This window comes from Malaya genurostris, chromosome 2 (assembly GCF_030247185.1).
Source record: "Malaya genurostris strain Urasoe2022 chromosome 2, Malgen_1.1, whole genome shotgun sequence".
In the NCBI taxonomy this organism is placed as follows: domain Eukaryota; kingdom Metazoa; phylum Arthropoda; class Insecta; order Diptera; family Culicidae; genus Malaya; species Malaya genurostris.
Genome location: NC_080571.1, coordinates 308,874,106 through 309,380,969, shown reverse-complemented (window position 1 = coordinate 309,380,969; position 506,864 = coordinate 308,874,106). Strand labels below are relative to the sequence as shown.

The 506,864-nt window shown below is 37.1% G+C and overlaps 9 protein-coding genes, 4 non-coding genes and 1 pseudogene across 15 annotated transcripts; 5 read left to right on the top strand and 9 right to left on the bottom strand.

Moving 5' to 3' along the window:
- Nucleotides 1–56,676: 56,676 nt before the first annotated feature.
- On the bottom strand, nt 56,677–91,712 carry LOC131431056 (troponin C). 2 transcript variants are annotated; one of them, XM_058596511.1, is made up of 4 exons: nt 91,483–91,712; nt 73,834–74,147; nt 57,620–57,729; nt 56,677–57,560 (listed from the first exon to the last, which is right to left on the bottom strand). In XM_058596511.1, exons 1-4 carry the CDS (start codon nt 91,483–91,485, stop codon nt 57,532–57,534), a joined length of 456 nt encoding a protein of 151 aa, XP_058452494.1. In that variant the 5' UTR covers nt 91,486–91,712; the 3' UTR covers nt 56,677–57,531. The 2 variants fall into 2 exon arrangements, with proteins under 2 accessions (XP_058452494.1, XP_058452495.1); XM_058596512.1 differs by lacking the exon at nt 91,483–91,712 and adding an exon at nt 78,314–78,530.
- A 33,198-nt stretch (nt 91,713–124,910) lies between these two features.
- On the bottom strand, nt 124,911–460,481 carry LOC131431054 (bone morphogenetic protein receptor type-1B). 2 transcript variants are annotated; one of them, XM_058596508.1, is made up of 3 exons: nt 460,350–460,481; nt 127,584–127,771; nt 124,911–127,467 (listed from the first exon to the last, which is right to left on the bottom strand). In XM_058596508.1, exons 1-3 carry the CDS (start codon nt 460,432–460,434, stop codon nt 126,172–126,174), a joined length of 1,569 nt encoding a protein of 522 aa, XP_058452491.1. In that variant the 5' UTR covers nt 460,435–460,481; the 3' UTR covers nt 124,911–126,171. The 2 variants fall into 2 exon arrangements, with proteins under 2 accessions (XP_058452491.1, XP_058452492.1); XM_058596509.1 differs by lacking the exon at nt 460,350–460,481 and adding an exon at nt 179,425–180,590.
- On the bottom strand, nt 245,774–245,845 carry Trnap-ugg (transfer RNA proline (anticodon UGG)). The gene has a single exon. It is a non-coding gene; the product is annotated as a tRNA-Pro (tRNA).
- Trnap-ugg (transfer RNA proline (anticodon UGG)) lies at nt 264,067–264,138 on the top strand. The gene has a single exon. It is a non-coding gene; the product is annotated as a tRNA-Pro (tRNA).
- On the top strand, nt 349,659–349,814 carry LOC131433378 (U4 spliceosomal RNA; annotated as a pseudogene).
- Trnak-cuu (transfer RNA lysine (anticodon CUU)) lies at nt 455,358–455,431 on the bottom strand. Its single transcript has one exon. It is a non-coding gene; the product is annotated as a tRNA-Lys (tRNA).
- On the bottom strand, nt 459,815–459,887 carry Trnak-cuu (transfer RNA lysine (anticodon CUU)). Its single transcript has one exon. It is a non-coding gene; the product is annotated as a tRNA-Lys (tRNA).
- A 932-nt stretch (nt 460,482–461,413) lies between the features above and the next one.
- LOC131431053 (ras-related protein Rab-30) lies at nt 461,414–463,265 on the bottom strand. The gene is made up of 2 exons (XM_058596507.1): nt 462,869–463,265; nt 461,414–462,802 (listed from the first exon to the last, which is right to left on the bottom strand). Exons 1-2 carry the CDS (start codon nt 463,049–463,051, stop codon nt 462,356–462,358), a joined length of 630 nt encoding a protein of 209 aa, XP_058452490.1. The 5' UTR covers nt 463,052–463,265; the 3' UTR covers nt 461,414–462,355.
- A 2,909-nt stretch (nt 463,266–466,174) lies between these two features.
- On the top strand, nt 466,175–467,770 carry LOC131431052 (protein l(2)37Cc). The gene is made up of 3 exons (XM_058596506.1): nt 466,175–466,337; nt 466,519–466,621; nt 466,696–467,770. The coding sequence occupies exons 2-3, from the start codon at nt 466,534–466,536 to the stop codon at nt 467,424–467,426; spliced, it is 819 nt and encodes a 272-aa protein (XP_058452489.1). The 5' UTR covers nt 466,175–466,337; nt 466,519–466,533; the 3' UTR covers nt 467,427–467,770.
- Nucleotides 467,771–473,130: 5,360 nt separating this feature from the next.
- Nucleotides 473,131–474,432, bottom strand: LOC131431051 (large ribosomal subunit protein eL34). Its single transcript, XM_058596505.1, has 3 exons — nt 474,345–474,432; nt 473,987–474,064; nt 473,131–473,570 (listed from the first exon to the last, which is right to left on the bottom strand). The coding sequence occupies exons 2-3, from the start codon at nt 474,049–474,051 to the stop codon at nt 473,240–473,242; spliced, it is 396 nt and encodes a 131-aa protein (XP_058452488.1). The 5' UTR covers nt 474,052–474,064; nt 474,345–474,432; the 3' UTR covers nt 473,131–473,239.
- Nucleotides 474,433–476,831: 2,399 nt separating this feature from the next.
- Nucleotides 476,832–480,993, bottom strand: LOC131427482 (uncharacterized). The gene is made up of 2 exons (XM_058590708.1): nt 480,141–480,993; nt 476,832–477,183 (listed from the first exon to the last, which is right to left on the bottom strand). The coding sequence occupies exons 1-2, from the start codon at nt 480,904–480,906 to the stop codon at nt 477,128–477,130; spliced, it is 822 nt and encodes a 273-aa protein (XP_058446691.1). The 5' UTR covers nt 480,907–480,993; the 3' UTR covers nt 476,832–477,127.
- A 2,762-nt stretch (nt 480,994–483,755) lies between these two features.
- On the top strand, nt 483,756–484,921 carry LOC131427481 (vesicle transport through interaction with t-SNAREs homolog 1A). Its single transcript, XM_058590707.1, has 3 exons — nt 483,756–483,935; nt 483,994–484,409; nt 484,471–484,921. The coding sequence occupies exons 1-3, from the start codon at nt 483,845–483,847 to the stop codon at nt 484,624–484,626; spliced, it is 663 nt and encodes a 220-aa protein (XP_058446690.1). The 5' UTR covers nt 483,756–483,844; the 3' UTR covers nt 484,627–484,921.
- A 1,639-nt stretch (nt 484,922–486,560) lies between these two features.
- LOC131431049 (biotin--protein ligase) lies at nt 486,561–488,567 on the top strand. The gene is made up of 2 exons (XM_058596502.1): nt 486,561–486,742; nt 486,795–488,567. The coding sequence occupies exons 1-2, from the start codon at nt 486,721–486,723 to the stop codon at nt 488,450–488,452; spliced, it is 1,680 nt and encodes a 559-aa protein (XP_058452485.1). The 5' UTR covers nt 486,561–486,720; the 3' UTR covers nt 488,453–488,567.
- Nucleotides 488,514–490,144, bottom strand: LOC131431050 (general transcription factor 3C polypeptide 5). The gene is made up of 2 exons (XM_058596504.1): nt 489,926–490,144; nt 488,514–489,870 (listed from the first exon to the last, which is right to left on the bottom strand). Exons 1-2 carry the CDS (start codon nt 490,055–490,057, stop codon nt 488,596–488,598), a joined length of 1,407 nt encoding a protein of 468 aa, XP_058452487.1. The 5' UTR covers nt 490,058–490,144; the 3' UTR covers nt 488,514–488,595.
- Nucleotides 490,145–506,864: the final 16,720 nt, after the last annotated feature.

The window sequence follows — 506,864 nt, the reverse complement described above, 5'->3', positions numbered from 1 at the left end:
GACAGTGTTGGTGACTGCCTAAAATTTGACAGAAGCTGCTATATTGCTATCTATATTGTATACAACATTTTCAATCCGGTAGAAGATGCTACAAGAAATCGTGTCTCTTCATCATTTTCATAGACACAACTTATAAACATGTTTTATGCACATAGTTAGAATAAGCGTCAATAATAAAATGATTCTATCGCAATTATCCACTGCCCAGAAATGTCATCGAAAGAAATTCGCTCTCGCACTGGTGTCTATTCTGTGTTAAATGAACCATGCCGGGTTTTTGTTGTTGCGATGATACCCGTCTCTCTTTTAAGGCACTGATTCAATCTTGTGAAGAGTTGCTAGTGAGCGTTCTTTGATACGATAAAAGCCATGCTTGAGTACAGATATAAATCAGAAAGTGCTGTAACTGAGTTGTTTGCTGGGTGAGATTGAACTTCCCATATCAGTGTGTAAATGTAAATTCGCACAACGCTTTCAATTATCGTTAAGCAAGATAACTTTATCGTGCCTCTCGCTAGCTTCCGATTCATGCTTTGCTCAAACGCATCAATTACCGACGGTAGAATTTCCCCGTGATGTTTAGTAGCTCATAATAGATAACACCCTTCGGGTCCCACCAAATATATAGCATCACCTTGAAGCCGTGGATATTAGGTTTTTATATTAGCGGTGTGTCGTGTTCAGATTGTTAGAGACCCATTCTTCATCCCCAGTCACAATACGATGTACTTTGTTTTTCGAAAAAAAATTCACCAATAAAACAACGCCTCTCTAACATCTCTCTACCTCGCATGTGAAGTCTTTTGACAAGCTTTCTATCATTCTCTGTTGACTCAGAGCATAGGACAAATATCGAACAGTGTACTAAACTTCACATGACAATTTTACTGCTATACTGTTTTTTTAGAGTTTTCGTAAGAGGGATTACGGTATAATTGATAAAACCAATGTTAAAACTTGGAAGATTTCAAAACTATGCAATTATAATTTATATTATGTCTTTCGTACTCGCTATAATATTCTATTTTGAATTCCATTTTCTTGTCGACTCTATCGGATCAAATAGAGAAGAAGCTAAAAAGAACTGAATGACGTTCAATAACCAATTTCAGACACGAGAACAACGTTTCTATTTTTGTCCAAGAATCGAACAGGGGGGAAATATAGTGTAATTATTAAAGACCTTGAACGCAATACATCTTGTTCGTTTCCCACCCCGCACCTAACATTGGGGTTTTCTGATTCAAGAGAAAAACTCACACACAGAACAAGACTAAGCCAATATAGTCTAGCAATTAGTTATGACAAAAAATTGAAATTGTGGTATCGTGAGGTTGTATATTCTGTCATAATCCTGAATTTATTGTTATTGATCTTTAATCCAAACCGAATACGATGCAAAAACTTTTTTTTTGCCAGCCATGATCGAATTATATTTCCTTTTTCACGTCGGCTCTATAAAAACACAGCCATATTCAAAATCATCGCACGGTTCCATCTGGGTTCCAGCTTTAGCGAACCACGATACAAATACTGGAAATAGGTAAGTAAGAGATATTTTACAACTAAGAAGGGGATTTTTCCTGCATCCAGCAACTATTTGGAGCTGCCATACGAACGAAAATATTAACAGTTTCTTACCGAGTATATTTTCGACCACAATTTCTACGAACTTTATCTTTGTTGCAGGAACTGACCTGCAGTGATGTTATGTTATGTCAGTCATTATTCTAATCGTAGCTCAAAATGATAGTAAAACATTAATTCAAACTATAAAACTGTGCATAATCAGTATGTATTATTGAAACAGCCAAACAATATTTCTACCGACTCGACAGTATAGATTACATCAGCTAGCATTTTGTCGGCGCTAGGATTCATTATAAATGGGTTCCTGTTTAAAGCCAATCTTGACTAAAACACTTCAAGATTTTTATCGAAGAAACTACTTTGCTTGAATATGGTCTGCAACTTTGGCTTTGGCAACTTGCCCGTGCACATACTTGCCGTGAGAGTGAAATTGCATTTCACGATTTTGACATCATCCCTTTACCTTCAGTACAAGCCGCCATGAGCCCAACGGTAGTGTAGATACCAAAGTTGTTTGAAGGTCAATCTCTAGTTTAATGCTAAACCTTTCTCAATGCAAACCATATTCAATTGAAAACGGATCAACTTGAAACCAACTATTTAAGGGTTGGCCTGTTGAAACTGGTGTAACTTCCATACGTATAGCTACCAATACGATATCATTGAACGTGCATGTAGCCAATATTTGAGACGAGAACGGAAATGAGGAAACGTTAGGCAAAACGGAGGTCAGTTAATCATAGACTTTAGCAGACGTGCTTCACGATCAGCTTATAGCTTTCGATCAATACATTGAAGGTGGTAGACGCAGATGTTTGAAATTGCCCTTCACGTCGTTTTACAGGCATATCAATTCGTTTACCTGCTGTTTACTGATTACCATAGAATCAAGAAATGGTAATTGTACTTTTATTTTCCTTGCATAGGTTTTTTTTTAATTTTGAATAAAAATTTGCCAAGAATCTTTTTATTTCAATCGGAATTCTAGCATTTCGTCGACAGACTTGGCCAAAAAGCATAATGTTCCCAAAGTTTTATCTAAAGGGTTAAGAAAAGATTCCCATTCAAATTGAGACGAAAACCGTTAGAGTGTTACCAAAACGCATGTCCGGAAACTCTACACGAAACAGCTAACGAATTACCGATGTGGCGACATTGATGATATACGCGTCACATTAGTATTCATTCACTGTAAACAAATTATTATATTATTTCTAGAAACCTTAACATCATGTTCCAAATTGCAATAGTATTGGAAACTTTGAAAACTGCTCGCTGCCTTTTATACGGCCAACCGAACCAAAGGCAGAAGGATAGAGAACAGTTGATAGTTAAAGACGTAACACAACTCTGCTTATCTGAGTGTGTGCCATCTATTTTATTTATTCACAAATGCAACAGAGAGGAAAGATACCGTTGTAATCAACAGACGAAATAAAAAAAACGTCCGAAAACCATCATTATCGTTCGATATGTTTATTCCTTTTTCGGATATCCTTTACTCCTTCGTGCCTGATTGGACCATCTTCTGCTGAAATCAAATTTACGCTCCACCAGTCGGAAAGTACCCGGCGATTTCGTCATAATCTTTATGGCTTTTATGACGTTGTTGTGACTGCACAAATATAACTTCTGGCCCGGATTCCAAACCACAAAGGAATCGATTCATCGTGAGTATCCTAGCCGTTCCTGCAAGGGAAGGTTGCTATCAGTGACATAAAATAGAACGGACATTCATTATTGAATACGTTTTATTGAATTCCTTGGACTGGAAAAGTTATTCTTTGATTGGACCAATTACTTGGCGATTCGAAACTGGTCCTTGTTGTTACAAATTTGGTACAAGAAATCACACACTATTATTTAGGTATACTAAGCTAAATTGACTTGTATGGGCTTTATTTTGAAACATCGTATGGTTTGAGTAATTTTAACTCCGAAAGAAGCATTTTGTTCTTAATTTACTTAAAGCTAGTTTGTTGTTGTCAGGTGCATAGCAGAATAAAGCCAATATGATAAATTTGATATAAAAACTTTTTTATGATCGTATATGTTTCAATCTTGTAGTAATTCGCTTCACGTAATGGAAAATCTTTCTGCCATCATGTACGTTGCAATTGTATTAATCATTCGCGTAAATTGTGAAATTGTTGCTCTTCACTAAAACAAATGTATCAATGCATTATTTGTGTATGACTTAAACATCGAAATTTCAAATAGTTTGACTTTTCCTAGAATTTTGACCGGGATTATATCAGGCTTTCGGCAAAAAAAGTCAAAACATTATCTATTTTTATTGATTAGCATCACTGAACTTGAAAGTCTTGACCTTAGTTGCGTCATCGATTTTCTCAGGGTTTTGTTGCATGTCAATAAATAGAATGAAATTGTAAGTTTACGTTGCCCAAAATTGAACGTTGCCAGTGGAAGTTGAAATGTCGATTAGCAAATTAACTCGCATCGTTTCATATATCTGCAGGCGTTTTCTTCTGAGCTCGCTTCACCTAGTCATGGCCCATTAATGGTCCATCCTGGTACTAAAATTGATGCATAAACAGTTTTACTGTGCTAGGGAAATAAAATAGATTTCATCATAATGCATATATACTATTTTAAGGATTTAACAACTGGGCGCCTCCACGATTAAAAATAAAATGGGGACGCACAGTCGTTGATTAATAAAAAAGTAGATAAACTAGAAAACGGTATTTTTCGTTTCGGTTATAGGGACTCTAAGTAAGCTATTGTTCGCTTCTAGGCTTGTCTAATTCAGTATGTTTTGCAAAAAGAACAATTAGTTTAATAGTTCTAGTTCAATTATTAGAACGTAGACAAAATAATTTTCATCAATTATAGGACACTACAAAGAAACTGGGTTAGTTGTTGACTGTTTAAAAGGGCTTATTCATCTGCAATATGTCAGTGTACGTATAAGATTATGCCATGGAAATGTGAATATATGAATAGCGTTGTTCGAAGATGCTTGTGAAAAATTAATCTTGTAGAATTATGTCCCATAATTGGAACGATTCGTTGAACAGAAAAATACATCCGAAATTAAAATCACATAATGTAGAAAAGCACTGACAACAATTTTCGAACTTAACATATAGTTAGTTGTAAATGATTATGGAGTTTTTTTTCAAAAAAAGGTTTCTATGTTTTGTACAACAATCGAAAGCTTGATGTGTCCAACGCCTTTTTGAATTAGGATAGTTTGGCCTAATAAATATATGCGTATAATATGTGTGTAAGGGCATTTTGTGATGCGGTATATATTTCTCGTATTAGATCGTCTCGAATGCACCTGCCTCGGCTCCCCAAGAAACATTCGAAAAACTTTAAACGCGTTTTTTTTCGAAACCATATTTTTCATTCGAATTTCAAGCGCAGGTCTTTATCTATTGATCCGATCCACTTCATTTGAAAATTACACGGATAAATTCCTAAAATGAGCCAATTATATTTAGGGATTACCCTTATTTTGTGCTAGGATAATGAACAAATATCTTTTTCCAAAAAATTCATCTTTTCTGTTAGTTTTTCTTTCACTTGGCTTCTCCAATATATATTTCCGCTCAGTCATTGCAAAAAACTGAACTTAGTCATGGCGGCTTTACGTCAAACTAAAATTAATAAATCGTTAAAAACAATTGCGTCCAGCCAGCGACTGGCACCATTAAAGAAGGTGACAAGCGATTATAAATACACTCTCCTACTCAATGCTTGATCGGAGAAATAGGTATAAAGCGAGAGGACTAGTGTTTGATGGACAGAGAAGATGTTTGGATATAAGGTATCGGTCGGGTGGCGGCCAGGATGTAGACCATGTTCGATGTACGTTGCTACTATGTCTGTGAGTTTTAGTGTGGCTAAAGCAAGATCAGAGTGGCGAAATGGTAGCGCGTATGCACGGAATGCATAAGAACGCAGGTTCGAGTCCTGTCTCTGAGCGTATCTTTTTCCAAAAAAATCATCTTTTCTGTTAGTTTTTCTTTCACTTGGCTTCTCCAATATATATTTCCGCTCAGTCATTGCAAAAACTGAACAAATAATAGTTTTTAAACGAGGTCAAGGTAAAAAAAAATACTATGACTACTATTCAGTTAATTTTTTGTCAAAATCTTTTTTGAGTAGGTATAAATCATGAAATATTTTATAAATTTTAAGAAATAGCATTCATCGCAGCAAAGTGTGCTGTTACTTTTAGTTATGTTGTTTTAGTTATAATATTCAGCCCGTGGAAGAATTAACGAACTACAAAATGACTTCTGATCAGTCAATGATTTTTCGTGAATACGACTTACTTTACTATGGGGCGCTTTTTCAAAATGTACTCTGTACAAGAATGAGTAGAACTTAATCGTGAATATCGTTTTTTTTTCTAGAGGTTTTAACCATAAGGTCATTCGCCTCTTCGGCTCAGAAAAATTTTCTGACCCTATGTGCGAAGATGGGAATCGAACCCAAGTGGGTTGCGTGAAAGGGCATTGAATTACCCATCACGCTATATTTTTTTTTACAAGTTATCGGAAATATGATCAGGAATTTATGATTAAATTTTCAACAGTGTGAGATAAACATAAATAACTCAGAAAAAGAAAAATAAAGTTTTCTGAAACTTTTTGAAACTATGAGGAAAACTCATCATGCTTGCTTGCTTTTTTCGCACTCGGACAATAGTTTTGAGGTAACCAGGCCTATATCAGTCCTCATGATCTACTGGACGTGTATAAAAAGTAAACTTTGATCAGAAGTCGTTCATTTCTTCTAATGCGTTAGACGGAACTGGATGTCGTGGTAAGGTTCTTCTACAAACATCTGTAACAACAAACCTGGTATAAAGCGTCAAACGCTCAGATCATGTTCTCGTTTGAACGCAAATCGCATTCAGCTGCTGAATACTGGATGTGGATTCAGGAGCCGAATTTTGGATTGATTTCTGTAAATGAGCTCTTAAACTGAATTCCGAATCTAATCTGGTCCATCTAAATTCTGTACTTAATGTCAGGTTTAGAACTAAATTTCAAAATTCTGTTTCACAATTTAGTTCCAGAATTCAGAGCCTGCATACTGGATCTTAGCTCTGGAACTGGAACTAAATTCAGTTTTAGAATTCAAATTGAGAATTTAGTTCTAGAACTAAATTACAACTGAATTTTGAACCTGTTTAGTTCTTGAACTCAGATCCAGTTTCTTATTTCTATAAATCGATTTCTTTTAGAACTATTAATACATATATTCCCAAAGAACTACACGAAGTTTTCCTTATATGTAAATCTATCATGCCGGTTGGTTCAGGTCCAGAGTTCAGTTCCAGTATCGAGAATTCAGTTCAGTATTGAATCAATTGTAGGATGTTCGCAGAACCAGTTTCTCTTCAAAGAAGATCGATTGCGTCATCCTGCGGCTGGTCGTTTGCATTGGAACAAAATACATCGAAAAGTAGACAACGATATCTAAATGAATATACAGATTGCTTCTTTGCAAATCGAAGATAAAAATGATCAATTTGGTGCGAATCTAGTATAATTTGGTTAGTTTTGTGCACATTTCGTAGTGCAAAGCTTGCACCAAGCGAGTGTGCAAAAGCCAACATTTGACTGCTTCGCGTTCGAGAAAAATGCTCCGAACGGTGTATAATATCGTAGAGAATTGCACAGCTTGGCCCTTCTGAATGCCAGAAATGAGTCATCATTTTGATAGTTTTTTTTCACTGAAATATGCAAATCCAAAATGAAATATTCAACATCAATATTCGGTATGTTGCTATTTTCTTTTACTCTCATTTGTTTCGCGTTATTTAATGGAGTGATAGAAAATATTTGTCGCCAATAAGTCAATCTTAAGCATAAATGCACCGTTACAATTCTAGAAGCGAAGTAGTAAAAGTTGCGAAGTTCACACAATCAACTAATACGAACGATTATCATTTTTATTCGTATTTGCGTCCTCCAGTTTTGTCTGTGATATTACTCTACCGCCTTTTTACCTTAACTTTCTTATATTGAAGACTCGTACGATTTGTATTGAAAGCTAGCTTGCAAAATTCTATGCATTGACATTGGATAAAATGAAGATCAATGAAGAAGTACGATTTTCAGAAGTAGCTTTGCTCAACCTGTCGTCCGTGAAGCCCCAGGGGTCAATGAAAATTGTTTTGGGAGCCGCGAATCATTTTTAAAGACATTTAATTCTATTAGTATACCGTCAAATATATGAAAAATTTCCAGACAAACCTCAAAAGTGGCATTCTTGGTATCGGCCAAAAAACTTCAGTAAGTGCACACCGACATAACAAATTCTACAGTATGTCATTATCACTATATCAATTATAAATCCTTCTAATGTTTATTGGTAGACATATAGGAATTAAAACAATGAAGAGTGGAATATACAAAAGATTGATATAACTAATACTGCTGGAATTGCTTATTTATTGGATAACACTGCTTAGTAAGCAAAGTCTTGACATTACATTCTTTTTGTGGAATTTGGCCTTTCTGTTTTAACAAACTTCGCAGCCGATTCTTAGCGTACAGAATCGTTGTATGGCTAGTACTACGATCCTACTGACAATATGAATCCTACCAGGTCGGGACTCGAACATATGATAACTGGCTTGTAAGATCAGCGCCGTATGCATTGAACCGCCAACCCGGTGAACTTAGAACTTAGGAAATACTGCGCTAAGATGATGATATTTTCTAGACCCTTTGCATACGAGTCAGTTTTAATTCCTAGAAGACGAAAAAGTTTAACTCTAGAGTTTCATGAAATATGAAAAATAAAATGTCTGTTTTAAATCATCGAATAATCATCTTTCGTTGAACGCTGCAGACTGAAGAGTGAAATTACAAAATTGTTACTGGTTATGATAACCGCCAAGCAACTAAGGGTTATCATATTCTGACAGTTTTCTCGTATTTCGTGTAGGTGTTTTCTGGAGAAACTGCCTCTCATTCAGTGTGAATAATGCTTATACAAACACCAATTTGTTTAAATTCATTCAGTAATAGCCGTTCAACCGAGAAGGTTGTGTATAGAAGCGTACAGTTTAATAACGCTGGTTGGTTTACACGCGTTAAATACGGCAACGGTTGAACTACAGGTAGAAACCTGTTGGCAGCAGCCGTTAAAACGTATAGTCGTGCTGCATAAGAGAGCCCTAGTGCTGGGCCAAGCTGGTGAAGGAAACAACAAAGGGCGTTTCCCAAACTCTACCCAGGCCGCAATATACAGCCACAAGTGCTGAGCAGGAGAGTGCAAAGGCACATCGAAGAGGAAGAGTGCAAAGGCACATAGAAGCAGGAGAGTGCAAAGGCACACCGGTGCGAAGGCACTTCGGTGCAGAAGCATATCGGTGCGGAGCACTAGGAAGAAGGAGACAAGACAACTCGGTCTTTCCACTGCCATACAACACGCAGGTATACACCGGTGACCTGCGCTGGTTACAGCTGGCGAAGACGAAAGCAAATCGGAATTCGAGTGGTGCTGGATGTCAGGTAGCAGTAGCATCACATCATATTCTATCGCTACAGTGAGCTTCAGCATTGTATCAACGTCCAGATACATCCAACAAGAACATCTAGAGCAACGAGGATCTACACGGCAGTGCAACGGAGATAGACAACAATTTCAAGGTAGAAGTTTTTTCTTTTCCTTTTGATTGAGTACTGTGTAGTGTTGGTTTCAAATTTTATTTTAAAGTTTAGTTAAAAATTTTAATGTAATGGATGAATCCATGGACGTAAATCCTAGCATGAATCCGATACCCCCACGAACGAAAAAATATCAGGAGAGCTCTTCTGGGCCTTGGATAGTCTTTTTTAGACGTATATCAAAGCCATTAAACATTTTTCAAATTAATAAAGGTTTGACATCACGATACTCTTCAATCAAAGAGATCATAAAAGTAAATAACGATAAAATTCGTGTTGTGGTAAATAATTTGAAACACGCGAATGATATTGTCTCTTCGGAACATTTCAATAAAGAGTATAAAGTTTACATACCCTCCAAAGATGTCGAAATTGACGGTGTTGTTACCGAAGCGAGTCTTTCGGTAGATGATTTACTCAAGCATGGTGTTGGTCGTTTCAAGAACTCTATGCTTGAGGGTGTGAAAATACTGGAGTGCAAACAACTGTACTCAGTAGTTCATGAAGAGGAAAAAAAAGTTTATCGCCCATCAGACTCGTTTCGAGTGACATTTGCCGGGTCTGCGTTGCCGTCCCATGTCTATGTCGATAAAATTCGCCTCCCTGTTCGGCTTTTTGTTCCAAATGTAATGAATTGTACGAACTGCAAAAAATTCGGCCACACAGCTACTTACTGTAGTAATAAACCAAAATGTATTAAGTGTGAAGGGCCTCATAAAGATAATGATTGCAACAAGGAAATTGAAAAATGTATTTATTGTGGGAATAGTCCTCATGATGATATTTCAGTATGCACTGCATTTAAAGTGCACAAAGACAAAATTAAGCTTTCTTTAAAAGCACGGTCTAAGCGCACATATGCAGAAATGCTTAAAACGGTCATTGATGTCCCCCCTTTGGAAACCGAAAACGGGTTTTCAAATCTAGAGGAACCAGAGGACTCTGACTCTGACGAAAATAGTGAAGGTAATTCGTTTATCACTACCCAAGGGTCAGTTAAGAGAAAGAAGTCTTCCTCCAAATTACCAAAAAAGACACCTAAAATTTCATCTTCAAAAAAAGATCCCCGTGTTAAACAAAAAAAGTCAAAACCAAAGACTGTGCCTCCTGGTTTGTCAAATTCACAAACCAATCCAGGATCTAGTACAGATAAAGATAATAATCCAGTGGGCTCCATTTCACAGCCACCAACAGGATTACTGAAGTTTTCGGAAATTGTTGAATGGATTTTCTCAGCATTCAATATATATGAACCCTTAAAGACCCTCATAATGGCATTCCTTCCAATAGCTAGAACCTTTTTGAAGCAGTTATCAGCTCAATGGCCAATTGTCTCAGGTTTTGTATCTTTTGATGGATAATTTATCACCCGTCGCAAATGATACAATCACTGTCCTGCAGTGGAATTGTCGAAGCATCATGCCAAAACTTGATTCATTTAAAATATTATTGCATAGTCAAAAATGTGATGTATTTGCTTTATGCGAAACATGGCTTACTTCAAACATAGCTTTAAATTTTAATGATTTTAACATTATACGTCTCGATAGAGACTCTCCGTATGGTGGAGTGCTTTTGGGAATTAAGAAATGCTATTCCTTTTATAGATTAAACATCCCTTCAACTTCTATTATAGAAGTTGTTGCTTGCCAAATAAACATTAAAGGCAAAGATATTTGCATAGCTTCGGTTTATATTCCTCCAAAAGCACAAGTTGGACAGCAACAGCTTAATGAAATGGTTGAAGCCCTTCCTGCACCACGATTGATTCTGGGGGATTTCAATTCGCACGGAATGATGTGGGGTTCCGTTTACAATGATAGCAGATCATCTCTAATATATAATATTTGCGACAATTTTAGCATGACGGTACTAAATATGGGTAGCATGACACGGATCCCAAGACCTCCGGCACGCCCAAGTGCATTAGATCTATCTCTTTGCTCAACATCAATTCGACTAGATTGCACCTGGAAAATACTGCCTGATTTACACGGTAGCGATCATTTACCAATCATCATCTCAATTAGCAGTAGCAATTGCATTGCTACTTCCGCTAGTATTCCATATGATTTGACAAAAAATATCGACTGGATTAAATACCAAAGTAGTATCTCTAGTATTTTGAATTCAATGGAAGCGCTCCCTCCACTTGAAGAATATGACTTCCTCATTTGTTCGATTCTGGAGGCAGCAGAACAATCCCAAACTAAACGCTTTCCTGGGCCAACGACTAACAGAAGGCCTCCCAACCCCTGGTGGGACAAAGAGTGCTCAGAGGCTAAACTCGCAAAACAAAATGCTTGCAAGACGTTTCTAAAACGGGGAGGAGGAACTCCTCAGAATTTTGAAAAACTTATGGTTTTAGAAACCAAGTACAAGAGCATACTTCGAGCCAAAAAATGTAGCTATTGGAGACATTTTGTCGAAGGTTTGTCAAGAGATACCTCAATGAGCACTCTTTGGAACACGGCCAGACGAATGAGGAATCGTACCGTGGGCAATGAGAGTGATGAATACTCGAACCGATGAATATTTGACTTTGCTAGGAAAGTTTGCCCAGATTCTGTTCCTACGCAGAGCATTATACAGGAATCTCCTCCTAATAATGGTTTTATTAATAACCCATTTTCAATGATGGAATTTTCTATAGCACTCTTGTCTTGTAACAATAACGCTCCAGGGTTGGACAGAATTAAATTCAACTTGGTGAAGAATCTGCCCAACCTCGCAAAAAGACGTTTGTTGGAATTGTTCAACAAGTTTCTTGAGCAAAATATTGTTCCACCTGACTGGAGACAAGTGAAAGTTATCGCCATTCAAAAACCGGGGAAACCAGCTTCCAATCACAACTCATATAGACCCATTGCGATGTTGTCCTGCATCAGAAAATTGTTCGAAAAAATTATTCTACGACGTCTCGACACTTGGGTCGAGACGAACGGTTTGTTGTCAGATACTCAGTTTGGCTTCCGTAGAAATAAAGGGACGAATGATTGCCTTGCATTACTTTCGTCTGACATCCAAATTGCCTTCGCTCAAAAGCAACAAATGGCATCTGTATTTTTAGACATTAAAGGAGCATTTGATTCAGTTTCCATTGATGTTCTTTCAGACAAGCTTCACCAAAATGGACTCCCAGCGGTTATAAATAATTATTTGCACAACCTTTTGTCAGAGAAACACATGCATTTTTCACATGGCGATTTGGCAACACTCAGAAATAGTTACATGGGTCTCCCGCAAGGATCATGCCTCAGTCCGCTCCTCTATAATTTTTACGTAAATGACATTGACAGCTGTCTAGTAACCCCATGTACACTAAGACAATTGGCAGATGATGGCGTGGTTTCAGTTACTGGACCCAAAGCTATTGATCTGCATAAACCATTGCAAGATACCTTAGATAACTTGTCCGATTGGGCTGTTCATCTTGGTATCGAATTCTCTGCGGAGAAAACAGAGTTAGTCGTCTTTTCAAGAAAGCATGATCCCGCGCAGCTTCAGCTCCATATGATGGGAAGAATGATCCAACAGGTTTTAACTTTTAAATACCTCGGGGTGTGGTTCGATTCCAAATGCACGTGGGGAGGACACATTAGGTTTCTGATAACAAAATGCCAACAAAGAGTAAATTTTCTTCGAACAATAACAGGATCTTGGTGGGGTGCTCATCCGGAAGATCTAATAAAATTGTATCAGACAACGATACTTTCAGTGATGGAATATGGATGCGTTTGCTTTCGTTCCGCTGCAAACTCTCATATTATCAAACTGGAGCGAATTCAGTATCGTTGTTTGCGAATTGCTTTAGGGTGCATGCATTCGACACATACAATGAGTCTTGAAGTTCTGGCGGGAGTTCTTCCATTAAAAGATCGATTTTGGGAGCTTTCATCACGCCTGCTAATAAGATGTGAGGTGCTGAATCCCATGGTAATTAATAATTTCGAACGACTAGTCGAGCTTCGATCTCAAACAAAATTCATGACAGTATATTTTAACCATATGTCACAGGAAATCAACCCTTCAAGATATATTCCTATCCGTGTCAGCCTCCTAAATGTCCCTGACTCAACTTTATTTTTCGATACATCCATGCAGCGCGAAGTGCGTGGAATCCCGGATCATCTACGTTCGACGGAAATCCCAAAAATATTTTCAAGTAAGTTCAGGCATATTGACTCTGAGAAAATGTTTTACACGGACGGATCGCGAATTGAAGAAGCGACAGGGTTTGGTATGTTCAACAATAATGTTTCGGCCTCATTTAGGCTTCAAGAACCTGCATCTGTTTATATAGCAGAGCTAGCAGCAGTTCAATATAGTTTGAGTGTAATCGTCACATTAATTCCAAACCATTATTTCCTCTTCACAGATAGTCTGAGTGCAATTGAAGCCATTCGCTCAAACATGACTGGCAAGACTGAACCGTTTTTCCTGGGCAAAATAAAACAGTGCCTGAACGACATATTGAACAATAATTATCTAATCACTATAGTCTGGGTCCCGGCTCATTGCTCCATTCCTGGCAATGAAAGAGCCGATATTTTAGCCAAACGTGGTGCTATTGAGGGCTGAAATTTATGAGAGACCAATTGCTTTCAACGAATTCTATAGCTCGTCTCGCCAAAGAACACTTGCCAGCTGGCAAGCTTCTTGGGATAAAGATGATCTGGGTCGGTGGATGCACTCAATTATTCCGAAAATATCGACAAAGGCATGGTTCAGGGGACTGGATGTGAGTAGAGATTTCATTCGTGTGATGTCTAGACTCATGTCCAATCACTACACGTTAGATGCACATCTCCTTCGAATTGGGCTCTCCGAGACTAATCATTGTGCTTGTGGCGAAGGTTATCGAGATATTGATCATGTCGTTTGGACATGCGTGGAGTATCGTGATGTCAGATCTCAACTAATAAATTCTTTGCGTACCCAAGGTAGACTATCCAATATCCCAGTTCGAGACATTCTTGCTTGTCGTGACCTTTCATACATGAAACTTATTTATCATTTCATAAAGAAAACTGGAGTTTCAATTTAATAAAGGCCCCTTTCAAGACTTAGTTCTGATCCCAGCTGCGTCCATGAGTTCAACCAAAAGCTAAATTAGAATAAAAATAATGTAATGATACAAACAAACTCGAAACAGTTTATGAAATTATTAACAAAATGTCTGAAAATAACAGCTTATTTTATAATTTATAGAAGTTAATCGTTTGGTTCAAATAATATTTCCGAGTAGATTTCATAATTAATGACGAGTTACCTAAGATGATATTTAAGTAATAAGAGAATATGTTTTAATAAATGCAAAACGTTGTGACTATGTTAGAATTAAATTAGGATAAGAATATTATGTAAAAGTGATGCTACGGCGAAGAAAAACTTATGTAAACTGCCTTAAGAAATAAACGTATTTATGAAAAAAAAAACCAATTTGTTTAATTTAGTATCGTCGAAGCTTTAATTCAAAGATTACTTCACCCATTGGAATAACATCCAGTAGCATATTGACTTCTTGTAATCATCTATAATACTTGTAAGCAAGTAATCCATTTAAACTAAGCCATGGTTTTTACAGTGGTGTAGAATATACAAGACAAGGTACGTGTAAAAATTCATCCACAGTACAAACAAATTTTCTGAAATATCGCCTGAGCTTAACGAATTTTCCTCATCGTACCCACACAATCAACTTGATTAATATTTCGCACAATTATACAATTTATCAACCTAGCCTGTGATTAACAGGTAAAGCAGCGCTTATGTCACTGTTGAAATATATACAACAATATGTTACTAGTGGTGGGAATTAATGGACATTATCAGGTAGCAATTTATAATTATTAAACTTCTACAGGGTATATGTACTCATATATTAAAAGCCTTAGTTAAAATAAGATCTGCTCTTTCTGCTTTTAAAGTATTAAGCTAAATGCTTAATACTTTAAAAGGTAGTGAATTCCGGTAATCGCGCTTGCATCAACAGAATATTCCAATTATTTCCTTCAAAAGTTCATTAAAATAACATTTCCATAAATATGTTATTTCAGTTAAAATATTCACCATTCATGTCAGACAGTCCAGTTAATTTCAAACGAAGGATACAACGTTTTTATTAAACTATATCAATAAATGTCTTACCACTACCTCAATTGAGCATCCAACTGGCCAGGTTATCTTACCAAACAATCGGAAAACATACACAAAACGACAAAAACAACAACCATCGGGATAGATACAGTATGCCGTTACACGGACAGCTACATGTATATATTGTTCCGCCCACAACACACTAACGTGCTCATAATAAATTTTACTTCCAGGATGTTATCTTGCTGCCGACGGTAGACATAGCAACGAAGCAGGCTTCAGTAGCCAATTTTGTGCGAGCCTATGGCAGTAAAAAAGCCTACCGGTTTATGTCAACATCACAAACGGTTCTTGTTTCCAGGATTAAAGCACACTCAATAAACTCAAATCAAAGGTTTTTTTGCAGCTAGAGCAATTAAACTGGAAAATGTGTTCAATAGTACAGTTTTTGTTGTAGGTAGGTACCGTATGCGCAATCTGTCTTTATACATTGATGTTAGCTGTAAGGTACGGACGAGGAACGAAACTGATCATTGAGTAGTCTGCGAAAAAATTCTACGCTCAATACTGGCGAATGAAATAGAAAATTGAGAAAATTATCCGATTGTTGTAATTGATTTAATTGTTTAGCATGCGGAATGAACTTAGGAATTTGTAACTATCGTTTGCAAGTTTCTAGTGGCGTACACAAAATAATTTAGATTAGATTCTAGCATCTTTTTAGAGGTATAGAATCAGATTTTTCAAAAAAATAAAACACAAATTTGAGAAAATTGATGAAATCTTTATTGGAATCGATAGAACGACCAATATAATGTTATGTTTGAAGATGATTTCATGCAAATGTAGGCCAATGTTCTGCTTTGGGTGGCCCATGCGCAAGGTCGAATTTTGGTACACTTTACGAATAATGCCACTGGCCCATAACTCACACCAAACAGTGACCTTTTAGATGCTTCTGGCTGAATTTTCTGTGAAATTCGAAATGTGAAATGGCTTTTCAATAACATCTATAAAGTTTCACATAAAACCAAGCGTATACGCGACTACAAAATGGCGCCAAATAATTGAATTTAATGTATTTCCTAATTTCAAGAATTTCAAAAAGTGGATCAATTCTTTCTTCTAATCAAAAGATGCATTTTTTTGGTTAGTTATCCACAAATGGTAGACTGATAGGAAAACTATGTGCCAATACTTTTATTAACAAAACGGAGAAAAGTAATAGGTACAATTAGTTTTCTTGTAGCTCTTCGGTGAAGTGCTTGGCTGATCTGAATACAAAAACCATTAAGAAAATCATGCAACAACAAGCTTTTGCTTATTTGGAACAGGGAGCAGGGAAAAGCCCACTGGAGCTGAGCATCACCAAATTTTAGCTCTCTCTCCAACAGGCATAAAACCTCTCATCTTTTGTACCAACAGATTATAATTATTCAAATGATACATTTCCTTAAATTACATTGGTTACTACTACACACAGCACCATTCTTATCTCTAATACTAATACTAATACTAATACTAATACTAATACTAATACTAAAACTAAAACTAAAACTAAAACTAAAACTAAAACTAAAACTAAAACTAAAACTAAAACTAAAACTAAAACTAAAACTAAAACTAAAACTAAAACTAAAACTAAAACTAAAACTAAAACTAAAACTAATACTAATACTAATACTAATACTAATACTAATACTAATACTAATACTAATACTAATACTAATACTAATACTAATACTAATACTAATACTAATACTAATACTAATACTAATACTAATACTAATACTAATACTAATACTAATACTAATATTAATACTAATACTAACACTAATACTAATACTAATACTAATACTAATACTAATACTAATACTAATACTAATACTAATACTAATACTAATACTAATACTAATACTAATACTAATACTAATACTAATACTAATACTAATACTAATACTAATACTAATACTAATACTAATACTAATACTAATACTAATACTAATACTAATACTAATACTAATACTAATACTAATACTAATACTAATACTAATACTAATACTAATACTAATACTAATACTAATACTAATACTAATACTAATACTAATACTAATACTAATACTAATACTAATACTAATACTAATACTAATACTAATACTAATACTAATACTAATACTAATACTAATACTAATACTAATACTAATACTAATACTAATACTAATACTAATACTAATACTAATACTAATACTAATACTAATACTAATACTAATACTAATACTAATACTAATACTAATACTAATACTAATACTAATACTAATACTAATACTAATACTAATACTAATACTAATATTAATACTAATACTAATACTAATACTAATACTAATACTAATACTAATATTAATACTAATACTAATACTAATACTAATACTAATACTAATACTAATACTAATACTAATACTAATACTAATACTAATATTAATACTAATACTAATACTAATACTAATACTAATACTAATACTAATACTAATACTAATACTAATACTAATACTAATACTAATACCAATACTAATACTAATACTAATACTAATACTAATACTAATACTAATACTAATACTAATGCTAATACTAATACTAATACTAATACTAATACTAATACTAATACTAATACTAATACTAATACTAATACTAATACTAATACTAATACTAAAACTAATACTAATACTAATACAATACTAATGGCTAGCGAGACAAAAATCTTAGAAACAAATTCTTTATTCTGTTATGAGTGAAAATCGAAAACATTTGAGCAACGATTAAATAGACGGCACATACTAACGCAAGGTTCGTTGTGACCGTAATTGGTTCTAGCGGAAGGAAGACGGAGAAAAGTATGAGTTCGAAAAACACGACGGCGAATATTGAAGTCTAGTGAGCGTAAGAGTTCAGAACAATCGATTCGAGATTGAAGTAGATCTGCGACGAAAGTGGCGCATGACAGACAGACATGTGATATTGGAATCACTGTACGCCATGAAATCACATGTCTGTCACCCTGAATCACGGTGGTATCACGCGAGCATCATGATACAACGGTGATTTCCGTACTACGGTCATTTATCGCTGTAATGTTTCAAAACCACATCACTGTTTACTGCTACTAGCGCCATTGGCGTACGATGGTGAACTCACGAAACTCACTTCTTCTGAGTGTCGAATAATAAACAACATTCGTTTTATTTTGAAAAAAATCCCCTTAAAATGCTAACAAGCAGCATAAAACTTATACACTTTATCAACGTTATATTTTCAAAAAGCAGTCAAACCAAGAAATGTTCATGAATTTGGTGAAGTTTTGAAATACAAATAAGGAAAACAATATATTCATATTTGTACATAAAATCAGCACTATTAAGTAAATGTTTTCTACTCAATAACAAGTAAAATTATTGTTGAAATGGATTTAAAAACATAATGATTCATATTTTGAAAGTGCATATGGTAATTCCATTTATCATATTGGTCCTATATATTCACTTCTGGAAACTAAATCTTCTAATTACTTTGTCTTATAACATCAGGTTGAATACCGTTTTTTAGAAAGAAAACTTGATTTTAAATTGTTTAGAACGAGTCTTATTTTGGGTATGAATAGAAGCGAATCATGTCTTTCAGTGTGGGTGAATTGAAGCAGAACACGTACCAACTAACATATTCAATTTAATGAATACTTGTAGTAGTTTTCAGTGTTACTTCATAAATATAGCATAACAACTTTAAACTCAAACTCCTAATAAAACCATTATGAGATTATATTCCAACCTACTAAACTATTTTTTTTAAGTATGAAGCAAAATGAAGCATCAAACCTATGTCAAATCTATTTCGGAATGATTCAAAATTCAAGAAGGTATTAAAATCAGCTTTATGATAAACATAATCCTTTTTATGAAAATTTCGTAATGAATAAACTGTTACGTTGATAGCATTTTTCTGGAAAATGTGTGTGCCATGCCATTTCTGATTATTACTAAAACTATCTTAGATTTATTTACTATTATTGTTAAAAGTTTACGCGCTCTTATATTTATGCAGGTAAAAAAGGCACCTTGAAATTTATATGGATTTTGCAAAAGTCGTCAAACAAAATTTGATGATTAATCACCTTTTTGGAAGAAATCAGCTTCGTTGCATAAAACATAGTACTAGTGTTCCGAAAATTAGTTCTAAAAACCTTTTATATTTCCTCCATTTTCTACTTTTATTTGATGTCAGTGAATGTTACGGTAAAACATCAATATTATGGACATCAAATTTTCCCTAATGCTAATTATATTTAAACCCAGAAAAAACGTGTCATAAATGTACCTTAAAACAATAAAATGTAATATTAGTAAAACTGTCATCCGATTAACACTTACACATAAAACTAGTTTAATAATTCAGAGAGGCTTTGATTATATATGTCATAAATCAAATATTAAGAATACACATCAAACTGCAAAAATTATTGGTTTCTATATTATCGATCATCGGAGCATTAAGTTAAGTTTTGAGTTGTTTCGTTTCACTGTATATTCATTCTGTGCGCGAAACATGTCTGTCACCTCATCGTTGTACGCGTACAGCGTTGTACAGAAATCATTGTACGGGAATCATATGTCTGTCAGCGGTATTTCGCAAGCTAATATTCAATGTCATTTGATTGATCTCAAACCAAATAACAAAAAAACAAATTTGGCGCTATAGGAAAGGGGATCTATTTTTATGTCCTGGAATAACGTTGTTGATATACTAGAGAAAAATCTATGGTTAAAGATTACTGCTATGTGACATGCAATATAAAGCACCCGCCAGTAGTCTGTTGCAGAGGTATGATTGAATTTACTAAAGAATTCTGGGGCCGGTCTCCGCATCCTTCTGTCCGAGTGGGTCCGTGGAAAACACTCCAGGTTACGAAAACCCGGCAAGTGACCCACGTCATCATCAGGGGCGGCCCTCGGTGAGCCATGGTTATTATTTTTATAGACGAGAAAGAAAGATACAGAGAGAATGAAGAAAATGGATTTAATTGGGAGGAGGGGAGCGAAGGAAGTTAGACTTAATAATTGACAGCAGCGATGGTGAGGAGACGGGGAGGATGGGAGCGAAACAATTAGTGACGTCATATAGATCAAATTAATTCTGATGAAGATGGTGGACAGTCAGGGGAAGGGGAGAATCATCCGGATGTTAGAATCGATATGAAGGTGAAGATTTTCTGAGGAAGACACAACAACAATTTAGACTTGTAGATTGATGTTTCTCAAGTACCTGTAGATAAATGCTTTTCACCATATTTTTTTCTATGTTATTGTGATGAATCGAAATACGCTCCTCGTATAAAAATACCTTATGATAAAAAAAGAACCGGAATTTTATTAAAAACCTGTTTTAATCCACCTAGTGGTGTAATGATGCCTTTCTCATGTATAATATTGTGGTATTCTATTCAAAAATTTTCTCTTCGATTTTTGAAAGAAACCAAGAGATTGTTTGTGCATTAACTACTATAACATACAGAATAAAACAGTGCTTTGATAGCGTAGGTTATCCTTAGGAAAACGAAGTGGGTTCACTATTATATGCACTTCCGGCACCGGAACCCGAGAACCGGCATAGTCAAAGTCGATTCGTAATGCCACCAACTAACATGACATACAAACTTTACTAGTACGCACTCTAAATCACGATTTAAATGTTTGTTGCATCCGAAAATATGCAGTAATTTTTGGTAAGACCTTTCAATTGACTCTAAGATTGGGAATAACGGTTTAGAGTCCAGTTTATAACATTTTTTACAGTTTTTGTTCCGCCAGTTTAAGTGACGGTGCACAATATTCAACACACTTTACCCTATAATTCCGGAATCGGAAGTCGGATCCGGATGAAATTCCACGAGACCTTTCATTTGAATCTAAGTTTGTGGAAATTGGTCAAACGATCGCTGAGAAAAGTGAGTGAGATCCACTTTGGTATATATGATCACTACTTCCGGTACTTCCGGAACCGGATACCGAGAACCAGAATAGCCGGAATCGATTTGTTTAAATGCCTACTGATAATAACTATTGATTTGTGTTGTTTTGAGACCAGTTTAGAAATTTTTTTACGTGTTTTGTTTCGCCGGTTTAAGTGACGGTGTACAATATTGAACACACTTTACCCTATAATTCCGGAACCGGAAGTCGGATCCGGATGAAATTCACGAATTCCGTATGGGACCGGAAGACCTTTCATTTGAATCTAAGTTTGTGGAAATCGGTCAAACCATCGCTGAGAAAAGTGAGTGAGATCCATTTTGGTATATATGATCACTACTTCCGGTACTTCCGGAACCGGATACCGAGAACCAGAATAGCCGGAATCGATTTGTTTAAATGCCTACTGATAATAACTATTGATTTGTGTTGTTTTGAGACCAATTTAGAAAATTTTTTACGTGTTTTGTTTCGCCGGTTTAAGTGACGGTGTACAATATTGAACACACTTTACCCTATAATTCCGGAACCGGAAGTCGGATCCGGATGAAATTCACGAATTCCGTATGGGACCGGAAGACCTTTCATTTGAATCTAAGTTTGTGGAAATCGGTCAAACCATCGCTGAGAAAATTGAGTGAGATCCATTTTGGTATATATGACCACTATTTCCGGTACTTCCGGAACCGGATACCGGGAACCAGGATAGCCGAAATCGGTTTGTTTAGTTGCCTACTGATAATGGCTATCGATTTGTGTTGTTTTGAGACCAGTTTAGAATTTTTTTTACGTTTTTTGTTTCGCCGGTTTAAGTGACACTAATTTTATATGAGGAAGGGAACATATTTTCCCGAAATAATCGATTGTGGGCAAACCAATTTAGTCGATAGTTTTATATAGAAAGGCAGTTTTTTTTATAGCTCACGAGCTGTTTTTGGAAAACTAACTTAATTTGAATCCTTCCAGCATTAACTCAACGTTTTCATGGCGATGAACTGATTATAATGGTGCATGACACATCGTCCTCCAGTTCTCACTTAGATCAAAGTTTTGGGAAATGAATAATTTATGTCAAAAAAGACCATGGTTCACAGGTTCATTAGTAGTTGCCGAAAAATGGAGCTAGACAGATTTGAGTAAAGGTGAACTTCTGTTTCTTCTTTGATATGAAAAAAAAACTAAAATTTAATGGCAAATGTTACGATAATATAGTGACTAAAAACACTTTTAACCATTGTCCAATTTCTAAAAACGCGAGAGCTTATTGAGGATAAGCTTGATTTCACGTTTGTCTGGTCTGGTGACATGGTCTGCGAAAGTCTTCGTGAACGGCTTCTAATCAATTTATACTGATATATTTCACAAAAAATATCAATGTATCTGGTTTTCACAACTACAATAGTTGTTTGATATCGAAATGTTCTCTCCTCAATAGTGTGCATTGTTCAAGACAACATATGAACTTAGCAACATAGTTTAAGCTAGTGCTACAATATCGGAGCAATGTCTGAAAAGACCAAAACGCGTAAAATACACTATGGTTAATTTGTGTACATATCATCCCCATAATCCGTTTGTTATCATTTCGCGCATTTCGTCTTTTAGATACACTACTTCATACTTCATACGTATAGTAGTGCACTTTTAACTTTTTTGTACCACTGCGAATCAACTGTTATGAACGTCGTGACAAGGAGTAGTAAGTATACAACATTTGTTAGTATGTACACAACACAATTATTATTCTCTGCTAGATTTGGAGACTTGTGCTGCAGTGGTATATACATATCACCATATGTTTGATTTGGAAAAAATGCACATTCTGTGCATGTAACAGAAGCAAAAATTTCCACTTTTCCTTATGCCTCAGACACTTCTTCATTCAAATGTCAGCAGCAATGAAGAGGCAACTTATCACCGTCACAAGAATGAGGTCATGTGCCTCATGTAAGGGTAGCCCATATCACATTGTATGAAAATTTGTTGAAGCTCAACTAAAGCGCTCTCTCTACAAATCAAACTGTCAAATGGCAGGATGGGGACCGGGATTTCGCAAAAGAACGTGCCAGCAAAGCAGTTTTCTCCTACGCATCGTGTGCTGCTGCTATTCTTCGAGGATCAATGAACGCTCCGAATCGTGGACACAGTAACTCGTGAATTTATTCATGCTTCATTAGTAAAGAAGGGTCGTGCGCGGGTGGTGACATGACCGAAAGGTCTCATTTGTGCTGATCTGGTCGGGTGAACTTTCTTGTTTCCATTTCATTTCACTTGTTTTCCTCCTGTGTTGTTCAGATGTCCCTTTTTTCATTTTTATTCAGAATGATTTATTGCCACGTCAGTAATATGAGGACCCAAGTTCGTCGCAATAAGTATAATTCAATGTTTTTTTTATAGAAAGAATAAATAATTTCAGCGGGAGTGAGATGATTAAGTTAAAATACTGTATCCTTAATTACACACTTGAATATCTGTGCGTTTTGACTTATTTTTACAACTACTGAGTTTTACTTTTTCATTAGCTTTGTAAACAAACGTCAAAGTTTTATCTTGTGGAACAATGCGAGGGCTAACAGTAGAAAAGCGAGAAACGAACGTGACCAAGTACTGTATTGGAAAAAGGAAGGAAAGTGAAACAAGAAGTTAGTGTTTGTGCGGTTCAAAATGCCATACAACGGTTTGTTATGCATAACACATTCATTGAAGGATTTACCCAGCCGTGGTCGAAAAAAAGGTGCATCTATGCCAAATATGGATAAACAGAAATCGGAACTTGCATTGGAATTGAAACACAGCCAAATTCTAGCGAACTACGTGGAAACTCGGGCTCGGGAACTGGACATTTTGAGTGAAAATGGCATCACCATGAGTTTCGAAACGTTCGTCAAATTGGATTACAAGATACACTGTTAAGCGTGAAACATTTTTCTGAATTCGGAGAAGTCGATTTTCATGAAAAAATAGGAAAAAAGTGATGATTTCCCAAACGATTTTCCGATTTGATGTGAAATCAACAGCTGTTTCCACGATGGCGAATATAAACAGCGAATTGTACTATCAGAAACGAACTTTGTCTCTTATCCGAAAGCATAAGGGGCCGACATTGTTTTGGCCTACACACCAAAAAATTGAATTTTACAGGTGACTTAATCTCTCATACGATGTAATGCCTTAATGTTAGATTGGTATACATTTTAATGGTTTATTGAACGTAAATTTACGTGAATTTCGAGGCACCATTTATGTGCATCTCATAAGATGTAAAATTCTGCTTAGCATGAACTATATCGAGAATTGCCTGGACTGTCGATTTTCTTTGATTTATACACAGTCGAAAATCGTTTACAGTCGAAACAACAGAAACACAGACAATACACCAGTGAACAATAGAGTGTACGGAATGGTCAAATACGATTTAACAAAGCCTGAAACTTGGCCTGCAAGACCGAATTCAATTTGTATAGATTTCTAGCGTTGCAAAGTTAGACCAGCAGCAAATGAAATTGAAATCTTACTTAAAGAACGAATGCATCTAGACGCTAATAATGTAAGTGAGATTCAATTCAACAAGGCGTCTAACTGTGTTTACATTATGTTTAAACGTGAAAGCGATGCACTTGCATTCGCTTCGGTTAACAATGAGGTGCACAGCGTTGAGTGTGACAACATTAAATACAAAATCCCCCGCAGGCCACCGATAAGTTCGTTCGGGAGAATATGTCGCAGTACGGTGAAATCCTTTCCATCGAATGGGAAGTATGGCGGAATTTTTCCCCCGACATCCGAAATGGCGTGCGAGTGGTGCGTATGCAACTATGTAAGGCAATTCCATCTTATATCATTTGTGGTCAAGGTGGGACACGTCCGTGTAAAACGTTGATTACATATGAAAATCAGCTGGTTACATGTCAGTTTTGTGAACAACCTGCACACTACGGTAAACCTTGCACTGAAACTGCGAAAAAGACATCTTCAACCAAAGACAAGGTCAACCGTTCAACAACGAAAACTAGTGAGCGCAGTAGTCATGTTTCACCATCAAACCAAACCATCATATTTAAACAATATTCCAAAACTATAGTTTTTTTACAGAAAAAAGTACAAAGCCAGTTTCATACTCTGTATCGAATTCGCTATGGTCGGAACTAGAATGAAAAATTTCCACCGAGAAAAAACTAAATAACGGCCATGTTTCGATTTTCGACCCAGTTTTTGCACTTTTTATTGTTAACAATTTTTTTAAATAACAATGAATATTTTTGGTAGTACCGACTACTACCCAACGACCTCTAACGATTAAAACGCTTTTATGAAATTTTTTCGGAGAAACCTGGCTTTGAGGGGTATTTTATATCTTAGAAAAATAACCATCGTTTCAAAACACAAAAGCAGCTTCGTCACAATTGTTGTTCGGAAATTAAAATAAGAAACATTAGTTTATTTGGAACATTTTTCTAAATAAACTGATGTTTTTTTTCCTTTAGACTCATCTAGCAGTAGCGCAGAAAACTGCTCTTGCGTTTTCATCAATGACTGTATCCTAAGGTTGTAGGTCAGTGGCGTGGTTTGTCGCTCCCCTAAAAACGTTGCGCCTGAATGAAACCCAACGCCTATGTTATCAGAACTAATTGGCTCAAGTGGCACGTTCCCTTAGTTATTTGGAGATTTGTGCCTTGTCGTAGCTTCTCATCAACTTTCTGATGGGAAGGGAAGGATAAAAGGAACATGGAAGGGAATTGGAAAGTGGGTGAGGTGGGAAAACAGTACAAAACATAAAGAAATAAATCGTTCTGCATCGGTTAAAAAAACCTAGAAGACAAAAATACCTTATTTTCATATATAGCTAATAAATGCCTAACATGATAGACTATTTTTCAATGAAAGAAACCCAATGTTTGAACACAATTTAAAAAAAAAATAAAAAATATTTCCTCCGCCTTTTTTTTTAATAAACATGCTCGAAAATATTTTCTGTTAATACTAGTAGCGGATTTTTTTCCTTTGCCTCAGTGTTAGATATAGCAGTTTAAAAATAACCTGTTTTTGAACTAGTTTTGCTCATAACTTCGGTTCAGAAAACGCGACCTGAATGTGCCAGTCATTGAAAAATTGGTTTTAACAAACTCTAAAAAATGTTCAAAGATACCTAATACGAAAAGTGAAAAATAAAAATGCTAGAGCAAAAAATCTGATTTTTTGAGGAACACCCAAAGTTGCTCTTTAAAAATAGCTGTAACATTAAAACCGTTGCAGATACTACAATGGTGTCCTCAGAAAAGCTGCTCGATATATGTTAAGTTTATCTACAATTTTGCCTAAGGATGCAGTCCTCTTTCACAACACATCCTGAAAATAAGTTTTGGATCACCTTAATAATAAGAGCCACCCTAATACCACGTACATTGAAATATGGCTTATCTTCACTGATCATTTGTTTTGAAGACATCATAGCTCTAAAGTATAAGGTTAAACCACAAATGTTTTTGTCCCCCTAAATTGTGGATCCGGATCACTGTGCAATGCAATATAACTCGGAAATTTCAAAATTTCCGATCTTCCACCTATTTTTTGAGATTCTACGGCAAACCTAAAACAAAATCAAAATTTAAGTAGTTATCAGTTGCGTTTGGGTTGTGCATAAAAATTTTCTAGATCTTTTGTTCAATACAAAAATATAATTATTTTTAGAGTTTAGGTATATTTACCAAAATTTTTAAGAATTTCATTGAAATCAAAGTTTCATTTTTTTTTGTAAAGTTTGTTCATTATAAATTTCCAACTGAAATAATAAAAAAATATATTTCAGAAAATTTAAAAGTTTTGATTTGATTTTGTTTGGCAAAATTTTCCCAATAATAGAAATTTTCTGTATTTGTTCCCAATTGCTTGAGATTCTTTGAACGGATATATAATTTTGGTCATCAATACATTGTTTCTGGTAATGATTTTAATAATTTGAAGCAGAAAAATGTACATGTCATCGCTTCAATTTTTGAGTTATATACAAACATGTGAAAAAAATGAAAAATTCATATATATATATATTTATAAATTCATCGATTTTTTGAGGTTTTCTTTTGACTGTGCAGGAATGGTAGTTGAGCGAAAATTGTAGCTTGTATCACTAGCAATAGAATAATATGTAAAAATATATAGGTCATCGCTTTGTATTTCGAGATATTTACGATCATTGTAAAAAATCTCACCTTTTTTTAGGTCATCTATCTACAGTTTTCATTATAACTTTGGGTAGACAACCCTATTTTTCGATTCTTTTAGAGCATTTTATTTCGGGAAGTAGTACCTTTCCATTGATGAACAAATTTTGAAGATCGGTTAACTAACAACAAAGTTATGACTCGGTGAAGTTGAAGTTCTCAATATCCGATTCGCCATGCAGGTGCCGCCTGAATGCAGATAGGGCATATTTTGATCCCTGAAAAAAACTTGGAACGGGAAAAATCCGATTTTCGTTACTTTTTTTTAAAATATCGTCAATAATGATATGCTGAAAATAATCCACAAACTTTACAAAATTCGAGGATGTAAAATTTATCGAAATTGGTCAAGTAACACAAGTTGGAACGGTAACTTTGAGCTATTATAGCTCAGTAGCTCAAAGTTACCGTTCCAACTTTTTTTAGGCTTGGTGCTCCGCGTTACTTTTTTAGGCTTGGTATTAGGAGTGTTAAGAAACTTTTTTTGGCATGGGTTCGAGTGCGGCATGTCTGGTTGAGAAACTGTACCGATTTCGTTCAGCGCACTGTCAAACATCCGGTAAAAGTGATCTTATCAGAGGTGGAATTTGGTTACTTGGAAATTGAATATCGTGAAAGTGCTCGAAATTTACAAATGAAGCCTTACAAAGTCGGCCGAGAAGATGGTTGGACTTGATCACATAATTTAGGATCTTCAAGACGTCAATGACCCGAAGCATCGAAACCGCCTCTGTCTCGTCAGGAAGGAGAAAAATGGCAGAGATTGGCCTTCACGACCTTCCGAAGCCAACCTTATCGAAATTGTATGGGCGATCAATTTCTGTTAGTAATTTGAAGAAACTATCTCGCAAAATCAGAAGATTTGACGTTCTTTCCCAACAAGCTAGGCTCAACATCTCGTCAAAAGCATTGCACTAATGAGCCTGGTAATTACTACATTGCTCACTAATTGATTGTGCAAAAAAAAAACAATTCTGTTTTTGCTTTGGAAAAATATTTCAGATTGATAGTTTCATTACTTGCGTAATATTCCTCTTTTTTGTATAATAAACTAAAAACCAATATTATACTTGGGGATTGGGATTGAATATTGCGCATCTCAGGGGTTTGTCATCTTTTCTAGATTTGTACAAGGTAAACATTTATGTCCCCTGAGTTTTGGAAATATTTAAATGGCGTGATTTTTTTAGCTAAAAATTCAACTAATATTTCGATGTTTGGAATTTGTAATGAGATGCGCTCTAAGAATACTTCCATTCAACGTTCACCACTCGAATACTACTTCGTATGTGTACAATTCTGTTCTTTGAATTAAATTTTGCATATAGGTTTCCGAACGTCGGGAGACCATTAATATTGTCAAATTCACATAACAGAAAACTTCCATGACGTATTTGCATAGGGCATGGAACCTATAAAAATCATGAAAAGGAGGCGAAAAACACGTTTAAATACATGTTTCAACGAGTCTTAATCAAGATGACGCAGCAGGTTGAATTTGCATCTAAACGATCGCCCTAAATTGCTGACTACGGAAGTGTGTGCCACCATTATTTTACTACATACTTATTCCAACTGGTGGGATAAAACTGTTGATTCCTGTGCAACGGAAAATGGGCAAACAACATACGAACAGCGCAGTGCGAGCACTTGAGAAGGTTTCAGCACATGTAACGGCTAAAATTATAATAGATGTGAGGCAAACATGTAAATCGCAGACATACCGGAAGCAAGCAATATTTTAAACTACAAGAGAAAATTTCCGCTGGTTTTTGAATTTTTTGTTTGCACACTTTGTGAAATTAACATGCAGTTAAAATAATAATGAACAACAGCCTGTAGATTTATTCATGTTTTATGATAGATCAATTGAGGTTAATGAAAACAGAAAGAGTTCATATTCAGATCTTATTGACTGAGAAAAATAATCAATGTTGAAATTCAAAACTCTACAACGCGATCATTACAGAAATGAGTAACGAAATTGAGAAAATCTATTATAAGAATCACTTATTGTTTGTGTTTATATACTTCTGTCACCCTCTAAACAAAAATGGTTTTATTTTAGGGGAAAATGTTACCTGGCTAAAGGGATTTCAAGAAAAATTGAATAGAGATGATCAATCGAATGAATACGGCTAAAGATTCACCGGGTAATTGTGACTTTGGTCAATGACAACTACAAATAACCGGAACATGGTACACAGATTTCAACACATATTCATTACACGACAAATATTAAAGAAATATACTGGTATTTCTGGATCTGCTGTGAATAATTGTATAACGTATTTTGTATGCGTATTTTGTCTAAAAACTTTGAAGCTTCTAACATTGATGAAGGCTACAAATAGTAGACGAAATACGTATCTGTCCCGGAAACGAGGAAACAAATTAAAGGAAAGGATTGTTCGGATTTTTTTTCACGTAATTGCAGGAGGGCTACATGGATGCACGAAAGGGGAAAGAAGATTTCGTTCTTAAGCATATAGTCTTATCTTATTCAACTCAACTTGAATATTTTATTTGCTATGACGTAATTTTGTTAAGATAAACAATTCAATGCAATGTTTAACAATATGTGAATAATTCAACAAAACTCAATGAACGGAATAAAGCAAAGCAAAATCAGGGTACTACATTTAAAAACGGAACTTGACCTTTTGTTTCTAGGGCTTCGCAGCCGATTCATCAGTGTACAGGAAAATTGTATGGTTAGTGTTATGATTCTACCGATACTAGGAATCTTTCCAGCTCAGGATTCGAATATACGAAAGGAACAAAGTTGTTTTTTTTTTTTTATTTTTTTTTATTTTTTTTTTTTTTTTTTTTTTTTTTTTTATTTTTTTTATTTTTTTTTTTTTAAATAACTATTTATTGGAATATGAGTTAAAATTAAATTATTAAGATTTAAATTGGGTGTTCAGCCACAAGTGGTGACTTTTCAGCCCTGTTATATATATATATATATATATATATATATATATATATATATATATATATATATATATATATATATATGATTTGGTTATTACCATGAAGACATCATTTGCTTCCGCAATTCTGAGATTTTTGTGTAGGGAAAATTCTAAACCTACTTGTATTGTGTAATGGGGAAAAGGAACTTATATACTAACTTACTAACTAATACAGAGAGCGAATCGATTCAATTGAAGATTGCATCGATTTTTGTCGGAATTTGCTTATAATATTATGTGACATTACATCTAATGGTTCTATATTTGTGAGTCTGTGTAACTCATTTGTACTAAACCAGGGAGGACGCTTCAGAATCATTTTCAGAATTTTATTCTGAATCCTTTGAAGCGTTTTCTTCCTGGTGGAACAACAGCTTGACCAAATTGGTACCGCATAAAGCATGGCTGGTCTGAAAATTTGTTTATAAATTAACAATTTGTTTTTTAGACAGAGCTTAGAATTTCTGTTTATAAGAGGATATAAACATTTAATATATTTATTACACTTTGCCTGGATTCCTTCAATGTGATCCTTGAAAGTGAGTTTTTTGTCATACGTTAAACCTAAGTATTTAGCTTGATCAGACCATGTCAATTCCAAGCCATTCAATTTGAGAATGTGATTATTGTTTGGTTTAAGAAAAGAAGCTCTTGGCTTGTGAGGAAAGATAATTAATTGCGTTTTTGCTGCATTTGGTTTAATTTTCCATTTTGACAGATAATCACTGAAAATATTTAAACTTCTTTGTAGGCGACTGCAGATCACTCTTAGATTTCTACCTGTGGCTAACAGACTTGTGTCGTCACAGAATAGCGATTTCTGACAACCAACGGGTAGATTTGGAAGATCAGAAGTGAAAATATTATACAAGATTGGAGCTACACTCGAACCCTGCGGAACACCGGCACGTACGGGTAGCAATTCAGATTTACAATTCTGATAGCTAACCTGAAGAGTACGATCAGTTAAATAATTTTGAATCATTTTGATCAAATAAATAGGAAACTGGAAATCAGACATTTTTGCTATTAAACCTTTGTGCCAAACACTGTCGAATGCTTTTTCTATGTCTAGAAGAGCAACTCCAGTGGATAACCCAGAAGATTTATTTGATTTTATCATGTTCGTTACTCTGACAAGTTGATGAGTAGTTGAATGTTCATGACGAAATCCAAACTGCTCTGGTAAAAAAATTGAATTCTCATTTATATGAGTCATCATTCTTAACAAGATAATTTTTTCAAAAAGTTTACTGATAGAAGAAAGTAAGCTAATTGGGCGATAACTTGATGTTTCTGCTGGGTTTTTATCAGGTTTTAGGATAGGAATTACTTTAGCGTTTTTCCATCTTTTTGGGAAGTAAGCTAATGAAAAACACTTGTTGAAAATTTTAACCAGGAGTCTCAAGGCAACATCGGGAAGATTTTTAATAAGAATATTAAAAATTCCATCATTACCAGGAGCCTTCATGTTTTTAAGTTTTCTAATAATTGATTTAATTTCATCAAAATTCGTCTCAATAATGTCATCGTGTGATAACACTTGGGTTGAAATATGATCATATTTCAGTGAGACTTCATTTTCAATAGGACTCACAACGTTCAAATTAAAATTGTGGACACTCTCGAACTGCTGAGCAAGTTTTTGAGCTTTTTCGCCATTTGTAAGAAGTATTTGATTTCCTTCCTTGAGAGCAGGAATAGGTTTCTGAGGTTTCTTAAGAACCTTAGAAAGTTTCCAGAAAGGTTTAGAATATGGTTTAATTTGTTCAACTTCTTTAGCGAAATTTTCATTTCGCAAAAGAGTAAATCTATGTTTAATTTCTTTTTGTAAATCCTTAACTATGTTTTTCATAGCAGGATCACGAGAACGTTGATATTGTCGTCGACGAACATTCTTCAACCGAATGAGCAGTTGAAGATTGTCATCGATGATAGGAGAATTTAATTTAGTTTGAGCTTTGGGAACTGAAAGATTTCTAGCTTCGATAATATAATGATTCAAATTATCAATTGCTGTGTCGATATCCGCAGAATTTTCTAAAATAGTTTCATGATCCACATGATTTTCAATGTGAGATCTGTAATCCAACCAATTTGCTCTATGATAGTTGAAAATAGAACTAATTGGATTAATTATAGCTTCGTTGGAAAGTCTGAATGTTACAGGAAGATGATCTGAGTCAAAATCAGCATGAGTAATCGGTTCACTACAAATGTGACTTTGATCTGTTAGAACCAGATCAATTGTAGACGGGTTTTTCACGGAAGAGAAACAAGTAGGATTACTGGGATGAAGAACTGTAAAGTAACCAGCTGAGAGTTGATTATGAAGTATTTTACCATTACTGTTATTTTGCCTACAATTCCACTGGACATGCTTAGCATTTAAGTCCCCTATTACGAAAAATTTCGATCGATATCTTGTAAGTTTTTGCAAATCGCCTTTAAAGAAATTTAATTGTTCGCCGGTGCATTGGAATGGCAAATATGCTCCAGCGATGAAATAAATTCCATGAATGGTTTCAACTTCGATTCCCAAGCTTTCAATAACTTTAGTATTGAAAGAAGGTAAAATTCGATGTTTAATTTGCCGTTGGACAAAAATGGCAACTCCACCACCAATTCCAGTAAACCTGTCAAATCGATGAACCACATAATGTGGATTACTTTTCAATTTTACATTTGGTTTAAGAAAAGTTTCTGTCACAATGGCAATATGAATTTTGTGAACTTTGAGAAAATTATAAAATTCATCTTCACTCGATTTCAAAGATCGAGCATTCCAATTTAAAATATTCAAATAATTATTTAACATCACTGTTAAATTTTAAATTCATTATAATATTATTTGCAAATTTCCATCCGATTTGAAATGCTTCAAAAAGTGATGAAGTCGAATTCATTTGGATGATCATTTGAAAAAGTTGATCTTGTAGGTAGATCATTTTATTTTCAGTTATATCGCCTAAATCGACTTCATTTAAAGAAGCGAATGGCATTGAAGGAATATTTGTAGGTAGACTGCCATTAGAAGAAGATGATTTGGCCGGTCTACCTATTAATAAATTGTTTTCGTTAGAAGAAGAACTGCAAGGCGGTCCTGTGTTTTGATTATTTACATTAGAAGAAATAGGAGATAGATTTCTACCTAATATACCAGCATAACTGACATTAGAAGAAGATGATGACGAGGTCGATCTACCTGTCAATAAATTGTTTTCGTTAGAAGACGAATTGGCAGGTGCCTTAGAAGAATTTTCAGGTATGTTCTGTAAATTTAAGGTCGTTGATTTGACTTGTTGTCTAAGCGAACGAGCGTTTAAAATTTTTTCCCTGACAGGACATTTCAAATAATTGGATTTATGATTTCCATTGCAATTTGAACATGAAAATTTATCAGTGGTTTCATTCATTGGACAAGCGTCTTTCGAATGCGATTTACCACAATTCAAACACCGTATATCCATATGACAATTTTTGGTTCCATGACCGAAGCCTTGGCAACGACGACATTGCGTTAAGTTTGCAATACGATTATGCCGTTTATAATGTTCCCAATGAATTTTAATGTGGGAAATGAAACGTACTTTTTCTAAAGTTTTCAAATTGTTTACATCACTTCGATTGAAGTGTATTAGGTAAAGTTCATGGGAAATTCCAGAGCGTGGTTTAGAAGTACCATTCGCTCTTTTTTTCATAAGTATTACTTGGGAAGGGGCAAAACCAAGCAATTCTTTTAGTTCATTTTTAATTTCATCAATACTTTGATCATTTGATAATCCTTTCAAGACAGCCTTGAAGGGTCTGTCTGATTTTATATCATATGAATAAAATTTATGAAGTTTCTCGGACAAATATCGAATAAGACGTTCATAATCTTCCAATCCATCCACCAAGACTCGACATTCTCCTCTTCGTCCGATTTGAAATGAGACTTTTACTTCCGGGAGAAAAGTAGAAAGCTCAGTACGGAATGCTTTGAAGTCGGAAATCATCACCGTCACTGGTGGCATAGATTGATGTTTCTTCCCAGAACGACAAGCGTCCATTTTGGGAATTTTTGAAGAATTTTCTTCTATGTCGCTACAATCGGATTCAGGAAGAATCTCGTAAATATTGTTAGACGGCATAGGATCAACGGAAGGGAAATCCGTCCGTTGTCTTTTATTTTTACATTCAGATTCTATAAGATCGTGAATGCTATTAGAAAAATGTTGAATAACGGATTGTGATTTATTCCGTATTGAATTATTTTTAGCCTTAGGCTTGTTGCCTTTCCGGTTGGACGCAGGCATTTTTGAAATTAATGAAATTTTAAATTAAATTAACTAGGCTAAATTAGTCTTCGATTAGACTCCTAGCTAGCCTTAAAAAAGGCTGATTAATTTCTTAGTCACTCTAATATCACTCTTTGTATCACTTAGTCACTCTAATATCACTCTTTGTATCACTTAGTCACTTAGTTAGTGATTCAGGTAGCCTTGAAAAAGACTGAAGCCTTGAATCAATGAAACTCTAGGTAGCCAGAAAAAAAATTCCAGGAGCCAAGAGCTATACGCGTGCGGTGCGAACGACTGTTCAACACCGACTGAACAAAGTTGTTATATAACACCAACCTTCGATATACAACCTTAGATAGAAAATTAAATGGACGTGATAATATATTGAACGAATCTTCCTGAATGTGATAACCAAACGTCGGAAAATCAACATTGAAACGTCTGCTCACCAAGCACAGATTGTACGCGCTGTTCAATCGTATGACAAACCAAGGTGACACATCATCGATTCCTGAATAATGAAAATAGCTATGCCTAAAGTATGCGGCCGCTAGATATTGCCGACATGGAGCAGTAGAATGGTAACTCAATAAAATGTATACGTTCCATTAATATATGGCGTGAAATCTTCATTTGCGGAGTGTTCATTTGGAACCAGAAATACTTGCCGATTTAGATAAGTAGGTAGCTTGAAGTATGGCTCATAGATGAATATTTTCGATCTGCTCGAATTATTTCGTTCCTTTCTTTAGTCACAGATTTTAACTCTGGTCCAAACATACACCTACACATATTTACACTATTCATAATAATTTAATAGTTGATGAGAGTCCTTTCCTTGATTGAAAAGCTAGTCAATTGAATTTTCCAATTCCATAGATCGGTTCATGAGTGAGCGTCAAATTTTTTTTCATACTGTTCGTTTTTGAAGTGCTGATATTTGAATTTGTGCATTGACTGGTCACTTCACAACAGGAAGTCTAATTAAAATTAACCTCGATTTAGATTATTGAGAATTTTATTCAAACTTGGGAAAATCTATAAATTATTTTTTTCTGTGATTTGATTTTTCTTCAGGAAATACCAATGAGGCCAAAATATGTCCTGTTGCTGAAGATGTATACTGAAGTCTTTTTTCAACGCGAGGGGTCGGAAATCCAAGTTAAAAGAAAATGCATAAAAAAACACGTAAAAAAGACCTATAGATAAATATAGCTTTCGTACAGCCAGGACGAACGTTGATCGATATTGTCAAGTTTCCGAAGTTAGAGTAATAACGACTACACATCAGAACCATTAGCGTTCAGACTGCGGGTACGTCCGTCGGTCGAAAATTTAGCAGTGCCGATATCTAGCGACGGATTAAAAACTAGGTCAACATGGTGCTGAATATCTATACTCTCTATACTCATAAAAGTGATATGGTACCGTGAAAAACTTGACTGGTATATTTGAGATGTACTGAAATGTTGCAGTTTTCCCCAGTATTCACATATTCGCGAGGCGATATGCTGTACAATTTGACATCTTGGAATATGGTTTCATGAATTCCATAACAGTTGAATGAAGAGCCGTTCGATGGAATGGAATTTTTTGTATCCTTCAGTCAGTGTCTAAGAGCATGTTTTTGTGAATTTAACATACATAGAATTATTGAATTTGTTTTGTGCAATAATTTACCATTAGATACAGAAAACAAATTAAGTAATCTTGGGGATAGTTTTGCTTCATAGTAATAACACCAATTAGTTATCACTTTATACAGAGAAACAGTTCAAAAATGCACCTTTATTAGAATTGAAACCGGTCTAGAAATTTGTTGTTCAAGTTTATTGATATTCAGAATGAAACCATATTGCTGATAACAGCAGTAGAGAATAAAACTAAATATCAGAATGATTTTTTTTAATTTTTTCGGATGCTTTTCTATGTATGTAAAATTGCCAACTGTCTCAGTAGTCCAGAAGGTTTCGGCCCCAACTGCCTTCAAACGTACTTTTGGCTTTTGGCCCAATTATAACCCAGTAATGAATTAAAAAATGTATCTAATTGTTGCGTGGGGTTGCGCTGTAACAACTGTCTTGACGGATAGTACACTGATTTCATAATATTCTCTAAGGGAACATTTCAACAACACCACTCTTTATCTTCAGCACACACCCAAGTATTGATTTTTGTGACGCTAACTTATTTGTGACTAGTTTAAAATAAAAATTTCGGTGCTTGACTAAAAGTGCAGTTTTGACTAGAAAAAAGCAAAGTCTTGGCATTACATTCCTTTTGTGGAATTTAGCCTTTCTGTTTCAACAGACTTCGCAGCCGATTCTTAGTGTACAGAATCATTGCATGGCTAGTACTATGGATCCTACTGACACTAAGAACCCTTCCAGGTCGGAGCTCGAACATACGACAACTGGCTTGTAAGACCAGCGTCCTATGCACTGAACCGCCAACCCAGGACACTAGAAACTAGTGACATATACAAGATCAGTCAAAAATTAATTGTCGCTACGTTGCAATGTCATGATAAAATAATGTATCTTTCCCTAACATAAAAACAACTTGTTTTCAAGTGAATTGGTTGAAACGTAGTTACCAACTACATTGTAAACAAACATTGATCCAGAATGCTTTTCTATCAAAAATAAAAGAGCCGCATAGTATTTGAAATTACATTTTTTTATCAATTCACAGTAACGATTTGCACATACGCTTACGTGTTCAGAAGGATTTCGCAACGTCAAATAAACTTATTTTCATTTAGTTGCATGAGCATAGTTGTGGTTAAATAAATGTTTGAAATAATTAACGAAATCGTATAAATTATAATTAGTCCAATATAACAAACAGATATTGTTCTTGGAAACCTAAAAAAAACATTTTACTGTTATATTATGTTAAGAAGAAACCTTGCTGTCACCTTGTTTTAACTAGCGTAACATACAAAACCAGATCGTGCTATTGTTGCAACATAGTTTGGGCTTAGTAGTACCTGAAATAGTTGCGGATTGCTCTTTGGGCATTGTCCCTTTCCTTATACATAAACAAATTTAACTTCCCTATCCTTGATTTAACGACTACACAGATAAAAATACTTTGTGAATTTACATTTATTTTCATGCACATATTTGGAGCAGGTAATTGAATGGAAAGTTACATTACAAAACTAAGCGATTTGTAAATATACAGCCTTGTTCAATGAAAAAGTAAATGAATTTCAATGTAATTTTACATCAATCATGGTTTTAAATCAGATTTTCGTTTCACCTGACGTCTGTTCAATAGTACTATTGGTTTACATGTCGTGTAAGTTTCATCTTTTCTTTCTGTGTAGGTTCTTGAGTATTTACATGTACTACTCCCGGGGATAGCTCATCAGGGTTAAAACAGTCGTGAAATAGAACAACATTGAATAATAATAATTATTATTATTATTATAACATAATTTTTGGCTGTACCACGATGTCAGGTCTCAACTGATAAATTCTTTGCCTATCCAAGTAAGACTATCCAATGTATCAGTTCGAGATATTCTTGCCTGTCGTTACCTTCCGCACATGAAACTTCTTTAACAGTGTATAAAGACAAATGGAGTTTCAATTTAATAATGGATGCTTTTCAGACTTTTGTTTGACTCCCACTGCTTCCATGAGTTCAACCAATAGCCTTAATTTGAATAATAATGATGTACTGATACTAACAAACTTAAAATAGTTCATGAGATCATCAACAGAATATACTAAAATTAAAGTTTATTTTTATAGTTTTTAGCAGCTAACCGTTTTGTTGGAGTAATATTTTTGGGTAGGTTGAATATTAAATGCCGAAATACCGTAAGAAACAGACGTATTTATGAAAAAATTAATCGTTGTCGACTACTCTCATCTGTCTTGTGCCCAGGAAATAATAGAGTATATGGAAAAAAGAAATGTTCATATTTCGCATTTTTCACGGAAGTACAGTGACTCATCCAACTTCTACATAGGTATTGCGAACGGGAACACTTGAATTTATTATCTTTATTAGGTAGACGATTATTATACGGTTCATATACGATTCGCTCTGAGCAAACGATGTGACTATTGAATCGAATTATAATGCTGTCCTGCATTTAAAGTATCGTTTTTCAATATAGAAAAACTCTTCTATTGATCTACCAGTGGTGTGATAATGCCTTTCTCTTGTCATTGATACAGTCTTTGATTTATTAGGATAGTTTCTGACACGAATTCGAGCTCATTTTGCGATAAAAACTCATTCAGATTGATTTGAGTAAATCACAAGAGCATGCCTCATCGCTTACGTCACATTACTCAAACCATTTGAGCTCACCTTCTAAAGTAATTGGTATAGAAGCATATTCGAGAAAATTGAGAATATATCGGAAATCTTTTCAGCCATCTCCAAGAAAATCGAGCGGTAAAAAATTCATTGAAAAGTGTACACAGAAATTTTCCGATGTCGTCGAGCTGAGTCGAATTATATGTAATACTGTGGGTCTCCGAGGAACCGTTCGACCGTTGGTTTTTCCTGCAACTATAAACAGGATCTGGTTGTCAGTTTTCTTCCTTGGAGAAGAGGAACTCCAACTGCTAATCAGCGAATGAAGGGGACCAATGGTTCACTATTCACGTCCTCTACCAATCGTTCCGCGTCGCTGTTGTTGACGGAAGCATCATTATTGTAGTTATTTTCCAGGTGTTAGTTTTGTTGTTAGTTGAAGTATTAAGTCGTATGTTCGAGTCCCGACCTGGAAGGATTCGTAGTGTCAGTAGAATCGTAGCACTAGCCATGCAATGGTTCTGTACACTCTGAATCGGCTGCGAAGTCTGTTGAAACAGAAGGTCAAATTCCACTACAGGAAAGTAATACCAAGGCTTTCCTTTTTTTGAAGTATGAAAACATTGGTTGGAGGTGATGGTTTCGTTGATGAGTATGTTTTATTGTTGATGAGCTCGGTAACTGAAGTACTGAAAATGTTTGGGGCGGATGTAGAAGAAGTATCGTTGTCGTTGGATGTAGATGACTTCTAGCTCAGTCTCTGATAAAGCTTACCGTTACGCAGTCACGTACCCAGAGGAAAGGGGGGGTGGGGGGTGTTCTTTCCGAAATTAGAAACAGAAATGAAAAAAAAGTTTGAGAAATATTATGGAGCTGTTGATCCTGTAGATTACACCGTGGGATAGAGGGGTTGAGAGTTACGTGATGGTCAAAACTCCACTGCCGAAAAAGCACGCAGCAGCAGGCCCTACGAAGCCAGAGTCAAAACCACATAAAAAGAAGATTGAAACCAGAGTACAATAAATGACAACAATAATAATACATAAAGTTGTGTTGGACGACCGGAAACAGAAAGTACGCGAGCATGCCTTAGTTGGGCAAGATTCTGCAGATGAATATATCTATCCTGCCGCTGGATCCCGCAGATACTTATTTAGGGTTAGAAAGACGAACGCAAGCGGACTTCGAGTACATGTTTGGCTGAACCCATCATTATAAGCTAGAGAACAGAATGATTGTTATTTGGTTTTAATTGCCGCATAATGTCTACTATATCGATTTTGATTGGTTCTTTTCGGCAAGCATTAACTGAGAGAGACGAAAGATATGAAATGAAAAGACGGATAGGTATTCTAGATTGAATCAGTTATAAATTTAGAACAGAAAAGCTAACCTAGGCAGGCTAATATCAGGTGTACAACTTTGCTTACGCCGTTTTTTTCCAAAATTAAAAGCTTTATTGCGAAAAAGGGCTTACAGATATATTATTCAAAGTATTGTCCGTCGCTAGCGACAACTTTCTCCCATCTTTCCGGCAACTTTCGGATCCCGGCTCGAAAAAAGGAGTCCTATTTTGACGCTATCCATGAAGCATTCCATTTTTCCAACTCTTCGAAGGATTGAAAATGTCGATCTGCCAGGCCGTGTGCCATCGAACGGAATAGATGGAAGTCAGAAGGGGCGACATCTGGGGAATACGGCGGGTGGTGCAAGACTTCCCATTTCAGCGTTTCCAGGTACTTTTTGACCACTTTCGCGACGTGAGGCCGAGCATTGTCGTATTAAAGGATGACTTTGTCATGTCGCTCTTGATATTGTGGCCGCTTTTCTTTTAGTGCCCAGGGCTTTGAGATGTTTTGAAACGGCTTGTTGACTCACTCCAATGATTCGGCAAGCTCTTCGTGGGTTTGGCACGAATCTTCATCAAGCAATGCTTCTAGTTGTTCATCTTTGAAGGTTTTTTCTCTTCCATCACCATGTTTGTCTTCGTCATCGAAATCACCATTTTTGAAACGTTGAAACCACTCCCGACACGTTCTTTTACTCAGAGCAGCATCACCGTAAGTTTCTGAGAGCATTCGATGCGCTTCAGCTGCATTTTTTTCGAATTGTAACAGAAAAGTAAAACTTCCCGCAAATGGTGAGAATTGGGCACATAAACAGACATTTTCGAGCGTGTATAATACGAAAACAAGAACAACTGTCACTGAAACGGCGATGACAATTCGTTAGCCGCTGTACAAACTCACTTCAAAGGCATTATCATCTGTGTATTTTGACCAGCCTCAGCTGGTACAGCCACGTATCGGAAAACGGCGGATTCAAAGTTGTACACCTGATATAAGCATGATCAGTAGAAAGAAATGAATTATATTTTACCTTCTAGTACTTGAGGGGGTCGAACACTAAATTCGAGTCCCCAAGTATGGTCGTGTAACAAGTGTAGTTCTAGTTAAGAACTACACTTGTTACACGACCATACTTGGGGACTCGAATTTAGTGTTCGACCCCCTCAAGTAGAAGGTAAAATAGAATTCATTTCTTTCTTCTGATCATGCATATATGAGCCTGCCTAGGCTATCTTTTCCGTTCTAAATTTATAACTGATTCAATCTAGAATACCTATCCGCCTTTTCATTTCATATCGTTCGTCTCTCTCAGTTAATGCTTGCCGAAAAGAACCAATCAAAATCGATATAGTGAACAGAATGATTACCCGACAACAGACTGAAGTCAGCACGAGTGTTTCGAAGCGGCACGAGTGCCTCGAAGAGCGTCTCAATGGGACAGAAAGATCATAATATTGATTTTTTGGGATCGGAATTTTCCGTGGAGAGATCCCTCGAATCTTCCACCATATCCGGATAGATGTCAACTAATCGGAATCGAATCGCTGTTACGTCGCCGTAAAATACAACAGGCAGTAGTTATTGCAAAACTGATCAACGGAGAAATCGATGCACCGGAATTGCGATCCGAAATTAATTTTCGAGCACCGAACAGAACCCTGCGGAATGGCACTCTACTTCAGCAAAGATTTCATAGAACTAGTTTTGGATGTAATGAACCGATAACCGCTGCCATTCGATCATTCACTGCTGTAGAAGATCTTTTTGAGTTTGGCGAATCATCCAGTCGCTTCGCTAGTAAAGTCAAACGATCTTCTGTGTTTTGATATTTTTTCTAGTCTTTAATTTTTGTTTTTAATTAAATTTATGTGTATTTTGTTTTTAATAATGTTATGTGACTATTAGTTTTAGATGTATTGTGATAATTATTATGTGTTGTTTTTTAAAAGATGGTGGTTTTTGCGCCCGTTTGAGAATGACATATTTTATGTTCAACTCAAATGGGTTTTTCTCCACCCATATCCATGTAGATTTCGTATCCGATGGATATTACAATAATTAATAAATAAATAAATAAATCGGCATATGAAGTAAATGATCTCAGAAATATGGCAACTCAAATGATCTCAGAATATATGGCAACATCACAAGTCTTGTGGATTGTTTTGCTATATAAATATTTAGAAGGTCTTAGACATGTAATACAGAAATAACATGATAGTAAACGTAAAGAAATGTAATACAATAAGATTCTCTCGGGAACAGTCACAAATTTCATTTGAATACTCCATAATGACAATTCCAGTAGAACAGTTTAAAGTGTCTGTTAAAACGCCGGAAAAAGGCACACCGAGAATTAGGAACATAAGTAATCTTCAGTAACATTTTTTTTATCCCGAAATGAAATCCTGGGTACGGGCCTGTCGTCATGGACAGGTTTGTGGGCAATATTATCATTCCGAATACCAAGGGGGTAAAAAGTTACGTGGACTACCAAGGGTACTATGAAAAGTGGAAACGCTAATTTTGACTGACTATATCTTAGCCATTCTTGGACCGATTTCAAAACTTTTTTCACCATTAGAAAAATAAATTCATTCGGAATAGAATCAATTCGAAACGATGGAAAGCCGAATATTCTATTCTAAGTTATTATAAAAAAGCTCCAACTAAAGTCTGTTGAAAAAAAAGTGTTAACGCTTACTTTGACTGGCCATATCTCAGCTGTTAGAAGTCCGATTTTAAAAATTTGTTTATCATTAGACAAACACGTCTATCACAACATAAATGGAGCAGAAAATTTTTCAATTACACTTTGTTAAATAAAGTTATGATCAAAAACGTAACCAAAAGTATATCTTTAAATTCAAAACGACGATATATGCATTTTTATATATCAATAAATTGCATTTGGCATCAGCCTTGTGTTTTAGAAGAATTCAATTTGAACTATACTGAAAATGTCTCAAAAAATTGGATATTTTCACAGAAACTTTAGAATATTAGAAGTATTCGAAGAATGCTAAATACACTAAGGTCTTTTTTATGCGTTTTTTATGCGACTTTTTATGCGAAGTTTCAGAGTTATGCGTTTTTTTATGCGGCACGTGAACTCGCGTAAAAAAGACTTGTACAGCTAAGCATTTTTGTACACCAATCGATTGAATTTGATACCAGCTATAATGTACGGAAAAAAATAGTTTCAAATTTACTAAAGAAAATCCAAAAATTAGATATTGCGCAGAAATTTTAAAATTATAATAAAATTAAAACTGTTTGACACTTTTCAGTAAAGTTGAAATTGGTTTCTTCTAAAACATATAGCTGATATAAAATGCAATCTATTAGCATAACATATAAAAATACATATATCGTCGCTTTGAATTTAAAAACATGTCGAAAATACGAAATTTTCGATAATTTATGCTTGGACTTTAAGTTACGTTTTTGATCATAACATTCATAAACATAGTGTAATTGAAAATTTTTCTGTTCCATTTATGTTGTGCTAGACGTATCTGTTTAATGATAAACAAATTTTCAAATCGGACTTCTAACAGCTGAGATATGGCCAGCCAAAGTAAGCGTTCCCACTTTTTTTCAACAGACTTTAGTTGGAACTTTTTATAATAACTTTGAATATAATATTCGGTTTCCCATCGTTTCAATTGGATTCCATTCCGAATGAATTTATCTTTCTAATGGCAAAAAAGTTTTGAAATCGGTCCAAAAATGGCTAAGATATAGTCAGTCAAAATTAGCGTTCCCACTTTTTCTACCCCCTTGGTGTTCGGAGTGTTAATATGTGGTTAGCTAATTTGGGTAGGTAGGAAGATCATGCATCCGCACTTACATAACAATGCCTTGCATATAAACTGGAATATTGTACCTGATGTTCTCGTGCTTTACAAAGTACACATTGTTGTTATGAGCGAAGTATATTACACTGTTCGTCCTGTCCAGTTGAAGAAAATAAGTCCTATAGATGGAGGTGCATTCTTAAGTTTATTTTCAAGTTGTTCGTCATATTTTTTTTGTTCCGATTATATAGGTTTTAACATTGTGGTCATTCACCTCTTCGGGCCAGAAAAGTTTTCTGACCCTAACACATGGATCAATAAGTCCCGAGACTAAAGCAGAGATGGCGCTCGTAGTAAACCAGTAACCACGTTTTTCTAGAGTACTAACCTTTGCTTGAAACGGGTCAAAATTTTAAGTCGATCCGACCAGAAACAGCTGAGTTATCGAGGTTGGAGTAAAGTCGTTTTGTAGTTTGTTTAAAAAATGGAAAAAACCGAGTTTCGTGTTTTGATAAAACATTGTTTTTTAATGGGTAAAAACACCGTGCAAGCGAAACAATGGATTGAAAAATGTTATCCGGACTCTTGTCCATCAAAAGCAACGATTTGTCGGTGGTTCGCCGAGTTTAAACGTGGTCGTACCGACACAAATGACGCGGAACGCTCGGGTAGACCTGTGGAAGCCGTTACACCGGAAAATGTGAGTGAAGTGACAAAAATTATAATGAAAGATCGTAAAGTGAAGCTCCGTGAGATTGCTGAGATGACACAGATATCATATGGAAGTGTATTTACTATCCTTCATGAAAAAATGAGCATGAAAAAGGTTTTTTCCAAGTGGGTGCCTCGCTTACTGCAATGCACCCTGCCACAAGTCGATGAAAACAATGGCGAAATTGAACGAATTGGGTTTTGATCTGATTAGTCTCGGGACTTATTGATCCATGTTTTATGTGCGGGGTTGGGAATCGAACCCAGGTGGGCAGCGTGAAAGGCATCGACTTATCCATCACGCTATACCCGTCCTCGTTCGTCATATTTAGTCATTTCGATCGTCTCATTGCTCACAACGCTTTGTTCACTGTTTTAGTCGTCGTCGACCGACCGTAAGCGTTTTATTTTGTTGACTGTTTTTGACGAGTTATGAAAGCAAAGTGACGGTTTGTTATCTCGTCTTAAGTATACCTTTTTTATGATTTGAGCTTTTCACTTGATATTGATCAATATCATTATCCCAAATTTCCAAGTAGGAGCTCTATGGAGAAGGTTTGAAGATTAAATTCTACCAGTACCATTCCATAATTGAATCCCCAATTGACTTGGACACCACCATCGATAAGGCAACTTAGTACATAGTTGCAGCATATGGAGATGCTTGATCAGTTCGAATTGTACGAACTATTAAAAAAAACTCCTACATGGAATGCTGAACATGCCCACAATCCAGGCATTCGTTTCAGTCCTTACAAGAGCGTCCTAAAGCGGTTTGACTTGCCTATCAGATTGAAGATTGAGAAATAGTGACGATCAAGTGACGAGCTATTTCACGAAGAGTATGAACATTTAACGATTAGATGTCAAACATATGTCACAATGACTTCCCTTTCGATTATTGGTAATAGAAAATACCTGAACAACGCCATTTTTGCCATGATAAATCTTATGCAAATCTAAAATCACGGAAGTGAAAACATAGTTTTACATATTGAGCTGATTTTTCTTATACAATATCCCAAATATACCAAATCGTAACCAACACATCAACTCGGAAAGAAATACAATTTTTGGCATACCCTATCGTGTGCCGTAGCCATACAAGTAATAACTTATAGCGGAAATGCTGTAAGTTATTACTTGTACAAGAAATAAAACTTCCGAAATGGCTTCATAAACTGTACACTCGGTCGAAAAACTAAAGCCATACCATTGCCGATTTTACTGACGAATCGGAATAGCAACATGACAACATTTGACGAGCGTTTCGACTGAAGTTTTTAGCATGACTCTAATCAATTGTCAGACTGCAAGCTTACCTTGGCACCATTTTCCCTTTTGCGAAAATTGTTCACCCACGAACAGATGCGTCGTTCAACTGCTCGCTCGTTTCCCGGTTGATCAACACTCTTTGTTCCGTACGTTTTTCTCCTTCGTAGTGTATTATTCTAAACACGCACACTCATTCGCTCATTCGTTGATAATGTGCCGACGGGAAATCGTGAAAATTCACTAAACGTTCCAACTCAGCGCAGTTCTAGCTGTGACGTTATGCATAAGAACTACATTACATCGACACGAAACGTCACTACTTGGCGTGCTGTTGCTCTCCTCCGAATTTTGGCTCTCACTAGCAGCTCTGACGTATTAACGTTAAAATCTCAGGGAGCAACCTACAGCTGTGTTCGTGCGTCTCTGATGCGAACAGGAAAAACTGGTAGAATATCCAAATGTGACCCGGAGTTACTGCTAAGCCATACCGACCCTTCTTTCTATTTCACTACACACTTTGCTACCTGTTATTTTAGATAACCAAATCCACACTCACACCGATAATAAGGGTTTGCGTTTTGCTTTCCAGAGATTATGTTGCATCCCTCAAACACAATTTTCGTACACAATCTTTTTTTCTTTCAGAACATGGAAAGCATTTCGAATGGTAAACGCAAGGCATCAATCTGGTTCAACATTCAAACCACATTGTTTCACGTCTGCTTCAATGTCACCAGCGAACACAGAAATGTTATTCTGTTATGCAAATCCCTTACTTCACTGTCCCAGAAGTAGCAGTGGCAGCAGCAGCAGCAGCAGCAGTAGGTCTTCCCAGGGGGACCTAGTTTTCCTTGTCGGTGGACTCTCCTCCACTGACAAATACGAAACAGATACCATGTGTCTCCTTCTGACGATTCACAGAAACACAACCTTTTTCGTCTTCTGTTACTCGCCTAGCTTTGGAAATATTTTACCCCGAAGATAATCCACTAGAGCACACAAAAAGCTTCCGCACGACAAGAGGACACCCGTTCCGCTCAACGTGCCAAGTGTTACAGAGCGAGGAAAATTTTCCAAAAAACCGCCTTAGGATGCCATCGTCGCAGCCGAGAGCAGTTTTGCTCACAAATCCGCTCGTGAAAGCTGAGAGCAAAATTATTATTCCGGGATTGAATCAGGGGAAAATGTATTCTCTGCTAACTCCCGCGCCAGAGAGTGGTACTCGAAAAAGGGGGTGTTTTGGAGTTTGATCCTCATGACACACATATAAATCGCTCGAATTTGTAATAAACAAGCTCATTAAAGTTGGTTCGGGAGATGCAAAACTTTCTTTGACTACTCTCTGAGATGTTTGACTGATTGCTGTTCGACTGATATCTGCTTTCTGATACGGTTCACACGGAGAGTATTCAAGCATGTTTTCAATTTGAGACCTGATCGTAAAAAGAGTATGGGATTATGTGTTTGAACTTTAGCTTCATGAATGGAATTAAAATGGATTTGTGTGGAGTCTGATACTTTCAAATTTTGATCTAATGGTTGATACATACAGTTTGTCGTAACCTTACCCTGCCGTCTGATGCACAGTTTGACAGGTGATTGATGTTTGCGTTACATAAACTATAAATGAAAACGTTTGTTTTGTGGATGGGTTTTGAATTGCTCGACAATTTCCAATGCACAAAAGAAACTAATTTATTACAAACTTTATAATAAACGCTACGGTTTTTTAACCAATTATAAAACAATTGAATAGAGAATTTTCACATAAATATCCATAGTAGTAAATTGCGTATTGGACGTACTGATTCTCAAATATCAACAAGCTGTTTCTATAGACGAAGCGTTTCTTTGGCGTAGAAACTTTTTTTAATACTGAGAAGTAATTTTTATTTGATGCAAACAATTGTGGCTGCTTGCCAGAAATTATTTCATTTCAGTTTTTCACTTGTCTATTCAATGCAATTTTTTATTAGGAATATGCTGATGTTTAAGGATAAGTTTTATATTCAGACGAACAGTTCCGGTTCTACTGGTTCGACAAGCGCTGAGACCAATTTAAATGAAGTTGTGAACGACATGTTAAATTATTTTTATTTAGTAGATTTTCGTGTTAAATTAATGAAACAAGAAGATATAATCTTTTTACAGTATATATTACTAATCATTCCTTCGAATTATTTGGTACAGACATGCCACTGAAAAATTTCAACTATCTATTTTGTATTCAGGAAAATTGGCAAAAAAATTATCATTTTGTGTAAAATATTAGAGGCAAATTTGAAAAGGGCCGTTCATTTGGATTTAAAATCGATAAGTCGTACACGCATATCTACTCATGCAGCTATGCCAGATGTATCTCTTCGGTAGTCATTCGCCTATCTGGCGTACGATAAATAATGTCCGTAATAATCGATACGTCGCCGGATGAGAAAATTGTGATGTAACAAGATTTTTGAGTACAAAATTTCAGCCAACCGATTGAGAGTTGCGTCCAATTTAAGGACTTAAGGATCACGCCGCAGTTAAGACTCTAAGATTAAAACCTATTTTAATCAACCTAGTGGTGTGATGATGTCTCTCTCATATTACTCATATTCTCGTAAATATTAAGGTAGGATTTTATAAAAACCTGTTTATTGAAAAGAAACAATTTTTCGGGCGTAAACTAATATAACCCACAATTAAAAAATGTTTTGAGACAAAATAAGAAGAATTTTTTCCCGATTTTTACTAAGTCGCTTCAAATGACAGTTTGAAATTTTAAACACACTTCGACCTACCTCTGAGAAAATAAAATCAGTCCCATTTTGAGGTGTGACCACTATTCCTGGTACTACCGGAGCTAGATTCCAGGGATCGGTATTACCGCAGTCAGTTTTAATGGCATATTGGATTAATTAATTAATTGGATCAGTGTTGAGCCATTTAGAAGAATTCTTGCCTTTCTCATATACTGCCCATACTTGCATATCAGTCCCATATGGAAAATCGACATGTCGAGAAAAAGACGATTAAAATTTTATTTTCGAATTTTTTGATTTATTGTGCTACCTAATGCTAAATCGTGGTATTATTACATGAAATATCGGTACTACACCTTTGCTATTCCAATATTGCAACAAATGAAATTATTGATATTTGCACTGAATGGGACTGATATGCGGGTACTTTGCATATGGGACAGACATAAGTTGATATTTTTTTCACATTTTTCTGAACAAACCATAAACTTTTATTGCAATTTTTAAGAGTATATTAAGGGCAGATTTCATTCCTGAAGCTAACTCAATATTGGCGAAAATCGATATGGGACTGATATGCGAGTATGGGCAGTATAGGAAGGTTATGCAAGTCATATACAATTCGACTCAGTTTGTCGAGTACGCAAAATGTGTGTGTGTGTGTATGTGTGTATGTAACGTTTGCACTAACTTTTCTCGGAGATGGCTGAACCGATTTTCACAAACTTAGATTCAAATGAAAGGTCTAATGGCCCCATAAAAAATTCCTGATATATTATTTAGATCCGACTTCCAGTTTCGGAATTATGAGGTAAAATGTGCAAAAAAAGGCTGGCTGAACCGATTTTCACATACTTTAGGTCCCTTACTAAATTCCTGAATTTCATTTTGATCTGACTTCCGGTTCCGAAGGTTTGAGGTAACATGTGCAAAAATATGAAAATATATTTTCTAGCCTTTCTCATAGATGGCGCGATCGAAACTATTTTAAAGAATACCGCGGTATTATATAACATATGATGGTATGATTGATATGAGAAAGGCATCATTACACCACTAGGTGGATCAAAACAGGTTTTTCCTTTATGCCTTTCTCATATAGAAAGGCTATGTAATCGCTGTGAAAACCGACTTTACAACCGAGGCCCGGAGCGCCGTGTGTAATATTCAACTCTCAGCTCATCGGGATCACAAAATATATATGTGTGTATGTGTGTGTGTGTGTGTGTGTGTGTGTGTGTGTGTGTGTGTGTGTGTGTGTGTGTGTGTGTGTGTGTGTGTGTGTGTGTGTGTGTGTGTGTGTGTGTGTGTGTGTGTGTGTGTGTGTGTGTGTGTGTGTGTGTGTGTGTGTGTGTGTGTGTGTGTGTGTGTGTGTGTGTGTGTGTGTGTGTGTGTGTGTGTGTGTGTGTGTGTGTGTGTGTGTGTGTGTGTGTGTGTGTGTGTGTTAATGTGTGTGTTAGTGTGTGTGTGTGTGTGTGTGTGTGTGTGTGTGTGTTAATGTGTGTGTTAGTGTGTTAGTGTGTGTGTGTGTGAGAGAGAGAGTAAGTAGGTGTATGTGACAAATAATGCCACTCAATTTTATTAGAGATTAGTGAGCCGATTTTCACAAAATCAGATTCAAATGAAAAGTCTCATGGTCCAATAGACTGCTATCCCGATTCGACTTCCGTTTCCGAAATTACAAGATGATATGCACCGAAAAAAGGGAAAAAAATAGTCACACACGTTTCTCGAAGACGGCTGAACTGATTTTCAAAACTTTGATTCTTAACTTATGGCCTCATACAATTTTTTGAACTTCATTCGGATCTGACTGCCGGTTCCGGAGTTGCAATGAAATATGTGCAAATTTATGAAAAAATGCGCCATCAATTTTCTAGAAAATTTCTTAACCGATTTTCTCAAACTAAGAAGCAAATTAAAGGTCTTGAAATTCTTTGAAAAGTTGATCCAGACCGACTTTCGGTTTAGGTATTACAGTGCGATTTATGAAAATTTTCAATTTCATGAGTATTTTTTCACAAGCGATGGCAAAACGAGGTGCACATTTTTACAGCACTTACTGCTAAATTCAGCTAGTTCGCAGATCTTGTTAGTTAGTGAATATATAATACTACTTTGGGATTACTAGTCCCCTGTCTCCGCTTTCGAAAGCACCGATAACAGTGGAGAACAGCTTCATAAACGGATCTCACTACGATTTCTCAGCCACGGTTGAACCGATTTTCACAAATCATAAATCAAATTATAGCTCTCATTGTCTTTAAATATACTGTGCAATTTCATCCAGATCCGACTTCCTGTTACGAAATTTTAGGGCGATGAGTGTCAAAATATTTAAATCGTCATTCACACTGACAATGCAAAACTGGTACGCGTCGGTACGCGCGGCTTTGCTCCGTTCGCAGCGTGCTTTGTTTAATTTTCTTATAGCGTGCAGGGTTGCCACATTTAAATCTATATATTTCAGGTGAAAAAATGTAAATTTGTAAATCTTGTATTCAATTTGTACCTACTTGTTAGTGTTATTACGAAATCATGATAACGATGCTTTTATATAAAAGTACATTTATTGTCTTTCTCATATAGAAAGTTTATGCAATCATTTGAAAAATTGACTAGTGAAAATTGGCCCAGAAGGCTAAGTGTTCTATATCATTCGGCACAGTTCATCGAGAAATGTATGTGTCTGAGCGTGTGTTTGTGTGCATGTGTGTGAATATGTGTCATATAATGTCACTCATAAAATAAAAATTTTAATAGTCCCAAGGAGATGGAACTCGAACCCGTAACTATTTCTATTCGGGATGATTTTTCCGGCAATTAAACAATCAAAGATGTTATGATATTCTGTTCAATTATTCATATTTCGGAGTTTTTGATCCGCTATTTACTTCATCCGTCTTCTTCTAATCTTTTTCGCGTTAGGTACTCATGAAAATCAATGCTAAGTTCAAGGTGTCTTACATTTACATAATTTAGAATATTTTTTTTTATTTTTATCGACATTTTCAGGCACAATAAATCGAATACCAGGAAAAGGTGTAGAATATTTCTATTGATAATTATTTATGAGACCTGTCAAAAGCATTCTAATGCCAAAGCGAAGTCTTGGTTTCTTATCAAACGGAACCAATGCTTGGATGGTGCTTCGATCCGAATGGCGCAAAAATATTCGACGATTGGCTTTTAACACCACAGCTCAATGCATTGAACCGAAAAAGGTAGCACGTTACTGAAATAATATTAAAATAATTTGTTTTTGAAAGAAAAGATTTATGTGGAAAGACGAAAACCGTGATGACATATCACTTATTAATCGGCCGTCTCAAAAGCCTCCAGACGGCAGAGAAACCATTATTTTTGCTTGTCGTTTGCATCAAGCTTCCCAGTTGCTTAGAATTCAATCAACATTCAATTATACGCGACAGTCAGGCTTCACTTGCGTTTTACTGCTTATTACGATTTATTACCCTGCACGAAATAGGAACGAATTTTGTAGAGCATGGTATATTATGATATTTCGGATACGAACTTGTGTTCTAGCAGTCGGTGAAGAGAACGCTGTTTGGGAATGGATATTGTTAGATGCATCTCCGAAAAAGAAAAGCGCAGAAACTGTAGGTATTCAATGATATTATGTTTTTGTTATCAATTAATTAAAAAATTACACATAGATTTGCATTGTGTTTCGGTATGTTTTGTTTCTTAAAAATAAGGTCTCTCTTTTATGTGTTTAACTGATAAATGATGAAGTTATCTCAAATATTAAATGTTAGTTTAAATGAGAAATTTATTCTCTTTGTATTAAAGCTGCATTGACTTATGCAGAAAAATATAAACATAAAACAAGACTTGTTTAAACGCCGACTGGTAGTAAAGTTTTAAATATTGGAAAAGTTGTTGTATTGGATAGTTTACTTTTATCTGGTGGTTATTTACTTGTTTTGGCTGGAAAATCTCTACACTCCATATGTGAAGGGATTGGAATGAAACGAAGGTAGGTAATATGAAATCGTATATCTCAATCATTATGAGCTTGAGCTTGAGCGACCACCCCTGGTTGCTACTCCGTTACTGATCGGGATTAGCTGAAATTGTACAGGGAGTTCCTAGATGAACCGACCTGGGACTGGTAAATCATCCTTCAATGTACATCTTCTGGTAACCCCAGAATTCATTGATCAGTACCGGCGCCGGCCAGGCCCGAACGTAGATCGTCTAAGGAATGGGAAGGGATGTTAGTCCAACACTTGTTGTTACTAGAGGCCGTATATACTACTGCGCACTCCACATGTGTCACGGGAAAAGGATATTTGTTAGTAAAAATTTCAGTATTGGTATTATTCGCGCGCGACTCAGTATGTTCCGGTTTAAGATGCTCGGATGCACCACTAAACTCACTGACTTCCCGAGTGAACGTTTTAAAAGTCCCGGAAAGTCTTGATTCACAGCTCTTATTCGAGGAAACTGAAGAAAAATTTGCAATACTATCGCGTAAAGAATAAAAACTTCCCTATTTTTTATAAATGAAATTACGTGATACAAAATAAACAAGGGAATAGGATTTAGACAAAATAGTTGATTTATTGCATTGTTTATTTGTTTATTTGGAGCAAGGAAAAGCCCGGTGGAGTTAGTTTCTGTCAAACTTGCTCTCCAACAGGCAAAAATCCTCCTCATCTTTAGCATCAACAGATTACAATCATCCAAATGATACATTCTAAACAGTTCTTATAAAATCATTTTAAATCACCAAATAAAGGTCAACAGATTTCACGCGCGTCTTGATTCTGTATTATTTCCGCTTTATTATTTTAATTATTTACTAAAATTATTAATTGGTTACATTGGTTGATCTGGGCAGCCGGCTGCCGAGAAAAATATTAATTTATTGTTTGAAATGTTAATATCAAGTGTTTTTTTACTATGTATTCAATATACCGATATATGTTATCTCTGTTATTAACTTTGTAATATCAACGGATTTGTGCAATAGTTGATTTTTATCATTCAATTTATAATCCTGAAAGACAATCAATGACATGGAAGAAGAAAACATTCCAAAAAAAACTTTTCTCCGAAGCTAGACGGAAATTGATAGGTTGAATGAAGGGATAATTTAGTCAAATAGAGTAATATCTGATAACTGAAAAGAAAAAGAAACTCCTGCAATTGTCGCCTTTTACGACATGGAAGCAGGAATCCAGTGGATCTATTCTTGGTTAAATTTTTTCCGCCGAATTCCACACGGCATCTAGGCTGGTACTGTCCGGAGAGAGCTAATAGGTACTATCAATCTCCTAGTGGACCCCAGCCCCTATGAAATCGTATATCTCAATCATTATGATATAAAAATCGGTATTCGATATATTCTTATCGTTTATACATTATTGATTTTTTATTTATCAAAATATGCAAAATTACTTTGTACGTTCATATAGAGTGAGTTCCCCAGACGTTATCATTCGCCAGACGTTATCTTATGAGTTCTTCCAGGTTGAGGCTCGAATATACGACAACAGGCTTGTGATACCCTGTGATACTAACCCAGACAGCAGGCACATAAAAAAGCTTGTAGTCAATAGAGATGCAATTTCTGAAACCCAAAACCGATACGTACCCGATCGAATATAAAAAATCTCTATTCCTACCCGACCCGAATTGTCGTACCCTAATCTTCGAGAATGGAATCCGCTCATGTCCCCGCTGTAGACCGCGAACTTAACACAGTTTTGTCAAAAATGAAATGAAGTTTTAATCAACACTAGAATGTGTTGCTTACCATTACCATGACAAATATTGAGCCAAGCGTTACATTTTCATTTTTGTTATCCTCATTACTACCAGTAAACGGTACTGCTCTAGATGAAAACTTGAATTTTTCATTGTGTATTAACATGCTCTGCAGACAGGTTGTAATAATTGAGAATTCAGTAAACATACTTAACATGGCATATTTTGCATACCGTACATAATTGTCGGACGGCGGTACCAGATACTGCCAGTGACCTGCTATTTTAAAATAAGCGGGAGCTTATGCTGAAAACATATGTATGTAGATGTATGGAGAAGCATTGCATGATATACAATACGTTTCAGCAGAAGCTCGACAAAGATGCTCACATATTGTGATGCGAATCTACCTGCAGGCGATATAAATTAATGTGAAATCTAAACTTATCTGTTTGCATTCCTTTTTATAATGGATAGTATGTGGATCCTGCGTAAAATTATTCATAGGTACGTATAGTGCAATCGGCACAAGTGAAATAATGACACGTAAATTGTTCTTAAATTTTGCTTATTCATCTTAAATACAAGAAGAAGATTATCAGATCTTTATGTTATTTGGCGCATTAGGTCTTAGGAACGGGTGATGTAAACATCAAATAAAAAAATCTAACAAATGAAGATATAGTTAGCGCTTCTACAGAAATCTCAACAACCTTCCACGGTGTTAACTCTTTTCTTATTAGGCATGTTAAATTGAACGCCAATCAATCAATATAACTTAATAACCTTTGTATCGATCAATTTACTTCTTGTTTGTTTATTTAATACGTAATTGCTTAGTGAAATTTATTCTTTTAAAGCATTTGTTTTCCCGACAGAAAAAATAACGAAGTTTCGTCAAAAATCTCTTTGATTTACTCTAGTGCTAAATGATGCTTTTCTCATAAACGCGGTAATCATCAGAATCTACAAGTTGGTCAGACTACTATTTGCGTATTTTGCATCATCACTTTACATTATGGTTTTAATATTTTTACACCTAATGGCCCATAATCACAGAACCATAAATAGACGTAGCCATTCTCGAAATATTTAGAAATGAAATTCAAAGAGCTCAGATTTTTTAAAATGAATTTTGAGGTTTAGCAATCAATCCTCGTAACACGAAAACTATTAATTGCATAAAAATGATGTAAAAGAAGTTGTAGAAAATCAGTTAGGCACTCTAAAAAATTCGAATTCTTACACAGGAAATAGGAAATTAATCGAAAAATTATAATAAAAAATAGCATCATAAATTTTTTTTGATATTTTTATTTCAAATTTGCTATTAGAACCCACTTCAATTGGTGTTTTTTTAGTTAAGAAGCTCCAATTAGTGCAGTTAAACTTCATTGAATTTTTTAATGAAAAACACTCATTCAAACACTAGAATATGATTTTACAATATAAGATGATCGTAGTAAACTTTCTCCTAGAGGTTATCGTACCCGAGATATTTAGACATGAAACTCAAATTACTCAGATTTTAGATAAACTGCGCAGTTTAAGTTTTAGTTTTGGTCCGGTAACAGGTAATTGAATTTTTATTCAATATAAATGCAAATATTATTTAAGAAAAAAAACATTCAGATAATTGGCATGAACTAACCTTTTCTCAAGCTTCTAGCAGTATATTGCCTTTAAAACTCATGATCTTTTTCCCTTTTACAACTGGGGAAAAGGTAATCAAAAAATATATGCTTGATTCCCAATTTTAAATTTCTTCATTTATTGCTAAATGTATAATTAAATTAAAATGATACTGCGGGAAATGAATATCATGTCCGTGGTCTGGTAAAATAAATGTTTGTCAAAATCAAAATACTTTTATCTTATTATCAATATAAAACACATTCAAAGCAGTAATTTTAAGAAAACCGAAAGACACAATATATTAATAAATAATGGCATTTATTTTCGTTTTAATATTACATCATTTAATCATATTTGAAAATATCTACATTGAACAACTAGCTTTGTGTTCCATTAATTAATACCAAGTGCATTGTAGGAGGCGTACTTTTCAGATAGTGAAGTATTAAACACTTTGTGGTTTGACGATCAGGGAATAATTTCGTAAGAAATTCAGCTTCAATGAGAAAGAGAGAGCGGAAAGTAACAATAAAACCTAAACAAACGATTCAATTCAGTTGATTTTAAATTGTATGATCAAATGAAAGTTGATTGTACTAAGGGAAAGGAAGGAAGGAAACTTTTTCGTATTTGCATCGTTGCTAGCCGTAGAGAAGGAGTATGGTAAAAGGTCACAGACGAATTCCACAGACTGATTGCGTTAAAGTAGAAAATTCGTTTGAAACGGAAAGTTGTACGTGATTGACTAGCGAGGTGAAATCTCATTTGCTCTTGAAACATGAAACGTTGTCGTCTAACTGCCTCGCATTGAGCATGTACGTCGCCCTTTTTTTTCCTCTCTCGTTTTCCGTTTACGGGTGCTGGCAGTGGGTGTTGATTCCACCATGAAGAAATATACTAATCCTTAGATAGGCGTTGGATGGGTCGATTGAATCATATAAAACCCACGCGGATGTACTTTGACAGTGGATGAAAAGGACACGTGTTCAGTATCAGCGGTAGCAAATTGAAAAAGAATAGCAACAAAGTGGAATAAAACCAGGAAAGTCTTCACAAAAACAAAAACACAGGGACTCGCTACGATCGCTACACTTCTGTTGTGCGTGGGTTGTTGGTTGCTCAATTCGGCAATATCCGCTCCGTGCACAGTCCGATTATTCCCCAGTCATCATTTCCATGAACTCTGCAAATATACATTACAATAAGCTCACTCTTTTTAATGCGCGTAAGGATATTGGTTACCATCAAAGTCAACAGTACCGGAACCGTCGGCATCGATTTCATTTATCATACCGTCCAGGTCTTCGTTCGATAGTTTATCGTCTAGAGCAGCCAAGATTTCCTTTAGTGTGCTGTATGGAGGAGAAAGATAATGAAAAAAAAAACGAATTAGAAGTGATTTTTCCATCAATGCTGTGCACTCGACGATTATCGAAACGATTAGTGAAAGGGTCATTAGAAGAAAGAGATTGTTTTTATGTATCAATTGTTGAACGATATGTTGCTGTATAGTGCTTGAACAACTTTTTTCGGTCATTTATGGGTGCCTTTCCTTAAAAAATATATAATAAATACGACGAATTTTATATTCAAAACGATCTATACCATGAGTAATAACTTTTCTGTCATAAAAATTTTTCGTGGTCGGTAAGAAAGGTAAACAAGGATGAAAAAGTAAAAAGCAAAGACCAATAATCAAGCAGACTGCTATAAACCGCTAAGTTGTTACGTTTACGTTTCGTCTAGGACTTGTCGGTGCATAACAGTTTATGTTGAGTTGTTATGCCACCTAGAAGTCCACCATAAAGCGCTCAGCAGGTTTATGTAGGAACGCAAAGAAAAGTAAATACGATTATTTGGCCAAAGCACAAACATAGGAGTAATTTCTTGGATGCTAACAGATCTATTAACATGTAAAAATAAATTTGGCAAATAAGCATCTATAGAGACGTAAATTTACACATTTTTCTAAAGTATGAACTAATAATTAATCTAGTTTATTAATTCATCGACTGATAGCGAATTGATGTGTAACATGCACGGAACGACCGAAATCAGCTCTACGCCTAATTCGTATTACTGTTTTTGAATTAGTTGATTTTATCAACAAAATTTCCAAAATAACTATAAAATTAGTTAAAATTGAGAATTTACTTTGCTGAAAAAAACTCTTATTTTTAGAGAATGTGTTTAGTTGGCGAATATTCTGGACACAAACCAGCAATATTTCAATCCAACACGAAATTCTCATTGACAACTAATTTCGTTATTAAAATCAGAGAATTTGTTTCTATTTATCTATCACCGTCATTACTGAAGGACAGCACATAGAAAACAAAAATGAAATTGATTTTAATATCAAGTTTATTAACCAAAAACTCATGAGAAGTGTCAAAGCAAAACAATACATTAAAACACTGAAAAGGACAGTCTTGTTGAGATTGCTTGCAAATTGTTGTGATGCTTTTCGCATGTGCTACGATATATCCATATATTAATTTCTAAACCGATATGTAAAAATGACGTAAGCTGTTAGTGGAAAGTGTATTTATTCAGAATTTGTTCGCATCTGAAGCGATTGTGGATAATAATGTTTTCCGCGGAACAGTGAAGTGAGTTTCGAATGTTGCACTCTAATTGTACACGTCAAATGATGTTTTTTCTATCTTCTAACATTTCGGGCTACGGTCCGGTGTACTACTTGTATTCGGTTTTTGTTTTCCGAGTGCTCAAAGTTTTCAGTGAGAGAGTCGATTTCGCGAAGTGGAATGAAGAAAACAGCGATTTAGAAGTAAAATTTTCAAAAAGAAGTTTTTTTTTTATTTCAATTATAGAGGCTTTAACATCTTAGGTCATTCGCCTCTTCGGACCAGAAAATCTTTCTGACCCTATGTGCGGGGTTGGGAATCGAACCCAGGCGGGCTGCGTGAAAGGCATCGACTATCCCATCACGCTACACCCGTTCCCTAAAGAAGTTTATGTTTCGCTTATGTCTTTTTCTCCAATACAACATCGTATTTATACCTGCCAATATAGAAAATATAACCGAGACTGAATTTTTTTTCGGTAGTAGTGTGCCATCTAGTGGCTAGTAGTCATTACCGTATTACGTTTTTTCGGTGACAGAGCGCCATATAGCTGCAAATTGCAGAAACCTATTCAACCATTTATGTTGGTTGAAAACAACGTTTTATTTCTCTAATTCAACTAAAAAAATAGTTGAATGGAGATGAAGTGTGCCTTAGCTAAGAATTGACAGCACGTTCAATTGGTGAATTCAACTAAAAAAATAGCCATTTCAACAAATATTTCATTGTTATTAAAGGAACTAGAATTAAAAAACCTAAATTAGCAAAAGTAAGATTTTCGTAGTTGTCTCAAAAAATAACTAACTAAAATCAGAAAATCAACTAATTTTTTCGCCAAAATGCTGATTTCGGTCTTTCCGTGTGTAAAAATAATTTTTGTGTCTGTACCGAAGTAAACTTCAGCTAAATTGATTGTGAAGTTAATCTGGCTTTAAGAACAATAAAGCTTTAAGAAGTATTTTACAAAAAAAATCTTTCCATTCACTTGTTCATAAAGTTTCATTCTTTTCAAATGATAACTTGTAATGACTGAGTATATGATTTGGTTTATTTTTCTCTCAATGTAATATTGATATGGTTCCTTAATTTTCAGTATATATTATTATACATTCGCATATTCCACCCCAGGGTCAACCTAATTTGTATTGAAGGAATACCGGCATGTTTTCCTTTTCGCTCCATTTACGTATCTGCCCTCGTACAGCTCCAGCTGCTAATGATGATGCATACAAATCAATTTGGGACGGAAGAAGCATGAATAAATCATCCGTACATCCAACCGAACCAGAGTGCAAAAGAACGAAACATATGTTGGTGAGGATACATAGTAGTTAATCAATAAGCTTTCCTCTTTTCTCTTGCGTTCAACGATTTCCTTTTTATATTGGTGGTTGCTATTTTGGTTTCGAAAGGTCTAATGTCAAAACCAACATCCTATAAATGATTCTCGAGAGTGTGACCAAACATATCTCCAATGAATTAATGTATTGACACTGTAGGGCAATTGCACTCTTATTCGACCTGTTAATCACACCGAAGTTACACCGTTTTGGTGTTGAATGTTTTCAATTCAGTTAAGTAAGACTTCGAAATCGAGGATCCAATTTTTTCCCTAGATTCACACTAATGTCTTCAAGAATGAAAATAATGATGTAGTTTAGATGGAAATGGGCACTATTACTCTACCACTTAAATATGCGACGGTAATGATTGAGTTATGTTGATATTTTTTCTCGTTTGTTTGATGTTGGGTGGCAGCGATTGGTGTTTGTTTACGTTCAGTAGTGATGTGAGTGGTGTTTGTGCATAAACACATCTCCGGTGAAAAAACAACTAGCTGACCTGTTTAAATAACCAAAGATCCGGTTCGGATGTGGTGTACAAATCCGTAAACTGTAATAATGGTGGTATGCATAATCAGCAAAGGGAATCCATTGGCGATTGATTTATTGGAATTGGACGATTAATCTCATAATTAATTAATTGACATACCGTTAATTCTGACATACGTTATATTTGAGTTTATTGAAAACGGGTGAGACCACTTTTGTTGATTGTATAAAAAGATGCCTCTGTGGTGATTTGTTGCTCTAAAAGTATTTATCTCACGTTAATGGCAAACGTGTCGAAGGTTTATTCTTTCATCTTCAAGGCAACTAGAAATTCTAATTAGTCACAGAATTTTTCACCCCATGTTTCGATTAATCTAGGAAATGTGAAAGTGATTTTATTTCAATGAATTGAAATATATCGCATAGAACTTGTTATACTATTTGGAGAAATTTTTGTTTTGATAGAACAATTGAAACAATAGAATTTGAGTAAATTTTGCACATATTTTCAAAGATATTGGAAAGGTAAGAATACTAATTTACTTGAATAGGAATGCGATGTTTTAATCAGACTGAGGGCTTCATACTTCTTTTCCTTACTGATCGTATTCATTTAAAAAAATATCTTGATTTACCAGGGTGGTCACTGGTGTAATTATGTCTTTCTCATATTACTGTGGGTCTAAACCAAATGTAAAAAACAATCTTTATCGTTCCTTCAAATAAAGGGTTAGATCTTTTAACTTTTTGAGCATCGATGCAAGTAAACCGGTCCAAATATCTCTGAGAAAATCAAGTGAGCTTTGTAGTATTTTTACCACTATTTCCTGTACTTCGAGAACAGGGAACTATAGAACGGTTAAGTCCAAAAGCCGTTCTTTTGGTTGATAACAGACATAACCTACCAAATAAAAGCACAAATTTATAAAATATGCGGAAGTCAGATCCGGATAAAATTCAATACTTTTAATTTCAGCTTTAGTTAGTGAAAAATGAATCATATTTAAATGATATATCACGTTTTCGCATCGTCGCACTAAATGACGGAATAAAATTTTAGACATACTTCACTCTGTAATTCCAGGACCGGAAGTGGGATCCGGAAGAAAAATCCTATAGCAACTTATGGGCACTACCAGGCCCGTACCTAGTATTTCGTTTCGAGAGAAGCCAGTTGACATTATCAGTTCCGAAAGCACTGGAAAAAGCGGCCAGGAGCGTCGGAATGGAACTCACACCGATTTCTCAAATATTGCTTGGCCTATCTCACGAAATTATTTTCAAATGAAAAGTGTTATTAGCTCGTATGACATTTAATTTCATAGAGATCCTACTTTTAGGCCCAAAGTATTGAGAATTTCAAATCGTCATTACAGGCAAAGATGCAAGAAAAAAGAATTTTTTTTTCTCTACCTAAATCAATCCATTTTCGATTCCAGGTTTTGTTAGTTGGTGTTTATAACAATTAGGCTTTACCGGTTTTCGATTTGCAGTTCCGGAAGTAGCGGCCAAAATTCCTAAAAACCAAACGCACATATAGATTGACCGGAGATGACTAGGCCGATTTACACAAATGATAGAATGGATTGAATGGATTCAAAGTTCCAAAAATACAGAGTTTTGAGTGCTCAAAATCTCAAACAATTATACACGTTTATATTTCTTCATTGACTTCCATTGAAGTTGAAGAAGTACTCGATTTTTTTGCAGAGTTGGTGGGTCGATGAAGGCACAGCGATTCTCGTAATGTGGCAATTTAAGACAATTCAGCCATGGCCGTAATTCCGTATTCAAGAATACTGCGTATTAGTGCAATGTAATGTTTCTTGAAACAATAAACATGGTGAGAATCATTATTAAATATTTCAATAAAATCGGTGACTGTGTCCAAGATCAAGTTATTACATAACAGTACTTAACGTTTATTGTCATGCCATTTCTGTCACACATGTCTAAGGTCCTTTAAATTCCCATTGATAGAGTACAACAATCCACAAGACTTGTGATAATGCGATAGATTTTCAAAGGTAGTCCGAAATTGCTCCCTCCTTACTCCGATTCTTGGAGAATGGAGAACATCTTCTAAATTTGTATGTCATATTAGTTGATTACTATATAAAATTACTCCAGCCAAACATATATGTGAAGTGCGCTTGCGTTCTTCTTTTAAGTCCTAAATAAGAATGTGCCAGATCCAGCGGCATAGTACATATGGCATGCTCGCGCATTTTCTCTTTTCGGTCATCCAGTACAATATTTTTTTGACGAATCCGAAATCACGAAACTCTCAAAACCGTTATCTCACGGTGCAGGATAAACAGACCCATAATATTCATCAAACAGTTTTTTTTGTTCCTGTTTTTGATTTCGGGAAGGGCCAGGGCCCCTCTCTGGGTACGTGATCTATTATTAGAATCGAAAGAAATTCAATCCAGCCGTTTCCGTGAAATTTGAGTGATTTCCGTCTTACTACGACCGTTACTTCCGGAAGCGGAAACTGATATCAAGTATACTAAGCGCGTAAAACTTAAAAAAATAATCATGTCATGAAAACTTTTCTTTATATATATGACGAATTTCGCATCAAATCGAATAAATGTTGGTAGCTACCTCTCTGATTCGAATGAAATTTTGGGCATGTAGACTTTGTGTTAAAAAGTCACTTTGCATAATCTATTATTCTAACACGGATCCAGACTGTCTTTTGAGAAGGGCTAAACATTTATGTCCATTTATTTTCAAAGAGCTATAGACAAAAAATAATAAATCCTACAAAGAATTGTTATACTGGTGATTTCCACAAAATCAGTCAAATTTTTCAATAAAAATCCTTATTAAGTTTTACACTGAAAAAAATTGTTTTTAAAAACTTATAATCTATTTACAAAACAAAACCATTATTGATTTTGATAAAATTTTGTCCCAAGATAGGTGATTAGGTTCCTTACCAACCGATCTAACATTGCAAGATTGGCACATTCAAGGAAAAAAAAAAGGTTTTCAATCAAAAACTATTTCTTGTCTAAACTAAGTCTTTTATTCAGCGTCCTTTTATTAAAAATTAAACTAAACTGAAAATTAAAATCATCCAAGATTTCAATAAATCTCTATTTATGACAAAATTTTACCGAATACCCTGTTGCTAATTGCCCCGATATTTGCAGAAAGTATCTGTGTTGGATAAGAAAAAGTTTTAGTTAAAAAAAAATTTCCCTTCAAAACGCCCCTCTTACAATATATTAAAGCTTGTCAAGGAACCTGGCGCTTTTTTTTGTAATTTGACTTCAAATTTTTAAAATCAATTTCCTCAGTGCAAAATTCGATTAGTAATTTTTCAGTATTTTCATTCGAAAATTTAACTTATTATGAAAACATCACAAGCACAACAAGTTTTTGTAGGATTTTTTATTTTACTACCTTAGTTAATTGCAAAAAATGGTAAACATGTCTAGTCTAGATTAATTTTGGAAGAATAAAGTGAGCTGAGTGTTTTTTACCTTTTTTATATATATTAAAATAGGTATAGAATTCGCTCAAACTTTAGAAAATTTTTCCGAAGCCCGGAGGGCCGAGTGTCATATACCAATCGATTCAGCTCGACGAACTGAGCAAATGTCCGTGTGTGTGTGTGTGTGTGTGTGTGTGTGTGTGTGTGTGTGTGTGTGTGTGTGTGTGTGTGTGTGTGTGTGTGTGTGTGTGTGTGTGTGTGTGTGTGTGTTGTGTTTGTGTGTGTGTGTGTTGTCAACTAGGAGTTCGAGATCTTAGAGATGGCTGGACCGATTTTGATCAAACTAGTCGCAAATGAAAGGTCTCCCCGTCACCCAGAACGCTTTTGAATGGTTTTGAGATCGAAAGTTTACTTTTTGAGTTATACGAAGTTTTACGTCAAAATTATCTGACAGTATCTGTCACATTTGACCATGAAAACAGAATATGTTTCCAGGCTTAGATTTCGCACGGTAATAGCTATCCAACAAGCCATAGATTGGTAAAATCCGTCCATTTTTAACGGAGATATCGATATTTTTGTATAAGCGACTTTTCCCCCTATTCCATCAGAAGGAATTTTGGATGCTGTCTGGCAAAGAAATGCTTGGGAGCAACGTAAAACACGATTTTTATACTGTTACATACAATTGTTTCTAAGTACCAAAAAGACTGTGTACAGTATCCTTTTTCATGACATTTTACGAGCCTCGGACCGGTTTTAGCACGGTTCGTTTTTGGCAACATAATTGTTCGAATATCACATATGTAAACCAAATGAGCATTTTCCAGTTGAAAGCAATTCCATAATTATATTGATTTAAACTACTTGTATTTAAACTACTTGGCTTAAAAATAAATGCTGCAAGATTATAACAACCATATACCATTCGAATCAGTTCGTCGAAATCGGCAATTGCGTGTTTGACAAATAATTTCACAATTTTTTTCCGAGATGACTCAACCGTTTTCTACAAACTCAGATTCATACGAAAAGTCGTATGCTCCTAAACAAGGTTCCTGAATTATGTTTGGATCCGATTTCTGCTTCCGGAACTACATGTGAAATGTGAAACATCTGATATGTGAAACGAAATGAAAATTGTGGACCCATTTTTCTCGTAGATGGCTGAACCGATCTAAAATTCAAATGAAAAGTTTTAAGATCCTTCCGGTTTAGGGGATACAGGATGATTAGTATAAAAATGTCTATTTCACATAAATTAATCAGGTTTATTGGGTTTACAGATTTGAATAGTCGATAACCAAATAAAGTTATTTCAGTTTTAGTTGTATTCAGTTTTCAATTCGGATTTAATTCGCATTACGATTTCTCAAAGATATTTATACTGATTTTCAAACATTTTGAAACAAATGTAAACTATACAGCTACTCAGGTGAATTTATCTGACTTCGACTAAACCGATTTTCTAATTCCGGTTCCAGTATCGAATCGTTTCTCAAAGCTCAATCGTATTCTAAAAAAAACAGATCTGCGAAGACAAAATTAATTAATATTATCCTATTCTGACTTCCGATTCTGGAGTTACAGAATGATGAATTTTTAAATATCAAACCGGCCCTGGAAGTACCTTAAATTACCGTAAACTCTAAAGTGGAACTTACTCCGACATATCATGGAATTTTCAATCGATTGTCACACTTTTAGATTGAAATTCGATCCGATTTGCAGTTTCGATATTACAGAGTAATGAATGATTAAAATCTCAAATTACCGCTTAAATCGACGGTCATTAAAATAATGTCATGAGAACTGAAACACCGAAGAATATTCATGCAAAAAACACAATGCGGATTGATAAAAAAAAGGTATCATCTCACTGCTAGGTGGATTGAGCACGTTTTTGTAAAGTCTATATGCTGCCAACTCCGAATTCGATTTTGCGAGAAATTCGTTTATTCGAATCCTACACAGAGAACAAAAATCGGGTTTTCAAATGTAAAGTCAATTTTCAAAACAAAAACATCACTTTCGAATTCAATGAAACTTTGTCCCAAGGTAGGTTATTATATTCCCTTCCAACCGTTCATGTATTGTAAGGAAAAAAGTGTTTCTAACTAAAAAATTGTCTTGTCTATTACTGTTATTTTTTCCAAATATCTGGCAACCAGTGTTTTGTGAATACTTCTCTCAAATTTAGATTCAATAAGTTTAGTTTAGTTTTCGATAAAAAAGATAATTCATCATATTTAAGTAAATTTTAAAATAAAAAATTTTCAACAAACGGCCTAATTAAAAAAAATTCCTGATTTCGGAGATTTCGATAAGCTTTCTTTGTTCATGTGTTGAGGATACGCATTAATAAGTCCACGCAGTTATTACAGTCTTTGTAATACTTGTACTGAAAATCAAAAACCAACCATGTCCGTTCAACCAATAGCAATACTACCACCAACGATTATTTTAAACTATTCCGAAGTTTTTAACGGTAGCACGCAAAAGACAGTTAAAATTAGTTTCTGGGAATTCATAAAAGACTTGCTATACGAAGTTGAACGCGATCAAGATCAGCACAGAAAATAATATCTTCGTGCTACAGACGAATTACTGTGCATAAAATATTGATATAATGGCTAAAATTACTATGTACCATACAATTCTTCCTTGGAACTCAACTCTCAACACGTGACTTACTACTTTAACAAATGTTTCGAGGATTGGATAAAACGTTGGAACAAGTGTATTGTGGCCGGGGGAATCACTTTGAAGGGGACGAAATAGATTTGGAAGTACAAAATAAATGAAAAAAATTTGAAATTATGAGCCTTACTATTTTTTTCCCACAGTAGTATATTGAATTAGGGGAAACTAATACCATTCTAATTTTGTATGGTAATAAACGTATAATCTTGTTTAATTATTGTGACTCAAACTATCATTGCCATGGTATACGAATGTATGAAATACGCGGGATTTATCGATAACATCCCGATCAACATATCGTATCTGAACTATTTCTCTTTTTGGTATTTGTTAGAAAATTTTGAGATTTTAACTACTAAAGAGACCAAACTTATATCAGCACTTGCTATGAAAACAAGTTTTTGTTATAAACTTGTTAGGGCTTGATGGTCGGGATGATATGCGATTTTTGTGGAGGCTTATTTTACTATAATTAGATAGACTTAAATAATTTTGCCAACGTCAACGCGAATGGCCGGCCAATAAACTGTATTTGTATTTTCATGTAGTAGCGATGAAATATATCGAGAAAAAGTATTATTCTCCGCTATAGCTTTCCTTCTGCACCACGAGCGCTTTCTTCATATCGCAATATGGTTTTGTCATTTCCTAGACGAGGACATGTAACACTATGACGATTCCAAATCTGTATTGCTACAAAGAAAACATTGCAGTCCATCCGGCTCCGTTCTATTGGCACTATCTCAACTGACAAACGCCGCGCGATGAATATGAATGCAGCGAAAGCTGACCCTCAAAAAAGTGCTCACTCCTCCATAGATCATCTCTTGTCCGCGCGTCGCACAGCAAGAATTCGCATGCAAAAGAAAGCACAGCAGGATTTTGTTTATTTTTACATGGTTACTAGCATATGTTAAAGTCAATGGAGGGATTTATTTATTCGAATGTCTAAATTTCTCAACCATTCAGTAACGTTAGGTGAATCTCTTGTGTTGCTTCTGGCGAACATCTTCTAGTGACATATAGCAGATGTTCAATCGTGTATAGCGAGAAATTACTGGAAGTAGTTACACGGTGCCATTGGCAGAGAGATGTCCCATGAGTACACATGTTGGCTGAGGTCGATTGGAATGTATTACAGCTGTTTCCGGAATCGTGTTTTAGGACATATATACTATTGAAAGGTGCTTGAGGACATGGCTCCAGTGTGTCTATTCCTGTGTTGGTATGAAATAAACCGTTCTCGCTAAACAGTCGGATGATAGTGAGAACTTATGAAAATGCGATCAATATGTTGATGACTCATTGTATCAGTTGGATTATAATACTAAAGCGTATTTTTCGCACATCATTCAATACAGACACGTGGGCCGAAGAATGAGTGAATTTCTTCAAAATCTAGATAAATTCATTATTCAACATATTCTAGTTGTGTTGTTTTTGGTTCGAGTTCTAGTTGTGTACATTTGGTTTAACTGTAGTCGTTTTTCGGTTGCAACTTGCCATAAAGTTGTAATAATTTTACATTATGATGTGAAATAATATAAAGATCGGAAGAATAAAGTTTATCTTGACCTGCTAGCGGAAACTATGTGAAATGATAACTTATACGGATAAACCCAAGTTTCAGCTAACCAGAGATTATTTTTGTAGAAACAGAATATGCCATTCACAGAATGATAGGGAGGGTATGAAGATATAGAACGGAAAAATGAGACGTGACAAGGATCATTTAAGCTAGCTGAAATCTTCTACTAACCTAATTTTTACCTTCTACCAGAGGAGTCGAGCTTAAGCATCTTTTCAATGCAAATCACTCGAGCCTTTTGCATACCGGAAATAAAGGTAAAGGTCTTTTACCATTTGCTGTCCAAATCGCCAACAGAGTTAAGTTAATAAAATATTTCTGCTTACTTGAATGGCTCTTGTCATTCTATAACTGTCATCATTTTCTGATTCTACATAAAATAATCTATGATCAGCTCAATGTCGAATGATTTCTTATCGTAAAAACATTATTCCAGAACAATGTTAGTCAATAACAGAAATTTCATATCAAAATTATGAAAATGTGAAAAGTGTGTTTGACAAGTAACGTCCTTTATATGGACATCAAAATCGAAGTTTTAGTTTTCTGTTTTAATTGGAAAGAAGGGCAACTGAAGCGCATTGCATGCTTGTGGATGTTTATGGTAATAATGTTCCAACTGATAAATCATGTAGGGAATGGTTTCCTCGTTTCAAGAATGGAGATTTCAGCGTCGAAGACAGGCCACGCTCTGGACAACAACAACAACAAAATTCGAAGACATACAGTTCAAGGCATTACTCGATGAAGATTCGGGTCAAACGCAAGAGGAGCTTGGCGAATATTAAGATTATGTAAGCGATAAAATAACGGGCGATCGATGTAGACCGCAATTGATGCGTTCGAGCCGTGCATTACGAGAAGAACGGACGGAATACAAGCAAAAACATAACGACGTTATTCTCCTGCATGACAACGTTCGTCCTCATGTTCCAAAAGTTGTGAAGAACTATTTGGAAACGCTCAAGTGGGACATTTTACCGCACCCGCCGTATTCTTCTGACATTACTCATTCTGATTACTGGTAGTTCCAACGGATGCAGCTCGATCTGGCAGGGCATTGGTTTACTTTTTTGACAGAAATCGAAAATTGGCTTCAAACTTGGATCACCTCAAAAGACAAGACATTTATTCGAAATGGAATATTCAAAAATTGCCTGGGAAATGGGAAAAAGTAGTAACTAGCGATGGATGATACTTTGATTAATCTTTAGATTCTTTTTATTGTGAAATAAATGCATTTTGGATCCCAAAAAATGATTCTAAATAATTTGTATTTCCAATAATATCACCTTTTTGACGCAGTGAATTCGTTGTTAAGATCGTGTGATTTCGCCCCGAAAGATTTTTTTAGGTTGTTTGTGTTTTCATTGCTGGACTGTAAGAGTGAACCTCTTGAAATGTAGCCAAGTACACCATTTAAAAGAATTTTTTTTGAAAGGTATATGACAGAAATTGATTTATCAATTTAAAAAATAATTTTTTTTTTAATATTTATTTATTTCATCTTTTGATATAAGTGTTATTAAGATGACTTATTTCATCTACTACAATTACTTTTCAGAAGTATGGAAATACTCGATGGCCAAACTAGATTCCGAGGTGCGCTTACGTTCGTGTTTTCGGTACGGAGCCAGCATGTGCAGCACCCAGCGGAATGATGAATAAGCTGCACAATCTCGTCCAAGATACAGAGTGTGCGCTAATTACTATACCTTGTGGTATTAACGCCATTTCATATATGTTTTTGAAATTGCCATGTGTCTTCTCGCCTTTGGGAAACTATATTTCACGATAAGATTTGAAAAAGCACTAGACTTATTACATTTTCATCATCGTCCCTCAAAAAATAATGCTTTATGAGACACCAAAAATTGTATTCAATGTGATGTCAAATCTGTGAATAAAAATCAGCTGTCAAGGCAAAAGAAATGGCTGAATCTCTTTTCGCCATTGCTGCGCATTTTGACGGTCGAAGAAGTTATTTTTCAACCCACCTAATAACAGATTAGCACGCGGCTCAGCAGGGCAAAAATTTCAATTTTGATGTCGAAGTTGTATCTGCTCAACTTGCTTTATTTTAGCTCATAAACACAGACCGATGCACGTATGTAAAAAAATGCGTAGAATAGGAATTGATCCAAAGTTTGAGTACTGGGAGTAAAACCTAATAATATGTATCAGATTCATATAAAATCGAAAGTATAGAGCAGTTTGCTGACGAAATTTTTCATTGGAGTGATTGTACAGAAACATATATAACTGGCTAACTGATTGTAAAATTTAGAGTTAAGTTTCTAGTCATCACAAATAATCCATCCAAGGAAACTATCATTGACTTAAGGAAAACTTATCCTGTAAATAGGTCGAACAATTTTTGTCGTGAATACGACTTACTATACTATGGGGTGCCTTTTCAAAATTAGCCATATGGAAGAATGGGCAGAACTTAATCGTGAATATCTCGACTTGTAATAACGGCAGCAACATAATTCTTTCACCATTTCATCAAAAATATGATCAGGAATTAAGGATAGTATTTTGAACATTGTGAGGTGGTTATCTCAAACAACTCAAAAATTAAGTTTTCTAAAACTTTGAAAACAACGCGGAAAACTCTTTACATTTGCTTGGCTTTTTCGCGCAAGGACGACGATTTTGAGGTAGTCAGACACATATCTTCATCTGAATGCGTATAAAAGGGGAACCGTGGTCGAAAATCAATCACTTCTTCTTTTGCGTTGGATAGAATTAGACGTCGTGGGAATGATTTAATCAACCAGCAGCGACGGAGAGTGCACCTTCTGCGTGGTTAAAACCTCAAACGCTCAGGTCGCCACTCTCATCCGCTTTCCGGTCGTCGAGGGAGCGATCTCATCAACCAGCAGCGACGGAGATTGCACCTTCCAACTGAATTCTGAGTCTGTTCAGAGTTCTAAATTTAGTTCTTGAGCTCAGGTCCAGTTCCTAATTCCAGAATTTTCCAAAAAGGTTCTTTTTAGAACCATAATAATATTCCCAAAGAGTTATGCGAAATTTTACTTCACTGTACTCTATACGGCCCATTTTCAAACCAGTTGCAATTTGTAGAACTTCCTGCTGATTTGCCATTTAAAATGCATAGCACCGACTCAGAAGCCATTCATTTCGAATTTGGCTGTCGTTGTCATCGTGTTGATTATAGTGCAATCGAGGAATCTCCAAGCGAAATACAAAGCTTGTTACAGTTCGCTTTCACATCTCATCCAAGTCAGTCGACATAACAAAACCGTTTACGCTCGGGACGGAAGAATCCAAGTACAGTATTGTGTAGTGAACAATAGAACGACCTCGAAATGAGTGAACCAAACGAACAAAAGCTACCGCCAACACGAAAGAATACAATTTTTGTTGACTTCAGGCAGTGCAAAATTCGACCTTCGATACGAGAACTTGAAGGTTTGCTTAAAGAGCAATGCATCTTGACATTAAACTGGGCATTTACTTCAATGCAATAAGACGAATAATGTTGTTTACATCCAGTTTTATAAAGAGTTGGATGCAATTCAATTCGCAAAAGACAATAACAATGTGCAATATGTGGAGCACGAGAACATTAAGTACAACATTCCAGTATATATGGAAGATAGTGCTATAGAAGTGCGTGTGCATGATCTTCCCTCAAGCGTCACCGATTCTTATATTCGCAAAACTATGTCCCAATACGGATAGATTCTCTCTATCGAAAAAGAAAAGTGGAAGAACTTTTTCCCCGGTATTCTAAATGGGGTACGTTTATTACGTATATTCTTGAAGAAGGTTATACCTTCTTATGTGATTTTCGGTCAAGATACAAGAATTCCGTGCAAATCACTTGTTACCTATGACAATTAGATGGCCACATGTCAATATTGCCAAAAAGCTGTTCACTACGGTAAGCCATGTGATAACCTGGACAAGGAGACAACTACACCAAAGGACAACGGCGCTTTCTTTACACCAACCCCAAGCAACCATAGTACACCTGTGACAGCCACCAACAACAATGAAGCATCCCCTTCATCGAAACCATCAGTATCCCCTATAGAACAAAGTACACCAGCTGCAGTTAACAACTTACCCTCCAACCAGCCAGCAACTGCAACCAATGTAAAACAAGGCGCATCTATAGCAACTCTCAACGAGCCCAAGACTACGATCAACGAGGACAAGGAAAAGAAAACGGAAATCACACACAACACCGAAGATGAAGCAATGGATGATGAGATAAGCCGCGAACGAAGTGACCCCCGATCCTCGTTGGATGGAAATGGAAACTAATCTCGCCCTAAAAAAAGGGTGACAACGAGATCTAATAGCAAAAAAAAATTTTAAGTAACAAAAAAGTAAGCCAATCGGCCACGTACAGCTTTTACGCAAAAAGGCCAGAATAAAAATTTTATTACAAAAAATAGCTTGTTACCGCAAGCGCAAGAACCAGGAGACTCCAAAAGAACACATATCAGTATCGGCTGTCAATGGTATCCATCAGAATTTGAACTCAACTCGTCACTCTCCATCACAAACGCCTTCATAAATGGTTCTTTTCAGAACCACCAATATTTTATCATAAAGAACTATACTGGTTATTTCGTAATATTTGTTTGCCGGAATGTTTAATGTAACTAATCTGTACTGTAGTTTAGGAGTATCGTTTCAAATTCTAGTAGTGTAAAAGGGCAAAACTTGCACAATTCACACAATCGATCAACTAATTGATATTCGGAAGTATAAAGAAAGAGTGTCCGTTTTATTCGTATTCGCGACATCCAGTTATGTCTCTGACATTACACACCTGTACTTTTTTTGTTAGAATTCGTTCGTATATGCATTCAGAAGTATAAACATATTTCCATTTTATGAAAACAAATTTAATGAAAAAAAATTTAAATTTTGTTGTAGTTTTTGTAAAAATCCTTTAAAAAACAAAAACTGTGTTCCATGGAGAACTTAAAAACAAACATATAATATTGTTTTTTTCTAGAATCAACTCCTGATATTTTTACATTTAATTTATACTGTAGCAGTCTCTAATAAGGAATAATAACTACATGAACGTCAAAGAATTGGCAACTCATAGATATTTTTAACCACGCTAGAAATGAAGGAACGAAAACTTCGTTTACAGGAGAAACTTCCCTTGAACTTATTTGGACATCGATTCAATCCGCGAGCAAAGTTGTCCCTGTTCGTATACAACGTACATAAAGGGTGAACCATTTCTACATATTCCGCTTTATTTTGACATACATACATACATGAAGCATAACATCACTTACCTAGTGGTAATGTAGCCATTGCCTTCTCGATCGTACAATCTAAAAGCTTCTTTCAGTTCTTTCTCCATGGCTTCGGCATCCTCATCCTCTATCAGAAAGTTAGATGCAATGTTCGCGAATCCATCGAAGCTCACCTTTCCCGTTTCTTCGGGATCCTCCTGTTCGATTAGATCCTGTAGTTCACCCTCGTCAAACTTTTGGCCCAGTGTGTCGAGGATGGTGGAAATTTTGACGGTATCTATGAAACCCGATTTGGTTGTGTCGAACATTTGGAATGCTTTGCGCATGATGAGCAGCCTTTGTTCTTCATCCTCCTGCAATGATAGAAGGAAAACTAGATTTTAATTCAACGTCCTTTTAGATGTTCAATAAACTAGGTGGTAACTTGAACATAAAGTTAACACATCAATTGGAACTATATAATAAATTTATCCATTCGGTTTTTCGTTGTCATATAAAAATGTAAAATAATTCAAATGAAATAATATACCGGAAATGTACACTGTGAACAGTCAGTCAAGTTTTATTTAAAATCTACTCTTACTTGCCTTGTATCACAATGAATTTTTTATGCATTTCATTCAGTTTTTTCTCTATTCTTTTTTCTACCATTCGTCTGATAACGATTATTAAGATTTATTTCTGTCGCTTGTTTTTTGTCAACCACAAACGTATTAAAAGTAAACATTTAAAATACTTTGGAACTATTGGTACGTAACGGTTGGCCGAGTGCAAGTGAAAATTTGCATCATACTAACTCATTAGCTATTGTTAGCTCAATTTTAACACATCATACATTGGATCATTGAGTTTTGAGTATAATACAAACAAAGCAAATCAAGTAAATTTTTCCAATCTTATCACTCAATGTTTCGCAGACAAACGAGACGAAGCCAAGGAAGGCTTGGGTCTTGTTTCCCGGTGTACTCGAAATCAGATGCTATACATGTGTAGCAGACAGTCTAACTTAGTATGCCTTATGCCAAATTATGGTTCCACTCCGAAGCTGAGTTTCATTACTAGAACAGAAGATGCTTGGAATTTATATGTGTACAATAACAGACTGTTGAAAATAAAACTCCCGCTGATAACAGATGCTATACGTTGTACTTATATCTTATATAATATGTTCCATAGCACAGGTGAATCGAAAATGTTGTTTACTGTAACGACTCGTGCATCCACGAAAACCGGCAGTTTTGCATTCTTTCGATAAATAAAATTCTGCATAGAAAAAGCTCGTCTTCCCACGTGCTCGGTGATTTTTCACAGCCAAAAGACTTGAACGTTGAATAAACAGGCCCTGAATGACTAGACAAATGGCAACAAAGTGTTGTCCATACACTGAATCACTCGAGCGCAAAGGATCTACCTTGGTGACATTTCCATCTCATCGCAACAGATGTTGAACATTTATCAAATCCTCCTGTAAAATGAACGAAAAACCTACATAAAGTGGATCAATTTATTTGATTGCCTTGTTTCTTTCGAACGTAGCCTCCATTCGCTGAATCAATCGCTAATAATTATATCACCATCATTTGGCTAGCACTCAAAAATTTTTCACTACCAGAATAAAATAAAACATCGCTCTTGAACAAAATAATTCTACTGCTGGCAGCACTTCTGAGTCTGGCAAATATTTTGGATTCTAGATATATTTGAGACGGCCCTTGTTTTTAACTGTAGTATACCTTCCACTAACATTAATGGCCCATCGAATGTTGTTATTAACCGGAACGAGAATAAAATTTCTTATTTCATTGGTTTGTTATTTTTGACATCGGACATAAAACAATATGAATTAAATATTCGGAAATTGAAACCGTACAAAACGTGGTCAGGATTGTAACGTCTACAGATTTTCGATAACATTCTACCTACTGCTTGGAAATAGCTCTACGTATCGATTCAATTAGATAAAACAATATATTAGTGATTAAAATTTATAATTACGACGTAAGTTTTTAAATATATAACCATTTCAAATTAAATTTTCTTTGAAACGGAGATGAATATCTAAAATTTCCACCTGACAATGTCTTAGAAATTTAGTTGAGAATATTCAGTGAAATTTTCAGAATGAATCATTGAGTTTATCGCTCGTGTTGTATTTTTTCGGACTGGAAAAATGTTGTCTATCGAGACAAAGTCTAGATAATTCAGTTTATATATAATTTGTTCAAAAAATGTTGTCGCGATAGATACTAAACATGTTTTTGCGATAAAAACTAAGGGTGACACCAGAGAGAAAGCGAGACGCGATGCGAAGCGATGCGAAACTTGACAGATCCCACGGAGTCGGATCTGTCAAGTTTTGTTGTCATTTTTCTGCTGAACTTGAGTGGACGGAGCTCTGCCGCACAACTCCGTGCGATCTGTCAAATTTCGCTTCGCGTCGCGTTCGCTTTCTCTCTGGCTTTACCCTAAGTCTTCTATTTTTTCAGTGGAACACAGTCAGTTTTGATGCGTCCGTCATTTTATCCACTTTAGTTTCGTGGTAGCGTTCGGAAGGAGAGAGGAGAGAAGAGAAATTAAATGGACTAATCGAAGTTCCACAAATGCAAAGGGAATTGATGGAGCCACGTGGTCGATTCAAAATCTATACGGGATCCACTGTCCTCAGGCCTTAAATGATTGTTCTATAAACTTCTTTTTAATTGATTGGCAAACAAATGGACGGGTGTAGTGGTCGAACCTTTAAAAAAAGGCATAAATTAATTATACAAACGATATTAGTGGGGTAAGGTGGGGTAAAAAATCCACGGGCTCGATCTTCATTTGAACAAATAGAAATAACATCCAACCAATTTTAATGTAGATTGTTGTCAGTAAGATGCATTTTTCTTATTAGTTTTGGTTCCGCATATATGTTCTAACCAATTTTAGAGTGTCATGAACACCTTGAGCAACGCGTTAGCAAAAGTATTAGAAACTTGACAGTTGTGTAAAACTGTGTAATCAATCGCGGGAAAGACAGAGATGTATATTTTGAAGTAGAAAATCTTGAAATTACGAATCTGTAATTGGTTTTTCATTATTCACATACTGTAATTACTTACAAATTAACAAAGAATCAAATTATAAAACAAAATTCACAACACAAGTTCACAATGATCCAATGTCATTTTCAATAACATTTCAAGCTGAGTTAAATGGTGTATAACACCAGAGGTCTTTGGAGTTGGGTTTTCCAGCAATTCCTTTTTATAGATAATGACAAAAATTCATATTTACTGTCATAGTTACACTACACACACAGAAAAAAAATCATGTAAATTTACGTCTTCATAGATGCACATAAAAGAAGCGTTGTAATTCACATAAATATTCATAAAGCATGTAAATATAAGTCATATCATTACCTTCACAGCTAATTTTGCTGAAATACAGGCTTTTTTTTATTTTGAAATATGCTTCACAGATTGCATCTCGGCCATAAGATGATTCCATTTCTTATTGTTTATCAACTAGAAAATATATGTTAAGGAATATATAGAAAACTGATTAAAGACACTTTAAACAAAATACCAGTTCTGGTTTAAATACTCGAAATTTGCGCTTATTAAATTTACTCTTAAACAGAGATCAACATAATCGAAACTTCAAATTGATCCAGCAATATTATGAAATGTTGTTAGAATGCATTCTCATGTGTTAAATCTCCTAATTCTGTTGTTGAAATTATAGTGAATTGAATTTTAAAGAATGACAAAAAATTTAAAGTCATGGTATTACATTCGTTTTGTGGATTTGGACCATTCTGTATCAACAGACTTCACAGTGGATTCTTAGTGAGCAAAATTGTTCCTTTCTAGTGCTACGAGTAATCCTATCCTTTCAAGCCAGTGCTCGAAGTAAAAATTAGTAAAGGAAGTGAGGAATTTTACTTTAACATAAGATTTGCATAAGATTCACTAATCGAATTATTTTCTAAATATTTGAAAGTGTTGTGATGAATCAAAAAATTGCCTAGTAATACATCAGTAATTTTATAGGCAATGCGAATTCGTGTGACGCAATTCATCCCAACTTAATTAGTCAACTGACTTTATTTTTCAAGAGTTAGTCAATCCTGTGCCAAATATAACCAACTTATGATCAAGAGACGTGAATTCACATATGATACTGTGGCATATGTAAATGTAAAACTATGTCATTCTTTATGCTTGAAAATGTTGAATTAAACGATTTGTTAATTTTTAATTAACTACGGTCGATATGCGTTATTAAAATTAATTACGTCGTTACCGATTTACACACATAATTAAACTATCTGAAGATAATTTCAAAGCATTTTCATTTATCTCACGGTGAAACGATTTGTCATCCTGTGCCGCTTTGTGAATGCCACCATTTAACTTCTTATCGATTTCAATTTATTAGTAACACTCTGGTACCCGAAACCAGAACGAAGATTGCAGTGTATAAAGTTAGAAACATGATGTTAACATGGAAACGGAATTATTCAAAATCTCACATCGTAAACCGCGATGCTGCTGGCGCGGCGAAGCTTTGATGAAGCCAGCGTGAATAATTGAACTTCACAACGGGCGGCAACCGAACAGGAAACGGAATTCTCTGCAAGGCTCTACACAAGTGGCTGGCCGGCAAGCTCACGCACGCGATTCCCGAGATCGAGACAGTGTAACTTTCGTGATCCAACTTCGCTGCTAGACTGACTGATCGCTACTAAATGCCGCACATTTTGGATTCCTGAAGCACCACCACAAACTCAGCAAATCGAAGCATAAACCAGTTGCAGACATCTATATCAAATCAAGCTGCACGCGAAACGGATTCACATGCAGGAAAATTTCTGCTTACTTTCAACGAATTCGGGAAGTGGCCACTAGTGGATGCGGGATATTTGTGATGAATAGGAAGGGAATACTGTTTACAATCCGCAAAGCAAGCTGCAGTGTTGAGAGACAAGCAAAGCAAGTTAATATGGGAACAACTAGTTTCAGAGGTACACGGAGGTCCGAATGTATTGGAACAGTGCGTTCTGAGCTTAAAAATAGGGGAGATTTTTATATAGAAGCTTTGTATGAACAAACGGAGCGATGCAACCCAAGTTATAAGTCGCTTAATCTTTCAAAACCATCGTTACCGTTAGGAGAAACATCTTACATATGACATTACTCACAATCAATCAAAATGTCAATCATATATAAGAGATAATACATTTCAAATTAAACAAAATTGACTGAGTTATGAGTGTTCAAAAACAAAAACAAAAAAAAAACAAAGATGTGATCCACATAAAAAATCTCTGAAGTTTCGAGTCAAACCATGCATCGATGCAATTCTTCAATATTTAGTATGAAGTGAGCCATCGTAAAACAAGGTAATTCGCCACAGGTGTTCCGCAGGTTTCGAGCGTAGTTCCAATCTTGTATAATATTTTCACTTCTGATCTTCCAAATCTACCCGTTGGTTGGCAGAAATCGCTATTCTGTGATGACACAAGTCTGTTAGCCACAGGTAGAAATCTAAGAGTGAAGTGCAGTCGCCTACAAAGAAGCTTAAATATTTTCAGTGATTATCTGTCAAAATGGAAAATTGAAACAAATGCAGTAAAAACGCAATTCTTAAACTTCTTTTCTTAAACCAAACAATAATCACATTCTCAAATTGAATGGTTTGGAATTAACATGGTCTGATCAAGCAAAATATTTAGGTTTAACGTATGACAAAAAACTCACTTTCAAGGATCACATTGAAGGAATCCAGGCAAAATGTAATGGATATATTAAATGTTTATATTCTCTTATAAACAGAAATTCTATGCTCTGTTTAAAAAACAAATTATTAATTTATAAACATATTTTCAGACCAGCCATGCTTTATGCAATACCAATTTGCTCAAGTTGTTATTTCACCAGGAAGAAAACGCTTCAAAGGATTCAGAATAACATTCTGAAAATGAGTTTGATGCGTCCTCCCTGGTTTAGTACAAATGAGTTACACAGACTCAGAAATATAGAACCATTAGATTAATATCACATAATATTATAAGCAAACTCCGATAAAAAGTCGATGCAATCTTCAACTGAATCAATTCGCTATCTGGATTAGTTAGTAAGTTAGTATATAAATTTCTTTTCCTCATTACACAATACAAGTAGGTTTATAATTTTCCCTAATGGTAATAACCAAATCATGTATATAATAGGGCTGAAAAGTCACCACTTGTATCTGAACAATTTAAGTTTAACTCATATTAGAATAAATATTTATAAAAAAAAAGGAATTCGCCAGTTGTCAGAACAAACAGGATTGTACTCGAAAAGTGCAACATTTTCTTTTGGGTATAACTTTTTATTGGATAAGTAAAAATTTATTAAATTTGTGGAAATACTGGTTTAGAGTGTAACGTTTACATGTGCCAAATTTTGTTACGATCAGTCAAGGGGTTATCGCGATGGCTTCCAAGTAAGAAGTGTGAAAAAAATTGTGCGCGGTTGAGGAACAGTTGGGAACCGACCATTCGACCGTTTCCCGTGTGGTAAAATCATTCAAGGGAACCCAGAAAACTCGCGGAGAGCTGACAGCGGAACAAAAGCGAAGAAAAGTAAGTCTGTAAACGACAGAAAAATTAGGCATCACTTGAAGCACAATCCGAACCATTTGACTCAGGACGAGGCCAAAAAGATCAGCTCGTCCGTTTGGTTAGTCCAAAAAGCCATGAAGTGGGTCGAACTTCATGCTTTCACGGTAACGAACCAATAAGCGGACACCAATGTGCGGGGTTGGGAATCGAAACCGGGCTGCGTGAAAGGCATCGACCCATCACGCTATATGGAGCGTTGAATTCTGCAAGGTGTACATAACGATCGGCACCATCAACGACCAAGAATGCCTCCAGAAGTGCTTGTTGTGCTTCCTTCGGACCTTAGAAGCACTTAAGGGGGGTGGGGGGAATGGGATAGGGTCTTAATCAGGGGTTCCCAAAGTGGTCGATATCGGCTCCCTGTCACGACGCCATCTTGATGATATCGAAATCGGAACTTCAAAATCAGCTGATTGCAACGTAAACAAACAAACAGTAATACATTTGTTTTACGCGTTTACCTTGTTTAGTGCACGAAAATTAGTGAATTTTGGGTCGACTCTCTCACAATAACTTGTCGGTTTACCTGAAATACAGTAGACAGTGTTTTGGGACATCAAGTGGAGATAATTTTCACAATTTGAGAGTCGCGATGAGTATCAAAACATCGCAGTGTTTGGGGCTCGAAACGCGAGGGGCTCAACGTAATCGGTATACTTTCAAATGGCTGGTGCTCACATACCGGTGTCAGATGGGTGGTCGATATAGACCCCTTGGGGTCGATATCCTTTTTGCGGGGGTCGACGTAAACAAAAACAGACTATGGGGGTCGACGAGGTCTAGAAATCGACCCCCTATTGTTTGATATAAGTTGTTATTTGAAATATTTACGCTAAAAAAGTTGTGTTTATTTGATCATCCGCAGAAATTGGTAAGTATTTTACATTAATATTAAAAAAGCAATAAATTGAATTTTCAAAGGAATTTGTTGATGGGGGTCTGAGGTCTAAGTTAATTTTAGTAAAGGGGTCCCTGACCCAAAATAGTTTGGGAACCCCTGGTCTATATGATGAAAAATATCATCATTTTTGCAAATTTTTTCAGAATTATCGTTCAACAAAATACATTAAATATTTTATATAATGAAAAGCATCATTCGAACAACATTTTGTAATTTTTTCGTGGAAAAATATTGAGAAATAAGTCGGTGAAGAAGCATTTTTGAGGACGCTACTTAAAAATCATGATTTGCGGTGTCCACTGTTTCTCAGCGCAGACTAATCAGAAGTGAACAAATCAAAGCAGCAAAGTTAGAGTAGAAGTTTTTCTAGACCCCAACGTTCCTATTTGATTTTTTTTTTAATATTTTTTCTTTAATTTTTGGTGGTTGTTTAAATTCAAAAGTACGATTTTACTCGAAAAAAACGGTCATTTTGTAGCTGTAAAACCTTCCCATAGTAACAAACAACGAAACGGAAAACGTTGGGGTCTGGTTTTTTATATTTAGAAAGTGTGAGCAAAATTTGAAAAAATTGGTGCAGTAGTTTTTGAATGACGGCGCAGATTGATTAGAAAACAGTAGAAGGGCATATTCGCTTGTACTAGCTATTTTTTCCGCATACGAATTTTCTTCGCTTTTCTCGGCGAGCGAGATAAGACCAACGGATTTATACATACCGAAGTATTTGATCTGCAGTGGAGGGTAAAATAGAGTTAAGGTCCATGAATAAATCCGTCGGTCTTATCTCGGTATGAATAAATCCGTTGGTCTTATCTCGCTCGCTGAGAAAAGCAAAGAAAATTCGTATGCGGAAAAAATAGCGATCGTACACGTTCTACCGTGAATAACCGTCGTACCGGGACCTTCCCGAAATTGAATTACTGAAATTGGAGCATGCAGCCGAGCGTAATAATCCTGTTTGTATCTATCAAGAACCATTATCTCACATCTTTATGCGAAGGGGATCATCTACGAATGGTGCGCCATTCTATCGAACGAGAATGGGGGCACCTATGTTTGAATCAGGGCGCGGACTGGGCTGTTTACATTCTAGAATTCTATCCAGACTGTCGGGAACAAATTTTACGACGGAGATCTTTGATTCTAGAGCGACGAAATGTGTTGTTGGTCCCTATCTTGCATAAGACTGTGAGCTACTACCTACTTTTACAATCTTTTGTTTGATTTTTGTATCCGTATTCTACATCATTATAGCTAGAACAAAAAACGCTCGATCGATAAATTGTTTTTATTTCTCGATCATGAATTCGATTTTTTACGAAACGTTTTGCAACTCCTGTCTTTGAGAGTCCACCACCGCATGCAGCTAGAACATGTTGACTGATTAGTAATTCAATTGCGTAAAATGGAGAGATTTGATACCTTCTTTGGATTTCATAGAAGAAGTAACTGGTTTCATGCTTGAAGCACTAACAGATCCATATTTTTTACTATATTGAACAACATATGTACAAAATGTGTACCTTTCGCATATCTTGCGTTTTTAAATTGTTTGTTTATTTACTCTGGACCTCCTTGGTAACAAGTTCGTAGCAACATAAACAGTGTTGCTCAAGAAGATTATTTTTATCATTATCAAAGGGTCGCTATATTTGCGGTAACTGGCGGTGAATCGTTAACGGACAATTTCATTGCCAATTTTTCTTCGAAGTGCCTGGTCGTGTCGTCGGTAATACTTTCCATCATTCATCATCCATCCATCCGCAGTACGAACAGAAATTCTCGCATCTTTTGTTCTCAACTGTCATAGCCTACTTTCATCTGTGTGATACTCGCGACATTTATATAAAACTGCCCGAGTAGTAGGCAACTAAACGAATTTATGAGAATTCGAACGGCTTGCTAGTAAAAAAATAAACCATCGATTTTACAGCATAACTAATTGATTCACAACTAGATATATGGGTTACAATACATTTCATCGTATCTTGACAAGATTTTTTTTCATTTCCAACGATCCAATATATTGTTTGTACCTTTCTAATTAATTGTACACGTGGTGTTTTAAACAATATGCAAACTGTACATCTGATTGTTTTCCAAGAAAACATGTTTGAGAAAATTTTATGATTTGAATTGTTACAATACTTAACAACCTATACATTCTATTGCAAAAAGCATGTTCACAATTAATTGAATAGTGTATAACAATACATTAAAATATTTTTCAATGGTCAAAGTAAAATTGTGGCCGGTTTTGTAACAGCAAATCGTAATGTTTTTCTACATTATTTTTTATTCGGGTGGGTGCTCTCTAGATGCAAACTTCCTTTTCGTTGCTTCAATCTTCAAGTCCGGCAATAGAATTACACAAACCACTAGAACTATGCACCATGCGTTTCCTTCTAATAAAACTTCGATGCAAACGCATGGATTTTGTTGTTAAAAACTTTATAGATGAAATAAAATAATGTGATCTTTCACATTTTTGGAAAATATGGAAATGATGTAGGTTAATGCATTAATATATTATATATTCATTAATAAAAATCCAAAGAGGTGTCTAATACGGAACTATACAAAATTGTTAGACAATTTGTGAATATTTTCTTTGCAAGAAATACATTTGAAAAAAAAATTGGAAAGCTTCCGCAGTGTCAAGAACATTTTTGATTTTTTTTCAATTTCTTCGGTGGAACGGTTGCTTTTAAGATCAAATAAAATGAAAATCTATCGAACCGTCCAGGTGCCGTTCATGTGGCAGTTAAAGGGTTTAAAATTTTGAGGAAATTTCCAATTCACATTATTTTAAGAATGGTATAACAATATTAACAATGTTATTGCGCGGTCGAAAATTTTATTTTCTTTGTTTTAGTTCCGTGTAGAGTCTCAATTCGGTTTTTTCATTGCATCCGAATCATAGCAGCAGTTGAATTTTTCTTCTTTACATCTATTACTGTCGATCGGTGTACCTCCGAAAATATTCTGAGCACTGATTTTAAATTTTTTTCAAGTATTGTTTAAATGTATTATTAAAAAAATAAATTTTAAATTATTTTGTGTCAACTAGAGAATCGCCTCGTCCATGAAAAATGCATATGCACGAAGTTTTGTCCAATCGAATCCCATTTCCGGCATCTTTCTCCCCGCAAATCGTTTACTTAGTTTATTATTGGCCCCTTTTGGCGACGATACATCATACTAAACATCATTAAATCAAACTTTTGATCTGCCCTTTCCCGTACTATTATTATTTATTTGTCATGCTACATTGGCTTGTAGTGAGTAATACTCCCGAAATACTGAACGAAGCGTGAAATTGAAATCCACAAATTATTGGCCAACTGACAGATTACGCCACTGTGGATAAAATCACATTCCACTTCACTCGTCCACTTGTCCTAGGTATTGGCTGGTCGATCGGTGTTTAGTTGAACCTTGCTAAAGATTTTCACTTGCCAAATGAATGTTTGTGTTTTTTGCTGGTGTCGGTGCCCTTCTGGAATAGAAAGGCATTGAGGGGTAATTCAAGGTAGAACCTGAATGAAAAATGGGATAGTGGAATTAATTCAATCTAACCAAGATGTGAACTGATGATGGCAATAATTGGCAGTATTCACCGGTGGCCAGATTCGTGTTGAAACAATCAGAGCGCATCACGGTCCGCTCTAGAATCGATGCCATTAATTATTATGTGTGGGTAGCAGGACCATACACAGTTTCTGATGATTGTGTTCAGCGTGATTTAAGCCACGATAATCACGGTTTCAGTGGAACTTAATTAAAATGGAACAAAAAAAATTTATATTTTTGAAATTTTCGCAACTAATTGCGATTGGCAGCACTCGTTTTTTCAAAATTGTTAAGAATTTTTGATTTTCTAAGATAATTACTAGAACCAAAAATGTACATAAATCTAATCAATATCATAGCAATTTTTCTTGAGTCAGATTCCGGACACTACGCTGAAACCTTCATTGTAAAGCGTAATATTAGACTATTGAGTATGTGAACAAGGTAAACTTCGAAATTCATCGAATGACTGCATTTTACAAGTAAACTTTTTGCTTTTTTTTTCTAATAACGGCCAATAGTCAACATTCACTTTGATTGAAATATGATTTCTAACGAACGATGATCGTTCGAGTATTGATTTTAATATCAAACGAAAGAGAAAACATTTCGTTCCCGATTACTGCGAGCGCTGAGTCATCCCGGATCTTGCGGTGGAATGTGGTGTCAGCAACAAGTGTTAACGTGCGAAACTTTTTTTTTCTCCATTATCAAGTTCATCAAATGGAACGTGTTTGTCAACGTTTTTTGTAAGGCATCATTTTTTCAAAAAGAGTCGTTCGAAACAGTTCGTCTAGTTCGGCAAATATCTGCCTGTGACTTTATTTCACAATAAAATCGAAAACGCTTCAAAAGCCTGACCTGTAGTAAATTTGGCGCTGTGTGTGCCTAAGTGTCTATCCACTAAAAAAATACATACTTTTTATGTGTTTCGCCCGGGTTGGAGGTTCAATGCATATGGCGCTGGTCTTACAAGCCAGTTGGCGTATGCTCGAGTCCCAACCTGGAAGCGTTTTTAGTGTATAGAGCGTATAGAGCGTATAGAGCGAGAAGATTTGTGTTTGATGAACAGAGAAGATGTTTGGATGTTTGATACCGGTCGTGAGACGGCTAGGATGTAGACCATGTTCAATGTATTAGGTGTACAACTTTGCTTGCGCCGTTTTTAATGTGGAACACATTTTTGTTTTCTATATACGGGTGCAAACTAGAAACTCAAGAAAAATACACGTAGAAATGTGGTCAGGTTTTGAACAATTACAGCTCAGTCAATTTTGTATCAATTATTCATATTATGTCACCATTTGATTGGAAATATTTCTACGTATTGATTTAAATGTACATAGCCATGTATTTTTTAATTGTATATCATTGAAATGTTGATGAATAGCTAGCAGTGTCCTATTTTGTCTGCAAAAAATCGCCGGCATACCGGATTTCCCTGCCATAGTCGACGGTTTTGAAGGAGTAAGCGATATATCAAAGGGAAAGCATCGCTCTGATTGATCAATCGAATCAAAAGCGAAGCTGTTGGAAGCACGCGAATCTATAAATAGAAGCAAAATTATAGCTAACGTTTCAGTCTTACACGTAGTATGCTAAAGGTAGGTTGTTGCTAGACAGCAAGACAAAAAGTGCCATAAAACGATTTGAAGCTGGTATGCTCTGCAAGATAGTATGAAATTTCATGTTATGTCGTTTCGCCTGAGAAAATGACAACTACCCCAGGGTGAATTTTGAGTGCATAAGATTAATTTCTAATTTATATAAGATGAACTCGATTGATGATGAGATAAAGTTTATCGCTTCAACCAAAATCCCAGAAGGATAGTAATGGTAGAGAAACGCTATAAAAATAACTGCTTGCGTACAAACCTTGAACACAAGCTTGACGAAGAGAAGCTTAAAAATCGATATCCGTATCGCAAGCATGTACAAACATATAATTGTATACATTTGGACTATTGATGTAATTTCGTCGGATACTAAACAAATACAAATCATGACTAATAGGTTGTTCGCAACGCTGTTTTATTTCATATGGACTGATCTACTTTAGATCTACAACTGAAACATGTCAATCACGACGCTGAGATTTAGTTCTATTTTTCGAGTACAAATTTAAAACATATTTAAAACTGCTCGACGAAATTGTTCTAAATTAATGAATATTTGAAATACGAATAGAACACTGTTTTAATTTTTTTGCGTGAGCGTCTGTTACGAAATCTGAGAGACGATATGTCAAAGCGTCGAATGACATTTCAGAAATTATCAATTAATTTCGTTTGTTTGTTTCTGATTTGAATAGACACAACACCAATACATTTACAAAAATATATAGAACAGATTTTAAATCTTTCTGTTGAGATCGTCAAGCTCGAGTTTTATTTTTGACAGTTTTAAATTATACAACAGTATGTCATTTTAGAACAGATATCCATCACCGCGTTTCGAATAGTCTTAGAGTCTAAATTCTGGGTTCGCGTGTTCAGTGTTGGTTTCTAATAAAGATCAATCTAAGCAGACTCTCGTGCATTTGAGGATTGAAAAATGTGACGATTAGTTGAAAATATCGATCATTAGAAATTTTGGTTGCCTTGTTTCACATCAATGGCTCGAACAACCCCAGTGGCTGATCCTTGTAGTTTTTTCCAAAATTTAAAGCTTTTTTGCGAAAAAGTGCTTACAGATGTATTATTTAAAGTATTGTCCGTCGCTATCGACAACTTTCTCCCATCTTTCCGGAAATTTTCGGATTATGGTTCGGAAAAAGGAGTCCTTTTTTGACGGTATCCATGAAGCAATCCATTTTTCCAACTCTTAGAAGGATTGAAAATGTTGATCTGCCTGGCCGTGTGCCATTGAACGGAATAGGTGGAAGTCAGAAGGGGCGACATCTGGGGAATACGGCGGGTGGGGCAAGACTTCCCATTTCAGCGTTTCCAGGTACTTTTTGACCACTTTTGTGACGTGAGGCCGAGCATTGTCGCGTTGGAGGATGACTTCGCCATGTCGCTCTTGATACTGTGGCCGCTTTTCTTTTAGCGCGCGACTAAGGCGCATCAGTTGCGTTCGGTAGCGATCTCCTGTGATGGTTTCACCCGGTTTTAAGAGCTCGTAGTAAATTGTTATTCATCTTTGAAGATTTTTTCTCTTCCACCATCATGTTTGTCTTCGACATCGAAATCACCATTTTTAAAGCGTGGAAACCACTCCCGACACGTTATTTTACTCAGAGCAGCATCACCGTAAGTTTCTGAAAGCATTCGATGCGCTTCAGCTGCATTTTTTTTCGAATTAGAACTGAAAAAGTAAATCTTTTCCGCAAATTGCGAGAATTGGGCACATAAACAGGTATTTTCGAGCGTGAATAGTACGAAAACAAGAACAACTGTCACTGAAACGGCGATGACAATTCGTTAGGCACTGTACACACTCACTTTAAAGGCATTATCATCTATGTATTTTAACCAGCCTCAGCCGGTACAGCCACCTATCGGAAAACGGAAGAAGCAAAGTTGTACACCTGATATGATTTATCATGCTTAGTCGTGTTTTAGAGCTGTGTCTATCACAACGCTTAGGGTGGCGAAATGGTAGCACGTATGCACGGAATGCATAAGAACGCAGGTTCGAATCCTGTCTATGGGCGTATCTTTATGGAAAATCATCATTTCTGTAAGTTTTCCATTCATTTGGCTTTTCCAATATATGTTTCCACTCAGTCATTGCAAAAACTGAACTTAGTTATGGCGACTTTACGTCCAACCAACTAAAAATTAATAAATCGCTTTTTTAATTATTTTCATTTCATTTATTTAGGTTTAATTATGAATCTTTGATATTTTGAAATTTTAAGGCATATTGCTTGCACTCGAATGTCTCTACCAAAAAGCTCTGTCATCCGTATGTCCCTACCAAAAAGCCGCGACAGCAAGTGACAAAAAAACCTGTTTTAATCCACCTAGTGGTGTAATAATGCCTTTCTCATATTAATCATACTGCCATTTATAATACTGTGGTATTTTTCAAAATAATTTTCTTCGATTCTAAAAAGAATAACCGAAATCGGTTTGTTTGACCGTCTACTGATAAAAACTATCAATCGCAGAAGATTAGAGATCGATTTAGATTTTTTTACGGGTTTTAGCACTTTTCCGTGATGGAATACAATTTTTAACACACTTTACCCTATATTTCCGAATCCGGAAGTCGGATCAGAATGAAATTCAGGAATTACGTATGGGACAACAGGGCCTTTTATTTGAACCTAAGTTTGTGAAAATCAGTCGCGCCATCTATGAGAAAAGTTAGAACACATATTTTCATTTTTTGCACATTTTACCCCATAACTCTGGAACCAGAAGTCGGATCAAAATAATATTCAGGAATTTTATATGGGACCACAAGACCTTTCATTTGAATCTAAGTTTGTGAAAATCGGTTCAGCCATCTCCGGGAAAAGTTAGTGCAAAAAAACGTTACATACACACATACGCACATACACACACATACACACACACAAACATTTTGCGTACTCGACGAACTGAGTCGAATTGTATATGACCTCCGGGCCTCGGTTCAAAAGTCGGTTTTCACAGTGATTGCATGATTCTATATGAGAAAATCAAAAACACTTTAGGTATTTTGTGTTTTATTTAAATTGTGTTTTATTTAAATTGGCCAAGAATTTTCACCGACTTCATTCAAAGCAATAAAATCGACAAATAACAAATCACACGTAAAAATGTTGTATTAGTGACTTTCACACAATTTGTCAAACTTTCGAATAAAAACACTGCAAAAAATCCAAGCATTTTCCTACACTGAAAAAACTGTTTTAAAAATCTTAAAGCCTATTTACAAAAATGGGCCATTTCTATTATGGATGAAATTTTGTTCTTTGCCAAACGTCCATACACTGCAAAGAGTGCACTTTGAAAAATAGAAAGTTTATCTAGCAAAAGCTTTTTATTGTCCACCACTGGTACTTTTTACAGATAGCGGGCTATTTACAATTGGATATTCTGTGAAATCTCCTTGCAAATCATGTTTAATTGGAGTCTAACATGATTATGACCTTAAGTTTGGTTTAGTTTTCGTTAAAAAGATACTTAAAATAAACAATTTGAAGGAGAAAACGATTTTTTCCAACTGGATGGTTGGAAGGGAAAGGGTGCTTTCTTTTGTTTATCAACTATTAATATTCAAAATCGATTTTTTTCAGTGTAGAACTCAATACTTATTCTAATCAATTTGATCAAGTAACACCTTTTTGTAGGAAATGTCATTATTCCAATATATTATTTGAATAAACTCAGTTAAAAATGTTTGGCCTTTCGAAAGACAGTCTAGATTAACTATCGAAACAGGTGCTGCCAGCATTTGTTCGAGTTGGTGCGAAATTCCTAATTTTTTTTTTGTTTTGTTTTGTTTCTCTTCTTGATTTAGCTTGATTTTAGATTTTTTTAATACGGTGTTTTGATAAGTTCACCAAGAGTTGTACCTTCAAACATTTTATCAAATAATTTTCTACAATTCAATCACACGATCTATCAAGTATAAATTGGTTTGTTAATTCGATAACTCTAGCAAACCGTCTTTTTGGAGAAGTTCCATTCCACCTCTGGTTTCATTGACAAAATTGATTTACATTCTAAGCAGGTGCAAGGAATTGTTCTCTGTAACAACGAAAATCGGGTTTCTGTTTCGATGCCAACACACCTAAATTGAATTCACCAAACCAACATTCTATCAGTCATTCCTACTTTTCATATTCCAATGCTTCTGCAAACACAAATTCCAACTGTCCAATGGCATACGAACTGGTATGCTAAATAGTCGACCATGATCGTGAATCTGTCTCGCTGAACACGTTACCTGGCTTGATTACAATTTAGAATCTCGAAATAGTTATTCCCCTCAAATATAAGTTATTCGCGTTAGCACCAACGCACAGGTGAGATGAAATCTTTGTTTATTCATAGAATTCTAAAATTGTAGATCCTACAAATGGATGAGCAGCTCTAATTGATGATGAATACTTCTTCCAATCCGCAGCTTGGCACTCGACGAGAAATAAAATTGTTTTTTTCATATTGTAATTTTTTCTTCTCAACGGGTTTCAGTGACTAACTTATCTGACTAATTAATTAAAGCAGATTGTGTGTCACCATGATTGATGGCTTCTTTACACGGAGTCTTGTCGCCAGCATTCATATCGATGCGATTTTGTGTTTACAGCTCAACTCCAAAGTTAGAATCCTATAATTTTATAATTCATTGCGCAACTTTTCTAAATATCAAACAATTTTCCTTGTACTCTAGAGTGTCTTGAGTATCATCTAATGCTTTTTTTTTATTGATACATGATTCTTACAGCAATGTCGATAATTGCTTTAATGGAGACGCACGGTTAGCATATTGAGAAGCAAACGAAAAATTAATGGGGGTTCATTTTGCGTTTTTAACGCTTCTTCTAACTTTCACACTAAACCGATAATACAGATAGCAGTGCGAACAGACTAATGAGCAACACTTGAAAAAGAAAAATTACCATTATTAATCAATTTATTTGAACTCCGACGATCGAAAAAAGCAAGTGAGATTCACTATTTCACACCACTAGAAACTGAACGATGCTATTGTTTCCGCCGTTTCTGTTGGTCCTGCACAAAAGGCGTAAATGGAGTCAACTCCGGAATTCCTATCCTTGGGCACTCCGAACGCGACGTGAGCGTGATGAGTTAATTAACCGAGAGCCGTTCAATAACTAACTAAAGCGAAAATATCATTCAACATCATTTATATTTAAAAACTCCTCCACACAATGTGGAAATGGGAAAACTGCAGCAAACGGGATGGACCGCGGCCCATAGAACGACAAGCATCATAAGGCAAATACGGTGGTTGGTGGGGAAGACCCCAAAATGAGCAGCAAATCGGTTTTAAGTAGCTAGAAAACGTGTATATTTTGGCTTTGGAAAATGAGAGTCTCCACAATCTCTTCTTTTCGGTGATACGTATTTCGAAGACCATGTTGTGACTGGTGGTTTGTACTTCCCATTCTGCCACCCGTATGGTGCGCCATGCTGTGGGGTAAAACTTGACTCGCAAAGACGCTGTCACGTAGACGAAGAAAGAAATGGAGAAAAGATAACATGCACAGCTAGGATGTCGATGTGTAGGGTGGATTCGTTAATGTTTGGCGAACAGTTGATAATATGTGATTTGATACCTCCAAATACAGGATTATTGGGGTAGGATTCAATCATAGGTTGCTGGACTAAAAATATTATAGCGTTCAAAAGTTTATTCTATCTCTGGAAATATCTCGAGTTACTTAAATTCTTAAAGATGAAATCAAATTGTTTGCCACAGTTCGCTGTTTTCAACGACTCAGCCGAATGCAAAAATCGGATAGGTGCAGCTTAGTTGGGAAAACCCGTTATTTTTCAATGCAAATACCTAATCGTTGCTAATTGGTGTGCAAATATCAATGCAAAAATTGCTTGAAAACATCGTTTTTGCAATATTCGGACAAAAAACTTCTTTATGCAATATCAGACAGAAATTTAACCGGTTCTTCCTGAACAAATGTTTCTATCCGGTTCTCGCATTCAAAGTTTTTCTGCCGACTGTCGCTGTGGACCGAGCCACCCGTACCAAACAAACAAATTATTCAAAAAAAGTTTCATTCATTCAGCCAGTCAATTGACTTTAGCAATTCTGTTTAAATATTATTCAGTGGTTAAATCGAAAAACAAACATAGGACTTTTCTATTCATAAATTTATTAAATACGACTCGAATCCTAAAAGCAAAACAGATCCGGTTTATTATATTATATTGTGTGTTAATGAAAATCAATGAGCTATTTTTCTGACTGCATCTCGCTTATATCCATTTTATCGATGGAGAGACGATGTCACTATTATACCGCGAGGATTGTGGGGGGCGTTAAAACACGTTGTTTTTATTTTTGGTACTGCCGGAGGCGTCGTTTTTGGACAGTTCATACCTCAGTAGATGAAACCGAACAGTCTGTTATATTTTCGTTTGTTAGATCTGAAGTATTGGATTCTAGCGCATCTAGCGGTGCTGATCGATTCTGCTTGTTTTTAGTTAAATATTGCTTTTTTGGAGTTTGATTTCAAGACTTAGTGAGAAAGGTGATTAATAGATATGACATGAAGTTAGCTGGTTCTCGTAGTCTACCAGCGATCTACAAGGACACCATCTACCCAGACGAAATGTCACGTAAAACTCTATAAAGCCGCATACGTAACACACGCAGGCCTTTTCGGATACCAGAAAAAAAGACTCCGGCACACTTCCCTTTTATCGGAGTGAATCTCTTTGGGGGAAGCTCATGTAGACGAGCTATAGGAGCTATAGAATTCCTTCTACGACGTACACTAGAATTTTGCATTTAAACTTCTCACATTCGGCAATGTCCACTTCATTGTTAACAGAATCAAATGCTATTTCGTCTCATTTACGTCTAAATTAGACATGGGTGGAGGTACAAGTTGTTTCTACAAGTGTTATTCTAGCACTTGAGATCGAAGCCAAATGAATTACCTATTACATTTCATTACCTTAGTTTGCGTTATTTCGACCGTACACACCAAAAAGTTTTGAATTTTGCAGGTGACTTAATCCCTCATACGATGTAATTCAATTTTACTGGTTTCGAATGTAACTTGCATTCTGCTAACAGGTGCGACTGTATGAATTTGATTTTTTGACCAGCCAAGGTTCTCGGTTCAAGTCGCAACGGTCGCATGGAATTTTAGACACAATAATAAATGTTCTTCCACGTAAATTTGCGTGAATGCGACGCTCCATTTATGTGCATCCAATAAGATGTAAAATCAGAGGGTTTTTTCGAAGTGTGTAGGTAATTTTTGACTATTTCCAGTGAGACACGAACACAAACTGACAAAAAAAAATCAAACATGTTGAACATGTTCAGTAGAAGTCCCGAACATAAAACTTCGAAAGCAAGAACGTTGCAGGTGTAACATAAAGTTTACTTAAAGATTGTCCAACGATTCCAATAATGATTAAACTATAGTAAATTAAGTTTTGAAATTCAGGCAATATGATCACTCCCACAAAATTAGCATCGACCCTAACCGTACCTTGTCGACAGGTACATATTCATAAGCGCCTGGGACTACTTCACGGGCTGCTTACTGCTGTGCGGATTAGATTGACAGCATCTCAGCCGGAAAGCATCAGTGGTTTGAGCACGCTATAGAGCTAAAATCAATCCTCCCTCGAGTCACGGACAGTGAAGAGAATCTGACCGGAGCGAAACGAGAGTACGCAACACCCGCACCTATGATAATCCACTATAAAAGCAAGGAAGCAACGGGTTTCGACGGTTCGCGTAGAATGTGCTTGTGCTGAAGGCAACATTCGGTTAGCCGTGATCAATGCGGGAACTACAAATACCACAGATGCTGTGACTTGTCGACGTGAAATTTTCAGCTTGACGTCAAGGGTAGAGATGACGAATCAGCTGATTTGTTTTATCATATCATTCAGCAACAGTGGAATTTTTCTTGTCTTGAACCTCGTTTAACGCAAAACGTTGTATTTCTATGTTTCACCCTGGCAAGGTCGAGCACAAATATAAGCAGTTGAAGTAGAAAGCGTAGATTCTCGACGCAGCAAGAGTTTTTAACTGGTTTTAAGCCAAATTTTATAATTGTCGAAAAATAACACAATATCGGGGTTCACATGAACACAATGTATGAAGTTCTATCTGAATGTTTCTATCAAAACCTTCTTAAAATTCACTAGAATAATATTTTTCCACTATATATCACGTCACTATATACATCTATTAAGTATATCAGTATCAACACTTTAAACATGTACAATAAACGTTACATTACAGATACTTATTTCGAATGTTTTTTACATTTTTCATCAGTGTATCAAGTTTAAGTTTCTTACAATTACAAAATGAAAAATTTTTTAATGTTGTTATACTTTTATAACTATTATCCGATAAAACTACAAGTAAACAATTTTTTTTGACATACTAGCTTTCACTTCACATCACACTTCACTAATGTGTTGGTATCTAAAAAAAAACTTCGAAATAAAAACCGATATGACACAACTGTCACTCATTTAATTCTTGAAATTCGAATTCCGCATGTCAGAAAGGAATTTTGTAAACAATAGATAGAACGTAAACCCAGTGATTGTGATTATTTCCATCTGAACCATCAGCTCATCTTCGTTTGATGAATGGATCTTGTAATGTTTCTTTCGAGTAACGGCTCCCGATTATTTCCCTCACACTGAATCCGACTGGACGACACACCAGGTGTTCACAGACCAACACTGTGGACGATGTGTGGTTTTCTGAACATATTTTCGTTCTTGTTAATAAATTACAAAAAATTATTACTATTGCTGTCATTGAGTTGTTACAATGGTTGCTCGTGGAACAGGTTATTATTTTAATCGAGGACATTTGTCGATTCCTCTATCATGTGAGAAATGAATTCATGTTCTGGTTTTGCTAATGCTTTCCAAAAAATTATAATATACGAAAATAGAAGAAACAAATTTTCCATTCTACTGAAATTCGTTATTCATCAAAGTTTCATCCAATTCTGTTATCCATGTCTAAGCACTGTGCTCGAAAATAGATTACATACAAAAGTGATCAGCAAAAATTCTGTCCAAACTATTTTTGTTTATCGTTCAGAGAATGTGATACAACATTCTGAGGGGCTGGGGTCCACTAGGAGATTGATAGTACCTATTAGCTCTCTCCGGACAGTACCAGCCTAGATGCCGTGTGGAATCCGGCGGAAAAAAATTAACCAAGAATAGATCTACTGGGTTCCTGCTTCCATGTCGTAGAAGGCGACAATTGCAGGAGTTTCTTTTTCTTTTCAGTTATCAGATATTTTCAACATTTCACTTCTGATTACTCTGTTTTACTAAATTATCTCTTCATTCAACCTATCAATTTCCATCTAGCTTCGAAGAAAAGTTTTATCTGGAATGTTTTCTTCTTCCATGTTATTGATTGTCTTTCAGGATTATAAATTGAAAGTTAAAAATCAACTATTGCGCAAATTCGTTGATATTACAAAGTTAATAACAGAGATAACATATATCGGTATATTGAATACATAGTAAAAAACGTGTTTAATCCACCTAGCAGTGAGATGATACCTTATTTTACCAATCTGCATGTGTGTTTTGCATGAATATTCTTCGGTGTTTAAGTTTTCATGACATTATTTTAATGACCGTCGTTTTAAGCGACAATTTGAGATTTTAATCACTCATTACTCTGTAATGTCGAAACTGCAAATCGGATCGAATTTAAATCTAGAAGTGTGATAATCGATTAAAGATGCCATGATATGTAAGTTCCACTTTAGAGTTTACGGTAATTTAAGGTACTTCCAGAGCCGGTATTCAGGAACCAGCATAACCCAAACCGGTTCGTATGGCCATATGACGAATAAATTACAACAGTTTTGAGTCCAACTTTGAAGCTCAATCCCATCTTCTATATCGGTTTGAATTTTAAAAATTCATCATCATGTAATTCGAGAACCGGAAGTCATAATTGGATAAAATTAATTAATTTTTGTATGTATGTATAAAATTATAATTTTGTATATAAGTTTATTTTAATTTGAATTTTTGTTTCTGATATTTGATTAGGCTTTTTTTGAGAAAACGATTGAGCTTTGAGAAACGATTTTATACTGGAACCGGAATAATATCGGTATGGCCGAAGTCAGATAAATTCACCTGAATAGCTGTATAGTTTACATTTGTTTCAAAATATTTGAAAATCAGTGAAGACATCTTTGAGAAATCATAGCACGAATAAATTTTTTAGGTGCCTTCTGAATCGACAAAAAGTTAATTTTTTTTATCGGCTATCCAAATCTGCTAACCCGATAAACCTGATTAATTTATGTGGAATAGACATTTTTATACCAATCACCCTGTATCCCCGAAACCGGATGTTGGATCTGGCTGAAGAGCAAAATGTTTTATAAAATCTTGAAACTTTTCATTTGAATCTTAGATGATTCTTAGAATTCATTTGAATCTTAGATCGGTTCAGCCATCTACGAGTAGAATGAGTTACACAATTTTGATTTCGTTTCATATATCATCCTGTAGTTCCGGAAGCAGAGGTCGGAACCAAACATAATTCAGGAACTTTGTTTGGGAGCATACGACTTTTCGTATGAATCTGAATTTGTAGAAAAGAAATTTTCCGAGAAAATTGAGTGAAATTATTTGTCACACACGCATTTGCTGATCTCGACGAACTGATTCGAATGGTATATGGATGTTATGTTCTTCCAGCATTTATTGCTGTAAGTAGTTTAAAACAATATAATTAAAAAAAATCTGCCATCATCTGGTTTATATATGTCATATTCGAACGATTATGTTGCCAAAAACGAGCCGTGCTAAAATCGGTCCGAGGCTAAATGTCATGGAAAAGGATGCTGTACACAGTCTTTTTGGTACTTAGAAACAATTATATGTAACAGTATAAAAAATCGTGTTTTCCGTTGCTCCCAAGCATTTCTTTGTCATACAGCGCTCAAAACTCCTACTGCTGGAATAGGGGGAAAAGTCGTTTACACAAAAATTTCGATATCTCCGTTAAAAATGGACGGATTTTAACAATCTATGGCTTGTTGGATAGGTATTATCGTGCGGAATCTAAGTCTGAAAACATTTTCTGTTTTCAAGGTCAATTGTGACAGATACTGTCAAAAAACTGAAAATTTTGACATAAAACTTCGTATAACTCGAAAAGTAATCATCCGATCCCAAAATCATTCAATAGCGTTTTGGGTGACGGGGAGACCTTTCATTTGCAACTAGTTTGATCAAAATCGGCCCAGCCATCTCTGAGATCTCGACCTCTTAGTTGACAATACACATACGGACACACACACATACACACACACACACACACACACACACACACACACACACAGACATTTGCTCAGTTCGTCGAGCTGAATCGATTGGTATATGTCATTCGGCCCTCCGGGCCTCGGAAAATTTTTCGAAAGTTTGAGCGAATTCTATACCTATTTTTTATATATATAAAAAAAGGTAAAAAAGGTAAAACACTTCATATTAATATTTCAAGCAATAAATTAATATTTTTCTCGGTAGCCGGCTGCCCAGATCAACCAATATAATCAATTAATAATTTTAAAAAATAATTTAAATAATTTTGTCTAAATCCTATTCACTTTTTTAATTTGTATCACGTAATTTCATTTATAAAAATAGGGAAGTTTTTATTCTTTACGCGATAATATTGCAAATTTTTCTTCAGTTTCCTCAAAAAAGAGCTGTGAATCAAGACTTCCCGGGACTTCAATATAGGATATTGTTGAAACGTTCACTCGGGAAGTCAGTGAGTTTAGTGGTGCATCCGAGCATCTTGAAACCGGAACATAATGTGTCGCGTGCCAATAGTACCAATACTGAAATTTTTACCAACAAATATCCTTCTCCCGTGACACTTGTGGAGTGCGCAGTAGTATATACGGACTCTAGTAACAACAAGTGTTGGACTAACAACCTTTCCCATTCCTTAGAAAATCTATTTTCGGGCCTGGCCGGCGCCGGTACTGATCAATGAATTCTGGGATTACCAGAAGATGTACATTGAAGGATGATTTACCAGTCCCAGGTCGGATCATCTAGAAACTCCCTGTACAATTTCAGCTAATCCCGATCAGTAACGGAGTAGCAACCAGGGGTGGTCGCTCAAGCTCAAGCTCAAGCTCAAGAATGTGATACAACATTCTGGTAGTGTTTCATTATCACTTATTCATATTTTCACCGCTTCGCTTCCAGAATTGTAACGGTGCATTTATACTAAAGATTGACTGATTGACGACACATATTTTCTACCACACAATTAAATAACGCGGCACTAATGAGAATACAAATAAATAGTAGCAACATACAGAATTTTTATGTCGACTATTTCATTCCGGATTTGCATATTTCAGAGAAAACAGCTATCAAAATGCCCTACTAGATTCATTTCTAGCATTCAGAAGGGCCAAATTGTGGAATTCTCTACGATATCAAATACTGTTCGGAGCATTTGTCTCAAACGCAGAGCAGTCAAATGCTGATTTTATTCGCACTCGTTTGGTGCGAATATCGCACAGTGAAAAGTGCACAAAGCTAATCAAATTATTTTAGATTTGCATTGAACTGATGTTTTTTATCGACGATTAGCAAAGGATCCATCTTTATAGTTCTTTAGATAACATTTGAAGCCATTAGAAGGGCTGATGTTGCATAATGTTTCCCATCGTTGTCTACTTTTCATTGTATTTTGCTTCAATGCAAACAACCAGAAGCAGGATGAAAATGGAATGATGCAGCACAAACCTACCTTATACCTACCCAGGTAAGAGAAAGGTATCATGAGTTTTCTTTTTTGATACTCGTTAATACGAAAAAAAGGCGGGTGGGCAATGTCAGAGACATAACTGGATGTCGTGAATACGAAACCAACTGACATGTTCCTTAACATTACCGAATATCAATTAGTTGATCAACTGTATGAATTATGCAAGCATTCCAATTTTCACATTTTTCGCAAAAAAAAAGGCTTCACTTGATCTCGATTACTGTGAATTTCACACAGCGAAAAGTGCACAAATCCAATCAATCTGTTCTAGATTTGCATTAAACTGCGGTTTTTAAGCTTCGATTTGCGAAGAAGAAATCCTAATAGTTCTTTAGAAAATTTTTAGAGCCATTAGAACGGCTGATTTTGTGTTATGCTCCTCATCGTTGTCCTTGTTGTTTTTTCACCAATGCAAACAACTGGCAGCTGGGACGTAATCGCTCTTGTCGGAAGCGAAACTAGCTTTGCAAACGATACACAATACATCTGCTCGCAGTGGCGATAGAATCCAAACTGATCCAATTTTTGTTAGGAGGTTTCTTTTTACGTGATTTCGTTTGTAGCTTTTTCACTTATGGGCGGTACTAACGGCTATAAAAATAGCCGCCTACAGAATTTTAATGTCGATTATTTCATTTCGGATTTGCATTTTACTGAAAGAAACTATCAGGATACTGTACGGGACATTCCTGCCATTCAGAAGGACCAAATTGTGGAACTCACTACGATATTCAACACTTTTCGGAACATTTTTCTCGAACGATTTGTTGTACAGCAGCAGATATTTTGTTCTCATCCTCAGAACGCGTTATGATTGGCTGGTGTTGACATGGGTCAAATGAGACAGGTTTTTCAATAGTGTAGTATTGAAATACTTCAATGCTGTTGCTTTACACGTTTAAGTTGAAAATTTTTGATTCTATTGGTAATTAGATTATATAAATCCTTTCACAGATCACTGAGCTATGAGCTTTCAAAATACGAGAAAGGCAAACGCGTCTTATGAATTATCCTCTTTGAAACTCGTTTATACCAAACATTTCAGAAAAGTTTAATTTTGAGTTAGTTGAGATTATGTCACACAACTGAAAATTTTATCATAAAATTGTGATCATATTTCCGATGGCATGTAGCGAAAATTATGTTGATTCGTTAGATACAACAAGAGATATTCACGATCAAAAACTTATCACTCTCTCAGAGGGTAAATTTTGAAAAGGCGCCCCATACTAAAGTAAGTCGTATTCACGACAAAATACGTGTGTGTGTGTTTGTGTGCGGCGATTTTCTCAGAGATGGCTGTACCGATTTTCACAAACTCAGATTCAAATGAAAGGTCTTATGGTCCCATAGATCGCTATTGAATTTTATTCCGATCCAAACTCCGGTTCAAGAATCTATGAAAAACGCGCTAATTTCAATTTTCAATTTTCTCGGAAATCACAAACCAAAATGCAAATGTAAGGTCTTAAAATTCTTTAAAAGGTCCCCGAAAAGTTAATGCAGATCCGACTTTTGGTTCCGGTATTACAGAGCGATAAGTGAAAAAAAAGTGATGAGGATTCTTTCACAAGTGATGACGTAGCGAGGTGCAAATTTTCATTAAATTTATTGGTAAATTCATTTAGTTTGCTGACCTTGTTAGTGTATATAAAAATTTACCTTGGAACTACTGGTCCCCAGTTTCCGCTTCCGAACGCACCGGTAATAGTGTATAAAAGCTTCAAAAGTCATACAACGATCAATAACTTATCACTCTTTTAGAGGGCAAACTTTGGAAAGGCACCCCGTAGTAAAGTAAGTCGTGTTCACGACGAAATAAATAAAAAAATTGCTTTGTTTTTACTTTTTCTTGCTGCCAACGAGACCGAGAAAAAAAGTTTTATAAAAGAGCGCAAACATGAAGATACGCGAAAAAAATACCGTGGATACGCTCTACCAGGAATCAGAACTAATTGGCTCAAGTGGCACGTTCCCCGAAGTCTTCAGTTTTCGCGTTGATAACCGGAAGCTAGGGATTTAATGTTATCTATTTGTATTAAAGAAGTACGGCACTCACTTTCTACTTTGCTTAAAATATATTGTCCTTGATTGAACGCCGTAGTAAATTCTATTCAAAGAGTGATATTTTAAGAGGTATAGAATTTAATTTGATTTAAGTCGTTTATTTTGTAACATGCTACCATGTCCCAAATTAATATTAAAATTTTAATTATAAAAAAACATATATGTATTTGAGTTCATGCGATAGGAGTAAGGCCTAGTATTGTTAAATTTAGTTAACTGTCATTTCAAACAACGTTGCTACCGAACACACCCCATGCGATATTCGGCTACCAAAACCGGAACATCGCAAACGCTGATAACGATCACAGGTAGAAAAGGAGATGGAGTCGAAGAGAAGCCGGAGGGGGAGACGATCTCGGGGTTAGAGTTCGTTCTGTTCTTGATGAGACGCGAGCGAGATAAGACGTGAAGATCAGTTGTCCCAAGTCGAGCGAGTCGTACAAAGAAGAAGACGAAGATTATCGGGCGTGAGCTAATATCGTGATCCGCTGGAATTAAAGATAGACGATAATTGTCGATTGTTCACCCTCTCGGTAGTGATTACGGAATTAGAAAGTGCCCCCGCGCGGTCAGTGTCCGTTCCCGCAATAATCGCCCGTCCCAAACTTGTGCATAATCTGGGGAGAAGAAGCGAAACCGGTGTAACCACGAGGCCGGAATGACAAAGCATTCTGAGGCCCGGAATGGAGTTCTGTCCGTGTGCTAAGGCTCTTACCACTACTAGTCGTCGGCCAAGGGAAGCCGCGGAGCCGCAGGCGTCCGCAAAATCGACCATACTGCATATTCACAATAACTCCCCCCCCCCTTTCGGCAACCACGTGCTCGGAAAAGTAACAGCATCCCACGGCAGTTAACCTCTGATAGACGCTAGTTAGACAGCCCCCGAGAGAGTCAAAGGTAAGTCTGCATGCTCAACAGAAAGTACCAAAAAATTACTTACAATTTATACCCGGCTTTAACCTAGTTACGATCGTTCGCCGGAAGCATAGGATTTGATTTAAGAAAAAAAATGAGAAAATGGATGAAAGTTTATTGGAATCGATAGAACGATCAATATAATGATTCAAGATGATGTTATGCATATGTTGCCCGCGAGATAATGTACCAAAATTGGACCAAAGGCCAATTTTGGTTCATTATCTCTAACATATCGGCCGGCATTTCACGAATAAATGCTTCAATATTGGCTTCTTGTGCGTCAATCGTTACTGGTTTATCATTATAGACATGAGCCTCAACATAGCCCTACAAGAAATAGCTAAATCACACGATTTAAGCGGTCAAAACGTAAGATAAACTGTTCACCGAAGGCGGCTCTCAATTTGGTCATTGTTTCGCGTGCCTTGTGGCATGTAGCACCGTCTTGTTGAAACCACATGTCAGACATGCTCAATTCTTACATGTTGGGCAAAAAATCGTAAATCACACGGCAGCGCTCGCCATTCACTGTAACATCGCCTTTGAAGAAGTAGGGTGTTTTGCCTTCATATTATTTTGGCCCACCTAACTTTATGGATTTAATCGATGTTAAGTAACCCACGTTGCATCAATTTGAAGCTAATCACATTAAATTACCTATTGCGGAAGGGTTTTTCAAAGATATTACAACATTTGGAGGATGTTTTGTGGGCAAAAATACCTGACTTTTTAAGCATGCATTTGTAGCTCTTGCAATGTATCTGTTTGATCTTCAATCCAGATGCGCAAATTTTGCCTGTTGACGTACCCATTCAACCAGGAATGAGCTTCGTCGCTGAACACAATTTTTCGATAATCACTCACTCTTAACCGAGCATTAAAATTCAATAATTTGCATGCGTTGTTCGTTCGTAAGTCAATTCCTGATTAAATTTTAGACAAAACTGAACGAGTTTGACAATGAAATAAGACACTATTTACGCGTGATCTGTCAAAAACAGTGGTGCCAAAAAGCTACCAGCAAAAAAATCACCCTTTACTTCCTTCACCCTATTTATTCTTCTCTACCTTTGGAATTTCTCTACTTTTCACATTGGGCTTGTTCAAGTCTAACTTGGGAAATTTTACCACTCTCCGCACTTAGTTTGTTGAAACCTTTCTAATACCGGTGGGATCTGGGTTTATCATAAATTGAATAATACTTTTTAACACAATAATTCTTACTGACGAGGTACAAATGCTTGTGTCGAATGTTGATTTACGAAATTGTAATAAATATTTAAACCATCTTGAGATGAAATTTAGTGCGTTGCACGTTTTGGTAACTCCTCGATTGCTTCTTGACCACCTGAACCGTATTTGCGGGCAGCATTTTAATTGACAATATCTTTCAAAAGTTTATGGTAGAAGTTTATTTATTGGTTTAAATGTAGCATTCTATTACTTATGTATAATTTCGGTGTTTTAATTTTATTCTCAAAAATAATCCTGATATTATCTAATCGGCTATGTTTTCGGCTGAATCGGCCAGTATATGACGAAAACAACGTTTTCGTTCGGCACGTCAGAAAAGACGTGGTACTTCGGTACTGTTTAAGTTTGCAATAAGCAGTTCAATTTGAACTACTCTGCACTGACGAGTCTAAGACGAAACGTAAAGAACAGTAATAATATTCTGTTGATTTTTTTTGTAGTCGTTTGGACCACCCCTTTTTGATTAGAGGTAAAAGGAAGGCTCATTTTAAGAGAAACTTTCACGAAAATCGCTTCAGTATTATATCAATCCGCGCTATGGTCAGTTTTGTTGTGGGGCGATTTTTACACTGACATTCAGTTTCTGATTCTTTGCATTTGAGGAGAATGCACAGAATGGTTCTCAATATTTTAAAAATAATACTAATAAATTCAGTTCATAAAATCATCAAATCATAATCACTATCGAAGATGATCATCTTGTGATCTTTCTCAATTGACAGAATGATTTCTCCGAATGGGCGAATTTTGCAAATTTCAGTCTGTCAATCTTTGGTGTATATTTTCAGTGCGTATTAATATAAAATTACACTAGACTTTTAAATGGAGCTTAAAACCATTATCCGCTAGCCATCGCTGGATAGGCGGAAGGCGACTGATAGTCTGAGGGTGAGGTGAGGGCTTTTAAGATAACCCTACGGTGAACGTAAATGAGGTCGCCCTCTTTCGGGACGAAATTGTAGTAGTATTCGGGGGTAAGAACCCTTTGGCTTGTAAGCAAAATGGCCTCTTCCCCGAGGGAGTTGACGGATATGTAATAGCCGGCTCGGATGATGTGACTGGTGGGCACGAAATCGAGGTCGAACAGAATTCTATCGCGATCAGAACTCTGCCGGACCACTTTCGCTATAGCCACCTGACGGGTGATCGAATCCACCAAAAAGGCTCCGTCCATCGAGCGAGCGGCGAGGCCGCGAAGAGCGAAGCGAATTGGTGCGAGCATTGCGAGAGGTTTGCTTGATTGGCTTTGGCTGTGGAAGAACGGTGACTGGGATGCGCGGGGCAGGCGTAGTTGAAGGCGCGGGTGATTGCTCAACGGAACGCTTCTCAACCTCAGTGGTCGTTGCTGACAATTGAGAATGAGAAAGCGATTCTAAAAGTCAACTATTTCCTTTGGCGGTGCAGTTGATGACGGGAGGGAAGTGGACGCGAAGGGTGCCTCGTGCCAGAAGGGTGATGAGAATCTTGCTGTAGGCCTTGCCTCCGGTCGTATCGTTGGCGTCAGTGTTGAGCCAGAAATTCGCCGTGAGGCGAGGGAAGTCGGAGAACGAGGTGGAGGCCTTCAAGACAGGATTCACACGAGTGAAATCACAAGGGACGACCGCAGCGCCAAGGCCGACCGTGCCGGCGAAAGTGATCCGGGTGCTCGAGAATGTCATTGGCGGTGGGTGTGAGTTCGTTTGGGGTCCAAACCACCTCAACCGTGGCTGGAACTTTCGCGATGTTTTGGCCGGGGTAGAGGACAGCTTCCAGGTTGAGCAGCTCGCAATACCTGCCCAGGCTCAGCATGCCTACAACGACGTTTAGTGTGTTCACGCCGGCTGAATAGAGCTTGTGTTCGCCCTTGTGATGGTGGAGGATCTCTTGGAATGGAAAATCTAGATAATGTCCATCATGGGAGCAGGAACAGGCTCAACAACGCGTGCAGTGTGATGAACTGAGTCCATAATTTTGATATGATGCGGCGGATCCTTGGATACATTGATGTTTCGCATATCGCATTGCAATATCCAGTTAAGTTTAGATATTTTCGTAAGGTAATAAAATTACTTCTGATCATTTTTTGTCTCCATTTATTATTTTTATTTGAGATTTTCGTCTTCATACATTATTATCAGGTAATATTCCTATTGCAGGATTTGACCTTCCGTTTCCAATGACTTAAACGCTGATTACTAGTGTTCATAATCATTGCATATCTAGTGGTAAGATCATATTGTTAAGAATTCTTCTAAGTTGGCGCTCGATCATACGACAATTGGCTTGTGAGTCCAATGTCAAACCAACCCAGGTGTTGTGTATCATTGGCTAGATGTACCTCTTTTTACATGTGATTATGTGGAATATTCATCCGAAAATTATGTGACATAGAGTAAAGTAAGCATAAACAACGAATGAGATACGGATGTTAGTGCAATGGACTATAATTCTATATACTACAATAAGACAAAAAAAACTGTTTTAATCCACCTAGTGGTGTAATGATGCCTTTCTCATGTATATAATATTGTGGTATTCTATTCAAAATTTTTCTCTTCGATTTTTGAAAGAAACCAAGAGATTGTTTATGCATAACATACAGAATAAAACAGTGCTTTGATTGAGTAATTCATCCCTAAGAAAACGAAGTGGGATCACTATTATATGCACTTCCGGCACCGGAACCCGAGAACCGGTATAATCAAAGTCGGTTCGTACGGCCAACTAACATGACGTACATATTCTTCTAGTACGCACTCTAAATTACGATTTAAATGTTTGTTGCATCCGAAAATATTTTAAGTGACGGTGTACAATATGTAACACACTTTACCCTATAACTCCGGAACCGAAAGTCGGATCCGGATGAAATTCAGGAATTCCGTTTGGGACCACAAGACCTTTCATTTGAATATAGTTTTGTGGCAATCGGTTAAACCATCGCTGAGAAAAGTGAGTGAGATCCATTTTGGTATGTATGACCACTATTTCCGGTACTTCCGGAACCGGATACCGTGAACCAGGATAGTCAAAATCGGTTTGTTTAGTTGCCTACTGATTATGACTATCGATTTGTGTAGTTTTGAGACGTGTTTTGTTTCGCCGGTTTAAGTGACGGTGTACAATATGTAATACACTTTACCCTATAACTCCGGAACCGGAAGTCGGATCCGGATGAAATTCATGAATTCCATATGGGACCACGAGACCTTTCATTTGAATCTAAGTTTGTCAAAATCGGTTCAGTCATCTCCGAGAAAGCCTGGTGAGATTATTTGACACACACACACACTATTTTTTCACTTACATTCCAATTGTTCTGAAAACAAAATGTCCTTATAGTGAATTCCATCTGTTATTTTTTAGTTTTAACATACATAACTCTAACAATTCACTTAAACTGCAGTGAAATCTGTCATTTGTATTTACTCAACAGCAATTTTGATGAATATGTGATCTTCAAGAACTTTTACATTAATTCAACCGTGTAAAATTCCAACCTTACCTCAAACGCTCACATAAATTGCCAACACGTAATTCCGGTATCCAGGCATGAAATTCGGAGCAGACACAGGAATGGGATATTAATTTACTTGTAGGGGAAAGGTCGTTACCTAAACATCAAACGGTGTGCCGTTCCACAAATAGGGGAAGCGGGGACAAAATGTACACACGAATATAAAGCAATTAATTTTACATTAGATTCTAATCACATCATAACATGTTTCATTTATTATAAGCTATTTCAGCAACGTATTCATTGTGTATCAATATTTAATCAAATTTATTTAATTTGTTTGATTTGATTATAAGAATGTAACTTGTTAGAGGCTGCGGAATAAAAAAGTAGCGCACGACTGAGCCGCTTAGCCTTTGCTAAGAATTTAGAGGCAGTAATGGCGACTACTGTCAAAAAAATATCGACACTGTATTCTATACAGTGTTGGGAATTTTGGAATTTTTCACAATTGATTTTCAAACAAAATCATCATCGATCAGAAAACTGACTGAAGAAAAATTCACTACTGATGTTTTGCAAACACGATTCTCACTGAAACTGATTTCATATGGAAAAAATCATTTGTGAAAAGTTCACTAGCGAACATTCTCCTCGATAATATTTAAAAAAAAATCGCGCTTTCAATATAATTGATATGATTTTCAAACGGAAGATTTTTGGGAAATGAATGTTTATTAGCCGGATCAAAAGTGGTGATGTGTTCGAAATTTATTCGGCAATACCGTGATGGTGGAGTAATATCATCAATGGAAGCAGCAAGTGCTGTGATTAACAATAGTTAATAGATGCGCAGGCAATCGCTTCGCTATTCAAACGCAGTGCCTGCTGTGTGTTTGAGACATGCTGACAATGGTGCGCTCCTTCAAATTCATGCTAAATAACGTTTTTTATGAATTTATTCTAATGTCGTTTTCGCTTGATGCCAAACCTAACCCAGTTTCCACTCTAACTGCTGTCAAACCGTTTGTTTGAAGCTAGTTTCGAACCTAGTATTAACGTTGTTGAACTGAAAATCGAGTCAGTTTCGAACCTGGTTGTTATATCAGGTATGCTCAAATCCCCGTTGCTAAGTGCTAAATCAACACAGTTTCGTGAAAAGTGTTTGTTTGATTAAACTACCCTGGGTCAGTGTCGGTGTTCTCAAGCGAAAACGACATAAATAGAGCTGTGTAATTACCCAGCTGCAATTAAAACAGCCTTTTTTTGCTACGGGGTCCGGCACTCGAAGTGTAACCAAATTCAGACCGCTCGCGCAGCTTACGCACGGGCATCAGCTCTCTAGAAATTTGCTAAATGACAGTTCGGAGTTGTATTGTTTACAAGCGCAAGAAAGCATTTTGCCAAAAGTGAACGCGAAAAAAAAATCTTGACTTGAGAGAGCGAAGGAGTTGCTTCGTTTGGCCGAAAGCGGTCAATTCCCGAACATTGTATTTTCTGACGAGAAAATTTTTCCAATTGAGCAATTCGTAAACTCTCAAAACGATAGGGTTTACTTGACCGACCGTTCATACGAGAATTTGAGTCATCGATTGGCCACCTGGAGGCAGCACCCGCAACAGATAATGGTTTGGGCCGCTGTAACCGCATATGGGCGCTCTCCAATCGTTTTCATCGAGCCTGGCGTCAAGGTAAATGCGACATATTATCGGGAAAGTATTCTGGAGGTTGCTTTGAAGCCGTGGACAGACAAACATTTCGGTGGCAGACCATGGACGTTTCAGCAGGACTCGGCACCGTCTCACAAAGCTCGAGTGAACCAAGAATGACTGAAAAACAACGTTCCGAACTTCATCACGTCCACACAATGGCTCTCGAATTCACCAGATGCGAATCCAATGGATTATTCTCTTTGGGCCATTTTGGAGAGCAAAGTCCGAACTAAAAGATACACCAGTCTCGAGGCGCTGAAAAAAGTTATTGTCCGCAAGTGGGCCTAAATACCTGCAAGTCACATTCGGCAACTTGCGATTCGTTTTTTGACCGTCTCAAGGCCATAGTCAAGGCAAAAGGTGGTCATATCGAGCAAAAGTGAATTGATTCTGAATTTTGTATTATTTTTACACATTTTGTACTTTGAATTAAGTAAAAGTAATTTTCCAAACCGAATTTATGGCCTTTTTAATTGGTTACACTTCGAGTGCCGGACCCTGTAACAGATCGGCTGAAAAGTTCGTATCGTTTCTATGAGAGGGCGCCACTTGAATTAAATCCATACCATTTTCAGTTAGTACCAACCTTCAAAAGATACGTATATAAATTTGACAGCTGTCTGATTATTAGTTTGTGAGATATTGCATTTTGAGTGAAGCTACTTTTGTTATTGTGAAAAAAAATGGATAAAAAGGAATTTCGTGTGTAGATGAAACACTACTTTTTGATGAAAAAAAGTGCCGCCGATACCAAAAAATGGCTTGATGAGTGTTATCCAGACTCTGCACCGGGCGAAGCAACAATTCGTAAGTGGTTTGCAAAATTTCGTACTGGTCATATGAGCACCGAAGAAGATGAACGCAGTGGACGTCCAAAAGAGGTTGTTACCGACGAAAACGTGAAAAAAATCCACAAAATGATTTTCAATGACCGTAAAGTGAAGTTGATCGAGATAGCTGACACCCTAAAGATATCAAAGGAACGTGTTGGACATATTATTCACGAATTTTTGGATATGAGAAAGCTTTGTGCAAAATGGGTGCCGCGTGAGCTCACAATCGATCAAAAACAACAACGAATTGATGATTCTGAGCAGTGTGAAATTGAACGAATTGGGCTTCGAATTGCTCCCTCATCCACCGTATTCTCCAGATTTGGCCCCCAGTTACTTTTTCCTGTTCTCAGACCTCAAGAGAATGCTCGCTGGTAAAAAATTTAGAAGCAATGAAGAGGTAATCGCTGAAACTGAGGCCTATTTTGAGGCAAAGGACAAATCGTACTACAAAAATGGTATCGAAAAGTTGGAAGATCGCTATAATCGCTGTATCGCCTCTGATGGCAATTATGTTGAATAATAAAAACGAATTTTGGCAAAAAAATGTGTGTTTCTATCAAACGATACGAACTTTTCAGCCGAACTGTTATAATCATTATTTGGATTGTAAAACAAATATTGCTATTCATATTGCTCACCCGTTCATCGAAAATATCGCAGTCACCGTTCATCGAAAATATCGCAGTCAATATTAATCAGAAGAGATTTTTTTATTGATGAAAATATTATAAATAATCTTGCATGAATCACTTCGGTGTCGAACTGAAGCGTAAAAGAAATTCAGGGTCGAAATATCATCGGATACTTCTCCATTTCAATTATCTCTTTAGCGATATTTCTGTGATGGAAAAAAGTTTCACTGACACAAAAAATTACTTGTGAACTTGGATGGACTGAATGAATGGAGTTTTATGGATGCTTTTTTCGTGAATTAAAATTTCGGAAGTGATTTTTTCAGTCACTGACTTTTTTAGGAAAATCTCTTGAACTAATTTTTTCACGAGTGATAATGAAATGAATTTTTTCTGATCATAATTCTTTCAACACTGTCTATATATAAATTATTTTTATTATAAGATCAAATGTGCAAATACTTGTCAATATCTAACGAGAAACGTCAAATAGGATCAAATACCTGTAGTTCAAAATTCCAATGGAAAGACGGTTTCCAAATTTATGTCTTTATGATGTAAAAATTTCTTGCAGAAAATTATTGACCCGAGAAACATGCTACTTGAACCCATTTGTCCTGATCTCTGATTACCCTACCACGAAATAAATAAGAACAAAACTTTTTAAATCGTTCGATCTGTTGTTCATTTTGTTCAGTTCGATTAATTTGGATTGTGAAATTGGAAAATATTTTCAGGTTCAAATTGTGTCTCAGTCGATATGTTTTCTATTTATTGTTTTCAATCTTTCCTTCATTGAGTATTGGCAAAAAATCAGACAAAAACGGCTTGAACGGTTGGTCTTCTTTGATTTGAAAACAAAAACATCAACTTTGTAACTCGAAGGTCATATTCAAAGCTTCTAATTGTCTTCCTTCCTAGAACCATACAAGAATGAAATCAAAGAAAGTAATGTTTTTCCATTGCTAAACACATAAACATACATGACATACTCGTCTTATAGGTCTCGGTACTCATTATTTTTGGACCCCTAGAAAAAAATTAATCTACAATTCTTAACCGTGACGAAATATTTTATACCTGTTGTATAGATTGGAATAATGAAAACTTTTGGTAAATTTATGAATTTGTCGAAACAAAAATCCAAACAAGTTCTTAAAATGTACTTTTGTCCCCGCTTCCCCTACACATCCAGTACGTCCGGAAAAGATTGATGCGCAAAAGTCCCGAATGGTAAGTGAGCTACTGAAAATGTACGCAATTCTAGCTGTTTAAAAAATTACTCATCTCGGTTGGAGTAGTACTCGATTTCTGCTCAAACACTCAACGTATTTTTTTTTTCAACCACCCTTCGCTGCTGTCTATCGTCTTTCAACTTCTCCCGATATAAATAGAGCGAAATATGTATGTACATACCAGCATAGACTCAGTTAGTGGAAAAAAAAAACTGCCAGTTTTTTGTGCATCATAGACGATTCAAAACGCGAAATTCTTTCAGCAGTTTTATTTTCAGCTGGACTCAAAGTGATTCACTTCTATTAGTTGAGCCACTCGCTTTTCCCATTCAAAGTAAAAATTCGCGTTTTTGCTTTCTCACTTTGACTCAATTGCTATAGCCATCACGCAGTTTTATTTATGGCATTCATGCGGGTGCTGCTTTCGTATTTCATTTTGGAGCAAAAATTTACGTTAATGTTTTCTATTTCGGAATCCAGTAATAATGTTCTTTTCGCTTTTAACATTTTAGTGTGTGTCAGCAATGCTAGCAGCATTTATAGCTCACTTTTTCTCGATCACCCAACAGCTACCTATACCGAAAGCGTCCTATTAAAGTGTTCCGTGGCAGAAATTCGTCCATTTTTTGACACCATCACGCGAGACCCATATTTTTTGCACGAGTTCCCTGTTCCATCTAAATATATTTTGATTTCTGGTATCTGTGTTCGATGCACGATTTCCTCGTTTGCTACAGGAAGTTAAGTTCGTACACTGGTAAAATTGGAATTCATTGATTGGTTTAAATGATTTTAGCCCGAAAAATACTGTAACTCTGTTGATTAGAGTATTTCGAGGATTAAATTCAAAACTGTTTGACGATATCGACAATTAAAGAAATAATCTAATGGACGAAATCAGATAGCTCATGGAGACGCATGGTATTGCGTAAAGCGGTACCAGTATTTCAAAACAATTTTTCAAAAAAAAACTATGCTTGTACGATTTTGTTCCACAACAATTCGATCAAATAAAATTTTCCTAGTGTAATATTTAATAGTGATTATCTTCATCAGTAAGGTGGTTCGCGTGTCTGGTCTCGAAATTCGGCCACCCACTTCGAGCTGTCAGCCCGCTGAAAATTCCGTTCACTAGTCTGGTCAATACCATGTATTCATGACATGATGAGAAAAAATAATGATACATAATAACGAAAAATAACAATAAATTCACAGTTTCATTGCCTCATTGGCATAAGGGTAGCGGAAAATGGTGGAGGTTCGTAAACGATTGCTCATTCGAAATGAATTATGCAGTGATGAACGATTTTTTGTTTATTTATTCAAGTCCATGGCTATATAGCGTTATGAAATCTGGTTCCATCCGTGTCCATCTGTCCGGTTCATGGATGAAGCGTTGAGAGATAACTATGGATGGATGACTTGATACAAATTGGTATTTACGAGTGTTCTAGCGCGAAGGAATTTTAATTTTTCACTCACATATTTGCTGTCAAATGTCAGCACGGGGACTGTTTGATCGGAAGCAAATTTCGGACAAGTTTGCTTTTGTGCATAATTTTGAGGTTTTAAATTCAAATTCAGTGTGTTTGTAATGTTAATATAAGACTTGTTTGCAACAAAATCTAGACAGATTATATTTGGAATAAAACAATCCAAGATGCATTTTTTATTCATTTAATTGTGCATCATTAGTCATCTTAAAAGTAATTAAGGTTACTTAATTAGACTGAATGAAGGAAATACGTACTTCCGAGCTTACTCCAGCCTTTATTGTCTCTGTAGACTTTTCTGCAACCGATATTGCTGCTTTTGTCCAAGATTTCAAAATTTTTCTATAGTTGTAGCTTGTTGCTTATATTGAGAGAGTTCTGTCTTCATGAGAGCCCAATACCGCTAACTCTTCGCTATACGGGGCCGAGTGTCAATTAAAAGTTTCAAAAATAGCCGCGTAACCTTTTTCTGTCATAATTTTGAACGTTAATAACTCAGTCATTTGTTGATGGATTGATATAATTTAACAACCAATCGATTTGGAAACTTTTAACTTAAACATGTAACAGTTCGGCTGAAAAGTTCGTATCGTTTAATAGAAACACACATTTTTTTGCCAAAATTCGTTTTTATTATTCAACATAATTGCCATCAGAGGCGATACAGCGATTATAGCGATCTTCCAACTTTTCGATACCATTTTTGTAGTACGATTTGTCCTTTGCCTCAAAATAGGCCTCAGTTTCAGTGATTACCGGCGATTGAGGTCTGAGAACAGGAAAAAGTCACTGGGGGCCAAATCTGGAGAATACGGTGGATGAGGGAGCAATTCGAAGCCCAATTCGTTCAATTTCAGCATGGTTTTCATCGACTTGTGACATTGTGATTGTGAGCTCACGTGGCACCCATTTTGCACAAAGCTTTCTCATGTCCAAATATTCGTGAATAATATGTCCAACACGTTCCTTTGATATCTTTAGGGTGTCAGCTATCTTGATCAACTTCACTTTACGGTCATTGAAAATCATTTTGTGGATTTTTTTCACGTTTTCATCGGTAACAGCCTCTTTTGGACGTCCACTGCGTTCATCGTCTTCGGTGCTCATATGACCAGTACGAAATTTTGCAAACCACTTACGAATTGTTGCTTCGCCCGGTGCAGAGTCCGGATAACACTCATCAAGCCATTTTTTTTGGTATCGGCGGCACTTTTTTTCATCAAAAAGTAGTGTTTCATCAACACACGAAATTCCTTTTTTTCCATTTTTTCACAATAACAAAAGTAGCTTCACTCAAAATGCAATATCTCACAAACTAATAATGAGACAGCTGTCAAATTTATACACGTATCTTTTGAAGGTTGGTACTAACTGAAAATGGTATGGATTTAATTCTAGTGGTGCCCTCTCATAGAAACGATACGAACTTTTCAGCCGATCTGTTATGACAACGTCGTTTCAGTATTTCAATAGCATACTATTGAAAAAATGGTTAGAATCGACCTATGTTTTTATCCACCAATCCCAGTTGTACAAATTGACGTCATTTTTTTGTTCGGCATAGGAGACTTTGCGTCATGAATAGAAAACACCGCATCGTTCTGCGTAGTATGAAGGGGAATCTATAAATATATGCTGCACAATATTTTTTTGCCTTGTTGATGCTTACCTGTGACTGAAACAAGTAGCTCGTCCAGTGAGCTGATGACTGGATTGTATATGCCTTTACTTACTGGATTTTCGCATTTGCATTATGTGTTGGTGAAATTTCCTGCTGTCTGTGCAACACCGTGTTCGTTTGAGTATCTTATATATCATCTAGCTATTGAAGAACCGAATCATCGTGGTTACCGATTCTTTTGAAATATCCCATGTATTTAGCAAATTTTTGGTCGATTTTGACATTAAAAATGCCTTACTCTTTTAAAAAATGCAAAACTTATCGCGTAACATTTTTCTGTTATAATTTTGAACTCTTATAACTCAGTCATTTGTTGATGGATTTATATAATTTAACAACCAATCAATTCGGAAACATTTAACTAAAACTTATGAGGTAACGTCATTTAAATATTTCAATTGCATACCATTGAAAAATTGAAATTAAATTGACTTATGTTTTCATGAGCCAATAACAGTAGAAGCGCGGGAATGATGTCATTCTCTCGTCCGATTTGCGAAGCATGAACTATCGCACAAAAAGGAATCTATAAATATATGCCCAAATACATTTCTGCTTTAGTTAACCCCATGCTGTGAGCAAACATGCCTCGTAGGCTGGTGAAGGTGTTTGAATAGTGAGTGGATGAAAGTCACATCCATTCGCTCGTTGGATAGTCGCTTTTGTATGTGTGCGGTGTGTTCAGTATAGTATAGTAGTATTTTATTTTGATTCTCTGGTAACTATCAGGCCAATTTAGAATTATCGGCGATAGATTTTTCGGATCGAATTTGCAGCGCTTGTTCCTCGATGATTTGTGAATGGATTTTCCTCATCTAAATGATTCGAAAGCTTCAATATTGTGCACTTAAAAATGTTTTAATTTGTCAACCGATCGGTTGCATACTTAAATCTCCATTCCCATACGAACAAAACGGTGGCGCGCAAATGGATTCAGTAAAAAGTTGTGTTATGATGATAATCATAGATACTTCTTTTTCATTAGATGTGACTAAACACAATAAACTATCTTTCAGCATAAGCCCTCAGACAAAAGCAAAGTTTTGGCATTACCACCCTTTTGTGGAATTAGGCGTTTCTGTTTCAAAAGACTTCGCAGCCGATTCATAGCGTACAGAATCATTGCATGGCTGGTACTACGATCCTATTGACACTAAGAATCCAAGACTCGAACATACGACAACTGGCTTGTAAGACCAGCGCCCTATGCATTGAACCGCCAACCCGGGCTGGGGTCCTCAGACACTATTATTGGATCAAACAATGATCGTGTTATCTAATTGAATAGTTAGAAATTGATTTAATCTTAGCTTAGCTTAGCTTAGTTAGCTTCCAAGAATCTCATAGAAGGAATTCAGACTAAGTGTAACAAAAACAATGCAATGCAATGCAAATCATTATGCAGTATCAATCTGAACGAGTTGTTGTCCCACAGGAATTAAATGCTTCAAAAGATTCAAAATAAAATTCTGATACTTGTCTAAAAGCGGCCTCCTCGGTTTAGTAGTATAATAGAGTTCCAGAGGCTCACGTATATATAGAACTATTAGATGCAATATCATATAGTATCAACGATAAACTAAAGGTAAGCTTACCTGCGATTTTACATGTATCGTTTGAATAGCAACCTTCGCAGAATTTGATTAACCGCCAGTTTCAGTTCAATTATTATTTGCTTCAAAACAATATGCGTCTGATGGCTACACGCGTTGTAACTATGACAATGATCATTCATGTGTTAATAACATCAAGTTACAATATGAACAAAATTTCGGAATTTTCTTGCGTATCCGTATATTCCTAATATGCCAAAGCGAAACTCAATGTAAGTAACTAAATATTTTATGCGGACTGTTTCACATGTTTTCTTCCTCGCATTATTGCCATATTATTTACCGACACGTTCCGAAGATTATCAACGATTTTGAAAAAGGATTATTAAAATTACACTATTACTGAGTTTACTGGTAAAACATTTTTCGTTAAAATATATAAAATCTTCTTTTGGATCGATTAACTGTTTATAAAATTAATAAGTTTGTAGGTTTTTCGAAAATAATCATCATAAAATAAAATCGTTTTAGGGGACGGGTATAGTGTGATGGGTAAGTCCATGCCTTTCACGCAACTCGCCTGGGTTCGGTTCTCAACCCCGCACATAGGGTCAGAAAGTTTTTCTGATCCGAAGAGGCGAATGACCTCAAGGTTAAAACCTCTATAATAAAAAAAATCGTTTCATTTGTCCAGGTTTGAATCTTTAGGCTGTCTGTATCTAAAATTGAGCTTTCAAGTAGCTTTGAATTCATCATAATTGACTTCTAGTTAAAGGACGTTATTAAACAACTTAACAATGTAAATATTTGTGGAAAAGGATCAAAATTGAATAGAATTAATTATGAAGAAAGAATCCTATTGTCAATTTTATCATTCGCTAACAATCTAAGCGCTTAAACTAGAGCAAGTTTGTAATTAGTCAATTGAAAAAGTTTTTGGTTTAGTATCATCATCATCTTTATTTTTGTATTTATTATGGGGACCCTAGAAACGTTTCATTTTTATTGTTATTGTGCTCGGTCGTGTCTTGCATACAACCCCCTAATTTTTTTCTTGCTGAAATGCTCCGTTGCATGGCAGTATAAAAAGACATTTTACCTAAAGTATTCCAGCACTCATCGGAAGAAGTGCGGCTGAAATGAAAGAAGGTACACGATTTGTTTATGAAATCAACGATACTGACAATAAAGATTAGACCAATTCCCTTTGAAAAAGGCCACCAAAAATGGCCGAAACGTTGGGCGATTTCATAAACAATCTATTTCCATTTGACTTCTAAGCCGTCCTTCTTCCGATAAAACTCCAAATCAGTCGATATACACAACCTCGAGGTCTTCCAGCACATAAGTATCATAGCAGAAAAGCTTCGTCATATATTCGCCATTTGCGAGCCCGAGTTTTAGCCGTCACATAATCGTTACGGTTCGGTACAATTTTCACCTTCAAAGAGTTCATAATATGCCGGCGCTTAGAAGTATACACTGAAGTTAAAATCATCTTTTTTTACAATATTTGTTTTATCTTCACGTCCTTCTGGTGGTTCCTAAGTAATTTGCAAACCAATATCAAATTTAATTATTCAAAACAAACATTAACATTATTTAATTTGAAATAAGACTTAAAATATCAAAAATCATAACAAATTCTGCATGAGAAAATAGCAACAAAATATAAAATTCTGTCATTGTAATATCAAAATAAGAACAAAATATTTATAGAAGACGAATGTTTCAGTTAATTGGTATTTTAGCATTCAGAATAGACTACTATCATAAGCATTTATTATTTGAAGAAAGAGGTCATGGGTCAATTGAACTTAATGAAATTGGGATAACTCATCAATAACGAAATAAGATATAATAACTAATTTTGATGCTAAGCAGAATTTGTACGATTCCTCGATTCCTTCGATAAAATATCATAATGTTTATATCATTAAGATATGATGGTAACATTTGTTATTATTTTGGTCGTTGTTTGTTATTTACTTCTACCCGGGTATGGACAGTGCTTGCAGGAAAACCAACCTTTTTTGCTAGTTTTCTTTATAACAGATCCGGATTATCATTGCTATCTCACACAATTGCTTTTCGCACTTCTTCTTCTTTCGACGTCATCTTCCATAAGAAAGATTGTAGTATCACCAAAAATTTAATTTAAACAATAAACAGACCTACGTTCATCAATCTGTGATATATTTCACGCGTTGATGATGTAACACATGGATCAATAAGTCCCGAGACTAAAGCAGAGATGGCGCTCGTAGTAAACCAGTAACCACGTCTTTCTAAAGTACTAACCTTTGCTTGAAACGGGTCAAAATTTTAAGTCGATCCGACCAGAAACAGCTGAATTATCGAGGTTGGAGTAAAGTCGTTTTGTAGTTTGTTTAAAAAATGGAAAAAAACCGAGTTTCGTGTTTTGATAAAACATTGTTTTTTAATGGGTAAAAACACCGTTCAAGCGAAACAATGGATTGAAAAATGTTATCCGGACTCTTGTCCATCAAAAGCAACGATTTGTCGGTGTTTCGCCGAGTTTAAACGTGGTCATACCGACACAAATGACGCGGAACGCTCGGGTAGACCTGTGGAAGCCGTTACACCGGAAAATGTGAGTGAAGTGACAAAAATTATAATGAAAGATCGTAAAGTGAAGCTCCGTGAGATTGCTGAGATGACACAGATATCATATGGAAGTGTATTTACTATACTTCATGAAAAATTGAGCATGAAAAAGGTTTTTTCCAAGTGGGTGCCGCGATTGCTTTCGATGGAACAAAAACAGCAACGAGTCGAAAGCAGTTTATCACTATTTACTAGCAACAAAAAAAATTTCTTGCGTCGTTACGTGACCATGGACGAAACAAGGATACATCACTACACTCCAGAGTCGAAGCGACAGTCATTTGAGTGACACACAGCTGGCGAAAGCCGTCCGAAGCGTCCGAAAACGCAGCAGTCAGCTGGCAAAGTCATGGCGTCAGTTTTTTGGGATACCTCTAAAAAGGTAAATCGATCAACAGTGATTATTATATTGACTTACTGATGCGTTTGAAGGAGGAAATCGCAAAAAAACGACCGCACATGCAGAGAAAAAAATCCTTTTTCATCAAGACAATGCACCCTGCCACAAGTCGATGAAAACAATGGCGAAATTGAACGAATTGGGCTTTGATCTGCTTCCCCACCCCCCATATTCGCCAGATTTAGCACCCAGTGACTACTGGCTCTTTGCTGATCTTAAAAAAATGCTCCAGGGAAAAAGATTTGGCTCAAATGAGGAGGTCATCGCTGAAACTGAAGCTTATTTTGAAGCGAAAGATAAATTTTTTTATAAACATGGTATTGAAAAATTGGAAAAACGTTGGAACAATTGTATCACCCTAAAAGGCGATTATGTTGATGAATAAAAAAAAATTTGCAAAAAAAAATGTTGTTTCCATTGTTAGTCTCGGGTACAATTGAAGCCATTGAGTGCAATTGAAGCTCAAACGCTGCTGGCAAAAATGAGCCGTTTTTCTTGAGCAAAATAAAACTGTGCCTGAACGGCATATTGAATAATAATTATCAAATCACAATAGTTGGAGTTCCGGCTCATTGCTCCATTCCAGGCAATGAAAGAGCCGATATTTTAGCCAAACGTTGTGCTATTGAGGGTGAAATTTATGAAAGACCGATTGCTTTCAACGAACTCTATAGCGCGTTTCGCCAAAGAACACTTGCCAGCTGACAAGCTTCTTGGGATAAAGATGATCTGGGGCGGTGGATGCACTCTTGATTTCTAAGCCCTTGATTTCTAAGCCCTTGATTTCTAAGCCCTGCGCTTGAGTTGCAAAAACTACTAGAACAAAGCACCATGCGTTTCATTATCTCAGAATTTGATGGGGACGCATGGTCGACTGTAATTTATTTTTTAGAAAAAAATCAAATATTTTCTCAGAATTTGATGGGGATGCATGGTCGACTGTTATTTATTTTTTAGAAAAAATCAAATATTTTGGTCGTCCACATTTTTTAAAAATATGAAAACATACCACTTTAACATATCCAAAAATTCTTTATTTATCACTAAAAAATCCAGGGTGGTGCAAAAATTGGAAGAGGGAAAAAGAATGTTTCAAAATTTTCTAGTATTTTTTAATAGAATAAATACATATTCAAAACTTTTGAAAAAAATTGTGAACCTTCCCCATAATGCCTTAAACATGCCTGATTTTTTTCATATTTTTCGGAGGAGCAGTTTCTTCAGAAATCAAATAAAATAAAAATCAATTAAACCACCCTAGCTCCGTCAATATGGCAGTTAAAGGGTTGAAACTTTGAGAAAATGGTTTCCAGTTTATGACCTTTGGAATGTGGTATAACAATATGAATTCCCTTTGGGGGCAGATTTCACATACTTATCCTTCTATAGCCTTTTGCGGTTCTTTTGTCTTCTTCTTCTTCTTTTCCTATTCCTATATATTCAATTCAATTTTCATCGAAAATGTAGTATGAAAAACAGACTCAAGACTTTGTTTCTAGAACTGTTCTCAAAACTTTGATAGCTCAATAATGGGATTGATATACAAAGAAAATATTTTTCTGAGAATCAAAAATCAACAGCACATGGATTGGCGCTTTCTTCGAGTCTGAAGAATTTCTCAATGCCCGATACCGACGAAAGTTATATGTTCGTCAGTTAATTTACATTCAATTCTTGTGTGGTTCAGTATCAGGATTAATACTTTTGTTTTATTTGTAACTAATTGTGACATGGGGTGGATAGGATTGAGTTTTTAATAATTTAACGTTGCGTAATCTGACACCAAAAAGTTCTTGTAAACTTACGACTTGAACTCTGCTAAAACAGAAGGTTGAGTTCAGCATCAGAATCCAGTACCCTGATTTTACTTTGCATTTACTAAATGAACTTATTATTATTTTAAGAATTTCCACTAAACGCCAGGGATAAATCCTGCTCCAATGTTTTTCAATATTGGCTGTTTTCTTAAGATAGCAAATTGCACTAAAACGCTTTTAAATATACCATAGCTTGTCGTTTTAGAGCAAATTTTCATTACAGCGTTGCGTATTTTTAAAGAAGACAGAGAATATTAATTCATGAGTGCCAATGTGTGTCACGTTGGTTTGCAAAATGCACTCGTGAACTAGCCTTCATCATCCAATGTACGTTTTTATGAATGAACGATCAGATGCAACAAAAAGATGGTTTACTATAAATATAACAGCTTACGGTCGTTTTATTAGCCGTCTATGGGTACGACTTTACGATTACGAGTGTATTAAAATATTTGATGAGTTCATAAGTGTTCACATGATCTCCGACAGCGAATAATCGGAACGAAGAGTTTTATTATTCTAGAAGCTGGGTGCTCGAGGTGAATGTCAAGAAGGTGAAATACACGATTTTTCGGTGTTAAACAATAATTTAAGATTTTCTTACTTATAATGCTTTCCATCTAAAGCGAAGCATTATTCGTCAAAAAGTCAATGAAAATGTTTATAAGAAAAAGATAATCTAAAACAAAACAATTGTTCTTCATCAATGATTGTTGGTACAGTGTTACAAATATTGTTCGTTGAAAAGAAACAATGTTGATTCAATCTGTTAATAATAAATTGAAACATACACATATTATAGCCCGGTATAATTTTAGCTCGGCAGAATGTTTGGAACGACAATGCATGCATGATATATTTTCTGTTTTCCTGTACGTTGTAGTGTAAGATATCAAATAAATTTAATTTATCTAGAGAATCAATTTGTTTATTAATCATACATCAGTGTACCCATATAGTCATTATACATACGTATTTTGTCAAACGAATATAGAAACAATCATAAACTCCTAATCACCTCTTTCGTGTGGTGTTATATGATGCCGAAATGACGCATGAACACGCACAAATTCCTGACAAAAGTAGATCTTCCCAAGCGGCTCGTCCGTCTTGTGACAGTATAGTCAGTTGCATTTTTCCAAAGGTGGGATATACACTTTTAAAATAACTCTTCGCTGATATTAATTACTATTTTTGTTTCGAATTGTTTTGAAGCTTTCCCCCAAAATGTTCGTCATTGTGGTTGTGATTGTTTTGAAGAAAGCAGAAGATTCAGCTCTCGTAATCTACGCTAAAAATATATGTTGAAGCGATTTCAGAATTCGGTTTCCGTTACGGTGAATGGAACCAATATATCTACGTGCTATCGGCGGGAGAGTTGTTGATCTTTCATTTATGAATGTTTTGGTAGACATCATAATCATCACTTGGTAGCGCCAAAGCGCGGACACCACTTCAAAGCTAGACAAACAACTGACCTAGCAAGTATTACTATATTCTCTCCTATTCGCTAGTCATATAATATTGTTGATAATACGCACTTCTTATTAGTATCCATGTTTAGTATTTCAATTATTTAGAATGATACATTAGAACAAGTTCAGTCAAAGATGATAGCCGTGGAATTAAAGAATTCAGTGAACAACAGGGCTTGCGCAGGGCTCATTTGGATATAAGAATTTTAAATATATAGCAAAAGTTTTACCATTTATCATAACTACATAAGTTTATTCAAAAATCAATTCTCAGCTTCGCGAGAGGTTTTTTCCCAGCAACAAAAATGTTTATTTATGAAATTATACGAAAAATAGAACACGGAAATAGAGTCGATAAGCAGCCGTGAAATTCTACTCTTCTGTGACACTTTTTCATATTGAACCGAATTACGACGAATAGACATCTTTATTAGAGGAACAATGTTAGACGTAACAGAATAATTGTTATTAAAATTATTTATTAATAAATTTATACTTATTTTGAAACGTCTAACATATAAATACAGTTCCCCTGAAGAAAATGCCAACTAATAGTGTCGAAATGTTAAATGTTAAAACAAAAATATTCGTTTTATTCCACTTGTGACAAATAAGCAGGGCTCATTCATTATTTCTCTGTTGAATTTTTGCTATTGATTTGAGCTCGTACGAACCCCGCATTTTCGTTTTTAGGTGTAAGGCAAGTATGGTATGTTTTCTCGGATTGTTTAAATCTTCACATCATATGCGCATTACCCTACAGGCAATCATTTCATAATCAATTTTGTTCCAGATACTGTATATTGTCCGAATAAGAAAATTAATAAACGTGTGTCTTGATGAAAACGAATGAATTTTGAAGGGAATTCAAGATGCCATGTTGAATAGAATTTTTCATATGTAAGTTTTTAAAAGTGCTATTATTTGCTCTTACCAAAGCACACGTACGTGTTAAAATTAATTTCGAATCTTATCTAGACAATATTTCGCATTGAAAATGCAAACGATAACCTCTAGATGGCAGAATCAGTATTTAACCTGAGACACAAACCCTATATAAAACTACATTTGTACTTAATTAGTCAGAGCGTAGATTAGGGTAGAAAATGTAATTTTTGGGAAGAGGAATGGCCTCATTCACTTCAATTCTGTCATCTACTCAATTTTGAACCTAGCAGAATAATAAGTAAAATATTTGAGAAAAACAATATTTTTTGGGAGAACTACAAACTTACATCGAAGAAGAAGCTAGTTTAATGAATTCTTTCTTTCCTAATCGTTCAGTTTTGGTGCCATCAGGTTTATTGGATCGCTCAACGAAGTACAATTTCCAGTTCTTTTTTCCTACAGGGTCCGGCACTCGAAGTGTAACCAATTAAACAGGCCATAAATTCAGTTTGGAAAATTACTTTTACTTAATTCAAAGTACAAAATGTGTAAAAATAATACAAAATTCAGAATCAATTCACTTTTGCTCGATATGACCACCTTTTGCCTTGACTTGATGACTTGAGAGAGCGAAGGAGTTGCTTCGTTTGGCCGAAAGCGGTCAATTTCCGAACATTGTATTTTCTGACGAGAAAATTTTTCCAATTGAGCAATTCGTAAACTCTCAAAACGATAGGGTTTACTTGACCGACCGTTCATACGAGAATTTGAGTCATCGATTGGCCACCAGGAGGCAGCACCCGCAACAGATAACGGTTTGGGCTGCTGTAACCGCAGATGAGCGCTCTCCAATCGTTTTCATCGAGCCTGGCGTCAAGGTAAATGCGACATATTATCGGGAAAGTATTCTGGAGGTTGCTTTGAAGCCGTGGGCAGACAAACATTTCGGTGGCAGACCATGGACGTTTCAGCAGGACTCGGCACCGTCTCACAAAGCTCGAGTGAACCAAGAATGGCAACGTTCCGAACTTCATCACGTCCACACAATGGCTCTCGAATTCACCAGATGCGAATCCAATGGATTATTCTCTTTGGGCCATTTTGGAGAGCAAAGTCCGAACTAAAAGATACACCAGTCTCGAGGCGCTGAAAAAAGTTATTGTCCGCGAGTGGGCCAAAATACCTGCAAGTCACATTCGGCCAAACGAAGCAACTCCTTCGCTCTCTCAAGTCATCAAGTCAAGGCAAAAGGTGGTCATATCGAGCAAAAGTGAATTGATTCTGAATTTTGTATTATTTTTACACATTTTGTACTTTGAATTAAGTAAAAGTAATTTTTCAAACTGAATTTATGGCCTTTTTAATTGGTTACACTTCGAGTGCCGGACCCTGTAGAACTTTTTCGTGTTCTGTGTAGTGATAACCATCCAGAATAGTCAACGGGAACGACAAATGAACTCAACCGAGCAACGAAATAAGATAAACATTAAACATTTCACTTTTAAAATAATTTTTATTGTTAACATACAATCTTCAATATAATAGCTCACGACTCATTTCTTTTTTTCGGTTCTGAAGACCTTAAGGATTTACATTTATCTAAAACTAGCGTCGAAAAATATTTATTTTAACGTTTGTATTCACGACGATGAAAAAACATCGTACGATTCAGCTTTACAAAAGTATATAAAACTTGATTTCTTTTCAATAGTCGTAGTTTTAACCGTTACAAACACGTTTGTCTATTTACAAAAGCGTAAAGATAGCTTCCACTAAAAGTTAGGTTTAGGTCTAAATAAACTACAGCAACAAATGGAAATCTTATCAAAGTAGAGTGAACCTACGCAATCCAGTAACTGCTAAGAACTGTACAATGCATTGAGTTGTTTATGGTTATTAGCTTTCATGAATGTTTCCGTTAGAAACATAACCAGAAGCTTATATTTCAATCTGTTGTGATTTCATATACGGTAAAAGTCATAGACTCCCTTAAAAATAAGGGTAAATTTGCTATTTCTTGTTTGTGAAATTAGTTATATTATTAGGGAGACATCTTTCGCAATGTTCAAGTTTGCAATCTTTTCAATTCAATCACAAGGCATGTCTTGATGAACTGAATTTTTCATGGCGAAATGCCATATTCATCAAATTATGAATATCTATCAGTCGATCGAGTTAAAATGAAGGCATCTGTTATTTTTTTCTAGTCAAAGAGCTTAGAGTTCTGTCTATCTGTTCAATGCATCAAATATAAACTCGCATTAATTATTTTGGTGAAATCCTTGCTTTACAACTATATGGCATTCTATCTGCTTCACAATAATTAAAGCTACTAAGAACTAAGGGAAGTTCGTTTTTTTTTGCTAGCCGAGAACAGTAAAGTATTTTGGCTATGGAACGTGAAACATAAAGAAAAGAGATTGCTATTTACAGTTAGGGCCCTCGAATCTAGAGCCTTCTGTGCCATTGGAAATGTTCTATCTAAAATAACTCTTTATTTTATGTAAGACAACATTTAAGTCCGTATTATGGCATCTCGATTTGTTTCTAGTATTTCAACAGTGCTTCATTTCGTGGGAGTTTGCAACTAGTGCTTTGCTGTAGAATCTTAGCTTACAATTTTATAAAAAAAACTTATTGGCGAAGTAAAACAATTTAGAATAAATAAAAACTCCTAAATGTCTAAGCGGGGTTACTCTATCGCACTCATATACTAACACACATTCACACGTACATATACGCTCAGACCCCTGTCTATACTATCTTAATCGAGCAATCCGTCTCCAGTTTGACGAGCGTCTTCTTTACCCGCAAAGCCGTTAATCGAACAGCCGGATTCGGATGCCAGCATTCCTGCATCATCTTGGATAATACTACGAGAATTTCTTCATCCTGCCATCGCTGAGGAATCGGGGGTCGAACTCCCTTGACGCAAACAACTGCGTACATGTCCTCGAAACTGGGATCAGATGGAACTACATCCTGATAGGGCAGAGCGTAATCTTCACACGTGGTATTCTTTGTTCCCCGAATTGTGCTGATACAGCGGCGTGCCATTTCCCAAAATACCAAGCCGAGCGAGTACATGTCTGCCTGCTTGAAACCTTCGAAAATTTTCGTGTCCAGTGTTTCGTTCAAAGCTTCCGGTGCCATGTAACGACGCGTACCGACACGAGTGTTGGGAGCAATCTGTATTTCATCTGATTCGCTGGAGTACTTTACGGCAAGACCGAAATCAGCGATTGCACATTGGCCATTGCGTTTGACCAAGATGTTCTTACTTTTGATGTCTCTATGAGCGATCGCCGGTTTTCCAGGTGTACCGAAAATCTCCGTATGCAGGTGTGCTAACCCAGAGGACAGTGATAGAGCTAACGTCTTTAGCATATGTGGATTAAGTACTCGTTTTTGAAGATAATCGTACAAACTTCCTAATTCGTGATAGTCTGTAATGAGCAACATTTGCGTCCACGTTCCGGTTCCCTTAATATCCGCAGCGATAAAACCGAGTATGTTTTCGTGCCTCATGAGCACAGTCTGATAGATTTCTGTTTCCCGGAACCAGGATGCTTCTTCGGTGGTTAGGAAAATTTTGACAGCAACTTTTTCATCACGCCATTTAGCTAGCCAAACCTCGCCGTATCGTCCCTTACCGACGGAGTGTACCATTTGAATTTGTTTGGCAATTGTTCGTTGCACCAGCAATGGCAAACCCGAGCCCGACCCACTGCTTTGTTCCACCAAATCGGCCAACGGGGAAATGTTCGGATTACACACCGAATCCATCAGGCAGTGAGGTTTCCTTTTTTCACGTTTCTTGTACGTTACGAAGACAGCAATGGATACCACCACAAAGGCAACCGAACAGATTATCACCGATGCCAGTAGAGCCAAGGTGTGTATGCTGGTGTCGTTCACGTTTGCCATCGGAGGCGGGGTGGTCGTCTTCGGTACGTACTCTGGAAGCAGGTCTTTGTTACAGAAATCTTCGTTGTCGCAGCATACGATCGATTTGCCATGGATTTGCGGAGATTGGACACCGACCTTGCACTGCAATTGAATTGAAAGAAAAAGAATGTTATTTCGGAACTGAATGTCAAGCAGGAATAGTGACTAATAGAGAAGAGATGGTTTTATCTACTCTAGAATGTCTGTCCCTAACTCACCTGTAGCAAACCACCGTTCTGTTCCGGTGGCATACATCCGTGGCTCCATTCCGGTACCTTCAGTCCAGTATCTTCATCTGTGACCTCTTCCACGGCAGCAAAGCAAGATCCACCAGGTCTAGTTTCACAAGTTCCATTCTGTAGATTTCCCGGGCAATGTCCTTCGCAGTAACACTGAAGTGCACGTGCTAAAATCGGTCAGAAAAAAACGAGAAAAAAAGGTAATTAGCTAAAAGATGTGATGGGGCTGGACGAGACAATACAAATTGTTGGATGATCTTGTGATTGAAAACACGGATGGCAATTTTTACTCGCATCGCGAAGAGGCATTTTTGTGTAGTCGTCGCTGCCACGAAGTTAATAAATTGTGACACTTATTTATTAGCAATTCTGTCTCAGACAAAGGTCATTAATTTTTGTGTGAGCATACAGAATAAATTGAAACGTGTCACGTTGTACAAGCAGGAATTTGCTTAAGCCGAAGCACAAATCAAATGCAACCGTTCTTGATATCCCAGGTTATAAAAAAATACATTTTAGAAATATTTGTGGATTATCTCACATGCACTGCATGTGAAGCAATTGACATAAAATTTAAACGATTTTTACTATAGTTAATTGTCGTCTGGGGGAAATTTTTAGTAGAAGAACAGGGTTTATTCGTTTTCTTAAAATGTCTTATCACGACAGATAAAAACAAAAAGAAAGCGGAAAGACTAGCATAGAAAAAGGTATTGAAAACGATGGACAAGATTTGAACCGACCTTCATACTAGACAAAAACTATCTTAAAGCTAAAGAACCGTAAGATCGTTGGAAAGATTGCTTCTATTACCGTCTCTCCGAAAGTCACAAATGATGGACTAAACGAAACTATCCGAGTCATTGTTGTTGTCCTATGCCAAGTTTCTAATTTTTTATGTAGGTAGCAAAGAGACACTATCGGACTTGAAGCTGAGTCGAGCCCAGCCGATATTTTACTTTCAGAAGATATTCAGGAATATTTCAGTTTGGAGCAACGCCAGAAATGATTACCAAGCCATCAGAATTCACATCCTCCAATTCGGATGAAACTTTGCACACATTTTCAGTATGACAACACATTTACAGCAGACTCAATTCGATTCAAGACTGACTTTTAAAAAGGGTGTATGTATTTTTTCATGCACTTTTGTGGTAATTCGGAAACTGTAAATTCTACAAAATTGGTGTCCAAGAAGAAGTAGTAGGAAATTGATTTGATACTCTTAAACAACAAAAACCCGTTCATGTCTAAATATCTCGAGAACGGCTGCTTCTGGAAGAAAGGTCATTATGAGCAAGCTTATTTCTTTTAAAATGTAATATTATATTCTAGTGTCTAAATAACAAGTTTTTATTGAAAACTCGAAATTTTGCGAATGTTGGTGAATTGTTTTAGCTGTAACTTCGTCATTTTTCGATTCATACTAACCAAGTTTGAACCAAAATGGTAGCTTTAAGCAAGGATGGCTTTTATCGTATCAAAGAACGCTCTCTAGTAACTCTTCACACGATTCAATCAGTGCCATCAAAGAGAGACGGATATCATCGCAGCAACAAAATACAGAATGGACACCAGTGCGAGAGCGAATTTCTCTCGATGACCTGTCTGAGAATCAAAGATTTGCACACTGCTGTGGGGATTCTCTCTGAAGCAACAAACGATCGCTTATTATCGTTTCGCGATCCGATTCTATTTGGGCAGTTGAAAATTACGATAAAATCATTTTACTATTACCGCTTATTCTAACTATGTGCATATAACCTTTGTATAAGTTGTGTCTATGAAAATGTATGTGAATGCTCCCCACAAGGGTTTTGGAATATTGCAACCTAGTATGAGAATCATCAAGTCGAATCATCGATTCGATTTTCTGCGATAATTGTCAACTTGCGATTCTCTCTTGGTAAATTCCGCACAGCACCAATCATTATCAGATTGTAATTTTTTAAGGGCCGTGAAATACTCAGAGTATAAGTGGAGCGAAGAAATGTAGAAAAAAATTCTCTCACAGTTCATGCATTGAGAGACACGAGTTCTTGTAGCATCTTCTACAGGATTGAAAATGTTGTATACAATATAGAGAAATACCGAGCAGCTTCTGTCAAATTATAGGCAATCACCAACACTGGCATTAAGTTAAGGTTTAAAGTAAAATTATTTAAACAATATTATTCTGCTGTCAAGCTCTTTTAGATGTACAGTGAATGCCAGTTATATAATTCGTACCTGTAGATTATAGAACAATGTAGCAACCGATTCCGAATAAATTTCGCCTGAAACCGATTGGTTTGGAAATCTTTCGGAATTGCGTGAGAAAAAGTGAACTGAATTGAAAACTGGGTTTCGTCTTCTTTGCCTTCTCCGATTTTGCTCGTTTGCGTACCGATTTAAATTTAAATCTTCGAGTTTCTCGGATATATAGAACTAGCTGAATTACCCGGCGTTGCTCGGAAATGTTTCGTCAAGGCAAGGACGAAGTTGTCCTGCTTAGTGAAATACTCTGATTGCAGTGAAACATAACTTAGACGGAAACCCGATTGAACAATATTCCGTTCATGTTCAGATTGCGAATGATCAGTGTTCCATCTCAAATCTCACAATAATCATAATTTTCATGGCATTCTCGACAAATTGGGTTAGTTTTATATTTGAACCCTTTTGTTAGAAACATTTAAAACATCTTTCTCTCTATAACGAAAGGTTGTTTAACATCATAACTACATTCGTACTATAGAATGACGTTTTTGTATAATTTATTTTACCAAGGCTTTAACTTATGGAATAACGATTCAGTTAATAAAATTTTGTTGTAAACTTTTTTACATCACCTTCAGTCGACAGTTTTCTCAATTTACATGAAAAATGCACATTGATTGTATGATTTCGTCAATTCAGATCAATGTTGAGAATGCTTATTCTCCCTCCCTCTTGTGAATATTTGTGTGAACCTCACTTAGTTGCTAGAAATATACTGTACTCGTAAAGAAGTACCAATTTTTCGTAAAACCCGGTCAATTTTCCCTACACTTTCCATGTTCGGGGCACTTACTCCACTCTCTCACCCTCAAAATAACCTTTTAATCTATTTTTATTTAACTTCCTTTTTGTCAGTGAACTTACTACAGATCTCCTTCATGATTACCCTGAGTAGTGTAGAAAGTATCTGTGCTTTTCAAAAAATATCGATTCCCGCCTTTGGTACATGTGCCAAACTTGGTGGCGATTCGTTTAGCTATTTCGTAGTTATGCTGAGACCTTAATACACTTGCGTTAATAGGCAGATAAAGTTTATTTTCCCTTAGTTCTTTGAATTTCCCGGCAAAATGGAACCAGATCCTTTGAAATTATCCAAAGAAAAATACGACCTTGAAATTCTTGCCACTCTCTTGTTTTATAAAAAATGGAAGATTAAAATTTATTTTCAAAAACCCCTCCTTCTAGTCTAAATATCGATTCTCTTCAAATTTCGTCATTGACCCTCTCCCCCCATGTTAAGGACACTTGCTACACACTCTTCCCCCTGAAAATAAATGAGTATCTGTGACAAATTTGATAGCAATCCGCTCAATAGTGTCGGAATTATGCCGTTACACCCCTCTTTTTAAATGCACTTGCCACATCCACTCCCCATATATATCATATTCAAAAATCATCGATTCTTGTCAAATTTTATGAATATTTATTCATGACGCCTCCTGTTAATGATACTTACTACTCTTCCTCCCCTAAAAAATACCTTCATGACTATTTCTGAAGAGCAAGAAATAACTGTACCAAATTTTATAGCAATTCGTGCAATAGTTCCGGAGTTATGCCGTTACAAACATTACACTCCTTTTTTAGAGGCACTTACTACACCCTCTCTCCACAGAATATCCTTATAATCATATCTAAGCTGTGCAAAAAGTGTTTTCAAAAAGTACCGATTCTCGTCAAATTAGATAGTTTTAATGACCACCTTTGTTGAGGACACTTGCTACGCTCCCTCTCCTCATGGAAATATCTCTGAAGAGCAAAAAGTACATGTACTAGGTTTGATAGCAATCCGTTAAGTAGTTTCGAAGTTATGCCATTACAAATATCACACCCCCTTTTTAAAAGCACTTGCTGCATCCATCCTCCATTAAATTATATCTACGGTATGCAAAATATTTCCAAAAAATCCAAAAAATCGGTTATCATCAAGTTACATGAATTTTTTCATGATCCCTCCTTGTTAATGACACTTGCTACTTTCCTTCCCCCCATAAAAATACGCTTATGACCATCTCTGAAGAGCAAGAAGTACATGTGCCAAGTTTGATAGCAATCCGCTCAGTACTTCCGGAGTTATGCCATTACAAACATTACACCCCCCTTTTAAAAGGCACTTGCTACATCCACTCCCCATATAATCATATCTTATATACGCAAAATGTTTCTATGGTCTTAAAAAAGTATCGATTCTCGTCAAATTAAACAAATTTATTCATGACCTCCCTCTGTTAAGGACACTTACTACGCTCCCTCCCCCATTAAAATATCCTTATGACCATCTCAGAAGAGCAAGAAGTATCTGTGCCAAGTTTGGTGGAATTATGCCAAGTAGTTTCGGAATTATGCCGTTTTAAACATTACGCCCCCCTATTTAAAGGCACTTGCTACATCCACCCCCCATATAGTCATATCTAACGTATGCAAAATGGTTCTACGGTCTTCAAAACGTATCGATTCTTGTCAAGTTATATGAATTTTTCCATGACCCCCCCTTGTTTATGACACTTGCTACGCTCCCTCCCATATAAATATATTCCCTAAACCATCTCTGAAATACAATAAGTACCTGTGCCAAGTTTGGTGGCAATCTGTTTAGTAGTTCCGAAGTTATCGCGTTACAAACATACAAACTTACATCAATTTTTATATATATATATATATATATATATAGATATAGATTAGTAAATGAGCGGTTCTTCATAGAATTCCAGCATAAACTGTAGAAATTCGCTGGAAACCAACAAAACGTCGTCCATTCCTCTAGCTGGAGTGTAATGAAATAGCGTCGTTCACACTAACAAATTCATAAAGTGAGCGAAAATTCATGTCACTTTCAATCGGGTTGATGGAGTACTCAGAAACGAGTAGTCGAGTAAGAATTCATTACTCAGTCCTTCTTTGGGATAATGTAGGAAAGAATCAAGCAAATCACAAGTACTAATGCTAAATTTAGTAGAAAAAATATTCGACATGTAGATTATTGCCAGATCCAGAATTGACAATCCGAATTGTAAGAATTCAAAGAATATTGGATTGAAAACTTTAGATTCAAAGGAAGGAAGGAAGAACTTTTGCAAACTTTTAGCAAGTTTTACAGATAGTTTACATGGATTTTATTATCAGATGACTGAATAAATTAAAATTTCTATGTAAGACACTAAACAAATATAAAATGTTTTTGAAGACTTGAAACTCGAAGACATAAAGTGCATATTTAAACATGCATTGCCTTTTTTTACACTGTGTATGAATATGTTATGTCCGAACGCACGAATTAACTTGTATCCTTGAGACAAAAATTTCGATCAAATTGATAGGTATTCTACCATTAAAATCAGCCAAATAAGTATACCGAAATGAGTCCCAATTTAGAAATTTTATTTGGTCACCATGTCCAAGGCTTATTGAATGGCGATTTTTGCAAAAATCATACTGATATTTTCACAATGAAGCACGACAACGATGACAAATACAGCGGATGACAGGATGAAAAGTGAAGCAAGAAGGGTTTCTTTCGTTTCTAATGTTCAAAAATCGGGTGATTTGATATACACACACATACATTTTTCGATCAAACAGTACATGAACACACGGCTGAAAAGACAGTCCACAGAGTGATTGCATAACCTATCTGAACGAGGAAGGAAAAACGATGACCGAACAACTATGAAATTAAGCCTGATCAGCATACATAGGTATCAAATGTAACATCAAAGTTCTATATGCTATCGATCAAGTATTTGATAATCAATCATTCTGAGTTAGCGATAAAGAATTCGATTCCCTTAACCGGTGACGAATTTTGCCGGGTGCAAACGATGGGATTAAATTCGCATATGTTATCACGACACACTGCATTCACATAAGTGATTTTTTAATAAATTATTATTTAATAAATGCGACGAAAATTTTGCGCTGTGCAGGAATTCATCATCAAAGTGACTGCGAGAACCAGATGATGAATGACTGATTTCACTCGCTATCTCAACGATCATAAATCACCAGTCAGGCAGCGGTACTCCGCAACTAGTAGTTGCACCAGGCCAAGTACCGCCCGAGGAATAGACACCAAAGCTTTCGATGGTCGTAGTAGTGTAAATTCGTTATTGGTGTGTGACGGTTGGGGATTAAACGTTTGTTGCCTTTTCTGGTTCTCCGTTCGGCAATTTTGAGAACTGTCCGAATAAAGTGCGATATTTATTACCGAAACTCATTAGGGTTGACGTTTTGTGAGTGCGCGGCTTGTCCATTTCGGGACCAGTCCACAATGGAGTGCTAAAACTGGTTAATGATAAATACGGTAATAAGTACAGCTTGTATCCAATTGAGCTAATCAACAGTGGTATAGTATCAAATTTTGGCTGTCAAAAGCAAATACCAAATAAATTCTATCATATGAAATGAGCATGTCATGAATAATTCATGCGAAGCAAACGATATCCCATGTTCGTTCGTACAAGCGGGTGTGAACAAATCAAAGTTTTTGAAGGAGTGAGTATGAATCGGCATCGTGCCATAGCAAAACATAGATAGATAACCGTATGCGAAAATAATAATACGACCATGGACCGTGTTCGCATTTGGGATCGCATATTCAAATAGCCGCGACAGGCCAACGTAATGCTGAAAATATTAAACAACGGTATATCTCGAATAAGAACACCGGCCAAACCAATTCCTAACTGATTGATATCCATGCACTGAAATGTGTCAAATGAAAAAATTTACGACTAAATGCAATAAGGTTAGAATTTAAAATATAAAAATAGTGGGCGTATACACACGCAAACGACACGTATGTGCCAACCGAACAAAGATACAGATTACTTAGAATCAACTGTGGTAGAAATAGGAATCTCGATCAATCATTCCATATCTCTCGACTAGAGCCTGAAAATTGGCGCTACTGGTGCCAGAGGCTGTCAAAATTGGCGTCTATCGAATATCTTTGTCGACCAGTCGCTGATACCGTTTCGTTCCGCATCGGGTATCGATAGCAATCGATCATAAAATGTGTTTACTTTTTTCAGTTGGCGAAATCATTGCTGAAACATACACGGATGCTTGACCAAAGCAGTTTTAAGAATTTGACAAAATTTTGAAGCGTTTAAAACTGATAAGACTCGGCAATCGCAGTAGATAAGTTAGGGCAAAGCAGGGTGTTTTGCCTATATCAACCATATTGGAAAATTGCATAACTACACTTTCGTGAAAATGGCAAATATTTAAATTATTTCAAACAAATTATCCGAATCAAGTATCCTGATATCCTCTCTAGTAAGAGCAGCTCTTCTCTAACTTAACTGTAAAATTAGAGTATAAATACGGTGAACATATGCAATGTGACAACTTTGTTTTTTTATCAGTAAACCTTAACAAGCTTTTGATTTTCAGTAATGTAGGAAGTTGTGTTGACTAGTTGATTTTACTGTGCAATCGCGGATCACCTTGAGAGGGAGTGTTTTGATATCTGACCGGTGTTATCGGTGTTAGCAGTAAACAAACAGGCGTAAACACTCAACAGGCGTGTGGGTTCGTGGAAACGATTGTGGCTCCAAGGTGATATGAAACAAAGTAGGTGACTCGGATTTAACCCAAAACGTTGATCCACTTCACAATTGTTTGGCTGCAGATTAGATTCAAATAAGATTAACTGCGAAATTGTTATGGTTAGTGCTTTCTATGTTTATTAATCTAGTTGAAGCTCTGCTCAACGAAATCAGCTTGTGTTACCTGTTTGGTACATGAAGCTCGGATCACTTCATTTATTAAATTTTTGTATGACCACTGCTCGAGAAGAAATCTCTTGAAGATATAAATTTCAATGACTAAAAAATTTCTGATTTGATAAGCGATTTGTACTTGAGAGCAAAAACTCAAAGCAAATCAAAGTATTGGCATTACATTCTTAGACGGAGAACAAGCAAAATCTCTCCCCTCGCACTGACACCTTCAACGAGAGCTCTTCTGTTTTACGTACATACACCACTGTTGTATAAAATGTGCAGGCATCATGAGTGTACGTGTTTATTTCATTTTACCTTCAGCACTGAATCGCACCAAAGTGTTAGAGCAGAGCTATTAAATTCTCTGAGGTGGATGCAGATACTTTCACAGAGGTGTACATGCCGGTGAGCACTCTGGTGTATGGTTTGCGTAGAAGAAGCGTGGGGCACGCAAAACTAGAAAAAAAAACCAATTTATCGTTGAATTTTCGTTTTTCATAGCAAGGCCAGATCTATGTACTCTCTATTAATTAAAGTTCGCAGAAGTGTTCGCTCACCATCACGCGCCAGTGATCACTTAGGTGTATTTAGGCGAGAGCACGTAAGAGCGATTCATGCGAAGAGAATGTGGTTCCCTCGCACCAGCTTCTTTCAACACAATCACACACTCGAAATCTGTCTAATGGAGTGAAGAAGTGCGCTTTCCTTTTTGTATGGAGCACAGCACACCAAATGTATCCGCAGTGTAGAAATGAAACTTACGAACTGGTGTATTACTCTAGTGGAATACCATTACTGACTCCTAGCGTTCAGAATCAGTAATACGATCCTACTGGCACTATGAATCCGTCCAGGTTAAGGCTCGAATATACCTCAACTGGCTTGTAAGACCAGCGCCCGATGCATTGAACTGCGAACCCGAGTCGAAAATTCAAGCATTCGTTACCAATGAGTAAACGAGTACGAAACTATAGAAGGTAAAAAACCTTAGAAACGCTTTCTATCTTTTATCAAGATACATAACGGTTCTGTCAGTTCTTGCTCGCATCTCACACGACACAGCCGAAAATCGTTTACGGTCGAAACAACAGAAACAAAGACAATACGCCAGTGAACAATAGAGTGTACGGAATGGTCAAATACGATTTAACAAAGCCTGGAACTTGGCCTACAAGACCGAATTCAATTTGTATAGATTTCAAACGTTGCAAAGTTAGACCGGTAGCAAATGAAATTGAAATCTTACTTAAAAAACTAATGCATCTAGACGCTAATAATGTAAGTGAGATTCAATTCAACAAGGCGTCTAACTGTGTGTACATTATGTTTAAACGTGAAAGCGATGCACTTGCATTCGCTTAGGTTAACAACGAGGTGCACAGCGTTGAGTGTGACAACATTAAATACAAAATCCCTGTGCACATGGTGGACAATGCCATAGAAGCACGCGTGCATGACCTTCCCCCGCAGGCCACCGATAAGTTCGTTCGGGAGAATATGTCGCAGTACGGTGAAATCCTTTCCATCGAAAGGGAAGTATGGTGGAATTTTTTCCCCGGCATCGGGAATGGCGTGCGAGTTGTGCGTATGCAACTACGTAAGGCAATTCCATCTTACATCATTTGTGGTCAAGGTGGGACATGTCCGTGTAAAACGTTGATTATCTATGAAAACCTGCTGGTTACATGTTAGTTTTGTGAACAACCTGCACACTACGATAAACCTTGCACTGAAACTGCGAAAAAGACATCTTCAACCAAAGACAAGGTCAACCGTTCAACAACGAAAACTAGTGAGCGCAGTACTCATGTTTCACCATCAAATCAACCAGCAACGAGCTTAAGACTACGAACAACAAGGAAAACGAAATGAAGACGGACACCAACAACAATAAAACGATGAGGCAATGGATGACGAGACGAGCCACGAACAAAGTGCCCCTCAACCCTCGCAGGAGGGAAATGGAAGCTCTTCTCCTCCTAGAAAAAGAGTGACAACGAGATCCACTTCAGAAAATTCTTTATTTAAAAATTCGGCTAATTCGGCCACGTAAAGCTTGTACGCAAATAGGCCTGAATAAAAATATCTTTAAAAAAAAAATAACGGTTCTGTAATTTTTTAACCACGGCAGACGAAAATCATGTTAGTGGTCACGAGAAGTGTGACGTTAGTGAGATGAAAATCATCCGCATTGATTTGCACTGCAATACTGAAATCGGCTACGTCTCACGAAAGTCACTTGCTCTTACTAATATTCATCAAAGGTCCAAGTACTCGCAAAAATTTCAGCTTCATTGATCCATATTTTACTTTGGATTTTTTGCTATGCGGGTTTTCATGCGGATTTCCAAAGTTATGCGGATTTTTCACATTTGATAACATAACACATGTGGTTCGTAAGCAGCGAGTATTATTGCGCATTATGAAGCTGTGTAATATAAAGTGGCTAATATTACCGATTCAGGGCTCCAAGTGCTTCCCCATCCACCTTAATCACCCGATTTGGCTCCCTCGGACTATTATATGTTCTCAAATCATTTTTGATAGCTTATCAAAAAACAAAACGAAACGGGCAAGGAAATCATCGTCGTCGCGAAGGAGTATTCTGATGATCTTACAAAAAATTACTTTTCGGATTTCGGATTATTGTATCGACCTGCATGATGTTACTTTTTGTCCCAACTACAAGTTAATAACCTGGATTTTTTGTTCAACAAACTGTTGGTGACGTGATGTTCCTAAACTAAGTTCATCCAAGTAGAAAGGCGACTCTTGCAGTAGAAATATGATCACCTCACTTGAATTTCACCATATAATAATACCGATAGTAAAGGCCATTGTGATTTTCCGCGGTGGATCCATATGTTTCTTCTTAATGGAGCGCAAGAAATTATATGTATATTAAATCGTCATATTTGTATAATTTTATCTAGCATTAATTTTGCATTAGAACAATGACGAGAGAAGCTTTCTTATTATGTAAACAACCGTTAGTGGGCTTATGATTTTTTGACGAGGAACGATAAGATAATGAGTTAAAAACACCGTTTTTTAATGTTTTTGTAATATATTTCATAACCAATAAACTTACAGTTTCCCTTAAAAAAAGACCATAACCAGTGGTTGAAACGTCGGGCAGTTTATAACAGCCGTTCTTATTTATCAGAACGTTAAAGCTGAAACCATAATTAATGCAACATATTTGTACGGTCGATTAATCATTTATCAAAAATATAATTTTATCTCTTACACCTTCTTTACATCGAATTCACATCCGGTGTCCTTGGTCACAGACACTTACAGGCCTTAGCTAGAGTATTTCAAATACTTTATCAAAAAGAAACGAGATGTTTGCAAGTTAAACGATCCCACGTGAAAACCAAAGGGTCGAATGTCCACATCTTACGGTTTTCGTTAGAATTAAGTCAGGATAGCTGACAGGATGTCGTTTTGTGTCTTTACATTGAATGGATTAAAAAACGAAACAGTAATTCCGGGAACTGGTATCCGCAGAAAACATGATGATATCAGTGTGCAATCCACAAAGACGATCGTTGCAACGCAACGCAACGTAAACCAGTACATTCAATGTCGTTCAGTAACTTTTGAAAGAAAGCGAAGGATGATTAAAGCTACACAAATGCTCTTATTGGAATGTAGGATTCCAGTCACTGTAGGACTCGGCAGTATAAGTGCAGGTGCCGCCAAGCTCCGAAAGTTTGCTTAAACTTCTCGTATTCCTTCAACGTGTTTTGAAATCTAGGTAAATTCAAATTCAAATCGTGTTGTTCAGCACTTTTGCAAAAGGATAATTTTAACGAAATAATTTTCTATTCTATGAAGCGAGAAAATTGAAAAACTGAGAAAATTTTTTTCTATTCATCCATTGACTCACGATAAAGTCCGCAAGGTGAAGTCAACTAAAAGTTACAAGGATTCAAAATGAAGAGTTTAAAATTACGAAACTTGCGTTGAGAAAGGAAACTTTTCGCCGCATTCTTAAACCATAACTATCTTTAGATCATTTCCATACCGTTCCGTCTGCTTTCGGGTAATGGTTTACTCGATATCTTGAAATGTTGCCATAAATTCTCAGTTATTCAAGAAACCTTGAACTGCAAAGGGATACAATAAATCTTAAACATATTTACCGGATAAACGATAGGAAATAGAATACTTGAGTGGTTCAAATAAATGATTTTACGGAGTGTAGATAGCTTGCTGGTTCGAGTTCAGTCTGTGGAGGATATTTTTTCGTTGGTTAAATCAAACTGATGAAGCCTTCATGTCATAACAAAACATAATGAAAAGCTTTCGTGGTTGGGTACACTAGGTTTTGAAGCTAATTTTTTTCTAAAATTTTAAATCTGTGTCTAAAAATAATCAAACGTATACTTTGGATAAAATCACCCTTCTCCCTCGTAGACAAATAAAAATTTTCAAGAGGAAAAATTAAATGCGTTTTGGCATATTAAATTTTTGTTACATCCTGGTTGTGACGCATTACTGAAATCAAACTTATCAATAAATTCGACATCGTAATTTTCATAAGACATAATCCAATTTATTTCTGATGAATTTGAAAATTCAGACGTAGTAATCGTTGATTCTTTGTGATACACATAGAAAAGGTTCATATCGAAATAAAACAAATCACAGTTCTCGAGCAGAAACCATTCATAATAAAAACAATGGACTGTCGAAAAATAGGCGATTACAACTCACATACCACGACTACCCACAGCTCTCATCTCTATCGCTCTCGTTGACACTCTACTAAAGGTGTAGGTAAATAACATTCTACCCCTACGCACGCTGAGCAGTTGTTTACTTTTGGTTATCTTCGACTGATCTTTTCCTGCACTTAAGACGTTACACTTTGTGTAGTTGACTGTTGGGATGCGAACGAAAACAACTGCACAAGAAGACAAACCGACAGTGGATGAGTTCAACAAACACGGCTTTAGGCGGTTCGGTCCAACCATGCCATCAGTAATACAGTGCAAGAGGTTCTTCATTAAGCGAATGCTCCCACTCTCGGGCGAAGAAGGATCTCCGCTACTTCTCCACGTGAGCTCTAGGCGATGCTGCCTGGCACCGTCCAATTCTTATGCTTCATTACAACAGACCGCGATCTATTAATATTCCTGCTTTGACATTGACGTTGCGCAACCTCATCTCTGATGGATCTCGAGAGGCTGACTGAAATTCTAGTTGATGCATTGCATTGGGAAACGAAGATGATACAAACCGAGCCGATGAGCGGTGCGTGGAAATAATTCTAAGTAAAAGGATCCTGTTTCTACATTTCCTCTAATTTTTTTAAGAGTATGAAGACAGGAATAACTGTCACAGAAAAAAGAATACATTCGAAAAGTGATTGTCATCCCAAACGATGCTTTCAATTGTACTTTTTACTCGAAGTAAGCATTGATTTATACAAAAAATAAAAGGTTGAAATGACATCTTGTTTTAAATCAAAAATCGACAATGGAACGTCGCTTTAGATTATGTCTACTCATATGATCCCCGGTGATAGCTGCAAAAAATAAAAACGACATGTTAGTAGATCCACGTTGACAAATTGTTTCCCCAGCTACAAACACCGCAGTAGGTGCGAAGGTTTGCTTCGAAGTGGTTAAGTCGAATGAACCGGCTTTTACACAAAAGAAGTTTGTCAAGTTTTTTTTTCTCCCGAAAAATGGGAATTGACAGCCGCCAATTAAAAATCAGCTTGGCTCTCCGACGCTAGGCCGTGGGTAATCTTGAGCAGAGTGCGAGACTGAGGAAACAAGTATTGAACCTCAATTAGGTGTGGTTAAGAAATCCAAGAAAGTCAGTCATTAAATTGTGAAAAGCTAACTCCAGATCACATGTTTATGAATGCAAATGATGGCACGCAGCAAGCCGCCTAGTAGGAAGGCACCATTAACCAGGACGCTCAAACCCGAACCAATGATCGATCAATCTTCCAGCGCACGATGCGGTCCCGCCAACCGTCATAAAAACCGTACTAAATCGCAACAGAAACGACTGCCGTCGTCCGTCGTGTCATGACAGAACCGGTAAAAATAGAAAATCCTGTTTCCGCCATCATTGGTTGGTTGGTTTGCAGCTGTTCGCGCCAAAAATTAACCAACATTCTGCCCAACACTTGTGCTCCCTTCGTCGCCGTAACCGGGGTGAGTTTCATTCAGTAAATTCATTCGCGACCGCGACCTCCTGCAGGGTTTCGCGAGCTGAAAACATATAAACAATCATGAGGTTTTGCTTGTTTTTTTTTGTGTGTGTGTGCTGAATCGCCTCTTGGCGGTGAAGAAGTTGGTGGCCACGACGATGGTGTCGCTGGATATATCGATTACAGTTCGTGAGACCTGTCGATCGATTGATTTGCATTTATTCGCTCAAGATTGAACTTGAGTCAGAGCTGAGATACTGTGTAAAAAAACTGTTTCAATCCACCTAGTGGTGTAATGATGCCTTTCTCATTATCGTTAAAACGAGAAATTGAAGCAAGTTCCATTTTGGAATTTTCGAGCCCTATTTCCGCACTTGAACCCCGGAACAGGAATAACCGAAGTGAGTTTCTCTGGTCATAAACAATAATTATGGAACAGTTTTAAAGGTTTATCACATTTTTCGCATCGTCATTTTGAAGCAAAGATTGACATTTCTAACACTTACACAGAAAAAAAATAATAAAATTTACACGACATGTAAATCGATAGTACTATGAAATAGACATCAATTGAAACGAAAATGTGATTTAAAATAATGATCGATGTAAAATTAAATGGGAATGCATTGATTTTTCAATAAATAAGACTATGCATTTCCAAAAACGCTTAGTTCTGCTTTCAAAGCATATGATGATGATGATGATGATGATGATGATGATGATGATGATGATGATGATGATGATGATGATGATGATGATGACGCCTCATACCCCTACAAAGGTGTGAGCTGGACGATTTATCTAAATGATAATAAATGTTGCATCACATATTTAACCAGTTAACTAAATATAAAACGACCTGGTTAATCCAGCAGGTATAGATTCTCCTTCTAAAGTACAACTGAGAACAAGAAAACATTCAAATCTTTCCGATTTACTATCCAGGGTTATTCAAGAAAATTTCCTACCCGGGAAGATCCTTGAACAAATCAGGAATCGAACCCGATATCTTTGTCAGTATCAGACAGTAATTCACCTGGCCCTTTCCGCCGGACCAGTTCATCACTACAAACATCAGCTACGATGGAGTAACGAGCAGGGCTTGCATATTGAAGCAACGAATATGAACGAAAGGGTTTCACCATCTGTGCTATTCACACACATTCGTATGTTAGGTAGAATTCACAGCGCAACCCAAACCAGGAGAGCTGCTTCGTTCGTTCATTAGTTCATGAATATGCCCGCTTGCTGAGACCTATGCTTCATGAGGTTAGCATTTTTTTTTTTTAATAACTATTTATTGGAATATGAGTTAAAATTAAATTATTAAGATTTAAATTGGGTGTTCAGCCACAAGTGGTGACTTTTCAGCCCTGTTATATATATATATGATTTGGTTATTACCATGAAGACATCATTTGCTTCCGCAATTCTGAGATTTTTGTGTAGGGAAAATTCTAAACCTACTTGTATTGTGTAATGGGGAAAAGGAACTTATATACTAACTTACTAACTAATACAGAGAGCGAATCGATTCAATTGAAGATTGCATCGATTTTTGTCGGCATTTGCTTATAATATTATGTGACATTACATCTAATGGTTCTATATTTGTGAGTCTGTGTAACTCATTTGTACTAAACCAGGGAGGACGCTTCAGAATCATTTTCAGAATTTTATTCTGAATCCTTTAAAGCGTTTTCTTCCTGGTGGAACAACAGCTTGACCAAATTGGTACCGCATAAAGCATGGCTGGTCTGAAAATTTGTTTATAAATTAACAATTTGTTTTTTAGACAGAGCTTAGAATTTCTGTTTATAAGAGGATATGAACATTTAATATATTTATTACACTTTGCCTGGATTCCTTCAATGTGATCCTTGAAAGTGAGTTTTTTGTCATACGTTAAACCTAAGTATTTAGCTTGATCAGACAATGTCAATTCCAAGCCATTCAATTTGAGAATGTGATTATTGTTTGGTTTAAGAAAAGAAGCTCTTGGCTTGTGAGGAAAGATAATTAATTGCGTTTTTGCTGCATTTGGTTTAATTTTCCATTTTGACAGATAATCACTGAAAATATTTAAACTTCTTTGTAGGCGACTGCAGATCACTCTTAGATTTCTACCTGTGGCTAACAGACTTGTGTCGTCACAGAATAACGATTTCTGACAACCAACGGGTTGATTTGGAAGATCAGAAGTGAAAATATTATACAAGATTGGAGCTATGCTCGAACCCTGCGGAACACCGGCTTGTACGGGTAGCAATTCAGATTTACAATTCTGATAGCTAACCTGAAGAGTACGATCAGTTAAATAATTTTGAATCATTTTGATCAAATAAATAGGAAACTGGAAATCAGACATTTTTGCTATTAAACCTTTGTGCCAAACACTGTCGAATGCTTTTTCTATGTCTAGAAGAGCAACTCCAGTGGATAACCCAGAAGATTTATTTGCTTTTATCATGTTCGTTACTCTGACAAGTTGATGAGTAGTTGAATGTTCATGACGAAATCCAAACTGCTCTGGTAAAAAAATTGAATTCTCATTTATATGAGTCATCATTCTCAACAAGATAATTTTTTCAAAAAGTTTACTGATAGAAGAAAGTAAGCTAATTGGGCGATAACTTGATGTTTTTGCTGGGTTTTTATCAGGTTTTAGGATAGGAATTACTTTAGCGTTTTTCCATCTTTTTGGGAAGTAAGCTAATGAAAAGCACTTGTTGAAAATTTTAACCAGGAGTCTCAAGGCAACATCGGGAAGATTTTTAATAAGAATATTAAAAATTCCATCATTACCAGGAGCCTTCATGTTTTTGAGTTTCCTAATAATTGATTTAATTTCATCAAAATTCGTCTCAATAATGTCATCGTGTGATAACACTTGGGTTGAAATATGATCATATTTCAGTGAGACTTCATTTTCAATAGGACTCACAACGTTTAAATTAAAATTGTGGACACTCTCGAACTGCTGAGCTAGTTTTTGAGCTTTTTCACCATTTGTAAGAAGTATTTGATTTCCTTCCTTGAGAGCAGGAATTGGTTTCTGAGGTTTCTTAAGAACCTTGGAAAGTTTCCAGAAAGGTTTAGAATTTTCATTTCGCAAAAGAGTAAATCTATGTTTAATTTCTTTTTGTAAATCCTTAACTATGTTTTTCATAGCAGGATCACGAGAACGTTGATATTGTCGTCGACGAACATTCTTCAACCGAATGAGCAGTTGAAGATTGTCATCGATGATAGGAGAATTTAATTTAGTTTGAGCTTTGGGAACTGAAAGATTTCTAGCTTCGATAATATAATGATTCAAATTATCAATTGCTGTGTCGATGTCGGCAGAATTTTCTAAAATAGTTTCATGATCCACATGATTTTCAATGTGAGATCTGTAATCCAACCAATTAGCTCTATGATAGTTGAAAATAGAACTAATTGGATTAATTATAGCTTCGTTGGAAAGTCTGAATGTTACTGGAAGATGATCTGAGTCAAAGTCAGCATGAGTAATCGGTTCACTACAAATGTGACTTTGATCTGTTAGAACCAGATCAATTGTAGACGGGTTTTTCACTGAAGAGAAACAAGTCGGATTACTGGGATGAAGAACTGTGAAGTAACCAGCTGAGAGTTGATTATGAAGTATTTTACCATTACTGTTATTTTGCCTACAATTCCACTGGACATGCTTAGCATTTAAGTCCCCTATTACGAAAAATTTCGATCGATATCTTGTAAGTTTTTGCAAATCGCCTTTAAAGAAATTTAATTGTTCGCCGGTGCATTGGAATGGCAAATATGCTCCAGCGATGAAATAAATTCCATGAATGGTTTCAACTTCGATTCCCAAGCTTTCAATAACTTTAGTATTGAAAGAAGGTAAAATTCGATGTTTAATTTGCCGTTGGACAAAAATGGCAACTCCACCACCCATTCCAGTAAACCTGTCAAATCGATGAACCACATAATGTGGATTACTTTTCAATTTTACATTTGGTTTAAGAAAAGTTTCTGTCACAATGGCAATATGAATTTTGTGAACTTTGAGAAAATTATAAAATTCATCTTCACTCGATTTCAAAGATCGAGCGTTCCAATTTAAAATATTCAAATAATTATTTAACATCACTGTTAAATTTTAAATTCATTATAATATTATTTGCAAATTTCCATCCGATTTGAAATGCTTCAAAAAGTGATGAAGTCGAATTCATTTGGATGATCATTTGTAAAAGTTGATCTTGTAGGTAGATCATTTTATTTTCAGTTATATCGCCTAAATCGACTTCATTTAAAGAAGCGAATGGCATTGAAGGAATATTTGTAGGTAGACTGCCATTAGAAGAAGATGATTTGGCCGGTCTTCCTATTAATAAATTGTTTTCGTTAAAAGAAGAACTGCAAGGCGGTCCTGTGTTTTGATTATTTACATTAGAAGAAATAGGTGATAGATTTCTACCTAATATACCAGCATAACTGACATTAGAAGAAGATGATGACGAGGTCGATCTACCTGTCAATAAATTGTTTTCGTTAGAAGACGAATTGACAGGCGTACCTGTTTTTTGTTTCGAAGAAATCAGTGCCTTAAAAGAATTAGGCGTGGCATTTGTAACGGTTTTTTGATTTTCAGGTATGTTCTGTAAATTTAAGGTCGTTGATTTGACTTGTTGTCGAAGCGAACGAGCGTTTAAATTTTTTTCCCTGACAGGACATTTCAAATAATTGGATTTATGATTTCCATTGCAATTTGAACATGAAAATTTATCAGTAGTTTCATTCATTGGACAAACGTCTTTCGAATGCGATTTACCACAATTCAAACACCGTATATCCATATGACAATTTTTGGTTCCATGACCGAAGCCTTGGCAACGACGACATTGCGTTAAGTTTGCAATACGATTATGCCGTTTATAATGTTCCCAATGAATTTTAATGTGGGAAATGAAACGTACTTTTTCTAAAGTTTTCAAATTGTTTACATCACTTCGATTGAAGTGTATTAGGTAAAGTTCATGGGAAATTCCAGAGCGTGGTTTAGAAGTACCATTCGCTCTTTTTTTCATAAGTATTACTTGGGAAGGGGCAAAACCAAGCAATTCTTTTAATTCATTTTTAATTTCATCAATACTTTGATCATTTGATAATCCTTTCAAGACAGCCTTGAAGGGTCTGTCTGATTTTATATCATATGAATAAAATTTATGAAGTTTCTCGGACAAATATCGAATAAGACGTTCGTAATCTTCCAATCCATCCACCAAGACTCGACATTCTCCTCTTCGTCCGATTTGAAATGAGACTTTTACTTCCGGGAGAAAAGTAGAAAGCTCAGTACGGAATGCTTTGAAGTCGGAAATCATCACCGTCACTGGTGGCATAGATTGTTGTTTCTTCCCAGAACGACAAGCGTCCATTTTGGGAATTTTTGAAGAATTTTCTTCTATGTCGCTACAATCGGATTCAGGAAGAATCTCGTAAATATTGTTAGACGGCATAGGATCAACGGAAGGGAAATCCGTACGTTGTCTTTTATTTTTACATTCAGATTCTATAAGATCGTGAATGTTATTAGAAAAATGTTGAATAACGGATTGTGATTTATTCCGTATTGAATTATTTTTAGCCTTAGGCTTGTTGCCTTTCCGGTTGGACGCAGGCATTTTTGAAACTAATGAAATTTTAAATTAAATTAACTAGGCTAAATTAGTCTTCGATTAGACTCCTAGCTAGCCTTAAAAAAGGCTGATTAATTTCTTAGTCACTCTAATATCACTCTTTGTATCACTTAGTCACTCTAATATCACTCTTTGTATCACTTAGTCACTTAGTTAGTGATTCAGGTAGCCTTGAAAAAGACTGAAGCCTTGAATCAATGAAACTCTAGGTAGCCAGAAAAAAAATTCCAGGAGCCAAGAGCTATACGCGTGCGGTGCGAACGACTGTTCAACACCGACTGATGAGGTTAGCATTTGATGAATGGTTCTCATATTGTAGATGCCTATGAGGAAACTAGTTTCATAACTTTTAGTTCCGATGAATATTAATTTAAAGAACATTGCTTTTAGTGTTTCTAGGATATATACACAGTGTAAACTGCCAAGAAACAAATTGATCGTTTTGAAAATGGGCTCAAATGCTAAATTTCTGCTATAAAATGTTTAAAGTCTGTTTGAAATGTGATCAAATTTGGTCTTGGAATGCGAACATTATGTTAAAAATGATTTCTGTAAACCCACTTTTTAAAAATAAACCGTAAACATTGCCTATATGACGTTGCTTCGCGTCTTGTAGCACACCGTGAGTCAAGGTCTTCTTTCTCGTACAATACTAACGAGAGTGAACCCTTCATTTCATTACATTGTCATGGATTGCTTAGTTCATGTGTTAACTGAGAATGAGAGCACAGACAATTTACTTGGCAAGGGGAATTGGTCTGCTCAGTAGCATATACTCTCACGCATCCAGTTTCTTTCTAATATAGGTCTCTCATTCAGCTATGTCAAGCAAAGTGTTCACAGCAGATATTTTTTGTTGCTTCGTTCGTTTGAGGATTCACAATACAAGCCCTGGTAACGAGGCTGCGGATGAGCAGAGCCAAGCCCAATTCCATCAACAACTTCCGATCCCGATTATTTCCGAAATATAATCAATAAACCATTAATCAAATCTTACAAAGTCAAAATTCGAATTCGATACGTAGAATGCTAAAGCTCTCAAAAATAAAAGAGAACATATCCAGTTCCAGTCATATTCAATTTCCAGATTGCCTCTACCTGCTTTGCGCGCGCGAGGCTCATACTTTTATAGACAACTCATTTTTTAAACTAAACAAATTATTAAAAATCCAACATCATCATACATCATACGTCATTTTACACAGTTTTCGAAAAAATCAAATTGAACTAATTCATTAAAGATCTAATTACAAAATAGATTTTATGTGTGAAATACACAATTTTTTTAACTCCCTCAATGTTCAGTGTTCATTTTCAGACAATTAACGCATTCAAAATCAGTTGAAGTACAATAATCGAACCATTTTTAAAGTTACTAATCCTGTGTGCCCTTGGATCCAACTTGTCTTTCAAAAATTTTCTTGTATCATCGCTCGTTTGTGACGACTCGATCGGTTTTATCACAATAACCGGGCGAGTCTTACGATTTGTAATGCTATCTTTTCTAATTTTAGATTTCCCTGATAAAATATCTGCGTATGAAATACCCTTTTTAGCAAAAACTTCATTATTGTTTTCGTCATTATCATTGTCAACGAGCATCGTTTCTTCATCATTATTTGATAATAAGTTTCGTTTTCGGCAGGGATTTCTGTCAGACTCCGAATGAGTCTTCCTCTCAACAACAATTTGTTTTCTGTCCTTTACAGCAAATTCATTGTAATTCTGCATATTATTTGAAATCGGTAAACTTTTCCAATCTTCCAACTTTTTGGCAACACTGTTTTCCAAGCATGCCATCTTACTCTCGAAAGCTTCATTGAAAGACCTGATCAGTCTTTCGATTCCACTCTCTATTGCGACATTAATCTGTTTTTCGATGCTCTCCCGCAAACCAGTGAACGATTCAGAAACGGGAACTGAAAAACGAATAACTACAGAGTAACTTTCCGTTCAATTGCGTGGCGAGACGTACGTGAAAACAGACTTTCGACAGATTCCGGGACTTCTGTTTGTCATTGCCCATCAAAATATGGATGTCCCAGGAGACGTTAGACATCCGAAGATGTCAAAATTTGCCAAAACATACATCATTTGACAATCAATTTGTTCATGTGATAAGCGGAGTACTCCATATGCAACAACCGGTAAGATCAATAGGCACGTATTGATAAAGGAATGCTTCCAAAAGCATCTACTTTCACTTCTAAGGTCACACAATGGTCCTGCGCTTTTCTGATCGGATTTAGCCTCGAGCCATTACTCCAAAGATGTTTTAGAGTGGTACAAGGCTAATTTCGTGCCGAAGGGTTTCAATTCCACGAACGCATCGGAGCTGTGGCCAATTGAAATATAGTTGGCTATCATGAAGCAGGTGTTTCGGAAACATCCTGAAGAAGTAAAATTGGAAGAAGATACAAAGAAAAATTCGATTTGCACAAAAAAGTTTTGGTACAAAAGTCGTACAAGAATACAAATTGTACAAATTGAATAAAGCAAACATGAAAAAGATTAAATAATATCGTTGATTTAATTCCCCGAAAGTTTGGAGATGATCGGTGGAAAGAATGAACTTGACTGAATATGCCATCTGAGTCCATACACCTCTAGTATGACATTTATTTTTCGAAATATATTCAATATATGGTCCATGGATTGCGTGCCAATGTGTTTATTCCATTTCAATATTGTGTCTTAAATTACATGACATGAAATTCATTGAACCAAAAAAAAATTAAAACTGATTCGCGACCGCCGCGCGACTTGAACCGAGCATCTTTGGATCACAAAGTACGTCTGTTAATCGACTGAGCATCATTAGCACACCTCTGCTTGGCTAACATTGAGTCATTACAAATGAAATTTTCCGTCATTTGACAAATTAGGTTTTTATGAATTGCATCGTATGATTGGGATTAAGTCAACTGTAAAATTCACATTTTTTTTGTGTGAATATTTCAGTTCATTCGATTCATAATTTGTAATATAGTCAGCATAAGTAGCATTTGCTGTCTATATTACAAATTATGAATCGAATAAACTGAAATATACAGATATAAATATTTTGTGAATTTACATCTATTTTCATGCACATATTTGCAGCAGGCAATTGAACATAAAATTACTTTACTATACCGTACGTTTCAATATAATTTAATGGCAAAACTAAGCGTTAGTTGAAAGATACAGTTTTCTTCATTGAAAATTCAATGCAATCCAATTTAGTTTTGCATCGGTGATGGTTTCCAATCAAACTTTCGATTCAACGCATGGCTATTCCATGTTACTACTGATATACACGTCGTGTAAATTTCATTATTTCTTTCTGTGTATACACACCAAAAACTGGTGTGATCGCACCATGGCCCGAAATAATTAATTTAATTTCAAACTAAATTTCAGATTCAAATGAATGGTCTTACAGTACATTACACGATTACCATATTTTATCCGAATCTGTCTTCCAGTTCCGATATTATAGTGTGATCTCGTCGTTCAAAGTGACGATGTTCTGAAGTACTGGCTATTAAATTTAATTCGGATCCGGTTTCCTCTTTGCCTCGTTGGGCAACGTTCTTTTTGTGAAGCGCTTTGATTTTAACAAGAACTTACGAATCCACAAATGTGTTATCCACAAATTACAAAGCGTTGGAAAATATTTCGATTGAGGCAGCTATGACCATTCCCTCGCAGTTAATATGTCTTATTTAGACAAAAAAAAAACAGAAATTAATTAGTACACGAGGTAAATCAAAGTTTATGAAAATCGCTTCAGCCGTCTGCAAGATATCGGAGTTCAATTTTGGACTTCTTGGCCTATTTTTCCGGTCTTCCGGAACCGGAAAGCGGGGACCAGCATAGGCATTTTTTTAATATCAACTTACAAGATCTACAAACTAAACGAATTTACTTACCAGATTCAAATGAAATTCAAGAATTGTCTATAAAAAAAAAATTCTAAAATCTTTCGTTTGAATCTAAGTTTACGCAATAAGCACTTTTTTTATTCTTTGCACCTTATGATTCTGGAACTGGAAGTCCGGGTCAAATTTTGCACAGGACTTGAATCTACGTTTGTCAAAGTCGTTTCAACCATGTCCGAAAAAGGCAAGTTCAAAACAATGTTACATACACGTATATTTTACTATCCCGACGAGTTGAATCGAATGGTACATGACAGTCGGCCCTCCGGTACTGTATACTGTCATTGTATAGCGTTTCCCTTTATGAGAAAAGTGAAAACTAATATCGTCTGATAGCAGGTCTGGCAAAAAAAAATATGTACGATCGTGGTCATGAAGCTCATGTAAAATTCTCCAGTGTGATTCGTAAACAGGACGAAAATCGAGAAACGTCGCCGACCGCAGCCTACGCATTATTTTTTATGTGATCCAACTGTTCGAGATGTAGGCTACTATGGTCAACCAGTTGATGATGCTGACATCTTCGTTCGAAAAGGAACACTTATTCTGGTTGGACGTTGCACCAACAAGCAACTAAGAAGTTTTGCATTTTGAAATGTTTGAATCATACAAAGGTACAAAGGTAGCACGGCGTTAAGCAAAGGTATACTAATTCCATTAATAATATTACAATAAATTACGAGAAGATTATGAGCTATAAAATGATAATGTGTTTGGGTTTTCACCATGTTTCGATGATCTTGCAGCCTTGTCACTGTGGCTGTAACCAGTTTCGGTTTTGGCAAGCAACATGGTCCATGAAAAGCGTACGCACATGCGGTCGACATGAAGTTATAGACGGGCATCTCAATCTACGGAGTGAACCATAAATTAAATGCTATATATGGGGGAATGTAAATTGATTAAGGCTATGGGTAGCTTCTGAGGGGGTACCGGTAGCGGCTGCAATCATACAATCCGGGATCGATCGATTGGATCGTCCGGTCAGGGGGCCTGCGAATAGTAAACTGGATGCCACCAAACTCAATTTCCTCTCGTGGACGACAGATACAAAGAAGGACACACCTCTGACAACAATTCAATAGCAGCTACCTTGATTCGCACACTGGAGATCGCCTGGGAATGTGCGTAGATCGAAGATTAATTGCATCGTAAACTAGATTAAATCACGCAGAGCTAACTCGGCTGGATATTTACGAAACCTCAAACTACTAGCTGCACAATCCGGTTGCAACTCTGCGAGTTGATATCAAATCACAAATTAAAAATTATCTTCCTCCTCCCGCTCCGTTTCCCTTAGATAAATGATGCTTCTGATCGTAGCATGCCACCACCACCACCTACCAGCGTTTATTTGCTGCACGTTGCCAGTCCACGCAGCAAACCGCCCCGTTATCTAGATTCTCGAGAAATGCGTACTGCTATGTCAACGGTTTTTGCTTCTCTCTCTCTCTCTTATGCTCTTCGTGGAAGTAGGAACGATCGTCAGCGTGATCATTTTGCTTTTACGTAGAAGTCAAAGATTAACAACATTGCGCGCTGGAACTAACAATTATAAACATATGTGAAATCGCGTTCGTTTTCTTCGCTTAGCTTTCAATTCGACTGTAGTGGTTTGATCGAATCTGGCACGTACACACCGACACGGTTAGCGCGATCATCACGCGGAGATGAGAACAAACGAGAGAAACCAGAAATCTGGTTTACCTTTGCGATACTGGGACGCTGATTGAACGAAAGCAGTGGAAGGGCAGATCCTTCTCGCCATAGAAGTTTGAAGATCGCGCTGAACCGCGGTGCTCTCGCTACGTATGACGTCGACTACTGGAGTGAGTATAATACACAAGTAGTCGGACCGAGCGCTCAGCTGCTCATTCATGAATCCGTGCACACGTATACAAGCACACGATCCGAGATTATAGATTATAATTAATAGCTGCTAGGCTATAACCCCTTTGCTTGCTTCCAGATTCCTCTCCCCACCTCAACCGTGCTGTGGATGCTAGTAGATCGTCTTTATATTAGATCTGAGGAGCTACCACAAGCAAAAGGCAATAATAAGATATTAATAGCTGTTTAATTTAATACGCGCATGTAGCCCATGCCAGATCCGTAAGCTGTAAGAAAAATCTAGCACTTCTCTCAGTATGAGTTTGTTGATGTGGAGCTTGGTTTAAAATATGGAGGAAGAAACAGCGGGAACATACAGGAAAACAACGACTCACGCCGAAAGATAAGAAACATCAATTAAAAAATGACGCGGTGCCTCCATGGTTGCACGCCTTTCATGAAATCGTAATCGACACTCACTTCCTTGCGGGTCTAGGAGCCAATCACCTGAATATAACCGTTAAGTGTTCCATACGCACACTAACGCGCGCGACGAGAAAAATTATCTCTGAAAATTGCTGCGGAGTACAATGATTGACAGGTAATCCGCAAAGGAGTTGTTGATGAGAGCAGGTTTGGTCCCACTTTGTTCTAAGAGGAATGGGTGAAGGTCGAACAAGGTTGAATGGTCGGTGCGGTTTTTTTTTGTTGAGTCTTGGTTGAAACTTTTCAGCAACACTTCAAAGCAAGAATGTGCATCAGATAATTAGCAGCTCTGTGTTTTAAGAGAAGCATTTCTATTTTTCCCGTATGTGCTAATCAGTGGTAAATAAATTTCCATAGCTCGTGTGTGCATGATCGTGGTGATAAATATTAACTCCAAACGTATAATGTCAATACCAAATGTTTGATCAACGTTTTATCACCACCGTTCTAAATGGAAACGCTTTTGTTTTGAAAATGCTTCATTCGAAGATTTGTTCGTTCGGGTGCTCGAAACAGAAGAGCAAACAGAACCAGTGATACTTGGTAATTGATACGTAAAATCGTTGCATAGTGTTTTGAGATTTTGCTTGATGGATGTTCATATCTAAGGTTTTATTTTTTATTCTTGAGAAGTCTTTTATTTTCATTTCCTTAAATATTTCATGATTTGTTCTGATTTATACTGACTAATATTAACGATGTTGCGGATAACTAGAACAATTTCACAAACACATTTCTATAATGCACATATTTGTAGCACAAGAATGAATATGAATTTACTGCATAGTTCTTAAATTTAAAAGATAATATTTTAAATAGACAGAATTTACAATTTTGGTAAAAATTGCATTTGATGAGCAAAATCATGCTCTAGTATTTAAATGACACTAAATTACAAACTATTACAGTATCCAATCGATTTCCTGCCACTCCAGCTGGGACTTTATTTATAAAGGGTGATTTTTTAAGAGCTTGAGAACTTTTTTAAACAATAAAACGCATAAAATTTGCAAAATCTCATCGGTTCTTTATTTTAAACGTTAGATTGGTACATGACATTTACTTTTTGAAGATAATTTCATTTAAATGTTGACCGCGGCTGCGTCTTAGGTGGTCCATTCGGAAAGTCCAATTTTGGGCAACTTTTTCGAGCATTTCGGCCGGAATAGCACGAATTTCTTCGGAAATGTTGTCTTCCAAAGCTGGAATAGTTACTGGCTTATTTCTGTAGACTTTAGACTTGACGTAGCCCCACAAAAAATAGTCTAAAGGCGTCAAATCGCATGATCTTGGTGGCCAACTTGCCGGTCCATTTCTTGAGATGAATTGTTCTCCGAAGTTTTCCCTCAAAATGGCCATATAATCGCGAGCTGTGTGGCATGTAGCGCCATCTTGTTGAAACCACATGTCAACCAAGTTCAGTTCTTCCATTTTTGGCAACAAAAAGTTTGTTAGCATCGAACGATAGCGATCGCCATTCACTGTAACGTTGCGTCCAACAGCATCTTTGAAAAAATACGGTCCAATGATTCCACCAGCGTACAAACCACACCAAACAGTGCATTTTTCGGGATGCATGGGCAGTTCTTGAACGGCTTCTGGTTGCTCTTCACTCCAAATGCGGCAATTTTGCTTATTTACGTAGCCATTCAACCAGAAATGAGCCTCATCGCTGAACAAAATTTGTCGATAAAAAAGCGGATTTTCCGAATGGACCACCTAAGACGCAGCCGCGGTCAACATTTAAATGAAATTATCTTCAAAAAGTAAATGTCATGTACCAATCTAACGTTTAAAATAAAGAACCGATGAGATTTTGCAAATTTTATGCGTTTTATTGTTTAAAAAAGTTCTCAAGCTCTTAAAAAATCACCCTTTACTACATGGAATAGTTTCGAACCGTGTACATTTTTGTTGAGAACAAGCTTCTAGATGGCCCAATACCAAATCTCATGACAATCAATCCACTAGTGCTCGAATAACAGCTTTTCATCAAGCTTGACGACGAAAAAGACGAGTTTCGTGTCCATGCTTAAAAGCAACGTTGAAATTGAATGATTTGCGGTACGGATTTGTCCACCATCCCCCGTATTCTCCAAACCTGGCCCCCAGAGACTATTACCTGTTTCCAAACCTGAAAAGGTTTCTCCAGGGAAAAAAATTTTCGTCAAATGCTGAGGTCATTGAACAAACAGAAGCCTATTTTGAAGGCCTTGACAGATCTTATTTTTTTTGTTGGGTATCAAAATGTTGGAGGACCGATGGGTCAAATTTTTCGCTCTAGATGGAGATTATACTGGAGAATAAAACAGTTTTCACGGTAAAAAATCGACTTTTTCTTTGTTAGACCCGGGACTTCTCATTCCATGTAGTATATTATTGATAGTTACATCAACTTAACCTTATGGCGATATAATTACCGAGTTACAACAGCAATGAAAGGTTTTTAGACAGTCGAGCACCATAAAAATCGTGTGCATCGTCTCCTTTAGCGTATCTCTAAGTAGAGTGACGACATTTCATCCGTAATGATGGAGACAACACGAAACATTTAACACGAAATATTGGCTTTTTTTAGGCTTTATACGTATAAGTATGCGATACGTTTGAAAGTATACCAATTTCTTATTACCGTCTTACCGTTCAAATGAATTCGAACATTCGAGTGAAAACAAGAATGGTTTATTCGTATCTGGTCGAAAGTATCCGTTCGTCGTATGGTCGCTACGGACGTAAACAAGAATGAGGGTGTATATTTGATTTCGCAGATTGTTTGATCGTTTTGACCGTTTAATGTAAAAAAATGTTTCTTCCGACCGAACAACAGTCGTCACTCTACTAACAGGTACTCTAGTCTAGTCACCTCTACACTGAGCAAAAATCAAGTAGGAGTTTCATAAGACTAGGGCTTATAAACCAAGTAGAAATCAATTCCTTAAGGAGGTAGATATTTTTATAAACAGTCTAATGATTTTCATAATTGTTATCTATGCTTGGTAAAATTATTAACTTTATATATACGTCATCAATAGTCCGTAAAGCGAAAATGTTAATTTTATTGTTTTGATCTGTAAAATTGTACTTTGGAGAGAATTTTTCGAAAAATCGAAAGAATCTTCACAGTGAAAATAAAATAAAATTTCTTTTGATTAGGGCAACAATGTAATGAGTTTTCAGTATGGATTGGTTCATATTGAACATATCTTTACTATGTTTTTCATCAGTTTGTTAATGTACTGTGGAAAAAAAGTTCTGAATTAAATAACAGAACAAAATTTACGATATCAAAAAAATTATTGTTTTAAAACGTGACCTACGCAATTATCACGAAATTTTACATTTTTGTGTGTAGCAAAAGTATTGTTTAATTTTCCTTCTACATCATAATATAAACTAATGGAATACATTTATAATCCCTGTATCTGAATATCATAATTTGTTCGTATGACTTTCGAGCATCATTTTTGCTGTGTTTAGGTACGTGAACTCAACACATCGCCTTGTTAGATGGGTACTATTTGGTAGTCACTGGTCAGCACATTTCATGTGACTACAAAAGAACTGAAAAATCACAATAGCGCTATAATTCATAAACTAATCAGTGTCGTTGAACTTATTGTTTTATTTAACAATGGTTTTATAACTACAGAAGTGTTGATGGTTTGATGGGAATGCTAAATTCTCATACAAATAGGATACATTTTCTTCAACTCTAAGAGTTCGAGAGATTAACTTTTTAGTTTTAGAAAAACTAAGTACGACAAGTATATAAAAAAATCTTTAGACTTTGGTTGAGTTTCCAGAAAACTCGTATGTGATTTCAAATATATAAAATAATTTAGGGTTTGGTTGAGTTCTCAGGAAACTCGTATTTTAAACATTGGCGATTTTATTCTTTCGATTGTAGAATTTCAATCTTCGCCTTCCGATTCAGAAGAAGTGGTTACGTGTCCTTAACCACAATTAGAAATTCCCGAAGTCAATCTTGATCATTATGAAATTCCTACAATTGAAGCAGGATTGAAACAAGTCTTGGAGAAAAGTACACGACAATTGTGTTTAAAAAGGTGAAATTAACAAGCCCATTTAAACCAAGATATGTTCCAGAAATTCCACGACAATGTGCATCAACATCCATTCGATTGATTTTTCTTCCTATCGCGTTTGGAAAACGAATTCCATTGCCAGCAAACCGCAGCTTCTTTCAATTAAGCCTGCCAAAGCCATAAGTTAAGTTCAATTCTGGTTTAATTGATGTAAGCCGTTCATCGACCACCTCCAAGAGAAAAGTCGTTATAATTTCCTATCTTGTGTCGATTGATTGAGCTACGAAGCTCGAAGGGTTTACTTCGAGTGGTCGGATTGTTCCACTATACCGAGTGATTCGGTTCCAGCATTGATCGACCCCGTCGTGTCACGATCCAGCATCCAACAGTAGCTACTGTTCGCGGTGGAATGGTTTGCTCGAGTGGGAGGGCTGCATGCTGGAAGATTAATTCAATTCCAATCGCAAGTCTTCTGTGCGCTCATATGCTCCGGACGGGAAACACCGTTATGAAGGGGAGAACAAAATCTGTGATCGATCACTCGGCAAGACCTGCAGTGCTTGCCTGCAGTTTTGAGTGATTGCAATTGCTTTCTGTTCTGTTTTTCTCGAGCCAGTTGCTTGCACGTCGACCGTATGGCCCTGCATTACTATTATGGCAGTTTGCTTACATTCATACGTTGGCTATGGAGATATCAATCATTAGAATTCCCGCAAACCAGCCCGTCAATACAATAATCCAAAAGCCGAGATTCCATACTAGGTAAACACGTTGAGTTAACCGTATTTGGAGGCGGCCAACACATAATCAACATAACGATGACGGTGATTGTTGAAAAGGTATGGAACCTTAGAGCTCAGCTCAGTATACATTTCAATCATCGGAAGGATTTTTGAAATTTCATTGTGAACCTATTCAACGCGGTTGCTCAGCACATCACGAGAAAAATTAATAATATGAAATGGCGTAAATTTGCCATCTGTTAGTCGAAATGCGTCAGGGTTAATTACACAATCCCGCGCAGTCTGCTGGCACAGTTTTATTTTTCGCAGAAAAAAAATAAGCCCGAATGTCGCATGACTCTTACTCCACCACGTTAATACTTTCTACGAGTCGCAAATTGGATTTTGCAAATGACGCGAGAATGCCGTGCTATTTTCAAATGCCATTTCCTACTTTTGCCGTACTGCACCATTCTTCACCTTCCATAGGCAGCAGAACCAATTGTTTATTTTTGTTTCAGGAATCAGAACGCAACCCGCTCGACGGACCACAAATGCTCCGCAAATAAGTTATGAGTTGCGTCTTGCAATACAAAGTTGCACAATTCGGAGACGTAGACGTTTTCGTGCCACCGGCTGTCGGAAAGTTTCACAAATTTAGATCTACTTTACTTGCTTGGTTTACGGTTGATACGATCGCGGATTTTCTGTTACCATCAATCTTTAGTTAACGTACCTGTAAAGAAAATGGAGAAATAAAAAGAAAATGTTACGATCGTTTAAATTTACTGAAACCATACAGAAGTACTGAAACGCAATAAATTTAGTCTAAACTCATTAAAAATATTTTTGATTTATATTTTGGTGGTGCTGTTGTGATTGATGGCTCAATGTCATCATTGAAGTAATAAATCTTTAAACGCAAATCATGAGAGTAATTGCATTTCGGGTAATAACAAGAGAGCTCATACTCACGCGAAAATACCACTGGTAGTGGATTTGTGTTCTTTAAGAATGGCAGTTAGTGTGAAAAAACATGGCATATAGAATAACAGAGTTAGAATATTACTATGCGGTGGGTGACAATGGACAACAATAACCGTTAGAAAAAATACTCACAAGATATCGTCATTTTCTCCCGTATACCAACTAACCAGATGGCAGGATTGACAGAAGAAAACAACAACAAAAATAACGATGATTGCTAAAAACTACTCTTTTATTGAGCGATAAATATTATTCACTCCCGAGTGGAGTGACAAAATTAATGAACCCCTCCCACTAGCAACTCTCTGGTTCGGTGCGAGATTGTTATTGTTCATGTTAACGGCCGAAAGGTGAAATATGTATGCACTAAAATGAATTACGCCTCTGCGCCCGATGCATTGTGGCATACGCATTATGTGCAGGCTGATCTACGTTAGGCATGTGTCGTAATTTAACGAATCATTTGGAAGATGTTAAGCGGATTGAAAATGGGGTCAAAATCTGACGAGGCAAGACCAGAAAACAAGGAATTCCGTTAGATAGTACTGCTGGTGCCACCAGTCGGTGCAAGGTCTTCGTCAAGGTGAGCGCCAAATAAGGGTGAAGGTTGTTAATCGCAGACAGCAGACACGAAGACGGTAGAAAGGTACAAAGAAAACCAATATAAGCGGTATCAGAAACATAATTGTCAGTCAAATAAGTGGTCGATGAAGTGAGTAACGCAGAATTCGCATACGACTTAGTACACCCGAAGATATGAGGTGTGGTGGGCCAGAGTTCAACGACAACAGCAGCAGCACCAACCAAAACGCGATTAATATTAATAACATAAATAAATAACTACAGCCATAATAACGATAATATAATAATTGCCGAATTAAGAAACAGTTTAACATGTTTTCGGACGAACCAAAGAGAAGGACCATCTTGTTGGCCCGAGGAACGCGAAGAAAAATCAATAACACATTAAATTTTAAGACGAACGTGTACGTTTAGTTCAGATTGCGAATGAGGAACGAACATAATGAAGTGACGCCATCTGGTGCGACTGAAGTGGAAGAGGTCAGTCAGGGCTAGTCCATCCCTAAGCACTGTGGGAAGCGATCAAATGTCAGGCAACACTGCAATTATTACGGTGAAAGCATGTCAGCAGTTTCTACCCTTAAGTGGTTTTCGAGCTCTTCGGTAAGTCACCACGAGTTGGCCGAATGAAATATGAATAGTCAGCCGCGATCAGTGATTAGCAAAACTCATTCAAGAGAAGATAATTGGTAGCTGGTGACGTGACACGGCATTGTTGTTTGTCTGATGAGTCTGTCGTGTCGATCGAACCACTAGAAATGACTGAACCAAAGTGGGAGGATTACACCAAATCAGGTATTAATTTATGCTGAAATCGAAATCAGTTTGCTGTTGCCACCAGAAGCTACCAGAATCACGTTTTCAAGTATGGTCCCGTGAAGTTTTCGAAGCACGAATATTTTTGGTGGTACTGTTGCGTGGGTTTGATAAAACATCATGTGGCTAGCGGCTCTGTAGTTGGGTTTATTCGATAACCATTCAGCGTACCGCTGAATGTGGGTGCCTCATGCCTTACGATCCGCGAACGAACGCTGCACGGTCACACAAAGTGCCGAAGTTTGACAACACATGCTGTGTTATCAAATTTCACGACAACTATCAAGCGATGCTTCATCGGTCGGTCGCCCTTTCACGTACTTCCGCAATCTGACGGCGTGTCCAAATTCACAGCGGGATAATTTGCAATGAACTTCCTAAGTTTATGGACTGTGATTTCTCCAACCAAATCCAGACGAATTTAGACATGTTTGGTTTCGTAATATGGAAGCAGGATAATTTACCCAACGTGATATTTTGCATTTCCACCATTTTCGATTTAGAAACATGTCATTACGTTACGAACGTGTATCGAAAAAGTCGACATAAGTAAATTATCTGCAAAATCTTTTTAGGAGTGCAGAATCTTTCTGTTTTCTTTTGCCACAAACACTCATTTCCAATTGCATAAAATAGCATGTACTCGTTGGAAAGAACGCTTGTACTCGTTGGAAAGAAAACTTTGTTTGTTAAAAAAAACTATTATAGTTCATTTGTCACATGGCCTATGATTGCGGAACAGAATCGAACTGCGAAAAGTCATCTTGCAGAACATCTGTTGTCAAACAGTACGAAATATTATAAGAAAATGTTTACTGGGAAGACAGTACAAAATGAATAGAAAACAGAAGGCCCTCCGATCCTCAACAAGATTTATAAGTTTAGTGAAAAAAAAAAACTTTATCCAACTAGTTAACAGTGGTAGAGCTAATTTTCTTTTGAAATTGTTTGCGAACATTCACTCTGGCCAACTAATCAGCCACTTCATTTCCAGAGAAAAAGTACTTATTAGAAGTGAATAGCATTCGGAATGCTGAGTTCTTCGATTTAGGTTAACCACTATATTTCACCGTGAACCATTCAAACTAAGTGTCTTTTCAGCAGCATGACTGTCAAAACAAAAAATACAATATGATTACAACAATTTGAATCTACCTACTGGATAAGAAAGCTCTTATCTTTTTTCGCAGCAGTAGATACCAGCATGTTCCGGGTTGGCGGTTCACCGCATAGGACACTGGTCTCACGAGCCAGTTGTATGTTCGAGCCCTGACCTGGAAGGATTATTAGTGTCAGTAGTATCGTAGCATCAGCCGTGCAACGTTACGTTATGAATCGGCTGCGAAGTAAGTTGAAAAGGAATGATTTCCAGAACCTGCTTTCCAACTGAGAACGGTCAGTATAATAAAGTTGTCGATCCGAACAACCCGATAACCATTTCTCAAAGTGATGATATTTCTTACTTATTTTTTTTAAAGGAATAATGCATGTAAGAGTTACTTCTCTAAGATGATGTAAAGACTCATCTTAAGAAACCATTTGGAACCATAAACTAGCCATAAACTTATTTTATCTGCCGGATAAGATAATTGAATGGCTACTGCTTACATCAAATGAACCATATGTACTGTGCAAAACAAATTTAGAAAATAATTTTATCCCGAGTTGTGAGATCTGATGATGAGTGATGCGTAATTAACAGTGTTTGCCAATACGCGTGATCGAGGCATTTCACGTGGTTTGGGGATGCTAAAAAGTTTGTGTTTTGATATCACACAATTTATCTGTTTGATGAACATAGTTGATCGTAGTATAATTTTTGGCCAGTACGTGACTACCCAAGAAACCAATATTGATTACTATTGACTATAAAAAGACCATTTTTGAGCTTCGAACCCTATTCAGCAATCTGGAATCTTTTTTCTTGAAAATTGAACACTATTCGCAATTTTGACTTGAAACTTGCCACAAATAAGCATTATCAATTACGTATAATCGTAAATTTATTCAACAATGGATTCTAAGCAACCTAAAGAGCGACTAAAATGCCATTTAGCAATCACATGTTTTTTTCATGCCGCATTGGTCCATGCTTACTGGATATCTTCATATTTAGGAAAACAGTTATTGTTGGAAAATGCACAGTTTGCTCCGAAACCGCCAGACAATTCTGCGCGAAAAAACTATCATTGCATCTGTAACATTGTATTAAAAAACTGAAATTCCTTCATTAGGAGGTTTTGGCACCTTGTAAGTTACTAGTGTGTGCAAAGTGAACTGAATGACTACAATCAGTTATCGACCAGTATGTCATCATTGTGTTTCGTTTCGTTGGCACGTCTGGATATAAGAGATAGTCAGGTAAGTATTTTTTAATACACGAACCCGACCCGTACCCGATCGGAAATAAAAAATGTTTACCCGTACCCCATCAAAACCCGAGATTAATTTTTCTTCAGAGCTCGAACCCGATCCGTACTCGATAAAAAAAACTGTATCCGTACCCGATCCGAACCCGAAAATATTCCGAAACACGACCAAATTTTTTAAACTTTGCCCGTTGAAACTGGAAAAACGACATACATACCTGACCGGAACCCGAAAAACATATCTTCTTCTGTACCCGAACCCGACAAATACCAGAAACTCGACCATCTCTACTGGATATACACTGCACTTCGCTGAAGTGTTCTGCAAAAAGCATTTACTTTACGTTTGGCGGGTTATGTTGATCCACGAGTCGACATTAGCAGTTCAATATAATCTGCTATTGCACTGATGAACCGAAGACGAAACGTAAAACAATAAAAAATAAGAAGATATGATGTTTTATATTCAATTTCTCTTCTTTTGTGATCATTAATAATGCTTGTATTCATTTGGGGAACAAACAATTGTCAAAAAATAGGTTGACCCCAAAAAGATCACTATTTGAATCGGCCAGTATAAGCCGAAACTTATGTTCGTTTGACACGTCAGAAAGGACTTTGCACCTCGGTGCAAACAATATACAGTTACTCACAAAATTGATCGTACACTCGTATGATGCTACATTTTATTGCAGTTTCTTACTGTTGTTAGCTAGTTTTTAATTTATATTGAAGTGATTATGCAATGAAAATTGTTTTGAAACATAATTGAACGAAAACATGGATTAAAATTATTTTGTTGTTAGAAATAATCGATTTATAAGGAAATGTATGCCTTTTTTAATCTCAAAAAATTGATCGTACACCAATATCGACACAATTTACTATGAACTCGTTATGTGTGTAAGCTGTCAGTGTTAGAGTGAACAACAATAATAGTTCGTTTTAGCTTTGGTTTGAGAGTTATAAATTGAAATGCAGAGAAAACCGTTATTTTTTTGTAATGGAAGGCAAAAGAAAGCAAAAAGAGATTTCTACAAGAAAATTGATCATTTCCTTGCACTGTAAAGGAAAATCCTTACGCGAAATAGGAGAAATCGTTGCACGATCACATTCCACCGTACAGAATATCATTGACAACTGGTAATACGAGAGAACTCTGAAGAACAAGGCAGAAAGGGGAAGAAAACGGATCCTATCGGACCGACCTGTTTCAACTGAAGCTGTTCGCCGCGTTCTCAGGAAATCCGTAAAAAGCCATTCATATCAGCAGTAAATCAGAAGAAGCGGCTTGAGTTCGCCAAAACCCACGTAAACAAACCGCTGGAGTATTGAAATCAGATAATATTCACTGATGACACAAAAATAGTTTGCTTTGGATTTGATGGTAGACAAATTGTTTGGAGAGAGCCGAATACAGAGCTCATATATAAACATTTGAGAGGCTGTGTTATGTTGTGAGGCTGTGTTATGTTGTGGGGTTGTATGGCAGCTTTCAGGCACAGGAACACTGGAGTTTATCGACCGGAATATGGACAAAATGCTATATATGGATATCCTGAAACGTAAACTAAAACCAAGTGCACAAAAATTAGGACTATCATCAGAATATTGTTTCCAACAGGACAATGATCCAAAACATACCTCACATGTTGTTAGGGAATGGCTGTTACATAACGTTCCTAAGCAATTAAAAACACCACCACAGTCACCAGACATGAATCCCATCGAAAACCCAAGGGATAAAATTATTCGGCGGTTCAAGGATACTAACTCATCATAAAAACACGCTGAAACAGAAAATAAAATAAGTATGAGAAAACATCCGAGCATCTTGCGCAAAGAACTAGTGGACCCAATGCATCGTCGTTTGTAAGCCGTCATCAATGCTAAGGGAGGCCACACTAAGTACTAAATTTGATATTCCAATGCGCATTCCCCAGCTACACTTAATAATGCAGATTTTCATAATGAGTGTACGATCAATTTTGTGAGATAGAACTAAGGCGTTTTTTGTTGAAATCGAACCACCAAATGGAAAGAATCTTAATATTTAAATAAAATGTATATTAATCCAATTCATGAAATATATAACATTGAAATTACATATATTTTGTTACTTTAAACTTACTAATTGAACAGCAAAATGTGAAAATGTGATATTTTTTCGTGTGTACGATCAATTTTGTGAGTAACTGTAAGTGTGTTGCAAACAGCAATAACTTGACATCTGTTGAACGGTTGGTTTATATTGAGCTTCTTGGCATAACAGTTTAACATAAACTGTTATGCACTGACGAGTCTAAGTCGAAACGTAAAGTCAACAAAAAATATAGTATTTTCAAGAAAAGAAAAGTTTACTTTGATAATTTCCGAGAAGCGAATGATCTAGAATCGTCATATTATAATAACACAAAAATAGAAAATTCATGTTTTTCGTGTGAATGACCCGCAAGTTCCGAGAAATTTCAGCAATATTTTTAAATTTAGTAACAATAGCAATTCGAGCTTATTTCAACCAATACTTATTTCAAACAAGTTTACTCTTGTTTAAAACGACCTCGTTCTGGTTTGAATGTACGACATCGTGCTTTAAAACAATTATATTGTGAGCACATTGAGCTCGTTGCTTTAAACATTCGAGATTATTCTGCCTGTATTTGCTAGGTATTTTACTCTTTTTCTCGATATTCAACTAGAATTAAAATATATGTTACCATGCAGGGCGGACGTCCCCCAGGGAGAGCTTCTCGTCTGATCTCATTTGTCAAATCTGATACACGAACTAAAACCAACCAAAACAATCGTTGAAAAATTAAATTTGTTACGGAATTCCCCCACCAGTTACGCCCGTTTCGCGCTCTCGTCGGATGAAAGGAAGAAAAACAATAACAACCGTTAAAAATTTTAACACCGTGTTTTTCTAACCGCGAGGTTAGATTTTAGCGAAACGACACACAAGCACCAGAAAAGTGATCCCGCTCAGAAACAAAACAAACCGCGCGATGAATTATGGCGGCCACGTTCCTGTCCGGCACCACCCCCTGGCGGAATCCACTGGCCAGAGGCTAAGCTAAAACAAAATATACAATCTAGTCTGCCACTTCCTAAACTCATTACTCTCATTTTTGCCTGATGGATAGTGAGCCAGTTTTCTTTCGCTTACTATAAACAAATCAAAACACGCACATACAGATTCTCCCCACATTGCGACTCGTGCTCTAATTCCGCACACACCGCGCGCACTCGATCACCATCCCGATGATCGCTCTAACAGCGGCAGACACCAAAAATAGCTACCTACTGATGTACCAGCATACCAATGCACCATCTTGCAATGCGTACGACGACGTCGTACGACTACTCATCGCATCATACAGCAACAGGAGGAAGTCATGATTAGTGCGATCCCTACGCTCTAGCAACGTCAATGGCCGGTAGGCTCGGCTTTGTTTACGTCCTTGCGAGTGGAAAATAGATAGTCTTTCGAAGTGTTATAACACCGTTCGCCGGTTTTGCTGGTGGTATTTCAATACCCAAACAGCAGTGAGTTTAATGTTACGATATGGGGCAGAAATTAGATTGTTTTGAGTACTGACCATATTGAAAATATGGTGACAGAATGTCACTAACTACGTTTTAAGGAATGAAGGTAGAAACAAAACATGAGTGAAAGTACTAAGATCGGTAATTCATTGGAGAAAGATTTTTTCGGTTTGCTTTGTTTGGTTACTGTGAGGGGTACAACGTTTCCTCGCTAAGGTAATTAGTAACCGGAGTTGGGATTTTAATGCATCGGATGCAATAATAAAAATTTTGCCTCTCAAGCAAATGATGCAAAAATAATCTGGTATTACGGGCCGTTAATTTGCCTACACTCCGAAGCGTGATTCAAGTCAAAACAGATCCGAATGGTTTGAAAAGAACCGCCCTGAACCCATGCCCGTAGGTCTGCTCCAAGTTGGTTCGGCTGGCGGGCATAGAGAGTATGACGATGTAAACAAGAGCATTAATTGGCGATTATTACGCCGCTTTCGCGTCGGAAGCAAAAGTGAATAAAATAAAGAAAAACAAAAATAAAGGGGCTCGCGTGAGTATCGGTCCCGAGCAAATCCAAACAACATTGGCATCATCCTGTTGTTCTACAAAAAGCTAAATGGCTTATGTCGAACTAGGGTCTCTCTCGCTCTCTCTGTACGCACTAGGCGCTGCATTAAATGGATGGATTTAAATATACGAGATGATGTGGGACTGGTAGGAATTAAAAGTTTATTTCCCGCAATTAGTTTCAATATAATTTGTGATTTGATTGCTCCATCCATGGGTAGCTACGTGATGTGAGACCTGGAAATTGACAGTGACATCTGCGCTCAGTGTGGCATGGTTTCTTCTTTTAGAAAATCTGTGAAAATATTTGCTTTTAATAGTGTTGGAACGTTTGTGATTGTCATGAATATGGGTTTAGGTACGTTTTATGAGAAATCTAACTATCTCGTCTCCGTGTGTTCGAGTATACTTTAAGCCACACAATTCTATCCAGACAAATTTTAAGGGAACCTCAAACTTTTTCTAAATACTTCAAAACTGGTCTGACGGTCTTGCAGAAAGACTTTGTGACATACTGCAATGGATTGTAAACTTACGTAATTCACGAAAATTATTCAGTTCAAATTTTATTTACTGACAATCAAACCTACATCTTAAACAGATGGTGACTGGGAATGAGAAGTGGGTTGCACACGGTAACATTGTGTGAAATCGGAATAAAATGGAAAAACGATAATGAACAAAGTGCGATGATGCAATTCGAATGGTGGTCAGAAAAAATACTAATGGGCTGGAAAGTTCTGCTCTGCATTTGGAATTATGAATTTCTTCCATATGATCAAATTTGTATTGCAAACAACTGGACCGCCGTTCGAAGCTAACGATTCACCAGAAGGTTTCAGAATTTGCCAACAAAACAAATTTGTCGTTTTCCTTCAGGACAACGCTAGGCCACACTTGTCTTTAGAGACTCGTCAGAAACATCCACCGTACAGTCCGGTAATCACCACTGTGAAAATCAATTACTAATTTTTCGCCTATAGGGATGAAGCCTTATATGAGAGAGGCATTATCAAAGTAGTAAAAAGCACTGCGTTGTGACGACAGTTTTAGAATGCAGATGGACTACTAAGAGTACCATTAGGAACATCTCTACAGCATGATAGCGACCATTACCGATTGCTTCCATCTCAATAGTTCATATGGAAGGATGGAGAAATATGAATACTTCACCTACTTCACCAAACGATCATCGTCATCATCAAACTCATCGATAGCTGTCACGAAAATTGAAAGAATTTGAAATAGAATGATTTTGGTTGAATCAAGTTATCTGTTTATCCCAAGTGCCACTTAAGGGGCGGGTAGGGACTAACACTTTTGGAAAATCATTTATTTTTGTATTTGTGTTTTCTTATAGTAAAACATTTCAAGAATAGTCTGTGAAATTCTCAAGCCTATCGGAACAAAAATCAGCATGTTATGGGCTTTTATATTTGCTCATCTCATACTGCGAAGAAGTAAGAGCTCGGCGCACAGGCCCAAGATTTCTGCTTCGATTGACTAAACTTGACGAAATATTCTTGAAATTTTTCATTATAACAAATTATAAAAGAAAAAATATGATTTTTTGAAAATGTTAAACTCTGCGGGCTCCCTTGGGTAATAAATTGTTTCCATTGATTTTATAGACAAAAAACTTTAAACGCGTTTCCTTCGAAAGCAGGTTTTGAAAGTCCGTGTCCATCGTCATTCAAAAACTATTGCACCATTTTTTTTCAAATTTTGCACGCATTTTCTACATATAAAAAACCAGACCACAACGTTTTCCTTTTCGTTGTTTGTTACTTTGGGGGGTTTTATAGCTACAAAACGGCGGATTTTTTCGTGAAAAATCGTAGTTTTCACTTTGAACAACCACCAAAAATTCAAAAAAAAAAATTAAACAGAAACGTTGGGGTCTAGAAAAACTTCTACTCTAACTACACTGTTTTGATTTGTTCACCTCTGATTAGTCTGCGCTGAGATACAGTGGACACCGCAAATCATGATTTTTTTCCACTAAAAAAGTACAAAATGTTGTTTGAATGATGCTTTTCATCATACAAAACATTTGAAATTATTTTGTTGACAAATAATTCTGAAAAAAAATCGCAAAAATTATGATATTTCCCACCATGATGTTCCGTAAGAAGAAGGTCGACTAATTTACCAAGAAGTACCTGGTGTGGCAAGCGATCTGTGGCTTCAGAAGTGCCTGCTGCTCTGCCACCGATCTCATAATGGTACCCCTAATGTTTATTTTGTTTATTTTTGGGAGCAGGGAAAAGCCCGATGGAGATGAAATTTGGCAATCTCCAGCAGGCATAAAATCTCCTCATCTTTCGTATCAACAGATTACAATGATCCAACAGATACAATAAGGCTTAACACTACCAATAAAAAAAATGACTGGATGTGAGTAGAGATTTCATTCGTGTGATGTCCAGACTCATGTCCAATCACTACACGTTAGATGCACATCTCCTTCGAATTGGACTTTCCGAGACTAATCATTGTGCTTGCGGCGAAGGTTACCGCGATATTGACCATGTTGTTTGGACATGCGTGGAGTTTCGTGATGTCAGATCTCAACTAATAAATTCCTTGCGTACCCAAGGTAGACTATCCAATGTCCCAGTTCGCGACATTCTTGCTTGTCGTGACCTTCCATACATGAAACTTCTTTATCATTTCATTAAATCCATTGGAGTTCCAATTTAAATTTTATTTTATGTTAAACTGTTTTCTCTTCCATGAGTTCAACCAATAGCCAACTATAGGATATTGAATATAAGTGGTGAACTGATACAAACAATCCTGAAATAGTTATAAGATCATGTACAAAATAAATGTATTTTATTTAATGTAATTTAAAATAGCAACTCGCTTGATAAAAACAGTGTTTAGATTAACTAATGAGTACCAACATACTAATATGATATTCGAAATGTATTAGGTTTAAACTACTATGTATTGTGGATGCCACGGCGAAGAAAAACTTATGTATATTGCCTATGAAATAAACGTATTTATGAAAAAAAAAAAAAAAACTACCAATAAAAACTAATAATTAAAAATAAACCTATAACCCTATATCTAGGTGATGACACCAAGCACTACAGGGCAGCAATAGTGTTCTTGCTTCAACTGGCGGAGAAAAAGGTAAATGGATGATGAAGGTAGGTGGAGGGGGTGGAAAATAAGCGTGGTCGAACAACGGTGTTAGAATCGGCATGTAGATCTAATTAGTGATCGAAAAGATGGCGGAAGACGTAGGAAAGAAGGAAGTGCGAGCGGGTTAGCATTTGCAAGTGAATCTGATTAGTTTCCAATAGAATTAAAGAAGACGAAGAAAATGAGAGGGGAAGCGAAATGGTTAGTATCATCGAGCGAATCTGATTAGTTTCCAACGGTGATGGGAGAATTTTTTGTATTTTTGTTCAACCATCACTAGGTTGAACAAAAATACAAACAGTTACAGACAAATCCTAATCCAAAGTTAATCTGAAAAGTGGCAAAGAAACAATCGATTGATCATGTTTCGAGATAGATGAAAGTCGAAAACATTGGAGCAGCTATTGAATGTCCTGCACATACTGGAAAATGGTTCATTGTAACCATAATTTGTTCGTGCAATGGGTAAACTCAAGAAACGATGAGAGCGTAGATTACGTCGATGAATGTCCAGATTAATCAATTGCAGAAGTTCGGGACAATCGATACGTGATTGTAATAAATCAGCAACAAAAACGGCTTTGGAGACATTCCTACGAACAGATAGCAGATCCAGGTCAATAAGCTTACAACGATCTTTGTAGCTAGGAAGATTAGTGGGATTCCTCCAAGGTAAATTGCGCAGAGCGAATCTAACAAATTTACGCTGGATAGCTTCGATGCGTGCAATGTCGATTTGATAGTGAGGTGCCCTGACAACAGCTGTATATTCTAGCGTCGAACGGATAAGAGCACAATATAATGCCTCAAGACAGTATACATTAGTAAAGCTCTTGGTAACACGAAAGCCGAAACCCAAGAGCTTGGAGGCCTTCGAAATCATAAAATCGATGTGACTTTTGAAGTCCAGCTTGGAATCAAGAATGATACCCAAATCTTCACGGAAGATTCACGTTTCAGTATATTGTGCGAGATGCTATAGTCGTAGGTAATCAGTGAGCGTTTACGAGTAAACGACAAAACGGAACACTTCGAGGCATTCAAAAATATTCTATTATCCTGACACCAGTTTGTGAATAAGTCTAACTGTGACTGCAAATATATAGTGTTTTCTTGACATTTAACTAAATAAAATAGCTTGAAGTCGTCTGCGAAGGATAGTTTGTGGCATTTCAATATGAAGTTGAGATCATTGAGGTAGAGTAAAAATAAAAATGGACCTAAGTGACTGCCTTGAGGGACTCCAGAGTTGACAGCGAAAGGCACTGTAATGAAGTCTCTGATCTTCACTGACATTTCGCGACCAATTACCCCTCTATTATAGTTGGATGTGGCATCGCTTAATATGAAAATTTTGGTCGATTTTGAAGGCAAGCTCCGAAAACAGGGAAGAACTTCAATAACGACCAAGAATTTAAAAAAGTAGATGAAAATGACTAAGAAAAATGGCGCAAGGATTGCACAGGATTTGCTGAGTAGCGTTAAGTCCAATGTGTGGTTATTCAGCCTAGGAGAGGATGACGAAAAAAAACAACTTTGTCAGAACAATTCGGTGATCATTTTTGTCTGTTGAAGCTATTTCGGGTACATTTTTCAGATGATGGATGTAAAAATAATGAGTCACCAACATGACGAACATTACCGGTGGAACAAACAGATTAATTTAGTTGATTCACTCACTACGGAACGATCGCTGAAACCTGGCTGAGAGCCACTCTAAAGCTTGTACCTTCCAAACAAACCCACGCATCTAGATTCGATCTAGAAATAAGATTTCCAAAGGAGTTACGGTGGTTGTATTGGTCCCCCCAAAACACGCTCAGAATGTGAATTGAAACTGGGAGGATATAAGCTATCGAATTCAATATTCAAAGTTCCAGTTTTGATACGAACAAGCACTATATTTTATAATTAATTCGTCTTCACTTTTCAAGATAAAATTATCGTGATTTTCTTTTCGATCCGACAGCAACAATCTTGTCATAAGCATACTCATACTCAACGGACACGAAAGGAACTGAGATAGAAAAAACGAGACACATTTTCCAATTCTGTCGCATCTTTGAGTCCCGCGAGTACAGGCTACGACAAAGTAAGAATAATAATCACTTTCCTTAGCTTTAACTTTTATGTTGTTCTAGTGAAACCTTGTCTTGACAGGTTTTTTTTTGTAAGAATATTTCTCTCCGAAACATCTCATCACGGAGCACGTTCATTCGTTCTTTCTTCTGTCGCCGAAAACTTGTATCAGGTAAGCATATTAAATCAGCTGACAGGTTTCACTTGCTTGAGCGGCAAGTCTTTTTTTTAATCGTATGCTAGTTGTTCCCGTAACCTTAGTGGTCAGTATTTTAATTCTCACTTTCACACTTTATTATCCGACATTTCTTTCATCGGTACAAGCAACTTTAGATGAAACCGAACCCGAGCTCAAATCTCTTTCCACTGTAATAAGATTAAATGTTACGTCCAAATCTTCGAGTTTGAGCAACTCAGATTCCATAAAGCCGTTAGCACACATTTGTTTCGAACGATGCTCTCACATTGAGACGGTGAGACCTTGACTCCCTTGAGAGTACGCTGGTGTGACTGTCAACTATGTTTAATTTAACAGGAAATCATTCCCTTCATTCGCTTTCCTCTTTCTTGTCACAACCGGTTGGAGGTTTTCGACTGCCGTTCTGTGCATTGGAAAGCTGGGAAAAGTGGTGTCGACTGTAGGATTTTATAATTTTAATTAATTAACGTTTTTGTTTTTCGGCGGTTCTCCACGGCACGTATGAGTTCTCCATAAACAATGTTTTTTCCGAGAAGCCTGTGCCTGTGCGATACAAGATATGTGTGTATCCGTTTGCTGCATTCTTCCTACTACTTGGGAATGTGCTTTGAACTCATTGCCAGTAGCCTTAGTGGGAATTCTAAGCGTTTCCATTTGCACCATTTGTGCACGTTTTTGCTCTTTGCTGAATCAAATGCTGGTTCAATTGTTCCTAAAATGGTATTCTGGGGTTAGTTCTTGTTTAATGAAAATACATGCGATTGGTTCCGTTGCAAATGAAACCATAAGAGTCCAACTGAAGAAGATGAATTTCAAATATGCTGGAGCGTGTTGAGTGTATGATGTGACCCATACGATAAGAGAACGATTTTGTCTATTCTTTTCTAATTGAAGATCTGAACAAAACTTAACATTGGTCCAAAGTAAATCAACACTTCACATCATGACCAAATTTTGCTACACAACGAACCAATATCCTTCGGCAGTCCGCAGCAATTCAATAGCTGCATTTCTCGGTTGCACACAGAAATGCACATGTTTGCCAGAAAATTCTCGCTCCTTTTCAAGTGCATCGTTTCGAACTGTGCAACAAATGAATGCATTCACAGTTCCGAATGATCGTTTTCGTTTTTCTCAACCGTCTACATTACATGCCCGGACCTGTGTCCCATTTCAATCGAAAATTCCGAAGAAAACCATTCTCGCTTTCGTACGCTTTGGCTTGGCGTTTCTTCGCTGGCGGAGTGCTTCGTTGTGCGAAAACAAAAGTTAACTCAAAAGCGAACAATTCCAACGACTGTTGCTGCTGATGCAGCTTGGTGTTCGAAGGTATTTGTTTCAAACAGGCTTTCTGTGCCCTTTTCTATATCGGGCATGGCTTATTTAAAAATTACCTTCTTCGCCGAACGTACCGTCCGAGCTGTCAGTTTCCATAAGTTTTTTTTTGCTGTAGAAAAGAAGGATTTTTCCCAATGCCCTTCACACGTTAGTTCCCTACGAATGCACCACATGAGTTCCAGAGTCCTTTATGTTCGCTCTTGGTTTCGATCGTTTCGAAGGCGGATTACAATGTATCATAAATTACCAACGAGTAGAATAGAATTCGGTCCGCCCGGTGATGGTCTCTTCTGTGTGCCAGTGTCCGGGTGTTAAATTTCATGAGCGTTTTCGATTACGACCAGCTCAACCGAAAGCACAAAGATTGTCTTTTTTTGTTCGCTGTTAAAAAGCCAGAACCAGAAGTAAAGTTTTTTTTTATTTCTTCAGCCTGCATCTAGGATCTCCGTTGGGTTCGAAGGCGAGTCGGACAGATTTACGTTTGATGGCTAACAATACGGGAAGAATCGTAAAATTTTATGCCTCTCTTTCGTTGCTTCACGATTCGTTTTCGTTGTGATTCGTTTCTTGAATTCGTTATGCTTTTGTATAGTTTTCCGGGCATTGGATATCCGATTTCTATAGGTTGATAGTGGTTTTGAATCTACAATCTGTTTTTGATGTCGTGGACGTTGTTCTTCTCGTGACTGCGAGCATTATACAATGTAATGCTATCTTGAATAGCTTTGAATTTCTAAACAGTTACATGAAGAATTATGATCAGTATTTTCCCCGCAACTTGTGAGAACGGGTTCTTGCTGGATGAACTATGAATCGATTAATTTTTAGACATGACTATCTCCAGCAGGATACTTCCATTGTGTTGGCAATAGTTTTAATTTGATAGTCATACTGAAGCAAACTATTATCGTGAATGCAAATAAAAATCGAACTAAAAACTGTTCCGCGAAATAACAACGAAAACCAGCGGTGGTAGAAATAGTAAGGGAGAGAAACCGAAACAAACGGTGAAATCTTATCGCTCGCTATTGTCAGCCGCGTCGGTGCTGTGTTCTGATAAGCAAACGGCTAACGACGAATCGACGGTACGGGTTTAACGAACCTTTGCCTTGCTGCGGCGTCGGGTGTACCCCATCACAATTCCATTGCCAGAGATCGAGTTTTTTTTTGTTGGTTATAGATACAGCCGGAAAACTAAATTGGTTGGGTGTTTTGTGGACTCATAGCCCGAAACTAGAAATAGAGTGTTCGAATTGACTGACTGACTGACTGACTGATAAGTTACCTTTTTGATTACACAGCATAACTAGGCAATCTAAAGTACACAAAATATGCATCCACATTTCGATTAGTTATATATCCTGGAAGTACTACTAAACATTCTGCTTTCATCAATTTACGATGCTTTTACTGTTTGGGTTTCATAGCTCGACAATAACTATGCACAGTATTAATTTAATATTGAAAGCTATAACATAACTATTAACCGAGATATGCAAACATAACTTTTGAAGCGTACAATAATCATAATTTGCTAATTTGCGTCCGGGTTAGGGAGAATGAATTTAAACGTCAAAAACTACAAGCCTGTACAGGGGCTGTTTGAAATGTAGGACTACACAACCTTTATTACAATCACTTACTGCTTAATGGTTGAACGTTTCATTGCTAAATTATCCTTATTTGCTACTAAGGAAATTCTTATTAGTTATTAGGGAATTACTGAAAGTTCTTAGAAGAACCGATTCACCAACGTTGACCATTTTTGTCTAATGCGAAAAGATCTGCAGAATTCCAATAAAAATTGCCGGTTGCGTTTGGCGAACGGTACACAAAATAAATCTGCAAACAGTTTACTTCCTGGTGTGTACGCAAGTTTGGCGCAAACCGATTCTATGCCGCTTAAAAAACGCACAAGATTCGGTTCTGTTCAATACCAATCTGTCCATACTTTCAAATTCGTCCCATATGAAAAATCGTCATGTCAAAAATAAGATCAAATCAAATATTGATAATACATCACCAACATTTCAATTTCTTGAATAAATGAAATTTGCACTAAATTGGTCTGATAGACAGAGTTTATATTTTTTTGCTCATTTTGCTGGACAAACTCACAATCGTTATTGTATTTTCTGAAAGTTTATTAAGCCCCCATCCATCAAGCTAACTAAAAATGACGAATTCCGATATGGGACGGATATGCGAGTACGGGTAGTAATGCTGGTTATGATAAAGGCGTTTACGCTATGCGAAATTCAAAATGAGTTCGTGTATACGAAACTGTCTTCTCTGTAAGGAAAAGCTATGATAGTGGCTTGTACAGCAGAGAGAATTAAACTTGACTTGTTGATAATTGAAATTTTGACCACCAACGCGTCTAGTAATAATTCCCTGCTCTGACAGACAGATGGCACCACTAATTAAAAATTCTTCTAGCTTTCAGTTCAATAGAAACATTTATCTCACGAAATCTCATGGCGTTCGATTCATCAGTGTATCAGTTATCGTTACTTCTGCAAAATCAGTGTATCAGTCATCGTTACTTTTGCCAAATTAGAAACAATGGTGAAAAAAAAATTTCGTATTTTGATTAAATACGATTCTCACAATTGATCAAATGTACCGTGTAACAAGTCGAACGTTAAAATGGCCAAATTTCATGAATTGAAATTTTATTTGCTACCGCATCCACAATATTCGCCAGATTTTACCCCCAACGACTATTTTCTGATTGTCGCTCTCCAAGGCGAATGCATTAATGAATGAAACCTAATTTGAACAAAAATTGTTGTTTTCTATGTGATACCTAGGACTTTTTGATCGACTTGTTAGCTAAAAAAATATATAGTTTAGTCAACTTGAATCGATGCATAGAAATATTGATAAGTACTGTAAGTAATGATAACGAAAACCTGTTCAAAGTTTTTAAGTTGATAATATACTCAAAATCTGACTACTATTTGTACGGTTTTATTTTCTATATTTTGAACTTGTACATCTTCATAGAACACAATAACGTAGTTCTAAATCAATATTGTTTGAAATGTCAGCAACAGTTTTACAGATTGATCGAAAAACAGGTGGGGCAAAAAAGACACAAATTTCAAACCTTTTCAATGTTGAACAAATTTTCTAATCTTTTTTTTTTATTTTTGGAGTTTTTTCTGTAAATACTTCATTAAAATACGTGATCATTAATTATAAAGAAATGAGGTAAATTTATTACAATCTTGACACTTTTCGGTTTTAACCACCTATTTATGAACAAAATTAGTTAGGAGTTTATTATTTACTTGAAAGCTAGGGTAACCATATCCTTATTCAGCTAAGCTCTAACATTGATCTCGGTTTGAAAACCAATAGAGTGTGATCTCCTATATCCGTTTAATACTCCTATATCCGTTTAGAACTTGAAAACGAATATTAGTATACTTGCATCAGATTTTTGCGTTGTTATAGCAACACATAAAAATTGCAGATGGATAATGTCAGAGACATAACCAGATGCCGTGAATACAAACAGACAAACAAATGGTTCGAGTTCTTCTCTATAAAACACTGTTGAATGCATTTGCCTCGAAAGCGAAAGAGCAGTTGGACCTTAACTTATAATATTACTGGTTCAAGTTTAGATCGAGAGTTCAGAAGTCGTCCCGGGTTGACGGTTCAATGCATAGAGCACTGGTCTTACAAACCAGTTGTCGTATGTTCGAGCCCCGACCTGGAAGGATTCGTAGTGTCAGTAGAATCGTAGCACCAACCATGCAATGGTTCTGTACACTCTGAATTGGCTGCGAAGTCTGTTGAAAAAGAAGGTCAAATTCCTCCACTACAGGAATGTAATACCAAGGCTTTGCTTTTAGATCGAGATTAAAATTCTTTAACTGGATTTGGTCTTACCATATTATAGGATCTGAAATTTGACCCGCAATACGGTAAGTCCAGATCCCAGACTTGAATTCTGGACCTGTGTTCTGGTTCTGAATTCTGGACCTAGACTCGGAGAAAATTTGGATCTGAGTTCCAAACATAATCCAGCTGAATTTTGGAACTAATTTCTAGACTACATGGATTCAAATTCGAACAATGAAATATTGGTAGCGAATGGAACTGAACTGAGATTTTCTTAATCACAAAGTATGTCCATTTATCGACTGAGGCATTAAGATAATTATCTACCTGACAAATAAATGGAAAATATACATCTGTTTTTTCACTATCAGTCGAACCGATCACACGTAATTTGTGCGCAATAATCATGGGACTTTTCAGATTCCGTGTGCTTTTATTTTTTTTAACTATATAGGATACCCAAAATGTTTGCTTGAAACCATGCATGTAAATATCTCTCAAATCATTGTGTGTACAAATAATTTACACTCTAAATTTTTTGCACGAAGATTGGTTCTGTGACTTATGAATGGCAATTTGTAGAAAATTGCTTGAGTTGAACATCGAACCGCTATGTGTTTTACGTCCTTCAATGTAATTTTTTCCTTCTAAATGATGTTTCGTGAAAAATAACAAAACAAAATTGGGTGGTTTTGAAAACTAAAATGAATAAAATGTCTCAACTTGTGATAAGATTTAAGATTTTCTGCGACTTTTCAGAATAATAATATCGAATGTTTTTAATATTTCTAGTAACTTTTTAAATAAATTCGAATTTCTAACTTCTCCAATCCTAAAACACGGCACTTTGCTCCAATTTTGAAAAATTACGAAAGTTGATGTAAAATTTATCGACATAATAATAAAAATTACATCATAGTTGATATTCAATTTTCTGTGTAGCATAACATTTCGAATTAGCTTCCAATAAATATTGAAAGCTAATTTCAGGAAACGACTGAACAAAATGCAACATCATAAACACTGAAAAATACTATCATTTCTTTAAATACAATACACCATGAAACACAACATCACGAAGGAAACTTCAGCGATTCTGTGAGCGATTCATTGAGCCGAGTCTGGCAACAAAGATTAACACCTTTTAGCTGAAGGCGTTGCTCCGGAACTAAGGATTTCAATCAATTCACCCTTGTCCCATATCATTAAATTTCAGCCCGGCAAAAACGATCCGCGACTGGAAATCTACAGTTTCACAACATACGTAAAAAACAGGAACCGCATCCCACTATTCTTACGAATATCGTAAAAAATAGTATCACATAAAAATATGAAGTCTCCGGCAGCCTTTTCTTTGACGACCGAAAACCACGGAGCCTTACGAAATACGGACCAGTAAACCAACCGGGCTCCATGGAAGCAGGAGGGACAGAAAATCAGGAGAAAAATATATATTTTTCTAATTTATTATTTACCATTTGCCTTCTTTCTTCTCGATTTCGGCGCCATGTCTGGAGCTACCTCGAGCGTCTCGGGATCTGCGTATGCCTCCTTCGTCTTTGTTTCTCTCGTAGTCTTGCACGTTTGGCTGGGCTCCTCAAGCACCGAAACGACCGGCCTGGGTCCCGACTACCAGTCAAGGTAAGAATCGGTTCTTCTTTGCTACACCTCCCGGGGCCTTCGCGTTGAAGACCTACTCGGTCTGATCGTTTCGATCGTCTCGGTCGTTTCACCCCGTGCCCGTGGAGGCTGGGCTTTTGTTTTTGGCAGATTTCGCTTTTGTCTCTCCAGTGTTGGCGAGAGTTCAGAAGTCCGATAAATAATAGTCCCCGCGAGGCAAACCTCCGGACGTCCGAAACTTTGTGTTGCTCGTTGCCTTGAAGCTGCGAACTGTCAAATCATCAATTATGGCACGCTCGATCGATCGGATGCTTGTTCTTATTCTCTCCGATCACGAAAGAAATAATCGATAATGCCGGTATCACTGGAGGAAAAGTGATGGTTTTCTAGTGATGTAATTTACGACATGTTTCGTGTGTTTTGTTTTTGCTGACAAACTTTGGGCAAGTTACTAAAGAGAATTGGGATGCTTATTCTTCCATATTACATTCCCACATATGTAGAATCGTGCACACATCTAAACAACACTGGGAGAATTTTTTCTCTACAGTAATAGCTAATCCACATATGTTAAACACTCACTGATTCATTCAATTACTGTGTGTATGTTAATCAATTTCCACATAAATTTCCGCGTATGCTACTTTCCGTTTTCCGGAATGAACTTTATTACTTTCCAAGTGGAGCACACTTTTTCACTACTTTTTCATATAAATCCCTCGCTGGAAATCGTTTCCCAACCGTGACGTAATCCTTGCGTCGGAAAAATAAAATAATTTTCCTCTGTTATGCTAACGTTTCTTGAGTTAAGGAAATCTTTCAATAATGCAATGCACATACACAACATGAGCTAATCAGTTCTGTTCTTTTTTACACAGCACGATATCAATCATAAACCGAAGATTTATACAGGTTGATAAAAAACCAAAAGCAAATGCACTAAAGTTCGAAAATCATACAATTGCGGACCAACGTAAAAACACACCGCAACGCATCAACAGTTCAGCCGAAACTGTTCGGGCCGATTCGTTTACTGAGAGCACTAAGCTCGGAAAGCTTCGCTCACCGCTCTACCCACATGTTAAGAGCACATCGAGAGTGAAGCTGCTTAGCAACGACCAATCATCGAGCGTTCTATCTCAAACCAGTAACTTTCTCGCTCGTTCAACTCTCTGTTTTTCTTTTGTTTTCTCTCGGCATAATAATTTTCCGTATCGCTCCAAACTGCCTACATCGGTCAGGAGGACCCGTTCGGGGTTTTACGAACACCGAGAAGTAAGAAGCCTAGATGAAGATCATGCTCATTTCCCGGTATAAACACAACACTTTTTCAATATTATTCTCCTACGAGGAAGTCGTATAAATAATAAACGGCCATCGAGTTGTGCTGTTCTTTTCGCTCACCATGTCGCTACCCGAGCACGGGTAGTAAAACATAAACATTGAACTTGCTGTCTCCGTTGCGCTCCCCATGGAAGCACGAAGCATAGCGAACTGCAAACTGCGGCTGTTAGCAGATGAAGGAAGTGGAGAAAATGGTTTGCTGTTGGATGCTGAATAGTGAAATTATGGATAGCAGCAACGGATCTATGCGTTGCGGGAGAGAAATGAACTGAATTCGAAATTAAATTCATAGTTTGTACTGATACTTCTGCTGCGTTCGTTCTAGCGAACAAAAGTTGAAGCAAATGCGTTACTTCGTTCGATCTCGATAAGAGATTATTTCGGTATAAAATGTTCAAAACGACGTATGTAACAATGAGAGATTCTCTTTGTTTACTTTCTCTTTCGCTTATTGCGAAATATTCCTGCTTTTTTCGGTAATTTCTCCAGAGCAGATTAAAAGATGATAGCTTTAGTTATTATTTTCGGTAAATGATTGGAGAGAAGGATTGCTAAGAGTGCCGTAATAATCAAAAGAGAAAGTAAACAAAGAGAATCTCTCAATGTTACATTCGTCGTTTTGAACATTTTATACAGATTTGTTTTATTACTTTTTTTCCATAAATACGTTTATTTCTTAAGGCAATTTACATAAGTTTTCCTTCGTCGTAGCATCACTTTTACATAGAATTCTAATCCTAATATAATTCTAATAAAGTCACAACGATTTGAATTTAACAAAACATATTCCTCTTATTTTTTAACTTTAATAAATAAATTATTAATTTAACTATAATAAATAAATTATAAAGTAAGCTGAAATTTGTATACATATTGTTAATAACATCACAAACTATTTCGAGTTTGTGTGTATCAGCACATCATTTCTATTCAAATTTAGCTATAGGATGAACTAATCGAAGCAGTAGGAGTCAGATCTAAGTCTCGAAAGGGCCAATTATTGTTTTAATTCTTGATATGTGCAAAATTACACTTCCTTTCCATTTCTGATTACTATATCTTTTTCGAAAAATGTATTAGTTTTTACTTGAATCCAGATGCAAAAATTTACTCGAATCTATTTGGATTCTATTTATGTCTACAAATTTAGATACATTATTGTCGTATTCTGAGAACTACCCACACCGATTGTTTACGAACATCCAAGAATTAATCCGAGCTGGAATCAAATCTTTTTGATACTCAAATCATGTTCTTATAAATGGATAGAACGGTTTAATTTTTATGTACTATTTAATCCAGTTCTGTTTTTAACTAATATTTAGATTTGATGCATCGAAAAATATTTACATTGATACATTTGCTATTCCCATTGTAAGCTATCACTTTCTTTGTTGTGGAGTAATGCAGAAGTCAATGTCTTTAATTTCATCACAAGGCAAAGTTTTTTAGTGATTTAATACATCTATGAAAATGTATCATTCCACTATTGGCTTCTGGTTTATGAATCGATTATGTATTCTGTCAATCAAAGCAAATGCCGAATCAATAGTTAAAATTTTTCACGTTTGAATCTTCCAGCTCATTAATGAACAAATGTTAAATATTGTTTATATCAATGTAATAGTCTGTTCCTATCAGTGTATTTTTTTATTTAAATACATATTTATTACTTAAGGCATTTTCCAAAAGTTTTTCTTTGTTGTAACATATATTTTACATATTAATTTTAACTCAATATGAGTGAAAATGCACATTACACCAAGTTTGGGAGTAGCTAATGTTATTGGGAGTATAGATTAGTTCGGTTCGTTTTCAAAAGATTGCTCTGGCTGTTATGAGTATTGAACAGTAACAGCTGATCTCGACAGTTTTAAGAGGTTAGACATCCGTCATTAATATTCAGTTCATATTGTTTCGTCCCGGGTTGGCGGTTCAATACATAGGGCTCTGGTCTTACAAACCAGTTGTCGTATGTTCGAGCCCCGACCTGGAAGGATTCGTAGTGTCAGTAGAATCGTTGCTCCAGCCATGCAATGGTTCTGTACACTCTCAGCCGGCTGCGAAGTCTGTTGAAACAGAAGGTAAAATTCCACTACAGGAATGTATTACCAAGGCTTTGCTTTGCTCATATTGCTTCGAGTTTAAATAAAATTGATCTTTGACAATGTTAATTATGAGCCATTTTGTGTTAACTAAGCAGCATTTGTGGAAAGTTTTAGTTTTTTTTTGTAATTAGAAGAAAAGTTGATCTGAAACCGCATCAAATGCTTGTGGATGTTTATGGTGATAATATTTCAACTGATAAATTATGTGGGGAATGGTTTCGACGTTTCAAGAATGGAGATTTGAGCGTTAAATACAGGCCTCGCTCTTTACAACCAAAAAATTCCTAAGACAAACAGTTGGAACCAAGCGGAACTTGAAGAATCATTGGAAGTGACAGATTCTGTATGATTAAAATCTATGGGAATCAAAAATGGAAGAAAAGATACTACGCTATACCCGGTCAATTGTTGCCATCGACCTCAACTTCAACACCTCAGCCGAATATTCATGGTTCCAAGGTCATGTTGTTTATCAGGTGGGACCAAAAGGGTGTTGTGTACTATGAGCTGCTACATCCAGGCGATACTAGAACGGGCGATCGTTATAGGCTGCAATTAATGCGTTCGGACTGTGCATTACGAGAAGAACGGCCGGAATACAAGCAAATACATGAGCAAAGTTATTCTGCTGCGGCCAGAGACGAACCAGCCACCGGCTGAAGTTCTCGTTAAGAAAGAAAACTAAACTAAACTATTCTCCTGCATGACAACGCTCGGCCTCATGCCGCAAAAGTCGTGAAAAAAATATTAGGAAACGCTTAAGTCGGACATTTTGCTGCACCCGCCGTATTCTCCTGACATTGCTCCTTCTGATTACTGGTTGTTCCGACGGACGCACCACGATCAACAACAACAACGACAATAATGTGCACTACAACAGCAACTTGAACACTAATAGTAACAATACCTGCCACAACAATAACAATAATGTGTCATTACAATATACCTTACCCTTGGACAAAGACTTACTAGCAGCTGCACGGGTTCAATTCTCCGGGAATCCAGGTGCAGATATTGCCTCAAAATTCATAAATTTTCAAAAAGGTGAAACAATCAACCCTTACAAAGGAACAAGAAGTATTCAAAACAACACTACTCCGGTCTTAGGAAGTAATGACATCGAAGCTGCACCATCCACTAACTATATGAACACATCTTCAATATCACAGAACATAAATACGTCTGCAATATCACAGGACATGAATACAGACAGCCAATTCGAAATTGATCCAATGCGTCCTCCAATTGTACGTCTTACTTCACAATCTGCAAATGGCGACGAACGCTTCTTAAAAGCAAGGCTTCGTGACCCGAAAATAATGCACGTCGTCCGTCTGTATTTGTCATACATGAAAAATCAACAACCTACAGTATGCATCGAGGGTATGACACCAACTAGTATAAAAATGCTATTAGCATCAGAAGGCCTTCCAACAACACCTGACCACCTCCTACGAATCTTCATCGAAGTGCATCAGGAATATGGAATGAAACCTAAGGAAGCGCTGGCCGACCTGGACTCTTATGGGAAATTTTTGACAAGTGAACGTACCCGCCGACTCCAACTAATCCGGGAAGCCGAACACAATTTAACAAGGCCGAATTTTCGGAAATAACGACGCCCTTTGACGAAGGAATAGAAACAGGAATTAGTAATGTAAGTATTCCAGAATTCTCAAAAACTTCTTCGCTTCACAGACAAAATGTGACTGAAATTTTGGTCTATTGCCAAAATTTCAACCGCATGAAAAGCCCGGCCAAAATGAAAGAAATTCACCAAAATTTAATAACCTCCTCTTTCGACGTAATCCTTGGAACTGAAAGCAGCTGTGATGAAAGTGTAAGAAGCGAAGAAGTATTTGGAAATAATTTTAACGTATTTCGGCACGACCGAAATTTATCTCTCTGTCAGAAAAAATCTGGAGGTGGAGTCCTTATAGCCATTAACTCTTGCTTTACTTCTGAAGAAATTATTACTCCTAAATATAAAGAATTTGAGCATGTATGGGCCAAAGTCTCAATATTGGGAGAAGAACATATTTACTGCTCTGTCTACTTCCCACCCGAAAATGCGAACAAATTCTCTTTTGAATTATTCTTTCAATCTTTAGACACAATTATTTCGAATATGGAACCTGAAGTAAAGCTTCATATTTTTGGCGACTTCAATCAACGTAATGCGGACTTCATTTCTGACATTGAAAATGAATCAATCTTACTTCCAGTCGTAGGAGAAAACGAAACATTGCACTACTTTTTCGACAAAATTTCTAATTTTGGCCTACATCAAGTAAACTCCGTAAAAAATCAACAAAACGCATATTTAGACCTTCTTTTCACAAATGGCACAGAAGACTTTTGTGTGAATGCATCAAACCTGCCATTTTGGAAAAATGAAGCATTTCACACCGCAATTAAATATTCATTATTTACACACAATGCATCCCTTCCCTACGACTTGGAATATGAGGAAGTGCCGGAATACAATAAAATTGACTTTGAAGTAGTCAAGTGTAGACTAAGTATAATAAATTGGCGGAACATACTGAGTACAGAAGGAAATGTCGACGTCGAAGTAAACAAATTTTATCACATTATAAACAAAATATTAGCCGAAACTTTGCCTATGAAAAGAAGAAGAAAAAATCATAACAGCAAATTACCTGTATGGTTCAATTCACAACTAAAACATTTGAAAAATAGGAAACAAAAAGCACACAAAACTTACAAACAAGAAAAAAGTGACGCTCATCTTCAAAATTACTTAAATCTATGCAATCAACTTAAAATAGCCATTAACACAGCACATGAAGAATATAACCGCAAAATTGAAAACGAAATAAAGACTTGCCCTAAGAACTTTTTTAACTACACAAAAACTAAACTAAAAAGCAACAATTTTCCATCTCAAATGCACCTCGATGAACATGTAGGGAAAAATACTACAGAAATCTGCAATCACTTTGCAAATTTTTTCCAAGAAGTATATACATCTTATTCAGAAACTGACCGTGACCGTGAATACTTCTCTTTCATACCTGCATTTTCCAACTCCATCTCTGTAAACTATCTATCAGAACATGACATTTCGACAGCACTGAAAAACTTAGACGCCTCAAAAGGGCCTGGACCTGACAGTATACCACCAATATTTTTAAAAAATCTTGCTGAAGAACTTACACTACCACTACAACTACTTTTTAACCTATCACTTAATAAATGTACTTTTCCTAAAGCATGGAAATCTTCCTTTCTTGTACCAATATTTAAATCTGGTGCAAAATCTAACATTCGGAACTACCGTGGAATAGCCATTATCTCATGCATTCCAAAATTATTTGAAAAAATTGTAAATGAAAAACTTTTTCATCAACTTAAAAATGTAATAACAAACAAACAACATGGCTTTTTTAAAGGCCGCTCAACTACAACAAATCTCTTAGAATTTATGACATTCACTCTGAATGCAATGGACGCCGGAAACTACGTAGAAACTCTTTACACTGACTTTAGCAAAGCCTTCGACCGTATTGACATACCATTACTTCTACACAAACTACAAAAATATGGCATAAAACATACTCTTCTGGAATGGCTCAAATCATACTTAACGAATCGTGTACAGGTAGTCCGCTTCCAAAACATTCTGTCTGAACCAATTAATGTAACTTCTGGCGTACCTCAGGGTTCTCACTTAGGGCCTCTCCTTTTCATTTTACATATAAACGACATTTCCTTCATACTCAAAAATCTGAAAGTGCTTATATATGCAGACGACATGAAACTCTTCATGGAAATTAAAAATATTAACGACGCTGTAATATTCCAGAACGAAATCAATCTATTCCACATTTGGTGCTGCAAAAGTCTACTCCAACTCAATGTAAAAAAATGTAACTCAATAACTTTCAGTAGGAAAAATGAAACTATACCTATAAACATACATCTAGGAAATCAACTTGTAGAAAAATGTAAAATTGTAAGAGATTTAGGCGTAATCTTAGACTCCAAGCTCACTTTTGTGGAACACTACAATACCATAATCAATACAGCTAATAGCATGCTGGGCTTTATTAAACGCTTCAGTCATAACATTGTAAACAATTTATATGTAGTCTACATTTGCTTGACGAAATAAATAAAATAAATAAATAGATCAGAAAGGTCATCGATTTACTTCTTTCGCAGAAATCGAAACAGATTTAAAAATCAAAAGACGAGACATTTTTTAAGGATTCTAAAATTGTCTGAGAGGTGGGAAAAAGTAGTAACAAGCGATGGACGATACTTTGATTAACCTTTAAAAAAATTCTATTTTGAAATAAATACATTTTTGACCCCGAAAAAACGGATCAAATTAATTTGAACTCCGAAGGTTCATTTTTCCACTTTTGTCGCTACAATAAATACACTTTATTATATTATTTATCGTAAAGACAGCATTGAAAAGTGGAAACAATTATTCATAATTTATTGACTGATTGATTATAGAACAAAAAATAAACGCATGGCGCGATAAAAGACTATTTTGAGCCACACTTTCGAATCAATATCTTCAAATAAAAAAAATCTTCGTAAAGCAATTGTAAATCTAACTATGGATCTACTATCGGTCATCAGGAGAGCAATTCCAGAAATGCTTAGCAGATCATCAGACTCGACCTTCTCCGATTTGGATGAAACTTTGCACATGGCTTCAGTATGACAAACCATAAGTTTTGAACCGATGGAGAGGTCAATCCGACTCACGACTGATTTTTAAAAAGGGCGTAATTATCCGAAAAAGTTAAATAAAAAAGCATGGTTTTAATTTTTTTTGATAATTTTTATTTTAAAGCTGTTATTAAAACCTACAGACTGATGGGTATCCCATCCGTGACTTTTGAAAAATGAAAAAGTTACAGCTAAAACAGTTTACGGGTCTCGTTGTAATTCGGAAACCGTTTATCGTACAAAAATGGCGTCCAGGAAGAAGTTGTAAAGGCACGGATGGGATAGCCATCAATCTGTAGGTATTAATAAGAGCTTTAAAATAAAAATTATAAAAAAAATCGAAACCCTGATTTTTTGCCTTTCTCATATAGAAAGGTTATGCAATCACTGTGAAAACCGACTTTTGAACCGAGGCCCGGAGGGCCGAGTGTCATATACCATTCGACTCAGTTCGTCGAGTACGCAAAATGTCTGTGTGTGTGTGTATGTGCGTATGTGTGTATGTAACGTTTTTTTGCACTAACTTTTCTCGGAGATGGCTGAACCGATTTTCACAAACTTAGATTCAAATGAAAGGTCTTGTGGTTCCATACAAAATTCCTGAATATTATTTGGATCCGACTTCCGGTTCGAGAGTTATGGAGTAATATGTGCAAAAAATTGTGAAAATAAGTGCACTAACTTTTCTCAGAGATGGCTGAATCGATTTTCACAAACTTAGATTCAAATGAAAGGTCTTGAGGTCCCATACAAAATTCCTGAATATTATTTGGATCCGACTTCCGGTTCGAGAGTTATGGGGTAAAATGTGCAAAAAAAAAGAAAAAATGTGTTTTAACTTTTCTCATAGATGGCGCGACCGATTTTCACAAACTTAGGTTCAAATGAAAGGTCCTGTGGTCCCATACGTTATTCCTGAATTTCATGCGGATCCGACTTCCGGATCCGGAAATATAGGGTAAAGTGTGTTAAAAATTGTACACCATCACTGAAAATGGGGAAAAACCTTAAAAAATTTTCTAAATCGACCTCAAATCTTTTCCAATTTGATGGTTTTTATCAGTAGACGGTTAAACAAACCGATTTCGGTTATTCTTTCAAGAAAATTTTTTTTTGCCTTTCTCATATAGAATTGTTATGCAATCACTGTGAAAACCCACGTTTGTCATATACCATTCGACTCAGTTCGTCGAGTACGCAAAATGTCTGTGTGTGTGTGTTTGTGTTTGTGTGTGTGTGTGTGTGTGTGTGTGTATGTGCGTATGTGTGTATGTAACGTTTATTGCACTAACTTTATGGGGTAAAATGTGCAAAAAAATGAACATATGTGTTCTAACTTTTCTCATAGATGGCGCGATCGATTTTCACAAACTTAGGTTCAAATGAAAGGTCCTGTGGTCCCATACGTCATTCCTGAATTTCATCAGGATCCGACTCCCGGATCCGCAAATATAGGGTAAAGTGTGTTAAAAATTTTATACCATCACTGAAAAGAGCGACAAACCATAAAAAGTTTTCTAAATCGACCTCAAATCTTTTCCAATTGACATTTTTTATCAGTTGACGGTCAAACAAATCAATTTCGATTATTCTTTTAAGAATCGAAGAAAAATATTTTGAAGAATACCACAGTATTATATATGATAGTTTGATTGATATGAGAAAGGCATCATTACACCACTAGGTGGATTAAAACAGGTTTTTTAATTTAATTTTTTTGGTTCATTTTGAAATTATTGAGAAGAAAAATTAATTTTTTTTTCAGTGTGTATTTTTTTAGAGTGCCCTATTGATTCCCTACAACTTCTTCCTGAACGCCATTTTTGTACAATTAACGGTTACACGGTTTTTGTACAATTAACGGAGTTACAACGATTTGAAGAAGGCAATATTTGTGAAATGCAAAAATACATACGCCCTTTTTAATAATCAGTCGTGAGTCGGATTGACCTCTCAATCGGTTCAAAACTGATGGTTTACCATACTGAAGCCATGTGCAAAGTTTCATCCAAATCGGAGAAGGTCGATTCTGATTTTGTCACTTTTTCATCTACTCATTCCTGGAATTGCTCAAGAAGAAGGATGATTAACCAATGCAAATATTTTTCTTTTATGTTGATCACGAAAGCAATGAGAAAGTGACCAATGATTAAGTTCAAATGTATTGTTGATGATACATTTGGTTCGAAGGATGTTGCCAAATAAGTTACTGAAACGCTTTTGTAAACTACCCGAATCAATTTGTATCAACAAATGAGTCTAAATTCGTGTCAAAAATTATTTTAATGAAATTATTATACAAAAACGTTTTAATCAGATTATGTCAATGACACAAGAAAAGTATTTCCAAACCACAAGGTTGATTTGGAGTATTTTTTTCCCTGAATAATCCGTATTCGAATATTTAACGATGTATTGTCTTAAGTTATGATTTAAAAAGTTTCACATACATAGTAAAAAATTTCACAATCGAAAGATAATGTTTCGTTAAAGATGTATTTCGTAGAAATGAGTTTTCCGAAAAATCAGACGTTAATATAGTTAGGGTAATGTTTCCTCAATGGTCTACTTTCGCATATACAACTGCACGTCCCGCGCTGTCTCAGACATCTATAAACAAAGCAAGGGTAGCAACGATTGCAGCGTGCACTCTCTCTCTCTCACACACACACACACACACAGACACTTTGCCACTTGGCTCGATTCGACTCACTAATCTAATAATAAGGTAATTTAATAATAGAAAATATCAAGATTGATTCCCTAGCGAAAGTCCGCGGCTGTTGCGCTTCTCACGAGGCACAACAATTTGAGTTTGCTTGCGAATGTTGTCCTTCGTCGTAGTTGAGATTTGCGTTCGAATTTGTCTGTCGTTCCGTGCCGCTACGGTTTACCCTTACCCTTACCCACCCTCGGCACTGTCACTTGGCGGACCAATACTTTAAATATGTCTCCGTGCCAGACGTAATGGCATTATTTTGCGCTTGCTTAGCCATTTATTATTCGTCATCTTGTTACCGTACGACGACTGTTTGTGCTCTGTGGAGCATAGCGAAACAGAGATGTTGACCGGCTGCTGACTGGCTAATGGCTGTCGGTTGCGATGGTTGCACAAAAATAGATTACAGATAGACGACACAAATTTTATTTGTAAATCTCTCGGGCTGCCGATCGCCGCTGTCCCAGCGTGTTCTTCCGTTGCGGATTCGAGATCCTGTGTGTTAAAAATAGTTGTAACTACTCTCGAACGAAACCGTACCGGAGACAAGCCATATTCTACTTTGCGTGATGGGTAGAAACCCTAATGATTCGAATTGTTTGCTTAGTAGTTTATTTTGTCGTACAATTTGGCTGAGTTATAATGAGTTCACAACTATATGGTGTTCTACTTAAAATTAGAATGTTTTTTCCTGTGTGCTCGGGACTTCCACCGACTGACGACCAGACAGAAAGAAAGTGTGTCTGTCGTCTGAGTTGAATCACATTCGCAATTTATCACTGTTAGGATTTGTTTCGGAAATGTAAGAGATTCAATTTGTTTTGGCTGAAATTGTTTGGGTTTATAAGATTTGATGCGATTGAATTCATCGCTCAATTACGGTTTCCACCCCTTCATAAAAAGCTATTCAATCGTGTCGTGTTCTAGAACTTACTACTCTACTACTCTAAAATACGTTGAGATTTCTGCGCATCCTCAGGAGTAGTCAAAAAGATGAAATCACGATTCCGACTACCAAATTATTTGCAAGTGTGCTATTAGGAAGTTTGGTTCAAATTTGTTTGTTATCATCTCGAATTATCTCATCACACAAAGTAAGAAAGAGGCCCCGCAGCCGTGCGCATGACAATCTTCTTATACAATAAAAATCCAGACATAAAATTTCATTTTATAGCCTATCCTAGCGAACTGGACCACCTGAAAAGTTTTCATCGTCATTGTTCCTCTAAGCAACTTTGAAGGCCAAGGCCATGCTGATAGAAATCTTCAAATTTTTTATACTGGTATAACATGACTGTGGGAAGTTAATTTTAGGTTGTATCTCAAAGAGTTTAATCTTTTGAGAATTATCTTTGATAATGAAAAAATTAAATAACTAACAAAGAACGAAACTTGTAGAATTAAGTCGTTCCATCAATCACGTTCTTATGAATTGAGTCATATGTGGATTGAATTACCTATAATTTTCAACATTTTTTGTTGTGTAGCCTTACGTTTGATTCAACTCATTAGGTTACACACAGTGTTCTCAGTCACCTGCATGGAAGCCCCTTTCTACTTTTAGCCTTTCCTTTCTTATTATTTGACTGTCGATTCCAAAATGTTTCGCATTACGATGACTTAATGTATTTCTATTGGACGAAACTCTGAGAAGGATTGCAGTACTTTGGTACAATGTTGATGTTGTTTCCTACATAGCACTTCTGGGCCACTTCGCAATAATGGCAAGACGCCAACGTCGCTCGAAACGACACTGAACAAGTGTGCTTTTGGATATATGGTAGTATCCGTGTTTGCAGATACTCATTGACGAAAGCTTGTTGGTTCGTCATAGGTGTAATTATAAAAAATTGCTCCTCCATCCACCACTACAAATAGCCTGCCAAATCATGTACTTTTATAAGAATTTCGTCAATTGGTTGACCTTGAACTAATCGAAAGTTTGCCAGCAATTTGTCGCATAGCCAATGTGATCTTGTTTTCGAACTGGTTTCCTGCTTCCAGTTCCTGTTCAGGGCTCCAATTGCCTTGAACGACGTGTCAGTAAACTAATTAGTTTACTAATTTAAGACGATTATTGTAATTATCCTTACGGTCTACTTTTGATTGACGACAAATAATTAAATAAATAAATAAAAATAAATAAACCGTATGTCACAATGCCATTTCATTAGGGGTGTTGGTTACATTTTTACAGTTTTGGTTATTAAACCATAGCTATAATTTGCTGCGCACATATTTTACGTACATAACAAATGACTCAAAAAGAAATATCACATAGTTTGAAATCATTAATGATGAATTAAAAGTCTGTCATTTCTATTTTTCTATGAAAAAAAGCCAAACCATATTTATGCTCTTAGTTTACTGAATAATTTGAAAATTTGTAAATGTATTTAATGAAATAATACATATTTTCATAACCTTAACTTATTCGAAAATATATCCGATTCCAAGGCACTGGATCCTAGTTCGAATCTAACGTGCACAAACTTTATGAGATTATATACCCTATCAAAATTATACTAAAACACAATACACATAAGACTAATCTCTAAATTCATCATTCAATTACTGGCACATGTTACCATAGCTTCAAAATTGCGATGCAAAAAAAAGAAGTGAGATTCACAATTTCGATTAGGTTATGTATGACAGAAACTTTTCTTAACCACTATCTAGAATACGCTCTTCGACCAACCCAATGCGCGCATGTGTGTATTATATTACTCAACCACAAACTACCCTGACAACCCGAAGTCATAATTTAGTCTGGGTGATTTTTCATCCGGATAATTTTTTTCTCCTACAACAACTGCTATGACCAAACAGCTGCACCGTTTCAAGGAAGATGCTTGGTAACTCAATTTTCACTTCATTGCAAAACCGTCGTCTGCATAGGACATGGCGTAAATCGTGTCGTTAAGATTAGACGTTTTGTCTTCTGCGCCGCAATCGCGCTAGCAATCCGAGAAGTGAGTGAGTACGATGTGACAGTTCGGCTATACGTTGGCGAGACCGACTTGTTTCGTGAGATGACAAATGGTGACGATGGTGGTCATCCAAATAGCACTAGCGCGTGCAACATCAGCCGTTTCGCGGACGATTATGTAAATTTTAGACTGTAAACAATATCGTAGATCTTGCAGAAAGTTATCCGCGCTAATTATTCGGACAGATTAGAAGCTGAATTTCCCTGATGTATCAGTGAATCATGTAGCCGGGACATGAAAATGGGCGTTCTTAAATTGAGAACAAGGTCTAGGAACATTGAAAAACAAATTGCGTTGATAAGTATACAACATAAATTGGTTTCAAAATCTTCGCGTGCTATAAATACATTGCAGGTGATAAGTGTGTATTTTTTCGGTTTGATTCTAGTGGTGTCCAAATAATTACTACTAAGCAGCAAATGGCAATATTTGCATCCACAAACAACATTTGTTAAATAAATATCAATTCATAAGACTGTTCTGTAATCAATTATAGAGGATCTCGTTTCGTGGTTAATCACCTCAAATTACTACACTTTCTAATCTCGATAAGCAGTGTGAATTTCACTCAAATGACGATCGTAAATCGAGGGAAAATGTTCGAAACTTTTGATTATATTAGCAGATTAACTCCTGCTTATAAATGTGCGAAACCTAAGCAATTCCAGAAATTACCCGAAGTAAGGGTGGTGAAATCAGGATCGACTTGCTTCGATTTGGATGAAACTTCGCACACGATTTAAGTATGACAAACCATTTGTTTTGCATGAATGATGAAACCAATTTAAAAGTAAGCAAAAACATTGTTTGTATGCTCCTTCTTCAAATCGTTGTAACTCGGAAACTGTTATAGAAAATCACTTACTGACTGTGTAAACTGAAAAGAATGAATGCTTTACAAACAAACGGTACAGTTTCATTCCAGAACCTTTTGCAAAGAAGCTTTTATAATAATATTGGAATTTGGTCAACGTTTCAGAGTGCAAATTATTTGCTATGCAGAGTGTAATAAAAATCAGAATGTGTGAAGTCCGATGTTTTATTACAAACGCCTCTTCGAATATGAAGTTTATTCATGTATTGACATCTGAGACAAGCCAATTAGTTATATGCGAAGTTCTGTTTTTTTTAAATTACTTCATAATTACTCAAAATAACTGCTGAAAAAACTTAGGAGAATTTCGCATTGTATCCGCTTCGGTTTTGGCGCTGAATTTTTATATAGTCTTTTATGTCTGAAGCAGTCAATACGATTATTACTTTAATTATTTAGAAATGATATAGAAATGATTGGTCTACTAACACTATCTTTTCTAATCTGCTTTGAATGTTTTCATCTTTGTCGATTACTTTTGCCTTTCTCATATAGAAAGGTTATGCAATCACTGTGAAAACCGATTTTTGAATCGAGGCCCGGAGGGCCGATGATCCCTCAGATGACTCAGTTCGTCAAGTACGCAAAATCTCTCTCTCTCTCTCTCTCTCTCTCTCTCTCTCTCTCTCTCTCTCTCTCTCTCTCTCTCTCTCTCTCTCTCTCTCTCTCTCTCTCTCTCTCTCTCTCTCTCTCTCTCTCTCTGTGTGTGTGTGTGTGTATGTATGTGTGTGTGTGTGTGTGTGTGTGTGTGTGTGTGTGTGTGTGTGTGTGTGTGTGTGTGTGTGTGTGTGTGTGTGTGTGTGTGTGTGTGTGTGTGTGTGTGTGTGTGTGTGTAAGTGTGTGTGTGTGTGTGTTTGTGTGTGTGTGTGAGTATGTGCGTATGTGCGTATGTGTGTGTGTGTGCGTATGTGTGTGCGTATGTGTGTGCGTATGTGTGTGTGCGTATATGTGTGTGTGTGTGCGTATGTGTGTATGTAACGTTTTTTTGCACTAACTTTTCTCGGAGATGGCTGAACCGATTTTCACAAAATTAGATTCAAATGAAAGGTCTTGTGGTCCCATACAAAATTCCTGAATATTATTTGGATTCGTCTTCCGGTTCCGGAATTATGGGGTAAAATGTGCAAAAAAATGAAAATATGTGTTCTAACTTTTCTCATAGATGGCGCGACCGATTTTCACAAACTTAGGTTCAAATTAAAGGTCCTGTGGTCCCATACGTAATTTCTGAATTTCATCCGGATCCGACTTCCGGATACGGAAATATAGGGTAAAGTGTGTTAAAAGTTTTATATCATCAGTGAAAATGGCGAAAAACCGTTAAAAGTTTTCTAAATCGACCTCAAATGTTCTCCAATTGATAGTTTTTATCAGTAGATGGTCAAACAAACCGATTTCGGTTATTCTTTCAAGAATCGAAGAAAACTATTTTGAAAAATACCACAGTATTATATATGATAGTATGATTGATATGAGAAAGGCATCATTAACATACACCACTAGGTGGATTAAAACAGATTTTTTAAATTTTTTTTTTGCATCAGGAACTGAGTGAAAGTAACGAATGTCAGAGAAAGTACCAAGCATTCTACAACACAATTCAAAAGAAAGCTACATTTAACATGCAATCAAACTATTAGGTGTGCAGACTTTGGACGATGTCCACGCTGTTTGCGGCTCCCAGAGATAACAAAGAGGACATGATTCCATTCCCCTTTCTTAGCCAAAATATTGAGTTATTACACATTGCAATCTATGCACACATACATACAACCATATCAGTGGGTAGTATCCGTTCTGTCATAATCATTGCAATGTGCTGAGGACTATGAGCAGTTTGCTGGTCCTTTGAGAAATATATTGAGTATTTTAATAATCGTAAAAATACTAGGTGTTATTGTATGAAATGGTTCACATAAACCGTGCTAAACTGGACCCTCAATTTACCCTCTGAGTATATTTTGAGACTACGGAAATCCGTAAGAGATCCGTAAGACCCTAGAACCACTTGGAATATTGTCCTTAGAGACTACACTGTGCCACGGCAAGAACTACAATGGCTGATATCTATTTTTTGTTATTTTTTGTTTACTGTTCATATCTCTAGAGCTAAACATTGCTTAATTGTCTATTTATAGCTGTTCTAGGTATATTCTCAGTAGTCCAAGAACTTCATTGGAAACAGGTCTTAAGATTTTCAAGAGCAATCAGCAGTTTGTAAATAACTTTTTAATGCTGTCCATAGTCATTGAGCTACATACTGCTTATTTGTCTATTTTGATCTGATCCAGGAACGATCACAGTCATCCAAGAATAGAGCATCTACAATAAACCTCTTAATTGTAAGTGGAATCACGAGTATAGACCATGATCAATAAGTTCGTTATTGCAGTTTGCTATGCTGGTAGATCTTAAGGCCTGAACTCCAGGTAGTTTTTGGATGACCTAGAATATTCACAATAAGCAAATAATTTACATGTGGTATCACGAACATGAACCGTGTATGAGGGTCTTGATAGTTCACTTGGTTACGCTGGTAGATCTTAAGGCCTATACTCCAAGTAGTTTTTGGAAGAACAAGCACTACGACATAACTCATCACAATGATCCAATTAATTGAATGTGATACCACGACCATGGACCATAAAAACGAAACTCACTAAGGTCATAGGTTACGTTGGTAGACCTTGAGGCCTATATTCCAAGAAGGTTTTGGATGGACAAGAACTTCCAAAGACATTATCACAGTATGTCGTATGTGTCGCGTTCGTATACTGATTTTGTTTTTCCAGAGAATTCCTGCATACCCCCGATCTTAACTTGATTCTATAAAACCAAACAATTTGATAATGTACATTTAGTAACATTCAATTCACTAAAGCATTTTTTTTTGCATAAATATCTGTTTATTAATCTTATTTTTGTGTATTACATCAACATTTTACAGTACAAGTGTTTTGACCCTTTAACCTTTCATCTTTGTTGTTCATACGATTCGTTATTAATAATAGGTGTTTTAGTTACTCTTGTTTAACATACTAATGTTTAATCATAATATTTATTAATTCACTGAAGCATGTTGGATTGTTTTATATACGTATAAATAAAAAATTAATTCATCATGCAAAAACTTTTTTATGCGATCATTACGTAAATTAAATAAAAAATCACGTTATTTCAAATAAAACGCGTAAAACCAGTCGCGTAAATTGAGGTTTCAGTGCATTCCTGAAGTGAATCTGAGTCGAAGTTGGAGAAATTCGAACCTTCCTCGATTTAAGAGTCCAAATCAGTTTCGTCATCATTGCAATGTGTCATAACATCAGTGCCAGCTCCGAACTGAATCGGAAAGGTTTAAACATTCCTTAACGGTATCAATATCAATTAATTTTTATTATTTATAAAAAATTTATTCTTATTATTTATAAAAAACGTGCTTAATCCACCTAGCAGTGAGATGATACATTTTTCTTATCAATCTGCATGTGTTTTTTGTATGAATATTCTTCGGTGTTTCAGTTCTCATGACATTATTTTAATGACCGTCGAATTAGGCGGCAATTTGAGATTTTATTCACTCATTACTCTGTAATATCGAAACTGCAAATCGGATCGAATTTGAATCTAGAAGTGTGATAATCGATTGAACATTCCATGACATGTCGGAGTAAGTTCCACTTAGGGTTTACGATAATTTAAGGTACTTCCAGGGCCGGTATTCAGGAACCAGCATGACCCAAACCGATTCGTATGGCCATAAGACGAATAAATTGCAATAGTTTTGAGTCCAACTTTTAAGCTTTTCGGGATTGTCATTTTCTATACCAGTTTGAATTTAAAAAATTCATCATCCTGTAATTCCAGAACCGGAAGTCAGAATTAAATAATATCAATTAATTTTGTCTTTGTAGATCTGGCTTTTCTTTTAGAAAACGATTGAGCTTTGATAAACGATTCGATACTGGAACCGGAATTCGCAAAATCGGTGTAGCCGAAGTCAGATAAATTCACCTGAGTAGCTGTTTAGTTTACATTTGTTTCAAAATGTTTGAAAATCAGTATAAAAATCTTTGAGAAATCGTAGTGCAAATTAAATCCGAATCGAAAACTGAATACCACTAAAACTGAAATAAGTTTATTTGGTTATCGACTATCCAAATCTGCAAACCCGATAAAACTGATTAATTTATGTGAAATAGACATTTTTATGCTAATCATCCTGTATCCCTTAAACCGGAAGTTGGATCTGACTGAAAAGCAAGATGTTTTACAGGATCTTAAAACTTTTCATTTGAAGTTTAGATCGGTTCAGCCATCTACGAGAAAAATGAGTTACACTATTTCAATTTCGTTTCACATATTCTGTAATTCCGGAACCAGAAATCGGATCCAAACATAATTCAGGAACCATGTTTGGGTGCATACGACTTTCCATATGAATCTGAGTTTGTAGAAAACGGTTGAGTCATCTCCGAAAACAATTGAGTGAAATTATTTGTCACACACGCATTTGCTGATCTCGACGAACTGATTCGAATGGTATATGGTTGTTATATTCTTCCAGCATTTATTGCTGTAAGTAGTTTAAATAAATATAATTATGGAAATGCTTTCAACTGGAAAATGCTGCCATTATTTGGTTTACATATGTCATATTCGAACGATTATGTTGCCAAAAATGAACCGTGCTAAAATCGGTCCGAGGCAAAATGTCATGAAAAAGGATACTGTACACAGTCTTTTCGGTACTTAGAAAAATATTTGAAAAAAAAAATTGAAGGGTTTTTGACAATCTATGGCTTGTTGGATAGGTATTACCGTGCGGAATCTAAGTCTGAAAACATATTCTGTTTTCAAGGTCAATTGTGACAGATACTGTAAAAAACTGAAAATTTTGACATAAAACTTCGTATAACTTAAAAAGTAAACATCCGATCTCAAAACCATTCAATAGCGTTCTGGATGACGGGGAGACCTTTTATTTGCGACTAGTTTGATCAAAATCAGTCCAGCCATCTCTGAGATCTCGACCTCTTAGTTGACAACACACATACACACACGCACGGACATTTGTTCAGTTCGTCGAGCTGAATCGATTGGTATATGACACTCGGCTATCCGGGCCTTGGAAAAAATTTCTAAAGTTTGAGCAAATTCTATCCCTTTTTTTTATATTCATAAAAAAAGGTAAAACGGTCCTTCTTTTCGAATTAAATTCACCAGCTCAGGACAGTGCGATATATTACTATTCACCCCAACTACATCAAATTAATCCAAATTGGTGACCAATTCCAGGCATAATAATGTTTGAAACCACCTAATGACCTATTGTCGATTTTAAGCAATATTATTCATATTCACTCCAATTCTCCAAAACAATTCTCATTTTTACATTTATAAGCGAACGATCGATATCGGTATGGTATGATTGTATCAAATTTCTTTACCTTGTATGAAGTGTAAATTGACTTTTACCACCATCTGCCAAGTGGGGGTACGCCCCCTTTAGTGCATCATCCAAATCCTAGAGAGAGGGTGTGAATTGTTTTTTTTTTCATCCTTTTATTACATTCCTTATTATATGCATATGAAGTGTGAGTGAGTTCAAACATGTTTTTTACCTTTTCATAAAAGTATTTCATATCTGGATATTCTACACAATATGTCCTACAAATTAAAATATCAGCTTGGGTTTGAGTATTTTTATTACTTATGATAAGCTGATTACGAAGATTACAAGTTTGAGTAGGATTGGTAAGAAATAAGACATTGGACGCCAGCTGGAGTATCATTGGTAAGATCCAAAAATGTTATTGATATGTATGAAACTAAAAAATATAAACTAAATTCGCGTCGATCGCTTACTTTCTGTAAGAGATCGAAAGTTTCGTTGTAACGCTTGTAAACATTGCATTGAGGCGGAGGTGGCCGAACACGATTTGCTCTATATATGAAACGGGTCATCGGTATTCGAGTAAGCTAACACTAGGGTTAGGTCCAGGATTAAAGTTATTTTTTTCTTCAAACTGCTGCTATACTGTATTGCTATCTTTATCATAATATCAGTTCAAGCTTTTGAACATTTACCATTTTATTCTACATTCTCTTGTAATTGGCCAAAAGGACATTTAAGTAACATCTTGGGAGCGACTTGAGCACATGTGAGCATGTATAAACTGTCATAATGTGCCGATGCGGTAATTAGTGCATGCATTTTGGTTTATTTGAACAGAGTTGAACTTTACGATAAATACTCTAAGTACACACGATCAACCAAAAATGGCTATGCTCTGGTTTGCAGAATACTGCTAGATTTGCTTTTGATTTGTAGAAAAATTGTTGCAAAGAAACAAAAAGACGTGAACAAAAACATACCGGTATCGAGAAGAGAGTGGAAAAAATGGTCTGTAGTATTTATCTCATTTCAATACACCATCATCTTGGAAACTCCATCCTCATCATTGTAGTCATCATCGTATTTTTTACGCTTTTTCTTCTCCATGCTTACACGCACGCTTTCCGGGCATCTGATGTATATTCGACGTTGCTGTTTCGCTGGACGTTCTGGAACGTTTTTCGGGTGTTAAGGAATAGGATTTCATTATACACCCGTACCAAAGCGATGAACCGAGACCCAGGTCCATCAAAGGAGAAGAGAGAAAAAATAACAAAACAAAACGGTTTCTTCCCGGCCAGGCCGTGATCTTCTTGGCTTCAACTTGCTGTTTTTTTTTGTTCCAGAAGCGGTATGGCAAGAAGGTCGGTACCAAAGGTAAAACCACACTTCGATTCGACACTTTGGATTATTTATGCAGATGTTTTTTTCATGAAACCACACTCACACCATCACCAGACCTGGTCGTAACTGGAGAACTTTGGATCATTAGTTTCCTTGTACGCAGACGCTTAAGGCCGGTTTCAATTTCTAAAGATCTCTGAAAGGTACTTGAAAAAGAACGATTTCCATTGTTGGCTATGGCTGTTTCAACTTCTTTACCCATCATCCGCTTATTCATGGGCAAAAGCATCCATCAATATTAGGGGGAACACCACTATCAAGATTCATATTGATACCCCAGCTCCAGCCCGAGAGCATGAGGAACAAACGAACGGACAGACGGGGAAAAATGAGATGAATAAATTTTCAAACACTAAACGCAAAAGGAAGAGTGCATGGGCCCTATTGAATAATCAAGCATACTGTGTTCGAGGAGATTGTAGAGGGATGTCTTTTGTTGTGCTGCGAGTACTCGAGATGTGAACTGTCGGAGAAGAACATTAGCGTGATGAACGGAGTGGGGTAAGAAGCTATCCGAATCGATTTTTATGATAATGAAAGTAGAAATGAGCATAAAAGCGAGGGAAATAGAATCGAAATTATATTTCTTTTGTGGGCATCGCAAGCGTGACTGTTTTCATCATATCATGGTGAGTACGTTTGAAGACAACTAGCACGTTTGGCTCGTGATGTTCTGTAATGGAGATGACATGCAATAATGGAAGAGGTCGTTGTGGATTGTGGGTCAAGATAGTGTATTGTGTCGTCCAAGATTTATTTATCTGCTGTTGGAGTCAGGATACTTGGATAGTCGCAGTCCAATTATGTTTAAGTCAGAAGCCTAGTCCAAGTCTTGAACTATTCACCAAAGTGAGAATATCTCTGAAAATACTACAATATCAAGACGAATGACTGATTTGGTAAAAACATTATCGGTAGTGTCCAGAAATCGCCTCTATCGCTATCACCTTCTGCGAAAATAGAATAATGAGAGAGTGCGGAATGGTTTTGTAATAACTCATTTGAAAGGCGAAATAAATTAAAAATTTCTAAAATAGGTCAAGCTTCGAATATCCTTTACACTGGTCATCTAGGGATTTTGGTTAAAAGTAGCCTTACTTGTTTTGTTTGCTCCACATGGAGAACTGATTCACATTTCTTGGAAATTAAACTAATATTCCAAAAACAGCTAGAATCACTCGTATTATATTCACTACTCTGTTCCTAATTCCATCTCAATTGCGATAGCAACCAAATGAAAATATTGCACTATTACACTCTCAGGTTTAAAATATCAGAATTCTTCCTAAAAGGGCCTAAAACCAAATGTGAGACAACACACGGTAGTTTTAGAACTACTTTGGAAAAAATTCGACTTTTGAAATTTATCGGGTCGTTTTTGTTTCCTTTCGTTTTAGATTTAAAATTTAACTGTGATGATGATCTGGATTGGCTCTTTTATAAATATAAAGATATCAGATGCACAGCCAATTGAAATACACGCACACACACTTAACAGCGTTATGTTGACATATATCGGAATGAAACCAATGCTATTAGATTTGCCATTATGGTTTTTCCTTAGTATTCAACACACACTTCATATTTGAAGCCGAAACAGTTTTATTGAAATACTAGCTGACCCGTCGAACTTCGTTTCGCCCAAAAATTATTTGTTCGAATTTATGTTTCCGAGCAGCAGAATTGTGTGGTTAACTAATAAGTGGTTAACATTTCTCTCCATTATTTTTCTGATTACTTAACCTACAATCAACAGAATTCGAAACACATTCGCTGTAACCAAAATAGAAATATCTTCAAAAATTATTGCGAAGATGTGAAATACTTCTGTTAAGCCTAAATTAAGCAAATGCACAGATTGTCATTACGTCCCAGTCAATGCAATGAACAGAAATCCCTCTCTAACGGTTTTGGCATAATAGACGTTTTTCTTCCAGATGTGATTCTTGCTTCCGGTAATCGATAAATGTATTGATAAACTTATCAATATGTTGAAGAGTTTTTCTAGAGTTGTTCATTCGCTGGAGTAGGATATATTTACAATTTGTATTTAGCCCAAGTAGTCAAAATTTCGTAAAAAATTATTTCTCTTATGGAGCAGACAAAGTATTCTGAACAGTCCGTTTTTATGGAATTACTCACATTTGAATGTTCACCCGAAGCAACAGAACATACTTTGAAGCAGTTTCTTGTACAGCTGTTAAGCAGCGAGAAAGTTTTCTCAGTACTTATTCTGTACGTTCAAGTTGCTAAAATTTGCCATGCTTACTTCAGAGCTCTAATAAAGTGGATATTTTTCATGTTTGCTTGGAGAAACGACGCTTGAATTTTAACTTGATATTGATATTACCAATTTGAACATTCTTCACATAATATGAAATATGAAATATAAATATAAATCTCAATCCATTATAGTAATCTTCTTGAACTATAATCGATTATCAACTAATCATTGATATTTAGGGGCCCTCCGCCTAAGAAAGCTATTCATTGATATCTAATTGCCACTTATTGTGTGCGTTTAGTCTAATCTATATCATTAGAAAGCAAAATGCAGAAAAATCTCTTAGTTTTACATTAGTGCTTCTACAGCCTAATCTTTTCATTGATTCATTCAAAAATTTTCTAAATTTTTTAACTCGAGCCCGCAATGACTAATACTATTCATCTGACTCCGTTGAACACAATTCATCAACTGGTAAATGATATTAGAAGTTTTTCTCCTGACTACAGTAGTTTACTAGAACAGTCATATGCATCCGTCATTGAGTCATTTGATAAGCAATAATTTTGATACCCAATTGAGCACGTGGCTCGACATGACGAATAACTCGTAGCGCGCCAAACGATTTTTTCTGCGATCTAGTATTCTTTTCTTCGACGGCCCAACACTTATGCAACTCGTTATGCGCCAAACACTTATCAATGATCTAGCAATCATTGACGACTTTTTCAACGGAAAATTCCATTGTTCATACAAATCTATATATATAAAAATGGATGTAAGTTTGTATGTTTGTAACGCGATAACTTCGGGACTACTAAACGGATTGTCACCAGACTTGGCACGGATACTTCTTGCTTTTCAGAGATGGTTTAGGGAGTATATTTATATGGGAGGGAGCGTAGCAAGTGTCATTAACAAGGGGGGGTCATGGAAAAATTCATATAACTTGACCATAGAAAGATTTTGCATACATTATTTATGACTTTACGGGGGGTGGATGTAGCAAGTGGCTTTAAAAAGGGGGGTATAATGTTTAAAACGGCATAATTCCGAAACTACTGAACGGATTGCCACCAAACCAAGGGGAGGGAGAGTAGTAAGTGTCCTTAACCGGGGGGGGGGGGGGGGGGGGGGGTTCATGAAAAATTTGTCTAATTTGACAAGAATCGATACTTTTTTAAGACCATAGAAACATTTTGCATATATTAGATATGATTATATGGGGGGGTTTATGTAGCAAGTGCCTTTAAGAAGGGGGGTGTAATGTTTGTAATGGCATAACTCCGGAACTACTAAGCGGATTGTTATTAAACTTGGCACATGTACTTACTGCTCATCAGAAAAGGTCATAAGCGTATTTTTATAGGGAAGGGGACGTAGCAAGTATCATTAACATGGGGGGATTATGAAAAAAATAAATATAATTTGCTGAGAATCGATACTTTTTGAAGACCATAGAAACATTATGCATACCTTAGATATTTCTATATGGGGGTGGATGTAGCAAGTGCCTGTAAAAAGGGGGGGGAAGGGGTAGTGTTTGTAATGGCAAAACTCCGAAGATACTGAAAGGATTGCTATTCAAAAAGGCACAGATACTTGCTCTTCATGCTCTTCAGAGATGATCATAAGGGTATTTTTATGGGAGAAGGAGCGTAGCAAGTGACCTAGGTTCAGAAAAAATAATTCCAATTTGACGAGAATCGATACTTTATGAAGACCATAGATTTTGTATACCTAAGATATGATTATAAGTGGGTTGATGTAGCAAGGGTCTCTAAAATGGGGAGTATAATGTATATAAGGACAAAACTCCGAAACTACCGAACCGATTGCTACCAAACTTCGCACAGATACTTCTTGCTCTTCAAAGACGGACATAAGAGTAATTTTCAGAGAGGAAATCATAACAAGTGTCCTTAATAGGAGAGCACCAAAACTATTTTATCTAATATGGCGAGAATCGATACTTTTTTATGACCATAGATACTTTTTGCACAACTTAGATATGTTTATAAAGGTAAGATGCCTCTAAAAAAGGGAGTGTAGTGTTTGTACCGGCATAATTCCGGAGAGGGGGAAGAGTGTATAACAAGTGTCCTTCACATGTGGGGTGTGGACAAATGACGAAATTTATCTGATTTAAATAGAAGCGATACACATACTTTTTTGAAAACTCGAATAGGGTCTTTAGGGTGGATATAATAAGTGCCTCTTAAAAAAAAGTTTAATGTAGAGTTGTTAGAATTTTTCAAAATACGATACTTCTTGCTACGTACAGATATTATTAGAACTTCCTTAGAGCATTTTCAAGGGGAGAGGGAGGGGATGTGGATAAAGTAAGTCCCATCCAAGGGGGGGGGGAGGTGTAAAACTCAAAAGACCGTACTAAGCTCAAGTTTTCAATACTATTCATAGGTTGCTATAAGGATATTTAAAGGGGGATGTAGTAAGTATTTGCTAACGGGAGAATTCGAGACGAAATGTTTCGAATTTGTGAAAATGGACATGTTCCGACAGGCACAAATATTTGTTACAACTAATAGATGGTCGTAAGGATATTCATAAGCGTGAAGTAAGTAAGTAAGGGTAACAAGTATCTCTAATAAAGAAGCTGGACGACAAATTGTTTGTATGTATCTGCATTGTTCCATAAAAACTCAGAAAACTATCACGAACTTGGTTTTGCGATTTAAAGGTGATCATAAGGATATTCTTCGAATTTTCTTCAGGAGATATTCATTGCCAAGTGAACAAAAGGTTGGAATTTATAGCAATGTTTATTGTACAATTTATTCTCTATGTCGACAAACAAGAAGGAGAGGGGCTTAGACTAGAAGAAGGGGGTTTGAAAATCAATTTTTATCTCCTATTTTTTGTAAAGCAATAGAGGGGAGAGAATTTGAAGGTCATACTAGATAGTATTGCTATTGTTAATTTGAAACCAACACGAAATTCTTAAAATAATTTCAAATGAATTGCCGGGGAATTCGAAGAACATAGGGTAAATAATCTTTATTTGTGTATGAACGCGATTGTTTGTAAGTCTTAGCATAAGCACGAAACAACTAAACAAATCGCCACCAAGTTTGAAACATGTAGCAAAGGGGGGAATCGATAATTGTTGAAGAGCATAGATACTTTCTACACTACTCAGAAGTGGTTAACTGATCTGCCGTCACACAACATCAATAGTGATTTTGAGCTAAAATAATTCTTGATTCATGTAATATCAATCATTGGATAATTCGATCAGCTTTGAGCGTTGTGGAAAAAAATCACATATGAGCATATAAGAGGTCTAAAATCGTTGATCCCCCGATGAGGGTTATCATGGAGGAGAGCTGTAGTAAGCTCACTAAAAATTATGATTATTGTGACATCTGAGATGGAATATTGTGCAATCGGGTTGCCGTCTATGTTGTGTCACTACAATCAGAGTTTCACTGGACAGGATAATTTCGAGAATTTGTTTGCGCCCTTACCTTCCCGAAACATTTCCGAGCAACGCCGGGTAACTCAGCTAGTCAACAATATAAATTTTTCCCATTTTTCCGGTAAGTTTTCCTAATTTTTTTGATGTACGAACCCGGTGGGAGTAAAAACTGATCAAACAAAAAAAATCATCTCAATCCGTCCATCCGTTCTTACGTGATGCGATTACAAAGAATGATCTCTGCATTATATATATATATATATATATATATATATATATATATATATATATATATATATATATATATATATATATATATATATATATATATATATATATATATATATATATATAGATATAGATATAGATATATAGATATATATATATATATATATATATATATATAGATAAATGTCAATACCCGGTGGATGTTGTCGACCCGCATCGGCCCGATCATCGGACCGATTGAGCACGATATAGGGCCGATTGTAGCGCTTCGATCGGCCCGTCATTGGACAATTCTGCACCATTTGCATCAATCGCGTCGACCTAAAAAAACTTTATGTTTACATTATGTATCGCTAGAGAAACAGAGCGAAGGAATATCAAACAAGGCATTTTCGAGCCGACGTCTCCCCGATAGGGTGTGCAAGAGTGTTAAACATTGTCTGTGTCATGTCTCGATCATGGAGGCTTTAACCTTTAAGTCATTCGCCTCTTAGGGCCAGAAAAACTCTGGCCCTATGTTTGAGGTTGGAAATCCAACCCCGATATATCTCATCACCTGAGTATTGAATATCCGCTCTCTGCTTTGGTATATCTTCACTCTTTTGTTCTACCGATACACTATGTAAGCTCGAAACGCAATCAAAAGCTTTCGTGCACGATGCGTCCGATGTTCGAATTTACTGGGTAATAGGGGAAGATGCTCAGTTGCCGGCAGAGTTTCATTCCAATAGGCTTGAAAATTTCACAGAAAATTCTTGAAATGTTTTACTATAAGAAAATATAAAGAAAATAATAAATGATTTTTCAAAAGTGTTAGACCCTACCCGTCCCTTAAACAAATAAAAAGTCAACATTACTAATTATGAAGTCATCCAACATTCAATAGTGGTGTAATTATATGAAATAATGATCATGTTTTGAGACGAATCGATTAGTAAATATTCAGAAACATGACGAAGTGTAAAACTTGAGACGAAAATGTTTCCTTAATTGGAAAGCGAATTTATTTCCTAATGTAAAAAACTATCGCTTAAGGATTTAAAATCATTTTAATAGGGAAGTGTAACAAAAACTTAAAAAAAACTTTTTAAAGCATTTCCCAGTTTGGTTCAGGCACGTTGAAAGATATGGTTCATGTTAAAAGTTATAAGATGAAAGGATGAGATGGAAATAGGAGCTCAGATGAAATAGGGAGCCGTTACCCTATACAGAGAGCTGAAGAAAAAAAACATTCTTGAAATTCTATATATACATAGGAATATCACATGTGCAATGAACTTCATGAAAATCGCTGTGATTGATTTTAATCGAAAAAATGTAATTTAGAGTTCATGACTATTCAACTTTTCGAGGATACTAATTGTTTCATGTTTGCTTTCTACAAACATGAAACAATTAGTATTTTTCTCCAAATGTGACAAATTTTATGAAATCATTTTTTGAAAATCAATTTCTAACTAGATTCGAATGTATTTTAGACTTGAATAAATATTTTTTTCTCATGTACAAATACTATTCAATTAGAGTAAAAGCCTAGTGCTACTGAGGCTCAGTCGATAAACGGACGTACTTTGTGATCAAATGATTCTCGGTTCAAGTCGTTCAGGTCGCTAGCACTTTTTGTTATTTCGATGTATCTCATTTCATGGTATTTTCCAAACGCATACAATATAACATGTTCTTGCACGTAAATATGCGTGAACTGCGAAGTTCCATTTATGTTTTTCTCCTAAGTTGTAAAATCGCAGTGTTTTATCTAAGTGTGTTTCCTTAAAACTGTCCAATTGTACAAGTATTCAAGGTTTGGTTTTTGAGCGGTTAGTGGAACAAGTATTGTTAGTTGATGTACAAACAATCTCATTTGGGATATGCCTGACTCCGGTTTCCGGCTCCTGAAGTATCGGAAATAGTGGTCAATAGCTTTTATCGGGCTCCCACTGCTGAATAACTATTCAACTTAATTTTAATCTGTTCAACAATGAAGACGCATGGTTCTCAATTATAAAAATTTTTAAAGGTTCAAGAGATATCACATTCAATGAGCTATGCAGCAATGATTATCATGAAATAATAAACAATGATTCTTGCAACAAAGGCTTCTCTAAAGATAAATATTTTCCGGACTATACTATATACTATCACCCTCAGCATTAGTAGAAAATGGAGGGGTGTGAATGATTTTGCGAGCTATATTCTAACCGTAATCGCAGAATCGTAAGGATGCTGAAGTTACGGCTATAATTTTTTTTATGTTTTTTATTATCACATTTTCCTTAAAACCACACAGACTTACTCAATCTATTCTTGGAGTATTAATGGTATCCGACCAACCAACCAACCTAACAGCTATAGGCCTGGGGTGTCCTTTGCTGTATCAAGCATACATCTCCACATAACTCGGTCCATGGCTGCTCGTCGCCAGCCACTCAAGGCACGGATGCTTTTGAGATCACCCTCCACTTGATCGATCCACCTTGCTCGCTGCCCTCCTCTTCTTCTTGTACCAGTCGGATTAGATTCAAGAACCATTTTCACTGGGCTGTCGTCCGACATCCTTATGACATACCCAGCCCATCGTAGACGTCCGATTTTAGCTGTCCGTACGATGGGTGGTTCTCCTAGCAGTTGTTGCAATTCGTGATTCATACGCCGTCTCCACGTTCCGTCTTCCATCTGCACTCCGCCATAGATGGTCCTCAGTACCTTTCTTTCGAAAACACTGAGGGCGCGTTGGTCCTCTGCCAGCATAGTCCAGGTCTCGTGACCATAGAGAACAACCGGTCTAATGAGCGTTTTGTAGATGGTCAATTTCGTGCGGTGGCGTACTTTTCTCGATCGAAGGGTTTTTCTGAGTCCAAAGTACGTACGATTCCCTGCCAAAATACGTCTATGAATTTCTCTGCTGGTGTCATTATCGGCGTTCACCAGTGAGCCCAAATACACGAACTCGTCAACCACCTCGATATCGTCACCGTCTATCAATATTCGTGGTGGGAGGCGTAGTGTTTCTTCTCTAGAGCCTCTTCCTCTCATGTATTTTGTTTTCGACGCATTTATGGCCAGTCCGATACGCCTAGCTTCAGCTTTCAGTCCAATGTAGGTTTCCATCATCTTCTCAAGGTTACGTGTCACAATATCAATATCGTCAGCGAAGCCCAAAAATTGTACGGACTTTCGGAAGATCGTGCCACTCGTGTCGATCCTCGCTCTTCGAATCACACCTTCCAGGGCAATATTGAACATGATACAGGAAAGTCCATCACCTTGACGTAGCCCTCTCCGAGATTCGAAGGGACTCGAGAGCGTCCCAGATACTCGGACGTAGCACATCACTCTATCCATCGGTGCTTTGACCAATCGCGTCAGTTTATCCGGGAAACCGTATTCGTGCATAATGGTATCCGGAGGAACCTGATATTAGTCAGTTCAAGAACACTGGAAGAGATGAAGCTTCGATGTTATTTTAAATATGGTAGATTAAAGGATTATTACCAACTCAAATAACATAAAACAGAATGGCTATCATTGCGTGAAACTACCGAAGAATCGTGTATAATAAAGGCCACAATCAAATTCCCATGATTGGAATCAAGAAAATTGAGTACCAAGTCGAAAAGTACTCTTATAGCTTAAGATAGTGTGCCTTAAAGTATGTTATTAAATTAAACAAAAAAGCCACGTTTTCTACGAATAACTTCCAGGCGGAACAAGAGAAGATAAGGATAAGAAAAATTACCCACAAAAACAATAACGCCTCCATTAACACACAACAATGTAAAAACACTAGTGATGGATGTATGGATGAAGATGCGATTGGTGAATCAGTTATGAGCGGTTTGATAGAACTCGATACGACAGACCTTCTTCTATCCATGGAACTGCTCTACCATGGAGATGTAGGGGAACCACATCCTAGAAGAACCATAATAATGAGTATTGATGACGCCTTTATATCAGAAATTAGAGAAAAACATTTTGTGTTTTGAAGTCAATTGACGAAACCATAAATATACCATTTGTAGATTTATCTTTAATCGTATTTCTTGTACAGTTCTGTCATGTTAAAGGATGACAAATGTCTAGATTTATTTTACCATCGACGTTGAAAAATGAATTTCTCATAATTTCACCCACTATTCACTTTGACAGAGAAGCGGAGGACGGAGCTGGGGACAGGGCAAGCAAACTCACATCACAAGGAATGGGTTCAATAATCCAATATAACACCTCTGCATCCCGAGGCAGACTATGCTAGCCCGTAAGCGGACAAACAGAAAGCAGTAAGATAAATGACTTCTATACATTCCGATGCCTCTTCGCCAGCAACGGACTGAAACCAAGCCCTGCATAACCATCGTTTCATGTGGAAAGTCTCCATGGAGCGAAAACATTAATTCTACGTTGATTTTGCCCCGTTTTGAATTTCGCTCAGGAACGGATGGTTCCAATTCCCTACGCTACTGTCTTCTTCCTCTTGTTCTTCGTGGCCAGCAGCCAGGTCATCGTCACCACTGGCACCGGTTGGGATGCAATCTGCAGCGATGCATAGAATGCAACCGGAGCATCATTTTCAGCATCTTCCGAACCGAGTGGTCCAGGGCATCAAATTATAGCCATTTTCAAGCGTACGCGAACAGTGTAAAACGCTCATTAAATCAATTTGATAAATGGTGATTGCACATGAAGGGGCGAGAATTAACAACAACGGAACGACCGACTTGCTTCCTTTACGGCTGTTTTTTCCAACCACAAAAAAAAACGAAAGAAAAAGGTAGGTGAGAACAGATCTAGAATAAGGGCAGAGCAATTTAAGCTGTTCATTCTATGGTATGTGGTTTTGGTTTTCGAGATCACGGCCCACCATTTGGTGGAATCCATGGTCTCGTACTACCGGTGAAAGGTGGTTGCGAAAAAGGTAGGTGAGAACAGATCTAGAATAAGGGCAGAGCAATTTAAGCTGTTCATTCTATGGTATGTGGTTTTGGTTTTCGAGATCACGGCCCACCATTTGGTGGAATCCATGGTCTCGTACTACCGGTGAAAGGTGGTTGCGATCATATAGCTGTGCTAGCGCAGCTAATTTACTGACAAGCGGTAAACGAAACCTCAGGGCTTTTAAAAAGTGTATTTTATCATTGGATCGAACTCATCGACAACCGTAAAATGAGTTGGTTTATTAGGTGTTAAAACTCCCGTGGTTTCATTAGTCCTAAGGGTGACTGCAGAGTGGGCGCGATTTGCGATGCGCAGCGATTTCGATAAACCCGCGCTTGCGAACTCCGTCCATTTGGTTGCATCTGATATTTTAATTGTAGTAAACATGATTGAAACAAACGCAGCTTATTGTCGTATAAGTTATCATGATCACATCTCACCGCATCGCAAGTCACGATCATTCTGGCTTCAACCTTGCAGTGCTCATTTTTGGTAATTTGAGAATTCACCGGGGACACTTACTGGGTGAGGGTCTGAATTAATTGTCCGTACGTGATTGCGTGCAGAGCTGGATTTTTTTTTTAAATAAGTTGGTAGAGTTCAAAGATCAAATCGTCAGGCCGTGATAATGCTTTGTCTTATGCCATAAAAACCAGAGCTGATGACTTTAATTTTCAGGTTGGTATCACAACAGTGTGGATACTTGAGGAATGCAGTTCCAGAGAAGAAAATATAAAATGTATGTCATGGAATAAATATGATTGCTGCATTTACAATTTTGAATATTCAATAGCAGTTTTGTAAACCGAATTCAGTGTAACCAAACATTGTAACACATTGCATCATTATATTTCAAAATGATCTTCTGTTTCAACTTTGAATTCTATTTAAAAAAAAACAGTACACTGAGAGTTCGCTATGATCTTAATGAAACATACACTGAACAAATAATAGAATTATTAGGGTTTATATAAGAAAACCGATCGACCACTTTTGTTGTAATTTATTGAAAAATAGATTTTTGTGTTGATTTTTGCTTTACAAAATTTTTATTTTGCATCGGAGTCAGACTCTTACGTTTTTAGAAAAATTTGCTACATCTTCAAAGCAAAAACAAGTACAAAAAATTTTCGACAAGTAATTTGTAATATTGATGCCCTAAAACAGGAACAACTATTCTACGACAGACCGCTTTTACGTATTAATGGACCTGGGGACAAGATTTTTTGATGTGCCCCCAGCTAACTGAATGTTTTTTGATTTTTCTGCTCGGTTGATCCTGTCCGGGCCCCCTAAGACCGTGGGCCCCGAGAATTTGCCCCCATGTAAAAGCGGCTCTGGTGGAAAGTGTTTTCAATGTTACAACCTGCTTGACGATGAATATTTGTAGTCGTGTTTGCTCCGAAGATGAAACGAAACTTCGTAGAAACGTCGGCTTTTAACGCAAAATAAATATTTTGTGAAGCAACCATTGACCAAAACGCTATTTTGAATAAATCTGTATAGAAAGAAAACAAAGAGAATCTCTCATTGTTACATACGTCGTTTTGAACATTTTATACAGAAATTATCTATTATCTATTATCTATCTATATATATATATAAAAATGCAGAGATCATTCTTTGTAATCGCATCACGTAAGAACGGATGGATGGATTTACATGATTCTTTTTTTGTATGATTAGTTTCTATCCCCGCCGGGTTCGTACGTCAAAAAAATTAAGAAAACTTGCCGGAAAAGTGGGAAACATCCATAAAATTGTTTTGTATGGACAATGGAATTTTCTGTTGAAAAAGCGGTCAATGATTGCTAGATCTACAATTGATGTTTGGCGCGCAAGGAGATGCTCAGTATTTCGCCGTTGAAGAAAAGAATACTAGGTCGTTGGAAAATCGTTTAACGCGTAACGAGTAGTTTTGGGTGGAGATTTTACATGCATGATTGATTCGTCATTTGGAAACACGTGCCTAATAGGGTATCAAAATCATTACTTGCTAATGACCTTATGGTGGAATGCACATGACTGTTTTAGCTATACCGTAAACAGAAGCACAAGTTCTAATATCATTTACCAGTACAAGTAGTTAGATGAATAATGTTGGCCATCGTGGGCGTGAGTTGAACAAATCAAATTATGTAACGATTTTTTTACGTATCAATGATAGGATTCTGCTGTTGAAATAATGAGTTCAGATGAAAATATTTTCCTTGCATTTAGCATGCCGAAGTTTGTTCAGCCGATTCGGGTGAGTTTTCAAGAGTGGTTTACTTCAAAACGGTCTGCTTAGGATAGTCTTCATGACATTTGTAAGCTGCTTAAGCCAAATAATTTCATTTTCCGAATTTTGGATTACTTGACGAATTACCATATGCGAATCGTCAATATCATATCTGAAGGAGAAATCATGGCATGTAAGAACCATTAGTTGTGAGATCTGCTGTTTTATACATTGGCTAAGAAGAATACTGGTATAATCGCTCCTTATGTTCACTCCGCTAGAACAGAATATTGATTCTCAGGACTGAATACTAAGCAAAACGATGTGGTGGCTCGACGAATGAGAGGCCTTTTGATACAATTCTTGAACGAATATAGCGTTTATGTCAAAGTTAATGAACACAATATTCAATAAAAGGGTAATTTGAACTTTCGAATTTCCAAGTATTTTTCATTTTATCGCTAATAGCGGGGAAGATGGTTATGGACAACCATTCAAAATTAGTTCATTACTTTGCTATTAAATTTTTAAACGTTTTCAGTACAAGTAAGTCTTAACATTCAATGACAAACAACAATCCCCAAGGGCTGCATTTGGAAATTTGTGGGGTCAATTTAATGTATTTATCTTGGTCATCTCTTTTCCATCCATCTGTTAATTTGTTTATTTGTTTATTAAGGAGTAAGGGAAAAGCCCGCTGGAGCTGAGATTTTGGTTCTCCTTCTCCAGCAGACCTTCTCATTTTTTGTATCACCAGATAACATTTGACCAAATGATACATAACGAAATCTTTAATTACCCTTATTTAAACTACAAAGCTAACTAACAACTATTCATATTGTCTAATTATCCTAATAAAACTAGCGGGAAAAGCTTTGGAGAATACGGGTTTTAATGGCGTTACGAGATAAATTGAAATTAAATCCATCAGAACAAGTATTGAATACGCGACACATACTCGAAAACGGTTCAATGAAGCCATAGTTAGTTCTAGCAAGAGGAATTATTAGAAAAGGATTGAACCTCAAATTACTCAGAAGAATGTCAAAACTTAGCTGTTGGAGATCTGCACTATCAATTCGAGATTGGATTAAGTCCACGACGAAAACAGCTTTTTGTGTATCACGGCGGACAGATAGCAAATCGAAGTGTATGAGCCTACAACGATTTTCGTAGCTTGGAAGATTCAATGGATCTCTCCAGGGCAGGCGACGCAAAGCTAAACGAATGAACTTGCACTGAACAGTTTCAATGCGTAGCTTATCTGTTTGATAATATAGTGCTCAAACAACAACAGCATACTCGCGAACTAGAGCGCAATATAACGATTTTAGGCAGTATATGTTATTGAAATTTTTTGAGATGCGAAAGATGGAACCTAGCATCTTTAATACTTTAGAGAGGGTATATTCTATGTGATCTTTGAAACTAAGTTTTGAATCCAATAACACTCCTAGATCCTTAAATAATGTCTCCCGTTTTAGTACAGCTTGCGAAATAGTGTAATCATACATGATCGTGGTTCGTTTACGAGAGAAAAAGATAACTGAGCATTTAGAAGCGTTCAGGACCATTATGTTGACGTTGCACTAGTTAGAAAATACAGTTAACTGTGACTGCAAGAGATTTGAGTCTTTCAGATCTTCGAAGCGATGGAACAGCTTGGAATCGTCGGCGAATGATAGCTTCATGCATTGCAATGCGAAATTCAGATCATTTAGATATAGCAGAAATATGAATGGTCCTAGAAGGCTTCCCTGAGGAACGCCAGAGCTCACGATGAATGATGGAGTAACGCAGTTGCCAATTTTCACGGTCATACTACGACCAGTCAGATATGATTCAATCCAATCCATCATCCCACATGTCAAACCTTTAGTTTGAGAAAGATCTACAATCTCTGTTCAATACACTGACTCGAAGAATGAGATGGCAATCGGTGCATTTGTTTAGTTTTTGCGTAACAAAAGCATTGAACATATCCACAATAATTCTTGATGGTATTTCTTTTTCGGGACGAAGTTAATGTGTTGGATATGAATTTGTCGTAATTCGTAAGCCAAGTAATCAGTAAAATAAAGGAAAGAAACATTAACGTTTGACAACTCTGCTGTCCGAAAACACAAATTAAAAAAAATAATTTCAAGCGAGACGAAGTCAGCTAGTTAATTTAATAAATCTTGATGTTCTAAGACACAATTAGGGACAAATTATGGAAAAATGAAATATTATTTTTAATCAGTTTTGTTAATGAATACATTTATTATACTGAACTGATTATTTTTCCTGTATAATTATTCCAAGAATGAATAGCTCATAAAATTATGCACCAATAAACTTTTATCGTAGCATCGCACAAATCGACGTTCATATGATTTTTAATACCTAACCTATAATTACATATTGGATATCTTTTGGCCTGTTTCTATAGGAATCCGCATGCCGAGAGGGCAATTAATAACTATTTTAATATAAATTATTTAACAAATAATAGCATAACTTCGAAGCGCTGGTAAAAAACCTTTATACCTCGATTCATCCTTAGCATCAAACAACGTCCCAGTCTCAGCGATAACCTCATCATTTCTATCCAGTAAGTTTCTTTTTCTAAATTTGGGAACAGAAAATAGTCGCTTGGGGATGAAGCTGGCGAATATGATTGATGAGGTAGCAATTAGAATTTCAATTCGTGGACAGCCGAAAGCGACGGCGACACCTGCCTATGCAAATAATTTTTCATGTTTAACGCTGGAGGGATTGGTAATAAGTGACGCCATCTGTCTGTCAGACCGGGGACTTATTAACCGAAATGTTACAATTCAAGTTATTCTCTTAGAGAGTAATAACAAAAATATTGCTCCTACATATTAGACCCGAAGTTTAACTTGCCTAATATAACACATATTCATCGACCTTTTCTTCTTAAGAGTTAAAGGGAATATGACGTTGCCACAAACGATTTTACATAACTTAGAAATCTTAGTTACGTCTTTAAAGATGCACATAAAAGGAGCGTCGCGATTCACTTACATTCACAATACAATGCATGTAAAGATAAGTCATTTTAACTTCACAGTTAATTTAGCTGAAGCTTACATCGATACAGACACAACATCGATACAGACACAAAATTTATGTTTACATGTTAGTAGATGTAATAATATAATCACCGAAAAAACTACGGCATATTTGAAGTTACGTCAAGCGTATTTTAATTTTTTCTAAGAGTGTACACATCTAGAAAAAATCGTGTAAATTTACGTCCTCTGAGACCGACGTTTTCGATCGCCAAAATAGACTCTTTTTTACAGTTGATCTAATGTATATTTATTGCATTCTGTCATATTTTGAAGTGCTGAAATACATCACAGTTCACGCAAACTTACGTGAAAGAACATGTAGTAATGCTGTGTGATTTGAAAATTCCATGACATGAAATTCAATGAAATGGAAAAAAATAAAAACTGATAGCGGCGACGACGTCTTGAACCGAGAGTCATTGGATCACCAAATACACAAATTAAAATCGGAACCCGTAAAATTCATTTTAATTCAACATAAAGTCATTTCAAATTAAATTTTCAAGGTTTTTATTAATTGCATCGTATGTGAGATTAGGTCGCCTGTAAAATTCAAAACTTTGTGTGGGTAGTTACTAGCAGGAGCTGCTATTTTTTTGAACACACAGATTTGCAAAATTTTTCAGTTTCTTCTCAACTTTTTAGTTTCCCTTGTTATTGTTCTCAACTGATTCGCCTACATCTACGAAAAGTTTCGCATTGAAACAGGACCTTTCTGTTACAGATTTTACTACGTGTATACTTAGCACTATATCGATTGACTTTCATTGGTATTTTTCGGCAAGTAACGGCTAGAGAAGATAAAGATTATAAAAAAGAGCATATAATTAACATGTACATGTTTCAGTTTGAGGTTTAGTGTCTCGAAAAATATGAAGAAACTTACTTTTAGATGAAAATCATCATCTTCACAAAACAAACTTCCAAATATTAGAAAAATTGTATTCAGGAAAATGATCCGGCTGCATTAAATTCCCCCGCTGCAAACGATAAACTAATTCATCGTAAATAACCGTTATCACATCTCTCTAATGATTCATAACAACATCCGAGATCGAAAAAGAACCCTCAGGGTTGGTTGTAATCAATTTTGCAATCACTAATGCATTTCTACTAAACGTTTCCCCTTATGCATCCCACATTGTCAGGCCGGGCCGGGTTGATTGATACCGCAACGGTTCAAAGCAGGCAGGCCCGTACACGCACACGAGACCGGAAGAACCATAACGACTCTTGCATCCTACTTCCCCAGCCCCACTGGGCCCTTTTGTCGGCCCGAAGGCACTTCATTCATAACTTCGCTCATTCACTTTGCCGGCGCGGGCGGTTCGAATCGAGTACGATTCCACCGATGCCGAATGATGACAAACCACGCGAACACCCTTTTAGCTGGCCGACTGTTGCACCCTGCGCTCTCAGCCATCATAGTACAGTCACTTTTGGGACGCAAGGCAAAATATAAAATTTCATTATTTATATTTATACTCATTCATAAAGCACTAGTTGAGCGTGAGAGGACGCGGTTGGCAGTTGTGCAACGGTCCACGGACCCATCAACATCTGCAACAAACAACAGCGGGCACGAGCTGAGAAAATGCTGTACTTGAATTGCGGGGGCTGACGAGAAATGTTGCCATTTAGCGGGTCGATCGATTGCTTGATGCCCGTTTTTGTTGTTATTGCCGCTGTTGTGTGCCCCAGCTGCGGTACTTTAAAGATGAGATTGGGCACTGTAAGAAAATTGAGCCTCACAGACCGCCGTTGCGGTGGTAAAATTATTCCAAACATTTTCAACAGTGTTCTAAAATGACGCCAACGCAAAAAACAACAAGCAAATCTGGGTGCGTGTGCCAGGCTCGTTTGGCATGTATGCACTTAGTAGGGGAGCAGGCAGATGCACAGATGGTCTGCTTGGCTTTCTTCTTTGCCCAGAGTGCGATCCGTTCCAAAGATGTATTGAGTGGGGGGATTCGCCCTGCGCATCCATCGATCGGCAGAGCTGGTCTAATATATTGAGAATATTTTATTTTTATGGGGTTACCCTGTCGCGGAGGATTACACCCACACCGCAACAGGCGATATTGAGCAAGAGAAATCTCTTGACATAACCGCCCTCCTGGCAGAAAGATGAAGTTTGGAATTTACGCCTCACTACTATAACTTTCATAAATTGTCAGGAACGCAAAAGTGGAAAGTATCCCAAGATTCAAACCTCCAGTGATTTCCTGTCATGTTTACGACTTCCAAAGCGAACAATCACATAGTGACACATTGCAATTTTGCTAAAGATGAATCATTTATTATATGCAGTTGTATTTGATATGTGCTTACTTCATTAATTTTAGCGTACATGTCCAATGACTGTGCCTCCACCATAACGTTGCATTTGTCATAGTACAACCATTTTGTCCCCTCAGCGCAAACATTCTAAAACGTGCTGCTGTACTAAACTAGGCAACTGCTACGTTAGTATCAAGTAGCAACAGATTTGCGACCCACGCCCAAAAAAATATATACATGCACTTTGCATTCAAAGTGCACATTTTATCTCCTACTACGCTCTTGGTTAGCTAAGATATAGTTCTTTGAAAGTAGTAATGTACTTTCGCGGTTTATTCTTTAGGTTGATCCGGTATTTCTCAGGTGATATATACGACAATTGTATATGCAAATTGATGACCGGAACTACACTTGAAGACTGGACCAGGTGCTAAGAAAAAGGTTTCTATTGATCTTCGGAAAACAGCTTTCAAAATAGGGCAATGCTGATGACTTTGTTTACAGAGTTTCAAAAATTCACACTCACCCTAATGCACCCATCGTAGCTGCACTCAATTGATCAGTTGGCTGTGACAGTTTTTGCGGGGGATGTTCACGGGTGCACTCTTTGGCTTGGGTAATAAGTCAGCCGGTTTGCTGTGTGTGAACCTAGAGCGCATGGGGCGCGGGAGGGCACTGCAGGTTTGGCAGTTGCTTAATGGTAGCAGTATGCACAAATGCATTTATAAAATGCTCAATTAACGAAAGTGCTATTTACTGGCTGCTGTGCTACTAATACTATGCGACCTACTCTCCGTCACCGACCGGCTGCAAACTAGTTTTGGTGCGGCTCAAACGTAAAAGTGTAATTATTTATGGGTTCACATAATTTGTAAATACACCTGTTCTAATGGACAACAGAACTCTGCTTTGAGTAAAGTTATGCAAAATGGTTTTATTAGTATGTTGAATAAGGGCCGGGTTGGTGGTTCAATACATCGGGCGCTGGTCTTACCGAACAGCTGTCGTAAGTTCGAATCTCGAAATGAAACGATTCTTAGTGTCAGTATAGTTGAAGTACTAACCATGCGCGGTACTTTATGAATCCGCAACGAAATTTTTCGAAATAAAAGATAAAATTCCACGGAAGATATGCTATCCCTAAGGCTTTGCTGTTCTATAATAAGAAAACATAAATAAATCATTGAATTACCGTTATAAGCGTTGTTAAATTGAGTTATACTTTATTGTTGAGTTGAGTTGTACTTTATGTCTGCTTAGTGGTTTTTATTGAACTGACAAGTTGCGCTAGCAAATCAATATAAACTATAAGTGAAAATAAGTCGAAGACAACAAGAAAAAAAAATTAAAAAACGATTGAATTATATATAAGTATTTGAATTTGGCCAACATAGTTACAAACCAGGATGCGTTTGTTTTGTGGCTTCTACGGGCCAGAAAAACTTTCTAACCCTATGAACGGGGTTAGAAAACGGACCCAGAAGGACTTCGTGAAAGGTGACTTACCTATCACGCTATGCTCATCCCCCATAAAATTAAAAAAAAAATTTTTGGCTGCACAATTTTTCTAATCCCGTCCAAAACTATTCATTTTTCGGGGGATCTTCAAAATACATTTCCACGAAGTCGATAATCTCCCCATGCGAGCTGAACTTTTTTCGACAAGTCATCTTTTGAGTTTTGGGAAGACTAGGGTGAATTTGGATGCAATTTGAGCTCTAAATCATTGATTTTAGTCGAAGCTGAGTGGTGTACAAAAATTTTTTTTTCCTAATTGAAACTTGAACTAATTGTAACTGTGAACAGTAAAAATTCAACTTGAACTATTGTAATTGGAGTGTAAAATGAGAGTATTCATTTGAAATAGCGAATTGAATTTAATCAATATCACAATATCTATATTACGTACTATACGAAGTATAAAAGACGTAATAATACAAATACATATTTTGGATATTAATTACATCTTTCTTCAGTAATACTATCTTTTTCGCTCCAAATGAGGCTTCAAATTCGGCTTTAAAAAGCTACCATTATTCGCACTATACTCACTGTTAACTGTTGTAGTCATTTTCCGAGACAATCATGGCATGACAATCCCAGAAAACCGAAATCATCGCCATTCTGACATGTTGAGTCTCCTTGCACTGCTTTGAAGCTCTTCAATCCATTACCGGAATCATCAACAGTAATCAATCGACCCAGAAAGACCATCCGACTCGACGTCAAGATTGGCAAATACGCTTCCGAAGTGCGCTCGCGTTCCTGCTTTTAGTTCGGAGTCAGTCTGCACGACACCAACTGGCAGTAACAATTTGTTTAATCTACTGAATTCCGTCACAGTTATCTCGTCAAAGCGTCACTTCGCCAAATCATGTTGCAAAGAATAAAAAAAACATTCAAATTGATTTCAACGCCACTTGTTGACCCAAAACTATACTTATACTGCAAATTTGGTTCGTGTTGGTTTCAGTGACAGTCAGCTCGTTTCATGATCGCATGTCGCACTCAACTCGAAGACCTCAGCATTTCAAATACTTCCATAAAAAGGTACAAATCTTATGCCACCTAATCCAATCTGTTGTAATTGTTGATAGTTGATTTAATACTAACGGTGGGATAGACGATTCGATAGTTGATATCGGTGAACTAATCCATTTGATTCATTCGTCGAAAAGAGTTTCGGCGAAATGACTTTCGACGAAAAAATAATTAGTAAAACATGGATTTGCAACAATAACTCAAGCGAAATATATGGAAAGCACTATCCAGCTTCCAGTCTCGATCGAAAATATGACATCGTATTATCACTACAAACGGATCAGGGTAATTTCTCCGAAAGCCATTTTACCGAAAGGGTTATTTCGCCGAAAAACATTTCGCCGAAAGCCATTCCGCCGAAAGCCATTCCGCCGAAAGGGTCATTTCGTCGAATCCTGAAATCGTCTTAAAATCGCAATAAGAGTTGATTTAAAATAAAGACAGATGAAAGATGATAGCGTTAACGCCCGTTTTGTTGACCTACAATTGTACTTCTTGAATTAATTGATTAATTGAATTAATGATTAATGATTAATGAACCTCAGAACGGAGTTTTCAAGAAAAATTGTTGACTATTAGCTACTAAGCATCAAAGCAATTGCATAGGTGTATCTACCAGGCAAATGTATGTGGTATTTTCCGTTTATTAAGTGAAAATGAAAAAATATCTAATGCGGCTACGCCACATCTTTGTGCCACCGAGCCATCTTGGCTTCGGTTATGTGGCTGCGCTGCATCAGTTATACAGGAGACATAACATACAAGAGACATGACCCTTTCGGCGAATTGACCCTTTCGGCGAAATGACTCTTTCGGCAAAATGACTCTTTCGATGAAACGACTTTCGGCGAAATGACCTATTGGGCTATACGACTTTCGGCGAAATGACCCGCTCCCCTACAGACATTGACACCCGAATGGAGTTGTTTCTTACGTCTGCCTAACGGTTCAATCTGAACTGTTATGGTGCACTATCAGCTTGATTTGAACTGTTTTGCACTGTCGAGATGAAGACGAAACGTGTGCAAAAACCATTGAAAAGTAAGAAGAAAAAAACGGGTTCTACGAACGTATCGAAGTAGCTATGTATGGCCTTGGAATTGTAGACTAGTTGGTAACTCGCTATAATTATTGGGGTTTGTGTGTCTGAGCTTAAAAACGAACGATCTCAAAATAACTTTTCTAAAGTTAACGGTCCTACTAATAACTAAAAATGTTCTAAACTGATTCTTATGCAATTTTGGAACAGAATCTCGCTATAGTATTACTTTCAAGTTAAATCTCATAAAACAAAATAAATGCAATAATTGCCATTTATGACTGAGAAATCATCATCATTGTTTCAGGTTAAACTAGAAAAGTTTTGATTTCAAGTTACCCCAGCCGAAGCAGAAAATCACATCAATTGATGCTTTTCACTGTGAGGGTCTAAAAAGATGGGCTACTATGGCAGCCGAAACATACGATCGAAATTCGGGCCCTTAGAAGAACGTAGCGATTGAAGAAAACTTTTTCAACAAAGCTTGAAAATTTAAAAATGTTTAAATGAGTCATATTTCTATTGCTATATAGTTTAGAAAAATTATTCCAATTTAATAAAATTTCTGTGCATTTCCATGAAATTGGAAACAATTACGAAAACATATAATTATACCGACAGTAGACCTCTCAGCGTCCACCAAGTATTGATAAACAGCATCCGAGATATGCAACACAATGCACTCGAAAGCCATGAATGCACTCAATGATTATTCCTTTGTTGAATCTTCGAGAATTCATTAGATCTCCGTTCGATACACAGCAAACCCACGTGCATAATAAATCTGATCCCTCCGGTGTAGGTTCCAAGTCGTGCAAACTAGCAAATTATAAGCTTGCAGCAGGCTATATTTCATTAATTATTTATTGCGGTAATTATTGGAAAAGTTGTTCACTATCCGGTCGCAGTCAGGTGGAATTGTCTTTCGTTTTGTTGACTCGTTGGCTGCACTAAAAGGGACAATTCGGAGGCGTTGGGATTTTTTTTATTGCAGCTTACTATTGTAGAACATTGTGATTGTACAAATTACTTTAAAGATACTTGGCACATATAGGTGCAATTTCAGCACTGTGGTGCATTGCTTCTGGGGAAAATGTAAGCGGTAGGAGTCAGGATGACGTTCGCCGTAGAAGACTAGACGCATGTGTTTGAAATAGTCCATTCAAAATGGTGGTAAATAATAACATTTGCATTCTTGTCGTTTTAACCTTGATACAAACGACAACTGTCTACTCAGAGCACTTATTCGGAAGAAAACGGATTGAGAATTTGAAATGGAATATTGGTTCATGTCTGAAGCCTGTTTTAAGCACAGGTAGAAACCGATTGTAAACACAGGGATTCGTTTATGTTTATTTGCTACTTTGTTTTGATTATTTTACGACGTGGGTTACTGGTAGTAATTCTATGTGGCCGGGTAGTTAATAATCTGTTCATAGGAAGACATAAAGTCCCGCCAATAGACATCTGTGGCGCTTCGCCTTCGGACAACCGTTTCACAGCGATGACATTTCGCACAAATCACTTCCAGCACACACACACAGTTTAATTATTCCGTCCGGCAGCGGGTCACTCAAATGAAACGTCACGTAGTAGAAGGCGAGAACATAAGCAACTGAGATGCGTGGACTCAAACCCAGGGGGTATCCAATTAAAATTACTTCTTACAACCCGCGTAATGTCTGTTTGATTCGGTCGGTGGACATCGGCTCCGCACCGCTTCGGATGATGCGTTTTTTTTTGTGCATAAAAGCGTATCAACTCCTGACCGTTTTGATTTATCTCCACACAAAGATGCAAACAACGGCTGCAGCAGTGCTTCTGATTCACCAATGTCGAATTTTGTGTTCGGCAATCTAATCAAGTATCAATCAATGTCAAATAATAGAGATTAAAACAGCTAATAAAAATAATAACACGTAAATTTTAACCAACAGATTATCATCACCGTACTTCGAAGTGTCATTCCAATATGTAACACCACAAACGGCAGCGACACGATACGTTAGCTATCCGCTACGTGGTACTCTTGTGATGCAGTCCGTAGATCATGCAACTATAATTAATGTGCATTTTCATTAGCTTCACTAACTAACGGAGTTGACGTTTCCGCAACAAGATGCAAAAAATATAATGATGAAATGCCCCAAAAAGGTTGCTGGAACTCTGTCGTAAGCTAGTTCAAACAAAATCAATCTTAATATACATTAATAATCGTAAGTATGCGACGATCGGAAACTTCCACCAGTGTAACTTCTGCAAAAACAAAAAACATACACCTTTAGCGAGATTGCAAATGACGGATGTTACGCCTTTTCCGCGTTGAAGTCTGCGGCGAATCGTCTTTGAAACTTGCGTTTGAACAAGGAAACACCAGCGGATGATCGTCTTGTAATCGTGAATAATCCAATTAACCGGCATGGAAGTCGTTTTTCCTCACCGCCATGCAGAAAAACGAAAGAAGCCACCGAAAACCCGGCAACGCGTACTTTATTCTAATTTATGTCGCAGGTTCACGCGGTTTTATTTTGTTGGCTGCCATCGGAAAGAGGAGGCACGGTTTTCACGCGAAGAATTATTGCGACTTCACTGGAACCGTCCAACGGGAGAAACAACGGATGGATGAAACGGCGATGGGACATTAAATTGCACTTTACCAGCAAGACAGCCGTGTGTCAAAAGGGAAAAAGGATATATAATACATACACGCGCGTACACACTTGAGCTGTTGAGATTCACGCCGTTTGGCTGCTCAGTCCGGACACGGTTTGTCGGTCGGAACAAGTCAAAAGCGTAAAATAAATTCACCCAAAAGGCGTTTATTGCAGAATGCACTTAGTAGCATAGAATTTATTCCAGCAGAATGGGTTTACTGTACATATAAGAGTTAATTAAAATGTCGGAAGCGTTTGACTTTCCATTAGGCCGCAATTGACCATTTTCAATCAAACCAGTTAAAACTGTCGACAAAATCAATCAACTTGTGAGTATAAATAATAATTAATAATATGTAATTTCGTTACGTATAAATTTCAAAATCCTTCTCAATTGAAAAAAAAAACTTTTATGGCTTAGCAACAACCGTGTGCAGTCCAAAATCACTCGGCTCAAAAAATTTGCTTGATGAATAATGCTGAAGTTTTAAGTAGAAGCGAACTCGAAAGATGCAATATATATACTAAAATGTAGTACTCAGGCATGATCTAGATCGAATCGAAATTAAAATCACATTTGAGTAACGAAATGGCGGCTCAGAGTATAATCCACTGGAAAGTTTAGATCATGCTTTTCATCAAATGTGCAAAAGAAAATAAAAAAGTGCATTAGATTTTCTCACAGACCCCTGAAACAATTTGCACAAATTAAGGTTCAAATGAAAGGTCTCACTATTCCATCAAACTCTACCAAATTTTATCCGGATACGACCGCCGGTTCCGGAATTACAGGCTGATAAGCATAAAAATCTCATTTTCAAGAGCGTGTTTTATACATAATACTGAAAAATCGAGTCGAACAATTTCAGCTAGTCGTATAATTGTTCAATTGAACAAATGTTAGTTTATGATGATCTTCGTTTGCGGTTCCAAAAATACCAGAAAACGTGATCATGTACTTCAATTTCTCAGAATCGACAATAAAATTAAGTGTTTTACGGTCTCATATATCGCTATTGACATTTGTTCGGATTCGACTTCGGTTCCGGAGCAACATGGTGAAGTGTGTTTATAATTTGAACAGTCATTTAGAGCTAATATGAAAAAAAAAACGAAGAATTTCTGGCTCAAAACTGCTTATAAATGGAAAAGGTTATGCTAATTTATGCCCAAATAAACTTCTTTGTTATTGTTCAAGATTCAAAGCAAAGTTTTCTGAAGAATCCCTTAGTAACATTTATGAAAACGTGAGTTATAAGACAGATTCAACAGGTTTTTATCTATTTTAGAAAATTAGAAGTCCCATAATCCTATAGAACGCTATTAAATTTAATTCGGATCCGACATCAGATTTTGAAGCTACGGGATAATATGTATAATGAGCAGACCTCCAAATTGTCACACATTCTCAATGAAAGAAACCATTCTAACAACCTCATTTTCAATATTTTACTGTCTCATTCGTGAATGACCAACACCAGAACAAACGAAGAGAGGCGAAGCATTTTCGTTTCTCATTGAAAAAATGAGAGAGTTTTATTGCAAACGCCACCCTTTCCTCTATGATGTTACGAAACCAAACTTACGTCTGCAGGGAGCATCAGAAGAATTTCAATTCTCATTCTTTCATCGATGTGTTGAAAAGAGGCTATAAAGAGTAACTAAAATATGACAAATCGAAGCAATAACATCCCAGAACCTCTTTGGAAACTAAATCTACTACAAATTCCAGCCCCAACAAGTAAAAATCATTGTGAAACCTTTTTCTGTCGTTTTCGATTCTCAAAGGTTCGGTTGAATACCGACACTGCATACTATGGGATTTTCACTTAAAACCGCAAATGACAGAAAGGGCAAACGAGAGAAAGAACACAATTTTGAAACTACTGTTTCGCTTATGTCATCGACTGGACGTGGATTCCGTTCTCATAGTTTACAAGCGAATCTAAGAGGGACATTAATGTCTCGTCATTTTCGTCTATTTCGAGTCAATAAAAATGACTTCTATTAGCTCTGACAATGAGTGATGGAAATTTGCACTCTATTGCACTCATACATTAAAATTAATGGCCGTATGATGATATTGAATTTTATGATTGGAATACTTTTGAATTTTATGATAAGCGTACAGCAATTATTTAAAAAGCGACAACGTGAAAAGCAGCAAATTTATAGAAATAGATCAGTCAATTCTTATATTCATCATGTCTTGGCTCCACGGATTCCCTGTTTCCAGTACTGCATACGGATAAAAATTCATTGTCGGGAGCATGATTAAGAAATCAAGAAAATCACCAAACATGTCTCCTCATGAGATAATGTCCATTTTTAATGATTTTATGAGCAAAATACTTTATATCACGAACATTTTTATGAACGATAAGTTAATGCTCATGATATGAATCATTTTGCTCATAAAACCATGAGTAATAGGCATGATCTCATGAGATGTTTCATGATATTCATGATTTCCTAATAATGGATCGGCATTGGATTTTTATCCGTGCAAGCGTTGAAAATAAAAAAAAAGACCTCGAAATGGAACTCACATCGACACTTTAGATATGGTTGAGGCTATTCTCTCAAACTAACATTAAAAATATAAGTGTTCTATAGCCTATTATTGAGTTTTATCCTGATTCGACTTCCGATTTCGGAGTTATATGTTAATGGAACTCACTTCATTTTTTTTGTTGACATGGACTTAGATTCAAATGAGAGCTGCTGTGTTCCCTTGGCGGCTATTGACTTTTGCTGGAATCTGGAATCATATTTCGAAATTACAGTCAAATAAACTACGAAATTTAAAATAAACTCACGAAACCTTCAAAACTGGTCTCGGTCCTAGTACTCAAGTAAGACTAAAAACAACTAAGCAATAAAAACTATGCGAATGTACCATCATAATCCAATCAATTGCTGTTTGAACCAATAGAAACCAAAACTCTCATTTTTCATAGTAATACACGAGTCATCATTTAGAACGAAATCTCTGGTTAGAAAACAAATAGGAATGTTATGAAATAGAATTGAAGAGTAGGAATCAGATTATTTACCGTTACTCCGGACAGAATTCATACGGAATATGTTTGTATTTTGGTGGTGAAATTTACCTATAATGAAAGCAAAAAAAGAAACAGTGTAAGTTGAATTTCATCAGAACATATATGGGTTTAACTTAATTTAAGCAAGTTAACAAAGCAATTAAATATGCAAACATAATGAGAAGTAAGTTTGACGCAGTGATTCTATAATGTTTTGGATTCCCACTTTGCAAATACTCAGCAAATATCACGGTTAATGTGATCGAAATGGCAAGTGCTCCAAGGTGATAACTACGTTATTAACGCGTAAATCATTACTGATCCGTCCACAGTGAGTTAGTAATAGATGGATGCGTTCGCAGCGATGGGTTGGACACGACGACACCGTCTATAGAGCCTAAATCGATTATTCACTAGGTATCCAACTTTGTAGAGGCTGGCAATGTACACACTTAGAAAAAAAAAGATTGTTAATTTATGTCTTTTGAGCTCGACGTGAATGTCAAAAAGGAGGATTGATTTTACAGATGCTTCATACGTTATGATATATGTGAATGTGTTGAAAAATCCCGTCATTAGACAAACCAATTTTCTAATAATTACGTGGTATGCTAAACTCATAATGTTTAGTTGTGTAGTATGTAAACTTGTTATGGTTCGGTCCAATGCAGTAGTGGAAAATTTCAATGTCATGTTCCATATTTGAACCCAAAAGCTGATAGGTAGATCAATTTGAGCTTTCCATTTCCATATAACAGTTCAACAGTTGTTATGTTTCATAATGAAAAAAAAATAAACGAATGAATAAATGAACAAATAATTGTATAAATACACGTATAAAACGTTTTCCAGTATTCTTTTTATTATTATAACGATTTCCAAAATTCTATTTAATCCAGGTCTGAATGTCGAACACCATTCTCGGAATGCTTTTATTATGCTGGTGACAGTTGTTTTAACCACATGTAACAACTCCGAAAACTGGACGTGCAGATAGTTCGGGTTTTCACGATATAGTACTAGCCAAATTTTCAAGCATTGCTCGTGTAATTTAGTAAACCATAGCCATAATGCTGTCTTTTTCAATTACCGTGTCTCATGGCCGTATAAGGAAACAGAGAAAGAGCAGAGAGGTTGTTTCGTGCGTTTCCACCAGCTATGGGATTTCCGCTAAATCGGAGGTCGGTTACGAACTGGTAGTCGTAACACATCTTATTATATAGCTCTACGATCAACTCTAATAATAACGTCACCCGCAAAGCCGAGGGTATGTTAGACTTATTGATGAAGGATCCATATCTTTGCACGCCGGATTTTCGCATCCTCGACTATGTTAAACGACAAATTTGAGAAATTGTGATTTCTCAAGAATTATTAAGATTTAACACATGGATCAATAAGTCCCGAGACTAACAATGGAAACAACATTTTTTTTGCAAATTTTTTTTTTATTTATCAACATAATCACATTTTAGGGTGATACAACGGTTCCAACGTTTTTCCAATTTTTCAATACCATGTTTATAAAAATAATTATCTTTCGCTTCAAAATAAGCTTCAGTTTCAGCGATGACCTCCTCATTTGAGCCAAATCTTTTTCCCTGGAGCATTTTTTTTAAGATCAGCATAGAGCCAGTATTCACTGGGGGCTAAATCTGGCGAGTATGTGGGGTGGGGAAGCAGATCAAAGCCCAATTCGTTCTATTTCGCCATTGTTTTCATCGACTTGTGGCAGGGTGCATTGTCTTGATGAAAAAGGATTTTTTTTCTCTGCATGTGCGGTCGTTTTATTGCGATTTCCTCCTTCAAACGCACCAGTAAGTCAATATAATAATCACTGTTGATCGATTTACCGTTTTCGAGGTAGTCAATGAAAATCACGCCATGCGTATCCCAAAAAACTGACGCCATGACTTTGCCAGCTAACTGCTGCGTTTTCGGACGCTTCGGACGGCTTTCGCCAGCTGTGCGCCACTCAGATGACTGCCGCTTCGACTCTGGAGTATTGTGATGTATACATGTTTCGTCCATGGTCACGTAACGACGCAAGAAATCTTTTTTGTTGCGAGTAAATAGCGATAAACGGCTTTCTGAATCATCGACTCGTTGCTGTTTTTGTTTCATCGAAAGCAATCGCGGCACCCACTTGGAAAAAACCTTTTTCATGCTCAATTTTTCATGAAGGATAGTAAATACACTTCCATATGATATCTGTGTCATCTCAGCAATCTCACGGAGCTTCACTTTACGATCTTTCATTATAATTTTTGTCACTTCATCCACATTTTCCGGTGTAATGGCTTCCACAGGTCTACCCGAGCGTTCCGCGTCATTTGTGTCGGTACGACCACGTTTAAACTCGGCGAACCACCGACAAATCGTTGCTTTTGATGGACAAGAGTCCGGATAACATTTTTCAATCCGTTATTTCGCTTGCACGTTGTTTTACCCATTAAAAAACAATGTTTTATCAAAACACGAGACTCGTTTTTTTTCATTTTTTTAACAAACTACAAAACGACTTTACTCCAACCTCGATAACTCAGCTGGTCTTATTGGTATTGGTCGGGTGACGGCCAGGATGTAGACCATGTTCGATGTACGCGCTATTGTGTCTGACTGGCGTTTTAGAGTGACTAAAACAAGATTCAGAGTGGCGAAATGGTAGCGCGTATGCATGGAATGCATAAGAACGCAGGTTCGAGTCCTGTCTCTGAGCGTATCTTTTTCCAAAAAATCAACTTTTCTGTTAGTTTTTCATTCATTTGGCTTCTCCAATATATGTTTCCGCTCAGTCATTGAATATTGAGAAGTCTGTGGCCCTTTTGTAGATAGGGCACATGAGACTATCCAGCTGCTCGTTCTTGACACTAAGAAGTTCGCCTAGGATCCCGTCTTTGTGTTCATAAATGTCTAAAGCTTTTCATATTCCGTCAATCGTGGGTGAATCCGCAACCTATCCAATATCATCATTGAAAATGCTCCAATCGTAGTTCCCAGCAAATCTGTTTGCTCGTAGTGGCAAACTTTCATTGTGATGCAAGATGATGACCTCTTCGGTGAAATAGCCCATTCGGTAAAATGGTCTTGATCCGTTGATCGGGATGATGAAGTCATGCAGTAAAAAGTTTACTCGGTGTTGAAAATGTAGTAGTTGTATTATTATTCTAGTGGCTCGTAATTGATGTAACAGAATTTTTCATTCATCATAATTGTACATAACACATTTGTTGACTTGGTCTCAAGGCTTGCTGTAATACTCAGGTTTATGTTGGTATTAGGGGCCCATCAACAGCTATAGTTGAAAATCAAAAACACACAGTTTCTTTATTACCGTTTAATGGAAAATAATAAATTTAATAATTCCTCAATTGGTTTAGTACAGTGTCATAAATAGAAGGATGTTTTCTTCACGGATTTTCATTTTGCGATTTAGAAGAATACTGCTTTTCTGGTTTTCAATAATTATTGTTATTGTAATATTGCAGACTGCACCTCAACATGCGGCCAACTGATTTTCGTAGATGACTTTCGATAAAGCGGGAAATTTTGTTTTCTGATCGAAGATAACGTAAGAAGGAATAGACATGTTTGAGTATACAAGTCAAAGACGTACGCCATTCCAAAAACAAGGATAAATGCACATTCCTCGTCCCTTGTATATTTTCAATCGTTATTTTTTTCATGCATAAAAACGAACAGATGTTGACTTTAGAAAATACGTGTGGTCTCGAAAACTTTCAATTTCTCACGAAAGGAATGCAAAAGAATCTCCAAATATTTTGGGATAACGAAAACAGCTATAATTTATCGAGAAGTCTAGAGACCGTACCGAGAAGTCAATATCTGTATAATTCTGAATGCTGTCAAGATGAATCGCAGTATCTTTACGATCACAGGGTTTGATCAACTTGTTAAAAAGTGGTGACACCTGTGGCACTCAGAAAATCACATTCATTCGCATTCATGTTGGCGGTGCACTGCATCGATTCGTTGTCGATCGTCACGGTCGCATGCTTGGAAAGGACATGCCAAGTGCGCGGCAGTTGCCACTGCACTGATGCAATTTATAATTACTGTCGACTGTTACACGCAAACGTATGCCTACTTTTAGCCCAACCAGGGCAGCAATGCAGTTGCATTTCTCTCATTTGAATATTCAAAATGCTACCGTTGACTGCTGAGTTTTGCAGGATTGCAGTTTCCAATCGCCATCGGCGACAACTGCATGCTGCACCCTACAGCGACCAAGGCTCAAGACGTGGTGATTATAATGTCACCAATTATATCTAATCACGCGGACAACCTAGGGAGCAGAGGAAACAACGGGCGAGTTACGACAGACAGAGAAAATGATTACCTGTGTGTATTCATTGTGGGGTTAGGCGACCCAGTGCGGAAAAAAAACAGTAGCGCACTTTGGACATATTATCCGAAGTCCAACTGCACATACTTGCCGGAAAAGTTTGTACGAAATCAATTAAAGCTCATGATGACGGAGATAGCGTGCCTACAATAATTAGATCATATTATACGCTAATTGCAGAAAAAAATTATTGCCTAGGACACAAATTAATCACGAGGTGCGGTTCCAGGCTACTGATTTAAGTTCTTACAGTGGAATTTTGAAGTTGCCCCCTTCATTACAATGGACTTGCAAACATATCAAGTGCATGATTCATTTCCATCGAGTGCGATGCTAACGAGGAACCTCGAACCCGCACGTCATAATCGCAAAAGCTCTTCGCCTTCAGTGGGTCACGTTTGATTGACGGTAACGCACAGCTGTTTTGTGCTGTGGCGGCGTGAGTCACAATGGAAAACGTCAATTGGAATTCTTCGTTTCTCGACTAGTAAGTTAATCCAAATCAATTAAATTCAAATTCCGATGACTGGAACAATGAACCGTTTGCTTACTTTAACTACAAATGCTAGTTGAACTAGCTAATTCAACACGAATGTTTGCGATATCAAACCAAATAATTCTCAATTATTCCTAACGATTTTTATAAACACCACCAACACTCCTCAAAAGACTTAGGTGCTATCAACGCCTCTGTATAAAAAAGGCTGGACTTATCACTTTAAAAATCTGCACTTTTGAATTTCATTCGAACCGTCTACGACGTTCGGTGACCTCGTGCGGTTTCTCCAACAGAAATTTTGCACAAAGTACCAATTTCAGTGCACCCCTCGTGTCAACTCACTCATGGAAGAGCGCACGTAATGAGGGGTATTATTTATCTGAACGCAGCAAGGGGTTGTTTACACACGAGCCACGGGACGGTCAGTTTTCTTGGACGGATCAGATTGCAGCTTGAAGTAATTATTATGGAAATGTAAATGATAATAATTTTGTTAGTGATACGAAAGCTAATTATATTTTAATGGCCCATGAACCGCTATTCGCTTTGAAATGTTCAAATCTAAACGCACTTAAAATAATGAATATGATCATGAAGATATGAAATATGAATAACTGCAGCAAGAATTTTATTGATGAAAACTAAATATACCAACTGACGAATTTCGCACCAAGTCGTAATCAGGGTTGGCAACACCCTCTCAGATTTCAATCAAACTTTCTAATTATGTTGACTTTGTCATAGATACCCACTTAGCATATTTTTTTATTTCAAAATTGATCTAAATTGACTTTTGAAAAGGATCAAACTTATTTTACCGATTTTATTTGAAAGAAAATAATCGAATTGAAATAAGTTCAACTTGCACTGAATTAGTAAAATTTCCGAATGAAAACATAGAAAAAAATCATATACAAATATATAACAAAAAAAGCCTTTTTTTATTTTAACGGAATTTTGTCTCCAGGTAGATAATTCATTCCGAAATTGGCACAACTATATTTTCCACCTGAAATTTTCCTCGATAAAAAAGAACTTTTTCCAATGCCTTTAACTGCAAACTAAACCAGTGAAGGCCATTATTATCTCAGAACCAATAAAACAAAATTGTAATGTAAAAAGACTTAGCATCTTACAATTAATAATCCAGAATTCCATTCGAAAAGAGTTTATAATTGACGAACTTTGCGCCAACTCGAACTTATGATGGCAGCTACTTCTCAGATTTCAATCAAACTTACCAGATTTGAAGAGTTTGTCACAAAAAGTACGCACGATTCCCTGCCAAAATACGTCTATGAATTTCTCTGCTGGTGTCATTATCGGCGGTCATCAGTGAGCCCAAATACACGAACTCGTCAACCACCTCGATATCGTCACCGTCTATCAATATTCGTGGTGGGAGGCGTAGTGTTCCTTCTCTAGAGCCTCTTCCTCTCATGTATTTTGTTTTCGACGCATTTATGGCCAGTCCAATACGCCTAGCTTCCGCTTTCAGTCCGATGTAGGTTTCCATCATCTTCTCAAGGTTACGTGTCACAATATCAATATAGTAAGCGAAGCCAAAAAGTTGTACGGACTTTCGGAAGATCGTGCCACTCGTGTCGATCCTCGCTCTTCGAATCACACCTTCCAGGGCAATATTGAACAAGATACAAGAAAGTCCATCACCTTGACGTAGCCCTCTCCGAGATTCGAAGGGACTAGAGAGCGTCCCAGATACTCGGACTTAGCACATCACTCTATCCATCGTTGCTTTGACCAATCGCGTCAGTTTGTCCGGGAAACCGTATTCGTGCATTATCTGCCATAGCTGTTTTCGATCGATTGTGTCGTATGCCGCTTTGAAGTCAATGAACAGGTGATGCGTGGGTACGTTGTATTCACGACACTTCTGGAGTACTTGTCTTATCGCGTAGTGGCGCGGGCTCCAGTGAATCCCGCTTGGTACGGCCCTACGAATTGCTTAGCTATTGGTGATAGACGTCGGCAAAGGATTTTGGAGAGTACCTTGTAGGCGGCGTTGAGCAATGTGATTGCGCGGTAATTGCAACAATCTAGCTTATCGCCCTTTCTGTAGACGGGACATACTCTCGCCTGGTAACTGGTCATTGCCCGCGGCTTTGTTGTTCCTCAGCTTGCCGATCTCCTCACTTATCTCCGTCAGATCAGGAGCTGGGAATCTGTCGTCGGCTGAGCGTGCACCCAGATTGACTCCTGTGTCGTTCTCTGTATCCTGTGCTTCGCCATTCAGATGCTCGCCATAGTACTGCTTCCACCTGTCGATCACCTCACGTTCGTTCGTGAGAAGGTTACCACTGGTATCTTTGCACATTTCGACCTGTGGCGTGTAGCCTCTACGTGAGCGGTTCACCGTCTTATAGAATTTCCGTGTATCATTTGCGCGGTACAGCTGTTCCATCGCTTCGCGATCTTGGTCTTCCTGGTGGCGCTTTTTCCTCCGGAAAACCGTGTTCTGTCTGTTCCGTGCCTGTCTGTATCGTTCCTCGTTCGCTCTAGTGCGGTGTTGCAGCATCCTCGCCCTTGCTGCATTCTTCTCTTCGACCAACTGCTGACATTCGTCGTCGACCCAGTCATTTCCTCGATTTGATAACCTCGTACATAGAACGGTTGCAGCAGTGCTACTCACGGCGGACCTTATGTTCCTCCATCCGTCTTCAAGAGTCGCCGCGCCAAGCTGCTCTTCCGTTGGTAGCACTAGTTCCAGTTGTTGCGCGTATTCCTCTGCACTACGAATGCTACGTAGATGCTCGAGATTTAGTCCCGGCGTTCTTGTGCGAAGAGTATTGTGCACCGTCGATAGTTTTGAGCGCATACAAACCGCGACAAGGTAGTGGTCAGAATCAATATTGGCACTGCGGTAGGTGCGGACATTGATGACGTCGGAGAAGAATCGCCCGTCGATGAGAACGTGGTCGATTTGATTTTCCTATGTTGATCAGGTGATCTCCAGGTAGCTTTGTGGATATCTTTGCGGGGGAAGAAAGTGCTTCGAACTAACATTCCTCGGGAGGCTGCAAAGTTTACGCATCGTTGACCGTTGTCGTTTGTTACCGCGTGCAGGCTTTCCAGCCCGATCACGGGTCTGTACATTGCCTCCCGGCCGACCTGAGCATTCATGTCGCCGATGACGAGTTTTACATCCCGCCGTGGGCAGCTGTCGTAGGTTTGTTCCAGCTCCGCGTAGAATGCTTCCTTCTCGTCATCGGGTCTCGTCTCATGTGGGCAGTGCACGTTGATGATGCTGTAATTGAAGAAACGGCCCTTGATCTTCAATACGCATATTCTATCACTGATTTGCTGCCACCAAATCACGCGCTGGCGCATCTTGCCCAACACTACAAATCCCGTTCCTAGAACGTTGGTTATGCCGCAGCTCTGGTAGAAGGTAGCCGCTCGATGTCCACCTTTCCACACCTTCTGTCCCGTCCAACAAAGTTCCTGCAGTGCTACGACATCGAAGCCGCGGATTTGAAGCTCATTGTGCAGCATTCGGTCGTATCCTGGGAAGCCAAGCGATTTGCAGTTCCATGTGCCAAGCTTCCAATCCTAGTCCTTATTTCGTCGCGTAGGTCTCTGCCGATTATTCCGAGTCGTATTTATACCCTGATTATTCGTAACAAGTGTTTTCCGGGCGGCTTGTTAGGCCTGCACCAACCTCCTGTCTCGCCGGAGAGCCATCGTGTCAGCACTGTTTAGAGTCCCACACTGACACAAGGACGGTAATCAGCCGCTCCTAACATGGAGAACAGATGCTGTTTCGAGTCGCCCCAACATGGGGAACAGACGCTCGGGTAGGCTCGCTCTCTGTAAAGAGAAGGCAAGCCCCCCCTTTCCCTGTCAGCATACGACCAAGGTCCCACCGGGGTTGGTTATCCGATCTTTCCTATGGTTACTCGTACCCCAGCCGGCACCGCGGGGAGGTAGGGATAGGAGTTACTGGACAAGAGGCTAAGAACCACATTGGAGCCTGAATTGCGCATTGTCCAGTCGTTTACCAACCCTAGATACCCATAGTTTGCAATAAAAAGACAAAACATCCAAGACAAGAAAATGGTTTGGTTAGAAATACTTTTTTTTCTCAAGAGTGACCATCTTCCGATGAATGAATGGTTGGTATGGCACATAATCATGTAGGATTCGATTTAATTTTTTGGGAAGGGTCGATGCTTTTCACGCAGTCTAGAGATGGTCGGGTATAGAAATTCTTATACCCGAACCCGACCCGTACCCGAGTGATCAACAAAAAAAATTAACCGTACCCGACCCGTACCCGATTAAAAATTTAAAAAATTACCCGTACCCGACCCGTACCCGATCAATAATAAAAAAAAATTACCCGTACCCGACCCGTACCCGATAAAAAATAAAAAATTTTACCCGTACCCGATTAAAAATTACCTGTACCCGTACCCGACCCGAATGAGTAGTAAAAAGTTTACCAAAATTTAGGATGAAAAAAATAAAGTGTTTTAGATAGCGAGCTAGATAGAGCGTATCAGGCTCTAGTTTGTAAGTAAAATACATCAAAATGCTTGTTTACATTTAAACATATAAATACACTGTGAAGCATGAATAGATTTCCAATGTCTTTGGTACTTTATACTCATTTACAAATGTCAACCAAAGGGAGTAATATCTACTCAAATTTTTCGAGAAGCATATTTATCCAAAATGTCGTAATACCCGTTGTATTCAATTTTGGGTAGGTATGGTTTTTACGAAACAGTGCGACTTTTGATCCAATTCTTTAGAACCACAAGTAAGCGTGCTCATTATCTTGACACACAAATAAAAATTCACATTAGAATCACTTGAAAAATCACGAACATCCCCTAAAATTAATAGAGTATCATCGGTTCGTTTACGTGAATTGACCAAACATCAAATAATTCACGTGTATTCCCGGTGTGAAAAATTCAATTTTAAAAATGGTGAACTGTGAGTCCTTCAAGTGTAAGTAGTTTGAACATTTGTGAGAAATTTTTTTCGGTTACATTTTTTTTTACTACAAAGCAAAATGAATTATGATTTTGATTTAAATTAATCTGTCAAATATGCCCGTTTTGTATGCCTCACAAACCCACACCAACGATGTTAACGGGAGCTGGTGGTTTTTACAGCCATTGAACTTCTGTTCCACCTCCCTTGGAACCCTCAACGAGTGAACACGGTGATAATTTGAACATTTCGCGTGAAAAGATTTTCACCCCTACTTTTGCGACTGTCACGCATCGAGATTTTCAGTGAAAAGAAACGTAAACTAACTCGACGTCAACATTTCAAAAGGGCCTAAAAACAATTGACAGATTTTCTTTGTTTACTTTCTCTTTCGACTATATCTGCGTTATTATACAAACGTTCGTTACATATTTGGTAATGTTGGAAACATGGAGATATTATCTTTCATTCTACACGAATACTTTGTAGGTACACGTGAAAATTAAGGAGATATTCACAAAAGAGAAAGTAAACAAAGAGAAACTCTCATTGGTTTATGTGCCCTTATGAAATGTTAACATCGAACTGGCAATATAGCTCAACTTGCTGTGCCATCAATCGGTGTCATTTCAAGTGAGGTGACACCACCCAGAAGTGAAGAATAAGAAGAACTTCTATGCAGATTTTCTGAAATAAATGTTCATGTTTTTATGGGTAGAATCCTAATGATTTATATGTAAACTTTGAAATTCTCCAACCAATATTTAAAATAACAGTTTTCTGATATCAGAATGTGATATGAGAACTACACTACATTTTATATATTATTCAAATAATTTTTACTGGATTGTGCATTAAACAGCTTTATAATGGCAGTCCATTAAAACCTACGTGAAAAGCAGGGTCTGGCCGCAACATCTTAGAGCTAAGGCAGTGTAGTGTGTCTTATTAAATATGTTATAAAAAAGTAGGGTGGAAAATATTCACATAACTTTTCACGTAACTATGATTGATCGTTTTTTTTAATGAAGAAAAGAAATGTTTTTTTCTGGAAAAAGATGCCAGTTTTCAGGTCTGGTTCTAGGTGCGAATGTCAAAATCCCTTGAATCAAATTGTTTATATTTCGGAACAACTGTTTTGCAAAAAAAAAATTCTCGTCAACGTGAAAACATATTTATGTAAAGTACAAATGGTCGGGTAATCGATCAGAAAAAAAAATTTACCCGTACCCGACCCGTACCCGAGTGAGTAGTAAATTTTTTTACCCGACCCGACCCGTACCCGAGTAAGCAGTAAATTTTTTTTACCCGTACCCGACCCGTACCCGATAGAAAATAAAATTTTTTACCCGTACCCGACCAAAAACCCGTCGGGTACGGGTACGGGTCGGGTTTCGGGTAAAATACCCGATACCCGACCATCTCTAACGCAGTCTACCTGGGCTAGATTCAAAGGCCACTTGAAGAATTTCCACAAACTTTAGTTGAAATGTTAGACCTTACAGCCTGTCCTCTAATTCTATTTGGATACGACTTCCAGTTCCGAAGTAGCAGGGGAAAATGTGCAATAGAAATAAAAAATCAATTTGCACAAACAATTGATTTCGGGTATACCGGATCTCAGTTCCCGATTCCAGAAAAAAAACAGAAATAGTGGTCAAAAACTCAAACAAAAAACAGAAATCACTTCATTTTCTCACCATATGTACCATATGTTACGAATTTCGAATTTTATCTGGATCAAACTTGCGGTTCCGGAATTACAGCGTGCAGTGTTTTAAAAGTTTCAAACTGTCATTAAGACAAGAAAGCAACAAAAAATGTAAGTCCTCAAAATTTGGCTCAATTTATTTTTACTTCGTTCGTTATTCTGGTTTGCTGTCCAAAAAAAGATTTTTTTTATTTTTATTCAAGAGTCAATGAAAAGTATTTTTATGAATCCTAAAGTAATATGAGAAATTATACCATTACACCACTAGGTGGATTGAAACAGGTTTTTTTAATAGTTTCTTCGGAAATTTGAAGAATTATCCACATAACACGATTTGTACGATTTGTTATTTTTCGATTATATTCATTATAATAAAATCGAAAAAATGCCCTTTTTAAAAGATCAATAATGAAAAAAAAAACAAACTATAACTAAGTCTATAATTCCAGAAAGTTTGTAGGATATTGCAAACATTTCTTCGCATTGGTACGGAATTCGTCAACTGTTGATAGTTCAAATAAGCAACAATATAACTAAGCACCGATTTGGCGAGAATCGTACATGCACGAATAAACCAGCGGGAAATGAAATCGTTTGTGTTATCCCAGTTAACACCGATCGCATCTGAGAGCAAAACAATGTTCTTGTCTGAAAGCGGAGCTTCCTTTTAAATTCTGCGGACAGGCCCTCACCCATACAAAGTAGCGAAAAAGTGCTTCTTCATGTTTTCGGTGCTCAAAGTGAAGTTCTCTCCACCGTCGATAGACGAAGAAGAAGTACACGATTCGGAATCTCAAGAGGACTTTCCCGCCGACTGTTGCAGTGTGGTGGGCACTTCAACCGTTTCGATGGGGGGCTACCGGTGATTGAATCCCGAGATCGTTATGAGAAAGCAAAAAATCGGAAAGCGATAATCGAGCGACTACTGGAATACAAATAAAACAGCAGACCTCTTTTATCATTGCTTTGTTACGGTGAGGTACAATTAAATAGGGTACTTTTTTACATCTAACTTGAACTGAACAGAAGAGATTCAATAGCGATAATTTTATTTCATTTGAAGCGTTAGTGATTTTTTTAATCAAACTTAGAATTTAGTTGGGTTATTAATTATTATCTATTTATATTATTTGATTAATAAAATGATAATAGCTTAATTCCTGAAGCCAGTAAGTATGCAATTAATCAAATGCTACTGTTTCTTGTTTAAACAATGTTTTCCATTATCAGCAGTCTATCAGATGAAAAATAACTGTCATGGCATTCGCTAACTCCTGTTCATTCAAATCGTGCCTAAAAACGACGCATTCTTCTCCTCGACATGTCATATGATATGAGTGATAAATTTTAGCTGACAGATGATAGATAAGAGTTAACAGGTGACAAATTCAAGTAGCGAATGACAAGAGAGAGACAAGTTAACAGGTTTCCTTATGTGTATGGCACAACAAAAAATCCAACTACATTAATTCATCGTAAATGGCGATACTTTAGAAGGCGTCCAAAATATTCAACGCAATCAAACGGACCTAACAGTGATGAATTTTCACAGCGCATATTAATGCTGCATGTCATGAGTTTATTATTTATGGTATTGTACACATTCAGTCATATTAGTCATAAATCTCAGCACAGCAAAAATTTATTAGAACGAATGCGACGCACAAAATATTGGTTGTGAATTTGTTTTTCCAGCGTGTTTTTTTCGATAAAAGGCGAGCGAATACTGTCAGATACAGAACCAGATTGCCGTAACTGCGAATTAAACTTACACGCTTCTTCAATTCAACCGAACATCAACAATTGCTCTGATTAATTCAATGATTGCGTGAATTGTATCAACTGGCACCGCTTTGCTTGCCAGAATTTTAGAGAATTCCCGTGTACTAAAGGGCGAGCTGTTCACTTTAAACCATTTCTAGTAGACAACTTGGAACAATAGGAAATAATGGAAATAATGTAAGTAGGGTAAAGTGTTATAATATGCCCCCCTTAAGAAAACATTGAGATATTTCCAAGTGTATTGATATATTTTCCTCGAGAATGTAAGTATTTCATTGCAATACGGATGAGGAACATAATTTTCAATGACTCCAATAGAAAAGATGAGAATTAATTGATATAAACACATTTTTCAAACAGGCCATATTCTTAGTTTTTTTCGCTCGCCTCAGACATAATGCCCCAGCAGCCGTAAAATATGTCTCACAACAAATCAGTGGCATGACACACAACAAAAGACATTTTATCCCACAACAATGATGCATTATGCTTCTTGAAATGTCCATAAAGTTACTGTTTTGAGATAATCAGTATGTCAAAGAAATGGCGGATAAAACATCTATTTATTCGAAGCAAAACCTTACATCGAAAAGCTGCCAAATGAATTTTTTAGTTTTTTCATACTTTCCTGCAAACGACAACCACCAAACTTGCATAGCAGAAAGATCCTACGAAAAGATAGTGTTAGTGATAAAACTTTGGTTCAGAAAAGTCTTCAATGCTTAAAAAAGGAAAAGGAACATTTTGGCTAGCACGGGCGCTTTATAAGACTTTCCCCTACGATGGTTTTGTAAAGAACATCTTTTACAGGAGCGTATGTTGGAGGATTTCTTACGGATGGAGAGACCAATTCAAGCAACACTAAAAAAACGAATGAATCTTTGGCATTCACTTTCCTCAAATCGTTGTTATTTGAAAACTGTTAATTGTATTTAAATTGGGTCCATCAAGAATTAGAACATCGATTAGGCAAAGCAAAGCCTTGGTATTACGTTCCTGTAGTGGAGTTTGACCTTCTGTTTCAACAGACTTCGCAGCCGATTCAGAGTGTACAGAACCATTGCATGGCTAGTGCTACGATTCTACTGACACTACGAATCCTTCCAGGTCGGGACTCGAACATACGACAACTGGTTTGTAAGACCAGCGCCCTATGCATTGAACCGCCAACCCGGGACATCGATTAGGCACTGTCGCTATAAATCTTTTGCAATATTTTTATTTTTGCTAAAACGTTACTAAAACCAATACTAGATGTTACTTTGATACGTACTGTTTTTGAAAATGAGGAAGTTATAGCTAAACCAATTTGTATTGTAACCAAACTAAACCAAGGCATTTGCAAAACTTCGAGTATTCATTTTAAAAAATAGTCATTTAAACACTAGGACATAATTCTACAGGCCAAAACCAATACATATGATTATATTGACTCTCTACACCTACGAAGGGAATAACTATTATTTTCCTTATCCTTACATTCCTTTCAATTGTATGTTTATCGAAATTATCAAAAATTGCTGTTTTGAAATTTTTACTATTAGTGTTGGGTCTTCATGATGATAACATTCTAATTAAACAGCTACCAAAATTGAAAATTATTATCGCAAGCATACAAATAAATACTTTTAGAAACTACATGTAATTACTCTAGTTTTAAGTAGTTGCTTTTGACATCTCAGAGCCAACGCAAAGCATGTCTTGGTATTACATTCCTTTTGTGGAATTTGGCCTTCGCTGCCAAATCTTAGCATACAGAGAACCATTGCATGGCTAGTGCTACGATTCTATGTTATTGACACTAAAAAATAAATAATTGTTTTATTGTAGCCAATTCTTGTCTCAGATGCGTTGTTTTCGGTGCCCTTAAGTATAGACGATCTTTTGGTCGATTTCTCATGAGGCCCTCCGAAGTGAGTTAGGATTTTAACAGAACTGGCCAGTTGATACTCGTATGCGATCAACGATCTGAATTGAATTATTTCATTTCCAAATAAACAAGTAGGAAGGAATAGATCTCTTCAGATCCACACGAATACCGTTCCATACGCAAGATGAAAGTTCCTTCACACACGGAGAACCCTTCGATCATAAAATTGCGATATCGCAGTTTTTGATTTTTGCGATAGTTGATTTAACTAATTTCTTTTTGATTCAACCAATATGGTTTTTGATTTGCATATATTCAAGTAGTTGAAAAATATGTTGTTTTGCATGCTGTCTGATACCGGAGACAGTTGAAAGCAGAACAATAATCGCAATGCAAAATCAACAACTTTTTTAGTTGAACTCTGTTCGCGTCGCTTCAAAATGTCAATGAAAACAACATCGATGGTTGAAGCGTTTGGTGAAATTGTGTTCATTCGATTTGAGAAATTTATGATAACAAGTGTTTATCTAACAGCGGTGTTGTGATAAAGTTAACCTTGTTTAAGATGAAAAAGATTTGGTGAGAAATTAGAAAATGTTAATGAATGATCATCTCGTAATCTTTCAGGTATGCGCAAAAATTTTATGCTTCAATTTCGATCATTGATTTACTTCCAGCAGACTGTTTTACTTCCAGCTGTTTGATACCGATGATGATTTTCATGCATTAGCAATAAAACGCGTTTTGACATGAATTTTATTTTTAAAAGTAACAGGAGCGAAGGGTTTCAAACACACAGAACGCGCTGCGATTGAATGGCGCGTTTGAGTTGCCGTCGCAAAATTCCAATTCCCAGCGGTGATGCACCAAGCTCATATAAATTGACTAAAATTATCAGTGCATAACTTTAGTTCAACCGTTTAAGGCATCATCTTTCAATACTCATTTTAGGTAAATTTAATAATTTCGTTAATTTACTAGCCCCTCCGGGTACTTTTGCTGATTAAAATCGTTTTTCTACATCAATCATTTCCGGTCGAATCAGAAGTATTTTTTTAGAATTCAGATCTTTGCTGATTTCGACTTGACATGATCATGATCATACAAAAATCAAAAACACTTAGAGATCAGATCAGCTCTGATTTCGTAATGATAATTTATTCCTTGGTTAATATCACTTGAAATCAGTAGTGATCGGTGGTTTTCCCAGCCCTAATGATATTACATGTCAATATAAAATACTCTTTTCTATTTTAACAACGATATTTATTTCATGAATCTCAACAAACCGAACTTATTTCAAATAGATCATGACGTGTATCAGTAAGTCTATTTTGATTATTTTCGCAAATCAATAACATTTTTCGAGTTGATTCAACTATTTGCAATGTCTAAAACAAATAAAACCGATTTATTTTTCAACTAACAGAATTTTGTTTCAATAACAACACCAGTTATTTCAACTAAAATATTTGTTGAAATTGAAAGGTATGTGTCCTCACTAATTGACAGCATTTTTTTCAAACAGTTAAATTAGTTGTTTCAACCATCGTTTCTGCTAATCGAAAAACAAAAATGACAGTTTAGTTAAAACAACAATCGATTAGTTGTACCAAATTTTAACCAATCGAATTCAGAAAATCAACTAATATTCTGGTTGAAATGGGATCGCGGGGGGTTCCGTGCACCTCCTTCCCAATGGATGAAAAGAATTTTACCGTACTGATTCATGTGTTTTAGAATATGCATCTGTCTTTACTAGAAATATAAAAAAATGTTGGGCTCAACCGGGATTTGAACCCGGGACCTCTCGCACCCAAAGCGAGAATCATACCCCTAGACCATTGAGCCGCGCTGATATGGATAGAAAGAAACCAGATAAAAAAACGCAGTTTATCCAAAAGTATTTTTAACTTGAACACACCTCGTTGGTGGCAAACGAAACTAAAAATTTGCAGCTTAATTAAATGTTCAACCAACTATAACGAACATAGAATTTGATTTTCACGACAAATGTTAAAAATATACAATCACAGCTATGATTTTGATGATGAGATACCCGGCATATATTTGACATCTTGCAGTGCAAATCAGTTATTCATATTATTAATAGGGATGTCGTGATATCGATCGATTAATCGAGTAATCGAATAATAATCCAAATAATCGAGTAATATTTAATCGATTAGCTTAAAACTAATATTCGATTACTGAGCTAATCGAATAATTAAAAAATGCTCATAGTAATAATCGAATGAATAATCGAGTAATCGATTAATAACCCAGATAATCGAATAAATTTCAATCGATTAGTTTCAAAATTATACTCGATTATTAAATAATCGAGTAATTCGAAATTTCCGACATCCCTAATTATTAAAAACAAGCTGTCGCTTTATCGATGGACCAAGCTAAAATAGATTATAGATGATGCTAAATGTCTTAGTGTTAAGTTTGAGTTAAGTCAAGTGTAGTAAGATATTTGAAGTTCATTTGAATCGTTAATATTGGAATCTTAAAGCTTTACACAATACTAAACCCTTGATTGCTCACTAATCGATCACAACGGGTATATAACAAAATTGGGGCTCAGATAATCGGCATTAAAGTTCGAGAAAGGTTATGCACGCACATCGATGGTATTGTTAGGAAATTGGCAACCCGTTCGGGAAAGCTTCAAATGAGTGAATAAGAGTTCTTTAGTAGAGAAATCGTTTTCGCTTGATTCCAAATCCAACCCAGTTTCAATTCTAACTGCTGGCAAACCGTTTGTTTGAAGCTAGTTTTGATCCTAGTTTCAACGTTGTTGAACTGAAAATCGAGTCAGTTTTGAACCTGGTTCTTATTTCAGGTTTGCCTAAACACCCGTTGCTAAGTGCGAACCCATCACAGTTTCTTGAAAAGTTTCTACCCGGGGTCAGTTTCAGTTTTTAAAGCGAAACCGACAATATATAGTATAAATCAATTTGTTTACAACATAGTATAATTACACTTGTTCTGAAGACCTAATTCTTTCGGGACAACTATCAAGTCATGTGTGGTTCTTTGAAACGAACTGATTTGCCCATTTCTACACACTTTAAAAAACTCTGTGATTTTACATCTTATTAGATGCACATAAATGGAGAGTCGCAGTTCACGCAAATTTACGTGGAAGAACATTTAATATTGTGTCTGAAACTCCATGACATGAAATTCATTGAAATAAAAAAAGAATACTGATGATAGCTACCGCCGCGACTTGAACCGCACCGATCGCAAGAACGTCTGTTAATCGACTGAGTCACAGAAGCACACATCTGCATGGCTGGTCAAAGGAGCATTTAAATGCATACAGTCACACCTGCTAGCAGAATGCAAGTTACAGTCGAAACCAGTAAAATTAAAGCTAATCTAACATTAAGTCATTACAAATGAGATTTTCCGTCATTTGACAAATTAGGTCTTTATGAATTACATCGTATGAGGGATTAACTCACCTGTAAAATTCAATTTTTTTTGGAGTGATAGTATTGTTCTGTACCTACACGGGTATGTTACACAACTACTCAGCGTAGTGGATTTCGTCCGACGCAAAGATGGCTACATCCATGTCATGCTCCTTCGTAAACTGAACGCAAATTCCATTATTCGATTTGTTCAACTGCAGGTTCGATACCATGTTTATGTTGAGTCGCATTTTTCCCTTGAACAAGGTTTCAAATTGCGCCAAATGAAGGTCGAGTAATGATTTTGTTCGAGTCTATAACTATCCTTTTAGGTCGAAGAGGCACTGCCGTTACTAATTGTTATTAAAGATTGTTCATTTACAGATAAAGAAAGTATGGACGCACTTTGATTTTGCTGTAAATAATTCACAAGTGTTAGGTATTCAAATTTTATTCGATATACTGATAATATTAGACTACAACAACAGAATATTAATCTCAACATTTGCTACTTAGCCATTGTAGACTAGCTGGCGCACTTTCTTGCGAACGTTCCTCATTAAATTCCGTACAGACTTCTTGGCGACAAGTTTTGACACTTTTTTACAATCTTTTTCGAACTGTTGAATGGTTTCGGCTGCCGAGACATGTTTCCTAAGATGTGTCTTCGTTAATGCCCAAAATTCCTCAATTGGTCGAAGCTGTGGGCAATTTGGTGGATTCATGTCTTTTGGAACGAAAGTGACATTTTTGGTAGTATACCATTCTACCGTTGATTTCGAGTAGTGGTAAGAAGCAAGATCTAGCCAGAAGACAACAGGATCCTTGTGGCTTTGAATCATGGGTAGAAGTCGTTTTTGTAAACATTCCTTGATGTATATTTCGCTGTTCAATGAAGCAGTGGTGATAAAGAGTTTCGAAATCTTACCGCAGCTACAAATTGCTTGCCAGACCATAGCTTTCTTACCAAATTTTTCGACCTCAATCGATGTCTCGGACTGGTTTAACACTTGCCCTTCTCGCACCGTATAATATTGTGGTCCCGGCAAGGATTTGTAATCAAGTTTCAGGTAGATTTCGTCGTCCATGATCATGCAGTTCAAATGATCGATACTTCTTGTTTCGGACTACGTTTTGGTTGTTTCTGCTTCTTATAGGTTCGAAGATTCAAACGTTCTTTAGCACAAAGAACATTTGACTTCGAAGTGCCCACTTTTTTGGCCACATCCCGAACTGGAACCTCCTTCTTTTGCTTGAACGCCTTCAGTATACGTTTATCCAACTGAGGGTTAGCAAGACCTTTTTTTCGACCCGTTCTCGGTTTATCCTCAAAAATGTTATCCTCACTGAACTTCCCGATTGCATTTCGTACGGTTTTTTCACTTACTTCTTCCATTTATGCTATCTTTCTCAGTGACAGTCCGCGTTCTGTGCACCATTTGTTCTGCTGGAAGTCCACGCATTTCGAAACAAACTAATGAAAACGAATAAACAACTGCACAAGTGGTTAGAGAAGAGTGTAAACAACAGGACGCAGCCATAAAAATTGACAGATTCTTAACCATTGCGAAATGGCGGCGATTTTTGGTTGCGTCCATACTTTCTGGGACAGTCTTTAGTTTTAATGTTCACTACACTGTGTTGCGCACACTTCATAGAGACTGTTGTACTATACTATACTATACTATACTATACTATACTCGTTATTGAACCAAAAAATGAAGAAGTTATCACTAAAACAATTTAAAAGCATTTGCTAAGCCTCACGTTTTTGATGAAAACAATTATCAAAGCACTGAGGAATGATTCTGGACAAAAACGAAGGTTTTTTATGCAATATTAACGAAGCGAGTCTAAGATTCTTGAAATCGGTTTAATCTTTTTCGAAGAAAATATGCAATCTTCTCGAGCTGAGTCGAATGTTATAAACGGGCAGTGATCTCTGGCATTCAGGGAGTAAGAATTTCGGGTTTTCCATCAATTCTATGCCCTTTCTATAGAGAAAGGTAAAAAGTTGTGATAGAGGGGAGTCGAAACAAAATAAAATGCATAGCACTTATTAAAAATCGTGTTCGTTTACGTCTTCTGAGACCGACATATAAGACAGCGTCCAAAAATGCACATTTTTAAACCATTTAGGGGTTTGGTACCTCATGTGTTCCGTTTTGTGCTAAAGTGCACATGACTAGTCATGTGCACTTTAGCACAAACCGGTACACATGAGGTACCAAACCCCTAAATGACTACAATCTGTTGGCGGCCAGTATGCCTTCAATTTGTTTTGCTCTTTCGGCACGTCAGGATAGACATGGCACTTCGGTGTCAATAAGTAATTTGTAAGTAGCAAATACTACACATGTTTCATGCACTCTGATTTAATTCTAAGTGGTGAAACGTGCGTGAAAGCATGTGTAAGTTTTTTAAAGATTTAGATCATTCTTGTAACATTTAATTTTTTTCTTCTTTGCAGAACTCTAGCGCCATTGGTTCGAATGATCCCTCTATGGGAACAATATATGAATTCGTTTATGCTCATAAGATAACTAGATAACTACTTATTTGGCAAGCAATTTGTGGCTACGAAAAAAAAAATGTCGATGTATCTCAGTCTTCAACTCGAAGCTCTACAAGCAAGAGTGCGCATTCTATCATTCATCAAAGCACCAAAGACCCTGTAGAGTTTTGTCAATATTTTGGAAATTTCCACTTTTATTGCATCCACTGATTGAGAAGCAGTAGCTGAAAACGGCAAGTAAGTTTAATAAAAAACACTTTATTTTTAGTGCTGAGCTGTTAGTTTTTAATGCCGTTTTTCGTTGAAAAACACTGGTGGCGTCGATTGCTCTGGTTTTGCACTTTCTAGCAGAAATTACAATCAAAACCCGTCGAAAAATTGCACTTCTGCTCGAAAGTGCAAAACCAGAGCAATCCACGTTACCAGTGTTTTTTAATGAAAAACGGCATGAGTGTATCAAGCAATTCAAAAAACTTGACAATAGGAGTGATTGATTGAAAGTAAACAAGTCAACTCACAATTAAACTGAACGTTGAGAACGCTGACCGATCACACCGATCGAACTTCATTTGGTTTTTTTTTTACCTTTCGACGAGTTTAGAACAGCCGAACTACCGAACATTCCTCATGCTACTGATATATCAGCACAAATAAACATTTGTTGACAGCAGTACCTTAAGGTACCGCTGTGATGAAATGTTATTTTTACTGAAAATATCAGCTACTGAGGCTTGAACAACTGAGATCGGTAATCAAATTCAAGTGTGCATACACAAACAAAATAAGGGTGTTTTACGAGGGAAACTTTCTTACTGGTAAGACATTGAAAAATTTTAGTCATGAAAAATATTAACACAAACTAATCACATTTCTATTACATATGATTACGATGGAAAAAATAAATGATAATTAACTGACGCATACTGAGATGAAAAGTGGTAGTTAAATATCAGAACTCATCAATCCGTTTTTCTCATTAATTACGGGTACCTTCAATCGGATATGAAGTTCATCCATTAGCTGCTGCAAATTACATGATTCATTTAGCATTTATCAGCCTCCACATTTCATACCGCGTGACACTAATCTATCAGTACAGTACGAGTCTGCTGGAGGGAGCTGATGTGTGTTTACGGCAAATATTAACACTCAGCGCATTCTTCACCGGATTTGTCACACTTACAGCTGATCTGTGTGGAATTTTTTCGCTACTAGACCAAATACTGTGGCTGTGCTCCCGACATCATATGAAGTGTTGGTGGTTACGACACGCTCGGCTCGGTTGCCTTGAATGAAGCTCTAAGCTGAACGGTATTACTCAGACGCAGAGGGTTTCAATCGAATCGCGAACAACGTAGACTCTACGGCGAACGGAAGGTGAGTTTTATGTCGTTGCATTTGAATATACATTTTACAGCCTCGGTAGTCCCCCATCAAGCCGTTTACATGTAGATTATAGTTAGTAATGGGAAAATTACGCGTCTATTATACAAATAATAACCACAATTTAATTTCCATTCTGGTAGTTCCGGTGGAAACAAACTATGATTTCTGACTGTACTAAAATGCTTATGGGTCTGTGGACAGTGAAGCTTCTGCATCGCCCCCGGATTTTAGTTGGCGTCCTTTTGTTTCTGAGGTTCGCTAATAAGTGTACCCAAAATGTTTGAATTCGAAGGGGTTGGAATTTCCCGAGGATTTATGAATAAAGTATTTGCAAATATGAAACATCGGAGAACAAAAGGAACACTTCAAAAACAAAACTAATACGTTCAATTCTGCCTGAAAGAGGTAAGCATACCTGTTTACCTGTCCGGTCGATACTTCGTTCAAGTACAAATCAGAAATAAGAAAAGGAATTATGATGTCAATAACATAGCAAGCTACACCCATTGTTTTGAAAATCATAGGACGGTAATAGAGTAGCCAAACATCGTCAACAACGTTGCACATATTTCTGCTGCCATCGATTATCGACAGTTTGGTGCCGGTACAACGAAATCTAAAACAAGAGCGTAAAATATTCATTTTTGAGTTTTATGATCATTGCGATCCAATTTAATCGTTAACCAATTTACAGCCTGCTCAATTTTATTTCGATTACGTACCACTTGAGGGAGAACCACACCTGAATCCTTGAACGATTTATTTTCGATCCTTGGCGAGTTCGTCACTTCCTTTTTGAGCTCAGGTTTTTTCATGCTATTAAAATGTGAAATATATTGAACGATCACGATTAATTTAACGACCGCTACGAACACTGGGTCCACGAGGAATCGTGTACGTAAAAATCATATTAAAGCGCGATTAAGATTAAGATTAAGAATTATGTGGCTTCTAAAAAAGAGTATCCACGTCGTTAAACGAAACAGACCTTGAAAAATCGTGTAATTTACTAAAGTCGGAATTATGTTTTGAAAGCAACAAACGTTGACTAAACCGGAATGTTGCACAACCTTGAACAAATAACATTAAACAAGTCCTGCTTAAATTCACCTAGTGGAGTAATGAAGCCTTTCTCATATTTTCATTGATATTATTAAGGAATTCTTCTAAAAACTACCCAGTGAATCTAAAAAAAAAACTATTTTTTCCTTTTTCTGTATCGTCACTCTAAATGAAGATTTGAAATGCTAAGCTCACTGCAACCTATAACTCCGCAACCGAAATTAAAAATCAATTCATTAGACCATAAGAGCTTTCGTTAGAGTTTAAATCTCTGAAAATCGGTTCTGCCGTCTCTGAAAAAATGTAGTGAGTTCCATTCTGGAACATGTGACCATTATTCCGAGGAGTACTATTCAAAAACGGAGAGTGAAATCAAATCTTGCCCGAAGAATTTCTTCAATTACGTAAAATGAAAACTGGAATCTAATAATTTTACCTAAAAAATGTTTTTCAAGGGTAAGACTGCTGACAACTCCTAAGATATTTGTACACTATTTGCAAATTACTTCCAAGAAACCTATACTACGTTTTCCGAAGAGGAACGAGACCGTGAATATTTTAATTTCTTCCCTGAACATGCTTGTGACATTAATATTCATCACATTAGTGTCCAAGATATTATGCAAGCGCTCAATAAATTAGATATCTCTAAAGGTCCCGGACCTTGCTACGGCGAAGAAAAACTTATGTAAACTGCCTTAAGAAATAAACGTATTTATGGAAAAAAAAAAGGTCCCGGACCTGATGGAATTCCTCCCACATTCATGAAAAAATAGAACTAGTCACACCCTTGTTTTGGCTTTTCAATAAATCACTCATGACCGGTATTTTTTCGAAAATATGGAAGGACTCCTATTTGGTACCGATTTAAAAAAGTGGAAGAAAATCAGTTGTGTGTAGTTATCTAGGAATTGCAATTATCTTCTGCATTCCTAAACTTTTTGAAGCGATAATCAATGAAAAAATGTTTTATCAAGTTAAAAATAGAATCACTAATATGCAGCATGGATTTTTTAAGGGTCGATCGACTAATACAAATTTACTCGAATTTGTCAATTACTCACTGGATGCTATGGATAAGGGTAATTACATAGAAGCTCTCTATACTGACTTCAGCAAAGCGTTTGATCGCATTGATATACCTATGTTATTATTCAAACTACAAAAAATAGGAACTGATCCTGAACTACTCAAATGGCTTGAGTCGTATCTGACTGGTAGTCAGCAAATGGTTCGATTTAAAGGGAGGATATCCAATCATGTCCTAGTAACCTCAGGAATTCCACAAGGTTCTCATCTAGGCCCTCTCTTATTCGTTTTATTTGTAAACGATATATCTCTGATTTTAAAACCCATAAAAGTGTTGATTTATGCCGATGACATGAAGCTCTTCCTAGAAATAAAAAGTGATGTAGACAAGGTGGTATTTCAAGATGAAGTGCAAACGTTCCATGTCTGGTGTAACAAAAGCCTTTTGAAACTAGACGTCAATAAATGTAAAGTAATAGCTTTCAGTAGGAAACAAAACACACCAGATATCACAATTAAACTAGGCGATCAAACAGTACAAAGATGTATCAGAATTAGAGATCTAGAAGTAATTTTAGATAAAAAGTTGACTTTCATCGATCACTATAATACGATAATAGGCAGAGCTAATAACATGCTTGCATTTATAAAACGCTTCAGCTATAATTTTTGCGATCCTTACAAGATTAAAATATTATATATTGCCTACGTAAGGTCTACACTTGAATATTGTAGCATTGTTTGGTCCCCATTCTCAATCACTCACAAGGAACGTATAGAATCAGTTCAAAAGCAATTCCTATTATTTGCACTCCGTAAGTTAGGTTGGGCAAAATTTCCTCTATCATCATACAAAGCTCGTTGCATGCTCATTGACATCCACACACTAGAAGAGCGTCGAGAACAATTAATGGTTTCATTCATACATAACATCGTTACACATCGGGTTGACTCATCTGGACTTCTGTCTAAACTTAATTTTTATACACCTTCCCGACAATTACGAAACCGAGCTATATTCTATATAAGTCATTATCGTACCAACTATGCTAAATTTGGCCCATTGAATCAAATGATGTCAACTTATAATAAGCATTGCGGAGCAATTGACTTTACAATGACGACAGCCCAGCTCAAACAATATTTTAATTCAATACGACCTAGGTCCTAGAACATAATGCACATTAATGTTTATTTTAGAAAATATCACACGTGTTAAAATGTAATCAATACAATGTAATGGTCTACTATAGTTTGACGACAAATAAATAAATAAATTTCCGATACTTCCGTAATCGGAATCCGAAGACCGGCATCGCCGAAGTCAATTATAATGAATTATGATGAATCGACCGTACAGGAATTTTGCAATACTTATGTCTTCGGTTTTAGCGGTCTGTTAAATAAGAACGGCTGTTATATACTGCCCGACGTTTCGACCACTGCACTGGTTATGGTTAGAATGAAATCATCTTTGAAAGTGACGTTAAGTAGGTAGCATAGTGGTAAAACTGGCTAATGTTTAAAACAAACGTAATTATTGCAACAAAGTGGCAGAAGAAGCTTTTTTATTATGCAAACAACCGTTCGTGGGCATACGATTTTTTGACGAAGAACGATAAGATATTTCCCTTGAAAAAGACCATAACCAGTGGTCGAAAAGTCGGGCAGCCGTTCTTATTTAACAGACCACTAAAGCCGAAGACATAATTATTGCACAAAAGTCAATTATAAAGGCAAAAAATTAGAACGTATGTTTTGAATCAAAATTTAGAAGATTTTATCATTTTTGAATTGCCGCTCTAAGTATGGTTCGAAATATTAGGCCCTCATCACGTTGTAACTCTGGTACCGAAAGTCGGATTCGGATAAAACTCAGAAGTTTTGTATAGCACCATAATATCAAGTATTGGAAACTAAGTTTATGAATATCGGAGTGGGTTTCGTTTGAAAATGTTAGTATCAATATTTTTAATACTTCCGACACCGGAAACTGCACGGAAAAGCCAGCGATCGCAAAACAACTAAAATATTAGTTGTTTCTCTGATTTTGATTGGTTAAAATTTGGTACAACTAATCGACTGTTGTTTTAACTAATCTGTCATTTTTTATTTATCGTGCTAAGCTGCCAGCAACGACACCCAACAAGTAATGAAACGTTTCAGTTGAGCAATGCCAAACACCCTGAGCGAACAATGAAACGTTTCAATGAGATGTCACTGAGCAAAGATACAATGTGCAATTGAGCAAAGATATAATCCCAGCAAAGTTACTTGTATGCATGAAAGCAAAAAAAAAATGTCTCAGTTGTTTCAACCAATTATTCAGTTATTTGAACTTAAAACGCCAATTGCAATAAATATTTTTTACTGTTAGCCTCTTCGGGGGCAGCTAATCGTTCACTGCTTGAACAACGAAATTTTACCTAATTAACTGCTTATATCTTTATCACTAAACTCACAAAGGATATGGAAATGAACCAAAAGATTACAATTCTCAAAAGGAAACTCACCAGAAAAATGGTCATAGGGAATTAGGACATTTTTCCTTCTCTTGCAGAATGGCTCGCTGGTAATGCTACAGATACACTTTCAAGAAAATACAAATAGTACCACTTTACTTTAGCAGCAAATTTTTAAGCGCTAAGCGATTTTAATAACATTGACATGAACTGTCCTAGAATACATTACTCTCAGATGAAATTAAAACATTTATACTGTAGGAATATCTATTTAACACATGGAAAACTTGTTTTACAATTAACTGTTATATTCTAATGCATACTTTCACTTACATAAAACGACCACTACGTAACTAACATAAATGACGTTCATTTACCATTGAAAATTTTCAATATGAAATGCTTCTGGTACAATGAAGAGATTTTTTGTTCTGCCTTTTGCTGTCTTCGTTCTCCGCCAAGTGACAGCAATTGAATACAACAATTTCGGTTACCTGAATGGTTATGTCAAAATCAACAGATATTTTAGTTAAATCAACAACATTTTAGTTGAAGCAACCAGGGCGTGAAGCAACAATTGCAATATTGTAATTTTGTGATCTGCGGGTTCTCCGTGTGGGGACCGCTATAACTGAAATGAGATATTCACCCTTATTCTGAATAACGACGTATTGATTTTTCGATCGTATTTCATTTGTATTCCCTATAACGCTAGCAAAATCAAAGGTAGCTAGGATTCGATCGGACATTATACGATCGAAAAATCAATACGTCGTTATTCAGAATAAGGGCGATTTTGCCCATCTGTTAACAAGATTAACAAACTTGAGAAATTAATGAACTAAATTCAATTTGTATTTTTGTCAAGCGCTGCATAGTTAGACCAGCAGTAAATGAAATTGAAATCTCGCTAAAAAACGAATGCATCTGTAAATGATGTATGTGAAATGCAATTCAACAAGGCTTGTAACTCAGTGTATATCATATCTAGACCTAAACGAGATAATTTGCATTCGCTTCGGTTGACAACGAGGTGTACAGTGTCGAGTATGATCACGTTAAATGCAAAATCCCTCTGTACGTAGTGGACGAGGCCATTGAAGTGCGTATACATGGCCTTCGCACATTCGAAAAAATATGTCGTAATACAGAGAAAAAGCAGTTCGACAGAATTGCTCCCCAATATCCGGAATGGTGTGCAAGTGTGACGTATGCGACTACGTACGGAAACTCCATCTTACGTCATTTTTGGTCAGGGCGGGAAGCATCCTTGTAAAACGCTAGTTACCTACGAAAATTAGCTGTTTTCATGTCAGTTTTGTGAACAACCTACTCACTACGGTAAGCGCTGCACTGAACCGATAACGATAACGAATCCAGAACTCTTGGTTCAACAAACAAAAATATTACAATCACCAAACAGTCTCCTTCGAACAGTATTACGGATGATCAAGAGACGCCAAAAAGCAACAATTTCGGAAGTAAAAAAAATAACAACGACGACGTCTGAAAAATGGAAGAAGATGCGAGCGAACCAACGGCCACCAACCTATGTTGGATAGGAATGAGAATAACATGAGAATGCAATGTAATAGGATAAATCAGCTCTGTACCTTATGATAAAAAAAGAACCGGAATTTTCATTTTAAAATTCCCGCGCTTGTCCAATCGGTAAACTTTTATTCTCTCAACGTTGGCAACACTTTTATACACATTCTGTCAAATTTTGACGCATATCGTACGATTAGTTTTTGTTTGGCATCTATACAAAGAAGTTGAAAAATTTTCGTGTGGCGATTTTTATAATGGATGAAAATTTAGAACAACGTGCGTGCATTAAATTTTGTGTTGCGAATGGATTTAAGTGTTCCGAAATGTTGAAATGTTAGAATAGGCCTTTGGTGAATCGTGTCTAGGAAAAACACAGGCATACGAGTGGTATAAACGCTTCAAAGGTGGTCGTACAAGTTTGGATCATGATGAGATCCCTGGCCGCCCAACAACATCTGTTACTGAAGAAAACATTGAATCGGCGAAGCAAATCGTGTTGCAAAATCGTTCTGTACCGATTAGAGAGATTCCTGTGTTGTTGGACATCTCTTATGGATCAACCGAACACATTTTATCTTATGTTTTGGGTTTGAAACGCGTCGCTTCTCGGTTGGTGCCAAAAAAGCTGAATTTCATTCAAAAGCAGCGTCGTGTTGATGTGGCCAAAGAGATGATTTCCAACGCAGATAGTCACCCCACATTCATCGAATGCATCATAACTGGTGATGAGGTGTGGATCTATGAATATGACGTCGAAACCGCACAACAATCGACCGAATGGCGCTTCGAAGGCGAGCCGTTGTTCTAAATTTTCATCCATCATAAAAATCGCCAAACGAAAATTTTTCAACTTCTTTGTATAGACGCCAAACAAAAATTAATCGTACGATATGCGTCATAATTTGACAGAATGTGTATAAATAAAAAAAAAATAATAATAAAATAAATGAATGAATAAAACAACAGTTTATAAACCATTTCTAAGGAAAATTAGTCAACATATTTTATAATTTCGCGCAAATCATGCTAAAATTGCGGATCAGATAATCAGGTTGAAAAAAATAAAGAACTTTGTATGGGATCACAATACCATTCATTCGAGTTTAAGATGATTAAAATCGGTTCAATCATCTCCGAGAAAAATAGAGTGCTCAAAAATGCTATGTACATAGACACAAAGGCTTGCGCTGATATCAGCAAATTGATTCGAAAGATATATAATACTCAACCCTCCAGGCCTTGGCCCTCACAGTTTTCACAGTGATTGCATAGCTTTTTTAAAGACAAAAAGAGACATGCGGAATAAAAATCCTCAAATGATGATCGAAGAATCTAAACAAATCCAATTAAAAAGTAATTCCAAGTGCAGTTAAAATAACTGGGAGCTATTATGATTATTCTCCGTGGGCTTGTACCGAACTCACACTTCTGTGGAGAAGACTGTTTTCTACTTTCAAGCTAAATGACTAGTTTCACATATGTCGTGTTGAAAGCCTACAAACATACAATCTCTGCTTTTCTATTAACATTACAGAAATACTCACGAAATAATTGAAAGCAGAAATAAGTTCCTTTCCATAACAGGGCCAATCATTCCACAAGACCTAACCATATTGGAGTAGCAACAAAATTTACTGCTTCTCCATAGAGGCAACCTCGCGGTACTCAGTAATCTGGCGAATGCTCACCGCATGCATTACTTGGTCCACCCATTCCTGGAATTTAGCATTGCTAAACCCTACCGTACCTACTGCGGCAACGGCAGCCGATTGGATTCGATTGAATTGGAACTGAATTGCAATCTATCCGCTCGCGTGGTTCCACCGAATAGCTGCCGCAATTTTGCACCTCAGCGAAAGGGCATATATGTAGGAATTATTGCGGATAAAAACACTCCCTCTTTCCATGCCGCAATGCCCTCGAAAGTGTGCGTGTAGTTTCCGCACAGCCTTCCCCATGCGATGTTTTCTGCGCTGACATGGTCGCAATTTGTTTTAATGGTACCAAAAGTGGCAGCAGCAGCAACTACCACCGTTCGAGAGCAAATTGAAAGGGGAACCGTAGTGTTGCCAAGATGGAGTTCGGGTTCGTCGCCCAAACGTACACCTCTTGCAAAGATCAATCTATGTGTTTAAGCGAACTTTGGTGCGCAAAAATACTAATCATATCGTGATCACATTCGTCTCTGCTGTTGCATGGAGATCGCAAACGCAGATAGGCCTAAGTGGAGTGTGGTTGAAATATTTTTCCGCACTCCATTACCGGAGTGCCATGCGGTCGCCCGCCGCTGGAACGTGTTGCATATATAGATTTCACCCGCGCTCGCCAAAGGGGCGGGCGAAAAAGTAAAGTCTTGTTCGTTCGATAGATAGGTAAGCGAAAAAGTTTTATGATAGCCCCGATTGTCATCGGCACCGTGGGCGGTGAGCCAGTTTTATGGCACTACGACCGTCTTAGTATGATTTATGGACTGTTTGTTCATAACTGGATCAATGAGGTATTGCCGAAATTCGCATAGGCAACCGGTCGTACCGAAGCTTACAGTTCATCTCAGTGTAATATTCAACGCACTCAATATTGAGTTTTTCTGATCAAACCAATTGAATGACTAAATGACTTATTTAAGAGACCATTTCGAGAGGCATCCGACCTTCGGATCCCGAATTACTGGAGGGGTTGTGCTCAAATTGTAGGTTAAGCAAGTTTTTTTGTGTGAGTCGAAAGTATGTAATATGAAGAATACCGCAGACTGATATGAGAATGGCATCATAAAACGACTAGGTAGATCAATACGGGTTGGTTTGTTCACCACATTTATTCCAATGGAGTTTCAAATAAAAGCTCCGTGGTGTTGGACGCTACTAATCTCAATGTGAAATTAAATTTAGTAAATGTAATATACAAAAAAACCAAATTTTAATACACCTAGTGTTGTGAAAACGCTCTTCTCTTACCATTCAAAATGTCACAATAAAACAATTGTTTATTCAGGTGTGGAAAAGTTGGCAGAAAGAAAGAATGCAGTTTGTCGATTACGATTCTTCAGCGATTCTATCTCTCGAACCGGAAGTGTTAGCCATATGATCTTCAAGTTTGATCCACAATCCAATATAAGTATCGAGCGAGCCTAAGATTGTTGGAATGGGTTCAACCATCTTCGAAAAAACTGAGCGAAGGAAAACATCGCGTTTTGTCCGCAACGTCACTCGTACCATTATATCGTTAAAAACAAAAATTCGAAGATCTTCAAACCTGATTCACAACCAAAGCTTAGCTTTCAAAGTAGCCTACGTTTGTAAAAATCAGTTCAGCCATTTACGAGAGAACTGAGCGGAGAAAAAAATGCATTTTGTCGGTTACGTCCAGAGATGGCATTTCACCAGAGTGATAAACGCTAGAGTCAGATTTTTGCCACACCGAGGATGCAAAAAACGAAGCACCGCACATAGAGGAAAGCGCACTTCTTCTCAGTGCCGAATAGACAGCATTTGAGTGTGTGCTTGTGGTTAAAGCAGCTGGCGCGAGTGAAACACATTCTCTTCGCATGAATCGCTCACACGCGCTCTCGTCTAAATACACCCAAGTGACCACTGGCGCGTGATGGTGAGCGAACACTTCTGTGAACTTCAATTAATAGAGAGTAGACCTGGCCTTGCTATAAAAAATTTGCAAGGAAAACCGAAAATTTTATGATAAATTGTTTTATTTTGCTGATTTTGCGTGTCCACGCTTCATCTACGAAAACCATACAGCAGAGTGCTCACCGGCGTGTACACCTCTGTGAAAGTATCTGCATCCACCTCAGAGAATTTATTAGCTAATGCTCTAGCACTTTGGTGCGATTCAGTGGAAGAGGTAAAAGGAAATAAACAAACGCACTCATGATGCGTGCACACTTTACACAACAGTGGTGTATAAATGTGAAAGAGAAGAGCTCTCGTTGAAGTTGTCAGTGCGAGGGGAGAAATTTTGCTTGCTCTTCGTCACACAGAGGAGATAGAGATCTCTGGTTACGTCATTTATACCATTATATATACGGAACCAGAAACGACAGCCATTTCATCTTCTAACTTAATTAATAGTCCTGGAGAAGCTTTCGAATGAGCCTATGCTCGTTAGAATCGGTTAAGCCATCTCTGAGAAATTTGAACGGAGCAAAATTTTGGAAAAGAAAGAAATCATACACAATCCGATCAAAAGTCGTCCTTTCAAGCAATGTTGTAACCTTTGAGAATGTAAAACACAAAAATCTAAAGCATATTGACGGTGATATCATATTTAGTTATACTATTGATGTGAAATTAAATACTACTACAGAAAAATGGAATCTCATTCGAAAAGATATCATTTTAAGATACCATGCTACGTTAAAAATGTATAATAATTAATGTTTAAGAAAATATAAATTAATTAAGAGAAAAACGAAAACAAAATTGATTTTTAAGTAAAATACTACTAACGATTTGTAAACCACGGAAAGTACATAAAACTCAGATATTTACTGCCAACAACTGTGGACTGTTTCAAGTTAGTGATTGACCAAAGCTACTCAGAATTGTCCCATAGAAGTGTCATGTTTCAACAGGACAACGAAAGACAACACGCGTCTATGGTGACTCCTCAGATACTCCGGTAGATTGGTTGGGTGTTTTGAGACAGGTTACTTATGTATTTAGCCTTGGCATCACAAAGTTTGACATTTTTGACCATTACCATCTTCAGAGCGGTCTGTCAGTTGAGCGCTATTTGTTTTGTTTATAGTAAGATGAAAAGTTTATCTCAGCAACAAAATGGAATTGAATCCGGAAGATTTTCGTGCAAAGATTTATCACGATTTTCGTCGTGGATTATCAAAACAAGAGTGCTTCAAACAACTTAGTTCGACTCTTGGCAGTGTAGCACCACCCTATGCGACTGTAAGAAACTGGTATAACAGACGTAAAGTTTCTGCTACTTACAGAACACTTTTAGTTTTGCAACGGAGTGCAATGTCTTCTCTGACGTGCCGAACGAAAACGTGTTTTCGACTATTTCTGGCCGATGCAGGTATGGTCATTCAGGGGTTAGCCAAATTTTGTGCTAGGGCACATAACCGTTTTCATTATTTTTACGTTTCGTCTTTGACTCATCAGTGCAGAGCACCCAACTTTGACTCATCAGTGCAGAGTATGTCCAACAAATGTTGTTTGCGCTCGAAGCATTTTAAAGAATGGCATGTATTTTCGGTATAAAAAGACTTATCGCTACCGTTGGTTTAGAGGATCGTAAGACCGCCAATTCTGATTAGTACACCATCATTTGTTTGCCAAAAGTTTTTCGTGAAATAAGGAAAACAAACGCAAGACGCAAAATCATTCCTCATCGCGATAATGCAAGCTCTCATACATCGGCTCTAGCAAACGAATATTTGAGTACCCAAAACGTCGACTTAATGGGCCACCCGCCGTATAGTCCTGAATTGGCACCTAACGACTTCTATTTGTCCCCTTCCGTGAAGAATAAACCGCGTGGAGAGCGATTCAATACTCTTGAAGAAGCTGTTGAAGCCATGTTTTGAGGATACATCAAATATAATATGGAATCGTAAGCAATAGTATATTGATCATCTAGGGAAATATTTTGAAAACAAAACCAACCCTCGTACAGTATAGACCTGGCACCACTCAACTACCATTTATTTCTTACTTTGCAAAACATTTCTAGTGATAAAAAATTTGCAGCTTGAGAAGATTGTGAAAATCAATTACAAAAGTTCTATGGTATTGAGGACCACGCCTTATATGACAAAAGCATTATTTTCGGACAGTTGGAAAAATGTAAAATAAAGTTCTTAAGTTCACGTAAAAATAATGGATTTAGTTTTACTCAACCTAGTATCTTATGATGCATTTAAGTCTTCTTGCTCACACTTTTTAACATCTCTTAAATAAATTAACTATTTCAGCTTATTTTCAAATATTCTGCATTAATTGCGGAAGAACCTGGGCAATAGTCGATATTTCGCAATTTATACGCATTAGGAGAGATAATGTATCGACTGTTCGTACTTTAAGCGTTAATAATCGATGGCATGCAGAAACACCAGCTGCCTGTGAGTTTACGATTGATTAGTGAGCAATCCAGGGTTTGGTATGACGCAAAGCTTCAGCTTCAAGATTCAAATATTAGAGAATGAGTTTAACTTTAAATACCTTGCCACACTTGACTTGACTAAAATTTAACATGAAGACATGTAGGATTATCTAAACTCGTTTTCAGCTCAGTCCATGGACAAAGTTTGTTTGAAAAATTCTACATAGTAGATATGCGATGTAAGATGTCAGATCGGATATATCATCATCAAAAACAAAACTGTTACTGTATTGTTTGACCTGCTGCTGCAATATTTTTACCCATAAAAGATAGCCTTTTTAGAAACAGTTTGCCAACGAAATTGAACTATACTTATAAACGTTTTCCGTTCTCCATAAAACTGGTATCAACGGTACCCGAGCGGTAACACTCGTTATAGTTGGTTGGACATTGCATTCAATTGAGGATCTTTCATTTCGTTTGCCTCTAACGGGGTGCATTAAAGTTAAAAATATTTTTAGCTAAATTGCGTTTTATTACCAGCTTTGTTTCACTTCATGTCAGCGCGGCTCAATGGTCTAGGGGTATGATTCTCGCTTTGGGTGCGAGAGGTCCCGGGTTCAAATCCCGGTTGAGCCCAAAATTTTTTAAATACATATTGTACAGATAAACACTCATTCAATGCTGCTGGGTAGACAAGCACTAATATTTTATTAACAAAAACCAACGATAATCGATCAGATGATTGCAAATAGCGATATAAACCGAAGATTTCTAGTAATTTCACTTAGGCTTTCGTTTCGCGAATAATTTTATCTTTTAGTTATAATCTGGTAGTAGAGAAGAGCCCATTGTCAAAAATAACCCTGCTTGAGAGAATGTTATTATTTGGTTTCCAGTGCAATTAAATCCAAATAACTTTTGATATGTCAAATTCTGAACAGTCGCAGTTTTAGTTAAATTCAACAACATGTTAAAAACAATAACAACAAAACAAACAATTAAACAAAAGTTCAAATCATTTGCGAACAGAGCATTGCTAGTAATCATGGACAGTATACAATAAAAAAAAATAAGACACCGGCGTAAAATACAGAGGATCACATCTGCTCGCAAGTCAACCTGACCTTGAGTAAATTATCCAGAACTGGAAGCCTTTCAACCTTCGCATTCAGCTGAAGAAACCTGCTGAGACCTTCCCGAATGAAATCTTCTCGTATTCAACGAACTTCAATTCTGACTGCGTAAGACAGAAACCGAACGAGAAAAAAGCAGATCTCAAAACACATGTTCATTCGAAAAGGTTTCTCGTTTGCTGCATCGAGGTTTGTTGCTGTTTTCGCTTCAGCGTGTTCTTCCAGGAAGGAAAACCCATGCATCATAGCCAGAAAGGAAGACAAAAAAACAAGCAGCAAGCCAGCCGAGAACAAGAAGATCTGCTTAATATTGCTGTTTATGAAACGTTTCTCACCCAAACACATTTTAATGATTTATTAGCATGCAAAATGGGTGTTTTCATGTGTGGTTCGTGGAGAAAATGGCAAAGACTAATTTTCGTTGAATGTTCAACGTCGAACGTTGCTATTCGAACCAGGTCCGGATGTGGGGCAGCGTGAAGGTTGGCTCCGAGCGAAGCGAGTCGAAGTCAAAATTTACAGCAAAAATGAGTTTTTGCTAATTCGAAACCGGAAACGGGCTTTTAAGGATTAGCAGATGCGGCCGAAGGAAGAACAATTGCAGAAAAACGAGCGAACGTTATTCTACATTGGATTAGAAGCCAACGACTAATTACAAAATATGGTAGGCAATATTATTAACATTTAATCAAATTGATATATAATACGGCCCCAGGAAGCGAACTAACTGGATCAAGAGTAATTATAGTTTTGCATCATATCATTTTCCAGAGCAATTACATCTATTATTTGCTTGTGTAAGCGACGTGGAATTCAACTATGGCGACACCACACATGTATAAAAATTTCGGAAAGCGGTAGTTGCTAAACGATTATGCATAGCCCGGTGGTCATAGTTTGAAGATTTTCGATCTTGAAAAATCATCATATAGGGAGAAGAAGGGAAGGAGGGTCATACGTCTCATATGGACTCTAAATTAACTCGACGGAGTAATTTTATCCCCACTGTACTTTCAGAAATTGCAATAATAATTGAGAGTTTGTGCAGTAAAATATGAAAATTAAAAAAAAACCTTGTCTGTCCCATTTAGAAAGTACTCGCTTATCAGTCCCACAAAGTACAAAATAATTTCAAGTAACATTGAAAAATTCGTGATATATAACAAATATTTCCTGCAACAGTACTAAAATTTACGGTTTTGTAGCACAAATCATCAATATCTCATTATGCCGATTTTCCATATACGACTGATATGTGACTATAGGCAGTGTATGAAAAGACTGTTCCAGAAAGTATGAACGCAGTCGAAAACAGCTGCCATTTCGTAATAACCGAAAACCTTCCAATGTTTATGCCTGTGTCCTGTTGTCTAAACTTTTCTCTCACTACTTGCGTAGCCGTTTCCATCAGTTTGTTTATAAATGCACGGATTTTCAGAAAATCGATGTCGAAATATTGTACACAAATGGTGCTCAGAACCCAGGCTGCCACTGAGAAAGATAGCAAAAGTAGAATAAATGAGTGAGACAGTCGTGCGTAGAGCGAGTAAGAAGTTCAGATCAGGATCGTCCTGTCAATTCCCGCTTGGATAAACGTATACCGAGGGGTCGTTCGACTAGAAAAAAGCGACCTAACACGTTGGAACTTCGAAGTCAAATGTTCTTCATGACAAAGAACGTTAGAATCTTTGAACCTATAAAAATTAGAAACAGTCAAAACTCAGTCCGAAACGAGAAGCATCAATCGGACCTAGAATTCGAAAGTTGTTCGATGCGATGCTTACTGGAGATTAGATAATCATGGACGACAAGACCTACGTGAAATTCTGTTTCAAGTCTTCACCGGGATTTCCAAAGAAAAAACGGTTCGAGAATAAAAAAGCATTGAACCAGTCCAAGACATCGATTCAAGTCGACAGATTTTGTGAGAAGGCAATGGTCTGGCAAGCTGTTTGTGGTTGTGGTAGGTTTTAGCAAACCTACATCACAACTGCTTCGGTTAACAGCGAAATATAAGGAATATATACAAAAATGATGTCTATCCATGATTCAAAGCCACTAGAATTGTACTGTTTTCTTGAGAGATCTTGAGCATGGCATCACACGAAATCTACTATATTGCCCGCAAATTCCACCAATTGAAGAATTTTGGGCATGGACGAAAGTGGGTAAACACCAAAATAACATGTTTCAACAACCGAAATCATTCAATCATAGTTTTAAAGAGATTAGAAAAAGTTTTCAAAACTTGTCGCCAAGAAGTCTGTGCGGAATCTGATGAAGAACGTTAGTAAGAAGGTGTGCCTGCTAGCATACAATCGCTAAATGAAAAATGATGTGCTAATTTAATATTAACAGTATATTATAGAAAAATAAAAATATCAAACACTTTTGGATTATTTTCACTGTGAATTATACGCTTCTATACTTTCTGGGTTAGTTTGTATGTGATACTTGCTTCTGCTATTAATTTCCTCACGGAAAGACCAAAATCAGCATTTTGGCGAAAAAATTAGTTGATTTTCTGATTTTAGTTAGTTATTTTTTGAGACAACTAAAAAAATCTTACTTTTGCTAATTTAGATTTTTTAATTCTAATTCCCTTAATAATAATAGAATATTTGTTGAAATGGCTATTTTTTTTAGTTGAATTCACCAATTAAACGTGCTTAGCTAAGGCACGCTTCATATCCATTCAACTAATTTTTTAGTTGAATTAGAGAAATAAAACGTTGTTTTCAACCAACATAAATGGTTGAATTGGTTTCTGCCATTTGCAGCTATATGGCGCTCTGTCACCGAAAAAACGTTAACACCGTAATGACTACTAGCCACTAGATGCCACACGACTACCGAAAAAAAATTAAGTCACGATAGATAAATAGAAACAAATTTTCTGATTTTAATAACAAAATTTGTTGTCAATGAGAATTTCGTACTGGATTGAAATATTGCTGGTTTGTGTCCAGAATATTCGCCAACTAAACACATTCTCTAAAAATAAGAGTTTTTTCAGCAAAGAAAATTCTCAATTTTAACTAATTTTATAGTTATTTTGGAAATTTTGTTGTTAAAATCAACTAATTCAAAAACAGTAATACGAATTAGGCGCAGAGCTAATTTCGGTCGTTCCGTGCTCCAACTCATGAGTCAGCAATACTTAGGTGTTGTTTTCAGGTTACAATATCAACAAAGAATGAATTGATATCTGCTTAGAGAAATAATTCATCTAGTCAAATATTGAGATAGAAAAATAAATTAAATAATTACTACAAAAATGCATTTGTTCCCTGTTTGGGCTACTCTGGCCGAGGGGGGCATTTGTCTACAAGCATTTTTGTTACAATAATAAATGTACATGCATAAATAACATGCTAAAGTTTGCCCAGCATTATCATTTGATTAGATTCTCGCCATAACTCCACTGAAATTCTAAACAACTTATAATTCAATACACATTCCATACAGGCGAGTTCGAGCAGAGACACCACACGACTGCATTCAATATGAAATAGTAGTCACACATCCGTTTGTTACTGTTGCGAAGCTATGCTAGCCGTGTGGGTGGGTGTTCAGCCATTCATAAATGCAGAGGAAGGACTTTGAATATTAGAACGACTTGTTGATGATTAATGGGTCGAGATTGCATTCGAAACTTGCCTGCGCCTAGGTTTAATGACGTTGTTGGCTGTAGAAACGATGTTGAATTGAAAACGGATATAGATTATGCTTACCCACTAAAGCATCCAGCTAGATCCAAGCAATAAACTGTTCCATTGTGAAGAGAACCATAGAGTAATATCCGGTGTTCTGTTACAAGCACATTGCTAGTGATTCCATGGTTTGAAGTAAAATATAGCTACAAAGTGACAACCAATTTTATTTGAGTACGTGTTTGGCTTCAATATTCAAATATTTCCAAAACGCCTTCTTTAACGAAACACAAGAGTCGAACTCGAGTGCAACAGAGACAGCGAATCGAAAGGGGGGGAAATCCACCAATTAATCAACCGTATCAATTCAAAACATTACCGCGGGTGAGACATATTCAACTATAAACACACCGATAACGTTGGGGCACGCAATGTAATAAATTTCGCTTCTGAGAGGCCATGCCTTGTACATTCATTCGTACGGTTCGCAGACGACTTGTTCCGTTTAGACGAGTGTGATCTGCATTTGAGCTTAGATGTAAGTTGGCCTCTATCACGCGATACAACGGAGCTTACTGTGGTTGTTAGAGTAGAAGCTTGTCGAATGTGTTGTTTTGGTCCAATTTGCTATGTCAGTCCTATTCGTACAGATGGAGACTGAATATATAATTATACATGATTATACTTGATTATTTGTACACGATTATTTATTCAATCGGGCAATCACAAGTCGAAAAATATGTTTCAAGAGAAGTTTCGGTGCCAAGCAAGTATACAACACTGCGTTTGATAGCATAGTAACTTTATAGAACATATAGTTTGATAGGCTTTGCAATAACACTAGTTATTTGTAAAAAAACATGTTCTACTTCCTACGCGTGTTCTGATACCTAAACATGTCCTGATTGCTAAACATGGAAAAGAAACGTATAACAGTTCGGCTGAAAAGTTCGTATCGTTTAATAGAAACACGTTTTTTGCCAAAATTCGTTTTTATTATTCAACATAATTGCCATCAGAGGCGATACAGCGATTATAGCGATCTTCCAACTTTTCGATACCATTTTTGTAGTACGATTTGTCCTTTGCCTCAAAATAGGCCTCAGTTTCAGCGATTACCTCTTCATTGCTTCTAAATTTTTTACCAGCGAGCATTCTCTTGAGGTCTGAGAACAGGAAAAAGTCACTGGGGGCCAAATCTGGAGAATACGGTGGATGAGGGAGCAATTAGAAGCCCAATTCGTTCAATTTCAGCATGGTTTTCATCGACTTGTGACACGGTGCATTGTCTTGATGAAACAAAACATGTTTGGTCTGTTGTTTGGCCATGTTTCGTCCATTGTTATATATCGACGAAAAAATCGGTTTTATTTCGATATAACAGCTCCAAACACTGCTCAGAATCATCAATTCGTTGTTGTTTTTGATCGATTGTGAGCTCACGCGGCACCCATTTTGCACAAAGCTTTCTCATATCCAAATATTCGTGAATAATATGTCCAACACGTTCCTTTAACATCTTTAGGGTGTCAGCTATCTCGATCAACTTCACTTTATGGTCATTGAAAGTCATTTTGTGGATTTTTTTCACGTTTTCATCGGTAACAGCCTCTTTTGGACGTCCACTGCGTTCATCGTCTTCGGTGCTCATATGACCAGTACGAAATTTTGCAAACCACTTACGAATTGTTGCTTCGCCCGGTGCAGAGTCTGGATAACACTCATCAAGCCATTTTTTGGTATCGGCGGCCCTTTTTTTCATGAAAAAGTATTGTTTCATCAACACACGAAATTCCTTTTTTTCCATTTTTTTCACAATAACAAAAGTAGCTTCACTCAAAATGCAATATCTCACAAACTAATAATCAGACAGCTGTCAAATTTATACACGTATCTTTTGAAGGTTGGTACTAACTGAAAATGGTATGGATTTAATTCTAGTGGCGCCCTCGCAAAGAAATGATACGAACTTTTCAGCCGATCTGTTATACTAACTTACTAGCTAATACAAAGAGCGAATGCAATCAGTGATTATATAATAGCTTTCAAATAAGCACCAGTATGTCGAAATCGGTGGATATATCTCAGAGAAAATAGTGCGATTGCTGGGTACGCCATTTATACGATTATATAGCGAGAACTATTCGAACTAGAACGTGATCAAACTGTGTCCAAATTGTTGCAGTCATGCATGAGAAAATTGAGTGAACAGAAGATATGCGATTTGTCGATTACGTCACTTATACGATTATATATCCGGAACCAGAAGAGTTCGGCAAGAGCCATTTTTACTATTGAGTTATTTAACGTACTTATCAAATAGCTCAATAGTAAATACCATTGAGTTAAAATTGAGCAAAAAAAAAGAAGTGGAGTTCGTCGGTTACGTCACTTTTTTTTTTATAACAATTTTTATTCAGGCCAATTTGCGTATAGCTTTACGTGGCCGATTTACCCATGTTTTTGTTACATAATATTATTTTTTTATTGTTGGATCTCGTTGTCACGCTTCTTCTAGGGGGAGAAGAGCTTCCATTTTCTTCTAAGGAAGATTGGAGGTCATTTTGTCCGTTGCTCATATAATCCATTGCTACATCAATGGAGTTGAGAGTGGTTTCCGTTTCCTTGTTGATCGCAGTCTTGGGTTCATTTGCAGTTGCTGTAGATGCGCTTTGTACATTGATTGCACTTGATAGTTGGTTAGATGGTGAAGGGGTATTTGAAACAGAAGCACTGCATCCACTAGTTTCCGTTGTTGAGCGGTTGTCCTTGTTTTTGTTTGTTTTCGCAGTTTCAGTGCAAGGTTTGCCGTAGTGTGCAGGTTGTTCACAAAACTGATATGCAGCCAATTGATTTTCATAAGTAATCAACGTTTTACTAGGATGTATCCCGTCTTGACCACAAATTATGTAAGATGGAATTGCCTTACGTAGTGGCGTACGTACCACTCACACGCCATTCGGATGCCGGGGAAAAAATCCGCCATACTTCCCTTTCGATGGAAAGAACTTCACCGTACTGCGACATACTTTCCCGAACATACCCATCGCTGGTCGGCGGGGGAAGGTCATGCACGCGTACTTCTATGGCATTGTCCACCATGTACACAGGGATTTTATATTTAACATTGTCATGATCAATACTGTGCACCCCGTTATTAACCGAAGCAAATTCAATTGCATCTTTTTCACGTTTGAACATAATTTACACACAGTTAGACGCCTTGTTGAATTGAATCTCACTTACATCATTCACGTTAAGATGCATTCGTTCCTTAAGTAAGATTTCAATTTCGGTTGCTGCTGGTCTAACTTTGCAGCGCTTGAAATCAATATAAATTGAATTTGGTCTTGTAGACCAAGTTTCAGGCTTTGTTAAATCGTATTTGCCCATTTCGTACACTCTATTGTTCACTGCACTGTATTGTCTTTGTTTCTGTCGTCGCGACCGTAAGAAATTTTCGACTGTGTCGGATGCGATACGAGCACGAACTGACGTCACTTATATCTCAGGAGCCGGAAATGTTCTAATGACACCCTTCGAACTTGACCAATAAACCAGTTCGAAAAAAATTTAAAAAACAAAACCACATTTAAATCCACCTAGTGGGGTGATAATGACTTTTTATTAGTCATTCAAATAACGTTTTCTTCATTGAACTTATTTTTTAAACTGTTTAAGTTTCACGCGAATAGAAAAAAAGTGTGGTTTGTCGGTTACGTCGTCGAAGAGCGAACCATTTGGTCTTCGAACTTGATCACTGACCCAACAGTTGCTTTTAAAAAAGTCTAAGATTGAGGAAATCGGTTTAGCGGGGACGGATATAGCGTGATTCACACAGCCCCGCTGGGTTCGATTCCCAACCCCGCACATAGTATCAGAAAGTTTTTCTGGTTAAAACTACTATAATTGAAACAAAAAAAAAATAGGTTCGAGAAAACAGAGTGGATAGAAAAATACTGTTTGTTCTACTTCACTTATATCATTATATCTCCGAAACCGGAAGTATTAAGCATTTGGTAAACCTAATTATTAATCTTTCAAACGAGCCCAAGATTGTTGAAATCGGTTCAACCCTTTTGTAGAAAATCGATCTGATAAAAAAAAATCATTGAAAGGTACACAAAAACACACACCTTAACGATCGACGTCGAGCTGAGTCGAGAGTCGACGAGCTGTATTCATGTAACTAGAAGTCCCCGAACACAAGTCGGTTTTTTTTGTCAATTTCATATCCTTTTTATAGAGAAAATTCTAAAGTGATGTTTGTCGATTACATCATTTATACTAATATATCTCCGAGAAAAATTTTGAGCTTGATCTATCGAAAAGCCTATGGTGATTCAATAAAAAAACGGGTTTTCAAGAAGTTCTATATCTTTTCGAAAAAAAAATGCTAAAATGTCCTAATTTCAGAGGTCTCGTAGCACGATAAAAGGGGCCCACTATGAAACGTGAACGTGAATTGTTTATATTACCTAAGAACATAATTGCGAAGTTACGAAGCCAAATTTCGAATATTTTCGTAGATACAGCTCTTGTAATTTACATGCGCTCAGCCATACCTGAGCCGTGGGCTGAACTCAGAGTCAAAAGGGATTATTGTTCAGGATAGTCGAATCAATGCCCATTATGCAAGTTGACTTGGCAAATTAAACATATTCATAAAGCAGATCTTCAATTTTCTCCCACATATGAACTGTAAAGTACTTCAAGGCACTAATATCAATTATTATTGTAGTGAAATTCATTTATAGTGAAAACAGCCTAATGAATACGATCACAGCTGTCCCATTTGGTTCCCATAGGATCGTAGCATTTATAATCAGTACAACAGAATATGAATGATGTCTTTGGCATACAGAATTTGTCGTTTCAAATGTATTTTCCTTTCTTGTCATTCTCCCCCATCTCGTATATATTTTTCCATACACGCATAACCGTGTATAGAAGTCAGTCGAGCAAACAACAACAAAAAAAAACACATTTTTGACACCATAATCGGTTCGAATTGCTTCTCGAACCGTAAGAAGTCATAAATAATCTGACAAGTCAGTTTCTATACCGAACATATTCAAGAAGGAAAGAGAGGAAAAAACATGAAGTTGCAATAGAATGGAACCTCAAAAACCATGCACTCGATGATGATGGATTCTCCAGCATAGACTCGACCATTTTCAGGATAGGTTACAACATTAAGAAGAAACTAAGTAAAATACCATTAAAAGCATTTAAACAGATTTGAAAACAAATTTTGTACGAATAGACGGAGTCAGTTAGCTAAGAGAAAATGAGATGGAAAATTTGATGGCAAACATTTTCTTTTCGTGATTTTTCAGTGAATGTGTATAAAACCGTGTTGCTGAAGCTTCAACTGAACAAACCACAAGGATATGGTAGCTCTCAAATCCGAATTCGATAAATGATGCGAAACGACGAAACAGTGACGTAGCGAAAAATCAAACATAAACTGAGGCACATCCTGAAATGGCCACACGTCTTCACACCAATCGTTCGGGTGCTCATCTGCATTCCATCTCTAGTTGATTTTGACCATATGGTTGTCATTACTATGAAGTCAGTCAATACCATGCGGTGATGGGCTAATGGAACCGTTTTAGATCTAGGTGAAAAGAAGTAGGCAAACACGCCGAAGATAGAAAGTGATCTCCTGACATAAGTGCAAGGACCAACACGACCAACGAGAACAGAGAATGAAACGTCGTGTGTGTTCTATTTTCAAAATGAGTCGGTACATTCAAGTAGCTATCGGATGATGTTTGACCTTCATTGTTGGGCTTCAATTTGTAAAGCGTTGTGAGACTAGACATCAGAGATGTTTTTGTTGAATTTCGCACGGAGAAAAATAATCAAAATTTTATTTATGTCAAATTCGCTGAACCTACTATGGAATCACTATTGCCAATGCGATTTCGCGAATCTGTCAAAGTTTACTAATTTGGTATGTCCTTTGAATTCACAATTCGCTTGACCCGAACACAATTTCTCAACCGGACAGTCCAATCTCAGCGCTCGGAGCGCACGTCATTGCAACCATTTCAGGACTTCGCCCATTACGTTGTGCCATTTATGACAGATTTAATTTGGTTCCCTCCAGTCGGCATCAATTCGGGTAGTATAAATTAATCATTTCTGTCAAGTGCACCGTGCACCAGAGTCGGTACTTGATTTGTCCGTATACGATCTAAAGTGGAGATCTTGTTTTCTCGTTCCGTTATAGGAGATAACTACTGCAAATGGCGGCGGAGGCAGTGCAATCGACAGAATATCTACGCCATCTGTGCCATAATTTCAATCGTTTGGTGTTTACCTGTAACGAGAAAAGGAAAAACATGAAAAGAAATACGTCAGATAAGGAAAACGACATTAAACTGAGAGTGACTAGGCTGGTGCAATATACGTTCAAATAAAACTGTTCCCGATGGCCCTAATCAAGCACCCGAACGCTCAAAACACGAATGGATGAAGACCGAAACAGAGTCGGTATGCTGCTACTGATCACCGACCTCAAGTTGGCCATGTCGAGGGCTCGTGGTTATGATGCTGTACAACTTTATGGTACCGCTGACATTTTTTTTCTTCTGGAAGCACTGAGCCAAACACACAACTGGAAACAATCCGTGCAGACCAAATCGGTGCTGAACCATCTTTGTTTATCCAGGTTAATTATATAGACAGAGAACTTTAGAAGTGCTGATTCGTGCGAAGAAGAACTAATAAACGGTTTTGATGTTCGGACGAACATCTTTTCGTCAAAACCATAAATGCTTTTCAACTCTTTGTCATAGATAGGCACCTCAACCGCACACATCCTATGAAAAAAAGCATTTCTGTGTAGGCTGTGTAGTAAATATCAACAAAACCCCAGGAAACACTTCAAACAGTCTGGTAAAAGACATCAACTCGTTGGTCTGTTTGTTAAAAAATATGAAACGTCTGTTCCCGTTTGGAAATGCACTTTTTATTACCGTTCCGAACTGATTCCATGCAACTCGTGCAATCTGTCCTTCTCGTCAGCCAAACCTCAGCGGATGTGTACCATACAATCAAACTCACGCACCTACAGTTCGGAGAATATCGATAAGGATCGATGATATGTCATAAAAACACTTCAAACAAATATGTTTGAAGTATATCGATAAGCTGAAAGTGGGTTTACGAAATCAGTATTTAAGTATTGCTGAGGGCATTGCCAGTACAATGATTGCGGTGTTTCCAGATATTGCGTTGCACATCAAGTATTTTTATTCTGAGCGCGGTTATCATTAATTGATTAATATGACAACAACAAAATGAATACTACACGCGCCATAAGAAGTTCTGCTTAACCAGAATCGGTTCTTTGTATCAAATTGACACACACCCGAACTTCACACTTAAAAACATGCCTAATCCATCTAGCAGTGAGATGATACCCTATTTTTATCAATCAGCATATGTGTTTCGCGTGGATATCCTTAGTTGTGTATAGTTTTCATAAAATTATTTTAATGACCGTCGTTTTAAATGAATTCCTAATGAAATTTTGGAACTGCACCACGAATCGAAGATAGAAATTGTATGAAACCTTAAAATTATTCCGTTCAATTCAAACGTGTGACAATCGATTAATCATTCCATCATCCATCAGATGTAGAAGTGAGTTCTTCTTTAAAGTTTTTGTCATTATTTATGGTACTTGACAAATAGGTTGAAATAGTTTTGGGCCCAACTTTGAAGATTTCTAGTATCGTCATCTTCTATGAGAATAAGGGTCATTTCGCCAAATGGGTCACTTCGCCGAATGCCATTTCGCCGAAAGCCATTTCGCCGAAAGGGTCATTTCGCCGAATCCTGAAATCGTCTTGAAATCGTAATTAGAATTGATTTAAATTAAAGACAAACGAAAGATGATAGCGCTAACGCCCGTTTTGTTAACCTACCATTGTACTTCTTGAATAATGATTGATTGTTGCACTCTTGAAGAAAGATTGATTCATGAACCTCAGAAAGTAGTTCCCAAGAAAACTTGTTGACTATTAGCTAGTTAGCATCAAAGCAATTGTATAGGTGTATCTACCAGGCAAATGCAGGTGGTATTTTCCGTTTATTAAGTGAAAATGAAAAAATACTAATGCGGCTACGCCACATCGTTTTGGTTCATGTGCTGTCCGACCTCGCTACCGCTCGTTCGGACCTAAATAAAGCAAAGAAACCTATCTTTGAGTAGACCGGGCAAACGAGGCGATTACAGGTTTGTATGCAAAATGTCGCCGCTTCCAACTGCGGGTCGTCGGCCAACTCAGCTGGCGTCGGCACGGCGGCTTTGTGCCGCCGAGCCATCTTGGCTTCAGTTATGTGGCTGCGCCACAGCAGTTATACAGGAGACATAACATGCAGGAGATATGACCCTTACGGCGAAATTACCCTTTCGGCAAAATGACCCTTTCGGCGAGATGACCCTTTCGACGAAATGATCCTTTCGGCGAAACGACTTTCGGCGAAATGACCTATTCGGCGAAATGGCATTCGGCGAAACGACTTTCGGGGAAAAGGCTTTCGGCGATATGACCCGCTCCCCTTCTATGACGGTTTGAATTTTAAAAACTCTTAACCCTGTAATTCCAAAATTGGAAGTCGGAACCGATTTTGTATTATTTATCACCATAAATTTATTTTAATTTGGATTTTTGTTTATTAAGTTCGTTTTGGCCTTCTTTCGGAAACGGAATTCGGAAATCGGTGTAATCGAAGTCAGTTTAATTCACCGAATGGATTGTTAACCATTGAAAATCAGTGTAGCCAAATCGTAGTCGTTCCTCATAAATTTTTTGGGTACCTTCCGGGATTGAAAATTGAATACCGGTAAAACTGAAATAAAGTTTATTTGGTCGTCGACTCTCAAAATCTGTGAACCCTATAAACCCGATAAATTAATGTGAAATTTATACACTAATCACCCTGTATCTCCTGTACCGGAAGTCGGATCTGATTAAAAAACAAGCAGTTTTTATGGGACCTGAAACTTTTGTCAGATGGACGAAATCGGTTCTGCCATTATTTTGATTTCATTACATATATCATCTTGTAGTTCCGGAACCAGAAGTCGGATCCAAATGAAATTTAGAAGTCACACACAAATTTGCTTATCTCGACGAACTTCTTTGAATAGTATAAGGGAGCAAGAAGCTTTGTTCTTCCAGTAATTATTGTTGCATGCAGTATAAATCAATAAAAATATGAAATTGTTCGAAATTTGAAACTATTTCCATCTTTCCGTTACATAAGTTATGTTCGAACGATTAGGTTGCCAAAAACGAACCGTGCTAAAATCGTAACGTTATGAAAAAGGGTGCTGTGCATAGTCTTTTAGGTGCTAAGACACTATTGAAAATCGTGTTTCACTTTGCTCCGAAACATCGCTTCAATATTTCCATGTGGGAAGTATGAGTAGCAAGCGTTCCTAGCAAAAGGATGTCTGTTCTTTGCGTAAAATCAATTTTTGATGGTACTACAAGCTTTTAGATCGAAGATGGCGTCGAAAGAAGAGCAAGTGCGAAAATAAATTTGCAATAAACCAGTGTCCATGACGATCTTAAATCATTCGTTTGACTGGGAGCAGATCAAAAACAGATCTCAGGAACCACCAGAAGATCGGTAAGATAAAGCGAATGTTGCAGAAGAAACCGGATCTTTCGGTACGTACAGTGGCTAGAAAAATAAAAATGTCTCCAACTTTAGCGCATACTTCCAAGTACCGGCAAGGTATGAAGTCGTTCAAAGTGCAAACTGTACCGAACTGTAATGATAAACAGAATGTGATGGCTAAAACCCAGACCAGAGCTGCTAAATGTCACTATCAACTAGCAACTTTGCACGACGAAGATTGGAAAGTTTATGTCACTGGACTGCTGCAAACTACGCTCTACCAATCATCATATATTAAGTGTATGAGAGCTGATCTGTCATAACTTAAATTCTCTTGATATAACACTCACCAGGACGCTCATTGATTGCCGATGCGATTGATATTATCTTCATTTCTCCTCTCACTGCTTGGTAACGATGTGACTAAATATCAATCAAGCAGCATAAACATTGAATTAAATTCATTCACACCAATAAACTCCGAAGTCCGATGACTTTTTGCAAAGAACAATGAACTTTATCAATTTATGTTTATGTTGCTACTCTCATGAACTTTTTTTTACTTCAACAGGGAATAGGAGAATGAGAGAGAAAACAAAAAAGTCGTTTGTCTTTAACTGAGTATACTTCTACTTGGTCATAGAACTTTCGAGTATCTCATTTGACAGACACTTTAACCGTACCGATTACAGTTGACGATGATTTTAGTCAGTCTGTCAAGGTCATTTGATATGACTGACAATTTGCAACTCTGGTCCAGACTCGCAAGTTGTATTGCAAATATTTGACGAAGTTTTTCTGTGTAATAATGGACGATGAAACTTATGTGCTGGAAGATTTTAAGCAGTTTCCCGGAATGTCTTTTTATACTACAAGGCAACGGAACTACGTAGAGAAGCATTTCCGGATGAAGAAATAGGTCAAGTTTCCAAAAAAAAGATTGGATTTTGCTGGCAATATGCAGCTGTGGTCAATCAAGCAAAGCTCCATCACTATCGGAATGGTAAACAAGGAAATGTATTTTGAAGAATGTCTAAAGAAACGATTGTTACCGTTCTTAAGCAACGATGACGCTCTCCCGCTATTCAGGCATGATTTGGCATCTTGTCACTACGCCAAAGATGTTTTGGAATGGTATAAGGCGAATGGGATTCACCTTGTACCGAAAGAGGCGAATCTACCTACCAATTAGATTCAAATGAAAAGTATTGTTTTCTTATAAGTTGGTGTACAATTTAGTCCGAATCTGGCTTCCGGCTCCGGGAATACGGGGTAAATGCAACCCGTCATCTAGAGCGATAATGCAAAAAACGGTTCAAAACTCAATGTAAGTGATGGTTAGTTACTCGACAAACGAACCAATTACAGTTATACCGATTCCGGAAGTACCGGCAATAGTGGCCAAAAACTCAAGGAACGGCTGAGTCAATTTTCACAAACTCATAGACTCAAATGGAAGGTTTTACAGTCTCATAGATTGTTTGTGACGTTTTTTCGGATACGATTTTCGGTTTTAGGACAACAGGGTGAAGCGTGTTTAAAATTTCAAGCCGTCATTTAGAGTGACAATGCGAAAAGCTAACGAATTTCTGTAAGCTTGGCTTTAAAATTGTTCGTAAATTGAAAAGGTTATGCCCAAACAAACTTAATGGTTCTCATTCAAGATTCAGAGAAAATTGTTTTGAAGAATCCGAGAAAACATGATCGAAAACCTCCAAAAGTTATAAACTTCTTTACATTGAGTTTTTTAGTATTTAACGAAAAAATACTGATTGGAAAAAGACTGACCGATGAAACATTAGAAATGAGAATTTGCGATAAAGTTCCTTCAGAGACGGGAGTCAGACCCGTAATTTTGATTATCCGGGGAAGTTGATTCGTCAATTAAACATGTGAACCACACGCAGTAACAGTCAAATTAAACAAAGGAACTGAACGTGTTCAAAAATGTTTTCAGCATCTGTTCAGGTGATTTGATCTCTAAATGTTTCTACTTGTTTGATCATGCTTCAACGATAGCATAACAGGTGCGACGTGAGCAAACTACATTATCAAAAGACTTTTTTTTCGCATTCGATTGAAAGACAGCATTCGGCCAAATGATTTAAATGATCGAGCACCATTTATGTTTTATGATGTGTAAAACTTGTTTTCCAATCGCCTAAAGAAATCGATGTCGGTCATATAATTGCTGTCACGTAGCCACAAACGAACCTTCTTAGTATCGCTCGAACAATACTCCGTAAAATGGCGATCGCCAAAAATTTAAATTTTTAATTTAACATCCTAGGACCGCTGCTGCTGCTGCTAAAATTCACCTCGTAAACCACCAACCGAGAGGAAGTCATGAATACGATACCTTTCGGCAGCGGAAACCGCTCATTAAAGATACGAAACTCTTAGCGGTTCCTTAAAAAAATCATTTGACGTGCAATATGCTACCATCGACTACAGGCTAAAGAAATATCAAAAGTGTTATCGTAATTAGCTGAATTCATTATGGCATCTATCACATTCACATTTAGTCCTAACGACCGCGTGTCACCGGAAATGTTTATGGGGAAATCGGCAATTGGAAATTAGACTGACAGCCATCGAACGGTCGAAAATGAACGGTACGAGACGGACGGAAAATGAACCAACATAAAGCTATCCTACACAAGAGATTATAAATCAATACATTATTCTTTGTGCTGGTTGAAGCAACCATCTGCAGATATCACGCATATCTCAATTCCCTAAATGTCAATTGGGTCGACCGTGACTTAAAGCACAACAGCTGTCCATTAAACCACTCCCCCGTCTTGGATCAATCAGCGAATATTCATGATACTAGTTAATCTGTTCATTCTTCGTATCGCTCTGTGATCGTTTTTGCCGAAAACTGAAAGCACACTAACTATTGCAACGAAACATTTCCGTCGTTAACTATCTGTGATCCAAACCACGAACGTTAACGTATTTCATAAGCACTCTCCACACTGCGAGATGCGGTCCCCGTCTCACGTGTCTCGGTTGATCCGTAAACATCCTACCTAACCCACCCACGACAACAAACAGCTGCTATAATAGAGATCATTTATTTCAAAGAACCCGTGGCGGAACTCTCTCAGAAAATTTATGCAAATCATTATTCGCTATTTCATTTCGGCTTAATGTTAATTTAATGATTTCGCGCGCAGCAGTCACGCGCCTTCGCAGCGAATCCGTGGCACCACCAAATTTGGGCAGGTATCGAGACCTAATGAGCGGCCAGGCCAAACTGGCCCAGGCCCAGACTGCACGCTTTAGTTTCTTTGTATTGAAATATGCTAAAACCAATAAACGACGAAAATCTGCTGTCTTGCCTCGCGAAATAAGTAATCCTTGGGTAATCAGCCGTTGAACCTCCATCGTTATGGTGAGTGACTTATGAGAGTCAATCAGGCTGGTCCACAGCAGCATTTGGATAACAGGAGCTTTGCTACAACAGGGTAAATTTCATACACGCCCATTTAATGAACCATGGAACTTGGACTCGATTATTGGTAAGAAGGTTTCACATCCTTGCAATTTCTTTTTTTTTAAATATTCAATCGTTTATGACGAGTAAAAATTTACACATTATTTCGAATGACTGTGAAGCACAACGATGAGTTTTGCCCAAGATGGTGACCAAATCAATCCAAATTTATATGCATCATTCAAGCTCTATTAGAACGTATGAGACGAAGCAGTCATGCAACAATCTAAGTCGAAGATTTATTACACCATTCAAGATGAGATTCATCTAGCGAGATTAGAGGGACATTTTCTTCTTCAGGTTTACGAACTTAATGAACAGCTGGGCCTCATCAACCGAGTCAATCTCCGTCCATTAGCATACAATCGAGTTAAGTAACTTGGCACTTTCCGTTCGATCTCAGTCTGAAACTATACTTATTTGCTATTCCGTGCCATATGGCGATTATTATTAGCCTATCTTCGTTCGCAGTCACCTTTAACCTGGCTGGGCGGTGTTACGTGACATATATTCACTGACGATATAACTGACGAAACCCACGCATGCACAATCTCACCTACCATATAGCCCACCCAGGCGAAATCCACCGAGAACAGTCGCTGCTTTTCTTTGAAGCTTGAAAGGTCCTACCCAATCGTCTATATTATTGGAACACTTCAGCTGGCAACGGATTTTATTATTCAAGAAACACCTGGCTCACAACAGACAAAGAATGGCAAGGAATGGAACTAATAAATCAGGGAATTTCGCGAATGCGATGACCGTCGAATGTTTGCTTTTTGAGCAATGGGAAATTAACAAGATTAAGAAGTTAAGATCGAAATATTTAGCGGTACCGCCCAGGAAGTCTATTAAATATGTATTCTTTAAAAAAAAAACATAGGTGTGTCTGTGTCCCATGAGCTCCACCACCTTTATCACCGTCATAAGCTACGCTCGGGCGGTGCACATCAAAGGCCTTAATGCTTATCTTAATTTTTATGAACCTTTCCCATCTCTTTGATTGCATTTAGCGTGAAAGCCGTCGGATGTTTAACCCAGCGGCGTAGATTTGATCATGCGGTGAATACTCGTTGGGTAAAGGGAAGAAAAAGAAAAACATTCTAACGTAAAAAGCGCATCTCGCCGCACCATCAAGCCTTCATGTAAAACGTTCACTTCAGTTTTGACGGGTGCATGCCTAATTGGTAATTTAAGTTCGCTTCCTTCGCTTGAAGGTTTCTGATAGTGCTACGGTGGTGGAAATCTGAGTGCCTGAAAATTACATAAATCTTGTAGCGCTGGTCTGACATTACTTGCAGGTTCACCTAAATGTCGAGATTGTAATTTTCCATATTTTGAAACAGGTGATTCGTTCCATTCGGGAAAAAACGATTCGCTATGGTTCAAATTAATTCACATCCGATCTGAAATGTACGATGACTGGATGCAGCTAAGATGATGTTCGTGTTTTGTTTATTGAACCGTTTAAAAGTTTATAGTTTAAAACGTTAATAATGTTTAGGGTTCCATCAAAACGCTAGTGGTCAACTTGAATATTTCATACTTTTGGTGTAATTACTCATATAACGATTTGAAATATTTAACACTCAATTCAATAGTATCATGTGTGTCTGTAGAATCTTTAATTTCAATCTATGTTCAGTTCTGTCAACTCCGAGAAATCAATGGGATTTTCATTTGGGTGTTTTTGACATCTATACCGACAGTTTCGAAATTAGAAACCTGGATTAAAAACTGTACTGAAAAAAATCCTAAAACTCAGGTTTTTCATAAATATTACTAATATCACTTTCACACTACGAGTTAAAACGAGTTTTAACTCAGATTTCATGTTTTAAGCGAAATAACATGTTTTTCTTCCGTGTTATTCCATATTAAGAAACGTCACATTAAAACATGTTTTCCCAAAATAACATGATATAATGATCAGTCAAGCACAACCCTGCTACCCAGTGAAATTTGTAGACCCGTATCGGTCCGATCATCGGCCCGATTATCGGACCGATTGAGCACGATATGGGGCCGATCGTAGCGCTTCGATCGGCCCGTCATCGGACAATTCTGCACCATTTGCATCAACCGCGTCGACTTAAGAAAGCTTTATTTTTACATTATGTATCGCTAGAGAAACAGAGCGAATGAAAATCAAACTAGGCATTTTCGGGCCGCCGTCTCCCCGATTGTATGTGAAGGAGTGTTAAACGCTGTTTTGTTTTGATCATAGAGGCTTTACCGTTAAGGTCATTCGCCTCTTAGGGCCAGAAAAACTCTTGCCCTATGTTCGGGGTTGGAAATCCAAACCCCAATATATCGCATCTCTCCTGAGTATCAGACATCCGCTCTCTGCTTTAGTACATTTTCACTCTTTTGTTCTACCGATACACTACGTAAGCTCAAAACGCAATCAAAAGCTTTCGTGCACGATGCGTCCGATGCTCGGATTTACTGGGTAGCGTTTTCCGTCATTTTTCGACTATGTCAATTGGCAAGCTTTTATCGAAACAGTTTTCCATCAGAGTAGCCATGACAAAACAGAACAGGAAACTTGTACAACCATGCTTGTTTCTTTGTTTAAAGACATGACTTTTTTGGTCATTTGTTGCTAAAAATATTTATTTCACGTAAATGGCCAAAGTTTCGAAGCAACTACCCTTCGAAACGTTGACAACTAACGTGATATAACCATTTAAAACCAACAAATGGCCAAAATAGACTTTTTAATACGTAGAAGGAAACTTTCTGAGTGAAGAAAAGGAAAAATTGAAGCGATTGACATAATATTACCAATTTTTCCGAGGCATTGTGAAAAACCATGCTTCTTGAAACCGGGAATGCAATCTTAAATTTTTTTCATTGTAGATATTCCTATTCCGAAGTACTACAAACTATTCTATGAGAATTCCGGAACCCAGTAAAGTTCCACAGTTATTTATCTTCTTAACAAGTGCTTAATATTTGCGCCGTAAACATTTTGCAGTTTGTTTATAAACAAACTCAATAACAAACAATATGTCATGCGTATAACATTATACAAGTGTGAACAGTTAGGTTTTAACATTATATTACTATCGTTAAAACGTGTTATTTTCTGCAGGTGTGAACATAATATAAGAGATTCTTCAAAACAATTTTCTTTGAATCTTGAATAAGAACAAACAATTTTGTTTGGGCATAAACGAGCATAAACGAGCATAGCCTTTTCAATTTACAAACAGTTTTGAGTCAAGTTTAGAGAAATTCTTCGGTTTTGGTATTGTCGCTCTAAATGACGGTTTGAAATTTTTAACACATTTCACCCTGTGCCGGAAGTCGTAACTGAACAAAAGTCAACAACAGCCTATGAGACTTTTCATTTGAGTCATATTTTGTTTCAACTTTATTTGCGTTTCGCCTTCTGCTCGTCAGCGCTTAAAGCGTCGTTTTTTTGCATTTTCTCTTTATACTTATTAGCCTGTAATACCGGAACCGGAAGTCATATCTAGATGAAACTCGTTAGGGTTCTATGGGATTGTAAAACCTTTTATTTGAACTCAAGCTTGTGAATATCTCCTGCGGTCCATCGGTATCTGAGAAAATCAAATTTTGTTTTGTTCATTCCAGCCCGTTACTCCGGAAACATAATTCGGATGTTGAAATTAAATAGCAAGCTAAGGGACTTTAGGGCCCCTAATTTAAATTTAAGTTGAAGAAAATTGGTTAAGCGGTCTCTGAGAAAATCGAGTGAGCCTTGTCTTTTTTCTGCACACTTACACTTTTACAATGTTACTTCAAAACCGGAAGTTCGATCCGCTAAAAATTCATTAGTAGACAATGGAACAAAAATATCTCTCTTTTGAATCTAAATTTGTGAAAATCAGTCCAGCTATCTTCGAGAAGATCGAGTGTATATTTTTGTTACATACACACACTGCCCATACTCGCATATCAGTCCCATATCGATTTTCGCCAATATTGAGTTAGCTTGAGGGATGCAAACTATCCTCAATATTTTCTCAGAAATTGCAATAAAAGTTGAGGGTTTGTTCAGTAAAATGTGAAAAAAATATCAACTCATGTCTGTCCCATTTGTGAAGTTCCCGCATATCAGTCCCATTCAGTGTAAATTTCAATAATTTCATTTGTTGCAATATTGGAATAGCAAAGGTGTATTACCGATAGTTTATGTAATAATACCATAATTTAGCATTAGGTAGCACAATAAATCAAAAAAATCGAAAATAAAATTTTAATCGTCTTTTTCTCGACATGCCGATTTTCCATATGGGACTGATATGCAAGTATGGGTAGCACAGCCTACATACATATTTTTCCCTAGTCGATTTTCACAGGGTTGGCGGCATAGACTTTCTATATGAGATAATACATCACATTCTTTTGTGAATTTTCATTGCGAGGGTTAAACGTGATGAAATTTTGGGTAAAAAGAAGTTTAGAATGTAATGTTAACATATGCCAAATTTCGCCGAAATCCGTCGGGTGGTTATCGAGATGGCTTTCAAGCAAGAAGTGCTTCGACAAAACTTGTGGATGCGGTCGTGAAATATCCTGGCCAGTCATAAAATCAAAGTAAATCCCCGGACTGAAGTTTTTCGCCACAGGTCAACAAACTGGCTAAGAAGTAGTTTGAGTAACAGGCGATCTGTGGGTGCTGCAAATTCAGCATGTCGTAAATAACGACTGGTACCATCAAATAATATATTAATCTTGCTGTCCTTTCTCGGGTCTGACGACGAAGGTGAGACTCTGTTCTGGCCGGATTTGGCATCACACCATTACACGAAACCGGTGATGGAGGGAAGCGAGGCCAACGTTGTTGTTTTTTTACCGAAGGAGCCAAATCCGCAAAACTTTTTTGCTAAATTTTTGCACAATAGAAAAATTATGAAGAACAAGCTCCGACAAACCGACAACGATTTGAAGACAAAGTGGAAAAACATGACAATATGTAAAGGGTGATTTTTTAAGAGCTTGAGAACTTTTTTAAACAATAAAACGCATAAAATTTGCAAAATCTCATCGGTTCTTTATTTTAAACGTTAGATTGGTACATGACATTTACTTTTTGAAGATAATTTCATTTAAATGTTGACCGCGGCTGCGTCTTAGGTGGTCCATTCGGAAAGTCCAATTTTGGGCAACTTTTTCGAGCATTTCGGCCGGAATAGCCCGAATTTCTTCGGAAATGTTGTCTTCCAAAGCTGGAATAGTTACTGGCTTATTTCTGTAGACTTTAGACTTGACGTAGCCCCACAAAAAATAGTCTAAAGGCGTCAAATCGCATGATCTTGGTGGCCAACTTACCGGTCCATTTCTTGAGATGAATTGTTCTCCGAAGTTTTCCCTCAAAATGGCCATAGAATCGCGAGCTGTGTGGCATGTAGCGCCATCTTGTTGAAACCACATGTCAACCAAGTTCAGTTCTTCCATTTTTGGCAACAAAAAGTTTGTTAGCATCGAACGATAGCGATCGCCATTCACTGTAACGTTGCGTCCAACAGCATCTTTGAAAAAATACGGTCCAATGATTCCACCAGCGTACAAACCACACCAAACAGTGCATTTTTCGGGATGCATGGGCAGTTCTTGAACGGCTTCTGGTTGCTCTTCACTCCAAATGCGGCAATTTTGCTTATTTACGTAGCCATTCAACCAGAAATGAGCCTCATCGCTGAACAAAATTTGTCGATAAAAAAGCGGATTTTCCGAATGGACCACCTAAGACGCAGCCGCGGTCAACATTTAAATGAAATTATCTTCAAAAAGTAAATGTCATGTACCAATCTAAAAAATAAAGAACCGATGAGATTTTGCAAATTTTATGCGTTTTATTGTTTAAAAAAGTTCTCAAGCTCTTAAAAAATCACCCTTTATTTTTTTATTCCCTGAGAGTTTAAAAAATTCGACTTGAAATGAATTTCTGTTTTTTTTTTGTTAATTTTTGTGTGGAGTAAATTTTGCCTTCCACTAACAAAGTTTACATAACGGAAGAGTTTTTCTTTAGTCTCCTTAGATACCAATATCAATAGGTTGGTCTTTGAGATGCGCTCTCGTTACATGTCCAGGGTGTCTCCGTTGGCAAAGCAGTTCCATTCAAGTAGATTTGACAAAACGAGTTTTACCTTTGAGAGATACTTTTTAATGTGTTTCTCAAAGAGTTTTGCTTAAACAATAAATTTCTGTTTGAGCTCTTAGTAGAATATTCTCACTAATAATACTGTTGTTGTACCGTTGAATTCCACTTTGTCACGTCATTACACTCTCACAAAGTCACTATTTTCACAGTCACTATTTTTCCGAAAGTGTATCAAACGTTATAATACAGATACGTATTTCGGAATGTTATTTACATCCTTCTTCAGTGTATCGGTTTTATAAGTTTAAACGTGACATAGTGAAATTCAACGGTACAACAACAGTACTATTAATGTAGTCAATATTTTCATTGGTTTATGTCTGTTTTTTTATCGATGGAATCATTATTCAATTCCTAGTAATATGAATCCTTAATTTTATTATTGGAATGCAAAGCAAATATTATTCCTTGAAATACTTTTTTACTCTTGAACAAATAAAAGAATCTGTTCAAACAAACCACCTAACCAAATTCGGAAGAAATATTACGATTTTTTTTGCACCATCGCCATAAGTGACCGTTAAAAATTTGAAACACACTGCAAATCCGGAACCCGAATTCAAACACCTCCGCAAAAGCAAAATTCCGGATCCAAAAATCATAAATAAAATTCAACAGCAACCTATGTCACCATAGAACCTCTCACAGTTTTGTTTTTTTTCGATTTCTTTCATCGCTACTCTGAATTTTTGTCACATACATTTTTCATTTCGCAATCTCGACGACGTAAGACGAATTGTATATGGCACTCGGCCCTCCAGGTTCGAACGTCGGTTTTGTGATTGCATAGCCTTCCTATATGTGAAAAAAGAAACTGATTCTTAATCCACCTAGTGATGTGATAAGGCTTTTCTCGTGTCATATTAATAACATTGTCATCATTTGGCAAAATTCTTAAACAAATTTAAGTAGATCTAATATTTTCAAGATTGACAAAAGTGTGCTTTAACATCTGCATCGCTTATTCGTTAGCATTTCCGAAACCGAATGTTCGGTCTGATCACTTATTTGATTATGCATCCGAAACCGGAAGTGCGAATCATTATCTATTTACACTTCAACACCGTCATAATCGCTTGAGTCAAAACGGAGCTTTGCGCTTTGTCGGTGATGTCACTTATACGCAATATTTCACCAAAATGGACGATTTGAGTGTAATCTGTGACCACATCACAGCCTTCAAATGAGCCAAATTTTGTCAAAATCGTTTTAGTTGTCTCTGAGAAAGTAATGCGTTTTGGTTATACACCCAAAATCAGAAGGCTTATCTCTAATCCATTTGAACATGACCTGCGACCACATTTTAACCAGAAATGAGCCTAAATTTGTCATCAATCGACTTGTCTTTTACGTCACTTTTACCATTATATTTTCGGAACCGAAAATGTTCACTATTATCCTTCCGAGCTAGATCAATGGCCTCATAGTAGCCTTCATACAGGCCTAAGTTAGCCGAAATCCGTTCCACCATCTTCAACAGTGTTAAGCGAATAGAAAAGAGTGCGGTTCTACATTTTCCCCACTTTTGTCTCCGAATTCGGAACTGTTCGCCATGACAGCTTCAAACTTGATCAAAAATCTGATAATGGCTTTTGAACGAACCAATGATTGTAAAAAATTCATACAGTCATTTCAGAAAAATTGAGCGGACAGACAAAAATGCGGTTTGTTGGTAACATCACTAATACGATTATATATCCACGAATAGAAAACGACGATGACGATCAATAAAATAACCGTATAAATACCACTGAAACTGCGGAAAAAATTCCACCAAATCCAGTCTATTTCTACGAATTGTGAATCACGGTTTGCTTTCAAAATATTTTTTTGAAATTCACTCTTTGTTCCGCAAAAGGATTTTCAGGCTACATCGTTAGCACCCACGGCTCTGACTAAAACTCCCAATCAGATTCGCTATTTTCCCTGTTTCTGACAGCCGTCTGCTCCTACAATTGTGGCTGATTTCCAAATACGCCAGACAAACATCGCAGCAAAAAATAAACATTCAATAAGTTAAGTTTTGTTATTCTCGAAGAAAAAAATCGTTTCCCGACGAACATTCTCGTCGAGCCCGAGAAGGTGCGAACAGAATGTCACTCTCCAGAAGTGTGAAAGAACTCATTTATTTATTTCGAGGGGCTGTGCCCGCACATTCCCGAAAAAGCTAAGACCGATTGGAGACAAAGAAGCGCTTTTTCGGTTCGGAAGATTGACTACATTTACCATCATGATGCGATACACGATATAGGGAAACTTGTTCCCAACCGTCAAGAGAAAGATACCCTGGAAGAACCATGAGAAAGAAGATTGAAAATCTACATTCAAATTATTCTGGTGTCCGAAAGAATTTTATGTCGTTTTTGTGACTGCCCGTTCGTTGTCCAGGTTTTACCGATCTTGTCAAGATGATCAATGATGGCTGTCTGGGTAAGGAGTGGAGCTTTTGTCATGTATCGATTTTCGTATCGTTTGAGTTCTAGGGGAGTAGTATTACAAATCCGAATATAATATAATGGTGAAGTCGATGTGGCTCACCGTATCGATATCGAGTTATTAATAACCACAATCTATGAACTGCCAAAAAATATTGCTCCTTGTAATATGATACATAATCTGTGTTGGCTTTCGGGCCTGGGGTGCTGCTTGTTTGCAGACAGAAAGATTTAAACCAATTTTATTCTGATGACAAAATTCAATCACCTGCACCAAATAGGTTGAAATGCCTTTTGTAATTCTCATTTGCCTTGCCGCCATAGTCAATTCTGTATCGCGCTCATCAGCATATCTAATGTTTAATTCTACCAATATTTTCGAAAGCATTCGATACTGTGAGCCGCTTTTAAATGAGGATGGGTATCTTGCTGTAGCAGTGATTTATTAATAGCAATCTTAAAGTCGATTCAATTGCACGAAAACTAATAACATTTATCTCTGAAACCCGTCATCCTGACAATTACTTCTCTATTGTTCACCCTACCGTAGATGGATCATTCTTCAACAAAGTCGGGGAAAAAAAAGCTCCAGAACTGAATTTATCATTTCTTCTTTTTTTACGTTCAAGTGTGAATGGTACAATCAAAGTTTGAAATAAATATAAATTATTTTTCATTGCTTCCAAGCTTTAGGCTTGAAAACGAAATAAAAAAAGAACAGAGATTCAAAACACAATAAAATCATCTCGGTTTTGTTCACTCATTCCTGAGATGGAAAAGCGATTACCGCAATTCACCTGGGCCGTTTCGAAAGAGCCAAAACGGCAATGGGTTCGCACTTGTGTCTTTATCTTTTTGCTTGGATTCTTGGTTGTTCAAAGTTGCAAGGGTGAATTGACAGGAAATTAATGTGTCAGCCCGTGATGGGATCAAATTAGTTACCGTATACACAATTGGCTGACTGAATAATGGTTATTCAAAGTCAGCGAACGAACGAGCGAGTGAGAGAGAGAGAGAGAGAGAGAGAGAGTGGTTGTGTGATGATCTTGATAACAAAACGAGTAGTTGAAACAGAATAAAAAATATTCTCGAATTTGCGACGAAGGAATAATATAAGCAATAATCGAAGCAAGTTTAACGCACAAAATGTGTAAAGAGAACAGAATAGAGTGAATTAAAATGATCAGAGAATTTACTCCAAGGTATCTCGCCCATGTACGTCTGCTTTTGGTTCATATTTGACCATTATGTTCACAGAAAAAAATTATCAATTTTACAGGTGATATAATTCTACAAATGATACGATTCACAACTACTTAATTTTTCAAATAACGAAATATTCCACTTGCACTGAATTTTACAGGCTGCGAGTGTAATTTGCACTCGGCTACCAACTGCCGCTGTATGGATTTATATGTATCAATTATTCAACAAAAAGATATGTGCTTCTATGGTACAGTCGATCAACCGATGTGCTTTGTGATCGAATGTTTCTCGGTTCAAGTCTCGCACTATTGCTATTGTTTTTTTTTGTTTTTTATTTCATTCGAATGCAAGTCATGTAATTTTCAAATTACATAATTTTACATGTTCTTGAATATGAATTTGTGTGAAATACGACGCTCCATTTATGTGCATCTTATAAAATGTAAAATCACAAGATTTTTTATAAGCTCCAATTGTATTATTGTTTACTCAAATTTAAGAGAAAGCGACGTTAGCACCTTTCAAACTTCTTCGAATAGCACCCGCATAGAAACCATGTGGCATCCGGTAGTAAAAAAACTTAGCCGAGAATCCACTGGATCTACGAAGTCGTCAAGGACTGGAGTTTTGATCGAAGCGTATATGTATGTGTAAGCTGATATTGGGTCATTGATCAGATTCGAAGATCAAATGACTATCATTTCTGGTTCCGGTAATAATATGATATAAGTAACGAAACCGTCAAAACGTCCGCTCAATTTTCTGCGAAAAGGCTTAACCAATACCAATCAACATTGACTTGTTCAGAAACCTCTATCGAGTCATTGATCAAGCTCGAAGTTCAAATGGATGACACTTCTGATTCTGGAGATATATGTAGTGGTGAAAGTGACGTTTCCGACAAATGCACTTTTTTCTTAACATTTACTTTTCTTGGAAGAGGCTAAACCGATTCCATCAAGCTTAGGCTCATTTGGAAGCTTTAAACGGGTTATTGATCGAATTCAAATACCAAATTATGGTTGTGACCTTCCATACATGAAACTTCTTTATCATTTCATAAAGAAAATTGGAGTTTCAATTTAATAAAGGCCTCTTTCAAGACTTAGTTCTGATTCCAGCTGCGTCCATGAGTTCAACCAATAGCGTAAATTAGAATAGAAATTATGTAATGATACAAACAAACTCGAAATAGTTTATGAAATTATCAACAAAATGTCTGAAAATAACAGCTTATTTTATAATTTATAGAAGTTAATCGTTTGGTTCAAATAATATTTCCGAGTAGATTTCATAATTAATGACGAATTACCTAAGATGATATTTAAGTAATAAGAGGAATATGTTTTAATAAATTTAAATCGTTGTGACTAATTTAGAATTATATTAGGATAAGAATTTTATGTAAAAGTGATCCTACGGCGAAGAACAACTTATGTAAACTGCCTTAAGAAATAAACGTATTTATGAAAAAAAAAAACAAATTTTGCACGGGTAAAAATCCATTGCCGGTACCATGATTAAAAATCATGAAATCATAAATAATGTCTATCATGAATAAGAAGTCATAATTTCATGAGCAAAATGATTGATATCATGCACAATAACACATCTTTCATGAACATTTTCATGGTATCAATCATTTTGCTTATGAAATTTCATGAGAAGGCATGGTTCATGATTTCATGATTAAAAAATCATGGTACCGGTAATAGATTTTTATCCGTGTGGTCATTTCTGGATCCGGAGATGTAATGGCATAAGTAACGTAAATGGCAGAGCGCCCTTTTTTCGGATGGCTGAACCGAATTTAACAAGCTTAGACACGTTCGAGAGATACTTTTGAGTTTTTTTTTCGAATATGAGAAAATCAAATGACAGTCTGACGCGTTTTGCCGTTCTCATATAGAAAGGGTATGCAGTCATTGTGAAAATCGAGGCTCGATACCCCGAATCAGTTCGTCGAAATCAACAAATGTCTGTATGTGTGTTTGTATGTACAAATGTATGTAATTATTTTGTGCACTCAATTTTCTCAGAGATGGTTCCTGAATTTTATCCGAATCTGACTTACGGTTCCGGAATCAATACGTGTAAAAATATGAAAATATGTGAACTAACTTTTTCAGTTATGGCTGAACCGACTTTCACAAACTTAAATTAAAATGAAAGGGCTTGAAATACCAATGTACATTGTCAAATTAATCTTGATACGACTTCCGGTTCCGAAATTACAGGGTGATTAGTGTAAAAATGTAGATTTAATGGGTGTTTTTTTCATGATGACCCTTCAAAGAGCTGCTATTACTTTGAAAATTGTTCATAACAATATTCTCTAGACTGTATATTTTGGCAGATTTCCAAATAGTCGCACTTCACTTAGGTCCCCAGTTTCCGGTTCTGGAAGTACCGGAAATGTTGATAAATAACTCAAAACCGAAACTAACTGAACTAACTAGCACTCCACAAGTGTCACGGGAGAAGAATATTTGTTAGTAAAAATTTGCAATACACCGCGTAAAGAATAAAAACTTCCCTATTTTTTATAAATGAAATTACGTGATACAAAATAAACGAGTGAATAAGACAAAATAGTTGATTCATTGCATTGACATATTCTAAACAGTTGTTATAAAATCATTTTAAATTACTAAATAAAGGTCAACAGTTTTCACACGCGTATTGATTCTTTATTATTTCCAATTTATTATTTTAATTCTTTATTAAAATTATTAATTGTTCATATTGGTTGATCTGGGCAGCCGGCTACCGAGAAAAATATAAATTTATTGTTTGAAATATTAATATCAAGTATTTTTTTACTATGCATTCAATATACCGATATATGTTATCTCTGTTATTAACTTTGTAATATCATTCAATTTATAATCCTGAAAGACAATCAATAACATGGAAGAAGAAAACATTCTAAATAAAACTTTTCTCCGAAGCTAGACGGAAATTAATAGGTTGAATGAAGAGATAATTTAAGAGATTTAATAGAGTAATCGGAAGTGAAACGTTGAAAATATCTGATAACTGAAAGGAAAAAGAAATTCCTGCAATTGTCGCCTTTTACGACATGGAAGCAGGAACCCAGTGGATCTATTCTTGGTTCATTTTTTTTCCACTGGATTCCACACGGCATCTAGGCTGGTACTGTCCGGAGAGAGCTAATAGGTACTATCAATCTCCTAGTGGACCCCAGCCCCTCCTCAGAGTTCGGCCTAACTTATTCCCACAAACTTATCTACAAATTTATCTTACAAAACTTTGATAGGATGTGAATTTTATCTTCCGGTTCCTATGATAAAAAATAACAAAAGTTAAAGATGTCATACCGTCGTTCAAAGAACATAAAAACTGTTGGGGACAGTGCTAAAACTTATTATAGTGTGTGGGCCTCCTTAGTTTATGGCCAGACGAACCTGCTTTGACTATACCGTTCCCCAGTTTCTAATTCCGGACGCACTGAAAATAGTGGAGCTCACTCCGATTTCTCAGAACCCATTTTCATGAACTTAGATTCAAGTGTATGGTATTACGGTCATACAAAAAAACTCGTAAATTTTATCCGGATCTGATTGCCTTTTCCGGGAATTACAAAGTGATGAGGGCTTAAACTATCAAACCGTTGTTTCATAACGACGATGCGAAAAACGGAAAAACATACTTCTAAATTTGGCTAAACGCTGTTTACAAATTGAAAAGGTAATGTTATTTTATGCCAAAATGAACTTTCTTGTTTACATTCGACATTCAGTGATAAGCTTTTCAAAGAACTTCTAAGTAATATTAATGAAAATATATTTGTTTCAGCATTATCTGCCACAGCTCGGATTATTTCACTGAATCGAACGCTGCTTGGAAATACATTAGAGGCGGATTAAGTATGTAACATGTTTTTACCAAGTTTATTAGGTTGCTTGTCAAAAATCATGTGAGTATGTGTTTGGACAAAATGGATTCCGATTACTGTTTCGAAGAACAATAAATTGGCCATAGGTCTTTTAAAGTTCTTTTTGCAATGCATAGGACGCTGTTCTAACAAGGCAGTTGTCGTATGTTCAAACCCTAACCTGGAAGGATTCATAGTGTCAGTAGGATCGTAGTACTAACCATGCAATGATTCCGTATGCTAGGAATCGGCTGCGAAGTCTGTTGAAACAGAGCGGCAGAATTCCACAAAAGGAATGTAATGCCAAGATTATAGCTGCTGTTATCAAACGCAAGTTATTATACTCTTGCTAAACACAAATACTCAATTTTCCACTAAATTCAACTACACCTGTACACTGTTAATTATTCACTTCATTGCCGTCAAATAAATTTATCACAGTATACGTTTAACAAATACGTATTTTAGTACAAAACATATGACAATTATTTGATTCGATGACTTTGATTTCAAAGCCGAATTTCGAGTATTTTTTGGAAATATTGTTATTTGAGTTTATTCACGCTCAGTTATGCCTTTGAAGCGTGTTTGCTCAAAACCAAGTATATAGAGTACATTCGCAAGATAAAACCAGTGTAGCTATCTTGAGGAAATCGTAGTGCGTTTCAAATTTAATTTTTTGGGCACTTTCCGGGATCTAAAATCGAATACCGGTAAAACTGGAACAAGTTTATTTGATCATCGACTTTCAAAATCTGCAAACCCGATTAATTAATGTGAAAAGGACATTTTTACACTAATCACCCTGTGTCTTCTGAACCGCAATTCGAATCTGATTAAAAACAAAAACTTTTTATGGAATCTTTAGATCTTTCATTTGAATCTTAAATGGAGGATATCGGTTCAGCTATCTACGAGTGAAATAATTTTAATTTCGTTACACATAGCATACCGTAGTTCTGGAAGTGGACATCGGATCCAAATGAAGTTAATAAACTTTGCATGAGGCGTAGGACTTCATATGAATCTACAAGTATGTAGAAATCGGTCAAGCCATCTCCGAGAAAACTGAGTGAAATTATTCGTAACACACACACACATTTGCTGATCCCGACGAACTGATTCGAATGGTTTATGCGTGTTATGTTTAGAATGTCAATTTTAGAAGACATCGAGTGATCGGGACGACAACTTTTTAAACCAGCTTCGAAATATGCTTTTCCATTATTTTCCTTTTCATGTATTTTTTTCCACCCTCAAACTATACCTATAAAACAGATATTTCAAAAAGATAAAAAAATTAAATATTTTTTCTAGCATTTCATAGAGTTTATTGATAATACGACTCAAGATTTAAATGCCCCACCCGGATATTCAAAAGCTAAAATAAAACTTTTTTCTTTTTGACCCTCTGTCACGTCTCACTTTTCCGTTCTATATTTTCACATCCTTGCTCTCCCTTGAGTACTATCATTCTATAATTTTCATTGTCTGTTTCTACAAAAAAATGATCTCTGGTTAGGAGAATATCGCAAAAAGAAAAAAGAAATATTGACTACTAAACTTAGTCGTTAAAAAAGAAAAAGACTAAAATAAAACAATTTCGAAAACCTTTGAAAATAAGCCGAACAATTCAAAACATTAACAACATACCAGGGCGCATTAATTACAAAACAGGCCAAACTGATGAAACGAAACCATAGCCAAACTAAAATGCTGTGTCAGATTTAATTTCCCCCCGTACTTTGCGAGCAGAGGTGTCAACCCGGAAATTTATCGTTTCCAATTAACATCAACACGTCCAGGCTCAACCAAACAACCAACCGGACGGTAGAGTATCAATTTCTTCTACTGCTGTTCCAATAATTCTCACCACAAATCAGCCCAATACGGTTGTTCTTCAGAAACCCACTACTGTCATTCGATATTTGTTTTGGGAGAAAATCTGCATCGTTTCCAGTGACTGTTGTGAACGGATGTCAAATTTATGCAGGAATGGCAATTAATTGGACTATCAACACATTGCTGGCGAAGGAATGAATTGTTTCCGTGGGTTGATGAGAAACTGTCGTTTTCTTGTGTAACTGAAACCAACTGGAAACATATTACAAAAAATACAAGATTTTATAGCACAGATAACGCTAGAGCCAAAATGTCTGTGATGAAATTCTGGGAATTCATAAAAAAGGAGTATCTGACTCCATTGCCGAAATTCAACATATAAATAATTGTTGAACTGTTTGTTGAACGCGGTCTGGAAGAAATATTTGTCGTTTGTCACTGAAAGAACTTTAAGGGTCTCAGTTTGATTCTTTATCCTCACATGAAGGTTCAGAAAAGTTTTCAGGCTTCAATTGAAAACGATTGGATTGAAATATCTCATCTATGATATGCATCAAGATCAAAGTTCCGCCCAAAGAAGGGAAACATGAGGTGTTAATTCCGAGAAGCTCATTTACAAGGACTGCTGCCGATAGTCGATCGTCACAATGTTATGTATAACACAGCAGTCTCCGAATGGGTGACTAAGGTCTCTGTTATTTCGCAAATGAGCACGGGAGAAACGTTTCGAATATCAGGTCGACAAACGACAAATAGCGAGCAGGGGAAACAGTACAAACTGACATGGCGCACAACCGAGTGCACGCGTCCAACCCAGGTGGTCGATATTCGCAAAAAAAAATATCGAAAGCATGGACTTCAATGGGTTTAAATTACTTTTTGTCGTGTGCCACAAGCCGCAATACCGACAATCGGGGAGGAAAAGATACATTTAGATACTTTATTGAATTAAATCAAGCTCGTACACCACACACGGTGAGGCAGCTGCCGTCGTCGTTTAACGTCATGTTTTTGATCCGTGTCGCATATTGGAAGTGAAGTTTTCTAGAGATCTTTTTTTTTAATAGCGAATCTGACGAATCGTTCAAACCGCGCTCAACCAGTGGCATAATAAAATAACTATTGACTCAAGATTTGTGCGATTTAAGCTTCCTTTGAAGCGCTGCGAGCAGGCTTCGATTGCAAAACATAACCGACCCGGCAAACTATTGCCAATTTGACTACATTGTTTTAGGACCATGTTCGTGATCATGCTACGACTCTAAACCGAGAGGTATACCATATTAGTCATATGCGCACGAAGAATGACCCCCAACGCAGATCGGGCAGCGGAGATAAGTCGTCGCAAATTGATTTCGTGGGTCGATTATACACAGGAAACGCAGTGTGCACAAGCTGATGTAAATTGAATCATAAATATCTCCAGAGTTGAGGTGGCTGACGTTTCAACTCAGCTGTTGCTTGGAGTGTTAGTTGACTTACGCCTAGTCCCGCCAGGTGAAGGATGTGGGCAGAATGAAGTGTTCTGAGTTGAGCGTTTCCTTAAATTGGCAATACATAATTCTGTTTGGTTTTTCAAATGTATCGGAAGACACAAAAATATTCTACTATGTCAACAATTCCGTAATCCATATAAGATGCGGAGCTCATTGTTACATCCGTCAGGGTTGAAATGGCTACTAAATTAACAGTCTGTTAAGATTCTGCGATCTTTTGAACAGAAGTTTTAGTTTGTTGTAACTTTCTTTAAATTTTATTCCGAAGGCTAATATTAAGCGAGAATTATTTTGTTTCGATTATAGAGGTTTTAATCTTAAAGGCATTCGCGTCTTCGGGCAAGAAACACTTTCTGACCCTATGCGCAGGGTTGGGAATTGAACCCAGGTGGGCTGCATGAAAGGCATCGACTATACCCCTATGCTATACCCCTCCCAATGGGGTTACTGACTACAGACTCTAAAAATCAGATACAATTTCCGTAGAAAATTCAACAAGAAAGAACCTAGACATTTTTGTATTTTAACATTGAGTTTTAGAACATGGTTTGTCACTTCAAAATAATCTTCATACTTTGCGAAGTAATTGTCGTGAATACGTTTAAAAATTCAGATCAACCATTATAGCAGTGATGCTAGATACATTAAGGAATGAGCCATTGTTTGGACTTCGAGGCGGTTTTAATAACTTTTTCTACGAATGTCGGATTGTTTTGCGTTTTCGAAGGTTTTCTCCCTCGTTGAATTTCTTACAAAAATTACACATGGTAAGGAGAAATTGATTTTTTACAAAAAATTATACATTTTTTGTAAAAAATCAATTACCCCATGCCAAATCCCATACAAACTTTATACCTCGGGCGTGAAACTATAGTTTATAAATTTTGAATTGTTCTTATGGGACCCAAAAAGAAACACGAAAAGTTTGGTGGAGCGAGAAATTAAACATTTTCATTTTACTCCCATACCTTGCCCCAGCATGAGTGAGCATGCCCTAGCTGAACGAACGTGTCGGAAGTGGTTCGCGCGGTTTGAAGGTGACAATTTTGATTTGAAAGCCGGAATGTATCCAATGTTTGAAGATGAAGAATTGGAGTCGCAAACGCATGAAGAACTTGTAAAATCACTCGGAGTTACTCAGCCTGCCATGTGCCAACATCCAAAAGCAATGAGAATGATTCGAAAGGTAGACAATCTGGTGCCATATGAATTGAAGCAAAGCCACGTCAAATGCCGTTTCTTGAAGTTTCTACACAACTCCAATGGCATCAAAGAAAAGGTTTCTTGAATCGAATCCAAAACGTCGAGTAATATATGGATACCCCATATATTGAATATATATGGCATGCATCATCATCGAAGGCCGTATGGGGTGGAACCAGCTGGGTGTGGTGTATCATGAGCTACTGCCATCGAGTGAAAGGATTAAAGGGAGAAGTCTACCGATGAGAATTGATGCATTTGAGCCGAGCATTGCAAGAAAGGCGACCATAGTACACAAATAAACACGACAAAGTAATTTTGCAACATGACAATACTCGCCCACGTGTTACACGCTAAGTAAACGTAAAAGTAATGCTATTTACGAAACATTTTGCACGTTTACACCGGAGTGCAATGTCTTCACTGAGTCCAACACGAGACAACAAAACAAGGAACATTGAATTACATATTTCAGTTAAGGCAGTTTGAAAAAGGATTTTTCGTAGAGTTCCCTTCTGACCGACTTCAAAAATTTATGAATGTTAAATTTTATCATCTTGTCGAAGTTTATCATCTTACCATCTGTTGATGTATGGATGCTCGCGCCGAGTTTCGTTCGTTGTAGTTATCGATATTTTTGTACACCCCGAGTCACTAGAATCACGTCGCAATTCAAGGATTTCATTACTTTAGTCGTATATTGGAAAGATAATTAGGAACCTTTTTATACTTACAGTGAAAAGCAGATTTGGGAAGCTTGATTTAGAATTAAGATCAAACTTCGACCTTTCCTGGAACACTGCGATAAATTTATATTTATGACAAACAGCATGTGCCATGAAAAAGATTTTTGAAATAGTGTACAGACTGACTGGTACTACGATCCTACTGACCCTAATAATCCTTCCATGTCGGGGTTCGAGAACAAAAGACAACTGTATTGTGAGATCAGCGCCCTTTCCATTGAATCGCTAATTCGGGTGACCTTTCACGCAGCCCGCCTGGGTTCGATTCCCAACCCCGCACTAGGTTCAGAAAGTTTTTCAGGTCCGAAGAGGCGAATGACCTTAAGGTTAAAACCTCTATAATTGAAACAAGAAAAAATGGAGAGAAGGATTGCTAAGAATACCGAAAGTGAAAGTAAACAAAGAGAATCTCTCATTGTTACTTTTATCGTTTTGAAAATTTTATACAGAATTATAGTAAAATGAGTACAGCTTGTAAAGTAAAGGATTCTTAGTGTCAGTAGGATCCATAGTACTAGCCATGCAATGATTCTGTACACTAAGAATCGGCTGCGAAGTCTGTTGAAACAGAAAGGCCAAATTCCACAAAAGGAATGTAATGCCAGGACTTTGCTTTGTAAAGTGCAAGATTGACGGAACCGTATTTTCATAAACATTATTTTAATTTGAAGGCCGATATTTTTTTTGTAAGTTGATATGATTATAATTAATTTTTAGTGTAATTTTATTTGATAATTGACAAACTGTTATTTTCTTTTAAAAATGGATATATTATTGAAAATCGTTGAAAAAAATTATTTCAACTTGTTCGCAACTCTATTTCCAGCCTTTTGGATAAATCAAAACGCTTTTAGATGCAAGGAAATAATTTTTTGCGTTACACACAATGATGCACGGATAAAAATCAATTGCCATTTTTTAATCTGATCACTGATTAAAAATCATGAAAATCATGAAAAGTGTCTTCTTATAAAAATTAATGAACAAAATAATTGATATCACGAATGTTTTCATGGGAGATAAGTTATTGTTTATATCAATCAATTTGTTCGCGAAATCATAAATAAAAAGGCCTGATTTTATGAGAAGACACTGATCTCCATGTAGCAAAATCGAGTATCCTTAACTTCATTAAATATATGATAAATTTGAGACAGAGCCAGTGTAATCTGCAAAAAAAATATTGGAGTAAGTGGAGGGTTTTGATATCAAATTCAGTTTTAAAGGTTTGGTTAAATTCTGATGATCGAATAGTTATTTACTACATTGTTAAAAGCAACCCTGCTCGGACATATGGTTGTCTTTGACAGTTCGTGAATTATTATCAGACCATGAACTAAAACTAACAAAACCTGTTTTAATTAATGGTGTAATAATAACTCTCATATACTGTGGTATTTTATTCAAAATGTTTCACTTCGATTTTTGAAAGAAACCAAGGAATTGTTTGTGCATCAACTAGTATAACACACAGATCGAAACAGTGCTTTGCTCACGTAGGTCATTCTTAAGAAAACGAAGTGGGTTCACTATTATATATATTTTTAGCATCGGAACCCGAGATCCGGTATAATCGAAGTCGGTTTGTATGGCTACCAACGAACATGACGTACAAGATCTACTAGTTTTTATGCAAATTTGGACTTTTTTATACAATTTTGCCATCCTACTCTAAACGACGATTTAAATTTTTTGTTGAATCCGAAAATATGCAGTAATTTTTAGTAGGACCATAAGACTTTTCGTTTGACCCTAAAATTGGGAATATCGTTTCTGCAATCTCTGAGAAAAGTGATTAGATCAATTTTTGAGCATATGACTATTGTCTAAAATAAAACAATCTACATCAAAGTAAAGTCTTGGTACTACTTTTCGTTTTGTGGCATTTGACCCTCTGTTTTATCAGACTTCATATCCGATTCAGAGTGTACAGAACCATTCCATGGCTGGTACTACGATCCTACTGACACTAGGAATCCTCCTAGATAGCAGCTCGAACAATACGACATACTAAATCCCATTCAAACCTAAAACTTCGGGCGCGAAAATGTTTCATCGATCGAGCTAAAATTTTGCATAGTTCTTATGGGACTCAAAAGGAACACTATAGGTGGAGCTGGAATCTAAATTTTGTCACACCCTATCCTATATGTTTTGTGCTACTCGTGTGCTAAAAAAAGGAGTGCGCTTCAAGATCATTTTCAAAATTTTATGTAATTATTTAAATGTAGAATGGAAACGAAAACATTTCGAGTCAATGCACCAAGCAGATATATCAAATAACACTCTAACCAAAGATTGAAAATTACCTAACGTTTTATCAATGCCCATGGGTAAACGTCATTTATTATACTATCTGTTCAAAGTTGTATGACGTACGACGAATCACAACGTTTTCGTGTTGTTAAACTCGAAACAAAGTGAAACTCTGAAAATAAACATCCAGGAGAATCTTTTCAAGATATACAGAAAGCTTTTGTTGCTTAGGAAGGTTGTTCATAAATTCATGAATTGTTCAATTTAAGAACCAAAACATAAAATTCGTCGCAACGGTTCGACACGAGTAACTTAAAACCTGCTCCCCAGTTCCACTGCAACTATCGGGCTGATCGGACGCAAGTTCGTGTTTCTCCAGTGGTGCGGTAAATTGTTTTATTCCGCTTTCAAGGTCATTTCGTATTCTATTGTCTGAATCAGTGCGGTCGAGTGATAGTTCGAATTAATCCGTCTTCAAGGTCAATTGTGAGTTGTGTAAAGAAGCACTGTGTGGTACCGTTAGCCAGCGCCCAGCTGGGCGCTGCTGCTATATTGTTAACAAATACATTGGACAGTGTATAGTGAAAAAACGTATAAGATTCCATTGTACAGTGCAGAAAGAGACTGCAAAAAAGTGCTTTTTCCTCTAGGAGGTTTTTTGCACTTTATTGATCAGGAATATCCACCGATTGCCTAGGACCGGGCCTTGTCTGCCGTTCACCCTTTGAGAGCTAAAGCTAAGTATTTTTGCCTTTTTCTTTTTTCCCCCTGTTCTTCAATACCACTACATTTGTCCTCCAATATTTACCCGCACGGACACATTTCCGTGCCATGACAGAAGGCACAGAATTGCCTGACCTCCCTCCAGATGACAAAATGGAATCATCTTATAGCCAAATATCTCGTGTAAAAAATTATCCCGATGGACTTGCACTCCCGGCCGGACCGTATGCGGTTTACATCCGGACCAAAGCCAACGGTAAAAAATTGAATCTTCTAAGACTTTCTGAAGACCTGTCCTCGCGATACAATACCGTACAAAAAATTGAAAAAGTACGCCCGGACAAGCTTAGGGTCTTGTTAGCCAGTGCGAAACAGGCTAATGAGATCGTTACAAAATGAGCATTTCACGCGGGAGTATCGCGTATACGTACCAGCTCGCGAAGTCGAGATAGACGGCGTGATCACCGATCCGAGTCTGACTTGCGAGGACGTTCTTAAGCATGGGGCAGGCGGTTTTAAAAACCCCTTACTCAAGAACGTTAAGATACTGGACTGCAAGCAATTGCGTTCAGTATCGACCGCTGAGGATGGCACTAAGTCCTATATCCCATCAGACTCGTATCGGGTGACTTTCGTTGGCTCGGCTTTGCCTAACTACGTCCTCCTGGACCGAATTCGTTTACCTGTTCGCCTTTTTGTGCCGCGGGTCATGAACTGCACTAATTGCAAACAATTGGGACATACAGCATCCCATTGTTGCAATAAATCCCGGTGTATAAAGTGTGGAGGGAGTCATGCGGATAACTCCTGCAGTGGAGACAATGAAAAGTGTCTCTACTGTAAGGAGGGGCCGCATGACCTCTCTGATTGTCCCGCGTACAAATTGCGCCAGGATAAGATGAGGCGTTCACTTAAGCAACATTCAAAGCGTTCTTTTGCTGAAATGTTGAAGAGTGCTACGCCTCCAGTGAACCTGTACGCTTGTTTGGCAACTGACGAGAGCGAATATGATGACCCCCTCGAAGGTACATCTTCGGCTGTCCCTCTTAGCTCATCATACAGAAAGAGAAGAAATAAATCTTTTCAAAAGCTCCCTAGTAAGGGTTCGAAGATGTCCTCTGATGGGTCTCGAAAAATTACAACAACTGGTAGTGATGGCAAAAAACCAGAGAGAAAAGCTCCAGGCCTTGGAAAATTAAATTCCGAGCAAGAATTTCCATCACTTCCTGGGACTTCAAAACCCCCGAAAGTCCCTAAAGATCAGTCAGAAAATTTACCAAATACTGGGTTTGTTAAATTCTCTGATATTGTGGACTGGATCATGTCTACTTTCATTATTTCTGAACCTCTTAAAAGCCTGATAATGGCTTTTATTCCTACAGTTAGAACATTCTTGAAGCAGTTGACTGCAAAATGGCCCCTTCTTTCAGCGATCGTATCCTTCGATGGCTAAGACACCCACCGAGGTCACGGATACAATCACTGTTATACAGTGGAATTGTAGAAGTATCATCCCAAAAATAGATCCTTTCAAATTTCTAGTAAATAATCTGAAATGTGACGCATTTGCATTGTGCGAAACTTGGCTAACTTCTGAAATACCCTTAAACCTCCACGATTTTAACATTATTCGTCTGGATCGAGATGATTCCTATGGAGGAGTACTTTTGGGGATCAAAAAGTGCTATTCTTTCTATCGCATTAACCTCCCCTCGATACCAGGTATTGAAGTTGTCGCATGTCATGTTACAATCAAAGGCAAGGACCTTTGCATTGCTTCCATCTACATTCCCCCAAGAGCCTCGGTTGGGCATCGGCGGCTCAATGATATCATAGAGCTTCTTCCCGCACCGACGTTGGTTTTAGGAGACTTTAACTCACACGGTACGGGATGGGGCTGTCTTCACGACGATAACAGATCAACTATGATCCATGATATCTGCGACAACTTCAATATGACAATCTTGAATACGGGAGAAATGACACGAATTCCTGCACCACCAGCAAGACCAAGTGCGCTAGACTTATCCCTTTGCTCGACATCGCTACGATTGGATTGTACGTGGAAGGTAATCCCTGATCCCCACGGTAGCGATCATCTGCCTATCGTAATTTCAATCGCCACCGGATTAAGACCATCGGAAACAATCAATGTTTCGTATGACCTCACACGAAACATTGATTGGAAATGCTACGCAAATTTGATATCTGAGAATCTAGAAACAACACAAGAACTTCCTCCGGAGGAAGAGTACACGTTTTTGGCTGGCTTGATTCTCGACACCGCGACTCAAGCTCAGACGAAACGTGTACCCGGCGCGAAAACTAACATCCGTCCCCCCAACCCGTGGTGGGACAAAGAGTGCTCAGAATTAAACGCGGAGAGAACTTCATCATTTGTCGAGTTTAGGAAAAACGGAACACCTGATAATTTTAGAAACTACGCGGCATTAGACGCTAAAATGAAAAGCTTGATTAAAGCGAAGAAAAGCGGTTATTGGCGTCGATTCGTAGACGGATTATCGAGAGAAACATCAATGAGCACTCTTTGGAACACAGCCCGACGAATGCGCAACAAAAACACCACAAACGAAAGCGAGGAATATTCTAACCGCTGGATATTCGATTTCGCTAAAAAAGTATGTCCTGACTCTGTTCCGGAACAGACAATCATGCGCGTCGCTTCATCAAACAGAAACGAAACACCTTTTTCGATGGTCGAGTTCTCACTTGCGCTTTTATCGTGTAACAATAAATCTCCGGGGTTAGACAAAATCAAATTCAACTTGTTGAAAAATTTGCCTGACTCTGCCAAAAGGCGCTTATTGAATTTATTCAATAGGCTTCTTGAGGATAATATTGTCCCACATGACTGGAGACAAGTAAGAGTTATTGCCATTCAAAAACCAGGGAAACCAGCCTCCGATCACAATTCGTATCGGCCGATTGCTATGCTTTCCTGTATCCGGAAATTGTTCGAAAAAATGATTCTGTTTCGTCTAGACAATTGGGTCGAGACTAATGGCTTACTTTCAGATACACAATTCGGCTTCCGCAGGGGCAAAGGAACGAACGATTGTCTTGCGTTGCTCTCAACCGAAATTCAAATGGCATTTGCTCGTAAAGAACAAATGGCGTCAGTTTTCCTAGACATCAAGGGGGCTTTTGATTCAGTTTCCATAAACATCCTATCTGAGAAGTTGCATCAGCATGGTCTTTCACCAATTTTGAATAACTTTTTGTATAATCTGTTGTCCGAGAAATACATGTATTTCGCGCATGGTGATTTGTCGACAATACGATTCAGTTACATGGGTCTTCCTCAGGGCTCATGCTTAAGCCCCCTTTTATACAACTTTTACGTGAACAACATTGATGAATGTATCAACACATCTTGCACGCTAAGACAACTTGCCGACGACAGCGTTGTGTCTATTATAGGACCCAAAGCTGCCGATCTCCAAGGACCATTGCAAGATACCCTCGACAACTTGTCGACATGGGCTCTTCAAATGGGTATCGAGTTCTCCACGGAGAAAACTGAGCTGGTTGTATTTTCAAGGAAGCGAGAACCAGCACAATTACAGCTTCAACTAGGGGGTGAAACCATGGCTCAGGTCTTCACATTTAAATATCTCGGGGTCTGGTTCGACTCCAAAGGCACCTGGGGATGTCACATTAGATATCTGAAACAAAAATGCCAACAGAGAATCAATTTTCTTCGTACAATAACCGGATCATGGTGGGGTGCCCATCCAGGAGACCTGATCAGGTTATACCAAACAACGATATTGTCCGTGATGGAATACGGATGCTTTTGCTTCCGATCCGCGGCGAACACTCATTTCATCAAGCTGGAAAGAATTCAGTATCGTTGTTTGCGTATTGCCTTAGGTTGCATGCAGTCGACTCATACGATGAGTCTCGAAGTGCTCGCGGGCGTCTTACCGTTGAAAAACCGATTCTGGGATCTCTCATATCGATTGCTAATCCGATGCGACATCTTGAATCCGATGGTGATTGAAAACTTCGAAAGGCTTGTCGAGCTCAATTCTCAGACCCGTTTTATGTCCTTGTATTTTGATTACATGGCTCAGAATATTAATCCTTCTTCGTTTGTTTCCAATCGTGCTCATTTCTTGGATACTTCTGATTCTACTGTGTTTTTCGACACATCCATGAGAGAAGAAATTCGTGGAATCCTGGATCACGTGCGCCCTCAAGTGGCCCCAAATATATTTTATAATAAATTTAGAACAGTCAACTGTGAAAAGGTGTTTTACACTGATGGATCAAACATCGACAGGTCCACAGGCTTCGGCATCTTCAATCAAAACATCACCGCTTCTTACAAACTCAGTGATCCGGCTTCAGTTTACGTCGCAGAATTAGCTGCTATTCAGTACACCCTCGAGATCATTGAAACATTGCCCAAAGACCATTACGTCATTGTCACGGACAGTCTAAGTTCAATAGAAGCTCTCCGGGCAATGAAGCCAGGAAAGTATCCCCCATATTTCCTGGGGAAAATACGGGAACACTTGCGAACTTTATCTGAACGGTCTTATTTAATATCGTTAGTCTGGGTCCCTTCGCATTGTTCCATTCCAGGCAATGAAAAGGCAGACTCATTGGCTAAGGTGGGCGCATTAGAAGGTGATATTTATGAAAGACCAATCTGCTTCAATGAATTTTTCAGTATCTCTCGTCAGAAAACTCTCGAAAGTTGGCAAACTTCATGGAGCAATGGCGAACTGGGACGATGGCTACATTCCATTATCCCTAGGGTATCGACGAAACCTTGGTTCAGGGGGATGAACGTGAGTCGCGATTTCATTCGTGTTATGTCGCGGCTCATGTCAAATCACTACACCTTCAACGCACATCTCCGGCGTGTTGGGCTTGCGGAGAGCGGTCTCTGCACCTGTGGCGACGGTTATCAGGACATCGAGCATGTCGTGTGGTCGTGCGTAGAGTATCGTGACGCCAGGTCGAAGCTACTGGAATCCCTTAGGGCCCGAGGTAGACCGCCTGAGGTTCCGGTTCGGGATGTGTTGGCGAGTCGGGATAGTTTATATATGCTTCTCATATACCAGTACCTTAAACACATTGATATACAAGTGTAATGTGTTATCCCTCGCTCAGAAAGTATAAACTCCACCTACAGCTTCGACACTAACATCCGCCCGATTCTCTCGATCCCCATCCCTGTCCACCATCTTCATTGGAACTAACAAGATCTTTTTTTGTCACTAACTTTTTCGTTACCCCTTCCCTGTCTCTTCACCATCTCGATGGCAACTAATTAGATCTTTATCGTTTTCAAACATTTTGTTCCCACATCCCCTTTTTACCCCGTTTCCACAATATTTACTTTTTTTTTCATTCTCTTCCGTAACATCACCATCATCGTCCACGGAAGGCCGCCCCAGTCGAAAACCAGCATGCGGGCCACCCGCCGGGCCTACGTAGCCTGGGGGTGTTTCCCGCGGACCCACACGGACCGAAGGATGCGGCCAACATTGATCTTCGCCAACGGCATATGGAAGACCCTCATGCGATATTCAATTCACCGGCCACTACCGATCGCTTCTCGAGAATCCGCTACCGCTACATTACATAATGATACTATTCTAGTTTTAAGTTAGTCGTAATTAAGATTAGTAAATACCCTTGGCATCTTAGAGCTTAAGCAGTGTGCCTTAAAATTATATTATAATATTGAATAAAAAAAAAAACCTGCTCCTTTTTCACTGAACGAACAACTTATCGTTTCGCATTACATTGAAACAACGTAAATATTTACAGTAATCTCAGATTTATTTTTGCGATTTCCGAGCGTCATCCAATTGGCAGCATCGCGAGTGGGGACTTAGCGACCAGCAATAACAAGTAAATAAATTAGCTCCCTTATTCCAGCCCCCTTGCGAGACATTCGCATAAACTGTATCAAACTTTTAGCGGAACGACGACACTTTTATCCCAGTAAATCTACGCAAACCGAAAGTACCGCATGTTATGACGATGGTTGCGGTCAGTAATGTAAACAACCAACAGTGTTCGGACCGGACCGAAACCGTATGTCACGCGGCGAGGAAAAATTAATTCTCAACCATTTAAACAATAGTCCACAGAAACGGAAAATACTGTCGACAACAAAACAGTGCGCAAACAAACCGTAAATCTAAAAAAATGCCAACACAGTAGAACCGTTACCGTGCGGACTGATGTATTAATTGGAAACCTTGAAATTTGCTGGAACCGAAGGAAATCGAATACTTCGCCGAAATGAACGGTTGCTCCGTTGAAACTGTGACGTTCTTACCTGAAAAAAGAAGAAAAAATATAAGCATTAAGAATTGTATGTCGCCGGGATGTTATTTTATAGCACTTCATAGGGCGAAGAATTTTTTCCCATCAGAAGCAAATTTTAATTACATGTCATCGACCAAATTCAAATCAGTCGTTAATTCACCGTTCTCTCCATCGAAATCATTCACAATCAGTGCCCTGCTGTCGATGTCATCTGTTGGCGGTGCAACCACCGTTCTTTCGGTAAACGGTAATCGAAACTTGAAACCTGTTCAATCAGCGCTCCTTTTTTGAGGAACTTTAATGAGTGCGGTTGTTTGTTTGGACGGAAATACAATCTCGTTATTGCGGCGGTTGTCATGAACTGAATATCAATGCTGACCTAGTGGATTTTTTGCTGTTGCTTGAACAGCATCTAAAATTAGTCGAGATTATTTTCTTTAGAAATGTTTTCTTGGTTTTTTTATGTTAACCGAGCCAAGAAATTGTAGCATAATGAAATACTTGCGAGTGGTGCTTTATCATAAACATTCATAAGAATGTTATAAAAATGCACTTCTAGATTAGACTTGAAAAACATTGCAGTCAACGGATCGGTGACCAAGCAATATTTTTTCGCCAAATACAAAGTAAACGCAAGAACTCAGCTTCCCGTGTTTTGTATTTCAATATGGAACGTTCACTGAAAGGTTGCGCGAAATGCCATAACAAAGAAAAACAAGCACGCGATGTAGAAATTTATGTTTCCATTGGTCTGTCAACGCGGTGTGTCCGAAAAGGTTCGACCAATTCTTTCTTTCCCGGTTCGCTTCACTTCGCTGGGTTGGTCCATTCGAGGAAACGCGAGAATTATGCTTCGATTTGACACCGTCGTCTCGTCGCCTTTATGCTGCATAAGGAAGCAATCGGCATCTCCGCGAAAGGGCTCGAGACCCATAAATGGAAGAGGTTGTTCTTCGTCTCGTCTACCACTTCCAGCATGAAGCATCGAACTATAATTCACGCCACAGCATAAATAAGTAACCATAACCGCTAGTGGTGAGAGCAGACCTTACCGAGAAAGAACAGCGTTGTGAGTTTACATGGGCATTTGTTCCGTTTCTCGTTTTCTACATTCAAAACAAATTGGTTAAACAAATTCAAATTATGAGAACAGAAAATTAACGTAATTTTCCTCACATTTGTCGTCTGACAATATTAGTCATTTCAGAACAAGTATTGTCAATCCTTACAAGTTATTAAATGTCATAGCAGAAATAGGAGTATCTGCGAAATTTCACCAATAGGCAAAACCATTCGACATCCATGTAGAACCAGCGGTCAACACGCGGAAGCTTGCGGTCACACATAACGTTCATGGTCGATCGGCATATACCGAAAATCACACAAAAAGATGTTACCCCGACTTTAACATTGGAACGGTCATGGAGCCAATTGTTCACAAGTGTGAAATAAATAATGATTAACAAGAATCGATAACGCTTCCACCATTCTGAAGTAAAGACGAAACAGTATGTGCTGGAGATCATGCGCAAGGCTCCCTCTTGTTTACTGCTCTCAAGATGGTCACAAGATATTGTTTTAAAAATGTTTCAGGTTTCGAAATTGAACTCGGTTATGTTCCATCGACGATAATTAACTCCCCTTAACGGGTACATACTGGGGCAACTATACTGGCGCCGATTCAAATTTGTCTACACACTCGATCTAATAGTTGGGCACCTATTGGGGCCTGTCCGTAGTCAACCGTGTATCTCTTTATTAGGTGATCTTTCCACCGCACTACTGCCGTTGTTACTTCAAGTGTACTTAAGTTACAGGTGCACAATAATCATTGAACGACCTCGAGCCTTCCCCTCGAATCGAGCACGTAACTGATAATTGTATGAGCTCTATGCACCGTTTTTCTCGAGTGTCGTCTACGTTTTCAACGATAAAATATGCTAGGCGACAATTACCAAGTAGAGATCCACTTGTTCAGCAAACCGTGCCAACTCCTTCTCGTGAGACACTCATAATAGTGTCAATTGCTTTTCCCGGTTACCCATTCGAATGTCGCTGGTCGAGGGAAAGATAGAAAGATTTCTCACACATTCATATGACCATAAATGTCAGCACGTATCTGTTTGAGTCGATTTTTCCGGCGATTGTCGTTTCCCGAGAAGGAAATCGATACCGCTCAGGTATGCGCTTTGAACAGAAAGTAGAAAAAAACACCGTTCTATTACAGTGTGAGAAAGTTGTGCAGTGAAATAACTTGTCAACGGTGCAGCCTGACCGAATCGAACATATATGTGGGTAAATGTCAAAACGTACTGTAATAGAGGACCAATTAACTCATCATTCCTTTTTTCTTCCATTACAGAAAGGATTAACTGATATGATAATCAGTTCCTAACACACAGGTATTCGTTACTCAACTTCAGAATATAGGCGAAATCGAAGATGACGAAATGATGGTATCTTTCGATGTAACCGCCTTATTCCCAAGTGTCCCAGTGAAGGACTCAATCAATCTGTTGGAAGATTGGTTACTTCAACAAAATAGTAGTAGTTTATGGAAATGCAAAGAACGGTCTTATCTTACTCTAACCCGGCTTTGCACGGATGTAAATTATTTCAAATTCAGAGCAATCCACTCTCTCCGTTTTTATGTGAATTATTCATGGCAAACCTTGAAGAACTTTTAAATAAGATTATTACCTAATCGCTGGTTGAGATACGTAGATGATATATTTTGCATAATCAAACGCAACGATTTATCAAACTTCTTAGAAATAATTAATTATTTACATAAAAATATTAAATTCACCTATGAGGAAGAGAAACACAATAGTTTACCTTTCTTGGACATTCTTATTGTCCGGGAGGCAAAATCCTTAACTTTCGAGATATATAGGAAGCCAACCAATACGGACCGTGTCATACCAAATACTTCTAATCATTCCCATCAACACAAAATGGCAGCATTCCAACATATGATTAACAGAATGCTATCCTTGCCCCTTAGGAAAGATGCTGCGATAAAAGAGAAAAACTTTATTTTCGAAATTGGAAAGTTCAATGGATATCCAGAGCATACAATTCAAACCATCTTCGATAAAAAATTAAGACTGTTGAAAAAACAATCACTTACAACTTTGACCCCCCCTTCTGAAAATTTTAAAAGAATATCGGTGGACTTCAATCGAAACATTTCACACCCACTAAAATCAAAACTAAGAAAATTTGGTTTAGATTTAGTGTTCAGCAGTATGAACTACCAATTGAAAACTCTACTAGGTTCTACAAAAGATCCTACCGAGAATTTGAAAAAGTCTGGGGTATACAAAATCTCGTGTCCTCATTGCGATAAAATATACATCGGACAAACAAAGAGAACAGTAGACATTCGTTTCAAGGAACATATCTCAGAAATAGCGAAAGCATCCAAAGAATTGGATAAGGGACTACCACATCACTTCAAGTCAAAAGTAGCAGAACATGCCTTTTTTGAAGATCATGAACTCACTACTAATGACATAAAAATCTTAAGACAAATTTCCAATCCATGGAAATTAGATTCAGCAGAAAGTTTAGAAATATTCAAAAACAACTCCATCTCTTTATTAAACCGAGACCAAGGGAATAGATCTTCGTAAATCATAATTTGCGGTATCCAATGTATCTCGCACAGACTTATCAGAAGTCAACATATCAAAACACTTTCACTTTCGAAAAATCATATTTTTTTGTATTTTGTTATAATTTCAAAAATGTTTTGTTAAATTTTCAGTTCAATCGAAGGAGAACTCTTGGATCCTCTTCGAGCTCTTGCCTCTTCGCAGTATGAATTGAGAAAACATAAAGATGCACAACCTTCAAAGTTTTTTTTCCGATTGGCTTGAAAATTTGATAAAACGAACTTAGTTATGGCGGCTTTACGTCAAACCAACTAAAATTAATAAGTCGTTGATAAATTATTTTTCAAGTGCTAGACCCTACCCGTCCCTCAATATGCCATATAAGTATCAGAAATTTCGAATTAAATGTACAGTATTAGTATCGTTGTTATCATGGACATGTATTACGAAACTCATCGGCATCCGTCGAAAATCGAATTCAACTCGTCATCCTCCAACACCGACACCTAACCTCAAAGGTTCTTTTCAGACGTACTATTATCATTATTATAAAGTATTAAATCTATTATTTCCCATCAGTTAATTCTGTTTTAAAATATATTTTATGTGAATAAGTCATACCTAAGTATAGGTACTCGTTTTAAAATTCTGAAAGCGAAGAAATGAAAGCATGGACAATTCACACAATCAATAGATTGAAGCGACTACCTTTTTTCGGAAATGCTAACTTACTTAATTTTATTTATGTGACTTCAAATTTTCTCATTCGTCACGTCTAGAAGTGCGATGAAAGTGCATCACTTTTATTCGTAATGACATCATCCAGTTATGCCACTGCGAGTATCCCTTCCCCATTTTTTCCAGCAGAATGATTTTACACAATTCAGACCGAAATGAGATTCAAGGGGTAATCTAGTATAACGATCGTTTAAGTCAGTTTTTGTTTTTTTTAAACCGCTGCAACAAAATAATTGCAGGGTGGCAGGTGAATTGCCAATTTCGATTTCCCGGGTTTTTCCTGGTTTTTCAAGATAAAAATACCCGGTTTTGGACTAGACTCAAATCTCCCCTGTTCATTTGTTCAAAAACGATAAGCTAATTGAGGATTACAGTACTTTTCAGGCATCTCGAAGTATAAATAGGAAATATTCATTATTACAGGTGCATATAATAAAAGCATAGAGCTTTTTTCCAGCCATGAAGAGGTATAGTAGCACAAATGCTGTGCCACGTGGAACAGGTGTGCTCCAAAAACTCTCCTGTATCCAAAAATCATTTGCGAATATATAAATTGAAATAAATCTAGCTAATTCACTGGTGACCCCGACGTGATGGTGACTTTGATTCAGATCATCTACCAATAACATTCAGGGTTTCAAATTAAGCAATGATTAAGTTCAACTCGTCATATATTCTACCACCTTATAACTAATCGGCTAGGATACAGATCTCATATCGAAAGCAATGTAAACCTTGAAATATCGATACAGCCATACATAATTTAAATTATTACATTATTGCAGTTCCAAAAGCTGAAACTAAATTCCATTATCCGTCATCTATTTTGGGAGTCCCATTGACATCTGAGCATAACACAAGTATTGTTTCAAGATGACATTACAGAGACAAATTGTGTTGAAACAAGGGCAATCATTAGCAAACTTAAAAACATGAAGACTTCTAAAAAAGTTTTATAATTTAAGTGAAAATTTTCCCTATGTTACCCTGAGACTTAGCCAACAATTTTGCAAGCGTGTTGAATACTTATTCCGAAATTTAATAAATTTCTCGGCTGCTCGGCCATCCATGGAAGTTGTCCATCAATGTCAACTTCCCTTTCTGAGCAGCCTAGATAGCCGTGTAGTGTCGGTAGCGGTTTCCCAACTGGCTAAGAATAATGCTACGGTCCACCTGTACCGGTGATATAAGTCCACCAAACAGGTAAGCCGTGTGGCATCCGGCGGAATTATTTTCTACCAAGAATTGATCCACTGGTTTCCTGTTCCATGTCGTAAAAGGCCACAAAAATAGGAACTCCTAAGTCGAGGTGTATTTCCGTGCCGAGGACTGAATGGCTGCAAGAGGCTGAACAATGCAGTCGTGAAGGGAATATCTTGGGTTTTTCCCTTACTGGATACACGCAATGATTAGCAATCGACTTCTTTGTTCATCGCTTCGGCAAGCAGAGATCAAAAAGCTAAGTGTCTCTGGGTGTCCTCAAGGTGGTGTACTATCCCCACTTTTATGGAACCTAGTCGCTGATGGTTTGTTAGAAAACTTAATAACCTTGGATTCCGACTTATGGTTTTGCCGACGATTATCATATATTGATGACCGGTATAAGCATTACCATTACCATTACCATTACCATCCACGACAACTCATACTGCTGCTCTACTGTGCATTAAACCACTACACGTGTTCCTAAAACAAGAAGCATTATCTTGTGCATACCATCTTAAGGTTACAGGGCTTTGGAACAGTAAACCTATAGACTATGCTACTAGCCACACTCGCTTGTGATCTCAAATGGTTACCTGTGATGAGTATTTGCTCGCTCCTAGTGACCTAACTCTCACATGTAGTTTTCTTTTCAAAACATTCAATGTGAGCTATCCTCTTCGTGAGGAATGGTTGACTGGTTATTTGGAACGACAACTTGATGAACACATAGTCTGTTATACAGACGGTTCTCTGTTGAATGGTCGTGCTGGTGCTGGTGTCTACTGTCGTGAAATGAGGCTAGAGCAGTCTCATTCACTTGGTAGATACTGTACTGTTTTCGAAGCAGAAATCTACGCGATTCTGTGTGGAATACAATCGGCACTTCAGCAGAGGATCTGTGGTAAACGAATTTATTTTTGTTCCGACAGTCAGGCAGCCTTAAAAGCACTCAGTTCGAATGATTCACGGTCGAATCTAGTGATCGTATGTCGAACTCACATTGAAGACCTTAGCATCTCAAATGCTTTCAACTTTTTATGGGTACCCGGCCATTCTGGTATTACTGGAAATGAATGGGCTGTGGAGTTGGCTAGAGCTGGTGTTGCACCAGGTGAATGATTTCGTTGGTCCGGAACCAGCTTTACCACTTTCAACTAATTGGATAAAGCACAAGATTCGTTCGGTCTTACAAGCCAGTTGTCCTATGTTCGAGCCTCGACCTGGAAGGGTTCTTAGTGTCAGTAGGATCCATAGTACTAGCCATGCAATGATTCTGTACACTAAGAATCGGTTGCGAAGTCTGTTGAAACAGAAAGGCCAAATTCCACAAAAGGAATGTAATGCCAAGACTTTTGACAAGATTCGTTTTGGACTGCATCCAAACATGCCAACAATAAGATATTCTCTCGTTTCTCACCCAATGTGATAAGGAGCTTTAGTCAGAAGGGTTCATCGTTCTTCCTGGAGTGAATGAATACTTTCTGTATTCACCTTAAATAGGGTTTAGCAGATTGTTTGGCATCCTTTATGGGGTACCGAGTTTACTTCTGCTCGTACATACTGCGAATCGTTCTGCATTCTTCCGGGAATGCAGAATGGTGTCGCTTTTGTAAAATCTCTAAATCCTCTGGGGGTTGGAGGTTTTATAAACTGTGCATCAGAAAGAACGCACATAGTAACAAACCTAAATAGGTTTTACAGCAGACTGCTCGGGACCTCGTAGAGGTTCAGAATTCACTTCTGCTTCCACTAAATGTGATCCCCAGCAGATTGTTCAGCATCCCTTAGGGGTTAAGATTTATTTCTGCTTTTTTGTGTTTTTGTGTCGTCAATTTTCCCCATCCTCCTAGTCCAAACCTTACCATTTCCTTTCAATCCTTCCCTCTTATACATCGGGAAAATTATGCTAAAAACAAACTGATGGCAAGGCACAAATCTCCAAATATCAAGGGGAACGTGCCATTTGAGCCAATTTGTTCTGATTCCTGATTGAGACTTAGCCAACAATTTTGCAAGTGTGTTGAATACTTATTCCGAAATTTAACAAAAATTAAACAGAAGCATCCAAATTATCTATATTTTTCAAAATGAGATTTCATTGTCCTGTTATTGATAACAACTAAAAGAAACTCTGATGCTTCCTGATTGATTTAAAACTGCCTGCAAGCCCTCAAAAATCGTTGGACGCCCATGGGGTGTTGTTTCAACACTTTTACTGAACATCTCGCTCAAACGCAAAATTTGGTTTTGTCTCCTACTTGTCACTTGTTGAAAAAAAAATCATTATGCTAACAACTCTTACTCATATGTAAGGTATAGGTACATTTCAACAACCTTTGGATAGTTTTTCAAGTCATTACACAGAACAGTAGAAGAACTCTTTTGCAGCCATGATTCTGGCTGTTCCTCTTATCTGGAACCGAAATAACATACACCTACTTTCTCGTGATACTAGAGACTTGAAAAATAAATTTTTGGAATGTCTCAAATTAATTGAATTTTTCTTTTTTTTTCGGGGGCCGTTCGCAAGTTTTTATATTCGATATTTCAATCATCGATAAATTTTGTCATCCACTGATCTGTGAATCTCAACTGCCGTTTTCAACAAAATGCGAAGAATTTACCCGAAATAGCCTAAGGAAATCGTGTACAAATGGTATACTATTCACAGAGGATTGGAGGATTTATGATTTTTGCATTTCGACACCTGCACCATGACCGTTCAGTATCCTTCATGGGGTGCAATACGATTTGTTTTCTTTTGTCTTGTGCTTTATTCCCACCTCATCTACTATACAATTCTTTTCCACGTTCCTTTTATCCTTCCCTTCCCATCTGAAAAAAGTGAGAAAACACGGCAAGGCAAAAACCTCCTGATAATTAGACCAACCTGAGCCAATTTGTTCTGATTCTTGAAGACAGTTGACGAAAATTAAAGGTATGAGCAAAGATGGCTTTTATCGTATCAAAGAACGCTCTCTAGCAACTCTTCACACAATTCAATCAGAATCAAAAAATCGGAACACCAGTGCGAGAGTGAATTTCTCTCGATGACCCGTCTGAGCATCACGAGTTAGCGCGCTGTTGTGGGGATTCTCTCTGAAGCAACAAACGGTCTCTTATTCTCGTTTTGCGATCCGATTCTATACGGGCAGTTAATAATTGCGATAGAATCATTTTACTATTGCCGCTTATTCTAACTATGTGCATATAATCTTTGTATAAGTTGTGTCTATGAAAATGTCCTTGAATACTACACACAAGGGTTTTGAAATATTGTAACCTAGTATAAGAATCATCGATTCGATTTTCTGCGATAATTGCGATTCTCTTTTGGTAAATTTCACACAGCGCCGATCATTGCAAAACTGTATCTATTTGGGTATGGGCCGTGAAATACTCAGAGTATAAGGTGGAGCAAAGAAATGTAGAAAAATTCTCTCACGGTTCATGCATTGAGAGGCTGCGAGTTTATGGAGCATCATCTACCAGATTGACGATGTTGTATATAATGTTGAAAAAAATATCGAGCCGCTCTCTGCCAAATTATCTGCAATCACCAACACTGGGTGTGAGTATCGGGGCAGTTTGTAACGCGATTCGGAAGTATGGACGTAAATTCGGCCTAGTGAACCAATACCACTTAAAAGTCCACTCTTTGACGTACAATTAAGTAGATCTCGGAAATGTCACATCGAATTGCAGTAGAGTATAATAGAGAACAGAACAATGAAACGAAAGATCGATTAGTGCAAAAACTAAGCTCGCATTGTTTTATCCTTATCACATTAGTAATATTTTTAGTTTTTCTGGCCTTAACAGAACACAAAAAATACTTTCTACTTTTTATACCTCGCTTTCTAAATAGACACGATAGACGTGTTTTGTCCACTATTTCTAAGCTTTATAAGTTTATAAATTCGAATTCTTATTAAGTGTTTCATTTAGCATACGAAAAATTAATAGTTCAAACAAAGTACTTTTCGGGATTTTATTTACTCTTTCCTAATTTTTTCGCAATATTATGTATTGTCCCGGATTGGCAGTTCAATGCATAGGGCACTGATCTTACAAGCCATTTATTGTATGTTCGAACTCCGACCTGGAAGAATTGTTAGTGTCAGTAGGATCGTAGCACTAGCCATACAATGGTTCTGTACACTCAGAATCGAACCAAAGTCCGGTGAAACAGATGGTCAAATTCCACAAAAGGTGTCTACTGTTTCTAACTACATTGATGTCCAACATGAAAGCTGAACACAGCCCAAGTAATTATTTAAAATTTAGTTTGCTATATCATTAGTTATTCGATTGTTTTAGTTCCGTATTCGTTTGGAATTTAATCACATGTCCACATAAAATACAGACATACCATCTACACGAGCAACGTCATCTGAAGTGTTGCTGGTAACAATTTTCTAAGGTATGTTTTGTTTAAATTATGGCTCTCACAAACCACCATGAAACAAAAATTTTCTTTCCATAACGTTAATTCCCGACTTGTAAGTATAGTGCACGTTTTTTAGACTCGTACTGCCACTGCTTCTAGCGTACCCGAATAAAAAGTAACTATGGAAATTATTTTTGTTTGTTCTAAATTTTCTCATATGATACATAAATTGTACGTGATGAGTATAAAAGCTGCTAGTCTTAAACGTTCTATATTAAGTAAGGAGAGATCGGAATTTTATAACTTACAAAAAACCACAACGCTCAGTTTTACTCGGGACATTTCTCCAGAAATCTGCACTTGCATCTTGTGCCGAGTGCTCCTTACCCAAGCTTCTCAAGCGTGCCTTTGGCCATGACTCGGAAGGTGTCGGCTGGTGGGATATATAACAGAAATAATGATGGAAGCAATGAGGTATCCTCACTGCGGTGGCTGCCGGCTGATTCCGTTGTGCACCGTGGTGCGGTTGTTTTCTCGCCTTCCATGACCGGTGCTGCAACCGATCCTTTCCGATCTGTTTTGGCTCCGTGCTTCTCGATCTGATTATTCTGCAATTTATTTTTTCGCGTTTGCTTTGTTTTTGAAGTTCTAGACGGCGCGCGAGCGAAATTTTACTTCCCGTGAATCGTGAATCTCTTTTGTTTCACTTCGTTTGAACCCTGTCCGAAGCTGCGCAGGGAAGGTAGGCACGTCCCGGTCATGCGGTCGCCAAACGTCGCCATAAATGCCACCTCGTTCTTGCTACCTTTCCTACGGGTACCCTCTTCGCCGCCGGATTTGGATCGTCGGGAAGAATGGTCTCGGCTGATATCTTTCTGCTACTATCTTTGGATCCCGTGGTCAGACTGTTTTTTTTCTCTTCTGCAAGCTACGATACGCAGAAAGTATCATCTGCATTCATCCAACATTGAAGGTTGTAGCTTTGTGTTTCGAGTATCATCAATATTGTTTGTCATTGCCGTGGGACGTGCAGGTGGAGAGAATGGATCATAAATCTATATTCCATGCTAACAGGGCTGCTTACGAGAGTCTTAGGTTTCATACATCAAGAGCGGTTTTGATGTGTTAGGTAATTGATTTGAAACGTTTGTTTCCTTCACTGTTCCTAAGTTGGAAGGTATATTTTCACAGAAATTCATCCGTTTCGTTCCACAAAACATAATTGAACAAAAATTGTTCACTTTCAGTATCCATCTGTGACTAATGACACCTCCAACCATGCTGGTGATGCACACCAATTGATTACCGTACCAAAAGGGTAAATGCAGAAATCATTAACGGAGTCGACTCCATTCTCGAGTTCGCGAAACTCATTGCTATTTTTCCTCAATGATGGTATCGATACGGACTTTACCACTGTGCTCAATGTGTCGAATTCACTTTCCCAGCATTCTGCACGGTACGAAAACATATTTCACGAGAAACTGAAAAATCCTGCTGCTGCAACCATGCAACGGATATCTTGGTAGTTATACCAACATGAAGCTGAAAATAAGAGGTAATTTTTCACCATTTCCTGATTTCATTCAACCGATTGCAGGTAAAAAGCGGTCCAACCTACAAGCGCGACGACGGCGGCAGTTTTCTGGGCCAATTCGAATAAATTGATAAATATAAGGAAAATCGAACCAAAGCGTGATTCCTGTGAGCTGAAAACTAATAAATTTATACAATATTTTTGCCCGATCTTTGTGTACTCGTATACTGTGGTACTGCAATAAGGGGGCTGTACAAGAATGATGATCCTAGAGTATATTATAAAAATTGATTTGGAGGACTAACAGTGATTCGCTATACAATTACGTCTCCGATTGCTGCAATCGTGGTGAACGCTGAGCGAATCATGGCCGTCTAGGACCAACAACCCCAACGGCGACGCCGAGAATATAAAACGGAGAAAAAATCGCGAATCTCTCGCCTGCTATCAGCTAGCAGCTAGCAGCGAAGTAAACAATCTGCACAAGAGGTAACGAAAAGACCTGAAACTGAAACGTGAATAACTGACTATAAAACCAAAATTCGAGATGACAGACAACCGATATGGGCCACGGGTTTGGCGGCGGCGTGTCGCAACCGTACTTGTGTATTCGAGGATTCCGGATGCCATCGCCGTTTGGTTATGGAATATATGACCGTGCCAAATGGAATAAATTTAGCTGTTGAGATGCGGGTGTACGAGCATTCAGGTTCTAAAGTATAGCTATGAGAATCGATACTGGAAATATTATTATGTAACGAGGTATATTGAGATATTTTGTTCTACGGACTCGCTACGCACTTCCAGCACGGGCTATGGTACTCGATATTGTATTCAATAAAAAGCTATCCACGAATAAAGCTATTGTTTTGCTATTTTAATATGAGTAAAGCTGCTGAGCAATTTCTTTGAATGTTTGAAGATCGACTGTTTTATAATTTTGATTTGACTCAAATTTTGCATAATTATTCTTCATAAACACACAATTTGCATCATCATCTCTCAATTTTGACTTAAGCCTATCTTTTAAGAAAAGACTAGGTAAATAATTTCTTAGATATTTTCAAAAACATGCATCTCAAAAACGGTTAGTGGAGAAAGTACACAGAAAAAAATAACGTAATTTGCACAACATGTAAACTAGTAGAACTATGAAATAGACCTCAGTTGAATCGCAAATTTGTTTGAAAACCGTCAGCGATAAAAACCAAATTGGAATGCTTTGATTTTTCGAAGAATAAGACTGTATATTCAAATCAGTAAACTAATCCACGAGTGTTTATTTTATTTTATTTTTTCAGTAGTGGTGTGTTATCGCGCGTGGTTTACAGCAATGCGAATAGGAGAAGAGGATACTGGCGAGGTTCCTTAGAGGTATATAAGGCCATCGTCCAGGTACCATGCACAGATAAAAATATTTTGTGAATTTACATCTATTTTCATGCACATATTTGGAGCAGGTAATTAAACATAAAATTACTTTACAATTCTGTAGGTTTCAATATAATTTAATCGCAAACTAAGCGTTAATTGAAAGATCCGTTTATATTCATTGAAAATTCAATGCAATTCAATTTAGTTTTGCATCGATGAAGGTTTTCAATCAAAATTTCGATTCAACCCATGACTATTCCATGTTACTATTGATTTACATTTCGTGTAAATTTCATTATTTCTTTCTGTGTGCGCACGGGTGGTTTTAGGAAATTTTCGATGGAAATTTTGAAAAATTTGCCAAAACCAAAAATATACAGACCTTTGAAATACTTTTATCTATCTACAGGGTGAAAATGGCGGAAAATTCGGAGGATTTTTCGAGTCTTACCAAAATAGCTCTGAGAAATGAGTGTTTTTGTGATCTATCTATTTTTGTGACAATTATCTGGAAAAATAAAGCGATGACATAAATTTTTTTTTTCAAATAAACCTTATGATGGCTACAAAGATTACATTCGGACACATTTTTGGAAAACCTTTTCACGATTTTCATAGAAAATTAACGAATTTCAAAAATTTCAACGAAATCGGCTATATGAAATTCGTTGATTTTCCATGAAAAGTGTGAAAAGGTTTTCCAAAAATGTGTCCGAATGTGATCCTTGTAGCCAACATAAGGTTTATTTGAAAAAAAAAATTCATTTCATCGAATTATTTTTTCAAATAATTGTGAAAGATCACAAAAAAAACTCATTTTTCCAGTGCTAGTTTTGATAAGACTCGAAAAATCCTCCGAGTTTTTAAGCCATTTTTGTCCTGCAGATAGATAAAAGCTTTTTAATGGTCTGTATGTTTTTGGTTTCGGCAAAATTTTCCAAAATTTCCATCGAAAATTTCCTAAAACCACCCGCATGGTACTTGGACGATGGCCTTAATTGGTTCTGATCAATAACGGATTAGCAACACGCGGGCGGTCTCTAATTTTAATGCTAGATCAAAATGGCGGAATTGAAAAAAAAACTGTTTTAATCCACCTAGTAGTGTAATGATGCCTATCTCATATCTCACATATTCTCATATATAAATGTGTGGTATTCTTCAAAATAATTTTCTTCGATTCTTTAAAAGCAAAAAGGTTTGTCCATAAACTAGTATAACCTATAGAGTGAAACAGTACTCAGGTAGGTTAGGCCATCTCTGAGGAAACGAAAAGAGGTACTTCCGAAACCGAAATCTGGGAACCGGTATAATCGATGTTGGTTCGAGAAAAGTGACTGGGATTTTGAGTCTATGGCTACAATCTTTCGTCGTCCATCAGAAACCCCTAGAACAAGGAAAGCCAAATTAACGTTTGGCCGTTTACTGACAATGACTACCGATTGGGATAGTTTTGTGGCAAGTTTAGAAATTATTTTACTTTTTATTATTTTATTTTGCTTTCGAAATCAGAAAACGAGAACCAGCATAGCCGAAATCGGGCTGTTTGGTTGTCTATTGACAATGGCTACCGAATGGAATAGTTTCTTTTACGTGTTTTGTTCCGCCGCTTCAAGTGACGGTATCCTATTTTTAACACAAATTTTGAAGTCGGATTCGGATGAAATTTGGATGTTTTGTATGGGACCATGATAACCTTCATTTGAATCTAAGTTTGTTGAAATCGGTCACGTCATCTCTGAGAAAAGTGAGAAAGTGAGAAGACTCCGGAACCGGAAGTCGGATCAAAATAAAATTCAGGAACTCTGTATGGGACAATTGTACCTTTCATTTGAATCTAAGTTTGTGAGAATCGGTTCAGCAGTCTCTGAGAAAGGTAAGTGCACTTATTTTCTTTTTTTTTTTGCACATATCACATATCTGGAACCGGAAGTCGGATTTGAATAAAATGCAGGAACTTTGTGTGGAGTTACAAGAAACTTTCATTTAAACCTAAGTTCATGAAAATCGGTTCAGCCATTTCCGAGAAAAGTGAGTGCAAAAAAATGTTACATACATACATACACACACATATACACATACAGACATTTTGCGTACTCGATGAACTGAGTCGAATGGTATATGACACTCGGCCCTCCGGTCCTCGGTTCAAAAGTCGGTTTTCACAATGATTGCATAACCTTTCTATATGAGAAAGGCAATAAAAAGATGCTAATCATAATTTTGCTAAATACTACAGATCCCGGAATAGTTTTTCACCTTCAGTATATGCTTCCTCCATATAGCACCAAAAGATTCCTAAGACATAGCCGAAGACACCAAATCACTCGGGACCAACCGTTTCTGATATATGTGTTATCGTAAATGTCCAAGGAATTTTTACTTCGGCTCTTCTGAAAAGTGAGGCTAGTGTCAAAGCTGTGAACTGATGGTATAAATTTTCTGAAATTTAGGAAAAAAACGTGTTTTCCGATCGAACCGCTCTACTAATGAGCCACATTATATACCATCGAACGAAACAAGTAATAATCGGACGGCGCAATATTTGAGGAGCGTGAGGGTATAACTTACCACTCCACTTGAGATTTCCCTTGTAGATTTTCAACAAACAAATCGTTGTCAGACAGTGAAAAATCTTTTTATCATGAGCTACACCGACCTAATCTTGCTTAATGCTCAGCATATTTCGCGCAATGTAGGTCGGTAGGGTTAAAAAAATCATTGAAAATTGTATACACTGGATATATTCTTCCTGTGTACGTGGTGGATGCCATAGAAACGCGTGTGCATGACTTCCTCCCGCAGTTCAGTTTTTTTCACGCCGAAGTGGCGTGCGTATGCTTAGTACGCTACTACACAAGATGAATCCGTCTCATGTGACATTTGAACAGAACGGTACCTGTAAATCACCAATAACCAACAAGAATCAGATAACTACTTATCAATACTGTAAACAACTCGGAATGAAATTTCGGAAATTTTACCAGCAATAATATCACTACTCAATAGCTTACTTTACTCTGCCTGTAAACAATAAGACATTTTGCAAACATTTCTAATAATATTATGGAGTATTCTTCATTATTACATTTACAGGGTCCGGCACTCGAAGTGTAACCAATTAAAAAGGCCATAAATTCAGTTTGGAAAATTACTTTTACTTAATTCAAAGTACAAAATGTGTAAAAATAATACAAAATTCAGAATCAATTCACTTTTGCTCGATATGACCACCTTTTGCCTTGAGCCGGTCAAAAAACGAATCGCAAGCTGCCCGAATGTGACTTGCAGGTGTATTTTGGCCCACTCGCGGACAATAACTTTTTTCAGCGCCTCGAAACTGGTGTATCTTTTAGTTCGGACTTTGCTCTCCAAAATGGCCCAAAGAGAATAATCCATTGGATTCGCATCTGGTGAATTCGAGAGCCATTGTGTGGACGTGATGAAGTTCGGAACGTTGTTTTTCAGCCATTCTTGGTTCACTCGAGCTTTGTGAGACGGTGCCGAGTCCTGCTGAAACGTCCATGGTCTGCCACCGAAATATTTGTCTGCCCACGGCTTCAAAGCAACCTCCAGAATACTTTCCCGATAATATGTCGCATTTACCTTGACGCCAGGCTCGAAGGTCTGAAGTTGGTTACACTTCGAGTGCCGGACCCTGTACATACATACTTGTTGAAACAGATTATCAAACTCCTCAACCACTTCGACTTAGATATATACTTTTTTCAATAATATGAAACGAAAAAAAACCCTTATATGAATAACATTAGTAGCTGTCTCTCTTCGATTAATTGACCTTAAGAGAAAGATTACTACTCTACTGATAAGATTTAAGTTTGGAAAGTTAACGTTCAGATCATTGCCATTTTATTAATGTTTGGAATCAAACATAACATTCATTATTCGATTTTGTCAAATATCAGAAGATATTTAACTAACCGAATGCAATTTCAATGTATCATTTGTGTCTATTTATAAGCAACGACGTGTTTCCGTTTAAAATCGAAACAGATAAAACCATTTAGAATAAAAAATTTGTGGACACTTGAGTGTATCGTGATAAGTATCATAAATTCAACCCATCGAAAGCTATTCCAGCTTTTAACTTTTTCAAGATTTTAGCTCCAGGCTCAACCATCTATCAGAAAGTGTGTATATTTTAGTAGCCATGTAGATTTTATTCAAATTTACGGATTAACACACCATTGGAAAACCTTCTTGAAATCTATCGCATTCCAACTTTGGAAAAATTGTGACTTCATTTAAGCAACCGAAACAGCTACCTTCCTACACGACCCACACCGTTGGGCAGGACTCATTTCATATTCCGATTCGATTGAGTTAATCAACTTCGATAACACTTACCACGCAAATCGACCGTTTCATCTTCACCGCTTCTTAGGAACATAAACAAATATTGCCGGTAAAAGTTTATCCACCTTTCGGCTCCAGGTCGGCGTTACATCTTATTCCAAGTGGAACCGCGGCTGCTAGCTGGAGATAAAACACCATTTCTTATTAGTATTCATCCTGAGTGAGCAGGTATCTTGGTGTGCTTGATGGAATGAAAAAATCCGTCCGAGGTCGGAATTGGGCGGCATTATCTCGTTGTCGGTCTCGATTAGATAATCGAACGTTGTCGCCAAACCGCGTTATCGTTTATTCTCAAACTGGCAGGTCCTATGCGTCCGGGAGAGTAGAAATTCTCGACATTTCCTATATTGCACGGATGCGGTTTAAGTCAAAGTCAAAATGTGGCGAGGGAACCAGTTGAAAATCATTAATTTTAATTTTTATAGTCTTCAATTAGCCGGTCATTGGGTAATGATTTATCGGAAAATTATGCTACCGATATTGATGTTGGTATTTCTCACATGACACTCGGTTGGATTCGCGATCATGATGGGCATTTAACTAGCTGGTAGCTGCCCAAGTGGCACCGTCAACGACTTTTTAATAAATTGAAGACGACTGAATGGGCACCGAGGAGAAATCGTGCCAATATTTTGATATATATCGACTAGTCGCCCACCGAGGCGGAGCGTTTTTCGCAAAACGTTAAGATACCATACCCGGTCAGAGCGAGAGAGATAAATTGTGATGCTTGTTTCGTCTGATTGGTTCGATTCCTGAGCATGTATTATGTCAACCATATCTAGCAGCTTGTTTCGTTAGACATATGTTTACGATGATATATTTTAGAACGAATGTTGACATTGAATAATTTTAATCCGTGTGGAGATTTTTCTCAGAAAGTTTCTGTTTGCTGTATTACACCGATAGAGCACCGACGCTCGAATTCGAGATTAATCAAGGCATCTTTTTCCTGTCCGCAAACACATTTAGATTAATGTGATTATGCAAGTTAATATCGAAGATAAGCTTGCCGATATCTGATGATCCGATGAACAAGCATGAGTCGTCGATCGGGAATGTCAAGATTTGCATAAAAAGGCAATGGTAATTTAATGAGATTTAGCACGCCACCATTTTAAACTTATGAAAAATGCTAATTTTAAGCAAAATAAATATATCACGAAATTTTGATTGGTAGAATATTATGTTTCAAAATAATTTAAAAATATTAAGAATTGTAATCCAACTACTGTTTAAATTCATCCTCGCACAATTATAAATAGACTACCAAAAAATTCGTTTATCGAACGGAGATTCAATATAGCAAAGAAGTAGAAATCCAACCAAGAAGTTACGGTTGGTTCCCGGAAAGTTTGGAGATCATTCGTACGCATCACACCCTTCCCACCTCATCAACAGTTTTATTCCGTTCTGGTTTAGAAGAAATATACCTTCCTTTGAATACTTCATATCATCTTTAAGGCATTCCATTCATCAACAATTGTTTTATTGCCACATCTGTTTATTTCAGAAACATCCGAGTTATATTTAGTTTCTTTCTGCTTACGCGTATCAATTGCCAAATATTGCATCCCGATAGTACTCAGTCGGACGAAATCGAGACAATTAATGAAATACACTTTTATGTTGCGATACCACTAGAGAATGTCTCTCAACTGTGGTGGTGTTACAAGCTTGCACTCCTTGTAGAGCATCGAGTTAAAAAACTCACGAAAACTTAAGTAGTCTGATTTGGCAAGCGAATTACATTATTTTTACGTTTCGTCTTTGACTCATCAGTGCAGAGCAGTTCAAATTGAACTGCTTAGTGCTAAACTCGGCAGTTCAATTTGAACCGCTAAGCAGACGTAAAGTTTCTGCTACTTACAGAACACTTTTTGTTTTGCAACGAAGTGCAATGTCTTTTCTGACGTGCCGAACGAAAACGTGCTTTCGACTATTTCTGGCTGATGCAGGTATGGTCATTTAGGGGTTAGCCAAATTTTGTGCTAGGGCACATAACCGTTTTCATTATTTTTACGTTTCGTCTTTGACTCATCAGTGCAGAGCAGTTCAAATTGAACTGCTTAGTGCTAAACTCGGCAGTTCAATTTGAACCGCTAAGCAGACGTTTTCGTTCGGCACGTCAGAAAAGACATTGCACTTCGTTGCAAAACAAAAAGTGTTCTGTAAGTAGCAGAAACTTTACGTCTGCTTAGCGGTTCAAATTGAACTGCCGAGTTTAGCACTAAGCAGTTCAATTTGAACTGCTCTGCACTGATGAGTCAAAGACGAAACGTAAAAATAATGAAAACGGTTATGTGCCCTAGCACAAAATTTGGCTAACCCCTAAATGACCATACCTGCATCGGCCAGAAATAGTCGAAAACACGTTTTCGTTCGGCACGTCAGAAAAGACATTGCACTTCGTTGCAAAACAAAAAGTGTTCTGTAAGTAGCAGAAACTTTACGTCTGCTTAGCGGTTCAAATTGAACTGCCGAGTTTAGCACTAAGCAGTTCAATTTGAACTGCTCTGCACTGATGAGTCAAAGACGAAACGTAAAAATAATGGAAACGGTTATGTGCCCTAGCACAAAATTTGGCTAACCCCTAAATGACCATACCTGCATCGGCCAGAAATAGTCGAAAACACGTTTTCGTTCGGCACGTCAGAAAAGACATTGCACTTCGTTGCAAAACAAAAAGTGTTCTGTAAGTAGCAGAAACTTTACGTCTGCTTAGCGGTTCCAATTGAACTGCCGAGTTTAGCACTAAGCAGTTCAATTTGAACTGCTCTGCACTGATGAGTCAAAGACGAAACGTAAAAATAATGAAAACGGTTATGTGCCCTAGCACAAAATTTGGCTAACCCCTAAATGAAGCGAATTACAGCTGCGTTCAAAAAACGTACTCAGCTGTAAATCGCTTGCCAAATCAGAAATTTTTGTACTTGGGTTGTTGGGTGAAGTTAAAAATCTCAATCACTTTTCTCGGAAATTGACATGATTTGGACAGCCCCAAAGAAAGACCTGGTGGTCCAAAACGGCATTCTTGAATTTTATCCGTGTCCGGCTTCCGATTCCGGAATTACGGTGTCAAGAGGATTCAGTATAATGTATCACCACATGAAACAGTGTTCGACTTCAGTTATACCGGTTCCGGAAGTACCGGAACTGGAACTCATTTACTTTTCTAGATTACTGAACTTATTTTCACAAACTTAGATTCAAATGAAAGATATTTCTGTCCCATATGGAATTCCTGAACTTTTATCTGGATCTATCTATCGGCTCCGGGATGACAGGACGATGAATGATTAAATTTCAAACCGTCGTTTAGAGTGACGACGGAAAATAGGGAAACATTCTTCTAAATTGGGCTCAAAACTGTTCTAATTTGTAAAGACTGTCCCAGAAAGTATGGACGCACTTTGATTTCGCTGTAAACAATTCACAAGCGTTAGATGATAAAATTTCATTCGATGTACTGATAATATTAGACTACAACAACAGAATATTATTCACAACATTAGCTACTTAGCCATTGTAGACTAGCTGGCGCACCTTTTTGCGAACGTTCCTCATTAAATTCCGTACAAACTTCTTGGCGACAAGTTTTGACACTTTTTTCCAGTCATTTTCGAATTGTTGAATGGTTTCGGCTGCCGAGACATGTTTCCTAAGATGTGCCTTCGTTAATGTCCAAAATTCCTCAATTGGTCGATGTTGTGGGTAATTTAGTGGATTCATGTCTTTCGGGACGAAAGTGACATTTTTGGTAGTATACCATTCTACCATTGATTTCGAATAGTGGCAAGAAGCAAGATCTGGCCAGAAAACAACAGGATCCTTGTGGCTTCGAATCATGGGTAGAAGTCGTTTTTGTAAATATTCGCTGTTCATTGAAGCAGTGATGATGAAGGGTTTCAAAATCTTACCGCAGCTACAAATTGCTTGCCAGACCATAGCTTTCTTACCAAATTTTTCGACTTCAATCGATGTCTCGGACTGGTTTACCACTTGCCCTTCTCGCACCGTATAATATTTTGGTCCCGGCAAGGATTTGTAATCGAGTTTCACGTAGGTTTCGTCGTCCATGATTATGCAGTTCAAATTTCCAGCAAGAATCGCATTGTACAGCTTTCGAACCCTCCGCCTGATCGATACTTCTTGTTTCGGACTAAGTGTTGGTTGTTTCTGCTTCTTATAAGTTTGAAGATTCAAACGTTTTTTAGCACGAAGAACATTTGACTTCAAAGTGCCCACTTTTTTGGCCACATCCCGAACTGACACCTCCTTCTTTTGCTCGAACGCCTTCAGTATACGTTTATCCAACTGAGGGTTAGCAGGACCTTTTTTCGACCCGTTTTCGGTTTATCCTCAAAGGTGTTATCCTCACCGAACTTCCTGATTGCATTTCGCACGGCTTTTTCACATACTCCTTCCATTTTTGCTATCTTTCTCAGTGACAGTCCGCGTTCTGTGCACCATTTGTACACAATTTTTCGACGTTGTATTGCTGAAAGTCCACGCATTTCGAAACAAACTAATGCAAACGAATAAACTACTGCACAATGGGTTAGAGAAGAGTGTAAACAACAGGACGCAACCATAAAAATTGACAGATTCTGAACCATTGCGAAATGGCAGTGGTTTTTGGTTGCGTCCATACTTTCTGGGACAGTCTTTAGGTCATAATAGTTGTTGACCATATGAACAGACTTCGGCTATACCGGTTCCCGAAATCCGGTTTCGGAAGCACCAGAAACAGTGATCAAAAACTTCAGAATTGATCACACTCACTTTTCTCTGGGACGGCTTGACCGATTTTCACAAACTTTGATTCAAATAAAAGGTTCTAACGTATCATACGAAATTTTTGAAATTTGTTCGGATCCGACTTTCTGTTCCTGAATTACAAAAAAAAATCAAACCGATTGAAATTTCAAGCCGTCATTTAGAGCGACGATACAACAAAGCGAATTCATTCATTTCTATTCATAACCAGCGAACGAAGGCTGTTGTAGAAGAATTCATGTTGTCCTTGAATATATAGGCGATTTCTTGTCCAATATTCCCAAAAACCTGTTTACTGTAGTAAACAGGTTTTTGGTAGTATTGACATGTGGCCAGTTGATTGCCGTGCGTGACCAGCGATTTACACGGAAACCTTATGGCTTATTTAATCGCATGCTTAATAAACGTACGTAAAGTTCTTCTGGACTTCTTTTTCAATGGAGAAAACCTCTCCGTACTTTAACCTTATTTTTTATATATTTCCATCGGTGATAAAGGAAGATCATGCACCTGTACTTATATAGCATTGTCTTTCATATCAACTGGATTTTCGTACTTGACGTTTTCATGTTCCACAAAGAGCAGATTGCTGTTGTTTGCGAGTTAAATTTATTTGCTCTCTTCAGCGAATTGCACATATATCACACTTTTTGTTTTGTCCAACTTTAACGAATACAGATCCTAGAGATGCATTCCTTGTTTTACAGAAGGGTGAATAGGAAATCGATTCAAGTCGACAATATTTTTTCTCACTAAAATCGAAGTCTTTTAGGCTTAAAAAACAAAAAACAAAATTGTAACTGCCTATCACTTGTGTCTAAAAACTTTTTTGTTTAATTGTGTGCCAACTTAATCTTTGGTACCATTTTTCTGATTCACAGGGTTAATTGATTTACTGTACTGCGATTCCAGTTATCCCAGATCTTCACTTGGGTGAAAAAAAAACGACATTCAATTGTGATTGGGTAGGTAGGCCATTAAATATCTTAAAAAAAATTAATTCAAAAGTTATTATCATAATCAGCATAAGATGACCATCATCATGCAAAACAATTAATGGCAATTTCAGCACAGCTCTGTAAACTTGTACTGATCTTGGTTATGCAAAACTTGTTATTGAAATTAATAGCGTAAACTATCGTAAACCATCTCCCGTGTCACACTAATTACATCCATTTAAAAATCGATTCGTATACTTTCCCATGAATCCGGCGCCATAATTTAAGGTTCCCTCTTGAAAATAAACTCCACCATACATCGACGAAAACCACCGGCTAAGCTTCTCATCCCCGTAAGGCCAGAAGCCTATAATTGCACCACTAAAAATTGCCACCGCCAGCCATCATTACTATCATTTTCTGTTAATTTAATTACAAATTATACGAAATCAAATTAAATCGCTATTTCCTCACTCTTTTGGTCGTTCGAGCGGCATCTTTTAGTTCGCCATACGCCATCGCTCCGCTGTTCCATGCCGTTCCGGCTGTTCGAAATAACGAATCGATGAGACTACACAAGCTCCAATCAACCAGGACCTTTGCTTCATTCATTCTTTGTGATCGCATCCACACTCTCTTCGAGTGATCCTCATTCCTCACGGTTGCGTCGAGAGAGTGCGAAACAGTGTGCTGATCGTTATTTTTTAAGTGCGACCATTCTTGTCTGTGATCGAACGTCGTGAGTTTTTGTCCCTACCGTGGTGTCACCTGTTGCATAGCTTTCCCGTCTTTTTGGTTCCCGAAATTCTTCGAGCAAAAGGACGCGTTCTATTGATTTTTAAGGAAAAATCGACGGTTTTCTTTGTAAATCGAAAAGGGGTGTTCAAAACATTCGAAATAATACAACATATCACTAAAATCAATGATAACCAGCAAGTATGTAAAGAAACCTTAAATTTTGATTTAATGACAAAATGTATTTAGGTTCGCAAATGAACACCTCTTCCATACCATATGAGGCGGTTCCGCCGAACCAAAAGACACCGGCAGAGGATTTATGCACCACGACACAGGACGATTTATGGGTGACGACGCTGTGGTTTCGGTACAACAAAACAGAACGTCCCGGACACCAATGCGAACGCAAAATAAAGGCGGTTAAGTTACCTTTGAAGTGGGATCCCCTCGCAGTTGATTGGATTTTTTTCCCGTGCCCACAATGTTCCATCAAGGTCTTACCCGCCACAAGTGCCCACAACCGGGTGTATGCGTGATGGATTTTGATGAAAATTGATAGCGTCCCATCAGTAAATTGCGTACTCTTTAAAAGACTCACAATAGGTGTGATTGCAATTTGCGCGGTGGTTGAACTGAGACAGGTATTCCCTTATCAACGTAGCATTCGTTAAAGTGTTCCGAGGGAACGCCATACAAGGTGATAAAGTAATAAACCACAATGCCGCAAGAATAGTTCAATAAAATGTTCAATGTATTTGTTTGTCATTCTCTCATAAAATGTACGCAATCACCGAAGACTTACTTTTCATCGGCGAATCAAAAAATGTTTACTTGTGAACAATTCACAAAGTACTATCACCAGCTGACAATTTCTTCAATGGATGTTAGATTGTAAGCAAATAAGTGGAATTAAGTGTAGGATCTGATTAAAACGGTTTATCAACTTATTTGTTGGATTCATCTGATTACAGTCTCAATGAATTAAACTCGAATCAAAGCATAAAAATAACTACTTAAACGAACACTGAAATTTTAATTGGAAAGTATCCCCTACATAAGTGATAAATTTTAAATTGATAGGTTAAAGATGCATTCGTAAGAGTTAAAGAAACATTATTTCGATTTATGAGTTATTAAAGGATCAAGCGTCCTTGAAATGCACAAAGTTCATTAAAAAAAATCGGTAAAGATTAGTTCTACACAAAACCGTGACCGCGTTTTGCTTATCCAATATCTCATTTAGGGCCAATAAAATAGATTGAAATTGATTGAAGCGTATTTAAAGTATAGTTGTTAATGTTCTACTAACATTACATAACGATACTATTCTAGTTTTAAGTTAGTCGTGATTAGGATTAGTAAATACCCTTGGCATCTTAGAGCTTAAGTAGTGTGCCTAAAAATTATTACAATTTTGAATAAAAAAACAATGTTCTTCTAAATCGACAACCGATACTGAGCTTCATCTTCTGTTTCAATAAACTAGCATGGGTACGATTCAACTGACACTAAAAATCCTACCCGGTCGGAACGCGAACATATGACATCTGGTTTGCGAGACCAGTACCTTTCACTTTGAAGTGTCATTTAGGCCTGCGGAAATCGGAACAGCTGTTTTTAAGAAAATTGAGTGAACTTTTTAAAAAATTTTCCACATATTGCCGCATAACTCCGGAACTGAGCTTCAAAACTGGATAAAATGCAATAGATGTCTTTCGACACTTAAGGTCATTCATTTGAATCTGAGTTTGTAGAATTCGCTCTTGTGGTCTCAGCGATAATCAGACGCAATTTTAATTTTTTCTACACATTTTACATTATTACTCCGAAACGTCAGATCCAGATGAAGATTAATCGGTTATAACAATATATTAAGACTGCCCCAGAAAGTATGGACGTTACCAAAAACCGCTGCCATTTCGCAATGGTTCAGAATCTGTCAATTTTTATGGCTGCGTCCTGTTGTTTACACTCTTCTCTAACCACTTGTGCAGTTGTTTATTCGTTTTCATTAGTTTGTTTCAAAATGCGTGGACTTTCAGCAGAACAACGTCAAAAAATCGTGTACAAATGGTGCTCAGATCGCGGATTGTCACTGAGAAAGATAGCAAAAATGTAAGGAGTAAGTAAAAAAGCCGTGCGAAATGCAATCAGGAAGTTCGGTGAAGATACCACCTTTGAGGATAAACCGAAAGCGGGTCGAAAAAAGGTCCTGCTAACCCTCAGTCGGATAAACGTATATTGAAGGCGTTCGAGCAAAAGAAAGAGGTTTCAGTTCGAGATGTGGCCCAAAAAGTGGGCACTTCGAAGTCAAATGTTCTTCGTGCTAAAGAACGTTTGAATCTTCGAACCTATAAGAAGCATAAACAACCAAAACGTAGTCCGAACGAAACAAGAAGCATCGATCAGGCCGAGGGTTCGAAAGCTGTACAATACGATTCTTGCCAGAAATTCGTACTGCGTAATCATGGACGACGAAACCTACATGAAACTCGATTACAAATCCTTGCCAGAAATTTGAACTGCGTAATCATGGACGACGAAACCTACATGAAACTCGATTACAAATCCTTGCCGGGACCACAATATTATTCGGTGCGAGAAGAACAAGTGTTAAACAAGTCCGAGACATCGATTGAAGTCGAAAAATTTGGTAAGAAAGCTATGGTCTGGCAAGCAATTTGTAGCTGCGGTAACATTTCGAAACCCTTCATCACCACTGCTTCAATGAACAGCGAAATATACATCAAGGAATGTTTACAAAAACGACTTCAACCCATGATTCGAAGCCACAAGGATCCTGTTGTCTTCTGGCCAGATTTTGCTTATTGCCACTACTCGAAATCAACGGTACAATGGTATAATACCAAAAATGTCACTTTCGTCCCAAAAGACATGAATCCACCAAATTGCCCACAACTTTGACCAATTGAGGAATTTTGGGCATCAACGAAGGCACATCTTTGGAAACATGTCTCGGCAGCCGAAACCATTCAACAGTTCGAAAAAGATTGGGAAAAGTGTCAAAACTTGTCACCAAGAAGTCTGTACGGAATTTAATGAGGAACGTTCGCAAGAAGGTGCGCCAGCTAGTCTACAATGGCTAAGTAGCAAATGTTAGGAATAATGTTCTGTTGTTGTAGTCTAATATTATCAGTATATCGATTAAAATTTGAATATCTAATACTTGTGAGTTATTTACATAGAAATCAAAGTGCGTCCATACTTTCTGGAACAGTCTTTATTCCTTAATTTTCTGGATGTCTATAAAGCAAATCGAAAAATGAAGGCATCTTTTCAGTTTATGAACACTTTACCCCGTAACTCCGGAACTGGAAGTCGGATCCGGATGTAATTCAATAGAAGGCTATGGGACTGAAGAGCCTTACATTTGAAAATAAGATTGTAGAAATCGGCTTTGCAATTTCTGGGAAAATCGAGTGCATTCTTTGGTTTTCATTTTGTATTTGTTTTACCCAGATACTTCGCAACCGGAAGTCGGATTAATCTTCCATGGTTGGTTATGATACTATGAGAACTTTCATTTGAATCTAAGCATGTGAAAATCGATCTAGTGGTCTCTGAGAAAACCAAGTGCACTTTATTTATTATTTTTTTGCATATTCACTCCGTTACTCCGGAACCGGAAATCCAATCCGAATGGAAATCAACAGCAAACTATGGCACTATAAAGGTTTTCACTCGTGACTAAGCATAAGAAATTCAGTGCAGCGGTCTCAGATTTCTTCAGAGAATGTGCTTTTTTTATTGTATGCCCATTACCCCGGAACCGAAGTCAGATTTGGCGAGAATTCAAGAGTAGGCTAGGTAACCATAAGGTTCTTTTTTTGAAGTCAGCCTAGGCTATGAGCAAGTTTTTCCTTTTTGAAAGTTTTACCTCGTTCATCGGAACGAGGAGTCAGACCTTAAATTTTAATTTAAGTTCATGAAAATTGGTTGGGTCAGGGATTTCAAGAAAGAGTATACTTTACACAAAATTTTTGCACATTTTATTCCGTTACTCCGGATTCGGAAGTTTATGGGAATCGGTTCAGACATGTCTAAAAAAATCGAGTGCACATATTTTACGTTACAAATCTTCATGTAAATTATGTTTGGTGATAGACACTAGAATCTTGCACAACTATTGCATCACTCACCCTAGATATAGATATACTGAACCTGACAGTTTCGTTGAAGATATACCTGTAACAAAGAAAAAAGAGATGAGAATTATTAGATTTTCAGTAAATTAGATTTATTCGAATATAAGTTCAAGTCTGCAGTCGATTTCATGCTTTTAACAGACAATGCATGAACCCTTCTCGGAACAATTTAAATTTTCTCATCTATCAAACGAATTCGCAGCCTGTTGAAATTGCACAGCACGCCGAATCGGCAACAAAAGAAACCAATTCCAATTCCACTACGCTCACGGAGTGCCATTCTCCACGTCCGATTTATTAGGAATCCTGACAATCTTCAGCATCCCAGGAATCACACAACAAAACCACACAAAAAAAATCATTTCTTCGCGAGCCCCCCGGTTCTACCGATCTGCGACGGTACACAGAGCGGCTATACGGGATCGGCATTCAAAAACAACCGAAGCAAAAAAGGCGCGTCAGTTTGACGCCTTTGCTGCCCGGTATCCAAACAACATATCAAACGTCACGTCGCGCACTGTTGGCGGCTATGCGCTGGGTCGGCTTGTCTTCCTCTCCACACTGCAGGTAATGTGCGCAATCCATGGCTCGAGAGTAGATCTTCCTGGATGCCGCGAATCACGAGGGGCTACTTTTCGTTGTGGTTGTGATCCGTGCTCTTTTTTCGTTCGTCAAAAATGGTACCCGGCTCAAAAACGGTGATTTCTAACTGGTGGCGGGGCGGAACGCGCAGAGGCACCGCAGAATCTCCACCGAATTTATGTGAAGGAAAATATAAAATAAAGCATTACTTTCGAGAATATTAAACGAACCCAATAAAGAATACGGAGATTGGGAAAGAGATAATGACCTTCTGTGTTCCGACTAGGGTGGTTGTGGATGGTTTATGCAATGATCAATCCTTGTCAAGGATGCATTAAAAACATTTATCATTTAGAATCAATGAGCTAAATTAAATTAGGAAAGTAAGTTCAATATACTTTAAATCGAATTATCGATTTTGTAACATTTTTAACGGTGTTCCTCCTTGATTATCCAAAACGTCCTACTTCAATTTGAGCATTTGAATACACATAAAAAACTTCAATATCTTTTAGTCCGTTCTTTTTGATTAACAAAAGAACTTCGTTAACCCCTTCGCATTTACCAAATTTTCGGACAACTAAACCGAACGGTATTTAGTTCTGTGCGACTCAGTTCAATCCGACACATACACATATTACGGTGCAGTAAGAAGCCGCAAACGAATTAAAACGATACGATTTTGATTAGATCAGGAAAACACGTTCCTTCACCCTTGTTCTCTTTCACTTCTACCATGCTTGGGGCCCGTCAGAACGTCTCCACGTCCAACGGCATCATCAGTGCCAAGCGAAGACACCTTGCTCTCCGTACCAACATAGGTACTCAAGTGCTGGACTGGCACCTACATCATAAACCGGAGGAAATTTGTATAATCACGATCGGAGCATATCTCCACCTCGTTCCTCCCATCGACCACCGCACGAAGGGAGAAAAAAGTGCAAAGAAAACAGGGCATAAACGACCGCTCATTACCTAACACCTCTGCGGGGCTCATTACGGATGCCCTTCCCGTCGCTACCGCCTTCCCAGGACGAACAAGAAACAGAGCTCGGTTAGGTCATTACACAGTGGAATAGTTGCGATTTATCATCGGAATCTTGTTTGGCCACCCAATTGGGTTCCGACAGGACATGTAGATCAACACTCATTCGTCGTGGTGTACGCAGTACCAACGTGCAAGAGCTACTGATTGACATGATCTGCGCGGAGCAGATCTGGATCGCTGAAACAAATTAATCCCTTGTGGGAACAAACAGCCTGCGGGTATGTCGAGTTTGGTCGTAGCACACTGAACCTACTGAACCGGTTGGTGAGTCGGATGTCACTAAATATACTATCTTACATTTAGGGAAATTAGACGAAGCAAGGTGGAGTTTAATTAGTGGCTAATTAGTGCGAGCTGGAGAATGTGTCAGTTAATAATGCGGCATTTTTTCAAGAGATGTCTCTGCCATTAGGGATTATTTCTACGTGTAAATTCGGAACGTCGAATCGTGACGTCAGACCAGAAATTAATTCATTTTGAGAATGCCAATTGCAGAAAATCATGGGTCGACCCCGGCCAACCATTGGCACGGAATGGTATCTTGTATTACGAGCTTCTCAAACCAAGAAAAAAAGTGTAAAACAATAATCACTACCGACAGAAAATGATTGAATCAAACATTGCTCGAAAAACAACTAAGATGTTCTACAAGACACGAAAAAGCCATGTTGCAACGCGATAACGTCACCCCCGCACACTCAGCGAAAACGGTCAATAACATCATTTCTGAACTCAGATGGAAACTTTTGCCTCAGCGGCCAAACTCCCCAGACTAGACCCCTTCCGACTACCACTTGTTACAATCGATTTCTTAAAACACTAGTAGAGCAACACTTCACTAGTTATGACGGTGTGGAAAAAAGATTTCAACGCTGAATCGCTTCAAACGATGTATAGTTCTTTCGAAGTAGTATTCATGAGTGATAGAAAGATGGAAAAAATGCATAGCTTTCAAAGGCAACCACCTTCAATTAAGTACCTTGAATCTATAACTTACAATCAACATGCATTTCCATTCAAGAAATTCCGAATTATTGAAAGGTACACGGTATATTTTTTTAGTGCTTTTCATGCGAATGCAACATCAAATATCAAACCTGTTTGAACGTCAAAATTAAAACAATCCTATGTAACTCTAATTCCAAGATAAAACATGTTTACCTATACATAATTCTTAACAAATATTTCATCATCTACCAATTTACTTTTTCATTAAATTCGTTAGATCACGTTGTCTAAATATGAGAATCTTATATCATTATATTAATTAGAGGGTAACGATAAAAATTACAATGTCTGTCCGTGTTCCAGGTACTCCATACATTAATTTACAAGTTGATGGTCCCGGCCGCGATGAAAATGTCGCTCTTCCAGTCCCATGAACAGATGACGACCTGTCACTCAATATATTTATCTGCGAACTTCGACAGCCTAATTTGTTTGAAAATCAGTACAGTATTTCCTCTTCCAGTTGTCATGATTCTGTCCAGGAAACTGTTTGAAGTCTACCATCTTCATATATATTTTCCGCGGATTTTGTATGCTTATCGTTGGGGTTTGGAGTCACCACCGTCTTGCAAGGCTCGACACTTTGGACTGAGAGGTTGGTGTTCACATTTGCATTTCTCTGTAATTCAGTCTTCCTAGCCTAGCGGCTTTTTTTTACATTGACAGTTGATTTGACCACATTTTACATGTACTTGGCGTGCGAGTAGATCGGATTTTCTAAATGTGCGAGCAAAATTTCGACGCATTACAATTCTAGCTTCGATGCCTATTTTCACAACTTAACAGCAAATGCCAAATCAATTAGTAAATTTTATGCTACAAACAAATCTTTGAAACAATAGGAAAGCGTTTTTTTTTTTAAATTTGCCGATTTTTGTTAGTAGCGTCTTTCAAGGGTTTATGTGCTTAGAACACATAACCAATTTTAATTGCCATTACTTTTCGTCATCGATTCTTTAATGCATAACAGTTCACGTTGCACTGTTCAACATAAGTCGCTAAGCAGACGCAAAGTTTCGGTTATTTACAGGACACAGCATTTTTTCGACTGTTACTGGCCGATTCAGGTTTGGTCTTTTGGAGGTCAGCTTTATGTTGTGCAACGCTATAACGAGTTCGATTTATCAGTGCATTCCCAGATTATGATGAACTACTAATGCCAACTAACGATTCAAAATAAGTTGCTAAGCAGACAAAAATGTAATCCCATTTGCAAAAGACTTACGGCTCCAAGATATCATGTCTTTACTGAAGTGCCGAAAGAATGGAACTTAGTGACGACTTTCTGGCCGTCAACGGATAGAAGTTATTTAGAGGTTTTGATATCGCATGGGTACCAGTTTGTGCTCAGTGTAAATCCTTCATGTGTCATCAGTGTTTTAGCAGATTATGTTGAACTGCTAACGCCACCTAACCGCTAAGCCGATATAAAGTCAATTTTCACTTATTCGACTTAAGAATTTCGTGAACTACTCAAACGGTCAGATTTTTTCAGAAAATTTGAAAATTCGGATATCATCATCTTAGATGAAAATAGCCATAATCGGTTTAAAAACTATCGACAAACTGTATCTTGTCATCGTGAATTTCAGGATGATTTCAAATGTTTTTCGGCATGCAAACGGCGATTTAAGAATATACCTTTCGTAAAATTTTGGCTCGAAGACTATTTGTTAAAGTTCCAATTGTAATTATTTTTTTACGCATATTTTGTTTACACCAAATTTTCGACTCCTTAGATGAATGTTTTACTGTCTCACAAAAATTAATGTTTCTGGGTGACTTCCGGCCTGCAATCAAAATAAACGCCACGAAAAACTATGTTACCACGAAAACAATGAATGAAATTTCGATTTATCTACTAAACTATTTGGAAGATTAAGCTCTTCGCTGCGAGTATTAGCGAAGTATCCATGAAAATATCACGTATCGCGTAGGAAGTCAGTGTGACTGCCCTAGAAAAGTACCCTCCACTTTACAACTCATCTGTCAAGACAAGATGAAATCGATTGTAGCTCCCACACCGTCATTTCGAATTATACAGTTTAAGTTTTATGATAGATTAGGGTGAAGCTCAACCTAGGCAAATGTAGCGTTGGGTCTCCATTATGCTCGCAGCGCCCACAAGCGTCAACGGAACCGAAAATAAAATGCCTACTAATAATCACTAGATTACCATTACCTTCGATGGTGATGATGATGATCAGGATGGTCATGTTTATGATGCTGAGGTGGGACTCGATAGCTATTCATCGTCAATGGTGGTGTTGAAGCCATGAAGACAGGCTTAGGTTTGTAGATCTCTGATATTACGCCGAATTGTGTTGTACGTGATGATGCATTTCGTAAAGAAGGTTGATTCCAGAAAATTTATTCGGGCTGTGCGGTTATGGCTATGTGGTTAGGGATTCATCACCATAAAAAACGATTTATTTTTGATGATCGGGGCGATTTTGTGACTTGTTGCGTAGAGCCGGGAAAAAGTGTGTCACTGACTGTCTGCCATTCCTACTCAGCACTTTATGGACCCCATAAGTAGTGATCATCCGAATGACTTTCAATAAATTTTAACACTACGCTGTGGTGGATTACCACTGTCCAAGATCGACGGAAGCGGATTAAACATGATTTAGTTGGTAAGATATATGAAAAGAAGAGAGCCGTCCGAAATTAGAAAAGCAGTAATCCAATTAGGATGCATAATTCACTGGTCGGGCTGACACGCAAGATACACTCATTATCGGTGTTTAATCCACTTTTATTGCACCATCGGGAACTCGAACACGTAGCTTTGATGATGACGGCGATGTGGACCACCCGTAGTGCGAAGCTGCGAAGTGCGAAATTTCAATCTTGGCTTTCCGGTAGGCACACTACTACCTTCTTCGATGCGGGATATTATGTTATGATTATTGCTTCACAGATTAATTTTATGACTAGCAACGCGAATCATTCTCTCGTGTATGTACTCTTCGTATGAAGAAAAATCAAAAAGTTGTCGCAATTGAGTAACATGCTGATCTGTTTGATTCGAAACATTTATCATTCGTCATTAGTTTTACGTAAAACACGCTTCCTGAACCACAGAAACACACAGAAAAGAAGCGATAGAAAATCAATATAAAGGTTTTAACCATGTGGCTCGGGTGATTCAAATTTAGAAATTTTTATTTATTAAATCACACATAGACTAAGTGAAAAGTTAAAGTAAGCTATTCGAATTTACTTCTGGTTATTTATTTATTTTCGAATAAACTGATTTGTAAGAATAACTATCGCTCTAGTAAAGTGATCCTCGATTTGTCTCAGTGAATTTTTATGCTCTGTAACTACTCTTATCCTAACAATTTCAAGACAAATTATGAACTTGTCACACCTCATACTCTGCTATCATAGTAAATGCCTAGACAGTTAAACCAATTTAAATAAAAATATCTAAGACAATCAATTAAAGCAGCTCATTTAAAAGAAAGATATTTCTGTTAGTTCAATAAAATTACGCATATTATTCAAGTTGAACCATTTTAATTTTGACGAATCGTCATATGAGCAATTCCAGAAATGCTTCATGGCTTCAGTAATTGTGAACCGATGGAAAGGTCAATCCGACTCACGACTGATTTTTAAAAAGGGCATATATATTTTTGCATTTCACAAAAAATGCCTTTTTAAAATCGTTGTAACTCGGAATACGTTAATTGTATATTTTTAGAGTGCCCTATTGATTCCCTACAACTTCTTTCTGGACGTCATTTTTGTACGATTAACGGTTTCCGAATTACAACGAGAAGAACTTGTTCATTTGCATGCACCGGTAAACTGTTTTAGCTGTAACTTCTTCATTTTTCAAAAGGCACAGATGAGATAGCCATGAATCTGTAGGTTTAAATAACAGCTTTAGAATAAAAATTATCAAAAAAAATGAAAACCCTGATTTTTTTTTATTTAACTTTTTCGGATTATTTTGTAATTATTGAGAAAAAAATCAAAATTTTTTTCCAGTTTATATTTTTTTAGAGCGCTCTATCGATTCCCTACAACTTTTTCCTGAACGCCACTTTTGTACAATTAATGGTTTCCGAGTAACAACGATTTGAAAAAAGCAATTTTGGTGACATGCAAAAATACATACGCCCTTTTTAAAAATCAGTCGTGAGTTGGATTTACCTCTCCATCGGTTCAAAAACTTATGATTTGCCATACTGAAGCCATTTGCAAAGTTTCATCCAAATTTTAGATCAGTTTGGATTCTATCGCCACTGCGAGCAGATGTATTTTGTGTCGTTTGCAAAGCTAGTTTCGCCTCCGACAAGAGCGATTACGTCACAGCTGCCAGTCATTTGCATGGATGAAAAAGCAACGGTGGAGAGCATTACACAAAATCAGCCGATCTAATGGCTCTAAAAGTTTTCTAAAGAACTATTAGGATTTCTCGCTCGCAAATCGAAGGGAAATATCCTCAGTTTAGTGCAAATCTAGAACAATTTGGTTAGATTTGTGCACTTTTAGCTGTGTGAAATTCACAGTAATCTAGATCAAGTGAAGATCTAGATCTTTGTTTTCGCGAAAAATGTGGAAAAGGAGAATGCTTGCATAATTCATACAATTGATCAACTAATTGATATTCGGAAGTGTTAAGGAACATGTCAGTTGTTTTCGTATTCATGACATCCAGTTATGTCTCTGACATTACCCACCCGCCTTTTCTTATCGCGCTGTAATACCGGATCCAAAAGTCGGATCTAGATCAACTATTCGCGAAATTTTTTAAAGAATTTTGAGACCTTTTATTTGCATCATGGTTTGTGAAAATCGGTTAAACAATTTCTGAGAGAAATGAGTGCGCATTTTCTCATAGATTTGCACATATTCATGTAATTCCGGAACCGGAAGTCGACTAAAGATAAAATTCAATAGCAGACTTAAGACCTTTCGTTCGAATTTAGTTAGGTGAAAATCGGTCACGCCGTCTCTGAGAAAAAAGAGTGACATTTTTGTTTATTTTCTTGTGCGTATCACCCTGTAATTCCGGAACCAGAAGTCGGATCGGGATAAAATTCTATGGGACCATAACACCTTTTATTTGAATTCGAGTTTGTGAAAATCGGTTCAGCCACACGGAGAACCCGCAGATCACAAAATTACAATATTCCAATTGTTGTTTCGCGCTCTGGTTGTTTCAACTAAAATGTTGTTGATTTAACTAACATATCTGTTGATTTTGACCTAACCATTCAGGTAACCAAAATTGTTGTATTCAAATGCTGTCACTTGGCGGAGAACGAAGACAGCGAAAGGCAGAACAAAAAACCTCTTCATTTCACCAGAAGCGTTTCATATTGAAAATTTTCAATGGTAAATGAACGTCATTTATGTTAGATACGTAGTGGTCGTTTTATGTAAGTGAAAGTATACAAAAGAATATAACAGTTAATTGTAAAACAAGTTTTCCATGTGTTAAATTCCAACAGTATGAATGTTTTAATTTCATCTGAGAGTAATGTATTCTAGGACAGTTCATGTCAATGTTATTAAAACCGCTTAACGCTTAAAACTTTTCTGCTAAAGTGAAGTGGTACTATTTGTATTTTCTTGAAAGTGTATCTGTAGCATTAGGTTTACCTGCGAGCCATTCTGCAAGTGAAGGAAAAATTTCCTAATTCCCTGTGACCATTTTTCTGGTTCCCTTTTGAGAATTGTAATCTTTTGGCTCATTTCCATATCCTTTGTGAGTTTAGTGATAAAGATATAAGCAGTTAATTAGGTAAAATTTCGTTGTTCAAGCAGTGAACGATTAGCTGCCCCCCGAAGAGGCTAACAGTAATAAATATTCGTTGCAATTGGCGTCTTAAGTTCAAATAACTGAATAATTGGTTGAAACAACTGAGACATTTTTTTGCTTTCATGCATACAAGTAACTTAGCTGGGATTGTGTCTTTGCTCAATTGCACGAGTGACATCTCATTGAAACGTTTCATTGTTCGCTCAGGGTGTTTGGCTCAGTTTGTGTTCAACTGAAACGTTTCATTACTTGTTGGGTATCGTTGCTAAGCTGCCAGTACGATAAATCAAAAATGACAGGGGGACGGGTATAGCGTGATGGGATAGTCGATGCCTATCACGCAGCCCACCTGGGTTCGATTCCCAACCCCGCACATAGGATCAGAAAGATTTTCTGGTCCGAAGAGGTGAATGACCTTAAGGTGTTAAAACCTCTATAATTGAAACAAAAAAAAATGACAGATTAGTTAAAACAACAGTCGATTAGTTGTACCAAATTTTAACCAATCAAAATCAGAAAAACAACTAATATTTTAGTTGTTTTGCGATCCCTGGCTTTTCCGTGTGGAAGCAGGAACCCTGTGGATCTACTCTTGACTACACCTTTTTGCCGACGGATCCACACGGCCTCTAGGCTAGTCCTGTCCTGAGAGAGATAGTAGATACTATCAACTCCAGCTCCTTACGCACATGTGAAAGATAAACTACATAAACTTGCATACAGATTTAAAATAAATTTACAATCATGCATGTTGAATAGTCGGTAACTATGTGGATGATGTTTGTATCTGTGCTTTTTCGCAAGTTTCCCTGCCGTCAAATTTAAATTCTTACAATGTCATGTTTACACAATTATAATATAACCTTCCAAACCGTTTTCGACTAACGAAACTGTTCTTCAGCGTAAAATTTCACGAGGCGATCAGCAATTTGGGTCAAACCATATATCTTTCTTAATGCCGCTGAAAGATCCAACAGCAGGCACGAACAGCATAAAAATTCATACGAAATTTGAAACCTTTTCATAATTCATCGACCCTCCCTCAAAGACGATTAACGTATTTCCAGGGGTGCCAACCGGGTAGAGGTTTGTGAAAACTGCGAATAACATGACATATTAATTTACCCCTCGCTGTCCATCGGATGACGGTTGGCACAGGCAAATGGTGCTGATAACCGCTGATTGCTAAACCTGCTAATTTTGAAAAACAGTGCACAAATTCAACACTCCAAGATAGACAACATCTCGGTTAATGACTGAGGTAACCATTAGTAAACCAAAACTGCAAAACTCTAGGATATAGATGCATTACGGTAAAATATAGTTTACTCATCAGTTAATTGAGCTGTCAGACTCATTTCCCGTATACATTTGAAGCCACCCAGGTAGACGATAAATCTACTGCATATAATTAAGCACACAACGCAGCAGAAGCGCAACATGTTTGCCCACTTCTATCCAGGGGGAAGATGTGTTCAGCTTGACGATGAGGACCCTTGTACAAATCGAGTAATTATGTATTCTAATTTATTCACGCATGGCTTTCTATCACCTCTTGGCATTCGGTAACGCCTCCTACGCGTTGGACCGTGGCCGAATGCGAGAAGTAGAAATTTAAACACTTGGACCTCATCGGATCCCACAGCTTGACCCGGGCGGATGGGGATTTGCCTAACGGAAAGCTCACTGTTTACGTCGCTTTTGGACGTACAAACAAGACTCGAAACTCGCATCCTACGCAGAGTCAATGTCTTCTTTTTGGAAATTGATTTGTTCACCCTGGTGTTGTGTACAGGGTAGCCATTTTCGTCACCAAGAGAATAACAATTCTTACCATACAGTTGGAAAACGCATAATTATATTGATTAGGGCTAACCACAAAACCAACACGAGGCAGCGAGTGTAGAAAGTATTCAATTACTGCTTAGACTGTAAACAAAAGCTTAAATCTTGAAATACTTCGAGACATCAAACGCAGTAAACCGCCGCAATCAAAATATAGCTTATTCAAAGTTGAAAACTCGGGAATCCATCCATGTGCAAATAATGTGATGTGGTGTACGACATGAGAATCCTCTTACTAGTGACAAACCGAGACAAACAGGGCACTGGGGAAAAACGGGGTGTTCCTTCGATGCGGCAATTTTGATTCAAAGCGACATGTGCAACGAAACGGTAAGTGTTTTGCTTGAGTAAACCCAATACGTTTCGTCTCAGTGTGCGATAATGATTAGAACGGGCAAGTTTCAGCAATTTCATTCATTCATTCGTTGATTTGTTTGTAGCGTTTCGGGTCAGTGCCAATGAGAGGCGTAAAATTGAATAGAATCGACAGTCAATTCTTCCTCGTAATCACTGGAGGCCAGCAGAAAATAGTGGACTCTTATCAGCTAGTTTATTGCCTTCTGTGTTTCAGAATTGCGTATGATTATGCTCCAAAAATAAATACTGCGTCGAGCAATTTAACGGAAGTAATATAAATTTAATGATAGGAAATTATGAAACAAATTTATTTTTCTGTTATTGATTTCCATGTTCAATGATTTCCGTGTTCGCCGACCAATCTCCTCTATAAACCCACGTAAACAGAAGCAGAAACATACTTTTTCGGTGAACTATCGTTGACAAACTGAAATATAGTGGGAGCATCTCTGCTTCTCAATAATTTGCTCTATAAAAACTGAACACTTCAACAGCTGCCTGTTGCTCTGTCAGCAATATTAGTTTGATATCAAATTTCATGCCAACCCCCTTTTTTTAATCCATTTCTGAACTGATGTCCAAGAAAACCAAACTAAGTTAAGCACATTTGGCAAGCTTCATCATGAAATCTCGACGCTTGCTCTGTAGAGCTTTGATCTGCAGAAGTATCCGCGAGTTGGCCGATCGTGGAGACACAACATCCTCATCAAAATGCAGTTATCGTAAATCTGTTATTAGTTTTCAGTGATTTCGCACGTTCACTAACGAATTTATAGCCGAGAAAAGAATAAAAAAAACCGTTGAATAGATTAGGTTTTATACCAATCGCAACCATTCTACACGTATCATCTACGGATACTACGGAAACACATTTAAAAATGAGTTGGCATAGCACAGCTTGCGCACAGTGGTTTAACACGGGTGAAAACTTGATCGAAATAAGTCAAAAAATTGACATCACAAGAATAAATTTAGCGTAAATCAAATCCTGGAAAATGATAATAATAAACATAATCGGGAATCGATGCAGAAACACTAAACAAATAAACCACCCATCCCAGCCTTGACATTTTGACAACGATGATCCATGACCTTCATTTGTTAGTGAAAAAAGCTACTGTGCTAATCATTTTAATCACTACCAATGGGTGTGGCAGCTAGTAAATGAAGTTCATATGTGAGCAGAGGGCACTCGACTATAAACATGGTTCGAACATTTTCGAAATGAATTCCATTATTTCTTTTTCTAACTGGTTTCTCATTATCATCATAGCTAAATAAAAGAAATCGAACTCTCATCGATGGTTCTATTTGGGTATTTTGTGCTCAGGGTAGTACTACGGTAGTAGCAGTGAAATTTCATTTCAATCGAACATTTTAAGATGAAAATGAAGCTTATGGCCATACTCAGATGAAACTCCCAGAATGCATAATCGTACCTAGTCACTTGAAGTTTTGTTTGCTCAATTTCAAGTGCCAAGCTTTGCGCATTGGCGATATCATAACCAATGAGGTTCAACTGAGATGCGATTATTACCAATTGAAAACTAAGTGCCAAGTAGTCTACCTGTTTCATTGTGTGTTGGTAGTGAGCAAGTTTGAATGAATAGGCACGAATATCATTTCGATAACGAAAACTCTCTCCGCCCAGAATTATAAATAGAGGGTAGCGGTTCTCATTTGAGTTTTTGATTGTCACCAGTAAGTCTATAATTTTCGACTGTTAGAAATGTAAAGAGATGTGTTCCCAAATATTAAAAATGAAAACTGGAAGAGGGAACAATTAATTTATGTTTATTTTGTAATTGATATTTCAGTTATCATGGCTGGTTTACCTTTCATCGATTATCTTGAAATAATTCAAATGGTTAAATGAACCTCATTTGAAGTCCGCTCTCTCATTCAATTGAAAGAGATATTTCATTCCAAGAGGTCAACAGACGGTGGTTAAAATGAGCTTCGAGTGAAAGAGAAACGAATGAAAAACTCGTTATGTACGTCAGCGAAGGTTGTGTGTTAGAATGTGAAGTAATCGTCAATATGTGCCACATTCGGTTGCAATTGAATTGAATGAAGTTTTACAGCACTAGGTAGTAGAACTTTGGTGCAAGATTTGGAAGCGGGGTAATACATAGAACAGAGATAAAGTATAACACTATAGCTCAGCAAAGTCATGACACTATATTCCAATGTGGAACTTAACGTTGACAGCCGACTCATCAGTGGACAGCACAGTTGCATAACTAGTGATACGATTTTATTGATCAGTTCAAGGACTTGCCAGTGGATGCGGGTAGACTTACAGTAGCCCCGATATAACTCATCCATTCACCTTTTTACTATAGCTATTACCGAAAAGCGAACAAAAAGGGTTGGGCGGATATGTAAGTAGAGTCACTTACTCGTTTTCCGCGGGAATAAAAGATGCTCTTCCAACCATAATATCCAGTGCATGGATGAAGCATATCGCTATACATGCTTGAACCCGCCTGATGGTTTGTTTGAAAAGGGCGCGTCCTTCAAGTGACCGGGGCTGGCGATCCACAATCCCTCGTCCAGTCATCAATTCGTCCGATGCGACAAGTGATACGATTCTATTGACATCAAAAATCCTTTCAAGGCAAAGTTCACACATCGAACTACTGGCTTGTGAGAACACTCTATGAGTCACCAGTACGGGATGTTTCATGCGATCAATAGAAAAGTAGAAATGACAATAAATACATACAACATTTAGGAAAAGCTCCAAAATTCTACAAGATCCTTATATAATGTTTTTGGATTATGTTTATGTTTATATAGATTTATTTATCCCCGGCTTTAGCCAAGTTACGGTCTTTCACCGAGTTATGTTTTTAGATTCTATTTACCCGACTCTCGAAAAAACGCACGGAAAATCACTAGAAAAATATTTTATTTCAAAATATTTCCTGTAAGAAACAAGGTTTCTACGCTCGAAAAAAATGTTCAAATAAAAGTTTATTTTACGTCATACGCGAACTTTTCAAAGAAATATCTCTGCATCTTCAAGGCAAAACAGCAAAAAATATTTTTCATCTACTAGTTTTGTTACGGTATGTACCAGGTAGACACGACTGTTATTTTTTTTTTAATTTTATCTTCGACTCATTAATGCATTCTATGCTCTGATAAATCGAAGAAGAAAATTTATATAATAAAAAACTAATATTTTTCAAATTTTCGAATTGATCCGGAAACGCGAAAGAAAATTCTGCACACTTGGTGCTCAGAAAGTGGTGTCACGTACAACGAAATTGCAAAACGGGCGAAAGTGCACCACACCAGTGTTAAAAATATTATCGAGAAGTTCGGTAAGAGCCTTTCCATAAAGGATTTGCCCCGATCCGGTAGGAAAACGGGTCCCATCAAGCCCGGCCGGGACTTAAAAGTGGTTGAGTACATCAGGAAAAACCCATCGGCGTTGACGAGGGATTTAGCCAAGCAGTTCAACACCAGCATCGGGATGATTCAACGGATCAAAGTTCGGAACTCCCTGAAAACGTACAAGAAACAGAAGGTCCCTGGTACAGCAAATTCAGGTCAAAACAAGAGCGCGAAAACTGTATAACCGGATTCTACAGAATAAAGACGGATGCATCCTGATCGACGACGAAACCAACGCCAAGGAAGACTCTCGAACGCTGCCCGGAACACAATATTATACGAAATCGGTGTACTAGGACCTGGATGACGCTGACACCACGTGGCGATGGAAAAGTTTGGGCAGAAGCTGTTGGTCTGGCAAGCAATTTGTAGAAGAGGCAAGAGCTCGGCGCACAGGCATAAGCTTCGATTGACTTGAAAATCATAAAAAAAATCGCAAAAATGGTGTTTTTTATCTGTTAATACCCGAAACCAGAAAATGACCACATGGCACAAAAATATTCTAGTGCCCACTGTGACGAAGACCGATAGATTTCCTAACATCGCAGATGTATATGCGAAATTATCACATCCCACTAGAGGAGTATCAAATGATCACTCAACTCAAAATTATGCTAATCAATGAAATCGAGAAACAAGAGTCACGTCGCCACACTACTCCGGACACATAAACTAAGATTTTTTAGCTCTTCATAAACACATTTACGATCGCATTTTTTTCCGGTTCGGTTTTGCACCTCTCGTTACCGGATTTATCATCTTTTGGAGGGATTTTAATGTACTAAGATTGGGTGAGTTTGAAAATTTGATGCTGCATAGTATCGGAAATATAGTAGGCATGTAAAACTATACGGTCATGATGATTCGAATGATGTGTAGTCAGTGCGCAGATCATGCCAACAGATCATGATTGTTTATGCGTGGCAACCAAATTTAGATTTTTCAAAGTCATAAATCTTAGAAATTCATACTACGCAGACAAACGACGCACGACCCCTCGACGCTAAAATGTACTGTTTGCTATATGTCGGAAATGCTGAGACCTTTACTGTTTAACTTGTTCGGTGGATCGTAAAACAGCCAACTCGAATAGTGGAAACAAGACATTTTTGATGGTTTCCTCAGCAGACGGTAGACAGCCGTCCGAATGTGGCAGATTGAGCCTGTACGCGTACCGGTCGTTCATCACCGGAGGCCGGTGCTGGTGGACGTGACAAATTTATTTCACCGTTTACAACCAAAAATGGTTCGGTATTGTCGGGTAATAATGGTCGAAAATGTCTAGTCAAAAGAAGCAACTGAGTTGAATAGCCAAATAGTTGTTTGATGTCTGTAGGCTTACGAAGGTTTGCGTTAGTTTGATGAGCAGAAAATTTAAGAGCTAATACGCGATCGAATTTGCATGATACGGTCATAAACAACACCTGACGGCACGGTACTAGTTCTTAACATTTACGGGGCATAAAACAATTTATGTGCTCGAATGTATTTTGCATATTGAAGTTTCAAGTAACCGAAACAAATAATTAAGTACGCAGAAAACGAATAAATGTTCAGCTTTCAAATTAACAGTTAACACGAAACAGATTGAAAGGTAGATAAATGATGAATGTGTATTATGAAGGGTCAGGAGGATTTTCTCTTTATCCCTAGTGGTTTTATAACACAAATAAATATTCGCATATGCTGTCCATGTTGGTTTTGGTTTTACAAGCCAATCATCGTTGGTTAAAAATTTTAAAAAAAATCGCCCTTCTTTCACAGACTTCGATTCCTCCTGAAAGATCTTATGATTCAACTGAAGGATCTTATGATTCCAGTACGTGAAACCAGTGATCACAAGGGAGTTTTCACGAAAAAAGCCATGAATTTTGAAATTTGGCTTCAGCCTATACTAAGAATCTCACTTTCGTTTTACAAGTCATTGATTTCCGTTACCAAAATCACCGGAAGTAATGGTCATGAACATCGAAATGAAAATTGTATCGAACGTCAATGAGAAAAATATCATTACAACACTATGTTGAAAAAATAGTAAAACGATTGAAGAGAGTATTGACATGAAGCTGACTGACTTTGATTACGCTGTAAATAATTCACAATATTAGACTACAACAACGGAATATTATTCTCAACATTTGCTACTTAGCCATTGTAGACTAGCTGGCGCACCACCATCAATAAATTCCGTACAGACTTCTTGGCGACAAGTTTTGACACTTTTTTTCCAATCTTTTTCGAACTGTTGAATGGTTTCGGCTGCCGAGACAGGTTTCCTAAGATGTGCCTTCGGTAATGCCCAAAATTCCTCAATTGGTCGATGTTGTGGGCAATTTGGTGGATTCATGTCTTTTGGGACGAAAGTGACATTTTTGGTATTATACCATTGTACCGTTGATTTCGAGTAGTGGCAAGAAGCAAGATCTGGCCAAAAGACAACAGGATCCTTGTGGCTTCGAATCATGGGTAGAAGTCGTTTTTGTAAACATTCCTTGATGTATATTTCGCTGTTCATTGAAGCAGTGGTGATGAAGGGTTTCGAAATGTTACCGCAGCTACAAATTGCTTGCCAGATCATAGCTTTCTTACCAAATTTTTCGATTTCAATCGATGTCTCGGACTGGTTTAACACTTGCCCTTCTCGCACCGTATAATATTGTGGTCCCGGCAAGGATTTGTAATCGAGTTTCACGTAGGTTTCGTCGTCCATGATTATGCAGTTCAAATTTCCAGCAAGAATCGTATTGTACAGCTTTCGAACCCTCGGTCTGATCGATGCTTCTTGTTTCGGACTACGTTTTGGTTTTTTCTGCTTCTTATAGGTTCGAAGATTCAAACGTTCTTTAGCACGAAGAACATTTGACTTCTAAGTGCCCACTTTTTTGGCCACATCCCGAACTGAAACCTCCTTATTTTGCTCGAACGCCTTCAGTATACGTTTATCCAACTGAGGGTTAGCAGGACCTTTTGTTCGGCCCGTTTTCGGTTTATCCTCAAAGGTGTTATCCCCACCGAACTTCCTGATTGCATTTCGCACGGCTTTTTCACTTACTCCTTCCATTGTTGCTATCTTTCTCAGTGACAGTCCGCGTTCTATGCAGCATTTGTACACAATTTTTCGACGTTGTTCTGCTGAAAGTCCACGCATTTCGAAACAAACTAATGAAAACGATCAAACAACTGCACAAGTGAGTGGTTAGCGAAGAGTGTAAATAACAGGACGCAGTCATAAAAATTGACAGATTCTGAACCATTGCGAAATGGCACCGGTTTTCAATTGCGTCCATACTTTCTGGGACAGTCTTCATGTTGCATATGACGTTTTCATACACGACATAGTTCACTTTGTTATTTTCGTCAGCGAATCGAATTGGTTCAGATCGAAAAGAATAATGATTGATTTTGGACACAGAAGTACCAGTGCCGATGCGGCTTTTCAACTGCTTCAACTGCTCGAAATTACACCATGTTGCGCTTTGTGTATGTGATCCCGATCGTAAGTCATAGACCGTAGACACCGAAGCTAATTGAACTCTTATGAAATTATCGATCAAAAGTGCTCTTAAGAATTTATTAGTCATAAACAGTCAAAGAATCAGTTTGTAAGATAATACACAAATTAATTAAAACTGTATTCATCAAATATCAAAATTATGGAGCAAAATGTTTTGTACTAAATTTATTATTTTTTATGTTTAAGTCTACAGCATGAAATCCAAGCTTTATAACATTATCACATGAGTCGCAGTGGCCTTATGTAGTTCAAATAATAAGTTTACGATCGCCGGCAGCTAATAAAATATTGCGTTAGCATAAAAATATCGACGAACTAACGCGGATCGACATGACACTTTGTGGAGCAATGACACAAGATCAAACTAGATGCATCTGACACAAGCTCCAGTTCGGACTCACCCAGTTAAAGTCATCTACATGAGCAAATTACTACATTAAGGGTGTCATTATCGCTTTTTTACACGTTGTACATACGCATTATTTCCAACGATCGCGTCCCCTAACTCCTCCGGTAACTCACCCGTCGTCCGTTGATACCAATTACATCTACGAGAACATATTGCGTCCTCGCACATACCCACACCCATCATCACTTTAATCAACCAACTAAACCGGCAGAAAATAGTTGTTATAACACTCTGCCGCTGGGAGTCCAAGTTGCAGTTGGTGCTCTGCATACGACACGCTGTCAGGTCATGAAAGAGAGAGAGAGAACACATTCGACAATATCACCTTCGTGAGGCAGTGGCAAGCCCTGGACCGCCGTCCCGGATGATAGTGATTTGATGCAACACTTCGGCTCTCGCACTGCAACCGCATTCAACCGTGAGATGTCACGTCTCCGGAGTTGCGGTTCCTTTCGGTGTGTTGTTTTTTTTTTAATTTTGATCGACGTTTTCCGGTGTGGAACTATTTCAAGCAAAACTCGTGCTCCATTTCTGTCGTCATGATCATTTTTGCTTTTCGTTCATGGACGACAGTTCGTGCAGGTTCGGTCGTGTGCTTCCTTATTCAGTATGCGTATGGACGTTTGAAGTAAGCCAACGTCTGTTCTTAGGTTTTAATAAGAATTGAAATGAAAAGATATTTTAAATGAATTGATAATAACATTATGTGTGAGTTTTTCTCCGACTGAAACGCACACTCCTAGAATAATTCGTGTATGTTGAAGTCTTTGGAAGGAGAAATGTAACAAAAAAAAAGTTAAAACAGCTCGAGAAAGCATATCATCAAAACTACACGGATAAAAATCCATTGCCAGTACCATGATTAAAAATCATGAAATCTGTATATCATGAAGAATAAGGTATGATTTCATTAGCAAAATGATTGATATTATGACCAATAACTCATCTTCCATGAAAATTTTCATGATTTAGATCATTTTGTTCATGAGATTTCATGAGAAAACATGTTTCATGATTACATGATTTTTAATCATGGATTTTTCTCTGTGTATATATAAACTTTAATTTAAAAAAAATCGTCAAATATTGTACAACAATTACCTGAATCTATTGCTTACATACAAAGCATTTATTACAGGGCCGTGACCGGAACATTTAACGACGTTAAGAGCTGCTAATTGAATAATATTGTACAGGCTGCGACAGAAAAAAAAACATGACAATTTATCAAATTATCAAATTGACTTTAGGATTTGAATAAGAACGTCTTAATCTGTATACTTTTCGTCTAATAAATTGTTTTTGCTTGTTACACAAACAAAAATATCTTTGGATTAATCACTCGTAGTTTCTTGATCCAGTCAGAAATCAATTGGAGTTTCGCTCTAACTCTGGAAGATGCGTACAGTGCCGGGTAATCGTTGCACGGACCGATTTGATAAAGTTTGACTTATGTGAAAACCACGAACCATTACTAAAGACTGTCCCAGAAAGTATGGACGCAACCAAAAACAGCTGCCATTTCGCAATGGTTCAGAATCTGTCAATTTTTATGGCTGCGTCCTGTTGTTTACACTCTTCGCTAACCACTTGTGCAGTTGTTTATTCGTTTTCATTAGTTTGTTTCAAAGTGCGTGGACTTTCAGCAGAACAACGTCGAAAAATTGTGTACAAATGGTGCACAGAACGCGGACTGTCACTGAGAAAGATAGCAAAAATGGAAAGAGTAAGTGAAAAAGCCGTGCGAAATGCAATCAGGAAGTTCGGTGAAAATAACACCTTGGAGGATAAACCGAAAACGGGTCGAAAAAAAGGTCCTGCTAACCCTCAGTTGGATAAACGTATACTGAAGGCGTTCGAGCAAAAGAAGGAGGTTTCAGTTCGGGATGTGACCAAAAAAGTGGGCACTTCGAAGTCAAATGTTCTTCGTGCTAAAGAACGTTTGAATCTTCGAACCTATAAGAAGCAGAAACAACTAAAACGTAGTCCGAAACAAGAAGCATACGATTCTTGCTGGAAATTTGAACTGCAAAATCATGGACGACGAAACCTACGTGAAACTCGATTACAAATCCTTGCCGGGACCACAATATTATACGGTGCGAGAAGGGCAAGTGTTAAACCAGTCCGAGACATCGATTGAAGTCGAAAAATTTGGTAAGAAAGCTATGGTCTGGCAAGCAATTTGTAGCTGCGGTAAGATTTCGAAACCCTTCATCACCACTGCTTCAATGAACAGCGAAATATACATAAAGGAATGTTTACAAAAACGACTTCTACCCATGATTCGAAGCCACAAGGATCCTGTTATCTTCTGGCCAGATCTTGCTTCTTGCCACTACTCGAAATCAACGGTAGAATGGTATACTACCAAAAATGTCACTTTCGTCCCAAAAGACATGAATCCACCGAATTACCCACAATTTCAACCAATTGAGGAATTTTGGGCATTAACGAAAGCACATCTTAGGAAATATGTCTCGGCAGCCGAAACCATTTAACAGTTCGAAAAAGATTGGAAAAAAGTGTCAAAACTTGTCGCCAAGAAGTCTGTACGGAATTTAATGAGGAACGTTCGCAAGATGGTGCGCCAAGTAAACATAAACACATATACTGTTAGTTCGCTTCCTCGCCCCGTCCTTAGTGATATAAAAATCGCATACTGCCGAGACGACAGAAACGAAACACAATATAGTGCTGTGAACAATAAAACGATCTCAAAATAATCAACCTAATGAACAAAAAGAACCGCAACATCGCTGTTGTTTTCACGGTGTGTAAAATTCGGCCTTTAATTCAAGAACTTGAAACTTTACTTGAAGAGTAAATGCACGTCGATCTAAAACAAGTGCATTTGCTACAACTAAACCAACCCAATAGCGTGATACACATTCAAATATCTAGGGAATGGAAAGCAATTTAATTCGCTAAAGATAACAATAATGTACCATCCATGGAAACATGAAAACAACATATAAGTATGTGAATGATAGTACTATAGAAGTGCGTGTCAACCATAAGCTGCTAACGAGGAAATTATTCGAAGAATCATGTCGCAACACAGCAAAACTTTTTCTATCGAAAAGATAGTATGAAAAAAATATAAAACTGATAAATGATATCCTGCATGACGTACGTTTGTTACGCATGCACTCGCGTTTGTTACGCCATCTTAGGTGAATTTTAACCAACACACAAATTACTCAACTAAACTGTTGATCACCGATGACAATCAACTCTCTTATCAACTAAACCATCAATATACAACGAAGTACGTCTGTCACAGTTCACAACAAACCCAATGTCTGGTAAAAACAAAAAAAAAGACCAGAAACTCCCATGAAAAAGCTTCCAACAACAACAGTGACGATAAATCAATGGACGAGGACGTGAACACGGAATCATTACCTCTTCTTAATTTACTGGATAGCTATGAGAGCTTATGTCCCTCGAGGAAAAATGGTTACATAATTAGCATAAACTTATCGTCTGCTTGGCGATTTAAGTTGAACTGCTGGGTGGAAATGGCAGTTTGATTTGAACAGCTAAAGCACTGATGAGCCGAAGGCGAATTGTCAAAAAAAATATTAGATGCGCTTTAGTTTCACTCCAGGGGTAGAACTTGAACCTGCAACTTTCTCGAATTTGTTAAATGCTCTGCTCTGAAACTCCAAACATTGCTCTGTGTCATATGCGCTCCTATGAAAAGGAATTTTCTTTTGACAATTCCACAATAACTATACAATTGGTTAGTTCAAAACTTACCCTGTGGAACTCTAGATCAGATCCAAATGAAATTTACTAACAGCTAATATAGTGCGCTGAAGGGCGTTCAGCGTTCCGAACGTTCAGCAAGTAATAAGTTTATATTACGAGCTTGTTGATTTTGTCAGTGGTTTAAAAAAATGCGTGTCAACATATCCAATCGAATTCAGTTATAATCGATAGATCGGGGATTCATTTCAACCAAAGCTGGTGGTTTGATATCCTAAATAAATGCATAACGTTTCTGTATAGGGACGACTAAGCATGCTTAATATTGATTCTGGCCGGAACGAACTAGTATATAAAAGATGTAGTTTCACAGTTCAGACATCCAGTGAAATCCTCAATTTTATGACCAGAAAAATGAATAAAAACGAGTCAAACGCGGTATCTGTGATCGGGAGGGATTTTCCACGACACTGATCGCCTTTTGACGATAATAATCTGCGAGTTCGTATGTCAAGCTTCAGAATGAACACCAAAACAACTTAATTTACGGCTGATTTAAAAACTGATTGTTATCAACAAAAAAAGCTCGTTTATGTGTCTCCTGAAACAGTTTTACGATGTTTATGTTGCTGGTTTGGCACACCGCATGCAGGTTAGTAAGCTTCTCCGTCACAACAATTGAACCGACATTTTTCAGCTGTGAGTCTCAGACCAAGCAGGGGTTTCGCGATCAAAATGACTACATCTAAGTTAACCGGAAATGATTCAAACTGTGCTCAAACGCCGTAATAGGCACAAATTACATGTATTTTAATTGGCAGCATTGCTGTATAGCGGATACGTAGACAATTAACCCAGCTATCTATTTTGGATCGTTTCATTGATTGATTGAGCCATAGAAAATACGATCCTTGATCACACACACCTAATTTAAATGAGGTTCTTTCGACATGCAATTTACAACATTGCAGTTTTAAACCGGTCGATTGTTCTCATTCTCAGGATGCTCAGTTACTCTCCTTGGTAAAAATCTTAATCTTTATTCCTGTAAAAATTGTATGTGGAAATCACTGTAATCATTTTGCATATTCTTACGAGTCACCTCAGCTCTACGTTGGGTTCTTGAAGAAAGAAGATTTTATGCAAGCAAAGAAAACGATAATAATACGTTTCAGTTGTGTGGCGTTTACCAGAAGCTGAATTGAATTAGCCATAATGATAGGTTTTGACGAAAGGTTCAAAGTACGCGATGATAAAACAAGACTTAAGCTTTTAGGTTGATTCACAGCAGAATTGCGAACGACCAGGTGATCCACCCGATTTACAAGTTAAGCTTGAGGAAAACGTTGCACCAAACTGTCGTTATTTGCGTGTGCTTTCGTTTTCTTTCCATTAAGTGTTAACAGTGAAAGAAACAAAATAAGTTAAGATTTTGACTTTGTATTTAGCTGTTCATTATAGTAGCAACTTCTGAAAGGATAAAACCTCACTCTTTCTCATTCTCGGTAATATGATAAATTTTTACCACTGTTTCCAGTATCGGAACAACCAATTTGTATCGTCATAAACTAACAAGTCATACACACTACAAAAACCTGTTTTAATCCACCTAGTGGTGTAATGATGCCTTTCTCATATATAATACTGTGGTATTGGTATATCAATATGTTTCTCTTCGATTATTGAAATAATCCAAGGGATTGTTTGTGCATTAACTAATATAACATGAAGAATGAAACAGTTCTCTGATCGGTTAGGCCATCCATTAGAAAACGAAGTGGGTTCACTATTATATGTACTTCCAGCACCGGCACCTGAGAACCGGTATAATCGAAGTCGGTTCGTACGGCCACCAACTAACATGACGTACAAACTTTAATAGTTTTTATTCAAATTTTGAAGATTTGATACGATTTTTCCATCGTACTCTAAACGACGATTTAAATTTTCGTTGTATCTTTTCATTTGACCCTAAGATTGGGAATAACGGTTTTGAGTCCAGTTTAGAATTTTTTTACGGTTTTTGTTTCGCCGGTTTAAGTGGCGGTGTACAATATTGAACACACTTTACACTATAACTCCGGAACCAGAAGTCGGATCCGGATGAAATTCAGGAATTCTGTATGGGACCGTGAAAACTTTCGTTTGAATCTAAGTTTGTGGAAATCGGTTCAGCCATTTCCGAGAAAACCTAGTGAGATTATTTGACACATACACACACAGGCAGTGCGGTAAAATTTCATTTTCAATCGAATAATATAAAATGAAAATGAAATTTATGGCCGCCGACCGTCAGCATATCCCTACTAATTCATTTGACTTTTGCTGCCATTTTCAAGTGAAGCTCCCAGGATTCATCGTCAGTTGAATAATCGTACCTAGCCATTTGAAGTTTTGCTTGCTCAGTTTCAAGTGCCAAGTAGTCTACCTGGTTCATTGCCTTCGATCTTGGTAGTGAGCAAGTTCGAACGAATAGAATTATAAATGGAGTAAAATATTAAAAATGAAAACTGAAGGATGAAACAATTAATTTATGTGTATTTTATTGATATTTCAGCTATCTGGTGTGTCTTTCATCTATTTCCTTGAACCAATTAGAATGTTTACATGAACCTTATTTGAAGGCCGCTCTCACTCTATTGAAAGAGATATTTTGTTACTTCAAGAGATCAACTGACGGTGGTTAAACAGATTGAAGAGAAACGAGTGATAAACTGAATGCTGCCCCTTCCGTCAGCAAACATTATGTGTATCAGAGAGTGAAGTTTACTGCTGTAGAGAGATCGTCAATGTGCTCCACATTCAGTTTCAATTGAATTGAATGAAGTTTTACTGCACTGCACACAGGCATTGCTCAGCTCGATGAACTGAGTCGAATGGTATATGACACCGGATTGACAACTTTTTACTACTCGGTTTTTCAAGTGATTGCATAACCTTGCAGAAAACATGTAAATTCGCGTCTCGCTAGATGCCATAAACAGGAGTTTTGCGATTCACTTAAATTATCTCCAATTAAACTGTGTCTCAGTTTATCATTTGAAAATATGTAACGAAACTAAATTATTCAATCGGTAAAGCAGAAAAATGCAGAACACTTAAACTCACAATTCCAAATATGATCAAATGAATCATTTCTGTGACTTTACATCGAAATAGACATCAAATTTAGTTTTACAAGTTAATAAGTGTAATGTTGTGTTTTTCAATGAAGGTTTGATATAGTTCCGGAACCGGATCGCAATCAAATTTCATAGTAACCTGTGAGCAATTTCATTTAGATTCGAAAGTGATTTTTTTATTCAACTCAAATTCATAATGACCAAAAAGAACAATTTTCATCATCAGTTCCCAAATTTGACTTCAGACCTACTTTTGAGAAAGACCAAAGCAAAACTTACTTGGCATATATCTTAAGAACAGTTGGTCCGATTGATTTGGTTTTAGGTAAATACTCAGACTATATGAAAAAAGCTTTTCTATTTGTGTTTTAATTCCCATTCAAATTAAATCGATTTTCTCAAAAAATTATTTTTGATTTTTGCTGAATTTTTTTGTGTGTTGAAGCTGATAATTGAGAAAGTTCATTGTACTCTATGTCAAGATGTAGCAATGATGGACAAAAAAGATACTTGTTTTCAAAATAAAGTGAATTTAAAAAAATGGTTTAATCATTTTTATCTTTCTCATTTTATAAAAAGACTGCACAATCACTGTGAAAATCGAACTTTGAATCGAGGCCCGGAAGGCCGAATGTCATATACCATTCGACTCAGCAAATGTCTAAATGAGCCGAATTGCAAGCAATATAGGATGAAGATGATACTTCAAGTCAAAAGCGAATAGCATCAAATGTTAAATGTTACACAAAAATACTTTCTGACCGTTAAAAAGCTATGGGAAAATAGAAATCAAAAAAACACCAATTTTGCTTCAAAGACACGAAAGAAAATCAGCTGTTACTGGCGATGCAAGATGGAATTATTTTAAGAATCCTTAACGGAAAAAATCATGGATTAATCCGTGAAAACCATCAACATCGACTGCAAAACTAGCTCGATTCGGCAAGCAGGCACTACTTTGTGAAACCGGATACAATCAAAGCTCTTGACTGGGAGCTGCTATCCCACCCACCGTATTCATCAGAATTCAACTCCTTCTAACTACCATTTCTTTTCATCGATGTGCCAACCAAACGTTGGCTGAACCGCACTTCGATTTCTACGAAGAAATCGTACATCGGGTGTCTGATTGAGTTTCTTCAAAAGACTAACATTTCTATTGGCGTTGCATCTATAAACTTTTAGAAAGGTGGTCAACTGAATAATTTTTTTTCTCTCATTCAAAATTAGTGAATCGTTTTATAAAAAAAAACGCTCACTTTATACCAATATATCTGGTACCATTATTTACTTCAGTTTCTGTATATAACATAAAACTATATCAAATTTCAGCCTGTGATGACAGAAATCCATAACAAATTCGACTCTCCAACAATCGTATAAAAACATAAGATAAAGTTCTTCTAGTAAAATATGCTTATTTGAGTAAATTCAAAAACAAGTTACAGTAGATTTTATGTTTAAACGCTGCAGATTTCCAGTAGACTTTATTTTAAAACCACTTTATCTCGGGAACGTTAGCCTTTAGCAAAAATACGCAAATTTAGCTTACTTTATTTTAAAAAACATTTCGACAATTTTTAAAAATCAACTTATTTGTAAAAAAAACCTGTAGCTTTTTATACATCATTTCTCCATTATGACATAAAGTGCAAAATACTTTGATTATCAAGTAAAAACAAAATTTTTCTTGGGGACGGGTATAACATGGGTTAGTCAATGCCTTTCATGCGACCCACCTGGGTTCAATTCCCAACCCCGCACATAGGATCAGAAAGTTTTTCTGTCCCGAAGAGGCGAATGACTTTAATGTTAAAATCTCTATAAACGAAACAAACAAAAATTCTTGTATTTATTTGTATTAATTACTTTCTCTATTCTAAACTTTCTCAAATGTATATAATTTATACCAAATTCTTTAATGATGTGGACCAGTTTGAAGTATAAAATTAACTCGCATACCTTTACTTTTATAAGCATAATGCTTCGAGGTATTTTAATTTTAAGTACATCTTTTTGACAGCAGATACTCAGCTGATAGTATAAACAATTGAAAAGTAAAAACAGATCTAAAAAGTTTTAACTTTCAGTTAGAAAATAAGATGAATAAAGCAAACAAACGCAATGAATAGTGGAAAAATTTTCAGTGATAGAAAAGAGTAATTGTATTGCATCGAAAAGAATATTCTCTCCAAACGACATATACCGGAGACTGACATTAACAGAAACATAAATAAAACCAAGTTCTTGGCCAAAGCAATCTTGCAGGCAACAATAAATCATGTTAGATGAACAAATCCTACACGCAGCACCATGTAAAAAGTCATCCGAGAGCATGCTATAATTAAAACGTAGGATTCGATTGAAAACGGTTTTCATAAAACCACTCATTTTATTAGAAACCCAACGCACAAATTACGATCGGTACGGTTTTGCGCGAGTACGTGGGGCACCTATAGATACAACTAAAGAGCACGTATCACTCTAATGAGATACCCACGCCAAGTTTTGTTTTGCTGCCTCCTGACCACGATGGTGTCTGAGGGATCTTTAGCGTACTTGGAGCGGTTCAAGCCGTGCGCTGGTTCTTTTTCGCAACAATTAACGTGTAGGCCGCAACCAAACGTCGGCGTGGTCGTTCCTCTAATAACCTAGAGCTGCCCGTACTCGAGTTCATACGTGACAGATCCGTGGGTTGGACAACACTCCAAAACGGTCACGCATCTTCCGAGATTGATGAACATGAGTTAATGTGCTCCGCTTCCGATGTTTCTCGCTCGGAACCCAGTCTCTTGTGCCGAGTTGCGCTGTAGCCGCAAACTTTCTAAAAGGTAAAAACAAACCATACGACTAACGCGCGAAACTACGATCATAAATGCCCCTTCTGGAATGAGTGAAATCTATTTGTGTCACGTGCTTATACCTATCGGTATCCATAGCAATAAACGAGATGACGTGCGGGGAGATATAGTTTTACATGCAGACGAAAGTGCGTTTCATTCGGGCAATATGTTGTAAAAAATCTGGGCAAGATAAATGGTTCCCGAGCTCACAGTTGACATAAAGGCGGGAACTAGCTAATGGTTGATAAATATTCCACTTCCGTATAGTTTTGAGTGGAGGCTTAAGCCTGAAGTATGAAAAGAGTTCGCTAGCTTAAAAATATCAAGGCTGTCTATGGTCTACTAAACGTAACCGAGTAAGTGTTCGACGAAATCGAGCCTCGAGGGGAATCAGAGTCATAAATAAACCAATAAAAATTTAAATCGCTTGAGATTCGCAAGTTTATTTCATGTGCGGGTTTGTATGGTGTTGTTCAATAGAAACAATCCTACATGAAACAGAGAGACACAGAATTAGTATTCATAGAAGCGATCCGAGGGCACAAAAGCAGCCGAGAAATACTGCTCACTCGTAAATATCCAAATTAAACGAAATGCTCACCTTTCGGAACGGGACAACCGATCTATTGTCAAAAAAAATTCGATCGGAACTTTATTCGGCTTTACAAACTGATTAGCATAAGCTTTCTAAATTAGCCCAGTGAACGGGTGACTACGGATTCGTATAGCACCCGACAAAAATCGATCTGCCAACTCTGGCCGTATATGACCTGGATGATACTCGTGATGCTAAAGTATTGAACAATATATAGTAATAATTATTAATTAGATTAGTGATGTTCATATGTGCTTCACGTAATATATCGGATCTGCTGGTAGTTTATACTAGCGAAGGTGATGGGTTCGTGTCCTAATCGGTACTGGTACCAGTCAGGTGAAATAATGATACCATTTCTGGTGTCAATTTTAAGTCCAATTTTAAACAGAAATGTGAGCAATCAAAAGCAATACACCTTTGAAACTAAATTGTGCCTCGTTTAGAAAATGCTCATTTATATAAAGCGAATAAACCAGTAAGATTCTTAATGTGTGATCAAACTGGATTTTGTATGTATACTCGGGACTCGAAGAACAATAGCTAATCATTATTAGTCGATTCGAAGAATAGATTCATCCTAAATAGTAGCCTTATACTGTCTATGTTGCAAGACAGTGATAAAAAAGATTCGTGAATGGAAATTAATATGTTACAAGATAAATTTTAACAATTCACATCGGAAGCGCACCGAAACTATATCTAAAATTACAGCATTAGACCAGTGATTCTCGAGCTGCCCACCACTGGGCGCCGTACACTCTAAATTGCCAACACGAGGACGATGGGAAAAAAATGCACACTTAAACGAGCACGGCATAACGAACTGTCGTCTTAGATCGGCAACACAAATTTTTACTTAAGGATCAAATCGATTGTCGACGAATGACCAAACGGTTAAAGCCGAGGTCAAATGAACCAATAATAATACTATTCTTTACGTTTCGTCTTTGACTCGTCAGTGCAGAGCCGCTAAACTAACGCTATTCGCAAAACACTTATATAGCGCCGAAGCACAATGTCTTTCCTGACGTCCCGAAAAAAAAACGAATAGGCGACTGAACTGGCCGACCATAATTTTAATTGTTTTGGGATTTGGCATAATAATAATAATAAATCGATTGTTCAGCAATCCTAACGCTCTTCTCGTAGAATCATTCAAAAAATACATTGATACCTCAGTCTTTTCGATGTTTGGAATAATAATCTGTCGAACAACCCGATCAGATGCACATAACAAAATCATAACACAACTATATCAACAGTTGATATGTATAACAATTTGTGTTATTTTGAGATATTTAAAGAATAAAAACGGTTAAAAGTTAAAATTTATTATAACAATATAATAACAAAATCAGTTATGATGTTTTATTTTCATTTGCAAGACTCACGATGAAGTTCATTAATTGAACAAATGAGTTCTCCCGTAGCTTTATATCGAAATATAATGATCAGAATTTCAAAAAACTAAAAGAAGAAATCAGATCACTGAATAAATTATTCATTTAATAAAACAAATAATTTAACAATTTTGGATTGAAACGATGCTAAAAGTCAGCTGGGATATAGTTTTCCTGTGTTAAATTTGCTATCTAATTTTTTACAACTATTATTATAAATTTCTGCTTTCGGACTTCTGTAGTTATATCAAATTCAATAATAATTGTGATACAAACGTTCCAAAATCTGTTACGATTTGGTTCCCGTAAGAGTCTTTTTTATTATGATTTTTGATATTTTAACAGCTTACCAGCCAAAAATATTTCTAAATTTGTTTCAAAATATTTTTAAAATAAATTTCTCAGGTTGTTATAATTCTGTTATTATCATCTGACCGGGAAGCGTATCAGTTTGTACCAAAATACGACGAGAAACTCTGCATATATCATTTGTTGATTTCGCATAGCATCATGTCGCAATTTTTCGTGGGATAGGAAAATAGACAAACTGTGTGGAAGGAAAATATGGCGATATTTCGTGAATAGATAGGCGAAGACAATTCAATGATCTATCCAATATAGATGGTCGGGTATGCAAATTCTTAAGTCTGAGCCCGACCCATACTAGATTTAAAACAAAAATCGATTCGAATTTGAAAAACCCTTCTTAATCCACCTAGTGGTGTCATGATGCCTTTCTCTTCTTTCATAACAGTCTAATGAAAATATATTTCATACCTTCATTGAATAATGTTGGACACTAATTTTGACACCAATTGATTCAGATATATTCAAGTAGTTCACAAAAGCATGCTTCAGTGTTTATGTCATTGCATGAAACGACAAGATTTAGTGTCATCTCAAAAAATTTTTTTTTTGAAAAAATCGACTTTTTGGGACTTAGAAAAATATCCCAGAAGGTTGATATTTAAAAAAAAAATTTTTTTGAGATTACACTAAATTTCGATGTTTTATACAGTTTTAAGAGTTTTGGCGTCAAAAAAAGTTTCGATTTTGGAAATTTCATGTACTCCCCCCTATGATGCTTTTTCAAGATCGAAAATTGTCAAACCTTTACCACCGGGCAGCACCCCTTACGCATGTCCGATTTAGCTCAAATTTAGCATGAAGGCTTTTTTCGAGGTGCTTAAACTTTTGAGCACTAGAGCTTAACAAAAATAGAGGTGATCCCAAAATTTTGGCACCCTTATATATATAAGATCGGCAAAAATCAACGTGTTTTGAAGGTTACGTCATATATACCATCATATATCTGGAACCAAAAGTCACAGCTTTTTGATCTTCGAACTTGATCAATGGCCCAACAGCAGCTTTCAAACGAGCCCAAGTTTGTTAAAATCGGTTAAGTCATCTCTGAGAAAATTGAGCGCGTTCAAATACAACGCTTTTTGTCGGTTACGTCACTTATACAATCCTAACTCCGGAACCAAAAGTCACAGCCATTTGATCTTCGAACTTGATCAATGGTCCGACAGTAGCTTTCAAACGAGCCCAAGTTTGTTAAAATCGGTTCAGTCATCTCTGAGAAAATTGAGCGCGTTCAAATACAACGCTTTTTGTCGGTTACGTCACTTATACAATCATATCTCCGGAACCAAAAGTCTCAGCCATTTGATCTTCGAACTTGATCAATGGCCCGACAGCAGCTTTCAAACGAGCCTAAGTTTGTTAAAACGGGTTCAGTCATCTCTGAGAAAATTGAGCGCGTTCAAATACAACGCTTTTTGTCGGTTACGTCACTTATACAATCCTAACTGCGGAACCAAAAGTCACAGCCATTTGATCTTCGAACTTGATGAATGGTCCGACAGTAGCTTTCAAACGAGCCCAAGTTTGTTAAAATCGGTTCAGCCATCTCTGAGAAAATTGAGCGCGTTCAATTATGTTCTAAAAGTGCACACACATACACACACACATACACACATACACACAGACATTTCCCGATCTCGTCGAACTGAGTCGAATGGTATATAACACTATGGGTCTCCGAGGCTCCGTTCGAAAGTCGGTTTTTCCAGCAATTCTAATACCTTTCTATAGAGAAAGGCAAAAAACAATTTCATGCTCAAACCCGACCTGAATTCGAGTAAAAGTAAAAGTCTTTGTCCATATTCGACACGAAGCCGAAAATGTTATTTTTCAAAATACGAGCCTGACCCATCGGGTTTGCTTTGGGGTCGGGTTCAAATGTACAAATCTTAAACTCGATCCCGACTTGTACCCTTTAAATAAAAAATCTTTGCCCGCTCCCGACACGAGCCCGAGAATGATTTTTGTTGAAATAAACGAAGCCCGACCATATCTACTATTCAATAAGTAAAAATAAAAACTAAGTACATTAAGGTCTCTTTTTACAGGGTTTTTTTTCGCACGGTTTTTTTATACACGGCTTTTTCACACGGATTCCGGAAATAACACTGTTTTTATTTGCACGGTTTTCGCAATTAAGACGGTTTCTGATGAGAGTTTAAAAAGCACTGTTATTGATTTTTTGAATAAAAAAGGGAACAGGTTGTCTGAAAGAAAACGATTATGAGAGCGAATTTAGATTTTGAAAGTTAACTAAAATCATTCATTCAACAATTCACGGGAGTATTGACTGTTGTTCCATAAAATGATTAATCAGTTTTCAGATCTTGAATCCCTGTCGTAAATTACTTCCGCTCAGTTGTGGTCTATAATGTCAGCATCGTCATTGATATCATCGAGAATTTAGTAGCGTTAAAGAACTAATTGGATTTACTAATCTCTTCAACTCTTCATCACATCGAGCAGTACAGTATTTTATACCAATTTGAATGATATAGCTCTAGCAGCATTGTGATCTACGCCGATGAAATGAGTTGCTTCAGAATGACACATAGTAATACCTTTTCTAATTTGATCCATATTCATCTCTATGAATCCTCCCCCTTTAATTCTGTCGCAAAGATCTTCATCCAATACCCATGTCTTCCCACTCAGTTTAGTTTAAAATGACTATTAAGATCGTTAGTGTTTACTACACATTGCAACTTCGAAATTGAAAAGAACTTATTCTCAAGTTTTATTTGTAGTGAAAGTATTTATGGGTGCTATTACTCTTTAGTCGAACGTTCTAATTTGTACGTATTATCGTTCTTTTGAAAACTGAATGCATTATACAGAAGGCATGAGCCATTTCGATTAATTTGCTTACCGTACAACGCGTTTCCTAAGTGTTCTAATTTTCATTTGTTATCCAATGTGTTTTATCAAGTATGACCGTTTTTATTGTGAAATAACAGTTAAATTTTCACAGTTATGTGCACCTTGCATAAATCTGGGGGTTAAAAATAACCTTTTTTCCCCTTCAAATTATCAAAAGTTACATTTTATCCAAAACAAAACAAACAAAAAATCAACTCTACGGTATTTGGAATTATTACGTCGAATTTCCCACGCGATTTTTTTGCACGGTTTCCGCCATTAACACGGTTTTGTTTTACACGGATTTTTTTAACACGGTACGTAACCCCCGTGTAAAAAGAGACCTTAGTGTATCTACTTTTCATATACTGCTGCGTCTGAAAAATTTCCAGAATATGGTTATAAAATGCAAAATATTTTTTATTCTTCTAAATCTATTTCAACCTTTTCAAAGTTATCTTTCCCCGACAATATGCCAATGGCTAATGCACTGCAGCCATTTCGCCGAAAGGGTCATTTCACCGAATGACATTTCGCCAAAAAGGTCATTCCTTCGAATGCCATTTCGCTGAAAGCCACTACGTCGAATCCTACAATTGTTTTGATATCATTACTGGAATTAATTAAAAATTACAATAAATGAAAGATTATGGTGTTGAAGCCCGTTTTGTTGACCTACAATCGTACTTCTCAAATATATCATATTTAAAATAACAGATTAATTCATTTCCTCGCATTTAATCCATTAAGACTACTCTCTTGGATATTTTTTTAGATTAATTCATGATTTTCAGGATGGAATTTTCAGGAAAATTGGTTGACTTTATTAGCTACTAAGCATTAAAGCATTTGCCAAATGAAAAAAATATCGCTACCGTTCGTTCATTTGTTTTCTCTCGTTTTCGAAATTGCTCTTACGACAAAATGTCCCTTTCGGTGAAATGATTCTTTCTTCGAAACAACTTTCGGCGAAATGACCCATTGGCATTCGACGAAATGACCCGCTCCTCTTTTCTCAACCCTAGATGTTGTGTTCATTATCAAAAATAATTAGAGCATAATCCTTCTCCGCTCAACTACTGATGACTGGGAAAGTCGTGATTTATCTCTGGGTGCTTTGGCCGGGATCGAAGTAAAGTTTTTGCAGACAATTCTGCCGAGACAATCGCCGAGAACTCGGCGGTGCCAATCTAGGCAATATTTTCGTCGAAAATCAGAAATAAAATTTAAGTATAGCGAGTCAGAGCGATTTAATTCTAGACAAGCTTATATGTATGTTGATATGTGGTTAAATTTCCAATAAGTCTATTAGATGAAAATATCAAAACCAAAAAAACACCCTAATCCACCTAGTGGAGCGATAATAAATTTCTCTTGCCATTAAATAGTCTCATCAATTCATTGGTAACCTACTCATGAACTCGTCTAAAAGTTTCGAAATCGATTCGGACATCTTCATGAAATTATAGTGTATTGCTTTGTCGGTTACGTCGCCTATGAGATTACATCTTCCGAACCGGAAATACTCGCCATAACCCTTCCGAGCTTGATCCATGACCTCATGGTTGCTTTTAAATAAGTCTAAAGTTATTGAGAGTCGTTGAACCATCTCCGAAAAATTGAGCCGATTGAAAAAAGGGCGGTTACTCGGTTACGTCATTTATACCATTACATCTTCGGAACCAAACCATGTATAAAAAAGTAAGCCTAAATGTGTTGAAACCAGTTCGACCATCTCCAAGAAAATGGAGCGAAGAGAAAAACGAGTGCATTTATTTGGTAACGTTATTTATACCATTATATCTCTAAACTTAACTCTTAAAACTAAACCTTAAACCTAAGCTTGCTAAAATCGATTCAGAGAAAAATCATGATCCGAGAAAATTGAGCGGAGAAAAAAAAATGCATGATTGCACGGAACGACCGAAATTAGCTCTGCGCCTAATTCGTATTACTGTTTTTGAATTAGTTGATTCTAACAACAAAATTTCCAAAATAACTATAAAATTAGTTAAAATGTAGAATTTACTGTGCTGAAAAAAACTCTTATTTTTAGAGAATGTGTTTAGTTGGCGAATATTCTGGACACAAACCAGCAATATTTCAATCCAACACGAAATTCTCATTGACAACTAATTTCGTTATTAAAATCAGAAACTTTGATTCTATTTATCTATCACCGTCATTACTGAAGGACAGCAGTGTCAAAGCAAAACAATCCATTAAAAAGCTAAAAGGGACAGTCTTGTTGAAACTGCTCGCAAATTGTTTAGATGTTTTTCGCATGTGTTACGATATATCCCTATATAATTTTCTAAACCGATATGTAAAAATGACGTAAACTGTTAGTGGAAAAGTATTTATTCAGAATTTGTGCGCACTTGAAGCGATTGTGCGTAATAATGTTTTTACGCGGAACAGTGATGTGAATTTCGAATGTTTCACTCTAATTGTGATGAAGGTTTTTTGTATCTTCAAACCTTCCGAGCTGCGCCGTCCGGTGTACTATTTGTATTCGGTTTTTGTTTTCCGAGTGCTCAAAGTTTTCAGTGAGAATGAAGAAAACAGTGATTTAGAAGAAAAAAATTCAAAAAGATGTTTACGTTTCGTTTATGTCTTTTTCTCCAATACAACATCGTATTTATACCTGCCAATATAGAACAGACAACCGCGTCTGAATTTTTTTCGGCAGTAGTGTGCCATCTAGTGGCTAGTAGTCATTAAGGTGTTACCGTTTCGGTGACAGGGCGCCATATAGCTGCAGATTGCAGAAGCCAATTCAACCATTCATATTGGTTGAAAACAACATTATATTTCTTTAATTCAACTAAAAAATTAGTTGACTGGATATGAAGTGTGCCTTAGCTAAGAAATGACAGTACGTTTAATTTGTGAATTCAACTAAAAAAAATAGTCATTTCAACAAATATTTTATTATTATTAAGGGAATGAGAATAAAAAATCTAAATCAGCAAAAGTAAGATTTTTTTAGTTGTCTCAAAAAATAACTAACTAAAATCAGCAAATCAACTAAATTTTTCGCGAAAATGCTGATTTCGGTCGTTCCGTGTGGTCACGCAAGTCTAAGCTATTATTTGCATAAAAATACACGTAAATTATTTTAGCATTACGTTAAAACACAATTCAGAAGGCAATACAACCAAACAGTCCTCCAATTTAGTAATGATATATAAGATTTTCTTGTGTTCCGATTACCTGTCATTTACACTAGCCCAATATTATGAAAACATAAGGTTGCTCGGCGGGATCTTGACACAAAATTTTTTTGAAAAAGACTAGTTTTTGTCCTTCATATCTAAATATTATTTCATTTGAGAATCACATTTAATCACTGTTGTCACTCATTCAGCCTATAATGACATACAATTTTAAAGTTTTTCATTTGATGGGCTGTACAAATAATGATATATCCTTATTGGGCAATCTACCAAAAAAGTTTACGATCCACCAACTTCGACTATCTCGAACAAATTGCATTGAATCGCCTTTGCGGCAAAATTATTCGTAAAGTTTACCCTTACCAAACAAACCAACAATTTGTCAGCTCGTTGGCACACTGTCTCTTATCAGCTCATCAATTAACACCGCCGGAAGTCAATCCGATTCGTAACGAGCACAGGTAAATTAATCGACACATAAAATGTCAGCACTGCATAACCAATGACACTGGCTGGGAGAACAAAAACTACCTACCAGCGATTTCATGTCATTACCTTAGTGTAAAACCCAAACACATCGCGGACAGCTTTTTCTGACCACCAGTTTACCGATATGTGCCAAGCTGAAGAGTCGACCGAAATTAACTTTGGCTTGGAAATCGGTTGCGAATTTTTCAAACCAATTAATAAATGTCAAAAAAATAAAAACAGCCGAGTAGGCAGCACAATGTGGCATATTTCTACAAGAGACAAAAAATACCAAAAAAAACTTACTTTTCGTGTTCACATTTTTTCCTTCCTGTCATACATTGCGTAGTAAATAACCAGGTGAAAAGTTAATTGAGCACACCTCTTTTTCGTTCCTTCACTAAAAAAATCGCATTCCGTCGGATTGGCTTTGCTACAAAAATCAAGATAACGCAGACGAAAATCGATTTCAAAACCCAGAGAATCTCGCCTCAATGATATAGAAGCAGGTTGAGCAAACATAGCTCTTTTCAATATTCGTGAAATCAATTTTGCTTGTTCGTGCTGGTTTTTGACACACTCTTCGTTTTGGTGTCCATTAAATCAAAGCATGTTTAATTTACATATATGTCGTCATACTGCTAGCTTTATATACCAACACCAGTAAGGTTTGCATTCTGCTTCACGTGTTCTTTTCTCATTACTCTTGCTTTTGGTATGTTTCTTCGACTCTTCGCTTTCGTTGGTGACATAATTTATCGTTTACTATAAGATCGCTAAAAAAGCCGCAAAAGCTTTAAAACAATTCGCAACAAGGAAATGCTGTTAGAGATAATGCACTGTGCTCTGGGGAGGACAGGTCTTCATTAAAATGTTTTGCCTCGGAAGCTGCGGAAGAATCAGAAACAGTTTTTGATTAATTGAGTTGTCGCGATCGATAATGGTAATCCACAATCGTCCAATCCAGTTCAGGAAAGTGCAAATAGCAAGATACGACCGAGGATAATTCTATCACCTGGCACGATCAAATTCTGGAGATTTATTTTTCTTGGCGATTTAGCAATCGCATATTAATTCTCAACAATCTCGTCAGAAGAAAATAGAGTAGTTTTAATTTACAAAAATTATAATTTGTTCATGGAAGGTTTCCAATGAGCTTGAGCTGGTTGCTATTGAGTTACTGATCGGGATTAGCTGAAATTGTACAGGGAATTTCTAGATGATCCGACCTGGGACCTTCAATGTACATCTTCTGGTAACCCCAGAATTCATTGATCAGTACCGGCGCCGGCCAGGCCCGAACGTAGATCGTCTAAGGAATGGGAAGGGATGTTAGTCCAACACTTGTTGTTACTAGAGGCCGTATATACTACTGCGAACTCCACAAGTGTCACGGGAAAAGGATATTTGTTAGTAAAAATTTCAGTATTGGTATTATTCGCGCGCGACTCAGTATGCTCCGGTTTCAAGATGCTCGGATGCACCACTAAACTCACTGACTTCCCGAGTGAACGTTTCAACAATATCCTATATTGAAGTCCCGGGCAGTCTTGATTCACAGCTCTTATTCGAGGAAACTGAAGAAAAATTTGCAACACTATCGCGTAAAGAATATAAACTTCCCTATTTTTTTAAATGGAATTCCTGCTACAAAATAAACGAGTGAACAGGATTTTGACAAAATAGTTGGTTCATTGCATTGACATATTCTAAACAGTTGTTATAAAATCATTTTGAAGCACCAAATAAGGTCAACAGATTTCACGCGATTTTTTTTATTTATTAAAATTATTAATTGGTTATATTGGTTGATCTGGGCAGCCGGCTACCGAGGAAAATATTAATTTGTTGTTTGAAATATCAAATATTTCTGCCTTCCTCATATAGAAAGGTTATGCAATTACTGTGAAAACCGACTTTTGAACCGAGGCCCGGAGGGCCGAGTGTCATATACCATTCGACTCAGTTCGTCGAGATCACAAAATGTCTGTGTGTGTGTGTGTTGTGTATGTATGTGTGTGACAAATAATGTCACTCAATTTTCTCAGAGATGGCTGAACCGATTTTCACAAACTTGGATTCAAATGAAAGGTATTGAGGTCCCATACAAAGTTCCTGAGTTTCATATGGATCCGACTTCCGGTTCCGGAATTACAAGAAAATATGTGAAAATTTATGATAAAATATACAATCAAGTTTCTCGGAAATTTTCTTGACCAATTTTCACTAACTATGAAGCAAATAAAAGGTCTTAAAGTTCTTTAAAAAGTCCCCGAAAAGTTGATCCGGATCCGACATCCGGTTCCGGTATTACAGTGCGATTGGTGAAAATTTTCAATTTCATGAGTATTTTTTCACAAGCGATGGCAAAACGAGGTGCACATTTTTATAAAACTTTCTGCTAAATTGATCTAGATGACGGATCTTATTAGTTAGTGATTATATAAAACTACTTTGGGACTACTAGTCCCCGGTTTCCGCTTCCGAACGCACCGGTAATAGTGAAGAAAATCTCCTAAAACGGAACTCCCGTCGATTTCTCAGCAACGGTTAAGCCGTTTTTCACGATTTATAATTCAAATAAAAGTTCTCATTGTCTTTAAATATACTGTGCAATTTCATCCTTATCCGACTTCCGGTTCCGAAATTATAGGGCGATGAGTGTCAAAACATTCAAATTCAAAATGATGATGCAGGGGAACGGGTATAGCGTGATGGATAAGTCGATGCCTTTCACACTGCCCACCTGGGTTCGATTCCCAACCCCGTACATAGGGTCAGAAAACTTTTCTGGCCCAAAGAGGTGAATGACAACTACGATTAAACCTCTATAGGAGGACGGGTATAGCATGATGGGTTAGTCGATGCCTTTCACGCAGCCCACCTGGGTTCGATTCCCAACCCCGCACATAGGATCAGAAAGACCTTAAGGTTGAAACCTCTATAATTGAAACAAAAAAAAACTCTATAATCGTAAAAAATGACGATGCAAAACTGGTACGCGACGGTACGTGCGGCTTTGCTCCATTCACATCGTGCTTTGTTCAATTTCGTATAGCGTGCAGGGTTGCCACATTAAAATTTATATTTTTCAGGTGAAAAACACGTCAATTTCTAATCCTTTTATTCAATTTGTACCTACTTGTTAGTGTTATTACAAGCTCATGATAAAGATGCTTTTCAATAAAAGTGCATTCTCATAAAAAAAGTTTATACAATCACTTGAAAATTTGACCAGTGGAAATTGACCCGAAGTGCTAACTGTTCTATATAATTCGGCACAGTTCATCGAGCTGAGCAATGTATGTGGGTGTGTGTCTAATAATGTCACTCATAAAAAAAACTCGTAGTTCTGTAGGTTGCTTTTGAATTTCACACCGTCATTTGAAGCGACGAAGGGTAAAATTCTAGATTTGGCTCAAAACTGAATCAATTTGTAGGCTATATTAGTTACTTACTAAACGAACCGACTTTGGTTATACAGGTTCCAAGTTCCAGAAGTACCAGAAGTAGTATTCAAAAAGTTAAAACGAGACTCACTCAATTTTCACAGAGATGATTTGATCGATTTCCACAAACAGGCTCAAATAAAAGTTCCTACAGTCTTATAGGTTGCTGTTTAATTTCATCCGGGTCCGATTTTCGGTTCCAGAACTATAGGGTAAAGTGTGTTTAATCATTTAGTGCGACGATGCAAAATAAAGAAAAATTCTTATCAACTTGACATAACTGAAAAAACTGATATGACTGAAAAAAAAATTTCTTCACAAAATCTTCTGGTGATATTTCTGAAAATATAAGTAATATGAGAAAGGCATCATTACACCACTAGGTGGATTAAAACAGGTTTTTACTATGTATTCAATATACCGATATATGTTATCTCTGTTATTACCTTTGTGCAATAGTTGATTTTTTCATTCAATTTATAATCCTGAAAGACAATCAATAACATGGAAAAAGAAAACATTCCAAATAAAACTTTTCTCCGAGGCTAGACGGAAATTGATAGGTTGAATGAAGAGATAATTTAGTAAACTAAAGTAATCAGAAGTGAAACATTGAAAATATCTCCTAACTGAAAGGAAAAAGAAACTCCTGCAATTGTCGCCTTTTACGACATGGAAGCAGGAACCCAGTGAATCTATTCTTGGCTCATTTTTTTCGCCGGATTCCACACGGCATCTAGGCTGGTACTGTCCGGAGAGAGCTAAAAGGTACTATCAATCTCCTAGTGGACCCCAGCCCCTTCTGTTCATGGAAGTTTTCCAATGAACGATAACCATTTGTAATTATTTTCTTTCTTTGTTAGATCAGATCAGCTCTGCCATTGGTTTCGATCTTCTTCTTTACTTTTGTTCCCTTTCTCTTTATTTTCTCATAGCTATATATTATATTTTCCATTGCCATACCATTACGTTTCTCTTCTCCAACATTTAACAATCTTTTTGGTACATTTTCATTATCTTACGGTTTCTATTATTTTGAAAACTGATCATACATTACTCTAGTTTGTTGATCTTGTTGGCAAATGTCCTTATAATCTCACTTCAGTTATACCAGTCCCCAGTTTCCGGTTCCGGAAGTACCAGAATGAGTGGTCCAATATTCCCAAATTGAACTAATTCCGATAGCTCAGAAATGGCTGTGCCGATTTTCCTGAACTTAGATTCAAATGAAAGATCTTATGGTCATATACAAAACTGCTGAATTTCACCCGGATCTCGAATTACGTTACTTGAACTTTCAAACCATCCTTTAAGAGCGGCGAAGCAAAGAATGGAAAAATTATTCAAAAATTTGGTTCAACGCTACTTACAAAGTGAAAAGTCATGCTGTTTTATGCCCAAATGAATTTTCTTGCTAATACGAGTAATATGAGAAAGATATATAGGTGGATTAAAGCAGATTTTTTGTCATCGTTCCACTTCTTCGTTTGACTATTTTTAATATTTTTTTAGTCCAATTTATATCAATTATATAAATATTAGTCTATCATCATTCAAAATATGTTAAGCATTTATTACAAAAAAACGTTTTACTAAGCATTCCATTTAATGTAATTTTATTGACATCATACCTGAACACAACGAAACCATTGGGCATACATAGAGAAAATGACCAACGTAAAACCATTTGCACATTTTGCAAAAACAATTAGCATCAGCTCCACACTAACGAATAAGTCACGCTGGTAATCTTCAATTATCACCATTAAAAATGTAACGGTTTCCAAACGGTCGGGATGTAGTTCGTGTCGCATGAAAAAGGTAGAGCGAAAACGGGAACTCGGACACAGAACAACCAACGTGACAACGCTATGACCACATACAGTACCTGGAAACCGACCCGAGCAAAACAAACATAGTTTTAATTAGGTGTTTAATTTACAGTCCGCTTGAACCGATTTGCTTGGCTGGCAAAGCTAACACCACGCTATGAAACGATTTTTCCCAGTTTCTTACCATCTTGAATACCAGGGAAACTGAAATGAAAAAAAAATCTTACAAATGCGCACCGACAGATGATTGCAACTGCGTCTACATATGCTTCAGACAACGGGAGAGCAGAGGGAGGAAACAAGAGGTACACAGAACTTAAAATTCAGCCTCAAGGCGACAAAATGTCGTACATAAATAAATTATTTAAAATATATAAAAATCAATTCAATTCAATTGGTGGTGACATATACATATGTCCTTATCTCAACACGCTTCTGGCCTATGCTGAGAACAATGGTACAATGGTGATCCCCCTCTGTCGCTCTCATCCTTAATATACCAGTGGCTCGGTAGGAAAAGGTGGAGTCCACGTTGTTTATTTTGTGTATTATTTGCCCGGTACGTAAGTCTCCCATTTGTTTTCGTTTGTTAGCGACTGCTACCTTTTCCTTACTGGCAACCAACGGTGTGCTACGGAAACTGTTTGCATCGGGAGCACATATGCCAGAAACAGTAGTAGATGTATCTCGAACCATACAGACGACTGGCGACGAACTTTGTCTGCTTTTGAAAGGAATTGATTTCAGTTCAAGGTAGGCGAAAGGGAGAAAAATGGAGAAATGGTGCAATCAAGACAATTTAACAACAGGCCGCAAACCCATTGCTCAACGAAAGTGTACGTTTTCAGCATATCCTAAAGGATGTCACCAAAATCCCAATTTAGCTAGCCCAAAAACTTCGATCGAATACACATGGAAACAACTTGAATAATCACTTTTACTTTTTGGTTTGCTGCATCACTACTAACACTATCAATTCAGGGTAAACGCCGTACAGAAACTTTAAACAAAGCCACATTCGACATATGATCGATCATTATTCACAGTAAGAATTGCGTTTTTTCGAAAACGAAATTCGACCATTTCGTGTCGTTTGAGACACTCTTCCCATCGGAACATTTGCAAGCTCGAAACATCGACTGATGTCCCGAAAAAGCAGTGAAAATTTGCTTCGTTCTGTTTTGTAGCATGTTCTTAGGAGTTTACCGCCCAGTTACCCCGATCCAGGAACAACATTAGCCACAGAATCCTGTAATGTGCAACACCAATTAGCAGTCCAACACTCCGTATAACGGAACTTTTGCAGATAAAAGAAAAACGTTTCCAAATCTGTTGACCGCTACGTAAGTAGGTAGCCCCCAGCCGCCAGTCAACCGATAACACGATCGAACAGCCCCTGAGCAGCAGCGGGAAACCTGCCAATTTCGCTAATTTTTTTTTTTCGTTTCCTCGAAATGACGCACAAATCATGTGGCAATTAATTTCATCGCCGTCGGAACGCTCGGTATTTCACCCGTTCTTCGACAAGCAGATCAAACTGTAGATCGTACGCATGCACACCGCCAGTTGGTTATTTATCGACCATATGCTACACTGCAATTCAACGAAGGTTATGCAAAAACAAAATTACAGTCTCCCAACCATAATTAGTGTCGTGCGTATATTCCGAGAACATTTAAAACCAGTGGAACTTGTGAATTTCTCGATTAAACTAGCCGAAGCGCACGATGGGAGAAAGCATAAGACCAACACTTCGTTACAGGTCGATGAAGATATTAACTACAACAACGGAGTAATGAAACGTTTATTCGGATATTTACCCACGGAAAAAGTTCAATTTTCGGTTTATCGACGGAAAAACATTCAAGTTGAGAAAGAATGAGCAACAATTAACTGTTTTTATTTCCAATTATAATTCGCAAAGTAATCGTTACAGTAAGGTGATTAATCCTGACGAACTATACAACGTATTATTTTAACTTGAAGTTTCCTCACTGACACGAAATGACATGATTGATTTCGTATTTGGTTTGTAAAACAAACAAAAAATCCGTCGAAATATCAAAATTACTTATAGGAAATTCATCTAGACATAACAGTTATTTTCGAGTTTGCTATCAACACCGTATGTATCGCGCCGTATTTTTTTACATATATTACTGTTTCCGATCAAATTTGACGCATAGATGCCAGAAACGTTTGTTTGAAATAATTTTCATATACATCCAAGATGGAGACTTCGAGTTTGTCCAATTTTTTCGTAACTCTTGCAATATGACCGAATTCTTTATTCGAACGGCTTGTTAGAATACTTTAGTAAACAAGAATCCGAAAAGTTGGTTTTTAAGGTGAAATGTAGCGTAATAAAATGCGCGCAAAATTTTATCCGCTTCAATTGAACGAACCGTCGCACAAAGCATACCAAGAAAAACGGACACATAGAAACAAGAACTTTTTTCAATGATTGAGCGCAGTGGGTTTACCTCTCGTTATATTGTCTTGTAAAAAAGACTGAACGTAATGGATTTTTAAATCCTTCACACTTTGAATATATGCTAATTCAATCGTTATTGTTAGTGATTACTCTTACACTAGAGCTATAAATCATGAGTAATTATGAATGACTAACATGAGGTTATATGTATATGTATTGAATAACTTGCTAACCATGTATATGCCTGAGCTTAGTAGCAAGCATGGATTCTTCTTCAAAAGCACGATTGAAGACAAGAGAACATTCAAGTATTTTCGATATCTTTGCCAGTAGTTCACCAGGCCCTTCCCGCCGATGAGATAGAATATACGTAAAAGTATTTATTTGACTCGCATGAATTCATCTTATCATGCAGTTAAAATTATTTAGTGAATTTTTTCTCAAGCACATATTGGGGGCACGAAATTAAATATAAAGTTATTTCGTAGTTCATTATTATTCAATCGATATTGAAAGGAAAATCAAGCGTTGATTCATTGTATTCATAATAATTGAAAAACCAATGAATTCCAATAAGTTTTCCATGCTGACTGGCTCGAAGCTGACTCTCAATTTTTATCACGTTGTTTGTATCACAGGTTAATAAACGATAATACTTGACTTGTATTCATTTCATTCAGTAGCTTGTCAATGATGAAGTTATAGTTTTGCTATAAAAATTGCTACAATCTAAATAAATAGCAATATAAATGACAGTTACTTAGAAAATAAACGATTTCTTACAATACCCATTTTATTGTATTCAACTCGTTTTTATTTCAACACAAAATCCAACGCTGCATAAATTCGCGTCATTATTTTATATATAATTTTTGCTCACGATATAATGCCACCGTGCATTTCTCACACCACCTCAATACGAAACAGCAGAGCGCAAACAATAAAAAAAATGCGGAATAGTTTATGTAAACTCTTTCAAGTTTCGGTTGTTTAAGCTAATATTTTATAATTTTGAGTTGCATTTTCAGATTCTTTGTGAAATTCTGCTACAAACACTACTTTTCAGTTCTAAAATCATTCGCGTGGAACGGAACAGTAACCGTTTATACATTTCAAAAATCAATTACGGCTCGGCAAAGCAAAATTTCAAAATTCTAAGAATACTTAGTTATGATAAATTTGATTTCGAAAACTTAAATGTTTTTGGTTTTTCGAAAATCGGTCTAGTTTTTGAATAATTTATCAAAAACGCGATTTTCGCATTCCGCTACATTTCACCTTAAGGATGCGATTGAATATTCCATGGCGAGTTCCAAACTCGCAAATTCGATTTGGTAACAATGTAGGAACTCTGTTGGATGGAACAGATCAGTGTTCTGAGTTAGTAATTTGTAATTTAAAAACAATCAACCGATCCAACACACATACAAAAAAATGCACCGTTAAGACGAATGGATGGATGTAACTTGCCTAGTGTCTTCAAAGTTTCAAAGTAAGGTGATCGTTGTCGCCCGACATAGTTTCACATCGGGTTTGTAAAACATACGCGGCATGTCGCACTGTGTACAGTGATTTGAAAATATTCTCCGAACAGAGCAAGTGTCATTATTGCTCGTTCCCACACGACCACAAGGTGTCAGGTTAGGAGCCAAACGATCCATTCCAGAATAATTATTCCGAAGAATCACACAGGGGAATTCCATCGTAGCAGATTCGTTCGTTTTTTTTTCTTCATTTTTGAGAATCTTTGTCTCCGTTTATTCTGCGGGGAATTGAAACCAAGAGCAACTTTTTCCTGGGAAATAACAACAAAGTATTCTATACATTGATTGAAGTGGCTGGTCATCACCAGTTTTGTTTACGAATTGCAACTGAAATGAAAATGTAACGGAATCGTGAACATATTTGGAGGTAATTTAAACCGAGTCACATGAAACTAAAAAATGAAACGACAAAACAATGAGATTTAGAGGCAATTCGAAATTTACCATGAGATTTTTTCGTTAATGAACAAAATGTTAGCAAAGACACACAAAATCTAAATCCAAAATAGATTCATCACATATTCATTTCTATAAGCAACTTCGATGATAGACAAATCGAATTTCTAAGAAATTTGTGTTTTAATTTGAGGAGAAGTTTAATTTTTAACTTGATCCGTATCGATCGATCAAAGTGTAAAGTGCAAGTCAGTTGTCGTCTGTTCGAGCTACTGTCACTTTTAGTAGTAATGTTGTCGAATCGTTCATTCTGACAACTCCATTTTTCAAATAACTTCGGCGTTCTAACCAATGTTGCGAACCATGTTGATTTCCAAGGTAGCATGTTGGTTTGTCCAAATAGACGAGAAATTGAAAAGCATCAAATCACAAGATCTTGGCATCTGATTGACTGTGCCAAAACGTAAAATTGATTGTGAGTATGATGTCACCTCCCAATTTTTGTATGGTTTCACGTGGAGTGCGTCACAATCGATTAACTCCAATTCTTTCATTTTATATAAAAGTCTCTTATCATGGAACGATATATTTCTCTATCTAACATAAAAAATTAGGCCTGCATCGTTTTTGAGGGAATAAGGGCAAATGATGCAGCCGGCCTATATAAACCATCAATAACAGTACATCTATTGTAGTATAAGCCAATAAAGTTTCGACGTTATTACTACGAAACCAAGCAAAAATTCTTGAAATTTTCAACTCAGTTTAGTTCAGTGTTAGTACTAAGTTATTTAATTTCACTGAAATCAAACTATTTCACATTCCGATCGGATTTAGATAATGAGATCTGAAAATTATTTTGCATTCATTTCCAAAAGTTTTAGCACATGAAATGTAATGTACCTATGGAGAATGCCCCTTGTTATGAAATTGTCGAACACCTTGAAGACAGAACTCGAACATTCAAAATCCGTGGAAATGCTCTGCTATTTATCTATCCTGGAGATAAAGGTGATTGACACATAGGAAGCTACTTGATCAATTAATAGCGAATACTACTACATGAAAACCAGTTTTAATCCAACTAGTAGTGTTACATTACAACTATTAACACAATACTTCAGCCATTAACACCTAAACATAATTTATTTGTTTAGGTGTAAAGTTCAGCAAAATTACCTGCGAAGTTAATGATATGATTTACATGCTTTGAATTGTAAATTTAAGTGAATTACGACGCTTCTTTTGAGTGCATCTATAAAGACGAAATTTATAAGATTTTTTCTAAGTGACTACTAGACTTTACTGAATATTTTCTGTACAATCGAACAATTGATTCTGAGAAATACATTTCATTTATTATACAATATATTTTATTACATTCTATCACAAATTTAATTATCACAGCAAAATGCACAAAGTGGTGCGAAAATTCACACTTGTTTGCGAAAAAGTTTCGCAAACATTCATCATGTGCATGCACAGCTACGACATTTCGATTTCGCGAAAATAGTTCATCTTCTCAAGAAACTTCTACGCTTTATACTCTGAACCATCAACCATTAGTACATACTTTTATCAAAGAGAACAGACATAAAAAAAAAATCATCGTTGCGCACGACTTTGCACGCATGAATTACCATTGTATGAAAGCTCGCACGCAAGAGGCGGACGGGAGAACTGGGCTGCTCAAAGCGCGATTTTCGTACACAAATTGAATTCTCTACTCGAATGTCTGTTCCCCATGCTTTTATATTAACTATGGTCTCCAAAAACTAAAATATTGTTCAAAATTGACACTGCATCTAACAGTAATTACAAGACACACTAATATCGTTAAGTTGCGCGAAAAAGTCTATCATGTGGATAAATTTTATCCATGATGACATGAAGTCGTCCGCATCGTTATACAACTTTCATGTTAATAATTTAAAAAAAACGACTAATGAAATAAAAATGGAAAAGCTTGATCCTACGAGACTTCTTATATCTTATGATGTGCTCTGACAATTGAACCATCCTAGAGAAGTGATGGTTCACATTACCACACATATAAGCGATTGCTTCGGAAACGGAGATTTTTTAAATTTAATTTCTGTTTGTTTTTTGTTTTATTTCATTTAAATTTTGCAAAAGCATACTTAATGGCCAAAAAAGATAATTTGCATCATCAGTCTGCCATGTTGACTCAAGCTTTACTTTTAAGAACTCTATTTTTACTGTATTTATATTTTATTTTGAGAAGATCACTCTAACTGTAAGTCAAGATGGAGACATAACTAGTTTTTTTAATCTCGAAAACTAATCGACTTTGCCAGGAAAATTTGATTTTAGGTTAATAAGACACGAAAAAGATTTAAAACTGGTCAAAAATGGAAATTCTCGGTAAACATTATTTTAAAATCACTGTATCTCAAAAACGGTAGAATATTATATATTTATATTTTATTTAAATTAGCTTCATTCATCTCAGCCCCAGTATTCATCTTATATACGAAAAAGACTTAAATAGGCTTAAAATAGGTGCATTCACTTCGAATTTTCACGTTGCACAATTCAAATCAAATATTCTATTCCATATTCGTGAATGTACCTATTTTCATCTTACCCTTAAAGTAAATCTATCGAACAGAGACAGTAGATCTCACTCTAACTAATACTTTTCGTATATAAATTGACTACTGGAGCTGAGATGAATGGGGCTGCCGTTACCCTAAACTAACTCTTTTTCCAAGAGTGACACGCACCGTCCTGAATTAAAACCGGACAAAATAAATCAAATGTATAGGAAAAATGGAGCGATCCGTGCTATTTTTCTAACAAGGTTATTTTTGAATAACACAGTTAATTTTAACAAGATTCTCTTTTTCCATTGTGATGTGGAGTAACAATTATGTTTATCTTTATATCTTTTCGAGTCTCCCAATCACGTTGAATCGAAGAAACGCAGGGTAGACCGGGGCTATACCGGACACGAGTTTAAACCTTAAATATGTTATAAACCAGCAATTATTTCAATCCATAGATTGATTTTGTAAATGCGCTTTAATGTTACTGTTCATGGTAAAACGAGTACGTTTACCACCGAAAATTTATTGTAATTTTCTGATTTTTGCTTAATACTTTAAAAAGTTTATTTTGTGCTGATTCCAGTGAATATTGAGTGCTTTCGATTACGTGTAAAATAAAATTATTATTGCACCTCAAAAATGAATTGTCTGTGCGAGGCTAGTGTCTATATTTCCGGCTAGCAGGATTATGTCTCACGAAAGGTTGAAGCCAACAGAGAATCCATTCGAACATGGTTTCATTTTCTTCTGTATCCGTTCTTTTCTGTGTGAAACTTCATAGTCCGATTTAGCCTAAAGGAAGTCTGATGTAGTCCCACGATACGAAAACTAATGCACATGTTTCTAAATAAAAAATTAGAAAATGTAACTGAAGATTAAAGTTACACTACGGTATAGACAACTTGGATAAAATCCAAGTTGTAATGGATGTTTTTCATCGAATTTCCAAAAAGTGTAAATTTTAAACCAATCTCACTGTTGTTATAGCCACACGAAAACTCGAAGCAAAGGCATCTATTTTCATCTTACCTTTAAAGTCAATGGATCGATTTAAGACAGCAGATCCCACCTATCCTAACTTATAATTTGAGTACATGAGATGACTACAGGGGCTAAGATGAATGAAGGTGCCGCGATTCTACTTCTATTGATTTTGAGTTTCGATACAACGAAGAATCCTTATCTGTCCATATAAAAGCGTTTTATAAATTTATGGCTTGGCATATTTTAGATACTCATCTTAAATCATTCGTCCCACAAAAAAATTAAATATTAGGAAGTGGAATCCTTTCAATCTACTAAAACTGAAAGAGTTTATGATTATGTTATATACTATGGGGAAAAAAGTATGATTTACATAATCATGAAAATATTATAATAATAATAACATAAGCCATCACCATAAATTCATAACCTATTTTAACTAATCCTCCTGAATTTCTTCACGCATCATTTAAAACTAGTTTTATTAGCACATTTTCTTTCGCGGTTGCAATGCTCTTCAAAACTCGAAACGTGCCGCCATGGTCAGTTCTGTCGACAGACGCAGAACTTATCCACTAACGCTCACACCGGGGAGCGTGTTGATATTAATTGATACGGGCCCCTTTCAAAGCGTCCGCGAAATGTGCGATGTCACAGCAAGACCCTGGGCTACTGCAGTCACACGATAACCACAACCGTCGAAGTGACTTCGAAAACGACAGAAATCAAGTCATAGGGATATGTGATGGTTAATCGGACGTGATCTTCCGGCTCCATTTGCTGTAGATTGAGAAACCGAGTAAACTCTCTGCCACCTGGTGCTGTCACTACGGTCGACGACTGACAACGGCGTGGTTTCGAAATTGATGGACGTGATTCACAATTTATAGGATCCTACGGGGATTGGTCACCGCGTAGGGTCGCCTCCGTATGTCTGGACGAGGACTAAGCCAACGCGGTGTGATCGGTGATCGCTGGTGATTTTTTATGGGTGCTACCCGGTGCGCGTTAATTGAATTTCATTATTCAGTGCCCTGTTCTTGTCCTGGCGTATTACTGGGACTGTTTCTTGCTGTTGTGTACCACTCTTTGTGGTGATATATCCATACATGAATTGATAACCTGTTTATATATCCGTTCAACATGTAGCTTACCTAAAATGAAAGACAAAAAAAAACAAAATGAAATTAATTCATAATTCTAATACAGTGTGTAATGAGCATTTGAACTAGTTTTACGAATAATGTTGACGAATGTTTCATACTGCCATACTTTACCCCTTTATGTGAGAGATGCAAGTATTTGAAAATCAGTTTGCAATGCTGCTGCAATATATCTAATGACTGCCTACACATGTCATAAACGTTTTCCGCGTTCTAAAAACATCTCAAAGACGCCATCGTCAGTCATTAACTTTTTTGTGGTGTCTTCACAGGCACTGTCATCATCATGTTCGCTGCATAGACGGGTATGACTCTACGGTGCATGACATAACTATCGCTATTCTTCATAACTATCACCATGTCACTTTGGCCACCATTATAAAGATTTTGACCACTTATCATCATTCTAGCGTTGCTAATGTAGCGTTCAATTAGCAGCACCATTTTCAACTACTAGCGATCGCGTTTGTAGTCTATCTTTAACGGCTTGCACTGGCGCCACTGGTTTTCGATACAGACAGCGAAATTAAAGCTGAATGCTCGCATAAAATTTGATAGTACTCATCTATACGAGCATACCGAAAACGCAGCGAAGGAGCGCCACCAAGCTCAGCATCGAATCATATATGCGCCCATCGCATCGTGACTTATGCAACGTGACTACGAACTCCCTCTCACACACCGTTTGTTTTGGTATTCCCCAATACGCATAAGCTTGTATGATCAATCGGCTTACGAGGGCTTGCGATCAATTCCAGTCTACATAATTATGCTCCTCATCACTTCCGCGTTCTCGGAACGAAACTAGAGCTTCTAAATTTAGGTAGAAAAAGAAATCGACACTTCACTTAGAAAGATACATAAACCTAAGGACCGATAGACGGGATTTAGTTGGCGACGATGAATCTGACGCCTAGTGGTTTTATGCACCGCCGGAAGAAAAACAGCATTGGGTCAGCGAGTAAGAGGAAGAAACCTACTACCTACCACCACCACCACCATCCAAAGAAAGAGCATTATTTGTTTTGACAGCTTCATCGATATTGAGTTTCACGACGCAAACTGCACCGTGTATATTTGTAAAGCACCCAACAACGCAATCGGTAGTATTTATGAAAACACATGTTAAATTAATTACCTCAGATAAATCAACCGTTTGTTTACAGGAATTATCGCGCGGCACAGGCACACTCACACATATATATCGACTTATTGCTGATTTGCGCTGTTGTTTTTGTCGCGATCTCCATCAACAGCAACAGACGAAAAATGAACGCGAAGGCCGCATCGCCGTCCACGAGCTTTCAGGGATTCTTCTACTGAGGTCGTGCCGCAAGTTCACCGATTTATTGGTTCATTGTTCCTACTCTTTTCAGGTATACATAGTTTAAAGCTTGGCAATTTATTTGTTGATAGGAACAATCGTTTCATTAAGCTGTAGGCAACGCTTGAGTGAACCGCGCGGATAGAAAAAAGGGTTTCTTTTATGATGCGAATAAAAGATGAGAAATAATGAGGCATGTCACGTTCGAACTGCTATGAGGAGGACAAATTCGAAATAATTCTCCTTTGTGATTGGCTTACTATTTTCTTGTAATGAAGTAGCGAGAGTTTTTCTCAAAAGCATTGACAATAAAGTCGCAATATTATTTTGTCGTGTTTTGTCTTTACGTTCCTAGCCCGGGTTGCCGGTTCCAAGGATTTGGCTTGGGTAAGAAATTCTGTTCTTTCAGCATTTTTTTCTGTAACCAGTTTAAATCAATAAAAATACGAAATTGTTTTTGAAAATGTGTGTGTGTGTGACATTTTTTTGCACTCACTTTTCCCGGAATGGCTGAACCGATTTTCATGAACTTAGATTTAAAAGAAAGGTTCCTGAATTTTATTCGAATCTGACTTCCGGTTCTGGAATTACAGAGTGATATGTGCAAAAAAAATGAAAATAAGTGCACTTACTTTTCTCCAAGACGGCTGAATCGATTATTTCAAACTTAGATTCAAATGAAAGATACAATTGTCCTATACAAAGTTCCTGAATTTTATTTTGATTCGATTTCCGACATTACAGTGTGATTAGTGAGGAAATTCTTATTTCAAATTACTTCCTCACTTTTCTCAGAGATGGCGTGACCGATTTCAACAAACTTAGATTCAAATGAAAGGTTCTATGGTCCCATACAAAACTTCCGAATTTCATCCGGATCCGACTTCCGGTTCCGGAATTATAAGGTGAAGTATGTTAAAAATTGGATACCGCCACTTGAAGCGGCGGAACAAATCACGTAAAAAATGTCTTAACTTGCCTCGAATCTATTCCAATTGGTAGCCATTGTCAATAGATAACCAAACAACTCGATTCCGGCTATGCTGGTTCTCGGTTTCTGATTTCGGAAGCAACGGAAACAAAAAGTAAAATAATTTCTAAACTTCCCTCAAAACTACTCCAATCGGTAGTCATTGTCAGTAGACGGCCAAACATTAATTTGGCTTTCCTTGCTCTTGGGTTTTTGATGAATGACCGAAGATTGTAGCCATAGACTCAATAGTGGATCCCGGTCACTTTTCTCGAACCAACATCGATTATACCGGTTCCAAGATTCCGGTTTCGGAAGTTCCTTTTTTTCGGCCTAACCGCCATGAGTACTGTTTCACTCTGTAGGTTATACTAGTTTATGGACAAACATTTTAGTTTTTTAAGAACCAAAGAAAATTATTTTGAAGAATATCACACATTTATATATGAGAATGTGTGAGATATGAAAAAGGCATCATTACACCACTAGGTGGATTAAAACACGTTTTATTATTGATTTATTTGTTTACCTTTTAGATGCTTAGAAACAATTGCGGTGTTGCACTTTGCTCACAAACATAGCTTTATCATGCTGCGCACATAAATTTATCCACTGGAGTAGGGAGTAAATTAGCTTACACAAAAATTTCGATATATCCGTTAAAAATAGACGGATTTTAACAATCTATGGCTTGTTAAATAGCTATTATCAATCGGAATCTAAGCCTCAAAACATATTTTATATACAACTCGAAAAGTAAGTTTCCGATCTCAAAACCATTCAATAGCGATCAGGCTAGCGTGGAGACCTTCCATTTGCGACTAGTGTAATCATTCCTGAGATTTCGATCTCTCTGTTGACTACACACATGTACACACGGGCGTTTGCTCAGTTCGTCGAGCTGAATCGATTGGGATATGATACTCGCGTCTCGGAAAATTTTTCTAATGTTTGAACGATACCTGTACCTATTATATATATTTGAACATAAAATCACGGTGATTTGATTTAGACAAGTCCGTGTAGTCCTGCGTCAAAGGTGGGTTGTGCTTTGCATGTTTCTAACTTATTCTTTTTTGATTGAAATTTAAAATATTTCTTCCTGACGTTGTGCTTCAGGATAAAATTAGAAGTGTTTCGCAAGTAACGTTAAATTTACGTCTGCTTATCGGTTCAGTTGAACTGTTTATTTTGTACTAAGACGACACGTCAAGCAGTCTTGTTATTACATTCCTTTGTATTTTGTTGAAAATGAATGCCAATACAAAATAAATACAGATCTCATGACGTTTTCTTGGAGAACAGGGAGTTTGTTATTAATTAAATTAAAAGCAACTGGTTCTTTAATTATATATAGTGTTATGTATTTGAATCTATGCATAGAAATATTACCAGGCAGTAGGCGCAATGATATCGAAAATTTGTCTGAAGTTGGCTGAGCTGTAAGTGTTCAAAACCTGACCACTGTTTGAACGGATTTATTTTCTATATTTTGAGTACCCCTATGTAGAAAACGAAGACGTTATTATCCTAAGTCAGAAATCCGTGCAAATAAAATGGAACTATTGAGAGGCATTCAATAAATATGCAATAGCACGGGATTGTCAAAAATCAAGAAGAAACATTCTGACGATCACATGTTAATCTAAGCCTTAAATTAGTCTCTATTGACATAGCTGAGTGTGTCTGCAGCTTCTGCTTGAAAGCAATAAAGCCGATGCCACCCAGAACTCCAATCAAATATTCACCTCGAAAGCACCACACTATCTAAATTGAGCCGTGTGATAATCCTTTCCCACATGCTTCTACCCTTTGCTATCGGCATTTGCACATACGTCAGAAGAACCGGATGCGGCAACGCTTCAAAAGTGTGCGATATCTCCTGCCAAATGCGATCCGTCCATGCCGCTCGTAGATATAGACTATGTTGCCTTTTTTAATCTATACCCACCAAAAGCCACCAGAACTCGAATGCACTATCGTCCCGAAAAATACGACACGGTTTTGAGCGGTGCGGTAGGTCGTCCGGATGGAAAGCGACCATTCATAAAATAAATTAAGACAATTTCGGAAAGATGTTCGGGACTAGCACTTTGCATTATACGAATGTTTAGGATAATTAATTTTTTTTATAGCTCTTGGAGACTTGCGAATCTATTGTAATGGGAAATACAGCTATTTATGATGTGCCAGTTTTTTTTATTATTTTTATAATCTGGTGGAAAACAGCTTCTTACTACTGGAACGTGAGAAGTTTATTGTTTAGGAAATCCTCACGAACATTCTTTTTCTAGTGTACTTTAATGTGGCGTATGAAAGAGTTTTACAACAATAGCGCATTCAGTTTATTTACACACTGCTCTTTCATCGGGTGGGCTTAAGATGTTTATTCATATTCACACACACTGCATATTTTGTCTACATCTCTTATTTCCCTATGAAAAGCGTAAATACTCAGCTTAAGTACGCATTGAAAAAGAAATTATTCCTCCTTTCAATTATTTACCGCGAAGAATAGTGACGCTACTACGGCAGATCGTTGAGGTAACAAGGCAGGGTCGTTATTTTACAGAGCGTCCTGTTGTTGCTCGGCTCAACGCAAGAAATCAGAAATAATTCTATGTATAGAAAATATAAGTTCACATGAGTTCTTCATGTACCTTTTAGTGTCTCCAGCTGGTACGTGAGACATATGTTCGTTGAGAGAGAAAAATGTAAAGTTATAAGTAAGCAACTATGTACAGTTAGGTGTTCAATAACCTGGTTAATTCGTGATCTATAAAATTTCTGTTGACTATAAATCGTTATACAGCACTGTAGATTTATTTTAATTTAAGAGAGTTACAAATTTTGATTTTGTTTTGAAATTTAAGAAAATATTGTATCACAGCTATCGCAACTGTATGACAACTTCGACCTATCTATTTGTGTGGTCATGCAAACGGTGGTGTGCTGTATGAGAATTTGCACAAATTGTATGAATTTATGCACAAGTGGATGCTTTTTAATTCAATATCCACTCCTTGATTTTTTTATCGCAGAATGGGAGACGACGTGTGTGTGCTTGAGTCGAGTCAAAGTTTTGACTAAGTTGAGATCTCTAGTATAAAAAAAAGAATGTGATTATAACCTTGGACGCCCGGCAATTCTCAAAAAAAAAGTACAGTCTATTATTGAGAGTCGCGTCCTATTACTTAAAACAATTGTCAGGACTTTCTTTGACACTGACCAAATGAACCGATCATACTTAAACATTATTTTTATTGTTTTGTAGTGCATATGACGAATGAGAGACACGGTTTCCGGTATGCCAACGATGCGTGGGGAATGCGCATTACTTCGTCTGAGTAGGGTGAGTTCAGATTATAACTCTTGTATGATAGGTTCTAATTGCCCATGGTTTCGGAAACTTCACCTCATGGAAATTCAAACGCCAAATCAATGTCACAAACTATAATATCACTAACAAGTCAAGGACATCCGTACTTTTATCTAGCAATCACTCGTTAAAAATAAATAATCATGTTGGATGAAAATAGAAATATATTATATTAAATATATTATTTTATCGCAACTCTTTGTCGATTACAGCTTTTGTGTAATTATTATATTTTTTTCAGTCTAGACACACGTTACTCAATTCAAATTGCTTGTGTTACCCTTAAGTAATCCTAAGGTAATCCAGGCCCCGACCTGGAATGATTCATAGTGTCAGTAGTTCTGTATACTATAAATCGACTAGTAGTATCAAAAGCCACCCAAATAACCACTAGATCACATATTTGCTTAACATACGCATATAATGCAGTTATAAGACACTACTGTCTTACACCTGCATTATACTTTCTTACAAATTATACTACGACTTTGTGGTTACTTGTGCATTTTTTCTTATCTATCACTATCAAATATGAAATAAGAATCAAAAGATGGTTCATGAAATTTTTCGCAATTGTGGGGTATTCAGTCAATTCCTTCAATTATTGAATTGGTTCAAAGCAGTTCGATACTTGACAATCTTTGACAACGTACGAGGGCCACAGTTCCGATACTACAATTATCAAAATGAGTCATGAGATTGAATTTTCATGCCATGATAAACACTGTCCCAGAAAGTATGGATGCAACCAAAAACCGCTGCCATTTCGCAATGGTTCAGAATCTGTCAATTTTTATGTCTGCGTCCTTTTGTTTACACTTTTTTCTAACCACTTGTGCAGTTGTTTATTCGTTTTCATTAGTTTGTTACGAAATGCGTGGACTTTTAGCAGAACAAAGTTGAAAAATTGTGTACAAATGGTGCAAAGAACGCGGACTGTCACTGAGAAAGATAGCAAAAATGGAAGGAGTAAGTGAAAAAGCCGTGCGAAAGGCAATCAGGAAGTTCGGTGAGGATAACACCTTTGAGGATAAACCGAAAACGGGTCGAAAAAAGGTCCTGCTAACCGTCAGTTGGATAAACGTATACTGAAGGCGTTCGAGCAAAAGAAGGAGGTTTCAGTTCGGGATGTGGCCAAAAAAGTGGACACATCGAAGTCAAATATTCTTCGTGCTAAAGAACGTTTGAATCTTCGAACCTATAAGAAGCAGAAACAACCAAAACGTAGTCCGAAACAAGAAGCATCGATCAGGCCGAGGGTTCGAAAGCTGTACAATACGATTCTTGCTGGAAATTTGAACTGCATAATCATGGACGACGAAACCTACGTGAAACTCAATTACAAATCCTTGCCGGTACGACAATATTATACGATGCGAGAAGGGCAAGTGTTAAACCAGTCCGAGACATCGATTGAAGTCGAAAAATTTGGTAAGAAAGCTATGGTCTGGCAAGCAGTTTGTAGCTGCGGTAAGATTTCGAAACCCTTCATCACCACTGCTTCAATGAACAGCGAAATATACATCAAGGAATGTTTACAAAAACGACTTCTACCCATGATTCGAAGCCACAAGGATCCTGTTGTCTTCTACCAGATCTTGCTTCTTGCTACTACTCGAAATCAACAGTAGAATGCACTATGGTTTGAAACGGGAAATTTGCGTGACAAAAATATTTTCACTATTGAATATTAGTTTTTTGTAGTTGGTGTCTTCACAAAAGTTGTTTGTTATCAAATGATGCTCCTTTTGATATAAAATATTACTAGGGTGGTCCTTATTTAGATTGAAATATGAAATCTAACTTTCTTAATTGAGCTCAAAAATGATTTTATTGTACAATAAAGTTGTAGAAAGTTTTATTTTGAGCAACTTTGCTGAAAAAAGCACCTCTCTAGCTTTTCATTTGACCGAGTTACATCAATTGTCCCGGGTAAGAGTAGGGTGGCTCCCGAAAAATTGATTTGGCGAAAATCGATATGCGAGTGCAATTGAACAAAAATTTTCGCGAAACTTCACATAACAGTTATAATGGTAAAGGTAAGACCCATCACACAACATCAATCCGGAAATCATAAAAAAAAGACGAAATTAAACTGCTACCAAATTTTGATCGGATATGAGTTTCAGTTCCAAAATGACGAACAGTCGGTTTCGGTAGTTGATATCTCTATAGATTGCAATTAATTTGATTTGATTTGATCCTTGAAAAGAATCTGTAAAGGCACTCACTTATAAAAAATAAAACAACCACTCGAGCTAATTCCACAGAAAGTGCGAAATATATAGTTATACGAATGTACCAATGAAACGATCGACTTACATGAATAGCATTTGGGCCTAAATATGGACCCGAGAAATATTGACATGTTTCATTACTTGAAAAATCAATTCTACACGTTATTCTTATCAGCTAGTCAAATTTCAACAGCTTTGAAAGGTTTAGAATAAAATCATGCAACTTAATTACCTTTTTACCTTTTTTTATAAATATAATAAATAGGTATAGAATTCGCTCATACTTTAAAAAAAAATTCACTCAATTTTTTTCGGAGATGACTCAACCGTTTTCTACAAACTCATATTCATATGAAAAGTCGTATGCTCCTAAACAATGTTCCTGAATTATGTTTGGATCCGATATCTGGTTCCGGAACTACAGGATATTGTGGACCCATTTTTCTCGTAGATGACTGAACCGATCTAAAATTCAAATGAAAAGTTTTAAGATCCTGTAAAACATCTTGCTTCTCAGTCAGATCCAACTTCCGGTTTAGAGGATACAGGATGATTAGTATAAAAATGTCTATTTCACATAAATTAATCAGGTTTAACGGGTTTGCTGATTTGGATAGTCGATAACCAAATAAACTTATTTCAGTTTGAGTGGTATTCAGTTTTCGATTCGGATTTAATTCGCACTTTCTCAAAGATGTTTATATTGATTTTCAAACATTTTAAAACAAATGTAAACTAAACAGCTACTCAGGTGAATTTATCCGACTTCGGCTACACCGATTTTCGAATTCCGGTTCCAGTATCGAATCGTTTCTCAAAGCTCAATCGTTTTCTAAAAGAAAAGCCAGATCTACAAAGACAAAATTAATTAATATTATCCAATTCTGACTTCCGATTCTGGAATTACAGAATGATGAATTTTTTAAATTCGAACTGGTTTAGAAAATGACAATCCCGAAAAGCTTTAAAGGTGGACTCAAAAATATTGCAATTTATTCGTCATATTTGAGGTCGACCGGTGACCTTTGAAAAAGTGAACGATTGTTTGTTTGTTTCATTTATAGAGGTTTCAACCTCTTCGGGTCAGCAAAACCTTCTGACCCTATGTTGGTGGTGGGTGGGCTACATGAAAGGTATTGACTAACCCATCATGCTATATCCGTCCCCAAGATGAACTATTATTACTTTAAATACATGGAAAAAGTCACTACAAAGTTCCAACGAAATATAATTATTTTCTTTCGCATGTTTTTCGTAAAAACGTATAACAGTAACGAAAGATCGATTGATTTTTTCGGTTCTTTGAAAAGAAACTGTTCTGTTCATCTCTATTCGAAGCGCTCTCTAAACGCAGTTACCTTGACAATTACCTTGTTCTGCAACCAAGTTGAAAGACACTTTTTGTTCCTGCTATTGAATTACATTGGTCACAAATAGAATATTCATAGCGCGTAAAATGCAAATTTTCAAATCGATCGTATTTCAAAGCTTGTCGTCAATGATTACATTGGTGGTGAGTTCAACCGTTCTATATGCTCGCGTGGCTTTTACGAGCCAAACCATTGCTGCCTTTGGTGGGCTTCACAGTTTCGCCTTTAGGATTTAATGTTCCAGCGGTGATCGTTGGAAGCAGAAAAAAACCATTGCAGCTTTCAGATATCTCATTTGGCATTTTCATGCGAACCACTAAACGTAGCTTTCCCCAGCGTCCTACGTTTTATTGCTACCTACTTCAATTACAGATGTCATAAATTATTCAGCAACTATTGGATGATGGCTTTGAATTTCATTATTAAGCTATAAAACTTGAATGGACACTGCGACTGGATAAAAACAACTTAATTGATAATAAAAACTTCAGTTCGGATATCTCACCGCAACTGAAGGCAATCGCAGGACTACCCGGTACTCCACAGGAGTCTATCTCTGTGTGAGTGAACATGAATGGAACGATTTTGACAGACTGTCATAACAGGTTAATGTTGACTGCACAGTCGGCTTGAAGCGCTAACCGCGTGAGACGGCCTTTTAATTGAGGTCGTATTTCTACCTCTCAGTGATCCACACCATGGGCCTCGTAGTTTGTTTTGTTTGTTTGGTTTTTTAGTAGGTCAATATCGTGACAAACGCAGCAACGATGGGCACTTTTCTGAATCTCATAAATTGCCAACTGTAAGAGTTTGTGACAGTCAATGAAGTTTCAGCAACTATTGGAACATTTTCGAGCAGTTTAGTTTTCGGTTCCATCATACAGATCTGGGATTCAACCGAACCCCACAAATGAATGATTTTTTACTGATAGAACGATAGAGTACAAATCTAAGCCAACATTTACAGAATGTAAAGCAAACAGCTAAATAGATTGAAGCAAGAAGCAATTCTTTCGGGAAATGGCATATCCAAAAATAGCTTATTATCAACATCATGTATTCAAAAGATCGAAATATATAATATAAAAATATATTCATTTCAATTTCAATATACTAAATTTCATCGGTGGCAGGTAGACTTTCGGTTTGCAATACCATCCGTGCAAATGGCCGGAAATAACGATCGATTGATGTTCCATTGCCTTGTTATTTGGCTCGTGAACTTTACTCCAAATAAGAAACATGAAGTGAAATACGTTCCACTGAACCGGATCGTACTGGGAATATCACTGGTAGCCGGGTTGCGAAGACGCGCGCCAACAAGACGCGCACGAAGTAACACATTTGTATCCATCATAATATACGTATAAAAACAGGCCATAATCGCTGATTGAACTTCGAGAGGAGTAGAGTGAGAAAATTGAAAAATAATAAACGGTTTGGATCTTTTTTTTTGGGAAGCATGATCTCCATTTTTTCATAATCGTCTATACCACTTCATCGCAGATGCTCTAAAGTGTGCTGCTGCAGGGGAACCCCACGATTGCCTACCGCCGGTACCCACAACTGCAGATGCTGCTGTGAGGTCGATCTATTCGGCGTGTTCATACTGTTTTCGGATACTGGTTGTGGTTACGATTTAACTCTTCAACTCTTCGACTCTAACTGGGAGACCTCCGTCAACTATTTACTGAAAGGGGGACGCCACTTTTGGTGAACTAGGTCAGACGCGACCATATTGGCACAAACGTGAGCCGGAAAGTGGTAAACGACGAGAAAAAACAAAATCGCAAAGCCAAATGAGCTACTTGAAGAGGACTACCAAAACGAGAACCCGAGAAATTAATTGGTAACAAGATTCGATAGCCACATAAAGCAAGATCCCGAGCGTGCAAAGGTGCCAGCGATGAATATGGTTCGATTGAAACAGTCATTGCCAGCGGTCAGCAAATGTTGGGGGTTGGGCCGTATGACCTTTTTCTGGAGCCTGAAATAAAATGCGTGCCTTATGTTGCACGCATAGGCAATCTGTTGGTTTTGTACCCCATATATGTTTCACACGGGTATCTTTGCACCCAAGTTGTTTATGAATACAAACTTTCGGATACACCAACGACACTTTCGGCTTACAATAAAAGCGGTTCGCAAGCTACTACATGCCAGTTGGTTCGAATACTTTTCCAATAATCATGAGATTTATTCCACAATGTTTTACCTGGAAGGCAAGTTTAAAATATTGTTTTGCAGCTACCAGATGGTGCAAAAAATCTATGTAATTATATTTCGAACCAAAAGTGCTGTTTTGATGGATAAATCTCTCCCATCAAAACATCATATTCGTTCACTTGATTACGAGCTAAAGTCCTACTTATATTTCTTGCGAAACATGCTGAACCTAATAAAGAACATTTGTGACCTTTAATGATTTTCTTGTTTTATCAAACGAAAAAGACATCGGAAAGTAACAGAATGTTTGCTTGAGACTTATGACGATTTTGCTCCAATAGTCAAAACTTATCGTTTCAAAAAGATGATACCAATTTTACTGGCGCTAAAATCACCATTTCAAAAATTACAACAAATGATGGCGAGCGTCACACGGCAAGTCATTTCCACACAAACTGAATTAACGATAAATGTATCGGATTACAACTGTAACTACATTAAATAGCAAATATTTCACCTTTGTTCTTAAATATTCGATTATTTTTTATCAAAAAATGGCATTTAAAACTTGCACTTTTAATACAGTCTCCAAAAGCCTGTTGGAGATTTGTTAAACCAAAGCCAAGTCTCTGTATTCAATCGAAGCAACCAAGATAAGCTCGAGGCCATATTGAAAATCGCCCATAAAAGTAGATTAGATGATTCTCGAGTTTTACCGGTCATAAATGTGCGATACTGCCAATCACAATGTTGGCATTTTGCTCTTACAACCAATTTAGGCAATTCAACGTTCCCAAGTGTATCATCTTTCGTTCAGCCCGCTGAACCTGCTCACGCACAATTACCGCACCAATTGCACATGCACTCCCACCGAACGTCTCGGTGACCTTTCGACCAGATTTCACTAAAACCACCCGATTGTAGCACTTCCCCCGGTTATTTCCAGCTAGGTTTCCCCGATAGACCAATTTATCCCCATTCGGAATCGATTTGCTCGCAAATGACGGCAATTGCAAATGCTCAAATGGACGCAATTAGACAATTTGTAAACAGATTGCCATTACGTTTTTGCCCCGTTTTATCGTTTCTCCGCATCGTTCGGGGTTTTTTTCCAGCCTTCTTCGGATCCCCTTCGGTGTTGCGGTTGTTCGTCACCTTCGTTTTGATTCAGCCACCGAAACTGCGAAGATTTCGCTCCATCATCGCCGTACGCTTACGCGTGGATGATTATGATGACGGGAGATGCTATATCAGGTATTTATAGGGTACCGGAAACATTTCTACGTTGCGGAGATCGACTAGTTACACAAAATAGATTTAGTAATTTACAAAAACTTACCAAGTTACCATCATGCTTTTAGCTGCTAGAAACCGACTGATATTATTGGGTGAAAAAGTGATTTCACGTGAAGTCAACGCGTGACGAAGCTTCTTACCATAAAGCACTGGAGCATGAACTTTCCGATCGACGGGTAGAAATTGTGCTTGTAGAGAAGCAGAAGAAATAATTTACCATCTTTTAGCGCGATGAGCTGCGCTAAACGATATCTGCCTCGAAATTGGTTGGGTTCAGAAGAATCAGCTTGCTGGGCAATCAACTTTGGCTAAATTGTAGCCCGCACTCATTACCGCGCTAAATGTGAGTGAGAAGGGATTTTTTTTATCATTTGCCCAATCGTAGATCGATGGGTATTTTCCCAGCTTTTCAGCGGGCACTGCTGTACCGCGATGGTGGTACAAACGGTGGCAGTGATTGAATGCGTGTGCTGCACACTGTATGTAATGGATATTGAACTGAGCTAAATTATATTTATCTGGGATCTGATGGATTTCCTGCCATCAGTTAGGTACCGAATGTTATTTTGAAGTTCTGCTCACACAGCAAGCAGCAGATGATTGATCGAATCTTGCTCGCTGCCATTGCACTAAAAGGGAAGCGGAGAGTTTCGTTTGAGTTCGTGCTTTTCTCCATCGTAGCTCTTTTGAAGAAGGATGTGTAACTACTTATTACCGACATAAAAATAGTTCAGCTTATGCCGTCGAATCACTTCATCGGAGTAGAAAATTGTTCCGCTGTAACGGTTGTCTTGAAATCAGAATTAGTACACAATAAGTTTTTTTTTTATTCAATATTATAGTATAATTTTAAGGCACACTGCTTAAGCTCTAAGATGCCAAGGGTATTTACTAATCTTAATTACGACTAACTTAAAACTAGAAAAGTATCATTATGTAATGTAGCGGTAGCGGATTCTCGAGAAGCTATCGGTAGTGGCCGGTGAATTGAATATCGCATGAGGGTCTTCCATATGCCGTTGGCGAAGATCCATGTTGGCCGCATCCTTCGGTCCGTGTGGGTCCGCGGGAAACACCCCCAGGCTACGAAGGCCCGGCGGGTGGCCCGCATGCTGGTTTTCGACTGGGGCGGCCTTCCGTGGACGATGATGGTGATGTTACGGAAGAGAATGAAAAAAAAAGTAAATATTGTGGAAACGGGGTAAAAAGGGGATGTGGGAACAAAATGTTTGAAAACGATAAAGATCTAATTAGTTGCCATCGAGATGGTGAAGAGACAGGGAAGGGGTAACGAAAAAGTTAGTGACAAAAAAAGATCTTGTTAGTTCCAATGAAGATGGTGGACAGGGACGGGGATCGAGAGAATCGGGCGGATGTTAGTGTCGAACCTGTAGGTGGAGTTTATACTTTCTGAGCGAGGGATAACACATTACACTTGTATATCAATGTGTTTAAGGTACTGGTATATGAGAAGCATATATAAACTATCCCGACTCGCCAACACATCCCGAACCGGAACCTCAGGCGGTCTACCTCGGGCCCTAAGGGATTCCAGTAGCTTCGACCTGGCGTCACGATACTCTACGCACGACCACACGACATGCTCGATGTCCTGATAACCGTCGCCACAGGTGCAGAGACCGCTCTCCGCAAGCCCAACACGCCGGAGATGTGCGTTGAAGGTGTAGTGATTTGACATGAGCCGCGACATAACACGAATGAAATCGCGACTCACGTTCATCCCCCTGAACCAAGGTTTCGTCGATACCCTAGGGATAATGGAATGTAGCCATCGTCCCAGTTCGCCATTGCTCCATGAAGTTTGCCAACTTTCGAGAGTTTTCTGACGAGAGATACTGAAAAATTCATTGAAGCAGATTGGTCTTTCATAAATATCACCTTCTAATGCGCCCACCTTAGCCAATGAGTCTGCCTTTTCATTGCCTGGAATGGAACAATGCGAAGGGACCCAGACTAACGATATTAAATAAGACCGTTCAGATAAAGTTCGCAAGTGTTCCCGTATTTTCCCCAGGAAATATGGGGGATACTTTCCTGGCTTCATTGCCCGGAGAGCTTCTATTGAGCTTAGACTGTCCGTGACAATGAAGTAATGGTCTTTGGGCAAGGTTTCAATGATCTCAAGGGTGTACTGAATAGCAGCTAATTCTGCGACGTAAACTGAAGCCGGATCATTGAGTTTGTGAGAAGCGGTGATGTTTTGATTGAAGATGCCGAAGCCTGTGGACCTGTTGATGTTTGAACCGTCAGTGTAAAACACCTTTTCACAGTTGACTGTTCTAAATTTATTATAAAAAATATTTGGGGCCACTTGAGGGCGCACGTGATCCGGGATTCCACGAATTTCTTCTCTCATGGATGTGTCGAAAAACACAGTAGAATCAGAAGTATCCAAGAAATGAGCACGATTGGAAACAAACGAAGAAGGATTAATATTCTGAGCCATGTAATCAAAATACAAGGACATAAAACGGGTCTGAGAATTGAGCTCGACAAGCCTTTCGAAGTTTTCAATCACCATCGGATTCAAGATGTCGCATCGGATTAGCAATCGATATGAGAGATCCCAGAATCGGTTTTTCAACGGTAAGACGCCCGCGAGCACTTCGAGACTCATCGTATGAGTCGACTGCATGCAACCTAAGGCAATACGCAAACAACGATACTGAATTCTTTCCAGCTTGATGAAATGAGTGTTCGCCGCGGATCGGAAGCAAAAGCATCCGTATTCCATCACGGACAATATCGTTGTTTGGTATAACCTGATCAGGTCTCCTGGGTGGGCACCCCACCATGATCCGGTTATTGTACGAAGAAAATTGATTCTCTGTTGGCATTTTTGTTTCAGATACCTAATGTGACATCCCCAGGTGCCTTTGGAGTCGAACCAGACCCCGAGATATTTAAATGTGAAGACCTGAGCTATGGTTTCACCCCCTAGTTGAAGCTGTAATTGTGCTGGTTCTCGCTTCCTTGAAAATACATCCAGCTCAGTTTTCTCCGTAGAGAACTCGATACCCATTTGAAGAGCCCATGTCGACAAGTTGTCGAGGGTATCTTGCAATGGTCCTTGGAGATCGGCAGCTTTGGGTCCTATAATGGACACAACGCTGTCGTCGGCAAGTTGTCTTAGCGTGCAAGATGTGTTGATACATTCATCAATGTTGTTCACGTAAAAGTTGTATAAAAGGGGGCTTAAGCATGAGCCCTGAGGAAGACCCATATAGCTGAATCGTATTGTCGACAATTCACCATGCGCGAAATACATGTATTTCTCGGACAACAGATTATACAAAAAGTTATTCAAAATTGGTGAAAGACCATGCTGATGCAACTTCTCAGATAGGATGTTTATGGAAACTGAATCAAAAGCCCCCTTGATGTCTAGGAAAACTGACGCCATTTGTTCTTTACGAGCAAATGCCATTTGAATTTCGGTTGAGAGCAACGCAAGACAATCGTTCGTTCCTTTGCCCCTGCGGAAGCCGAATTGTGTATCTGAAAGTAAGCCATTAGTCTCGACCCAATTGTCTAGACGAAACAGAATCATTTTTTCGAACAATTTCCGGATACAGGAAAGCATAGCAATCGGCCGATACGAATTGTGATCGGAGGCTGGTTTCCCTGGTTTTTGAATGGCGATAACTCTTACTTGTCTCCAGTCATGTGGGACAATATTATCCTCAAGAAGCCTATTGAATAAATTCAATAAGCGCCTTTTGGCAGAGTCAGGCAAATTTTTCAACAAGTTGAATTTGATTTTGTCTAACCCCGGAGATTTATTGTTACACGATAAAAGCGCAAGTGAGAACTCGACCATCGAAAAAGGTGTTTCGTTTCTGTTTGATGAAGCGACGCGCATGATTGTCTGTTCCGGAACAGAGTCAGGACATACTTTTTTAGCGAAATCGAATATCCAGCGGTTAGAATATTCCTCGCTTTCGTTTGTGGTGTTTTTGTTGCGCGTTCGTCGGGCTGTGTTCCAAAGAGTGCTCATTGATGTTTCTCTCGATAATCCGTCTACGAATCGACGCCAATAACCGCTTTTCTTCGCTTTAATCAAGCTTTTCATTTTAGCGTCTAATGCCGCGTAGTTTCTGAAATTATCAGGTGTTCCGTTTTTCCTAAACTCGACAAATGATGAAGTTCTCTCCGCGTTTAATTCTGAGCACTCTTTGTCCCACCACGGGTTGGGGGGACGGATGTTAGTTTTCGCGCCGGGTACACGTTTCGTCTGAGCTTGAGTCGCGGTGTCGAGAATCAAGCCAGCCAAAAACGTGTACTCTTCCTCCGGAGGAAGTTCTTGTGTTGTTTCTAGATTCTCAGATATCAAATTTGCGTAGCATTTCCAATCAATGTTTCGTGTGAGGTCATACGAAACATTGATTGTTTCCGATGGTCTTAATCCGGTGGCGATTGAAATTACGATAGGCAGATGATCGCTACCGTGGGGATCAGGGATTACCTTCCACGTGCAACCCAACCGTAGCGATGTCGAGCAAAGGGATAAGTCCAGCGCACTTGGTCTTGCTGGTGGTGCAGGAATTCGTGTCATTTCCCCCGTATTCAAGATTGTCATATTGAAGTTGTCGCAGATATCATGGATCATAGTTGATCTGTTATCGTCGTGAAGACAGCCCCATCCCGTACCGTGTGAGTTAAAGTCTCCTAAAACCAACGTCGGTGCGGGAAGAAGCTCTATGATATCATTGAGCCGCCGATGCCCAACCGAGGCTCTTGGAGGAATGTAGATGGAAGCAATGCAAAGGTCCTTGCCTTTGATTGTAACATGACATGCGACAACTTCAATACCTGGTATCGAGGGGAGGTTAATGCGATAGAAAGAATAGCACTTTTTGATCCCCAAAAGTACTCCTCCATAGGAATCATCTCGATCCAGACGAATAATGTTAAAATCGTGGAAGTTTAAGGGTATTTCAGAAGTTAGCCAAGTTTCGCACAATGCAAATGCGTCACATTTCAGATTATTTACTAGAAATTTGAAAGGATCTATTTTTGGGATGATACTTCTACAATTCCACTGTATAACAGTGATTGTATCCGTGACCTCGGTGGGTGTCTTAGCCATCGAAGGATACGATCGCTGAAAGAAGGGGCCATTTTGCAGTCAACTGCTTCAAGAATGTTTTAACTGTAGGAATAACAATATCAGAGAATTTAACAAACCCAGTATTTGGTAAATTTTCTGACTGATCTTTAGGGACTTTCGGGGGTTTTGAAGTCCCAGGAAGTGATGGAAATTCTTGCTCGGAATTTAATTTTCCAAGGCCTGGAGCTTTTTTCTCTGGTTTTTTGCCATCACTACCAGTTGTTGTAATTTTTCGGAACCCATCAGAGGACATCTTCGAACCCTTACTAGGGAGCTTTTGAGAAGATTTATTTCTTCTCTTTCTAATTGATGAGCTATGAGGGACAGCCGAAGATGTACCTTCGAGGGGGTCATCATATTCGCTCTCGTCAGTTGACAAGTAAGCGTAAGGATTTTCGGTAGGTGGCGTAGCACATTTCAACATTTCTGCAAAAGAGCGTTTGGAATGTTGCTTGAGTGAACGCTTCATTTTATCCTTACGCAATTTGTACACGGGACAATCAGAGAGGTCATGCGGCCCCTCCTTACAGTAGAGACACTTTTCATTGTCTCCACTGCAGGAGTTATCCGCATGACTCCCTCCACACTTTATACACCGGGATTTATTGCAACAATGGGATGCTGTATGTCCCAATTGTTTGCAATTGGTGCAGTTCATGACCCGCGGCACAAAAAGACGAACAGGTAAACGGACTCGGTCCAGGAGGACGTAATTAGGCAAAGCCGAGCCAGCGAAAGTCACCCGATACGAGTCTGATGGGATATAGGATTTAGTCCCATCCTCAGCGGTCGATACTGAACGCAATTGCTTGCAGTCCAGTATCTTAACGTTCTTGAGTAGGGGGTTTTTAAAACCGCCTGCCCCATGCTTAAGAACGTCCTCGCAAGTCAGACTCGGATCGGTGATCACGCCGTCTATCTCGACTTCGCGAGCTGGTACGTATACGCGATACTCCCGCGTGAAATGCTCACTTCGAACGATCTCATTAGCCTGTTTTGCACTGGCTAACAAGACCCTAAGCTTGTCCGGGCGTACTTTCTCAATTTTTTGTACAGTATTGTATCGCGAGGACAGGTCATTAGAAAGTCTTAGAAGGTTCAATTTTTTACCGTTGGCTTTGGTCCGGATGTAAACCGCATACGGTCCGGCCGGGAGTGCAAGCCCATCGGGATAGCTTCTAATGCGAGATTTATTGCCATCAGAAGCATCCATTTGATCATCTAGGGGAAGGTCAGGCAATTCTGTGCCTTTTGTCATGGCACGGAAATGTGTCCGTGCGGGTAAATATTAGGGGGCAATAAAAATCTAATGGTACTGAACAACAGGGAAAAAGAAAAAAAATACTTAGCTTTAGCTCTCGAAGGGTGATCGGCCGACAAGGCCCGGTCCTAGGCAACCGGTGAATATTCCAGTTCAATAAAGTGCAAAAAACCTCTTTGAGGAAAAAGCACTTTGTTTTTAGTCTCTCACTACACTGTCCAATGAAACCAATCTTTTTATCACTATATATATTTATCACTGTTTCTAATGTACAACGATATATACGCAGCGCCCAGCGCTGGCGCTGGCTAACGGTACCACACGCAGTGCTGCTTTACACAAGCTCACAGTCGGCCTTGAGAACGGATTAATTAGAACTATCACTCGACCGCACTGATGCACACAATAGAATACGGAATGACCTTGATAACGGAATAAAACAATTCACCACGCGATTGGAGAAAGCAGAATTTACGTCCGATCGATCCGATAGTCACGGCACGAATGTGTACACAATAAGTGAACTCATTATGTAAAAGTGGAATTAACACACTTCCTGTCTTTCAAACAATAGAATCATTGAGAATGCTCCATCACAAATGATAGAATGATAACAGATCAATTTATGAATTATTGAACTAATTTGCAGAAAAGAATTCATATTCTCGGGTATCTGATCAGATCTGTGGTATGTCTAAGTACGATCAATTGTATGCTCTCTATAATTGACTGTACATGAAACCTGTCATTATCAACTTTGTAAGCAGGAGAAAAACTATACAAACGCCTTTCATTATTTTGCTCCTATATAAAATTAAAGATTTTCAAGTCCATCTACAGTTAATATTACAGTTGATACTCAGCAAATATATGCGATGCAGAACACGTCCTGTTTGCCTGTTCCCGCTTTGCGGCACAAAGGAATGGTCTATTGCAGGGGCTCCCAAAGTGGTCGATATAGACCCCTTGGAGTCGATATCCTTTTTGTGGGGATCGACTTGAACGAAAACTGACTATGGGGGTCGACGAGGTCTAGAAATCGACTCCCTATTGTTTGATATAAGTTGTTATTTTAAATATTTACGCCTTAAAAGTTGTATTTATTTGACCTTCCGCAGAAATTGGTAAGTATTTTACGTCAATATTAAAAAAGCAAGAAATTGAATTTTCAAAGGAATTTGTTGATGGGGGTCTGAGGCCAAAGTTAATTTTAGTAAAGGGGTTCATGACCCAAAATAGTTTGGGAACCCCTGGTCTACTGGATGTATGTGGCACAGAAACTACACCAGAGAACCTAGTCCAGAGGATGTGCCACAGTGAGGAGAACTGGAACGCAATGTCGACCGCGACCTCCCAAATCGCGGGCATCTCGCAGCGGAATTGGAGCGCAGAACAACAGGCAGCCGCGACCGCCGCTCGCTAAAGAGGGATCAGTGAACAAGCGTCGGTTCGGGAGTTTTTTTTCCGTTGTCGGGGAACTCTCCGTCGGTGTAGTCTAAATTCTTCGCCGGGGATTAGACGAGTAGATTGCGACGTAGCTCCGGTAAGGATCGTTAGGGCGCCGGTTCACTGGAAACCATTCTCCAACCGGAATCATTGGAGCGACCCAGACATCCTGCCGATCGATTCGTTCACGGGTATTGGAAGCAACGATTACGGAAGAACTTCCATCGCCGAGGAATTCATTCGTCGGGGACTAGCCGAGTAGAAGCCACAGTATCAAAGTTGGGGCGCCAGTGATCCGGAAGTCACGCTCCAACCGGAATCACAGGATCGACTTCGGCACTCACTCGAAAGTCCCGTGTGGCAAAACACGAGAATCGGTGTCGGGGAGCTCTCCGTCGGCGTAGTCTAGATCCTTCGACGGGGATTAGATGAGTAGATTGCGACGTAACTCCGGTACGGATCGTCGGGGCGCCAGTGAACCGGAAGTCATCCTCCAACCGGAATCACTGGACCGACCCAGGCATCCTGCCGTTCGAACCTTTGACGGAGTTCGGGAGCGTCGGTCCCGGGGAAACTTCCAGCTCCGGGGAACTTTTCCGTCGGTTTAGACTAGATCAATCGTTGGGTCCTGTGGAGAGTCCCACACTCTGTGCGTAAATGCATTTCACCTTGTATAAAAATATATGCGATGCAGCATATTAGATTTTTTGTTTTATTCGACATTTTGTTATATTCGATGTTTGGTTTGTTCGACTTTTTTGTCATATTTGGACACTGGTCGCATTCGGCAGATAAATCTTTCGACCTTTTGTTCATCGACGTTTTGTAATTCAACATTTTAGTAAATATTTCTCCTAGGTTAAATGCCTGCACCTTGCATTTGACGCTACATATCAAATCCAGGACAACACTTGGCACCATCTTTCTTCCACACTTTCAAATATACCCCTTACTATCGTCCTTACTCTTCATATTCGCTAAAATTGATTCTATGGGATGAAGTTCTAACGAATTTGGCGAATTTGCCTTCTTCAGGAACAAAAAAAGCGGGTGGGTTATGGCAGAGACGTAACTGGAGGAGGTGAAAACAAATAAAAATGAAATGCTTCTTTTACACTTCAGAATCAATCAATCAATAATCGTTCGTATTAGATGATTGATTATGATAATTTTGAACTTTTACTGCTTCGCTTCTGGAATTGTACAAATACAGATGCACTAAAGCATGACTTATTGACGACAAACATACTCTACCACAAAATAACGCGGAGCAAATGAAAGTTAAATAGTGCAGGATGGGACATTTAAAGTGGAAGCATCGGGCAACCCAATAACTTTTCACATAATTGTCAAATCGACTAATCAGTTCGCTTTCACATCTCAGTCAGTCGATAAAAAAAATCGCTTACGTTCGGGACAGAAGAAACCAAGTACAGTATTGTGTAGTGAACAATAGAACGACCACGAAATGAGTGAACCAAACGAACAAAAGCTACCGCCGACACGAAAGAATACAATTGTTGTTGACTTCAGGCAGTGCAAAATTCGACCTTCGATACGAAAACTTGAAGGTTTGCTTAAGGAGCAAATGCATCTTGACATTAAACGTGTGCATTTACTTCAATGCAATAAGACAAATAACGTTGTTTACATTCCGTTTTATAAAGAGTTGGATGCAATTCAATTCGCAAAAGACAATAACAATGTGCACTATGTGGAGCACGAGAATATTAAGTACAACATTCCAGTATATATGGAAGATAGTGCTATAGAAGTGCGTGTGCATGATCTTCCTTCAAGCGTCACCGATTCATATATTCGCAAAACTATGTCCCAATACGGAGATTCTCTCTATTGAAAAAGAAAAGTGGAAGAACTTTTTCCCCGGTATTCTAAATGGCGTACGTTTGTTACGCATGCGCTTGAAGAGACATATACATTCTTATGTGGCTTTCGGTCAAGATACAAGAATTCCGTGCAAATCACTTGTTACCTATGACAATCAGATGGCCACATGTCAATATTGCCAAAAAGCTGTTCACTACGGTAAGCCATGTGATAAACTGGACAAGGAGACAACTACACCAAAGGACAACGGTGCTTCCTTCACACCAACCCCAAGCAACCCCAGTACACCTGTGACAGCCACCAGCAACAATGAAGCATCCCCCTCAACGAAACCATCAGTGTCTCCTATAGAACAAAGTACACCACCTGCAGTTAACAACTTACCCTCCAACCAACCAGCAACTGCAACCAATGTACAACAAGGTGCATCTACAGCAATTAACAACGAAAAGAATACGGAAATCGACAACAATACTATCGATGCGGCAATGGATGACGAGACGAACCACGAACGAAGTGCCCCTTGTTCGTGGAAATGGTTTCAACAGCACGGTGCAACATGCCATACACCTCGACAAACAATCGATTTGTTAAGACCATTGTTCCCCGGACGAATACGAATATATCATATCGAAAAACGGTGATTTTGACTTACCCCCGAGAACATCCGATTTGACAAAGATTACAGAACAAAACATCAGAAGTGACTTTGACACTTTGACTCATATCGGAAGATGTGACACACAAAAAAAAACACCCTACGCACTGAATTTTCAATATATAGGAATTATTCTGCTTGATACCTATCAAAAACAACTCATGACCGAACTGATTTTAAAAGTTTTTTTTTATGAAAAAGTTGTTTTCAAGGCTATAACAAAATCACAACAATCTCATGATGAAAATCCGTAACACGATATACTGTAACCACTAATTGCATATCCTATCGACTCTCCAACATATTCTAGTAGTTGTTACCCGTGCAATAATTGCGCTAACGGTGTGAGTACAGCTACAACAACACGCCAGCAAATAAATTGCACCAATGAACCATCCAAATGCTTCCAGGCATTCAACGCAGAAACAACACCTCTCCGATCTGGCATCGTCTATAAAATAACTGTAGAAACGCAGCCGTTCGATTATGCTGCCAATGAACAAGATCATAAATTCACCTGATGGGCCATGATTTCACGTTATGGTTGATAGTTTGTGAATGCAGATAGGCATTTGGAATAGGCAATTTTTTCGCGCGAGAAAAAAAGAAGCAATTTATATTCTGACGTGCGAAACCAATCGGCCAAGCCAATGAGAACGGCAGTGCGAGAGAGAAGGTGTAACTACATCGATTTTATTAAAGTGATGACTTTAACGAGTTGCGCATTCGTATATTCATACTATTCAAAGTCACGTTCAGGTCCCGCGGGGATGTAACTTGCCTAACATGCGGTGGTACGAGAAGGCGTGTGAAATTGATTGGTGCTAATTTATCGATTGATCACCTCCCATTAGCGAAATGGAAGGACATCCTTTCAACGGTGGACACTTGAAGATTACGTACCGGGCACACTTCGTCAATCAGTCGGGAACCGGTCAGCAAATGGATTTTACAAGATAAAATCTAATCACAACTGTTGCTACTTAATTTCCTGTCACCGAATAGTGTTTCGATAATGGGTTATCGCGGTGAGTTCCACTTACGACCAAAGTTTATCAATGATGGAACAATCGACATCATGTTTTACGACCAGCCATTCATTTTACAAAATGGTGGAGAAGCCGCGCTCGTTTCGAGAAACTTGTGTGGTGTGTGAATTGGGAACTAATCTGTAGCTTCGGTAGCATATGTTCTGCTGGCGATGAATTTTAATTGTCCACTTGGCGTTGTTTTGTTTCGGATTTAAATGTATAACTAATTAATTACACGGAACGACCGAAATTAGCTCTGCGCCTAATTCGTATTACTGTTTTTGAATTAGTTGATTCTAACAACAAAATTTCCAAAATAACTATAAAATTAGTTAAAATGTAGAATTTACTGTGCTGAAAAAAACTCTTATTTTTAGAGAATGTGTTTAGTTGGCGAATATTCTGGACACAAACCAGCAATATTTCAATCCAACACGAAATTCTCATTGACAACTAATTTCGTTATTAAAATCAGAAACTTTGATTCTATTTATCTATCACCGTCATTACTGAAGGACAGCAGTGTCAAAGCAAAACAATCCATTAAAAAGCTAAAAGGGACAGTCTTGTTGAAACTGCTCGCAAATTGTTTAGATGTTTTTCGCATGTGTTACGATATATCCCTATATAATTTTCTAAACCGATATGTTAAAATGACGTAAACTGTTAGTGGAAAGTGTATTTATTCAGAATTTGTGCGCACTTGAAGCGATTGTGCGTAATAATGTTTTTACGCGGAACAGTGATGTGAATTTCGAATGTTTCACTCTAATTGTGATGAAGGTTTTTTGTATCTTCAAACCTTCCGAGCTGCGCCGTCCGGTGTACTATTTGTATTCGGTTTTTGTTTTCCGAGTGCTCAAAGTTTTCAGTGAGAATGAAGAAACAGTGATTTAGAAGAAAAAAAATTCAAAAAGATGTTTACGTTTCGTTTATGTCTTTTTCTCCAACACAACATCGTATTTATACCTGCCAATATAGAAAAGACAACCGCGTCTGAATTTTTTTCGGCAGTAGTGTGCCATCTAGTGGCTAGTAGTCATTAAGGTGTTACCGTTTCGGTGACAGGGCGCCATATAGCTGCAGATTGCAGAAGCCAATTCAACCATTCATATTGGTTGAAAACAACATTATATTTCTTTAATTCAACTAAAAAATTAGTTGACTGGATATGAAGTGTGCCTTAGCTAAGAAATGACAGTACGTTTAATTTGTGAATTCAACTAAAAAAAATAGTCATTTCAACAAATATTTTATTATTATTAAGGGAATGAGAATAAAAAATCTAAATCAGCAAAAGTAAGATTTTTTTAGTTGTCTCAAAAAATAACTAACTAAAATCAGCAAATCAACTAAATTTTTCGCGAAAATGCTGATTTCGGTCGTTCCGTGTATGAAAACAGGTTAAATGAGATGTTCTCGCGAATGTCACTACCATGGCTGATGGCCTTTTTCCACGAATTCCGTGTCTGACTATGACGAAATTTTGACCTTAATATTTTTTTAGAATAAAACTTTCAACGAATAAATTGCTCAGTTTTCTGTATATTCCGCTTCGTGACTACATATCCTATCAGTTTGCCGGCTTAACGTTTAATGTGAAAATCGCTTGAATGTTTTTTGCCTTTTTACCTTTTTTTATAAATATAAAAAATAGGTATACAATTAGCTCAAACTTTAGAAAAATTTTCCGAGGTCCGCAGGGCCGAATGTTATATACCAATCGATTCAGCTCGACGAACTGAGCAAATGTCCGTGTGTGTGTGTGTGTGTGTGTGTGTGTGTGTGTGTGTGTGTGTGTGTGTGTGTGTGTGTGTGTGTGTGTGTGTGTGTGTATGTGTGTGTGTATGTGTGTTGTCAACTAAGAGGTCGAGATCTCAGAGATGGCTGGACAGATTTTGATCAAACTAGTCGCAAATGAAAGGTCTTCTGAACGCTATTGAATGGTTTTAAGATCGAATGTTTACTTTATGAGTTATACGAAGTTTTATGTCAAAATTGACCTTGAAAACAGAATATATTTTCAGGCTTAGATTCCGGTAATACCTATCCAACAAGCCATAGATTGTTAAAATCCGTCCATTTTTAACGGAGATATCGAAATTTTTGTGTAAGCGACTTTTTCCTCCTATTTCAGCAGTACAAGTTTTGAGCGCTGTCTGGCGAAGAAATGCTTGGGAGCAACACAAAACACAATTTTTCATACTGTTACATACATTTGTTTCTAAGTACCCAAAAGACTGTGTACAGCATGATATTTTGCCTCGGACCGATTTTAGCACACAGTCCGTTTTTGGTAACATAATCGTTCGAATATGCCATATGTAAACCATGGCAGAATTAATGGCAGAATTTTCGAGTTGAAAGCAATTTCATAATTAAATTGATTTAAACTACTTACAGCAATAAATGCTGGAAGAACATAACACCCATATACCATTCGAATCAGTTCGTCGAGATCAGCAAATGCGTGTGTGACAAATAATTTCACTCATTTTTTTCGGAGATGACAAACTCAGATTCATATGAAAAGTCGTATACTCCCAAACAAGGTTCCTGAATTATGTTTGGTTCCGACCTCTGATTCCGGAACTACAGGATAATATGTGAAACGAAATTAAAACTGTGTAACTCATTTTTCTCGTAGATGACTGAACCGATTTAAGATTCAAATGAAATCTAAAAATCATCTAAGATTCAAATGAAAAGTTTTAAGATTCTATGAAACATCTTGTTTTTCAGTCAGATCCAACTTCCGGTTTCGGAGATACAGGGTGATTAGTATAAAAATGTTTATTTCACATAAATTAATTAGGTTTATCGGGTTAGCAGATTGGGATAGTCGTTAACCAAATAAACTTATTTCATTTTTGGTTGTATTCAGTTTTCGTTTCGGAAGACACCCAAAAATTTAATACGCACTACGATTTCTCAAAGATGTCTATATACATTGATTTTCAAACATTTTGAAACAAATGTACAAAAGCTACTCAGATGAGTTTGTCTGACTTCGGCTACACCGCTCTCAAAGCTCAATCGTTTTCTCAAGAAAAGCCAAATCGAATTTCAAAAACAAAAGTTCAAATTAAAATAAATCCAATTCTGACTTCCGATTTTGGAATTGTAGGATGATGAATTTTTAAAATTCAAAGCGATATAGAAGATGACAATCCCGAAAAGCTTTAAAGTTGGACTCAAAAATATTGCAATTTATTCGTCATATGGCCATACGAATCGGCTTGGGTTATGCTGGTTCCTGAATACCGGCTCTGGAAGTACCTTAAATTACCCTAAACTCTAAAATGGAAATTACTTCGACATACCATGGAATGTTTAATCGATTGTTACACTTTTAGATTCAAATTCGATCCGATTTGCTGTTTCGACATTACAGAGTAATGAGTGATTAAAATCTCAAATTGCCACTTGAATCGACGGACATTAGAATTGTGGTTAGAATGTCATGAAAACTGAAACACCGAAGAATATTCATGCAAAAAACACATGCGATTGATAAAAAAAGGTATCATCTCACTGCTGGGTGGATTAAGCACGTTTTTGATATAGGATGACTATGAATTTACTCTGAGAATCGAATTTTGAACCGAGGCTCGGGGAGTCATATATCAATTCGTCGAAATTGGAAATGTTGTCCGGATCTGACCTCCGGTTCTAGAATTATCGGGAATGAAAATAATGATAACGCAATTTTCCCAGAAATTGCTGAATAAGTGACAACGTAATTTTCCAAACTAATCTGAAGACTGTTCCAATTTGCAATACCAAAATTTGAATCAAATAAGACAGCAATATGAGAAATGAATTACAAAAATGACGAGAACTAACAAACAAATATCATAAAAATGTAGATACAATAGAGATACCAAATATACCGAACAAAATGATAAAAAATATTTACTCAAGAACATAGACATAGAAATCCTACACTGAAAAACATCGATTCCAAAAATTTAGTCGATTTAGAAAAAAACACCATTTTTTATTTTATTGAAGTTCTTTTTCAAGACCGGTAATTTTGCTCCCTATTTTTTTGATGTTTTTTATCGAAAATTGAACTAAACGGAAAATCGTGATCATCTAAGAATTAAAGGAAACGCAGTTAAAGGAGATATCACATAATGCTATGAATCTATCTTCAGTTACCTGATGTTTCAAAACAATATAATCAAAATTGTGCAACAATTATGATTCAAAGATAAACAAAACGTTTCAAAAATTATCATTATCATTATCATTAGAGACCGCCCGTGTGTTGCTACTCCGTTATTGATCTGGACCAATTGAGATTGCAAAATGATTTTTTGAAGTAACATGTTTGGGAATAACACATTGTTTCACACTGTGCAAACTGTATTGAACCATGCATGCTGATCAATACCGACGCCGGCCACGTCCGAATGCAGATCTACTTGGGAAGGAAAGGATTGTTAGTTCGATGCATGTTGCTACTAAGAACCGAGGAATCCTCTGCATTCCCACATGCATCACAGGAGAGGATACTTTGTTAGTAAATGTTTTGATAATGTTATCATGTGTTTATTGCTCTGGGTAGCCGGCTACCAAGAATGTTTTAAAGTATTATCGTTTTATGTGTTACTTTGTGCTGGCAATATAATGCACGAAACAGTCAATCTCCGAAATTGACAAAACTCCGGACAGCCGGCTGTCGAGTATGCAGTCACTCGTTTATGCATCTACCTTTCGCGTTTTTTTAGTCATGCAAAAAAAAACACATTCGGATTGATAAAAAAAAGGGTATCATCTCACTGCTAGGTGAATTAAGCACGTTTTTTTAAAATAAACTACGTGATACAAAATAAACGAGCAAATAGGATTTAGACAAAAAAGTTGATTCATTGCATTGAAATATTCTAAACAGTTATTATAAAATCATTTTAAATCACCAAACAAAGGTCAACAGATTTCACACGCGTCTTGATTCTTTATTATTTCCGCTTTATTATTTTAATTATTTATCAAAATTATTAATTGGTTATATTAGTTGATCTGGGCAGCCGGCTACCGAGAAAAATATTAATTTACTGTTTGAAATATTAATATCAAGTGTTTTACCTTTTTTTATATATATAAAAAATAGGTATAGAATTCGCTCAAACTTTCGAAAAATTTTCCGAGGCCCGGAGGGCCGAATGTCATATACCAATCGATTCAGCTCGACGAACTGAGCAAATGTCTGTGTGTGTGTGTGTGTGTGTATGTGTGTGTGTCTGTATGTGTGTTGTCAACTAAGAGGTCGAGATCTCAGAGATGGCTGGACCGATTTTGATCAAACTAGTCGCAAATGAAAGGTCTCCCCGTCACCCGTAACGCTATTGGATGGTTTTGAGATCGGATGTTTACTTTTTTGAGTTATACGAAGTTTTATGTCAAAATTTTCAGTTTTTTGACAGTGTCTGTCACAATTGACCTTGAAAACAGAATATGTTTTCAGACTTAGATTCCGCACGGTAATAGCTATCCAACAAGCCATAGATTGTTGAAATCCGTCCATTTTTAACGGAGATATCGAATTTTTTGTGTACGCGACTTTTCCCCCATATTCCAGCAGTAGAAGTTCTGAGCGCTGTATGGCAAAGAAAGGCTTGGGAGCAACGTAAAACACGATTTTTTATACCGTTACATACATTTGTTTCTAAGTACGCAAAATACTGTGTACAGCATGATATTTTGCCTCGGACCGATTTTAGCACGGTTCGTTTTTGGCAACATAATCGTTAGAATATACCATACGTAAAGCATTTTCGAGTTGAAAGCAATTCTATAATTTTATTAATTTAAACTATTTACATCAATAAATGCTGGAAAAATCTAACAACCATATACCATTCGATTCAGTTCGTCGAGATCAGCAAATGCGCGTGTGACAAATAATTTCACTCAAATTTTTTCGGGGATTGATGTGTTCTAAAAAAAAAGCCAAATCAAATTTCAGAAAAAAAGTTCAATTAAAATAAATCCAATTTTATCCAATTTTGACGTCTGATTCTAGAATTGTAGGATGATGAATTTTTAAAATTTAAAGCTATATAGAAGATGACAATCCCGAAAAGCTTTAAAATTGGACTCAAAAATATTGCAACTTATTCGTCATATGGCCATACGAATCGATTTGAGTTATGCTGGTTCCTGAATACCGGCTCTGGAAGTACCTTAAATTACCCTAAATTCTAAAGTGGAAATTACTTCGACATATCATGGAATGTTTAGTCGATTGTAATACTTTTAGATTCAAATTCGATCCGATTTCCAGTTTCGACATTACAGAGTAATGAGTGATTAAAATCTCAAATTGCCACTTAAAACGACGGACATTAGAATAATGTCATGAAAACTGAAACAACAAAGAATATTCATGCAAAAAACACATGCGGATTGATAAAAAAAAAAGGTATCATCTCACTGCTAGGTGGATTAAACACGTTTTTTACTATGTATTCAATATACCGATACATGTCATCTCTGTTATTAACTTTGTAATATAAACGGATTTGCGCAATGGTTGATTTTTATCATTCATTTTATAATCCTGAAAGACAATCAATAACATGGAAGAAGAAATCATTCCTAATAAAACTTTTCTACGAAGCTAGACGAAAATTGATAGGTTGAATAAAGAGATGATTTAGTAAAATAGAGTAATCAGAAGTAAAACATTGAAAATATCTGATAACTGAAATGAAAAAAAAAAACTCCTGCAATTGTCGCCTTTTACGACATGGAAGCAGGAGCCCAGTGGATCTATTCTTGGTTCATTTTTTTCCGCCGGATTCCACACGGCATCTAGGCTGGTACTGTCCGGAGAGAGCTAATAGGTACTATCAATCTCCTAGTGGACCCCAGCCCCTAGATAAACAAAACGTTTCAAAAATGTTACTAAAATATCTGAACAATCACACAATGATATCCTTATATTCCTTATATTACATTTTGGTGGGGAAAGGGTTCCAATCAGCTTTTTACAGCCCTGTCCAAAATGTATTGCCCTCCCCGTTAATTTGTATCAGGCCGAATTAGCGCATGCGCGCCATATAAACGCCTCTTTCCATATGAGGAAATTACATTGTTACCCAGCAGTTTCTATTATTTCTTCATGTTGGTTTTCTTACCTTTGTTCATAGTTTGTATTCTGTTTTACCTTAATTCCAGTGTTCTTTTCATCTGTGATTCGTGTCTTTTGTTGTCATTTTTCACTCCGTACTTTTGCTGGCATGTTATGTTGCTTCCTTAAATGTAAAAGTTAGTTGTATGCAATGGTGTTTATATTCTTACCAATATTCCTTTCTAATTCTTTCAGCATTTTCGCATTTCTTGTTCCTCATCCAGTCATCCGTTTCCAAAAAAAAAAAAATAAAAATAAAAAATTAAAAAAATTAAAAAAATAAAATAAAAAAAAAATTAATGTTTCATTGATCTTTGTAGAGCAGCTCATCATGGTTTGACGGATAAGAACTGAGGACATGCGTTTTTATTTAAATGATAATAACACTTGGGTTTAATAGTATTGCTACAGCATGTTCACATTTCGTTATCTTCGGTTGATTCTTGACAGTATATTACCATCCGCTCAGGCACTTTTGAACATCTGGTACACTGACTCGCAATCGAAATGTGTCACAACCAATTTGATACAACACACCCGAGGGAACGGTATAATGTATGTTGTACACACAAAAACACATACATACACACAGGCACATACGCATACACACATGCATACATACCTACATATATTCCACAAGCAAGCATCACAACATTGAGTTACTATTTCTATTCTAATAGATTCTAACTAAAATTTGTGTGCCAATAGTCATCTCATTAGTAGAGTCACCATGTTATTTTACCGATTACTCGACTTTAAATAAATTTATTGAGATAAAATCGAATACAAAATCTTTGCCTCGTCTGTAAGAAGCAATGGCACATAAAAGTAGTTCAGAAATGATTCAATACTGCTGTTTTAACGAACAAAAAAAAATGCTCCAGATTTCATGTTATTCTTGAAATTAATCTATCAAACAGAGATAACAGATCTCACTCTAACTAATGGTTTTCGTACATGAAATGACTAATGGATTTGAGATGAATGGGGGTACCGTTACCCAATTTCTATCTCTTCTATTGGTCGATCGTTAGTCCTGAGCTGAAACGGTGGCCTTTATTACCGTTCTTGCATGCACTCACTCTTACATTTCATTCACACATCATCTCACCCATCAGGTCCCAAACGATACATCCTCACAATATAAACTGGATGAACATCGTTTGACAGCTATCAGTGGTTTGCTCATTGGTTCGGTCATTATTATTTTATTATATTCTACAATATTCTATTTCATTCCACAGTATTCCATGGTACACAAACCACCAATAAACGTCAAAGATGGATTTGATTTACCGTTCATTTATTGTCATCGTGTGAAACCCAATTGGGATACGTTTACTCTACTTAATTTTCACTTCACACTGGTAATAAGGGCCGGTAGTATGAAAATAAAACATAAAAAAGAGCTCAGTTAAGCCCTACCGGCCTCTCCAACCCCGGATGTTGGAGCGTAATGCAATCAACATCTTATTCAAGTCGTTCCATATATTATTCATTTAATTCAATTATGAAACTAAAAACTGTAACGCATATCTTTATCAAATTGTAACGCTAATTGATTGTATGTGATGATGTTTGCAATACCGTCAAGCCCACCAACCAAAGGTAGGGAACAATCACACAATGATATCAAATTAAAAATAATAAAAATATAATCCACAATTACAAATTAATGGTAAAAATAAGAGAAAGCATGACATCGAATTAACACAAAAAATGCCGTCGACATCTTAGAACTTAAGCAGTGTACCTCAATATATTATAAAATTAAAAAAAAACACAACAAAAGGGCAAAGGATAAAACTGATAATTATTTTCTATAATAGATTTGGTAAAATTGGTGACTTGAAATTATCAACAACATTACAAACATAACTTCGAAATGATATAATATAAGATTACTAACGAAAAACTATCGAAAAGCTATGAAATTTTAAAAAAATAACTGAAAGGGACAGCCATATGCGGTTTTTCGAATTGTTGACATAGGATTAAACAACTATTGTCAAAATCATGGATAATTTTGGCTTTAAATTTTGGACAGCAGCTTCTTTGTAATCCACATATACTTCTTAGTATCTATGCTTGAATCTTGGAAACCCTGAGAGGAGCCATTTAGTTCGTTGGTGTTAGTGAAGGTGCTGATAATTTCGTCAAAATCACGATGATCAAAGTCATCCAGCGTTAACAAGCCGCACTGCATGCAAATCAGTTCAATACTAATTCTGGTTATGTGAAGAGGGCACATGGTTGGAAAATGCAAAGTAAACTGTTAATATTAATGTAGTATAGCAAATATTTCCAAGCAGTAAGAGTATTAATATCGAAAACCTGTTCCAAATTGGTCCGACCATAGATGTTCCCAGCCTGACCTCGTTCGTGGTACGTTTTTAATTCCCGAATTTTGAAATCGCACCTGTATATAGCAAACGAAGACGCTGTCCTTTGTCAAAATTCAATAGAAAACAATTCGGTTCAAAAACATAGTACTTCAAAAAATATGGATTCTAGTAATACAAATTATACTAAGAATTCAAAAAAAAACAGTTTCTATAATTAACAATTATGTAATCGTAAAACTGTATGATCGTAGCAGGGTTTGAAATCAGAACAATTTGTTGGAAAAAAATATGTCCAGGTAGTTAAACAAAATAACATGAACAGAGAAATTTTGCACTGTTTTATTTTAGTTTTCTACTTCTAAGACTAATTAAAATATTGGACCTCCACTGGTGTAGTAAAAAAAAACTTAGAAAACTAGTTCTCAATCTAAAGCAATCGCTTTCACACATGTTACAACAGTCAGATTCGCCGAATCACAAATTTATTTAATTAAGCTACCAGTCAGGATATCGACATGCCTTCAATCAATACACTTACAAGCATTTTATGTCGTCCACCAGAATTGTTTGCTCTTCATATAATTACTACTCAAGACTTCCGACAGCCTTAGCATTTATAATTCAAATATTTGTTATTAGCAAGACAAGTTGTGTTGTTCGAAATAAAAGATATTCACTGCAAGAAAATGTACAATTGCTAGGTAGGATGTACACAACCCTATTCCAGATCTCAATTCAAGATAAACAGTCACAATTATACACCGGAAAGTCACAGACCCAACTAATTTCTGCGTAAGATTTATAAACATCGAATTGGACTCAACGGTCATGACAGCAGACATATTCCGTACAGAAGAAGTGTTAATATATGTACGGTTCGCTTCAACATTTAACAATCCTCGCGAGGCGTCTGACAGGTGCATGATCTTCTGGATGTCCGAATGTGCAAATTAAAAACCCGTTCAGTGCTGTAGCGGGGTTGATTTTTTTCACAAAAACGAGATGCAGAAAATTTATCGGTTTGGACCGAGTGTTTGATAGGAGGAACAATGAGCCATAATTAGATGCACATTATTGCGCGAATTTCGTCGTTCCAACATTTTGATTGCTACTATTGAAGTTCCTTCATGTGAATATTTAAATATGTGAACATGAACTCGAAAATAAGTAAGGAACTTCGTATCATTTTTGCTGCGCTGTTTTCAGAGAGCTTTATCAGATTACACAAAATTGTTCAGTTCACTGCGGCGAAATTTCCGGTATGCTGGAAACCAAGCAGTTTTTTTTCTGGGAAACGTTGCTATGCTGATGGATGAAATTATCCATCATTATCTTCGTACGTGGCCGATGGTGGAAAGTGATGCATGTGTTATACTCGCTTCTTTCCGAGTCGATTTGCCATATGGAGCACACGCTTCTCCGATTCGCTTGCGTTCTTATCCGCGATAATCGCTGGCAGATTGTACTCCAAAATGTAGTTCTTAGCACAGGAGCTATTTCAGCGTCTGCCGGTTGATCTGCAAGGTCTGTTTCCATACTCGAAACAGTGGAAAAAATTTCCACAGCTCGAGCAAGTAGATTCATATCTGACATCTCAAAAGTATCTCGCCAAGACTTGAGAAGCTTTCTTTGGCTTTTGTTGCTTTCCGTGTACAAGCGAGATGGCGCGATGATGACGGGCTCGTGATGGAGATGATTTTGGATTTCTTTTCAAACTCATTCGATGGAAACGAACAGCCCAACAACAGCGCAAACGTTCACGAGAGGTAATCACCTCGATCGCGACTTGTTGGAACCATCGTCGACATTACACGGAACGACCGAAATTAGCTCTGCGCCTAATTCGTATTACTGTTTTTGAATTAGTTGATTCTAACAACAAAATTTCCAAAATAACTATAAAATTAGTTAAAATGTAGAATTTACTGTGCTGAAAAAAACTCTTATTTTTAGAGAATGTGTTTAGTTGGCGAATATTCTGGACACAAACCAGCAATATTTCAATCCAACACGAAATTCTCATTGACAACTAATTTCGTTATTAAAATCAGAAACTTTGATTCTATTTATCTATCACCGTCATTACTGAAGGACAGCAGTGTCAAAGCAAAACAATCCATTAAAAAGCTAAAAGGGACAGTCTTGTTGAAACTGCTCGCAAATTGTTTAGATGTTTTTCGCATGTGTTACGTAAACTGTTAGTGGAAAGTGTATTTATTCAGAATTTGTGCGCACTTGAAGCGATTGTGCGTAATAATGTTTTTACGCGGAACAGTGATGTGAATTTCGAATGTTTCACTCTAATTGTGATGAAGGTTTTTTGTATCTTCAAACCTTCCGAGCTGCGCCGTCCGGTGTACTATTTGTATTCGGTTTTTGTTTTCCGAGTGCTCAAAGTTTTCAGTGAGAATGAAGAAACAGTGATTTAGAAGAAAAAAAATTCAAAAAGATGTTTACGTTTCGTTTATGTCTTTTTCTCCAACACAACATCGTATTTATACCTGCCAATATAGAAAAGACAACCGCGTCTGAATTTTTTTCGGCAGTAGTGTGCCATCTAGTGGCTAGTAGTCATTAAGGTGTTACCGTTTCGGTGACAGGGCGCCATATAGCTGCAGATTGCAGAAGCCAATTCAACCATTCATATTGGTTGAAAACAACATTATATTTCTTTAATTCAACTAAAAAATTAGTTGACTGGATATGAAGTGTGCCTTAGCTAAGAAATGACAGTACGTTTAATTTGTGAATTCAACTAAAAAAAATAGTCATTTCAACAAATATTTTATTATTATTAAGGGAATGAGAATAAAAAATCTAAATCAGCAAAAGTAAGATTTTTTTAGTTGTCTCAAAAAATAACTAACTAAAATCAGCAAATCAACTAAATTTTTCGCGAAAATGCTGATTTCGGTCGTTCCGTGTAGGTAAAAAGGTGGCAAGAAATTAATTTTTAAACATTTAATCGTCTTTTCTTCTCTCATTCCTACAATGATGCTACAGGCTTACAGTCGATATGAGAAAGACTCCCTGAAGAGCTAATGGCCGATTCTGGTCAGTTTGTGACGTGCTGACACAGAAAGATGCTTCGCGCGAGATTGCCGATCGTGCATGAGTGCGAAAAGAAATTTATGACATTACTGTTCAACCTTTGGCAGACAACTAATTTTGTGAATCGAAATCGTTTTCGAAATACGGTTTCAGTCGTAAAATGGGATCCAAATGACGAATGGCCTCTCGAAATTTGACTACCAAACATCCGGAGATAAATTTTCAATCGTTATTTTAAAAAATCCAAAATTCATCTTACAGTCACGCACTTTGCTTGCTATCATTCGGGATAAACTCAAAACTTGTTGTTGTTGAAAACTTCGCCATTTTACATATGGATGTATTCACTCATAAGATGATTATTACCTGAAACAAAGGAAGAAAAAAAATATTTCAAATAGGTCAACATTTAAATATTATTATATATTTTCTCAAAAGCTACACAGGTTAGTTTACAATAGCTGGTTAATTAAGATGCAACTCTAGGAGCGAATCTATTGACCTACAGCCATTCACTCTGGGATGGCGATAGGCACAAGATTTGCACAATCTGCTCAACACAATCGCCAATATTGATTGCATACACGATTCCGTGCCCATGTTGGGCCATGGTAACTTATGTGTTTAGATAAAACTATTGAATTGAGAGACAGGAATAATAATGATTGCAACTTTTGCTAAGAATTAAGAATGAATATTAATTGATCAACTGTCAAAAAGCTTTTGTGTCGGAGACTTTATTGTGTTCTATGAAGTTGTGCTGTGACCTTCATTAAACTCTTGAATGGGTATTGAAAGATTTGCCTCTGTGCTTGAAATATATGCATCCTTATTCACTGGAAAATGGAAATATGAATTTGTCATAAGCTTCAATCAGTTCAGACTGATTCAGACTGATTGAAGCTTATGACAAATTCAAATTCCCACACGGATAGACCGAATTCAGCATTTTGGCGAAAAAATTAGTTGATTTTCTGATTTTAGTTAGTTATTTTTTAAGACAACTAAAAAAATCTTACTTTTGCTAATTTAGATTTTCTATTTCTGATTCCCTTGATAATAATAAAGTATTTGTTGAAATGGCTATTTTTTTAGTTGAATTCACCAATTCAACGTGCTGTCATTTCTTAGCTAAGGCACACTTCATTTCCATTCAACTAATTTTTTAGTTGAATAAGAGAATTAAAACGTTGTTTTCAACCAACATAAATGGTTGAATTGGCTTTTGCAATTTGCAGCTATGTGGCGCACTATCACCGAAAAAAACGTTAACACCGTAAAGACTACTAGCCACTAGATGGCACACTACTACCGAAAAATATTTCAGTCGCGGTAGTCTTTTCTATATTGGCAGGTATAAATACGATGTTGTATTGGAGAAAAAGACATAAGCGAAACATAAACTACTTTTTGAAAATTTTTCTTCTAAATCGCTGCTTTCTTCATTCGACTTCGCGAAATCGACTCTCTCACTGAAAACTTTGAACACTGGGAAAACAAAAACCTAATACAAGTAATACACCGGACGGCGTAGCCCGGAAGGTTGGAAGATTCAAAAAACATCATTTGGCATATACAATTAGAGTGCAACATTCGAAACTCACTTCACTGTTCCGCGTAAAAACATTATTATTTAAGAGTTTACGTCATTTTTACAAATCGAATCAGAAATTTATATATGGATATATCGTAACACATGCGAAAAACATCAAAACAATTTGCAAGCAGTTTCAGCAAGACTGTCCTTTTTAGCTTTTTAATGGATTGTTTTGCTTTGACACTTCTCGTGGGTTTTTGGCTAAAAAACTTGTTAATTAAACCAATTTCATTTTTGTGTTCTTTGTGCTGTCCTTCAGTAATGATGGTGATAGATAAATAGAAACAAATTTTCTGATTTTAATAACAAAATTCGTTGTCAATGAGAATTTCGTGTTGGATTGAAATATTGCTGGTTTTTGTCCAGGATATTCGCCAACTAAACAAATTCTCTAGAAGTAAGAGTTTTTTCCAGCAAAGTAAATTCTCAATTTTAACTAATTTCATAGTTATTTTGTAAATTGTGTTGTTAAAACCAACTAATTCAAAAACAGTAATACGAATTAGGCACAGAGCTAATTTCGGTCGTTCCGTGCATATTTGGGATTCTAGAGTAGTGACACAGTCACATCTAGACCAGATGATGTGTAATAAATAATAAAGCATATCAAGCAAAATCTGTTAGCAGATAAGCATTCGAACTAATTACTAATTTAAAGTCACACATATTGAACACCTTCGACTGTGACTGGAATATGACAATAACTTAGTAATTGTTCAACTATTGTCATAAAATTCATCTATGAATGTTTGTTAAAGTGTTCAGCAGGAAAGAAACTGGTGATGAGGTAATAAGATTCTTTATCGTGCCGCCAATTCAGTTCGTTTGCTCATTATTATGAGTTCGCAAATACCGTTTCCATGAACTTATGCTATCTGCTGATGGAAATATGTCCTACAATAATAGTTTCTTTGACCGTATATCTTAGCAGAATGCTTTATAAGCCAGAAATCCTAAAAATCTGTTGAATTATTTTGGAATTGGACTTATTTTTATAATATTTCTCCCTAGTAAAAATATGCATTCAGTGAAAATCTAATACAAAAACATTCACAACATTTTCCTTCCATTGTTTTCTTCTCTCCAAAGATTTTATCGTAAAACTATTACATTCTTGTCATTCAAAATACTGACCGTTAAACTTTCGTCCATCATCCAGACAACAGACGGATACCGTGAGGGGAAAACATCTTTCGAGTCGATCAAAGTAGCCATACAACTCTTAACTTCTACAAACAATGTAGTAATCAAACAGAATAACATCTGGAGAATGTGGCGGGTAAGGTTTGGTCTTCTTTTCCTCCTTTTTACCACTTTTGTGTCGTAGTGTCGAGTATTTCCATGCTGGAGAACGACATTATCATGCATTTTCTTTATTTTGTGACTATTTTGCCTTTCTTACATAGAAGGGTTACGCAACCACTGTGTAAACCGATTTTTGAACCGGGGCTCGCAGGTCCGAGTGTCATATATCATTCGACTCAGTTCGTCGAGATCACAAAATGTCTGTGTCTGTTTGAGTGTATGTAACATTTTTGTGCACCTACTTTTTTCGAAAATGGCTGGGCCGATTTCAATGAAAGGCAAAATGTTTGCATTTAATACGGATCCAATGTCCGATTTCGAAATTACAGAGTGATAAGTTCAAAAACATTACAATATGTGTTGGACTTAGGTTGGACAATTTCTCACAAATTTAGTTTCATATGAAATGTCTAAGAATCCCATATAAAATTTCTGATATTTCCTCCAGATCCAAGTTTCGGTTTCGGAATTGTGGGACGATGATTTTCATTTCGAAAGTGTTTTTTTAATCCGCTTCTTTTTTCATGACCACTTAATGAAAAAAGAAGCGGATTATTCAAAATATATTTTTTTTTAACATTCCAATTTGCAGATCTTGTTAGTTGATGGACAAATAAACTCATTTAGACAATACCGATTTCTGGTCTAGGGAGTAAGATCTTATAGTCCCACAGATTGTTATGACATTTCATTCAGATCAGATTCAAATTCAATCGCCATTCAGATGACGATATGGAGAAAGAATAAATTCTGCGAAACAGTTACAAAATTGCAAAATTTAGGTCTTGTGAGGTAAAGATACGATTTTGGCTATACCGGTCTCCGTATTCGTGTTTCGGAAGTACCAGAAATAATGGTGCAAAACTCTCTGAAAACTAAACTCACTTTGATTTCTAAGAAACAGCTGAGCCGAGTTTTACAAACTTAGACTCAAATTAATGGTCGTATGATCTTATAGGTTGCAATGAAAATTTATCGAAATCCGACTTCCGGGTTCATAGAGTAAAAAGTGTGAAAAATACTGCCATTAACCCTCAGGGTACGGACTATAAAAAAGTTACGTTCAGTACGGACAGGGTTAGCCTAACCCGGCGACTTTGATTGGGTGTATATCGAGCTGTACTTTGTCAATTTGAATAATTTTTTTTTATTTTGTGTGAAATTGTCTCAAAAATATAATAGAGTTGTCAGATTAATCATTTAACTGATTGAAAAAAAATTATAATGAAAAATGTGAACGGGTCTTGAATTTTTTTTGTAAAAAACGTTTTTTTTTCAAAATGCTGTAACTTTTTGAAAAAAAAAATATTAACATTGTATAACTCGCATTTGAAAGGTAAAAAGTAGTTCTTACAAATGTCCATAACGGTTTTTTGATTTATTCCAAAAACTATATTTTTTTTGAAAAATGAAAATACGCGTTTTTTCGAATTAGCGAAAAAACGTTGTTTCGTTGATTTATGATGATAAAGGTTAAAATTAATTACTTTGAGCGTAAAAAAGCGACGCGTTGCCATGTTTTTAATGCGTGTTCTTTAACAAAAAATTACAAGAAACAAAATTTAATGAGTTATAATTCACTACGAGCAGCAAAGATTTCGATATAAGACGTACGTTCAAGTGATTGAGATCTACTACAATACTTCGCTTACACCATGTACAACGCGTTATTTTGAGGTTAGAATCTACAAAATTAAGTAAAGAGTACGTATTCTTACTTACCTTTTTATTCCTCAGCGGCAAACAGACGAAAATTAAAACTTAATTTTTTTGAAAATTTTGAATTTTGTAACGTTCGATACGGACTGGGTGTACCACACCCGAGCACAATGTTTATATGTGTCTAGCTCGGACACAAAGCGGAGACTGACTCTGCCGCTTAGGCCTCTAATAGTGTGTACCTATAAGTTTCCCCCCCCCCCCCTGGTCCGGACCCCCCTCGCCGACTTCTCTTCGTATGGCGGTTCTTTCAAATTTCGCTCGGGTTACGGTAACCCAGTCCGTACCCTGAGGGTTAAGGAAACGATGAAAAATACAAAGCTCTGCAAACAGTGCTAAAAACTGTTCTAATATAGTGGTCTAGCTTGTTGACGGTCTGAATAATCGACTTTGACTACACCGGTTCCCAGTTTCCGATTCCGGAAGTACCGGGAATGGTGAATCAAGAATAGTGGAGTAGAATTTCGCAAATTTAGTAATAAATCAAAGGTTAGTACTAAAAGCATAGGTGGCTATGAAATTTTAAACGAATACGACTTCCGGTTACGAAATTATAAGGTGAATAATTTAAATGCTTCATTTAAAACGACGAAGCAAATTATGTAAAATTTGCATCAATTTCTCAAATTACTGGCAATAAAAAGGCATAATTGCACGACTAGGTAGATTAATACAACTTCTGCAGCGTTGCTCGGCCAGAACGCATCACTTGCGTAATAGTTTCTGAAGTACCGAATACAGATAATATGGCCTAAGCGCCGTGAAGGGTCGACTTTGTTATCGATGTGGGAGTAAGTCTGGACTTCCTCCATTATTACCTGTACATAAGATTATCGTAATGGACCCATTCTACGTCGCTAGTTACGACGAGAAATAGATAAAGGAATGTTTGATACCTTTGAAAATAGAAACTATTCATAAACTAACGCCGCTCGACATTTTTTGATTTCAATTCATATGGAACCAAATCATTACTGGACTTTACTTGTATCCTTCCAGATCAATAACGAAGCTCTCGAAAAACTTTCTTGTTCTACATTACTGTTATACTCACTTGCATTGGAATTTTTCTTTGACTGAGCCATAGACAACTAACTGTATTTTGCAGTTAGTATATATCGCGTAAAGAGTTGTTCTCCAACAGACACTCTACTCTTGTTTGGCTTGTATTGTTCAAAAACTATTCGATGACCTGACAAGAACGGACGGTAAATTTTCCGTGGTGATCGTGTATATAAAATTCTGTCAAGCAAATTTTTTTCCATTCAAAAAGAAAGGGTAAGCCTGTCAATAATAAGTGACTGATTATCATATGCGATTTGTCGGTGACTAGATTATTCTTCAACTTCCATTATTATTCCACCACCACCAAAAGTGTGAGCCATTCGATCTTAGAAAGTAGTAATGACCCACTGTTAGCTTTTAAACAGCGAGTCCAAGATTGCATAAAAAAATTGCGGATAGTCGGTTACGTCACTGAAACCATCGAAAATCGAAATCAATTCGATCGAACTTGATCAATGCCCTAATCAGTGCAGTAAAACTTCATTCAATTCAATTGAAACTGAATGTGGAACACATTGACGATCTCTCCACTGCAGTAAACTTCACTCTCTGACACACACAATGTTTGCTGACGGCCCGAACGAGCAGCATTCAGTTCATTACTAGTTTCTCTTCAATCGAGGCTCAGTTTAATTACCGTCAGCTGATCTCTTGAAGTAACAAAATATCTCTTTCAATAGTGTGAGAGCGGCCTTAAAATGAGATTCATGATTCATTCGAATTGGTTCCTGATAATAGATGAAAGACTAATCAGATAGCTGAAATATCGATCACAGAATACACATAAATTAATTGTGTCCTCCTTCAGTTTTCATTTTTATTACTTTACTCCATTTATAATTCTATTCGTTCGAATCTGCTTACTACCAAGAACGAAGATAATGAAGTAGCTATACTACTTGGCACTTGAAACTGAGCAAGAAAAACTTCAAATGATTAGGTACGATTATTCAACTGACGATGAATCCTGGGAGCTTCACTTGAAAATGGCAGCAAAAGTCAAATGAATTAGTAGGGATACGCTGGCGCTCAGCGGCCATAAATTTCATTTTCACACACTTAAAAATCTTATTAGATGCACATAAATGGAGCGCCGCAGTTCACGCAAATTTACGTGCAAGAACATTCAATAATGTGTCTAAAACTCCATGACATGAAATTCATTAAAATAAAAAAAAAGAATTTTGTAGCAACCCACCGCGACTTGAACCGAGAATCATTGGATCGCAAGTTCGTCTGATAATCGACTGAGCCACAGAAGCATACATCTGCTTGGCCGGTAAAAGGTGCATTTGAATTCATACAGTCGCACCTGCTAGTAGAACGCAAGTTACAGTCGAAACCAGTAAAATTCAAGCTCATCTAACATTAAGTCATTACGAATAAAATTTTCCGTCATTTGACAAATTAGGTCTTTATGAATTACATCGTATGAGGGATTAAGTCACCTGTAAAATTCAAAATTTTTTAGAGTGCTTATATTATTCGATTGAAAATGAAATTTTACCGCACTGACCCTAATAGTAGCTTTCAAACAAGCCTAAGATTTTTCAAATCAATTCAATCACCACCGAGAAAATTGAACGGACAGAAAATAATGTACAATTTGTAGGTTACGTCACTTCTACGAATATTACGCAGCAACAGAAAGTGTCAGCCATTTGAACTTAGAATTTGGTATTGGCGATTTGACCTTAGAATTGCCAAAGGTTCAGCAATTTGATCTCCGAATACGATCAATGACCTACTGATAGCCTTTAAAAGGTCGTCTCATTGGAAAATCTCTTATTTATTATCTTTATTTATCATCTTAAGGGGTTACACCAGTCCCCCTTTCCTTTTTTGGGGAGTTATTTTGGAATCCAAAAAATGGAATAATCCGAATTTTGTATAAAGCACTTTTTAATATGTATATTTAAGTACAAAAAAATGATCAGTTTTAAAAATTGAAAAACAAAATGACGACTTGGCGGCATTCCCACGAAAGTGCTGGATTTTGACGGCTGTTTTCCAATTAATTGATTTTCTTTAAAATGGCAGCCATTTGAAAATAAAACCGCATTTTTACCTTTTATTATATATATATAAAAAATAGGTATAGAGTTCGCTCGAACTTTCGAAAAATTTTCCGAGGCCCGAAGGGCCGAATGTCATATACAAATCGATTCACCTCGACAAACTGAGCAAATGTCCGTGTGTGTGTCTGTATGTGTGTTGTCAACGAAGAGGTCGAGATCTCAGAGATGGCTGGACCGATTTTGATCAAACAAGTCGCAAATGAAAGGTCTCCCCGTCACCCAGAACGCTATTGAATGGTTTTGAGATCGGATGTTTACTTTTTGAGTTATACGAAGTTTTATGTCAAAATTTTCAGTTTTTTGACAGCATCTGTCACAATTGACCTTTAAAACAGAATATGTTTTCAGACTTAGATTCCGCACGGTAATAGCTATCCAACAAGCCATAGATTGTTAAAATCCGTCCATTTTTAACGGAGATATCGAAATTTTTGTGTAAGCGGCTTTGCCCCCATATTCCAGCAGTAGAAGTTATGAGCGCTGTATGGCAAAAAAAGGCTTGGGAGCAACGTAAAACACGATTTTTAATACTATTACATACAATTGTTTCTAAGTACCAAAAAGACTGTGTACAGCATCCTTTTCCATGACATTTTGCCTCGGACCGATTTTAGCACGGTTCGTTTTTGACAACATAATCGTTCGAATATGACATATTGGAAAGATGGCAGTACTTCCGAATTCAGAACAATTTCATAATTATATTGATTTAAACTACTTACAGCAATAAATGTTGGAAGAGCATAACACCCATATACCATTCGAATCAGTTCGTCGAGATCAGCAAATGCGTATGTGACAAATAATTTCACTAAATTTTTTACCTTTTTTTTTGAAGATGACTCAACCGTTTTCTACAAACTCAGATTCATACGAAAATTCGAATGCTCCTAAATAAGCTTCTTGAATTATGTTTGGATCCGACTTCTGGTTCCGGAACTACAGGATGATATTTGTTTATTTGTTTATTTGTTTGCTTGTTCCATCTGACAATAAAAGTCTTAATGAATATAAAGTTAAGTTATAAAATCGAGGATTGCGACACTTTCTGAACAAACTTATGCGATGATTCACCAAAATCGAATAAATTTTCAACTAGGGAGAAAGTTCGAACACACGCTGCAATAGGTTCGTTGGCTCCAAACGATGTCCGATGGAATCTTCGTTGTAGCAAACCTGTTGATCGTAGAGTTCGTTGTGAAACCCGGAAGTCGATGAGAGACAGGATTTTTGGAGAGTCGATTTCGCCGTTGATAATCTTCGCCACAAACGCAGCTTGTTGAATCTTCCTTCGTCGTTCCAGTGTGTCAAGACCTAACAGGCGACATCGATCAGGGTACGGTGGCAGATCCAAGGGATTTCGCCAGGGAAGGTCTCTTAGCGCAAGCCGAATAAATCTTTTCTGAACACGCTCAATCCGCAAGTTCCAAACGAGTTGATATGGACTCCATACCAAACTGGCATTTTCCAGCAATGGTCGCACTAAGGAACAGTATAACGCCTTCAAACAATGTGGGTCCTTAAAATCTCTGCTGATTTTAGCTACGAATCCGAGTTGTTTCGTTGCCTTAGATATTAAAGCAGAGCGATGCTGATTAAATGTGAGTTTTGCATCCAATACAACACCAAGGTCATTAACACGGTCAACTCTTGTAAGTGTTTGTCCATCAATTTTGTAGTCGAAGATTAATGGACGAAGTATTCGGTGAAATGTAATTACTTGACATTTGGCAATGCTGATCACAAGATGGTTTCGTCGACACCATGCGACAAATTCATCTAGCAGTTCTTGAAGATGGACGCAGTCCTCATAATTACGAATTACTAAGTACAGCTTCAAATCGTCAGCGTAGATCAGCTTGCATCCATAACCAAGCAGCAAAGCGGCATCGTTGAAAAATAGTGCAAACAAAAGGGGACCCATATTACTGCCCTGCGGAACTCCTGATTTATTCGTAAACGGGGATGAAACTGAGGTTCCCAATTGTACGCGTAGGACTCTACCACACAAATAGGAACTCAACCATTCAACGAACTTGTGTGATGCACCAAGTCGCATCAGTTTACATAATAGAATTCGGTGGTCTATACGATCAAAAGCCGCTTTTAGATCGGTGTATACTGCATCAATTTGTACCCTTTCCTCCATACGCGAAAAGCAGGTCGAGGTAAAATCGAGCAAATTTGTACTAACGGATCGTCCTGGCATAAATCCATGCTGATCGGTTGATATATAACTTTTTGTACGAGAAAGAACAACAGAGCTGACAACTATTTCGAATAGCTTGGAGGCAGCAGATAGGCTCGTAATACCACGATAATTTCTCACATCCTTTCGATCACCGTTTTTGTAGACTGGAAACATGAACGACTGCTTCCATATCGTTGGAAATATACCATGCTCGAACGATTTGTTGAACACGTAACATAATGGTTCGAGCAGAGCAGTTGCACAGCGAGTATAAACGACAGAAGGAATTCCATCAGGTCCAGCCGAGTACGAACTCTTCAGTTTCTTTGCTGCAGCACTGATCATTTCGGGAGTGATTATAAATGTACGCAAATCCACCAAGTTTTCAGGAACATATGATGCGGCGACTCCAGCTTCGATGTTGGAGGCCACTTTCTCAGTAAACACGGAAGCGAAGAATATGATATGTGAAACGAAATTAAAAAACTCATTTTCCTCGTAGATGGCTGAACCGATCTAAGATTCAAATGAAATCTAAGAGTCATCTAAGATTTGCTGATTTGAATAGTCGACAACCAAATAAACTTATTTCAGTTTTAGTGGTATTCGGTTTTCGATTCGGAAGGCACCTAACAATTTAACTCGTACTACGATTTCTCAAAGATGTGAATTTGTCTGACTTCGGTTACACCGATTTTCGAATTCCGGCTCCAGTATCGAATCGTTTCTCAAAGCTCAATCGTTTTCTCAAATAAAGCCGAATTTCAGAAACAAAAATTAAAATTAAAATAAACTTATAGTCCCACACAAAATTAATTAATGTTATCCAATGCTGACTTCCGATTCTGGAATTACAGGAGGATGAATTTTTAAAATTAAAACCGACATAGAAGATGATAATCCCGAAAAGCTTTAAAGTTGGACTCAAAACTATTGCAAATTATTCGTCATATGGCCATACGAATCGGTTTGGGTTATGCTGGTTCCTGAATACCGGCTCTGGAAGTACCTTAAATTACCGTAAATTCTAAAGTGGACATATCATTCGACATATCATGCAATGTTTAATCGATTGTCCCACTTTTAGATAGAGTAATGAGTGATTAAAATGTCAAATTGCAGCCTAAAACGACGGTCATTAAAATAGTGTTATAGAAACCGAAGAATATTCATGAAAAAAACACATACGGATTAATAAAAAAAAGGTATCATCTCACTGCTAGGTGGATTAAGCACGTTTTTCATCACAAAATTGTTCATTACCGCCAAACCGCCATTTTGTTTTTCAATTTTTAAAACTGATCTTTTTTTTGTACTTAAATCTACAATTGAAAAGTGCTTTCTACAAAATTTGGATTACTCCATTTTCTGGATCCCAAAATAATTCCCCAAAAAAGTCCTTCTCTTTTTGCCTTTCTCATATAGAAATGTTATGCAATCACTGTGAAAACCGACTTTTCAACCGAGGCCCGGAGGGCTGAGTGTCATATACCATTCGACTCAGTTCGTCGAGTACGGAAAATGTCTGTGTGTGTATGTGTGTGTGTATGTGCGTATGTGTGTATGTAACGTTTTTTTGCACTAACTTTTCTCGGAGATGGCTGAACCGATTTTCACAAACTTAGATTCAAATGAAAGGTCTTGTAGTCCCATACAAAATTCCTAAATATTATTTGGATCCGCCTTCCGGTTCCGGAATTATGGGGTAAAATGTGCAAAAAATTGTGAAAATAAGTGCACTAACTTTTCTCAGAGATGACTGAACCGATTTTCACAAACTTAGATTCAAATGAAAGGTCTTGAGGGCATATAAAAAATCCTGAATATTATTTGGATCCGACTTCCGGTTCGGGAGTTATGGGGTAAAATTTGCAAAAAAAAGGAAATATGTGTTCTAACTTTTCTCATAGATGGCGCGACCGATTTTCACAAACTTAGGTTCAAATTAAAGGTCCTGAATTTCATGCGGATCCGACTTCCGGATCCGGAAATATTGGGTAAAGTGCGTTAAAAATTGTATACCACAACTGGAAATGGGTAAAAACCTTAAAAAAATTTCAAAATCGACCTCAAATCTTTTCCAATTGATAGTTTTTATCAGTAGACGGTCAAACAAACCGATTTCGGTTATTCTTTTAAGAATCGAATAAAATTATTTTGAAGAATACCACATAATACTATATGTATGATAGTATGATTGATATGAGAAAGGCTTCATTACACCACTAGGTGGATAAAAACAGGTTTTTTTCTACAGTGGTGTAACCCCTTAAAAGGAACCGATGCACTGACTGATGCAGTATTTCGATAAATTCGTAGAAAATTGCGGTAAATCGTTGCCGAAGTTCAGAAACAGGCTTCCGGTATGACACTCATCCCATTAGCACATCTTTTCATTATCTGAGCGAAGAATTTTGAGTCAGTTACAAGAAAAAAAAATGTTTCGTTAAGGTGGATCGAGGAATGACACTACGAAGTGTTCATTGGTAGTTTGTGAAAGTTAAGTTCATTGCACTATGAACAAAAATTAACTTAAATGTAGTGTAAATCTGTGCCATAACCAGTGTCATCTCAAATGAAGTGCACGCTACACTACGCAAAAAAGTTTAAAGTTGATTGACCGCTTTTTAGACCAAAATCAAAAGACTGAATCATAGTAGAAAAAAACTTAAATTCCACAAATTATTTCCCATTTCCCACAGGCTGAAGTTATCACAACATGTCTCATAAATATGCAACACACACTCTACAGTATACCTGCTGATGGTGCAGAAGTTTCCGTTTGATCATTGACCGGTGTCGTTTTCCCGCACAAACCCGCATCAGGAAATATCATGTACTTCGGGTTTGTCTATATTTATCACTTGAAACTCCGCAAAACACGTCGGAATGGCGTTTATACGTCAAATGTGTCTCGCGGGTGCTCGGCGTCTACTCTCTGTATGTACCTTTCATGATGGACAGGTCCATTGCAGCGCAAGATCGCGAAATGTTGGCGCCACTTTTCTCGTCACTCAGGGTTGATTCTCTATACTATAGCCAAAATGACACAGCTGGAAACTTGACAAGTGTAGATTGTCTTCCATTCATCTGAAGCTTATTGAAGAAGAAAGATTTAAGGATTTTTTTCTATTCTGACGTCTCCCGTAACATAGTTAACCAAAAACTTTCTTGAATCGTAATAATTAATTAGCTTCATCGGACGATTATGTTCACAATAGAAGTTAAAGGTTTGACCGGTACTTTGGAGAAGCCTATCTGTTTACCACGGTTGTCAAATAGAATTCTAGATAAACATACTATTGATATGACAAGAAAAGAAAACTGAATATAAGCGGAGTGAGATCAACGGTCTCCGTTCAGTGGTTAAATGGAAAATAGTACGCTCAATTATTTCACGAAATAATTGCTGAAACGCAAGTGATAAACGGACTATTTAATGAAATAGTATGGCGCTTCAACTGAATGATCTGTTGAACGCAGCAACAAACTTAGTTTTTACATAAATCAACATAATTTCATTCAATGCGAGATCGATTTCTCACGCGAACACTATTGCGTTGTTTAATGGCGCCATAACGATCGCAGGGCAAGAAGAAATCATCACGATTGGTGGTCAAGTTCCGTTACTATCGGATGAGCAAAGCGATATGTACATTGACATCCTTCAATCCGCTCAAACCAGCAAGTACGCGATAAAAGTGGCTTGAACTAATTGTGCTGCATGTCCCAGCAAGCAACAATACCGGTTTGGGAGCACATATCAATTCATGGGAAAATTGTGCAAGATTTTCATTCCAAGCCACATCAGAAAGTTGACGCGTGAGAAAAGTGGAAATCGTGCCCGGTCGTGTCCGGGGTCCGTTATCAGTGATAGTTGAGAATAGATTTTTTGATTAATTTTGAGAAGCAATGCTATACAAATCAACAAAATTTACGTAGCTACAATTTTACATATCTTCTGACACCTGAATTGGTATCTCGTCTAAATTGTCAATGGGCGTTTCACTTTCATATCTTTGGATAATCGAAACGTTAGAACCGGCTGGTCGGTGTTAATTTCAAAAGAATCGAATCAAAACAAAGCGTAAAGCCACCATGCAGCGCTCTGGGATACCGAGGCTCCAAATCACTGGCGGAAAGGAACAGCAGGTTTTCTTTTTACTCTGACATTCCCGTTTTCAACTGGCATACATACGCCTGGCGCCACCGCCTCAAGCCAAAGAACAGACACCAGGAACCGGACCGGCACAAGAAGGGCCGGTGATTAAAATGCAGAGGAGCTTCCAAACGATCTTTCACTATAGCGGTAACAAAAAGTTTTGATTTAAACGTGCGATCCTTTTCGCGCGTTCATCGCGGAGCGATCCGTCCATCATTCAGACGAGAAGTTGATGGAAGGTGCGACGGCGACGGTGGCAATTTTGGCTTCCATTGGCAAAGGCCATCCGTAGTTCTCGCGGAAGAAGCGTCTTGAGGATCGTGTCGGTTGTGTGAGATCGATCACCTGGACTCCTAGAAGGCAACGACTCCCACGAACACGAGCGAGATAACACGGAACGATCATGACTTTGCAGATTCACTGTGCCGAGCCCGGGGCAGATGGATGGGCCGGTTGCGAGGGAGAGAGCTTTTAAAGATAATGTCCATCAAACGTCAACTGGGCTGGATTTATTCCCCCGCAGTGAAGGCTATGCCCATGAACTTGAAGTTGCAATACTTTCAACGCGTTTCGTCTACGAAGATGGGGATGTCTGGCCTGTGATCAATTCAAATGCGTCTCAAGTTGAAATCGATTCGATTCAAACTCACGAGAGTCGTTGTCGGACTATAATAACAAAAAAATCGATATCAAGTGATGTTGACTGATACGGATTTCGGATTAAATTAAAACCACCGCGAACAAAATGTCTGGACTGGTCAGACAGACATAGGAACAAAGCAGATTTGCACACTTGGCTCATTTTATAATCATTAGTGGATAGCCAATAACATTTTGAGATTCTTTTTCGGAAATCTGAGAAGAAAATAAGAATCATATTCCCTTATGAATCATTGCTACATTATTGTGAGCTACATCTGGAATATGTGATGCTTCAAAATCTGCCGATATTTATTTTTAAAATTAACCCTTTCGTCTATAAAACATAAATTTACAATGAAATAAATTCAACTAATTTTAAACCGACAGCAGTTTAACAGACAATAGTTTTACAACCAGTTAGTTCAAAAAGAACCACCATTGGTACTGATAGTCAAAGTACAGTTATACTTTGCGTCTATCTAGCAATTTATGTTGAACTGCTATGGTGCACTAGCAATTCCACATGAATTGCTTTGCACTGACGAGCCAAATGCGAGATGTAGAAAAACAAACTACTGGCTAAAGTGTGCCCAATCCACACGGTAGTGTATTACATTTTGGCACAATCAATTCAACGAAACGGCACACCGCACATGCACGGCTAAGGTTTTAGTTTTTTAATTCGGACAACTGTAACCTCCGATCTCATTTATCTATCTTTATCATTTTCCGTGAGATATATTTCCGCATTAAGGAGTAAGACTCTTTGCAAGCGTATGAGTAATGCCAACAATGTGTGCGTAAAAACTAATCCCGGCGCTTCTTTTTCTGATTTTACTCAATAAATCTTCCATATGGTGGAAAAATAAACCAATCGGTACATACTGCTTAAAATTGCAATTGAGGAAAAGCGAAAATCTTAGTCTAAAACTCTTCCGTTTTCCTTAAAACTGCTCGAGAAAAATTATTTCAGTTTCATCTTCCAATTATTAATTAAATTATTAAATTATTTCAGTTTCTTCTTCCACTGACACATTTGATTAGCAACAAACACATTCCTATATGGATTTCCTTTTGCAGAAATTATTGCAATATAATTATTTACGTACCTTCTAAAAGTGAACCCTCAAAAAAGAAACCTTAAATTTAACACGCGAAAGGCAATGGATATGGAATGTTGTCGAAAAACTATTTATTTTTCCGGAAAACTGGTTTTGTAACAGAAAATATTTAGTTTTGTTTATTTTGTGTAGCGCAATCTAATACAAATGCATTGAAGCAATGTTGCTAACTTTTTTATTAAGGAATTAAAATCCACATTCATAAAATGTTAGCAATTTTCCATCAAACGTTGGTGAAAAATTGATCAAAACTGATATTTCATCCAAGATGTCAGGCTTAACATTCATTTGAGAATAAATTATTATGAAAAAAAGATTGTTTGAAACTCAATCGTGCAATCCACTTCGATAAACTCGGTGCACTGCATATATGAACACATAGATCTATGGCATACGTACCAAATAAAATGTACGTAATACACAAATTACCAACACAAGTTAATTTGGTTTATTCTTGATCCTTAACACTCAGGCGTAGTGTTATTATTCGTCAGTAGAGAAAAATAAATTTTTATGTAATTCCTCAATAAATGACATAATTTGGTCATTTTGTACTAGATTTAAGATAAATTGTTTTTGTTCTATATTTTGTGTTGGTTGGTTGAAAGACAATGTATTTTGTGCCCGTCTGAGAATGGTATTGTAAATTAAGCAACTCAGATAGGCTGTTCCCCACTCTGTCGGTCCATTCTCACATCTGTCAGATAAACCTATTGACAAATGAATAAACAAATTTATGATAAATATTTCCAGCTTATGATACATTCCCAAGTCGAAATCTTGGGTATAAAAATATGTTTCAATGGCGCAAATTGTTATTTAAAAGATATTTTATTCAGCCCTATTTGCGTACAAGCTTTACGTGGCCGATTTAGCTGAGTTTTTAAATAAAAGATTTTTTTTTGTATTGGATCTCGTTGTCACCCTTTTTCTAGGGGGAGAGGACCTTCCATTTTCCTCCTGCGAGGATTGAGGGGCACTTCGTTCGTGGTTCGTCTCGTCATCCATTGCCGCATCGGTGGTATTGTTGTTGATTTCGTTGCTAGTTGCTGTATATGCGCTTTGTTGTACATTGTTTGCAGTTGCTGGCTGGTTGGATGGTAAGCTGTTAACTGCAGCTGGTGTACTTTGTTCTATAGGGGATACGTTGGATGGTTTCGTTGAAGAGGATGCTTCACTGTTGTTGGTGACTGTCACAGGTGTACTGGAGTTGCTTGGGGTTGATGTGAAGGAAGCACCGTTGTCCTTTGGTATAGTTGTCTCCTTGTCCGGTTTATCACATGACTTACCGTAGTGAACAGCTTTTTGGCAATATTGACATGTGGCCATCTGATTGTCATAGGTAACAAGTGATTTGTACGGTATTCTTGTATCCTAACCGAACGTCACATAAGAAGGTATAGGCTTCCTCAAGCGCATACGTAACAAACGTACGCCATTTAGAATACCGGGAAAAAAGTTCTTCTACTTTTCTTTTTCGATAGAGAGAATCTCTCCATATTGGGACATGGTTTTGCGAATATAAGGATCGATGACGCTTGAGGGAAGATCATGCACACGCACTTCTATAGCACTATCTTCCATATATACTGGAATGCTGTACTTGATGTTTTCATGCTCCACATAGTGCACATTATTATTGTCTTTAGCGAATTGAATTGCATCCAACTCTTTATAGGACTGGATATAAACAACATTATTGGTCTTATTGCATTGAAGTAAATGCACACGTTTAATGTCAAGATGCATTTGCTCCTTAAGCAAACCTTCAAGTTCTTGTATCGAAGGTCGAATTTTGCACTGTCTGAAGTCAACAATAATTGTATTCTTTCGTACCGACGGTAGCTTTTGTTCGTTTGGTTCACTCATTTTCGAGGTCTATTGTTCACTACACAATACTGTACTTGATTTCTTCTGTCCCCAACGTAAGCGGTTTTGTTTGTCGACTGAATTTGATCCAATGTATACATACTTAAGCAGATAGTTTCTTTCAAATAACAATAAGATTTCACGTTCATCGAGTAGTGCTGAATCGAGTTATTGAAAACTCACGCATCCTTTTTACTATTTTTATATAAAATGACATTCTACCAAAGCTATGGAAAGTATCCAGATACGACCTAAAATTGTGTTTAGTTGAGAGTCACACATTTCGTATCTATACAAGCTTCCATTACATGCGTCATATTCCTAGAATCCCTTCTATACAAGAATGGGGGGCAAAAAGGAGAAAGAGGCAAAGCTTAAAATAATACCGGAAAAATAGGATTGGAAACCCTCGAACTTTACCATACGTTTTCGTCAGTTTTCTTGCAGAAGTATTATTTCAATAACACGAGTCTGTTTTGGTGCGTCTTATGATTGTTCGATATTTTCAATCGCACGCAATTTATATAAATCCATATGGAAAAAAAAGTTTCGTAGTATTTCATAAAGCTTCTATAATGTAGGAGTTGAAAGGAAAAATGTTTTCTTGGGGCAAAGCGGTATAATACCCAGCGCTCAGTGACATGTAAACTTACTTTGCCTGGGTGGGCGAAAACTCTGGTTCATCCTACTGATACAATTTTGATGTACAAAAAAAATGATTTTCACTGGTGTTCATAGTAATTATATTTTAATTTTTTTCACAGAATTGTGAAAACGGAACATTTTCTGTAAAAATGAAATAAATAATTTTCTAACCATAAATTGTTGACTGACTATTTGCTTCACCAACACTATACCCTATAACCTCTGGACCGGAAGTCGGATCCAGACGAATTTCAGAAATTCCGTATGGGATCGGAAGACCTTTCATTTGAATCTAAGTTTGTGGAAATCGGTCAAACCGTCGCTGAGAAAAATGAGTGAGATCCATTTTGGTATATATGACCCCTATTTCCGGTGCTTCCGGAACCAGATACCGGGAACCAGGATAGCCAAAATCGGTTTGTTTAGTTGCCTACTGATAATGACTATCAATTTGTGTAGTTTTGAGATAGGTTTAGGAAATTTTTTACGTTTTTTGTTTCGCCGGTTTAAGTGACGGTGTACAATATTGAACAAACTTTACCCTATCACTCCGGAACCGGAAGTCGGATCCGGATGAAATTCAGGAATTCCGCATGGGACCATTAGACCTTTCATTTCATGCAACCATCGAGAACAGCACCAAAAGAAACGCACACTTGTGTTCAGTGCCGAATGGACAGATTTTGGGTATGCACTTGCGGCTTAAGATGTCGGTGCGAGAGAATATTATTCTCTTCGCATTAATCGATCTCATCTAAATAACACCCATGTGTACATCAGTGTGCGCACTAGTCTGCGAACAGTTAAGTGATTTTCGATGATTTATAGAGAATAGAGTTGACCTGTTGTTTTCATCGCAATAGACAAAATTGAAATTTTAATGAGAAGTTGTACTCTTGTTGAATAAAAAATATCTGTGTTTATCGTAGAGAATTTCACTGCTCTTCTTTAGCCCTTTGGTGCGATCCTGTGCTAGAGGTGTAAGGAAATAAATACGCGCTCTCATGATGGTATTTATGTGTAAAAGAGATGAGGTCTCGTTGATGTTGTCAGAGCGCGAGATAAATTCAACTTGCTCTTCTCCACACAGAGTAGATGGACATCCCTGGCGGTACGGAGAGTACATCCCAAGGGAAGTTACATAAGATCGTTACATGATGTTTGGTCAGATCGGAAGGTATTCTATAGAAACGCTGATAGCCTACAAAAATCAGTTAATTACGTATCAATTTTGCAAATAATCGATTCACTACGGTAAGTACAGCAAGAAATCATTTAGGGTAAGGGCTCCCTATTTCATCTCATTTGTAAGGACGTCGCCTTCAAACCCCGATTTAGCCACTAAAATCACTATAACTATTTCATATTACTGCTTCATTCGCCTTGCTCCACGTTGAGAATTGATTCACATTGCTTGAAAATTTAACTAATATTCATAAAACAGCTAAAAACACTTATGATGTGTTCACTACTCTGCTCCTAATTTCATCTCAATGGATTTTTATCCATCCTATCGTTGATCCTTTATTCATCCTATAAATTAGCAATGGCGACAGCAATCAAAACAAAATATTCCACTATTACACTCTGACCCATGCGTATGCGGCTGCCAGATGGCTGACTAAACGCCGCCAATTGGAAAAATATGGCTGACAGACATTCTGGTGACCGACTGCCTCACCGCTGCCATATATTCAACTCAAACGATACAACCGTACCCACCAGGATTTTTCCACATTATTATTATTGGTAAATAATTTACTCGTTGAATTATCTAATTAATGGGGCATCTTTTAACATCATTTTATTAGTGAAAACAGATAGAACAGATATAGACTTTATATGCAAAGTAATACATATTTTCTATGAAAACATCTGGCATCTCTGTGCACAGCCGATGAAACACACACACACACTTCACAGCGTTATGTTGGCGTATAGCGGAATGAAACCAGTGCTACTAGATTTGCAACAATGGTTATTTCATTAGTATTTAACACGCTCTTTCTGGTAATATTCGAAGCCAAAACAGCTTTATTTAAATATTAATATCGATAATATAATTAAACTAATGTCACGGATACCAAAAACATACTTTTTGATAATAATTTGAAGAAGAAAAACAATTTATTTTTTTTAACAATATGAGATAACTTGGCAACTTTGCAAAACCAAATAAGACGAAAACAAAGCGCAATCAAGTGAACTAAGTGAAAAACTTTCATCTCATATTTTTAAAGACTTTTATTGTTTGTCGGGTAGTTTTTGATGTTTTAAATCGTTAATTAAACAAGTGGCAAGTGAACATTACTAATTATGAAGTCATCCAGCATTCAATGGTAGTGTAATTGTGCGAAAAAGTGATCATGTTTTGAGACGAATCGATTAGTAGATAATCAGAAACATGACGAACTGTAAATCTTGAGACGAAAATGTGTCCTAAATTGAAAAGTGAGTTTATTTTTAATGAAAAAAACGATAAACGAAGAACTTAAAACCGTTTCTTTCAATAGGAAAGTGTGACAATAGCTTTTATAATCATTTTAAAACATTTCAATGTTTGGTTCAGGTAGGTTGTAAAATATTATTCATGTTCAAAGTAATGAGGTGAAGGGATGAGATGGAAATAGGAGCTCAGATGAAATAGGGAGCCGTTACCCTATGTACAACCAAACACAAGAATAACCATCAAACAACAGACAAGCCAACTAGAACTGACAGTGATCTCAACAGTTTGAGCGGTGGTAATTATTACTACAACAACCAAAGCAATAGCAAAAATTACTGTGAAAAAGTATAAAGATCTGCCGTTAAACCATGCAAAATAGTAATGAGAACGCCTCTTCCTCAACATAAAGAGTAACAACGAGAGATCCAGTAAGAATTTGAACTATGTATTCTATTCATCTACAAGGTAATGTTCATGTAGGTCATGTTCAGCTTTTGGGATCCGGCGCCGTGTAAAAAAAATGCATGAATAAAAAACGACTCCTCAGGTAACAATAACAAGAATAATGACGATATAATGAACTAAGAGTCAATCAGTCAACCAACTACCCTTCAACATTACTCGACAGCATCGAAAATGCCTAATCGTCATAGTAATAACGATCTCAAGTATAAAAAGTTTTCTTGATTATACTTTCATAAAATATAATACGGTAATCCGACTCTGTTCAACTCTTACGACTTAGACTCGTGTCAAATCATAGAATGTTAAAATAGAGTTTATTCGTTGACAAGATAAACTTTCCTTATTCGAATATGAACATGCAGTGAAACAACCACAACAGTGGAATTTGGAGCTAAGATCGACTGAGCAATGCTGATCGATTGCGAGCAATAATCCGATTGTATGTAGAACAAAAGATACTCAGCAATCAGTTTCTATGACTTTCAGCATCACAACTCATCTGATTGATCAAACAGCATGGACACATATTTGCGGATAACTGGAAGCACTTACTTTGCCAAATACAACTTCTTCGAGACTTTTATTTATTTGCAAATTAAAATAAAAAATATACTTCGGCATACTACCGTTCTGGCATGAAATTTAGCATCAGAGCTAAGATTGATCACGTCGAGCAAACACCACGTTGTCAACAGTCAACGGCATATTTACTTCCAACTGACGGGACATTCAACTCATGGACTGAACGTTGTTTGCTATTTTCTTGAATTTTTAATTATTGGTAAATGTTTATGGATACGGCACCCGCGGTAATACTGTGTACCGATAATGGTGCCATTTCCTTTGGCGTCTGCAGCACGCAGCACAACTCTCGGGGATCATACCTTCTTTTACTGAACCGATGCGATGATTGCGGGAGAAGAGCGAATAAAATTCAACAAAAAAGTTGTCTTTCCATGATGGACAGATAGCAGTGTCGTCGATGTTGATATAGCCTTTTATTCGATTTCGATTTGTGGTACCTCTGTGCTACCCGAAACAAGCTATAAACACGTCGGTTGCGATCGTCCTCACGTACGCAATCACACTGGAAAGCTAAGTGCGTATGGCTCATCTTCAGCGTTATGGGAAAATTCTCTGCGAGTTGAAGTTCTGCAGCTTTTTGTTTTTTTTTTTTCTTTCCAATTCTCCGTTTTGATACATTTGAACCCGTCCCACAGGAGCAGTTTCTTGGCTGCATCTTGAAAAGTGGTGATCGCGTATCATCATAAATAATCACGTGAGAGCTGTTTTGCAAGGAATCACATTTATACCTTTAAAGGGCTACGTGACATGTTGATACATTCGGTCGGCGTTTGTGGGATAGAGAACTACGGGGACAGACTTTCATGAGGCTAAGATGCCATAACCACTACATACCACCGAGAGTCTTTAACAGTCTTTGTTAACAAAATTTCTAGAACAAACAAAATGGATGAAATGTAGACTAAACCATCATTTTTATATCACAGAATACTTTAAAGCCATCTGTACCTATAGTAAACAACGTCGTCGATAACCATTGTTTCCAATAACAGCGAAACATACGATGTAAAAGGACATTTGTGTGTAATTAGTATTTTTACTTTCTGTTTGAAATTTTAAACACTCATAACTTTGTAATTCTGAAACCACAATTTAGTAATTTCAGAACTCAATTTTGTCCCATACAGAATTTTGTTGGGTCTTTCATTTGAATCAAAGTTTGTAATAATCGGTTCAGTCATTTATGAGAAAATGAAGGGAGTTCTATTTGACAGATTTTGACCATTATTTCCGGGAACCGGTGTGATCGATGTAAGTTTTTATGGTTATCCGCTTACGAGACCTATTAACTAGAGGGATTTATTTACTGTTTTCGGCAAAAACTAGCTCATCTTTACATTTTTATTTTTTATAATTAATAAAATCTTTCTTAATCAACATAATGGTGTAATGATGCCTTTCTCATATTACTTATGTTATCAAAAACATCACTAGAAGATTCTGTCAAGATTTTTTCTTTCAAACTTGAATAAAATCAAAAACTTTCTTTGGTATAAACTACCATCACCTTTTCAACCCTGCACGCAATACAAAATTGAACAGGCTAGGCGGGTTCGTTTTCTTCTTCTTCCGTACCATCACGTACCGTTGCGTACCGGTTTTGCATCATTTTGTATGACAGTTTGAAAGTTTTGATACTCACTGCCCTATAATTTCGGAACCGGAAGTCGGATCTGGATGAAATTGCATAGTATCTTTTAAGACACTGAGAACTTTAATTTGAATCATGATTCGCGAAAATCGCTTTAACGGTTGCTGAGAAATCGAAGTGAGTTCCGTTTTTGGAAGCTTTTCTTCACCATTATCGGTGCGCTCGGAAGTGGAAACTGTGCACTAGTAGTCCCAAAGTAGATTTATATATCCACCAACTAACAAAGTCTGCCAAATAGATGAATTTACCAGTAAATTTTATAAAAATGTGCACCTCGTTTCGTCATCGCTTGTGAAAAACTACTCATGAAATTTAAAATTCGGATCTGGATCCACTTTGCGAGAAGTTTTTAAATGATTTCAAGACCTTCCATTTGCATTTTAGTTTGTAAAAATCGGTTGAGAAATTTCCGAGAAAATTGAGTGCACATTTTCTCATAGATTTGCACATACGGAGTGTATCGAAAAGTAGTTAGCAACATTGATTATTCAATAAAAAAGCGAAAAAAAACATATTTTGACATCAGTTTTCGATATATTGTAGAAAAATTACATTTACATTTTATGCATTTTACTGATTATATTGAAGAAAATCCTAGTTTCTGTGAAACGCTCGCACTTTGGACTTGACATCATTTCATTAAATTCTGCACAATTACTTTTGTAACTTTCCAGGTGGCAGCTGTCCAGTTTTTTTTAACTCCTGCATGTTTTGGGACACTGTACCTTCCTTCCGAAAGTGCCACTTGACAATTGCCCAATATCTTTCAATTGGCCGAAGATCCTGGCAGTTCGGTGGGTTAATGTCCTTTTCCACGAATTGTACATTATTTTTTGATAACCACTGTAGAACGGAGTTGGCGTAGTGGGCTGAAGCCAAATCCGGCCAGAAGAGAGGAGGAGCCTCATGCTTTCTGTACAGTTACAAGTTCTCTTCTTCAAACATGTTTTGGGACACTTTACCTTCCTTCCGGAAGTGCCGCTTGACAATTGCCCAATACCTTTCAATTGGCCGAAGAACCGGGCAGTTCGGTGGGTTAATATCCTTTTCCACGAATTGTACATTATTTTTTGACAACCACTGTAGAACGGAGTTGGCGTAATTCGTCAAATCCGGCCAGAAGAGAGGAGGAGCCTTATGCTTTCTGTACAGTGGCTGCATTCTCTTCTTCAAACATTCTTCCTCGTATACCTTGGCGTTAATTGTGCCCTTCGTGAAGAAAATCGTAGACCGCAAACCAAAGGTACAAATTGCTTGCCAGACCAACACCTTTTCCATCGCCACCGTGGTGTCAGCGTCGTCCAGGTCCTGGTACACCGATTTCGTATAATATTGCGGTCCGGGCAGCGCTCGAGAGTCTTCCTTGGCGTAGGTTTCGTCGTCGATCAGGATGCATCCGTCTTTATTCTGTAGAATCCGGTTATACAGTTTTCGCTCTCTTGTTTTGGCCTGAACTTGCTGTACCAGGGACTTTTTCGGCACCTTCTGTTACTTGTACGTTTTCAGGGAGTTCCGAACTTTGATCCGTTGAATCATCCCGATGCTGGTGTTGAACTGCTTGGCCAAATCCCGCGTCGACGCCGATGGGTTTTTCCTGATGTACTCAACCACTTTTAAGCCCCGGCGGGGCTGGCTGGGACCCGTTTTCCTACCGGATCGGGGCAAATCCTTCATAAAAAGGGTCTTACCGAACTTTTTGATAATATTTTTGACACTGGTGTGGTGCACTTTCACCCGTTTTGCAATTTCGTTGTACGTGACACCACTTTCTGAGCACCAAGTTTGCAGAATTTTCTTTCGCGTTTCCGGATCAACTCGACTCATCATCGAAACGATAAACCGTACCGAAACCAATCGATTGCGAAGCTGTTATTGACATGTAAACAAACATGTTACCGCAAAACACGCTGCAAAAAATTAAGCCATTTCAGACTAATAACGGTTTGAGTGTTGCTAACTACCTATCGATAAACTCCTTTTTGCCTTGTAACTCCGGAACCGGAAGTCGGATCGGGATAAAATTCAATAGCGATTTATGGGACCTTTCATTTGAATCTAAGATTTTGAAAATCGGTTCAGCCATCTCTAAGAAAATCGAGTAACATTATTTGTCACATACACACACATACCCACAAAAATTTGCTCAGTTCGTCGACCTGAGTCGAATGGCTTCGGTTCAAAAGTCGGTTTTCACAGTGATTGTATAACCTTTCTATATGAGAAAGACAAAAATAGGTATAGAATTCGCTCAAACTTTGGAAAACTTTTCGGAGCGCCGAGTAACATATACCAATCCACTCAAATCGACGAACAACAAAGAGGTCGAGATCTAAGAGATGACTTGACCGATTTTGATCAAGCTAGTCACAAATGAAAGGTCTTCTCATCGGCCAGAACGCTGTTTTTGAGATCGGATCGGATTTCGAATTATACGAAATTATTTTTCGACAATATCTGTCACAAATGACCTTGTAAACATAGACTCGGTAATAGCTATTCAACAAGCCATAGATTGTTAAAATCCGTTCATTTTTAACGGAGATATCGACAATTTTGTGTGAGCGAATTTTCTCTCTATTCCAGCAAAAGGAGTTTTGAGCGCTAAATATTGAGGGGCGGTAGGGTCTAACACTTTTGAAAAATCATTTTTTTTTCTTTGTATTTTCTTATGGTAAAACATTTAAAGAATATTCAGTGAAACTTTCAAGCCTATCGGAACAAAACTCAGCAAGTTATGGGCCTTTATCTTTGCTTATCTCATACTGCGAAGAAGTAAGAGCTCGGCGTATAGGCCCAAGATTTCTGCTTCGATTGGCCTAAAAACATGACAAAACATTCTTAAAATGTTTCATTATAACAAGTTTTGAAAGAAAAAATATAATTTTTTGAAAACGTTAGACCCTACGGGCTCCCTTGAATAATAAATTGTTTTCATTGATTTTATGAATAAAAAACTTTAAACGCATTCTTCTCGACAGCAGGTTTTGAAAGTCCGTGTCCATCGTCATTCAAAAACTACTGCACCAAACTTCTGATTAGTCTGCGCTGAGTTACAGTGGACACCGCAAATCATGATTTTTAAGAAGCTACCTCTTCACCGACTTATTTCTCAATATTTTTCCACGAAGAAATCACCAAATTGTTGTTCGAATGATCCTTTTTGCCTTTCTCTATAGAAAGGTATTAGTAATGCTGGAAAAAACGACTTTTGAACGGAGCCTCGGAGACCCATAGTGTTATATACCATTGGACTCAGTTCGACGAGATCGGAAAATGTCTGTGTGTGTATGTGTGTGTGTTTTTAGAAGATATTTATACGCGCTCAATTTTCTCAGAGATGGCTGAACCGATTTTAACAAACTTAGGCTCGTTTGAAAGCTACTATCGGGCCATTGATCATGTTCAAAGATCAAATGGCTGTGACTTTTGGTTCCAGAGATATGACGGTATAAGTGACGTAACCGACAAAACGCGTTGATTTTCACCGCTCTTATTTTGGGATCACCTCTAATTTCGTAAAGCGCTATTGTTCAGAAGTTTAAGCACCTTGAAAAATGTCCTAATCCTGAAAAAAAAAATCGCAAAAATGATGATTTTTTTCATCATTTAGACCCTCTTTTAGTTAGATCCGTCTTCTTGTTCAGGAGATACAGGGTGAGTAGTGTAAAAATGTCAATTTCATATAAATTATTCGGGTTTGCGGATTTTGATAGTCGATGATCAAATAAACTTATTTCTGTTTTACCGATATTCAGTTTTTGATCCTGAACAGTACTCAAATATTTTATTTAGAATGCACTATGACTACTTTAATTCACACAAAAAACCGAATTAGCGTTTGAATGACTATTCTGCATCAAAATTGGTTGGCTATTACTATTTATCGAAAACCATTTTTTTTCGGCGTATATTTTTACAATTTTCATGTCACAAAAACTTCAATAAAATGTATGCAAAAATACATTTACCAATTACATTCTCGCCATTTTATTGATTCTGTTTTGAGTCGAACTGATTGCTCCACCTGTGCAAAAGAAATGGTACTTTTTGAAGAAAAAAAAACATTATATCGGACCGGGTTTTTCCTGTTTCGTACACTGACAACTGGGATTAGAGTTGACCCTGAAACAGGAAGTATTACCGGCGCTCAACTCTTACTACGAAATTTCACCTCGTTGGATTGGGGATAGATTAGGTAGGTTTAAATATTGTGGATTAGTTTCCTTCGGTGTTTTCCTACTTGGCTCATACTTTAAATCGACAATGACGGACAATCAACACCAAAAAAGTATTTATTACACATCGCATCGACTGACGGAATGTTCCACATCGTTCAAATCCTCTTAGCATTTTGTTACCTTCATATTGATGCGCAACTCGGCGGGTGTCAGATTTCCCAAAACGCCGTTTCCGAACGAATCGATTGATGATTATTATGGCCGTGCGTATTTCTCGAGAAAAAAAAACAAGCGTTTCCCGTTCGGATTATATTGCTTAATTACTTTATAGCGACTGAAATAATATAACCTGAAAAATCGAACATAATCGTTCGACTGCCTTACAAGTGCCTTTCATGTATAGCAAACTTCCGTGACTGAGCTCAGTCATTTGTGCGTAAGGTTTTCAAAGCCACACTGATCTTTATGACGCTTCCAATCTTTGTACGTTATAAAACGTCAGATTCCTGATTGATTACATGAACATATCGATAAAGGATGATATTGAATGATGAGGTAAGGGAGGTTGTAATACAGCAGGATGCTTGTATAATACAACATTATCATAAAATTATACCATTGAATATATTAGTTCGATCTCACACAAAACGAATCCTCTAACTCGTTGAAAAGAAACAAAACTTGAAATACCATGGAGCAATTATAGAAAAATAGGTATAATATATTACATATGAGTTTCACAACAGGTTAATTTATTCACGATAGTTGAATAGTAATAATTAGCACGAATCTCAGGAATATACCGAAATAGCTATTAAAAAGTTAACGATCCTATATGTTTTTGGATTGGGAGCACTGTGGAAAAGAAAAATCACACATTTTTCTTTTTCCGAAAACCACATATTCCTTTTTAATTTAATCTTGTTGTGCTGCCGAGAACAAGAAGGTTTTAACTATTTAACCATTAAAATCAACCACAAGTGAAGTCAACACAAATGAATTAGTCCTCGTAAATTTTATTTAATTTATTTTTTAATTTGAATAAAAAGTTCGCTTTACCAATCAAATCTGATTTTAAGCTGTGTGCCTTTTGTTTTTCTCTTTGAAAATTGCTATGCAGTCACTGTCAAAACCGATTTTTGTACCAAAGTCCAGAGGGCCGAGTCTCATATACTATTCGAATCTACTCGTCGAGATCACAAAATGTATTTGTATGTGCGTATGCTTCTGCGTACGTGTGTGTGTTCAAACGGTCATTTAAAGCGATGATGCAAAAAAACTAAAAATATTTTGACTGAAAACTATTCCGAATTTTTAGACTATGCTAGTTGATGACCAAACGAACCGACTTCGGCTATACCGGTTCCAAATTCCGGAAGTATCAAAGTAGTCATGGAACTAAATGGAACTCAAAAGTTGACGCCCAAATGTACTTTCTGATTTTTTTTGAAATGTCAAAGATAAATATTTTGAAAAATTCCGCTGTAATACTAGGTGGGCCAGTTAATAATCCGTTTTTTAATGAAAATGCATGACGGTTGTAAGTGGTAGGTTCATAATACTTAATTCGAAGTGGTTACCTTCGAAAGCTATGCTTTTTCATATTTTTTTGTCTTGAATAACACATTGAAAAAACTGTTCATCTTTTGAAGCGATCCAGTCGAGAAGCCATTTTTTAAATCGTCATAGCTAGTGAGGAGCTATTCATCAAATGCGTTAGACATCGTTGAAAACAAATGACAATGGGACGGGAAACAAAAGAGGACATCTGAGTTCAGAAATGATGTTTTTGGCCGCTTTCGTTGTCGTGCTGCAAAATGACTTTCTCATTTGTATCATACCGAGAAAGCAAAATTTCGCCCACCGCTTTTTTCGCTTTCCTTGCAGTCTATCATTCAGCTCATGAGGATCCAAATTCTCCTTTCTTGGCAAGAATTCCGATTACGATGATTACTTCACTAAATGTATACGACACTAACCTTCAATTGACAACACAGAAATGTTTATTTTTGGAACGTACAAAAATGTTACAACAGTGAACGAATCCCAGTTTGCAGAAACATATTTCGATAAAATCCCGCATTATTAACTGGCACACATGGTAGACATGAGAATATGAGCAAGGTATCATTACACTACTAGGAGTATTAAAACTGAAAGAAACAGACTGAAAATATAAATTGAATTGCGAAAAGTGAGCCTTTCCGCAACTTCTTTCATCTATCATTTTCTAATCTGTCACTCGCCGAATACCAACAAAAAAGTTAAAGGATAATGTTAAAGTAATAAGCGATCTATGTATGCTATATAAAATATGTTCTGATGTGATGATAATTTTTTTATTATCATTTTAAACGAAAGTTGAAAGTTACATTCTTTAGTTTCTCTTATCGGAACCGGAAATCGACAAACAATAGATATGTTAATTGAATCGTTAATGTATGGTTAAAATATTCAGAACAGAAAACAACAGCTGCATTATTCGACACAAACCACTCAATAAACTGATACAGATGAATATGAGCGCATGACACATCCAAAAAATATATCCGCCCAACGTGGGGCTCGAAACCCACGACCCTGAGATTAAGAGTCTCATGCTCTACCGACTGAGCTAGCCGGGCCACATTTCAATTAGGTGGAAATGTTTATCATACTGAATTTCAAACAAAATAGAAATTCCAATAAGCACTTTGATGATGGAGATATCCCTGCTAGATGTTATGTTGGCATAAGAAAAGAAACAAAGCGCACATTCCTCCCAAATCGAAATGAGTTCCGCTATAGGGCTTTCAACCACTACTTTCGGTGTTGTCGGAACCGGAAACCGAGGACCGGTAGTACCGGAGTAAATTTATGTTGGTGCCAACTAATTAAACACGCAAACTATAAAAAACAATCTATCAGTTTTAATACGTTTTCTCATTTTCATTTTTTTTTTCAATTACCGTAAATGGAAGTTGGAATTAAGAAAAAACCCTTCATTTGAATCTTAGTTTGTGAAAATCAGTACAACCTATTTTTAAAAAATCCAGTACATATTTTTCTATTCTATTGCGCATATCACCCGGTAAATCCGGAACCGACTGTCGGATCTTGAGGTGATTCAATAATATCTTAATATCAGTAACATAAATTTGCTCAGAGAGTCAGGAATCCGGAGAAATTGTTAAAGTAATTAAAGCAATCGATCGAATTCTAACTCAGAATGCAACCCAATTATGCCAAACTCCGTACATGTTTAGCTCAGCACGGTTAGTCATGAGACAAACAATCGATATGTTAGTTGAATCGGTAAGTTATGGTTAAAATATCCATTACAAAAAACAACAGCTGCATTATTTGACACAAATCACGCAATAAACCGAAACAGATAAATATAAGCGCATGACGCATCCAAAAAATATATCCGCCCAACGTGGGGCTCGAAGAACCCACGACCCTGAGATTAAGAGTCTCATGCTCTACCGCACGGAACCCCCCGCGATCCCATTTCAACCAGAATATTAGTTGATTTTCTGATGTTGTTTTAACTAAACTGTCATTTTTGTTTTTCGATTAGCAGAAACGATGGTTGAAACAACTAATTTAACTGTTTGAAAAAAAATGCTGTCAATTAGTGAGGACACATACCTTTCAATTTCAACAAATATTTTAGTTGAAATAACTGGTGTTGTTATTGAAACAAAATTCTGTTATTTGAAAAACAAATCGGTTTTATTTGTTTTAGACATTGTAAATAGTTGAATCAACTCGAACAATGTTATTGATTTGCGAAAATAATCAAAATATACTTACTGATACACGTCATGATCTATTTGAAATAAGTTCGGTTTGTTGAGATTCATGAAATAAATATCGTTGTTAAAATAGAAAACAGTATTTTATATTGACATGTAATATCATTAGGGCTGGGAAAACCACCGATCACTACTGATTTCAAGTGATATTAACAAAGGAATAAATTATCATTACTAAATCAGAACTGATCTGATCTCTAAGTGTTTTTGATTTTTGTATGATCATGATCATGTCAAGTCGAGATCAGTAAAGATCTAAATTCTAAAAAAATACTTCGGATTCGACCGGAAATGATTGATGTAGAAAAACGTTTTTAATCAGCGAAAGTACCCGGAGGGGCGAGTAAATTAGCGAAATTATTAAATTTACCTAAAATGAGTATTGAAAGATGATGCTTTCAAACGGTTGAACTAAAGTTATGCACTGATAATTTTAGTCAATTTATATGAGCTTGGTGCATCACCGCTGGGAATTGGAATTTTGCGACGGCAACTCAAACGCGCCATTCAATCGCAGCGCGTTCTGTGTGTTTGAAACCCTTCGCTCCTGTTACTTTTATAAATAAAATTCATGTCAAAAAGCGTTTTATTGCTAATGCATGAACATCATCATCGGTATCAAACAGCTGGAAGTAAAACAGTCTGCTGGAAGTAAATCAATGATCGAATTTGAAGCATAAAATTTATGCGCATACCTGAAAGATTACGAGATGATCATTCATTAACATTTTATAATTTGTCACCAAGTCTTTTTCATCTTAAACAAGGGTAACTTTATCACAACACCGCTGTTAGATAAACACTTGTTATGGAACCATAAAATTCTCAAATCGAATGAAAACAATTTCACCAAACGCTTTAACCATCGATGTTGTTTTCATTGACATTTTGAAGCGACGCGAACAGAGTTCAACTAAAAAAGTTGTTGATTTTGCATTGCGATTATTGTTCTGCCTTCAACTGTCTCCTGCATTTGACAGCATGCAAAACAACATAATTTTCAACTCCTTGAATATATGCAAATCAAAAACCATATTGGTAGAATCGAAAAGAAATTAGTTAAATCAACTATCGCAAAAATCAAAAACTGCGATATCGCAATATTATGATCGAAGGGTTCTCCGTGCGACTGAGCTAGCCGAGCCGTATTTCAATTTTGGGGAAAAGTTTATCGTATGGAATTCCAAACAGAATAAAATTTTATTAAACAGTGTTGGTGATTGCCGAAAATTTGACAGAAGCTGCTCGATTTTTATCTATATTGTATACAACATTTTCAATCCGGTAGAAGATGCTACAAGAACTCGCGTCTCTCAATGTATGAACCACGAGAGAATTTTTCTACATTTCTTTGCTCCACTTCATACTCTGAGTATTTCACAGACCTTAAAAAAATTACAACCTGTGTGAAATTTACCAAGAGAGAAACGCAAGGGTCTAAACGATAGAAAAAATCATCATTTTTGAGAATTTTTTTCAGAATTATCGGGCAACAAAATTAATTCAAATGTTTTGCATGATAAAAAGCATCATTCGAAAAACATTTTGTAATTTTTTCGTGGAAAAATATTGAGAAATAAGTCAGTGAAGAGGTATTTTTGAGAACGCTTCTTAAAAATCATGATTTGCGGTGTCCACTGTATCTCAGCGCAGATTAATCAGAAGTGAACAAATCAAAGCAATATAGAAAGAGTAGAAGTTTTTCTAGGCCCCAACATTTCTGTTTGATTTTTTTCATTTTTTTTTTATTTTTGGTGGTTGGTCAAAATGAAAACTACGATTTTTCACGAAAAAATCCGCCATTTTGTAGCTGTAAAACCTCCCCAAACTAACAAACAACGAAAAGGAAAACGTTGGGGTCTGGTTTTTTATATGTAGAAAGTGTGTGCAAAATTTGAAAAAAAAATGGTTTAGTAGTTTTTGGGTGACGATGGACACGGACTTTGAAAACCAGCTTTCGAGAAAAACGCGTTTAAAATTTTTTGTCTATAAAATCGAAAGAAACAATTTATTACTCTAAAGAGCCCGTAGGGTCTAACATTTTCAAAAAATCATATATTTTCTTTTGTATTCTTTTATAATGAAGCGTTTCAAGAATGTTATGTCAAGTTTTTAAGTCAATCGAAGCAGAAATCTTGGGCCTGTGAGCAGAGTTTGTACTTCTTCGCAGTATGAGATAAGCAAAGATAAATGCCCATAGCTTGCTGAGTTTTGTTCCGATTGGCTTGAAAATTTCACAGAATATTCTTGAAATAGTTTACTATGAGAAAATACAAAAAAAAATGATAAATGATTTTTCAAAAGTGTTAGACCCTACCGCCCCTCAATATATAGCGCTCTAAACTCCTTTTGCTGGAATAGAGAGAAAATTCGCTCACACAAAATTGTCGATATCTCCGTTAAAAATAAACGGATTCTAACAATCTATGGCTTGTTGAATAGCTATTACCGAGTTTGTGACAGATATTGTCGAAAGATAATTTCATATAATTCGAAATCCGATCCGAACTCAAAAACAGCGTTCTGGCCGATGAGGAGACCTTTCATTTGTGACGAGATTGATCAACATCGGTCGAGTCACCTATTAGATCTCGACTTCTTCGTTGTTCGTCGATTTGAGTGGATTGGTATATGTTACTCGGCCCTCCGAAAAGTTTTTCAAAATTGGAGCGAATTCTATACCTATTTTTGCCTTTCTCATACTTTATTGTTCACTACACTGTATTATCTTTGTTTATGTCGTCTCGACCGTAAGAATATTTCGACTGTGTTGGATGAGATGCTGCGAACACAAACTGAGGTATTTTCTTATTGCAACACTATTCGAATTAATGATGACAAACGGTTTGTTTCATTGGGTTTGTTGTGGCGTATCACCATGAACTTATGCGAAACGGTTCGGAAAAAGACTGCTGAATGAAGTAGCATAAATTTGCTCAGAGAGCCAGGAATCCGGCGAAATTGTTAAAGCAATTAAAGCACTCTAATGGATCGAATTCTAACTCAGAACGCAACCCAATTACGCAAATCTCCGTACATGTTCATACTTTGCACGGTTAGTCGTGAGACAAACAATAGATATGCTAGTTATATCGTTCATTTATGGTTAAAATATTCAGTACAACAGCTACATTATTCGACACAAATCACGTAATAAACCGAAACAGATGAATATAAACACGCATGACGTATCCAAAAAAGTATATCCGCCCAACGTGGGGCTCGAACCCACGACCCTGAGATTAAGAGTCTCATGCTCTACCGACTGAGCTAGCCGGGCCACATTTCAGTTAGGTGGAAAAGTTAATCGGACGGAATTTCGAACAGAATAAAATTCCAGTAAAAACATATTCAATGATGGAGACATTCCTGCTAGATGTCATGTTGGTCTAATAAAAGAATCAAACCACACTTTCCTGCCATTATCGGCTCCTTGATCGATTAGGAATGATAAGGAAACATCATAAACTTTCCACTAATCAACAGCGCTATTCAAAATGATTTCGATTACTTGATGTAAAACAAAAAACATCCAACATCCGTGATCACAAGAAAATCATAACAAATATTCCGTCTCTTTCACACTTTGACAGGAACTAGTCCGCGAGAGCAGTGATTCCGATTGGAGCCAGCCAGTCGCAAAACACACTAAACTTTGAAGCACTGTTTCATAGCGAAAATAGACATGCATCGCCCAAATTTTACCAAGCCCCGGTTGTGCTAGGCGTAAATTATCACCTACCTGTTTCAGATAGTCCAGTCGCATCGGAATACAGCAGAATAAACACCAAAATAATAACACCAACATTCGCACTTGACGCGGCCATTTTTAATCACAACCCGAGAATTTCGTTTTGAATGCCTCCGCCTGCTAATGATTATCATTTGTTTGTCTTATTTTTAGCTGTTCGCCTTTGCGCTGACAGTTCGTGTCATCGCGGGTGTTTCTGAAAGGCGAAAAACCGCAGTGGGTTGCAGAGGGAAAAAATGAGAATATTTTATGGTGATGAAAATGGGATAAATTAAATTGTTTTCAAATAAGAATCCAACAAAGTATCGCTTCAAGAATAAAAAATTTCGAACAATCTTGGACAGAAGATAAATTGTTGCATTTTTTTATAACGACCAGTAAGCCACTTTGAAGAAGAACTGCAGGTGAACCATTGCAAAAATGTTGTTAATTTTGACACCAGATGAAATAGAAAAAAATCTTTTCTGTTTATGGATTAATTCACAACTAGTACGAAATTCTGCAGAATTTCTCTTCAAAGTGACTATTGACAAGTGGCTTTTTGGCCGTTATAAGAAAAATGGGACAAATAAATAAAACAAAAACTCACGCTTTTTTGAGATTACGGCCAATACGACTCGAGAAAAGTTCCTAAGTGCAAATGACAGTTTCTCTTTGTTTACTCTCTCCTTCGAGAATTACGGTTCAATCAGTAATCTTTGCATCTAACACTTCACATAGGATAATAGCAAAAACCATCAACTTTCGATATGAACTGTAGAATTAGTTGGAAATTACTGGAATTTGCCGTAACAATTGAAAGAGAAAGTAAACCAAGAGAAACTGTCATTTGCACTTGGGATCTTTTCTAATGTTCATTGACCAAACAAGCATTGAACCCATCGTAATTCCTCTTTGAAGCGAATATCAAGAGCAGACTTATGGCAAGTTATTCCATCAAAAGCTATAACTATTGTCAAAGTCCCACAAAACTTCAGACCAGACCACATGACAATTTATATATCCCAGTTTCAAATATTGCACTATCAGACAAGAAAACATAAAAAATACTCTCTAAAGTTTATTGACAGTTTTGGTTCTAATATATTAAAATCTTAAACTACGTTTCATATATGTTTATAAAAACTATTTATCCCATGTTTACTATCAATGCAATCAAACGATAATTATTTCAGCGGTATGAGCACACCTACAGAAACAAATTTTAAAGTTTATCCGACAGTACATATAGTGTTGAAATTCAGCAGACAATCTGCACATTCACCAAATATTTAGGAGCTTCTTTCTTCTTACAGATTTCCTGAGACCATCGTTTATTCAGTGTCAAAGATTAGTATCAAACTAGTTATTTTTTTTTATCACGGATTCGCCTTAGATTTACTCCACTGTGAATGTCGTTAGTATCAATAACATATCAAATTTAAAAAAAACCGATTGTTTGCGTTTCATCGCTTTGCCAGCCTAAGAACGATATAGCCGTTCTATTTCTATAACGCTGGTAATAGTTTATATTATATCAGCATGAATAGTAACCCTTGCTTTAATGAGTTTATCATTTCGTAATTCATAGCAGAAGCATATGGAAATATAACATTAGGACTATTATGTATGATTACCCATACTACGAATCTAATTACTACAAATGACTTTTAACTCAATAAATATACATGAACTGTACTTCGTGATTATTGACTAATAATGCCCATGCAACGAATCACATTGTCTAATGTGATCACTGACGATCATTTCTGAATGTTATAATTATACCATTAATATGTCATATTACAAACCTTGTTATAAGTTAAAAACCACCTGATACCATGTTTATGGCACTTGATCAACCTCGCACTGATGTTACTTTATAATTTAATATCTTCGCCTAGCAAAATGTTTTGATCACAACTTTTTTTTTATCAAGTATCAAAACGCATCCGGACGGCTCGTCAAACTCATCAATTTTTTACTAAACAAAAGTGCCCTGTTTAGGGCACGAAATACTAGCAAAGACATGACGGCTCACCGAATTCTTCAGGCGGTTCGATCTTAAAGCCGTGTTGCTCAAGAGCTTGCAATTCCAGTCGGGATCGATTCGACTCTACCAAGTTGTTAGCAATGTCCTGAAACATCTCCTCCAGGCCTTCGCCCGTTTTGCACGAAGTTTTGTAGGTAGCACTGATGAGGCTATGGCACTGCTCGCAAAAGGATTCCATGTCGGCATCTGTTACCTCCGGATCCCCACTCTGTTCCAAGTCAAATTTATTACCAACCAGGAAAATTTTAGCATTCTCGGCATAGGTCACCACATCTAGCATGTGCTGCGAGAGGGAATGAAACGATGCAAGATTATCCAGGGCAAACACAAGGATCGCGGCTTCGGCAAACTTGTAGTAACTTGAAGTAACAGATGCAACTCGTTCCATACCGCCAGTATCCCACAGTTGAAGCTGAGACGGCAATCATAACAAGTTTAATATTCCGTCCTCACGACCAACAAAATGAAAGGAACTCACCTTAACGTTTCGTTCACCTATAGTGAAACTCCGATCGAAATGATCTAATCCTAGAGTTGACTTCCGATCAGCGGTAGTCACAAAAGTATTCGTAGCAAAACGTCGGAAAATGGAACTTTTTCCCACCCCATATTCGCCACAAAGGATTATTTTCTGCTCGGGAATGCGCACCGAGGCCATCATCTGCTACCAGTGATGACCAGGCTAGAAACTTTTGCTTAAAAGAGTAGTTCAGTAGCTACTTCCAGAACAGAATTCTTTAAATAACGTGCAAAAAATTGATGAAATTCGTCGTATTATTGCTGGCTGTCTAAAGAGATTTTCCTTCCCTATTTTTGCACTGATTTAATTAATCGTAGCCGACTTTATCCATTTGACATTGCTTTGTTTTGACTACTTCCTTAAATGAAAACCAGGGTTGTGCTCGTTCAAAACACGGCTAATGTGACTTATTGAAAATGATGAAAATACGGGGCACTCAAACACTGATTTTGATTCCATCCGATGGGCAGCCATCGAGTAAAAGAATAAATTTAATACCATTTAAAGCCAAAAGTTCTTGTCGTAATGGCGTTGTTATTATCAATACGTGAGGCTATATTTGTATTAATTTGAAGCGCACAGGATATGATGACACCTCCAATAAATCAAACTCATACCTGTTCATCCAAGGAAATGGTAATTATTGTTTCGCGTCCTTTTCTTTCGTTGTTTATGAAATGTTTGAGGTAATCTTATTAACTTTTCCCTATATGAGAAGACCTGATTTCACAATATACTGAATTGGCTGTTAAGTAACGCTACCTTACAAAAATAAGAGATTTCTCGAACCATTTTTTGTTAAAAAGATAAAAGAAACATTTTGTTTATAATCTATTCCAGCATTTCTATCGCTCAGTCAAATATCTCCATAGTCTCCAAGTAAAATTTTTAGTTTAATAAATACTTGTAGCTATCTTCAATGCTACATAATAAATCTTGCGTTAAAACTTTAAACTCCACGGAAGTCTACTGAAAACCGCTATAAGAGCATTCTCCTGCCAAATGGACCATTCTTCATAAGGTTAATGAAGCAAAGTGAAGAATCAGCATAAACCTGCGTTAAAACTCCAAATTTAAGAAAAGTTTAAATTCTTTCGGATAGAATGAATTCCGCTATGAATTAACTGTAGCTTTGATAATATTTTTCTTGACTATTTGTGTGTCATGTCTGCTTTGAATGCAATCAGTAAGAATATATTGGATTTTATCTACGAGTTGGAGGCCTTTTCCGAACGTAGAAACTCCATACGCTTTTAGTTTTTTCGTGAATGTATGGATGAAAATAAGAATTATAACTAATCGCCTTGTAATTAATGCAGTTCTTGCGAAAGTCTCCATGATATATGAAAACTGTTTTCTCTGATTCATCGTCATTTTTGTATAAAACTATTTCGTGGCGTTAAAATTTGTGCATACGTTCTGAAAATGAATCATGAAAGTCCATCATAATTCCTGGTTTGGCATTTCGAAGTTTATTTGATGTCAACAAGAAGCAATAAATCAAATAACCCACAGCAAATGTGTCAAAAATGTTCTTTAGAACCCTCAAATATGCTCTGAGTAAAACTGTCATCCAATGAACACGTCCACACCAAACTAGATTTATGAAAGAATATAACTGACAATAATGTTTTTAAGAAAATGTTTGAAAACAATATTAACAGCGTTTGAATGGTTTTATTCTAGTGCAAATTGTTTTATTTTTAGTCCAGTTGTTATTCTTACTTCAAAAGATCATTAAACAGGTAGTGATTAAAAAACAATTACAAAACTCATATAAATAATGATCAAAATCTATCATATGAATTGTTACTTGGGTATACCTCAATATATATATATATATATATATATATATATATATATATATATATATATATATATATATATATATATATATATATATATATATATATATATATATATATATATATATATATATATATATATATATACCCATTTGTCTACACTCGGATTTACAATTAATATTAATATCTTTTTGCTAGAAACGGAAAATTGTTCATCCTGTTACATGCTTTCGTTAAAACTAGAAGCAAATAAACGATCAAACATTTTGATATCTTTTTTTCGTATGTAAAAAAATTCTCACAATCACCAACGGTGGATTTTTCTAATCAAGCAATAATGAACACGTTACTTCTGTTGCTGGAGCGGTTGACGTCTACACAAGCTATTCCGGACAACAACATCTCCCTCTTTTGGCTCCGGCTTTGGAAAATCTCCGGCAGAAATCTCGTTAGGTCGATATTCTCAACAATCAATATCCTTAACAGTTGGTGCACTCATATATGCTAAGGTGTACAAGAATGCAAGCAATTGGAATTGGAAACCAGGAAAAAATCAATGCAGTTATTGGAAGAGTGAACTTCAGTGGTCTCTTGGATAAAAACTCATGTCGTCGGAAAATCATTCATATTCAAGCAAAACAATTACGACTTATATTCAAAGGTGAACAACAATTAACTAATCCAGTTCAATTACATTTGGAAGAATTAACTAACGATTTTGGATTGCCTGTTCCTACTCAAACAAACTGTATTCAAGAACCAGTCGAAATTTCAGTTTAAATCAAGTTCTTCCAGTTGATTCATCTAACATTCTAAATGATACCACGAGAGAAAGCTACACCTCCTTATTCGACTTCAACGCCAATAAATGTTCAACATGAAGCTAACCCTACTGTCAGATTTATCAGATTCTCCAGACTTACCAGACAATTAGAAGACTACATTCGATACTGAACTAAAGGAGGAAATGTTACCTACAGACAAAATAATCCAGTTTGCCGTGGTATTGAAGCTGACAGCGAGAAAAAAAATTGTTTATTCTGTTACATGTTCTTCTTAAAACCAGAAGCAAATATACTATTAAGGTGCATAATATATATATATTAATATAGAAAAAATAGTTTTAAATAAATAGTTTTAAATCTGATAGCATAGAACTGTTCGAATAAATAAAACTAAATCGGCTTGCTAGGGATACGTTTTTTTCAGTTTTATTTTTATTATAGACCACCCATATGCATCTGATAGCAAAGCATTTTGATATTTTTTTTTCGTTTAAAACACATTTGTAGTATTATTAAGTTAAAAATAGTTTTTCCTTGCGATGTGTTCATTTTCAGTGTTATGCATGAATTCTGCGTTCCTACCGCGTTTGATATTGAGCCATCTGAAACGCAAACATTTATCGAAAAGAGAAATAGCAGCAACCCTGAATGTCAGCAGAGACGAAAAAGAGAAAGTGATCATTAAAAGTAGCTGTCAAAGACTTCTGAATCAAAATACGTCAAAATTATTTTCAAAGTTCCAGGATTCACGTTTTGGTGTTACGCAAAAAGTAAAAAGCCGGCAGTATTTAACGAGATATCGATACCTTGTTTTAGTTTTTGTAAAAATTCTCGAAGGTAAAACAAGTGCAAATATTTTAACCCCAAATTTAGAAGCGCAGTAAACTACATTCATCGCATGTTTGAAATAAATGAATTACCTAACCTAGTTAGATTCATACATCTAAAGCTGATGAAATATGTTGTTAATTTATGCAAGTGAATCAAACATGTATCTGAAGTACGTATTATTTTCCAGATTAAACCAATCTAAATGGCCACACAATTCCTGAACCGAATCGGTCAACTTGGCTTGGGCGTTGCGATTGTTGGAGGTGTTGTGAATTCTGCGTTATATAATGGTTTGTTTCTCGTCTCGTACGGTGCACTATTCTTATCTCATTCACTTGTATCAATGTCAACCTTACACTTTTAGTTGATGGTGGTCACCGTGCGGTAATCTTCGATCGGTTTACCGGTATTAAACAACAAGTGTCCGGCGAGGGAACTCATTTCTTTATTCCGTGGGTTCAACGACCAGTTATTTTCGACATTCGTTCACAACCCCGGAATGTACCGGTCGTGACTGGAAGTAAAGATCTGCAGAACGTAAACATCACACTACGTATCTTGTTCCGACCCGTTCCTGACCAGTTGCCAAAAATTTACACCATCCTTGGTCAGGATTATGACGAGCGAGTACTGCCCTCGATCACCACCGAAGTACTGAAGGCGGTCGTAGCGCAGTTCGATGCCGGCGAGTTGATTACGCAGCGAGAAATGGTTTCCCAAAAGGTTTCAGATGATCTGACCGAGCGCGCGGCTCAGTTCGGTGTTATCCTGGACGACATTTCAATTACGCATCTGACTTTCGGTAAAGAATTCACCCAGGCCGTTGAAATGAAACAGGTTGCCCAACAGGAAGCAGAGAAAGCTCGTTTCATGGTTGAAAAGGCCGAACAGATGAAACAGGCGGCTATTGTTTCGGCAGAGGGTGATGCCGAAGCTGCTGCCCTACTGGCAAAATCCTTCGCTGATAGCGGCGACGGTTTGGTTGAGCTACGACGAATCGAAGCCGCCGAAGATATTGCCTATCAACTAAGTAGAGCGCGAGGCGTCGCTTATCTGCCAGCCGGTCAAACGACGCTGCTCAATTTGCCCCAATAAGTCGGACATCGCAGCAGTACCGGGAGTGGAGCATTTCTTATTTGAGTAGTTGTTAGTGGAACTAAGTTTATACACGTTTATTATAGGACTGTCGTTACCGGACCGGAGCTTGGATTAGTTTGGAATGATTCCGTAACGAGATGTGCGCTTGGTTGTTATTATTGCAAGCCCTCTCGGCTTGTAAAGCCAGAGAAATAATAAAAAAAACATGTTCCGGTTGGAAGCTGTTATGGTTCGCGACAGTCCACTTAAGTAAATTCGAAATGAGCATTTTATTCTGATACCGCAAGCTACCATCTAATAATAGAGCAAAATAAAGAGAAGGGGTTTTGTCGAAACTAAAATTTTGTCTTTATTTTTTTAGTTTAAAAAAAATTTTTGTCGGTTGTTTTCACGTTGAGTTAATAAATTCTACAAAGCAAGAAATGTATGTATGTGTAGACGATGCGTGGTTCTCCTAGCAGCTCTTGCAATTCGTGATTCATACGCCGTCTCCACGTTCCGTCTTCCATCTGCACTCCGCCAAAGATGGTTCTCAATACCTTTCTTTCGAAAACACTGAGGGTGCGTTGGTCCTCTGCCAACATAGTCCAGGTCTCGTGGCCACAGAGAACAACCGGTCTAATGAGCGTTTTGTAGATGGTCAATTTCTTTCGGTGGCGTACTTTTCACGATCGGAGGGTTTTTCTAAGTCCAAAGTACGCACGATTCCCTGCCAAAATACGTCTATGAATTTTTCTGCTGGTGTCATTATCGGCGGTCACCAGAACCCAAATACACGAATTCGTCAACCACCTCGATATCCTCACCGTCTATCAATATTCGTGGTGGAAGGCATAGTGTATCTTCTGTAGAGCCTCTTGCTCTCATGTATTTTGTTTTTGACGCATTTATGGCCAGTCTGATACGCCTAGTTTCAGTTTTCATTCCGATGTAGGTTTCCGTCATTTTCTCAAGGTTACGTGTCACAATATCGAATATCGTCAGTGAAGCCTAAAAGTTGTACGGGCTTTCGGAAGATCGTGCCACTCGTGTCGATCCTCGCTCTTCGAATCACACCTTCCAAGGCAATATTGAACAAGATATTCGTGCATGATCTGCCATAGCTGTTCTCGATCGATTGTGTCGTATGCCGCTTTGAAGTCAATGAATAGGTGATGCGTGGGTACGTTGTATTCACGACACTTCTGAAGTACTTGTCTTATCGCGAATATGTGATCCGTAGTGGTGCGGGCTCCAGTAAATCCTGCTTGGCACGGCCCTACGAATTCCTTAGCTATTGGTGACGGCAAATGATTTGGGAGAGTACCTTGTAGGCGGCGTTCAGCAATGTGATTGCGCGGTAATTGCAACAATCTAGCTTATCGCCCTTTTTGTAGACGGACCTTACCACTCCATCCATCCATTCCTGCGGTAGAATCTCCTTCTCCCAAATCTTAGAAATCATCCTGTGCAGCGCTCTAGCCAGTGCCTCTCCTCTTCACTTATCTCCGACAAATCAGGTGCTGGAAATCTGTTGTCGGCTGAGCGTACACCCAGATTGATTCCTCTCTGCCGTTCTCTGTATCTTGTGCTTCGCCATTCAGATGCTCGTCATAGTACTGCTTCCACCTGTTGATCACCTCACGTGCGTTCGTGAGAAGGTTACCACTGGTATCTCTGCACATTTCGGCCTGTGACGTGTAGCCTCTACGTGAGCGGTTCACCTTCTCATAAAACTTCCGTGTGTCGTTTGCGCGGTACAGCTGTTCCATCGCTTTCGCGAACCTGGTCTTCCTGAAGGCGCTTTTTCCTTCGGAAAACCGGTTTCTGTCTGTTCCACGCCTGTCTGTATCGTTCCTCGTTCGCTCTCGGGCGGTGTTGCAGCATCCTTACCCTTGCTGCATTCTTCTCTACGAACAACTGCTGACATTCGCCGTCAAACCAGTCATTTTCTCGATTCGATAACCTCGTACCTAGTACGGATGCAGCAGTGCTACTCACGGCGGACCTTATGATCCTCCAGCCGTCTTCAAAAGTCGCCATGCCAAGCTGCTCTTCCGTTAGTAGTACAAGCTCCAGTTGTTGCGCGTATTCCTCTGCAGTTCGAACGCTACGTTGCCACTCGAGATCGAGTCCCGGCGTTCCTGTGCGACGAGTGTTGTGCACCGTCGATAGTTTCGAGCGCATACAAACCGCGACAAGGTAGTGGTCAGAATCAATGTTGACACTGCGGTAGGTACGGACATTGATGTTGTCGGAGAAGAATCGCCCGTCGATGAGAACGTGGTCGATTTGATTGTTCCGTATGTTGATCAGGTGATCTTCAGGTGGCTTTGTGAATATCTTTGCGGGGGAAGAAGGTGCTTCGAACCACCATTCCTCGGGAGGCTGCAAAGTTTACGCATCAATGACCGTTGTGGATTGTTACCGCGTGCAGGCTCTCCAGCCGGATCACGGGTCTATACATTTCCTCCCGGCCTACCTAAGCATTCATGTCGCCGATGATGAGTTTTACATCCCGCCGTGGACAGCTGTCGTAGGTTCGTTCCAGCTGCGCGTAGAATGCTTCCTTCTCGTCATCGGGTCTCGTCTCATGTGGGCAGTGTACGTTGATGATGCTGTAATTGAAGAAACGGCCCTTGATCTTCATTACGCACATTCTATCACTGATTGGCTGCCACCCAATCACGCGCTGGCGCATCTTGCCCAACACTACAAATCCCGTTCCTAGAACGTTGGTTGTGCCACAGCTCTGGTAGAAGGTAGCCGCTCGATGCCCACTTTTCCACATCTTCTGTCCCGTCCAACAGAGTTCCTGCAGTGCTACGACATCGAAGCCGCGGATTTGAAGCTCATCATGCAGCATTCGGTCGTATCCTGGGAAGCCAAGCAATTTGCAGTTCCATGTGCCAAACTTCCAATCGTAGTCCTTAGTTCGTCGCGTTGGTCTTTGCCGATTATTCCGAGTCGTATTTCTTTCTTGATTGTTCGTAACTTCTTTTTCCAGGCGGCTTGTTAGGCCTGCACCAACCTCCTGTCTCGCTGGAGGGCCATCGTGTCAGCACTGTTTAGAGTTCCACACTGACACAATGACAGTACTCAGCCGCTCTTAACATGGAGAACAGACGCTGTTTCGAGCCGCCCTAACATGGGAAACAGAAGCTCGGGTAGGCTTTCTCTCTGTAAAGAGAGGGCAAGCCCCCCCTTCCCTGTCAGCATACGACCAAGGTCCCACCGGGGTTGGTTACCCGATCTTTCCTATGGTTACTCGTACCCCAGCCGGCACCGCGGGGAGATAGGGACTGGACAAGAGGCTAAGAACCACATTGGGGCCTGAATTGCGCAATGTCCAGTCGTTTACCAACAACGTTTTGATAATATGATGTCTTTGATATAACCAATTTGTGGAGTTTTCCGATATTTTCTGGAGTAACCGCCTCAATTAGACGACCAAAACGTTCTTTATTTATGTCGTTTTCGCTTGACGCCAAACCTAACCCAGTTTCCACCCTAACTACGAGTCTTTTAGCGTTTATATCGGGTTCGCCTGCACCCCGTTGCTAAATGCAAACCCAACACAGTTTCGTGAAAAGTGGTCGTCGGATGAAACTACCCTGAATCAGTTTCAGTTTTTTCAAGCGGCTGTCATGATTTTAACAGTGATAGCGCCAAATATTTTAGTTATTTATCAACACGTTCAGCAGTTTTGGCAGTATGCTTATGTAGGTTTGTCGTGACATCTTCGTGAGTAGATCCTTTTGTCTATTGACTGTGAATTTGAAAAAAATTCAAGGATTCTATTCGCCCTCCACTTTTTAATGCATAACAGATCAAATTGAGCCGCTAGTGCCACTTAGCATTTCGACTAGAAGCAAAATATCTGGTCCATGAAAAAAATTATCCTTATGTTTTTTCTCCTTTATCATATAAACCTGTCCTTTCAACCGATGCCTGGAATGCCGAATACAATATACAAATCGACTCACTTCTAAAGTAATATGGGTCAAGCCGGCAGGGTCTGATCTAGAGAAATCTATGAGACAAATTTAGCTTGGCCACCGATTGACTATTTTCTTAATTGGTTTAATGTAGAGTGCCTAAAACAAGAATGACGACACAGTTCCGGTGAAACTCTCCCCTTCCAGTATTTCACAAGGAAGAAAGGTCAACCAGAACCATAAGAAGAAGAGTGACGACCGCTGTTCGTTTGGAATGACAGCTAATTGCTTTAAAATATGTTTCCCTGGATAACGCTTGGAATATTTGTTTTATGTCCTTATAGTTGTCCCATCTTATATGTGATGATCAAATTTTATGTGACCCGGATTGAAGAATCGAAACAAATTTAATCTACTATGAAGCAAAACTACCGAGTTGCTGCGAATCGCTTGTCAATTGGAAAAATGAGGCAAACCTATTTTATGGCAAATTTTGTTTGAATTATTCGGGAACAGGTTTCATATGACTTCCTGCTTCCCAAACGAATTTATTGAATTAACAGATCGATACACTTCACAATTTTTGAATAAAGCAGTGATCCCACTCAGACACAGAAATTCGCAACTGCCAAGCACCTTCGGTTAATTAGCACAGAGAATAGACAGTAAAATTCCCAATGTGTGTGAGAAATTTAACTGCCGTATTGAAAAGTGATCGCTAAGAAAAAAAAAATCCCCGCTTCGCGCAGCACAGCAGCCCCTTATGGGCAAATTTGTACTCAAAAATAATTCAAATGTTTGTGCAAAATTGCACAATTTTTTTTATTTCGTTTATACCCGGCTTTCTCTGTGTAATTACTCCCAATATTTAAAAAAAATTTATTGCTTGGTACATATTTACTGTAGTATATGACATAACGGATTAAAAAAAAAACAAAAATTTCTCTATCTACGAATCATTTTGTTTTATTACATTTATATAACTATATCACTTGAAAAATAGAACATAAAGTTAAGCTGACTCGTCTGAATAATTTTTACATGCCTCTCGTTTGAGTAATTTTAGCATATTGCTGCCCTAGCACTACAAAATATGTGCCGTTTTACTTTTAATGTATTTTACCGAATTGTTTATAGTTCTATTTACGAACAACCGGCTTCCGGTGGAGCTCTCAACGTGTAAGCACGTTGATTCGCGGGTAGTGCGTAAGAAATTCGAGTAATTCATGAAAAGGAAAGAAAGTTTTTCCGTGCTGAAGTGGCTCGGCGGTGCGACGCCGCGAAATACCATCGGTAGTCAAAAATAGTAAAGTCCATGTGACTATAAACGAATGGTCATTGTATCCTCTCCAATCAAACAAAGAAAGAAGGAGAAGAAGAAGTTACGAATAACCATTTATAAATGTTTCCAATTCAAAATATTACAGAATAACTAAACCGCGTTATTCAATAGAGATATTATTTGACATAAGATTAAGATTTTCAAATTTTATTTTTTTCTCATTAGGTCTCATTTTAATACAAAAATGTTTATTTATTTACATTCTATCAACAGACACAATTTGATCCTAATAATTCCTAAAATTTAGAAAAAATTGTTTGTTTATATTTCTACCGCCCTTTCTGTGGAATGTGAGCATATTCTATGAATTGTGGAATACTTGTGTTACGAGTGACATTCGAAATAATTTGCAGAAGGGAGCGAAAAAAAAACAGCTCAACAACCAAACACAAATAGCCGAACCATGGACATCAATTTCGGATGCTATAAAACCAATCTCTACTTATCATTTTCAAACGGTATATTTTTTGAGTTTCTTATAACGTACAAGACCATCCATATTTGCCAAAAGCTTCTTCTCAGCCCTTCATTAAAACACCAACGGTAGCGGTTTACTTGCTTTTGCTAGCGGCCGCAGGTTGAGCTTTTGGAATTTTCGGTGGCTTGCTGACGGGCTTACCGAGCTGCTGTGCCTTCAGTACCTTCACGACTTTCTGTTCATCGATCAGGAATGCACGAATGATGCGTTCGCGCAGGCAACGATGGCACAGGACACCACCGAACGTACGCGTGACGGTTTTCAGACGGCGGCACATACGTGGCCGTTCGCTGGGCCTCGAGGGCTTGATACCGCTTAGTTTCTCCTTGCACTGGCCGCATTTCGGCACCGTTCGCTGTTTCTTGACGTACAAGTAGACTAGCCGGCCTCCGGGAGTGCGTACACTAGAAATATAAATTGTTATTAAGTAAGGCTACAATTTTGTTCTTATTTGATTGTATCAGAAAACAAGATAATGTACCGCTCGATGGAAGTATTGTATATTCAGCTTTGGGAATAAACAATAGGCAATTGAGCGTCTTGTTTTGCTTTTGCACAATTTGTAGCATTGATAGACTTGGATGAATAGTCAACCAATGGTAGCAAAATTGTGCGGATATTTTTCCGGGTGGGTTTGCTTTGCATTGTTATATCTAATGGAAGTGTTGAAACTCGACGATTTATTCACGAGTTCAACAGGCAAATAGATATAAACTTACTGTTGCACAAATAGTAGCATCAAAAGTCGTACAAAATTTCGATCGTTTTGATGGTAGCAAACATTGTGCGTATAGCGGAGCAGAAGAAAAATTATACTCACACACGTCGCTTGTTGGACTTTGTGTTGTAGGACAAACGCCTTCTCAGTGTCAATCGCTGAACCATATTTACTAGTTAGCTGAAAAAAAATGAATTTGTTTATCCGTCTTCAGTGATTTCTCCCGAACACGTTTTGCTTATAATTGCCATCATGAGAGATCCAAAATTACTTCACCTAAACAAAAATGGTTTTGAAATGTCGAAGCATAGACATAAACAAACAGATTTTTTGAACAATTTCTCATTGCAATCTATCAAAGTCATACTACAGCTTTGAAGCACAGAATTTAATGATAAGCTTGAAGGTACTGAGTTAATTTTCGTCTCAAATGTATGGTAATCATAAAAAACTAACAAACCTTCACAAAATGTGTCCACTTTATCGAAATTAAAGTGACGGAAAGAAAGAAGTATACGGTCGTTTGACATTTCAAAGGAAGCACACAAACGCAAACTTTTGAGTTTACATGTCCGAATCAGAGATGCCAGATATTTTCATAGAAAATCTGTATTATAGTGTATAAAAATCTGTATTTATCTGTATTCACTAGGAAAATAAAATGTGTACAATGAAATAATGTTAAAAGACGTTATTACAACAGATTATGATGGTTACCGTACGAAAAATTCAATGAGCATTAATTCTTCATATCATAGTTAACTGGTAGCGAAATTTAATAATATTTTTTTAAATCAACAATTGGAATTTCAAATCCATATTCTTATCTAGTTTGAAAATGTTGACTTCATAAGTTGACATAGCATTTCAGCACAGATGTCAAGTCAGGTCCTATAGCTCTGCGTTCGACAATAAATATTTGTGATACGATGACTTTTACGTATATCATTCAAATTAGTTTCAAGTTATATTTTAGAGGTGTACCAGTGTTGATCATCACATATTGCACAAACGATTTCATGCTTGAGTTGATTAAGAAACTTTCATCTCGTCACGGCAATCAAATCTTAAATGACAGTTCAAACGGAAAAGTTTCATTGTTTCTTCCTAACATTTTCTAAACTAGAAATGTATTTCTAATTTAGAAAATCTGTGTTCTAACGTTAGTGTGTAAATGTCGTAGACATGAACATCAACCTCGGTGTACTCAGTCTACTTCCTGCCGTCAGAATGTACGTTTGTTGTATTTTGTACGAGCCACTCACATCATCATTTGAGCGGTTGAGTACTGGTTACTACACATGCTACGTTTATCTGAAATGCACATCAAAACGATAAGATATATCGTTACCTCTAGATTCTATATGAATTTCATACGAATGTCACTTTGTTTTCCACATAGATTTCAATTGAAACACAGTTGACCGAATCGAGTGTTCTGCACATACATTTGTGCTGTACTCATTTCCACTAGAAAATGAAGTTTTGGAAACATGTAGTTCGATTCAATAGTAAAACGCATCACATCCAAAGAAAAAACACATCAAAGCTAAATGAAAAAATATCTAATCTGGCATCTTAGTGAATTTGCACATAAAGTGTTAAAACAAATCGCTTTGGTTATGTATTGAAATGAAAGAGAATATTAAATTGAAATACTGTTTACATATGAATCGATCATGCAAATTTTTATCAGTGTACGGATAAATGTATGAATAAATGCAATAGCATTGATAAAAATGAAATTACACACTCCTGAAAATCAAAAAATGAGTTTCACCTAGAATTTTTTAATGCAAAATCGGACTGAATTAAATTCTTTGATGTTCGTTCATCGAGGAAATAAATTTTCGGTATCATTCTGGAAAAAGGAAACGACAAACATTTCAACACAATTAGTCATGCTTTAACTTCTATCGATCAGATTGGTCTGGTTCGGATAGACTTGAATATGGAAAGAAAGTGATAGATAAATAAATGATATTCGTTTTGCTTACAGATTCAGTACCCTCTCTTTAGAACTATGACTAGACTAGGACTTGATCGTAGAAAGCTGTGAAGTAAAATAACAGGTCGCTCATATTTCCAACCAGACTCAAGAACAGATGAATAAACTAAAGAACAGAGTCAAAGAAGCAGTTTATTATTAGCTGCTACCAAAGACATCATATTAACAAGATCCAGCTCTCACATTATCCGAACAAATCAATGGCAACATCTTTTTCGCCGGTATGGCGCCCTCAAGCGAGTCCGCATCGAATTGTACAAACAAATAGTTGAAAGAAATGTTAAATCCGTGCGCGCCAAAATATCAGCACTGTGATGCCGTGCGATGGCGTTACTGAACTGAAGATTGATTTCGCTCTAAGCTCTAATTGACCTGTGAATGATGAAATTTGTTTCAATAATGAACCAACACACGCCTTTCTATATAATAAGTTTCTAGAAAAACTCAATCTACAGTAATTCTCACAGTGCTCAAACTATTGGCTCTATCCAGACTTAATCAAAATGACCAATATCTGCATCATAAAACGATGCTTTTGTGAATCGAAATTCTGAATAATATCGATTGAAATTATGGTAAAGATTACCGATAACAAATTGTATTATTATTTATTGCTTAAGGTTTTAATGTGTCTCATATAAATGAGTTAACTTTAAGGAGTATTCGGAAATTTTACTTTCAAAAATAAACGTCTGGTAGGTTCAAAGTTCAAGCACAGAAAGAAACCTGCTCTCTGTGTTCTGTATTCATTTTACTTTTTGTTATTGTTATAGTGTTACACACTAAATTTAATCTAAACTTATTTTGATAGTTCTGCACTGAACCAAAACAGGACGCTGATACAACAGCTCTTCCTTCTTAACTTTTTACATAACCAATCGAATTGACAATAATCAATTTATATTTTTTTATATAATTCTTGCTATTTTTTAGCCTTACTATTATGTTTAACAAAAATAACCATATGAAATTTGTTCCCTTTGGAACCAATCGATCACTTTGAATATACAAAGTCTTCAAAAATCAAATTCTTCTTTATACGTTTCGAACGCCTGATAGGCGGCATCTGAGAATTATTCCCTGCTTCATAGTGCTTCCGCTTTCTTCCTCGCCGCTGCTCATCAATCGTGAATCCACGAAACTCCTCATCACTTTCTTCTCTACTCTTCCTTGTTTTCAAATCCTGAGCAAACGTAGAAATGACCACGTTTGGCCGAACACTGGCGTTCCTTGGGTTAGCGACTCGAAGTTGGCCTCGATGAGCCATGATTTCCACGCTTCCAACATGTATCTGGAAAATATTTTGAGAGTACTTTTTAGTACACATGGCTTTTAACCATTTGGCGTGATTGTGAGGGTTATGGTTTTCATACCATACTTCTTCCCCCTCAATCAGACCATCCAAAGGGTCAATCAACACCTTCGGAAAACAAACGTCATCAGCCTGTTTGTTTTTATCATCATTAGTTTCACCTGTGTCTTTACTATCTGGAAATATTATTTGTTTTTTATATTGTTTCTTGGGATTCAATAAATCAAGCAGTGTCTTTGGAGTGTATGAAAAAATTCTTTCAGAAGGAAAATGACCATCTGATTTTGAACAATAATTTCTATAATTAATTAAAAATAAGTTTATCTGGTCCTCCAAATCTAACTCATTCAAGTCCTGTTCCAATAAGAACTTTTTTAACACCTCTTTGGTTGTTCTAACTAATCTCTCTGCCTGGCCATTACTAGCTGGGTTGTATGGTGGACTTTTGAATACCTTGATTCCTTGCCTCTCTAAGAAATTTGAGAAGGAAAATGAATTAAATGGTGGACCTCCGTCGGATACCAAGACATCGGGCAATCCGAACCGAGCAAAAAATGCTACTAATTTCTTTAATACTCTATTACAATCAGTACCCTTACTCATCCATTCAACTTCTATCCATTTGGAAAAACTGTCCACAATCAACAAAAATGTGTGATGTGAAAAATGGAAAAAATCGATGTGTACTCTACCGAACGGTCTCGTAGTTGGCATCCATTTAGATGTAGTTTTAACCTTAGGGACAACCATCATACTATTACAAGTGCTACAACGAGTTACAAAGTTTTCTATATCAGAATTAATTCCGAACCAATAAACCGATCGTCTAGCCAACTGCTTCATCTTTACCATACCTGCATGGTTGGCATGTAAAAGTTTCAATATTTCGCCTTGTACATTCTGCGGTATTATTACCCTGTCTCTATATAACAAACACTCGTCAACAATTTCTAATTCGTGTTGATTTGAAAAAACATCAACAAAGCGTTTGTCAATACGTTTTGGCCAACCATCCCTCATGAATTCAATAATATTTTGCAGAAATTTATCATTCTTTGTCTCAAAAGCAATTTTAGCACTATCAATCGGAAAATTTTTACTGAAATTAATACTTTTAATCAACTCAGCGTCCAAATTTCTTGGAACTTGTTGTTCTAGAGGAAAACGCGAACAAAAATCCGCGTTACCCATCTTCTTAGAAGGTCTATAGCAAATTTCAAATTCATAAATGGACAGCTCCAATATATATCGCTGTAGTCTTGTAACAAATATTGTATTTTTCCCTTCCTTTCCAAAAATTCCAACCAGAGGTTTATGATCTGTATATACCATAAACTTTTTTCCGTACAAATATTTATGAAATCTTTTAATGGTACACACTAGAGCTAAGGCTTCTAGATGAAGAATAGGATAAGATTTTTGTGCGTTATTTAACGAAAACGATGTAAAACATATAGGTTTTTCTATACCATCAACTATGTGAGCGATTACTCCCCCTAGACCGTAGCCTGAAGCATCGGACACGATCACCAAGGGCTTTTTTGGATCATAAAGCTCTAGAAATTTAGTATCCAATAAAGATTTCTTACTGCCTTCGAAAGCTTTGCTACAATTCTCATTCCACTCAAATTTAACATTATCTCTCGAAAGATTGTACAGATAGTGCAATTTTGAGGATAAATGTGGAATAAATTTGTTATAATAGTTTATTAACCCCAAAAATGATTTGAGTTCTGTTACATTTTTCGGTATTTTAGCATTCTTTATTGTTAAAACTTTTTCTGGGCAAGGCAATAACCCCTTTTCACTTATAATGTGTCCCAGATATCCCAATTGCGTCACAAAAAATTTACATTTATTCAAATTAACTTTAATGTTTGCTTTAGCCAGTCGTTCTAAAACCAAGTAAATTTTTTTTATACAGTCTGCCAAATCAGCACCTGCAACCAAGACATCGTCCAAATAGCAGAATACGTTGTCAATTCCCTTTAATACTTGATCCATTACTTGTTGAAAAATAGATGCGCTGGAAGAAGCTCCCTGCGGTAATCTATTGTAAACATACAGTCCTTTAATCGTATTGATTACCATAAATTTTCGTGAACGTTCAGACAGAGATAACTGGGTATAAGCCCCTTCCAAATCCAAAGCACAAAATACTTTGCAACCTGCCAACCCGGCAAACAAATCCTGTGCCACCGGTAGAGGGTAAGTATTTGGAATAATGCATTTGTTAATCGATACCTTGCAATCAATAACAGGCCGTATCTCATTGTTTTTTTTAATAACCACTACTACCGGAGAAGCCCATTTGCTCGTTTTAATAGGAGTAATTACTTTTTCACTTTCTAGTTTCGTCAAATAATCTAAAACTTTCTCCCTTAACCTGTAGGGAACGTCGTATGCCTTTTTGAAAATTGGCTTATCGTCATTCAAAACCAAGTCTGCTTCGAAACCGTCAATAGGAGTGGAAAAATCTTTTTCAAATACATTGTAAAACTTTCGTTTAATATCTTTTAAAACCATGTCGCAACGATTATCGTCCAACAAAATATTATTAACTGATAGATCACCAGCCAAATAATTCCTCCAGTCAGAGAAAAACTCGTCTAACCATGGGCGTCCCAATAAAGGAATAAACTTGTTATCAGAATTCAGTACTAACAGCTTTAAATTTGCTGATTTTCCTTTACATTTGACCGAAATATTTGCTTCGCCAAAGACATTAAGTCTCGCCCCATTCACCACAATCAATTGTTTCAGAGTTTTCACCAAAGGTTTACTAAAGTGAGCTAAATATTGAGATTTCCCCATAACAGACACTGAAGAGCCACAATCAATCTCCATTCTGAGGGATTTGCCCTCTATTTCAATGTCAATTAAACAAGGATTATTTATATGATTTATAGAGGAAACAAGCATACATTCAAAATCACCTGAATTTTTTTCATCCTCACTTTCCGAATCATGTGGTCTGAAACGGCTGAACAGCTCGCTCAATGTACTTGGCCCAGGTTCTGCAGAGTCCACGAACTTCACTGCCTCCTTCCTTGAATTTTTTAGCTTAAAGCACTTCCGCTTTAGATGTCCTCGAATTCCACAGTAATCGCAAATCCTGCTTTCCGGACGGTACGTATCCTGATTGTTTCTCCAACCAGCTGGCTTGAATGTTGTTTTATGCATTGTCCTCTCTTCCTTCGCCATTGCATTAGACTGTTTATACGGTTTAAAACCCAATCGATCCTTCACCGAGCCTCTATTCTCAAATCTTTGAGACTGGTTTAATTCAGCTTGAGCTCTGTTATATATCTTTGCTAACTTTTTATAAGCGTAACCGCCTTTATTTGGTTCATTCTGTCTCATAGAAGCGATTTGTTCCTCATTAGAGGCAATACCCAATGTTCGCGCGTTGGCCCCTGCCATCTCCCAGGTCGCGATTAGTTTTTCTGCTGAATCCAGCGTTAAATTTTCTTCATTTAGCAACCGTTGCTGAAGTACTTTATCCCTCAATCCGGCAACAATGCGTTCCCGTATTGCTGATTCTTTAAAATTCCCGAAATTACAAAATTCCGCTTGAAGCTTGATCGAAAGCACAAAATCTTCAACGGATTCATCTGGATTTTGTATCCTGTTATTGAATTTAAAACGCTGTATAATATCCGACTCTGTTTTATCAAAACGCGATTTCAGCTTGCTAATCATTGTGTCAAGAGATATTTGAGCTAAATCCGTATTCGGAAATAGTAATTTAAGCTCAGAAAATACGGAAGGACCACTAAGGGTTATAAAATGCGCTTTCTTAGCTTCATCAGGAACATTGTTCATAACAAAAAAGTAGCCCAATCTTTCAGACCAATCCGAAAAGGATGATCCTTTACGGTAAGGCTCAATCATGGCGGATACACTCATCTGCGCCATCGTGTAAAAAGGTCAGTCACAATAGAAACAATTAAAACCAGTAACAAGAGAAAATAAAACCAAAATGGCTTACCTTAAGCGTCACCTAAAATTCTATACTGGCACCTTAAACGAAAACAAGATTCCTTAAATATCTCCGTCTAAAACTTTAAACTCCAACGGTCGTAGCCAGTGCCAATTTAGCTATTTATTGAATTTATGTAATTTATCACTCGTGACACCTCCAAGGAAATTCTTGTATCTAAAGGGAATATAAAAATAACACTCTTAATTATGTCATATAAAAAAAAATTTAAAACCGCAAAATATTAAAATTTAAATTAAATATAATAATAGGAACACCACCCTAGCTAATAAGCCAGACATTTATTTTCTATATTAATAAAAAAAAATATTCATATATGGCACTTGCAGCACCCTAAAATAAAACCGACGCTACCAAACAAAATGGTTTCCACTGGTAGAATATTTATCACTTTCAAACGCTTCCGATTCACTTTCTACGGTTTTTTCTACACGGTGTACCTACGGTTTTAACGCTAAATCTTAACCAATCCGAAAATAGTCCGGATGTAGATAATAAAATCCTGCAATCTAGCTACTTCCTTGACTCTTAGTCCGTACAGATTTCTGCCACCGACGTTGAAAAAAATCCTCTATCTGCGATGAATACCACCACTGTTGTTGGATAGTTGTTCTGCCAATTTGCACACCGAAGTCACACGCGTTCACAATTTTCCTCGTCGCCAGTTAATGTGTCTCATATAAATGAGTTAACTTTAAGGAGTATTCGGAAATTTTACTTTCAAAAATAAACGTCTGGTAGGTTCAAAGTTCAAGCACAGAAAGAAACCTGCTCTCTGTGTTCTGTATTCATTTTACTTTTTGTTATTGTTATAGTGTTACGCACTAAATTTAATCTAAACTTATTTTGATAGTTCTGCACTGAACCAAAACAGGACGCTGATACAACAGGTTTTAGTTATAATCTTAGGTGAACAGCCATTATTAAAAAACGCAAATGCAGCTTGCTTCGCTATAGCTAGATAAATCTATATGAAAATAACATAATTTTAACCAGGAAAATTAACTAAATAAACTGATGGCCGTTGTTTTTTGACATTTCGTACTTCAAACGCTCTAATAACGCTATATAATAGTCACTGTTGATGGTTTTTCCCTTTTCAAGGTAGTCGATGAAAATTATACCATGCGAATCCCAAAATACAGACGTCATAACCTTACCGGCCGATTGTTGAGTCTTTCCACGCTTTGGGTTCGGTTCATCGCGTGCAGTCCACTCAGCTGACTGTCGATTGGACTCCGGAGTGAAGTGATGGAGCCATGTTTCGTCCATTGTTATATATCGACGAAAAAATCGGTTTAATTTCGATATAACAACTCCAAACACTGCTCAGAATCATCAATTCGTTGTTGTTTTTGATCGATTGTGAGCTCACGCGGCACCCATTTTGCACAAAGCTTTCTCATATCCAAGTATTCGTGAATAATATGTCCAGCACGTTCCTTTGATATCTTTAGGGTGTCAGCTATCTCGATCAACTTCACTTTACGGTCATTGAAAATCATTTTGTGGATTTTTTTCACTTTGTCATCGGTAACAGCCACTTTTGGACGCCCACTGCGTTCATCGTCTTCGGTGCTCATATGACCAGTACGAAATTTTGCAAACCACTTACGAATTGTTGCTTCACCCGGTGCAGAGTCTGGATAACACTCATCAAGCCATTTTTTGGTTATCGGCGGCACTTTTTTCCATCAAAAAGTAGTGTTTCATCAACACACGAAATTCCTTTTTTTCAATTTTTTTTCACAATAACAAAAGTAGCTTCACTCAAAATGCAATATCTCACAAACTAATAATCAGACAGCTGTCAAATTTATACACGTATCTTTTGAAGGTTGGTACTAACTGAAAATGGTATGGATTTAATTCTAGTGGCGCCCTCTCATAGAAACGATACGAACTGCTATTTTGGTACCCATGGATTTGACATTTCTCTCTCCTACTTCTATGCTCGCAAAAATCATGTCGCTTGCGCTTTGTTCGTGAAATTTGAGAGCTGGAAATATGATGTCTTTGCTTTATCCCAAGTTCATTGATTTCAAATTGATTTTGTTAGTTGCATTTACCAAAAAAAAAATTGTGTCAGTAAATGAACAGGAACGCTCATATAAAAACTGATATTAACCCTTTAACCGAGTGAGCGCAAATTTGGTAATTTTTACATTTTTTCCCTGCGTGTAGCCAGACCCTGTCAGCTTGGAGCGAAATCAATCTTCAGTTCAGCAACGGCATCGCACGGCGTCTCATTCAACATGTCATGTCAATTGTGTGGGTGCGCAGTGTTACTATTTTGGCGCGTACGAATTTGACATTTCTCTCCCCTACTTCTATGTACGAGATTCGATGCGGACTCGCCTGAGGGCGCCATACTCGCAAAAAAGGATGTTGCCAAAGATTTGTTCGGGAAATGTGAGAGCTGGATAACTTGTTAATATGATGTCTTTGGTGTAGCATAACTGTTTAACAGGCACGACATCTAGCAGTGAAACGACATTTATTTATATTGAATCTCTTTTTCAACCCTGCTATTTTCATGAAATGTCAATTGAACAAAAATGTATCGTAAAAAAATGATAACAATTTTGCAACGAATAAAAGTGAAATCATCGGTGTAGATTTTGAGTAAAATTTTCAATGGATTTAATCCAAGACTACGAACAGCAGTATGCTGTTCTAACGGCAGAAATCACTGCTCAAATAGGCCGCATTGTTACTTCTTTCGGAGGTATGTGAAATTTCATCACAATTCGAAAAAATATGTTCATTTCGCTTTACTTGCACAGGCGAACGTAACAAACTGATCGCCGATATCGATCGGCAACTAGAAGAGTCGCAAGAACTGTTAGAGCAAATTGGTCTAGAAATTCGTGATATACCACAGGCATCGCGAGCGGGATACACTTCGCGGTTGAACTGTTATCAGGCGGAGCTTAGAAGATTGCAGCAAGAATTCAATAACTCCAAATCGATTCGATCAAAGTCGGCAAATGGGTACGATTCATCCGTGGACGAATTTGATGAAATAGGAATTCAGGAAGATCAGAAACGAAGATTGCTCGATAACAGCGAACGATTGGAACGAACAGGAAACCATCTAAAGGAAGGCTACCGTGTAATACTGGAAACAGAACAGATCGGAGCTCAGGTGCTGCAAGATTTGAGTGAACAACGAGAAACCATTCAAAGAGCGAGAGGACGAGTGAGTTGATTCTAGATTCAATTAGATTTCCATTAACATAAACGCTAACTGTTCTTTGTAGCTGCGTGAAACGGATGCTGAGCTGGGACGATCGACAAGAATATTGAACTCGATGATTTTTCGATCACTTCGAGAAAAAATAGTTTTGATTTCAGTAGCTGTTGCGATATTCCTAGTGCTCGTTCTGAGTATTTACTTTTCAGTATCATCTGATTAACTTTCGCATATAATGTTTGTTGTCGAGTATGAGTAACTTATGGTTGTTGTGTGATTTACAATTTTATTAAGTTCGCTTTTCGTTTTATTTCCTTCAAAATTGTTGATTAAATTGTAGCTAGATAGATGTTTTATTGTTACCAGCCCGATAAATAACGATGGACGTATTTTGCGAATGACTTATAAATATAAATTAGTAAATAAGATCTATGATTTATGATGCATAACTTGTATGTATATTCAGTGCAAAACTAGGCCAGAGTGAATAAAAACTGTAATAATAAATCACATTCCTTTAAGGCAAAATATTGTCGTTTCTATGTGGTTGAAAAGATTTTTGGAAAATGCTTCCATGTTACGCATAAATTGTCATAGCTGTGCTATGTTTTAAGCTCAGCTTGGAATAAGTTAAACAAATTGACTGTCAAAATACGCTACAAATGCAAAAAAGCGATTAAGATGACTTATAGCCTTTTCAATGGGACGGAAAGGATATGGCATCGGTTTTCTGGAATTGTCATTGCATAGTATTTGGGAAATTCTTCGGAAAGGGAAAAATTATCAGCAACGAGTATTACTGCGTTTTGTTGAGGCACACACAAGAACATCCCAACCATGACCAAAATCAATGCTTTACACCATCCCCATCCGTCTTTTTCGCCCGATTTGCTCCCCTTTGATTACCTCTGTTCTAAAAAACTTCGATGAAATATCAGTTTCGGTATTTTTCAGATTCCGAAAAATTCAAGTTGGACTTCGAATTTCAGTTACTTTCACAATTAATCTGCTTGAATAAATTCTTGTCGATTTAATGTGATTAAAAATTTTCGATCCATTCTTGCTAGTATTCTTATAATTCCGATAATCGTTACGAGCGATTTGGCAACAACAATAAAATCAAATAAATTTATTGTTGTGTTGACAACATTGTTTATTGTTGTGAAAATAGTAAGTTTTTGTCCACACTTGGCGAGTGAATATAAATAATTCATAGATTTAGAATTTGTAAAATCGAAGATGACGGTTTGTGGATATTCCTTTAAATCACTACACAATTTGTATTTTCGAGACGGGTTTGTCAAGTAAGTTATTGAAACTAATTTTATATTAATTACTAACATAAATTTAGAAATGCTAGATGGCTAAAAACGATTTGATTAGGATTTTTCAATTCATGAATAAATTTGAACATTGCCTTTTTTATTTAATCGGCCTTGTCCTATACACAACTACGTATTTTTTTTGCTCTCGGGTGTTTCGCCTTATAATTGTACCGTTACAATTATGAAGATAAAATATTGAAAGTTCAATCAACTAGTGCGTGCGATTATCGATATTCGGATGTGTGGAAAAAGCATGTCAGTTTTATTCGCATTCACGTCATTCAGTTATGTCTCTGACATTACCTTCCGTATTTTTCTTTCGAGATATTTCAGATTTCAGTTATGAGATCTATTTCCAGTCAACGACAAAAGTGGAATATTAGTTTCAACATTGTGTTCTTTTATTCGTTTACCCTTTCGGACATTTTCTGGTTTCAGTGAAAATCATATATTGTGCAGTATCGATATTCAACATTTCGGCTGAAATGCAAATTCTACCCAAAATTGTAGTAAAAGAAGTTATTCGTGCATCGATAGTTGACAAAACACAGACCCTGTCAGCTTGGAGCGAAATCAATCTTCAGTTCAGCAACGCCATCGCACGGCATCACATTCATCTTATCATGTCAGTTGTATGGGTACGCAGTGCTGCTATTTTGGCGCGCACGAAGTTGGCATTTCTCTCCTCTACTTCTATATAGGAGATTCGATGCGGACTCACCTGAGGGCGCCCTGCTCACAAAAAAAGATGTTGCCAAATATTTGTTCGGAAAAGGCGAGAGCTGGATATCTTGTTAATATGATGTCTTTGCAAAACAGCTGTTTATGTGACACGTCAATATCGTTATCATGTTGTGTCATAATCATAAGCATCTCAAACATAAGCTGGCCCTTATCATGACGAGTTTTGTAGTGAATTACTTTACTTGATACTGTTTGACGTACACAAAGATGTGTATTAATAAAAGATTTCAGCATTCGATTCTTGAACTATGTTTTTCTATGTTAGATATGGTGAGAATTTTAATTACATGCATTTTTATTAATAACATTCTTTTGCTTGCAGGGTTTAACAGTTTAGTTCCCTACAGATCTGTTTTTCAGAACACTTTTCAGAACACACTGAAATCCTTCGCAAGAAAAACTACCATGCACGCGAAGCCTCCCAATATTTTGGTTTATGCCAAGACTGAATCGATAAGAATTGGTTTGGTTGAGTCATTGCGTACTATCGTGCAATCAAATACCTACACAGTTTATCCAATCACAGAATCACAAGCAAGAAATCGAGCGTGGCCCGATAGCACAGCATTGCTACTCGTACATGGACCAATTGAGCAGGGGCTAACGGATGTATTCTTAGATTTTTTCTTAAATGGTGGAAAGTTGTTTGGTATTTGCTGCATGGAAATCTTACAAAAAATCCAGAGTTTAAAATCATGTGAAGGTGATATTCAGTTTCCGAAGTTTTTGGGAAATATTCAAAGTGCTAGAGAAATACACATTGATGTTTTGTCGCATAGCGGCACCGCCTCTTCACTTACAATTGTAAAGTCAACGGGAAAGGCGGTGTTTAGCACAAAAAAGCTAACTAATGTTTCTGCAAGTGATAGTAAGCCTAATTTGAGACTATACAAAGATGTGCTGAGCTCTCAGCTTGATATCCACGTAGCAACTCTAAACTGCAATGAAACACCAGACAGTGAAATGGGCTTCTTGATGGGATCCGACAAATGCAAAACTGATTTTCTAGCACAGGTTAACGATTTATCAGACGCTAGCGATGTTCTTAAAACGGGCAAAATTTCTCTACAATTTTTCAGCGAACCATTGTCTCCAATAATACCCACTTCTGTTTTGAAACCAATTTCGCTGAATCATGTGCCTATTGATTTTTCTGCAAGTGACTATTACAATAATCTCAAAACGTACACATTTGGTAGATTAGCACTTTATTTACCCGTGGTTAGCAGTTCAATGGAAATCGTTTCGAATGCTAGGCTGACTCACGGATTCGTTGTCATTCCCCGCCGACAGACTAACGGAATCGGTCGCAGCAACAATCAATGGCTAAGTCCAAAAGGATGCGCAATGTTTTCAATCCAACTGCATGTTCCACTGTACAGTCCGTTGGGGCAACGGTTGCCGCTAGCTCAACATTTGGTTGCAATCGCTATAGTGAAAGCTATTCGTGAAAGTGGACCAGGGTTTGACCAGTTGGACGTTCGACTGAAATGGCCGAATGATATATACGCGAATGGCGTAACGAAAATTGGTGGCTGTATTACCAACTCACAGGTTCAAAGCACTGAAGCGATCGTAAACATAGGCTGCGCTCTGAATCTCAGCAATTCGACTCCGACAGTTTGCTTGGATGATCTGATTCATGACATCAATTCAAGAATGGGTACAAATCTTCCAAATCTGAGATATGAACAAATTCTGGCGCTAATTTTCAATGAAATTGAAAGACTTTTCAATAAAGTTCAATGCGAGGATTTGCATTGTTTGTATGAACTCTACTATCGATACTGGCTCCATCAAGATAAACTTGTCACGGTCAAAAACGAGGAAGGATCTGAGGTCACCGGTCGAATCAAGAGCATTGATGAGTACGGATATTTGCTTGTAGAACTGGACAACCACGTGAAACCTATTTGTATTCATCCCGATGGAAACAGTTTCGATATGATGAAAGGGTTGATCATTCCAAAAAACTTTTAAAATTATTAAGTTTATAATTTATACTGTAAGTAAATATTGTAAATCATTTGTTGACGTTTGAAATTAGTTAGAATCGGTACAGTTTTAGTAGGAATACAAGTATTAATATAAAAAAAAATTTTTTATTCGCAGTATAATCGCGATTATTCCATATCGGATATAATTTTTTCGTCGTAGCTTTCATCACCTGACTCATCATTCTCCTCCTCGTCGTCGAATGTTACTTCCGTTTCATCACCTTCCGTTTCTTCGAATTCACTGGTATTTGAATCTGCCTCCTTGGCTTTTCGGAAATTGCTCAGTACTATATCTGTTAGAATGTCACGGCACTGTTCATCGAATCGTGGTGGTAGCCATCCATTCTTCTCGTTGCAAATCACTCCCGTCAAAGGAGTAGGAATTTTTTCCAACATCTGCTGAATGCGGGGAACCTTTACGTCACAATACTGATAGAAAATAATTCTCATCACAGGTAGCGTATCCATCGTGAAAGAAAAACTGCTTTGTTCTGCCACCGTTCGGGCTATACTCAATTTGTCTGGGTCACGCGTCGATGAGTGACTATTGGCAAAACGCATACACGGCTTGGTTGCATTTGTCACTCTTTTAACTTTTATTTTATCGTGCAGAGCGCCAATCGCACGCACACGAAAATCCAGTAACTGATAAAATCGAGATTCAAAGTGTTTTCGTGGATCGTATCCGAATCGTACCCATGTTCCACGCCAAGGCCCGTTTATGAAATAAAGTCCCATCACTGGCAAAATATATCGAACATCTTCATCGCTTAGCTGGAGTGTACCTTTGAGTGCTGATTTTGTCCAAACTGGGCGTTCCATGAAACTGTTCCGGATCAATTCTACTGTTTCGTTAGAAATCCTCTTCTGTTCAATAATTCGCAATGCAAGTGGATTCGGTTCTTTAGGAAGAGGTTCGGTTAAACTAAACGACATGTACAATCCATGCTTTGTTCGACTTGCGCGATGCCTTTCACCGGGGCCAACCATATTTGTCAATATGTCTTTCGCCTTGAAAATACTCGTCTGAGCGGTGTCGAATCTACTAAACGAAATAGGTGGCAAAAAGTAGGGAATATTTGCTGATGTTTCTTTGGGAATACTGGTAATAACCCCACTAGGAACCAATTGATTATAGGCACACTCCACGATACCCGAACGATTGCGGAATGCGGGCAGCAGCTGAAAGTCGCACATGCTGTCGAATTTGAATATTAAATTAACATGCCCAGCAATTTCGATCGCATTAACCTGAGCCTCATTCGGTTGATTTCGCTTTCGACGGGTTTTTATTTTCAATACTAGGCCAGCTGTTACGTGACGATCACCAAACAACGGTTTGGCATAGGTTGATTCCGGTCGGAAGCGAAGCTCTAGTCGTCGCTTTTCAGAACTAATCGCCTAAAAATTTAGATCGTAAAGAATGTGAGCAAAAATAGAATCAAAACATACATACCATGCTCATCTCCATCTGCCCACCCATTGATGCTAGCATTCGATCCGGATTACGTACGATACCGGGATACTCAATGCACACCAATTCCTTTTTAAGTTTGTGCTGCTTAGCACTTAATGAATCGTATTCCATTTCGGAAAAGCGTTTTCCTATATGAAAACCCCGGATACTTTCTTTCTAGATGAAACCGTTGATGTTTGCACGTGTGTTTGTATAGAAAATGAAAGAAAACAATAAATGCAAGGATAAACACGCTCATTAAAACTATTGCGATTCGACATAATTTCCTAATATTCAATATCTACAATCGTGATTGTTTTGAAGAACGGCGAAACGTGCAAATATAACATACAGGGTTACCATATTCATAAATTTTTCTGTAAAACCACAGATTTTCAATTCCGTGTCAAAGAACTTAGTTTTTTGTCGTGAATACGACTTACTTTACTATGGGGCGCCTTTTCAAAATTAGCCATATGGAAGAATGGGCAGAACTTAATCGTGAATATCTCGACTTGTATTAATGGTAGCAACATAATTCTTTCACCATTTCATCAAAAATATGATCAGGAATTCAGGATAATATTTTGAACAGTGTGCGAAAACCACAAACAACTCAAAAATTAAATTTTCTTAAAATTTGAAAACAACGCGGAAAACACCTTACTTTCGCTTGGGTTTTTCGCGCAAGGACGACGATTTTGAGGTAGTCAGGCACATATCTTCAACTGAATGCGTATAAAAGGGGAACCGTGGTCGAAAATCGATCATTTCTTTTCGTGCGTTCGATGGAAGCAGACGTCGTGGGAGTGGAATCATCAACCAGCAGCGACGGACCAAATTGAGTTCCCCAATTTGGTCCTTGTGAATGCTAGAACCGAATCCCTACAGCATATTAATAATTTCTTTCAATAAATTAAGCAAATCCGAAATGAAATAATCGACAATAAAATTCTGTATGCGGCTATTTTTATAGCCGTTAGGACCGCCCATTAGTGAAAAAGCTACAAACGAAATCACATAAAAGGAAATCTCTTAACAAAAATTCAATCAGTTTGGATTCAATCGCCACTGCGAGCAGATGTGTTTTGTGTCGTCTGCACGCTTTCGACAAGAGCGATTACGTCACAGCTGCCAGTCACTACCAGTGGGAAAAAAACAACGGTGGAGAGCATTGCACAATATCAGCCGTTCTAATGGCTATAAAAGTTTTCTAAAGAACTATTAGGATTTGTTGTTCGCAAATCGTAGGGAAATATCCTCAGTTTACTGCAAATCAAGAACAGTTTGCTTAGATTTGTGCACTTTTCGCTGTGTGAAATTCACAGTAATCGAGATCAAGTGAAGCCTTTTTTTGCGAAAAATGTTCCAGAGTTTAATGTCGTAGAGAATTACGCAATTTGACTCTTCTGAATGCTGGAAACGAATCCCTACAGCATATTGATAGTTTCTTTCAATAAAATATGCAAATCCGAAATGAAATAATCGACATTAAAATTCTGTATGCGGCTTTTTTTATAGTCGTTAGGACCGCCCATTAGTGAAAAAGCTACAAACGAAATCAGGTAGAAACAAGCCTCTCAACAAAACTTGAATCAGTTTGGATTGTATCTAGAGGCGTGCAAAACAGCTCATTTTGGTGAACAGCTCCGAACCGATCAGCTCACCAAAGTGAATCGATTCGATGTATCAGCTCATCAGCTCTTTTATTTTGAACTTAAGGTTCATTTTGTGCGCCGTTTTTCTTATGCACCGGTTTTTTTCAAATGCATGATCGAAATTGAGTCATTGATTTGCAATGATGCAATGAATGCCATGCGAAATAATTTATCTTTAATTGATGTCGACTAAATTGAATCTCTTAAAGAGCCGAAGATCCGATCAGCTCGTAGCGTGTTCCCTGCGTCATAATGCAGTGATCTGGGTAGCAAATGAGTGAGCTGGTGAGCTGCGGTTCCTTTGAAAAGAGCTGTGAGCTGTCAGCTCACTTCAATGATTCGATTCACTGGAACAGCTCAGGAGCGAATTGCCCATCTCTATGTATCGCCACTGCGAGCAGATGTGTTTTGTGTCGTCTGCACGCTTTCGACAAGAGCGATTACGTCACAGCTGCCAGTCATTAGCATTGGAAAAAAAACAACGGTGGAGAGCATTGCACAATATCAGCCGTTCTAATGGCTCTAAAAGTTTTCTAAAGAACTATTAGGATTTGTTGTTTGCAAATCGTAGGGAAATATCCTCAGTTTACTGCAAATCAAGAATAGTTTGCTTAGATTTGTGCACTTTTCGCTGTGTGAAATTCACAGTAATCGAGATCAAGTGAAGCTTTCTTTGTTTTTGCGAAAAATGTGAAAAAGGGGAATGCGTGCATAATTCATACAATTGATATTCGCAAGTGTTAAGGAACATGTCAGTTGTTTTCGTATTCACGACATCCAGTTATGTCTCTGACATTACCCACCCGCCTTTTTTTCTACATGTCAGAAGAAATCACAGATTTTGCTGTTTACCCAAGATTTTTATTGATTTTTTCATCCGGAATTGAGTGTGGAAAAACGGATTGAATTGACAAAACGTATTTTATTTATATCATTCTTCTTTGTTAGGCATCGTTCTTATTTCTGTTTAAAAAATAGCCTTGTTTACCTGACTTTTACACTAAAACACGTACAACAATTAAAAACTTGAAATGTTCTTGGGTAGATTTAATAATAAATGACGAAATAAAAAAAAATAAGAGGAATATGTTTTATTAAATTCAAATCGTTGTGACTATATTAGAATTGTAGTAAGTTAAGAATTCTATGTAAAAGTGATGCTACGGCGAAGAACAACTTATGTCAACTGACTTATGAAATAAACGTATTTATGGAATAGAATTTTGAAATGTCAATGTAATCGAGTATGTACAAATCGAACAGTTTCTTACATGACATTGACATTGTTCAATGCATCGTGGAGATAATATGGGTAATCGATTTTTTTTAAGCATGTTCAGGTGTACTTTTGTCCTAATGCAACATTTGTTACAGTTATTATTATTAATGTTAGTTTATTTCACACAGGTTTCGCCGGAGAATATAATATGGAGTACGTAATGTTCAGTAAAGTAAAGATGGTCATCTACTGCGAGGATGATTCAAGAAGTATACGCGTGTGCTTGTAGTGTCCTAACCTGTACCATTATAGCAGACCTTTAACTTATTGGGCCGTAGGAATAAAACGTAGCATGCTTGAATTTCGATAGTAAATGCTACGTGTGGATCACGTTCCTGTCAAAACATGCTACAAACTGTAGTATTTACTACAAGTTGTCGGTAGGTAGCTCTAGAGGTTGCTATTCGTGTGTTTGCTGATAAAGTGAAGTACAGAAATTAAAACAGTGGCATTTTTACAGATGTAAGTACGTTTCTTGCTTTGTGCATGCATATGTCAGCTTTTCCGACTCTGTGTCGATACGGTATGCAGTAAATGCTTAAATTCGGATGTAGCATTAACTACATGTTCGAACTTGTTTTTTATTCATACCAAGCAACGTTATACTCTGTGGACTTTGTTTTTGAGAGATACTACAAACAACAGACTTTACTACACTTTATTCATACGGCCCATTAGGTAAAATGTATCACTAACTTAGATACTTTCGGACGAGTGTGATAATATTCTTGTTTACTTGTGCGCCCAACTTTCAATGCGAACTCGACCGGAGGCGTCGAGCTTGCAAAAAAGTACGTCACTTATAATTTGTTCGTAATATTTGAGAGCTGAGTATTGTTGTAGTTAGGCCACAGACTAACAGACATGACACTATGAGTAAATTCTTCTAAAAATAAATTTTCGTGAGACACTAATTCCATCTATATTGAACTGCGCGAACTATTTACTATCGGTACACCCCTTGTGTTATGTAAACGTTTTATTACTAGTTGGTAAAAAGTTCATTATCGGGCCCGAAGTAAAATGAACTTGTAGCCATCTAGGCTATTGTTGATTGTGTTAGTAATTTTCATCCGAAATTATGTGGCAGCAGGACAGAACCAGGTAAATATCAAAACAAAACATGGGTTCGATTTTGTATTGCGTTAGAGGATGAGAAGTAGGCACAATTCTGTATTTAGTTTTGATAATATTTTTTTAATCTGTATCCTGCATGAAATCCGCATGGACATATACAAATCAGTACATTACAGACATCTGTATGAATGGCAACACTGTTCGTAAATAAAAATATAAACACAGTCTAGATGACAGACTGGATGTTTTCGATAGGCTAACGTGGTGCCATCATGCGAGAAGAATCCAATTTGAGTGTCCTGTCTGTTAGTCTGTGGTTAGGCGTATTCGATTAATGTAAGATAGTAGAGTTTGTTGCTTAAAAAACTACTGCCGTTTTCACTTGAAGCAAAACCCAACCCAAAATCGACCACAACTGCTGTCCAATGTATGAATTTGTCAGCAGTTGGGGTTGGAATTGGGTTGGTTTTGTCGTCAAGCTAAAACGTCAAGCGAAAGTGATGCAAATTGTACAAATCAACCACAAGGTTATCACAAACCATCATTGAAATAAACTTGATCTAGTTATGAATCGATATAAGTCAACAATTCTGAACAAGTGACGTAGCGTAGCGCAGAGCCGACCCCTTAACGGGACATCGACTTAAAAAATGTTTTAAATTATTTATTTTATTTGGATCACATCATTCATACTAGGTGTAAGCAAAGACATCATATTAACAAGATTAACAAGCTCTCACATTTCCCGAACAAATCTTTGGCAACATCCTTTTTAGCTAGCAAGGCGCCCTCAGGGGAGAACGCATCGAATCTCGCACATAGAAGTAGGGGAGAGAAATGTCAAATTCGTGCGCGCCAAAATAGTAACACTGCGCACCCATACAATTGACATGATATGTTGAATGTGATGCCGTGCGATGGCGTTGCTGAACTGAAGATTGGCTCCAAACTGACAGGGTGTGGTGTAAGTAATTTAATGTATTTCTACGTAACTATGAACTGTAGATCGACGGGATGTTTTTCGACGCGCGTAATGTCTTCGCTTTTCTTGTTTTTCTGTTGTTTATCTTACTGCATCTTTCTTTTTTTTTTATTTGTGAGCTACTGCTTTATGTTGCTTTTTCGTGGAATTTTTTGGATTGTTTGCATTCATTGTCTTGTTTTTCTTTTCTCATTTCCGCGATTCTTAAGAATTTGGCGATCGATGTTTAAAATTATGTTTAGGAAGTCAAAAAAAATTGTGGGAAACGATTTGGGACCATCCTCTGGGGATTGGTTTCGGACCACCCCTTCTATTTTCGAAAAATTATTTGTCGTTCACTCTGAACGATACAAGCTACATAAACGCAAAACCACATTTTAGAGTCAAAGCAAACTTGAATCGAAAAAACCTACCTTTGGATTTTTTGTGATAATAAGAAGCAATGTTTACTCAAATTTCCACCACAAAATTTATTTCGCGACTGTTAAAACTCAAAATGCTCGGAAAACGTAAGTTGTAATACGAGACAGAAATGGTGACTATTGCCGATTAATTTTGTGGTAGCACGTGAGCTGAGGAACGTCGGGATGGGACCACCCTACACTACTATTTGATGCTATTTTTCATCATGATATTTTGCTAAGTGATAAGCATTTAATATTGTAATAAATAATTGTAATATCCCCGCTCCTCAATATTGCAACCAGATTTAGATTGCAAGCAAAGTGTAATTTCAGTATCTCAGAGTTTTAACATCTTTTGATTAGCACAGTAGATACGATATGCGAATACATGTAACTTGGGGTGTTAAAAATGTATGTTGAGAATTTTTAATCTGTCCAATTCTATCGTAATTACACAGTCATTATAGGATAGCACAAGTAATACGACAACTCTGTGAATGTGCCATTCAAACTGTGGAGCCCTTATTTATTCATGATGGAATAAAACACATGTCTTCTCAGAAGGTGGACCCTTCTGAGTTCAGTTATAAGTTGACTTATGACTGTTTGAAATATTTCCATTTGGTCAATAGTAGTATTCCTTGCATTATGACACTAATGACACTTGTTCGGGTACGTATTTCTTGTGAACTGGCAAATATTTATTCTTGTTACGCGTATCATACACGTCTCTCAAAGTAATACAAGTTAAGAAAGTTGGAATGGATTGTTTTTATTTAAGAGGTTTTACACTTTTGTGCATTCGCTTCTTACATAATGAAGGTTTTTGCAAATGTAATAACGTATTCTAGATTACTTATCGTAACATTTTTGATAACCGTTTCCATAGTCAGATGCAAAGCTGTACCACAGAGAACAGACATCCATGTACAGCTTTGTTGAATATTCGCTAGTTGGAAATAAAAAATAAAAACGGACGGCTAAATCCAAATCAATAATGTAAAAATTATATTGTTTTTTGAACGTCATTAAAATTGAGGGGTCCGCAAATCTAATTTGAGTGCAGTACTAATCCAACTATCGAATTCCAGCGGAACCGTACTCTATTAGACCAGAAAATGCTAAGGATGTCGATCAAACATCGCGAAATGTTTTCACTTTAGACTTTAGTTCTGTAATTAAATAATAACTTTGGTAAAAAAAACTTTGATGTTGTCAACAATAACTCAGCTCGGAAGCATAGATATTTTAGAAAATTCGAGGTTCTAACAAAAAGTATAAATGCCAAATCTTTTAATAAAAGTATATCTGTGTTTGTAATTATATGCTACCTAGGGACAACTCAATTTACACTTTGTGTAATCCCGATTCCTGTCAAAAAAGATTTAGCAGGTTTAAGAGGGATTGTGCGGCATTAGCCGAAAGGGATTGAAAACGATTATTTAGGAATGAAATGAATTTATTAGTTAGAGTTAGTCCACAGTTTAGAATGATTCGATCAGGCGCAAGGGGGACAAAAACTTGCCCTTGAGGCTAGATTTTTTCTATTCATCAGCAATCAGATGCAATCCGTAAATTACGCGTTTTTTTTATAACGGCCAATAAGCCACCTGTCAACTTCCACTTTCGAAATAAATTGCAGACGAGCTATGAAAAATAGAGTATTAAATTTAACACCAGACGAAAGAGAAAACTTTTCTCTGCCGTTCACTATTATGACTTACTCTCAGCGAGTGCCGAGTCATTCAAAATTACTCTTCAAAGTGCTTGTTGATGGATGCCTTATTGGCCGTTATCAAAAATGATGGTAAAGTTGAAACTCATCGCTGATCTAAACAAACACACTCACCTATACAGAGCACCGCTGACATCAAATTATGATGGTGTTGATGGTTCTCAGTTTTGATTTCATAGCATCTAACTCTCATTCCTAGTTTTAAAAAGTGAGTACTGAGTTTGGCATCACCGTACCGAGCTACACCGGTGAGGAGTGTGCGTTAGGCACTCGGCGTGTACGGTCGTATTCTCTGATAGCTCCGCGATTTTCGATATGTTTTTGCTAGTGCTGCGCCATCCGGATTGCAATGCTTGTCAGGTCTCTGCCTCTCGGTTTTCCGAAGACTCTTCGTTAGTAGTGTGTGGTAGGGACGCGAGTGGTAGAACATGGAGAGTACGTGGCAGAAGACTGCATTATTGCTTTAATATAAGTGGTGCTAGAATTCATTTCGATCATCAAAGAAACGCGCTTGCTAAAGGAAAAAATAGCATTATAAAACTAAACAAGTCCGCTAATGGAAAAAGTGAGCGACAGAAAATAAAACCAGGGAAGTGGTTGGAATGTGTTGATTCAATGGCTCGGCGATATAACCACTACAGTGAAAATAGCGAAAAACATAAATACATCAGAGCATGTTTTTCTTGAAAATGTTAAATGGGTGAGAGAGTTCCATATCATTATTCATAATGATGCTTTTTAATAGTCATGTTCTCTTTTTTGAATGTAAAATGTACTTTGATCTGGAAATCCTGCAGGCTATTATATTTCTGATTGTAAGTTCGTATGTATTGGTGGGAGGTTGCAAAAATACAGTTCGGTGTTTATATACAACACACACTATAGCAACCAGAGAGACCAGATCTGCAGATTTGTCTGTAAATCTGCAAATTTCGTGTATAGTGCTGCAGCTCGCCAAGTCAGTTCTGCGTGTCATCTCTGATAGTAACTACGTTCAATCTGGTAAACTAATTCGTTGGTCCCGCGGCGGAGGGGCCAAGCTGCGGGAGACGGTTTCTCTTTGGTTGCTTTTTCTTTAACGATTTACCAGATTGATTTTATATATGACGACTAACTCTTCGCAAAATATTTAAGTTAAATCCACAAGCTTCGATTTATAAAATAAATTTTCAAGAAATTAAAGTACTGACTCCGTAATAATCAAAAGAGAAAGTAAACACGCCAACACTGCGAAAACGATTCAGTAATAGCCGTTCAACCGAGAAGGTTGTGTATAGAAGCGTACAGTTTAATAACGCTGGTTAGTTTACACGCGTTAAATACGACAACGGTTGAACTACAGGTGACCTGTTGGCAGCAGCCGTTAAAACGTATAGTCGTGCTGCATAAGAGAGCCCTAGTGCTGGGCCAAGCTGGTGAAGGAAACAACAAAGGGCGTTTCCCAAACTCTACCCAGGCCGCAATATACAGCCACAAGTGCTGAGCAGGAGAGTGCAAAGGCACATCGAAGAGGAAGAGTGCAAAGGCACATAGAAGCAGGAGAGTGCAAAGGCACACCGGTGCGAAGGCACTTCGGTGCAGAAGCATATCGGTGCGGAACACTAGGAAGAAGGAGACAAGACAACTCGGTCTTTCCACTGCCATACAACACGCAGGTATACACCGGTGACCTGCGCTGGTTACAGCTGGCGAAGACGAAAGCAAATCGGAATTCGAGTGGTGCTGGATGTCAGGTAGCAGTAGCATCACATCCAACAATCAGCATCCAACAAGAACATCTAGAGCAACGAGGATCTACACGGCAGTGCAACGGAGATAGACAACAATTTCAAGGTAGAAGTTTTTTCTTTTCCTTTTGATTGAGTACTGTGTAGTGTTGGTTTCAAATTTTATTTTAAAGTTTAGTTAAAAATTTTAATGTAATGGATGAATCCATGGACGTAAATCCTAGCATGAATCCGATACCCCCACGAACGAAAAAATATCAGGAGAGCTCTTCTGGGCCTTGGATAGTCTTTTTTAGACGTATATCAAAGCCATTAAACATTTTTCAAATTAATAAAGGTTTGACATCACGATACTCTTCAATCAAAGAGATCATAAAAGTAAATAACGATAAAATTCGTGTTGTGGTAAATAATTTGAAACACGCGAATGATATTGTCTCTTCGGAACATTTCAATAAAGAGTATAAAGTTTACATACCCTCCAAAGATGTCGAAATTGACGGTGTTGTTACCGAAGCGAGTCTTTCGGTAGATGATTTACTCAAGCATGCTTGAGGGTGTGAAAATACTGGAGTGCAAACAACTGTACTCAGTAGTTCATGAAGAGGAAAAAAAAGTTTATCGCCCATCAGACTCGTTTCGAGTGACATTTGCCGGGTCTGCGTTGCCGTCCCATGTCTATGTCGATAAAATTCGCCTCCCTGTTCGGCTTTTTGTTCCAAATGTAATGAATTGTACGAACTGCAAAAAATTCGGCCACACAGCTACTTACTGTAGTAATAAACCAAAATGTATTAAGTGTGAAGGGCCTCATAAAGATAATGATTGCAACAAGGAAATTGAAAAATGTATTTATTGTGGGAATAGTCCTCATGATGATATTTCAGTATGCACTGCATTTAAAGTGCACAAAGACAAAATTAAGCTTTCTTTAAAAGCACGGTCTAAGCGCACATATGCAGAAATGCTTAAAACGGTCATTGATGTCCCCCCTTTGGAAACCGAAAACGGGTTTTCAAATCTAGAGGAACCAGAGGACTCTGACTCTGACGAAAATAGTGAAGGTAATTCGTTTATCACTACCCAAGGGTCAGTTAAGAGAAAGAAGTCTTCCTCCAAATTACCAAAAAAGACACCTAAAATTTCATCTTCAAAAAAAGATCCCCGTGTTAAACAAAAAAAGTCAAAACCAAAGACTGTGCCTCCTGGTTTGTCAAATTCACAAACCAATCCAGGATCTAGTACAGAAAAAGATAATAAACCAGTGGGCTCCATTTCACAGCCACCAACAGGATTACTGAAGTTTTCGGAAATTGTTGAATGGATTTTCTCAGCATTCAATATATCTGAACCCTTAAAGACCCTCATAATGGCATTCCTTCCAATAGCTAGAACCTTTTTGAAGCAGTTATCAGCTCAATGGCCAATTGTCTCAGGTTTTGTATCTTTTGATGGATAATTTATCACCCGTCGCAAATGATACAATCACTGTCCTGCAGTGGAATTGTCGAAGCATCATGCCAAAACTTGATTCATTTAAAATATTATTGCATAGTCAAAAATGTGATGTATTTGCTTTATGCGAAACATGGCTTACTTCAAACATAGCTTTAAATTTTAATGATTTTAACATTATACGTCTCGATAGAGTTTCTCCGTATGGTGGAGTGCTTTTGGGAATTAAGAAATGCTATTCCTTTTATAGATTAAACATCCCTTCAACTTCTAGTATAGAAGTTGTTGCTTGCCAAATAAACATTAAAGGCAAAGATATTTGCATAGCTTCGGTTTATATTCCTCCAAAAGCACAAGTTGGACAGCAACAGCTTAATGAAATGGTTGAAGCCCTTCCTGCACCACGATTGATTCTGGGGGATTTAAATTCGCACGGTATTATGTGGGGTTCCGTTTACAATGATAGCAGATCATCTTTAATACAAAACATTTGTGACAATTTTAGCATGACGGTATTAAATATGGGTAGCATGACACGGATCCCAAGACCTCCGGCACGCCCAAGTGCATTAGATCTATCTCTTTGCTCAACATCAATTCGACTAGATTGCACCTGGAAAATACTGCCTGATTTACACGGTAGCGATCATTTACCAATCATCATCTCAATTAGCAGTAGCAATTGCATTGCTACTTCCGCTAGTATTCCATATGATTTGACAAAAAATATCGACTGGATTAAATACCAAAGTAGTATCTCTAGTATTTTGAATTCAATGGAAGAGCTCCCTCCACTTGAAGAATATGACTTCCTCATTTGTTCGATTCTGGAGGCAGCAGAACAATCCCAAACTAAACGCTTTCCTGGGCCAACGACTAACAGAAGGCCTCCCAACCCCTGGTGGGACAAAGAGTGCTCAGAGGCTAAACTCGCAAAACAAAATGCTTGCAAGACGTTTCTAAAACGGGGAGGAGGAACTCCTCAGAATTTTGAAAAACTTATGGTTTTAGAAACCAAGTACAAGAGCATACTTCGAGCCAAAAAATGTAGCTATTGGAGACATTTTGTCGAAGGTTTGTCAAGAGATACCTCAATGAGCACTCTTTGGAACACGGCCAGACGAATGAGGAATCGTAACGTGGGCAATGAGAGTGATGAATACTCGAACCGATGGATATTTGACTTTGCTAGGAAAGTTTGCCCAGATTCTGTTCCTACGCAGAGCATTATACGGGAATCTCCTCCAAATAATGGTTTTATTAATAACCCATTTTCAATGATGGAATTTTCTATAGCACTCTTGTCTTGTAACAATAACGCTCCAGGGTTGGACAGAATTAAATTCAACTTGGTGAAGAATCTGCCCAACCTCGCAAAAAGACGTTTGTTGGAATTGTTCAACAAGTTTCTTGAGCAAAATATTGTTCCACCTGACTGGAGACAAGTGAAAGTTATCGCCATTCAAAAACCGGGGAAACCAGCTTCCAATCACAACTCATATAGACCCATTGCGATGTTGTCCTGCATCAGAAAATTGTTCGAAAAAATTATTCTACGACGTCTCGACACTTGGGTCGAGACGAACGGTTTGTTGTCAGATACTCAGTTTGGCTTCCGTAGAAATAAAGGGACGAATGATTGCCTTGCATTACTTTCGTCTGACATCCAAATTGCCTTCGCTCAAAAGCAACAAATGGCATCTGTATTTTTAGACATTAAAGGAGCATTTGATTCAGTTTCCATTGATGTTCTTTCAGACAAGCTTCACCAAAATGGACTCCCAGCGGTTATAAATAATTATTTGCACAACCTTTTGTCAGAGAAACACATGCATTTTTCACATGGCGATTTGGCAACACTCAGAAATAGTTACATGGGTCTCCCGCAAGGCTCATGCCTCAGTCCGCTCCTCTATAATTTTTACGTAAATGACATTGACAGCTGTCTAGTAACCCCATGTACACTAAGACAATTGGCAGATGATGGCGTGGTTTCAGTTACTGGACCCAAAGCTATTGATCTGCATAAACCATTGCAAGATACCTTAGATAACTTGTCCGATTGGGCTGTTCATCTTGGTATCGAATTCTCTGCGGAGAAAACAGAGCTGGTCGTCTTTTCAAGAAAGCATGATCCCGCGCAGCTTCAGCTTCATATGATGGGAAGAATGATTCAACAGGTTTTGACTTTCAAATACCTTGGGGTGTGGTTTGATTCCAAATGCACGTGGGGAGGACACATTAGGTTTCTGATAACAAAATGCCAACAAAGAGTAAATTTTCTTCGAACAATAACAGGATTTTGGTGGGGTGCTCATCCAGAAGATCTAATAAAATTGTATCAGACAACGATACTTTCAGTGATGGAATATGGATGCGTTTGCTTTCGTTCCGCTGCAAACTCTCATATTATCAAACTGGAGCGAATTCAGTATCGTTGTTTGCGAATTGCTTTAGGGTGCATGCATTCGACACATACAATGAGTCTTGAAGTTCTGGCGGGAGTTCTTCCATTAAAAGATCGATTTTGGGAGCTTTCATCACGCCTGCTAATAAGATGTGAGGTGCTGAATCCCATGGTAATTAATAATTTCGAACGACTAGTCGAGCTTCGATCTCAAACAAAATTCATGACAGTATATTTTAACCATATGTCACAGGAAATCAACCCTTCAAGATATATTCCTATCCGTGTCAGCCTCCTAAATGTCCCTGACTCAACTTTATTTTTCGATACATCCATGCAGCGCGAAGTGCGTGGAATCCCGGATCATCTACGTTCGACGGAAATCCCAAAAATATTTTCAAGTAAGTTCAGGCATATTGACTCTGAGAAAATGTTTTACACGGACGGATCGCGAATTGAAGAAGCGACAGGGTTTGGTATGTTCAACAATAATGTTTCGGCCTCATTTAGGCTTCAAGAACCTGCATCTGTTTATATAGCAGAGCTAGCAGCAGTTCATTATAGTTTGAGTGTAATCGTCACATTAATTCCAAACCATTATTTCCTCTTCACAGATAGTCTGAGTGCAATTGAAGCCATTCGCTCAAACATGACTGGCAAGACTGAACCGTTTTTCCTGGGCAAAATAAAACAGTGCCTGAACGACATATTGAACAATAATTATCTAATCACTATAGTCTGGGTCCCGGCTCATTGCTCCATTCCTGGCAATGAAAGAGCCGATATTTTAGCCAAACGTGGTGCTATTGAGGGTGAAATTTATGAGAGACCAATTGCTTTCAACGAATTCTATAGCTCGTCTCGCCAAAGAACACTTGCCAGCTGGCAAGCTTCTTGGGATAAAGATGATCTGGGTCGGTGGATGCACTCAATTATTCCGAAAATATCGACAAAGGCATGGTTCAGGGGACTGGATGTGAGTAGAGATTTTATTCGTGTGATGTCCAGACTCATGTCCAATCACTACACGTTAGATGCACATCTCCTTCGAATTGGGCTCTCCGAGACTAATCATTGTGCTTGTGGCGAAGGTTATCGAGATATTGATCATGTCGTTTGGACATGCGTGGAGTATCGTGATGTCAGATCTCAACTAATAAATTCTTTGCGTACCCAAGGTAGACTATCCAATATCCCAGTTCGAGACATTCTTGCTTGTCGTGACCTTTCATACATGAAACTTATTTATCATTTCATAAAGAAAACTGGAGTTTCAATTTAATAAAGGCCCCTTTCAAGACTTAGTTCTGATCCCAGCTGCGTCCATGAGTTCAACCAATAGCTAAATTAGAATAAAAATAATGTAATGATACAAACAAACTCGAAACAGTTTATGAAATTATTAACAAAATGTCTGAAAATAACAGCTTATTTTATAATTTATAGAAGTTAATCGTTTGGTTCAAATAATATTTCCGAGTAGATTTCATAATTAATGACGAGTTACCTAAGATGATATTTAAGTAATAAGAGAATATGTTTTAATAAATGCAAAACGTTGTGACTATGTTAGAATTAAATTAGGATAAGAATATTATGTAAAAGTGATGCTACGGCGAAGAAAAACTTATGTAAACTGCCTTAAGAAATAAACGTATTTATGAAAAAAAAAAAAAAAACACTGCGAAAACAATGAGCCCTGTGGTAAAAAAGAGTACAAGTTGCACCCGAGGCCAGACTACAAAGCCGCAATGCCAGTTGTCTCATCTTGTTTAGGGTTTTTACCAGAGATGCCAGATCTGCAGATTTGTCTGTATATTTGCAGATTTCATATATAGTGCTGAAGACCTTTTTTACAGATTCATGAAAATCGAGTTTCTCGTAGACTTTCAACAAAAATTACCAATACCAAAAAATTGCCATAGGTTCTATATTAACATATTGATTGATATATTAGAGCTTAATGCTTTGATGCAGTATTATACGACATTTCAACGAGGCGTATTATATTAAATTATATTGTTTTATGTTATATTAAATTGTATATGTTATATTATAGGTCGTCAAATGGTGAGATAACAAAGTCCTCATATATTGCCACATGTGGTTCTGTTGTTTATTGCATTATTGGTTATATATTGAATTGAATTATATTACATTGTATTATATATTGTTGTTATTATTATTAATATTATTATTCTTTTTCTTATTCTTCTTATTATTATTATTATTATTATTATTACTATCATTATAATTATTATTATGATTAACAAAGAAATATTATATTTCCTTCAGTACTTCGACGAAAGAAGAGCATAACTTACCCAGCGACATCAACTGTTATACATTGTATCATAGCATATTATTTCATATAGTATCTTCTGTTGTTATATTATGTTGTATGGTATTATACTGCATTGCATTTTATCATTGTATTATATTATATAATATTATATTATATTGTATTATAAGTATATGTATTGTGTTATATTGCATTATGTTATATTATATTACATTACATTATATTATATTATATTATATTATATTATATTATATTATGTTATATCATATTATATTATATTATATTATATAATATTATATTATATTATACTATGTTATATCACAGAGAATAGATATCCAACAGACATTCATACGTGCGAAGTCGTGTGCAACGGTGATTTTAAACGGATTTTCACTTGTATGCTTTACACAGCTTTTAAAAAAGTTTGTAATAGCTTGGTAGTACACTGTATTGCATTATATTATGTTATATTGTGTTATGTTTATTGAGTTATATCATATTATATTGTATTGTATTATATTATATTATATTTTTTTATATAAATTTATATTATATTATATTATATTGTATTATGCTCGAGTATATCGACAACGGGGAGGGGCAGGGAGTGCATCAGGGTATCTTACAAGTGAATGACTGGATGAAGGAGTGAAATGTCAACCCGATTCACAGGGGAAAGCTGTGTGTTTTCCCCAGAAGGTCTGAAATAAGTAAGATGCACCCTTCTAACAAACAAACCATCAGGCAGGTTTAAGCTGGTACAGCGAATTCTTTTATTATATGGCCGGATGTTATTGCTGGAAGGCGCCGGGTCCTCAAAGCCCATTTTGGCCTTCTTAACAGCAGTAATATAAAAGTTATCTGATAATCAAATTCGGATCTACTGTAAGTCTACCTGCATCCACTGGTAATGCCTTGAACTGATGGTGGCTTCACACATACATACATACATACATACATACATACCGTACCGAGCTACACCGGTGAGTGTATGCTTAAACCACAGAGCTGCCAAGACAAGCCAGATTTTCGGTTTTGTTTTTGCTGGTACTCAAAATGAGCACGAGCATTAATGTACGAAAACAAAAGTCGAATCGAAGCGTGATGTATACCATAAACGATTAAATTCCGTGTCTCAAGCTAATTACAACTGGCTACTGAACCGAATGCGTTTTACAGCATACAAGAACATGTATTGACAATTGGATTCGAACGTTAGCCGCCCATGGCAACTCTGGTGGATGGGGAATACAAGCGAGACAGTGTCATAAGAATCTGTTTGAATGTGTTGATGTACAAACACATCAAATCACAACTCACAAATCATCTCTCAGTGGGTTATAATATTTGATACGTACTCAACGCTCATATGCTGATTGCTTGACATTACGATGTTGAGACGATGTTTTCTCTACACAAATGGTTACCCAGTTACTCAACTCGCTCAGTGATGCTTCTGAAGCCGATTTGCAGGTGAGCTGAATGATGAAGTACGGAGTTGATTCTTGCCAGCCCTGATCAGGCGCGTATACTGGGGTGTGTTTTAGGGGTTCAAGCACATGATTTTTTTTCTCGGATTTCTGCTTTTTCATTCCTCCCCGTTCTTCATGGAATACGTCAAGTGAATGCTCTTATTTTTTCTTTCTAATTTCAGTGTACTTAAATTGAAATTTCTCTGTCTCATAATAATTACCATTGATTAATAGCATTCCGATTACAAGCTAGAAGTGTCAATTAGAAAAAGATGATAATTATTGGTTAGAATAGTATTTAAATTGTTTCTGGATTACTCTGCAAAACTGTATACAATTCTATTAACATAATCTTTATATAATCATATATATTTATTGTTTATTTGTTGGGGTAGGTTTGTTAGACCACGATGAGCACAGCCAAGTACAGCCGAAAGATCG

What these genes read in the sequence shown, in the direction of transcription:
- LOC131431050 (XM_058596504.1), bottom strand. Translation starts at nt 490,057, where the DNA reads ATGGAATACGATTCATTAAGTGCTAAGCAGCACAAACTTAAAAAGGAA. An exon ending in GGCAGATGGAGATGAGCATG is followed by an intron (nt 489,871 to 489,925) that starts GTATGTATGTTT and finishes CTAAATTTTTAG; the next exon opens with GCGATTAGTTCTGAAAAGCG.
- LOC131431049 (XM_058596502.1), top strand. Translation starts at nt 486,721, where the DNA reads ATGTTTTTCTATGTTAGATATG. An exon ending in GTTTTTCTATGTTAGATATG is followed by an intron (nt 486,743 to 486,794) that starts GTGAGAATTTTA and finishes TTTTGCTTGCAG; the next exon opens with GGTTTAACAGTTTAGTTCCC.
- LOC131431051 (XM_058596505.1), bottom strand. Translation starts at nt 474,051, where the DNA reads ATGGTTCAGCGATTGACACTGAGAAGGCGTTTGTCCTACAACACAAAG. An exon ending in AAGTCCAACAAGCGACGTGT is followed by an intron (nt 473,571 to 473,986) that starts GTGAGTATAATT and finishes TTATATTTCTAG; the next exon opens with TGTACGCACTCCCGGAGGCC.
- LOC131431056 (XM_058596511.1), bottom strand. An exon ending in AATGGCTACATTACCACTAG is followed by an intron (nt 57,730 to 73,833) that starts GTAAGTGATGTT and finishes TCCTCCATACAG; the next exon opens with CACACTAAAGGAAATCTTGG. An exon ending in CGGTACTGTTGACTTTGATG is followed by an intron (nt 57,561 to 57,619) that starts GTAACCAATATC and finishes GTATATTTGCAG; the next exon opens with AGTTCATGGAAATGATGACT.
- LOC131431052 (XM_058596506.1), top strand. Translation starts at nt 466,534, where the DNA reads ATGGCCACACAATTCCTGAACCGAATCGGTCAACTTGGCTTGGGCGTT. An exon ending in GAATTCTGCGTTATATAATG is followed by an intron (nt 466,622 to 466,695) that starts GTTTGTTTCTCG and finishes TTACACTTTTAG; the next exon opens with TTGATGGTGGTCACCGTGCG.
- LOC131427481 (XM_058590707.1), top strand. Translation starts at nt 483,845, where the DNA reads ATGGATTTAATCCAAGACTACGAACAGCAGTATGCTGTTCTAACGGCA. An exon ending in CATTGTTACTTCTTTCGGAG is followed by an intron (nt 483,936 to 483,993) that starts GTATGTGAAATT and finishes TTACTTGCACAG; the next exon opens with GCGAACGTAACAAACTGATC. An exon ending in TTCAAAGAGCGAGAGGACGA is followed by an intron (nt 484,410 to 484,470) that starts GTGAGTTGATTC and finishes TGTTCTTTGTAG; the next exon opens with CTGCGTGAAACGGATGCTGA.
- LOC131431054 (XM_058596508.1), bottom strand. Translation starts at nt 460,434, where the DNA reads ATGGCCGCGTCAAGTGCGAATGTTGGTGTTATTATTTTGGTGTTTATT. An exon ending in GACTGGACTATCTGAAACAG is followed by an intron (nt 127,772 to 460,349) that starts GTAGGTGATAAT and finishes GACCGATTTTAG; the next exon opens with CACGTGCACTTCAGTGTTAC. An exon ending in AGAACGGTGGTTTGCTACAG is followed by an intron (nt 127,468 to 127,583) that starts GTGAGTTAGGGA and finishes ATTCAATTGCAG; the next exon opens with TGCAAGGTCGGTGTCCAATC.
- LOC131431053 (XM_058596507.1), bottom strand. Translation starts at nt 463,051, where the DNA reads ATGATGGCCTCGGTGCGCATTCCCGAGCAGAAAATAATCCTTTGTGGC. An exon ending in TAGGTGAACGAAACGTTAAG is followed by an intron (nt 462,803 to 462,868) that starts GTGAGTTCCTTT and finishes TTGCCGTCTCAG; the next exon opens with CTTCAACTGTGGGATACTGG.
- LOC131427482 (XM_058590708.1), bottom strand. Translation starts at nt 480,906, where the DNA reads ATGATTAGCAAGCTGAAATCGCGTTTTGATAAAACAGAGTCGGATATT. An exon ending in TGAGGATGAAAAAAATTCAG is followed by an intron (nt 477,184 to 480,140) that starts GTGATTTTGAAT and finishes AATATTTTCCAG; the next exon opens with ATACATGTTGGAAGCGTGGA.